This window comes from Ictidomys tridecemlineatus, chromosome 4, assembly GCF_052094955.1.
Source record: "Ictidomys tridecemlineatus isolate mIctTri1 chromosome 4, mIctTri1.hap1, whole genome shotgun sequence".
NCBI lineage: Eukaryota > Metazoa > Chordata > Mammalia > Rodentia > Sciuridae > Ictidomys > Ictidomys tridecemlineatus.
The window spans coordinates 206,149,924-206,629,123 of record NC_135480.1 but is presented as its reverse complement, the minus strand read 5'-3'; the positions used below and the strand labels follow the sequence as shown (position 1 = coordinate 206,629,123).

The 479,200-nt window shown below is 50.6% G+C and overlaps 7 protein-coding genes, 1 long non-coding RNA gene and 1 other non-coding gene across 45 annotated transcripts; 4 read left to right on the top strand and 5 right to left on the bottom strand.

Annotated features, from left to right (window-relative positions):
* Positions 1-9,290: 9,290 nt before the first annotated feature.
* Gtf3c4 (general transcription factor IIIC subunit 4) lies at positions 9,291-28,464 on the bottom strand. 3 transcript variants are annotated; one of them, XM_021723672.3, is made up of 5 exons: positions 27,940-28,464; positions 21,304-23,130; positions 18,041-18,171; positions 15,440-15,528; positions 9,291-9,897 (listed from the first exon to the last, which is right to left on the bottom strand). In XM_021723672.3, the coding sequence occupies exons 1-5, from the start codon at positions 28,282-28,284 to the stop codon at positions 9,884-9,886; spliced, it is 2,406 nt and encodes an 801-aa protein (XP_021579347.2). In that variant the 5' UTR covers positions 28,285-28,464; the 3' UTR covers positions 9,291-9,883. The 3 variants fall into 3 exon arrangements, with proteins under 3 accessions (XP_021579347.2, XP_005321165.2, XP_077904647.1); XM_005321108.5 differs by lacking the exon at positions 9,291-9,897 and adding an exon at positions 10,042-14,878; XM_078048521.1 differs by lacking the exons at positions 9,291-9,897; positions 27,940-28,464 and adding exons at positions 10,042-14,878; positions 25,536-25,640.
* Positions 28,465-28,546: 82 nt separating this feature from the next.
* On the top strand, positions 28,547-89,419 carry Ddx31 (DEAD-box helicase 31). 2 transcript variants are annotated; one of them, XM_078048522.1, is made up of 20 exons: positions 28,562-28,739; positions 32,608-32,864; positions 32,969-33,044; positions 34,134-34,177; positions 35,266-35,336; positions 36,144-36,208; positions 41,508-41,552; positions 42,682-42,723; positions 43,454-43,518; positions 44,770-44,889; positions 45,006-45,112; positions 46,247-46,482; positions 47,128-47,304; positions 49,383-49,442; positions 57,228-57,278; positions 58,753-58,892; positions 62,950-63,028; positions 68,856-68,967; positions 74,610-74,778; positions 87,919-89,419. In XM_078048522.1, the coding sequence occupies exons 1-20, from the start codon at positions 28,713-28,715 to the stop codon at positions 88,040-88,042; spliced, it is 2,067 nt and encodes a 688-aa protein (XP_077904648.1). In that variant the 5' UTR covers positions 28,562-28,712; the 3' UTR covers positions 88,043-89,419. The 2 variants fall into 2 exon arrangements, with proteins under 2 accessions (XP_077904649.1, XP_077904648.1); XM_078048523.1 differs by lacking the exons at positions 68,856-68,967; positions 74,610-74,778; positions 87,919-89,419 and having other exon boundaries at positions 28,547-28,739; positions 58,778-58,892; positions 62,950-63,027.
* Positions 89,420-91,962: 2,543 nt separating this feature from the next.
* Positions 91,963-98,954, bottom strand: Barhl1 (BarH like homeobox 1). Its single transcript, XM_021723439.3, has 3 exons — positions 98,489-98,954; positions 94,477-94,699; positions 91,963-92,942 (listed from the first exon to the last, which is right to left on the bottom strand). Exons 1-3 carry the CDS (start codon positions 98,952-98,954, stop codon positions 92,648-92,650), a joined length of 984 nt encoding a protein of 327 aa, XP_021579114.1. The 3' UTR covers positions 91,963-92,647.
* Positions 98,955-107,883: 8,929 nt separating this feature from the next.
* Cfap77 (cilia and flagella associated protein 77) lies at positions 107,884-224,636 on the bottom strand. Its single transcript, XM_005321105.4, has 6 exons — positions 224,185-224,636; positions 158,039-158,138; positions 157,304-157,532; positions 133,070-133,175; positions 128,892-128,993; positions 107,884-108,730 (listed from the first exon to the last, which is right to left on the bottom strand). Exons 1-6 carry the CDS (start codon positions 224,377-224,379, stop codon positions 108,608-108,610), a joined length of 855 nt encoding a protein of 284 aa, XP_005321162.2. The 5' UTR covers positions 224,380-224,636; the 3' UTR covers positions 107,884-108,607.
* LOC144377399 (uncharacterized) lies at positions 199,498-201,753 on the top strand. Its single transcript, XR_013438375.1, has 2 exons — positions 199,498-199,677; positions 200,532-201,753. It is a non-coding gene; the product is annotated as an uncharacterized LOC144377399 (long non-coding RNA).
* Positions 224,637-227,519: 2,883 nt separating the features above from the next.
* Ttf1 (transcription termination factor 1) lies at positions 227,520-253,489 on the top strand. Of its 7 annotated transcripts, none has more exons than XM_078048516.1 (13): positions 227,520-227,616; positions 232,585-233,610; positions 234,885-235,111; positions 236,534-236,719; positions 237,704-237,782; positions 240,205-240,335; positions 242,102-242,329; positions 243,559-243,607; positions 244,044-244,133; positions 245,068-245,133; positions 250,209-250,294; positions 251,128-251,315; positions 252,429-253,489. In XM_078048516.1, the coding sequence occupies exons 2-12, from the start codon at positions 232,592-232,594 to the stop codon at positions 251,307-251,309; spliced, it is 2,343 nt and encodes a 780-aa protein (XP_077904642.1). In that variant the 5' UTR covers positions 227,520-227,616; positions 232,585-232,591; the 3' UTR covers positions 251,310-251,315; positions 252,429-253,489. The 7 variants fall into 7 exon arrangements, 6 of the variants coding, with proteins under 6 accessions (XP_077904642.1, XP_077904646.1, XP_005321161.2 ...); XM_078048518.1 differs by lacking the exon at positions 227,520-227,616 and adding an exon at positions 227,623-228,115; XM_078048517.1 differs by lacking the exon at positions 227,520-227,616 and adding an exon at positions 227,623-228,202.
* A 13,241-nt stretch (positions 253,490-266,730) lies between these two features.
* Setx (senataxin) lies at positions 266,731-354,216 on the top strand. 13 transcript variants are annotated; one of them, XM_078048511.1, is made up of 28 exons: positions 267,566-268,250; positions 268,389-268,465; positions 268,556-268,608; positions 276,636-276,819; positions 281,157-281,364; positions 283,624-283,733; positions 290,640-290,859; positions 291,821-291,940; positions 293,066-293,086; positions 294,520-294,691; positions 294,807-294,894; positions 295,369-299,559; positions 310,563-310,662; positions 321,181-321,354; positions 323,869-324,101; positions 325,098-325,265; positions 325,824-325,980; positions 331,199-331,300; positions 331,399-331,514; positions 332,560-332,631; positions 335,507-335,656; positions 337,414-337,521; positions 340,707-340,894; positions 341,647-341,739; positions 343,242-343,406; positions 347,422-347,520; positions 348,990-349,077; positions 352,808-354,216. In XM_078048511.1, the coding sequence occupies exons 4-28, from the start codon at positions 276,643-276,645 to the stop codon at positions 353,528-353,530; spliced, it is 8,043 nt and encodes a 2,680-aa protein (XP_077904637.1). In that variant the 5' UTR covers positions 267,566-268,250; positions 268,389-268,465; positions 268,556-268,608; positions 276,636-276,642; the 3' UTR covers positions 353,531-354,216. The 13 variants fall into 13 exon arrangements, with proteins under 13 accessions (XP_077904635.1, XP_077904634.1, XP_021579335.2 ...); XM_078048512.1 differs by having other exon boundaries at positions 267,570-267,677; XM_078048509.1 differs by lacking the exons at positions 267,566-268,250; positions 268,389-268,465 and adding an exon at positions 266,731-267,224 and having other exon boundaries at positions 268,507-268,608.
* On the bottom strand, positions 305,213-305,285 carry Trnaa-ugc (transfer RNA alanine (anticodon UGC)). The gene has a single exon. It is a non-coding gene; the product is annotated as a tRNA-Ala (tRNA).
* Positions 354,217-373,985: 19,769 nt separating the features above from the next.
* On the bottom strand, positions 373,986-433,765 carry Ntng2 (netrin G2). Of its 16 annotated transcripts, XM_078048493.1 has the most exons (15): positions 432,741-433,764; positions 432,094-432,369; positions 429,324-429,407; positions 428,986-429,140; positions 428,055-428,754; positions 407,985-408,628; positions 386,072-386,244; positions 383,282-383,308; positions 382,237-382,374; positions 379,818-379,892; positions 379,458-379,529; positions 378,258-378,359; positions 376,840-377,007; positions 375,441-375,575; positions 373,986-375,044 (listed from the first exon to the last, which is right to left on the bottom strand). In XM_078048493.1, the coding sequence occupies exons 5-15, from the start codon at positions 428,265-428,267 to the stop codon at positions 374,665-374,667; spliced, it is 2,127 nt and encodes a 708-aa protein (XP_077904619.1). In that variant the 5' UTR covers positions 428,268-428,754; positions 428,986-429,140; positions 429,324-429,407; positions 432,094-432,369; positions 432,741-433,764; the 3' UTR covers positions 373,986-374,664. The 16 variants fall into 16 exon arrangements, with proteins under 16 accessions (XP_077904619.1, XP_077904620.1, XP_077904621.1 ...); XM_078048494.1 differs by lacking the exon at positions 429,324-429,407; XM_078048495.1 differs by lacking the exon at positions 432,094-432,369.
* Positions 433,766-479,200: the final 45,435 nt, after the last annotated feature.

Genomic DNA, 479,200 nt, shown 5'->3' with positions numbered 1-479,200 from the left:
CCAGCAGCCTCTAGCCACAGGGCACTGTGGGGCACCTAAAATGCGGCTGGGGCCATGTTGTTTAACCTCCATGGTTTAAGTACCCTCAGGGGCTAGTGGCTGCCATCCGGGGCAGCACAGGGCTGGACAGACAGCTGGTCTCCAGACTGCCTCCTGCAGATCCCTCTGGGTGGGAGAAAGTGAGTCCCTCTGCAGGGCCAGGAGGGATGTGGGGGACAGCAATGCCTTAGGCTGATGGGGTGACCAGCCCTTCCAAGCCCTGCCATGTTTCTCCTGCACACCACAATGGTCTCTTTAGGTAGGTGCTTGTCCCATGGACGCAGAGTGTAGATGACCTGCTAAGGTCACTTGATCAAGGCTGGAAGGTGCTCTAGCCCTGGGGCTCTGGGAAGTCCAGGGCTGTGGGCCCAATGGCCAGAGCCCTTCCTGGCCTGGGCTAGTGCACAGCTCCTCCAGCACAGCCCCTGCTCAGCTGCTGTGCTGAGCCGTGCCTTTGGTTGAGCCAGGCCTCATGGGGCTGGGCCCTCTCTTGGAAGGTCCTGCTTTCTGTGGCCAGCCTAAGCCATGCCGCACCTCCCTGCCCGGCTCTGACACCTGAAACTCCACTGGGGCCTCCCTGCCCAGGGCCCAGTTCTCCTACCCTCCATGCATCCCAGGAGGGTCTGTGACAGACTGTTCTGCAGGTGCACAGCTGCCCCTTTGAATTGTGGGAGGTAGCAAGGAGGGAAGCGGCCAGCACTGGCCTGCCTAGGGTCACTTTCCCCACCTTAGCTCTCCTGGCTGCCTGGCCTCTGGGTTGCCCACACCGCCATTTGCCTTGCCCTTCCCTGCCACCCGGCTCAGCAGTGCCCACTGTGCTGAGCTGCTGGATGCAGCATGCCGAGGAAGGTGGTGTCCCTGCCAAGAGCTGGGCATGGCACCCTGCAGCCCAGCCCTGTGTGCTGCTCTGTGGCCTTGGGAAGTCACTCCCCTCTCTGGGGATTTGTAAATAAGAATAAATGTAGTGCCTCCTGGGAGGTCGTGAAATATAGTGAGTCCCTCCCGGTGCCATCCCAGACGCAGGGACCATGTGGGCCGCAGGTGGGGCCCATCGAGCTGGGGGCCCTGCAGATCACTCCCTGGGAGGTGAGGGCTGCTGCCCTCCCTGGCTTTGCAGGCCGGGCTGTGCCTGCTCGGGCTGGAGGGAGGCACAGTGAATTGGGCTCCTAATTGGAGCTGCAGCCTAAGGGGCGGCCTGGCTGCCTTGATGAGCGTCCAGCCCAGCCCACAGTGGTGCTCAGGGCTCCGGGTCCAGGGAGGCCACTCCTGTGGCTGCAGGGCAAATCTTGCTAATTTACTGGTGAGCAGCTGTGATGAATGAACCACTGAGGTCTGATCAACGTCACCTGCAGGAGAACAAACTGCTTCTAACGCTGTCATCCGTGGCTCCATAGCCCATCGCCGCCCGGCATGCTGGCCTCTCTATCCTAAGTGGTCAGTGCGCAGGCTCCATCGCTCGGCCCAGCACACTCTATGCAGTTCCCCCCACGCCCCTGGCAGTGGAAATGCACAGGTGTGAGGGGCACAGGTGGGGTGTCTGGCCGCCTGCCCCCCACAGCCTCTATCCCAAGCTGCAAAGGATGAGGACAGGATCACCTCTGCCTTGAGCTGGGCCAATCGGCTTCTCTCTCCCAGAAGAGAGTAAGAACTATGATCACTGTCCTCTGTGGCTTGTGGGAGAGGGACATCAGGGCTGCCTGGCTAGTGTGCAGCACATCAGAGCAATGACAGTTAATCTGGGAAAAAAGTGATGCAGGCTCATCCCTCTCTCCTTCATCCCACAAGCATTAATTGAGGACCTATCACATGCCCAGCACTGGGGACACAGCAGAGAAAAAAGGGACAAGATTTCTGCCCTTATGGGACTGATATCTTATAAAGATGCCAGAAATGAAAGAAAAAAAAGGAACTTCAGATTTTGGGTGGCTCCTGATACCCTTCCTTGCTGATCCACCCTGCAGACCAGCCTGTTTTGTCTGCCAGAGGGGAGCAGGGAGACTCAAATGGGGTCACAACTCACAGGAGAACCCTTTAGGAGGGCAAAGGTGACTTGGAAGCTGAGTTCTAAGGCATATAAGAGGGCTCAGGTGCATGGAAAAAAAAAACGTTGTGTTTTAGTTGACCGTGGAACATGCTGCCATTAAAAAAAATAAAAATATTGTGATTATTGAAATATGTTCCTTGTAAAAAATCCAAACAATATGACAGAAGCATCTCAAATAGGGAGTGAAAACCTCCAGCAAAACTCTTAATGTCATTCCCTGCAGATAACTGCACTTTTGGATGATGGATGGATGGATGACAGATGAATAGATGGATGATGGATGGATGGGTGAATGGATGATGGAAAGATGATGGATGGATGCAAGCATGGATGATGGATTGATGATGGATGATGGATGGATTTATGGATAGATTGATGCATAGATGGATGAATGGATGGATGATGGATGGATGGATGGAAGAATGGATGGATGGATGATGGATGGATGATGGATGGATGGATAGATGGATGATGGATGACAGATTGATGGATGATGAATGGATAGATGGAAGGATGATGGATAGATGGAAGGATGATGGATAGATGGAAGGATGATGGATAGATGGAAGGATGATGGATAAAGATTGATGGATGATGGATAGATGGATTGATGACAGATGGATGACTGATGGATAATCGTTGGATGGATTGATAGATGATGGATAGATGGATGGACAGATGGATAATTGATGACAGATGGATGGATGGATGATGGATGACAGATTGATGGATGATGAATGGATGAGGGATGGACAGATGATGGGTGGTGAATAGATAGATGGTGGATGTATGATGATAGATGTATGATTGATGGATGAATGGATGGGTGGATGAATGGATGATAGATAACTGATGGGTGATGGATTGATGATAGATGGATGATGGATGGATGGATGACAGAGAGATGATGGATGGATGGATGATGGATGGTATATGGATGATTATGAATGGATGGGTGACTGATGGATTTGATGGATGGATGGATAGATGATGGATGATGGATAGATAGATGGATGATGATGGATAGATAGATGGATGATGGGTGACAGATTGAAGGATGATGGATGGATGATGGGTGGATGACAGATGATGAATGGAAAGGAACATTTGGGGGATTGTATTGTATTGGGTCCTCTGTAACCTTTTTTAAAAAATGTGGTAAGTACCCTTGATATTAAAATCTACACTCTTACACATTGAAGTGTACATTCCAGCACTGCCAACTTCAGGTCCCTGGAACTCATTCTTCTTGCACAACTGAAACTGTGCCCACTGGACCGCAGCTCTCCGCTGCCTCCTCTTCCCTGGTGGCCATCACCACTCTACTCTGGTTCTTTGACTAGACTACTTTAGAAACTGTGTATAAACGGAATCATGTTGTATGTGTCCTTCATCTGGTTACTTCACTTGGCATGGTTTCCTGTGGGTGACAGCAGATGGATTTGTTTCCTTTTTAAGGCTGAATAGTATCTGCCGTGTGGACAGGCCACACCATTTACTCATCCATCAGTGGACACTAGGCTGCTTCTGCATTTGGCTGGCAGGATAACGCTGTGGTGAGCACGGGGTGCAGATTTCTCTGCAAGATCCTGATCCGCTGTTTGGTGCCCTGCTTTGGTGTTCACCTCTGTGGTGTGATCCTTCTTTACCTGGAGATGCACACATTGTAGGCATCTATATTCTTGCTTTCGTCCATCTGTGCTGCCTCAGGTGGAGGCCACTTTGGGCTGATGCCACAGTACTCCTTGTGCTTGAAAAGGAATGAGCTCTGCCACCCCTCCCATGGCTGAGCTGGAAAGGAGTTCTGGGGAGGGGTCTGTGAATAGCAAGAGTCCCGCGTGCGTGAGTCAGGTCTGTGCCAGTCCCACGAGGAGGTCTTTGTCTGGGAAAGTAGGAATCTATTATTCCCATTCTACAGATGAGAAAGCTGTGGCAGTGACGTCCTGAGGTCACACGGGCAATAGGAGGCAGACCCCGGTGTGGGCTCCACCTTTCATGGCCAAGGACAGAAGGGCCATCCAACCTGAGAGAGCACTCTGGCTGGGAGACTGTGGGGATGGACCCTCCCCCACTATGGAGGAAATACAGTTGGCAAGTCACCTTGGAGGGCACCCATTGAAAGTGACAGCACCTATTAAAATGAGAAATGCACAAAACACAGTCCCTTTGCTTCACCCATTCAGCGTGGGTCAGTGCCACCTCTGGGTTCCTGCTCTTGAACCCCGACACCTGTGCACAAGGCTCAAGGACATTTGTTGCAATACTTTGTGACAGGAAAGAGGAGAGAGAGAACCCAAAGGTCCCCTGCTGGAGAGGCAGACACTAATGGACACTGTCCATTTTCCAGGGCCTTCCCTCCATGCCCTCAGAACCCACTAGGGTAACCAGCTGAAAATCCTGACTTCCCTCGCAGCTCAGGTGACCATGGGACACGGTTCTGCCCAGCGGGCCCTTTCAGGAGAGCTGTTATTTTCTCATCTAAAGGGCAGAAAGGGGAGAAGAAAGCGGGGCCCTGCCCTGTGCCTGGGGTGTGCAGGTCAGTTCACTGGAGCAGCTGAGACCCGGCCCTGCGCTGACCTCGGGGAGATAGTGCTCGGCCTGCTCAGAGCCCTGAGCTGTGTGCAGGAGGGGAGCGCCCGAGGCAGAGAGGAGAAGAGGGCCCAGCCAGGAGCAAGGAGGGGGCGGAACTCAGGCCCCTGCCGGGCCCCTTCCTCACGAAACTGTCTCTTCTATGATACCCACTTCACAGTGGGGAGGCTGGTAATTTTGTGGTCAAAGCCCCATGCATTTTGTTCATTTTTAGTACCAGGGATTGAACCCAGGGGGGCTCAACCACTGAGCCACACCCCCAGCCCTTTATATTTTTTGAGACAGAGTCTTGCTAAGTTGCTTAGGGCCTCACTTAGTTGCTGAGGGTGGCTTTGGATTTGTAATCCTCCTGCCTTAGCTTCATGAGCCTGGGATTACAGGCGTGCACCACTATGCCTGGCTCCCCACGCATTTAAAAAAGGACCCCTTGTCCACTCCTGACCTCAAGGTCATCATTTAAGCTGTCACCATCAAGTAGAGCAGAAAAACATGTTACCGAATCTTTCGGTTCTCAGGTTCACACATTCCACAAATACTAACCAAACTCCTGCTAGGCCTGAAGCCCCCTTGTTCTGGGGCTATAGCAGGTGACAGAGACAAGGCCCTCACTGGGGTCTGGACCAATTACCACACCTGCTGGCAAGCACAGAGGCTCAGAGGGTCAGGCCTGGACACCAGCACGTGCCAAAGAGCCGGGCTTGAGGTTCCTGCAGTAAACCACAAAGTTCTTCCTTCTTCAGTAAAACACTCCTCAAGTTTTCACCAGCTGCCCAGGAGTGGCCTCGGGCCACTATACAACCAGTCTGGCTGTGGCCCTTCCCTGGGCCAGAGGTCAAGCTTCACAGCCTCCACTTGACCTGAGCCTAGACGGCTCCTCAGGCTGCCTGGGTGTCCAGCCGGCTCTTCCCAACAGGCTCATTCTTCCTTTGTGAATTTTTTCCCACTGGCCCTGGGCCAAGAGACCAGAATGAGGAGCTGACCCCAGATTTACATATAAATAACTACTGAGGCACCTGCTCTGTTATTCTAGAAATAGCAAGACCTTCCACTGATCTGCAGGTGGAGAGGAAAAACCAGAAGTGCGGGCCTGCCTAAGGCCCAAGTGGGAAGTATCCATCTTTTCCCGACTCTACACCTGGGAGAGGTTGTTGTACCAGCGCCCACCCCAGGATCAGCAGCTTGTTTGCAGCAATAACTTTGCTCTCTCTACAAAGCCACAAGACACCAGAAGGCAGAAATTCCATCATTATATATAATGGAGGGGGAATGAATGAAAACGTTCTAGCCACTTTCACAGATATGTTTGAGAAGTCATTTGGTGTGTGCCAGTTTTCTTGGGGAGAGGATTAGCAAATAGGAGAGTGCTTCGTGAGAAAAATCCAGGGAGACATTGGGAGGTTGCTGGGGAGAAGGCAAACACAGGCAAGGGCAGCTTCAGCCTCCTAGACCCCTGGGTCAAGTGGAGCTGAGAAGCCCAGCTGCCTGCAAATCCACAGGGACACTACAGGTTCACAAAGCCGAGATTGTGCTGTGGAACTAAACTCAGTCAAAGACAGAGACAAAAAACCACAGAAGAGGAAAACTGGCTAATGACCAAGTCCAAGTAGGGACAGCCAGAGTGGGCCCTGGAGTCTCACCATGGATATCCACTCCTAGAGCAAAAACAGAACACACACAGGCTGTGGCTATCACACCTATTAGGGTGTCTCAGCACAGATCATTCTAGGACACTCAGGCAAGAGAAAACTGAGTCCTGAAAAGGCCCACACTAACAGTGGAAGAGAAACTCATCCCAATAGATGCACCAGCCCAACACAGGAGCACCAGAAATGCAAACAGACAAGGTAGTACGACGCCTCCTAAAGCTCATAATTCACCGGCAGCCGACTCCAAAGATATTGAAGTGGATGAAATATCAGATAAAGAATTCAAAAGAAGGAGTATAAAAATGATCAATGAATTCCAAGAGAACACAGAAAAGCAACTAAATGAATTAAGGAAGTCAGTATAGGATATGAATCAAAAATTCAATAAGGAGACAGGATATTAAAAAAGAACCAAATAGAAATCTTGGAAATGAAAGACACAATAAATAAAAGAAAATGTTCATCTGGAAGTCTAATAGAGTAGCTCATGCTGAAGACAGAATCTCAGAGCTGGAAGACAGAGTGGCCAGCCTTAAACAGACAGCATTAAAGAAAAGAAAATAAGTAACCATGATCAGAGATACAAGAACTCTGGCATGACATTAAGAGACCAAACTCAAGAATCAGTGGAACTGAAGAGGGTTGTGAAACGCAGGCTAACGGAATAACTAACCTTTTTAGGGAAATAAAAATGGAAAAATTTCCAAACTTTGAGAATGAGAGGGACATCCAGGTACAGGAGGCACTCAGAACTCCAAATAGACAAGATCCAAAAAGAACCTACTCACGACACATTATAATTAAAACGTCTAACATACAGAACAAGGATAGAATTTTAAAAGCTTTAATGGAAAAATGTCATGTCACATTCCGTGGTAAGCCAATCAGAACTCCGATTTCTCAGCACAAACTCTAAAAGCCAGGAGGGCTGGAACAATGTGTTCCAAGTTCTAAAAGAAAATAACTGTCAACCAAGATGGCTATATCCAGAAAAGCTACCCTCCAAAACTGGAGAATCAAAAACCTGCCAAGATAAGCAGAAACAGGTCCTTTTTGGCTAAAAAAGTAGGACATTGGTCTCACTGTCCACCCATGTTCCTTGCCCCTAGGAACACTGCGGCCTTTTGGCCATGTCAGAGCCCGCTGCAGTTGTTCTGCTGGGGTAGAAGCCACAGCTGCCTTTCTTTAGCAGTGATTGAGGGCCCACCACTGGCTTTTGTCATTCTGTAGTCCTGTTGTCACCAACATGAGGAAGTCCCGCCCTTGGCTCATCAGAACTAACCTGCTGTCAATCCCGACACAATGGCTTCCCATTGCCTCCAGTGTTCACCTGGGCCTTAGCCAGTGGCACACTCCGGTCTCTCCAGGGAAACAGCAGCCAGCCCTGGGCCTCCCGTGGCAGTTCCAACGTGTGCCTCCTTCATTCTAATCAGTGTCCCCACCCCTCCCTCAATGCTGTGGATGCAGAGGGGCATCCTAACCACTGAAGCAAGGGACACAGAGGCTGAGCTTCTATGAGCAGGCCACTGTTATCCAGGGCGAGCCATAGGGGTCCTTGCCTGTGTAAAGCCATCACAGCAAGCACCTCGGTGTGGACAGATGGCCACCTCACCCAGCCCTGCGTTCTCAGCACTTAGCCCCAACTCCCAGTGAGCTGAGTAACTGACCCCGAGGAAAGAGGAGAGGGTTAGGATGGACTTGGTAGAGGTCTCCAGGTGAGGGGAGATCCTTCCTTCCTGTAGGGGAGGGAACCTCATCTGCTGGCCAGTGGGATTGAAAGGAATTCGGATTCAGTTTTCAAGAGCACCCACCCAAAGATCCCCACTCTGGATCTCAGTGTCTCATCAAGAACCCACCTGGGTCTCGGAGGTCATGCCAGGCGCTCAGCCTGCATTCCCAGGACTGCGCAGCAGCTCTGTGGGACCAGCTGCCACTGATTAGCCAGGAAACAGGGTCCAGAATCCAGACCTGACAGCTCCCCCGGCTGCCTGTGGGACCAGTGGTCTAACACTCCCTCTCCACGTCATGAAATGGGTACTTGGATGTAGATGGTTTATTTGGGAGGTGACCCAAAGAAGTGAGGGGAGTGGAACAGGGCAGGGGAAAGGCTACCCATGATAGGGGATGAGCATGCCATCTGAAGGTGAATCTGGGGAAGAGGGAGATGAGCAAGATTCAGTGAGGAAGGGTCCAGGACCATGGTCCACCTTGCTGTGCTCCTGACACAGTGAGAGGGTAATGACACAGGGACCGCACTGGTATGGACCAACACTCCCCACGTGACCGAGACAGGCACCGCGGGTGCTCAGCAGGAAAGCGTGGAGTGCCAGATCCCAGGCTCCGAGGACCCACAGAATCAGGAATTCTAGGGTGGTATTTTTAATATTTTGGGTTCTGGGGACTGAACTCAGGGTGCATGACCACTGAGCTACATCCCCAGCCCTTTGGATTTTTTATTTTGTGACAGGATCTCACAAGCTGCTTAGGACATTGCCAAATTGCTGAGGCTGGCCTGGAATTTGCAATCCTTCTGCCTCAGCCTCCCAAGTCACTGAGATCACAGGTGTGTGCCACCATGCCGGGCCCACTGTCTGTGTTTTAACAGGTCCTTCTGGTCTGAGGGGCACAGATGAAGCAGGAGGGGACACTGCCCCCACCCCCAGTACAGACAAGGAGCAGCTCAGATCCTGGCACACCCTCCAGGCTTGCAAATAGCACATCATGCTACGCAAGCGTCCAGCCCTGAATCTGTCCTTTCCCCTTACATTCCTCAGACTTTTTCTGGAATAAAACTTAAAGACACATCAAATTGACACTGAGGCTCTTGCTAGTGGTGTCCCCAACATCTCCCCAGCTGTTCTTTCCCTCTCCTCTGCCTTTGCCTGTGCTTAGCCTGGCTAGAGGTGATCAGGCCTAAAGAGGTGGCTCAGCTTGCTACAGACCCCATGATCCCCATCAAAGAGACACACATATACAAATATTTGTTATTTATTTTGAATAAAAAAGTGGCCAAAATAACAACACTAGTGGCTATGCATACAAACACCACATATTTGAGGTTATTTCACATTTATGAAGCTGCCATTATGTACAGCACTACATATTCACAGAAACTTCATTGAACTTTAAGTACTAAATCACACAAACAAACGAGGGGGTCCAAACTGAGTAAGAGCTAAAATTTAATTGTCTTTCATTAACTGTATCAACGGCCAACCAGCTAATAGGTATAGAAGCTGAGGATCCCTTCCCCTTACTTTTAATAATAGCGAAAATAAGATCACTCCACAGGGTTGGATGCTGATGGGAGTCTCTCCAAATCTCCATTTCTTTTTCTCTATAAATTTCCCAGAAGCCTCAGCCCTAATCTTAGATAAGAGCTCAGGGCTGGTTACATTACCTGCAGGAAAAGCAAGCTGAGGAAAGCGAAGGAGGTGGCACAGCCTGCTTCCCCCGGGCAGAGCCAGTGAGCCCCAGGGGAGCTCTGCCCGCCTCCCACACGGCCACAAGGTGCTGGACACGCAGGACGAGCACCATCAGAGCACCTGCCCAGGAGCCTGTGGCCTCAAGTGAGGCCAGCTGCGGAAACACAAGGAGAAGGCAGTGGGTTCTCTGATCTGGAGTTATTCCAAGCAAAATAAAGTTTTTTATTTAAACACTAAGAGTCTAAGACATACCATGTGACTAGATGTAATAATTAAAAAAAAAAAAAAGATCTTTCCATGACTTTTTAAATCTTCTTTTTTATTTAAAAAAAGTCAGGTGTAAATATACATATAATTCAAAGCCAAGCACAAAGTTTAGCACAGCGTTGGGTAAACATAAAATATATGTCACTATACACAACACAGACTCATTTTTATATACAGTCTTATTTCCGTACAAACAAGCTTGATATTCACTTTCATATATCAAAGTACAAATCTGAGTCAAAGCCTTGAAAAAGATATAATTCATCGACATTTTGCATTTAATTTTGCATTAGTACCCCAGAGAGAGAGAAAGGGAGTGGTGGTGGAGGGGACAGAGCGCTAGCCGTGAACCTACGACCCTCATGTCAGCTGGCTGAGAGGGCAAGGACCCAGATCTGCCGTAGCCACTCACACCTCCGTCCTGGCCGCCTCCAGCACCTGTTTCTGTGTGAGATTAACATGGATTCGGGATGAGATTCAGAGCGCTGAGGGTTTTCTCCAACCCACGTACAGAACTTCCACCAGGCTGCCACACTGTGACAATTTCATGGGAGAGCGACACCTTTTCCCCATCTCAAGTCTTTCTTGAGAAGAACGAACAAGTCCTCGGAGGCCGCTGGGGGCCTCGACCTGGGTGTCCTCTCCCTGGAGCCACAGACGAGCCCCCCACCCACAGTCAGGAAGGAGGGACAGGGAGCAGCAGAGACAGACACCTCCACACCAGAGGGGCAGATGCCATGGAAACCCCATTCCTCTGCTAGACTGGCCCGTGGCCACCGTACCATGGAACACAGCACAGCAGCAGACGTGAAGCTGCGCCGTCCCCCAAGACAACCTGGCCAGCGCCTCCTGATACTGCCTGTTGCTGGGCGGGTGGGTGCTGTGGGACAGCCCTCAAGCTCAGGATAACCCTGCTGGGCGCCAGGACAGGGATCCAGTGCTTCCTATGGACGCAATGCTGCGTCCCTTTAAGGACAGTTCCATGTGCTCTGGATTCAGGCTGAGCAGCAGACACATCACCAGGCCCGCAGCAGAGGTCACTGCCAAGACTCTCTTAGCCTCCAGAAAGAGCAGCTCCGCGTCTAGGAGCTGTGAGAGCCCTGAGACAGCCTGAGCTCTGAGCGGCCAGTGCTGCCTTCACTGAAGACCAGAGCCGTCTGCCTCAGCTGTACCCTTCAACCCGACAGCCAAGGGAAAAGGCCGGGCGAGGACGCGGTGGTCAGGAGCCGTGGGAGTCCTGCAGGCTCGGAGAGCACAGGTCGCTGACAGCAGAGCTGCTGTCCACCTGGCTGGCTGCAGGGTGTGACTGAGCACAACCTGCTCGGTCAGCAGAGCCAGAATTTCTGCTGGGGAAGAAAAATATGGGTTGGGAGGAAGGGGAACGGGTGGTGGTAGTGGCCCGATCCTGTATCCCACAGCCCAGCCCAGCCTCTGGACTCTCTGACCAGGAAGTATACGTTGAGGAAAACCAGACACAACTCACCCTGTCGTTAACAACTAACACTGTCACCTTCAGAAAGCACAACGACAGTTTCTTTCAGGAAGGGAGCCCCACCCCGTGGCTGAGCAGTAAGAAAACTTTTTCCCTCATCCATTCTTCTTTCAAAAAAGAAATTTTACCTCTGAACATATCCTACAGCTGAGGGAACTAAAGGAATGGAAAGCAAGAGAGGTCAGGGGCAGAAAGGGGGACTGACTGATGACACTGACTCCTGCGTCTGCTCCAGGCCTTGTGGCCAACGCCAGCCTAACCAGGGCCGCCCTCCTGCCCTCCAGCATTTCACCTGATACCTCGTAATCAAAACCATGTTCCAATCTTTAACTGTCAACCTTCAACATTTTTTCTACCTGATTAACCTCTTAAACCTGCTAATAAGTCCAAATGCATGCTTCAACATCAATATCCTCAAAACTTCTCGGAGGCCGAAGCAGAAGGTGACTCTCAACCATGCGCTTGGCCAGGGTTCCAATAACTCCCGACACTGAGAAATAATTGGTAGTTTTGACAGATTTAAGAGCGGTGGAAAAGCCTAAAGTCTGGGTATGGACACAAGAGGACTTCAGCATGAATTTCCAGCGTAACAAGCTAAACATTTCTTATGTAGAGTAACAGGAACAAATTAACCTAGGCACAGGTGACACACACATGGAAGTCGGACTCCGGAAACGTGCCGTGGCTTCGAAGGTCTCACCGTGCAGCACCTGACTCCTGCACTTCAACTGCAAGGCAGCTGGTCTCCCTCCCATTCCTGACACGGTTATTACAGGTACAGCAAAACCAACTTGAAAGCCACCAGAACAGCCCTGGCAAATTTTAGGAAGGTCCAAAGAGGGAGCTAAGTTTAAGTGGAAGGGTCCGGCAGCAGCCCCTTGCCACTCCTACTTTCCAAGGCTGCACGGATCACCACTCCAATGCCGAAACTCCAACTGTTTGTGAGGCTGCCATTAACCCCAAGTCTCTTGTCTGCTCAGCACTGTGGCTGGGGGAAGGGGTGAGAGAGGACCTTCCTAATAGGCATGTGGACACCGGGCAGAGCCTGGACCTGGGCCATGACCCTGCAGAGAACCACATCTAGGAAATCAGTTGCCACATTTATTTTTACAGACACATACTAAATTCTAAGATCCTTTTTAGTTATCGCAGTAGTTAAATTTTCTCGAAAATGCACAACTGCTTTAAATAAAAATTTAAAGTAAGTTTTTAGTGGCAGCAGCATAAAATTCCCCAAAAAAGAACAAATTCCTAGAGTCGGGCACGGTGGCACACACATTATCCCTGCAGCTCAGGAGGCTAAGGCAGGAGGATTGTGAATTCAAAGCCAGCTTCAGGAACTTAGTGAGGCCCTGTCTCTAAAATACAAAAAAGGGCTGGGGATGTGGCTCAGTGGTTAAGTGCCCCTGGGTTCAATCCCCAGTACTAAGAAACAGAAACAAAAACAAATTCCTATGACTCTAATCTGCAGCAAAGAACCAGGTGAAACCTAGGATGCCTGATGACCATAGCTGCACTGTCCTCCAGTGCTCATCACGCTCACGTCACATGCCCTGTGAACTGGACAGCTGCAGGCACCAGTGCTTCTCTACCACTCTGACCTGTGCCATGCATGTCCACCATGCTGCTGGGTTCCCCACCATATACACTGATTTAACAAGCTGGTCCCTCAAGTCTGGACAAACATAATGCTTAAAATCACCACCAAAATGAAAAAAAAAAAAAAAGCAGAAGAGTCCAGCAAATAGGGGCAGGGGCTGGGGCTGGGGCTCAGTGGCAGAGCGCTTGCCTAGCACACGTGAGGCCCTGGGTTCGATCCTCAGCACCACATAAAAATAAAATAAAGAAACTGTGTCCACCTAAAAATCATATTTAAAGAAAAAAAAAAGAGTCCAGCAAATATATGATTAAGCCTAAGAGACAAAGCAAGCCCTTGAACAGAACAAGACACTCTAGGGCAGTGCTGGAGGGGCCTGTGGGAAGAGATCAGCACAGGCTTGGCTGTCTCGTCCACAGCAGCCAACGGCAGACACAATTTCTGAGTGAGGCAAAATGTCTTTCACTGAGGATACAAAATACAAGCAGGAGACCAAGTCAAAATAAAGGCAAAACAACAACAGCAGCAGCAGCAACAAATCAAAACAAAAAAACCTCACAAAATAAGAGTGAAGAGTTCATATTTTGAGTTCCCATCTGACCTTCCAGAGCTATGCACTACTTCAAAGTGCAGTCCAGTTAATCAGCACCGATCCCTAGGGCACTTACTCCAAAAACCCAGGAACACTGTGATTCCAGAATGTCTATTAAGCGCAATTAATAGAGACATGAAACGTGACATCTCTTCAGACTACAAATACCGATATTCCAAACTCCAAGGAGCTCTGCAGAGCAGGAATCCCAGGCTCTGCTCAACTCGGCTGCACACATCTATGGCACTAGAGCTCTCACTGCCCTCTCTCCAGAACTCCCTGGACAGACTCCTCCTCAGTCACCATTCAGCAATGTTGACATTAAAAAATACTTAAGTTCCAATTTTCCAAAGAAGAAAGCATTTTTCCTCTTTGCACAGCATCTCAACCCAGGTTGCACAGATGGGTGAAGCGGGCACTGTCACCCTCACATATGTTAAGAAGCAGGATCAGCAAATCTGATGATACGGAGACGATCAGAAACACATCACAACTGTTGGCTTCGAACAGTCACCTGATTGTGTGATACATTAAAACTGATTCGGTCTTGGCTTCAACTTCTTAAAAATATAGAATTTTAAAGGAAAATGTTATCCATATGCATGAGAAACAAGAGTCAACCGGACACAGATCTGCAGCTATGCACTGGGAGCAAAACATCAGCCCACACATTGTTTTAATACTTTTAATATCTGTTGGTGTGTGGAATGCACGGACCAGGCTATTCAAGCCCTCTAGAGCCATGGGCCGCCTCAGACCAAAAAAGGATAAGACCTAACTCAGCCCAGAAGGCCCTCACACGATTCTCTACCAGAGACCACCAGGTTCCTAGATTCCATAGGACAATTTTTTGTTCAACTGTTTTCATCAAGACACTTGAAAGTAAACGTTCCTCATTGGGTAAGGAACTGGGGGACCACGTTCATCTCAAAATGACACCAAGCCTTCAGTCACTTGAAAGATATCTTTTAGTCCTGGAGATGGTGTGCGCTGCCCTCCCAGAGAGGCCCTGGCGACTGTTAGGAAGAGCACCTCTCCACGCAGTCGGCTTCCTCTAGTGTACAGCTTCCCGTGCTCTGGAATGCTCCACAGCTCACGCCCTTCTGCCCTCCACTACTTCATTCAGAAGACAGGAGAATCACAGAAAGGACAGGGGCTCTGCAGCAACCTCTTAATCCAGTCAGGATCTGCAGAAGGAAGATGAGAGGCGTCAAGCACCAGCCTAGAGCAGGCCCAAACAGGATGCATGCTGCACGGCAGCATCAAGACCACATTCTGGCCCCAGTTCTGCAATGACCATGTGTCCCTAGACAAAGCACCTTACTTTTTGGGGGTAGATGGACACAACACAATGCCTTTATTTTTTTTATGTGGTGCTGAGGATTGAACCCGGGTCCCGCCCGTGCTAGGCTAGAGCTCTACCTCTGAGCCACAATCCCAGCCCCACCCTACTTTTTGGGCTTAAGTTTCAAAACATTCTACAAGCCCTGGTCAGTCCGCAGTGACAGAGCAGCAGCCAAGATCCACTTTGCTCGAAGTAAAGGCAGTGTGCACTTAACAACACACACTCCAGGGACCATTTCCTAATCAGTTCTGGCTTCACAGCAACACTGTGAAGAGGCCGGAGCCTGCTCTGTCCCTGACAACGGACACAGCAGTGTGGAGCCCAACCCAGCCATGATGTGGGGTGCTAGCACTAGCACACTGCCCACCCACACCTCCTTGCCCCTGGATGGGAAAGCACTCACCTTCTGGGGCTGGGTGCCGAGCGATGCTGTCATGGAGCAAACACCGTCTGTATATCAAGCTCTGGCAGGACTGGTAGGTTAAGAAGCACCTGAGAGAAGAGCGATTGTACTGTCAGGGCAGGGGCGAGCCCGGGTCCCACCAACACTGGGAAGGCGACAGGGGCCGAGGGCAGCTCCAGCAGGGTTATGGCAACAATGCGCCCTACCCTAGTGCCCCACAGGGCAAACCTGCATCACCTGCACTTAGCAAGAGGGAAGTGGCCTGTCATGTTACTGACCAGAGACACACTGCCTCCAGGCCAGATACTCACTGCAGCTGCTGTGTGACTGCAGCACTGAGAGGATTTAATCTGTCATCCCCGACTATTCTCAATTCTTATTACGTTAAAAAAAAATTGAACACACTATTACACGGAAGGTCATTCTTGTTAGTCACTGCTAGGTTTAGGTAGAAGCACTATCTTTAAAAACCTGACAGCTATGAGGAAAACCCGAAGGGCACCAATGATTCAATTCCACCCAACAGGTCCTCACCAAGCATCTACCAAGACCAGGCCAAAGGGGCAAGTGGAGGCCATGAGGTGGTCAAGGGTGCAGGTGGGCCCTGGAGGTCGTCTCCCCAAAGGCTGTAGTTTTCCCTGAGCGATTAGGGAGCTGGGAATACAAACAGGAGAGGGTTAGGGGAAGGGGCTCCAAGCAGATTTACCTGGAGTGAAGACCTGAGCATATGGTGAAATAGCCTACCTGAGAGAAGCTAGCACCCAACCTCATGGAGAGAGACCATGCTGAGGTACTTTAGCACTACTTTAATCAACAAAATGGAAAACAACTTTTGTGAAAGAGTGCACCTAGGAGGGGTTGACACACAGAGGTCACACGTGGACTCTGGAGCCAGCAGGCCAGGCTCTGAGCTCTGCCACAAACCACCGGTGTGACGGGCAAATTCACTCACTCTTGCAACACAGTGTCTTGTCTATAGATGTGAACAACGTGGCTCTCCTGCGTGGGGTTTTTTTAAGACACATCACTGCTGAGACTGTGCCTACAAGGTTGTCAGTGCTCAAGAAATGTTCTTTTTACTATAAACCGAAAGTCTACCATATTTCTTGTTTCATATTCTGAAGAAATTAAAAAAAAAAAAAAAGAAAGAAAGAAGAAAAACCAAAGTCCGAAGAGTAAAATAAGAATCAGAACAAAACAAAACAAAAACAAAAAGACACCTTCCAATGAAGGAATAAATCACAGAGCGTTCACACACGGAGAACCCTAGCGCTGTTACACACTGGGCTGCGGTACCAATGCAGACAACACGTGCAGCACGCAGCCTGGTGGCCAGCTGGCAGGCTCTAACAGCCTCTCAGTTAGTGTCTACTGAGGGCCTCCACACACCAGGCACAGTTTCAGAAAGAGCTGTGATCAAAACACCAAAGTCCCTGTCCTCATGGAGTTTCCCTGTCCACAGGAAAGAGAAGAAATAGACAAACGTAACATGCCACATAACAGTGACCATGGAGGAGGGAGCAAGGCAGGAAGAGGGTGCCAAACTGGGAGGGAAGGGGGTCAGCAGGCACTACAACTTTAGCCAGTGAGTCGGAGGGCTGAGAAGGGGACTTCTGAGGAAGGCACATGGTATCTGCTGGAAGAGCCTACAGGTGGAGGGGTCAGCCCCACAAAGAGCCAGAGCAGGTGTCCCTCACGGACCTGAGCAAAGAGTCCAGGTCACCTGGAATGCAGAGAGCGACAGAGAGGTCAAAGCGAGGAGGTGGGGAGGAGGACCCTGGTGTGTGGAGCGCTCGAGTCACTGAAAGGAATCAGCCCTGCACATCAGAACAGTTTGTTCAGAGGGCTGCAGGAGCTGACCATGTGTGGACAGCATCACAGTGACGACTAGACTGAGAAGACTGTCGAGGCAGGGAGGCAGGCGGCAAGACCAGGGGAGACAGCTACGATCCATGGGCCAGAGACAGGGCAGAGACGGAGCAGTGAGACGAGGCTGGGCCGTGTGAAGCGCTTGCAACACCCCCGAGAGGCCGAGCAGCAGTGAGGCCCCAGGTCCAGAGGGAGGCCAGAGACATGAGCTCCCCAGTCATGGCTGGGGTGCGGGCCTCCAGGAGGCTGAGAGGAGGACAGGCCCCAGACCCACATGGAGGGGAGGAGGAGAAGAGCAGGGGAGAGCCAGGTGAGGAAGCAAGGACTGTCCAAGAGGCTCACAGTTGGTATAGACTATGAGGATGGGAGGAGAAAGGCTTCTACCTTTCATTATAAATTCAACAAATAAAAAATGTGTCCAGGAACACACATAAACTCATCTATTCAACAGACAACATTTTGTAATAACTCCTTTAGGAACTTCCCACTACTTTACAGGAAAACAGTACAATCAAAGCAAACTGGAAACCTCTATAAACCAGGCAGCAAGTCTGTCCTTCAAGGTCCTGCTCCAGTCAGACTGAGGAGGAGTCCACACCAGGCTTCAGACTACACATCTCATCTAATGTAGTGGTGGGCGACACGTAATGAGGTCACCTACTCTTGGCCACAGTGGCTCACGCTACACAACACTCAGAAATGAGCAAGAGCAGGCGTGAGATACCGGCTTACCGGAGCCAGATGTGCCCATTAGAGCAGACGGCCTGCTTGCGATCTGTGAATGGCAAGATCTCTTTACACAAGCTGCAGTGTTCAGGGAAAGTCTGTTTGTTCATCTTCTTTGAGATGTGTCCGATCAGCACCTAGCGAGACAAAGTGGTCAGCGGTCAGCGATGGTTGCAGGTGTCCTGGAGCAAAACCTGTTATGAGGAGACAGCCACACAGGGCTGAATGGGACTCTGCACTTCCACACTAGCCAGGCTTGCTGTCAGACAGGAAAGCTGGACCTTGGACATGTCAACTGACTGAATAAAACAAACACATTCAGGCACCTTGTGACCACAGGGTGAACCAGGACCATTACAGGAAAAACTGTGAGGACCAAACTCACACTACTTGCCTTGCTTTAGTTGCTCCTGTCTGAAGCAAGGATTTTGCTGTTATTAATAATGTTTTGACATTAACCTCCATACAAAATATTGAGTGATACTGCCAACTTTATAGAACTCTACAAACGTCTACCCTTTGAGAAAGGCTTACGAGTACAAGAGTCAGGATTAAAAAATAATTTTCCTTCTGATGGCCCAAGATCCACGGCTGAGCCAGTCAGGCAGCCTGCCTCTGAGGTCCAGACACCCGCTGCAGAGGCGTGGCAAGACGCGCCTTGGGAGGGCAGGAAGCAGAGTGAGATGGGGGGGGGGCGGCACACTAGGCCTTGCCCTCCTCTAGCTTTGCTTCCCTCTACTGTTAAGATCACACTCTTCAAAACAAAATCTTTTTCAGATCCACAAATCCACTTCATTATTTTCTTCTTTCCTTCCCTTTTTGGGGTGCCGGGGGTTAAACCCAGGCCTTGCACATGTCAGGGAAGCACTCCACCCCTGAACCATAATCCCCAGCTCTTTTATTTTGAGACAGGATCTCACTAAGTCGCTTAGGCTGGCCTGGAACCTGGCGTCCTCCTGCTCTTAGCTGGGATTACAGGCATGCACCACGGCCCAGCCATCATTTTACTGGGAAAAAAATGAAACAAAACCTCTCTTCTATCTCATTGGGAAGCACAGGACGTGCCAACCCTTTAGAACCACCTTTTCTAACTAGCATAGTGCCTTTCCAAATTTTGAATCCATTTATACTTCTTGTGAAGAATCTGTAAGATTTTGGATTAATTCACTAAAATTAGTTTACTTAAATTTCAAAGTAGCTCAGTAGCAAACTGCTTGCATAGCATGTAAGAGGCCTGGGTTCAGTGGCCAGAACTACCAAAAAAACAAAAAGGATCTAACTTAGGACCAGTCATAGACATGTCAAGCCAGCCCAGAGTTCCTGCAGTGCAGATGCACCTAAGACTACTGTGGGGTGCTCTCCGTGGCTTCCATCATAAAGCCCAACTATTTCATCTGACTCACTCTCAACGGGGCTCATAGTTCTTCATGAAAGACAAATATTGGTTCTTGGGGGTCAAAATATCCTTAAAAAAAAAATTTTTTTTTGTTTTGTTACCAGGGATGAACCCAGGCACTTAACCACTGAACCACATCCCCAGCCTTTTAATTTTTTTTGAGACAGGATCTCATTAAATTGCTTACAGTTTCACTAAATTGCTGAGCTGGCTTTGAACCTACAATTCTCCTGCCGCTGGGATTACAGACGTGTGTCACCATGCCCAGCTTTAATCTTAAGTATTCAAGTGCATATACATATGTGTATATATACATATATATATATATATATATATATATATATCATGTCATGGGCAGGAATAATCGGGAAAAAAAGAACACTCCAGGGGAAGGTGATAATAAACGAAAGGTTGAGAAGCACAGCCTGCCAGGCAGGAATCTCAGAGGTGGTTCATGACCACTGGTAAGAGCAACATCCCAGGAGGGAGGATTTTCTTCTTGGCCCATGGTGCAAACACTCAGGCATTGGGCTACAGCCCAGCCCAGACCTTCAACTAAAAAGGCCCTCAACTTAAGTACACAGTTAAGATTTTAAGACGCAGAGTGTACTGTCTGCAGTCAGAATGCAGTTGGTATAGCCAGGTAGGTATAATCTTTCCATTTTTCAGACTGGCTTTGCTGGAACCAACCAGCTAGACACAGCTTCCCAAGTCCACACAGCATCTAAACCAGAATTATAAACTAATAAGAACGAACTTCATTACTCATTCTCCACAATGCTTTTGCCATCTCAATGACCCTCGAGTCAGTCCCATGACTTGATGACAACCAGAACACTTTCCCAGGCAATTGAAACATAAGGAAACACTACTTAAAAGCTGACTTTTAAAGTAAAAAAGTCAGTTACATGACCAGCACACCTTGGACACTCTGAGGGTCGCTGCAGACATCTTGGCAATCATTTCAGGAAGGACAGGTGTCACTGCCAGCAAGAAAATGTAATAAGTGATTTCTGAATGATTTAACATTAAGGATGAAGATACTTGAATTTTCTGTTTTTAAATAATACTTGTTAAATGAGACTTGAGGCAGTGAGAATAGTGCTAGTCTTCAGAGCAAAAGGCCAGGCTGTGGTTCTGAACACCTGTGCACACAGCGTGCTCCTCGGAGCTGCGTTCTTTGGTATCTCAGCAGATGCTAGCTGCTAGGATGCTTCCCTGGCGGAGACATCTGGGTGACAAAGGCACATTTCTCTTCTGTAGGGAGTTTTCTGAACCCTCAGAATGGCTACCTGCACAGGGTCCCTTAAGAGGAACAGAGAGTATGCAGTGTCCCCAGGCTTGGGATCCTGGTGTTCTCTCAGGGACCCCAAATGCTACAGAACATGTTTTATATAACACTGAAGACTGTTCCAGTGCCAAGAAAAAGATAATACTCAGTTTTTGTAAAAATAAAATATATATGTTTCCTTTGTGTGTTTTGGCAAAACCAGAAGGCCTCTTTAAGTCCTTTAAAACCAAAAATGTGCCCCCTACCTAGAACTTGTGTAAAACAGGATGGGCAGGGAGCAAGGCATGGAACCTCCACCACACTGCTCTCTGCTCACGCAGCCTCCCCAAGCTCATCCACAGCCTGGAAAGCTCCTCTGGCAAACCCTGTGCCCCAGCCCAGGCCACCATAAGGAAGAACCCAACGTTCTTTGTGTACTTAGAAAGTGTCCTTGCATTTAACCCCTATTTCCTCTTTGTTTCCCTAACCTCATGCCAATCAATTACCTACAAAGTGCCAACATGAAAGCTTAGCTCTAGCGACCCAATCTGCCACGTGTCTCTCAGAAAGGGAGCAGACGTGACAGTTTTGGGAAACACCTACCCGAGCCGTTCTGTCCTCATACTCTTCGTCAGACATTAGAAAGTTGCAGAGCCCTCTGGTGGGGATGCTGGTGTTCTCCGTGATCCAGGTGTGCAGGTACACTTCCCCCAGGACGCGCTTCATGTGCTCCCTGGTCAGGTGCATCTCCACAGCCTCGATCTTCCCTTGGATCTCAAGGAGCTTCTCCTCCACTGCCTCGTGGCCTCCACCGTCTCCCGATGGGGGAAGTGAGTCGTCTGTGGGCTCCTCTGCTTCGCCCTCTCTGCTCCTCTCCTGCAGGCCTGGCTTAGTCACCTGTCTGGAAGAGGTGCCTTCTTCTTGCTGCTCATCCTCTGCATTGCCCATCCCAGGAGAGTCAACAATCAAGATTTTTGAGTCTTCATGGGCTGGTTTCCATAAGGCTTCTGAAGGAGTTTTCTGCATTGACTGGTACAAAATCCTCAGGAGAAAAAGCTTAAAACGCCAAAAATAGGTGACTCCACTGCTTTCGATCTTTTTTTCCAAAGCTTCATGTAAAAACTGAGGGATATGTTTATCTTTTAAAATTTTCCAGCGTACTAGGTCTATTAAATCTACCTGCTTAAAGAGGTTCTGCACTGAAGACTCCAGGAGCTGAGCAGCTGCCTCCTCAAAGGTTTTGAGAGTAACGAACTGGACCTGATAATTTTTGTTGACAGGATGAAGGCCATTGACCATGCCCTCAGTTGTGATGATGGCCAGATACGCACCACACGGGCTCACTGCTATCCCATGAGTCCTCACTGAGCCAAACACATCTGAGAGTTTAATTAACTGGTGCTCGAACTTTAATGCGACATCTGTGAAGATGGGAATCAATTGCCTCACCTTCCCATCGCTGGAACAAGTGTACACGGTTCCGTTCTGTTTGTCTGCAGTCATGGAGACAATGGGCAGGGAGTGAAGGCCTGTGACGTGGGAATTGTGAACATTCAGACCTGCCTTGGAGATCAAAAGAAGACACCAAAACACGTAGGAGCCTCTTGCAGCCACCACCAGGCTGCAGCTGCACTTCTGGTAGGGGTGATAAAGCGGCACGCACTTAATGCTGTGCACAGGCAACTGGTCCATTTCTTTCCACAAGACAACAGGCTGCCTCAAGGTGAAGTAGCCCTTGACTGCTTTGAGATTGACAGGGAGAATTTTTACGGGTCCAAAAGCACTCCCCACAATAAGGCCACTCATTTTCCGATTATTGTGCTCATATTCCCACCAGAATAAAACACTAGGGGAGCTGATTCCAGACTCGATCGTGTTGCATGAGGAGATGGATTCCTTTCCTACAAAGGGCAGCTGAAATTGCCACACGGCAATGTTACCGTTCTCAAAGAGGACAGCCAGGAGCACACTGCCCACGTCCCGGCACTCATTGTTGTGCTTGACCTGCTGAGTGGTGCAGATGCCCGACCACTCCATTCTGACTGGGGTCTGCATGCTGTGCCTCCTCTGAAATTCAGCAAAATCCCCGAGATTTCCCTCTGGAGCCTCATTTTTAGAGAGCCTGTAACTGGTCTCATAGAGACGCTCTCCATAAATCTCAGTCAGATCAACCAGCTGGACCCACTGGAGTCTGTTGAGGTTCACCTGGACAGTCAGGCGATTGTCCATGGTCAGTGCTGCCAAAAGGCACCTGCCATTTGCATCACAACCCATGGGAGACCAGCTGGTGTATTTGAACCCTCTCATTGGTGGCAAGGCCTTCCCCTCAGGGTTGAACACCCTGTCCAACATGAAAGTCTGGCTGATGGTGGGGTCTTTGGAGCTGGCAAATTTCTCCTTGCACTCAGCAACTTCTGATTTTGAGCCAACCTGAAAATAAGAGAAACAGAAACTATCAGATAAATGTTCACTTGTATTAACTGAGTATTTATGATGACATACATAATAATTTGATGTCAAGTCCATTAATTTTGGCATTAAACACATTTAAAAGATCATGTCCAAAGACTGAGTATTTACATAAGGAAATAGCAATTATTTTTTATTTTTTAGTCGTAGTTGGACACAATACATTTTTTCTTTTTTTTTTAATATTTATTTTTAGTTTTCAGTGGACATAACATCTTTATTTTATTTTTATGTGGTGCTGAGGATTGAACCCAGCACCTCGCGCATGCCAGGTGAGTGTGCTACCAGGTGAGCCCCGGACACAATACTTTTAATTCATTCTTTTTTTTTTTTTTTGTAGTACTGAGAATTGAACCCAGCATCTCCCATGTGCTAGGTAAGAGCTCTACCGCTGAGCCACAACCCTAGCCTCACAGTAATTTTTTTAATTTTAATTTTTTTTACTTGTTGATGGACCTTTATTTTATTAATTTATTTATATACGGTACTGAGAATTGAACCCAGTGCCTCAAGCACTCTACCACTGAGCCATGATCCCAGCCCCACAGTAATTGTTTTTTAAGGGCCAGAATAAATGTCATTATTCACAGACTGGTTCCCATATGCTTCTTGACAAAAGCAACAAAATGTAGCTGATTCTTTAGAGAATGGAGTACTTAGCTGAGCTTGTCACAGAACAGTACAGGTGCTAAAAACTTATAAAATATGTATCCATATTCATCTTTGATACAATTAGATACTAGAATTTTTATAATACCCTTACAATACAAACCCTAATTTGCGAACTACCCTGAGGGCTGATACCAACTGCTCTCATGCTATACAGTAAGATGGCTCCAATCAGACTACTCTGCCTCTAGTTCTTGAACATTCCCTCCACAGCTTCACTTTGACCCCTTGCCTAGTCCGTCCCCTATCCAAATCCCACCCAGCTTACCAGGCCTGATTCTAGGAGGTCTTCCAAGATCATTCTAGCTATCATTCACCTCTCCCTTCTCTAGGTCCATACATAACACACTAACAAGGCCTACCGGTATGATGGCAAGTTCTTTATAAAGTCTCTTAAGGGGATATTAAACATGGAGGAAGAAGTAAATGACAAAACAAAAACTATAAAAAAGTGATTTGGAGCCATGAAATAGCCAGAAAAAGCAGAGGTGAACCAAAAGACGGTTTGTTATGCTATAAGCATAAGGACTTCTTAAGAGAAATGGAGAGAGAAAGAAAGTAGCATCTTGCAATTCTTTAGTGTCAATCTCCTTATTAATAGAGACTGATCTTCAAACTTGAAAGGGCAAAACATGACTAAAAGAGTTCAAGTCTCAGACATATATGAATATAATAAAAGCCACTTTAAGTAAGTCCCCAAGCACAGAAGAATTACACTCTGGAACACAAAAAGAACTTGGAAAACATTAACTCAGAACTACAAGCTGCATTCTGGGTAAAGCTTAGACAACTGGAGACCTGTCAGAAAACCAGAGTGCAACAATAGTCTAAGAAGATTCCCCAAATGATGAACACAGGCAAGCTAATAAGCCTGATTAGGAATAAAATTTGTCAGCATATTAACAAATGAACAGTGAGTGCATGATGCAGCAGCAATCATTAGAAACTACCAAGAGATAACTGGACGAGTCTTTTTTTCCTTCCTGCTAACACTGCCAGATAAAAGTTGCCCACCTAATTAATTAGTTGGCTAACTTTTCCTAAAGTGATTCACAGAACACTACCCCCCTAAACTGCTTCTTGAAAAACAGTTCTATGTCCAAATAGCTTTGGAAATACAAAACATTACATATCATTCCTACTTTCAAAGTACAGACTTGTTTAACTAGAGTTAGCCAAAAATAAAAAATAAAAATTTAAAGTAGGACCTTTTGGGGGAGTTGTCATCCTAAAGAACACTCTGGAAACAGTGTTTTAGGCAGCACATCTTGACTTTAGAAACATATTTAAGATAATTTCTTGGACATGATATAGACCCACGGACAGCCACAGACTAGAAATCCCAATGAAATGAGGTGTAGGTGGCTACATGGGTAGATACAATGAAACACACCATAACAAAGCAAACCACCGGAATGAAATCTGAACCATGATCCCATACTTCATGTTCAAATGCTTGTTCCATTATACTCCAGTTCCACGACTGTGTGCAAATTGCTTAAACCTTTTGGTCTTAATTTTCTCATTTACAAAATAATAATAATACATGTCTCAGAAATTTAACTAAATCAAAATATGTAATACACATTAGTGTTTGATAAACATTGTCTGTAATGATGATTATTATTAGTGTTCTCTGAGGATTAAGTGACTGTTAATGAGACCTAATATAAGTATGTAAAATGTAGGGTACATACAAAGTGGTGCTGTCACTAGGGAAGAGATGTCACTGGAGAAGGATCTTGAGGAGTTTTTGGAGAAGGGGGCCTCAACTCAGGACAAGTGGAGAGCCTAATGAAGGTGACAAAAATTTCAACATGTGTCTGTAGAGGCATAGAGATTTACTTAGTAAAGCAAGGAGTACACATTCAAGGGAGAATGTGGGCCATCTTCGGAATAAGAGATGTATTCTGGGGGTTCCTGACTCTTCTTCAGAGGTTAACTTGGTGAGAGGTGGGTATGGGAAGGTGTGTGGGGATGACCTCAGGCTGGGTATCCATAGGAACCTTGGGATGACCCAGTTTCCATTATTTGACAGGAAGCATTGGAAGGTCCTCTAAATAATAGGATTTTATTTGTTTGTACCAGGGATTTAACCCAGGAACACTAACTATGAGCTACAACCCCAGACCTTTTTATTTTGAGATAGGATCTCTTTAAATTGCCTTAGGACCTCACTAAGTTGCAGAGGCTGGCTTCGAACTTGTGATCCTACTGTTTCAACCTCATCAGCCACTGAAAATTATAGGTTTCTTAAAATGTCAGCACCCAAGAAAATAACTTAGAAATAGGCTGGTCATAAATGTTTGAACTGTTAAATATCTGCAGATTTTCCTAAAAGAAATTCATAATCTAAATAATAGAATCAGCAAAAGCCTAAAAAAGGCTCAGCATGTGTCTGAGCGTAGGAGTGCTACACACTGTAACTGAGATCCAGGTTGCAGACTGCCTGTCATTTGGGTCAGAACAAAAGCAAAGTTGGACAACACTGAGTAGATTTAAGTCTGCAGGGATCATCAATGGGTTGAGCCATCAAAGTGCTGATGGACTGTTACATCCTTACCATTTCGCCAGTTTTATCCCATGAGGCCTCTTCATGTCAGCTCTCTATCAAATCATGAGAGGGCTAAAGAAGGATTTCCTGGTACTATTTAAACAGTGGTGGCAAATGTCCAATGTGGCAAGATGAGTCAAATTTAAAATATCCCAAGGATTTAAGGATATCTTCACATTCACACTCAAGTTGTGTTTGAAACTTGAATTAAGTTTGTTAAAAAGCAATAAAGGCTACTGCCACTCTACCTACAGTGAGTGACTCAGATTCAGAATGGCTGTCCAGAGTTCAGTAAAACTTTACTTTCCAATTATCCCATCTCTGTCTGTGGACGTGATCTTTATGGTGGGTATCACTACCTGTTACTGCATTATTATTTGTTCATAACCAGCCAACGAATCTCAGCTCCTTGAGGGCAGGCACTTACTCAATCAGTGGTGAATAACTATATAATACACTTTGACAGGACGCTTACTGTACTTAAGAACACAAAAATCTGTAAAGGGACAAGGAAGTTTTCATATTTCTTTTTTTAATTTATTCTGATTTATTATATCTGACAGAGGAATGCAATTCAATTCATGTTATACAAACAAAGCACAATTTTTCATGTCTCTGGTTGTACACAAAGTAGAGTCACATCATTCATGTTTTAAGTTTTCATATTTCTAAGCCACTAAAATGAACAAAGTAAAACAAAGTAAAAGTCTTACTATTAAAAACCTGATTAAACCATAAAACTTGGGGCTGGGGATGTGGCTCAAGTGGTAGCTCGCTCGCCTGGCATGCGTGCGGCCGGGGTTCCATCCTCAGCACCACATACAAACAAAGATGTTGTGTCCGCCGAAAACTAAAAAAAATAAAAATATTAAAAAAACAAAACAAAACAAAACAGACAACAAAACTTTAGAAACTCTAGTGAAGTTGAGGTGAACTTAGGTTTTAAGAAGCTGAAAGTACCAAGTTTATACAGAGACCTTGGACTTGAAAGTTTAAGCACTGCATCTGTTTCCAGAGGCTTTTGCATTGCACCTCCCAAAGATTTTCAGCTAGTAAAGAAAAACTAGAGTGAAAACCCCGAGAACCAGTGGTTACCTTTGGGCCCCAGGTGTGACATAAGGATCATTCACAGCAAAACCGATGAACCGGTAATACAATGGAAAGGACCAGTTTTTCTTCTCCAAAGCAAAAGCGGCGCGAGAGGACGCTACACAGTAAACAAAGCCAGCCCAGGGCCTCGGGGAGACGGGCCCAGACAATAGGAGCAAAGCTAGGGGCAGGTCCGGGGTTGGGTCAACAGGGGGTGGAGTCTCGGGAGCACGGCGGAGGGCAATCAGCGCCAGCAGCCCGCCAGAAGCAGGGGCGAAGCCAGGGCCGCGGGACCCGGCGGGGTCCCAGCCCGGGGTGATCCTGCCACGGCGCCGACAGCCGAGGGCTAGCTCGAGTTCTCCCAGGCGGCGGCGACCCTCCCCCTCGGCCTGCGAGGCCGTGCGAGAGGCGCCCCCCGCGCGCTCGGGACGCGCGGCGACCCCGCCGGGCGCACTTACTTTGAGCAGGCAGCTGTTGAGAGGGGCGGGCACCGAGGTGCGGTGGATCACCAGGTCCTGGCCCGGGTTGTGCACGTCGCAGATGAGCTCCAGCACGGCGATGCTGCGGGCCGTGGACACCGACACGCGGTGGTCCTCCGACCATGCCAGCGGCTCCAGGCCGCTCACCGCGTACTGCAGCTTCACGGCCGGTTCCCGCCGAGTCACCATGAGGCGGAACGAGGCGCTGGGCCCAGGGGCCGCGTCCGCCGCCAGGTCCTTCCCGCCCCCCTCGCCCTCCTCGTCCTCGGGCGGCGCGGCCCCGTCGACCGCGGGCCCCAGCCGGGCCTTGTCGGCCGCGTTCATGTCCCCTCCGCGCAGAGGTCGGCTCCCGGCGCGCGCAGCCCGCGTCGGCGCCCCGCGGCCGCCCCCGCCGCGCGGCCACCGCCCCCAGCGCCCTCCGCGGCGGCCTCCTCCGCTCAGGCAGCGAGCGCCGCCGAGCCAGGAAGGACCCCGCGTTGCCAGGCGACCAGCCCTGCCGGGCGGCCACGACACTGCCTGTCTGGAAACCGCGCGAGCCTGCGGCCGCCTCGAGCCTCCCACTGCCGGCGGCCGGCCGGGCCCTCGGGGACCTCGCCGCGGGCTGCGTCGGAGCCGCGGGCTCGGAGCGCGGCGGCACCCCGAGCGTCCCCGTCGCTCCCCGGCCGCGCTCGGCCCCTGCGCCGCCGCGTGCTCGGGGCCCGGACCCGGAAGGGGCGGTGGCGGCCCGGCCGCCCACGTGTCGCGCGCCTGCCATGGAGGCCGCCGGGAGGGCGCGGATGGTGAGTGCGGGGGGCGCGGGGACCGCGGCGGGTTGGCTGCGGGCGGCGCCTGAGCTCAGCGGCCGGCCGCTGTGGCCCCCGGGAAAGAGCACCACGGGGCGGAGGCTGGTGCGGTCTCCGATTGCAGGAGAGCAGGAGGGACTCGGCGGGTTTGGGGCTTTGTTTTTTGTTGTTTGTTTGCTTTTTGGGTTGTTCCTACAAAGCAACTCGTGATTCCATTGAAAAGTCAGTTGCGAGAGTGGGTTCAGCCCAGCAGTGTCGAGGACAAAGTTCTTCACCGCATGTGAATAGACTTGCACCAGCTAACACCCCCCGTCTGGGTTCTATTGGTGATATTTTATTCTTCCCTTTTCTTGAGTGTGTAACAACAAACTCTTTAAGATTTAGATGATCGGGAGCACGCAGTTCAGCTAGCCACTGGTACAGCTGAGTCTTTAGGAAGAGGAGTATAGAGAAGAGCTTGAGACTCTACGTATTGACCCACAGGGGCACCTACTAAGTGCCAGTGCTAAAAAAAAATCATATTGTCACATTTTGGATAATAGATTGCTACACAAGGAAGTCAGTAGGTTTGCTTGTATCACATACAAGCCTAGTAACAGATACATAGAAAGCACTTACTAATACAAAGGAAGAACTAATATAGACCAAGCCCGAAAACTTTGAGTGAATTGACTAAACAGTATCTAGTTTTGATTGCTTTAATCACTGTTTCAAATGAGATTAACTGAGAAGCAGGGACAGGTATCAGCTGTGGCGGGGTCTGCATCTGCATTTTAATGTGTGTCTCCAATGGGAGTGATCCACCTGCTGACCAGGTCTGCTGGTGGGTAGCCAATGTGCCGGATTTGCAAGCATCTTAAAGGCTCAAGTTATGTTGCCATGCCTAACACTGCATGGGATATTTTCTTTCCAATTGCTTTCTGATTATTAAATTGATACAAGTTCATTTTAGGAAGTTCAGAAAGAAGATAAAACTGCACTCATAATTGCCAAACTCAGAGAGATAACTTTTAACATTTCGGTATATATCCTTCTAGAAATGAAATTACATGTTTTATGGCCAAGTAGGGTTCAGTTCAATAAGTCCCATTATAGCATTTCAACAGTATGTAGAATCATAATGCTGGCACAAAGCCTGGTTCCCTCAGTGATCCTGGGACAAATTACCTCACTCTCTGAGTGTTCTCATTTTAAAATAAGGTGATACCATTGCCTGTATTAATAAATAATAATTAATTCACGTGAGTGCATCATGTACTGACTGGCATATAGTGACTACTCGGTGTGTTTATTAATACCAAGGACATGGTACCGCAGGCTCACAGGGCTAGGCAGGCCCTATAGATCACCTCCCATAGTTCCTGCTTTTCACAGGCACAGGAACAGACTCAGGGAAGTAGCTTATTGTTGCACAGCTAATTTTAATAGATCTGTTATGCCCCTGTTCCCTCTGCTCAAACGCCACCTCAGAATGAGTCCCTGATTTCTTTCCTCCCTCCCTTTGCCATAGGCCTTGTTAGTGTCCTCTGTTATAGTAACATGGATTTGAATTTATGGTTTGACAGTTATCTTCTACTTGTCTGTGACTTCCTCAGGGTCTTGGCTAATCTTGGAACTTTGTATGTTCAGAATCAAGATAATTGACAACTAATGAGTGGGTATGTTATGGTCGCTGGGGAGAAGAGCTAGCAGTGGCAGCAGTGTCCAGATATGTGAAGGGCATACTCCATCTCATGTCAGTCACAAAATTGCCTCACAGGTGTTTGTCGAGTGCTGACTTTGTGTCAGGAATGGGCCATGCAGGGCTGGCAGTGTTGTGCAGGACAAGCTGGGCCTTTCCCTAGGAAGTTTGCAGCCTAGTAGACAGGCAGGCAGGCACCAGACAAGGTGCTTTACTTGTTATTGTGCTGAGCACCACAAAGGAGAGTCAGGGTGCTGGAGAGCCAGGATCCTGGAACTTTTGCCCAATGGAGCACAGGGTGGGCAGGAAAGGTGCTTCCCAAGGTAGGGCAGGTGAGCACTGTTGCCAGCCAGAAGGCAGGTTGGAGTCCCCCTGGTGGGAATAGCAGGTGCTGGGCCTAGAGGAGGGAAGAAGCATGGCATGTCCTGGGAATCCAGAAAGCCAGGATGGCAGAGGGTGAGGCTGAAGCTACTGACGTTGGCTGAGGCCATGTTCTGGAGGCTGCGTGGATCTCACTGCGGATTTTCACTTTTAGCCTCAGAGCAGTGGAAAAACCTATGATTGTACTTGCTTTTAGAGAGATGTTGATGGGTTAATGAAGCGTGATCAGGATGATAAGGTTTCTAAAGCTTAGATACTACTAGGAATATTTAGTTCAAAGAGGGAAGAGGGAGTGGTAAGTCATGGAAAGCCACTCTGCTTGAGGAATGGAGCACAGGAGCCCTGTGTGTCTCAGAGCACATCCTCAGCTTGTGGATGCTCAAAGAGGCAGATCTTTCCTGAGGGCCCAAAGAGTTTCCTAATCCTGGGATTGGTCAGGAGCAGAATAGGCTGCCTCTTGGGCTGTAGGGGGTGTGTGGGCAGAGGCTGCAAAGCCTTCTGCTAGGGAAAGTGTGATTAGGAGTCCCAGACATAGTAGGAGAGGCCTTCAGGCCTTTGATGCCCCTCTCAGTGTAAATCAGATCAAGTCAGCAAATTTCATAGTACCTTGCAGATGATTCAACAGGCCTGAAACTTGATTTCACTCCTTTCTTTAATCCTGAAGTTCATAAACTTGAGGCTTTGTAAAAAAATAAATTTACAAAGTGAAGCAATTCAGCACATACGTTATTAGTATTACATATTTGAAATTATATTTATAGAATTTTTTAAAGTAAAGAAATCCTATGATCGTTCAAGAAAAGTAACTGTGGTTTGTATTAGTAGGTTAGCCTGAAGTTACAGTCAAGGCTGATGCCAGTCAGTGTGCACACACAAGCCATTATTTCAGGCAAGAGGAAAATAACCTATTCGAAAACTCAAGAATAACAAGCACTGGCTACTTAAGAGGTGCTCATACATTCTTGAGTAAGTTGGGTGGAAAAGTGAAAGACAATAGAGGAATTGGATGTTTCTCTTCCTAGGGAAACTTCCCCTTTGTGCATTTAATCTCATTCCTGTTAGGGAAATAAGCTACAGGCTGGAAACGCCTAGCTGTGGCTAGTCTGTAGTCTTATAGTCTCCTATCAGGCAGGGAGGGATGGAACTGGGTTGGAACTGATTGTGATCCAAGTGACGGATGGAGCAGTCTCTCATTTGGAATGGCAACGGCAAGTAGTGCTGTCTCCAGACCATCTGAATCTGGAGGAGCAGCTTGAGGGGAGAAGATGACAGAGCCAAGAGCTAGGTAGAGCAGTAATGAAGGTTCCCGCTTCCTGGGTGCGTAAGCTGGGCTGCAGCATTGCGCTTCCTCCCATGTTGAGGCTTGAGGTGCTCTGTTGATGGAGACGTTCACTTTCCTGCCCCTCTGCTCCTGCTGTTCAGGGGCATCTCTAGGGGTGTGGGCAGTAGCTGGCACACTGCACCAGGTGGTTCTCACTTCCCTGCAAACAGTCTTAATTGGTGAACATCATTTCAGGAGGCACGTCTTCCTCCCTGATCCTCACCCTCCTTGAGGTGGTTTAAGGATCAAGATAGACAGTAAGGCCATGCAGATGAATGAGCTGAGACTTTTTTTTTTTTTTTTTTTCCATTTTGGAAAAAGTGGTAAAAGAATCTGGTTGCAAACCCTAAACTGTGGCTTGGCATATGGGGCGTAATGATCCCTGCAGGAAGAGCTGCAATTCCGAGGGCAGTCAGGCTTCACTCTGCTCTCTGTCTTCATGGACTAATGCACCTCTTGATCTTTCCTTTGGGGAATAACAGCAAGCAAAGGCTACCAAGAGAAAAGACCAAGCGTCCAGTGAGGCTCCCCCAGCAAAACGGAAGAAAGAAACGTCCTTTCTCCCAGCCAAGAAAACTGGTGTTGGAGAAACTAGGAGGGCTTTTAGGGGCAATGCACAAAAAACATTGTCTCCAAAGAAGAATTGGGCTAACACAGGAGATCAAAAGCAAGAGTATAAGCCATGCGTCAAGACTTCATCGCTGTTCAAAAATAACCCTGACATCCCAGAACTCCACAGGTATGGTCAAGTGCGGCTGCACCTCAGGCGTGAGGAATGGCCTGTGTCTGCCTTTCTCCTGGTTGGCATGGGCACTGATCCTGGGCTTTGTCCGTCCTCTGCAGACCTGTGGTACATCAAGTGCGAGAACAAGTATTTGCTCCGGAGACCTTCCAGGAGCTGGGCCTGCACCCACATCTCGTGAGTACTCTCCTGCCTCATACATCGTCTTGTACCTGCATGTCTTTCAGTGTCTGCTTTTGCTCCCAGTTACCTGAGTGCATTGGGACTGCTGGACTGGCTGCTGGCATGGTTGAGCTACGCCCAGGTTACTCTTCTCTGTCTCCTGGCCCTACCTGCCCCACCCCCATCTTTTTTTTTTCTTTTTTTAAGGCCTGGAGACTTTGCCCACCTGATGCACTTTGAGGCCAGGGCTTCGATTACTGGACTTGAAATAGCTTGCTAATTACTGCATAAATGTGTTAAAGCCGTTAGTGATTGCAAACGTCACATTGGCCCCAGGAGTAGGAAGCAGCATTCTAGTAGTTACGGGGTGTGCAGCTTCAGATGATAAAGGTGGAAGAGACAGCTTTCAGGGTGTCTTCAACACACAGAAACCACTTTCCCCCTTTTTTGGTACCATGAACATGTTTCTTAGGCTTACTGTGATTGGGCTGAGGAGGCGTGTCCTGGTTTCCTGTGCCATGAAAGCACAGCTCCCGCAGCCCTTCTTCAGGTGGCTTATGGAGGGTCATTTTCTAACCCATGATGTTTAGACCAGGGTCTCCCCGCACCACCGTGGGCAGTTTGGGCTAGGTGATTTGTTGTGACTGTGCTGCTCACATTCAGATGTTTAACAGCATCCTGGGGAATAACAGTAGCACCTTCTCCCAGCTGTGGCAACCAGAAATTTCTTTTTCTTTTTTTTTTTTTAAAGAGAGAGTGAGAGAGGAGAGAGAGAGAGAGAGAATTTTATATATTTATCTTTTAGTTCTCGGCAGACACAACATCTTTGTTGGTATGTAGTGCTGAGGATCGAACCCAGGCCACACGCATGCCAGGCGAGCGCGCTACCGCTTGAGCCACATCCCCAGCCCAACCAGAAATTTCTCCAAATATTGTCACATGTGTGGGGGCAACAGAATTGCCTCCCAGTTGAGAACCACTGGGTGGGTGGAACTTCACTTGATCCTGGCAATCGGTGTCATTCTAGTGTTTTCTCCTGTTTTGTGTGTCATTTCCATTAAATATGTTTGTATAAAAAAAATTTGTTTTCTTCTTCTCTTTTAGGTTTCTACAATAAGTACTGTCTTAAAAATATGCACTATGACCAGGTAAGAGTTTAGGCTCTTAACTTTCTTAGGGCTTAAGTGGGAAAGACAGAAGAAAACCGTCATCTGTGGAGGGCAGAGCGGGTTGTGAGTCTTGGCACTAGAGAACAGAGCTGAGCTGTGGGCCCTTAAGGGCTTGGCCTCGCACTCAGATGTTCAGGTTCCCACGTGGCAAATGGAGAGCCTCTGTTTCCACTTTAATCCTCAAGAGAGTCTGTTTAAGAAGATCTGCTGTTGCCAGTTCTTCCCTGAGAATAATTTGACCTGAATACATAATTTGGTCACCTCATTTTTAAATAGTAAGGTCACGGTCAAACAGAAGTATGTGGTTAGATAACATGGAAAACTGAAAAATTTTTGTGTTTGTTACAAGGTCAGGTGGGGAAGGAGAGCGGCCTCATTAGAGCACGTGTACTTCTGTACTTTAGTCGTGATCGCTTTTTATTGCTATAAGTCAAAACGAGAATATTGAAGAATGAGGATGAGGACCTCTTAGTACCAGATTCTTCTTTTCTTTTTGGGGGGTGGTGCTGGGGATTGAACTCAGGGTCTCACACATGCTAAGCAAGCGCTTTACCCCACTGAGCCACATCCCAGCCCCTTTTTGTTTGTTTGATGAGCCAGATTTCAATGACTCCTATAACTAGCCTTAAATGCACTGCAGACACATCCTTCAGCGTCTGACAGATGCCTAGGAAGGGGACTGTGCTGCTGGTTGGGTAGCTCACATACTTCCCTTCCCTCTTCCAAGTGGAACTCTCCTTTGTCGTGTCTGTAATCTCTATTACAGAAGGCGAGAGAGCATGTGGCATGTTACTGTGGTGACTCTAATTTGTTGTCATGCCATCTAGTTTTTTAAAAACAATGGCCAATCTCTGACTTGATTCACCATTTTCAGCCAAATTCAAACAAATTTACTAGGGACTTATCCTAATAACCAGCAGCCTCTCAGCTCCTTCCCTTGCACTTTAGGTGACTTCTTGGGGGACCATGGGTAGACAGCTCAGAGTATGGGGCAGCTCCTCCTCTGTCCCCTGCATCTTTGCCTGCACACCTGATAGAGACATGTCTTCTCTTTTGGGTGATACCAGTGTTCAGAAGCAGAGCATTCCTGTGTTGCTGGAAGGCAGAGACGCCCTGGTGCGCTCCCAGACAGGCTCAGGTCAGTGATGTCTAGCTGCACTCCTCCATGGCCCCAGGACCATGGTCGTGCGGTGGGCTCTGTGTCTGGCAGTGGTAGCTGTTTCTCCTTGTTTGGAGGAAGGAGGCCATGCTTGTGTCTTATTAGAGCCCCACATTTGCTGACAGAATGAAGGGAAGGGGACAATGGATGATGATGTGGTCAGCAGTGACAAGGGGGTAGCTGGCTCTCTTGTTATTTCCTTGGGGCCAAGTCCCACCACCTGTGGCCAGAGCCACCCGTCCTCACTGGTTGGGGGTGACTCTTCTTCTGCTGTTAAAACAGTCTGGCATGAGCACAGGCTGCTTGGATGCCAGCTGTGGTCCTGGGGCAGAGTTCTGCCTGGGCGAACTGCCCCTCTGTCCCTCGTGTGCCCTCAGTGCTGCAGACGGCTGTTCTCCACTCCTGCCAGTGCAGCCCCAGGCAGGGGCTGGGACTTCTGCCTTGCTGGGTTTCCCAGGACTCACTGATCACATCAGCACTGCAGAGGCCTGATTGACCATGAGGCTCATCAGAGAGGTTAAGGGGGCTCCAGAGGAGAAAGGTCAAGCTTCTGCAGATGGCCATCAGGTTGAGCATTTGTGTAACTTGGGAAATGCCGTTAACCTCCCTTGCTGGGTGGATAAAGGAGACAAAGCTTCAGACTTTTTAGAAGCACTGAACTTACAAAATAGAATCAGGAATTATGGCAGATGGGTGAGGTCTCTTGACGTGCACTTGATCTTCTCCCAACTACCAGGGACAGCAGAGCCTGTTTGTCCTTTAACTGCTTTTGTGCTCTTTTTAAAGGTAAAACTCTGGCCTATTGTATCCCCATGGTCCAGTCCCTTCAAGCAATGAAGTCAAAAATACAGGTGCGTGTGAATGTGCTTCTCTGTTCTTGTCCACGGTGCTGTGGGTAACATGCATTGCATTTATTACCCAAGTCCTGGCCAAAGACTGTCCAGTGTGGAGTGGAGCAGCGTCCTTCCCTGTCGCCCTCATAAGTGTACCAGGGTTTCTGTGTGTGCCTCGCACACCTCACCTTTCGAGCCTCTTGATGCCATGCGCCCACCATATGCCACTGTTACTCTGGCCCAGTCCAGACAGAAGCTAAGGGAGGTGAAATGGCCAAAGCCATGCAGCAGGGAGGTGGAGCCAGATTCCCATCACATCTCTTTGGCTCCAGGGTCTCACTCTGTGGCCCTGCAAGGGTTTCATGGGACATTTCAGCACTGGGCCTCTTTCTGTGCTTTCCACTTAACCAGCATCACTCAGTAAATGCCTCAGAATGACCTGATTTGCAGCTGTCCACCCGTGCTCTGATCTCGAGTGTTATCATTATGTGGAATTGTGCTGCGGCCTTTATTCTGAGTTCAGTGCCTTGTTGCTTTTGACCAGAGAGGCTGCACTTGGTGTTTACAGTGGCGGCTTGTTGGTGATAGGTGTGAACAGGAGCGTCTAGTCAGCCAGCGTGCAGTCGGGCTGCCACGGGTTACTGTTGCCTAGAATTCCTCCTCAACTGTGAAACACTTAACGCTGAGGCCAGAGGGCCAATGTGGGGCTTCTGTGGAGGCCAGTTAACTGCTCTGATCCATGGGCAGAGGCTTTTCTCCTCAATCTCAGCCCAGGGGACCGCAGATGCAGTCCCAGTCACTCAGTTGACAGAAGTGGTGAGATGTGAGACCAGAAATAGGAATGAGTGCCCAGAACAGGAAAAGAACAAGCAGTGGCTTTCTCTGGGCTTGGACATACAGAATCAGAAGGGCGTTGGGCCTCCCTGATTTCGGGTGAGAAGAGAAGTAACATGGACTTGCGCTGGGCTCCAGGGACTAAGGTGTGTGACTGTGTGCCCAGGCGGGTACCAGGAGGTTATAAATTATTGAGTGAATAGGTAAATGGGAGAGGAGGAAAGCCTTTCCTTACAGGGGAACCCTGTGGGTGGATGTCGTGTTGTGTCTGGTAGGGCCACGGAAGGCTGTCCAGGCATGAGGTGCATGGAGGCTGAAGTGGGTGTCCATGAGGCACATCTTGGTGAAGGCAGTCGGAACTGTACATCGGGAAGCCCAGGTGACCAGGTGTGTCATCCTCCAGAGCCACCTGAGGACAAGGCTCTTTGCTGGGTTTGCCATAAACACATAACCTGATTTAATTGCAGGGAATCACCAGACAAATTAAGGGACAGCCTACAAAATAACTGGCCAGTAGTCTTCAAAAGGGTGAAGGTCATGATACTAAAGAGCTGCCTCAGGTGGAAAGATGCAGGGGGTGGGACAGCGGAAGACCTGTGGTCCTGGGTTGCAGTCCAGCCGGGTTACAGAACGTTTATAGGTCAGTTGAATAAGGTCTGCGGAGTAGTTGACAGCATGCAGTGTTAACCTCCTGGTTTCGGTAATCATCCTGGGGTTTTGACATTGATGGTGGGGGAACTGGGAGAAGTTATGGGAATTCCTTATACTATTTTTGCAATTTTTTTTTTATAAGTTTGAAGCTATTTCAAAATGTGTAGGTTAAACACATATAAAGATGGTTGAAAGAAGAAACCGCCACAGTCATTCCCAGTGATAAAATGCTACGTAGCGCCTAGAAGTAACGTTCCTTAAGTTGCTGCCGTGAACTTGAGCAGTGTCTGGCTCAATGGAAGAAATACAGGTTACAAAGCAGCACGTCATGTTATCGAGTGTTGGAGATGCTGTCATAACCAGCTGAAACGCAGCCGGCTGCTGAGCCGCACTCTGGGCAGGGGAACCAGGGCTGTCTCCTTCGGGACAACGACTTTGCCTATGGAGTGCTTCACAGCGGGCACGTCCCCACAATGTGCCCAGCGTTTCCTTGGCACACAGAGGAGGGGGGGACTCACGTGGCGCTCCTGTCTGAGGTCCACTCACTCACACACTGCGGAGCTCTTGCCAGTGGGGCTTTTCTTCACACCAGCCTGAGAGTTAGGGCACCGTGGGAGTTGGAATGAAGCCACAGTTCCAACCCAGCCTTATCTCAGACTGGGAAGTGAGGGCAAGATAAGATGGCCTATGTGTTAGGTGGATGGTGTGGGCAACTCTGCTTCAATCCTAGGTCTGGGTGTACTTTTTTTGGATGTTGGGGATTGAACCCCGGGCCTTGTGCATGCTGTGTGTGCTCTCTGCTGCCACTCCATGCCCAGCCCCCTGTGTCTCCGTGTTGTCCTGGTTTACCAGGAGCCACAGTTGTTGCCTGTCTCGGCCAACTGTGCCTGTGAGGCTTGAGCCCTGGGGCCTGGAGGTGGCCTCTCGTGTTCAGAACCACCAGCAGCAGCCTTTTTCTGTGCTCAGGGACTCTACCGCCATCAGCAGACCTATTAAGACTGAAGTGTTTTATAGAAAAAGTTTCCAAGCCCCAATTTAATTTATCAATTTCCAGGAGTATTCAGTGAAGTCTCTTGACAGTCATTATAAAATGATTTGGCCTGTGACCTCTGGGGGCCCCGGGACTCCAGATATCAATTGCCTGGTGATGGACTAAGGGTGGCCCGCTGCTCAGAGCTTGCACTGTGTGGCTGTGCTGTGTGGTGTCACATCTATCCTGCTCTGCATGCCTGTGACCTGCAAGGAGCTGGCCTCATCTCTGAGCAATGCTTTGTGAAGTGCCCCTGACCTCAAAGTGGCACTGCAGTATGGGCCCATAGGGTCCTAGGGCAGATGACTTAAGTGTGAGCTCTAAATCCTTCTCTCCTGTAGGTAAATGTTTCCTGTGCAAAACACAAAAGCTCTGCTGGTGATTGAATTTGCCACTGGGTTTGCTCTGACTCATTGAGCATCTCTGCCCTCTCTGGGTGGACCAAGGCCTGGACAATGTAGGGTAATTATTTAGATACAATGTGTCTAAACAAAAAATTCAGAGTACCAAGAGTAGATGGAGTAAAAAGTCCTGCTCCCCTCTCCAGGAGCAGTGTGTGGCTGGGGAGGAGTGATGTGGCCTGCCAGGCTCTGGAGTCCCTTTCCGGGAGTATTTTTTGCATATTATGCAAATGTCTTCCCCTTTCCCTGTGAACTTTTTCATTTTTGTTTGATTCCATACACGAATGGTTGCTTGTTACACATGAAGTTCTTTGCTGTGCTTTTGTTCATGTTTGGGGGTTGGTTTCTTATCAGTTCCACATTGAGCTGCCTTTGTACTGGCTGCCTGGTATTCCATTATACATATGCATCATAAATTCCAGGCCATTCCCTCATTGGTTGATGGACCTGACATTATGTCCAGTAGAGCATGATAGCCAAGGCTATTGGTAGTACCCTACAGCCTCTAAAATATTCTGTGGCTTTTTACGCCCGCATGCCTGTCCGCAGCAGCCATTCCTGTGCGTGGCCTTTGCCTTTCAGCGTGGCAGCTAGTGCCAGAGCTGCCAGGTGTTCTGCCAGCTTGCCCTCCTGCCAGCAGGCTACATTGGTTCATGTTTGCTCACATCCTCATCAAAACTGTCTGCTGTTTTAGTATTGGTCATTTGATGGGGAAAATATTATATTGTATTTTGAATTTGAGTTTTTTCAGGAATAAAGATGAACATTGCTGGGTGTGGTGTCTCACACCTGTAATCCCAGTGTTTTGGGAGGCTGAGGCAGGAGGATCATGAGTTCATAGCCAGCCTCAGTAATGGTGAGGCGCTAAGCAACTCATACCCTGTCTGTAAATAAAATACAAAATAGGCCTGGGGATGTGGCTCAGTGGTCAATTGCCCCCCCAATATGACTACATATATGTAATAATCATATTTTGAGTTTTAGTTTTCATAAATTATTTGTTTTTCTATTTGAGTTATTGATCTTTTAATTGAATTATAGGCCTTCTAAAAAGATTATAGAGTTTCTGTAAAAGTTAAGGAAGTTGGCCTCTTCTCTTCATTGTAGCATATTTTTCCCTAGACTGTTACTCGATTCTTTATTTTACCTAGGTACATTTCTCCATTTTGAAGTTTTAGATTTTTTTTTTTTTTTTTTTTAAAGAGAGAGTGAGAGAGGGGGGAGAGAGAGAGAGAGAGAGAATTTTTTTAATATTTATTTTTTAGTTCTCGGCGGACACAACATCTTTGTTGGTATGTGGTGCTGAGGATCGAACCCGGGCCGCACGCATGCCAGGCGAGCGCGCTACCGCTTGAGCCACATCGCCAGCCCGAAGTTTTAGATTTTTATGTAGTAAAATTTACCAGGATTTTCTTTATGATTTCTGAATTTTGTGTCATCTGTAAAAGTCCAACTTTAATGCCAGTTTTGTTTTTCTAACTTGATTATTTGTTTTCCAAAGGACTTTTGAATAATCCATTTTTTTTATTGGTATAAAATGGCCTTTGTATATTTTTCTAAATTTCCATATGTATTTGATTCTATTCTAGATTATTTGCTATTGCAATCTCTGTATAACACTACCATATTTTAAATTGCTTTGGCTTATAATTTACATGTGATATGTCTTCACAGACATCAGTTATTTGTACACATGTACTTTTCCATATTTACCTTGACATCAGCTTGTCTTACTATTTTATTATACATTCGCACGCGCGCGCGCACACACACACACACACAACACATTTTTGAGGTGTCTCGTTAGTATTACTTCACATTTATGGATTGGTGTAAAGAGAATTAATTTAGTTAGAATATTGAGTCTTCCTATCCAAAAATGGGGTACAACTTTACCTTTATTCAGATTTTATTTTATGCCCCTCGGTGGTGTTTTTAATTATCTTCATGTAGATCTTGTACACTTTTAGGCTTTTTCTTTCCATCTTTTTTTGTTGCCATGGTAAGTGTGAAATTTCCCTTTATTGTGTTTTCTAGAACTCTGAAATAGACAGCTATTGATTTTTATTCTCTAATTTTGCATTCAGCTGCTGGACTTGAAATACCTTGTTTGCAGTTATTTTTCAGTTGACTGAAGGTCTTTTTTTCCTAAGATGAGATAGCATCATCTGCTAATAAAGGTGACTTTGCCTCCATTTTCCGGTGCTTCACATCTATTCCTTTGTTTTATCCAATTGCATGGGCCAGGAGCATGGCCTGCTAGCATGGTGTCCTGTGGTAGTGGGGTTGGGGGACATGCATGTCCCTTTCTCCTGTGAGTGTGCTTCTGGTGTCTCTCAGCAGGCCATCTGGAGGCTGGCCTTTGTTGGTCCTACTCATGGTCTCTCTTTCCTGTCCACAGCGCAGTGACGGCCCCTATGCTCTGGTTCTGGTGCCCACGAGGGAGGTGAGTGGCCGGTCATGTGGTGTTTCCTTGACAAGGTGGTTTTATGGTTTTCTCCTACTGTGCTGACCACTGCATGCTTGACCCCCTACACAGGGACCATCCTTCTGGTTTCTATCAAGAAGAAAAGTTGAAGTACTTGTAGAAAATCAGAAGATAGGCATGGGAAGGCATTTCCTGTTGTTTAAAAACTAACGGCATTATTAAATCTCTGTTCTTTTAAAGGAATTAAAAGAAACATTTTTATAAGCAACTGATTAAAAAACAAAAACAGCTCTAGAATGAACCTTTTTAAAGAAGCTGTTGCTCCTAGAACTTCACCTGGAAGTCAGGCTGCAGTTTCTTCTTTGGTGGAACATAGTGACGTAGTGGGTGTGTCTGCTTACAGAGGCAATTTCAGATTAAGGTGTCCGGTTCCTACCAAATGACCCCGCTGCCTGCAGAGACCTGGTGGTGGAGGAGTTTCCATTGGCCTTTCTCACAGCTGCAGCCTCGTGCTCTGCTCATCGGCTTGGCCTGGGGACGGAGCGGGCACAGAGACTACCGAAATTTACAACATCGAGCTGGCTGCTTCACGAATCCTGAAGTGGAGGCATGTGTGTGTCTCCTTGGATAGCGGGATTCTGAGCCTGTCTACACCCATTTTTTTACTGAGCCTGCTGGTTTGGTTTCGTGTGAGAATTTGGGGGTGGTTACCCGCCGGGTCTTCAGATTCCCTGGCCCAGTTCTAGGACACAGCAGTCACCTCAGGTGAAGTCCCTAACTGGGGCTGTGGCAGCCCTGCCCTGGTCGACCCTTCCCACACACCACCTTTCTCTGAGGAGAGCAGGACTGTGTTGCCTTCTGCTCCATCAGTGGCTCTGGGAGCTCGGGCCAGCAGAGGGAGCACAAAACTAGGTTTGCACGTGGCCGAGAAGTCCCCGCACTCTCTACCTCACCCCCAAACCAGCAGGCCGCCAGGCCAGCCTGAAACAGGTCTGTTTTCAGAGTAGGTTCTGTGTAAAGAACTTTTTTTCCCTGAGTCTTAAATTGAGGTCCACGTTCAGATCCTAATCATTTTAGATTATCTTAAAAAAAAAAAAAACCAAAATTGGATGCTGTGCTCATGATCCATAACTTTTAATATTTGCAGCTGGCCCTGCAAAGCTTTGACACTGTCCAGAAGCTGCTTAAGGTAAGTCAAGCCTTGAGTTCAGCCTTATCTTCTTTTCTGCCATGTTGAGGAAAGATTAATATACCTCAGTCTTTATTTTCAAAGAGGTCAGAAATTATTCTTGTTTCTCTCCTCCCTGGATATCTCAGCTTCTCTAGATATACTTTGTAGGTTTTTACGATTGAAACCTTTGTAACTATTGATTTCTAGCTTAGCTAAGTTACCAGTGTTTCCTGGAGCTTACAGTCCCACAGCCTGTTCATGGTAGCCACCAGCAAGCCATATGCAGGGACTCCCAGGTGCAACCCTCAGGCCACCCCGTGGAGAGCAATACAAGGCCACTGTGGGGTCTGTTTAAGAAGGCAGAGGGAGGAGGTTTCAGAGGCAGAGCCTCTGACTCACCAGAGTCCATCATGAATTGATCTGTCCTTTATCAGAGTGGGAAGTAGGGAAGGGTATCACTTGGGTTTTATATTAGTACCCCCAGCCCTGCCAGAAAAAATTGACTTACTCAAATTTGTATTCTCTTCAGGCTCCATAGGGAGAGGTGGGGACTTGAATCATTTAGAAAGCTCACATTAGTGTCCTCCGGCGTCAGCAACTAGTTCCGTAGCTATGATCCCAGGACCTGTGTGCACATAACACCCCACACAGCAAGGAGCCTGTGTCCCCAACCCTGACCTCCTTAGGGACTACAACTTAGTCTCTGTTTTCAGGAAATGGGGCTTTGATTCTGTTCTGTTATCTGCAGCCATTCACCTGGATCGTACCTGGAGTATTGATGGGTGGAGAGAAGAGAAAATCAGAAAAGGCCAGGTAGGGGCGCTTGCTAGTTGTTCATCTGTTTGTCCTGTTTCTGTAGCAGGATGTGGTCCTGCTGAACCTGGCTTCCAGCTGTGCTTCCTCCTCCCAGTGCTAGGATAGACGGGGTGGGGGAGGTGGGGGGGTGAGGAGGGTTCCCTAGTTTGGATTTACAAAATCAAGATCTTAAGTTTACACAGTGCTTAGCAATATGCTTTTAAACCTGCACACGTTGATTCCTAATCCTGTATTCGAACTTGTAGTGGGTTTCTGTAGAAAATTGTTAACAGGTAAATCCAAAATTGCACCTGTATTTTGAACACTTTTAGTAGTTACACTGAACTCTGTATGTAGTCTCTAACTGAAGAGCAAATGTGAGACTTAACACATAAAAAAGTGTATTGATTAGGATTAGATGCAGCTGAAAATAGTTAGTAAAAACAGTGATAGCACAGACAATATAGGAGTTTTCTCTTTCACATGCAGCAAGTCTGGTGGACTAGGCCAGGGCTGGCCTGGTGCGCCAGTGTCAGAACCCAGGCTCCTTCCTTGTTTTGTATGCCCTTCGTTTCCAAGGTAACCTCTTAGTCTAGGACAGGAGCTGGAGCTCCAGCCATCATATCTAGTCCTTGTCATCAGTAACAGGAGATCATTACTCCTCTCTCCACAGGTACTTTTTGACTTGCACACTCTGCCTTTTTATCCTATTGCTAGAACATGGCATAATACCATACTTTATTGAAAGGAAAGCTTAAAAACATACCGAGCTAAAAATTGTATTGTTTATGGAATAATGGGATATAATGGTTGTTTGGGGAGTGAGAAATGAGATTTATTCTACATGGTCTATGGGGCAAAGCTTAAGCCCCTCTAATGGAAATTAAGGGTTCAGTATAAGAAAGAACATTCTAGCAATTAGAGCTCACTGGCACAGGAAGTGCAGCTTTCCCAGCTGGGGGGTTCCTGGTCACTGACGCCTTCCAGAGTTGGCTGGATGCCATCCACAGAGTGTGTTAGAAGACATAGATGAGTCAGATACCCAGCACTGGATCCTGTTGAGGACTCTTCAATGTAAAGGTTTAATGACTGGAATGTGATTTTAGATCTTAATAGGCACGTTCTGTCTTCCTGTCTGCTTGTCACTATGTTTGGCCGTGACTTCAGCTGTGGCACATTGGTGCTATACATGAAGTCAGTCTACCTCCTTTGTCTTTCCTATGTTTTCTGTTTGATTTACTTTCTCTTATGATATATAATTTTAAACAGGCTCCGCAAAGGAATAAACATCCTTATCTCAACCCCTGGGCGTCTGGTGGATCACATAAAATCCACAAAGAACATTCATTTCAGACGGATGCAGTGGCTGATTTTGGATGAGGCAGATAGGTGAGTCTCCTCTGGGAAGCATGGAGGAGAAGCTGTTTCTGCTCTCCTCCAGGCAGCCGCTGGCCTGGTATCACAAGCACTCTCACGTAGATTAAATTCCTCTCTTATGATCACAGAATCCTGGACTTGGGTTTTGAAAAGGATGTCACAGTGATACTCAATGCTGTAAATGCCCAGTGCCAGAAGCGACAGAACGTCTTACTGTCCGCCACGCTCTCAGAAGGTGCATTGAAAAAGAGCTGAGGTCCTGGGGGGCCCAGGGAGGACTGGTTGTTTGCTGCACTGATGCCCAAGCTCAGAGAGAGGGGAGGAATGTCCTGAGAGTACCACTTCCAGACCAATCTGTATTCCCCACCACTTCCAGCTATCGAGGGCCTAGGGCAGGGGAGTAAGGGCAGGTCCCACCCAGTTCCAGGGTCATTGCAGGTGGGAAAGAGGAGAGAAGGCTGCCCACCGCTGGCCTATGGTCTCCCAGGGTTTCACTGAAGTTGCAACCAGAGGGACCAGGGCCTCTGTTCTAAAAAAATGGTGGTGTGCATGCAGGGCGGGTAATCTGCCCGAGTGGCACCCAAGTCTTCCAGGTGTGGCTTTTAATGTAATCCTCCTACTTCTTTCTCCCACCCTCATGGGGTAGAAATTCTTAGCTCTTCTGCAGATGGGAGAGCTAAGGCTTGGAAACATGGGATCACTCCAGCAGGCTCACCTGCATAGGGAGGCCACAGCCCTGCTTCCTTGGTCACAGTTTACTGAGCCAGGCGCCACTCCTGTGATCCCTCAGCACTGCTCCAAGGGTGTGCTGAGGAATGTCACTCCACAAAAAAAGCATCCTGTGGTCCAGTAAATAAGTTTAGGAAATGACCACCAGCTCCCCTCCTGGGAGACTCATGGTGCAAACACACTCAAGTCCTGAGAAGGCTTATGGCCAGGCAGTCTGTGGCACTGTTTTGATCTAAAACTTACTTGACCCAAGATCCTTGGGTGGCAGTGGAGTGGATGCAGACATCCTTTGGTACCTTCTGGATGATCTCCTCTTGGGGAGAGTTCAGAACATACAGACAGGTGTGGGCATTGGGCTGTGGACTGCCCCACCAAAGTGGCATTAGGACAGATCAGGGCTGGGACGTCAATCTACTTATTTTTATGGTTTTGGAGATTGAAAACAGGGGTGCTCTATCACTGAGCCACATTTATTTATTTTTGAGATAGGATAATGCTTAGTTACTTAGGGCCTTGCTGAGGCTGGTTTTGAACTTGTGATCCTCCTGCCTCAACCTCCTGAGTTGCTGGGATTTGGTGGGTGTTTGGGGGGTATGAAAGTATGAACCATTTCTGTTGTCTTCCTCACTTTTTGTCCAAGGTGTAGCACGGCTAGCTGATATCAGTTTGCACAATCCAGTCAGTATTTCTGTTCTGGATAAAAGTCATGACCAGTCTAACCCAAAGGACCAAGTGACCCAGGAAGTCACTCCTCCCCAAGCTGCTGACCAGCTGGATGCCTTTGCCATACCAGAGAGTCTCGACCAGCATGTGGCACTGGTGCCCAGCAAACTGCGACTTGTGTGCCTCGCAGCCTTCCTCCTCCAAAAGGGCAAGGTATGACTGGCCAGACTTGGCCCCGTGGGGAAGGGACACTGTTGGTTTGCTCCAGGCGTTGAGAGCAGTGGGTTGAGGAGACACACGTGTATGCGCGTACGCAGAAAGCAGACCTTGATACATCTCCTTTCAATCAGAGGTTCCAGGGTGGTGGTAAGGAGCTGGAGGTAGCGGTAGTCATGGCGTTCAGGTTGAAATCTGAGTACCTTCCCGGATTGAGTGTGGGAAGGCCATGGCCACGTCAAAGACACCGCCTCGGTGCTGGTGCTGTGTACCCATCAGCTTCAGGTGCTGGCTCGCCCTGCGCTGTGAGAAGGGGAGATTGCAGGACTTGGGATGAGGCTTCAAATTTATTTATGAATAGAGGACCGCAGTGGGTAGTATTGCATGTGATGAGCACTGAGCAAAGAAAGGCCGGAGATGGGGGTCAGCTGCACCATTAAAGTGCATTTCTTTTCTGTTTGAGGTGAGAGCTGTGTCATTTTCCTTCCCTGTGTTCTTCGTAGAGTGGAGTATCAATTTTTTCTCTTGAGTAATTGAAAGCTCTGTCACCAAATCGGGGCTGGCATGATCCTGTACTTTAGAAGAGCTCATTTGATCCCAAACACCTTAAAAACTGCGCTTCTCCCCATGGTTCTGACACAGCTGGAGCAGGACCAGAAGGTGATCGTCTTCTTCTCGAGCTGCGAGCTGGTGGAGTTCCACTACCACCTCTTCCTACAGACCCTGCTGAACCGCCTGCGGGCCCCAGCCCCGGGGCAGCTGCCTTCTGCCTCACCGCAACTGGCATTCCTACGGCTACACGGCAACATGGTGCAGGAGGTGAGCGCCCGGCCCACAGCAGACTGCAGAAAATAGGGGCCCACCAGGTGGGCATGGGCGAGGGTCCCGTGGTTCTGCTTGCTCTTGCTCCGGAAGCCCACTCCTTCCACCTGAGAGCTTCCCGGCCCAGCTTGGCCCGCGTCTACCCCAGCCAGCTGTTACAGCAACAGAGTGCCACTAAGTAGCTGGCACCAGGGAAGGGTTTTGCCTTTTTAGTACCCAGTGTGTAATTAGGGCTTGATGTCTTCAAATTAAGAGCATTAATGGAGCTAAACTGTGGATCCCATATGGCACTGCTGAGCACGGCTGCTGCCATTGTCAATAAGACGCAGCGCCGCACGCTGGACGCTGGGATGGGAGGGTCCAGGGCACCACAGGGCTCCAGCCGTTCTTCTCGGAGAGTAGGACTCATGCTCGTGAGGAAGAGTGCCCCGTCTTCCTGGTCTCAAACGCTTAGTCCTACATGTCAGGAGGTCAGGGCAGAGTAGGGGAGAGGCATGCTTGCCGGAGCTGGGGAGGGGAGGACAGGCGGGCCTGGAAGGGGAGCCATCTTGTCCTCGAGGTGGGAGCAAGGTTACCTGGAGCATAGGAGGTAAGAAAGGGAGGAGGGAAACCACAACACACCACAGTGTCGGGGCTCAGTGGTGGGGGCCCCCATGGGAAGCACTGGGCTCACTGACACCCCTCACCACCACCCCCAAACCAGAGCAGCTCATAGCACTCTGAGGCGTGAACGGCCTGATGAGGTCTTAAACAAGGCCATTCCCTCTTTGTTCTCTTTGTTTTCATAGCTCAGGAAATGGAGGCTCAAAACAGTGGCCTTATTCAAGGTCACTGGTGGACTCAGCTTATTTGCCACAGATTACATAGAGGTCCCTCAATTTCCAGCCTTTGTGAGTTTTATTAGCCATTGATTTTTATCTTCCGCAGAGTCGAGGCTGTTGGTTCCGTCAGTCTTCTGGGTCTGTTTTCACAGAGAGGTTCTGCAAGGCGGGGCCGAGGGGCTGCGGCTGCACCTGGAGACCTCTGGGTATTGATAGTGCAGGCTTCCATAATGGGGCGGCACCAGCATGGTGCGCACCCTGGGCCCCCCGGAGGCAGAGTGCTGTGTTCTGGTCCTTTTCCATCTTTGGCCACCTGTGGGACCTCAGGTCGTCCCTCTGCCTATGGCGCTGTCTGTGAGCTGGGGACGCAGGAGCACTGCACAAGTCCCTCTTGGTGCGCTTGGGCTCACAGGGCCGCCCTTGCATTGTTCTTTTTCAGGAGTAGTTTGGCTTTTTATGCAGCTTGACAACTGTCAACCTTTTACTGATGTTATGTTATTATGGATTTGGCCTTCATAGCCTCCCATGGCTAGGTGGAGGGCAGGAGGTGGGGACCCTGCCTCCCATTTTAAATAGTCCCAGTTCCCTCTTCCTGGCCCCTGCCCCTGAGCAGTCTCCCTGGGTGCTGGACGTCCCAGATGGAGTCTGTGAGCACCAGCAGGGAGCACCTGCTGGGAGGAGGGGCTGCGTGGGGCTGCTGCCAGCACCAGGCCCAGGGTTCGTCCCTTCCCCAGCCTAAGTACGTCTGTCCTGTCTTCAAGACGTTTTCTCTGGCTTTCAGGAAATTTGCTGAATTTGAGGCTACGACATAATCAGTAAAAATCATGCTTATAGAGACTGCCACACAGTTGGCCAGACAGTGACCTGTCCATGTGAAGGTCTGAGCTCCACCCCCCAACACAGCCTGGTTCACCATGGCATGGCCTTTCCGTGTGTGCCCCTCAGGCAGGTTTTACAACCTCTCGCTGCCTCCATTGTCCATCTGGAGAGGGAGTGAGGCTTGGCCTTCACAGGGTTGTCATCAGCATGGATGAAGGATGTGCCCCAGTTGTGGGTTTCCTGAGGTGTGCTATCAATCACTAAAGCCCGCTCTGATACCAGGTCTTGGAGTTCAGCTCGATGTCTTCCTTTTTCCTGCTAAACCTCTCTGTGCCTAAAAGTAGAGCAGTAGGAAGGCAGGAATTCACAGAAGTCGTAGCTTTCCTTGGTGGCATTAGCTTGGTGTCATGAGGCCCTTTGTTCTTTGTTTTGCAGGAGAGAACATTGGTGTTCCAGGAATTCTCACGTTCCAGAACAGGCATCCTCCTCTGCACGGTACGGAGCGCTCACGTGGGGCTCGTCTGGGCTGGGGACGTGGCCAGCTCCTCGGGGGCAGTGACGTGGCTGCTCTCCTACACCTCTAGTTGCCGCTGTGCAGGAGATTTGGCGACTTGCTCACTAATAGTGGCAGCTGTTAGTCTGAAAATGTGTGAATTGTGGTGATTTCTATCCACCAAAAACTTGTAAATTACAGCTATCGGCAGTCATTAGAGCTGAGAAAGTCTTCCCGCAGCAGAAGTGACTGCTCACCTCTGCTCACCTTTTTAAAGGAGATAGATGCTCTTGGACAGCTTCGTTTGCAGTTGTCCAGAATTGGCATTTGCCTGTGATCTTCAGGACCAGGTGATTGGGCCTCAGTGGGCCCTCCACACAGCATGGGCTTTTTTAATCTCTTGTGCTCTCAGGATTGAGAACCACACCTTAAATGATCCCTCCTCTCTGGGGACTCACTTGACCATGATGTCACTCTCTCCCAAGAGGAGGTGCCTTCTCTGCTCATGCCACATTGGATGGCATAGCATGACCCTGTGTAGTTGCGCAGGAGTCCCGCGTGTGCATTGAGGAAGTACAGCGTGCGTGCGGGGTGTGCCGAGAGCGCGGCCTGGAGGAGAGCAACCTGGAGCCACTCCCCTTGCTCAGCAAAGCACTTGCTTTTTGAGGAGCTCCTGCTGCCTATTCAGTTTTGAGAGTAGGAGAGACTGTGTTCTTTTTAAGCTTGGGCGAGTGCAGCTTTGTCTGTGTGAGTTTGTTGTGCTTGTTTAACAGAAGCTCTTCCAGGAGACTGCTTGGCGCAGTGCTGTTCTCACACAGGCATGGCAGAGGCTTGCCTGTGTGCGGCACTCAGAGCTGAGAAGCTTCTAGAATGTGTGCCTCCTGGGAGGCCAGCTGTGTCTGTCCTTCAGCCAGCTCCCCAGGCAGATACCGGCATTTGTTCCTAAACCAGCGTTAGGCTGGGGTGTGGTTCGGTGCTAGAGCACCTGCTTGTTCAAAGTCCCGGGTCCCATCCCAGTACCATAATCAACAAACAAAGGAATAGACCATCTTGAAATATCTAAAGATCCAATCCAAATGGTCTGTTGATAAGGACACTGGGAATCCATGTCATGCAGCAGTGGTATTGTCCCAGGGCCTGACCCCGAGTTACCTCACCCGCCTCGCCCCTCTCTCTACCCCCCAGCCCAACCTGCCCCTCTTTAAATTCCTTGAATGTGCCTTGAGAAGTGTTAGGTACTTTTCCTTTTGCCTCCAGTACCCAGACTCACTGGCCTGAGCCTGGTATGGGTCAGAGCCTGTGTTTCACTGCCTCGGGAGAAGGAGCCCCAGGTGCCCTGGCTGTCCCAGGGCCTCCCATGCCTGCTCACTTCTCTTCCACATGTGGCTGGGCGTTGCCAGGTCACGGGCTCCATGAAGACATGCAGTGCATTCTCCTCCATCCCGGAGTCACCCACAGAGCAGGCACTGCCTATGGTTGGCTGGTGGATGGGTGGGTCAGGAGCTCGTGTCAAGGACCACCAGTGCATGCCGCTGTCTAAACAGGCACACTTAGCCACAGCACGGTCCTGCTGTCCGCTTGGTGGTGTGTGAGGCTGAGTGGTACAGGTAGTTTCTCTGGGAGCAGTAGGAACCTTGCTGGAGGGATGTAGGTGGGGCTGTGTACATCTCCTGGTCCATTAAGTTCCTGGATTGTCCTGGGGACATTGTTGAGGCTCCCAGTACACGTAAGCCTCATGCTTTAGGGAAATGGGCGAGCCCAGGTCTCAAAGCTGTTTTTTTAGTAGCCCTAGGTGGAAAGCAGACCATTCTTTCTGAAATGTCATTTCTCATTAGGTCAAAGCATATGATCGCTTTTCCTGTTCTTCCTGGCTGCTACCTGCAGTCAAGTGATATCAGCCAGACAAAGAGCACAAGCCCTAGCCCCCTGTCAGCCTGGTGACGAGTGCACAGCCAGCTGCCTGCCCACAACCTGATTTCTTAAAGTCTGTGGTTGAGGTCCCCGGCTTCCCGGTCACTTCCAGTGCCACACCTTCCGCCACAGCCTGCGCTGCCCCTGGTCCTGCAGAGGTGACTGGAGAGTGCTGAGCCGGGTGAGCCCAGGTGCTGGTGCTGGTGCTGGAGCACTCTTATTCACTCTATGTTCCTGCCATTCCTGCTGTGTCTGTTGGCTTTCCTTTGACACTTCTGTGTTGGAGAACCACAGGGTACGTGAGACACACACGCCGTGCTAGATCGTCTTGGGGTGGGGCGGCACTGTCACTCTGCATCCTTTAGGCAGCCTGTTGCTTGCCAGGCTATCTGAAGGCTCCCCAGGAACCTCCTCGGTGCTAATGAGGAACGAGGCTGCGTCAGGATGAGGCAGATGGAGAACTGGCTTTGTCTGATAAAGGGGACTCATGTTGTTAATTGTTGCATCGGGATTTTTCTCTCCTTCATACTGTACCTTTGGCCATTTTAATATATCATCCCAATACCTTTTAACAAGGCCAGAGAAGACAGTGTCTGCCAATGTGGAAGTGAAGATGAAACCACACACGCTCCTTCCTTCGCCCTCTTTCCCTTACTCCTAGGAGCAATTAAGGGCAGTGAGTTGTTGGTGTCCATGATGATCATTCTAAAGCAAGGGCCTCGGGCCCCAGGCAGCCCTCCTGGGACCAGGCCCAGGCCTTCATAGCCTGACTGTTGGGAAGTGCTGGACTGTGTCCAGATAGAGCTGAGGTAGAACTGAAGTGTGGTCAGGGAAGGAGACCACTTGCCAAGAGAAGAAGCCTTCACACGTTGGCAATGTGAGAAGCCAGATTAAGAAGGCAGTTAGGGATAAGTAGGAAGGAGTCATTGGAAAGTTCCAGTCCTGCTTTCCCAAGGGGAACTGGGAGCAAAGAAATCAAATGTAAAACATTGAACTATCTTCAAAATAACGGCTGCTGTATAGTGAGGCACCAGCCCACGGCCAGGGAAAGAGCCTGGCCTGTGGACCGCTGCGCTGGGGCTTTGGCAGAGGGAAGAGTGCAGGAAAGGGGGTCTGGCTCAGACCAGGCCTTCTCTTGATGCATTGGCTGTCCATGGTGGCCCCTGGGAAGTGGAGCACAGAGACCTCCTCCCCAGGAGGGACAGGCCTGGATTGGGCAGCTCTAGGTTGTCCAGCACGTGTGCTGCTTTCCTTCACCTCCCTCCGCCTCCTGGGCATTTTTCCGCTTGGAACGCTGTTGTGCCTGTGCCGCTCCTAATTTCCTGTCCTCCTGGGGAAGTTCCACTGTGCCAGGCGGCTAGGAGACAAAGGAGCTGAGGTGTAGGAGTCACGGGAGTGTCAGTGCAGCACCCCTCGCACTGTAGACTTCTTGCTCTTCTCGGGGCGTGCTTGTTGGGTACAGTGGGTCTTGCGTTCTGTTTCACTGGTGTTCACGGAGGATCATCTGGAGATGGGTCGCTGTTTACTCAGTCACGCTAACTCATGTTGCCAGTTTTTTGGCGGCTCCAGCCAAGCTCTCTTGCCTCTGACAGCTCTGCACTCTCCCCTTCCTCCTCTGATTACGCAGCCCAATCTGTCACCCGGACAGCGGGGGCCTGTACCCTGCTGATGGCTTTCCACACACGGCAGTAATGACTTTTGGCAGGCCGGGAAGGCGTCAGAGGCGCGTTTGCTGCGTCCCTTCTCAGAGAGGCAGCAGGCCCCCTCTCCCTGTTAGTAAAAGTGCTTTGCGAGGTTCTTGGGTAAATAAATGAGTCATTTTAATCCAACTGACAGCCTGGCACCTGAGCAGGCTGCCTTCCATCTGTACTCCTGGGTCTCATGGAGGCAGCCAGTTGTCAAGCCCGGGCCCTCAAGGCCTTGCTGGTGAGTGTCTTTCAGAACTGACTTTAGCGATTCTTTTGCCCTAATTAGGTTAGAGGGATGGAACAGGCGGCGGCTGGACTCGCATTCTGAGAGCAGGCGGCAAACTGCGGCCTTGGGAGTCTCCAGCAATCTTTGGTTCCTGTTGATCTGGGGCTGCTGGCTGGAGCATCTGGGAAGATGGAGCATCTCCTGCTTTCCGAGGTCCCTGCCCAGGACTGGGTGGGTTCTGATGGGGCAGAAGAGTGCAAAGGGGCTTGGGTTGCCACCGCCTAATCCCCACCGTCTTCCTTCCTGACAGAAGGCAGGACACACGTGCACAGGGTTGAGGTCCTTTTTTCACATAAACTGATGCGCTCTCCACGGCAGCCTCACAAGACAGAGAGGGCTGTGCTCTAGCCTCTGTGTGGGTGGCCACTTGAGGCTCAATTGACTTGACCCTGCTAAGCCAGTGGCCATTCTCCCTGTTCTGGACCACATGACCTTCCTCCTCAGCTCCTCCTCACTCTCTGGTAGCCACGGCTGGGCATGTTCAAAAGAAGCACTCACGGCAGTGTTGGCTCAGATCTGGGCAAGAGCCCAGCAGTGGGCAGCATCACCCATGCCAGGCAGCAGGACCCAGGAAGGCAGTGTCAGCCAGCGGTGCAGGGCTGGACCCCACCTTCAAGCAGGCTGCCGCACCCCCCGCCACTCGCCTGTCAGTGTGTAGGCGCAAGGAACTTCCCGCGGGTCGTGGCTGGCTTTGTTTTATCCAAGTTTCCTGATGGAAGTACTGAACCATCGAGCGTTAAATGTTTTACAAGGCCTATCTGTAGAGCTCAGGAGCCCCTTACCTGCAGAGCACTTAATAAGAGAAATCGTTTCCTAACAAGAGCTTTGCAGGTGGGAGAGTCCGTCAGCTTTCCTGAAGCCGTCGACTGTTGGTGTAGCCAAGCTGGTCCTCTCCTCTCAGATGGGAACACTCAGAACATCCTCTCTCGGGGCACTTGTGCCAACTGAAAACACTGCGGGTGGTTGACACACCTGTGTGCCAGCCTCTGCTTGCACACTTACAGGCGCAGCCTAGCACACTCCAAAGGAACTAGGAGTTCTCAGAGCGAGTAGAGAAAGTGGTCTCTGAGGTACCTCCGGGTGAGTGGTACAGGACAGCGCCTCATTGAGTCCCCCCTCACTCTGGGCGCACAGCAAGCCTGGTCTTACAGGATCTTGGCATGGGATTACTTTTCAAAAAAGCCATGTATATCATCTGAATCCTGGTGATACTTAAAAGTGGTGGAGAACCTGTTCCTTACTGAAGGGTTTCCCAGCTGTGCAGTGGAGGGGAGGGGTGATAGAAAGCCATCCTTTGTGCCATCAGGGCCACTATTGGTGCAGACAAGAGCTTCAGTGGAAGCCGGAGCACTCAGCGGAGGTATCTTACGAAGCCGTGTTCCCAGGTCTCCATGTTCCACCTCCCATTCCCTAGTCATTGCCAAGAGGAAAAGTCCCCTCGCAGTGTCAGAGCCAGGTCCTTGCCCGCCCAGGTCAGACCACCCTGACGCCTCCCATAAGGGGTCCTGGGACACACACCACCCTCAAGTCGTGTCCTGCCAGCGTGTGGTGTTCCTCGAGACAGCCACACTCTTGAGAATGTCTAAAGGAGTCAGTGCAAGGCAGGGGTGCTCTGGTGAAATCTGGGGGACGCCGCAGGGGTCTGGGCTGTGTGTATTTGTGTGAGGTCCTGGGACTAAACCAAGGGTGCTTAACCACTGAGCCACATCCCCAGCCCTTTTTATTTTGAGACAGTGTCTCACTAAGTTGCCCGGGCTGGCCTTGAACTTGCAGTCCTCCTCCCTTGGCCTCCCCAGTTGCTGGGTTCCAGGCGCATGCCGCCACACCCAGCTGTGTGATCTGCTACACGCTCCTGGATGGGCTGTTCACGAGGAGGTGGTTTTGTTCAGTGTTGGATTTCCTAAAGCGTGCTGGTGTAATGGTTATGTGGCGTGTCCTTTCACTTAGGAGATACCCAGTGAGTCTCCAGGGCTGAAAGGTGGTGGCAGTGTGTCGGGGAGGAGGAGGCGCTGAGCAGCAGCAGCTGCTGGCTCTGACCATGCCACCGATGCCCTCTGGGGCAGTCTTCAGCTCACCTGGGCTCTGATTTTCTGAATCAGAATTTTGGGGGAAATGATAGCCAAACCAAGGGAAACGCAAAGAGAAAGTAAAATCACCTTGTCACCTTGGATCCCCCAGTCCAGAGATGACCCCAGCTGGCCGCTGTGCCCGCCAACACCACCCGTGCCTGCTTGAGCCATCTGTCCGTCTGTCTCTAGTGGTTTGGTTTTTCTTGCTCCTTTCTTCCCCCAATGCTGGTTGAAGGCATCAGGTGGCAGGTTCTTGGAGTCCTCCTCGGTTGAATTTGGCCAAGAGTGCCCCCGGGGTGGTTCAGTGTCGTCCTCCCTGTTTGTTGCTGGAGTTGGACCTGGACTCTGAGGTCTGGGTGTCAGTTCTGCCGTTGGTCCCTTTGACGAGAAACAGTACAGGCAACGCTGCTCACTGCTGCCCGAGAGCTGCTTCTCCAGCTGCTCCTAGCGGCTCCACTTGCTTCTTAATTAGCCCGCATGTTCTCAAGTCCACGTTCACTGAAGGAGCCAGTTTGACTTCCACCTGTGCCTCCTCCCCTGTCCTCTTCCTGTCCTATAGCTGTTTCCATAAGCTTTGGGGGTTTTCCTGGAATATAAGCAGGTGTGTGGGTGTCCCCCAGTTTCCAATGTGGGAGCGCACCCGGCCCACTCAGCACATCCTGGCGTGTCCAAACCAGTGTCCTGAAGCCGCTCTTTCTAGTCCACTACATGGAGCGCAGCCGTCTCACGCGTACTGTCTCCTCACACTGCGGGAGGAAGAGCCTTGTGTGTGTGTGATTTTGTGTTCTTGCCGTTGTACCCTTCTAGAATTGAGATGGTTCTGGACTGCAGGGCAAGTGCAGGGCAGTGTGCATGGGATTTTGAATTACCAAATTCCCCACCGCAGGGCTTGGTACCATTTTGCATTCCCACCGTCTGTGGGCAAGGGGGACATGGTGTCTTTTTTAATGGTGGAATGTAGCCTAATCTAACATGGCCTTGGAGAAGTCCCCCTCTTCTTAGCCTGGACATGTTATTTCACCTCTTAACTTTGGTTGCCTCATCTGCCAGATGGGGTTGTAGTTGTTTTAAAGAGCTGTTTTGAGGGTTCATTGAAATAATGCAGGTAAACCAGTGCTCAACCCAGTGCCTGGTGTGTAGTAAGTGCTCAGTAAATGTCAAGTGAAAATGTTCCTGTTAGACCAAAGGGGATGCTGAGTGAAGATTATTGATAGACTGGGAGCGTCCGTTTTCCAGGCCCTCACCAGCAAGAGACTTAGAGGGAACAGAGAGTTTTTGCTCTCTGGGCAGTGACCAGTTAAAAAGAAAAAAGAAAATCTCAGTTGTTTTGGTCTTGGCTGTCTGGTTTAGCCTTTGAAGTGATCAGCAGGCATGGCCTGCCTTCTGACTTAGCGCTCAGAAAGGACAGCGGCATGCTCCACCCTTACTGCCCTTGAGCTTGACAGACAGTCCTGAGGAACACTTGGCAGCTTGCAACACCTCCCCCACCCCTGTGAGTCCCTTGAGGAGGGGCATTCCAGCAGCCTTACTGCTGGCCACTGGCGTTGCTGGGAGGATGGGTGGGGCAACAGTCCATGGACACTTGCTTCATGGGCAACTATTCAGATGGAAGGTGCAGTCCTTTCGCAACCTGAGTTATTAAAGGGTTCTGTTGAACTTGCCACAAAGATTTTTTTTTAGCCACAGAGGGATGTGAGTGGGTTCCTGACCTACTGAAGGTGTGTCTTGAGTTGTGTGTGGGCAGGTTGTGGGGTGAATGAACCTTCAGGGTGTATCCATGACTCCCAGAAAGTCAATAGACTCCTTCTAAACATGCTCTTTTTTCTCTTAAAGGATGTTGCAGCTCGTGGCTTAGATCTCCCACAAGTCACATGGATTGTTCAGGTAATTTTTTAGTAGTTCAGGTGTGAACTTGAGGCTGGAATGTATGATTATGAACAGATGCATTGGCCTTAAGTAGAATAATTATATCACCCTCTTGGGTGTTGCCCTGGTAACCAGGCAGCAGTCAGCCCTGTCTGCACAAGTCTTCTGGTATCTTTCCTTAACCCATCCCACCTCCCTGCTGTAGCAGAACAGCCAGGAAGGAGGTGGCAGCCTTGCTTCTGGACCGGTGTCACACACCAAAGTTTTAACAGTCTGAAAATCACAGGAATTATCTGTGCCCTTGGGAGGCCTCATTGTGTCCAGAAGGAGATGGCTCAGCTGTCCTGAGAACCATGTCCATGTGCATTGGCCTGCAGGGAACAATTAAGTCCCTGACACCATCTTATACACACCCCTAGCCAGAGACACTTTGCCAGTGGGTGCAGATGTCAGCGCTGGAGTCCGGTGGGTTTGCTTCCTGTTGTTCTTGGTTAGTGTGCAGAATGGTGTCTTCAGGCCTTTCTGTATGTGGCCAGAGGACACTGGCCTGTTTACGAGAATCGGGGTTTGTTCACATTTTAGTGGAACTGCATGCCTGTGTCTGGCTGGGGAACCTGATCTGCTCGTAACAGGTGATCACTTGGGGACTAGAGGCGTTGTGTCTTCTTTTTTGCTGGCCAGAGTGAATGAAAAATGAGAGGAGAGGATAATTTTAATGTGCCGGAGGTCAGACACAAAATTGATCATGGAGGGTAGTGTACTATAAATATTGATTAGTTTAACATCCTTGGCCTCCTGTACAGTGGGCTCACATTGGCCCTCTGATCTGTGGTTCATGTAGCAGCAGAGAGAAAAGGAAACAGTGACTCTGGTCATTTACCTTTAATGATGACAGTTACTGCCGTCAATGACAAACACACTGTGCCAGGGTGCTGCCGAGTTGGCGTGGCTCTTACTCCTGTGTCAGGAACGCTCCCCTGGAGCAGAAGCTTGGCTGGCCCCCCTGCAGGGGACTGAGGCCCGCTCCCGGGGCCAGCAGTAGAGGTGGACTCTGCCGGCACCATGGCCAGCCCCCTTCCTGTCCATGCCACCTGGCGTCCTCTGCTGCCTTATCCCTGCTGCTGCCTCCTGAGGAGGGGGCCGAGAAGCCTACCCCACCTGCTGCACCTGCAGCTTGCACATCCCCTCAGGGAAAAAATGCAAGAGGAAAATGAAGAGACCCATGGAGAGGGGAGATTAGAAAGGAGGCACTGGGATGAGTGATGTCTGGTTCATCTGGAACCTGGCCACAGCTCGCTTGGTGTGTCGGAGCCTGTTACTTCAGTGAGGCCAGGAGTGTCAGGACGGAGTAACTTTTCCCTGTGGTTGTTAGGGTGACCATAGCACCGGGGTCTAATTCTTGGGCTACCTGCGGCAGGAGAGGGGGTTTGCACTTGTAATTATCGGCAGTCCCTTGATCTGTGAACACCTTTGTTTCTGTTGCCCTGTTCAGTACAGCGCCCCGTCTTCACCTGCAGAGTACATCCACCGGATTGGAAGAACCGCCCGGATTGGCTGCCACGGGAGCAGCCTGCTCATCTTGGCTCCTTCGGAGGCAGAATATGTCAACTCGTTGGCTGCTCACAAAATCAAGTGAGTCAGAAGCCCGCATGGGCTTCGGCTGATCTCACCTAATTAACTTCCTGTCGCCTTTTACAGTGCATGGCCCTTGTAAGCTGCCGACGAGCCATTAACCCTTGTGATCCCTAAATGAGTCCCAGAATAGCCAGTGGCAAAAACTAGAGCCCTTAATGCCATCAGCACCTGACAGTTCCCATTGTGCTGCCAGCGGAGTCAGGATCCGTGGCACTTGGCTTCTCCTGAATAACGAGGCCCGTGTTGGTATCTCTGACTCTGAGTGAGCATGCCCAGCCTTCCAGCCAGCTCCTCAGGCCCTTCCTATTCCCAGTCTTCATTTCCTGTAGTTAATGTTTATAACTTCAAAACAATAAGCTTCTTACCTACAGGTGACCCTGGGAGATATTTAGAGGCAGTTGAAAGGGCTCTGACTGCATGTCAACGGCCAGGATTTCCCAGCCACCACCTCAGTGTAGCAGTCAGACAGCAGACCTCAGGCCTGGGAGGGTACGGAAGCCCCCAGAAGCGACTCACTGGTCCACACATGGATATGTTGTGTCTTCCATGAAATCCTGGCACCTGCAGTAGCAGTTCAGTGACGGGCTCCTAAAGGTGTGCTGTTTTCATCACAGATCTGCTTTGAAGGATTTCTTGTGCTCCAACACAGCACAGTGATGGATAAAGGTATTTTTGGAAGCACAGAAAGAGCCCTGTGTCTGCCCAAATGGCAGTTGTGACTCTCAGAGCAGCACTGAGGTCGGGGCTGTTCTGGGCACATCTCAGCTGTGCTCCTAGCTGCTACGGCTGGTTTCCTATAGTTTCTGTGCCCAGTTTTATGTAAAACAACAAATAAAACTATGTGACATTTTCCCCTCTAAAGTACAGAGCTGGGAAAATGACTGTACTATACATCAGAACTAAACTGTTCAAGCAGACCAGGGGCCAGGTCTGATTGCTGGCCACCCCCAGGCCAGGGCTGCATGTCTGTCCCAGCAGTTCCCCTCATGCTCTCAGCCTTCAGAGCCCTGCAGGCAGTAAGACTTTCAAAACCCTTTTAAGGCTGTTCGTGTGGACTGAGGCTTGTTCTCAAAACATACCTGCCTCCTTTGGTGATCAGGGGTGAGTAGTAACCTGATCCTGGGGTTAATTTCAGATGGGCCAAAATAAAGACTTTGGGTTTTTCTCTTCCTAACTTGTTCTTTTCCCAATATGATCTGTCATTGAAGGAGTGGTTTTTTGTTTTAGGAAGGTGTGCATGGTTTTGTTATGAGAGAAATTGCATGTCGGGCTGGGGATGTGGCTCAAGTGGTAGTGCGCTCACCTGGCGTGTGTGCGGCCCGGGTTCGATCCTCAGCACCACATACATACAAAGCTGTTGTTTGTGTCCGCGGAGAACTAAAAAATAAAATTTTTTTTTAGAAAAGTAACAATTAAAAAAAAAAAGAAAGAAATTGCATGTCAATCAGTTGATGGCACCTCAGGCAGAGGCGCTTGGAAAGTCCTGGCTGGGTTGAGATGGAAGCCCACTGATGGAGCCAGGTCCTCTTCTTCCACACTGCAGTTCCCATTTCCTGTCCCTCTCTGGTTCCTGGTTTGTGTGTCTCTGTACCCATTCATGTCAGCCTAGTCTCCTTGGGAAGCAGGGCCACAGTTGTAGGCCACGTGGCCTTCCCAGGGCCTGAGCGAGCAGCATGGTTCTTTTATGGTCCTTTTTTTTAAAAAGATTAATAAATAAACACATTCATGTCTATTGCTATGAAGGGTTCAGATGTAAATCTAAAGCTAGAAAGGGAGAGCAGTGTTAGCCAGGCAGGAGTTATGGGGGCCAGGTACGATCAAGACGGGACAAGTGCAAGCCATTCAGTGCTGTTGTCTGGAAAGCAGACCACCAGCCTCAGTGTGAGACTCTACCAGCTCACTGGGCGTGCAGGGCCGGGGCCGGGCCCGGGCCCTGGGAAGGGTGCCTTGTGCTTCCCAGAGGGGGAGCCAGGGTTTCCGGGGCCACATGGAACTTCACAAGGAGACTGGGTTGGCTAGCCAGACGGTGGAGTCGCACGCCTGTCTTGACTCCTGCTTGAGGGAAGGCTGCACACTGCCTGTCTACAGGTAAACTGTGTCTTTGATTTAATACAAGATAAAATAAAACCTAGTGAGAACTGGTTCAGAGTGCAGTGGGAAGGTGCAGACTGGAACATTTCTGGAATCCAAAAGGCACACTCTAAAGATTAAAAGAAGGTGCAGAAGGAGGAAGCGTTTTGTGCCTGAGCACACAGGAGCCAGGCGGCAGGACGCCGGGTGGCTGATGAATTGCAGAGAAGATGCAGGAAGGCAGGCAGAGGCTCTTGGCAGCAAGGGCATCACAACAAATTGCTGCCTACCTTCATGTACGGGTGCTGTAGAGCGCGTCCTGACAATTAAGTTTAGCAGACCAGGCAAGAGACAGGTGCCCTGGGCCACTGCTGCCATGCCTGTGTGCCCAGAACTCTGCCTCTGTGTCCTTTCGACTTCTCTGTGTTCACCAGCTCCCTGACTTTCCCTGCTTCCCCTTTAAATGTGTTGATAATGAAAGTCATGACTTCATTAAAATGAAAATTCTGCATCAAACTGTGTATATCTTAGATCAGGCATAAGACAGACCCTGGATTTATTTACTTTTTCCATCTCTTCCCCTGGCAAGGTGGGTGATTCAGATCTGTTGATAAGACCATAAATAATCACTGTAGATTTGCTTTGTTCCTCAGAAGCAGCAATTTCTTAGAAATACAGAAAGAAGGCCCTTTGAAACTGGAAATCACTCCAGTTCCTTCTCGGTTCCTGAGTGCCTAGGGCAGTGCTGTTGGTGCTCCAGGTGCCCGGGCCATGCTCTGGCCAGGGGGAAACACTGGTGCGTTGAGAGCGTGGCCTGGCTGTGGCCTGTTTCACTGTGTGTGTCCCTGGCTGTGGGGACATCATTCTTCCTTCCTTTCCCCCTATTTCAAGGTTTCACTCCAAGTTCTTAGGTTCTTTTCCATTTGTACCCTGCCCCCCAAGAAGAAAGGTGCTGGAGAGAGCCAGGTGAGCTAGAGCAGGACAGGACAGGGCTGTTGGCACCTTGAGGCTCCCGGGAGGAATGGGAGCAGCCCCAGGTGCTGTGCCCGCCTCTGCCTCCTGCCTTGACTCTGGCCACTGCCAGGGCCTCTCCTCTGTGGAGCGGGGACTGGGGTGGGGGCTGGGGAGCCAGTGGCAGTCTCAGTAGTGGTGTTTTCATGGCCTTGTGGGGGGACCTGTGGGGAAAGGGAGGACAGTCCCCTACCGTTGCAGAGGCTGCTGCTCGTGCTGCAGTGTGCTGGTACATTAAAAAGACTGCAACGGATCATTTATCTTTTTATCTGTTTTCTCACTCAGAATTGTTTGTTCCCTTTCTCTTCTCCCTGGAAGTAGTATTTCAGAGTTCAGATGGCACTCTCGACTGTGGGCCTGTGTGTGCGCCCTGCTCAGGGCAGTGGCCTTGGGCTCACAGGTGCAGTGTGGGCTTTCCAAACTTGTCTCTTGTTCTGCTCAACTTTTGTTCACAACGGAAGCCGGTTCTGGTTTTAGCAGTTTGTGCGTAGGTCTTTGGCCCTTACCCTGAACATGTAAGCAATGGAATAGTGGCGGTTCTCCATGGCAGGAGCAAAAGAGGTGCTGAGCCCAGGGGCTGGGCGACTGGCACCTGTCACTGGAGTGTCCCCAGCATGGAGGGCCTTTGCCTGCCCGCTCTGCCTTTCTTCTCCTTCCTCCTTTCACATTCTCTAGGATGTTTATTTCATCGTCTGCTCAAGTCGGGGTAGGACTTCAACAAACAAGCCTACTTGTGTGGCATTCAAGATTGATTAAGAAATGATGGCACTGTCCCTCTGAAGGGGATTGTAGATGTGCACTGTCTTCCATTCAGAGAGGAGGGCAGTTGCTGGACGTTCCAAGAGCTGCAGTGTCATGGGGGTCCTCTTGTGCATGGATTAGCTTGAAGATGGACGGACCGGTTTTATGCATTGGGCTTGGAGTGTTTTTGAAAAAGTAGAGTGTTTACTTTGATGTGTGTTTCCTTTTACAGCATTTCTGAAGTTAAGATGGAAGATATTTTGTCCATTCTGACAAAGGATGATTGTTTTAAAGGAAGAAAAAGAAACCACGTGAGTCTTGTTGATTGTGCTTGTTGCTGGCCGCTAAGGCTCATATCTGGCCCTGGGGTGGTGGAGACCTTGTGTGGGAGGTGCCAGTTTTCTTCTGTTAAGCAGAACTCACATCTCAAGGATCATGACCATCAGAGGAGGCCAAGTCTCAGATGTGTCTCTTCCTCCTCTGAGCTGGATGTGTGCGCTGGTCCCGTCCAGCTAATGGGCTTCAGTCTGTTCAGTCCAGGTGGCAGCAGGCTCCCCAGAAAGATCTGGGCCTGAGCCAGTCCAGGGCAGTGTCACAGCTTAGCCCTGGGGGTCATTTTGAGGGTGATTTAACTAAATGCTCCTGCCCTGGACAGCAAGGCAGGAGGAAGGCTTCTATCTGCCTCACACACGCTGCTTCACCTGGTTTGTAACGCATGGTGCCGCCACACAGGAAGAAGATCCAGTTTCCGTGTGGTTCTGGGTGGAGGCTGTGAGTCGTTCAGTGGCCCTGAGCACCCTGCACAGCTGCCTGTCAGGCCCACCCACCCTCAGGTCCCCTGTCCCCTCCAGCCCTTCACTCAGTGTGCCCTTACCCACACATGTGGGTAGTGTCACTGGGTGTGAGTTTGTCACATTTCTTGACTGTTTTGCATTTGGCTTCTTATGCCTGAGGATGGAGTACACAGTCAGTCTGCAGTGTGTCTTCACGTGGATCAGACACACTCGAGACAGAGACTGGCCATGACTGGTCCTGGCCTGAGTTATAAGTTGACCTGATCAGAGGAGAGGAGAAGGTCACAAGGTTTGCTGCTGGAGTGTGTGTCTGGAACCTGGAAATGTGCCAAGCTGTTACCTCACAGGATCCCATTTAGTCCTCCTAGCAGCCCCGTGAGGTCACCGTTGCCCCAGCTGACAGTGAGGAGATTGAGACTTGGCGAGGAGCTTTCATGAGGGCAGAATGGCACTCACTGATCCTTCTGGGACTCAAAACCAGGTCATTGGGATTCACAGGTGGCACGTTGGACTGTGCTTTGTGCCTTGTACGCACAACCAGAAATATGAAATGGTATTGCTTGGTTTTGTTTTGGCAGTACTGGGGATCAAACCGGGAGCCTCACATGTGCTAGGCAAGCGCTGTACTTCTGAGCTCCGTCCCCAGCCCTAAACTGCCTTTTAGATTTGTAATCTTAGCCACTTTCACAGGTGTGAAGTCTCGTCAGTAAATGGTACTGCAACAAAGATAGTGGTGATCAAAAAGAACTATTATAGACATAGTTCATCAACAAGGTGTGTGAGCAATTTTTCTTATAAAACATCCCTGCTCTACTAGACCTCAGACCATCCCTTGTCACGAGTATGTTCATTGTTAGAATGACCAGGCACCGTGTAGATGATCATCGGTCTTGACACACTTTGTCACTTGGAACTACTGCAAGTTCTCGCTTAGGGTTTTTGTGGGCTTTAATGACCCACAGTGCTTCATCATGGCTGCAGTTGGCTCTGTGGGATCAGCTGGGAGCATGGGGTGCTGCAGAGCTAGCAGGGCACAGTGGTTGGGGCAAGGCCTCAGACTCCTCATCTGTCGCCAGCTGTGAGGCTCTGGCAGGTCTTGGACCTTGCTAAGCTGGCCCCTTCCTGTGCAGAATCAGGAGACAATAGTATCCTTCTTGAAAGGAGCACAGAGGGCTGGGTGGGTACAGGGCACAGCCCAGAAAAGTCTGTCCCTTACTGCTATTAATGTTGTAGCCACCCAAGAAGGTAGCAGGTGTAAAGTTGAAGCCCAGACTCAGTGACATGGGTCTCAGTGCACTGCTTTTTTTTTTTTTTTCTATTTCTTAATAAGTGGAACATTTGCATCTGCCTGCTCTCCAGAAATAAAAGCCAGAAGGGAAATTGCAAAATGAGAGAGTAAAAGTTGGCTCCGGCTTGACCATACATGTCCGGTTGCAGACCCGCTTTGGTTTCAGTCTTTATCTGGGAACATAGACCTCTCTCTCTCCAGGGAATGAGCATTGTGTCCGTCTGTAGAGCCTTTCCTGAAGGACACGTCCCCAAGCAGGGCACAGAGCAGCTGTATTCCCTCTGCCCTTTCAGCAACAGCCTACGCCATTTTTTTAACATCTGCCCTTCTGTGGACTTGCAGCATCAATTCTTCTCTTAAGCCTTTTCCCTGGCTGGAGGCCAGCCTCAGGGATCTCCCGAGCCTGGAAGAGCCGTTGTCGGTCTCAGGGAAGAGCGTCCCGAGTCGGCAGACCTGCGTTTGAATCCTTGCTTCACAGCTGGTAGCTCTGTGGCCTGGGCATTGTGGAGAGTGGGAGTGCCCGCTCAGAGCACTGCTGTGGGGTTTAAACAGCAGGGTGGAGAGAGCTTGCAGGTTGTGGGCCTGATCTTAAGGCCAGAGCCGGTCTTAGCCCATCGTGCAAGGCCTGCCTAAGCTGGAAGTGAGCTTAGATACAACACTTTAAAGATGTGGTCTTTTTTTAAAAAAAAAGGAAAAAATGTTAATAAGCAGGGTAGGAGTTTCCCTGACACTAAATAGTGAACTTAGAAAATTAAATTAATCATATGGGGTTCCAGATGTCATGCCATTAAAGAATTTAATTGTGGAACTGAGTTTAACTTATATTTAAAAAAGAAAAAAAGAAAAGAAAAACTGAATCAGTTACTAATTACATAGGTCTGTATCCTGGGAAAGTGGCTTATGTGTGCAGTCAGTGTCGGAGGTGGGAAGAGCAAGGCAGATGCTGAGCACCGCAGCTTGCTCTGTTCCGCATGAGACGCAGGCGCCCTGGCGCCCCTTGCTGCTGGGGCTCTGGCAGGGCACCAGGGCTCGTGTATGTGGCTAGTAGTCTAGCCCCTCACATAGAGCTCAGGCCCTGGCTGCAGCACCCTCCTCTGCACCCAGCTCGACTGGAGTCCATGGTAAATGTCCCTTTGGCACATGAGTTTTTGGGCTTCTGTGAACAGAAAGCGAGTGAGTGAGGCATCTGTAAAATGTATATTTCATATTTAGGTGTATGAAATATACATAGCTTCCTCTTGGTGTGTGTGTTCACCCACCTACAAAGAGAATAAATTTGATCTTTCAACCTGACTGGGAGGCACTCAGAAGGTTCTGGGGACCGAGGGGTAAAGCGCAGCTTGGCAGGCAAGTGATTAAAACAAAATCTTTCCATTTAGTTAAAGATACCTTGGAAGTGGGCGATGTGGGCAACGCTATGGCACGTGCCTTCCCCACCACTGCCCCCCAACACTGCAGCAGACTGGTCCTGCCCAGTTACCAGGCACCTCTGCTGCTGCGCTTTGGGTGTGAGATCTTCACCACCAGAGAGAGCATGCACACCCCAGCGTATTTTTCTTACAAATTTTTTGTCCTGTGAGGTGTGCCTACAGACTTACCCTGACAACAGACTGTCACAGCCTTGCGAGGTGTTAAAGTCAAATCAGAGCCCTGGCTCGGCGTTCCACTGGTCTGCTCTTTCCAAGATCTGCAGGACGTTAGAGATAGAGGCAGACTGTGCGGATGGACAGTTGGATGTGTGTCTTCCTAAACTACCTGTGGGCTGCTGGTTGCAGACTAGCGTCATTAACCAGCTCCGAGTTCCAGGGCATCTGTGTGCCCGCGGTTTTGACCCACTCTCATTATAGGTACCTGCCTGTCTTCTGGGGTGGCAGCGCCACGCAGTTCTGCCCCATCTTCAGTTTCCACCTGGCTTCGGCCCACCCCGCCGCCCCGCAGACAGCTGAAAAGCCCCCATTGGTTCTCAGGAGGGCTGTCTTAGAGTATTTCTGCAGGTGGGGGTAGGGAGAATACGACATGCTTTTTCCTAAGTATAATATGTTTTCTGTCATTAACTTTTTCTTATATTTTACTAAAACTGACCTCATCATTTCAAATATGTGAACCTAGTTTGATTGTTTTTTTCTACGTATTTCACTTGTATATACACTTGCGTTATATATATATGGTGGGGTTTTTTTTTTTTTTTTTTTTTTTTGGTTGGGAAGAAAAGATGCCTCATTTTGAAACCTAAAGGGGGGAATAAGAAAAGCCCTTTGTAATATATTGCCATATTATCACTAAATCCCCTGACAGTTGTGACACAGAAGCAAGTCACCTGTCACTTAAGCTTGAGGTCTCTTTAATTTTCTCCTGGAATTCGCACCAGGCTGTCTTTAATTTGAGGCCTTTATTGGAATTCTGAACCTCCCTGCCTCCCTGGCTCTCAGATCTATTCTGAGAGCTGTTACAGAATGTATACAGTAACCAACAGAAGGGATTCAGAGCGGGCTGCGGCTCTGTTTACTTAACACTCTAGAGGGATTCTTGTGCTTATTCGGTCCTGGCTGCCCGGCTTTCAATATCGCTTTGACAACCATTCTGCCCTTCTCATTAATTTTAAACAGTTAAAACACAGGAAAAAGAGGAAAAAGTTTTCATTATTAAAGTGCTTTACTTTTTAATAACAGAGGATTCTGTCCGCCAGGGGAAAGGGCATTCTCACTAATTTCACATTCATATTAAAAGAAGGACGCGGGCAAGGTGACAGTGGTGCTGCTGAGGTGGCTTCAACGAAAGGAGGGCAGTGGGAAGAGTTTGCATTTCACATCGGTTAAGGGGGGTCCTTGTTAATGACAATAGCAAATGTCCACTTTGGTAACACGGTTTCTGAGTGACTCTGCTCTTGACATCCTAGTGGATATAACCCTTAGGGGGACCACATACGGTGGAATCAGCCAGACTGTCATCAGCCAAACAGGTCGCAGGGGTGATTTGACTACACTGAAAACATTCCAGGTTGTTAAGTCTCTATTAATACAGAGAAGAGTGTCGATCCAGAGAGAGGCTCTCACCTGTCCCCCTTGTTCTTCCTCAGTCACCCTGAAGGGTGGAAGGGAGCCAGGGGTGTCCAGGTTGGGCCCGAATCTGGCACAAATACCCCATGCTCCAGAGGTGAGGGTGGAGTCCTAGGTCCATGTGGACTTTCCCCCGCAGCCTGTGTGAGGCTGGGGTGCAAGTGGGGCCACACATGGGCACCGCTCCATGGTGGGCATCACCTGGCCTGTGGGCCTCGAAGGCTCAGGAGGCTGTGCTCTCAAATCCCAAATGCACCTTCAGTGGGAAGCATCGTGTTTGTGTTAAGATATAGGAGACAAAATTCACTACTTTTTAGTGGAGATATTTAAAAAGTAAATCTTTTCTCTGGTATTATGAAATATGAAAAGGAAGTAATTTTACCCTTCATGACCCTTCTCCATCTGTGGGTCTGTGAGTAGAAACAGTACTACGGTGGCCCAGACTTGCTGTGAAAGCCCGGTCCGTGATGGGCTGCAGGGAACTGGCTCTAGGAACAAACAGGAAACTTCTAGGGATCCAGGGAGTATGCCCTGCAAACCCAGGATAGCAGTGACTTTAAGGCTGAATTTCAGGAGGTCACTGGAATGCCCTTAGGGAGGAATTGCCATTTTCTACTGGTGAGTGGGAGGGAAGGGAGAAAATTTACAGAAATTTATTTGAAAACAGCTTGTATTCAGTGGTGTTTTCAATACTACATTGGAAAATTCCAGGGTGTCTCCAATGGTCTTTGGTTTTGAACATGAGTGATAAGAGGTCATGAGGAAAAGTAAGTAAATAAACACACAGACCCAGTCTGCCCCTCGCAAAGCCACCCGCATCTTTGCTTGACTTCAACATCTTGATAGCTCTCTTTTTTCCCTAGTAATATTGAGAGGATTACCCTCGTTGGCCCCTGGGTGGTTACTGTGTGGTTTTACTGTTATTAAATCTATTATAAACTGCTTCATTATGCCTGACTTCAACTCTGTCTCTCCTTTAATCCTTCCATCACCCTCCCAGAAATCCCACGCTGCTGGCCCCCAGGAAATCCGTGAGCGAGCCACAGTCTTGCAGACAGTATTTGAAGATTACGTACACTCCAGCGAGAGGATGGTCTCCTGGGCAAAGAAAGGTCAGTGGATTTCGCAGGTGATTGTGGAGGACCAGCCCAGCAGGGTGCTGACCCAGCCTCACTCCCACCCCCGCTCGGGTGCAGAGGCACCAGCCATCACTGCTTCCCGTGAAGCCTGCAGTCTCCGTGATTCTGCAGGCCTGGAAGGAGGCATGAGGGGCTTTAGAGTGATATTAAATGTTAATTTCACCCTTCCCCATCCTGTGCACAAATGAGGCTTTACCTTGGCTTACATCAGGGCCAGAGCTTTGACCCAAGTCTACAACTTGGAACTTGGAGATCTATTTTCCTTCTTTGAACACTAAATGGAAGAGGTACGACACATCAGTTGAATTAGTAGTTGAGGTGGAAATTATAAGTAAAGCCCCGGGCTTCAAGTGTTCAATCCAGACAGTTCCTGTTTGAAGATGCACAGAGGGGTGGCCTCTGCTGTGGGGGCGTGGGCCATGGAAGGTGGCATGCTGGCAGTGGCCAGACCCTCTGTAGGAGCAGTTGACCCGGGTAGCCAGTGCTGGGTGAGCTGGGCAGGGTGGAGGAATGTCTTGGCTGGCAATGGTCGCTGTGCTGACACGCCTTCCTTCGAATAGAAGAAGCAGAGTTCTTTCTGTTACCCACGATTTTGAGAAAAATGCCCATCAGGCTAACCACTATAAAAACTCTGTGGCACCCTTTCTTTCTTTTTTAAATAGAAGTATCTGGGGCTGGGGTTGTGGTTCAGTGTGAGAGCGCTCGCCTAGCACCTGCAGGGCCCTGGGTTCGCTCCTCAGCACCCCATAAAAATAAATAACATAAAGGTATTGTGTCCAACTACAACTAAAAAATAAATATTTTTTTTAAATAGAAGTATCTTTTAAAATCATTTATTCAACAATAATTGTTGAATCGGACACCATTCTGGGTGCTTCAGAGACATGAAGGACCAGGACAGACATCCTCACCCCCGTGAAGCCAGAGCGTTAGTGGGCACAGAAGCAGCAGCGAGCATGAAGGTAGTAAGTTGGTGGCAGCGCGGTGAGGGCTGTGGGGAAGTAGAGCAGGGCAGGGGATGAAGGGGCCACAAGACAGCCTGCCTCTTAAACAGGAGGCTCAGATTACGCCCCATCGTGGAGGGGAACCCAAGAGCAAGATGAGCAAGAGCAGGAAGGGTGCTCCAGGTATGGGACCACCCGGCAGCTGAGCTCAAGGAGGGAGGGTGGGGAGGTGGAGTCACAGAGGGCCTGGAGGTGGCGCTGAGGTTTGGGGTTTGACTCTCAATGGGACAGACGCATCAGACGGCTATCAGCAGGGACACAGTACGATCAGGCTCCTGTCCTGAAAGATGAGCTGGCTTCTGGGGAGACAGGGCCCTTGGGGGCAGGGGCAGCCATCATGAGACTGGGCATGGACTAGTGTGGCCATCATGGATCAGGTGAATAAAACAAGTGCCAGAGGCAGAGCACTTGCCTCCCATGCATGAGGCCCTGGGTTCCATCCCCAGCACTGACCCAAAATCCCACTGCAGGTTATCAGTTATTTCAAGTAACTGTCATGTACCTTAGCACATCATGAAGGAATGCACGAGGGGAAAGATGAAATCCCTGTAATTGTCACTACGGGTAGGACGTAGCCTTCTAGTCTTTTCTGGGATAGTCTTTTCTGTCTTAGCTTCTCCAAAAGTGAACTCAGCGATTCCTAGGGGTCTTCCTAGTCACCTCTGAGTTCTGGAATATTTCAAAGAGGAATGAAATACCTGTCGCAGTGTGACTTTACAGAGTTGCCACCTCTGATCAAATCTGGGCTGCCAGCCTGCCCAAGTCCAGGGCCACAGCAGTCTCAATGGAGAGGAGAGCAGGCCCACATCTTTGGATTTGGGTGTTGTGCTTTCTGAGGACTTTGGCAAGACTGCGGTTGATGGAGCCACCTGGGTCCTCCCAGCGGGTCATGGTGTGTCACCCTGCAGAATGTTCAGGAAACAAACAGCAGATGTTGTGCCACAGCTGTGACCTCAGCGCCTTGGGAGGTTGAGGCAGGAGGATCACAAGTTCAAAGCTAGCCTCAGCAACTTACTTAGTAAGACCCTGTCTAAAAACAAAGAATAAAAAGGGCTGGGGACGTGGCTCAGTGGTTAAGCGTGCCTGGGTTCAATCCCTGGTACCAAAAAAAGAAAAAGAAAGAAACAAGCAGAGTTACTTTTCTCCTGTTGTAAGGATGTGGGAGCAGGGCTGCTCCCCAACATTATGTGCTGAGGGAAGTGAATATGTCATTTCCCTCATTTATCATCAGTTTCCTCAAAGGCTGGAAGTGGTGGGAACAGCCAGCCCTTCACTTGGTCTGCTCGCCCGTTTCAGCCTCTGGCTTTTCTCTGTTCTCTCCCTGCTTCTTTGGCTTGGGACCTTGGGCCCCGGGAATGCACATGCGACTGCCACCTCTCAGGAACTGAACACAGTGCAGGTCGGCCTCTGTGCCTGTGGGTGGTGCCGTGCCTCCCTGCTGTGCCATTTCGGAGTGGTCTTGTATGAGTGATGGTGCTTGCTTTGCCTTTATGACCGGACACTGTTAGAAATGGGGCCCGGTGCGCTTGTCTCCTGTGTTTTCCAGCCCAGTCACTGTTAGTGACCAGCTTTTAGGGGGAGGTGGGGTTTGGGGGTTTTAACCCAGGGGCGCTTAACCACTGAGCCACATCCCCAGCCCTCTTTATTTTTCATTTTGAGACAGGGTTTCACTAAGTTGCTGAGCTGGCTTTGAACGTGATAGTCCTCCTGCTTTAGCCTCCCACATTGCTGGGATGTGGAGGCCACCAGCCCAGGTGTGGCCAGCTTTTACTGCTCCCAGCTTCTAGGAGCAGTTACCTTGTTTTTTTCTCATTCCTTAATCTCTTAGTTTAGGGATCCAGGTACCATAAAGAGTGGTAGCATGCATTTGAACTGCAGGCTCCCGAGCAAAAATGAGGAAAAATGGGTCTTTTGGTGGCCCGTGACCACTGCTCCTACGCTTACTCCTTTTCATCTTAGGCCACCCTGGAGAGCAGGACCCCCGTGTGGCATTTTGCCTATTCTTAGAAGGGACACTTCTCAGCCCAGAACACCCATGCCAGGGATGGCAGATCCCTGGGATCAGAGCAAGCTGGCCCTTTCCCAAACCCTGTGTCTCCGGGAGGGTCAAAGCAGAGTGCCTCCTTCCTGCATCCTCTGGGAATAGTCGCTGTCGACCTCAGGTGGGAAGGTGGGAAGGTGCACATGCCTGTCCCACCCACCTCCTACCAAAGGGTGTCCTGAGGAGTTGGGGTTGACCTGCGTTTGTGAGGCTGTCCCTGTCTGCCTTCTTCATCTTAGGAATCATCTGTGAGATATCCCTATTCCTGATCCAGATGTCAGGACTGAAGAAGGACAGATGTCCATGTGGGTTATTTTAAGTCTATTCCCCCTAATTCGTGTACCTTAGGTAGTTGTCTGGAAGTCAAAATCTGCAGCAGCTGTGGACTCCACTCTCATTGCCTGCAGCTTCATGTGTCCACCCAAATAAACATCTCCTCTCCAATTCTCCACTTTCTGCTGTGTTGGTGCCACAGCTCTGTTGCTTCTGCACATTCTGGACGCTGCCAGCATGAGCCGCTTCTACCCGGCTGCATCAGAAACCCCTGCCTCTCTGAATTAGCCTGGCACAGGAGTCCACGCAAGTCCACAAGGACTGCCCACTGTTGCTGTCCCCGGTGAGATGCGGGCCTGGAGGACAAGGAGTCAGTGAGGGTGTGCAGCAAGAGATGCTGCCTGGCCCCCTATCTGGGAGGAAGCTCTCCCACCATGCTTGGCAGTCTCCTTATCCCTGTGAGGCTTGGCGCTGGGCAACCGCGTCTCCTGGGACAGACACCTGTGCTGGGCGTTAAGGTGATATGAGGAGGACCAGGTGAGCAAGGTGGGGGCCTAGGGCTTGTCTGCTTGTGCAGGGGTGTGGTGGGAAGTGAGGAGGCCTTGGACCAGTACCGGGGTGACCCTGTTCTTTAAAGTGCAGGCTCTTGTTTTTCTTGTGTATGTCCGGAGTTTGTAGACCAGAGTAAGGGTTGGGGTTGGGGTTGGGGGAAGGAGGGAGGGTAGAGCCGCTCACCTCTTGGCCTTCGCCAGGGTGGGGCAGCATTCCTCTCCGAGGGCAGGGCTGTGTGGCTCTGTGGCTGGGAACCCCGTGTCAGAACCCTCCAGGCAGTGCAGTCCATTTGAAGTGTTAAAGATTCTCTTTGAAAAAGCTAGTCCCTGGTTATTAAAAAGGGAGTGAGCACGGATTTAAGAGGGGTGCCGAGAAGTTGCCGTGGTTATTATTTCTTATCGATTGGGAAAAGGAGTTCACTTTGCTCAGTAAATAGAGCTTTGATGGATTCCCAGGATCCTTCCCGGAGCTGATCTGTTAAAATGACACTTTTTATTACTGTTCATAAACGCCGATCTCCAGGTGCTGCTGGGATATTGCGCCTAAGCTGTGGGCAAACTTGCCAGTCCAGTGGCTCAGCAGGCAAGGTGAGGGGGGCTGGCAGGTGCTTCCTCCTCGTCCCCGCAGTGCTGGGCTCCAGCTTGCCTCGGGGGAACAGGGTCTGGAAGGATAGCAGGCAGTGGTGGCACGCAGAACACGCTTCAGTACGTGCCCCTTGACCCTGCAGGCCTGAGCAGGGGCAGGCAGCAGTTTCCAGCGTCACTGGGAGACAGTCGGGAGCTGCACACAGGAAAGCCTTTCCCAAAGGAGTGTTGAGAGGCAGCTGGTGCTGCAGCCCCTGGGAGCCAGGTCTGGCTCTTTGCTGGCTGGAACTGGGGTCCAGAGGAAGCACCCCTGTTCCTCACTTCAAGTAGGACTGTAGCTCTCTCTACACAATGCTGGATGGGCTCTCCTACCTCTGGCCATCCTTGGGACAGACTATTTCCTGGACTGTTTTAGATATTTAGATATTTAATAATTTTCCTTTTAATTTTTTTTTTTTTTTTTTTTTTTTTTTTTTTTTGCATTTCTTTTGTCATTTTCTGTTTTACACGTTCTTTTAGTGAGTTAGACATGCTGTGTTGGTCAGTCCTGGACACTGTTGGAAGAACTTGGTCCTAAAATCCCATGAACATACCAGGGGCTGGGTGGTGATAAGTGTGGACAGGGTGCCAAGAAGCACTGTCATATTCATAGTGAATAATAAAGCCTTTTCAACTTCCTGAATTTTGAAATGCACGCATTAACCAATACAGCAAATTCAATCAGGAAAAAAATTTTCCTAATATAGCTGTCTAACAATTCCCTCATTTTTATAAGAAGGTGATGTCCTGTGTGATCAACTCTTCATTTCTTCACCCATTCTCACCTTATTCATTTATACAACATTTGTCAAGTGCCTGCTGAGCACCAGGTGTGCACTGGGTCCCGAGACCACAACCCAGAAAAGAAACAGGGTCCTCTGCCCTTGGATTATTTCAAATTCTGAAGTAAAATCAGAGATCGTGTTGGTTTTATCAAGTAATTGTGACTATGATTGTTTAGGAATTTTAAATATACGCAGAAGTATAGGTTTAGGCCAACTGTGTTATAACTGTCCTGGTTGGGTTCCATTGCCTGGGGAGATAAAGACCTGGGGTACGCAGCAGTCTGGGGGCTGTGGGACTCCAGGACCCAGTCCTGACAGCCTCTCTCATCCCTCCTAGCCCTGCAGTCCTTCATCCGCGCCTATGCTGCCTATCCCAGGGAGCTGAAGCACATCTTCCACGTACGATCCCTCCACCTTGGGCACGTGGCCAAGAGCTTTGGGCTCAGAGATGCACCCAGGAATCTCAGTGTCTCCACTGCGAAGAAGAGGAGGGCAAACCTGAAAAGGTAGGGCAAGCTGAGCCCGGTGGATCCGAGCAGCGCCAAGGAGTGGTGAGGTGCTGCAGTGGGCTGGTGGCCCAGCATGCCTTCGTATTTGTTTTTTGTGGTGAATTATCACTAGGATCTGCCTATTTCTATGTAATAAGCACCCGAAATAAGAGGAAAAACACCCAGTCCCCCAGAAGTTCCCTGGCGTCTCTGTCGGGCCCGCACAGTGGGGACTGTGGAGCACAGAGTCCTCACAAGTTGTCCTCGTGTCCTAGTGGAGGTGAGCCTCGGGGCCGGGCAGTGGATTCCTGGTGTACTCTGTGATTATCCCTGATAACAGGCCTGTCCTCCTGAGATGGGAAGGCTGAGTGCCAAGCCTTGGGCTCCAGGAGCCAAGGACACCCAGGTGTGCAGCACACCGGCCCCAGGGGCTGACGCTGGGCTGAGACACCTTGGTACTGAGGGCTTAGAGCAGTGAACTCGGCCTCTTTCCCCCAAAAGAGAGCGTCCCGAACAGCAAGAGCTGGTAAGAGGAGGCCCAGAAAGGGGTGCTGCCCCTGTGCGCTGCGTCTGGCCGCACAGTACCAGGACGACCACCCATCAGACATCATTAGAAAGTCGTCTTCTCCTCAAGGATGAGGTGTTCTTTGAGCACCAGGCCTAGCCCTTGCCGTAGCTGGAGCTCTAGAGACCCCACAAGTACTCTGCAAGGAGCCAGGCACAGGCAGCACACTGGTCTCAGCCCTGTGACTTGAGGGCACACAGGGAAGGAGTAGGCACAGGCCTCTCCTGCTGCTGCCTGAACCCGTGTGGAATGACAGCTTCAGAGTCGGGGGACATGGACCTCAGTTGCCCTCTGATGTGCATTGCTCAATATCTCAGAGCCTCTGTCTCCTCACCTGCAAAAGGGAGAAGAAAGCCCGTGTTAGTTTTGAGATCAGGTGACACAGGTGAGTACACCTTTCAAACCAAGTGGACAGTCAGACAGCTAGAAGGCAGAGGAACGAGGTGCCCGGCTGGATGACCTGCAGGCGAGACCTCTCTAGGCTCGGAACTTGAGGGTTCTTCCTCACGTGACCTCTCAGGTAGGACCAGGCCCTGCTTGTGCTGAGAGGCAGGTGTGTGGAGTCCTGCATGTGCTGTGTGCTGTCGCCCCCTTCTCGCTCCACCCCCAGGCCTTGTGGCTGGGCTAGGACTCCAGCGCCCCAGACTTGGGTCCCTGTCTTTGGTTTAGGTGTCATTGGTACCAGCACATACTGCAGCGAAACCACGGGCTCCCCAGTCCATGTCTGACAGGCCTCCTAGCGAGAGCGTTTAGCCTGAATATCCTGCCACCGTCTGTAAAACACTGGCTCTTTGAGGAGGCGGGAATGGACCTGCCCAGTGACAACTGTTAGGAACAGTGCCTCGGTGTATTTTGCTTTTGGAGAATACAAACAGTCCCCACATCTTACTGTTCTGACGATCTGCCTTTAGGATGGAAACTTCACAAGTAAGTCTTGGCCCAGACAGTAGCCCCTCTGCCCAGAGCGGCCATCCTGTCTGGCCCCGGCCCCAGGACACAAAGCAGGAGGCAGTTGGGCAGGGGATTGAGGCAGCATTGTCCTACCTTGAGGAGCCGCTAGGGAGGGAGCAACTGCCGCCTCCTGCCTGAGCTGACCCTGGCTAACAGATGGGCACCAAGACCATGATACCCCTGTGAGCGGGGGATTTAACAGGGCTTTATTCAGGAAAGAATGGGCTGATTAGCTGATAAGGAGCATGTAAGATGGTGTGGGGCCGGCCTTTGATGTCTGGCTGGCGCGGCAGGGAGCTGGGTGGTGAGTGACAGCAGTGTGTCATAGGATTACTTGGCCGTGACAGTGCCGCTCTCTGTTCTTGCCATGTCACCACTCTGCTTAGCCACCTCTTCCGTTGTGCCCTTCTTCGCCAGGCCCTTCCCTCCCCACTCTCCCACCCTGCCTTTCCTGAGGATGCAGTGGGCACCTTTTGTACTGGGGTCCTTGTTGCTCCTGGGGAGGAATGTCTGCAGCTCCCCTGCACACGGACCGTGTAATTGTGGCCACTGTGAGCGGCAGAGAGACCTGGCAGATTGTCACACCTCAGTCGGGCTCGAGCTACTGCAGATTGCTCCTTTTCAAGGACTGGAAAGAAAAGTCCTTTAAACCTCACAAGGTGCAGAGAATGGGGCTTGGCCACAGTTGCCATGCTGAGCCTCTTCTGAATCCATCTGTCAGGAAAGAGAAGGGCCTCCCGTGTTCTGTGAGGGGGATGATGAGCAGCACTGAATCGTCCACACTCATCCACTCTCTAGAGTGCAGCTTTCACCGCCAGAATAACTGCACATCGAGTGCAAAGCTGTGATACCTGCTACCAAGTCCACCGCACTGAGCCAGAGCCCTCTCCCTGCCACCCCAGGCAGGAAGTTCAAGCTGCTGAAGTGTGAATTGAGGGTAGGGCCGAGGACTGTTGACCATCAGGCATTTCCACTCAACATGAAAGGGACTTGGCGTTCCACCTTGCCTTTATTCCTTCACTCCACCGCATTTTAGAACAAGAAAATAAATAATGTCTCCAAATGAGCTCTTAATAACTAGATGTCTGTCACCTTCCAGGCCTCAGTTCTGAAAGGGAGCAGTGTCTTCCCCTGCACCTAGGGATACAGTCGTAGCCACAGAGCCTCTTCTGACACTGACACACACACCTGTCCACACGGCCCCTCCCCAGACACCTACGCCGCACACACACACAGTGGTGCTTTGGTGAGATATTGAGAGGCCCCTTAGCAACATCCGGCACAGAACAGCGCCTTCCTTCTGTGGAGCAGTGCCTGTCTTGAAACCGAGTAGGCTCCACAGCTCCTGGGGAACAAGAGGACACGTTCCACCCAAGCTGCCCTCCTTCCAGGAGCCATGACACCGAGCACTGTGTGCTAGTGAGGGCCACAGTGTCTGCTGGCCAGTGAGCAGAACGTGCCCAGAGGCCGGGAGCAGGCATACACAGGGCCCTGGTTCCCTCATCTGCCCACGCCCTCTGAAGAAAGTTCCAGCATATAGAAACCCACGCACCTGAGGACCTCAGCATCACTGCAGGTCTCCTGGGAGTCACGGCCACCCCCAGCACTGCTCTCTCCCCAGACAGGCATTCAGCTTGCAGTGCCCCGGACCAGTGCCACCTGGGCTTCCCTCTGCCTCCCTGATGCTGTCCCAGCATAGTTGTCAGAAGCTAGTCAGCTTGTTCCCCACCTCAACTCCCTTCTTTAATGATAGGAAAACAACGATCTCAGTTGTTAATTGTTCCTAAAAGAAATGTCTTACTTTATTTATGTAAACTTCCCCCGACCCTGCTAGCCCAGTGTTACCTAGTGGTTCCGAGTAGGGTAGATCCAGAATCAGGGGCCCTCCCTGGGTACTTCTAGGTGTGCTGCACCCAGTCCCCATGGGACCTGCACCCCCAGCGGCTGCTCCCCTGCACTGCAGGGCGCTTCCTCAACCTCTGTGTTCCAGAGTGCAGAAGCCGTTTTACTTCCTAGAGTGACCACACATCCTTACAGAAACCCTGCCCGCCAGGTCCCGCCTCTTTGCAGAAGGGTCACCCTGGGGTGTCACAAGTGCTGCTCACTGAAGCTCAGCCTGGAGCTGTGGAGTCCTAAGCTTGGTGTTCGTGGTCTTCGAAGCCTCTGTCGTTCTCTGACTTTCACCCTCACCTGCTCAGTCGCTGTAAATGGTTGGGGATGTCCATTCCCCGTTAGCTCCCTGCCTCACCACTCTCTTGCTTCTTAAATCCAACTCTCCGGGTGTCATACGGTGATTACGTCTGAGTTGGTTCCCACAGACGTCGAGATTGAATCCTGTCTGAACCACTTATATGCTGTGTTCCTTTGGGCAGGTTGGTTGGCCTCTCTGTGACTTAGATACGTCCTTTGAGAGGTACTTGGGCCTTAGGGTGGCACCAGTTACTGAATGTACTGAATCCCACACAGGATCCGGCGCCTGACGGTCATGGCCCCAGCCCTGTGACTGCTGCCCTTTCTCCTTCCTCCAGCATCCTGAGCACCCTTGAGCTTGTCTTTTCAGGGACAACCTTGAGAGCACAGAGTGGGGTCCTGGACGCTGGTCTTGGGCTGCAGCTGCCTCGCCCTGGGAGGCAGTGCTCTTGTTATTAGGAGCAGCTCACCTGCCAGTTTTTGTGGCACTTACAGCCGCCCTAATATCACTCATTGGCTGATGCAAACCTGGAATCCTGCCACAGGGACAATTTCTTGATTGCATGGAGCCAGTTATATCCAGTGGAAGACAGGCCAGACGTGTGCTCGGGCTGGGCAGCGCTGCCCTGGGAGGCACAAGGTGCTCCCCGCACGCCTGCGGCCTCCCTCCAGCCACCTTGACCCCGGCCCTGTCTCCACCACAGCGACTCCCAACTCCTGGGCGCCATCCCAGCTCTGGACAGTCTCCTTCCAGGTCCCATGTGGTCGCTGCCAAACAGGCAGCGTGACCACCACGCCCCTCAGCCCGCCTGGCCTCACTGACCTGCTGCCCCTCGCTGTCCTGAGTCTCCTGACCTGCCTGAGCGGGCAGACACCCCATGCCCTGCCACTCTGTCGCAGTGGGTGCTTGGGAAGGGTGTGGTTAGAGTTGTCCCTCCCCTCAGAGCCTCACCTGCCCTCTGCCCCGTGTGGCCCCAGCACCTACCTGGTGCACACAGTAGGTGCTCAGGGCATGTTTTCAAGGGGCTGAGTAGAAACTGAAAGCTTTCTGTGATTCTGAGAGGAAGTGCTTAAAGTGAAAAAAGGGGAAGGAAGTGTTCCGACATGAAAGGTGAGCCCATTGTCATCCAGTCACCTGAGAACAGCAGACCCTGCCTGGTGGGGACGTTGTCTTTGCGAGCCCTTTGTGCCATTTGGCATCAAGTCCGTCCTGAGAGAGCAAGTGTGGGGCCAGGTCTCCTGCACTCAGTGGCCTGACCTGGCCTTCGCTTTCATCGCCCTGCTCCCCCAGTGAGGGAGGCAGGAGCTCACCTGAGCTGAGACCAGAGAGGACCAGCCAGGGCCAGCAGCACAGCCCTGGGGGGGGGGGGGGCGGGGACTGTGGGTGCACCACCTGCCACAGCCTTCAAGAGTGCTACCAAATGCACCACCCAGGCCCAGGCCCAGCCCCAAGGCCACAGCTCAGTGAAGTCAGTCCACCATCAGGAACACGGAGGTGATCGTGAACTTGACCTAGGGCAGCCCAGGACTTGGAAAGTATGGTCCTCAGAGCAGGTGATGGGGCACTCATACTGGCACAGCAGAGAGATGCTGGCTGAAGGTAACTGCCCTTTAAAGAAGAGTGCGAGGAGACACTGTAACCCACAGGCTGAAGCAGGGGACTGCAGTCCAGGGGTGGAGCACCCCCCCTGCAATCCCCACGACTGCAAGAAAACCGAGGACGAGTCAGGGCGGGTCCTCCCTGCACCTGGGCGAGCTGCGGATGGTGGAGAAGAGCACTCCAGGTGTCCTCGGTCAGGAGGGCGGGTGGTGACTGAGACCCAGGTTTGGAGGTCTCTGGGCCCTAGGGGAGAACAGTGCCCATGCCGTCACTCAGGTGTCTATTGACGCGTCCACTGCTGGTGTGGAGCTCCCACAGGGCCCAGCGGGTGGTGCTTTCCCCTCGGCACACCACTGGGAGTCCTCTGTGGGCTCTGGTTTAATTACGGCTCTGCAGGGGCAGCTTTTTAGGTTAGTTTTTACTTCTGCCACTATTTCGTTTTTATTTGACACCGTGCGATTACCGGCTGCTGCCTCCTCCCCACCTGGCTAATGAGGCAATTAGAGAGGGCTCACAGTGACCCTGGCCTCCTCTACACCTGGGTCACCTGCAGGCAGCAGGAGCTACGTGCTGTGCGCTCGGCCCTGCAGTCAGGGCAGGTGGCAAAGCAGGGCCCAGCCAGCCTCCCCTGGGAGCATGCTGGAGACAATGACTCCCTGCTGGGGCCGCCAGCACCCACTTCTCCCCCAGTGCACCTGCGAGAAGCAAGGGAGAGTGGGGCCCATGGCCTTTCACCCCTCCACAGGAGGTGCCTGCAGTAGGAGGCAGGCCCTGGGCTGGCACTCCTGTCCTTCCAAGAACACAGCCATTCCCCCCTCGTGACCTTTCTTGGTTGTCATTTCTGTTCTGGCCCCTATCAGTCATCAAGGGGGACAGGCCCTGGTGAGGGTGGCAGTTGGTGTGTGAGTGTCACTCGAAGGTGGAGCTCCCTGCGCACTCTGATGCTCTCCCAGGGCTGCACCCGAGGTGTGTGCTGTGGAAGCCAGTCGGCCTATGTGCTTTAAGTTCTTTAGCAGTGGCCTCTCTCTTGAGGGCAGGTGTGTGGCCCCTGTGGCCAACAGGACCCTCAGTGACTGGTGAGAAGCCCAGAGTCCTCAGGCTTACCATCCCTACCCACTTCAGGGCCTGGGCTGTGCAGCTGCTCAGGAAGCAGCCCTCAGTGTTCCCCAGCTCCCTGTGGGTGCAGGGGTAAAAAAGTGTGTGTTCCTGCCTTTGACCTTAACCCCAGCACTCAGAGCAGCCTACTATGAAGTAGGCTGGCGCACACAGTAGGTGTCCGTGTCCCAGGGGCTTACCACTCCAGGGTGCCCGTTCTGCAGTGGCCCTGCTCACTGCTAGAACTCCCCAAAATGAGCCAGGCTGACCACTGTCACTGTCCATTCTTTGGTCTCTGTGAGGCTCCTAAGTGGTGTGCACACGGTGTGCAGACGCAGGTGTGTCGAGCCCCTCGTCCCCAGGGCAGTGTGCGGGCTGTCTAATGGTGGCATCTTTCCTCCTCCCCTTCTCTCTTCTTCATGCTGTTGCTGAAATTAATAGGCAACACTTGATCGTTTTGTAAGTGAACAAACACCTGGAGGAATAAGCACCCTGCCCAGACCTGGAGGATGAGTCCAGTGTGCAGGGCCACACCAGCACCCTCCTGGGCCTGTCTCAGCAGCCCAGGTTGCCCCAGCTCTTTGCAGAATCTGGCTCACGAAACCACCCAGCAGCAGGACATGGGGCCCTGGTGGCAGTGACCGGAGCTGTGGCTGCAGTGCGTCCAGGGGCAGGAGCCGGGATTCAAACTCAGACCTTCTGCTTCCAGGTTGAAACTTGCCATCTGGATCCCCTGTGCACACACTGTAAACTTCACGTCACGTGGACCCTTTTGGTCTGCTGGGGTGTTGGGGGTGTTCTCCATCCATTCATCTGCAAAAGCCACAAATGTGCTTCAAAATATCTTCCAAGCCGTCAATAAGAATGCCAAACAGGGCAGGCCCAGGAGCTGAGGTCTGGGGCGTGGGGCTGGGATTCTGACCCACACTGCTTAGACTCGGCATTTCCAGAATCTGATCTTACCAGTTTCAAAACTTGATGTGCAAGTGGTTGGATGTCAGAGGGCTCCTGCTGCCTCCCGGAGGACCTGAGCCGATGGAGCTCTGCACTTGCTGCAGCTCCCCACCTTTGTGCTCGCCCTTTCCTGCTCCCAGGCCCTCATGACCTTGCTGCTGGCTCTCCAAGGTTGTCAACTAGGTGGGTGGCAGAACTGGGGTTCTAACCAGGGCCACCAGAATTCTGGTCCTCTGCTCCATCCCCAGTGCCGCCACCTGCCACCTGTGGCCCACACTCAAAATTCTCACAATCTCATTTCTGGATTCTGGCAGCCACCTCTAACTGTCATCTCTTTGCCCTCCCCTGGGGCACATGGCCTTCCAGTAGTAGGTCAGTGGCTGTTAGCGACGACCCACAGGCTGTGGCCTGGCATTGGCCTGCCCTGGTCTGAGCTGCGCCCTCGTCCTCTTCTGTTCTCCACTGATCTTTGGTGTGAGGCCGAGTTCACATTTTGTCCATCTGTGCCTGTGTCCACAGGACTGCGGCTGTTGTGTCTGCTAGCGGCAGCAGGGCTCACCCCACAGGGCGTTTTCTGGGGCCCTGAGACAGTCGCCAGCCAGTGTACAGCTCTGCCGCACAGAACCCTAAAGTGAAGAGCCTCTTGGTTTTGAGGCTGGGTCTTACTGTATCGCCCCTGGCCTCAAACCTGCCTTAGCCTTCTGCAGAGCTGGAATTACAGGTTTGTGCTGCCAGCCCTGGCGGGTCCTGGGCCCCAACACGGTTCCTTCCCTTGAGACTGAAGAGGGTCAGCATGCTCCTCTCAGTAGGCGAGACCATCACTCCGTACTTGCTGGTTCTTTTCCCAGTTCTTTCTGCCCCAGGGGCGCTACTTGTCATATTCTCTCCAGAGGTGCCTGTTACTCTGTCTTCCTATAGCCACCAAAACCTGTGGGCATCACTGCCTCTCCCTCCTCCTCCATCCAGGGAGGCACAAGCTGTCAGAGAAACTTGGAACCATCCTGAAGTCATCTGAGGTCACCATTGCTTCCTAGAGTCACTCAAAACCCAGGCTTTTCTTCCAGTTAGAGGGTCACACTTCCTGGGCTAGGTTCTTCAGGCCTTGCTGTGGCCCTGAATCATTTGTTTACAATCAGTGTTCTTCATGGAAAAATGTATCCTCTGCCAGTGTGATTTAATTATAGCACAAGAGGAAAGCTCTCACAAAATTAAACTGACTAAAAGCCAAAGGCAGAAAGTTTTTTGTTAAGTAGAAATTACAGTACCTTGGGATTTGAACATAGGGCAAAATTTATTTACTTTTTTCTCCTTTAAAGTGAATATACAAGGGCTAGGGTTGTGGCTCAGTAGTAGAGCACTTGCCTTGTAAGTATGAGGCACTGGGTTCAATTCCCAGCACCTCATACAAATAAGCAAATAAAGTAAAGGTCAATCAACAACTAAAACAAAAATTTTTTTTAATGAATATACAGGGCTGGGGCTGGGGCTCAGTGGTAGAGCGCTTACCTAGCACATGTGAGGCACTGGGTTCGATCCTCAGCACCACATAAAAATGAAATAAAGATATTGTGTCCACCTACAAGTAAAAAATAGATATTTAAAAGAAATTAACATACAGGGGCCAGGGTCGTGGCTTAGTAGCAGAGCGCTTGCTTTTCAAATTATAAAAGTAAGTAATGAATGCTTATTAGAGAAATTGAGGAAATAAAAGCTTAAAAGTCACTCTGCATTTGTTAGACATACACGAGTTTTTTCTCTATGATGATGTCATCATTTGTCTAAATTGTATTGAACAAATTACCCGTGGGTGGTTTTTTTTCCTTAAATCATTCACTGTGACTTTGAAGATGCACTTTACCGGGGGTTCCAGGTTTTGAAGTTTGAGGCCATATAAACATTGTTTTTATATTAAAAATATTTTATGCAAGGACCTTGCTCCTTGTTTAGAGAACCGTGGTGTGGTGGTCAGGTGCACAAGGGGCAGGGTCCACCTTCCTGGATTCAGCTCTCCTGTTACTGGTTATAACCTGGACTCGCTACTCAACCTCTCTGCTTACTTTCTTCACCAGTCAAGTAGCTGTTTTGAAGGGTTGTTGGAAAGGTAAAGTACTGAAATGCCTGGTGGTGCCGAGCCAGGGCCCGTCACCACCCCCGCCTGGAATGGCCGGTTGGCATGGCTCTGATTTACTTGCTTTACATTAGACCCACATAGTCCGCATCGCAGGCATCTGCCTGAGTGTTTGTGGTAGGCTGCGGCTTCGTCATCATCCTTGTCGTCTGCGCCTCCTAATGCGAAGCCTGGGAGAAGTACTCAGTCTGCAGGAAGTGCCCTGGAGAGCATGCGCTTCACAGCTCAGAAGGCTGACCCGTCAGTGAGGTCATGGAGAACTCCTGGGAAGAAATAGTTCCTTCTCCACACCCAACCCCAGAGCAGCATAAAATCTAGGTGAAATTAAAGCAATAGCAAACTAGAAGAAAATCTCCATACATAGTCCTAACCTATTTAAAAAGTGCCACCAGCAGCCAGGTGGGGTGGCATGCCTGATCCCAGCTGCTTGGAGCTGCTTGGAGGACGGTTCCGCAGGCAGTCTAGCCAGCTGTCTCCAGGTGAGCACACCTGGCTGGGAAGTAGCTCAGTAGTGGAGCCTTGCCTCGTGTCAGGCCTGGGTTCGTTCCCAGCACAGCCGCTCTCCCTGTTAAGACAGCCTGTGGACAGTCCACCCTACCATGCCTCTTACCTGGGAAGCCCCTGTGAGTGCGTCCGTAGTGGAGAGGTGGCCTGCAGTCGCTCGGTGGCCCACCTGGCGGGGTGTAGATCTGCTGGTGAGGCCTAGACTTCACCACCCTGCCAGCGCAGGTGGCATCAGCCTGTCCTGCTGTGTGGTCCAGCCTGGGCTGGGGCGGCAGCAGGTCTTCTGTCTGCCCTACTAGGAGTTGTCTTGGTTAAATAAACTGATCTGTTGCTTGGTGACCCAGAATCACTGCCTGTGAGGGGTGGGGGTACTTGGTAGGTCTCTGGGAGAACTGCGGCTTGGCAGAGGAAGGGGTGCGCCTGCCCCATGCTTGTCTCTGAGCCCTCCTCTCCCATCTTCACTTCAGCTTTTCAGGGGGGCCTTAGCACAGAGAGGACGAGGGCTGGCCGGGGAGAAGGTCCTGCAGGGCTGGCCTGAAGTTCTCCCACCGAGGGGCATCTGGTTCTGCACCTTGTTGAGTCAAAGACATTGACCAGAGAAGGATGTGACCATCATGAGTGAGGGCATACGAGACCAGCCCCCAGGCTTCCTTCCAGGTACAGGAAGGATCAGAGGCAGGACCTGTGCACACTAAGTGCCCAGTTCACCCCAAGCCACCCCAGCCTTGACGACATGGTCCTGGTGTCACCCTCCCGCTACGCCAACGCCTTCCCTGCTAAACATCCCTGTACGGTGGCTCCACGTGCCCACCAGAGCTCACCCTCTGCCCACACACAGCCACACTTCAGCCATCTTTTAATTTATTATTTTGAGACAAGGTCTCACCAAGTTCCCCAGACTGGCCCCAAACTCTTGATTCTCCTGCCAGCCTCCCAAGTGGCACTCCTCTCCCTTTGGAGGGGGCCAGGGGCTGAGCATGCTGGGCACATGGTTTGCCACTGAGCAGTGTCCCCAGCCTGGAATGGGCCTTGCACACTGAGTAGCCTCTGCCTGGTAGACAGAGGCCAACAGCACTGCACACTGCCTGCCGCCCTGGGCTGAAGAGGTGTCCCCAGCCCACACCGTGTCTGTAGGCAATTAGTGCATCAATCACCCGGTGAGATTTGGGTTATTACTGTGCTTTAGCAGTGGCAGCAGCGATCATTGAAGTGCTAGAACTCATGCTGGGGAGAATATTTGGACTGAAATTTTGCATATTTTGAAACTCAGGTTGTTACATTTAAAATTATACACATTGTGAGTACCTGGCTTCAAACGAGAGGGAGGGAAGAACGCTCCTTCCTGTCAGAACCCCTTCACTGTGTCTGTCATGTAACCTGACTAAAAATAAACTACAAGCACAAGAGGTGGCAGCTTCAGCTGGGAGCAGGGCGTGTGCTCCGCAGCAGGGCCTGTCTGCGCTCCCAGCCACGCCTGGGCCTTCGCAGCCGGACCTCCTCAGGGACAGAGGGCTGGACCTCCGCAGGGACCGAGGGCGTTGGGTGCAGACAGATGAAGCAGGTGGGGAGCGCTCAGAAGCGCCTGGCCCAGTGCTCGCGGCCCTGCTTGGCTGTGGTCTGTCTGCCAGTCAGGAGCCAGCACTTGCCTGCTTAGTCCTCTTAGACCTTGCGAGCTCCGTCCTCAGTGTCCCCGCTCTTCAGATGAGGGAACTGAGGTGCAGAGCCCGGGCCCCTTGTCCCCTGTCCTGCTCTCCTCCACTCCGCAGTCACTGGCTCCTGCCCCGCTCCCTCACTGCAGCAGCCCTTCCAAACCACTGAGGACTCCCCACCTCAGAACCTCGTCATTGCCACTCTTGGGCCCGCAAGGCCAGCCTGGTGGGAAAAGCGTACATGGGCTCTGCATCCACGTCAGCCTCTGGGTCTGCTGACCGTTGGTCTTCACAGATTCCCCTCCTTGAGTCTTCCTGTCCTCACCTGAGAAGTGAGGGTAACAGTGTCCTTGCCATGGAGTGAGACTGTGGGAGGGGACGTGCACAGCAGGGAGTACTTGCTGCCTGTCTCCTCTTTGCTGGCCCCTCAGCATTGCCTCCTGATCACACCTGGCCCCAGGCTTTCTCCCAGCACAGGTGGCCGCCTCCTCCCCCATGTCGCAGTGAAGAGCAGCACCTGCAGGGTGGGCACCAGCACACACACCACGCCACCCGTCCTGCATCAGGTTAATAGTGTAGTGTTGGTCTTGTTTCAAATTCTTGGGTTTCAGGGGAATCCTATTTAATTTATTTTGACCACAATTTCAATCAATTTCATCCTCTGATTATTACAGCAAACAAAACAATGGCACGTGTCAGCTGCCCTTGGTGAGTGCCGTGGACACGCTGTCAGGACACTGCTCGGCCTGGCTGCTGGCGCAGGCTCAGGGGCACGTTGCTCTTGTTCTGCGGGAAGCACTCTGCTCTGCAGTTTTCATAACCATTCTTCTGTGTGTCGTTGAACTTCCAGGGATTTCTTCCTCTGCTCTGATCAGCTGTGAGACTGCTGTCTTGAGCACAGTTCAGCATCTGAAATGGCTTTCAGCTGTTAGTGTGGATTAGGACTTACCCCTCTGGGAAGGCTCCACACAGGTGCTGGCCAGACTGCACCCTGAGCCCACCCTCTCAAGGTTAGAAACGATTTTAAGAATCTTCTGGCAGCAATGGACATCCGTGATTGACACCCGCCTTCCTATTGGACCCAGCAGGACAGGTGGGCCTGTCAAGTTCCTGTCCTAGAGGGCCTGGTGTCAAGGTCACTAGAACACCGACAGGTCTCATGGCTTTGTGTTGTTGAGTCTTCTGGTAGGTTTTCTGATCCTTTGGCAGACTGCTATATCACACGCCTCATTTACCATCAGAGTTTGAGGATGTAGAGTTTTTTTTTTTTTCTCATAAAAACAACACAGAACAAAGCCTCACTTTTAAAAATGCCATGATATTTTGCACCATTATGAAAATCTGTCAGCGCCGTATCTAATCTTCCGGTGCATAGAATATCAAAACAAGCACATTGAAGGGATTGCACTTCTATTAATACAGAAATGTCAGCTTCCGTCTCAGGGCCAGCTGCGCCAGCCTCTTTCCAAACAGGAGGAAAGCATACTAAAGTTTCTTTCCCTCTGCTGCCCCTGTCTTCCAGGCCCGGCCTTCGCAAGAAGACCCAGAGCACACACCATCTCGCCCAGGTCCTGCGCTCTGAATATGCAAGTGGCCTGGAGGCTTCGAGAGGAGGCCAGAAGGCGAAGCCATCAGGAAACCTGTAGCCAAGGGAAAACAGAACTACCCTGGACCCAGAAAACCCGGAGACAACTGAGGACAGCAGCACTTCCTCTCCTCCCTGGGACTATGCCTCCGAGTGGCTCTGAGGCCTGTTCTCATCAGAGGAGGCACCTCTCCCTGGACACCCAGACCCCAGGACTCAGACGTCAGGGCCAGCCCTGACCCCTTGGCAGAGGAGCCACGATGGAGTGAGTGGGGAGGGGCAGCCAGCAGGTCCACTAGTCAAGTGACGGCAGAAGAGAGGTCTTACAGGTGCTCCTCCGTGCCGGACGCCCAGCACCAGCGCGGTCTGCGGTGATGGCACCCTCCCCTCGCCCACCCCGTGGCCTTGTCCAAAGAAGCTTCACAGCTTGACCTCTGCCCTGCCCTAACCCTAACCTCTGCCCTGCCCATGCTGGTGTTGGCATGAATGATGTGAAATGGTTAAAAACTGGACTTGAGTTTGTACAAAAAAGTATTTGTCAAGTAGTTATTTTCTTTATGTTCAAATGCTTTTTTTAATGAAGAACCATAAAGTCTGGGTCAAAATACAAACAATGGTGGGCCTTCTGCCCCTCCTCTGTCGCCACAGTGTCGCCTGGTGTGTGGACTTCCCTTCCTGCGCAGGGAAAACTCTCGGAGGCTGGCCGGCTCTCTGTTGCCTTGTTATTACTTGCCTTTCAAGTCAAAAGGCCTGGGCTTTTCTTCCCATCAAATCCCATCTTGCCTTCAAGAAAGGTTTGGGGTCTTTGTCTTGTGACCCAGACCTTAGCTGCCCCCCACTATTGTGTCTCTGGGAGGTTTGAAAGAGGACCCCTGGAGCGTATTGATTTCCCAATAAATGTAAGATCTGGACATGAGAGGGCTTCACAAGAGACAGCCGGGAGCCAGGCCCCACTCAGGCCTCCGCCTGTTCCTTGCGCTTGCTCTGCACTGTGGCCCGACCCTCCTTGGCTTTCCCAGGACAGAGTGAGGCAGCACTTCAGTGACCCCGCAGCTCCAGGAGAACTGGGAGACGGTGGCAAGAAGGGCCCCTCACCACCTCCTGGCTGGTCGCAGCAGTAGGTGTGTTTCACATGGTTTGGACAAGAACTGGAGGAACCAGCTTTTCACGGCTGAGACCCAGCTGTGAGAACAGGATGCCACGTGTGGTCCGGACCACCAGTGTGAGCCCCCAGCACACCTTCTGTCCAGGGGGACTTGCAGAGTCTTTCAGTCCTCCAGAAGCACTGTCAGAACTTCTCAAACTGTGGTGACTTTAATTCAAATATCTAATTCACTAAGTATCAGGTGAGGGTGCCTCACTAGAGATGTTGTGTTGTGTGCTTCTAAATAAAATCAACATATTACCACCCTCCTAATAAAGAAACATGGATTTAGCAGATTTAGAGTTAATATTGTCTAAATTCAAATAACCCTAAGATAAATCTCCTGACAGATTATACATTTCAGGCATCAATTAGGCAAAGATTTAGCCTAATTGCACTGCACAAGTTCTAATTTTGTGTGTATTTTTAATTGTTCCTCTTTTTCTAATTTCCCAAACTTACCCATTTATGACTTAAGCCTGGTTGCCATGTTAGAGTCAGAGAATTTGGACATTTACTGTAATGCTATGACCTTAAAACTTTTCTCCCTGTGGGCTGGCAGAAGAAAGCCTTTTTGGAATCCAGAACATCTCCCTGTTTGCAGCGCTAGTCGCAGCCCACCTTCTGAAGGCCCCGTTCCCATGCACTGAAGGGCACATAGCCCTTGGTGAGCGACTAAGCCTGCAGATGCAATGCAAGCAGGCTACTGAAGGCTGGCAGAGGACCGTGGACAAAGCCCAGTGGGCTCCTTTGATTTTTTTCATTTCCCTCACTCCAGGGGAAAGGAGGGGAGTTGTGGGAGAAAGGGGCCTAGACAGGGCCTCCCGAGGCAGGTCTCAGTTCAGCACGCCGGCAGGAGGGACCGCTCACCCCTCTTACCTGTTCCTCCACTGGGGAGCCAGGGCAGGGCCCATAGGGGTAGGCAGTTTAGATTCTCTGGCAATCCCCAAACTGCCAGAGGGCCAGTGGGCATCTAAACTGGCAGCTGTCGCCCTGCCCTGTTGCTCCAGGGTCCCGGGAGAGGCTCTGGTGGAAGGCAGGAAAGGCAACTTCTCACGACCCCCTGTTGTTCCTCTGCTGGGGGTCCTCCCCCACCTTTAAATGAAGGCTTACCCACCCCCAGGGCTGGGAACAGGGAAACCAATTTGGCCTTCTAAATGGAGGAAAGCAGAAGCCCACCTTACAGCTAAGGTTGTGAGGTTATTATTACAGATGGGAAATGCAGGACAATTTAAGATATTGTAATTATAAACTTGTAGGGAAGCCTTGTTCTTCATTAATGTAAGATATGAAATCGCCTCTGAGGTACAAGGACAATTACATAGTTGAGAACGTGTCTGTGATTTACACTGCGGCTGTGTAAATGTAAGGGTGGTTGCTCCAGTCTGCCTCCTCCACTTCCACAAAATGAAAAGCACACCGGTGCAAGTTGTCCTTTGATAGATTTTTAATATGATTTTAAAGAGTTTTGTTTGGTCTCATTCTTATTCAATGAGATTAATTTAAAGCACTTATCCCCTGGGTTTAAGTCAATCCATGTAGGATTTGGGCAGGGTTTGTTGCATGGGGGGTTTTGTTTGCAGGAGGCTATGAGAGACTCCTTTCCCACTTCATTAACCCTGAGTTGGGGACAGTCCCCCCTCACCCCCCACCAAAGCCAGAGCTGGGGATTTACCAGCCCCCATTCACATGCAAAAGAACTTGAAAGCCGAGGGGCTCCTTGACTTAATTAGCTGCTGTGCACTTTGCAAAATTAGAATAATACCCTCACCATCCCAGGAAAGAAAGACCAGGGTGTGTGGGGGCTGGGGCCAGGGAGGAAACTGTAACAGCCCCGAGTCTGGTTTGTGGGGTTATAGTCTGAACACGCCCCTCATCTCCCCATCTCTCAGTCCTCCCCCAGCAATCCTACCAGCAAAGGGGTGGTGGGCAGAGTGCTTTTGGCTCCCTAGGCACCCAAACTTCCGAGCCTTGGCCATTTTGCTGCTGGGAGAGGAGCACCTGTGCCCCCTTCCTCAGAGGAAGGTCTCAGGGGGTGACCTTGGCCCTTTGAACGTGATCTAGAGGCCTGTAGTCTGGCTGAGGACTCAAGCCCCCTCCCTCCCCTGGGATCGTGGAGCCACAGGCCAGGGTGATGGGAAGGGACAGGCCTGGGTTAGACACTGGGATTTGACTCCCGTCTGGGTCTCATTCTAACTTACTCCCAGGGTGAAGGGGACAGTGGAGGATGCGAAAGGGGTTTACCGATGAGATGTCAGCTTCGTGGATACCGCCCGATGGGTTCTACCGGGCACTAGAGGCCAGGGAGCCGCCTTGGCGCCCGCAAGCGTCAGAGCCGCGGTCGCCGGGCAGAGGAGGGTGGGATGATGAGGTAGCAGCTTCGGAGTCCATCTGTCGGCCCCACGCCCGGCGGGCCGGTCACCAGCTGCCGGCGCCCTTGCCGCGGCCAGATGAGTTGGCTCAGCCAGGGCACCGCAGCCCGCAGCCCGGCCTGCAGCCGAGAGCGAGGCCGGGCGCTGACCCCCGCCGCCGCCGGCCCCGCGCCTCCCAGTCCCCAGGACGGGCTGGGAACAGATGGAGAGGAAGGGGGGCGGAGAGCAACGGACTTGCCTCATTATAGAGATGGGAAGACTGAGGTCGCTGGGGGAGAGCCCTGCCCAGGCCCCGCGAGTCTAGTCACGGTCCCCGGTGCACGACCACAGCGCCAGGGGAGAGAAGGGGGAGAAAACCCCTTCCCTTTGGAGGACGGGAGGGACAGGGAGGCAAACGGTTCTTGCCAAGGAATGGGAGAGGGCCTCAGCGCGGGCCGACGGACGGGAGCGCGGACAGGCGCCAGGTCGTTTGTAAGAAGTTTATTTCGACATTTAAAAAAGAGAACCCACGAGGCCTGGCTGACCCGGGGACCGGGCTGGAGGTGAAGGCGGGGCCGGGGCGGCGGGCGAGCCCTCGGCCTCCCTGCCCCACCCAGAGGGGAGGGCACAGGCCACAGACTCACTGATTCACGGACACGGTCACGGGCTCATGGGTCACGAATAAATAACTTCATATACACTTTGCACACGGTATGTACAGCGCAGCCGCGGCCTGGGCGCCGCAGCCTGAGCGGGTGGAGCTCCGCGCGCCGCTGCCCCGCCGAGCCCGCAGGGGCGCGGGGAGAGGGTCCCCGGCGAGCAGGGAAGGGCAGAGGGAGGGGGCGAGGCAGGGGGTCACCCCCGCCCGCTCCTGGGGGCGGGAACGGGGCGCCTGGAGGAGCGGGCAGAGCGGGAGGGCTGGAGGCGGGCGGTGGCGCAGAAGTGGGGCCGCCGGAGAGAGGACGCCGAGGGGCTAGGGAGCCGCAGTTGGGTCCGGGCCTCAGTGGACTTGGCATTTGACCCTTCGGGGACACTGGGTGGGGCGCCGCGGAGAGCCCGGCAGCCCCCGCCCCGGGGGGTCGCGGAGCGAGCGCCCGATGAGGCGGGCGAAAGGGACGGACGCCGAGCGTGGCCCGAGGCCATGGAGCGCGGCCGGGGGCGGGCGGGCGCCTCACCGAGGCTGCGCGGCGCGCGGGAGGACGCCGGCCAGCGGGGGCAGCGGCGGGGGTGGCTCGCTGGCGCCCTGGAGTCCGTGGATGAGGATGCGGGGCACCAGAGGTCTCTGGAGGGCCGGAGGCGGCGCGCTGGGGCCGCGGTACAGGTAGAGCGCGGCACCAGGGTCCAGGTTGGAAACCAGACTCTGCGGGTAGAAATAAGGCGACGGGAACATCCGCTGGAGCGCTGAGTAATTGCCCGCCTCTGCCAGCAGCTCCAGCCCGACGGCGGTCTGTCGCTTCCATTTAGTCCTGGGGACCGAAATAAACGCGTACCGCGGGGTCAGGAGGAGAGCGCCGCCCACCCCTGCCCCTCCCGAATGCTTAGCCCAGAGAGCTGCAGGGAGGCCAGAGGCACCATTTGTTAATAAACAACGGAGCACCGGACACTGTTCACATGCATTACAGGCATCATTTCGTTTAATCTTTCACTGGTCTTCCACGGCTGTTATCCCTATTTTGCAGATTAAAAAACTGAGGTGTGGTTTTTGTGGTGGTCTGAGAAGGGCAAAGCCCATGTTTTAAGCCAGGCTATCCCACCCAAAACTGGGCCATAACCTCGCCTGCCTCATCACAACCCTTGGAGCTCCAGGCTAGGGCTCTTTCCACCACCCCCCCCCCCCATCATATGTGTCCCTTGGGAGGACCTTATGAAGTCAGATCACTCAGGAGACAGCAGCAGAGGCAGTGGAGGTCTGGCCACCACTGGAAGCAAGCCCCATGAGTTAAACCTCCACTGTAAGGTGGCTGGCCCAACATACACCATCGGCTCTGCCAAATTGCCACACCTCCATATGCATACCATCCCTGAACACCCAGGTTTGAGGCTGGGGGCTAACTCTGCATCCAGTAAGGCCCTGAAGTTGGGAGGTCACTGGACTGGGCAAGCTATGGACCTGGGTAGTTTAGAAAATTCAGACTGGGAGCCCAGGGCTCACCTGCAGGTGAGGCCGGGCAGATCAGTCGGGGTTCCTCTGAGGTGGGCTCAGCCACACCAGCTCATCTCCCTCCCTAAATTATTCATCATCATCATAATTGTGTAATTACTGCAACGGGCCTTAATTATTGATGCCTGGAGCAGTAATCATATTTATTATTAATGGGGCTGCGTGTTCTGAGGCTTGTTTATAAAAAGCACCATTCCTGCCTCTGCTAAGTATGTGAGCCACTGTGGGTATACAGGACTGTGAGTTGTTTGTCGGTGTGTGTCACTGTGGGTTGCGTGTGTGTGTGTGTGAGTGTGTGTGTGTGTGCAGATGTATTTAGAGGAAGATTGGGAAACTGATTCAAGACCAGTGCCCCAACACTAATATTCCAGTCACTATGCTCCCAAGGAGCTAGGGGAAAATCAGTTTACCCCGGAGACCCTTTCCTGACTGGGAAAACTGGGGAGTTCCAAAGAGCCCGGCAAATGCACAGCCATAGCTGCCTGGACAGGCAGGGCTACAGCAGGCAAGGACTGCTGCCTGCTGGTCCTCTCCAGCAGGACTCTGGGGGGATCAAAGTCCACACCCCTTCCATGCCCTGGGGCTTCCACTGGGAGAACTCAGGGGTTCTGGTGAGGGCAGGTCTTGGAGCTCATAGAGATTCTGAGTCTAGTCTCTTTTCTGTCCCTCACTGTGGGACCTGGGGCAAAGTCTTCTCCCCTCAGGGCCTCAATTTCCTCGCTTTTACAGAATAGGGGACTCAGGGGGCCCCTCCTTAGAGCCAGAATGTGGAATCTGGGTCCCCTCCGGGATCTGCAAGGGAAGGACCTTTCCCAGCCCCTCGCCGCAGGGAGCCTCACCTGCGGTTCTGGTACCAGGTCTTGACCTGCGTGTCGGTGAGGTTGAGCGAGGCGGCCAGCTCCATGCGGTCCTGCACGCTCAGGTACTTCTGCCGCTCGAAGCTGCGCTCCAGCTGCGCCAGCTGATGGTCGGTGAAGGCGGTGCGCGCCTTGCGTGGCTTTTTCAGGCGCACTGGGGGACTGTCCCGAGAGCTGGAGATCTCGCGGTCTCCCTCCTCCTTCACTGCGGAGACAGTGGCGAGTCAGGCCGGCCGGCCGGCTGGTGGTGCTTGTGCAAACGCGGCCTGGGACACCGATGGCCCCGCAGCACCTAAGCGCGTGGGGACCGCAGCACCGCCTTTGGAGCCGGGACTCCCGGCCCCCGAAACAGGGCATGAACCCTGACTGAGGGGGACGCCGGCCGGAGCGTCAGGAGGCTGAGAGCCGCGGGCGGCCCCGGGGAGAAGGAACCCTGAGCCGCTTTCTCCCCGCCGCGCTCCTGCGCTGCGCTCCTTGGACCCAGGAGGGAGCCACAGTGAGCGAGCCGCACCGACCCGTCCGAGGAGGGCACCGGGTTTCTGAGGGTGGGCTCCGCAGCATCGGGGCCGCATTCGCCCGGCCAGTCGGTGAGGGGAAGGGAGAGAGCTGAAAGCTGGGGTTCGGGAGAATCCCGCGTGGAGGGACAAGAGCCTGTCACCCCGCGGCAGTTCATTGTCCTGAAGAATAAAATAACTGTACAAGCACCACACGCGGGCCCTGTGTGGCTACCCATCTAGGGTCAAAGTTCTCTCGGCTCTTAGCGTCCTACGAACTTGGGCTCGGCCCAAGGCCGGCGCCGGGATCTGCCAGAGAAACCGCTCCGTCTGCCCCGGTGCGCGAACCGAGCGAGGTCTGTGCTTCTTAGGTTTCGTTGTCATTTCATTGCCCACTGGGGCTCCCACTACACCCGCGCGAAGATCTCGTTAGTCCCTCGGTCGGGACAGAACAGCACCGGGGTCCCCGCTCCTGAGGTCCAAAGATGGAACCTAGAATGACTTGGGTCATTTCCTTTTCCCCTACTTTCGTTTGGGGTTGACTGTCATAAAGCGCACACTTAATCCCACAAGCAGGACGCAGCCCCTCCTTGTCCCCCTAAAGAGACTGTAAAACTAAATAGGCCACTTCTCCAAAACTGAGGGTGCGGGCTGGGGCTCCCCCCCCCTTTTAAAATTTTCTTTTATGGTGAGTTTCATTGTGTGTGGCGTTTGCAGTGTCAGGGTTCAGCTGAATTCGAGTTGATTTCTCTCTGTAGGAAACAATAATCCGGTTAATTGAGCCACTAGGGAGCGAAGCTTTTCAGCCAGAAAGGCAATGCTTCCCGACTGGCCTGCCGGCACCTGGTGCGGAACCTGGCAAGAGAGGGTGAGGCTTTCTGCCATGGACACAGGCAGTTCCTGCCTGGCAGGCTGGACTTCTTGAAGACACGGCCATCGCCAGAGATGGGATTGTGTTAGGGTGAGAGGAAAAATGAGTTGGATTCGTGCATGCTGAGAAAGTTAACACAAGTTTAGGGAAAGGATTAACCAAACCTCAAACTCAATATTACAGAAATCTTACTTTTTAACCTACTGACCTGGGCTATTTATGAAAATCCCCCACTCAGGAAGAACAGATCAGCTACTGGGTTTTTAAAACTCCAAGAGCTCTCCAGCACAGGCTTTGGTGGCCGCTCTGTTTCAGCCTGGGGGCAGAGCCAGCCAGGGGGCTTCCTCTTCCCAGACTTAGGTTTGGAAGCTACAGCTCAATGTTCCAGCAACCTCTCCCTGCCTGGAGCAAAGATGTGGTTTGTTTTCTCCTGCATCTTGACTCCCATCACTACTGTTAAGGATGCCTTACTTCAAAGCTGGGCTCCCCCTTCAACTTCATTCAATGTTAGGCTGAGAAACCTTTGGTATTAGAAACTTGTGATGAGACTGGCCTTTCCCCCTGCCCTCCTTGGAGGAAGTGACTCAGCATTGATAGTGGCTGGGGAAGTGACCACTTACATGCCCCACTGACTGTCTTCCACAGCTGGCTCCATGTGTCCATCTGAGCCAAACTTCCTAACTCTGAAAAGGTTGTCCCCACACTGGGGAAACATTCCAGGCACAGCCTTTGCGCCCGGCCCTCCTCACTTTTTCACCCTAGGGCTTTTTAAATGCAAAGGTGGCAGTATCTAGGGGTGGGGGAGACCTACCCCTGCTCCTCCAAACCTATATAAGCGATATGTAGACAGCCAGCCCTCATCACCTCCCTGATCAGATGTCATTAGGGACAGGAGAAGAAAACTGATATCCAATTATCTTAAATTAAACCTCTCCTAAAATTCTTATTGGGGCAAAAACATGCAAGGAGCACAAACCAAACTGTAAGTTCGAGCAAAGCTGGAGATTCTTGCTGCTTGCTCTAACTACAAAGCTGGGTGATGGTGGTAGAGATTGTTGCAAATTGTAAATAAACAGGATGTTATAAATTACATTTCACCACTACCGCCACCCCCCCTCCCCGCCAACACACACACCTGTCTTTCTCCAAGGCAAGTTTTCTTTGCCTCTCTAAACAGGCCCTAAGGGAGGAGCAAGGGTCTCTGGTCCAAGGTCCAACATGCCTCCGGATTTCTTCCTTAGTGCTCTAGTTTAACCTGCCTGTTTTCTAGGGATGACTGGTGCAGCCTAGCTGAAGGAGGTTTCAGCCATTTACATGAGGAAGTGGAGAGAAATAGGGTGTGAAATAAGACCCCTAGATGGTTTTCAATTTGGAGTCAGGGTCTGTTCCCAAATGAATTCTTATATTTTGTGTTAAAATGAGACTTCCTAAATTTTTTTGAGGGCTTGATATAAATAGGAGCTAAGAAATGCAGACCCCTGAGACAATAAAGGAGCTGCCTTTATAGGGAAATTTTGTCTTGTGAAAAGAATTCCAGGGTTCTGACAGAGCTGTGAGCAGCCTGGACCAACTCCTAGTTTTCTGCAGGATGGAGACACAGAACTCTCTCCCCAAAGCCCTGGTTCTCCTTCTCACCTTGTGCTTCTTGACTTCTTCCAAAAAAGAACTTTACACCTCTGACCCCAACAGGCAGTAAAGCTGAGGTAGCAGCCGAGGATCAGAAACCAAATTAAGAAATTTTTTCCTTCTTCCCTCTGGTCTTCCCTTTTTTCTTCTTTCCGTCCTCCCTTCCTTTCCCCTTTCCCCCTCAGTCCTGATCTCAGCTCCCTTGTTAAGAGGGAACAAAAAGGGAAGAAGAACAACAACTTAAATTCACAGGGTGAAAAGGCAAGTGCAGGGGCACCAGCCCTAAGGAGGGAAGCAGGGCCGTGGTGCAGGAGCCGCTGAGTCTTGCTACAACCTGGATTGCTCAAAGCACGAAAATCCAAACAGCACTGCGTAGTATGGTGTCCGTCTCTCTCCACCAAACCTCCCAGCCTGTGCCGCCAGCTCGCTGGCCAGCTCCGTGCGATTTCTCCTTTGAAGTGAAAGTGTGTTCTTCTGCGTGGCTCACAGGGCCAGTAGCACTGGGCCCGGTGGGAGGGAAAGCCATGTTTCCCTTCTCATTGTGAAATTCAGATTAAAAGTCAGAAAACCCTGACTGTACCCAGAACTCCAGCCAAAATTTTCCTGCCAGGTTTTGGCTTCTACAAACAGCACCCTTCCGGCCTCCCTTTGCTGTGCGGCCTCTTACAGAGCCACTGACCAGGCAGAGACCTGCTGCTGTCCATTGGCACCACTGGTGGTCCCACTCCAAGTTTAGAAAGTTTATTTTGTGCATTTTGGGAACTCTGTCCTCAGGCACACAATATCCCTCACCAGCTCCCACTCTTTCCCCTGGACCCTTTGTTGCTCAGAAATACAACCATGGGCCTGGCCAAAAGGTTCAAGCAAAACCAACTGCTCCACAAGGTCCCTGGGGGAGCTCTGGGGTGAGAGCGTGCATGTTTCTGCATGTGTACCCTCAAGTTCTAAATAACAGATTTTAGAAATATACCATCCCCCGAGGTTTTGCCTCCTGTTTTCTTACCTTTATACTCAGAGTCTGATGAGGCGTTGCTGCCACTTTTGTCCAGCTTGTCTCTAAAGTCCTCCCCGGCCTTGGCCACAAGGCGGCCCCCAGGCTCAGGGGCTGCTGGCTGCCCGCTGCTAGAGTAGGGTGCACAGGCCGCGAGTGGTTTGCAGTCGGCAAGGATGTCCCTGATCAGAAAGGAGGAGGTGACGGTGCGCGACTGGGCTGGGGCTGAGAGCTGCCCCGGCTGCAGGTGGGAGTCCAAACCTGGGCCCGATGCCCCGCCAGGCCGCGGGGTGCCCGTCTCCAGACAGTCCCTTCCTGGCGAGGCTGGTGAAGAGCAATCGCTGCTGCTCTCCGAGCGTGGACTCAGCTCCAAGGGTGAGCGGCAGTCCCCGAGCAAGGGGTCCCCCTTGGGAAGGGCGGGGCTGCCCGCACGGTGGGAGAGAATGGAGTCGATCCCAAAGCCATTGGAGCCTTCCATAGCCAAGCTGCGACCTGTCCTCCCCCAAAGCTCCCCACCCACCCCCAACCCCAGCCGCCGCTGCCCCTGCCCCTAGCTGCGGGCTGGCATGGGGAAGGCGGGCAGGGAGCCTGCGGGCACCTTGGACAGAGTTCAGCCTTGGGGGAGCGCTGGAGCTTGGGGCCAACCTCCTGTGCGCATTAGATCCAAAAGGGCTCAGCGCGTCTTCTGCAGCATCGCGCCGAGCCGCCGAGCCGAGGGGGGGTGGTGGGAGTGTCAGAGAGGAATGGGAGGAGGGCCGCCAAGTTGGGGAGAGCAAAGGGGGAGAAGGACGGCCTGAGGGCCCCTGTGGCACAGAAGACAGGCGAGGATGTTGGAATCTAAATAAAGAACGGCTTTTAAAAAATCCAAACCGCACGCGTCCTCCAGGCAAGCGGTGGCCGAGGGCAGCGTGGTCAGCACCGCGGATAGCAGCGGGCCTGGGCTGCGCTACCAGCCGGCGGAACCGAGCGCACCTGGCGGCGTCAGCACCGCGGATAGCGGCGGCGGCGGCCCGCAGTTCATGACGCTCCACCTGGCCGGGGAGGTCCTCTATCCGCGCTCCGCCGCTCCAGGGGCCCGTCAGCACCGTGGACAGCGACTTTCGGCTCCGAGGCTGCAGCTCTCCGCCCGTCCTCCGTGCGCGCCGTCGCCTCCCCCCCTTCCTTTAAAAAATGAACTTGTGTCACTTTTACTTTGGGGCTGGGTTTTTTTTTGTTGTTGTTGATTCTCTCTTTTTTTTTCGTTGTGTTGTGTTTTTTTTAAACGAGACTCGCCCACGTGTCCCCGGAGTGATGACGCTGATTGGCTCTGGCCGATTTTGGGGGTGATGTCACGGCTCCGCAAGCCCCTGCCCGATTCCTTTTCAGTTTGATTAAAAGAGACACTGAATTAATTACAGCACAGACCCAACTGTTTACCGGCGATTTCCACACGGTTTGCTTTCATTAGGCCAGTGATGAAGCCCCTAATGAGGGCGATTAGCCGAGGGGGGCACGGCTGGCGGGAGGAGGACCCAGTGGCTGCGCGGCCGCTGGATTGGGATGTGCTGTTTTTAAAGCGTTCCCGACCCCTTCCCAGGTCACTCCAGCTGCTTGTCCGTGGCTCTGTAGTAGATCATTTTTGTCCCCCGTTTTTCTTCCTCCAGTGGACAGAAAGGTATTAAACCCAGCGGAAAAAGAAGTGTCTGTGTGTGTGTGTGCACGCGCGCGTGTGTGTGTCCGTGTGAAGACACAGAGAACCCCTTTCCTAGTTCGAGGAAGAAATTTTAATTTACTTTGTTTTCAGGGCTTTTCTGTTGGGTTCTAGATGTTTCCCGTGTAGGACAATTTGCAAGCCTCTCCTTCTGGCTGCTTTGGGCCCTGCAGTCCTGGGAGGGTGGAGAAGGCCTAGTGTCTGCCCGGGGAGTGACCTGAAAGATGGTTTTTCTCTGGGGCGAGGATGGAGACCCTGGGAACATCGTGCCCGGAACAACAGGGTAAAACGTAGAAATCCTGTGGTCCAGGGAGGCCGCCAAGGACAAAGAAGGCAGTCACACGCCACTCCCCGGCCAGTGGCCTCCCCTGCGACGCACGTCCGGGGAACTGGTGTCTTGTACCTCGGAATAGGACCGCGCGAGAGCGCGAGTGCGACGGTGCGAGCATAGACTGTTCTGGACTCCGCGCGGAGCCGCGCTCCCCGGGATGAGCGAGCGATCAAGGCAGGACTGGAAACGTGGCCTTTGCCTTGGGAATATCGCCGCGCCCCCCACACCCCGGCCGCCCTCCCGACCTTGCCTCGGTCTTTAGTTCCACGTCTTTCTGGGTGGACCTCAGGTGGTGCCAGGGCCCAGGACCCCAGGCAGATCTGGAGCGCACTCGGGCCTGATCTTCTCCGCGCTGCCCCGGGATCGGGACCGGGTCTGCGGGAGCGGAGCTCCAGAGAGCGCCCTCGCCTTTGAGCAGTCCTGCTGGCCCCGAGCGCGCCTTTCACCCGCCGCACGCTTGGAAACCAGGCCTTCGCCGGGCAGCGCGTTCCGCTCCCCTTCCTGGTTCCCCAGAAAACTACCGCGGGCCCGACGCCCGGCTCCTGGTCCGAGCCCGCAGCGGAACCATGAGGCGCTCCATCCCCAAACCCGAGACCTGGCCTGAGCAGCCCCGCGATGTCAGGCAAAGTAAAAACTTTCTCCTCCCTGGGGCTGGGTTGGCGGTGGCCTCGCGCCCGGCTCGCCGCGCTCTCCCTCTGCGCCCGCCGGCAGATTGGAAGCGGCCGGCCGCCGGCCGACCTGGGGGCGAGGACGGGCGGCTCCCCGGGGACAGCGGGCTGCGCTCGGCTGCAAGCTGTTGGGGAGGCAAAAGGGAGGGGGCTGCAATGGACGCCTCCCGCCATGGGGCCTTGCTGGCCCGTGGTTTATTTCAGTTTGGTGAATGGGGAAGGGGCCATAAATCAAGAGAAGGAGGCAGCAGCGGAGGGCTGCCCTGGTGCTTCCCTGCTAGCCCCCAGCTTGGACCTCACTCCTGCTCGGGGTGCTTGTGGAGAACCCACTTCCCTCCCCTTACCCACCCTCCCCTGCTCCCTCAGCCTGTGTCTCATCTCCTGGAACCACCGAGGTCCTCACTTGGGTCGTGAGATATCCCCATCTCCAGGGACTGCTAACGGTGATGAAGCCCTGGCCACCTTGCCACAAGAGAGTCTGCAGTCCCTAGCAGCCGTTGCCCAAGCCAGCACTGGGGAGGTGCTCTGGACACACCGGATCCTTCTGGCCTCTGGGTCTTAGGCTGTGGTCTGGATCCCTGACCCAGCCACAGTAAAACCTGGGAAGCCGCTGCCACTTGATGGGAACAGAAGGGTGGGGCTTGGGGGTGGGGAGCTGGCTGGAACCTCTGGGGTGGAAAAGAACTCTGTAACCCCAACTTCCTAACAGCCCTGGCCAACTTCTCTGTGCTTTTTGAAGGCGTAAGAATATTTAACAGACCACATATACTATCATTAGTATTGAATTATTAATGTCTATTATAATATAAATGCGCTATGCAATTTATTTCATTTGGAATTTAGGATTTAGCTTCCTCTCACTAACATGGTTTTATTCCTATTCAGAGATGTCCAGATCCACTGAGGTACCTCCTTCCTCCTCCATCATCTGGGTGGGCCCTGCATCTTAGCCTGTCTGAAGCTGAGAGGTTTGTGTGTGCTCACCTGGGCTCATGCTCACCTGGGATGGAGCCCAGGACCTGGCATTTTACTACATGTCCAGGAGCTCCTGATCAGCCCCACCCTTTGGCAAAGAAGCCTAGCTGGTAAGGAGGGGTATCAGGACTAGGAGGAGCTGGGTGTAAACCTTGGCAAATTGCCCAACCTCTCTGAGCCCCCACTGATACAGTGGGAGGCAGGTCTCTCTCCCCAGCCTACTGCTCTCAGCAGTTCTCCGTCCCCTCCCCAAGGGCCTGGGAGACAGGCTTGGAGACCTCAAGGGAAGGAAGAAAATGAGTGTGACCAGGGCACTTCCAGGGCCAGGCTCTTAGGACCACTCAATCTTAACCTAGGCCCCAGAACTGCCACTCCAGCACCCACATTCCCTGTCCTGAGCATCCTTTCAAGACCCCAGACTCTGTACACCCACTTCCCACCTCCTCTTGGAATCTCTTGCATCAGATTACAGTTCCTCCTTGCCCAGTCCCTTGAGATTGTTTTCTTTAAAAACACTTAGCACTTCTGGACCCAGAGCCCTAGAAGGTCCGAGACCAGCCACCCACAGAGAGAGGGATGGGGCAGGCACACTCACTGGCAAGTCCTTAGAAGGCTCTGGTCAGCCCCACTCTCCTGCCAGCCAGGACCCCAGCATTCCCCTTAGTACACAGCATCAGCATCAGGAGCCAGCTGTAGAATCCACATCCTTCTCTACCTAGGCTCTTGGCTTGGACTTGACTTTGGGTGAGGGATGGACCTGGGAGAGCATGGGCTTCTGGCTGGGACAAGGCTCTCATCAGCATCCTCAGAACCCAGCCGTGCCTTCCTCTCTCCCCAACCCTGCTCAACCCTGGGGCTGGAGGAAGGGTTGCTTTTGCCGGTTTTGTTCATCTGACTCAGCAGACAGAGCCACCCGCCATGAGAGCTATGCTCAGCGCTCTTGAGAATGACCCTGAGGGTTCTGCTCAGATGAGAACGTGGCACGCGGGCAGCTGGTCTAGGGCAGCATGTGGGGCTGGGGATGAACTAGAGCCCTGATTCTGGAATCTAGGACTTGGTAAGTCCAGCAAATCTTTTTTTTTTTTTTCTTAATGTTGATATTTTTGTCCCTCCTGAGCTTTAAATGTTTGGCTTAAAAAATATTGTTATCAGAAATATTAATTACTGAGTTTGTTTGGCAATCCCTTGAATTTTACACCTTAGGCAAATTTTGTTCCTGAAAAGTTGTTGTTGTTGTTGTTTTGTTGGCGTAGGTAGAAATGGGGACTGAATCCAGCGGTGCTCTCTCATGGAGCTGCACCCCACCCCCCTTTGAATGTTGTCACAGGGTCTCACTGGTCTCAAATTTGCAATCCTCCTGCCTCAGTTTCTTGAGTTGTCTCTGTACCTGGCTGAAGTCACACTTATTTTTAATTTCAATTTGGGGGATTGAACTCAGGTGCTTTACCACTATTGACATCCCCAGCCTTTTTATTTATTTTTTTTTATCTTGAGACAGGGTCTCACTATAATTTGCCCAGGCTGCCCTTGAACTTTCCATCCTCCTGCCTCAGCCTCCCTAGTGGCTGGGATGATAGGAGTACCACTGTGCCAGCTTTATGTATTTGCTTTTAAAGCGAACCACTGAACCATCTCTTCCAGCTGCATAGTGGGACGATGTTGCCCAGGTGACTTCATACGTGGCCTGGATCCTGGGGAAGGGTAGTCATGCAAATCACGTTACGCTACTACTAGTCATAGCTGGAGACTTTCCTTCAGTGGTCGGTGTCCCTAACTAACTATGAGGATTGGACTGAGGATTGAGGTGACACCAGGCCCGGGTGCCAGCCTCTCTCTGCTTTGATAGCCAATGGGCTGGGCAAGGATCTGAAAAGAGAGTAGGCCTCAAGGCCAGGGTGTTCACGACCTTTTGTGTCTCTTTAGGTCAAAACCCCATGGCACTCCCGAAAGCAGGAAAGAACATTTTCTGGTTTTCTTCCCAGTTCCTCCCATCTTCTCTCTAGCTCTCCCTGCTCCCTCCCTCTCTTCTTTCCGGCTGAGCTTGCTGTCCTGTGCTTCATGTTAGATGCTTGCAAGTCGTGGAGAGTGTGGCAGGGAAGACCCCCCCGCTGGAGCCCACAGAATGCAGTGGTGCCCATCCCGTGAATCTCCTTCATTGTGCGGAGTGTGGTCAGTGGGACGGTACTCCCCCAGCATGCCTGAGGCTCTGGGTTTGTTCCCCAGCTCCCCTCCCCCAAATTGTTCTAGATAATTTTCCATTTCCAGATTCAAGTTTGTAATTTTCCTGCATTCAGTTCTAGGAACCTGTATAAAAAGCCAGCCTAGTCCCCCGCCCCCCAACCCTTAATGATGATTCCAAGCATCAAAAGGTTTCCCAAAGAAAAAGAAAGGCAGAAAAACAGTTTGGGTCTATAAGAATAAATGCAAAAGAAAGTTCTTGGCTGGAGACGCAGACCTGCCCAGCTGCAGTGCCGGTCCACCTGAGTATGGAGCATGGACCTGCCATAGGGGCAGTCTAGTCTCCGCCATCTGCTGTTTCCAAGGCGGCACTAGCTGGGTGCTAGGATAGTGAATCAAGAAGGCAGACTCTCTCTGGACTCAGGACCTCCTGGGTGGGATTGGATCTTGGCTAGGAAGTACTTTCTCTTCCAGCTTCTAGGAGTCCCTGCCAGGCAGGTAGCTGACATGCCCAGGGGCCACTAGTCCTGCTGAGAATCCTTCACAGCCGTCAGTCTCCAGAAGCCCCTGACCCCCTCCTTTCTTCTGGGTTCAGGAAGATGGTTCAGGAAGTGATTTGCTTTAAAAACACACCTGAAGCCTGCATGGTGGCCTGTAGTTATGAATTTTCTGGGTATGAACCCGGCTCTGGTTTATAAATCTGGAAGCAGACCTAAGCCGGTGGTGTCAGCATGGAAGAAAGCTGGGCCCTCGGCCCAGGAGCTCTGTTCTGGCCCTGGTCCTGCTGGTAGAAGGCTCTGCATCCCTCTTCTCCTGTGGGTCTAGGTGATCTGAAGGGCCCTTCTGTCCTGGTGAATCCTGTCTTCCAAGGCTCCATCTCCATGTCTTGCATCCCAGCCTGCTTCTGCTCCCCTCTCCTGCCAGGTGTACACCAGGTTCCCCCCACCTCAGAGGGGACTTCAAAGAATTTCAAGCAGAGCAGAGGAAGGTCCAGATCAGCCGTCTCCCTGTGTCTTTTGCAGACAGTACACACAGTCTCTGGTTAGTGGTGCATTGCCAAGAAATCTAACCAGAGGTAGAATGCTCCCGAATGTCAACCAGTGGGGAAATCAGCCAAAACAGGGGCACAGGGCCGTCCCTGTGATGCCCATCCTCACGTGGTGTTTGCTGGCAGTGATTAGGGGGACTTGGGTTGCAAAGCCAAGCCCTCCCCACATTTGTGCATCTTTAGAGGAGACTGGGGGACAGACTGGAACACACAGTGGTTGTCCCTGGCCTATGGCAACGTGTCAGCCTCCCTCCAGCAGACTCCCTTTCAAGAGAGTCTGTGAAATTGGGTGGTGGTGGTGGAGAAGGTCAACAGGATGAATCCCAAGGCCCCTCAAGCTGGAACCTTCCGGATTAGCCCGGTTCAGAAGGGCAGGTAGTTGCACCTCCTCCCCCAAGCCTGGTTCAGGTGAGGACAGGGGCTCCGCTGAAGATACGGGGTTCCCAGGAGGGTGGGTCAGACCTGGGGCTTTGTGTGGGTTCAGAAATTAACAATGAGGGAAGAACCAAGCCCTGAGGGAGAGAGGGACGCAGGGCGGAAAGATTAGGAACCTCTGCTGTCGCTGACGCAAGCACGCCAGCGGGTGGCGCTGTAGGACAAGGAGCCGAGAGGCTCTCCGGAGAGAGCGCTGGGGGCCTGGCGGGAGGGCCTGGGCTGTGCACTCCAAGAGCGTGCCCGGCATCTGCCGCAGCATGGGGCAAGTGGTGGGATAAACCAGCGAGAGTCCTGGAGCCCTGGGGGCTGAGCTTGTGCTTGGACAGGCTTTGGAAAAGCAGGCCTGACAGGGCCACTTGCAGGTGGTCATCTCTTGCAGCCAGGGAGGGGCTGGCTTCACCCTTTGGAGCAGCGAATTCAATTCTGGGTCCTTTGGCAAACTTCTGTCCCCTGATGTGTCCCCCAACCCCCCCACCCCCACCACAGGGAATTTCAGGGCAACCTGTCCTTCTGAACATCCTGCCCTTGCCCCCTGTCACCCTCAGGACTCTGGTGCCTGCGCCTTCCCAGTGTGCTTTGGTAAGAAGAAGTTAAAAGTTGTATTTACTTGTAGCTTAAAAGTGCCAGACTCTGGGCCAATCACACTATATACTTTATTTAAAGCCATCGTTATCTAATGTACCTTGAAGAAATGTCCTATGACAGTCGAGCTCCTGGCTCACAGATAAGGCACAGAGGTTAGGTGTCTTGCTCAAGGCCCTGCAGAAAGTATTTGGTGGAGCTGAGCCCGTGCTCTTGACAGTGGTGGCGTGGTACTGCCTGGGCTCTCCTCTGCCAGACTTAGTTGCTCAGTGAGTCAAGGGCAGCTTGGGCCAAATGAGTGAGGGTGTGCCAGGCATGGTAGTGCCACCTGGGATCCCAGCAACTCAGGAGGCTGGGGCAGGAGGATCAAGAGTCTAAGGCCAGCCTGGGCAATTTAGTCAGACCCTGTCTCAAAATAAAAAAGGCCTGGGATTGTAGCTTGGGGTAGAGCACCCCTGGGTTCCTCCCCAGGACGGTGCAATGAGTGAGGACGTTGTCTCCATGGTGCTGAGGAAGGGGTCCAGGCTCGTGGGTGGGTGGGGTCCATCAGGCCCTGCTGAGGCAGGGGCATCTGTGTGAACTGGCTTCTGGTGGGCTACGGTGTGGGTGGGGGGTCGGTGCTTCCCTCCTAGAGGGAAAGAGGAGCAGGTCGCGGCCCTGCAGAGAATAAAACAGGCTGTGGAATTCACCTGGGGCTCTTCCGAGAAAGGCCTTTGAGGAGGGGTGCAGCTGAGCTCTGAATGACAAGCAGGAGGCAGGTGACAGTTGGGGCTCGGGCCTGCAGGCAGAGAGGAAAAGGAGCACAAAGCGCAGCAGCCAAGGCAGGCGTGAGCCAGTGGCCACGGTGGGAGGGGAGCCCGAGGGGCGGGTCATGGCTCTCCTGCCAGCGGACTGTGGCTTTCTCTCAGGCCGTGGGCCAGGAAGCAGGGAGGTGGCTGGGATCCTCCAGAGAGAGGACCAGGGTGCTGCCTCGAGCTGGTGCAGTGAGGTGGAAAGCCGTGGCTGGCCCAGGGTAGGGTTGGGCAGGTCACGGTGGGAGGCTCAGGCGTCAAGGAACAGAATGGTGCAGTTTGGGCCGCAGCAGCTGGGTGGATGGGTCTCATGACACGGGAGAGGCAGACGAGGAGGTGGGCTTGGTGGGAAGATGGAGTCTTGTGTTTGGGTTGGAGCGGAATGCCAGGCACCACATGCAGGTGGCAGGTGGGCAGCCGGGTGGAGAGTCTAGGACTCCCGGGAGAGGTCCGGGTGGAGAGTCTAGGACTCCCGGGAGAGGTCCAGGTGGATATCGGCCTTCGGGAGCCCCCAGGGTAGAAAGGGAGTGTAAAGCTCCAAGTCTTGCTTGCCTCTGGACGGGTGCGGGGCATGTCTTGGAGGTCAGTGAACCTTGGAGTGTCTCCGGCAGCCACACTGACTCCGGGTGAGTCTCGTATCGGTGGCTCACTACTTCAGGGTTTATTGGCTTACACCCAGGGACTTGAGGGAGAGAGAGGACAGACAGCCTTTAAATTCAAAACAGATCAGCATATAATTTGTGAGAAGAAGCCAAAGAACCTGCAGAAAATTGAATGAAGAAGCACCCAGAAGTTTGCCTGAGAAGTCCCACTGGCCTGGCAGCCTCTCTGCTTCTCGGGAGGGGTCCACAGCCCAGGCAGGCTGGGTGGGAAGTCTAGCCTGGCCTGTCTGATTGACGGGGCCCTGAGCTGAGGGGTGGGGGCTGTCCAAGTAATGAACCATCAGCTCTGCCTGCTGTCAGGGGTCCCAGAGAGATCATTCTGCTGTGGCGAGACACTAGGCATCCCAAAAAGAGCAATTAAAACTCATGTTTGGAATATGGAATGAGAGCTTTCAAAGCACGTCACTGTCATGCTTTCTGCAGGAAACACAGGTGGTTCTTGATGCCTAATGGGCAGAGTCGTAGGATCGACCCTGAGCCTGGATTTTTAGAAACTGCCTTGTAATTGGGGTTCATGGGGTCAGGGGAGAGCTGGCAGAGAAGCAGGGGGAGCCTGGGGAGGAGGAGTCCCCAGGTCGAGGGTCGCTGGGGTAGGTAGGACCGGTATGGGCTAACCTAAAGGGGGGGCCTGGCCAAAAATATCAAGCTAAGGCCTGACTGGGTCTTTGCCCAGCAGAAACCGAGACGGGGAGGAGGGTCGCGCTGGGGTTGGCGAGAGAGCCGAGTCCTCCGGGTCTCCACTGCGACGGGCTTCTCCAGGCAGGCCAGGGCCTAGGGGTGGGTGTAGTTGCCCAGGCGCAGGGTCCCCTGGCGCACTGCGTATTCTTCCCGCTGGGCTTTGAGTGCTCTCTGGCGATCAGCCTCGGTGGGGAAGGTGTCAAGATGGCGACCCACCTGCAGACAGAGGGGAAGAGCAGTGGGGGGCTCGTCGGGGCCGCTCCCCTCCTCCACCTGTCCACCCTGCTCCTGGGAAGGCGAGGAGCAGGAGACCCGAGGGGGAGAGGACCGCGGCGTCTCAGGTCCCCCTCGTGGCTGGGGAAGATGACGCAGAGTCCGTGTCACCCGTGACTGGAGCCACCGTGCGATGGGACCCAGCAGCAGTGTTGTCCTCACATGCTGATTCCCCACCATTAAAAGCTGCCCCCCCCAGGAATGCGGTCTCACTCCCCTCCTGCCTGTGTGATCAGGGCCCTGCCATTGACGGCTTCAGGGTCACAGTTCAAGAGTGTCACCTTGCCCTTCTGGGGGGAAACACTCCATGGAGACAGATCCAAAAAGTGGCGACCTCTGCAGTTGAGACTCCATGCCATCAGGGCTGGGGTGTGACAGTGGTAGAGCTTGCCCAGCTTCCCCATCCCCAGCACCAGTTAGCAGCCGTCCTTGGCCTGTCCTCTCCTCTGGAGAAATGCAGGCAGCGGGCATGACAGAGCACCCCTGTGAGCCCAGCTGCCTGGAGGCGGAGGAAGGTACTAAGAAGGCAGGAGGGAAGGGAGGGAGGGAGGGTGCTGGGTGAGAACCCCTCTTGCCGCCCGCCAGTTGTCCACTGGGCAGCCTCACCTCCTAGTGTAGGAGATCCCACCCACCAACGGAGCACAACACCCCCTAAGTGGCATCTCTGCCCAGGATGACCCAAAGGAGGCAGAGGAGAAAGGGCGTGGGTTCGCTCTCCGCTTAGGCGTCCTCTCATTGTCCCCTCGCTTGCCCCTCCATGCACTCCTGTCTGTTGAGCGCGGCTCCACACCAGGTTGGGGACAGACAGCCGCAGGTGAGGGAGACCCGCCCCACCCTCAGGAGCTGAGAGTCCAGCACCAGGAGAGAGGGCACCCACCGCAGTGGCAAGACCAGGCCTTGGAGCCAGGGAGGCCTCCCTGGAGAAGAGGTGCTTCAGGGGTGGGTGGGATCCAAGGAGGTGCAGGGGCTCCCCAGACACAGGGGAAGTACCCCTGCTGGCCTGGGCTCAGCAGGGCTCAAGTTCCCCAGGGTTCACTGGGGGACATGGTGGCTGGGTGGAGGGCCAGCGAGGTGGTTCCCTTTGGATTTGCAGGGCAGCTGAGAGCCCGTGGTGGCTGCAGGATAAAGCAGGAGCCCCTTCAGACTGGGCACCATCCAGGGCACCGTTGGCTCCCTGAGGGGTGGCCAGCTCAGCCCACGTCTAGCCAGCCACCTTAACATGACAAAGTGAGCAAGAAATACAAAAAGGGAGAAGACAGAACTTGTAGAGGGAAGTCTCTGTGCTCCGTGCAAAGCGGAGCCTGAGTGGGATCACGTGCTCAGAGCAGGGTTTGGTTCAAGGTTGCCCCACAGGAAATTGGGGGTAGAAAAACTCTGTTAGCCTTCTCCCCCTCCTCTGGAGTCTTTCGGTTTCTTCTTGGGGGAGTTTTGGGTTCTTTCCAGAACATTCTGCTGCAGCTACTGCTGGTGCTGTCTGGGGTGCTCCCCGTTCCTTGACCACAGGTGAAAAGGAGGTGGGGTCACGGGAGCTTGTTGGGCACCCACGGAATCAGAGGGTGGTGAGCAGATCTGGCTATTCCTGGAGGGACCTTGCTCTTCACTCCCTGTCCTATGTGGACCCCACTTCTTCTGGAAAAAAAAGAAGGTGCCCACAAGTCCTTATGTCCAAAAAAGTGCAGGCTGTTTCAGGTTTGTGGCCTTTGCAAGTCCCTGTATGGACCCTATGGCAGCACTCTGGCCTCAGCCCTGGTCTCAAGCTTCAGAAGAGCCCAAAACTCGAGAGTCCATCAGGGCAGGCCCTTCCCCAGACACCTGATGTCCACCTGCTCAGGGTGGAGCACTCTGACTTCTGTCCCCAGTACTGCAAAACTAAATAAATAAATTATGTGACAACTTACATATGGTTTTATAAAAAAAAAAAACATTATGTCAAAATAATTTCCAATTTTGTTACATTGTCACTGTCAAAATAATTTTTTCTTTAAAAACTTTTTTAAAAAATATTTATTCTTAAGTTTTAGGTGGACACAATATCTTTATTTTAAATATATGTAGTGTTGAGGATCGAACCCAGTGCCTCGTGCATGCTAGGTGAGCACTCTACCACTGAGCCACAACCCCAGCCCCATCTTTAAAAAACTTTAAAAAAAAAATTTTTTTTTTAGTTGTAGATGGACACAATATCTTTATTTATTTTTATGTGGTGCTGAGGATTGAACCCAGTGCCTTACTCGTGCGAGATTAGTGCTCAACCACTGAGCTACAACACCAGCCCCTAAAATACTTTTAGTAGCTGGGCATGGTGACGCACCTCTGTAGTCCCAGTGACTCAGGATTGCAAGTTCTAGGCCAGCCTCAGCAACTTAACAAGACGCTGTCTCAAAATTAAAAAAGGGGCTTTGGATGTAGCTCAGTGGTAAAGGATCCCTAGATTCAATCCCTAGTATCAAAAATAAATAAATGTGAAAAAAAATTTAAAAACTTTAACAGCCTTATTGGGGTATACTTGACATACAAGCTGTGCCCGTCACGGAGTGTCGTTGGAGTGTGGACATGCACAAGACCCTGGAAGACCGTCTTGTAGCCAGGGCAATGCAAGTGTTCATTGCTGCCCCAAGTCTCCTTTACCATGTTGGTTTTTGGTTTTTGGTAAGAAGAGTTATCTTTTAAAGTTCCATTCTTTTGGTAAGAAAAGTTAACATGAAATTTACCTTCTTAGCAAACTTTAGATGCACAATGTATACTCACATTGTTGTTGATTACAGGCACAACCTCACCCAGAGCCCCAGAACTTGCCCATTTTGCATAACTGAAACTTGATCCCCGTTGAGCAGCGCCCCCCCCCAATGCCCTGGCAACCACTTTCTTCTCCATGCTCCCACGTGTCCCAGCTCTTTGTGATCCTTGTCTCTGCTACCCCCCCGCCCCCACAGCTCTCCTTGGCCTTCAGACTGGGTTGACCAATGTCCCTACAATGGACAAATGTGACCTTATTTGGAAAGAAGCTCTTTGCAGGTGTATTAAGTGAAGGATCTCAGGATGAGATCATTCTGGGTTACTAAGGGGACAAGGGTCTTTGAAGAGACAGAAGACACAGAGGAGGTCAGGTGAAGGTGGAGCCCGGGGGTGCAGGGCCTTGGCCCAGGAGCCTCCCGAGGCTGAAGGAAGCAGCCCTGGAACCCTCAGAGTGGGTATAGGCCTGCCCACATCCCGGCTGTAAACTTCTGTCCTCCAAACTGTGAGAGTAAATTGTTTTAAGCTACCAAAGTTCATGGCAATTTGTTAGGAAACTTCTGGGGGGAAATGCAGCCCCCTGACAGCCCTGCACTCACTCAGCAGCCAGAGTGGGGGCTCTCCTGGAAGCCTACTCAAGCAGAAGCGGGTGGGCCCTTGGGAGGGGAAAGGGGATCCTGCAGCCATGGAATCCCCAAATCCCAAACCAAAGCCAGTCGTCTGTGGAGAGGGACAGTCAGCCCTCAGAAAGCATCCTCGGGCAGGTGCTGCTGCAAAAGTGGCCTCAGAGGCCCAGAACGGGCACCTGCAGCAACTCCTTGTCACAGCCATGCAGCGTCAGTACAGATGCGCTGGGCACCAGGCTGTGGCCTGTCTATCTCACGCCAGCCTTGGGACCTCCTGACGAGGGTGGCACCAGCCCCGGCTCCGTTTGGCAGATGGGACAACAGAGGCCCTGGAGGTCTCCGTCACATGCCCTGGGTTTCACAGACTGAACCAGGGGGCAGGACGCCAGGCCTGAGCTCTTTGGCACTAGGCTGGCCAGCCTCCTGAGGTGCTCCTTGATGGAGCCGGGGAAGCCACGGGCAGCGAGGTCACGGCTCCGTCCCTTGCGCACACTCTGCCTCTGAAAAGAGCAGCTCAGCCACACGTGAGGAGCCTCGGCACAGAGCAGGCCTGGAGCCCCGGTGTGGTCATGACCCCGGCCCCGGGGGTCCGAGGATGAAGAGCTGGAGTCAGGAATTCCTTCCGAGATGCTGCTAAATTAAGCCATCTGCGGGCTGTCTCCGCCTGGAGCTAAGAAATTGTAACGGCTCTGGCAGGAGACAGGCTTGCCGAGTGAAGCTGCTTGCTCTGAGGCTAAGGGAGGTAAATACCAGGTGATGCCACAGCCCCGGCAGGCGGTGCCCTGCCTGACGGGAAGGCGCTGGTCCTGTTGGAGCGGGAGCGTGGCACACCGAGGGACAGAGCACCTCCACCGCGCAGTGCCCTGGAGACAGAGAGAAAATGGTGGCCCATGCGAAGTCAAGATGTCCTCAAGTGCATTGCTGTTGAAAGGCTGTTAGGAAACAGCTACCAAATAGACCCTGGGTGGGGAAATGGAAGTCTGTGGGGCAGGCAAGTCCCCAGGGAGGGTGGAGGACGGGGTTGGGGCGTCCAGGCAGTGGGGACCCACCAAAGCCCCAGTGGGAGGAAGTGGGCAGATTCAGGGAACTGAAAGCGAGCGGGTGGGGGGCGGGGGGCAAGGGGAGGCAGAGAGGGGAGCAGCCTGGCTTTTTCCTGTGTGTGCTGGGGGTTGAGCCCAGGACCTCACTTCACTCATCCACGTCCCGAGCCAGGAAAGGGGCGTTTGGGGTGTGGGAGGCTGCCCTCAGTGACCGACCGCAGGCATCGCCCACTTCCTTCTCAGCGGCACTGAGCTGACTGGGTCCGGGAGGCAGGAGGCATGCCACCCGGGTCTGGATGTGGATGAATCCCATCCGCACTGGGATCCTGTGGTCTTAACTCACTGGAGATGGGGCTCAGGTGAGCACCTGCAGCCCTGGAGTTCTGTGAGGCAGAGTCTGCTCCTGCCTGCTCTGGGAGGGACCCCAGCACCTGGCTCAGGGCCCGGCATCAGAGAGGTGTTTCCACAAGGCCGATGGGTGGGCAAACGGGTGAGGGGATGTCCACCTGGCCTCAGGAGGTCAGGCGTGGCTTGTGAGGCCAGGTGGGACTTGAACGCAGCCTGGAAGGACAGGGAAGGGGTGGGTGGCTTGACGGGTCCTGGGGAGAGCGTCAGTAGAGAGAGAGGCCCACGGTGGGAGTAAAGAGGGCAGTGAGCCCGGGGGGACACTGGGCAGCTGGGCCAGACACACCAGGGAGGCTCCGTTCAGCACGGGAGCCCCACATGCCAACTTCCACTCCTCAGTCACAGTGGCCATTGCCAGGGCCTGTAGCCCAGTGTGGCCAGCAGCTGCGGTGGGCAGGGTTCTGTCCAGGGTTCTATGTTGCTCTAGGTCTAACTGAACAATCACAAGTCTCAAAAACACAAGTTTGTGTGAAAATAGAGTCACAGAAGTCACATGGATTGGAAGCAGGAGGCCGCGGGTGCCTCGTGGGACACTTCCTACGTGGGCCCCTGCAGGGGTCTCCTGAGACAGAAAGGCAGCCACAGGGTGGTGAGGGGCTGAGCCGAGGGCCACGGCCTGTCCCTCTTGCTGACAGGAAAACAGGTGGGGGAGCAGGAGGAAGCCCCGCCCGGCCCCCCACAGCTGACTCACTTGCTGGAGGCTGGCATCCCCCTCCTTCCTGATGGCCCCTCCCTGGCAGGCAGACCCCAGGAAAACACCCGGGACCTGGAGCTCACGCTGGGGGCGGGCAGCGCCCTCCTCCCCCTGCCCGAGGAAGGGGCTTGGCCAGGTGGGCAGCCCTGGGCTGCTTGCTAACAGGTGAGATGCATTTCACCTTCTCTTCCTGAAGCTCGAGGCCTCTGCTACAGGTGGGGACTTCTGGCCACAGCCGTGGTCACGGGGTCAGGCTTGTGTCTGCCAGAGACAAGGTGTGAGGGTCACACACGATGGCCGGGGGGCCCAAACCCACCGTGTGCAGGTTCACAGGCCGAGCGGCTCTCCTGCGGTGCCTGTTAGAGTCCAGGCCTCTGACCCCATCCCACGCGGGGCCAGCTGACTCCCGGTCCCCTGTCATTAGTCACGCGATGGTCCCCCAACACCAAGCCTTCCTCAGACAGGTCTGGGGACCGAGCAAGCCAAAGAAAGCCTTGGAGGGGAAATACCTAGAGTTTTTCTTTTTCTTTTTCTTTCTTTCTTTCTTTTTTTTTTTTAAGTAAGAAATAAATCTGCCAAAGAGCTTAGGGGAAAAAAAATGACAGCCACAGAGATTTTAGTTTAGTTTTTTTTAAGTGACAACTGCTCAGGTGACTGGGAGAGAAATTTTGCTGCAAAAAGATTGAGAGGCTGTCTCCTCTAATGAGAGGCACTTGGAAATTATGGATCAGTCCCAGGTCAGTAATTTCTGTCAAGTTCGGGGCAGCTGGAGGTCAGAGGCCCCAGCAGAACACAGATCCCTGCAAGGCCTCTTTGGAGAGCAGACTGGGTCCTCGGCTCTGATGTAGCAGGTTGTAGTCTAAGTAATTAATGAGGGTAACAATCTCTCCTGAGACATCTGGTCCCCGAAATTGTTATTCTGCTACTGGCTCTAATTTCTCTGTGGTCCAAAAATAGATGGAGCAAGGACACAGAGTCTGACCCTCCCTGCTGACACATGCTGTGACTTCAAAGAACATCCAAACCCAGGCTGTGAAAACAAACTTCCTGTCTCCCCACAAGGCTGAGGGTTGGCTCTAAAACCACACCTGTGCCCACCTTGGTCAGCTGTGTCAGCAGAGAGGGGAGCAACACCCTCTGATGCTGGGGCCAAAGGGGGCCCACCTTCATGTCTCAGAACAGGTGACTAAGGCTCAGGAAGGTCAAGACACCGGCCCAGGGAGGCCCAGCTACTAAACAGCAAAGCATGAACAAGAGCCAGGTCTGTGTTCACTGACTTAACTGGGGCAGAAGAAGACATGGGAATTGGTGTCTTTGAAGATGGGACTTAATTTGCTGTTTCCAGAAATCATCCCATTGCCCTTCGGTCATTCAGCAGTGTGGACGTCAGCATGCTTGGTGCAAGTGCTGCTTCAGGCGGGTGGCTAACACCAGGCAGGCTGCCCCTGGACGTCCACGCACCTGGGGGCGCACCCGCTGCAGCTCTGGCTTCTGAGTTGGACAGGCCCAGGTAATGGGGAGGCAGGAGGGATTGTGGGGAGCCGAGGGCACACCAGAACCCCCCATCATGTGCAGCCACATCACAGTGGTCAATTGTGACCCTGTTGCATCGTCCAAAGACAGGGCCTGGGTGGCCATGAGCGCTGGTGATTTTTCAAGTGACCTGACTTTTCTTGTTAACATCTCGATTAACATATAATGCATATACCATAAACCAAGATTCCAGTATATTCATCGTTTGTACGACCACAACCACAACCTAAGTTAGCAATATTTTCATCACCCCCCAAAGAAACCTCCTGCCATTGACAGTCACTCGGCTCCCCCTCCAGCAGCCCTAGTCGTCACCACTCTAGTTCCGTTTCTGTGGATTTTGGTTTTGTACATCTCATGTACACGGAGCCCAGCATCGTGGCCATCTGCCACGGGCTTCTCTCATCTAGCAAATGTTTTCAGGGTTCCTCCAGCTTGTGGCGTGGATTGGCACCGCGTTCCTTTCTATGGCCCCATACTATCTGGTTGTACGAAGTCCACATTTCTTTATCCCTCTATCGGCAGATGGTCGTGAGTCATTTCTGTTCTGTGCCATTATGAACAGGGCCGCGAGGTTCACCGTGGATGAGCTTTCCTGTGGGTGTGTTTTCCTGAGTGTGTACCTGGGAGTAGAATTGTTGGGCCGTAGGGGGCGCTTCCTGGCCTTGGGGAACTGCCAGAGTGGCTTCAAAGTGGTTGTCTGGGTTCTTATTTCCACCAGCAACTCCGGAGAGCTCCGGTTTCTGCGACCTTGCCAGCCGAGGGTACCGTGTCTTCCTTGCAGCTGTCCTTGTGTGCACAGCGCTCCCGTGGTGTTGATGGGTGTTCCCTGGTGACTGATACTGCTGAGCACCTTGTCATGTACTTATTGGCAGCTTCTTTATCATCTTTGGAATAATGTCTATTCAGATCATTTGTACCTTTTGAAATTAACTGACTTATATTTATCACTGAGTTGTAAGATAACGTATAGATCCATGAGTACGAGTTTTCTATCAGACCTAAGATCTGCAAGTCCTTTTTCCCATTCTGCAGGCTTTCTTTCTACTTTCTTCATGGTGTCATTGAGAGCATGGAAGTTTTGAACTATGGTGAAGTCCAATTTATCTGTTTTACTTTAGTGTGCTGTGTTTTATTTCCTTTTATATAAACATCTTGGGCCAGAGACAGAGTGTGGTCTGGCCTTGCTCGATGGCCACATTCTGATACAAAATGTTCCAAGGCTGAGTCTAGGCTCATGAAAAAGTATGCGGTGATTGATTAACAAGGTCTGCCATGGGCACAGGGCAGGGAGAGTGCCATGGTTTTGCTTTAAGAGATGAAAACAGCCTTCCGTGGGAGCAATGATGAATACAGATCCTGCCTCTCTCTCTAGGCAGCCTCAGGTCACCTGCACCTGGTATGGCCAGTGGGTAGGCAGCAGCCAAGGGAGAGCAGAGATTAAGGAGAGAGACGGGGAGGCCGGCAGGGGGCTGACAAAGGCACCAGCTGGGGCTCCCTGGAGCCTTGTTAGTGAGAGAGAAGCCCCAATTTGGCATGGGTGCCGGAACAGAATAAGCCCTAACAAATGCTCCCGTCGTCAATCTCAAGGGAGAGTCATATGCGCCATTTATTTTTCTTTAAATGGTTCGGCTTTTTAAAACCATTCCACCCTTGTTTGGGGTGCAGAGTCGGGAGGGGGGTCGGCTTGCCAATGGCAGCTTTAGCTGGGCCTGTAAGGAAAGTGTGGGCACCCCATGAAATCTCCGCCTAATGCCATCCTCTCTCCAATTTAGCTGGCATGCTCCTTGTGCCCAGCACCTGTCCTGGCTGGACCATGGTCCCCCAGGCTCTAGAGGTGACCAAGCTCAGGGTGTGCTGGGCTCTCTGCTGCGCCCCCACCAGGGCCCCATTCGGAGCCTCTGGATCACCATCGTCTGGGCCTTGCACCTTGACTTCTCTTTGAAACACTCATCCCAGGAAGAATGGGGCGCTGGGAGCTGCCAGCCGAGGCCAAATGAACACCAGGAGAGAAAGACCCCTTCCCAGTCCCCACTCCCGTCTCCACCCCGAGCCCCTGTCGTTGCGCACACCCCAGGATGCAAATGATACCGGCCCAGCCATCACTTGTGAAGCTTGACAGAAAATAATGAGAAACACTAAATCTTTTATAAGGTCAACACTCGCCTTAGCCGAGCAGCTGTCAAACAAGAAAAGAATTTAGCGCCGGAGCCACGAAACTTCCATCGGCTCATTAAACCCAACAGGGCCCGGGCCTGGCGTGGCGGAGGAGGCGAGGGGCCTTCCGTTTTGTGTCAGTAATTTGCGGCGGAGGAGGCAGAAGAAACAGCCGCGCCAGAGGGGCCTGGGGGGTGGCTGGGGAATCGTTAGCGCGCCAGGAGCGGCCGCGGCTCCTAATTGGAAGCATTGGGCATTATCAACGGAGGATTTGCCTCGGTTCCCTGACAGCTAGTGGGCCCAAAATGATCGCCCACTTGTCAGTGTAAAAGACCATTAAAAACAAACCATTTTGATTTAATTGGAGGCGGTGCACCATGGGGCCAGGTGAGGAGGCTCGGCAGCCCCGCTCGCCCGGGCCATGCCCCTCTCCCTCTGTGTGAGGGGCCGGGGGTGGCAGTGTGGCTTCTCCAGACTTTTCGCCTTTCAAAAACTGTCTGAGCAGAGAGTGAATGGGAGACAAGTGAGGTCCACAGCGGCAGCGGGCCTGTTGTCAATGGGGGTTGTCAGCAGACACAGTGACAAACGGGGCTGCCAGGAAGGGGGTCCCTCTCTTCTCATGCCCAGGTGAGGGGAGTCTGCTCCACTTAGTATGAAGGACGTGGACGGTCACGGTAAACGCTGATCTCCGTGGAGAGCAGGGCTTTCATTTCCTTTAAGCTCAAGTGAGAGCTGAGGAGTTAGTTAGTGAAGGAGACACATTCACGGAGACCCTTCCGAGGAGTCTCTGTGAAGGCGACAGCCCCAGCCATCTGGGTTGCCTGGTTAGTGTCCCCCATTGGGGGCCGTGGTGTGGATGGTGTATGGGCAAGAGCCCTACAGTGTCCCAGGAAGAGAAGCTGAACATCCAGATGCCAACCTCCAGTCCTGGTGGACCTCCCAAAGGGCAGTGCCGGCAAGTGTTCGGGTCCCTCTGTGCGGATCCTCCGTGTGCGAGCCAGAGAGCAGGCCCCCCAGTGCCAGGCGCTGTCGGCTCCGCATGTCAGTGGCTACTTGATAATATATATAATAAATATACGTAGTGTACCAAGTAGCCAGGCATGCATGATAATTAGCTGGGGCTGGCCAGATCTCAGGGCGGTCTACATGTCTGTATATCAGTCTCTCCCCAGTCACACAGGCCCGAGCCGCGGGAAGGCCTGCTGGGGAAGCAGGAGCACCAGCCCACCCTCAGAGACCTCCACTGCTTGTTCCCATGAAGCACTGGGATGCAGGAGACACCAGATCCCTGATGAGCTTCCTACTCCAGAGCTCCAAATTTTGCAGCTGAATTTGGATGGTGGGAAGGCCTTAATCACTTTCTCTGGAAATTCACCTGACTCTGCTTTCACAGGTGGCACACAGGTCCTCAGCTGGCGGAGTCTTTGATTTTGTGCTCGATTACAAATGGTATCCTTTGCCACACCTTTCGCACAGTGCCCCTCAGTGCCTCATCACTTATTCACGCAGGCCGCGGAGGACTCCTGAACCACTGCCCAGCAGCAGACACACTCTCGGGTGTCTGGTGTCAGCCTGTGGGGGTGGGGCGCACTGCGCTGGGGCTGGTGTCATTCTTCCCCTTTCTCTTATGGAATAATGATCAACAAGAATCTTTCTGGTATCTTTTAGGCGCGAACGGAGCCTTTCGGTGGTTGATGAGGCCGACCCCATCAGTCACAAGTGGGAACAGTACAATAAAATGTCCTCAGTGAAGCGAAAGATGTCAGTGATGTCTTCTGGACACTGTTCTGGGGAAAATGTCACAGACAGGACATCTCTACGGGTCTTGAGGGATGAATGGATGGACAGATGGATGAACAAATGGATGGACAGATGAATGGACAGATGGATGGTGGGTGAATAGACAGTTGGATGGAGGGATGGATAGATGGATAGTGGGTAGGTGAGTGGGTGGGTGGGTGAGTGGATGGGAAGATGGAACAATGGATAGATAGATGAAAGGTTGGATGCATGGAAGCCCAGATGGATAGATAGACAATTGAAAGGATGGATGGATGGATGGACAGATGGATTGATGGGTAGATGAAAGGATGGATAGATGAATAGATGGGAAGATAGATCGATGGATATATGGATAGATGGATGGATGGGTGGACAGATGGATGGATGGATGGGTAGATGAATAGATGGGAAGATAGATCGATGGATAGATGGATAGATGGATGGATGGATGGATGGATGGATGGATGGATGGGTTAGGAGTCTGGGATGAAACGACAGAACCCTTAGAAATGCATCTGAGATCCAAGCATCTGGAAGATCCTCTTGATCTGCTTTGCTCAGCTTAACCTCTAAGTGGAAGAGGTGTTTTATTTTCTTCAGTATTTGTACCCTGTCTCCTTCCAAGGGATTTGAAGGTACCCAATACATTGCACATAATGTGAAATAAGATATTCAGTAGCTACTTAAGTCAAAGATGATATGAAGCAAGTGTAGAGACCCCTCAGGTCCCTAAACCACACAGATTCTAACTGTTGCTCCTTTTTGCCACATAGGACACGGAGAAGCACATCCCATCATGACAACTTGGTCTTTTCCACAGTAGAGGGATGGCACTAGCACTTGAAGATCAGGAACACAGGTTTTTGAGTTGGACAAATGCGAATTCCAATCTTGGCCCTATCACTTTCCAGTTGTGTGACCCGGAACCTCAGTTTCCCACTAGCAAAGAGAGGCTCATCCTGCCTACCCCAAGGGTCATTTCCGAGTCCCTGACAGGTGCCTAGCATCCAGAGCAGGCTTTCAAGACCTGCTGACTGCCACTGTGTTTGCTGTTCATGATGCACACATTCAGCTAGAGCTTCGCTGCCCTCAGCAGGGAATTTCCACATCCGGTCTTATAGTAAATGATTCAGGCGGCTTTCATGCACATGTTCAAAATTTTGTTTAAAAATATGTGGAAATGCAATTCAATGGACAGATCTTCATGCCTGTGGGTAAAGGCGGAGAGTGCAGAGACTGGCCGGGGTCATGGCGTTGGATCTGCCTGCTGTGACAGCCAGGCCTGCTCCACCTTCTGACACCCAGAACTCTGCCCTGAGGTGCTGTCAAGAACCCGGCACCTATGGAGAAACAGTCTGACTTCAGGGATTTGTAGGGCAGCGATGCTATAGGGTTCCAGAGGCCAAAAGCACAACCAGGAGGTAGGAGGTAGAAAGAGGCCGACTTGGACTGAACTTAAGAAAGACGTTGCTATGGACTGAGTTGTGTCCCCCAAAATCATACATGAAAGCCCTCCCCCCACAGTGATGGCACTGGGTTGGGGCTTGGGAAGGTGGTCAGGTTCAGATGAGGTCACGAGGAGACACCAGCGGCCTCCTTTCCTCTCCCTCTCCCCCAAGTGAGGACAGTGAGGGCAGCCAGCTGCAGCCGGGAACAGGGCTCTCATCACAACCAACCCTGCAGGCACCTCGACTTTGGACTTCTGGCCTCCAGACTTTACTCGTTGCTGTTGAAGCCATGCTGCCCAAGCAGACAGAGACAGAAGTTCACTAGCGAGGGCTGAATAGCAGACAGAGCCCAAGGCCCCACGGTGCTGCACAGCCCCCCACCCCCACCCCCATAAATACTCAGACACAGCTATGAGAGTGGAGCTGACCTTGACCTAGGGAGCTGGGGAGCTGCTTGCCCAAGGCGCAGGTTTGGTGGCTATTACAGACCTGCTACATCAAGGTCCCAGGTGGGGTCCTGGAGTCTGCATTAGAGACCTGTCCTCAGAGGACGCTAGGCACAGCAAGTCTGATAACAACTCATCTCTGGGAGCAGATGCCAGGGCCTCATCCAACCCAGATCCTGCCATTGCGCCACGCTCCTCCAGCTCCGCCCAGCTGGGCAAGCGCTCTGGGTGCACCACGGCAGTCACTGCTCTGTGATGGCACCGACCTGCAGATGCTGACACAGAGGCAGCCATGAGGTAGGCTGGGACCTGGAGCCTGTCCGTGTGGCTTCTGAGCCCAGAGACTCAGCCCCTACCCGCTCGGTCTACCTCCCACTTTTAACACGGGAGTGTGAATGGGATGGGATCTATGACTCCTTTCCTCTCTAGCCATGGAGCCAAACTGCAATTTAAAAGGTGCTGGGTTTTTTCATCAAGGCCTGACACTTCCAGGGCAGGGGAAGTGTGAGGTTTATTGCAAGGGCTTAAGTCAGCCTGAGCAGGGCTGCCTTGAAGCTCGGGCACTACGCTCGGGATGCCCATCAACGCCTCCCTCCTGACCACCCTCACTTTCCTTCCTGGGGCCTGCAGTTAACCCCACTGGTCTCAGTTGGACATTCTTAGCATTTATCGGCTCTTCCAGGGCCTAAGTCCTGAAGCAGCCAGCCAGAGTCCACATCCCCGACTGGCCCCTTGCTAGCCTTCACCTTGACGTGCTGTAAGCCAGGGAGCTTGGGCTTCCTGCCTCTGAGATGGGGCTATCCATTCCTGACACACAGGTTCCTGAGAGTATTGATGTGCAATGGGACAATTCACAAAGTGTCCAGGCTGGAGGACTCTGGATGGGCAGGCTGCTGGGGTCACTGTCCTTGCAGCCCTCTGGGACCTCTGATCTTACAGTGACTTCCTCCCTCCACCCTCCCAGCCATGGGGCTTTGGTCAAACTACTTGTGCGCTATTGGAGACATCACTGCCCAGGACTTCTTTGAACAGAGGAAAGGGAGAGGCCAGAGAGCCCCTGCCATGTCTTCTTTCCTCCCCAGGGGATGTTCTCCGGGCAGGGCCGTGCCCCTCCAGGGAGCCCAGAACGTCCCACGGCATCTCCATTCATTTCACCTGCACCTTCCTGAGCCCCGGTTTATCCCAGCAGGTCTCAGAGTGATGCTCCTCTGGGAGGACCTGCTGCTGGCCGTGGGTGAGGTAGCCTTAGTCCCACCGCACCAGCTGAGCTGGTGCAGGGGGACAGGCTGGCGGGCCGGGACACCAGGAAACAAGAGGGAGTCAAGGAAGACGTGGAGGACCTTGCTCCCGAGGGGACAGGCACAGGACCAAACTCCTCCGTGAGCCAGTGGCTTATTCTCTTAGGAATGAGCTGGAAGAAGAAGTTGGGGGCCCCCAAAGTCTCCTCCATTCCCAAAATTCCCCACGAGACTCTCACTCTCTCTAGAGACTAGAGGTGTGTACCTCATTCTAAAGTAAGCTCTCCTGGTGGAGGAGAAGAGCTTTCTGGATGGAGCTAAAAGCCCTTGGGGGCCAGCAGGATTTAGGACTGGGCCCCAGGCTGCAGGACTGGGCCTGCATATGTGCCAGCCTTGGCCCTCCCTCTGCCGCCAGCCTCTGGCTCCACCTGACACCCCAGGACTTCTCCACTGCTCAGGGACCTTGGCCACTGTCCCCCAGCGCCCCTCCTGCACACCTTCAATCCTCTTTCCCCCACCCTAGACCTTCAGCTCTGGTCATTTGTGAGTTGCCAGTATTTGACAGCAATGTCACTTCCTGAGCAGGTGCCAAAATATTGGGTACCTCCTAGGTGCCAGGTTATGTAAAACCAACGGAGCCCCCACCTCTGTCCCTGGGCGATCAGCTCTTCTGCATGGTGTCAGTTTATAATAGGGGTGTCTGTGTTTAGGGAGGAATGTCAGCTGCGGCGGGGCCTCTGAGTCACTCTTCCCGTCCCTGCGTGTGACATGCCCCACTCCTGCGCTTGGCACCCTGCATGGCAACCTTGGATGATTCTTATTCCAATGCATCAGAGCGACAGGAATCTTAAAATACCACTAGTGTGGGGCCTGGGGAGGGGCAGCAGACCCGGCATCGGCCCTTCCTGGGTCTGGGGAGTGGGACTTTGGGATTGGGCACACCTTGGCGAGGGCAGCCCATCCTATGTACAGGAAGCAAGGCCGATGGCGAGGCGGAGGTGGTGGGTGGACAGGGCAGGAGCCCGCTCCAGGTTTAACAGAGAGTTAACTTTCTAGCCAGCCATGATTTGTAAGAGAGCTTAAAGGTGGCAGAGAAAATCCTTCTCTTAGATTCAGCAGCTTTCACTAATCAGCTGGGTCTCTGGGTGTCGGTGCTTGGCTGACTGCTGGTAATTTTTTTCCTCCATCTCCTGCTCCTGTTAGGGAGCCTGGGGCCCAGGAGACCCCAGGCAGGGTTAGTCTTCCACAAAGAGAAGAGCCCGATCCCAGCATCCAGAGCACAAGAGCCTGTAAATCAAACTGTTAGCTTAATAGCGTGGACCATTATTCTAGAGCAGTGGGGCTGAAACCAAAAGCCAAATGGAAATGCCGTCAATTTGTTCATACTTTGGTGGCTGAACGACTATGTAATGTGGGGATCGGCCAGCAGCCACGGGAGGGGCGGAGTGCGCGGTGCAGGGGAGGCCGCCAGGTGCGTGGGCAACCGTCTTCCGGGGAAAGCGAGTCTCCAGCGATAGCATGGACTTGGCCACGCAGAGAGCCTCGGGAAGCCAGAAGTCTCCACTCCTGGGGACACGCTGGCCATAGGCTTTTGTGTCTGATGGAAAGTGAATATGAGAATCCAGCCTCTGCCAGCGGCGACAGAAAACAGGGTTCCAAGGAGGCGTGACCATGGGGAAACACCTGGGAAGAATTTGGAGTCTTCATCCGCAAAAAACATTTTAAAAAAAATAGCCTGACTAGTTTTATGCAAGTGACTTGTCCTTGGTTCAAAATTCAAAGCCTGCAGAACACAGCATCAGAGAAAGAAACCACCTCACCCCCTCACCACAGCTACCATGTGGGGGACTCTCCTTCTGGACGTCGTGGTGCTGTGCAGACACAGGGTCATACGGGTGTCCTGTCCAGGGGGGCCGTGCCCAGGTTCTTTCCCCTGGGAATATTTAGTCAAGTGTCAATCGGTGCAGGTCAGAGCCTGGATTCCTGGGGCTGTGTATGGTCCACTGTCTGTCTCTCAAGGGCACCCAAGCCATCTCTTCCTGGCCACCATCCAGCCTTGGAGAGCACTCACCCCTTGGCTTTGGGTAGAAGGAGAAACCAACTACTTTTCATGGCTTATTATTAGGTGGCCAGAGACCACGGCCAAGAGCAAAAGGGACAATGGCAGTAACCACACCACTCCACGGGCCAAAGGAGAGAGCCCGACCACATCCAGAGGTCAGGGCTACCATCACGGGAGCAGACCCACACCCAAACTAGGGCGGCCAGCCAAGGTTGTGTGTCTCGATCATTTCAGGCTGTACACTGTGCACCTGGGGCTGAGGCTGCTTCAGACGTCCCTGTCCATCCGTCCACCTGTGCAGCTGCTGTCCATCCATGCCAGCACCCCACTGCAGCAGTGATGGTCTTTGTCTGGTTCGTAGGTCACCCTGTCATCAGTGTCAAGAGCAGGGTGGCACCAACGGTGCTCAAGGAAGAGAGCTCTGAGTGAGGGTGGGAGGGAGCGAGCTGTCTCCCCCACGGTCCTCACTGCCAATCAGCTGCTCCTGACTGGCAGCTCAGCATGGGCCAGGTGCTCTGCTAAATGCTGAACACACATGCGCTCTCAGATCCTCCCAGCACCCCTGCCAGGGGAGCATCATGAGCTCCTTTTATGGAAGAGGAAGAGAGTTTAGCTAAAGCCACCCGCCAGGCCGTGGCAGGGTCACGTTTGACCTGGCCTGGCCGCACTCCCATACACAGTCCCCTGCTCCCCTCCCGCCTCCCCCTGCCACAGCTCTGCCCTGTGGCCCCAGCACACCCTGCCAAAGGTGTGAGAGCCTCCTCCACTCAGTCGTGGGAGATGATGGACTCACGGCCGTACCCCAGCTGGGGACCCGGGGGAGGGTGAGAGCGGTTCCCCTGGTGGTGCAGCCTGGGCCTGGGGTCTGCTCCTCGCCCAGCTTGGAACCCAGGGTCGTGGTTTAGAGGCTCTTCAAGGAACCCCCCTCCCTCCCACCTTTAGATGTGGAGGTTGAGGCTCCATGACCCAGGCCCCTCAGCACGGTGTGAATGTCCTGGCCGGGAGGCCCACCAGCTGCCACCAACCACCCCCCGGGGCGCCACCATGCTGTGGCAATTGCTGGTCACAGGGACCAGAGCGGGCAGCCCTGCCTGCCTGAGACGCTGCAGGGCCCACGGAGCAGCCACACAGAGGACGTGTCCCTCCCCTCCTCGGCCCCTCTCCTCTCTCACCCTAAGTGGCCTGTGCAGTGCAGGATGGGGGTCCCCCGGCCCCTCTTGCAGCAGCCCCTCGTGGCCAGCTGAGGGAGCAGAGAGCAGCCTGGGCCATGCAGTGACCCGGCCCTGGGCGGCCGCCGCCCGGCCTGCTGCTTTTCCGTGTGAAAGGTGTTTAATTATTTCTGACAGAGTTCAGCCTCGACATCTGTTTGGGAGTGGGAGAGTCCATTTAGGTCATCCATCACCCTGACAGGTTCAACTTTTTTGGAAGCGCTGTTTCCCTTCATAATGGGGCCAGTGGGGGCGGCGCATCAGCAGCCCCGAGACCCAGACAAAGGCCCCAGAGTCCGGGTGTGACGCAGGCCGGCGGCCCCCACCTGACTGCTGAGCGGGCCTTCGGTCCAGACCAGGCGTGGTGGGAGGGCAGGGGGCAGCTGGGGAGGGTACGTCAGACCCCAGGGAGGCCTGAATGTCCTCGGTCATCCATTCACCTGTCCACTCGTTTGTTCATTCCACAGACCAAGTCCTTAGTGCCAGGCACCCTGCTGGGCTCTGGGGACACGATGCGGGGGGGGGGACCCAAAGGTGGTTCTTCTGGGCTAACGTTTTGCTGGGGAAGATGAAAACATCACCCAGTTAATTAATTAGTTGCAAAGTTGTTAAGTGCCACCGTGGGAAGAAAGGCGTCCCGGGGGTGGAGAGAGAGAGACTGCTGGGCAGGGTGCAGTTGAAGGGCAGTCTCAGGAGGCCCAGGGTTAGGCAGCCCTGGACTGGACCCTGACACAGGTGAGCCTATTTCCACGCCAGTGGGTTGGGGACAGGAAGGCTGTGGGTCAACATGTCAGCACCCAGTAATTACCTCCCCGACAGGGAGGGACTGCCTGTGACGTCCCACAGCAGCAGCACTCTGAGGGTCGGGGTCTCTGTTGGGCTGACCCCTGGGCACCACCCCACTCTGAGAGTCTTGCTCAAGCCCCCGATTCCTGCAGCCTCAGGCTCCGGGCTGATGGAGGGGGTGTCTGCGGCATTAGCAGGCAGAGTCCCACGAACATCCTCAGGAAGGAGGAAGAGCACGCACATAAAGCGGGGGCTGCATGTTACGTCTCATCGGTTCTGTGGCACAGTGGGGAGACTTGGATTCCAGGGTGAGGAGGGCACTGTGCTGCAGGGCGCGAGGCTTGTTCCAAGGAGGAAATGATGTCGTCCTCAAAAATGGCCTCTCGCGATGCCTGGCACCGGGCAAAAGTCACCCCTCCAGGCTGGGCCGTGTGTTAGAGCAGCTTTCTACAGCCACCCAGAGGCTTGATCCTGAGACACCCCCGCTGCTGACCACAGGAGCATTTGTTTCCTGCGCATGAAGCCCCTGCCTGGGCCTGCGGGGCCTGGGCACAGGAGACAGCACCCCCGTGTGGAGTTCTCCATGGTACCTGGGCGGCTGGCCTTTTCCAAGCAGGGGAGGAGGGGGAGGGGGGGGGAGACCTCCTGCATCATCCCGTGTCCATAGTGCTGGACTCTAATCAGAGGGGCCTAGAGGGGCCAGGAGTCCATGCTGTCGAGCAGAGCCTCTCGTGCCTGTGGATCCACTGGGGCAATGTCCCCAGACACCTGCATCCCCACAGACACAGGGAACAGCAGAGAGGAAAGGCAAAGGACGGCCCTGGAGAGCAGAGGACTTGTTTTAAAGCTGGGACAGGAGAGAGAGAGAGAAATGAGAGGCAGGTGCACCGTGGAGGCCGCGGCGGGAGGTGCTCCTGGGAGTGGCGCAGCCGTGACTCCTGCCACGTCCAGAACAGCACCTAGTCATGTTCTTTCCTTGACGTTTGCTGTGAGCGTGGGGCAGCCTGGGCTGACGGGCGGCAGGGCACATGGTCACTGACATATGCAGATGGAGGCCACATTAAGGGGGACAAAGCAGGTTTCCCGGCGGAACTCAGCAGCTTGCTGGCGCGTGCATCAGGCTCAGGAAGCCCGCCACCCTCACGTCAGAACCGAAGTTACTGGGCCGCCAGCGGGCCAGCCAGGAGCACCGCCGCCGCGCACAGCTGTCTTCCTGGGGCCAGGCCAGTCCCTGGTGGCCTCCAGAGAGCCTCTCTCTGCCCACATTGAGCCTACACAGCCCCCTCCGTCCCGAAGCCACTGTTCCCCATTTGCATTTCCCTAGGTCTGCGGTGCCCCTGGCCCTCACACTGTTCCCCTGCTGAAGGCTGCTGAACAGGAGCCCTGTCTGGGAGCCACAGGGCCACAGGGCCACGTGAACACGGGTTCAGTTCTGAGGCCAGAGCTCACCGCCTCCCTGGACCCTTGACCAAGTCCATCTGGCCCGTGTGCACTTGCTCCCCTCCACACGGGAGGTCCAGCACTGGAGGGCAAGAAGCTGGGTCCTGGGCAGAGGACATGGAGCATCAGCAGTCCCATCCCTGGAGGCTTGGCCCTGACAGCATCTGCCCCGGGCAGGCAGACACCCAGGCTCTGCACCGAGAAGCCTGCCATCAGCCCAAGGCCCTGCCACTTCTCCAAATCCACCATGTTTCCTGTCTGCAAAGCAGGCCTGATGGCAGAGACTTCCCTGGACAGGGCACGTGAGGGGTCTGAGCTAAGAGCATCTCCGAGCCTGGTGCTCAGGAAGTGCTCAAAGGACATCAGTCCTTGCAATTGCCATCGATAAGCCAATCGATGGTGAGAGGCCTGCAGAGCTCCTAGACCACAGGTGGAGACAGCAATGGGGTGAAGCGACTGGCAGCCAGCCCTGTGTGCAGGAAGGGGCGGGCGAAGGGGACACTGACCTTCTGGAAGTGGGGCATGTGCCAGAGGGCATCCAGCTTCACGGGCGGCTTGTATTTCCTCAGGTGATTGCTCCGGGTCTCATACAGCTTCCCCAGGATCACCTGCAGCCGGGGAGGTGCACAGGTGAGAAGCCTGGGCAAGGACAGGGCATGTGAGGGCAGAGCCTGGGGTTCTTTGTGGGCCACTTCCTCCTGGCCCTGGCCCTTCTCCAACTCACAGCATTGCCCCGCTGGCCCTGCCCTGGCTGCAGCTCAGCTGGCCCCGGGGAGGGACCGCAGGATGCCCTGGGCATGTCCTTCTGCTTGGCCCTGCAACACTGGAGGTTGTGGCGGTAGGTGGCTGGGAGGTGGGGTGGGTCCCATCCTCCTTGAAGCTGCCCAGTCCTTCCACAGGCTCCGTGGGTTACGCGACTTACCCAGCCATGCAACTTCCAGCGGTGGGAGAAGGACTGGCCTGGCCACCTGACTCCAGCACCAGCCCTGCCTTCCCCACGGCCCACCACTCTTTCCCCGCCTTCAATGTGGCTCCCGGGGAGGACCTGGTCGAGCCTTCTCGGCCTGGAGCTGAGCTTGCAGTAGTATGTCTGGGACGGTTGGCTGCTCCAGAAACCGAGCCGCAGACCGCCACTTCCCTGCTGCCAAGAGCTGTTCACGCTGTTTCTCAGGCGCAGGCACGAACCCTGGGGCCTGGCTAAAGTGACATTGAGAGCCTGGCAGCACCGAAAGCCTCCAGCGAGCAGGACCTGAGGAACCAGGAGCTGAGGAACCAGGACCTTAGAAGGGAGGGAGTGGCCAGCAGCTGCGACCTAGACTGTAAGTGTCCAGGAGTTCCACCTGGTCAGGTGTTCCGGGTGTGGATGTGCCACCAAGATGTGCGGTTGCTCTTGGCCTCGATTTGCACCCATCCCGGGACTGCCACAGGCTCTGAGCTGCACTCGGTGGGGAGACGACAGGAGCCGCAGTGGTCAGTCTCCAACAAGCCTGTTCCTTCTGGCAATCACCAGGTCCATGACACTGGCTTCTATGCACACTGGGCCGTGGCCCTTGCGGGTGTCACTTGTTCCATGCAGAGCTGGGCTTTCCATGTTGCTCACACAGCTTGGGGCCTGGATGGCCCTTGCTCAGGTATCCGTGGGTCCGTGACTCTGTAAACACCCTAATGCTGCTGTGCTTTCATAGACTTAAAAAGGAAAACAAAACACCCACTGCAAGCTGTAGAAGTTGCAGGCCCCACACGATCTGGAGCAGGCCAGGTGTTACCAGGGTGTTTCATCTCCTGAAAGCCTACATCTTCTGAGGGCGGAACACACTGAACTCCAGCCTCTCCAACAGTGAATCCCACTGTGGCATCCAGAAGGTGCCATCGACAAATAAAAACAGAACCAAATTTAACTGAAGTTACCACCACCCAGCAAACCTCATTTCTTGATTTCTGTTGCTAATCAACTCTATTGATTCTATTGAGTGTATGGGGGTAACTTGTCAGCCCTGCAGGGCAGTTGTTCTCCCTGCCTTCTAGAACAGTTTTAAAATGCTGAGCTAAAGCAGAGGACGCCCACTTAGCAAACAGGGGTCCTGTGGGATCTGCTGAGGGGCTTTTGGCAGAGTGGCCGGCCCGATATGACTGCTCACTAAAGGTAGCTGTTCAGGAGCTTTGTTTGGGTGTTTGCTGTCCAAAATCCACAGCACCCTCACCAGCAGCCAGTCTCAAGGCTGAGACAGGTTTCCCTGGATGTGGGAGATGAGGCCTCGAGGACCAGCCACCTCAAGCCCAGTACGTTGTCAACCACCCCCCAGATAGCGGCCTCCGGGCCTGGCGGGTTCACGGCCATGGTGAGACAACCAGCCGCCAGAGGAGCTTGGAGTCGGGAGGGCACTTGAGGTGGGCTTAGCAGGTGTTTCTGGAGCACCTGCTGCGTGCTAAGGGGTGGGGCTTAGGACACAGCACTCCCCAAACATTCCACGTCTATGTCTTGGAAACAGAAGAGGGTCTGCCGTCTGACCCCACTCTCCTCCGGCATCCCTCTTCCTGGAGCAGGTCAATCCAAGGAGGGGCTTCCCTGCTCCTGCCCCAGGCCCCGAGACCCTCACTGGAGAGGCGCCTCCCTCCCACCTCTGGGAGTGTGAGCACACAGGCCTGGCTGCCCCGGCCCCCGTTCTTACCATCCCTCTACGCCCTGTCCACTCCTGTCCACACGACTGTCCACCTCCACAGTGTGAAACGCGGCGTTAACTGTTTCTTGTCTGCGTTTCCCAGTGGAAGCTCCGGCATTAGGTGCTACTTCATTTTGGACACTTTTCCCTTGTTAATCTGCCTTTAGTTACAGGAGCCTCGACCTTGACCCAAGGATGGCCAGGAGGATCCCACTTAGGCTCAGCGCAGCGGGCCCTCATGCACTCTGGCTCCTTTGTGTGCCCGGTGTGGAAACTCAGGCCTCGCGGAAGTGGTGGTTCACTCCAAGTCCCGCGCCGGGAGCTGAGTTGTGGCGTCACCCTCATTAGCTGCTCAAGGGCCTCGGTTTTCACAGGAGGGGTGCTGGCTACAAGGTGGGCCTGCAGAGGCTCCAGTTTCTGTGTCTTTGCCCACATTCTGAGTGCAGTGAAATAGTTGCTAATTAAAACGCGCGGCACTCATAGGGGCTGTAAAGCAGTTTGTAACGGTAATGCTCCCTCTGAAACCAGCCGTTACCATCCCACGTTGACTCTTTGTTCAGCCATTAACAATAAACCAGCCATGGGTTGCTTTTCAAACACCATTAAGCTTACAAGGCCGAGCTCTGTAATGAGTGCCGGGCTGCGGAGAAGAGCCACAGAGGACTTGTGCCCATCCTGAGGGTCACAGGATCCCTGGGGGGACCCTTCTAATTCTCAAGTTTGGCCCTAGAAGGTAGGCAGTAGCTCTGATCCCTGAGTGTCCCCCTAATCTGCAGGCGGGGACCTCACCTTCAAGGAAAGTCACACCCTGGGGACAGACACACCTCTCTCTGAGCCTCAGTTTCCCCCTGAGGTCACAGGATACCTACCTGATGAGGTCCGTGGAGAACCAAGTGCAGGGACTCGGGGTCCCTCTGCCGAGCTAGCAGCCCCACGGGTGTTGGCGGTGAGACCCCAGAGGAGCTGTGTTCTTCATGAAACCCACAAAGCCCAGCGATTCTGCTTTGGCCACCATTGGTCTGGATCTACTGCAGAGGAGGCATCTGTGTTCTCCAGAAGTTGGAATTTTGGGATCTTTAAAGGAACAAGGTCTAATTTCTGAGTATTTTCAAATGTGTAGGACACCACGAGTTAACCACCTCAATGCTTTTCATGGTGAAATCTCACTGAGCTGACTTCCTGCCGGTTGCTAACAGCTCCTGTCAGTAGCAGTCAGTGGTGTTTTTATGTGGGGACCTCGGCTCCAACTTCCTTTGCAGGCCCGGGAAATGGGGTCAGGACAGCCCCCCCAGGCTCCTGGGAAGTGGGCAGGTGAGGTGCTTGGTGTGGGGCACACGGAGGCCTCGGCATGGCCTGTTCCTTAAATTGTAACAAAATTCCTCACGTTTAATTCCTGCGTTCTTTTTCTGGGTGCTCAACCACTGAGCCATGTCCCCAGCCCTTTTTATTTTTCATTTGGAGACAGGGTCTTGCTGAGTTGCTTAGGACCTTCCTAAATTGCTGAAGCTGGCTTTGAACTCACGATCCTCCTGCCTGGGCCTCCTGAGCCGCTGGGATCACAGGTGTGTGCCATCATCATGCCTGGCAATAACTGTGTTCTTTGAAGCACCTTCTGAAGTGCACTTCTTTTTCTACTTTGTCTGCCTATATTTACGGGTAGCCCAGGGTGCACTTCTGCCTAGGCCGGCTGGATTAAGTTCCACCTGACTTTTCGGAGGTGTGAAGTGGTGCGGGAGTTTGGTAGAAAGGGTCCTCCCGTGGGAGTCGGGACAGCTCGTTTCTCACCCCAGTTCAGAGGTGCACAGGGCCAGGGCACTAGCGTCCTGGCCTGTGTCTTACACCCCAGGATGACATGCAAGGTGAACTGGATGATCATCCAGAGCCGGTCCAGAGCCGAATCTGTGCGGCAGGACACCATCTGACCCCCATGCCCCGCCCACCCTCCACCACCAACCCACAGCGCCAGCCACAGCCAGACCCTCCTCCCCTCCCCGACAGTCCGCCCAGGAGTGAGGCTGTGTTACCTTTTGCTTTTTCTCCAGTTTAATGGCTTTCTGGGTGGCCTTTTGCTCCTGCACCCACAGCTGCTGGTACTGGTGCTGCAGCAGATCAAAGAAGGGTGTAGAAGGCCTAGGGGGGAAGTCCAGACAGGGACTGAGCCTGGGAAGAGGCCCCACCCTCTCCCCCCATCACACTGGGCCTCACTGTCACTGTCACAGGCTGCAGAGCAAAGGGGTCCTCAGGCTGCACGGGGCCTCTCGGTAGTTGACATCCCTGAGGATTTGCCAGGAAGGCCCTGGCCAAGCCTCTCCTCCACCAGCCCTAGGCAGGCCTCTCTAGAGCCCCCTTCCTCTAGGCCTGCTCAGGCCAGTCGAGTTCTGGAACCCTGCTGAGTTGTCCCTCCACCCTGACCATCTGATTTCTGTGGAGAGCTGATGAAGTTCCTCACCCCACCTGACGTCTGGCCTCCACCTCCGTGTCCAGGGACCCTGAGACCTCCCCTTGATGTCTCCTTTCCTCATTCTCACCCACTGACCCTCCTCACTGGCAGTCTGCCACCTGCGCTGTATTTGGAGTGGAGCTCAGTTCTGCCCAGGAATCTCCCCTCTGCACCAAGCACTGGATCAAACCCGCCTTCACCACTCTTGGCCGGTGTCTGGCTCTGATTTTCTTGGACTGATTTCCAGCCGGGAAGCACTGGTCCTGTGCTGAGCATTTTGTGTGGCCCCTTCCCAACACTGCAACACACTTGTGCCCATCCTGGGGACAAAGGGGAGGGTGAGGTCCCAGAACACAGGGGGTGGTACTGCAAGTCGCCTGCCCAGCTGCCAGGCTTGGTGGCCACAGGCTTCATGTCCTCAGGGGGGAAACTAAGTGCCAATCTCTACGCAGATGGAGAGACTGAACCCACAACCAGAATCCCACCCTCACTCCGAAGCAACCTGCCCAGGAAGCAAGGCCATCTCCTACAGTGACCAACCCGGGGACCAGCCGGTCACCTCCAGCAGCCCCCCGGGGAGCCAGCTGTGGTGCTGTAGGAGGTGAGCCTGCTCTGTGCAACGGAAGTGCTAACAGTAACCCCCACCCATCACCCCACGTGCCAGGACCTGACTACCAACCGCCAGCTTCCCTGGTCTCGTCCCCGCTTTGAATTTAGGGTCAGTCAGAGAAAGCTAAATATGTACCTTAATAAATTACATGGGATGCCACGTACATGTTGACCTATGTAGCATATGTACTACTGTACATATAATGTTGTACATATGACTTATAATGCTTATAATTCTATGCTTACACATTACATGATGACCACACATCATATGTACGATGCATATATAAATATGACACATGTGTATATGTTTATTTTCAAAAGGAAAAAAAATGAAAGATAAACCAAATCTTACTATCAAAATGTGGGGTGAGGGAGCTCTAAATAGACTGCAATGGATCTTACTGTGGAGCATGGGAAACGTGCTTTTATAAAGACAATAGTTGTGACAGAATAAAGTGAAGATGAAAGATCAGCACCTGCTTTAAATGACAGCGGGAAGCAATGGACCTGTTTGTCAGAATCATCGCAAGCAGTTTCAAAAGAGATTCGGGCAGAATCTGTCTCACGGGGGAGCCTGGGGACGAGGAGAACCCAGGGAAGGCCAAAGCTGCTCCCATCGCTGAGGAGGTCATTTTGAAACCGCCACGTTTACATCGAAGGACAAAGCAGATCAGTAATTGTACAAACGCCATTAGAAAGCAAGGTTTCTCAGTATTAGAGAGAAGAAGTACAAGGATAAAGTCAGAGAGGTGAGAGAACTCGTCAGTCTTCCTCCTCTGCCCACTGAGAGGGGGGTCTAGAAGTCCCAGCCCAGCAGCCTGGGCCTGGCCCTGCTCTCCCTGCCAAGGAGCAGGCCGGCTGGGAAGCGCCATCCCCAGTGCTCCTGAGGTGCAGGGCCAGAGGCGGGGGGCCCTGAGGCCATCAGAGGACAGGCAATAGATCTCAAGGGCCAGATGGATGGGCCCAGAGGTGGGGCAGGCTGCCTGGGGATGCTTCGCCACGGAGCCGTTTACCTGAGGACAGGGAGAAGCGCCCCCTGCCTTTCCTGGGCAGACCGCGTAGCAGGGAACAGCGGGAATGCGGGGGGTTCTGTGCAGCAGACCAAGGCTCCTGCCCACAGGGGGAATGGCCGATTGGTGGGAAGTCACAGTTAGCTTCTCCTGGTGAAATGGTCACAGGCTGTGGATAGGAACTGAGCTGCAGTGAGCAGGAGCATGCCCCGTGCCCTGGTCCTCGTCTTACGTTTTCATGTCTCAGTCAAAAAAATGTTTTCAAGATATCTAGCAGCAGGGGTGGTGACGCACGCCTGTGATCCCAGTGGACCTGGAGGCTGAGGCAGGAGGATCACAAGTTCAAAGCCAGTTTCAGCAACTTAGTGAGACCCTGTCTCAAAATAAAATAGAAAAGCCCGGAGGGGCTGGAGTTGCGGCTCCGTGGTGTGGCACTTGCCTGGCACGTGTGAGGCCCTGGGTTCCATCCTCAGCACCGCATATACATAAACACAATAAAAGCCCATTGACAACTAATAAAAAGTATTGAAAAGAAAGAAAAGGGCTAGAGACCTAGTCCAGTGGTGGTTAAGTGCCCCTGGGTTCAATCCCTGGCATCAAAAAAATAAAAAAGATACCTAGTGATCCTTAGATTAGGTTGGAAGAGACAAGAGCAATAAAACATTTTATTACTCCAAGAGAATAATGATAAAAGAAATAGTGGGTCTAGCTAATGTCCCTCTGGTCACTAAAATGACCAGTGGAAGGAAGGCTGGTGGAAATGTCACATGGGTGGTCAGTGGAACAGGACCACCAGCGTCATCATCATGTTTTTTTATTGTGACACATTATACAAGACAAAAATCCCCCAAGGGACGGAGCCAACTGACGGGGCCCAGCAGAGGTTGTGCTGGAAGCCACCCCTGGGTGGCCTGGTCTATTCCACACCTGACTGGCCCCTCCCCGTGCTCGGGTGTGTGGCGCCAGGGACAGATGCAGAGCTGGAGGGGACCCTCGGTACCCACCCCGCTTGCCCGCCCGCTGTGCCTTGGCAAGTCTCCCCGACGTGAGGGTCTCCTTGGGCCTGGGCCGAGCTGGATCTCTCTGAGCAGAGGCTCAGAAACCTTGAAAAGCTGGGCTCCCCTCCCCCAGCAGCCTGTGAGCATCTACAAACAGTGGCTCTTTGTTTTCTGGCTCCTTTACCCCTGTGGTGACTTTTATTACTTAATTATTACACACCCCATGCTTCTGAGCAGCCTAATTTATAGCTGTGCTTTCTAATGACACTGGAGCGTGATCTCAAAATATCCACCCCCAGAGGCCGTTCAGCCCGAGGAGCTGTCCCGGCTGCATCCGTCACCGGCCGGCCCTGGCAGCCTCTGCCGCTCGCTGACCGCCTTTGTGTCCTCTCCGGCCAGGGGCTTTTATTACTGTGAACGGGTTGGGAGGAGCTGGAGATGCTGTGAGTCACGGTGGCTCTTGGATAAGCAGGCGAGAGGCTGGCCTGACGCAGGGAACCCAGACGCAGCCACACTGAGACTCCCTCGGGGCTCAGCTCCACAGACCAGACCCAGAGGCACCGCAGGACCCAGCCACCCCTCTGACCCCGTCCCCAGGCCCTTCCCCCTGGCCCAGGCACCCCCTTGGCCTGGATCCTCTTCCTCCTGCTGGGCAGGTGCTTGGCTTCCCCTTTGCTCTCAGGACTCAGCCGACCTCAGGGATCAGCTCCTCGGAGCTCGTCCCTCATCCAGCTCATCCTACAACTGGCCTCACCAAGTGCCCTCCGTGGACGCGTCTTGCTCCCACAGCGTTTGGTCTTGGCCGTGGGATGCCCATGGCTCTATGTGGTGTGGACTCACCGTGCCCCTCTCCATAATCGTGTGTGTTGAAAGGAGTGGTTCAAATGAGTTATCATGAATTAAAGGAAGCCAATGGCTTTTACAGTTCAATCAAGGAATGGTGGTCTTCTTAACAAATGGGGCTGGAGCACTGGGCGTCTTACGTTAAAAAAAAAAAATTTTTTTTTTTTTTTTTTTTTTTTTTAAAAAAAGGGTGCCGTGGCCACGCCTGTAATCCCAGCGACTCGGGAGGCTGAGACAGGAGGATTGTGAGCTCAAAGCCAGCCTCATCCATGGTGAGCTGCTAAGCAACTCAGTGAGACCCTAAATAGAATACAAAATAAGGCTGGGGATGTGGCTCCGTGGTCAAGGGCTTCTGAGCTCCATCCCCAGTATCCCCCACCGCCCCCCAAAAAAGCCAAAGCAAAAAAGTTCATTACGTCTCACACCTTATATGAGAATTCATTCAAAAGGATCCCAGGTTCAACTCTAAGATGTAAAACGGTACGACATTCACATGATCTTGCAGGACGAAGTCTTTGGGACCTACAGCTAGGAGAAGAGTTTCTTAGACTTGAGGCTAAAAACAGGACCTGTGGGAGAAGAGGCTGATAAGTTCCTCAAAACAAAACGGTGTGTGAGCAACCCCCTAACCACGGGAGGCGAGCTGCAGGCTGAGAGAGGCACCTGCCCACCACGAGCCTGGCAAAGGAGCCCGTCTGGGACTCCCAAAACTCAGCAGGAGGCCCAGCTATAAAATGGGTGAAGCCCTGGGGGACCCCCGGGAGGACACGGGGATGGCAAAGGTGCGTGAGGAGATGGCACCAGCGCCTCTGGCCACGGGAGAAATGCCAACGAGACCATGACCACACGCCACCACGCACCTGCCAGTGTGTGTGAGACACTGAACAGTGGCCCCGCCAGCTGCTGACGGGGACCCAGAGAAACAACACCTCTCGCGCACCACTGCCGAGGGTGTCAACAGCACGACTCCTCTGGCCGAGAGTTCAGCAGTTTCCTTAAAAACGAATGTACACTGACCATACACCCAGCAGCTGTCCTCCTGGCCATTTATTTCAGAGAAATTCAAACTTAGGTCTAGACAGGGACATATAGTTACACATGTCATAGTAGCTTTATTTGTAGTAGATACAAACTGGAATAACCAAAATGCCCTTCAGCAAGTAAATGGTTAAACAGACTATGGTACGTCCATGCCGCAGAGCAGTACTCAGCAATGAAAAGGAACCAACTCCCGATGCATGAAATGGCTTGGCCAGATCTCTACGCCCTATGCTGAATGAAAAAGGCCAGTCTCGACGCGGCTTTCCATATGATTCCACACGTATTCATTCTTGGAATTTCCTGGGGAGCAGAGAATAGTAGGAAGCCGCCGATCTGGGGTAGAATGAGGGGATCTTTGTGGCATATTTTGGTGGTGTCATGTGAACCTCTACCTGTGACAGGAGCGCTCAGAGCGCGTGAGAGGCTCAAGTCCCGGTGCTGCTCACACCAGGTGTGGTTTCCGGATGGCACCACAGGCAGGCAAAGCTGTCTCTGCTGTTTTTACAGCTTCCTCTGAATTTACAATTATTTCAAAGTCATGTTGTAAAGGCAAGAAGATATTTTTCAATAAAACTAGAGGAAAGACTGAAATAGCTTTCTCCTCTATAGAAAAATATTTAAAATTTCAATCACACAAAAAGTACTCAAAGAGCGTGGACTTAAAGAAACCCAAGGGAAACAATCAATGCATGTATTAGGCATCTAATTTTTTTTTAAAAAAAGAATATGTTTTCTGGATATCTGTGGTTGGGTGTTCGTCAGCTTGTTCAAGTTTGTAATTCGTTTTGATTTCTTTTCCTATTACCATGAAGCATCCAGTTTGGGCCTTTAATCCGCATTCGGGTTGGTGAATTTTTTTTTTTCTTTCTTCCTTAAAGCCTCTCTCAAACTTGAATAAACACCAGAACTATGACAACCGGAGCTGATCCCGAGTGCAGGCAAGATGGTTTTTAGATTAGAAGAGATTGTTACATGCAACTGTGCACCCATAAGTGTGCACACCGAGACAAGATCACTGATTTCTTCTAGGAAACTCCACGCGGTCCACGTTGGCTGAAGGAGGTCTGCAAGACCAGCCACGGTCTACACACGCCTCCTCCCAACCGAGGAGAAAGTCACCAGAACTTTCCAGAGCTTCTCAAATGTCAGCTTCCCAAACCATTTTGTGATCACACACCAAAACAGGGAGTGCACACTCTGGGTCAGTCTCTCAGAGCACAAATGAGGCGACTAAGTAAAAGACCATAAAGTCAAACGGGCCATGCGCTAGCAGCACAGGAGCCCAGGGTGAGGCCCTCCGCCACCTGGAGCCTGGGACCTGGACAGGGAGGGACGGTCGCAGCTCACTCCCTGCCCTGCCCGGGGGCACCCAGCCTGGGGAGCAGGCAGTTGAGATCACTTCACCAGGGCACCGAGACCAGCTTTTGTAACTAGAAGTGACCAGAAAAGCCTGGGAGATTTCACACAAGGGACGCAGAAAGTCGGCCCTGGGAGCAAGTTTGGACGGGCCGTGTGGGCAGGGCTCAGGTGAACCCGGGCCCCTGGGCACCCCGTCTGTCCACCACGCTGGTCACGGGTGTAAGCCTGCGGTCTTCGTGGTGAAGTAATACGCAGCTGTATTCATGAAGACCCAGAAAGATGCACGAGACAAAGGTCAAGGGTGAGAAGACAGGTCGTCGGAGTAGAAAGAGACGCACACCCGGCCAGTGCAGGCAGGGGGCCGGCAGGCGGGAGGCCCTGGGAGGCAGGGCAGGCAGGGCCCTGTCCACTTAGAGGCTGTTTGACTCCTCCACAGTAAACAAAGGCAAGAGATTCCCAGTCTCAGGGTCCACGCGACGTGCTGAGGCCACACAGCCAGTGTGGAGAGCTCAGACCGCGTCCCCGACGCCCTGCCAAGGCCCACGCCTACCCCACCTGCCACCCCTAGACCCCTGCTGCCCTGGGATCTGAGCTCCCGGCAGGCAGGTTGGGCAGCCAGTGCCCCACGGGGCGCGGCAGAGGGGGATCCCACCGTCCAGGGCCATGGGATGGTCCTGGGTACAGCCGGGCCCTGCTCAGGAGCAGCTGGGCACTGTGAGCATCTTCCACTGACTTGACCCGGCCAGGCTGCGTCTTTAGAAGCTGGTTTTCCTGTTTTCTTTTGTTTTTCCAGGGAGTTTCTTACCATGTGTTCAGTTGGTTTTTGAAAAATAAATATGGTTCTTTGTTGTCAAGAAATGCATTTTTTCCCATCTCCTAAATGAATGATTTTGCCACGGGGTGAGGGCCCCTGTGGTAACAATTATAGACATCCTTCCTGCGCCTTGCTCTCGAGGAGCTGGAGGGGTCCACACAGAAGAGCTTAATTATTTATCTTCACTAAATGAGCATGGGAAAGAAAGGTGGGAGTGAGAAAGCTGAAGCCCAGAGAGGTCAAATGGCTTGCCCGGGGTCACACAGCACACTCAAGTAGCAAAGCCTGGACCAGCCCTCCAGCTTCAGGTCTTCAACTCAGAGAATCCAAATCAAAGTTTGAAAAAGGCAGGCAGTTAAGGCTGAAGGAGATGGCCCAGGAGCCAGCTGCAGACAGAGGCGGGTGTGTGGCGGGGGTGGGGGGGGGTGGGGGGGGTGGGGGTTGGCCGTTTTCATGAAGGAGCCCGGACTTTCCCAGGCTCCATCCTCTAACCCTGGACCCTGGCATAGCCCCATCTTCTACCCCCACGGCCTATGACCCCCTCCCACAGGTGCTGAGGCTTTTTTAAAAATGCAAATCTCGGGCTGGGCCTGTGGCTCAGTGGAAAAGCCCTTGCCTGGCATGTGTAAGGCCTGGGCACTGGGTTCGATTCTCAGCACCCCGTGTAAGTAAATAAAACAAAGGTCCATTGAAGACTAAAAAAAATATATTAAAAACAAAATTCGAACCCACCCCCTGTCTCTCAGCCCCCGTGGCCCTGCGGGACGGACAGCTCTGTTTTCTAAGACCTGGAGCCAGCCCTCTCCCACTCCCCCCAGAGGCCACTGTCCCCCCAGGTCTCCCCGGCCCCTCCTCTCCTTTGCCGGGCAGGGCCCTCCCCTGGGGCCTCCCCCAGCCCTGCCCACGCCCAGGTGAGTGTGAAGTGGCCACGGCACTGGCTCCTGTCCACCTGGACCAAGGCTCTCAGGACAGGTGTGCCCTGTGACCCTCCAGCCCAGGTCAGGGCCCACACTCCGCAGATGAGGAGAGCGGCCCCAGAGCCTTGGAGCTTGTCCCAAGGACAGCTGGCCTCCTCTACTGCATCGCCCAGAAGGGGTCTGGGAAGAAATGAGCTTGTCCTGGGGGACCTGGTGATGGGACCGGGCCCCGATGTCCCCTGCACAGTGCGCAGCAGGCAGCATGGTGCCTGGGGTCCCTCCTGTCTGCGCAGGAGGACGCTCAGCCATGGAGGCAGCGGAGCAGAGCAGGTCCTGGGGCCTCCTTGCCAAGGGGAAGCAGGGCACCCCCACCCCGGGACAGAGGGCCTGCCAGGGCAGGAGACCCAGTGGAAGTGGCTGGCCCCTTCCTGTGGATAAACGAGAGGGGCCCCTGAAGCCAAAGTCGGGGACAAGGAACTAGGGAAATCCCATCTAATTTCTATCTTTAAGACCATGTTAAAAGTAGGTCAGCTTGTGGAGGAACTTCCATGTGATGGACGAAGGTCCCACGCACTGGGCCCTGGGCCGGGTGCAGGGCTGAGGGCCCCCTGAGGCCCCCCGCAGCTGGAGGATGTGTGGCCACCCAGACCGTCCAGGCTCCTGGACCCCCGGGAGGAGGCCTGCACTGGGAGGGGCAGAAGGAAGGGGCCAGGTCCTGGGGAGCTGGGCGGGAGGAGCCGCACCGGGGATGGAAATGTGCTGTCTTCCCCGACACCGTCCCAGGGGGTGGGGTCATTTTATTGTGGAAACTAGACCTCAGCAAGGTGGTTCTGAAGGGAAAAGGACAGTGACCAGACTGAGCAGGAGGGCGGAGTCAGGAAGGCCCACGGGAAAGCACTAGGGAGCCGAGGGCGGTTTCTGAGGGAGGGCAGCCGAGGGGCGCGAGGACAGCGGCTCTGGAGGAGCTGGAGTGAGGGTGGTGGGCTGGGGTGAGAGGAGGCGGGCAGGCCTTGAGGGTCCAGGGTCTGTCAGGGGGAGGAAAGAGGCAGTAGAAGGTGAAGGAGACCTCTCACTGCCCCAGCCAACCCTGCCTGCCCCCCCAGGAGCTTCCACAGGCCCCAGCACGGGTCTGCCCTAGCCTCCCGCCTGCTTCCTCAGTCCTCCGCACCTTGGGACTGAGGCGGACCCCATTCCACAGACAGGCCCAGAGACGCGCACTGTCCTGCTCAAGACCACACAGCTGGCGGGAGAGGGCCCCTCCTGGGAGGCTCCCGCCTGCAGCCCTGCACCCTGCAGTGACAGGGTGAGGGAGTGCAGGTGGGTTACTCCACAAAGGTGTGTCCTCTGTCGGGGGGGGGAGGGTCTCTGGGGGTGAGCAGAAGGGGGCTAAGGGAAGTGGAATTAGGGAACTCCAAAGGAGGGAGGGGAAATGAGTGGGTGAGTCAGGACCAGGTCCCCCCCTGCAGAGCAGTTCCTCAGGACCAGGAACGTGCGGATGACCGCCAGCCCCACCCTGCCCACTGCCGGATGGGAAATGGAGGCTCAGGAACCGTGTCCCAGGGTCTGCTCCTACCTGTAGAGTAGCCAGGCTGCAGGGCTGGGACCCCATCTGTGTCCAGGTCCCTCTGACCCTGAAGCCCTTTGCTCCTGACCACAAAGCCAGCCTGTTGGGCCCGTGTCTTCTGGGGGCAGGGGGCGGTGGGGGGGCTGGCTTCTCCATCACTCCTGCTCTGTGCCCAGGGAGTGGAGCTAAACCAGGCATCTGCAAATCCGCTCCCTGGACTTCTCCAGCCCTGTTTCCTCCCCGGGAAAGAGGCCACTCTCCTGTCCACCCCAGGGGTCTCAGGCCCACAGGCTGCCAGGGCCCGTCCAGCCTCAGAGCTGGGCTGTGGGCAGGCCTGGGCCTCCGGGCGGAGCTCAGCAGCCCCGCAGGGCCCCAGCCAGGAGCTCCAACAGATCATTTGCTAATAACCTGGAAGGAACCCCTCAGAAAAGTTCCTCACCGCCCGACACCCCTGCTCGCCACAAAACCGTGTCAAAATTAAGTCTAATGGAGCGGAAAACGGGGACTGAAATGAAATGCAGTCAGCGCTACTCAGGGGCAGGCCTTGGAGAAACTTCAGATTAGTTCACTCAGACCCGTCCGCGCAGCCGCAGCCGGCGATGGATACCCAGACCAGGGGTTGATCTCCAATGAAGGCACGGGGGACAGGGACGTGCGAGGGAGTGGAAATTATCATTTGCAAACATTAGCCTGACACGGCGGGCGCTGAGGCTGACAGCTCTGATTTGGCGCGCTCCTGCCAGGAGGGCCCTGTGGATTAGAGGCCCTTTCATGGCAGCTCATCTTCATCTTCGCGGCTCATTAAAACTTTGTGGAGCTGGAGAACTTGGCGGGAGCCAGGTGGAGGCTCCTTCTGAGGGACTCAGGTACACATTTGTTGAAAGGTGTTTCAGAAGGGAGGCTCGGGTCTGACAAACCGGATTTCAGTGCGGCTCCCGGTTCGCAGCGGGCTGAAATAATTGGTCATCAGTGACTACTAATTCGGTTTAGTAGCCAGAGGCGATTTTTTTCTTCCTGGAAAATCAATGACAGCGCAGAGGTCTGCGAACGCGCTTCCGCTCCAGACGGGTCCTTCTTTGGCTCTCCACCGCGTCTTCCAGTGGAGACAGCTATTTTGCTAAAATGAAATTAAAATCCATCTCTAATATGCCAGCGGTCTGCAGCTGCCTGGGGCTGGGGAGGCGCCGGCGCGGGCGTCCACACAGCCTCGAGGGGACGAAGGGGTGGACGGTGGCCTCCGAGACGGGCCATCTCCTCAGATCAGATCAGGCCTTGACGTGGACCCTCTGCTTTTGGAAGAGGGAGGAGACGGGTGGACTGGGCTTCTCTCAGATCAGAGGTTCTGATCCAAACCCAACCCACCATGGCCAGCCCGCTGAGAGCTTCTTGTCCACCTGGGGGCGTCCCCAGCAGGGGTGGGTCCTGCAGACCGCCCTCGTGCTCCTGGACATGGGAGAGCAGCCGGCTCAGGCCTGGGGGCACCTTCTCTTTTGCACAGGACCGGAGGCCCCAGGGTGTGTGCCTGGGTCTGACCGTCCAGTGACCACCAGGGCCGTCTTGAGCGCTGGGCTCCTGCCTGCAGCCAGCAGCCCGATTCCCAAAAAGCGATTCCAACCAGCCTTGCCGGCAAGGTACCAAGGCTACGGCTCCATCAGTCGCCTGCAGTGGTGGAATAACACAGGGATCCTGTGTCCCCATGGTGACAGGACCAGGATGCTGACTGACACTCATGCTGGGGCCAGGTGGCCTTGTCCTTACAAGAAAGCTACTAGAGAGAAACTATTAGGTCACCCACATTCCATTTACAAAGAAACGGGAGTTTGCCCTGAGTGACAACTCACCCTGTCACCACTGGGCAGTGGCTGCGCTGGTCGAGGACCACAGACCCTCGGCCTTGTCTGGCCCACAGCAGGCTTAGTTCTGCCTATAGCATTTCAAAAACTGGGAAATCACCCATCTTTTTAAAACAGGAAGACTTCACACAAAAATCCATACGGCTGGCTTTCTCCTAATGAGGCGTGGGACTATCTGGCAACTTGGGCTCCCATGCCCACCTATCGGCAAGGGGCTGAGCGGGGCTGAGTGGTGTGTGCTGCAGTCCCAGCCCGACTGGAGGAGGAGTGGGGGACTGTGAATCCCAGCCCAGCCTGGGCACAACACACCCTGCCTCTTATTAAAAAAAAAAAAAAAAAACAATTCTGGCACCTTATCTCAAGCCCGGCACAGGGTGGATTGGCCCAGTCCCCCTCTCCCTGTTGTCCTGCCCAGGGTCAGTTTCCCCTCTGTACTGCAGGCTTGGGAAGCTGCAACCCTGGCTCTCGGCTCTATGTCTGTTTCTTTTCTCTCTCTCTCTCTCTTTTTTTTTTTTCTTTGTGGTGCTGGGGTCCGAACCCAGTGATGCTCTACCACTGAGCTACATCTCACTCCTATGTTAAGAATTTTTTTTTGAGACAGGACCTCATGAAGTTGCTTAGCGCCTTGCTAAATTGCTGAGGCTGGACTCAAACTTGTGATCCTCCATCCTCAGCCTCCCAGATCTCTGACATGACAGCCGTGTGCCGCCACAACTGGCTTAGTTCATTTTTAGATGAAGAAAAGGAGCCCACAAGCACAGGAGCACCCAGGGCATTCCTTGTGCAGCCTGGAGAGGAGAGCTGACCCTCAGGTCCTGCAGCCCCAGAGGTGGAAGAGGCCAGCCTCTCCTGGGTCACCTTTCCCCTCTCCTGATGTCCACCTGTGATGTCCAGCCTCAAGAGTAAGAACCACCCGGGATCTCTGAAAAGTGGAGGTGCCTCTTCCCCTCTGCTGGCCGCTGCAGCCCCCCGGGCTCTGTATGTTAACAAGGGAGCCCCACACCCAACCCTCCTGGTCCTGGCATAGATGTCCCTGGCACCCTTGGAGGGTGGCACCTCCGAGCATTTCCCCTGCAGAGGACTCGGCCTGAGAGCCAGCAGCATGTCTGTCCCCTGAAGGAAACTGGGGTGGACAGGCTGGTTGGCTCTGCCTTGGGGGGCTGCTGGAGTCCCTTGTCCACCCTGTCTCCTGGCCACCTTTCCTGGGTTGCCCTGCTCTGCCAAGGCCTGGCTTTATGGGGCAGGGGAGGAAGGGGTGGTACGTGGGCAGCCGCCCTCCCTGGCAGGGCTCTGAGAGCTAATTAGCAAGAGGACCTCTGGGCCTGTGGATCCACACAGAAGCTGATGATGGGCGGGGAGCTGGGCTGGCAGCAGTCCTGACTCCTAAATCTGTGTAAGAGGTCATTTGTTATCTGTTAACAGTTTTGACGAGGGAGAATTCAATTAGCAGTTCCCACGCGGGGTCCCGTGGCAGGGCAGCAAAGGGGGCTGCTGGATGAGCCCGAAGGGGAGATGGCTGGGACGTAGCCTCTGGACCGCAATCCACTGTGCCTGGGGCCAGGTGAGAACCAGGTGGGCATCTCTACAGGGAAGGAGTGACAGGGACGGAAAGAGCAGTGGACTTGAGTTGGGGGACTGGATGGTGGGCAGTGTGCCTTGGTTTCCATTGTCCAAGGTGACCATGAACACCTCTGATTATGTGCCCAGGTGGACAGACGAGAGCATCTCCTCGCTGTTACCTGTTGATACTAGCAAAGTAGGAAAGCAGAGAATATGGGGTGCAGGTGGCGTACACGCTTGGAAGAACAATCCGGTGTCTATCATAAACGGAGAGGCCCCGGTTGGCTATCAGTTCCCCTACGACGTCAAACCGAGGAATGCACACAAGCAGCAGGGGTGCAGGGTGCCTGGCAGGGGCCTCGATGTCATGGGGAGCGAGAAGTCTAAGATGTCCAGACATCAAGGAGGACGATCAGTGGACCAGGGTGACATGTCGGGCCATCATGCAGCGTGACTTAGAGGGACAGAGCCACAGCAGCTGATCCACATGGTTGGTGGACACCGAGGGACAGAGTGTCCACGGGCACTCCAGGCTCAGAGGGGTCCCCAGAGAAGAGGGGCTTCTGTCTTTGTCATATTTGTTTCTTTAATCACAAAGGAGAGGATGGGAAGCAAATGCCACCAGACGGTGACATCTGTTGAACCTGAGAGGTGGGGGTTAGTCACAGAGCTTCTGAACTTGTCTGTCTGTTTGGAAAGTTCCCCAGTCAACACCAGAGTCCCCTTGGGCACTTGTGCCCAGCAGCTTCAAGCCCCTTACTCCTGGCTGATCACAGACTTCGTGTCATTCTCAGAAACACCCAAGGGGGTGGGTAGTGAGGCCCAGGGCACAGCCACTTAGAAACCAACTCTAAAGGGTTTCCTGAGGATGGCCACGGGGCAGGGCGATCCGACCCGTTCAGGTCAACAAGCTCCTATTCTCCGGTGGGTCTGAGGGTGGCTCCCAGAAGACACGTCCACATCCAGACCCCGGAACTGGGCCTTATCTGGAAAAGGGTCTTTGTCAACGTAGTTAAGTTGTCACGATGAGGCCACCCTGGAGGATCCGAGCGGGCCCTGAGTGACTAGCATCCTCACACAGGGAGACATGGACACGGGAGAGGCCGCGTGAAGATGGAGGCGGAGGCTGGAGCCGGCAGGAGCTGGGAGGGGGCTGCCGGAGGGCTGTGCCTTGAATCCAGGCTTGTGGGCTCCACGCTGAGAGACAAGGGGCTCCTGCTGTTTTAAGCCACCTACTTTGTGGAGATTAGTTCCAGAAGCCACAGGAACTAACAAACAGCGATTTTCAAAGGCCCCTGTGGCTGAGACGCTGAGTCCAACTAGAGTCTGTGCCCCAGGAGAGGTGGCCCTGGGGTGGGGCTCTCGTGAGCAGGGGTGGCTGGGGCCGGTTGCTGCTCCTTCTCATGCTGTCAGTCGACAGGCTCCAGGCGTGGGCTCCACATTGGAAATGCAGCAGCGAGGAAACCAGACCGCCCAGCCGAGCCTGGCGGCAGGAGGTGGACAGAACATCAGGTAATGACCACGTGGGAGCTGAAGGGTGGGAGGCCTGGGAAGGGCCAGGTAGGGAGCAGCATCCCCAGCAGGAGGGGAGGCAAGGGAGAGGCCAGGGGCAGGAGGACCATGGGGAGGGGGTCTTGGAGCCAAAGGAGGCTTCACATAGGCTTCACAGCTGGCCTCCCCTGCCACCCAGAGGCAGCCCACGTGTGGCCCTTACCTGAGATGCCTCTTTTTGTCTCATCCTCCTCTCCATGTCCCAAACACCTGACATGATGCAGGCATATGGCACAGGGCAGAGCTAGCCCCTGTGGGCTTTTTATTGTTTTATTTTTTGGAGGGGGAACAGAGATGGAACTCAGGGCACTCGACCACTGAGCCACACCCCAGCCCTATTTTATATTTTATCGAGCGAGAGACAGGGTCTCACTGAGTTGCCTAGCACCTCACCTTTGCTGAGGCTGGCTTGGAACTCACGATCTTCCTGCCTCAGTCTCCCGAGCTGCTGGGATTACAGGCGTGAGCCACCGTGCCCAGCGCCCCTGTGGACTTGAGATCAACTCTCAACACAAGCACTTCCTGCCTGCCTGGTTGTCTCAGCCTCCGCCTCAGTTTTCCTGACTGTAACACGGAGCTAAGAGACTCGGTGCCAACGGCTTTGTCCTGGGGGGTCCTGCGAAATGATGTGCATGAGGCAACAGCCCAGCACCTGCCCCCCAGGAGCTGGAGAAGTCAGGGGCTGGTGTTGTCATCGATCAGAGCACACATAGGGCTCTGGGGTCCAGCATGAACTGGACTTTGGCCTCTGCGGGGGCTGAGCTGGGGGGGACTGAGCCGGGGGCCCTCAGCATTGTGCACCATCCTGTGAAGCCTGCGGCAGGCTGTGGGCTGATGTGTGGGCCTGAAGCTGGGCTCTTCCTGGGGCTCCTGGGGGTACTGGCGGGCCCCCTGCCCTGTGTCACAGGCCACCTTGTCACCAAAGAAGCTAGTGACCTGCGCCCAGCAACCTCCACACTGCGAGGAGCTGGGAGAGGCAGGGGCCAGCCAGCACTCGGAGGGCTCCTCTCCCCCTGGTGCGGGCAAAGCCCAGCTCTGGAAAATCAAAAGCAGAGCTGCAGCGTGCTCGATGCGGCTGTGGAGACCCCAAGGGGAGCAGCCAGGAGCCTCGTTAGCGCTGACCTTGGCACCCAGCAGCTCCTGATGGATGGGGCTCGGGCCTGGACAGGCCCCTGGGGAGCCGCAGCCTTATCCATTATGGGCCCGTCAGCGCCTCCCGAGCCCTGCCGGCTCTGGATGCCACGAGCATCAGGCCAGGAATAAATCTCTGTCTGGGCCACCGGAGAGCCAAAGGGGACGGGGCGAGGCGTGAAAGATGTGCCTCCTGGCTCTGGCAACAGGGCTGCAGCAGAGCAGGAGCCGGCGGAATGGGCCCCAAGCACCACCTCCTCTCGCCTCTGTCCCCACCGGGGCCCTCGAGATCCAGGCTCAGGGAAGCAGGCCGGCCCGAGGAGGAGGGACCCCCGTGGGACCAGCAGCAGTGGTCCCGGTGGCACAGTGACAGCCTGGGGTGCCGGCCAATGTCCCCTCCTGCTCTGGCCTCTGGGCGAGGGCCCAGGCTGAGCCCCCACCTCGCTAGGCACCTGCGGCCGCCTGCTAGGGGCAGAGCTTCTCCACGCCTCGGTTTCCTCAGGGCTCGTGGCATGATGGGCGGCCCGCCACACAGAGCCGCCGTGACAGCTATGGAGCTCTTCAGGGAAAGCCAGGCCAGCTGGGTCGGTGCTCCCCAGAAAGGGCTGTGGAGACAGGTGTGTTGGTGCAGCCTGTGATCCCAGTGACACGGGAGGCTGAGGCAGGAGGGACTGCAAGTTCAAAGCCAGACTGGCAACTCCGTGAGGCCCTAAGCAACTCAGTGAGACCCTGTCTCAAAATATAAAAAGGGCTGGGGATGAGCTGGTGGTACAACATCCTGGGCTCAATCCCCAGTGCCAAAAAAAAGAGGAGGAGGAGGAGGAGGAGAAAGGAGGAGGAGGAGGAAAGGAGGAGGAGGAAGAGGAAGAGGAGGAAGAGGAGGAGGAGGAGGTGGGAGGAGGAGGAAGAAGAAGAGGAGGAGGGAGGAGGAGGAAGAGGAAGAGGAGGAAGAAGAGGAGGAAGAAGAGGAGGAGGAAGAGGAGGAAGAAGAGGAGGAGGAGGGGGAGGAGGAGGAGGGAGGAGGAAGAAGAGGAGGAAGAAGAGGAGGAGGAGGGAGGAGGAGGAGGAGGGAAGAGGAAGAAGGAGAAGAGGGAAGAAGAAGAAGGAGCTGGCGGCCAGTTGCTGAGGCCCTGAGCACACCCCCAGGCAGGGCTGTGGAGTTAGCTGCTGCTGCTGCTGCTGCTGCTGCTGCTGCGTCTCCTCTGCACCCTCCTCCCTCTGCCGCGTTCTCCCTGCACAGGGTCTCCCTCTCCTGCCCCAGCAGCACCCTTGGATCCCTCTGCGTACCCTCCTGTCTGTGGGCCTTCTCCTGCAGGAACAGTGCTGGGCACTTCTGAACTTCATGCTGACCTGAGCAGCAGATGGAGCAGAGGTCACCTCCCTTGTTTGCACTTGCTACCTCTCTAATACAGCCAAGAATCTATGACCTAAGCAGAGATGGGGGGAGGAACAGGGACACAGGAAAGCCTTTTAAATGACACGGGAGTCTCCAGCTTTACCATCCCTTCTCTTGATTTCCAATAGACTGCCTTTTGACTTTCAGTAACTGTCTCGAAGCCTAAAAGAGTTCTGGACCACGAGAAATATTTATGAATGCCTACTATGTGCCACGCATCTGGTTAGACTCTGAAACACACACACGTCTAGATACATGTGTGTTTATATATAAAATGTGTGTGTGCGTGTTTTCTTTGAGGTGCTGGGGATGGAACCCAGAACCTCACACACACTAGGCAAGTGCTCCACCACGGAGGTGCACCAGCCCTAGACACTGATGCCTATACAACAGTAGACAAAACTGATCTTGTCCCTGTCCTAGGGGACTTGAGTGTCCAGGGGAGACCACAGAGAAATGAGGCTGGCAGGAGGGGCCGGAGCCGCGTGGCTTTGCCTGGCGGGACGCAGGCTGCGGGCAGGAGAGGGCTGCGGCTCCCCCTTGTGGTCATCCTGGGTTCCGCCCGGGCGGGATGCAGGGCAGGAGCTGGCCCTTGAGAGGCTCTGGGAAGGGGCTTGTCATTATCTCATAGGAGTTTGGGTGGGTGGCTGGATTTTGGCCACTGGCTCCAGGAGAAACAAAATAACCCAGAGAGATTGATGGGCCCATGGTAAATTTGTAAAATAAATCAGCTTGGCAGAGAGATTCAAAAAACCTGTCAGGCAGCAAACATTTTTTAACAGGCTGTAAAATTTCCCCATCCTTCAGACATGTCAGCGTCAGGCTGGTGACGCATCTGATGCAGGGCAGGCAGAGCCGCCGGCGGAAGGTTGGGCCCTCCGCAGTCTCTGTGCTTCTTAGGTTTCTTATTTCTCCATTTCTGTGTGTTTTCAGCACCCGGACGTTGGGGGGGGGGGGTCCGGACAGGCTCCCTGTGAAGGGACAGAGGGTTCTACGGGAGGTGCTGCCGCTGTTTGAGGTCGATTGTGCCTTCATTCAGTGAGCATTTACCAAGGGCCTCTGCATCAAAGGCCCTGGGGTCAGCCCTGCAGTTCCTGGGATTAGTAGGAGGGGCTGGAGCACCCAGTGTGGTGAAGGTTCGGACACCCAGTTCGTCGAGGGGTGTGGAGCTCATGGGGAAGTGGGGAGCCATGAAGGGTGAAGGAATTCACAGGCTGTGGTCTGGGTAAACCCTGGGTGCAAGGCCTGGCTCCCGGCCGAGGTTCTCCTGGGAAGCGGTGGGGACTGTAAGAGGTAGGGCCTAGGTGGGAGTCTTCCAGTGGCACCAGGTGTGCCCCGGGGGACGCTGGGGCCTGGCCATCCTCCCTCTCTGTGTGTGTCCGCTACCATGAGGTGAGCTGCTGCCTTGCACAGGCCCACAGGGACAGGGCCAACCCCTGTTGGGCTGGAGCCCTGAGCCAGCTGATTGCCGCAGGTATTCTGCCGCAGTTTCAGCCGACGGGCTCCTGAGCGTCCCCAGGGAGGCCGGGGGGCTCTCCCAACACGTTCAGGTTGAGGTCTAAAGATTTAAGAAAAAAGTCCAGGCGCTGTCTGCTGCCTCAGCGCCCCACTCCTCTAGTGCAGGTGTCATCTCCAGCCATGTCACCCCCACCCTGGTGTTTGTGAAGGAACCAGATGAGTGCCACAGTCACCATCGTAGGCACCACCCTCCTGCACAGCAGCCACAGGCCAGTTCACTTCTCAGACCTTCGTCTCCTCTTCTATGAGCTGGGGATGTGAGAGTCCCCAAGCTGAGCTCGCTTCATGCGGACGCCTGGAGCGCCTCCACAGTTTCTGCTGAGTAACAGCAGCAAGAGCAGAGCTGCCTTATCAATTCATCCGGCCCTTGTCAGACACTGATGCTCGGGGGTGTGTGCTCGTTGACTGAGTGATGGATCTCCCTCTAGCATTCTTGCGGCGTGAGGCTCCACAGCAGGGTGGTGGGAGAGTCTAGGTGTCCGCATCCAGCAGGAGCACCAGCTGCTGTCAGCCCTGGATGCTCCCCGCCGTCACTGACTCATGGTAATCGGCAATGCTGGACCAATTAGGAGCAGTAACAATTAAGATGTGCCCAGGGCATGTGAACATTAGCGACACTTATTAAGACACATCAATAATTAAGCGCCTCTTTCATAGTTACATATCTGGCCTCCAGACATATCTGTTTATGGACCCCAGGTCACAGTCTGCTGAGATCTGTGTTATAGCCTTACATGCTGGTGATGAGAATTTTAAATTCTTCCCTGACTTGAATGCTGAGATCAGAGAGTGATGAGGAGACAGTGCCTGGATTCTTTCCAGCTGTTTGATTCCAGAGGAGTGGACTTCATGGGGCCAGCTAGACCTCATGCAAACAGGCGGTGCCCTGTATGGCTGCAGGCTCCCTTCCCAGGCCGGCGAGTGTACAGAATGACATCTGACTCACAGGAAAACGGAGGGATTAGCCACCATGCCTGTAGAAGGCCAGCAACATTGAAGCTCAGCCCACAGCGGCACTGGTTGGTGGCTGCCCTACTGTTCTCAGAGGTCAAAAGAGGAGCTGAGGCCAAGACCATAGGTCTACACCAGGTCTGCACCAAACTCGGGGTCTACCTGGACCAGGCAGATAATGCAAATGATGGGAATCAGGCCCCATGAGGACTGGGGTGCACAGAAGAGCACTGACTTCGCACCAAGAGCTGCCGTCCCTCAGCCCCCAGCCCCCCCCCCCCCGCTGCCCAGGCCTCTAGTCTGTCCAGAGAAGCAGGAAGCCCAGAGCTTTACAGGGCCTGACATTTTAAATGTGCCAACTCACTCGAACTTTTTTTGTATGGTGCTGGGGATGAATCCAGGGCCTCATGCATGCGAGGCAAGAGCTCTACCACCAAGCTACACCCCAGACCCTTGTTCAAATTTTAATTTTTTTTTTTTTTTAGTTACTGCACTGGCCAAAGAAACACTGCTGTTGACATGAATGGCCCCCAGCCCTGACCACAGGTCATGTGGCTTCCATTTTCCAGATAATTGCTTAGGCCTCTGCTTCCTCGTAGCAAGAGGCTCATGGGTTGAAATGCACCCCTAACAAATTGCTGTGGATTGGGAACCAAATGGGCTAACTGGAAAGGAAGTAATTGCACAACTCCAAGTTCAGGTTTGAGTCTCGTCAGGCATGGGGAGGCAGAGGGGGCGGGAGGTGGCGGTAAATGTGGGCACTCTCTCCGACATTCATCTCACGGAAGGAGGATCTTATGGGGGGGCCGGGGCTGGCTGAGGCTGGCGCCTGACTCCCGGTGTGGTCCGGGCTCTCTGCCGCTCCGCATTCCCAGCTCAGAGTGAGTTTGGTGCATCGAGTCAGAAGCGGGACTTCAACGCACCGTAGTCGTGAGTAAACAGTGCTCATTTGTTTCTTTATTTATTTATTGGACCAAATTGGCCTGGCAATTCCTCGGCAGTCTAGTGTAATCGGATTTGGTTTTTAACATGCTTTTAAAGTAAAGGAATAAATACAACTGAGCCTTGTAAAAGGGGGTCGTTAGAGAAGGGGCCTCGGCCCGTAACTCTGAAGTAATAGCCCCATTATGGAGACGGGAGGCCAGTTTCAACTGCCCCTGTGCCTTTCCGTGGGGAGGTTGAGGGTTTGCCAGACAGGTTGGGCGTCTCAGTAAAAGCTTTTCCAGCAGCCATTTAACCTCCATTTACGGAGAAATAAAGCGAAATTGATGCTGATTCGGGCCTGCTTGGGGGGATATTTCCCTTCCATAAAAGCCTTGTGCCTGCAATTCGCCGAGCTACCCTGTCACACGGGGAAAGGCTGCTGTTGATAAAGATAAAGCTTTATGGCCACGATGTTTGCTGCTAACAGCAACCTAATGTAGCATTTTCATTTCTGTGCAATTAATGTTAATGTCTGCTACGAAAATTGTCATTAAATACCATTTTAAAATCCATTCAATTTGCATATGCAAAGCCCATTTACCATCACAGAAGATGTAGCGGGCACTTCATCACGTCCTTGCCCTGGAATTGTGGCCACTTGGCTTTATAGCAATTTAAGATTTTATATTGAAAGCTGGATGATAATGGGGGTCCTCTCCAGGCCCAGCTGACTGGAGCAATAACAAAGGGAAACCGAAGCCGGGGACGAGCCGCTGGGCATTTGCAGAGATCTTCGAATGAACTAGAGGCAGGGCCCAGAGGAAAGAGCGCTGGACAGGGTGTCCACCAGCCTGGCCCCTGACGGCTCCGCTAGCACCGTGCTGTGCCACCTCAGGAGGCTCCCTGGCTCTCAACTTTCCTCTGCTTCCTCTGCTAAGGGCTCTCAGCCAGTGACCCTAATGTCCCCAAGCTCTGCTTTTAAATATTTTAAAAATATAAGCGCGATGAGCGGGCGTGCCCTGGAGCCACTGACTTGGGGATTACCTCCAGGGTGGGGAAGGACAATGACAACAGCCAATCCAGCCCAGAAGTGACTTCCCATGTCCCCAATGTCACATTCCAAGTTTTAAGGGCACGTTTTCTGGTGAGAGCTGAGCTGCACACGGGAGGCCACGGGCGAAGGAAAAGCTGGCAAAGCCAGCGTGCGGGACTGACCCTGAGCGTCCAGAGGGCCTCAACCTGCCTGAAACACGGCCCAGAGTCACCCAGTGGCCTAGCAGGGCCACCCCAAGAACCCAGAGCAGGTGTCTGCACACCCTGTTCACAGCAGCACTAGGTACCACAACAGGAGACAGCACTCAGCAAAGACAGGTGGACAAGGACAGCAGACCAGACATGGCGCCCACGGAGCTGGAGACACCCTGGGAAACCAAGGCGCCGGAGACCCGAGGGCGATGCGGAGTGACCCATCCACAGGAGGGACCTAGAATCCTCCAGTTCCCGGAAACAGGAAGTGGAGCGCGGGCGCGGAGGGGGCGGCGTCACTGTTGGGTGGGGTGGAAGGTTCTGGGGACAGCGAGGGCGCAGGGCTGCAGGGCGGGCAGTGTGCAGAGTCCCCCTGCACCGCACGGGAAACGGCTAAAGGGGTGGCTCCTCCAGATAATTCTACCTCCCTAAAAATGGAACAGAACAAATAGAAATTGGAGACGCCACCAAAAGAGAGAAAGTCGTCCCGGGAAGCTAGGAAGGGAGGCTGCAAGGGAGGCTGGGGTTGGAGGCTCGGTGGCCTCGGGTGGCAGAGCAGGGGCGCCCACAGGTGGGCTGGGGCGTTGGCCCTGGGGCCTGCCAGCTGAACCGGCCGGGGCAGCGGGGCCTCGGCCAGCTGCTGCGGTGGGGAGCAGGCTTTTCTACTTATCTGTCCAGAGCAGTGCTTGGATGCCAGTGACCTTTGTAGGTTCCTGTCGTGATGGAGAAGGGGGGACTGCCAAGCCCCTCTGAGTGAACCGCTGCTTCAGCGGCCCAGCGAGCTCCCCACTTTGGGAACAGAAGGCAGTCTACACCGTTTCCACCACCCGCCCAAGTGCACCATGTGGACTGCTCTCTGGGCCTCCAGGGAGGGCAGTGATCAGGCCTGGCCCACCAGGGCATTTGGTTTCCCTGGCCTCAGCCATTGGCTCCAGGCTGACATGTGACCCAGGCTGGCTAGTCACAGCCAGCAGTCAGTTCAAGGACAGGCCTGTGACCTACTGAAACAAAAAGTGTTGGTCATCAGCCTTGTATAGTCCCCTACACCCTCCCCACTCAGAGAATGAGATGTAAAATGGAATAGCCACTGCCCACTTTGTCAGGCAGGGAAGAAGCCCTCAGGGAATGGACCAAGCCCTGGCCCACAGCCATGACTTGGAGAGACAGGCCATCTGCTGGTGACACCACCCGACTGCCTGGACCCAGCTGTACCTGAAGCTCTGTCCTATCCCAGGCCTGCGATCTCATGAGCAGATACCTTCCCTGAACAATAGTCAAGGCAGTTCAAGTTGAGTTTTGATCACATACAACCGCTTTCTATTTTACAGCATGTCACGGGAAGTGAGCCACCTGTCTGCCTCTGAGGCCACCACTGTGACCAGGGCTTGAAAGTGCATGGACTGGCCAGGCCTGGGTCACACCAATCACTGGGTCAGGGGAACCTGATGCCCTGATAGGCCAGGCCTGATCACATGCCCCTCCCTGAAGTCAAGGTGACATGGGTTCCCTCGAAGTGGGATGTGGAGGCGGGTTCCCTGTGCCGACAGAGGAGTCTGGTGCCAGGCAGGCCAGATCAGCAAATAGGGCAAAGTCCCCAGCCGTTGCCCTCCTCTGCCTGGGAAGTGGCTGTTCTGCCAGGAGGGCAGGCGGGTCAGAACGGGAGGGCACAGGGCTCTCCAGCCCCTGGCTGTTGTCACCATCTCCCTGCCCGTTTCCGTGTGGACGGTGGGTCCTCAGGCACTAAGCCACCAGCCTCAGGCCCAGGCTGGTCGAGTCTCTGCTGCAAAGCTCAGAGCGTTGACATTAGCGGGGACACGCCAGAGCACACAGGGACACGCGCCTGATCTATGGTGACCACAGGGCCTGAGAGCAGCGCTTTCCCAGGCGATTCTCCACTCCGAGTGGCTGGTGCTGAGCATTTCCATCCATAAAATGCACGGAGCCGAGCCCTGGGCGATTCGTGCCCTTTTCTATGTGTAAGACAGACTTCAATTAGATTTTTAAGAACATCATGACTCCCAGGACTGCAGTCGTCATTTTAACCATGATAGCAGCTGACATCTGTGGAGTGCTCACCAAGTCCTGGCACTGAGCTGAGGTGAGGGCAGAGAGCTTTATGTCACCAAAGCCCCGTAGCAACACCAGGCACCTACTGTTGTCCTCCTGTCCTACCTGGCCTACCAGGGAGGCCAGGTGCCGCGGCTAGTCACAGGCAGATTCCTGGTTTGAGCCAGGGCCTGGCCCCCCTGGGCTGTCTGGGGTGCAGGGCGCCGGCCTGCTCCTGCCCTCCCTCACGTCACCACGCCTGGGGCAGAGAAAGGTCTTGACGCACCCCTGTGCCTGGGCCGCGGTGGGTGGCCTGTGTCAGCACAGCCCCCTGTGAGGCCCCGGGAGTCGGGGAGCCAGGCTTCGGAGAGAGGAAGAGCCTGAGAACCACGTTTGCTCTCTGCCTGGCCAGCCCCCCACCTTGCCCTCCCATCCGCCACCGGCCAGCCTCTGTCCTCCCATCCGCCACCGGCCAGCCTCCGTACCGTGCCTGGATGCCATAGGTCATGTCTGGGGGCAGGGAGGGTGCGTCCTTCTTGGTCCGCCGGTCATCCTTGTCGCTGATGCGGATGTCGTTGAGCTGCCGGTACAGGATGTTCTCCCGGGCGGTCACCAGGCCAGCCTTCACTGCCCCGCGGTTCATGGCGATATAGTTCCGGGTTAGCTCGTGGGGGCAGGTGGGCTGCTGCTTAAACACGTCCCAGTGCCCTAAGGCTGAAGGGGGACAGAACACAGGGCAGTGGTCAGCTGGGGTAAGTCACTCAGGGCCCAGGACTGAGAGGAGACAGGCTCCTGTCCCAGCAAACCTGCTGGGTGACAGCCTGGCCCCAGAAAGCGTGACAGCCCCAAAGGGCAGAGCGGCATCCCCAGGGATTCCCGAGGGCGCCTGGTGTCCTGAGGAGGTGGCTCTCCTGCTCCTGGACCTCGGCTGGGCCATCAAGACGTCCGTCACTGCCTGAGCAGCTCAGAGCAAGGCAGCCTTCCCTGGGCCCTCGTTCCTGCCCTGGCTCAGACCTGGACCCTGCGTGGTCCACTCCGTCTCGGCCACACTTGTCTTCCCAGGCTTGTGTCCCCCCCAGAATTGTCCTTCAGAGGAGGCCCCTGGGGTCTTCTCCGGCCCCTGGCCAGCTACCAGGCGGCTGGCCTGGGTGGAGAGTCCAGGGAGGGCGTGGGCCTCCTGCTACCCCCCAGGCCCCGGTGCTCCAGGCACAGCCCCTCACCTTCGGGGACCCCTCCGTCCAGCCCCCGGATGTAGAGTCCGTAATTGAAGTCGATGCCAGGCAGGCTGCAGCTCCTCTCCCGGGGCTTGCCGAGTTCAGCCTGTGGGAGAGAGAGCAGCGTGAGGGGCGGAGGCGGCCAGCCCTGTGCCCAGCCGTCGGGGCCCCGAGGTGGGCCGCCCAGGCCTCCCGAGAGGAGCCAAGCTGGGGCTGGGGACGCGGGCACCACACTGCATGGCCTGCTGGTGCCGAGAGCCGGGCAGCAGGGACGCAGCCCATGGGGGGGGTGGGGGAAGGAGGGTGTCACAGGGTGTCACAGGAGGCCAGAGCTGGCAAGCAGCTGTGCCGGACGCAGCCCGGGCCTACCCCACTGTGTCTGGAGACCCGGGACCTGGGTCAAGGGGACCTTCTGGAGGCCACCAGGGGAGGGCATCCTTCCTAGCTAACACTTCCTTCCTGCTGGGGCGGCTCAAGCCATTGTCGTGTCCCACAGGGCTGGGGACCCAGTGACAGCGCCCACTGCGACCCCCTTGGCACCTGGGCAGCTCTTTCTACCCTCTAGGTCTCTGGAAAGCACCTCCTTGGGCCCCAGAAGGGGTCGGTATGGAGGAGATTGGTGCAACTTCAACCACATTGGTTTCCCCGTGGTGCAGACAGGAGCAGGCCCAGAGGGCAGGGCCTTTGCCCACCCAGGATGCCTTTAGGGCAGCGGCTCCCTGGGTCAGAGCCCTGCCCAGGCCCTGAGCAACGGCCTTGGTCATCCCTGAGCCCCAGACACCGAGCTGTGCCCTCCCACGCCTTCCCGGCCTTCCCCGGGTGCCGCCCGTTTCCGCCCCACTGTATGACGGAGACCCTGAGGTCACATCAGGCCGGGCAGCCAACGTGGTGAGCTGGGCTGGAACCCGGCTGTCTTCCACTCAGATCCACGGGCTGATCGATACCAGCCCAGGTTCACGGCTCCCTGGTGCCGTCAGCCTATGGACAAAGGGTGGGCGCAGCAGCAGCCCCGCTGCCCCAGGCCCACAGGCCGAGGACTGGCCACCCTGGGTGTGGTCTCCCACACCTCCCTGCTCCAGCGCCCCTGGAGGTCCAGAGCGTGTGGCCAGCTTGGCCTCGCACTACCCCCGGCACCTCGTCTGTGCAGGTAGGTGCGTGGAGGGGGACACTGGTTGGGGGCCTCGGCCAAGGGCCATGGAGACCTTGGGAATGAACCCCCTCCCTCGGGCTGGCCGCCCAGGCCCTGCCAGAGGAGCCCACTGCCCGACATCCGAGACCCCGGAGCCCAGCAGTCGATGTTCCCCCGGGCTTCCTGGAAGGCCCTGGCTCTGCCCACCCCCTCCGCAGGCCCTGCCTCTGCCCAGGACTCCCGGACCCCACCCACGCTCAGCTCAGGGGTTCTGTCCTGTGCGACCGCGACTGAGACATGGAGTGACTGTGTCCGTTCCCCGGAGTGCACCTGCCGGGCCACCGCACTCGGGCCCTAAATGCCCACTCAGCCGGAGCCACGGCGTCCAGGCCGTCTTTTTCCTGGTGGCACACGGCAGAGCCCTCTCTACTTTCCATGGTGACGACTGCAGTGTCCGAGGGTCATGGCAGCGTGAGGTGGGGAGGGCACACACGGGACGCAGCCTGGGTGGCTCCAGGTATGTGAGGTGCCCTAGAGGCAAAGCCACAGAGGCAGAGGGAGGTTCCCGGTGGAGGCTGGGGAGGCGGGGAGGGCGGGCGGGAGAACTGGGTGAGGGGCCAGCGGGCGGAGATGGCCGAAGGCTGTTTTGTGGGGGACAGGAGAATGCTCCTAAGTTGTGGTGGAGGAAGCCCAGCTCTGCAGGTGCCGAGAGCCGTGACTTGTCCACTCTGAATGGTGAGCCGTGGCCTGTGAGTTCCGCCTCGAATGAGGCCACGGAAATCCACAGAGCGGTGTCCCTCCCAGAGAGCAGCGTCGCGACTGTCTCCCGGCGGAGAGTGTCCCAGGGCAGGGGCCAGTCCTCAGTTGTTTGTTAAAGTCAACTCAAACTTTGTGTATTTTATATTTTAGAGCAGGTTGATTTAATTCTCAGCAAAATTAAGCGGAAGGTGCAGAGACTTCAAATACACCCCGTCGGGCTTCCCCAGGGCCTGGCACCGAGGGGATGCTCATCCCTGGCGGCCGAGGGCTGGGCGGTGGCGGGTGGGAGAAACGCCTGCCATAGTCCCAGCCCACTGCAGAGCAGCCTCCATCGGTTCCTGAGGGCTCTGCGGGCTGGAAGTTCAAGGTCTGGCCTCTGGTGGAGGCCTGCTTCCCAGTGAGCAGGTGGCGCCTTCTTGTGCATTCTCCTGGAGCCCAGGGAGGGAGCGAGCCCGTCCCCTTCCTAGAGGACAAGGACATCCGCAGTTCCTGGCCTGACCCCTCCCTCCCCTCCCATGGGGACTGGGCCCGACCCCATGCAGCAGCGGAGCCTCCTCGGGTTCCTCCTCCCCTCCTCTCCTCCTTCTCCATCCCAGGCCCAGCCTTTCTGGGGTCCGAGTTCCGAGTTGGGAGCACAGGGACTCTGTTTTGAGTTCCTTCCGTTGGCCTCACCCCTCAGGCTGCAAACAAAGCTCTGGCCTCTTATTTGTTTAGGAAAATGATCCAGCCTCTCCAGTGACGGCTGGGGAAGTTAATTAAAATGCCACTTCTCCAGGAGAGGCCCCGCCTCCCCGGGGCAGGTGCAGGTGGGCAGACTTCCAGCTGGCAGAGGACCGACAGACTCCCGAGCTGGCTGCCACCCTCCAGTGGGTGGGGGCTGGGGAACAGGCAGGCGGTTGCCTGGGCTCAACAACTGTGGAAGGCTTAGGCTGCAAAAAACATCCCAACCCAAGTTTGCTCCTGCAGTCTTCCCACAAATGTTTGTTGGGGTTTTTTTAACCTCTTGTGAACCAGGCCCTGTGCTGAGAGTCCCAAGGTGAACAAAACAGATGTGCAGCCCCTGCTGTTAACGAAACCCACTGTCTTGCAGGAAGGACAAGGAATGGCAGTCAAGTGCACCAGCAGGTGTAGTTGAGGAAAGCGCAGAGTGTCCCCTCCACACGTTAAAAATCTCAGTGTACAAAAAGTGAGAGAAGACATCTGCAATGTAGGTACCCAACAAAAGACTTGTATCTGTTACAAATAAAGAGCAACTACCCATCAATAAGAAAAAGGTGAACACTCCTACGGAAAAATGAGCAAGACTTGAATAGGCACTTCATTCAAAGGACGCCCAAGTGGCCAAGACCCATATGTCAAGGTGCTCAACTTCTGGGAAACGCAAAGTAAAAGGTCAGTGCTGCTGGTGAGGATTTGGAGCAATCAGAACACTTGTGATCTTGCCGGGACTGTCAACAGTCACAACCACTGAGGAAAATTGCTAGTGTATTATCCATTGAAGTTACACATATGTCTGTCCTATGGTCCAACACTGCCCTCCTGGGCACCCAAGAGAAATGAGTGAGTGTGCCCATCCAACAGATACGTCCACGGTGAACAGCTGGACTGATGGCCAAGTGCTGGACACACCCGGAATGGCCCTCGAAGTGGAAGGCATCTGGTGTGAAGGCTCAGGCCACAGAAGGTCAGGCACTGGTGGTCCTGGGCCAGGGTGACTGGTCCCTGGAGGATGCTTGGCCATGCCTGCCTACTGTGAGTGTCCCAGCTCGAGAGGGGCCTGGCCTTGACCTAGTGTGTGGAGGCCAGGACTCTCTCAACGCCCTGTGCACGTGGCGGCCCTCCCAGGACAGGCAGGCGTGGCCCAGGTGGCCAGAGAGTGAAGCCAGAGCCAGAGTCCTGCTCGGGTCCTTGCTCAGGGGGAGGAAGGAGTCAGGCCGCGCCCCGCTGCTCCTCGCAGACCAGCCTCTGGTGTCTGGCAGCTGCCAGGAGTCGGGGGGTGCAGGTCACCATGTCCCTCCACCTGGTGTCTTCACCCCAGGCCATCCTGCCTGTGGCCCGAGCAACAGGCTCCCGGTCCCCACGGGAGACGCGGCTTCACGCGAGGGCTGCGGGGGAGGGGGAAAGAGAGGCGGGGACAGACCCGGGTTCCACTGGGCCCGGTGCCTCTGACCCACTTCTGAGGCCGGCGCCGTGCCCAGAGTCCCTGAGAAGGCAAGGGGCCTTCCCGAGTCCTCAGACTGTCACCTGTGGGACCAGCTGAAACTTCCCGAGAACCTACCTGAGAAGCAGAGGGGGCCATTCGGAGGCACCCCCGGTCCTCGGCCTCCTGCCCTGGCCACGACCCGCTCCCTCCTCCGCAGATCGCACCAAAGTGCCCGCTGATAGGAAACCCCAGTGGCCCCTGGCCGGTCCCCGGGCCAGGCAGAGGACACCTGTGGGCCTCTTGGAGCTGTTGGAGTCCCTGTCACCTTCTCTCTTCCACCTGTCCCCAAACGCCTCCCACACCTGAAATCCCATGGGAGCTGTAGTCCCTGAGGAGTCGTGTCTCCTTGTCCCTAGAGGGGCCTAGAGGCACAGCAGGTTCCCCACCCCATCATCTGCCCATCAAGGTGGCCTGACTGGACAGCCACGGGCCTCATGCTCCGCGGCAGTGCCACCCACCACTGCACCCGGGGGTGGCGTCCCTGGCCAGGCCCGCCCACTCCTGCCAAGGCTCACCACGATCCTGCAAAGGGGTGTCCTGCTGTCCCCATTTCCTGGGTGAGGACATGGAGGCCAGAGAGCTCTCGAGCTTGTCTGTGCAAAGCTAAGGAGTGCCCAAGGCAGGATTCGAACACAGGCCACCCTCCTGCTCCTGGCTGCCCCCTCAGTGAGTGCGTGTTCAGCATCGACAGCTTGGGACCATTCACTGACTCCTCCTGTGCCCAGAGCCACTCCCTGCAAGGGGGGTTTTGCCCCCACAGGACGGCAGGGCTGGGACTTCTTGACACGGTGGCTGCACACACCAGGAGCAGAGCAGACCCAGCAGCTCCCACGGAGACCCCAGGGGGCTGCTGCGATGGATGGACGGGGCTGTGGGCGAGCTGCTGGTCCAGGGCGTCCCGGCACACGCTTCCCGACCCGGGAGCTACGTCTTGGCTGGACCTGGGAAGGTGGTCAGGAAAGCAGTCCCAGGATCCGCAGAGATCTTGGGTTGGCATCTTGGGCAGAGCTGGCCCAGAAAAAGATCCCAGGGGGAATGTGTGCTGGAGCTCCCGAGGGACAGAGGTGCCCAGCTGACCCAGGGGCTTCCGAAAGCCTGAGGAGAACCGCTGCGTGACCGAGGGGGCTGCAGGTCCCCGGGCGCCTCAGGGCTGTGCAAAGCCAGCTCGGCCTGACAAACAGGTGCTCCGAGGAGCGCCCAGCCCTGAGCAGTCTGTGACAGCTGTCTGAGATCAGCTGCCACCGAGAAGCCAAGCAAAGCCATCTGAGGCCTCCTGGTCACTGGCTTTTCCATGGCAACCTCCCTCTGATGTCCCCAGAACTGATGGGACCCAGTCCCAGATCTCAGCTTGGATCAGCTCGAGGAGTCCCCAAGCAGTCTACCCCACCTGCCCAGGATAGGATGAGAAATGGCTCTTGGCAGACAAAAAAGGGGTCCTTCAGCCAGCTCTCAGGCTGGGTGGTGCAAAGGTCCTGGGGCAGATGGCAGGGCATGGAGTCAGAGCACCCTCCCTGCACATGGATCTCTTAGACCCACCACGCTGTCTTGCTGAAGAAAGTGAAGGTGGAAACAAGAGAACAAACATTCATTGGGCACCTCCTACATGCAAGGCAGGTGTCTGTCCAGGGACTGCCTTTAGCAGCCCCCTTTACTGAGTGCTGACTGTGTTGCTGAGCATGTGCTAAGAGCTTCCTGTGTTCCTCCCAGAGCTCCGCCCAGCCTCTGTGAGAGGGGGAACCGGACACCCTGGAGACCACACCCCCACGGTGACCGTGAGAGAGGCTGTGCCAACCCCCTGGACAGATGGGAAGTCGAGGCTCAGTCAGGGAAGGGGCTGGCGAAGCCCTCTGGCCCCCAGACCTTTTCTTATGGCTGAATCCTTGTGGCATTCTGTGCGAAGTCCCTGATTCCGTTGGGGAGGCGTGCCTTGGTTTTCACCCGGGAGCTGTGGAACATTGGAGGCGTTTAAAGTGGCTCCTGGGTGGGAGTCCCTGGTCCCCAGGTGTTAGAATCAAGAGGCCAACGTGGGAGGCAGGTCCCCGCTCGACTCTGGCCACCCCGCCCTCCCCAGCGCCTTCAACTGCCTTTTCCTGAGTTTCCTCCTCACAGAGTGGCTTGGCTGGAACACAGCTCTGGGTGACAGCTGTCCCCACCAGCAGACAGCTTCATTAAACCTGATTAAGATGTCATCCCTCCCTGCCTTATTCCCATCTCTCAGCTCTAATTAAAACCTTCTCTCTCCCTGTCCCAGGGGTCCTGGGATTCTCCTGGCTCCTCCTCCAGCCATGGCTCCCTCCACTCGCCGCCTGAAGGACAGGCCCTGAAATGTCACTGGAACCCGGGGGACAGGCAGCCCCCAGAGGGGCCAGTGGCCAGTGCGAGAACCCTGGCCCCTCCCAGAGCGAGTCAAGGTGGTATTTCCTGCAGGTTCTGCTCTGCGGTCCTCCCTCCCCTGGACCTGGCCCAGGAGCCTGGCCACAGCCTCCACCCAGGTGACCCAGCCCCGCAGCTCAAGTGCAGTCTTCTCCCTCCAGAGCCCTTTCTCAAACCTTAGTGAGTCCACAACTGAAAAGGGATGAAGTCTGTCGGGTGTGTTGTTCACATGGCCCCAGAGGACCCCCTGGACCAAGGACCGGGCTGTTTCCCCCATGGCAGGTCTCTAGGGGAGCTGGAGGCTGGGGTCCTCCCTGCCCAGGACGCTCATCGCATCGAGAGCAAGCCCTGCCACGGCATGGTCACTCCCCGCTGGCTGGCAACCCACGCAGGGTCACTCATTGACCTCTAGTCCGCGTCTCAACTAAAGGAAGGTCTGTCCGTCGGTTGAAAAGCCTCCACTCAAGATTCCTGCATCCTATTAAAGCCTAGAGATGTGAAAGCCCACAGTTATTGCCTGGTAGTTATTAAATAAATATCTGTACATGGCTCTACCCATGCATACAGATGCACACGCAAACACCGTGCTCACGCAGGGGTAGTTCATTATTGTAAAACAACTTAGGATCCTCGAATGAAAACCACAATATAAATGCAAATTGTGATCATTATTAGCATAGAGGATATTTATTTATTTCCATAATGAGAGGCTCAGATAAACAATCATGTAAAGTAGGCGCATTAGGCATCAAAGGACCCAGGCGTTGCCGTCGGAGAAGCCGGCTTCTTTGAACCCCGTGCATAGTCTGAGTGGCAGTTGAACATTGCATAATGATGCTACAAAGCCACACACAAGAAGACCACATCTACATGTGATCAAAGGCACATAAAATAATGTCAAGTGAAAAAAAGACTCAGCAGGATCCACCACGTTACATACACCGCGGTTCCGACCGTCATTTCTAAACTGTGTTGGAAAAAACCCGGAAGGAGGCAGAGCGGAACCGGCCTGCGTGCGGGTGTGTCGCCAGGGCCCAGCTTCGGGAGGATGAGATTCTACTTTTGTCATTAGAAAAGCCAAAGAGCCCAGCTAGGCTTTAGGACTCTGCGTCCTGTGAAGCAGCGCCGCCGTGGCTCTTCAGAGTCATCGGGTCCCTGCAGCAAGTCTGTAGGGGGGCCAAGGTGGCTGCGGAGGGTTCAGGGAGGCCTGGAGGGGGAGCTGGTGGCCACGTGGGACAGCCAGGAAGACCCGAATGTCAGTGGCGTCCTGTGGGACTGAGATGGATTCCCGCGTGGCCCTGGGCAGGCCGCTCAGCTTGCCTGGCCTCCTGCCCTCACCTGCCAACCTCAGGGGCCGTTGTAGCGCTCAGAGCATCTAGGAGCCTGCTGGGCAAACAGTGGCTGCGGTCACTCCCGCATGGCCTAGAGTCACTCTGTGGATGAGCTCCAAGGGAGCCCCGGGCCGTGGGGACGCTGCTCCAGGGTCTACCAGGGCACCTGCCCTGTCTGCTCTCACGCCCTGGCTGCCTGTGCCCTGCCTGTGCCCGGCTGCTCCCTGGGGCGGCCAGCCTCCCTCTGCTGCCCGTGCTCTCTCACAGCTGATGTATGGCCCTAGCTGAGTGAGGCGGAGGTGGTGACAGGGCCCTGGTGTTCCCTCCCCTCCCCCTCGACAGCTTGAAACCAGGTCCTTCATTTGCATTTACATGATCTCGCTGTGCCGCTTATGAGATGGAGAGATTTATTTGCTACTTAGCTTGATGTTTGATCACACCCGGAGAAGGCTGCGGCAGCACAAGGCACACGGACACCTCCGCTCTGCGCCACGGCCTCTGGGGCCCCCTAACTCAGCAGGTTTAGGTGGATGGGGGGCGACACGCACCGCGTTTTGAAAAAAGGCAAACGTGAGAGATCGGGAGGAACTAACACCAAGATTTAGATTTTTTTTTTTTTTTAAGAGAGAGTGAGAGAGAGAGGGGGACAGAGAGAGAGAATTTTAATATTTATTTATTTTTTCTTAGTTCTCGGCAGACACAACATCTTCGTTTGTATGTGGTGCGGGCTGCATGCATGCAAGGCGAGCGCGCTACCGCTTGAGCCACATCCCCACCCTAGATTTTTTTTTTTAAGCTATAAAAAGTGGCTAGATGTCATCTGAGACAATGAAGAGACCCAAGTCACTCCTAGGAGGTAGCCTGGGCAATGAACTCCTGGAAACTTCTCTTGGGCAAAATCGATGTTCCTGAGGGAGGGAGGCAGTGGGCAGCATCACCCATGTGGCCACCAAACCCAAGCTTCTGGATGAACAGCAGCTCCACCATCTGCAACCCTGTGGTCCTGACCTGAACACTAGTCAATGGGGACCCAGGTCCCTTGTCTGTAAAGTGGGGACACAGCGCCCCCTAGGTCTGCACCGTGGCAGACAAGAGTAAGTCACGGTCATGAGCGGTTCTGGGTGACAGGCCTGGACTTTGCGGTGGCGGGCACTCATCTGTGTCCTGGGTGATTTGCCTGTGGGGCTGCACTCTGGCCACCTGTGGGTCAGCGCCTGCTGTCCACCGTGGGTGTGCTCACGGCTGGCAAGCTCACTGTCACAGCATTTTGTGCCTGGCCAGATGAGGACCAGAGGTCTGCTGCTGCCAGCCCCTACCTGTCACTTTCTGAGCCCAAACAGAATCATTTGGCACATTCCGGACACACGGGGTTAGTGATGGAGAACATGGCTGAGGCCAAGCCTCCCGACGTGGAATTCTGGCTTCGTGACCCTTCATGACCTTGAGCACGTGGCTTAGCCTCTAAGTCTCAGTTGCCTTCCCTGGAAAACAGGTCTAACAAGGGCCCCCATCTCAGAGGCCGTGGGGGACGCTCCACAGTGCGGCTGAGTTCTTAGCCGGGGGCTCGGCAGGCTTTAGATAAAGCAGTCGCTCCTGGAGCCGGCCACCTCGGCCTCCCCAGGGGCGAGATCCCTGGCGACTCCATCTCCATCAGGATGAGTAGGAGCTCACCACAAAATGACGTCGGAGGGCTCCTCCAGAGCCAGAGGATCAGCACGCCACCGAGCAATTCCACTCCTGAGACGGTGCCCAAAGACGCGTTTCAGCCCGTCCACACACGAGCGTTCACGGCGGCACTGTTCACGGTGGCCCAAAGGGAAACCACCCAAATGTCCCTCCACGGAGGAGAAGATAAGCAAAATGTGGTCCAGCCACACAGCGCAATGTCACTCGGCCATGGGAAGGAATGGGGCCCTGGCCCAGGCCACTGCGAGGACGTGCTCCCAGGACAGAACGCGAAGGGAAGAAACCGGACACGAAAGGCCATGCGTCCTCTACGAAGGCGAAGCGTCCAGATGAGGTCACCCAGGGACAGAAGGCAGATTGGTGGTCACCCGTGAGGGGGTGACTGCTCAAGGAACACAGGCTCCTCTGGGGGGACGAAAGTGTCTCAGACCAAGCAGAGGGGCCAGCGGCACAGCTCGTCAAAGCCACTCGGCTGCACGCTGATGATCAGCTTTATGTGTGTTCTCCGACGACACTCCCACAGGAAGGACACGCCAGGCTCCCCTCCCGGGGCATTTAGGAAACCCCTCTGTCCCTGGAGCCAGAGGAGACGCACACGTGTGGCTGTGGTCTCGTGCTGGGGTGGCGCACTGTGGACACCTGGCTTCACTTGCAGGAAGCAGGACTGTGGGGGTGGACGTGGGGCACAAGGAGCAAGGCTCTGGGCGGCCATGGTCCCCTCGTTTGGTCCTCTTGCTCTGATGGCCCACATGGTGACAGCTGAGGGGCAGCATGTCTCTTGCAGCCTTCTGGGGTCTCCTTGAGATTTTTGTTGGAAGGCAAGCCGACCTGGATGGATCCCCTCGCACCAGGTGTCCCTCCTCTGCTTTGGGTAGCCTCACTTTAGGAAGGCCAGCTGCCCTGCCGGGGAGAAGGAGTCCTGGACTACAAGTCCAGGGACATGGGTATAGGTCCCTGTCCACCTGCTTCCTCCCAAAGCCCCCTGGTCTACACCAGGGACACAGGAGGAGGCCAAGCAGAGGACACCAGGGGGCAGACAGCCCCCCTCTCCTGACCAGCTGGACAGTTGACCATTACCTGGGGCATGGAAGGGAGTGGTCACATCAGACTTGTTTTGAAGCGTGACTCTGTGACCTTCAGGAAAAAAACAAAGTTAAAGGCAGCGCCACGTGGAGGCCCTGGTCACCCCCTGGTGAGACAGAGGACCAGAATCTGGACTGTGGGCCTGACCTGTCTGAGGCTCCCTAGATGAGCATCCACTGTCCCCACCTCCTGGCATAACGGCAGGATTTGGAGCAGAGGTGAAGGGCCGCACAGTGCCTGGCGCACCGTGGGGACGGGGGTGGGAACCCTTCTGCTCCCCTTCAACTCCAGTGTGACCCCATTTCACAGGAGGAAGACCTCCCCTCCGTGAGCCTGCTTTGATGTGGACTCCAACAAGGAAAGGAATGACTGGGCCACTGAGGGGTCACCAACGGAGACCGCGGGCGCTCCTGCCTCGGGCTGACGGTGCAAGAATAAGAGGCTGTCGGTCTGGTCATCGGTCAGTTTGGCTGCCCAGGTTCAACACTGGTGAACCCAGAGTGGGCAGACTGAAGAGGAGCCTCCTGTGAAAGGAAAAGGAAAAGAAAAAAAAAAAGGAAAGAAAGGAAGGAATGGAGAAAGCAGAGGATGATCTATGTACTTTTCAAAACTTAAAACAGAAATCAAAGGAAAGCTGAACTGTTTTAAGTCTTGACAGCTGCAGGGATCATCCTGTTTGGTTACTCTATTTGTGTTTTCATTTTCTTTATAGATTCATTGAAAATCGCATCATGTAATAGGGAAGAAAAACGTTCCGTGTCCCCCCACCCCCCATAAACCCTGTTCCTTCCCGAGAACAGATGAAGCGCCCGCGTGACTCCGGTTTTGATGTATATTTCATCATATCTCATTGATTGTAAGTTTTATTTCCATGTCAATAAGAAAAGAGCGGCATTGTGATAAATGAGAAGGAGTTTAACACGAGGTAGGAGACGCCCCGCCAGCACTGCAGGGCGTGGGGCGGAGGCAGCGCCCTAAAAGGAAGCCTGTTAATGAGGCCGGGGTCACCCGGGGACAGGACGGGCGGCTACTGATTTCAGCTCCAAACGGGGAGGACAGGATGGCCTGCCTCTTTGCAGCTGTGGGGCGGTTGGCGGTTCGCAGGCAGCTGTGTAGGAACAGAGAGCTGCTCCTCCTCCGTCAGCAGCAGGGCAGTGGCCACTTATGGGGCCCGAGTCACCAAGTCACCGTTCCTTTTCCCTTGTGATCTGCGAAGATGGGGAAAGTCAGGGAGGGAGAGATGCAGGGAGCGATTTGGGGGCTAATGAAGGGAGCAGGTCGGAAGCTTCACTGGGCGGTGCCTGGACAGGCTGCAGGGAGGGGAGCACCCAGAGGCTTGCAGCCAGGGGTCCGGCTAGGGTGCCTCGAGGTCAGGCAGCTCCCAAGGGCATTGGCAGCAAGGCTCTCACAGTCCCAGGCTCCAGCTGGGCCAGCACACCCCGGGCAGCGCTGTGGGGTGGACAATGCAGACAGACCCTGAGGGGCTGAAAATCTGCTTGTTCCAGCTATTTTCAAAACAAGTGGGTGTTTAAATTTCTGAGTTTTGCGTCAGTGAGCTTTTGAGCTAATGGGTCTCAGCTGCTGTGGAGAAAGGACCTGGACAGTACCCAGGGTGGGCCTCTGGTCGCTTGTGTAGCAGGAGCCCAGCTCCACAGAGAGGGCGCCTATTCCGGCTCCAGGCTCCTGTGTGGCCCCTCACTCTCCACTCCCGGCCTCTGGCCTCCTAGCTGCTCAAGTGGCAGGCCCCCCGGGCACCAAGCCACTGCCCCCCTCATCCACTCCTGGGGCTCCTGAGCTCCTTGCTTCAACACCGCCTCCTCCGGGACCCCCTGGAATCGGCACCCACTAAGAAACCCCAGCCGCACCATCTATTTTCCCTGCTGGCCCCAGGACAGTGTGACCCTCTGATGGCCGGGTGGTGGTCTCCACCACACCTTACCCACCCATGGTGTCCCGGGAGCCGGGCCCACAGCAGGTCTTCAGTCCACCCTGTTGGAGTGCCGGCAGGACAGAGTGCCAGCGTGGGGACAGAAGGATGATGTTCTGGAAGCTCTTCAACTTCTCCTCCGGGGCCTGGGCCAGCTTCTGAAATTGGATCTGGAATTTGTTCTTGAACTTTCCAGGGAGTTGAGCTCTGAGGGCCGAAGTGGGAAAGCCCTGTCCTGCCTGGCTGTGCGCCTCGAGGAGGGTGGGTTTTCTGTACCCAGTGGGAGCAACACAACCAGGCAGCTTCCAGCCTGTGACCACGTCAACACAGACCGGGGCCAAGTGGGGCCGGAAAGGAGGAGGACGTCCAGGATGGCAGACCCGAGGTCACCCGTCTCCCCTCCTCTGTCCTCAGAGTTCCCCTTTGTAAAATGAGGAGCTGAGTTCTCTGATATCTGGGGCCCGTCCGCTCTGCCATTCCTTTCTGGAACATGTCTAGACCCACGTCGCCTGCTGCTTGCCTTCGGGAAGTCAGTCCAGCGAGTGGGAGGGTTTGCAGCCCATCAGATCTGGGCGGCAGAGTCAGCGCTCCCGCTTGTGCCCTGGGGCAAGGCCTCAGCCCCATCTCTAAGCCTGGGGTCTGGTGAGGCTCTTCAGTGCCCCTCACGTGGCAAACCATGCCAAATGTCTTCAGCTGGGACAGGTGCCGGGGACCACTGGAGCCAAGTGAAGCCGCCGTCCCACCACCATCAGCGCCCCTGCCCCTGGGATGGACGGCTCACGTGCTCCCTAGGAAGCTACCCGGGCTGCCCTGGGATGGTGCTCGGGCCCTGGGACGGTTCACCATGGGGCTGTGGGCCCCAAGCCACTTTGAGGAGCCCCGCTGGGTTGGGGGGAGGCCCCTGGAGGCCCAACTGCACCGGCTAGGCCTGGGAAGTGTGGAGGAACGGCAGGACGGAGACCAGCCACCCAGGCCCGGGCACCCATCTGCCCGGCAGGTCTCTACAGGTGACAGCTGGAAATGACATGGCTCTGTGTTCAGGGCAAATGATGGCCAGGTGCCACAAACCCGGGTGAGGGCCGCCCCAGGTGACTGTGGGCGGCTCCTCAGGAGCAGCAGGGTGGTGCAGCCCAGGGAAAGGTCCCCAACACACGGCAGGATCGCTACGTGTGAGGTCTGATGGTCCTCAGCTCAGTCTTGGAAAGGCCCTCACTCCTCGGGGCTCTGGCGATCATGGGAGGATGAAGAAGGACGAGGGTTCCGTTATTGTGGGGGACACCCGCGACAGTCTTGATCCAACTTATAAAAGAGACAGATTTGGTGCAACTGAATAATTTTGCTCTTCGCTGCAGAAAATCAGGAATGCTGGTCATACTCCACGGCTGGAGTGAGCTCAGCGCCGGGCGGAGACCAGCCTGTAATTACCAAAATAGGAAAAGAGCAGCGTTTTGTAATGAATGACAAGCTGCTGAGTGGAAATCTAATTTGGTCTAATTAAGCAGCCTTTTGTGAGGATTTGTCTTTAGATGAAAAGGGGGAGCAGGAGATCTAAATGCAAATGAAGCCCACGGTTTGGGTTTTAAAGGGCCAGGCTGAGGAGAGCTGGGCCCTTGTCTCACCCAGACCCCGCTGTCTGGTCCCTTCCCTCCCACGTCTTCTCATGTAAGACCCTCAGCCCACAGAGCTGCTGGGGAGCAAAGGGCAAGCTGATATTGTGTGGACCAACCTCACGTTGTTAGCGTGGACCAACTGGCCTGGCCCAGGCCCCAGATAAATGCCCACCTCCCCATTAGACGGGACACGCCAGGAGCCAAGAGGTCGGGTTTCCTCCCAGGAGCTGGGCGTGGTCCACCCAGAACTGTGGCCGATCCCTGAGCACACATTAGTGGCTGCTCTCCCCCAGCCTCAGACCCGGCAGGTTGGCCGAGGTGGTCAGTACCCTCACACCGATCCCACGGTCTCCCGACAGAGCCTTTCTCTTAGTTTCCAAGGAAATTGCAAAATCTGGACCTTTTTCATCTTCTGGACTAGAAGGAATGGAGTGAGGGAGCAGGTGGCTGTGGCCAATCGTATCCGGCTGGGCCACGTCATGAGCCCCCCTTTGTGACCGCTGGTGGGATTCACAGCCCCCGACCCGTCCATCCGAGTTTGGGCAGCCCTCCTCTCACCCCACAAGCTTGCTTTGGTCTGTGGAATGCCCGAGACAGGAGGCTGGAGGAGGGACAGGAAGGCTCGGAGCACTGTGTGGAGAGTAGAGGGGTCAGCTGGTCTGGAGGACAGCAGCAATGTGAGCTGTGCCACTACTATGTGCCCAGTGCCTTGACCAGGCCCGAGTACGTGATTCCTGCTGACCCCTTGACCTGCCTGACCTGGCTGCACCTGTGACTGGCCTCAGCCCCTGGCAGTAGCCCCGCAGCACCAGCCGCCAGCCACGCATTCCACTAGAGGGTCTCTCTCATCGTCTCTGTCTTCTCGCTGAAATGTCAGCGCTGTGTGGCAGAGACTGGTGTATTTTTTGTTTCCTGTTCTGTTTCCAGTGCTGGGAAGAGTTCTTGGTGTAGAGTAGGTGCCCAGTGCATCTTCCAATGAGGGAATGGAGACTCGTCCTCCTGTGAAGCAGGCCTATACTTCTGCTCAGAGAGGTCACCCCGCTGGTCACCTGGCTGGTACCTGCTGGCCTTCCTGTCACCTGTCGCACAGACGGGACAGCCAGCTCAATAGGAGACACTGAGGAAAACACAAGGGGCCGTGGACGCTCTGGCTGCCCCGAGGTCTGCAGAGTGACCGCCACTGACAGAAGACCTTCCCAGGGCATCTGCCTGCTGGCCCCAAGCCTCCTCCTCTGTGCTTGTCTCCTAGGAGTGCTACAACAAATCGCCGGAACCTGGTGGTTTGAGACAGCAGAGACACGTTTCTCACATTCCAGGCCAGAGGCTGAAGGGAGATGAGGGTGGTGTTGGTTCCCCAGGGCTCCCAGCAAAGGTTCTCTGCGGGCGGTCCCCGTGCTGCTTGGCTCGCAGCCGCGTCATGGGAATCTCAGCTGCTTCCCCCCGGCCTGCTCCCGGGACCCTGCCTCCCCTGCCATCTGGCATGGTATCTTGAGATCCGTGACTTAATGACATCTGCAAAGACCCTATTTCCAAATAAGGTCATCTTCACAGGTACCGGGGTTAGACTTTGGCCCTATCTTTGGGGGGACACTGTACAACCCACCAGGCTCTCTAGCCGCAGGGCACCGCAGTGTGTTCCGGTCTTCCCACGCAGATGAGCTCAGAGGGGCACCTGTCCACGCGGTGATGCACAGTGAGTCGTGGGCACCACCCAGTGCCATGCACTGTGTCCAGGTGGCCCAGCCTGACATCATGTGGCCACTACTGACCACTGCTCACACAGAGACAGATCAGACCCCAAAGAGAGAAGCTGAGTTCTGGGGGCCCAGAGCTCTCCACCCAGCTCCCCCACATTGCCCAGGAGGCTGGGGTTCCGTGGGGAAGGTCTCAGACAGTGTGGTCAGTGAGGCAGCAAGGGGGGGTCAGTGATATTTTCCTGGTGTTTGACCTGAAGGGGCATTTTGGAGGTGTCCAGCCTAGGGACCAAGTGTGGGGCACCCGGGGAACAGAGGGGAGTGGCTGGTAAGGGAAAGGTAACGGCTGCAGGGATTCCGCGAGACAGTGAGCTTGAGGGCCTGGCAGGCACAGGCCAACCTCCCAGAAGAGGCCAACTCAAAATGCTGAGCAGGGACCCGGAAGGCTGCTTGGCCTTCCTCCCGAGGCATTCGGGCCAGGAGAATTTAAGGCCGTTCAGAGAATTCTCTGCTCAGCTTCAAAGTCGGCTCCCTCCCACCCCTAGGTTCCCTCGGCAGGGAGGCTGGTCAGGGGCTGGACCTGCCTGGCGTCCTATGATGACCCCATCTGCAGACCCGCCTTGGCGCTGGGACCCATGGTGAGCTCAGAATAAGAAGAGAGCATCTGCTCTGCCCAGGTGTGTCTTTCGCCTCCAGATGCAGGATGCCGACCTGGGCTTCTCCAGCCACCTGCGGGGTCTGCCCATCAGGAAAGCCTGATGTGAAAGGTTGGGGAAAGAAGCTGCAGAGGACAGTCCCACGCTTGCTGGACGGCAGAAAATGTGATGGGTCCCCCGGGAAGACCTCTCCAGCAAGGCTGATGCTGCCAGCAGGTGACAAAAGCCCCTTGTCCAGAACCGTCTCCAGTGGAACAACAAGAGAGTCAAAGCGGTTGTCCAAAACGGCTGGTTCCCTTCACGGAGAACGACCTCGGCAGGACTCGACGTCTTTAGTATTCTATACCCAGAATTCCCACAAGAAATCAAATGTAATCCTCTTTAAGAAGCTTTAAATAATTTTGAGCTTTCTTATTGACTTATTAAAATGCAGCTTAAAACGCGCCTTCAATGCGATCCTTTTACAAGGGTCAGGGATGTAAAGTTGGAGGAATACAATTAGTGGGTTAGCTGGAAGGGTAGCTCCGTCGCATCTGATTTTGACTATTTCAGAGAAAACTTCCCTGGGCATTTCTGATTCCCCAGCGGATCGGCCCCAAGTCCTGTGGCCATTCCAGACTTCCTCTGAACCGTGAGCCTCCCGTGCCCACCATGACTTGGTGGTTCCCCAGCCGTCTCTGTGCAAAGAACCGTACCACCTGCCGCCACACTCGGCTTCCCTTGCCACCCACCCCCAGTGCTACCTCTGTGAGCACCCATTGGTCCCAACGTTTTTAGACACACTTTTGCTGCTGGTTTTGGAGTGCTCGGGTCATCCCAAGGGTGGCCTGTGACCCTGCATGCTGAGTGACATGGAGCAGCCACGAACCACCCATTGCACATGAGCACCACTCCTCCCTGGGAAGAGCACACCCAGAGTCACAGCTGGGTAATTGTGGGTTTGGGTGAGCTGATAAACCAGGGAGTGAGGGACTGCCCAAGGCCCTCCTGAGCGTGCGCCTGCCCAACAGGGAGCTGAAGTGAACAGGGGCTGGGAAAACCATACTCTTGCAGGCAAGGGATCCTCCAGACCACACGCATGCCCTGCTTCCACCAAAGACAGATCTTACGTGCACCACAAACTTTGTTCTTAACCAGGCAAGGCTTTCATAAATGTGAAACTCACAAGAGGCAAGCCACCCTCTGTAGGACAGTGTGACATCTGCAGAGGACCCCAGCTCCCTCCCTAGGGCTGTCGCAGGAGACTGGGGTTTTCAAGAGAGGACCTGTCATCTGGATGGGAAGGAGCTCTCAAGGGTAGCGACAGCCCCATCACACCCAGGAACCTCCCATGCCCAGCTGGCAAAACCCCAGGGACCTGGCCTTCAGCTTTCCCTCTCCGATTTGGCCTGGAATCCCTCCCTGGATACGGGAGCATCTGCTGGGCGAGTGACTGCTGGGTCTGTGTCTAGGCTCAGGAGCCGACTGCCTGTGTCGCAATCCAAGCTTTTGTTTCTCATCTGCTGAACAACCTCGCCCACCTCCCCTCAGCCCTCTCTGCCTCAGTCTTCCCAGCTGTAACACGGGGGTGTCCCAGAGAAGCCCCCTGCAAGGGTTTTCACGAGGCTCAGATCACAGAATGCTTGCCAAGTGCCCAATGTAGGAAATTGCTGGTTCCGGGGGTCCAGATTGGGGAAACCCTGGCGGTTCCAGATGGTTCAGTACCATGCTCTGCCCTGTGCCTGTGGTGAAGCTCACAGCTGATGCAGAGCTGATTCGACCCATGCTCCGGGGTCCCAGGGCCTCTGCCTGTGCTCTGCACCCCCCGCTGCTGCATGATGTAGGTGCCTGGCAGCCAGGCCCCCACGGCCCACACTGAAGCCTGGCTTCTTCATCCTGCAGAACAGAGCCACACAAAGTCCCCCTAACTGGCAAGCCACCCCATCACAGAAACCTCCCTGAGTGACATCATGACATACAACAGATTGTCTAAAAAGTGTCACGTGTGTGCAGGTGCTAGGCTAGGTTCTGGGGATGGAGAAGTGAGACCTGTGGGGCGTCTGCCCGGGAGCTGGGCTCCACTGTCCAAAACAGCAGATAAAAACCCAGGTGCTGGGCTGTGGTTGTGGCTCAAGTGGTAGAGCGCTCGCCTAGCACGTGTGAGGCACTGGGTTCGATCCTCAGCACCACATATAAATAAAATAAAGATATTGTATCTACCTAAAACTAAAAAATAAATATTTAAAAAAAAAAAAAACCCAGGTGCTCAGTGAGATTCAAATGTCAGGTGAGCAATGAGCTTTTGGGTATAAGCATGTCTCAACATCACATGGACCATATTTATGATTGCACAGGACATACTTGTTATTCACTGTGTACGTGGAGTCTGAATTTAGCTGGATGCCTTGCATCTTCTCCAGGTGAGGACAACCCAAAGAAAACCCCAGTCCATCCTTAGAGGGGGGCCAAGGGCTGTTTTCATCCTCATCAGAAATCATCTGGAATTGTGCAGCGGCTCCTGCCCACTCCTTCCTGGTGCACTATCAAGTGACTGGGGTACCTTTGTCATAGAAATTGGGCTCCCCTGAAAACAGATTGTTCCTAGAAAAAGAAAAAAAAAGCCTCGTCTGGCTGGTTGACTGTAGTCGGGGCTGGCCAGGTGCCCGTCACCAACGTACCTGGTTATGTTCACAGCCCCGTGGAAAACATCCCCCGGTGGAAGAAACGTGAGACTCTCGGGAGCGGCTTGGGGTTGGTGCAGGGCCTGCGGTGTGGCCTTCGGCTGATGTGCGAGAGGGGTCTGTAAGGCAGCAGGAAGGAGCGGGCAGGCGGGGCTGCCTGTGGCTCCTGGACCTGGACCTGCAATCTGCTATGGAGTTCTGGGTGGGTGGGTTTGTGGCCACCTTGTGCAGGTCATTGTGTGGGAATGTCCCAACCTCTGCCTCTGCACTGGCATCATTTCCAGCTGGGGCGGCGCGATCCTGTGTGGCCTTGGCTTTCCTGACCACCCCATTGCTTCAGTGCTGCCTGGGTCCTTGGAGCTGTGCCCCACCTGCCGGTCAGACTCAGTCCCTCATCACCGGAGGCACGAGCCTCTGGGCCGGGTACTGGGGGGGCCTGCAAAATGTTTTCATTTCCAAACAGAAGGGAAAAATAAACACACTCACTTATAAATTATCATTTTAAATTTCTCTCAATGCATCCCTGAAGGCAAAACTGAGCATTTGGCTTGCTTGGGAAATAGGCCACATCTCGTTCTCAGAGAGAACAGAGCACTGCTGCCCAGCGGGCACCGCACAGCCCGGCCGAGAGGGCTTTGAGGGGTAAGGACACCTGGCTGCCACCCTCTCTGACCACTTCTCCACCTGTAGCTCCTGGAGGTTCAGCTCTCTGGCCACCCCTTGCTGGCTTGGGAAGCTTTGAGCTTCCTCACCTGTCACTGGGGATCTAGGGGTACTTCCCTCCTGGGGTCCTAACGACTGTAAGATGGCCACTGCCGCACCCCCTGCTCAGCGCATCCCAGGCGCCCACTAAATGGTGGTTCTCCATCCTACACTAAGTGGTGGTCATTACTGTCATTACTGCATGCTGGGATGTCTTTGAAATGCCCACTTAAAGAACTGGGGAGCAACTGGTGGAATCTGAGTGAGCCTGTGAATAGGGCGAGGTAGGTTTCTGGGTTTTGCAGTTTCGTGAGTTATTAAGGTGGTCACCCTGAGGGCGGCTGTGAGGAAGGTACTCAGTGCAATCTTTCGTTTTTAAAAACAGATGGGCAGATGGAATAAACTTCAGAGAGGAGGATGCCGAGGCCAGCGGAGGGTGGAAGGGCCTTGCAGATAACTCCGGCTTTCTGGAAACGGGGATGAGCCTGTGGGTCCCCTCCCCCCCGACCCCCCCTGCCCCTGTTCAGCTGCCGTGGTATTTCCCTTCATTATGCCAGCGCCTCAGAAGTAAACCTCTCTAATTTCCTACACCACAGCTATTTATTTAAATGCTAACTCACATTATGAAGTGATAATCCACACGCGCAGGAGATAATTTATGAAGCATTTAAATTAAGAGGAGCAGCTAATTGGGAGCATGTGTCTTGTAAGCCTTGCTAACACCAGAAAACTACAAATTAGGGGGATGGAAGAGGGTTTCATCTTGCCTTCGTCTTCTTTTGTAAGGTATTTGGGGGGCGGGATGTCTCTGTGATTGCATAGGCGGCCCCCCACTCACCGAAGCCGCACCTCTGCCCTGGCCCCAGCTTCTCCCCGAGTCCTCCTGTCCCAGCAGGTGGACCCCCCCCAACCATCCCCTTGGATTCTCCACTCCATTGAAAAGGTGCAGGTGGCCCAGACTGGCACTTTTCACCAGGCCCAGTGACACACACCTACTTGGGAAGCTGAGGCAGGAGAATCACTTGAGCCCAGGAGTTTGAAGAGTTTTGACCTCTTCTCAAAAAAAAAAAAAAAAAAAAAAAAGTCTACTTTTTAGGCATTTATACCTATTGAAGAAAGAGAGGCAACTTGCAGGGAAGGGGCAAGAAGCTGGAAAATATAACTAAACTGGGATCGTTTTAGAGTGACTCTGACTCTTCCCACTTGAAAATGGCCATCCTGATTTGATCCAGAGGCTGAGTTAGCCTGGGTGCTCATCCACAAGGACATGTGTGCGTTTGCCCACTGTTTCCTTCAAAGTCGTTAAATGAACCGCCACTATGTGGAAGCACTGGGGACAGAGCAGCCAGCAAAAGAGACACTGCAGTCCCTGGTCACCTGAGGCTCACATTCTAACCACAAAGACGAATTTCGCAGGACCCAGCATTTGATTCCCTGCCTCAGGTGTCAGACAGTGCAGGCTGCTGTCAGGTGAGGGCTGTGGCCATCTGCCCTGGTCCTGGAGACATCCCTGGGGAGGGGGGAGGAGCCGGTGGGAACAGAGAGGCCCAGCCCCCGTGCTCTCAAGCCCCATGGAGATGTGGCAGCCCAATCCCAGAGTTTGTGAGTGATTGACACTTGCGATTTCAGAAGCGTGGTCCAAAAAGAGGAATGAAATGCACCGGTTCGTAATGTTTACGTTGATTACACGTTGGAGTGAGGCCATTTTGGACAGAGAGGGTTGAATAACGTGATTAAAATGACGTCCACGGGTTTCCTTCCCCCTCCTCCACAGTGGCTCTGGGACCCTTCATACCACACGAGGCGCGGATGCTGCTTTCCTGTGGGCTGGAGCTGCCCCTGAGCTGCCCGCTCCAGCGATACTCGGGAACCGGACAGCTCTGCAGAGCTGTTGGCCCTCAGCTCTACCTGTCAGCTCTGTAGCCTGGGAGTCGTTTAACTTCTCCGGCCTGGGTTTCCGCCTCTGTGAGATGAGGGACATCAGCAGCGTCCCTGGGAGGAGGTCCACAAAGGCCGAGTCTCCTGACCCACCTGGCTCATGCCGTGGTGAGCATGGCTACGGACGCGCTAGGCACCAACCAGGAATGCAGCACGTGTCCTTCAGACACGAAATTTTAAAATGCTCGAGATCATATTAGGTACCGTCTCCTGGAAAGACCCGAGTGTCTTCACGGTTGGGGAAGAAGCTGGCCTTCCTCGGGGGACCTCCCAGGAGGAGAAGCAGGCTGAGAGGAGCCACCAGGTGGACACTCCTCTTTCCCATGTCCTTCCCAGCCTCTCTGCCTCTGTCCAGGAGGAAGGAGGAGTTCGGCCAGCCCATGCCTAGCTCAGAGCACCCGGGCAGCATTCAGGCCTTTCCAGGACAAGCCAGGGAGACTGTGCCTCCTCCCCGTTGGCAGCCCCATTTGTTAATGCGGACTCCAGGGGCCCCGCGTCTGTTCTCAGGTCTGATTTCCTGCTTCTCTTGAAGTCCGGACCTGTTTCCAGAGCCCTGGGCTGCATGCGCAGAAGGTGAGGAGGACACTGTGCAGGGCACACTTCACCACGTCTGTGGTCCACCCTCTGTATCACTGGGTTGGTGTCCCTTTTCTCCTGCACCACTAGGGTGCTCTATTGGCCAGGCTGGCTCCTCTAGTGCGAGTGACCCGGGACATCCAGCCCCTGGCCAGAGGGACACTGAGATCCCCACCTCATCCAAAAGTCCATTTGGATGTCCTGCAGAGAGTCAGCTCCCTGAAGACAGCCCGGGTCTTTCTGCGCAGCACCAGGAACAGCACCTGCCACCAGAGCAGGGTGCACTGGAAGAGGCAGCTGGAAAAGGCTGGGAATGGGAAGGCAGTTGGGCACAGGTGGCTGCAGGGGAGTGAGTCGGCCACCTGTGAAGGGCAGGTCTCAGCACCTGTGATACCTGACAGTGTGGGGACCCTTCAGCCCCCAACCACACCCTACGGAGAGTTGTGCACCTACGCACCAACGTCTTTCATAACCTTGAGAAACGAGATGACATACATGACCACGGACGTCCAGGGCAGGCATGGGGAGCAGAATCGTGTTCTTTGGGACAGAGAATAAGGGGACGACTCACAGCCATTATCAAGCAGGGAGTCACCCCTGCTGTGGGAAGGTTGTGCCTGAGAGACAGACGGTGGAGCCGAGTCCCACATGTGGAAAAAGGGAACAGGAGGGATAGGAACACTGGCATATATTTAAAATTTTTCTGGAGTAACTCAGAAGCAGCGCCCCCCAGAGACCACCCCACCCCCAGGAAACCAGGCTGGGCTTCTCTCTGGGTCCCAGGAGGCTGCTCCCTTCCTGCTGCTCCAGCACTGAGTTCCGTGAACAAGGCCAGATGAGGAAGCAGCCAGCTCACACTGGGAATTGGGAGACCCACTGTGTGACAGTTACTAATCGCTCCCTCTCTGAACCTCTTTCTTCTCTCCCATAAAATGAAGCAGCAGAGATGTTCAATAAATAGATATCAGGTACCTGCCGTGTGCGAGGGACCACAGAGTCCTATCTGGGTTTCCTTGATTTCTCCTCCTCTTTAACATTTGCAGAGAAAACTGGAAAGGACCCTTGGGGCTTTTAAAAAATGCTTACTGCATTCTCAAGGACGCGGGCGCACGGAGCATCAGCGGGGAGAGGCGGCTGGGGCTCTGCAAGGCGGGTGACGCTGCATGACAGAGGCCCCAGCCACCCGCCGGAGCAGGAGGGCTGCGTGTCTTTAACAAAGCTTTGCCCACACACACCAGTAATTGCCTTGTTATGGCCATCGGTGTCATCGTTCATCGGCCGGTCCAGGAAAGGCCCCGGGGAGCAGTCTGCCTTTGCTAAACCAATATTCCCTACGACAAGCCCCTCAGCCTTCCTCGTGCCGTCCCCATAGAATAAATCTTCCGTTGCTCTTTGCTGAATGATCATGAAGACATGATTAAAGTTCGAGATTTATAGCTTCCTTGGGCTTGAGGAATCAAGCTGTTCCTGCGCTACGGCCGGCCCCCCGGGCTGCTGGGGACCAGGCAGCCGGGAAATAGTGGTCCCCGAGCTGACGGAGGCCTGATGAAGCAAATGCAATTTGTACCTTGGCCAGATGGCAGCTGGTGCCCCTGGCTGCACCTCGAGGCCTCGGGCAGGGGCGGGAGGAAGCCGACCCTGCTCCAGCCTGTCCATACCACACCCCTTGGCCAACGTGTGGGTTTTGTCTAATCGGGAAACAGCAGGGCCTTTGCCTGTCCTGTTCTCAGGTGCCATCCAGAGCACCCTCCTTGCTACGATGACTTTCCAAGCAGTGCCAGATATGTGTGGCCTGATCCTCCCGAGGGATCTGGGGTGGACGTGAAGCTTCCTGCGGAGGTCAAGCTTCCTGGTACAGCACCATTTCTAAGAGCCAGCCTTCGTCCAGCATGGGATGGACGTGCCGGTCACTGGACCAAGGGCTCTGACAATGATATTCATGAACTTCTAGATCTTTTTTTATTCATGTGGAAATTATATAATCTAAAACCAACCATCTGAAGGTTCTCTCCTTTCAGGACATCCAGGACGTTCACAGTGCTGCCCGACTAGCTCTCTCTAGAGCCAGAACCACCCCCTCACCCCGCAGGGGAGCGCCCGCTGAGCCCCACTCATCCATCTGACCCTCCTGACTCCGAGACTCCTGGGCGTGGCCTCTGGCTGGCTTCTTCCCTGGGTGAGCTTCAGGTTCACCAGTGTCGGGGCCGGACCTGTCCTCGCTCCTGGTTATGGCCAAGTTGCACTGCACGGTGTGACTCAGCAGTCTGTGGGCCTGCTGCTCTGTGGTGGTGGGTGCCATCATCGTCTCCACTCCACCCTGTCTTAGGAGGTCAAGTCTCTCTCCCAGGCCCAGGGCATACATGGAGGGAGCAGGTGGGGCCAGGCAGTCTGATCCCTGGGCTGCCCAGGGCCTGGGAGAGAAGCTGGGGCCAGAGTAGAAGTAGGGAGCAGCAGCAGGAGGCAGAGGAAGGGCTCTCCTGTCCCCGGAGCTGGTGCAGCCAGAGAAGTCCTTCCCTGTCCCCTGCAGGGTTGGTCAGTGAACCCCGTGGTGCCTGTATGCAAGGACCCTGGGGGACCTGGAAGGGAGATGCTTCTCCAAGGTCTGCCACAAGTACATGCTCACACACACACACACACACACACACACACACACACACACACTCATGTTCACACACACTAACACACACATATACAGACTCACCCACATACACACACTCATGTTCACACACACTCACATATATACACGTGTGTATATGTATACACACTCATGCCCACATACACATGCACACTCATGCTCACATGTGCACACATGCACTCACACATACACACATTCATACACATATACAATACATATACACACTCAAACACACAAGCATTCACACACACCCGCTAACCCGTCTAGGCTGGAGTAGATACACAAGGATTAAATCAAACAATTCCCAGATTGTAAGTCCAGCTGCTACCAGGAAAGCAAGTCACAATTTATTGGGATTATCTTTTAATTTTGCCACAGGAGGGCTTCTGCCAGGATCTGGTCTCGCTCTCAAATCTGCCCCCATCTTCACCCCGGCTGTACTTGGAGAAAGAGGTCAACTTCAAAAGACCTCAATCATTTCATGATTTTTCCCTACTCTTTTATCTCCTATGCACACGCTTTTCCAGGCTAGTCTGCTTGAGAGAGTGGCTGCCAGAGTAACATAAGACACGACCCAAAGAAGCCCCCCCTCCGTGTCTTCCAGAGAAGCGGCCTTCATCTGTGCTGCCGAATTCAACAGCCACTAGCCACGGTGCCATTTAGACAATGAGTTAAAATTAAATTGGACCAGGAATTTGGTCTCCTTCCTCAGTAGCCAGATTTCGAGTGCTCAGCATCCCCGTGTGGCTTGTGGCATCCCTGCTGGACAGAGCAGAGACCGAGCTCTTCTACCCAGGAAGTTCTGTGGGGCGGTGCTGAGCTATTCAGTGCCAGTCTCCCAACTAGTTGTCTCCTTCTCACTCCGTCTCGTGTGCGGCTGGCCTCTGAAAGGAAATAGACATCACCCTCCGCTGAGCAAAGACCACTGCTCAGATGAACACCTGCCTCCTTGGAGAGATGATGGGGAGCTGCAGCAGTGCTGGAAACGTTCAGCCCAAAGGCCCGATGCAGAGAAGGGTGGGCAGAGGGCGAGGTGAGATCAGCAGAGCCTTCCACGCCCCCGGCCAGGCAGACAGAGGTGGAGAGACCTGGGGTAACGCCTGTCACTGTGGCTGTGGCTGTAAGCAGCTTCAGGTGACTCAGGCCCACGGGGGCCAGGTCTGTGCAAACACACTTGGCTCCGGTGTCATGGGCCCCGTCTTTAGGCTCTGATTTAGGGCCTGGCAGGGTTTTCATTGCCTAGCCCTGGATCTCACACACACACACACACACACACACACACACACACACAGAGGCTGCTCTGAGTCAGGAGGGGACCCACACCTGGAGTTTCTCTGCTGCTCTGAGCTGCAGAGAAAATGGGACCATAAAACATGACAGGGAGAGCAGGCACGGGGCTTCCGGGAAGCAGCGATGGCGCTGTTAGACTTCTAACTGTGCCTGGGAGAGCTGGACAAGACCCGGAACGCCAGATTAATTACATCCAACCCGAAGGCACAGCCTGGTTTCGGGAAGGGAAAGAGACGTTCCAGGGGCCGGCGTTCGCCGAGGTGGGATCCAGAGGAACACGCGGGCTCCGATGCTCCCACCCTGCCTGCGCCGCCTTCCCCTTCTCTCGCCTCCTTGGGAAGCAGGCAGGAGCAGTTTGTTTTCGCCTGCCGGAGGAGACTTGAAATATGATGGAGGCGCCGCGCGGAACGCTCCCTCCGGCCCTGCCCCGATGGCACGCGCGCAGACATGAAAAGCAAATACCATCAGTAACCTGTCGCTGGAACCCGGCTCCAAGGCGGGAGTTTTTCTCCCTGCCGGGGCTGTTAGCGGCGATGTATTTCTCCCTGCACTAAGCACCATCTTTCCCAAGGCTGCATTACAATGATTTATAAACCCCATTTCTGGGGAAAACGAATAGATCAAAGCGAGGAGAAAAGAAAAGGCGACATGAGCAGCTGGAGGAAGATATTGAAGCATGAAACAAAAACACAAAATGAAAAACCAGGCAGTGGCACGATCCAGCTCTTCCTCGCCGCACTTTTATCAGAGAAAAATAATAGCAAAGTCGCTATTATAATCCTTTTTCCTCCTCTGGCCTCCTGTCAGTTACCTGGGCATGCGCTGGAGAGGGGCCACCCAGGGTCCCACTGCAATGGGGCCCAGGGATCCGTGGGGCCGATGCTCCAGCCCCAGCCTCATCTTCCTCGCCTCGGGGGAAGGGGCTCAGCGGGCTCCTGAGTGCAGGAGAGGGATTGTCCTTGTTGTTTCACAGGGGGACCAGCCAGGGGTCTTTCCAAAGAGCTGCCTGGGATCTCTTTAAATCTACAGCTGGCTCCAGAGCCTCTTCTCATCGCCCAGGTGGTAGTTGTTCAAACTGAGCAGTTTCTTTGACCTGATGTTGTTTGAGACCCGGGAAAAAGAAACGGACCCAAGGCAGAGTGAGCTCACCAAGAAGGAGGTGCTGCAGGAAATCTTCATGAGACCTGCCGGGCCGCACTCAAACCCATCCACACGCCTGGGGCCACAGCCAGGGCTCCTGCTCCCAGCGGGGCATACGACACTGCCCCATCTCACTTTTTAAGGCTCAGTTGAAAGCATTCTTGGAGCCAACTGGATGCTCCCAAACAGAACCGAAGGGTGGCCTAGAGACCCTCAGGGCAGGCAAGTCATCCTAAGAGCTGGCTGAGCAAATGGGAACAGCCTGGGAGCTGGGCAGGCAGACCTCAGGAAGGGTCAGGCCAGGCTTCCTGGAGGAGGTGCCTTTTGAAGTGGGCCTGGAAGGAAGGACACACAAGAGCCACCAAGGACAGAGTCCCTCCTTGGTCATCAACTGGGGACAGCCTTCCTCCCCCTGCTCTCGGCATTTACTACCAGAGATGCTAACAAGGTCACTTATTTACTGTCCACCGCTTCCTACCAGCTGGTAAGCACGGGACCCATTTCTCCCACACCGTTCCCCAGAACCTGAGATGGTTCCTGAAACACAGCAGGTGCTAGATAAAAACCCATCCAGCAAATGAACGAGTGCACACCAGGCACCACGCTCCCACATTCTCAGTGAATCCCTAGCCACATGCCAAGGTTTGTGACAGTTCCATTTTACAGACAGGAAAACAAGAGTGGTCGGGTGGCTGGCTCAGAGTTCCGTGTGCTGCAAGTAGCTGAGGCTGGATGAGAACCTGGGTCCGTGGGCCTCAATGCCCACACTCCATACCCTCCAAGTCCTAAAGTTGGGGCTTCACCCTCTCTTTGGGGGTTGCTTCCTGTTGGGGCAGAGTGAACACAGGTGTGAGTGTCCCAGTTCCGTTTTCTAAGTGAGAAGCCCACAGACAACAAAGTACCAAGGGGTCTTCTGTGAACATGAACACTACCAAGAGCAAAGCTCCCTCCCCAGAAGGCCTACGGAGGGTCCAGCTGCATCTGCAGGTGGCACAAAGAAGACGCCTGCTGGGCCCCAGGAGGGCTGAGCCTTCCTGCCTAAGGCTGCTGTCCTCCACTGGTGTCCTCGTGCAGTCTAATTTGTCAACTTCTTTCTTAAAGGCCAAGTCGATAAAACAAAATCTAACCAGGGCTGTAACTGGAGGCTAATTTGCATGTGGGGTCATGGCATCTTATGATGTCCCCATTCCAGGTGGCCCTGGATGCTCTGAGAGATCAGTTAGTTTTGACTTAAGGGGTCTCTAAAAGAGGTGGCTGGGCCTGGGGGCAGGGCTGGCTCTGCAAAGGGACTGATGGAAGTCAACAGGACATCACTGATACCTGAAGGTTGGGCCACTGGGTGACTGGCCCTGTCCACTCAGTGGCCAGGACGGTGCAGCCCTTGGCCACACTTACAGGTATGTGGCTTTCTTCGAGGCCAACATATCGGTCGCATAATTAGGAGTGTGTATCTGCCTTCCTGAAGAAGCCTCCACTTCTAGGAGAGGATTCATCACGCAGTTCTGCTCAAAGGGGTGTCTGTCGTATCAAAGCAGCCTCGGTTGGTAAAAAAACAAACCAAAAAGAAGAAAAAAAAAAAAAACGTGATTTGCGGGTGGCTTCTCTGGAATGCACCTGCCACTAAACAGTCAGAGACGCGGGCTCCAGCGCCTGTTCCTTCAGCTGCAGCAGAAACCTGCTAACGTCGGAGCCTTGTGACGGGAAAAGAAGCTTGATTCCACTTGATTCGTGTGGGGAAGAAAAGCCAAAGTTTCACCCTAAAAGTTGAAAGACACTTACAACTGCCTTACACCTGTTTGTTTAATATTTTAGAGAGCACCTGGGTTTCTGGGATGATGAGCTACTCACTGTTTCCAGCCTGGTCTGATTTTTAAAAGATGGATTACAAACCTCCTGAAAATTGGAGTTTATAATTGAAATATTGATAAACTCTTTCCCATAAAGAAAAGACCAGATGTTGCAGTAATAACCAGGAAATAGACAAAAAGTAATAATGCTTTTCTCTGCTTAGCCAAGAAATACAATGACAGTGTTTATTGCTTACAAAACACGTCTGCCTTTCCTCAAATTGGATAGAAGAAATGAACCCCGATAAATTATGACACCCCTAAATTCCAAAGAATGTACATCAATTATTGGGGTGCCACCGCCATCCTCCTGGGCAGCCTACTTATTAGGTCTGTAATTTATTATTATTATGCTTTGGTGCAAATCCGCAGGCTGATAAAATGCTAATCTATTAAACAAACGTCCTCCTTTCTCTGAATCAGTAAGGGACAGTGTTCCAGAAGAGAGTACTGTAAATTAGCAAAGCCAGTGGTTCCTCTGTACTTGGAAGCCGACACCAAAAGATAATTAAGGGGGAAAGCGTGCAGTGTGGTCCAGGCTTTCCGAATCCTACCCCAGAAAACAGGAATTGTTACAGATGTGGGCAGCAAGATGCAGGACGAGGGTCCCTCGCTGGGTACTCCAGGCCCCACACCTCCAGGGCCCTTCTAAAGACAAGATACTCCTGTGTCCCTTCAAGCCATCATCAGTCTTTTGCCTTCAACTCCAGCCAGCGGGAGACACAATTCCTCCTTCAGGAAATGTAAATAACAACGGCTTTTTCAAAAGCTGAATTCTAAATTTGGGAAGGGCTTCAGGAACCACTGAGTTACCTGCTTCCTTTTATAGAAGAGGAAAGGGAGCCCCACTGTGGGCATGACGGAGAGGTCGGCCAAGGTCGTGGCCGTGGGCCACAGTCCTTGGCAGGAGAGGAGCCCGGTGGTTCACGCTGACTGAGCGCACACGACTCCACTCAGCACCCCGGGTGCTCTGCAGGCGATTTCTTAATGGAAATGGAGATGCTTCTCAGAGTCCAAGAATCTGGGAGGCAGAAAGGGCCATGGAGACGGTGGGTCTACTGAAGGCATCTGACCTACCTTCCCTCTCGGGCCCAGGAATGTTCCTGGAGAAGCCCGTGCTCTGCAGCTGGGCTCGGCCTTCCCAGGGCACCGCAGCCCCCTGCAGAAGGCGCCTGTCCCACTGATGGGCTTGGGACATTCTTGGGCACCTCATCTTTACATCCCGGTGGACTCTGCCTCTCGGAGGTGTCTTCCAGGGCCCTCATCCAGAGTCTCAGCCTCATCCTGGGCACGGGCCTGAAACCTGGTGGGCGTCCGCTGTTGGTGGCAGCTAAATAAACCCAACTTTTCCAAAAGGCTTCCTCTTCAAAGACTTGAAAGTCACAGTCAGATTCGGCTTTGGCCTTTCCTTCTCCGTCACCTGTCCACCTGTGCTTTCTGGGATGCTCGCCTGCCCCCCTTCACTTCAGGCCCACTGTACCCCAGGTGACCAGAATGGAGCCAGGCCATGAGCACCGGGTATCGCCTGTTCCAAGTGTTTGTGCCCAAACCAGCTCCACCAGCTGCGGCAGGCCTGTTCTTAAGCCCAAGCGCAGGCTCCCAAGGAGGCAGTGTCAGCGCCTGGTCAGGAGGAACCACAGAGGACTCTGTCGCGGCCCCCTCCCTGCCAACTCAGACCAAGCTCAGACCAACCTGAGGGAGCAGACACAAGCGACCTGTCCTCCCTGATGGGTTTGAAAAGGGGGAGTGATGGGGACAGATTCGTGTCTCTGGAAGAGACCTTGACTCCAGGCAGGAAGCAGACTAGAGGGGCAGGGCAGGTGGGGGACAGCAACTGGCCCAGGAGCAAACCACAGCAGCAGGACTTGGGGGGAGGCGGACGATATGGAGAGGGGGCAAAGATCATGCCAGGAGGACAAGAGAACTAGAGTGGGGCAGCAGTGTGGGTGCCGGGTGCCAAACCAGGCACACTCACAGGTCTCAACAACTCCTACACACACAGGGCAGGGCTCTCAACCCCAGACCTCCACAAAACTGTGAATCACCGAGGGCCGCAGGCCTCTGGGCTCCTCATTGAGTGCTAAACCCAACAGCACCAAAGGCCCTCTGTTTGTGAGACCCTCTGTCCACACGCACAGGTCCAAACCTAGCTCCTGGTTCCCTCTGGGCTGGAGGCACTGTCCTTGCCTGAGGCCAAATCCCCATAATTACCCTCAGCTTCTGCACCCTCCCCCAGTCAGGCAATCTGAGCATCCCTCTGCCTCCTGACCCACACCCACCTCCTACCCACTCAGCTGCGCAGCCTCCTCCTGGGTCTTCCCTCCTCCAGGCTTTGCCCCCCATTCCATCATCACTCTGCAGACAAGTGGTCTTGCAAAAAGCCAGGCCTGTTCATTTCCCATTCCAGCTTAAAACCTTTAGAAGCCGCCCATGGCCTGCAGAACCCAAACCAAGATCATCCAGTGGGTGGCAAGGTGTCCTGGTTACACCCATGGTCGGCACAGCCAGACCGCCAGAGTTCACATCTCTGCTTACTTGCTGGTATATATGTTAATGAACCGTCCCTCGTGTCCCCATCTGTGAAGAAGGGATAACCGGAGGACCTATCTCCCAGAAGCTGGGTGCCTGATATGCAGGGTTTAATGGGTGCTGGTTGCAGGCCTTGCTTTTGTTATGAGCAGTCTAGGCCCACCCAGGTCTAGCCTCAGTCCACATCCCAAGGTCATCTCTTGCTATCCTGATGTCCGCACTCCCAGACATTACCCTGCTGGCCCGGCAATGCTGGCCCACCCGTAGTACCCCACCCGTGGTACCCCACCCGTGGTACCCCTCCCGTGGTACCCTTCTTGTTTCTGTTTCTCCACCTGCTATTTCCTTTGCCTGGAATATCCTTCCCACCTCATTTGCCTACCAAACTCCCAGTCATTCTCCAAAATCCAGCGTCAAAGTTTAAAAAACCTGACAATCCCAAGCCCTGGTGAGGACGTGGGCCCCTGGAGCTCTCAGCTCTTGCTGGCAGGAACTCAGGACAGAGCAGCCACTTTGGAAAATGGTGTGGCAGAACCTTATAAAGTCAAGCACGTGTTTATTATGTCACCTAACAGTCCCTCTCCTGGATGTTTACCCAGAGCAACCAAAGTCCATGCCCACAAGACATCCATGTGCAAAGTCCTCGTAGCATGAGTCACCACTGTCCTAACTGGCAGCAACCCAGGTGTCCATCAATGGACAAATGGATAAGCAATGGAAGCACATCCATGCCACCGAAAACTACGTGGCAATAGAAAGGAGGGAAGTGCTGGTGCCCCCTGCAGCCCAGGCGATGCCCAGGCGCACCAGGCTAACAAAGGAAGCCAACAATAGGAGACCGCCCGGCGGCCTAGGGGAGACCCAGGAAAGAGACCCCAGGAAAGACGCAGCTGGGCGTTGGGGAGTGGTCTGTCGCTGGGGCAGGAACCAGAGCTCAAGGGCAAAGAGCTTTGGAAGGTGAGGAAGTCGTCCTGTGCCCTGAGGGCGAGGTGACTGCACAGGACTACCAGGATTAGACCAGCCCCGTGCTGAGAATGGCTGAGACACACAGCACGAAAAATACCTTAGTAAGAGAGAAAGATAGAGCTTCTTAAAAACCAACCCCCAGACTGGCCCTCGGGGGTGCCTCCTCTGACTTCCCACCTCTGGGCTGCCCTGTCCTTGTCTGTCCCAGTGATTGGGCTTCCCTGTCACCTCATAGTGTCTTTGGTGGCTCTAGAGGCAGCTCTGCGGCTCCCCGTGTGCCTCTACTGTTTTAATAGCAGGAGGCTTTGCTTAGCAGCACGAGGGAGCCCCAGAGCCGGCCACGTACTGCCCACACATCCTCCTATGATGCCGGCCACACTGCAGGAGGTGGGTGTCACCGTCCCAGCTTTACAAAGAGCTGGGGGTGCAGAAAGGGTAAATAATGCCTGCCCAACTAGAAGTGGTTATGTTTCAAAACCAGGTCCCTCTGTGTCAAAGCTCCACCAAAACACGCCATTCCACCACCCCATGCCATGTATAGAGCGGGGAGAGAGTCACTTAGTCCAATTGACTGCGGGAGCCAGACTTCCTCCCCGACTCTCAGGGCCACAGTCTTTCCCAGGCTGATGCCACGGAAGTCTTGTGATGTCATTTAATATCTGCAGGTGTGGGATGTGTGTGTGCTACCATTCTACCCCAATCTGAGATTTTTCCCTCTCCTCCTTTATTTCTTTCTTTTTTTTTTTAGTTGTATGTGGACTCAATGCCTTTATTTTTTATTAATATTTATTTCTTAGTTGTGCTTGGACACAATACCTTTATTTTATTTATTTATTTTCATGTGGTATTGAGGATCGAACTCGGGGCCTCGCACTTGCTAGGCAAGGGCTCTACCTCTGAGCTACAACTCCAGCTCCCCTCTCCCCGTTTCTGAATTCAATGAGAAAGCTAAATTAGCCCTCAGCTCAGGAGACTAGCATTATCTTGCAAATAGCTAGCACCTCCAAGTTGTCATCTAATTAAGCTTTGCTCCCAAACAAAGCACATAACAGTGTCAGCACATTGACAGTAGCTACCTCTCCTGTCGGCCCCCACCTGCAGGAGGCGGTGGCTCATGGGTCCCTGGAAGACAAGCAATCCTGCCAGCGTGTGACCTGCACTCCTGAAAGTCTTGCTCCTTCTTTGGATGCTGAGTGTTCTATTAAGAAATATTCTAGGGTCAAGTTCAGAAAGGAAGTAGCAGGTTGATTCTTTAGTCAGCCCAATTTTCTGGTGTGTTCTACCTTTTAGCATTCTAGAAATTCATTCTAACCAACATATACGTGTGCTCAGTGTTTGAAGTCCCTGTGTTCACCACTGCACACAGCTGAGTGTCTACTTGAGAGCAGTGTTAGGCCAGAACACATGAGGACGCCCTGGGTGCAGCTTGCACGCTGATCTGTGCAGACCAGGGCCACATCTGCACACTGCTGTATGAATGAGCACGGCCAGGGAGAGGCCCCCCGCTCCTAGTAGTAGAAACAGGCCAGCAAGGGGAGAGGAGGCCTATGCTACTTGCCCAGGGGGGCTGCTTTACTCTTCTCTGGGTTCTGCTTTCATTATTTTCCAAGCTTGAAAGGAGACCTGAATTAGAGCAAAGTGGTTGCTTTTTTCCTTGGCAGGGGCCTGCTAAAATAAAAAATGATCCATTCATTTGACCTAATTCATTCTCTGCATCTCCCCAAAGAGGCAGGTGCTAACTGGCAGGTGACGTGGTACCACTGTGCCGGCTTGACCATGCAATGCCATAAGGAAGGGAGGCAGCAGCTACACTGCAGGGTCCACCACTCGGGGCAGCCATGCAGATTCTCCAGAGCAAGTTCACGAGGCTGGTCACATGTGACTGTGCGGGTGTCTAGAGGCCTGGCTCTCACTGGGCTGCTCTGACCACACCAGCTAGCTGAGCTTCTGGTTCAAGCCTCTGGTGCAAAGGGCACTGTGGGAAGGAACCGACTCGGGACATGAACAGAAGATGATTCTGAAATCGTGGTATAGCCGTCATGGAAAACAGTAGAGGAGTTGCTAGAAAAGTCAGAACTACCCTGTGACCCAGCAAGCCCACTTCCCAGCAGATAGCCACAGAGATGAAGTCAGACTTCTGTACCCTCAAGTCATGGCAGCATTATTCACAGTGGCCAAGATATGGAAGCCACCCAAGTGTCCATCACAAGATGAACGGAGGAAGAACAGGTGGTGGCAGTACAGATGAGGTGTCACTCAGTTTGGACAAGGAAGGAAATCTCCTCGTTCTTGGAGACAGCATGGATGAATTCAGAGGACATTACGCTGAGTGAAATAAGCCAGGCTCAGAGAGGTAGCACAGCAGGACTTCACATTCTCTGAATCAGAGAGCAGAAAGGCAGTTGGCTGAGGAGCGGGGACAGCTGCTGGTCAGAGGCTACCAAGTTTCAGTCACAGAGACAAAAGTTCTGGAGTCTAACTCACAACACGGGACCTCTGGTCCCATCGTACACTTGAAATTTGCTAAGAGGGTAGATCTTCCCCACCCCCCTCTGGTCCTGGGGATTGAACCCCGGAGTGCTCAACCACTGAGCCACATCCCAGTCCTTTTTATTCTTTATTTTGAAACAGGGTCTTGCTACGTTGCTTAGGGCCTTGCTAAATTGCTGAGGCTGGCTTGAGCTCACAATCCTCCTGACTCAGCCTCCTGAACCTCTGAGATTACAGGTGTGCACCACAACTGGCGAGAGTAGATCTTAAATGTTCTTCTCGCCACACCAAAACAACAGCAGCTGCCGCAAAACACGAGGTGTGGCAGTGGATAGGGTAATGACGATCCCCTCGTAACTAAACATGTATCAAAAGGGCATGCTGCAAATTTATTTTTATTTACCAATTACACCTCAATAAAGCCCCAAACAATTCCAAAATCAAGGTTAACACTTCTCCTGACCCCAAACTCGCTGGTAAGGAATTGGCTGCTTATCTTGCCCTCGCCCACTCCCTGGCATGAGTCACCTCACAGCAGGCAGGGGGCTGGCAAGAGTGCCAGCATTGGGTCCACACAGCAACTCAGCTGCACAGACGGGCTCCTGCTAGTGTGGCCAGAGGTGCTAGAACGGGTATCACAGGGGAGTCAATAACATGCACATTCCTGGGCCTCCCCGAGTCGGACTCTGCAGACCACAGCTGGCCAGCCGTGATTGACAGGCTGCCTAGTGATTAAAGGACAGTGAGAAGCAATAGGAAGCGTCTGTCCTGGGTTTGTGGGAGCTGATGTTTCTATGGTGACAACACTTCAAGCCCTGCCCCGCCCCTGGGCCCAGCAGGCTCAGGCCCAGAGTCCAGTCCTGCTCCCTGGAGCCACCATAGCTGACCCTTTACCTTCCTAGAGTCTAAGGAAGCTTTGGCAACCTTTTGTCCACAGTGGACTGTCCCAAGGGCCAAGCTCTCTGGTGTGCACAGTGCCCGTGAGCAGACCGAGCGCTGAGGTAAGTCCGTGATTGGGTGACTCCCAGCCGCATAATGGGCACAGCCATGTAAGGCCTACAGAAAGGCCGTGATCACACAGGTGTGGAGCTGTGCCCACCACCACCACCCAGCTGGAGCCCCCCCAGGACAGCACTTTGGAAGGCATGGGGGCGAGCGGTACAGGACTGGCGGAAGGCTCTCATCTACTTCATTTTCAAGAGCCAAAAGGTGTCAACAGCCAAAAGAGTGCATGGGTGGAGGGAGATCCACCGAACAGAGCCAACCGGTGTGACCTCCTGGCCGGCACCCCAACCTGCAGGATCTGTGAGGACAGCGAGCCAAGTGAAATGAACAAGGCCCAGGAAAGACACACACTATAGGATCCCACTACATCCCCCCACAGAGACGGACAGTGGAGGCTGGCCACCAGGGCTGGGGGGAATGGGCACTAGAGCTTTGTGAGTCCACTGTCACCTGGCAGGACCAAGAGTTCCAGAGATGGGTGTGGCCACAGTCGCAGAGCACTGCAAATGTAGCCAAGGCCACTTACCTAGACACTTGAAAATGGTCACATGGGCCAGGCACAGTGGTGCATGCCTATAATCCCCGTGACCTTGGAGGCTGAGGCAGGAGGATCTACAGCTCAAAGCCAGCCTCAGCAACTTAGTGAGGCCTTAAGCAACTCAGCAAGACCCTGTCTCTAAATAAAATATTTTAAAAAGGGCCGGGGATATGGTTCTGTGGTTAAGCACTCCTGGGATCATTCCCTGGTAACAAAACAACAACAACAACTACAAAATGGTCACATGGCAAATTTTATGTCGATTTTACTGCAATTTTTAAGAATTTAAAAAGAAGGAGGAATGCTCAAGAACCTGAAAATGCCGGTGTTTCACCAGCAGTGACAAATGGCTCACAACAGGCTTCCCGGCACATCCAAACTGCAGGTTTTCAGAGACCACGGCCCAGACGCCGTCAGCCAGCCGGGGGCACGAGGCTCGGCCCTTCTGCCATGCCGTGACTGTCTCTCTGGAGTCTGGCCTCCACCCCTCCCAAGAGGGAAGCCACAATCTCAGAGGACGAGGTGGCATGGATGTGTTGAGAGAGGGCGGCTTCTTATCTCTCTCCAGTTCCTCTTTCCTGGCACCTAGCCAGCCCATAATTAGGCAGATTCTCAAAGGAGAGGGAATACTTCCTGCCCGCATGACAAGCTGTGGATTATGCAGATATCTTTCCAGATGTGGCATTTGTCTCCCTGGCAATGCTGCAGGTGGGTCCTGGTTTGCTTGGCTGGAAGGATCCATCCGAGTGCCTCATCCTCACAAATACCTCCTTCCGTTGCAGCTGCTAACGCCCAGGGCTGCCGTGTGCAAGCAGTTTCCTGGGGACTGAAAGGCCTCTCTCTGTAGAAATGGGAAGGGGCAGGGGTGGGGGGGGTGTTTTCAGAGGCCTGTGAGGGGCTGGGTGAGGCTCTTCACCATGGCCCTTGGGGTCCCATCCCTTGAGTTCCAAGCACCTGACCTGGAGGCACTGGGGGCCCACTGTCCTCTACCCAAGGCCCAGCTCAGAGCTGACACGCAAAATGTTGAACTCGATGGCCGATTGAATGGAAGGAGAACTGGCCCAGAACCATTGGGACTCCGCGCAGTGGTACGTTGGCGGTTTCCAGGGCCGATATCCACTATTCCAGCCTGTCCCCTGAGCCTGTTTTCACGGTGACACTCTGAGTTGAGACTCACAGACCACGCTGTTCCTCTGGAAAGAACACTGGCTGTGTCCACGGCTAACCTATGGGGACACGGCTGCGTATGTCCTTATAAATGACAACCAGCCACTTGTTGACGGTGTAATAATCCAGACAGCACTGTTGCCTCGTGGAGGGCCAGGCTATCGGGGCAGCCCATTTCCCACGAGACAGAGGCCTATTTTAAATTGAGGTTTGCTTTTTCATTTTTATTTTTAGGTGAGCACGAGAGTCCCTGGACATGTGAGTTGATAAACTGTGTCCTCTCTATGTAATGGGGTGCCGCTTAGCCACTGAAAGGAATGAAGCCCCCACATGCTGCAGTGCGGATGACCTCAAAAATACCAGGCTAAGCCGAGAAGCCGGAGGCTAAGAGGACGTGATAGGATTCCTGTTCTACAAACTAGAAAAGGCAAATCCACGGAGACCAAAGGCGAGAGGACCGGAGGGTGACTTCTTGCAGGAGGCGGTCGTTCTTCTAGAGTGAAGCGGCCTCCTAGCAGGTCCTGGTTTGCTGCCTGTGAACACACCAAGTGCCACCGAACCCTGCACTTTGCAATGGCTGATTGTACACTACGTGAATCTCATCTCCATTTTAAAAATTGAGCAGATCATGAGATTGTGTGAAAGATACAGTGTGGATTATAACCCAGGGGTGTGTGTGTGTGTGTGTGTGTGTGTGTGTGTGTGTGTGTTTTCTCTTATTGGATAAGTTACAATCCCACCAAGATGCAAACGCCACTCCTCCTGGGTGAGAATGGCCCCTGACCCATCTCCCTTGTGATGCCTCCTTCCTGGCTGCCCCCCACTGGCCTGCAAACTCTCTAACGGGGCACAGGGGCTTTATCTATTTCCCTGCATTTCTAGTATCTAGATTGGCTCTTGGCACGTAGTAGATGCCGACTAAGTGAATGACTACCAGCAACTGAGCTTCACATAAGCTGAGCAAAAGACAGAGGGTCCTCTGGGCCCACCCAGCGCTTCTCACCCTGTAATATGCCCGTGGATCCCCTGTGACCTGGTTGATATGCAGATTCTGTTGCTGCATAGGCCTGGGGCAGGGGCTGAGACTCTTCATTTCCAAAAGTACTGGATATACACACTGCTATCCACCAGCCACACCTGGAAGAGCAAGCGGCCACGCACAGCAGACCCCAGCCGTGCTTTACAAAAAGAGCAGGATTCCAGTATTCAGACCCGCCCAGGTAGGTCTGTTGGCCTCCCCAAACTCCCTGCTCACCCCTTGCACAGAGGCACCTAAGCACCTCCTGGTTACCTGGAGGAGGATGATTAAGGTAATTGGCAACTCTCTCCCGTGATTCCAAGGCAGCCTGTCATTTCAAGGAAAACGCGTCCACTCCGATTCGGAACACTCCGCCTGCGATGTTTTCTTATGTGTGGTGTGTGGGAGGAGGGGGAGAGGGAGTCTGTGGCCCCCAAAAGAAATATGCTGTTCTTCTCCCTTTGTGTTTCGGAGCGTGTAAACTCAGCTCGAATCACAGATAATAAATAGGTCATCTTGTACTTTCAAAATAAAAACACGCCATATTTCAGTGGAATAGCAGCTGTGCATTAAAAACCTGTCAACTTCACTACAATTTCCCTGAACCCTGCACTGCAGAAAGATACCTTGTCACTCAGAGTTGAGTGCAGTTTTACTGAAATATCTCCTTGTCTGCGTAAATAATGAGCAGAATTGCATGAAAATATCTGGCCCACAGCCTCCTTTTCCCCCTACTCCCAAAGAAACAGTATGCAAATGACAGATTTGTGGGGTGTGCTTCTCAACGCGTCACTCTGAAAACAAAGGCAGGCTGTCCCAACAACCCCGGTGTTGTGTACTTAGGAGGGGGGCCAGGAAGGAAGGCTGGTGGCGATGGAAACGGTGGTCTTCACAAGCTTCAAATCTGGGAGGCTGGACTGTCATTCAACCGCTATTTTGGGAACACACACAGGATGCATCAGAAAGTGCCATCTATGGGACATATTTGCTGAAGAACAGCCCAGACTCCAGATGGTGCTGATGTAAAATAGGGCAGCCCACACCCCGCAGAGTTCAAGGCCAGGCTCAGGGTCCACTCTCTTTTCTTTCTTTTTTCTCTTTCCTTCCTTCCTTCCTTCCTTCCCTCCTTCCTTCCTAGGATGGAATCCACAGCTTCATGCATGCAAGTCAAGAGCTCTGTCACTGAGCTACATCTCCAGCCCCACTGGCGGGATTTAAAAAGTCCCTTCTCCTCTGAGTCTCTGCTTCCTTGACTCTCAGATGACAAGAGCAAATGAAGTGCTATACATAGGATGCCGTGTGACCTGGTGTGTGTTCTAGGGTCAGTTGTCATTCCTCTGGAAATAGCCAATGACATGGAGTGGAGTGGACGGCCTTTGGAGTCAGCCAAAATGGAGGTTCAGCTCTTGGCTTGGCCTCTCACTGGCAGAGTGACCTCAAATCCGTTTCTATTCCTCTCTGAGCTTTGGTTTTCTTGGCTGTCAAATGGGAATAACAATAGTACCGACTCCTGTGGGGTCATTGGAGGATCTGACCCGAGAATGCATGCCACACCAGTGTCTGGTCCACGCGAAGGGCTCAGTGGAGCCGAGCTGTTGTCATTGTCACAGCTGCTGTTGCTGTGGAGGGCAACAGTAGTGACACTGCTGATGAAGATGATGGCAAGGTGCTGATATTGCTGATGCTGAAGATAGTGATATTCCCTGGGTGGTGACCTGGGTCACAGCACCATAGGATCCAACCATAGGGAAGGTCCTGGTTCTGGACAAGTCAACTAGAGCATCATACCCAGAGTAACATTGAGACTATGACATGACTGGTTTATGTGAAGATGAGTCAGGGAGGCTGAGTCAAGTTACAGAAAACTGCATCCCTCAGCCCAGAACTCGGGGAAGAGAGGAAGGAGGACAGTGCTTCTGCGTCCCAGTTGCTGGCTCATGGAGCTTCCTGGAGCTGAGCAGCCAGGGAGAGAAGCAGTGAGGGAGCTGGGAGGTGGCCCTGCACCCCCACCAGGAGGGCCTTGCTGGCTTAGCAAAAAGGAAGGGGGAGCAGGGACCCTGGATTTTGATGTGTCATAGTGATTACATCCTCCTAAGACACCTGTAAGGGAAGCCGGCCTGTACCCGCTCACCAGCCCTTTAAGAACTCAGGAGCATGACAAGTCAACTGTTTAACAGATATCATTGAATTAAATCACCTAAACTTACCTAGGTGCTACTAAAGACGAGGCAGTAACTACTCAAAGGCACCACTCCTGTTTACTCTAGTTTGCAATCACATACTCGAGACTCACAGCCATACAATCCACACCGTGAGAATGCCCCCGTTTTTCCACACTCAGAGGGATCTTTCTAAAATGCAAACCAAATAGTGTCCCACTCCATGGCTTCCCTCTGCCCTCAGGCAAAGTCCTGACTCCTGCTGGGACTTCCGGGCTCCCTCCCCCAGCCCCATGCCAGTCCTGAATATCACTGAGTCAAGTTACTCATTCATAGATGAGTTTGCATGTGCAAGTCTGGGCCAGCTTCCTGTTCCTGGGACACACCATGCCACCTTCCTCTCTGAGGCCATACCCATGCTGTCACCTATGCTCAAGAAGCAGGAGTAACTGCCCAGTTGAGGGAGATGTGATAAGCCACTGAGTGTGGACAGCTGAAGGAGCCTTCAGATGCCGGCCCAGCTCCCGAGCACAGGTGACTGGTCTTTGGAACAGATAGGGGGTGTAAGGGGTAAGCCTCCTCCTCCTTCCTGTCTTCTAGGACTCCCTTTTTCCCTCAGAGGTGACCTTTGTTATACCTACCTGTGGCCCCCAAAGAAGTATGCTACCCTCTTCCCTTTATTTCTGAGTGAAGCAGTCTCTGCCCCTGTGCGTAGCCCGAACCCTTTCCATTTTCCTGAGTTCCCTTGCAGGCTCTGCCCATGGAGAATGATGATTTTTGCACGATGTAACTATGCTGGAGGAAGAGTTCGGCATGCTGCTCCCTGCTCCACCAGCACCTACCACGAGCGCGCCCTTGGAGTGTTCACAAAGATCACTTTTTCTTTTTGCAGGCCTGGGGATGGAATCCAGGCGTGCTCCACCATTGAGCTATGTCCCCAGCCCTTTTCATCTCTAAATGTCTCACTAAGTTCCCAGGCTGCCCTTGAGCCTGCAATCCGCCTGCATCAGCCTCTCAAGTTGCTGGGATGACAGGTGTGCCCCATGGCACCCAGCCATAATGACCACTTTTTAATGCTATAGCATTAAGATCTCCAACTTTAAATGTAGGGTGTCAGAATGATTATAAGTGACATCTTTAAAAAGTTGTATGCTTTTCTAATTATTTTTAAAAGGGGGCTCTGCATATATCTTCATGCCATAGGGAAAAAAAAAGGGGGAGCAATTTTCTCTTGAAGGGAGGGTGGGAAATGCTCATTTAATCTACTTGGAATGACTGGCCAACTCAACTGCATTTGGCACACACTCCTATGAGGGTGGGTCTAGCAGTGACCCCCAATACCTGTGCACCTGTGATTAAGACCTTATTTGGAAAAACGATCTTTGCAGGTGTTTAAGGTACGAATCCTGGGATGAGATCACCCTGGATTATCCATGTGGGTCCTAAAGCCTATGAAAGCTGTCCTCAGAAGAGTATCGGGGAAGACGGACACAGAGGCGAGGCCATGTGACCACAGGCGGAGACGGAGTGATACGGCCATAGCCCGGGCATACCTGGAGCCACCAGGAACTGGAAGAGGTGGGCAAGAATCCTCCTCTAGAGACTTCGAAGGGAACTTGGCCCTGGCAACACCTTGATACCAGACTTCCAACTCTAACACTGCGAAAGAACACATCTCTGTTGTTTCGAGCTGCCGGGGTTGTGATTTGTCACGGCAGCACAGGAAACGGGTGCACCTACAGTTCCACAGTTCCACAGCCCGGCCATCCTCTCTTCATCCCCTGGGTTCTCCTGGAGGAGAAGCACCTGCTGCTGGCCCCAGTGCTCCTGTCATGCAAATGCCCTGCAGCAACCCAAACACCCAGCGGCACCAGCAGAAAGATCCCACTGAGCAGCCCCCACTCGGCATGGAGCCCTCAGTTTCTTTCACTGTCTAGAGTACGTGGTGCCGACAAAGCCAGTGGCTGGAGTCACCGGGCACTTTAGGAAAGGCTAAGGTTGAAGGCAGAGAATGCTGGGTGCCCTCATGGCACTGGGCTCCTTAATTGAATTCTTACCATCCTGGTGGCCCAATGCAACAGACATCAAGTTTGAGCGCCATGCTCCTGTCTCACCAACCTCTCAGCGTCAACACGGAACCTTCAACTTGACCGGCCACTCACAGGGGAGCTGGGGTTTTCATTAGTGGACTGGACTCCTGGAGAGGGTGGGCATGCTCTGAAGAGGGAATCAGATTCCCTTTGCTTTTATTTGGTTCGGGACCAACATGGGCTCTTCCTGGGATCCTTAGAACTGTTCATGATGGACAACTGGAGATAAAAATCTCAGATCAGGGCTGCGGCTGTGGCTCAGTGGTAGAGCGCTCGCCTACCATGCCATGAGGCACTGGGTTCGATCCCTAGCACCACATAAAAGTAAAATAAAGATATTGTGTCCACCTAAAAACTAAAAAATATTTTTTGAAAATCTCAGATCACTAGCAACATGCTTCATGATAACTCTTGCTGCACAGAGCTCAAGCAGATTTTTGAAAATCTCTCTTCCTCTCAGAACCCCCAAATGGAAGCTTCGGCATGAAGTAAATAAATAAAGCAAGTGGGCAATCTCGCAGTGACGTGTCCATTAGCCACTCTCTCTGTCTCATCAGCCTTCATCAGGAGAGGAAGGATCGTTTTAATTAGCCGGTTGAGAAGCCTTGCTCAGGCCGGCTCCCTTCCCTCTGCTCCTGGGATCACCCCGTCAGCGGATGAGCACCGTACCTCCTCACCACAGCCCGCCACGCCACCTCCGAGGGGGCAGAAGAAAGGGGCTCCGCCCCAGCCCGTGTTAAGCGTCTTGGAACACTGCTCTCCTCTAAGCATTCAGGTCTAATTCAAGCGTAATATTGGGCTTTATCAAACGGCTCCGCATCCTGTCACAGCAGAGCCCTTCCACTCTGGGACCCACCAGGCGTTCCCACTGGGGCTGCTCCAGCAGAGCATGCATCCCACAGAATGGCCATGCTCCATGGGGTCGCAGGTTCAAAGTCCCCATTTGGATTTACTTGTTAAATGCTCAAACCACAAGCTGACCACAAACAAGCCCCCAACCCCCTACAGGTTCCTATCTGTGTTTCCATTGCTCTTAGGGCCCGGGGACTTGACAGCTCATGTGTCATTAACAAGAATCACCTTTCAATTACACAGAGTCGTACACGGAAGATACTTTGCTTCTCAATAAGGTCAAACTGCAAATCCATACCCTCCACCCACCTGGGCACAGGGCTAGTTCTTCTTTCATGGAGAAAAGCCTATCCCTGAATTTTAAGATGAAAGTGTCTTAAGTTTGAACTGAAAATAAATTTAGACATTCATAAGGATGCCAAGGTAACTCTTTTCTAGGAAACAGTCTCCCCGGTGCTCATTAAACTGTGTATTTGTCCATTCGACATACATTTGTTGAGTACCTATTTTATACCATGCACCACCAGCACTGGGGATAACAAGATGAACAAGACCTAGTTCCCGCCCACACAGACGGACATTTCAGTGCAGTAGTAAGAGCAAAGGCAGAAACACACACAGGATATCACAGAGACAAAGGTGGGGGGCACAAAACATCTCACAGCAGAGGTGGGGTCAGGAAGGACTTTCAAAGGAAGAGATGCAGAGCTGGGTTTTAAAAGAGGATGGAGCAGAGCATGGGGGCACATGCCTGCAGTTCTGGCTCCTCAGGAGGCTGAAATTAGAGGACCCCTTGAGTGTCCAGGAGTTCAAGGCCAGCTTAGGCAACATAGTGAGAACCCCCCTCAAGAAAAAAAAAAATGAATAAAAAGGAATGTACTCATGAGGCCAAAAAGATGTGGTGGAGGGCAAAGAGGTGGAGCCAGGCCGGAGGCTGCTCATGCCATCGGGGTGTCCATCTTAGTGGACGATGGGTACCACCTAGCACAGGAACACCTAGCACAGAGTGATGGGTATGACGTTCCATGAAGGGCCTGGAGCACCCACAGATTCTTCTCTGCTGAAAGACACTATGGTCATCCCTCGGTACCAGCAGGTTCTATATTCACTGTTTCAACCAAGCACCATCAGAACTATTCAGAAAAATAGGCACGTGTGTGTAGAACGTGTACAGATTGTTTTCTTGTCATTACTCCCTACGCAACACAGTAGAACAATTATTTATATCACATTTACATTGTCTTAAGTATTATAATTAACCTAGAGATGGTTTCACGTGACACATGCCTGAAACCCGAGGGACTCAAGAGTTTGAGGCAGGAAGATCACAATTTCAAGGTCAATGTGGGAAACATAGCAAGACCCCGTCTCAAAATAAAAAATAAAGAGGCATATGGGGGTGGCTCAGTGGTAGAGCACCCCTGGATCCAATCCCCAGTACCAAAAAATAAAAATACAGGAGATGGGAGGCTATGTGTGAGTTATAGCAAGCACTGTGCCCTCTTCTGTAAGAGACTTGAGCACACGAGCACCGTGACATCACTGGGGGTCCTGGAATCAATCCCCTACAGATACCGAGGGGTGACTCTAATAATGGTCATAGCAATTGCCACTTAGTAGACCCTAGCATTCCCAAGCTTTGCCCCTAGCTCTTGGCATACATTTATCTCCTTCCTCCTTTGCAACAACCACACAGGGAAGCATGATGCTCAGCCTCTTTTATAGTCAGGGAACCAAGGAATGAGGAGGTGCAGCAGAGAGTCTGTGGCTCTGCAGATTGCAAGTAGCAGAGGAGGATTCGCATGCACATCCAAAGCAGGGGCCCAAGTCCACGTGTGGGCGTGGCTCCCGGCAGGACTGCAAAGGTGAAGACTCAGACATGCGCTCCCGGCCTCCTCCCATCTCCGCACCTCCGATGCCCCCAGGTCCGTCCACTTTTCCTTGTTCTACCCTCTTGAATCACTTTTCTGGCACCCTGTCTGCCTCCCCTGCCCCAAACCCAGGCAGGCTCACATTGTGTCCTGCTCCCTGCGGTTCTTCTAAAGGACTGGAAATTCTCATAAGTGAAGCCAGGTCAGGGTCTCTGTTGCTGGGCTCCCTGCTTCTAAGAAGTGAGTAGTGATCATTTCCCTTGTGTATTCTCTGATTAAAAAACAAAAAACAAACAAAAACCCTCTATTTTGTCTTTTTAGCTATGCTGTGCATTGGTGTGGTTTTGCTATTTTTAAAAAAATATTTATTTTTTTACTTATAGGTGGACACAATATCTTTATCTTATTTTTATGTGGTGCTGAGGATTGAACCCAGTGCCCTGCACATGCCAGGCAAGCGCTCTACCTCTGAGCCCCAGCCTCTGCCTTCTGCTTTTTTTTTTTTTTTTTTTTTTGAGGTATCCTGCTTGGGATTCCCTGAACTCTGTGTCTGCATAACCTTAGGGAAACATGGGTTAGCTTTTCTTCATTTGATCATGTTGGGCCTTTGGCTATTCCCTCATGGGTTCCTGAGGATCTGCCTATTTTTCTTCCAATCTTCTTCCTCTGTTCCTTGATTAAATAATTCATAATGATCCATTTTCCAAGTTCACTGACTCTTCTGTTATCCAGACTCTGCTGTTGAGCTGATGAAGGGACTTTCTTTATTTCAGATATTGCATTCTCACTTGGGGAACTCCATCTGCGGTTCTTGTTGCTTCTTGCCCCTATCTTTTCTGCAACGGACAGCAGCCAAATCTAGGTTGCATTCTTGGTCTTAGTTGGGATTTTTATACCCATTTACATGTAGTTCAAGGCTCATCTAGAGACTTAGGCAGAGTTTATTCACTGAATTTTTCCTTCCCTTCTCTGAATCTCTCCTTTCTCCATTCTTCTCTGACTCTCCAGTGGCTGTGGTTGCCCCAAACTCTGCTCCTGGTTCTTCAACAGAGATCTAATACAAATCACAGTTTCTGTCTGAATTCGGGACACATTGTGCAAATGGCAGTAAGGCTACTTTTAAAACAGGAAAACCTTGGTCTGCTGTTCTCCCCTTCCACATGTTGGCCTCACCTGCCTGCTGTGTCTGCCTGTGCACCCCTGCTTTCCAGCAGTGTTTAGGAATGTTCTAGCCAGAGTTTATGAATGTCATCTCTGGGAGGGTTGGTTCTGGCAGGATCTCACTTAGATAAGTATGGTGGTACTGGGGGTGTGGCTCAGTGGTACAGTGCATGCTGAGCATAAGCAAGGTCCTGGGTTCAAGCCCCAGCACAGCAGGATGGCGGGGCAAAGGCTTGCTATATTGCCTCTTCCCTTGGACGCATAGATGGAGATCCCAGATGTCTCTGGGAGAAGGGTTCTGTTGAGCCAGGCACATGCCTGTAATCCCAAAACCTTGGGAGGCTGAGGCAGGAGGATCATGAGTTCAAAGCCAGCCTCAGCAATGGCGAGGTGCTAAGCAAGTCAGTGAGACCCTGGGGACATGGCTCAGTGCTTGAGTGTCCCTGGGTTCAATCTCCAGAATCCGCCCCCATAAAAAAGAAGGGTTCTGTTGAGATTTTTAGCACCTTGGCAGTCTGGTAGGAAGGACGGGGACAGAAGACTCTCCTTCAGATCACAAGGAAGTGGTTTTCTAGTTCTTCGGGTAGCTCTCGTCGGCAGGAACAGCAGAAGCATCTTCACTGCATTTAACTTAAGAGTCAAGGCTAAGGTCTTTTCTATGACTTTTTTTAGTTTAAAAATGAACATAACTATCTTCAGGCTGTGATTCAGTGTGCTCCTTACTGGTTTATCCTGAGACGTCATGCCTGCAATATCTTAGGAGTTCCTAGGAGGAATCCTGGGCAGGGGATTGGACAGTGTGGGACTCAGTATGCATGCCTACTTTGTTGCCCTTTCAAAATACCATGCAAGGTTTGGGGTTTTTAAAAATATATATTTTTAGTTGTAGATGGACACAATACCTTTATTTTGTTTATTTAGTTTTTTTATGTGGTGCCGGGGAGCAGACCAAGTGCCTTGTGCATGCTAGGCAAGCTCTCTACCACTGAGCCATAGCCCCAGCCACCATGAAAGTATTTTTCAAAAGGAAAAAATCCAAAATAGTGTTGGAAAACAAGAAAAAGATCCATCAATGGTCCAGAAAATTTGGGGAAATTCTGAATTACAGCTACCAGACAGAATCAAACAGAAAGACAAGCCCAGAGGAAATCCGCAGCAGAATACACTGTAGGAGATGAATGGCGTGGAGCCTGGGGTGCGCCGGGGGACTGTCAGGTCCAGTTAGCACCTGGACAAGGTGACAGGAAGGGGAGGAGCCCTGGGCAGTAGTCGGGACTCTCTGGGGGGCTGCTTTTTAGAGCAATCAAGTTGACTGGGCCTCCCTCCTTCCAAGACTTCACTACACAGAGAGCAGCAGTAGCGTTTGCATCCAGATGGAAGCAGAGACCATGAAAGGAGAGACAGAAAGAACCAGGTGGCCACTGGTTCCCAGGTGCATGGAGTACGCCCCTACCCAGAAGACAAACTGCCAGTTCACCCACTTTCTACTCTATCCCACCTCTCCGCCACAATCACTAACAGTAGAAGAGAAAAACGGTGAAGAGAAAAACATCCACTAACAAATATTTAGAAAATGGTGATTATAAATAAAATGTACAACCCAAAATAAGCCAACTTTTGAGAAAAATCCCTATCATGGAAGAAAACAAAGAAAAATTCACACCTGAGGAAACAGAGTTAATAAAGCAAACAGAGGAGGACTTTCAAAAAGTCACGATTCAGGGCGGGGTTGTGGCTCAGCCGTAGCTCGCTCGCCTAGCATGTGCGAGGCCCTGGGTTCGATCCTCAGCACCACATAAAAATATATAAGTAAAATAAAGATATAGGGCTGGGGATGTGGCTCAGCGGTAGCGCGCTCGCCTGGCATGCGTGCAGCCCGGGTTCGATCCTCAGCACCACATACCAACAAAGATGTTGTGTCCACCGAGAACTAAAAAATAAATATTAAAAATTCTCTCTCTCTCTCTATCTCTCTCTCTCCTCTCTCACTCTCTCTTTTAAAAAAAAATAAAAATAAAAAAATAAAGATATAAAAAAAATTACAATTCATACCCCAAGGGGTATCAAAAAATAGCACATTTTAAAAGATAATATATACTTACAAAGAACCAATTTGAAAGTACCTACCACAGCCTATCACTGAAGAGACTTTTAAACCACCAATTTATTCATTCCTTCCTGTATCTACTCATTCAATCCTTCATAGAATACCCACTATACGCCAAACACCAACCAAGACCTTGAAATGAAGGAGGGGAAAGACAGACTTTGCTCTAGAGATACTCAATGTTCACTGCAGTAGAGACATAAAAAGAGACAAAGCAAACCATGACCTTCACCTCAAACTCTCCCCACCTCCTTTCTCTACCCCCCATTCACAAGTCCTGGCAAATCTACCTCCTAAATATCCCTGCCAGTCACCCCCTCCTCCTTCAAGCACTGCCTCTCACCCCGATTACTTCATAAGCCCCCTGGTGGATCTGCCCGTGACGACAAGGGCAGGAGGACTCCAGTCCATCTCCACTCTGTGGCCAGAGGGGCCCTTCCAATGCCAATTTGACCTCTACCTCTTGTCCCCACCCTTCCTTAAAGACCTTCACTAGCTCCCCAGTGCTTTGGGCTAGAGGTCAACTCTTACTGGCCTCTAATAAAACCCTGCAGGATCCAATCCAGGGAGACCCTGGTCTCTGCTTTTTCCCTTCTCTACCCCCGACTCCAGTTGCACAGCCTTCAAGTACTGGAATCCTCACACTCCTCCTGGGTCCCCGCTTGGGCTCTTTGACATGCTCTTCTGAGTTCCTCCTCCTCCTCCCCAAGCATCTCCACTTGTCCCCACCCTCATCCCATTCGTTCAAATCTCAGCTCAATTTTCACTTCTTACAAGAAGTCTTCCCACCTCCCAATCAGGAGAAGTGTTCCCCATTAGCTGACCTCAACTTCTCCTTCTTCATGCTTATCACATGACAATCTTTCACTTATGTATTTGTGATTATTTGATTAGTGTCCACCCGTCTGATTGGACAGAAAGTTTCCGCAAGGGCAATGACCATGTTAATTTTTGCTCACTGGTGTCTTCTTAATTCCTATTTCAATGCACGAAGGATATTCTGTAAAGCATTTGTTGACTAAAACAATGATGGATGGATGGGCTGGGGATGTGGCTCAAGTGGTAGCACGCTCGCCTGGCATGCGTGCAGCCCAGGTTCGATCCTCAGCACCACATACAAACAAAGATGTTGTATCCGCCGATAACTAAGAAATAAATATTAAAAAATTTTCTCTCTCTCTCTCTCTCTCTCTCTCTCTTAAAAAATGATGGGTGGATGATGGGTGGATAGATGATGGGTAGGTGGATGGGCGATGGGTGGGTGGATGGGAGGAAGGATGGATGATGGATGGATAATGAATAGCTCTGAGGAAGGAAAAAAAAGTGTATTGTAGACTCTGCCCTCGAGCAGTATCTTACAGATTGTTAGTGACCTGAGTTAGTTATACTTCTGTGACAAGGCTGGAGTGCTACAGATGGCACAGGAGCCCAAGAGGTTGTCTATCCTGAGTGGTCCTCACCCCACTGGTAAGGGGACCTCAGAGGTCTCAGTGCTCACTGTACCCCAGGCTTCCTTAACACCAGGGCCTCAAGTTCAGCATGAAGGATGCTGCTCTGGTGATCACACTGCTATCCGTACCCAATCCATGAACAAGGACCGGGAGCCAAGCCCAAAGCAGCCACATGTAAATGGAAGGAAGAGAGTGAGCAAAGATGGCCCAATGTGACAGTGGCCCATGTGTGTGTGTGTGTGTGTGTGTGTGTGTGTGTGCGCACACGCGTGTGCGAAGGGGGTCTGGTGTAGACAGTGACAAGCCTCCACCACCACAGCCTCTCAGCGGGACACACAGTGTTCACAGACGGGGCGAGTCCCTGGAGCCCTGACTGCTGAAGGCCTCAGTACTGCGTGTGCCCCAGCCACAGGACCCACAGCTATGGATGGCAAGATAATGGCCCCCCCAGTCATGTTCAGAAGGACCCTCATTGCAGGGCTCTCTGGATGTGTCTCTTCCAAGTGACCAAGAGTCAAATGCTCTGCAAATGTGGGCCAGGAGGTCGACAGAGAGTATTAGAGTGGAACTGATCGTCTACCCGATTCATGTATCACCTCCTAACTTCCACTATCTTAGAATGTGACCTTATTTGGAAATGGGTCAATGCCAAGGTAATTAGTTAATAAGAGGTCATACTCGATAGGGCAAACCTCTAACTCAACATGTCTGGTGTCTTTATAAAGAGGGGAGCTTCAGACACACCCAGGGGAAGACTGCCACAAGCACGTAAGATGCCTCTGCAGGCCAAGGAGGGACGTCAGTTTCCAAAGGCGCCTCCATTCCAGACCTCTGGCCTCCAGCACTGGGAGACAGTACGTAGCTGTTCCCACTAGGTCGGTGTGATTTGTTCCAGCAGCCTAGGAGACTACCACAGAGGGCAAAGGCGCTAGAGACAGAATGCTGGGCACGTGGCCTGGCTGGACAGGTCAGGAAGAGTCACATGGGGAAGGTCAGAGTGGGCAGTGGCCCGGAGCAGAGCGTTCATGTTGAAAGGGAAGCAGTGGACAGGCTGGAAGGGAGTCTTGCTACCTGAGGGCAGGGAAGAAAAACTTCTTGCACCAGAGAGAAGAATGGGGCCTCTTGTGCGCCACCGAGGCCAGTTCCGAGATGCCCAGGGCGGGGCTGGCCCACCTGAGTTTTCAGATGCACTCTCCCTAGCCTGGACATAACTCAACCGCAGGCTTTTTATATTGATAAATTCATGCCATTATTAGGCAGCGTCTTCTTTATATTTAGATTAATAACCCCATAATGATCACCTTTGCTGATTTAGATGGTGTCATTTTAAGAAATTATGGGTTCGATCCATCTTCTCTTTCCCCTTTCCCTCTGCCCTCCCTGAATTATTCCTGAGGAAGAAACCAATTAATAGTGGCTTGACTGCTGTAATGCGGCCTGCTGTACAATGTAGCAATGCCTAATGGAGTTTTAATTTCCCCATGGTGAGTCAATATTTGCTTTAAGAAAGAAAAATGTCACCATAAACCACTGCCCCAAATGAATTTGGTAGCATAAAGGGTGAGATGCTTTTCCTTTTTCGGCAAACGGTGATGGATAGCAGATATATGGTGGGGGGGTTTTCCCCTCTTCGCAAACAGGGTTGCGGATGGTTTTGCTGCTATTTCAGACAATGATGGTTATTAAATATTTTGCTTTGCAAATGCAGATGACTGTCAGAAACTCACCCACAGTTTAAAGGGTCTGAGACAAAGTCATTATAATATAGAAGACAACCATTTATTCCAGCCTTTTAATAATCGGTGGTGAGTCGGGAGGGGGGACATCATCTAGGCATCCCTGTTTGGAGACATTATGGGTTTCTCCTCTCTCCCAAGGAGCTTGCATGTGGAAACCGAAGCCTACTTTTTACAAAATGTATTAGACTTCTCAGGATCATGCAAGGAAATAAAGTTCTGCAATTCTCTCTCTCATAATAAGTCTGTCCAAAAATGATGTTGCTCGTTCTGTTGAAAGATAGTTTCATTTCCTAACTCAAAATTGGTATGAAAAATTTGCCTTGCCAAATGAACATTGTATACTGAACTTGTCAAATCCTTTCTCCTGACACAAATAAAAGATAACATTGGGTGGCAGCATGTAAAACAGCTCTGACAAGACAGCAAAAGAAGAGAAAGAAATATACATATTTTGATTCTGTTTTAGAAGCTGGGGGGAGGGGGGGTAGGGCTCCCAGCAGAATGACTGGCCAGCTCAGCCAGAGACTGCTTCAGGTAGCAATCCAAAGAGTCACTTTCGTGTAGATTTTCAATGTTATAATGACCGCATTTCCAATTAGCTAAAACATGACAAAATCTCAACTTTTATAGCAGCAAAAGCTGCCAGGGAGAAGACCACCCCAGTGACAAGACTCTTCATTCAAAAGTTTACGGGTGCACGGTGTGGCTGTAATTACTAGTTCTAACACAGTGGGAAATTATTCCGTGTGTGTTTAAAAATAAATAAGGTAAATGATCACCATTTCATTAGATCTGTGCTCACACCGCGTAAGCGACTTTTTTTTTTTTCCCCTATTAAAATTGTTGATTGAAGGCCGTTAGCTGTTTATCAGCTCAAAATTACATTTCTGCTCTCTTAGGGGCTGCCGCCTTTAAAAATCACACTCGGAGCCTAGTTAGTAACAAGAAAAGACTCCTAAAACTGCAATTTCAGGGGGAAAAAAAAAAGCCCGAGCAAGAAACCCAGACTGCACCTTCACACCCCCAAAGGCATCATGCTTCTTTGTTCTGCTAAGAAAAATTAACCTCAATCTCAGCTCAGGGTCCCCAGATTGATTACCATAGTCATTTAAATACTGTAATCTCATTTTCAGCACCGGGGATAAGGGAGGGGGAAGCACTGCGAGAGGGGGCTGGGGAGGGAGGCTGGGGAGAGAAAGAGCAAGGGGGGAGGAGAAAACAGAATAAATTATCTGACAAAGGGAACCGGGCCTTTCTGCTCACAGAGCCTATTTCGGATCCTTCCACTTGATTGGAAAAGTTGATGAAGTTTAAATGAAGCAGAATTAGAACCTCAGGCCGCTGAGTATTGACGGGGCTACGGGAGAATGTGCAATTCAATAGCCCCGGTTTGGGCTGAAAACGAGGGAGGCCTAAATGGTCTAATCTTCAATGGAATCAACATCCACTCTGACAAGGCAGGGTAATGAGTTAGGCCAGATCAGGCCTGTTGGTTAAAGAAATTAATCCCTCCCGCCGCCCTGAGCCGGGCTTTGATGCCTATCGGGTGGGCCCCTGGCCCAGTCTATCTAAATGCTAACTAACTGCGAGGGGCGCCGACTGTGCTTTTCAGTGCTGGCGCTAATCTGATAACAATTTGCTCTCTCTGATTAGGGAGGTGGGATAAGAAGGGTGAGGGGTGGGAGGAGAGGAGGGGCACCGTCTCTTTGAAAGGGGGAGGCCATCCTGGTCAGCCTGGACAGTTGTGTCCCCCCAAGACACCCCAGGCTCCCCAGCCAGCAGAGGCAAACACAGGCCTCCTTGGGAAGCCAAGTGCCCAGGCTCCTTTTTCCTTTATGCCGAATTTCTTTCTGAAAGTTTGGGTGTTGTCATAAAAGGTGAGGAGTCTGTAGCAGTCCCACCCTGATCCCAGGTCCCTCTCCCAGGTGACCCCCTACTGCTGCCTTCTTTGTATCACTCCAAATGCACACAGACTCATGACCTCCAATGTCTTTCCTGGCTGTCCACGCTGCACTTCAAAAATGACCTCAGCCATCTCACTAGGCTTCGCTGGGCCACCCAGGCCAGGACCTGCTCCTCTCCTAACCCCTGCAGTCCTGTCCGTCAGGACAGCCACACCCTTGGCCCTCTGGGTTCCAGCCCTGTGTAAGCAGCTCCAGATGTGAGTGCGTGCAGGGGTGCAGCTTATCTGCCAACTAGACCTAAACTCCTTTGAGAACAGGAAGCTGGCCCTTAAGACAGAGACAAAGCAGAAGATGCAGATGTGCGGGGACTGCATTCCTCTCTCCCACGGGACAAACGAGGCTCCAGGGCGATGGCGGTGGCACATCATGGAAGGAGCTGGCAAGCTGCGGACTCCCGCAAGCCATGGTGCAAACCCCAGCTCTACCATTTGCCCTCTGTGAGACCTTGGGAATGCTACTGAGTCTTTCTGAGCCCAAAACCGGACCTCACAAAGTTGATCCAATGTATGAAAAAGAATTGGAACTTGGGGGCTGGGGGTGTGGCTCGGTGGTAGATCATGTGCCTGGCTGCTCCAGGACCGGGGTTGGGAGAGAGGAACGCAGTCCCTGCACATCTGCACTTGGAGGCATTCAACAAATGCTCTCACTGAGGTTTTTGATTTACACAGTGATAATGGGGCTTGTGCTTCGGGGTTGCAAAAGCCTGGCTCCCCTGCACATTATCTGGGTGACCGTGGGCAACTTGTGGGGCCTCTGTGCACCTCAGCTTCCCCGTCTATAAAATGGGAATGACAGTAATGCCATCTTTTAAAATCGGGGCACATATGTAAGGGACACCCTGTATTGGAAGGGCCAGCACCATGCCTGGCACTTGGTGGGTGTGTTCCACAGAGGGGTCTGCAGTCGGCAGCTCCCTGGAAGCCTGGCTCCAGGCTCGGTACCTGCTCAGGCCCCTGTGAGGAAGGCAGTCCTGTGAGAGCGTCCAGCCCAGGGAGCCTGGGAGGGCCTGCTCCCAGCAGCGCAGCGGGCAGCAGCAATCGGCAGCCTGGAAACAGCTTCCAGAGACGCCCAGCAGGCGCCTTCCTCTTCGAGGGGAGTTTTTAAAAGACTTACTTAAACCTCCAAATTTATGCCTCCAGAGAGAGCAAACTCTTCAGCGACAGTTTATAAAAGTTTTAGAAGCAGCTGCAAAGCCCGGCACTCAGCCCAGAGGGACCCCTCAGAACCGCGCCTGCCAGCTTCCTCAAACAACGCGCTGGCAGCACACAGCGCTTCAGACTTGGGCTTGTTTAACTTGCAAAAAGTAAACAAATCGCAGTTGCTAACCCTAAACCATGTGGCCAAGCACACCCGCCACACACAGGTGCTCCCAACATCAGCCTGGTAGGGGACCAGGATGCAAGCAGAGCAATACTCCAGCAGTCAAATCACAGGGCCCTGCAGGGGGTGTGTGTGTGCCTGTGGTGTGTGGCACTTGTCAGCCAGCCTTGTGCAGGAAGGAGGCACGGTCACCTGTCACCTCAGACCCACCAGGGATTTGTGGATCAGGCTCCGGCCTTTGGCGTCGGTCTCCTTGGTCACTCTTGCTTCCACGGGAGGTCTCTGGCCTTCCTGCAACCTCATGGGGCACTTCCTTCCCCGGTGCTTCATGGCTTCGCCCTGCCCCTTTCCTCCAGTGCTCCAGGTGCCTTGGGTCTACCACAAAACCTCTCATTTACCTGAAAGAGTCTCCTCCCACCAAACAGTCCCTCTTAACTGACCACCTGTGCCTTCTGGGAGAGAAGCTGGGCTGAAGTGTCCCGTCCTGCAGGGAGGCTGCCCGGGGCTCCTCAGCCCCTGCCTCCTTCACAGGCCAGGCCTAAGTGCAGAGCATGGGCTTGCTGTCTGTCTCTCAAGGCCTTGTGAGCTGCCAGCTGCAGGGACAAAGTCTGTCCTGTCCCCAAGGCACCCCTGAGGTCCAGCAACAGGCTGATTTTGAAAGGGACAGCCTTACATAGAAGGGCTGGGCTGGGCTCAGTGGTGGAGTGCTTGCCTAGTACATGTGAGGTACTGAGTTTGATCCTCAGCACCACATAAAAAATAAACAGGGCTGGGGATCTTGCTCAGTTTGGAAGAGTGCTTGCCTCGAATGCACAAGGCCCTGGGTTCAATCCCCAGCACCACAATAAATAAATAAATAAACCATGCCTTTTATAAATAAATACATATTTTTAATTAAAAAAATTAGACTTGCAAATGGTGAGCTGTGTAAAGGAAGGTGAGCTCAGGCTCATCCTCAGGGAAGGAGCCATTCAAGTGTGCTGGAACAAGGCTTTGGGACCTCCAGGGAAATCCCTAAGGGGCCAGAACCAACAAGAAGATGCAGGGTCAACTTTGAGTTCATCCCTGTGGCCCTTGGTCCCAAGGAAGTGTCACTGCCTAGTGAATAAATGAATGAATGAATAACAGTATCCTGGGGAAGAACCGAGGACCCTCAAATCCAGAAAGCCAGCTGCCCCCACCCCAACTAAGTTTGGGTTCCCTCACTAAAGACTTCTTCTAAGCCTTTCGACATGATTTCTAAAACAATTCGTAATTTTGGGCTGTTATTTAAAGAAGGATCCCAAATTACATAAGCTTCAGAACCCACCTCTGCCCCACCTCACCAGGCCTCTGCACAGGCTTCACTAATCTTTGTGTCAAGATTCAGCAGAAGCCATCAGCCTGTGACACCTTTCCTCGCCTCCCAGCATCCAGGTAGAGCTGTCTGCAGAGCCAGCCTGGGTCCCATCCAGATGGTTGTTACCACATCCCTACCATTTCTTTTTTTGAATTTTTGTATGGGACACGATACTTTTATTTTATTTATTTATGTGGTGCTGAGGGTGGACCCCAGTGCCCCATGCATGGAAGGCAAGCGCTCTACCATTGAGACACCACTCCAGCCCCACCCCCACACTTTGCTGTTGATCTTTCTGTTTCTGCCACTAGACTGTAAGTTCTTGGAGGGAAGAGCGGGGCAGCAGGCCATCAAACCTGTGTCTGTGGTTCTGACCGTGCCTGTACACGGGGCGAGCTGGAAAAGTGTGTCAAGGCAAGCGGTGAGTGAAAAGGGCACCTCCTCCCCTTCCTCGCCGTGCTCACAGTCACCGAGTGGAGGTGCTGCTCATTTTTGCCATGAAACACCTTGCACAGTTCAGACACTGCACCTTTGCCCAGGCCAGCCCTTCTCCTGGGGCCCTCCCTTTCCTCTGGAATCCAACCCGTCTGACAGCCCCAGCCCGGTCCGCAAGCTCACTAAGCAGCCTGGCTGGCGATCTCCCGCTTCTCGCTTCTCGGGGGACTCAGCTTCTAAACAGGGCACTCTGGCTGCTCATCTCCTCTCCTTCCTCCCTTAATAACTTGTGTTGTGGCTTTCACAGGGGAAGTCTGCTGGTCCCTGACCAGACCCTCAGCGCATTGGAAATGGATCCTTAAACCTCCTGTGTTCCCACCCACACTTTGCACAATCTAGATGTTTAGTAAACATTTGGAGATTGACCAACAGGTTCGTTAGCAGTCTCAAATGCATACAAAATAAATAGGACTCTTTTCCTAAAGAGCTCCTGGGAGGTAGGGGAAATGAAAAGGAAATTCTACAAAACGGAACCTTATGATGGCATTTCATTGTGGTGACACGGCCCCATTTTCCAGTAAAATGGACCAGCAAAGCTGCCAGCAAACTTCCTAATGCCTTCAACAGAAACGTCAGGCTGAATAGTCCCCTCTCTCCGTGTCCGTGTCTTTTTGGGTGCTCTGTCCTGGTGGGAGGCTGTGGCATCTGGCTCAGGCTCACTGGGGCTCTCTCTGGTGCAGCAACTTGGCTTGGATGCTCTGCTCTTGGTTCCAAATGGCCGCCACCTGGCAGCAGTGCAGACTTTCACTAAGGCCAGGCCTTGAAATCAAACAGCTTCTGAGCATCCACCCTCATTCTTCTGGACAGACCCAGAGGATTCTGACCCCGCACAAAGAGCTCTATCTTGTGGGCTCCCGGGTTCATTGGCCTCCCAAATATGTATTGTTTGGTTCGTATAAAAGATCAAAAGGCCTCTTTTCAGCCCATTGTGCCTTTTGGTGGCCAGTCTCCCTCCTGTGTGCTGCTCCTGCTGACCTTTCTGCTCACTGACCCGAGTCTGTTTCTTGACCGACCCCTGATGTGCCTTTAAACTACTGGGTGTAAAATTCGCTGTTTTCTTTTGGAAGCGTGTGTTTTGCCTCTCCAAAAATGCCACAACACGGGGGCAGGGTCTGCGCAGGGGCTCCGGCCCACTGTGAGTTTAATTTCTGGTTTATCAAATCGGTTGTGTTTTAAATCTTAGATTGGTTCACGCTGAGGAATACAAAACCCTTGCAAGTTGGTGGGGCAGGGCAACAAAGCTGAGTGCTGGCTGCTCAGTGACCACTCCACAAAACAGCCTCTATGCTAATTAGTGGGTCTGATGAATTATTGAGCCACTCTGCAGGGATCACTGGAAGTGCTTTTTATGTTTTTAAACTACAACGGGGTGAGGCCGAGACAGGCAAGCTACAGACAAGAGCTAGCGAACTTACGAAAGCCATACCACTAAGGGCAGGAAACGGGATTCAGAAAGGGGAATTGGAAATACGGACGGACGTGTGGGAGGAGGGGAAACAGGAGCAGATCACGGGTAGAGAAGCAATTAAAACCAAACCATTTCGTTTCTATAATTTTTGGATTAGGTTTCCAAGAGGCTTGTGGTGAAGGAATTACGAGTGCCCGAGTGTCTGCCTCTCCCAGTTCAGGGCTTCTCAGCCTTGGTGCTGAGGGACGGACGGCGGATGCCCCTTTTCGGGATGGGAGGCGCAGTCTGCCGTCCGAGGATGTGGAGCAGCGTCTCTGCCAGGTGCCAGCAGCAGCCCCTCCAGCTGCATTAACCAAAAATGTCTCCAGACACGACCAAAAGTTCCCAGGAGAGCAAAATCACCCCCCCCCCAAGTGAGAACCACTGAGCTGCTTCCAGAATGTCAGCCTCTTTCCCCTGATGTAGAGTCTGCCTCCCTCACAACCTTGAAAGGAGGCTAGGTGGGTCTTAGCCCTCCACCCCCTGCGGCTCAGGAAATCAAGCCAGTTGCCCAAGACCAGCGCTCCAGAAAATGAAGGCTCTAGCTCTTCACCAGGGTGTGCCCAGCTGGCCAGGGTTGCAGGGCGAGGGGGATGGGGCGGCAGCGGCAGTGTGTTTCAAGGACAGCAGGAAAGGGGAAGACATAAGCACAGGGAGGAGGATTTGTCTCCTTATCAGCTCCTGAGATTTCCCTGAGTTCAGGGTTTTCAGCATTTACTTCTGGTCAACTGAGGAGAACAATAAGGTTGCTTTGAGGAACAAGAATATTTGAAGTCAGGATGACGGGAAGGGCAAAGTGCTCACTGCTCCTGGGCCAGGCAGTACCCAGTGAGCTCAGGGAATCCTCAGGACCCCCTGATGTCCAGGTGCTAAGTACCCTCACCTCCGCTCACAGGGAGGTCTAGAGGAGAAGCAGCGTCACAGGTGGCAGAGCAGGCCTCCCCCCCACCCCCCACCCCCGAAGGCAGAACTCTGCTGGCTCCGAACAAGGAAGCCTGACATCCGAACCGCCCGCAGGCCTCTCTCTCCTGCAGGTAGCTGGGCTTGACATCTGCCTGGGCAGCCAGGCAGCGGATTTCTCTATTTATTGTGGTTGTTGAAAACAATAGCTGCAGCCCTTCTCATTTGCACAAATGCAGGAGCCTGGAAGAAGCATCCGGGGACAATTTCGTTGAAAGTCGAATTGTTAACAATGGACAGCACTATTTTTCTTGTTCTTCTTTCTTTTCTTTTTCTTTTTCAAATATAAAAGTCAGAGGAAAAGCACTCCACTCCATGTTACAACAGGTCAGTCATGAGCTTGGAGCCCTCCTGTGGTTGGGCCAGCCTGCCCAAGGCCCTGGGCAGGGGCTTGCCAGAGCTAGTCCTCAGGAACCAGGATAAGGGCACACTGTCCCCCACGGTGTATTGGTCCCCTACCTGAAAGTGGTGGGTCACAGTCTCTGTTGCCTGGGACACATTTGCTAGCATCTCAAGTACAAACACAGAACCAACATCTCAAAATTAGTGAGCTCAAAGCACAGCTAATGGATTGGTGGGCTCCGTGGTTAGTATGTCAGGTAGGATACACTTGATGGTGTTTGTTTATTTTCATTAAACTTTTTAAATAAAGATGCATTTCCTTTTTCTGTTTTCTCTTTTGCAATTGTGGGAATCGAACCCAGGGCTGCAGTGTGCTCTACCAGCAAGCTACACTCCGGCCAAGATGCATTTTCTTAATACAGGGTTGAAATCAGTCATCTTACGGGACAAATGATGCTTCTGGGGGTCACAGAACAGCTTGAACCCAACACAATAGAGATCGGGGTTTGAAACTTTCTGTGCAGAGCCAGTTTTAGGTCAAGGAAACTTTCTTTCAAATAAGGAAGAGGATGGAGGAATAGCTCATTGGTAGAGAGCTCACCTAGCATGCATGAGGCCTCGGGTTCAATACTCAGCACTGCAAAAATAAACAATGTACACCTAATGAGGAAGCATCCTGACTTATACAGTGAGCATTGGCTGAGCCTGGAATGCTCTGGAAGTTGCTGGAAGCCCCCACTGATGTGTTCACCAGGCCTCGGAATTCTTCCTATAGGAACAGCCCTCCCACAACACCACAGCAGTGTCCTGAGAGCCACGGAAACAGATGGTGACTTGATTCAGTGGGAGGAGCACCAGTTCTGAGGTCTCAAAGCTTCAAAGCCAAGCACCCCTTCTTCTTGGTGCCAAGCCAGCGGAGGGGACATCTCCACTCTCTGGAGTGGCCACAGTCCTGGGCAGGGCACAGGGCACTGCTGCAGGCTGCACTCACTGAAGGCCACCTGGGCGCCAGGAAGGGGAAAGCTCTGAATCAGGAAGATGGGGAAAGGAGCTGCGAGGACCGAGAATCACCTGGTGTCCCTAGAAAAAAGCCCTTTCCCCTGGGCAGGACCTGCCATTAGGAGGGACCGCTGTTCCTCAGCCTTCCCTAACATTGATTTGCTCCTATTACATGGTAGCTGCATATAAATCTGAGGCCGAGCCTCTTCAGAAGAGAAAACAAGTCTGTAGTGTTTTCACACCGTGCTCCGACCTAACACAGCCACTGACCTGTGCTGGGGTGCGAGCGCGGCTGTGTGGCTGTGCCCTGCCTTCTCTGCTCCGTCCCTGCCTCAGCGCCTGTGTTCACCGGCCTCCATGTACATTAGTGAAGCTCAGCTCTCACTGGGCATGGGGTGGTTGCCTGATTTCTATAGTGTCTGATTCGAACACTCTGAATAATTGCTTCCTCAGGATGATAATGGTAACGATCCCACCAGGGGCACCACTCTTACAGACTGGACTTGAGTTGGAGGCAAAGCCGATTAACACTTTGGATCTAGGGGCTGGACTCCATGGGCCCCAGAGGGCTGGGTTTTTTGTTTTTCCTCTGCCTTTCATCCTGATATGAACCTGGTTTTTAAGTTCCAGCTCCAGATCTGTTCCTTCATAAAGCCTTCCCAAGTCCTGCCTGCTTAGCCTCCCCCTGGGTTCAAGAACTGAACCCTTCTGGGTAGCGCCGTTCACAGGGGGTAAATCAGGACATTGCCTGTCTTGAGTGTGCTTGTGTGTGTGTTTAGTGTGTGTGTGTGTGTGTGTGTGTGTGTGTGTGTCACATCTCCCCAGCTAAATATTAAATGGTTAACTCTTTGTGGGCAAGGGCTGAGTTCTCAACTCCCAAGAGCTTAGGATGGTATTGGGCATTTAGTGAACATTTAGTAAATATCTCTTTGCGAGCAACAAGTCCCGTGAAATCAGTAGAGCTCACTTGAGAAGGAAGGTTGAGTGAAATGACATTGGAATCAGATTCATTTGTGACAGTTTCTGACTGTCTGCTATGCAGGATGATTGATTAATCATCAGTTAAGGCCAATAGAACTTGGGATCTAAAGTCAGAAGACCTGTGCCTCATGTCATTTCTACCTACCAGGTAAGAACAGCTCCTCTGGTGAGTCTCTTCACCTCACCAGACCTTAATATGCTACAGAGAGAGAGAGAGAGAGAGAGAGAGAGAGAGAGAGGAGTTGGATTAGCTGTGTGTAAGCTTCTTTCTAGCCCCAAATGCTGTGTGATTCTATAACTCTATTTCACAAATGCATGCATTTCTTATTTGTGACATAAATCCCCACAGAAAAACAAAGTCAGTAATAAATTATGAAGAACTCAGGTGCCACGATCGTTTGCACTTTCCAAGGACGCTCGATTCGATAAATTCCACCCCTGTAAGCAGCCCCTCTCCAGGGCGACAGAAGATTCCAGGCTGTCAGTGGAGCAAACCAAGCAGTCTCTCCCCATAATTGTATTGACAGGATATCAGCAGAGTCCCGACGGCAGGAAGGGTGCGCCCCTGACAGGTTTTGTGAGGGAGCCTTGAAGGCTAGTGTTGCCAGATTCTGTGTTGAGTCACAGGATTCTGGGGAAATGAGAATCAAGCAAGGAGAAGCTCGGTTCTTTATTTAATTTTATTCTTCCAGGGAGTCACATTGGAAGGCACACTTCTGCCTGCACATCACTTTACACAGCGCAGGAGAGGTCCGTCCTAATGAGAACAGCTACGTCCTTTTGTGGCCACATAAAACATCATCTTGATGCAATTAAATCCCGTTCAATAACCAGTCGTCTTGTTCTAAATGAGGCAGCTAGTTGTTGAGCATTTGTAAGGTAAAACGCCTGCTTGGATGTCTGGGATTCTCACTTTTCACTTGGTTACCGTGGCACCTTGCAGACATGTTCTTGAATAACTGATGTGCACACATCCTGGTAAATTCGTTGGGTGGGAAATACCAGTGCTGGGTTTGTTCAGTCAGGGTCTTTGCATTTTAAATAAAACAATGATTTTATTCCACCCACTGCAGAAAACAATTCAAGCGACAACCTCCAATATGGTGGGATGAACTACTATTTCTAAGGCACTAGCCTCCCTCAATAGAAATGCACAGCTTCAGGCTCAGATTAGACAAAAGCAAAATATGCCTCAGCTCCAGTCATCCTCTAAATGGGTGGAAGGCACTCCCGACCACTGCCACCCGCGAGGAGGAGGCACAGGACCTGAAACTCTGGGCCAGTGAACCGGGTGGGCCTCAGTGAAGGAATCCACAAGCCAACTCAACAGAAATTTTAGTAACATCATCATTATCATAAGGCTCCACAGCCTTCAACATTTTCAATTTCTCCCTTTTTTTAAAAAAAAGTCCAAACCCTCAAAGTTTCATAATTCAAATTTTCTTTCACGTACAGAATGCTGTTTTAAGCAGTAAAAATCATGTGGGGCTGAGGGGCAGTGGAAGCAGCCACCCACCCAGGCTCTGCCAGAACCCAAAGCACAAAGCCAGGCAGAGGGGACTGCAGGGTGCTGTTTTGTAAGGGGGTCTGGAAGGAACAGTCACGTCCAGGCCGCCAACCCCAGTTCAGGTTTTGCTAGATCTTACGGGATGTGGAGACTATTGTGATGTGGATATCAACTTGACCGCGACAGAAAGGTGAAGAATCCAAGGACGGTCCCAGGGAAGGCTGCCCCCTGGCGGCTCCTGGCAGAAGAGAACCCCAGGGTCAGTCACCGCAAAGCTTGGGTGGGGGACCCCTACTGCTCCTGCATGGTCCCCAAAGGCCAGGACGGTCCTGCCAGCCCTGAAGACAGAGGCGCAGTCAAAGGTTGGTGATGGACTCTGCGTTTTCATCCTAAGCTGGGGTTCAGAGACCATTCTTCCTGGAAGATGTTCCGCTATTGCCACCCAGAGGCCAAATATTGAACTTCATATGGGGGATTTTACATATATATCTATACACATTGTTTTACACATATGTGCGTATATTAACTACATTATATCATGTATATTGTATACATATTATACACATGCATATTACACTATATATACGTGTATGTACAATACATGTAAACTGTATACACATACTATATATGCACACTATATAATGTATGTATGAATACACACAAAAGTACGCATCGCTTGGGATGGATGACTATAGTGCATTCAGGAAGGAGTTGGGCCACTGGTCACACTGGAATGACATCAGAGGAGCTGTTGCAGGGGCTGTGGGCTCCATTCTCTCCTCAATCCCAGAATGGTGGACCCAACTCACCCCTCTGTCCGCTGAGAGTGCCTCTTCTCACCTTGAAGTAAGTGAAGGACCCTGTTCCACTGGGGGTGGGGGCTATTAGTTGGAAAGGCGCTGCTGCCGCTTCCCTGCAGTGTACACCCTCTGCAGGAACATATCTCAAGGAATATGGGAGGAAAGAGTCTGTGTTTCCCCAGCCAGCCAACTCTGTTAATTCTGCAGTGTCAATGAAGCCAGAATTGGACAGGCAGACAGGCAGGGTCAGATCCAGAGAACGGGGGAATTGAAATGTTAATTCCTTCAGAGCCCTTCCTCCACCCTGATCAAGGTAACCTGCCCCTGCTCCAACCTGTTGCTAAGGTAACCAGTCTCAGGATTGTCCCTCCCTACAGGGAGTGGTTAATTACCCCCCCTTCCTGCCCAGATCACTCCCACTCGCCCCCCGCCCGTGGCTTCTCACCTTTTGGCCATCCACCCAGCATCTCCTGGGCCTACTCACAGTGCCTGAAGGAGAGAGCCAAGGGGAAGACAGCAGGAGAGCAAAGGAGGCCTGGGACCCAGAAAAAGGCAGAACACCCTCGCTTCTGGGGATACAGGATACACCTCTGGCCCCCTTCTTCCTCCCAGGAGTAGCCTGTGTTACCCCTTTTTGAACAAACCCTGATTTATATCCCCGGCGTGCTTCTCTAATGTTATACTTCAACCTGTGAAGGAGCAGAGCTCATCACCGATAACGGCGCATCTTCTGGAAAGCCTACTTTCCCTTCACGAAAACAGCAAAAAACACCCCCGGCAACAAAACCCTGCGCGCTCTAACCGGCGCTGGGCGGTCGTCTAAATCCCGGTTGCTGAGCCCACCGTTCCCGCCAGCGCCCTTCCCACGCGCCTGGGAAACCAGGCATTTTTAAAAGCACACTGCCCTCCAGTGGCGCAACGTCAATTTGCTCCATGGCTGGCTCCTCAACCACCAAACCTCAACCTGACTTTTCTGGTGGCAGGGAGGGAGGGAGGTGTGGCAGTGCCACCGCGGCGTGCGGGTTCCCAGCAAGCAGGAAAAGACACTAACGTGCCCAGAAACGGGCAGTAAGTACAAGGCTAGATAGTCTAACTAAAAACGCAACGCCCTGCGCGTGCCCGCGGGGCCTCTTAGGTGGGAGATGAGCGCTTTTTCTCTTGAGGTTGTGATTTGGATAAAGTAAGTGTAAGAAAGACGGAAATTAACTTGGGACGCGTTCTGTCCAGGAGAGACACACACCACCTGCTGCATAGAAGTAGCCCAGGCGCACGGAGGAAAGCAAAAGGCGGCCTTCACTGGGGGCTGGGGGACTGAGAGGTGGTAATGAACGTCCTGCGGGGTCACCGGCCAGCTGCTGGGGAAACCACAGCAGCCAACGTCGCGCAGGGCAAGGGTCCTGCTGGGATTACCCCATTCCGTCTTCCCAGCCGTTCCCGTTCACGTGTGTCGTTATCACCCCACTTTGAGGATGAGAAAACTGAGGCTCAGAGAGGAGACGCGACCTGCCTTTGACCCTGCAGAGGTCCTGGTCTGTCTGGACCAGAGCTGGAGTCCCCAGTGCTGCCCTCGAACCCAGGACTTGATGGCTGGAAACCCTTGACTGTGGGTGGCTCACCTTGACGATGAGCGGGTTCTGAAACATGGAGTCCCGCACGACCCCCAGCCTCTCATTCTCCATGCCTGGGCGGATGTCAGCCACTGTCAGGGGCCGCCGAGGGGGCGGGCAGATCTGGCTGACAGTGCGATGCACCTGCTGCTTCTTCTTTTTCCATCGCTTGAGGTCCTGGCGGGAGTCCCCGGCCTCTGGCATCCTGGGGGTCGCCGTGGAGTCGCCCCGGAGTCTCCCCGAGGGCTGGATGCCTGGCTCGGTCCCACGTCTGAGGTCCCAGCTCGCTTCGGGCCGCACCACTAAAACCCCGGGGTGGGCGCTGGATGCGGGCCACCTCCGGAGCCGGCCGTGCGCACCTCGCGGCGCCCTCTCGGTGCAAGGAGCCTGGGGAACGTATGTAAGCACCGCTGGTTCCTCAGAGTGTGTCTGGGACTCGGTGCTGCGGATCCGGGAGGAAAGGAGACCAAGGCCACCCCTTGAGGAGGCGTGGAACAGTCCCGTCTCCTTGGCGACGGGACGCCAACAGCTCCCGAGCCTACCCTAGCTCTTTCCTGAAACTATTGGCGGCCAGCAAGATGGACCTTTTAGGGTTTTCTTAAAACATCAGAGAAATCCAAGAATCACTATTGAGTGTGCCAAAGACATAGGATTCTAGAGGGCCATTTATACTTGACTTCCTCGTCAAAGTTACCTTCTTTCCATCCACCGACCCCACTCATGGCGTCCTCCCAGCCTGTGCCTTGAGCTGCAGCATACACCCGAGTTTGAAGCCAGATTTAACATAGGAAGTTAGTGTAGTTAGATAAATTGGTCTAATATCGAGTAAAATTAAGAATGAAGGCCATTATAGTATAGGAAACCAGAGCAGCGCTTGGGGGAATTGAAAATGTCCCCAAGGCCCAGAGCCCACCCAAGGAGATGTTGTTGTTGTTGTTTCCCAAGGAAATTTTAATGAAGCAGCTCCCAACAAACAAGGAGGTGCTAATCCAAAAACCCTTCCGCCCACCTGTCAGCAACCCTTTGGGCCTTCCCACCTACAATCCATCACTGCAAGATAACAGAACCAAGGACAGGAAGACAACAGGAAGGAAGGAAAGCTGAAAGTAGACCTTAGCTATAAAAGAGGGAAGACCTCCTCCTTCCATGGATTCTACCTCTTGGGTCCCCTTCTTCCTCAGGGAGAAGTCTTTTATAAATTTAACCTTTAATAAAGCTTCTACTTTCCACTCTAAACTTGCTTCAGTGTGCTTCTCTGCTGTTATACTTCAGCATTGGGGAAGCAAGAACTTGTCACCGGTAAACAGCGGTAACACCTTCACGTTGAAAAAGAAATCCACATACCAAGGCTGAATGAAGCTGCTGCTAACCCATAAGGGCATCCCCAGGCACTACCCCTGTTGGATCCCCAGTTTTTCTTCTGGGAAATGGGCGGGAAGGAGAATCTAAAGTTGGATTAGATCACTGGTATCCAACTTTGTGCAATAGAATGGGGAGAGGTTGAAAAACTCAGATTCACTGGACAAGGTGGTGTACACCTGTCATCCTAGTGACTCCAGAGGCTGAGATAGGAGGATCTAAAGTTGGAGGCCAGCCTCAGCAACTTAGCGAGGCCCTATCTCAACAATAAAAAATAAATTAAAAGGGCTGGGGATGGAGCTCAGTGATAAAGTGGCGCCTGAGTTCAATCCCACTACAATAAAAAGAAAGAAAAACTCAGTTCCACAAGACTCAATCCAGACTCACTGAATGAGATTATCTGGAAGCAGTTCCTGACACCCTGCATTTTAATCCACCCAAACTTTATTTTGAAAAAGTTCCAATCTACAGAGAAATTGAAAGAAGGCTACAATCGTAAACCATATAGACTTCACCAAGTTTCATTGATCCTTGAGCTTGCCATGTTTGCTTTTACATTTGAGAGTACGTGTGCATAGGCACGTATGTGCACACAACTGATATATTTGAAAATATCTCAAACGATAATATCTTTGACCCTAACATCCTGTATCTAGGACATTTTTGTGTGCTGAGGGCCACAGCTGAGTCCGAGTGGCCCCTGGCATTTTGCCAATAGTATTGATTGACAGGCAGGGCACTACTATCCGCCTTGGCTGCTACTTTGCAGTTCTCACTGCTACTTTGGAGTTCTCATGGGGATTCCCGGGGATTCCCGGAGAGTTCCCATTGGTTGGGGAAGTGCAGGAGGACCGATTTCCGGAGGATATTTCCGGCTGCTGGTTCCTGGACCAGCCATGTGGCGTTCAGGAGGGGTTCCCGGGAGCGTGTGTGGAGCATGCTGGTGGAGCTCAGAAATAAAGTTTGTTCCTGCTTCAGTGGCTCGTGATTTGTGCCCAGCCAGACTGCGGCATTTGTGCATCACTATAATATTCTTATCATGTCCAAGGATTTTAATGTCATGCCATAATAACATCTAATATGCAGTTCATAATATAAAGTTGGGAATCTGCATTTTTATAAAGCTACCCAGGTGATTGATGCAGTGTTTCTGGACCCAGTAGCCTGTTGATCTCTAATCTCCCAGTATTTCCTTTTGTGCATTCATTCATCCATCATTTGCATCTTCGTTAAACATGTTAACATCCACTTATCCAACGCTCTGGGTTCACTGGAGGGCTGGATGCACTGACAATCAATCTGACCTTCGAGGCCTTACACACCAATAGTGCACGGTCAACGCACTAGCTGAGCCGAATAGACAGATTTCCGACTGCTCACCCAGGCCTGGAGCCGCCCTGTGTGGCAGCGAGGGTACATGCACGCACCTGGCTCTCCAGCCTGTGTTGTGACTTGCACAGACATCAGCTCTGCACTTTGCAATCAAAGGTGCTTCGCCCACTCACACAGGCAGGATGGTGTGGTAATGGAAAGAGCACAAGTTGGAATTCTAGGCCAGGAAGGGCATGTTGGACAAGTTACCAAGAGCCTCAGTTTTCTTATTCGCAGGATGGGACTAACACAGTATTACCTAATGAAGATACCTCCAACAGAAGGGCTGTTATGAAATTAAATGAAAAATTTGTTGCCTAGATGGCTACGTTCACTATGCGAAAAAGTTAAACGTTTGATGACCTGATTGTGGTGCTGGAGATGGAACTTGTGCTAGGCAAGACCTCTACCACTGAGCTACATCCCCAGATTTAATCATAATCATAATTATAATCATAATCTTTACAATTCTGATGGTCAACCAGTTTTGTTTGTTGGTTGGTTTCCACTTTGTCGCACCTTTTACTCGACCTCTTACCCTAAGACTCGGGGAAACACGCGGGCAGGCAACTACGCATGCGCCATTTCAGGCGGAGCCGAGTTACTATGGCAGCGCGACGCCGAGAGGACCGGAAGGCGACGTAAGGCTACTTCCGCTTGCGCGGCGGCAGCACTTCCGGGTTAGAAGGCTGGCTGCGACGGTCCTGAGGGGTAGGTTGGAGGGCATGGGAGTTGGCGGGGTCCTGGTGGCCGAGCGCCAGCTGGCGACCGTGATGACCCCGTTATCCTGGGACGCGCGGGGGCGCAGGGCGGCCGGCGTCGCTTACTCCTGGCCTCGCCACCCGGAACTGAGGCGGACGGCGTGGGAGGCCCGAAGTCCGCCTCACCTCGCCGCCCGGAGGTGGCGGGGACTGCGAACGGCGCGTGCTCGATGGGGGAGCTGTTGGCCCCGTCGGTCGGATAAGTTTCGAGCCCTGGGGAGCCGTTCGCGAGCGAGGGGACCAGGCCCGCCTGAGGGCCGCGGGTTCTGCGCGGGGAAGCCGGGTGCACCCAGGGGCCCGGGACGCTGGAGAAAGGGGCCCCCGTGCCTGGCCCAGTTAAAGGGAGGAGGGCGGCGCGGAGGAAGAGCGGTCTTTGCCGGGCCCGGGAGGAGTCGGAGCATGGTGTGTTGTGGGAACTGAGGGACGGCGGCGTCCGACACCCAGCCCAGGTGAGAGGTGGATTGCTGGGCCGACGGGGCGGATCATGACCAATCCTAGAGCCTTGTGGTCGCGGAGCCGTAAAAAGTTTTTAGCAGGTAATGACTATATATTTGAAAGGTCATCCTTGTAACTGAAAGCTTGATCCCTGTCCCCAATGCCAATCAATGGCAATTTAATAATGAGGACATGGTTTTGAGAAAAAGGAAAAAGAAGGTTTATTGCTTTGCTAGCAAAGGAGAAACACCTGGGACTCCTGTCCCAGAGGTTGTGACTCTCCAGATCCAGAGGGACAGGGAGGTTTTAAAGGGACTTGTCAAGATTTACATTTCAGGTGCTCTGGTAGGGGGTCCCAGGGCTTCCTGATGGCACATTAGGATTCACTTGTTGATTTGGGAGGTATTCACTTTCCGCATCCTCAGCAGGCATCTCCTTCCTGTAGTGGGTGTGTTCACGGGCAAGATTATGATTCTGAGACGGCAGAAGAGGGTTGGGATCCAGCGTACACATGGCTGGAAATGGCCTTTGTCAGGAGAAGGGATGCTTTGTTGCAGCAAGAGAAGGGGAGAGGAGGAAGCAGGGATGTTGGGTTTGGAGGGTGAAGTATTTCTTTTCTAAATTGTATGAGTGTGAAGTTGGAGGCAAGTTTGCTGCAAGTGAGAGAGAAGAATGGCATTTAAAACTTTGTTGAAGTGAAGGAACTTTGAAATATTTCAAGAACAGTGTAAAGAGGGGCTGGGATTGTGGCTCGGGGTAGAGTGCTTGCCTAGCATGGGTGAGGCACCGGGTTCAATCCCCCGGCACCATATAAAACTTAAAAAAAAAAAACAAAAAAAAACAATAAAATAAAGGTATTGTGTCCATCTACAACTAAAAAAAATTTTTAAAAAAGAGTGAATGAAGTGCCTGGAGCAAGGCTATCCAAAGTAGTACAATACAAGCCATATATGTCATTGACAATTTGCTAGTAAACACATTAAAAGTTATCAAAGCAACAAGTAGAATTAGGAGTGTATTTCACCTAACCCAATACCCAAATTCTGATCTCAATATTAAGTGAGCATATAAAAATTTTTATTTTTTTTAAAGGGAGAGAGAGAGAATTTTTTTTTTTTTTTTTTTTTTTTTTTAAAGAGAGAGTGAGAGACAGAGGGGGATAGAGAGAGAGAGAGAGAGAGAATTTTAACATTTATTTATTTTTTTCTTAGTTCTTGGCGGACACAACATCTTTGTTGGTATGTGGTGCTGCTGAGGATCGAACCCGGGCCGCACGCATGCTAGGCGAGCGCGCTACCGCTTGAGCCACATCCCCAGCCCCCGAGAATTTTTTTTTTTAATATTTATTTTTTAGTTTTTGGCGGACAAAACATCTTTGTATGTGGTGCTGAGGATCGAACCTGGGCCGCACGCATGCCAGGTGAGCCCACTACTACTTGAGCCACATCCCCAGCCCATATAAAAATTATTAATGAGATATTTTACCTTCTTGTTCTGAATCTTGAAATGCAACGTGTATTTTAAAATAAGTGCAGTTTGGCCTGGCCACATTTCAAGAGCTCAGAAGCCTCATGTGGCTACTAGCTACCCTCTAGGGCACATAGATGTAGAGAAACAGTTGGATTTTTGAGCAGTGTTCAAGTCCCATCTGTAGTCAGGAACCAACTATTTGCAGCGGTTCCCTTCTGTCTAGTTGTGAGGTTTTTTTCCTTCAGCCATTCTGAGCAGGTTAAGGGCAGCCAAAAAGAAGGCACTGATTTATTCAAGAAGACATTCATTGAGCCAGGTGGGCGTGGTGGCTGGTGGCTCAGGAGGCTGAGGAGTTCAAAGCCAGCCTCAGCAACTTAGGCCCTAAGCAACTTAATGAGACTTGTCTCTAAGTAAAAATTAAAAAGCCTCAGTAGTTAAGGCCTTCAGGGCTCAATTTCCCTTACCTTACCTTGAGCTCCTCCCAAGAGCCAGGTACTCTGCTAGATGCTGGGGCTGTACAGGTGCATAAGACAAAACCTGCTAGACCCTATCTGAGTAGGGAGTCAACACAGTACTCATTTTTGCTATAGCTGAGTCCTCAGAGAGGTCATAGACCCCTTGTCTTTCTGGAGGGTGGTTCCCAGCTTGCTTGACAACTGGGAGGAGGCCACCAGACCTCTAAGGGCTGTTAGGGGAGGAGCCGCTTCAGAAAGCACTCTTAAGTCTGAATTCAAATCAAAAAAGATCTTTATTTACCTGGCCAGGGACTGTCACCCAGCATAGAGACTAAAAAAGTTCTGTGAGAGGACAGCAGGTTCCTGGTCCATCCAAGAAGAATATAAGGACAAAAACCACAACTCAGTGGCTTGCTTATCACCATGTAAGCTAGCCAGTTACAGAAATTAAAACAATAAGTGGGACCTAAGGGCTGTAGGCAGGACTGGAGTTTTCCAGTCAGCAAGCAAGTGATAAACAGAAGCTAAAAAAAAGCATTAGCCACAGTCCTGGGTTCAAGCAAGTGCTAGACAGTCACATCCTGAATTTGGGCAGGAGTTGGCAGGGCGAGAATCTACTTCAAAGTCATGTAGACCCACAAGGGCAAATCCAGGAAGTAGCGCACCATGACCACTGCTGCATCCTGAGTAGGGTACAATTTGTGGGGTACAAAGTATAGAAAGACAATTTTTATAAGAAAACAGTTTTCATTTCAGTTTGCTCTTATAATAGTTTTTTTTAGAACGCGGCAAAATGGAGTCTTAAGCCTGCCTATGACAGTTCTTGCTTTATAATTATCTCACTTATCAAAATCTTATAATCTATATTCTTTACTAATCCATAACCTATAACTTACTCTTATTGATTGTATTTATCAGTTCACACCACAACAGTGCTTGCATGGGAGATAAGGTCCAGGGGCCAAGGGACTTGCCTTGAAGTGTTAAGTGCAGATGTTCTTTCATATCCTTTTCTTTCAGCAGCCCTGTTCTCTCAGCTGCCATTTATTCCCCAAGATAAATTACGTGCCTTCTGCAGAAAACACATAGCCTTCAGGCTTGAGGCCATGAGGGTCTGTCGTTTAGTGACAGCAGTGGCTGCAGATCAGAATACTTGGGTGCTCAGGAGGGGGAATGCAAGGAGATTCTTTTGATTTATGAACCACATAGATGAATTACCTAGTCAAAAACAAATAAAATCTAAAATTGTGAACTTAGAACTAATAAAGAGCGAGAAGTATGTGACATTTACAAATTTTTATTTTATTTTATTTTATTTTTTTTGAATGTTTTTTTTTTTTTAAAGATAGATTGAGAGAGAGGAGAGAGAGAATTTTTAATATTTATTTTTTAGTTCTCGGTGGACACAACATCTTTGTTGGTATGTGGTGCTGAGGATCGAACCCGGGCCGCACGCATGCCAGGCGAGCGCGCTACCGCTTGAGCCACATCCCCAGCCCCAAATTTTTATTTTTTAATCATTCTCTTTGGTAAGATAAGTTTCTTACTATATTTAAATTCTAAAATGTGTGTGCTTTTTTTTTTTTTTTTTAAGAGAGAGTGAGAGAGGAGAGAGAGAGAATTTTTTTTAATATTTATTTTTTAGTTCTCGGCGGACACAACATCTTTGTTGGTATGTGGTGCTGAGGATCGAACCCGGGCCGCATGCATGCCAGGCGAGCGTGCTACCACTTGAGCCACATCCCCAGCCCCAAAATGTGTGTGCTTTATGTATTCGTATTACCCTTACAGCCTTATGCAAATTTATTCTAGCACATTGCAGGATTTTCACTCTTTGTTGGACACTAAAATTACAACTAGGCTAAATGCTACCAAAGAGAAGCACAGTTTTTTTGTGAAAGATACCATTTGGTGAGTGGGCCAAGCCCACTTTGTTGAAGAAGTGACCTTAAAGCTGTGCTGTGAGGGATGGCAGGAGGCCAGAGAGTGGGAGTCAGCAGAGGTCACCCAGGAGACCCAAGGACATATTTAAAGGACCATAACAAGGCATATGTGGCAGGAGCACAGCTGGACAGGTCAGAGATGAGACTGTGAGGAGCAGGGACCTGAGTGTGCGGAGTGCTCTCCTTTACATCATAAAGGCAATGGGACTGGACAATTGGTTGCAGTAAGCCTCCTCTGCATTTTTAATAATATATATAATTTACAATTATGGTTCCAGGCTTCTTGTTTGTCATATAGTTTCATTTTGCCAGATCCCCCCACCCACGCTAATGTTTAAAATCCAAAAAATTGCTGGGCAGGATAATCCTGATTACAGGGTAATCACCTGTAATCCCAGTGACTCTGAGGCTGAGGCAAGAGGATCACAAGTTCAACCAGCCTCCATAACTTAACAAGTCCCTAAGCAACTTAGGAAGACCCTGTATCAAAATTTTAAAAAAGAGCTGGGGATGTAGCTTAGCAGTAAAGTACCCCTGGGTTAAATCCCCAGTACCAAAATAAAATAAAATGCAAATACATTTAAAAATTAAAGTTGTTTTCACATTTCCCTGTAGGAATAAAATGGAAGGAGAGTCAAACAGATTTGAGATTCATACTCCAGTTTTTGACAAGAAGAACAAAAAGTACTTTGCATATAAGGAAAGACCCCAGAAACATGCCCATGAAAGTTTCAGAATCTCCTCTCTGGAAGGTGACCAGCTTCAAATAACTAAGAGTAAGAAGAAAAAAGATTTCCAGCTTCTAATTTCTTCTCCTTTGAAAAAACCAGAAATCTGTGATCAGACTGAAAAGGCTACTTCTACAAACAAGAAGAAGAAAAAGAGGAGAAAGAGTGCTCTGGGGGTAGACCCGGAAACAGGGGTTGCTTATGTCCTCGTGGATAAAGAAAACATTGAGAACACGCCCAAGAACTTGGGGAGAGACGTGGATGTCGTCTATGTAGATATCAGCAGAGAGCAAAACTCAGCAGAAGGGTGTGTGGTGGGTGAGCACACGGCCACTGAGTCTCCTAAAGGTGGGCCAGAGGAGCCGTGGAGCGGAGCCAGGGGGAGAAAGAGTCGGAGCCAGCCGGGGGGAGTTGCAGCACCCCAGGGCCCTCAAGGGAGCATTGTCCTGCCCCAGCCGGAGTCACGGGCGCAGCCACCCTTGTTTTCTCTGAGCCTTGAAGGGGAAATCTCAGAACCACCAATGTCCACTGGTAAAAAGAAGTCTAAGAAAAAAAAGAGGAAAAGGTCCAGCGTGCAGGAGTGGGAAGCCTCAGCGGAGCCTGGGGATCTAGCTCACCATCCCTCTGAAGAACCTCAGATGGCCATTGAAGCAGAGGCTGGAGAAGGCAGTGACACACTAAAGAGGGTGAGAAGGTCCAGTGCTGTGAAGAAGGCCAAGAGGAGGAGACATGTCTCCGCGGAAAGCCCTGTGGAGTCTGGTGGTTCTTCAGCACTGGATGAAAACTCTGGGAACACGCGCTCTGGTTCACTGGAGGGCGAAAGCACCATGATGGAAGAAAGGGTAACAGTCCGGTCCCTAGAGGGGAGAGCCCAGGCCGCGCAGGGGGAGAAGCAGGTGCCAGAGGCGCAGAGGTAGGTGAGAGTGGCTGCCTTGTGCTGTGTGCGTGAGGCCTCTTCCTTCAGCACAGGGTAGTAAGTGGCAGGTGTCACAGGCGCTTTCACATGCAGAATAATGCACATATTTAGTTGAGCACACTTGGCAGGTGGCTTAATATTTTCATGTCTAAAGTAAAGCAGTTAAACTAGATTTCAGTAAGAGCTATTTTGAATCCTAAAACTCTATAAGTTGAAAAGATACTTAAGATCCCAAAATGCATCCATAAAAAGGAAGAAGGATTTGATATGTTATACTTCACATTCTATAGAACAGCCAAAAAAAAAAAATCTTGGTTTAATATTGTCACTACATGTTAATTTAGTGAAACCATTATTTATGTAAATACCATTTAAGTATGCTATATGATGGATGAAGATAAAGAGGTGTTTTAAAGACCACTTTATCTCATAGTCCCTCAGGACCTATTTTCTCCCCATTTTAACTCAGTGACTTTCTCACTCCTGTTCTGGCTTAAAATATTTCCACATGAAAGTTATGAGGAGGGCATGTCAGGTGGCGTTGATGAGAGTCATGGGCCCACTCGTGTCCTCTGTCCTCGTGTGAGGAAAGTTTCCACACAGACCCACCCTACCCTTTTCCCAAACTGATACCCAGATCAGTTTCCAGACCACTGATTGCGAGGCAGGAGTGTGCCGGAGTGTGGCTCTTAGCTCACCTCAGTTGTGAGTTTCTGGAAGCTGTTCTCCCTTCCCTCCGGTGGTGCCAGTCTGAGAGGGTCGCTGATGTGACCAAGCATACTAAGGGCAGATGGTTTGGGGAGGACTTAGGGTACCTATATAGAAAATAAATCAGAGGAGAAAATGATGCCCTAACTATCTGGAGTAAAAACAACTCTGACTATGCCAACCGGGATCACTGACCTAACCATTTGATAACATCGTGTTATAAAGCTCAGCTCGTTGGGAGGGTCTGGAAGAACTGTTTTTTCAATTCTGATTCTTAGTGGAAGTAAAAGAGGGTTTTGCTGATGAGAGTTAATATCTAAAATCAAAAAAAGATGAGAAATTGTAGTATAAACAGTATTTGGTAGAATTAGGGCTTCACATTACTTCCTAGGCCACCTTGGACACATATCCATGTAAATCAAGTTACTTTGAGAATCATGAGCTGAATCAACTCCAAGGTCCTGTCTAATTTGAACTCTGGTAGACTGAGGGTCATTTAGGAAAGCAGTTGACTGGCCGTCAGGGCAAGCAGTAGTCAGTGTTTAACCCGGTTTCCCTCTTAGGTTAAACCCTGCAGTTGAGGAAGAGCATGGCTTGGCATTGCCTGGGGATTCCACGGCAAGATGTTTATCTGAAGAGCAGAGAGAGTCTGGTGACTCAGATGTGGACTTGGATTCCGCTGTGAGGCAGCTCCAGGAGTTCATTCCTGACATAAAGGACAGGGCTGCCACTACCATCAAGCGGATGTACCGTGACGACTTGGGACGGTTTAAAGAATTTAAAGCTCAGGGTGAGGTTGTGGCCCCTAGTGGAGGTTGGATTTTCCTGGGTGGTGTCGTGAATGATTCAGGTTGACAGATTCACAGAAAAAACATCCTTTAGCCCCTTGGGCTCTCTCCTCCCAGAGTTGTTTTCTGAGCCGTGGAATGTTGAAATGAAGGGCCTGCGTTTTCCTCCTTGCCCCACTTCTAGTGTAGGACACAAGGGAGATAACAAAATTAAAATATTGGCAGCTTAATTCAACTGAGATGAGGTGTAATTTCTTTCCCTAAAATGGTAATTTGAGGATGAGCTGGTTGTGGTGGGCATGGACTCCAGCAGGCAGAACCTGCTCTCCTTGGTTCAGTGCTTGGTGTAGGCTGTGTTCTGCAAATGAGCACTATTTCCTGCATGTCTACCAGGGGAGGCCCAATAGCACTGATCAGTGAAGAAAGTAAAACAAGTTTATCAGTTTGAAGAGACATAGAAATAGACAAACTACATGTGCACACCATTTATAGAGTAGTTTCTAAGGATCCTTTTTATTGATTTTGATCCTTTTTATTGACATTATCTTAAAATTTTTTAAAAATATTTTTTTAGTTATACATGGACATGTGTGGTGCTGAGGATCGAACCCAGGGTCTCTCACGTGTGAGGCAAGCGCTGTACCACTGAGCCACAACCCCAGTCCCATCTTGAAATTTTTTGAGTTACGTATTTCATAAAAAGTATTCTTAGACTGAGTGCAATTATACAGACCTTATTCCCAGTGACTTGGGAGGCTGAGGCAGAAGGATTGCAATCTCAAAGCCAGCCTCAGCAACTTAGCAAGGCCCTAAGCAATTTAGTGAGACCGTGTCTCAAAATATAAAGGGTGGGGATATGGCTCAGTGGTAAAGTGCCCCTGGGTTCAATCCCTGGTACCAAAGAAAAGTATTTTTAGAATAAATTTGAGAACAAAAAGATAATCTTTGGATTTCCAGCACATAAAAAAGGAAGAAAAGAAAGAAAGACAAATATACTATGTAGCAGTCAATGAGTGCTTTGCTTGGTGAACAGGAAGAGGGTGTGATGTCTGCTGCCCTTCCCCAGAGTGCATGCACTGGACACCTCTGACACTTTCCTGCCGGCCTAGGCAGAGCACCACCCTCCATGTGGGGAGGGAAGGGACTTTTTTAAACTTTTCACTTAATGCTATCTGGATTTTTAATGAATATATGTTATTTTTAGAAGATTGATGAAGTAGGAAAGTTGACTGGGATGAGCAGGGAGGACCTTGGAGAAAATCTGAAGGAAGGGAGGGGTTCTTAAGGTGGGGTCTGGGATGAAGGGCAAGGGCACCAGCCCAGCTGCTCCTCACAGGTGGGCCTGGTGCTCTAAGAGCCAGGGGTTTGCTTTTGTTCTTACTGACAAAACCTACTCTCTCTCCCTTTCCCCTCGTCAATCCTAGGTATTGCTATTAGATTTGGCAAATTTTCTGCAAAGGAAAATAAGCAGATAGAGAAAAATGTGCAAGAATTTCTGTCTCTGACAGGAATTGAAAATGCAGACAAGCTGCTATACACAGACAGATACCCAGAGGAGAAGTCTGCCATTACTGAATTGAAAAGAAAGCATGCGTTTAGGGTGCACATTGGTGAGTTCAGAAGTGCTTACCCTGACCCTCCAGTTTTCCCGTCCCCTGCCTGCAGTACGCGTTAATTGCTCCTGTGGTGAATAGCATTCTTACCGCCAGTCAGAACTTTTGGGGATTTGGAACGTGTCCATGTCTCCCAGCTGCAGTGCTTTTATGAATTTTGTGAAAAATAAAGTGAAACCAGGAACAGTGGCAGATGCCTGTAATCCCAACAATCCTGGAGGCTGAGGCTGGAGGATCATAAGTTTGAGACCTTCCTCAGCAACTTAGTCCATAAGCAATTTAGTGAGACCCTGTCTCAAAATAAAAAGGGCTAGGGATGTGGCTCTGTGGTAAAGTGCCTCTGGGTTCAATCTATGGTATCAAAAAAAAAAAAAATTAAGTGATCACTTTTGGTCTTTCCTACTTGGCAATATTTGTGGCTTTTGGTGTCTTGTCCCATTCTTGTTACTCTGCATGTGCTGCACAAAGCCCAAAGCCCATGCCTACATGCACCTTGGTCTCCTGCAGTTCTAGAGGTGGGCGGTGTGTTTGGGGCTGTGGGAGGTTAGGAGGCCATGCAGTAAAGGAGCCAAGGGAAGAAAATCTGTCTGGAGGGTCGGGGTCATGTCTTCTAGAGAGGGAAAGTGAGAAAAATGTAGTTTCATCTTATGGAGAACTGTTGATGTGTGTCCCGTGCCTTAGGGTGTTTCTTTTTTTAATTCAAATGATGTTAAAAATACTTTGCCTTCTATGGGTCTTTTCCGTGAACTGAGTAGACCAGAATCTGGAGTCTCCAGTGCTTTAGCATCCAGTTTGCAAAGCTCTCCAGGGCAGCAATGATGGCAGGCGTCTGCTCCCCAGGCCAGCTCTGCAGGACCAGCACGGGGCTGAGGATAGTTAGTGCAGCTACAGAGGGAGGCTGTCCTGGGTCCCTGCTGCAGTTGTGACTATTTCACTCCAGCCTTTTCAGGCCCCTCTGACTCTTGTTTCTTCTGACTGTAGGTAAGGGCATTGCTCGGCCCTGGAAACTCGTATACTATCGAGCAAAGAAGATGTTCGATGTCAATAATTACAAAGGCAGGTAAGAAAAATGTCTTAATTCAAGCCAGAACTTTTTTCTCTAGAGAAAAAGTTCTTTGCTGACATTACAAGTCAAATATCCTTAGCACTAGATGGAAAACAAAAGTCACGAGGAACTTTACATATGACACTGGATTGGATATTTTTCAATTTGTCTTCAAGGTCCTTTAAGTTTCCACCTCTTTAATAACCCTTTTGTAACCTTTGCCTGATTCTCGGCATTCCTTTGTGTTTGGTTTAGCACTCAACAAGCCCTTCCTCTCTCACGCCACCCCTGCTCTCTCCTCTGTGTCATAAGTGCCTGTGGACTTCAGCGCTCCCCACATGATGCACCCGCCTGCCTTTTAGCACAATTCTTTGGATTTGAAGGTGGAAGTAAAAATGAACATTAGATCATTTATATGCAATTCTGGGGTTTCTACATAGAGCGCTTAATGTGGTTCTTACTCTCAACTTTCGGTGAGGAAAGTTTCCACATGCAGACCCACCCTACCCTTTTCCCAAACCCCAAGATTAGACAGTGTGAGTAGAGCTTTAGGAAAATTCACTGAAGACGGTGTCTTAAATGGCACTTAAAAGCATGCCTTTGGCAAGTCTGTGGTGGCAGCAAGGGTAACCTGTTTTTGCTTGCAACATAAGTGCGAGAATAAACTTTGGAATAGTAATATTCTTGTTATTGTAATGATTTAAGAAGTTAATTTGTTTGTGCCACATGATTTGTGTTGGGGTGGTCACTACCTTAGAGTATTTCTTTAACTGAAGGGTTCCTCACTGAAAGGAACCAGGAAGTCAAAGACCAAGGCTTTAGGCTTAGAATTTAGGCTCAGGTGTTCAAAGTCAGCACATCTCTTTCCCTGTTGTACACTTATCCTTCCTAGTTCCCTTGTGCTGTTGCTGCAAGCATCTTTAAGTTGCTGTTTTATCTCAGGAAGACCCTGACTTCCTTGAGGGGGAAGTACTAGGAGGTTTTGTTTCATACCATTATTCTTTTTTTGTGTGTGTACTGGGGATTGAACTCTGGTGCCTTTGACCACAAAGCCACATCCCCAGTCCTATCTTGTATTTTATTTAGAAACAGGGTCTCACTGAGTTGCTTAGTACCTCGCTTTTGCTGAGGCTGGCTTTGAACTACTGATCCTCTTGCCTCAACCTCCTGAGCCACTGGGCTTATAGGTATGCATCACCACACCCAGTACACCATTCTTCTTCTTCTTTTTTTTTTTTTAATGTATTTTTTTTTTAGTTGTAGTTGGACACAGTACCTCTATTTTTGTTTGTTTATTTTTACGTGACACTGAGGATCTAACCCAAGGCCCTTCGCGTGCAAGGCGCAACCCCAGCCCCACCATTATTCTTAATAATGAAGAGTGTAGAGTCCCTGTAGAGTCCCAGTGGTCTGCATTGACAATGACTTTCTGAAAGCCTTAGGATGTTATTGTGCTGAAGGAGTTCTGGATTGCTATTATCAAGAATTAGTATTTTCCTAGAACTTCTTTTATTTGCCTAAGCAGTAACATAATCTGGGTTCCTCTACCCATACTGAGGGATAGGAATCTTAGTCTATTAAAATGATTGCTTTATTTCACTTAAAATATTTAAGGTATTTCAATCTCAATGTACTTTTAATTTTATAGTGCTTTTTTTGGTAATTGTTTTTTTCGTGGGGTTGGTACATTTTAAATCTTTAAAAAGATACATATTTGTGTTCAGCCATTGGCTTCATGTTTACTGAATATCTGTTGTTTCTCAGGCATTGTGGATACCATAGAGGACATGACCAGCAGGGTCCTTGTCCTTGTAGAACTTCCATTCCAGAGCTGGGCCATCCACAACATGACCACCAGCTTTGGGTGGCTATTGGACACTTGAAACCTAGTGGGTCCATATTGTGGTGTGCTGCAAGAGTCAAGGAAACACTGGCTGTGGGAGGCCGGATATGAAGGGAAGAATGTAAAATAGCTCAGTGTTTTTTGATACGAATTACATAATGAAATGATAGCATTCTTCATGGGGTTAAAGAGAATGTATTCTTCAGTTAATTTCATTAATACTCCATGAAAGTGAATCCCTGTGAGGCTAACATATTTCTGTCAGGCAGCCATGGTCTAGAGGAAGCCACACCAGCAAGCGAGAGCCCGTGATGTGTAATTGCATGTCATGACCAGAGCTGGGGAGGGGACCAAGGCAGCCCTCTCTGAGGGGCACCTTTGTGGGTCAGCGGACTGCCTCCACCACAGGTACAGAGGCTGGGAGGTGAAAATGGACAGAGAAGTTATTTGCTCTGCTGAGATCCTGAGATGCAGGGATAGGAGCGGGGATCGTCAGGCCTGGATGTGGGCTTCTGGCGCCCTGCATTTGGCTCTTTCCATGCTGGCAGCATGCTGCAGTGATTACCATTTTTAGGAACATTCTTCTTCTCTCAGGTATAGCCAAGGAGATACGGAGAAGTTGAAGGCATACCATTCCCTCCACGGGAACGACTGGAAAAAGATTGGAGCCATGGTGGCCCGAAGCAGCCTCTCGGTTGCCCTGAAGTTCTCCCAGATCAGCAGTCGTAAGTGACTCATTTCATGGTGAAGGAGCCACAACTGAGCCAGCTCCCAGAGGTTGCTGCTGGCTGGCCTCTAAGAGCACTCTTTATTTTAGGGTCATTTTCTCTGCTCATTCATTTCACTTTTTTATGCATTCAGTGAACCTGTGCTACCTTTACTACACTGGTTTTGACTACATCTGAGTTTAGTGAGAATATAACTTTCACAGAGGCTGGATGGGGAGCTGGGTGGAGGAGCCTGTGGGAGGGAAGCGCGCGCTCGGTGGCCTGTTGGCAGGGAGGAAAAGCACTGCTGTCTCCTGTCAGTTTTACTCTTCATTTAGAGAAAGTTCCTTTAGTTATGTTCTTCCCGTTAAAACATCCCAGATTGCTCTGAGAAAGCGGGCCTCAGGTGGGGTGTATTGAACACAGAGTCCGTGTTCTGGCCACTCAAGTAGTGTGATGCAGCCAGTCCTTTCAGTTTCCAAGAAGAAAAGCAAAAATCTGGAATTTTTAAAATATTTTGGGCCAGGTGCGGTGGCCACGCCCGTAGTCCCAGCAGCTCAGGAGGCTGAGGCAGGAGGATCACAAGTTCAAAGCCAGCCTCAGCAATGGTGAGGCGCTAAGCAACTCAGTGAGACTCTGTCTCTAAATAAAATACAAAATAGGGCTGGGGATGTTGCTCAGTGGTTGGGTTCCCCTGAGTTCAGTCCCCGGTACCAAAAAAAATTTTTTTGTGAATTCTAAGTATCTTTTTTTCTCCCTTTGGAAATCTCTTTATTTCCAAATATTTATCCAAATTATTATTGTGGAGCAGGAGGGGGTAACACTGTGGGAGCCAAACTGAAGCCCTGTGCAGGCTGTGGGCTGATGCTAACTCTAATGCTCTGACACCTGCCTATCCACAGGGAATAAGCTCCTCTGATGCTTCTTGACATCTGCACAGGAGGATGGCCTTAGGGCGACTCTGGGACCTCTTGTCAAGTGCTGGGTGGGCATCACAGTGACCACCAATATCACAGGAGGAGCTGAGGAGGGAGGTGTGTGCATGACAAGAGAGTCGTTGGACTCTTTCCTAGCACATGCTTGGGAGCCTCACAGTGTGGCGTAGTAGATGTTGCTCTTGGAAACAGGAAGAACAACTTCATTGAAGTTGAATGAAATCGTTGTTTAAAGAAAGGACTTTTTTCCCAGCACTGGGGCAGAACCCAGGGCCTTATGCACACTGCAAGTTCTGTACCACTGAGCTACACTGGCAGCCTGGGATGTCTGTTTAATAATTTCTGGCTTTGGTTCTGAAAAAGAATCATGGCCAAATACTAAAGCTTAATAATTTTATTTAAATTGGCATGTAATTTGGGCTGGGATTGTGGCTCAGTGGTAGAGTGCCTCAGGTAGAGTGCTTGCCTAGCACGTGTGGGGGCCCTGGGTTCGATCCTCAGTACCACATAAAAATAAATAAATAAAGGTATTGTGTCCAATTACAACTAAAACTTAAAAAAAAAAAAATTGGCATGTAATTTGATTTTTTTTTTTTAATACTTTCTTAGTTGCTGATAGGCCTTTATTTCATTTATTTACTATGTGGTGCTGAGAATTGAACCCAGTGCCTCCCACATTCTAGGCAAGTGCTCTACCACTGAGCCACAACCCCAGCCCCAATTTGATGGTTTTAAGTTTGTAATTTGATGTCCATTATCTTCTGACAAGTGCCTGACTTTTTCATGTTTTGGGTTGTTTTTGAAAGCACGTAGATTAGCAGCTATAAGACCATCCTTTTATGTCTACAGAAAGAAATCACGGTGCTTGGAATAAGACGGAAACACAGAGGCTCATCAAGGCTGTTGAAGAGGTGATTTTAAAGAAAATGTCTCCCCAGGAGATGGAAGAGATGGATTCACAGCTCCAAGAGAATCCTGAAGGTCGCCTGTCAATCGTCCGGGAAAAACTCTACAAGGGCATATCCTGGGTGGAAGTGGAAGCTAAAGTGGAAACCAGAAATTGGATGCAGTGCAAAAGTAAGTGGTAAGTTTACAACTTCTAATACAAACTTCAACAAGACTCTCCTGTGTTGCTCACTGGTTTAGGGCGGAGAGGTGACGCTGCTAAGAACGCCCATGGACACTCATAGGTCAGAAGTGAACTTCTGCGGCCCAATGCCCCAACTGCTCCAGTGTCAACATCTGAATTAAATGAGCACCTGATTTGCCCTGACTCAAAGATAGGTGCAAGCTGCTGGCTTGAGGAGTGTTCCATGCTGGAACAAATGGCTTCTTTACCCAGGACTTAAGCCTTTTTAATAATGAAATGGACTTCTGATTTTTGACTCTGACTTTATTTCGTTTATAAAACTAGAGAGCATTTTTTTTTTAAGAGAGAGAGAGAGAGAGAATTTTAATATTTATTTTTTAGTTTTCAGCGGACACAACATCTTTGTTTGTATGTGGTGCTGAGGATCGAACCCGGGCTACAGGCATGCCAGGCGAGCGCGCTACCACTTGAGCCACATCCCCAGCCCACAGAGAACATTTTTTTTTAAATGGTAGGAAACTCGGGTTTAGAAGAGAAGTCCTGAGAATGGTGGTCATTGATTGTGGCTTTGCCTTTTTAGCTTTGCTCTCTGTGGCTTTTCTGTTCTCACCTGCAGTGAGCCAGTGGCACCCTTTGCTGGTCAGTCACTCAGAGGCTCAGTCCTGATCTGGCTGCAGCCGCAGCCCCATATTTGTTGGTTTTCATGGGAGACTACACTTAGGGAAACTCCAGAGAACAGAATGTTGGGAGCATGTGACATGGAGGGAGCAGAGCCCTTCTGCCCAAGCTGCAGCAGGAGGTGACAGCTGAGCATTTCAAGGGGAGTGATCAAGGCTGGTGCCCTTCAGAATCAACACATTTAAGACAGACAAAAGTGTTTGTAATTTTAAAATGGAAAACTTTGCATGCTGAACATATGTCTACCTCAAGTAATGCTGAAGTGGCCGCAGGTGATACTTTTCAAACCTGTGAACAACAGACTGTTGGAGAGATCAGTGTCGGTCATCTACGTGGGTGTCTAGCATCTCCTTTATCAAGAATGTGATCTGAAGAGCTAACAGTCTGTCCATCAGATTGTACCAAATTTCATTCTTCAAGATTAGTGTTTTTTTAAGTGTTTAGTTGGGTGAGCACTGTCACTCAGAGCTTTACTGACCCTAGAAGGCTCATTACTTCTCTTACCACTTTTCTAAATGTGCTCTGCTTGGTGTTCCAGACACTGGGAATGGTAACAAGGACAGTGTCCACCTGCTGTATAAACAAAGGTGAATTGAGTTTATTTATTTATTTCTAGTTGTTGTTTAGACCTTTATTTATTTACATATGGTGCTGATAATCAAACCCAGTGCCTCACACATGCCAGGCAAGTGCGCTACTGCTGAGCCCCAGCCCTAGCCCGTGAATTGAGTTTAAAGAGCACCTTTAATAGGCTTAGCACCTGTTAATAGGATTATTTTTTTCCCTCCCTTTTTAAAACTTTCATTATGAAAATTTTATAATTTGTGTACCTGTAGAATTTCCCATCCATCATTCAAATTTAAGAAATCAATAACTTTCTATCATTTTACGGATTCCTTCCCACTTTTTTCTTTTTTTTTTTCTTCAAATAGGTATGTTCTTGATGATGGTAAATGAGTTGAACATTAAAAAGTCATCGAAATGTTAGAAATAAAAAAGAAATTTTTATTCCTTTTCACACAGGACGGAAATTCTGACCAAGAGGATGACTAATGGTGGTTTTGTGTATCGTGGAGTGAATGCGCTGCAGGCCAAAATCAACCTTATTGAAAGGTACAGGGACAGAACTTGGTGCTATTTTAATGGGTTTTATCTCTAGCCAGAGTGGCCGTTGACATAGCAGAGATTGCCGTGTCATTGCTAAGGGTTAGGTACAAGCTCTGGCACTTTCTACAGGTACTGTGGGTGGAACAAATTCATTCTGCTTGTTTCCCTTAAATGAGGCTGAAGATGAGAAGTTCCCTGCCTCCTGCTGTCCTTGGGAGGGTTGGGTGGAGACATGTGCATGGAGCACTCTGTGCACTCCTTCACTGGTTATTTCAGTCTTCAGAGCTTTCCCTATGGATGGGAGTTATTTCTGTCCATTGGAAAATGTGAATAGAAAATTCAGACAGAGCCCTGCTGCTCTGCTTGTGGCTTGGTCTCTTAGAGTCTTCCCAGGAGCGTTCCAAGGGCAGAGGAGATGTGGCCTGGGCTTGTATTGACCAACTAACAGCACAGAGTGGAGAGCTTGGCTCTGGGCGCCCTGTCAGCCCTTCTGCTTGGTTCACTGGGGTGCCTCCTTGTTCTCAATACTCGCCTGCCTAGTTACATGGCCACCTTTCTTCCCTTGCCAGAGAGACAGACAGCATAGACGAGCAGGTCAGGTCAGACAGGCCGGGGCCAGTGCTGGCACACCTGTTAGTTGTGAAGCCTTGAGCAAGTGGCCTGTCAATCCCCTTTCCTTGAGTCCAGAATGGGCCTTGTCCCCCGACCTCATCACAGATGTCAAGGGTCACTCTAAGTGACGATGCACAGAAAGGTCTTCACACCATGGCTGTCATGCTGTGAGTGCTGAGCACAGATGCTCAGTCACTGACTTGCCTGGTGGCCTGGCCTTGGATGGGGCAAACACCCCAGCTGCCTCCAGCCCTTGACATCCTGGGGTTCCATGAAGATGTGCTTTGTCCTGATTTTTGCTTGAGATTTTCATTGTTCTTTCTTACAGGTTATATGAAATAAATGTGGAAGACGCCAATGAAATAGATTGGGAAGATCTTGCTAGTGCCATAGGGTAAGACCATTTGTTAAATACTAAGTTAACTTACAAACTAGAGATGACTCAGAATTTAAAAAGTGGGTCTGAAATTCATACTGCATATGGAATTATGTGTAAATGATACTTAAAATTAATCCAGTTTGCAAGAAAACCAATTTGATATAACTCAGAGTAAATAATAAATTTTAGAAGCAGATAATTAAAGGCACTGAGTTGTTAGCTAGGTAAGCTTTCATTTCACTAAATAGCATTAATTGGACGTTTTTTGTTTTCTGTGTGTTTGTGCACTTGAGGGCTGTGGCTCGTCATACCCAAAGTGCTCTGAGATTAGACTTCAGGTAGAGCATGATACTGTGACCCCCGCCTACTTAGTTGAGTGTTCAAGTGAAAAATATGTAGACTGGGCGTGGTGGCATACACCTGTAATCCCAGCAGTTCAGGAGGCTGAGGCAGGAGGATCTCGAGTTCAAAGTTAGCCTCAGCAATAGTGAGGCACTAAGTAACTCACTGAGAGCCTTTCTCTATTAAAACACAAAAATTGGGTTGGAGATGTGACTCCGTGGTTGAGTGTCCCCGGAGTTCAATCCCTGGTTATACCCCACCTCCCCCCCCCAAAAAAAAAATATGGTTGTAACTAGGAAAGTGTCAGCATGCTGTCCACTGATCATGGCAGGCGAGGCGGCAGAGACAGATTGTGCACACTCTGCCTTGGAGACCAAGGGGTTCTGGCGTGTGCTCCTTTTCAGTCTCTTTACTGGAAAATTAAGGCCCATTTGCTCTTCTTCTACCAGGATGAGCAGCTATGTGCTATGCGTTTTCCTGGCCTCAAGATGGAGCATTGAACAAGATAGTTGCTTTCCCTGGCAGAGCTTCTGTTCTGTTGATAGAGATATTTTTGTATACTAAGGGATTGACTTAAAAACCCTCAACAAACTATGCTAACAGCAGTGATGGCACTAACGGAGTCTACTTTCTGACCCCGTATTGCATACGAGACACAAGACTCGAGTGAGTTAGGACTCCAGGGCTCACCTCTCCTATAACAAGACTGTAAGCAAGTAAGCTAGTTTCAGACAGCTTGGGTCCTAACAAAATAATAAAGTAGGGTAGAAGAGACCTGGGGAGGGAGTCATGACATAGGATGGTTAGAAGACCTCTCCAGGTGGTCACAAAGGGCGACACATAAACCAGATGGGAGTAGAAGAGTGTCCTAGGCAGAGGGGAGCAATGTGAAAGTCAGGGGAGGCGGGCAGGGCTGGCACATCAGAGGGACAAAGGATAGCCAGGGTGTGTGACGGCAGCGGTTGAGCCAGGCTGCCCTGCATCACAGGTTGCTGAGACATGAGTGTCATGAGTGCCATGACAACATGGCATTGTCTGCAGACATGGCAGGGGTTACGGTTCTCCCTGTGTGCCTAGGCTGGAGCTTTGTGACCCTCGTGGCGTTCTGACTTGGGTTCTCAGCCCAGCTTGCACATTGAGCTCATTGGGGAGCTTTTTGGGAATGTTGATGCCACAGCCAGGCAGTCCAGGAGTGTTGGTCTGGGGTGGAGCCTGGGTGTCCTCTGTTTTCCACGCTCCCCGATGGTTATAATGTCCTGCCATTGCTCTTGGTCTAATGAATTAATGTGGTTCTGGGACTGTGTTCTAGTTAGGATTTTTTTTAGAGGCATATGAGAATGCAAATACAGAATTGAATATTACACCCACACCCAAAAGGAAGAAGGACTTGGGTTTATTGTGTGAGATTTACAATATTTTAAAGAAAAGGAAATAGGTTACATAGTCCATAACTGGAGAGGCTGCCAGGAGGGGAAACAGTGAAGGGTGGCCCCAGTCCCATGGAAACCCACACCCATGCCCCTCCTGGGCATCCTACACTAGGTGCCTGCTACAGAACAGGAGCACTGTTCCGATTTTTCCTCTTTCTGAACAAGAGTCATAGAGGTTGTCTTTTCAAAGAACCAGCTCTGAGCTGCCCACCCTCTGCTGGTTGTTTTGGCGTCTGCTCTGCTCTTTATTGTATTTTTCCTTCAGCTCTCTTTGAGTTAATAGTTTGCTTTGTTTTTCCACTTTTTAAGATGGGTGTTTGGCTTCTTTTAAATTTTTCTTCCTTTCTGCTGTAATTCAAAGCCATATGTTTTCCTCTACGTACTATTTTACCAGCATTGTAGTTTTTTTTTTTTTTTTTTACCCCCTGGAACTTTTTGTCAGAGAAAGTTTAGACAAATACAAAATAAATGGCCCTTTGCTTCTGTCACCCCCTTCAGTAGCTGAAGCCATCCTTGCTAAGCCTCCGTGTTTACCCCCTCTGGACATTGTTAATATGTGGCAGATTTGATGTGCTCTATGGCCTCAGTGCCATTGAAAATTCTAATTTTTCCTTTTGAGTGAATCTATTTGGAATCGAGTAATTCCATTTCTAGAAATATATTCTACAGAATAAATTCACACAAAATTGAAATGGCTTCTGTGCAGAACAATGTAGTGTATAGTGTTTTTCTAGAATAGCCTGACTGTCCGCTGATAGTGTCCTGGGTGGGTGGGTAGATGGCTCTGGTGCGGTGAGATACTGTGTAGCTCAGTAGAGAATGAGAAAGCCTTTAGGTGGCAGTAGAGAGCTTCAAGATATATTCTTGGTGACAAACTGCGTGGAGCATTGGTGGGTACATGCATGTTACATAAACACATGTGTATTCAGGAACTTTGGGGCTAGGGATATAGCTCAATTGGTAAAGTGCTTGCCTCACGTGCACAAGCCCTGGGTTTAATCCCCAACACCACAAAAAAAAAAAAAAGAACTCTGTGTACTGTGGATCAGCAAATCTGATCAGCCGTCCCACCTCCACCCCCACTAAAGACACTAAAGGTAAATGAAATGTGCTCAAAGTCTCTTAAAACTTCCCAGCTCTCTTTGAGTCAATATTTTGCTTTGTTTTTCCACTTTTTAAAATGGATGCTTGGCTCCTTTTAAATTTTTCTTCCTTTTTGGGCGTGGTGCACACGCCTATCATCCCATGGCTCAGAAGGCTGAGGCAGAAGGATCAAGAGTTAAAAGCCAGGGCTGGGGATGTGGCTCAACTGGTAGCACTCTCGCTTGGCGTGCGTGCGGCCCGGGTTCGATCCTCAGCACCACATACCAACAAAGATGTTGTGTCCGCCGAGAACTAAAAAATAAATATTAAAAATAAAATTCTCTCTCTCTCTTAAAAAAAAAAAAAAAAAAAAGAGTTAAAAGCCAGTCTCAGCAAATTAGTGAGAGAGTAACTTAGGAAGACCCTGTCTTAAAATACTAAAAAGACTGGAGGTGTGATCCAATGGGTTCAATTCCCAGTACAAAAAAAAAAAAAAATCCAGATAGTTTAGTTAAGTGATTTTTACTTTAAAAAAAAATATTAGATTTGGTTGTTTCTGTCCTGCTTATTATTAGTTGAAATATAGTGTAAATTGAAAATCTAAACACCGTAGGCTTTTTTGTTTGTTTGTTTGTTGGTTTGTTTAGTTCTGCACATAAAAAATATATAAATCCACCTTGGAATTGTGACAAATGTACCTGTCTGAAGGGTGGTAACCAGGGTGTAGATCTGGAGTAGACTACTCAGCACAAGTCCTAGCACCCACCTTCGTTAGCTGTGCCTCAATTTCCTCACCTCCAAAGTGAGAGGGAGAAGAGGGAGAGGAGCAGCTCCAGTTCAGAGTATTTCGAGGATTGTTGGTGCTGTGTGAGGCCATTGGCAGCCAGCCCCAGGCAAGCTCCGCGTGGGTTAGCCACCACACCGCGTTTCCCTGGTGACTTCCTGCTTCAGCTGAACAGAGCCATCTGAAGAGCTGCTACTGTTTGGTGCTACTGATTGAACCCAGGGCCTTCCACACTAAGCATGCGTTCCGTGCCTGAGCTGCACCCAGCTGCTTTGTTGTTTTTGGTCCAAATGAGCAATAACTTCATATGTGTCTCATTTCTTTCTTTCTTTATTATTGTAATTTTATTAATGATGCATAAAAAGTTAATGGACAGGGCTGGGGATGTGGCTCAGCGGTAGCACGCTTGCCTGGTATGCGTGCGGCCCGGGTTCGATTCTCAGTACCACATACAAAAAAGATGTTGTGTCCACCGATAACTAAAAAATAAAATATTAAAAAAAAATTAATTGTCTGGGTTGAGGCTAGGGCACCCATATATTTAAAAAAAAAAAAAAAGTTAATGGACAAGCATCATCAACTTGACTGTCGTAAATTATCCTGTAGAAAAAGTATTTTCCGGGGCTGGGATGTGGCTCAAGCGGTAGCGCGCTCGCCTAGCATGCGTGCGGCCCGGGTTCGATCCTCAGCAGCACCACATACCAACAAAGATGTTGTGTCCGCCGAGAACTAAGAAAAAATAAATAAATGTTAAAATTCTCTCTCTCTCTCTCTCTCTCTGTCCCCCTCTCTCACTCTCTCTTAAAAAAAAAAAAAAAAGAAAGAAAAAGTATTTTCCAACTTACCAAGATTGTTCATAAGCTGGTTAAAAATGTCATCTTAGGGGTCTGGGGTTGTGACTCAGTGGCAGAGTGCTTGCCTTGCACATATGAGGCACTGGGTTCGATCCTTAGCACCACATAAAATAAATAAACAAAATAGAGAGATCATATACATGTATATCTAAAAACAAGATTTTTAAAAAATGTCATCTTGGACCCAAGTTTATATAATAAATAAATCTAACTTTTACAATCAGCCATTTTATCTTCAAAAAACAAGCAAGCAAACAGTGTCACATTTCTTCAGCTTTTAAAACACTTGCCCAAGCTGCTTGCGGGAATAGAAGCACAGGGCTGACAAAGAAATATGAGAAAAAAAATTTCTGTGAAGTTGTCCGTTAATGCTTTTTGACAGGCAGGATTTATACTGCTGTATCAAAATGTGTAATAGAAATGAGACATATAGGGCTGGGGATGTGGCTCAAGCCACACATTTATACATGTGATGATTTCAGGTTCCAGGTAAGAAAACTAGGTGTGTCTATAGCCCCCACCTGAATAAATGTGTTTACTACACAAGTATTGAAATGGTAAGTTTTAACTGACATTTTCTTTTTTTTCTTTCTAAAGCGATGTGCCTCCATCTTATGTTCAAACTAAGTTTTATAAGTTGAAGGCGGCCTGTGTTCCCTTTTGGCAGAGAAAGACGTTTCCAGGTCAGTACTTTGAACATGGGTGGCTCAGAGCCCAGTCATGTGGGCAGGTGATGTGATTCCTGGAACCTCAGCTTCACCAGGTGTAAAATGGTGAATATTGGCAATCATATCCTCATCTAGCAGGAGTTTCAAAAGGACCAAGTGAGGGGATGCACCATGTTATGTGGTTATCATGGTGCTTGGTACTTGGTGACCACTCAGTAACTGTGTCCTGCTGGTGCTTCTGTCACACACACTTGTGCACACATGTGCACATGGCACGTGTGTACGTGTGCAGACAGCATAGCCCACACACTTCCCCGTGTACTCACACCACACGACATGCTGTTCCAGAAAGAATGGAAGGTGCCTGGTTCCACAGGGAGTTTAGCTGTGGGGCTCCCACACTCAGATCCATCGGGACTCTGTGGGGCACTAGTTAGAAACATAGATTCTCTGAACAGAGTGCACAATCTGGGTTTCCCTGTAACATGCTCCAGGGAGGTATGCTATAGCCTTCCCAGCAGTGGTGCTCTGCCTGGAGCCACAGTTGGGGTAACCTTGGACTCTGGAGCGTGTGCTGAGGCACTGCTCTGCATTCAGCTCACGCCACTTCCCAAGTTGCACCCCCATTAGCTCCATGGCCTTGGGCAAGCTGCTCTTTCTGCCTTAGTTTTCTCACTGGGAAACTGGGTTAAAAATAGGGCCTAACTCATAGGGTTTGTTCAAGGTCTGGGCGAGAGAAAATGAGTAACCTGTGGTGATAAGATCGGTGCATTATTGTATCCCATGTTCTTTGATGTAAGAGGTTTTGTGCAGGTGAATAATTTCAAGGTTAAATTTGTGTTCTGCAGAGATCATCGACTACCTTTACAAGACTAGTCTACCTGTGCTTAAAGAAAAGTTAAAAAAGAAGATGGTGAGAAAAGGGACCAGAATCCAGACTCCCACAGCACCGAAGCAGGTTTTCCTATTTAGAGATATCTTTCATTCTGAAGACGATAGTGAAGGAGAAGACACAGAAGAACAAAGTTAAGCAGAGGTTACCATTTCTTTTCCTTTTTTGTTAATTTGTCTTAGTTTGTACACATGTTAACATGTTAGCTTTCCATTACTCTAACAAAATACCTGAGACAGTCGGCTTGTAAAGAGAAAAGGTCTGTTCTGGCTCAACAGTTTTGGAGGCTGCGCTCCGTGATCAGTTGGTCCTGTTGCCTTGGTCTGTAGTGAGGCAGCACAGCATGGTTGGAGTGCACGGCAGAGCAGAAGTGGTCACCTCGTGGCCAGGAAGCAAAAGAGGAGGAGGAGAGGAGGGAGGCCCCACCCTGGAGACCTTGCACCAGGCCCCTCATCTTAAAGGTCCTGCCACTTCCCACCAACAGCACCCCGGGAACCAAGCTTTTAGCACGTATGGGGGGGCCATCCCTGAGCTATTTGAATAGCCTCTACTCAGCCTTGAAGCCAAGGAGATTTTGGTTTGGCATTAAAAGTCATTTTGAGGCTTCTCCCACTTATGGATTACACAAAGCACGTGGTGAGCTCCGTCTTCACTGGGCTAGAGAGGCTGTTCTTTAGCTCCGGGCTTGGGCATTACCTACTGGGCTTGGACAGCCCCCCTCCTACCTTATTTGGCAAAAGAACATTCCATTGAAATCCTTTGCAGCCCCCTTGTATAAATAAAGCAAAAGTGGGCTCTTCTCTCTCTCCTCCTACTGTGGAGGCAGGACCCCTGAGGTTGCAGAGCCATCCCGCCCTCGCTCTTTGAAAATTATTTTCTGTGCTGGGTAGTTTTTCGCTATATTTCTCAGCTAGCTTTCCTCACACCAAGGGAAACTCAAAAATTATATAGTCCGTGCAGGCCAGGATGTGGGCCAGTAACCCGTGCACCTTTGAGGGACATTTGGCATCCAAACTATAGCACTTAGTAAAGTTCTTTTTGGCAGTGATGTTTACAATGGCCGGAGCAGGTGATGGCATCTATTGTGGAGCATGAGAAACTTACTAACATTCCTATGAAAGTGCTGTTGTGTGGAGAGGAGCACGCCCATGGGGCTGCAGAGCAGTAGAGGGGAGGGCACACCTGTGGTGCTGGTTGTGTGGGTGCACGGCACACTCAGCACCGAGACACATGCCACTCTGCACTCTGTTTCTCCAGGGCTCAGGTGCAGTTCGTTCCTGGTGCAGAAAGGCGAGAGGTGGATGTGTGGATCTTCTCTTCCTCCAACTGGTGTGTGTCACTGCTTGCACACCCCGTCTGCCTGGACTCTAGTGTCTGTGAATGGTACTCCTCATATCAGCTGTCCTCTGAAAGCTGGTTACTGCGTTCATGTGGTGTCCAGCTGAACAAAAAGAGGAGCAGCAGTTTCTTCTGTCGTTGTTTGAAAGCCTGGCTCTGAGGCTTGTCGGAAGCCTCAGGACAACTCCTGCTGGGTTTTCAAGGGTAATTTTAGCGGCAGGCTTTTCTGTCATTCAGGAAAGCAAAACAGAGAATTTGTTGGGCTTTAGGTTACAAAGGTTGTTAAATGGAATGAAGGAGTCAGCATGGGGTGGGGGGGCGTTGGATTATCCAGAGTTTGGGACTATACAGGTAGCTGTTGTAGCCCCTGCATGGGGCACTGATGCCTCTTTGCCTCCCAGCACCTCCATGAACCCCTGGCTGTCCACTGCTGCTGCCCTCATGGCAGCCTGTGCACATGTCCCTTCGCCAACATGTACCTCTATAGGAACATGTGTCTCCACGCTATATAAGGGCTTCTGCCTCCTCCTGCCTTCTAGTCTCCGAGTGCCTTGTGTGGGCCGCCCCGTAGCAGAACCCTGCAACAAGGGCATCTGGGCCACCTGTACAGGAGAAGAAAGTGGCTAAACGTGGGCCGTCAGTGCCGAGTGTGGCTCCACTGTGTCCTCAGGGCTGAGTGGTTCACACAATACTTGTCAGGTAAGCACTGTGCCACTGAGCCACACCCCATCAGAATATGCAGAGAATTTGGGGTGTGTGTTGCTGGGGATCTAGCCCAGGGCCTGTGGATGCCAGACATGTGCTACAGCACTGTGTGCAGCACCCCTGACTGGTTACTAGGCTACAGTGCCCTGCCTGTGCCCAGACCTGCCACCTGGGGAGACGGAAGAGGGGTGAGAGTCTTATTCACCACTGTATCCCCAGCACCTGTCACAGTGTCATGCAAAAAATGGACACACAATAAATATAAACTAAATGAATATTGTCTTAGAATCTCTCCTGTGGTCAGCTCCTATCCCTAGACATGCCAGTCTCCATGCTGATGGGACAATAAATGCTGTATTCCTTTTGGAGGACAATTTGGTAAGACTCATCAGAGCCTGAAGAATGTACATGTTCTATGACCATCAATTTTTAAGAATTTGTCCTGTAATATTTGTAATAGGAAACTTGTTAAATTATGGTATATCCCTAGAATATTGCACAGTGTTTAGAAATGATAATAACAGGTTTGATTGATGTGAAATATTTCAGAAGAGTATATATATATATATATTTTCTCAATTTTGTAAAAGTAAAAAAATTAAGGAAATTGTGTATGTAGAAGCATTAAAGTGAATGAAATGAACCCAAGATGTTGATGTCAACACTGGTTCTCTCTGGGCAGCGGGATTGTGAGTTTGTAACACAGAACTCTTTGACGTGCTGGGGTTTGAGCCCAGGTCCTGGGACGTGCCTGACAAGTGCTCTCCCTGATTCACAGGCACAGTCCTAGTCTAGAACTCTTGACTGCATCTGCAGCAAGACAGACTCACACAGCCCTCTGTGTCTTGGACTCAGCATTAGTTCAGCTCCTCTGGTCTCCAGAGATGTGGTTCCCAGCTGATTCTCCACTGTCCCTCTGCAAAGTCTGTTTTATCTGAGTCCACACATACAGTCCCTCAGCCCCCAAGACAGGCTCTCATAGCCTCACTTCAGTCTTCCCTCCGTCAACCCAGAAGAGAAAAGAGATTGTCTTCCTCTTCCTGCTGAGGCCCTGGTGTTGTTCCGTGACCCACAGAGCACATGCCCGGCTGAGTGCTCACTGTAACCTGGAAGATGGGACTGGCTCCAGCCCGTGGGCCCAACTCAAGCTGCGATCTAGCTGAGTTGGTAAATCCCCCAGTGGAATGTCTCATGGGTTCTGTGAGCAGACAAACGGGTGAATGGACTTTGAGGAAGCGACCCACAACTGTGTGTGTGACAGTGGGTGATTACTTGAACTATAAATTTTACCCAGTGACTGTGTACTTTGTAAGTTTTACTTTGTAGTTTTTTTCTCACTTATCTCCCTGCCTCTAACCCTCAAAATGGGCATACAGAAGCAAACCATATGCATCTTACCTTTGTCAATCATCTGTTTTACATGTAAGAATCCAGGAACTTGCAAGGAAAAACAGGGGAGGCGGTATGTGTCGAGGGAAGTAGAGTAGGTTGCCTGGGGAAGCCATGAATATGTTTTGGGTGGTGCAGACCTTGCATTAGGGCACATTTGAGCAGACTCCCAGTCTTGTACAAGAGAATGTGCTGAAGAGGAAAGCCTGCTGGAGAGATGGATTCAGGGGCTCACTCCGTGAAAATCAGAGCTGACTTGGCAAGACTGAGGCCCCAGAGTGGGCAAGAGAGGGCGGGGGTGGGGGTGCAGTGAGAGGAAGGAAGGTGAGTAGACTTGGATAAAGACAGAAACCCACCCTTCCCACAGGAAGCAGCCTGGGATGACAGAAGTTGTTTTTAAACAGCCATGATTGCCTTATGAGGGTCCATGGCCCAGCTGCTGATGGGCTGCACTTTCCTGTACCAGTGTTTCAGCTATTTATTGTCTCTTACAGCCTCCATTAGCCAACAAAGGCCCAGGACTCTGCAGCACATAAACAGCAGCTCAGTGTGGAGCACTGGCAGTGAGCCAGCTCCTTTTGGGGCGAAGATTCCAGAAGCATTGTGGTGTCTGTTTTCTTAGAGGCTACAGGATCTGCTTTTCTTTCTTCTACTAGATGCCTCCTTTTAAAATATTTCGTCATATAGTTTGTAGGTATCCAAAGAGGTCATCAGATTCACCTTTCAGGGTTTTGATTCTGACTTTGGTAGCTTGAATGGAAGGTACTGAAAACCCCATCAGTAATTCACTGGGGACACCCTTGATGTTTACATTAAAGTTTGGCTCTTAAAAAAAAAAGGTTCTTCTAACTCCAGGTTAAAATGTTTATCTTCCTCCTTGCCACCTCCACTGTGGTGTCTTTCATCTCAAGGTTAAGGTACTGACAATTTCCTGACCTCCTGACCACCCCCATGCACACCACGCACACCTTGAAGTCCACCTCCACCCTGGTCCCCAGGCTTCCTAGTCTGTCAGCATGTCCTTCTCTTAGCTATTCAAGTTAGAAACCTAGAAGTCATTCTTGTTTCATCCTCCCCCACCTCCACAACCCTTCTGTCAGCAGATCCCTTCAATTCCACCCCCAAACACACCCGGAATCTCTCCACAGATCTGCTGCTGCTGCTACTGGGCTTTCTGCAAAACATATTCCCCACATCTGCAAAACTGATCCTGGGATTTGGATGTCCATCATTCTGCCTGCTACAGCCACCATTATTTTTTTAATTTTTTTTTTCTTTTTAGATGTAATTGGACACAATGCTTTTATTTACTTATTTTTATGTGGTGCAGAGGATCAAACCCAGGGCCTCGCATGTTCTAGATGAGCACTACCGCTGAGCCACAACCCCAGCCCAGCCACCACTTATAGTAACAAGAATTTCAATGTCCTAGCAATGAACCCAGAGGATGTGTTAGTCCCCTGTGCCGCAGTCTGGCTGGGCACAAATCACGAGCCACTCAAGCAGGAATAAACTTTATTTCCAAACTCCCCCGGATGCCACCCACAGGGCCCTCTAAGGAACACCACACACCAACCGGAACTCCCTCCACCGGAACTTCACCAACCAACGAAAACTCCCCAGGAATCCCCACAAGAACTCCACAAAATAATGGGCATCCCAGGTGGACAGCAGGGTCTATATACAACTGAATATACAACTTAACCATCATCATCTCAATGGCTCCCTGGTATCACCTCTCAACCACTCCCTTCTGGCAAAATGCCATGCTTCATTCCGACTTGGCTGTAGCTCTCAGCATCTCCCCCCTTCTGTTTAATTAAACACCAAGCATGTGGCTTAGGGACCATGCCTGTCTTAGGTTGTCCAATACTACATATGGTCCTTATCCATCATCAGATGAGCTGACCTCAAAGCATCAGCCTCTTGTCTTAGGTTGATACCATTGCAATTAGATCTTACCCGTCATTGACTACTGGTCCAGCATACAGTCATACTTGATAGGCCTTTGCACCAGTGGGGGGCTGAGGTTCTTTGCCTCATCTCTGTTAGCCCCCAAATTTGGCCTTTGCACCAGTGGCAGGGTGAGGTTCTTTGCCTCACTTCTGTTGGCCCCCAAATTTGGCCTTTGTACCTGGGGGGGGTGAGGTTCTTTGCCTCACTTCTGTTGGCCCCCAAATTTGGGCTTTGCAAGCAGAAGGGAGGAGAATGCAAAATGCCACAACACCAAGCCAAATGATGGCTCTTTTGGAAAAATTGTACCACCGATGACACCATCAGCAAAGATACTCCAGCTCTACCACAATTCGCTGCACCAACCGATAGTTCACAATGCATACAAGTGATACATAGTCCAGGCAAGTTCTGCAAGCAGTTCAAAGCAGAGGAATCTATTAATATGTCCATTTCCTCCCAAAGTAAATCAACTCCTTGATTGAGCATCACTTGTTGAGTTACATTATTCATTGATGCATCAGTTTATACAGTTTGTTGTGATAGCTATTGCAGAAGCTGTAGTTTGGTTTTATCTTTTTCTTCACCGGCACTGGGATGAAGATAGGAATTCTGGCAATGATGGCTAAAAAAAAAATTATGTAACATTCCAGCAGGCACTAAGAAAACAATTTTCTGAACAATTTACATTATCCTGAACAGAATTATTAAATATAATGAAAAGGAAAGGTGAAAGTAAACAAACAGATCTATTAACCTCCTTTTTTGTTCATATATTAAAACAATCCTCAACAGCTGTTTACCCAATTAAAATTAAACCATTTAAATCACATGAATAGTAAAAAATATTTGGATCCATTTTTTCATGAGTGCTCCTCATATATGATCTGTGCACATAAGCACATACAGACATACAACACAAAACACAAGTGTGCACACAAACATACAACACATAAGACAATAGTAAAGGCCTTGTAGCTTTACAAGGTGAAATCTCCATTGCAGTGTTTAAAAACTCCACAGTTAGGGGCTGGGGATGTGGCTCAAGCGGTAGCGTGCTCGCCTGGCATGCGTGCGGCCCGGGTTCGATCCTCAGTACCACATACCAACAAAGATGTTGTGTCCGCCAATAACTAAAAAATAAATATTAAAATTCTCTCTCTCTCTCTAAGATAAAAAATTCTCTCACTAAAAAAAAAAAAAAAAGTTTTAAAAACAAAACAAAACAAAAAAAAACTCCATAGTCAAAAAATAGAACTGATCAGAAAAACATTAACCTAGGTCTGTATGAGCTCAAAAAATAAAATAGAACTTCATGATGTGGGAAAGGGCAATAATAAAATAGATATTGAAAAAGGCATCCTGGTTACCATCTAGGTTTGACTCTTCTTTTGATATTCCAGCCTTCTTCCTGTAACTTGCATAATGGGTCTGAAGGTATTCCCACAAGCAAGTCCCAAGGTTTTTTACATTTGAAATAGGCTTTAATGGTGTTCATTATTCAACAGCCTCCAGGTGTGGGAGAACCACTGTTGCAGATGTAAGGATATCAGCTGTTATGGATTTGAACCAAGTCATCTTTTTGGTCTGTAGAAATCGCTTTAGTTAGTCTCTCTGGAATCCAAATCGGCTGCTCTTCTACTGTGGAAACATACATACAGACCCCCGACTCCAGACAATCACTGGGTCAGGACCTTTCCATTGTCCTGTTAGAATATTCTTCCAAAGTACCTTGGGCTTATGTACATTTTTTTGGACACATATGTCTTTCCGCAGCTAAGCCCTGATGAATCCAAGTTTAAAAAGTTTAGAGTAAAAAGGGTTGTTTTAAGTTTATCTTTGGGGGATATATACCCCTTCCCAATTCCCTTTTTTTGCTTTAATAAGTACATTTTAATAGTTTGATGAGCTCTTTCAACTATGCCTTGTCTCTGTGGATTGTATGGGATTCCTGTTATATGAGTAATGCCAAATGATGAGCAAAATTGTTTAAAAGAGGTAGAAGTATAGCCAGGACCATTATCTGTTTTTAACTGTTTTGGAACGCCCACAATGGCAAAATTTTGTAAGCAATGAGCTATAATATCTTTCGGTTTTTCTCTGGTATAAAGGGAGCCCATCAAAAATCGGGAAGTATCAACTGTAACATGCAAATATTTTAATTTTCCAAATTCTGGCAAGTGTGTGATGTCCATATGCCAAGCATGGTTAGGTATCACTTCTCTAGGATTGACTCCAAGATTAACTTGTGGTAAAAAGGTCACACAATTTTGACATTGTTTTATTATTTGTCTAGCTTGCTCCTTAGTTATTTTAAAACACTTTTGTAAAGTATTAGCATTGACATGGAACCTTTTATGAAAATTTGTAGCTTCTTCTAGTGTAGAGAAAATATGTATGTCGTGTGTAGTTTTATCTACTAAATCATTGCCCAAACTAAGGGCTCCAGGCAATCCTGTATGTGCCCTGATATGTCCTATAAAGAATGGGTCTTTTCTGTCCCAGATTAGACTTTGTATAGTGGAAAACAAAGAGAAAACAGTAGAGGAAGGGGAAATCCTACCAGCATCTTCAAGGGATACTATAGCATTAAATATATACTATCAGAAAATAAATTAAATTAAATACAGAATCTTTAAACATCACAAAAGCTTGTAATACTGCATCAAGCTCTACCTTTTGAGCTGATTGTTTGAGTACTAAAAATGTAAAAGTTTGATCAGGTGTAACTATTGCTGCTGTACCATTATTTGACCCATCAGTGAATATATTTGGAGCATTCATGATAGGTGTTTTTCTTGTCATTTTTGGAAAAACTACAGGATGCGAAGACCAAAAAGACAACAAAGGGTTAGATGGTAAGTGGTTATCAAATGAAACATTAGATTTACACATGATTATTGCCCAAGTATTTAACTCATTAGCTAACTCATCAATTTGATCCATTGTATATGGAGTAATCATTTTATTGGGAGAAATTCCAAACACTCCCTTTGCTGCTTTTATTCCTTTGAGTATTAATTGTCCTACAGCCTCAGGATACCTAGTAAGAATAGTATTAGGAGAATAAGATAAATGTATCCACAATAATGGAACTTCTTGCCAAAAATACTCCTGTAGGAATATTTTTTGTTGGTAGTACAATAAATAATAAAGGCAAACTTTATCAATTCTATCCAAATGCATATTTTCCATATATGTTTCAATGATTTTTAAAGCCTTTCTTGTTTCAGGCGTTAATAAGCGGGGTGAATTTGGATCTCATGGGCCTTTAGGATATCTAATAAAGGTCCCAACTCTCCTGATGGTATGCCTAGATAAGGCCTTATCCAATTTATGTCTCCTAATAACTTTTGAAAGTCATTAAGTGATTTGAGTTGATCTACTCGTATTTGAATTTTTGGTGAATTTGAGGCGGACAGCAGGGGTCTATATACAACTGAATACACAGCTTAACTTAACCATCATCATCTCAATGGCTTGCTGGTGTCACCTCTCAACCACTTCCTTCTGGCAAAATGCCATGCTGCATTCCGACTTGGCTGTGGCTCTCAGCACCCCTGTGCAAAACAAAAAAACTATAAAATATTGACCAAAGAATACAATTTATATAAAAATTCAGGAAAGTCACTAACAAATAACTACTGTAACAGAGTTTATTTGTCCCAGCTGACAAAGGCCATCTCTATAGCAGAGAAAGGCAAAACAGGCTTGGGTTCCAGGACTTTCATGGGAGAGGCTCATGAATCATAGACAGGTGGGTCCTGATGCCTGCTGTTAGGGGTTGGGTTGGTATGAAGTACTGGTGAGCCTTTCTCAGAAACACCCTTGGGCAGGAAAGGGAGACTTTTTCTTTAAAATGGCCATTCAGATGCTAAGCAAGGACCTTATAATATGAGTGGCCAATAATGACATAAAGTAGTAGCAAAGATCTTGTAGAATATTTAAATTAAATTGGTATGACTCCACATAGGAGTGCTATCCTATCAAGATGGGCAAGGTAATTTCCTGAGCAACTGCTAAGAAGATAACTCAAAAGCACACAGTGAAAGAAATTATGGGGAGTTAAAGTGCCATGCCAGAAAAGATCTCAACACTAAGGAAGGCGGCAGTGGAGGCACTGACAAAAAGAAGACACAAAAGCACAGAAAAGTGGCAAGAGTCTTACCAATAACTGCACTAAATTTAAGTAGATTGCAAGCTGGGGTGGAGCTCAGTGTTAGAGCACTTGCCTTATGAGTGCAAGGCCCTAGGGTTTCATCCTCATCCCACAAGGAAGCACAAGCAAAAATAAAAAACTGGATTGAACTCTTGAATGATAAAGCATAGATTGGTAGATGGGAAAATGATCCAATTGATGCTCTCTATAAGAGACTCATTTTAGATTCAAAAACAGTTGAAAATGAAAACTGCAAAAACTACACTCTTTGCAAAAAAATAACCAGAAGCAGACTGGAGTGGTTATACTAATGCCATGCAACTAAGACAAAATTGTTTCAAGGGACAAAAAAGGACGTGATATAATGATACAAATATCAAGCCATCAAGAAGATATGTTGGAAACACACATACATATGATAACAGAGTCCCTCCAAAAAGTTAACCAGAAATTGACAGAATTAAAGAGATTTAGATGATTTTACAGTAGTATTTGGACATTTTAATGCTCTACTTCCAATAATGGATATAACAAAATTTCATTAAAGAAACAGAGAACTCGAATGACACTATAAATCAAGCAGACGGAATGGAGATACACAAGAACTTTCCTACCACTGACAATAGGATTTACATTTTTTCATGTGCACAATGAGACAATGTCTAGAACTAATTATATATTAGGTTACAAAAAAAAATTCTTAATTAGTTTAAAAAGTTTGAAATCATGAAAAGTATGTCCTAATGCTATGAAAACTAGAAATGAAAGTAGAAGATATAAAAAAATTTTTAAATTCATGTAGAAATTAAAGAAAATGGTCTAACACAATAAAAACATCAAAGAAGAAATCCAAGGGAAATCATGAACTATTAATTATTCTTTTTTTGTTGTAGATGGACACAATGCCTTTATTTTGTTCATTTATTTGCATGTGTGCTGAGGATTGAACCCAAGCACCCTACCACTGAGCCACAACCCCAGCCCATCATGAAGTATTTTGAGACATGAAAATCCAACATCTTTCCTCTGATTTGGTGTAGGAAATGATTGATTTGTGTGTATGGAACCAGCCTTCCATTCCTGGGGCAAATACCACTGACTCATGGTAGTGTGGTCTATTACTGGACTTGGCTGGTAATTTTTTTAAAGGTTTTTGCATGTCTAGTTATAAAGACATGGTTTGTGGTTTTATTTTCTTGTGATGGGTTTTTCTGCCTTTGGTATCAAGGTAATGTTGATCTCGAAGAAGGAGATGTTAATTCTTTAAAAGTTTGGTAGAATTCACCAGCAAGGCTATCCTAGATTTATTTATTTCCTTCCTTCCTTCCTTCCTTCCTTCCTTCCTTCCTTTCTTCCTTCTTCAGTCTCTTCAATTGCTATAGGACCCTTCAGGTTTCCTATTTCTTTCTTTATTTTTTTTTCAAAGAGAGAAAAGAGAGAAAGATAATTTTTTAAATATTTTTTTTCAGTTTTTGGTGGATACAACATCTTTGGTTTATTTTATGTGGTTTTATTATGTCTCTTTTTGTCATTATAGTTAAACATTTGCCAACCATTTGATCAAGTTTGTGTGGCTATTACAGCCTGGCATGTGTTTAAATGTATTTTTTTAAAAGAGAGAGAGACACAGAGAGAGAAAAATTTTTTTTTTAAAGAGAGAGAGAATTTTAATATTTATTTTTTAGTTTTCGGCGGACACAACATCTTTGTTTGTATGTGGTGCAGAGGATCGAACCTGGGCCTCACGCATGCCAGGCGAGCGCACTACCGCTTGAGCCACATCCCCAGCCCCCCTGGCATGTGTTTAAACCACAGGAATTTATTCCCATAGTTCTGGAATTCAGGAAATAACAAGACTAAGATGTGGGCTGGGGCTGGGGCTCAGTAGTAGAGCATTTGCCTGAGGCACAGTGTTCAATTCCTGGCACCACATAACAATAAACAAATAAATTAAAAATGTATTTTGTTTTAAAAAATTCATTTAAATAAAAGACTAAGGTGCTAGCAGATATAGGATTTTGTGGGGTGCTCTTCTTCTTTAGGAGACAGACATTTCCAGGTTACATCTTCACCTGGAGGAGGATTCAGAGACAGGAAGCAAGCTCCTTCCTCTGAGATACTGATCCCAAGCTGAAGGCTCCATCCTCATGAACTAGTTATCTCCCAAAGACCTTTCCCAGTAATAACTATCCCACTGAGGATTAACAAATTTGGGGGAAACATACATGTAGCCCAGAATACCAATTTTGCTAATCTTTTCAAAGAATGAAATTTTTGTCGGTTTTTCTATTCTCTTTCATGTATCTCCATTCTTATTTACTCCTTTTGTTAACTGTAGATTCTCTTTGCTCTTCTTTCTATAGTTTCTCAAAGTGTAAGGCAATTTGATTTTTTTTTTAATACGCAGCCTTTATTTTCTTCAGGTTTAGAGTGTTTTGTGATTAATTATATAAAGATGAGGAACCAGTTTTACAACCTAAAAGTTTATTTACTTATTAAAACTATATTAATACTTTAATGAATTATACCAAAAAGATGAGTCAAATGTGCACTATGGAATTGCATGTCAGGCCAGATCCCTACAGAGGGAATTCCCAGCATGACCTCATTGATCTGTGAGGACACAGAGCAATCCTTATTTAGACATATATATTCATACTTGTCTAGCAAGGTCAGCCCTCTGCTTCTTAACAGTTTCCTTCTGCTATGGATGCGTACGTTTAGTTGTCTGCTTCTTAGAGCAGACATCCACCACCCCTTGTGGGAGGGCTTATGCCCTGAAGATGATTGATTCAACCCATTCTTCTGGGAGGGTTTCCTGGTGGCCCTCTTCCATCATCATATCTGGAATCAGATGAGTTTCCATAGCCTCTTCTTTTTTTTCACATCTTGTTGAAGCAGAGTTTTAAAAAACAAAACCACAAACTCAGCTATTCCCCCAAAGAAATCTGTTTTCAAAAAGATAGTCTCCGTGGGGACTGACTCTGGCCGTCCAACACTTGTCCATTCGAGATGTAAACCATCTTGCCTTTGCTTCCTGGCTTCCCCCTTTCTTTTTTTAATGAAAGTATTTACAGCTGTAAGTTCTCCTCTGAGACTGAGTGAATACATCAACAATGGCACAGGTGCCAAGATGATAATCTTTTCAAAATGTAGTTCTGGAACAAACAGATGTATATTTACTTGAAAAATCGAACCTAGACTCCAACTTCTCCCAAACACACAGAAAATAAATAATGAAAACTTTAAGATTTCTAAAAGAAAATATATGATCAATTTTTTTAAAGAACATTTTTTAGTTATAGGTGGACACAATAACTTTATTTTATTTTTATGTGGTGCTGAGGATCAAACCCAGTTCCTTATAGATGGTAGGCAAGCACTCTACCTCTGAGCCACAATCCTAGCCCTAGGAAAAATCTTTTTAAGTTTTAGATAGGACACTAAAAGCACTAACCGCTGAGGAAGCAATTGATAAACTGGATTTCATTAAAATTTAAAGCTTCTGTTCTCCTAAAGACACTGTAAAGTTCACAAAAAATGCAAGCCACAAACTGGAAGAAAATATTTGCAACAAATACATAAAAACAAAGGCCTTATTACCCAGACTATGTACAGAACTCTAATAAGACAAATGATCCAGTTTTAAAATGGCCAATGGACTTGTGCAAACAATTCACAAAAAGAGATACACTAATTGCCAAGAATTAGTGACAAGATGACTAACATCGTTGATTATCAGGGAAATACAAAGTGTGTGCTTATAACCCCCCAGAACAACAAGCACTAAAAAGAATAAGAATAAAGAGTCTTGACAAGGTAATGAGACAAGTGGAACCCATACATTGTTTATGGGAATGTAGGAGGGTATTGCCATTTTTGAAAATGAGTTGATAATATCTCATAAAAACATACACCTAGCCTGTAATCCAGCTGTTTCACTCATGGATATTTATCCAAGTTAAATGAAAATGTATCTATTAAAATAATTGTGCCACAGTAGTCTTTAACATATTTAAGTTTTATTCATAATATCCCCAAACTTGCATTGATCTAAATATCTAGTAACAGATGAGTAGGGGAAAAACCACAAATCATGGTATATTCATTTAATGAAATCCAAAAATAAAATTGAATGACAGGTGCCTGCAGCAACATCTATGAATCACATTGATGTTATATTGAACAAAGGCAGGCAGATATAAGAGACTAGAATGTAAATATCATGGATACTGAGTTCTAGAACAGGCTAAGTGAATCTGTGGTGACTGATGCAGACATAGCTATCTGAAAAGCAGTTCCATCAGCTGAGTGTAGAGAAGGGGATTGCTACAGAAATGTCATACCTTGAATAAAGATGGCTACACAAAGTATGGAGGTATTAACACTAATCATAAAAGCTAGGTATTTTATTGTGTATCACTATGTGTAGATTATATAAATAGGAATATAAAAGTGGCAACAATTTATGGAACACAAGGCAAAATGAAGATGAACAATGATGAAGTCAATAGATGCCATCATCCTTCTTTTTGTAGTACTGGGGATGGAAACCACGGCCTTATGATGCTAGGCAAGGTTGTACCACTGAGCACTCCCAGCCCCAATAGACATTATCATGAGGGAAAATTTAAGAAAAGGTCCATTTGAAATTGAAATAATGAGTAATAGTCTTGATTGTTGATAAGCCAAATGATGTAGTGGAATGAGTTACATGATCAAATAGGTAAAATATGACCCAAACTTGCTCTTTTAACATCATACACTGAAGTATAAAACTCATAGTATGTATCTAAAATTGAGAACAAATAGGATAATTTGGTAATTGAGTGGTCGATCCAAAGTAGGCTCAATCACCACCCTAGAAAACTTGGTTGAGTCCTCTGACATCTTACAACTCATAAATGAAAAAAGGCTTGAAAATCCTAAAAATTTACATGGCATCATCAAACTAGATCATTAATTTGAAAGACTTTTCTAAACTTAATAGATTTGATCAATTTTGCCAGAAAAAGGACAATTACCTGTTTTTAGTATAAAAAAATCATTTTACATTTCATTGTTGATTTAGATAATTATATGTAGTCAAAATGAAACTTTCATAGAATTGTTGGTAGTTTAAATGTCCTGCTCTCTTTTTTCCTGGATTTTTTATTAAAAATTTTTTTTTTTTTTGGTACCAGGGTTTGAATCCGGGGTGCCTAATCCCTGGGCCACATCTCCAGCCCTTTTTAGTTTTTGACAGTGTCTCCCCAAGTTGTTTCGGACCTTTGTGAGGCTTGTTTCCAACTTGGGATCCTCCTGCCCCAGCCTTCTGAGCCGCTGGGATTTATATTATTCCTTCCAAATACAAAGTAATTTTCATTTCTACTTTTGTATTCAAAATTTTATTGCAGTGCCTTCGTTTGATGCAGGTTGTATAAGTTTGGGGTTCCACTATTCTTGAATACACTGTGGATCTGTGAATCTCAGGACATGATCTGGAGTGTGGAAAATAATTTGTAGAAAAAATGCAATCAGTATAATTCAATAGAAAGTATGAAAAATTTAATAGTAAATATATTATTATTGTTCACCAATAATCACAAAAGCGGGATGACTATAAAGAAAGGCCCTATACAATTTTCTCCATTAAAAAAGGAAAACAAAGCCAAGCGCTGGGTACACGCTTATAATCCTAGCGACTGGAGAGGCTGAGGCAGGAGGATCTCAAATTTGTCTCAAAAATAAAAAGGGTCGGGGATGCGGTAAAGGGCCTCTTGGTTCAATCCCTGGTACCAAAAAAATACAGACAGACATTTTATGACCGTGTTGGTGCGAAGACGCATTAAGGTCTGGTCTTCGACCCCTCCCTCCCGCCATAAGAAGAAACATTCTTCGTCAGCACTAAAAGCCCCGGCGCCGGCCGCCCGAACTGGGCGGGCAGCTTGCGGTCACGTTCTTCCCTGGCCCACGTCATGACCTCTGCGCGGGCACGACAGGGCACGACGCGGGTGGCTTTGGCACCCTCGCCGGCAGCTCCAGCGTGTCGGAGGCGCCGGGCGGAAGCACCGTTCCAAGAAGACTCCGCGACCCCTCGGGTACCGTCTGGACCCTCGCTGCGGAGCGCAGGCGGCCGGAACCTTAACGGTCCAAGCTCGCAGGCCGGGCGCCCCAACGGTCACCGCCCCTGCGGCAGGCCACGCCCCTTCTGGAACGTTCCCCGGCCGGGGTCCCGTTCTGCCCGGCCGGCCCCCGGTTCAGTCTCGGGTTGGGGCTGTCCCCGGCAGGACTGTCGCAGCGCCCTCGCCCTCGGCGCGAGTCTCACCACGGGGTTCCTGCCTGCGCTCCCCGGCGTGAGCAACGGGGCGCCCCCGCGGGGCCACAGCGAGCCACCTGCGCCTCGGGGGCACCCGCACCGCGTGCACCGCCCATGACGCTCGCCGTCTCCGGGGACTCGGGGTCTGCGTTCTGCACTGGTGACGCGTTTGGGTGAGGGCATGTTTTAGGTCTCCAGAGTAAGACCGAAGGTAAGGAAACGTTCCTCCGCATTCCTTATCACCACTCCCGAAACACCTGAGACACTAAAAGTAACCACGAAATGGAAACTGCGGGAGGTGGGCGCCGAACCCGCCCTGGACCGCGCTTGGGCGTAGCCGCCCCGCCCAGGGGGCGTACCTGGGGGCGTGGCCCCAGGGCCAGCTTTCCAGTTCACTTCGACGGGCCCCTCTGATTGGTCAAACCCCTGCGGCCCGGAAATGACGTTCGCATCCGGCTAGGGCCTGCCCGCGGCGCCCCGCTGCTTGTCTTCCCACGCCCCGCCCCCTCGGCGCACCAAAACAAGCCAGCCGAGAGGGGGCGGGGCCTGCGGACGGTGGACGCCGCTCAGGGGCGGAGTCTGCGCTCGCGGCGACTGCGGGTTGGGCGCTCCGCCGCGGGCCCGTACTTCCGCCCGGGGCCGACTGTTGGGCTCAGGCATGAAGGTGGGCCGGCGCCCGGTGTAGGGCCGAGCGCAGTGAGAAGGGCGGCGGGCACCGGGCTAGCAGGCCGGGCGTGCGTCAGCGCGCACGAGGTCGCCACGAGTAACCGTCTCGGCGCGCGAGGCCGAGGTGGGGGAGGGGTGGCGTTGCCCCCAGCGGGGTCGCGGCGCGCGGCGGGAGTGTCCCCGGAGGCCGGCCGGCCGCCCTTTGTGCCCTGCACGCCGGGCCCAGGCGCCGGGACGCCCACCCGCGCTCCCGTGTGAGCGAGCTGTGGGCTTGGCGCTGCGCTGTGGACCCGGGCTGGGGGTTCTCCTCGCGGCTGTCCTGGACGCAGTCCCCGTCGGCTGGCTCCGGAGAGGGGGTTCGCCCGTAGGCCTGCCCGCCTGCCCCGCCTGCAGGAGACGCGGCGCTGACAGCGGCCACAGGGGCTCGGTTCCCTGGGCTGTGTCCCGAAGGGAGCTGTGCCGGAGGTTGCGCCGCCCGCGAGAAACGGACTGACCCCCAGGGGCAGAGAACCCGGAGGAGGGCGAGTTTGATAAGTGGCAGCGCCGAGTTCCTGGAGAGCCTGGAATGGAGGTTACCAGCACTTGTTAATTTTGGGAATGTTTGCCCCAGTGCCTAGCTGGGCCCTGAGTTGGGACAGTGCCCTGAGGATCGACGGGTTAGAATTGGCAGTTCTACCCTTATTTCATTCATTGCTTGTGTGTCCTGTAGCCTGCCCCAGCTTCCTCTTCAGGTGGCCCACTCTGGAGGTTTGATGCAAGGCGCACATAAGATATAGAAGCCACTTCGTAAGTTTTACTTCTTTTTTAATTTCAGAAATGTTTTTTAGGGGGCCAAAGTCTGAATATATATGAATGCAAATCGTCACTCATTCACAGATAAGCCAAGCAGTCTCAACAGAGGAGCACAACTCTGCAGGCTGTTTGCCAAGGTAATTATTATTATTTCTTTTAAACTATTAAGACTTTTTGATTTTCAATCACAACATATACCCAGCACTGGAGGTAAATGTAAAGTATGGATATATATGGAGTAGGTCCTTGCCTTAACAGACTTTCATTTGCTGGGGGCTGGTGGAGGAAGCAGGTAAGTAAACAGAAGTTTACCCTGATAAGTGCAGTGATAGAAATTTGAATGGAGTCATGAGGGAATAGAGAAGGAGGTCATCAAAGACAAACTGGAAGTGAGGTTTGGTCAGACCAGCCTCCCAGATGTGATGACACTGGGGATGCATTGCATCCTGGCGGTTCTCAAATCTAGGATTCTATCAGAATCGATAGTGGAGTACTTTAAAAATGAATCTGAATTTTATAAAAAAAGAATTTTTAAATTCCTGTAATTAATCAGGCAGAGGTGTGAAAGGTGAGTGTACAAGATAGATGGAATAGCTTCCATCAAATTATAGAATGTAAGCACCATGAGTTGTTTTAGGATGAGCAGGTGAAGAGAGAGAAGGTAGTGGCTAGAATGGTGCTGAAGCCAGGTAATGGAGGCCTGTGTATTGAACTCAACAGTTTGCATTCTGTCCCAGAACTGTGGAGGAGGCCTCTGTGCTTTTTTTTTTTTAAATTAAATATTTATTTTATACTTTTTGGTGGGACATAACATCTTTATTTTATTTTTATGTGGTCACAACATCTTTATTTTATTTTTATATGGTGCTGAGGATCAAACCCAGCAACCTGCACATGTCAGGTGAGCATACTACTGCTTGAGCCACACCCCCAGCCCCCCTCTGTGCTTTTGAGATCTAGTTTGTCTTTTGGCTTCTCGCAACATTTTGGAGGAAGAATTGTTAGTGGATCAGACAAGAGGCAGAGAGATCATTTAGGCTTCATTAGTAATACAAGTAAATAGTGAAAATATGTTCAACTAAGGCAGTGGTGATGGCAGTGAGAAAAAATTACAGGTGTAGTTTAAGAAACTATAGACAGTTGAACTCAGGTGAGGATAAAGGCAGGAGAGTAGAGCTTTTGTTTTTAAACATTTGTTTGTTTGTAGTTGGACACAAAAACTTTATTTATTTTTATGTGTTGCTGAGGATCAAACCCAGGGCCTTGCACATGCTAGGCAAGCGCTCTACTGCTGAGCCACAACCCCAGCCCACAAGCTTTTTGTGTGTGTGTATGTGTGTTTAAAGATTTTTTTCTTTTATTGGCATATTATAGTTGTATGTGGTGGTGGGATTTGTTGTTACTTATTTATATATGATATAACAATATAATGTGGCCAATATTATTCTCCAGTGTTTCCCTTGTGTCCTCTTCTTCCCTCCCTCTGGTCCCTTTTCTATACTCTGCTGATATCCCTTAGATTTTCATGAGATCTACCTCCACCGTTCTTTTCCTTTTTCCTGTCTACCTTCCTTATAGGACAGCAATCCTTGACTTTCTAAGTTTGGCTTATTTTGCTTAGCATAATTTTCTCAAGTTTCATCCATTTTCCTGCAAATGATATTATTTTATTTTTACTTATGGCTGAATAAAACTCCATTTTATACATATGCACTACATTTTCTTTACCATTCATCCACTGATGGACAGTGTAGGTTAATTTTTAGGTTACTGGTTTGAAAACTGAATGGATGGTATTGCAGTCAGTATAAGGAATACAGGACAAAGTATAACAAATTTAAGCTAAGAATTTTGTTTTGTTCAGGTCATGTTTTCTTTGAGGTGGCTGTCAGTCCTGTAAGTAGAGATACACTGTAGTTGGATATTGAATATATCTTGACTTCTGGGCTAGTCATTATTAAGTAGTTGAAACCTACTTATGCATTGCATTCATAGTTTTTCTTTCCTTTTTCTTTTTCTTTTTTTTTTTTGAGAGAGAGAGAGAATATATATATATTTTTTTTAATATTTATTTTTTAGTTTTCGGCAGACACAAAATTGTTGTTTGTATATAGTGCTGAGGATCAAACCAGGGCTGTACACATGCCAGGTGAGCGCGCTACCGCTTGAGCCACATCCCCAGCCCCGGATTCATAGTTTTTCAAGTGTTGAAGATGTAGCTCTTATCTAGCGTGTGCAAGGCCCTGGGTTTGATACCTAGTGTCTCTCTCTCTCTTTTTTTTTTTTTTTTTAAAAGCTGGGTAAGGTGCTTGTGGCCCAGCCACTCAGAAGGCTGAAGCAAGAGGATTGATTACTTGAGCCCAGTAGTTCGAGACTGCCAGCCTGAGCAACATACTGAGACCACCATCTTAAAAAAAAAAAAAGACATTTTTAGGTTTGGAGATGCTTCAGTACAGATAGTAGTTAAAACAGTGGTTTGAGTAAGGCCACCCAGAAAAAGTACTGAATGCAGAGATTAGAAGGCTCAAACTTTTGGAGACTCATATTAGGAAGGGAAGCAGAAGGAATTTGGTAGACCTAGTGTCAGGAAAATGGTATGTCAGCATGGCTAAGGAATGCATGGCCAGCATTTTTTTATACAGTTAGAGTCAAGTAACGAGCCCATTGAATTGTGTACCCAATAGAGTGATTGTTGGACTTTGTAGAAACGTTCCGTGGGTGAAGGGTGAAGCTAGAATTGAAAGGAGCTGAAGAAATGGGAGATGGTGATTTAAATTACTTTTAAAAAAATTATTTTTTAGTTATAGGTGGATACAGTCCAATGTCTTTATTTTGATTTATATGGTGCTGAGAATCGAACCCAGTGCCTTGCGCATGTTAGGCGCATGCTCTACCTCTGAGCCACGACCCCAGCCCACAGATTTAAATTACTTTTTAAAGGTGTTTAACTGGATAGAGTAGAAGAAAGAGATTGTTGTTTAAATTTCTGGCTAGTTAATTTTGAGGAATGATATTCCAAGGATGAGTCTGGGGAAAGGTATAGCCATACCTCTGGTGAAGCACCCTACATTTTTGACACATCAACTCTTTTTTGGTTGATGCTCAGAAAGTGGCTTTTACTTCTCATCTGAATCCCGGGTATTATCTATATCCCAACACCCGCCCCCTCCACTCCGTTTATGGTTTGGTAATGATTTCAAGCAGTAGCAGTTCAGTGAGAATAAAACACACCTCAGGAAGGACTGTGTTCTGCAGAGTTTTACAGGATTCATAGTCATTTATGAGCAAAATTTTTTCTTAAAAGATAAAGAACACCCTAATGAGATTCCTTGGGTTTAGCCATTGGACCAGGATGATTTTAGATTTGCGGCTACGGCCCCAAATCTAAAATTTTGAGAGAAATCAAGGTGGCATATTATTGATAATGCTCTAAAGTTACCTGTTCTGTGGCAGTGACTCCCATCTACTTTGAGAAAATTTGGTCTTTTTTTTTTTTTTTTTTTTGAAAGGAGTAGGATTTATTCAAGCACAAAGAAAATAGGCAGAGCTCCCAAAAGCACCTGACAGTAGGTTGCTCTACTCTTCCTTTTTTTTTTTTTTTAATATTTATTTATTTATTTATTTATTTTTAAAGAGAGAGGAGAGAGAGAGAGAATTTTTTAATATTTATTTTTTAGTTCTCCGCGGACACAACATCTTTGTTGGTATGTGGTGCCGAGGATCGAACCTGGGCCGCACTCATGCCAGGCAAGCGCGCTACCGCTTGAGCCACATCCCCAGCCCAATATTTTTTTTTAGTTGTAGTTGGACACAATACCTTTATTTTTATTTATTTTTATGTGGTGCTGAGGATTGAACCCAGGACCTCATACGTGTGAAGTGAGCACTCTACCGCTGAGTCTACTCTTCCTTTTTGAGATGAATGAGGAAGTAGGCTAATTTTCTCAATAGATTTCTTGTTTTTAAAATACTTTATTAGGGGGCTGGGGATGTGGCTCAAGCGGTGGCGCGGTCGCCTGGCATGCGTGTGGCCCGGGTTCGATTCTCAGCACCACATACAAACAAAGATGTTGTGTCCGCCGAGAACTAAAAAATAAATATTAAAATTAAAAAAAATAAATTTAAAAAACAAATAAAAAAATACTTTATTAGTTGTTGTTGGACCTTTATTTATATATGGTGCTGAGAATCGAACCCAGTGCCTCACACATGCTAGGGAAGTGCTCTGCCCCTGAGCCACAGCCCCTCAATAGATTTCTTTAGTTTTCTGTTCTGTTGATTATGTTAAAGTACACATTTTATTTCCAGTAAATCCCTTCAGGTTTTTAAAGTTTGAAGTGACTATAATCTTGTATGGGAGTAGTACTGGGACTGAAACTGGGGTGCTCATACCACTCCTTTTTTACAACTTTTTCTTTTGAGAGAGTGAAGCTAAGCTGCTACAGAGGTTGACCTCAAAATGGGATCCACTTGCCTCAGCCTCCCCCCCCCCCCTTTTTTTTTTAAATAACTATCAGGGTTTGAACTCTGATATTCTGCTACTGAGCCACATCCAGCCCTGTTTTGTATTTTATTAGAGGCAGGGTCTCACTGAGTTGCTTAGCACCTTGGTAAATTGCTGAGGATGGCTTTGAACTCGCTATCCTCCTGTCTCAGCCTCTGGAGGCACTGAGATTACAGGTATGTGCCACCGTGCCTAGCTCAGCCTCCCATTTTGCTTGGATTTCAGGCATGTGCCAGTGGTTCCAGCCAACTGTAATCTTTTTATCTGCCAAAGTCATGCTTGAAACAATCTCTGAAGTTTCACTTTCTATTCTTGTTAGCTCACTTCCCCACATGGAGTAGATCACCTGAAAATCAGTTTCTGCAAGATTGTAAACATCCTAGTATTATGAAGATGTCTTTTCAGATATAAGAATTTTTTGTTTAAATTAAATTACTGTATTTTGGTATTCCCTAGTCTGCAGTTTTCTTGTGAAAGGTAGGTATTAATTAAATGTAAATTACAGATAGTGTCAGGAACAGGCAGGACTTTGCCTCTGAACTTACATACTATTTTTTTTTTCTGTGTAACTACTTTTATACTTTTGTTCCATTCTTTGGTCAGCTTCTAATTAAAGACTGAGTGAAATTGAACTCCAAAATAAGTTTTGAAATCTTATTTTCAGTGTACTTACATGATGAAAGCCACCCTAAATTCCTTTCAGAAGCATGAGTAAAAGTAATCTTTTTTCTTTTTTTGATGGTACTGGAGGTCAAATCCAGGACCTTGCAGATGCTAAGCAAGTGTTCTACCACTAAACTGCATCCTCAGTCCAGTAAAGGTAATATTTAGTAAAGTTTAAAAATCATTTTACAAGACAGATACATGTATTTGGTTATATTTATGCACTTATAATTATTAAATCACAGGTTAAAGAGAAATTGGGGAGTTTAAAAAAGCCTTATGTTGAGAGCCACAGCCCAGTTGGATGATGATGATTAAATTAAGCTGTGTATAATTGCTGTGACTGGATGATGCTGGATTGAAACAGGCTGTGTATTCAGTTGTAGATAGACCCCTGCTGTCCAGCAATAGGGATAGACTCCTGCTGCCTGCCGGTGGAGGGAGTTCCAGTTGGTGTGTGGTGTTCCTAGAAGGGCTGAGTGGGTAGTGGCGTTTGCTGGAGTTCGGGCTCGGCTATTTTGTGCCCAGCCAGACTGTGGCAGCCTTAGAAGAAAAGTATAGTTTCTTTCAAAACTTCATCAGTTTCCCATTAGCAGAGACTTTGTTACTCTGAATTTTATGGTGATACTTATTCAAAAGCCTTGCTTTGCCAAATTTTTATTTTCAAACATTCAGTGACTTTGCTTAAGTTTCCTGACTGTCTCTTCTTCCCTTCTTAAGACGTTTTTTTCTAATTTTCTCTTCTGTGAATTCTAATATCATCAATAGATTGTCTTTCTTTATGTGCTGTATGTATATACACAAAAAATGCAGAGCCTTTTTACATGCCACTAATCAGTTTTCGTTATCTTTAAAGTAATTCCACCCTGAAGAGAATACACAGGTTATGGTTGGGTCCATTCTGTTTAAGAAAGGAACTTAGTTCACAGTTGGGTTTGCCCCGGCCCTCCCAATTTGGCTGATATTTTTCTATAGGAAAATTAACTTGAGGTCAGTTTGTTTTGTTTTGTTTTTTTTTGTTGTTGTTGTTTTGGTAACAAGAATTGAACTTAGTGTGACCACTAAGCCACATCCCCAGCCCTATTTTGTATTTTATTTAGAGACAGGGTCTCACTGAGTTATTTAGCGCCTGGCTTTTGCTGAGGCTGGCTTTGAACTAGCAATCCTCCTGCCTCAGCTTCCCAAGATGCTGGGATTACAGGTGTGCACCACTGTGCCTGGCTGAGGTCAGATTTTTTTTTTTTTAATATTTATTTTTTAAGTTTTAGGTGGACACAATATCTTTATTTTACATTTATGTGGTGCTGAGGATCGAACCCAATGCCTCATGCATGCTAGGCATATTCAATTTGGGTTTGTCTGTTTTTCTCATTACTGAATTGGAATCAGGATCATTGGGGAGCATACCAGAGAGTTGAAGTTCCTTGTTAGGGGTGTTGACATGACTCCTTCCTCTGGATGAGGAGGGTTGGTCTTGATCCCTTCCTTAAGGTTGTGATTGTCAGGTGTCTTCATTATAAAGTGCTGGGTTTTGCCCTTTCCAATTTCTGTTTTTTGGAGGTGATTGACTAAAATTCCAGTTCATACTCAGGTGGGATCCTTAAGCTTCATCTGTTGCAACCATGGATATCATATGTATTATTTAGAATTTTTATACAAGGAAGATGTGTACTTTCACTTAAGTTTGTTGATTCATTCAGTCACTTATTTGTATCAGTATAGATGAATTTGTACTCATTTATTCTTTAGGTTATAATCCAGTATTACATTACTTTGTTCAAATTGTTTCAGCTTTAGCCATGGAAAACTCTTTTTAAGTTTGACTCTTTGGCTTTACAAAATCCTCTGGATTTACTTTGCATTTTCCCTACTGTAACCTATTTATTTATTTAAGATATTATCACTGTATACATTTTTTTTTTTATTTGGCCATACACTGTTTCCTAACAGTGGGATTTCTGTTAGCTTTTATATGCATTTAGTTATAGGGATAAAACCATAGTGTCTTAGCTTATTTTGGTGGTACTTCATTGGAATTGGAGATCTCTTTGGATTCTGGTATCCTTCCTATTTACTGAACCTGTTTCATGCCATCTGCAATTCTGACAGGACCCGCCTTATGTATCTTCATTCAAACCTTTGACATATTTGGTTCTTGAGATTTCCTCTTCCTTCCTGGTACTGTTTGGCTACTTTGCTCTTTTTGAGATTGCTAAGATTTGGATGATTATTTTAATCCTTTAACTTTTAAGTTTGGTGAAGGCTTGATGGTATATTAAAAAAAAGTTGAAGAGCTCAAAAACCAACATTAAAGTTAGCAGCAGTAGGTTGCTAGCATTTATAAGAATTTATAGCATATTGAAGAATAATGAGTATGGGCAACAACTAATATATATGTATATATACGTAAATTCACGTGTATATATCCTTTCTGAACAAGAGAAAGATCTTTTGTTTATATGTATTTTTGTTATTGGTATAGGTTTAGATCCACGGGTTTTTGTTTCCAGAGATTTCTAGAATAGGGCTTCTGGAAATATGAAAGGTTTCTTGATCTTTTGCTTTGCCTCCCACAAATTACTAGGCTACTCCAAAATTTGTACTTTGAAAAAACATTGGTGAGTATGGCCTCTGTATTTTTCATCAGAGTTATATCTGTAGCACAACTGTACATTGCCTTATGATATTTATTACTACCAAAGTGCTTTCAGTTTTTTGTAGGTTTTTTTGTGTGTGTGTGTATGTGTGATGCTCGGAATCGAACCCAGAGCATGGAGTATGCTAGGTGAGCATTTTACCACTGCTGTGTCCCCTGCCCTGCTTTTGGATTTTTGAGTTAGTTGGTTCAGTAATAAGGTGATCAGCAGACTGTTCTAGCAGTGGAGGCACATTTTAAGTTCAAAACTTGGTTCTGAGGTAGGATGGATACCCATTTTCCATAAAAGATAAGTCTGAAGTGTTAATTAAATTTGTAAATGTCTCCTTTCTTGGGTATAGGTACAGAATGAGCACATGTTGTTGGTGTACGCCAGGTGGTATTTCCACCATTGACTTCCTCAAGTGCTATGCATCCAAGACCCTAACCAGTGAATTCCAGACAGCTGATGAAGACCTCTGCTACTGCTTAGAATGTGTAGCTGAATACCACAAAGCAAGAGATGAATTGCCATTCTTGCATAAGGTAATTTACATGAGATAGGCATTGTTTTTCAGAGCTAATAATAAAGAAGAGAATAAATTTGAACTCTGTCAGAAGCATTCAGGGAAATGATGGGAGTTTAAAATTTAAAAGCTAATGTACCTTGGTAGTACCTAGCTTACTAGTTGGTATGTAGCAGGTACTGATAAATACTTACCACTGATGGAATTGAATTGGAATCTAAAACAGAATTTTTTATAATTCATCACTTGTCATTTTGATATGAGATAATTTTATAAAATGAAGTCCTGTGGAATATTTTTTTTATGTCAATGTATTTTTCAATGCTATCTTCATGTATTGGAATGACTTGACTTTTTTAATTGGTAATCATTTTTCTTTTTTTATGGGTAGATGGTTACAGATCTCTGAAGGCAAGCATTTGGTTTATTATATTTATTTGATGAAAAGAACATAGAGCTATGTACAGTATATGATGGTGGGATAATTAGTTATGAATCTGTTGAGAGACTTGCATTTTATAAAGTTTGCTAATTATGAAGCAGCCCACTTTCTTTATGCTGAAGCTGATGCTCTAAGGTAGGCAGCTATGGCTGGAACATGGAAGGAAAGATAGAGAGGGCCTTGCTCCTGCCCTTTGAGTAGAACATGGTGGATAGGGTTGCTGGGATACTTTTAGCAAAACTGCAGGAGAGGTGTTTGTACATCTCATACTTCATGTACTCATATCTCATAAGCATGGCCATGTTGAGAAGCTGTTTCCCTTAAATTAATGTAGGCATACCTCCTTTGGCTTGTTGCTTTATTGTGCTTCACAGATGCTAGTTTTCTTTCTTTTTTTAACAAATTGAAAGTTTATGCAACCCTGCTTTGAGCAAGTCTACCAGTTTCATTTTGCAACTCCAGTGCACTCACTTTGTGTCTCTGTCATATTTTGGTAATTCTCGCCATACTTCCAACTTTTTAGTTATTTCTGTTATGGTTATCTGTGGTCATTGGTCTTTGATGATGGGTGCCGTGAACTATGCTTATATGAGACAGAACTTAATCAGTAAGCCTTGTATGTATTCTATATGTATGCTTTACTGACTGGCCATTTCCCATTTCTTTCCCCTTCCTTGGGCTGCCTTAGTCCCTGAATGACAATAGTATTGAAATTAAGGCAAGTAATAACTGTATAATGATGCCTAAGTGTCTAAGTGAAAGAAAGAGTAACATGTCCATCACTTTAAATCAAAATCTAGAAAAGATAAATCTAGAAAAGATAAGCTTAAGAAGGCATGTCAAAAGCTATGCCTCTGGCAGGGCCCTGTGGCACCCATCTTTGATCCTAGTGACTTAGGAGACTGAGGCAGGAGGATTACAAGTTTGAGGCTAGCCTCAGCAATTTAGAAAGGCCCTAAGTAACTTGATGAGACCCTATCTCAAAAAAGTAAAAGGGCTAAGGAGTAGCTCAGTGGCAAAATTCCCCTGGGTTAAAACCCCAGTTCTAAAAGAAAATAAAAGCCATTCTTTGTGCCAAAAAGCCAAGTTGTAAATGCAAAGTTCTTGAAGAAGGGGCTGGGGATGTGGCTCAAGCGGTGGCGTGCTCACCTGGCATGCGTGTGGCCTGGGTTCGATCCTTAGCACCACATACAAACAGAGATGTTGTGTCCGCCGAGAACTAAAAAATAAATATTGAAAGATTCTCTCTCTTTCTCTCTCTCTCTCTCTCTCTCTCTCTCTCTTTCTTAAAAAAAAAAAGTTCTTGAAGAAAGTTAAAAATGCTATTCCAGTGAACATGTGAATGACAAAGTGAACAGCCTTATCACTGATACAGAGAAAGTTTCATTGGTCTGAAGGGAATATCAAACCAGCCACAACGTTCTCTTAAGCCAAAGCCTAATCCAGAGCAAAGCGCTCTCTTTAGTTCTGCAAGACTGAAAGGTGAGGAAGCTGCAGAAGAAAAGTGAAGCTAGCAGAGGTTGGTTAAGGAGGTTTAAGGAGAGAAGCCATCTGCCTAATGGAAGTGCAGGGTGAAGCGCCAGTTGCCCAGAGGATCTCCTGACATGGTTGACAAATGTGGCTTCACTGCACATATTTTCAGTGTAACAGAAATAACCTTATATTGGAAGAAAATACCAGCCAGTGTTTTTATAACTGGAGAGAAGGTAGTGCCTGGCTTTAAAGCCTCAAAAAATAAGCCGACTTGGGGCTGGGGATGTGGCTCAAGCGGTAGCGCGCCTGCCTGGCGTGCGTGTGGCCCGTGTTCAATCCTCAGCACCACATACAAACAAAGATTTTGTGTTCGCTGAAAACTAAAAAATAAATATTAAAAAATTCTCTCTCTCTCTCTCATCTCATCTCATCTCTCTCTCTTTCAAAAAAAAAAAACCAGTCTGACTGTTGTATTAAGGGCTAATGTGGCTGGTGATTTAAGGTTGAAATCAATATTTATTTACCATTCTGAAAAAGCCCTAGGGTTCTTAAGAATTGTACCAGATAGACTCTGCCTGTGCTTTATATTTTATTTTTATTTTTTCATTTTTTTGGTACTGGGGATCAAACTAAGGGGTGCTTTACCAATGACCTCCCATCCCAGCCCTTTTTATTTTTTATTTTGAGACAGGGTCTTGCTAAGTTGCTTGGGGCCTCTCTATGTTGCTGAGGCTGGCCTTGAATTTGGAATCCTCCTGCCTCAGCCTCCTCAGTTGCCAGGATTATGGGTATGTGCCACCATGCCTGATCTGCCCATGTTTTAAGGAGGTTTAAGGAAAGAAGCCATCTCCATAATATAAGTGCAAGGTGAAGCAGCTAGTTGCCCAGAAGATTTAGGTAACATGGTTGATGAAGGTGGCTTCACTGAACAGATTTTCAGTATAGAAGAAATAACTTTATATTGGAAGAAGATACCGGAAAGCTTCAAAGCAAAGCCTTCTCTACAAAGCTGGATAATGGTACATTTTTTTTACACACTGGTTTATTAAATATTTTAAGCTCACTGGTTATGCATAGTAAGATGGATTCCTTTCAAAATATTACTGCTCATTGACAGTACAGCTGTACAAGATTTTTCTTTTTATGGTACTTGGGATTGAACCTAGGGGTGCTGTATCATTCCCAGCCCTTTTTCAAGTTATTTAAAAATCTTGAGACAGATTCTCACTAAATAATTCAGGCTGGCCTTGAGCTTGTGATCCCCCCGCCTCAGCCTCCTTAGTTGCTGGGATTACAGGCATAAAACCACCACACCTGGCAAGATCAATGTTATCATGCCTACTAACTCAACATCCATTCGGTCATTTCCTCTGCTAGATCTGGGCAGAGTAAATTGTAAACCTGGAAAGGATTCCCCATTCTAAATTAAATTAAAAGCATTCATGGGAAGAGGTTAATAAAAGCTGTGTGTGGTGGTGCATACCCAGAATCCCAGCTACCGGAAGGCTGAAGTTAGGAAGATCACCAGTATAAGGCCAGCCTTGCCTTTCTCCAAAAATTAATGTCAACACTAACAGGAGTTTGGGAGAAATTGATTCCAACTCTCATGGATGACTTTGAGGAGTTCAAGATCTTAGTGGAATAACTAACTACAGATGGGGTGGAACTAGCAGGAAAACTTGAAATGGAGCCTCAAGATATGGAATTACTTCAATCTCCTCATGAAACTTGAATGGATGAGGTGTCACTTCTTACTGATGAGCAAAGAAAGTAGTTTTCTTGAGATGGAGTCTACTCCAGGTGAAGATAACCTCGGATATTGTTGAATGACAACCAGGGATTTAGAATATTTCATAAACTTAGTTGATAAAGCACTGCAGGGCTTGGTAGAATTGACTCCTCTATTTTCAAAGAAGGACCGTAGATTAAATGCCATCTGGTAGCATCTTGCTCTAGAGAAATCTTACATGAAAGTAAGAGCTAACTTCATCACTGAGAAATTGCCATAGCCTCCCACCTTTGAGCAGCTACCACCCTGATGGTGAGCAGCCATCAACATTAAGACTGTCAGCAGCAGATTGCGGCTCCTTGAAGGCTCAGATGATCCTTAGCACTTTTAAGCAATAAAGCATTTTTAAATTAAGGTACTTATATTGCTTTTTTTTTTTTTTACACATATCACTGCTTTGTAGACTATGGTATAGTGTAAACCACTTTTACATGCACTGGGAAATCAAGAATTCGTGTGATTCACTTGATTGCAGTATTCACTGTATTGCAGTGGTCTGGAACCCAAGCTGCAGTGTCTCAGGCATGTCTGTGTAATGGCTAGTACTTTAAACTTCTGAATTTGTATACTGAAGAAAAGGTTTTCTAGAATGATCACCCTTCTAGCATATTTTGTTGATATAAAATACACTGTCCATTTTTCTCTTCTATAGGTCTTATGGGAATTAGAAACTTTACGTCTCATAAATCACTTTGAAAAATCCATGAAGGCAGAAATTGGAGATTATGTTGACTTGTATATAGTAGACAATGGAGAGGCACAGCCGTTGGACTTCACTGGCCAAGACTTTGAAAATAAACTTCGAGTTCCTCTACTGGAAATATTGAAATATCCTTATCTGCTTCTACATGAGCGTGTTAGTGAGTATCTTGGGTGTTTCTCAACTTACATGTTTTATTATTTAAAAAATTAGCCTGGGGATATAACTTGGTGCTGATCTAGTATGTGTGAGCCTTGGGTTCTGTCTTGTGTGCGCGCGTGCGCGCGCTCTCTCTCTCTCTCTCTCTCTCTCTCTCTCACACACACACACACACACACACACACACTCTGTAAGAAGAGTGAACACCAGATACTTGCCATATAAATACTATAGTTAAGGTTTTGCTGAATTTGTTTTGTCACATACCTACTCATTCAGTTAATGTTTATTGACATAATATATCTATAGCAGGGTTCTCAGCCTTGGCATTACTGACATTTTGGACCAGATAATTCTTCATTGTGGGGGACTGTGTTATTCATTGTGGGGTGTACAGCAGCATTCCTGGCTGCTGTGTACTATGCCAGTGGCTTCCTCTTCCCCACTGTGCTGTTATGACAATCCAGAATGTCTCCAGGCATTGCTGAATGTCCTTGGTGAAAGGGATGAGAGCACAATCCCTGTGTGTGAAAGCCATTGGTCCGCAGTGATTTTCACTGATCTCCATGGCATCGCATGTTGTGGTTGTCTAGACTTTGGTCGGTCCGTCCGTCCTTCCTTCCTTCCTTCCTTCCTTCCTTCCTTCCTTCCTCCCTCCCTCCCTCCCTCCCTCCCTCCCTCCCTCCCTCCCTCCCTTCCTTCCCTTGTAGAAGGACGCAGTACCTTTATTTTTATGTGGTGCTGAGGATTGAACGCAGTGTCTTACATGTGCTAGGCAAGCACTCTACCACTGAGCCACAACCCCAGCCCTCAGTATTTCTTTTTTTTTTTTTTTTTTTTAGTTTTAGGTAAACACAATATCTTTATTTTATTTGTATGTGGTTCTGAGAATCAAACCCAGTGCCTCACACATGCTAGGCTAGCACTCTACCACTTGAGCCACATCCCCAGCTCCTCAGTATTTCTTAATATAGATCTCTTCAAAGACATCTTCATCTATTAAATGTAATAAATTAAGAATACTTTTAAGGCATCTTATATCATCCACATTCATATTTTCTCAATAGTCGCAAAAATGTAGGATTTTGTCTCTTTTGTTTAAATCAAGAGTCCTGTCAGGGACTATGTATTGAAGTTGGTTTGTATAATTCATGTACAAACCATGCACCTGTATGTTTGTACAGGTACAAAAACATATCCTTGGGTTTTTTTGTTTGTTTGTTTGTTTTTTCTGTTTTATTTGTTTTTGGTATCAGGGATTGAACTTGGGGTGCTTAACTACTGAGCCACATCCCCAGCCCTTTTTTATATTTTATTTGGGGACAGGGCCTTGCTAATTTGCTGAGGCTAGCTTTGAATTCACGATCCTCTTTCCTCAGCCTCCTGTGCCACTGGGATTACAGGAATGTACCACCTTGTCTAGTTACTTTTTTCCCTATCAGTTGTTTGACTTGTTAAAAAGACTATCTAGTTGCCCTGGGGAAAAACAGTTTGGATTTTTCTTATTTTTAACTTGGGTCTCTATTCTTTGTACTATAATAAACTGAAAAGTAGACCTAAAGATTTAATTGGATGAACAAATTCTAAGTCAGTAAATTCAAAGTGATTAGATTCAACAACTCTAACAGGGCATTTTAAAAACATTTATTAAATAATAACATTCAGAAAAGTATATCTCATGAATTTTTACATTTATGTAGCCAATATTTAGATCAAGAAACAAAACACTATCAACATGCGTTGAATTCTTTTTCTAGTCATCATCCCTCTTTCCCTTCCCAACTAATGTTACTAATACTCTTTGAAGCTTAAAACACTAAAGTTAGTTGATCTATAGGGTAATTGATAATTCATAATTAATAAATAGCCATTTGGGGAAAAAGCTGACTCATTCTTCACTCCTAAATAAAGCCCAGCTAGGTCAAAATGTAAAATGCAAATGGAATTGACCAGCTCTATAACCATACTTCTCAAAAATACCCTGTGGAGATAATTGTCAAGTGTAGAAATATATATAGAGAGGTATACGTATTCTGGTAAAGAGTATGCTAAGAACATACCGTGATCACGTGAGTAGGCATATATCATGAATATTGTTCTTCCATTTACATTGTAAGCATTTGTATACCTCAATTAAAGTCAGGGGCAACTGACAACTTTTCATGTACTTAACATTAACAACTAAGGAGTCAGATTTAGGGACTCTTAAAATGTTGATAAGACTTATATTTTTATTTTCTGCCTCCTTTTTCCTATTTAGATGAATTATGTGTTGAAGCACTTTGTCAAATGGAACAAGCCAATTGCTCCTTTCAGGTTTTTGACAAACATCCAGGGATCTATTTATTTTTGGTCCATCCCAATGAAACGGTGAGTAGGAATGTTAGGCAATAGAAGGATATATTTTATTTATGTACAAACAGATAGCTTTCATGGAGGCTTGGTTTTGTTTGATTTTGCACTAGAGATATAACCCAGGGCCTCAGGTATGCTGGGCAAGTGTGCTTTACCTCAGGGTGCTATGTCTCCAGCCCCATAGTGGGTTAGTGGAGGTTTTTGGTGTCTATTTTAAGATATTTGCTAAAATATTTTTAAATTTTTATATTATTAAAGCTACGAAAAAGCTAGTATGATAGTGATACTTGAACTTAAAAGTGAAGTAAGGGAATAATTTTGATTGTCTTTTAATATGTCAGTTGAATTAATGAAGAAGGACTCCTCTCATTTCTTACTTGCTTACCCAACTCCAAAAACATTGAAATACTAGTTTAAATATTTGAAAAAATTATTTTGCTTATAGATTAAAAGGTGGGGCAGGGAAGGGCTGGGAAATTCTTAGGTGCCAGAAACAAAGAAGAACGTGAAAGTCAAAACAATGAGCAGGAACAGATGGAGAGAGCAACATTGAAGCATTGAAACCTGATATGGTCTTCTGGCTGAGGTTTGGGCTTTTATCACCCTATAGTGAGGCAGTCTGTGCTGCTGGTCCTCACACTTACAACTGAGTTACTGCACCAAGCCATCCAATAGCCATGAGAGGCTGCTCTGACAAAGTTAGGCAAAGAACAAAGGGCTCATTTTCGCCAGCTGAGAAAGAGCATGGTCTGGAATCTCCAGTCTAGGTGGTCTTGAATTTCAGTTTCTTTGTGCCAAACACAACAATGATAGGAAAAGTAAAAAATGAGGACATTAAAAAAATATAGTCACAATTCTTACAAGTTAACTGTTTCCATGGTCCAGCAAAGGAAGAGAAGAAGCCCAAAGTAATAAATGGGTAGAATCTTGTAGGCCTGCGTGGCTGTAGGTAGCTTGGGGCTCAGCTTTTGCAGTATCACAGAAATTAAAAGTGCACTCCAGGCAAGACAAAGAACCAGGCCAAGTTCTGTGTCTAGAACAAGACAGGTGGGGTTCCTCTGTGAAAGAAGGCTGACAGAGTACCAAGGTCTAACTACAGAGGCAGCAGGTTTTGGTAATAAGCTTTTTATCACTATAATAGCTGAGATAATCAACTATAAGGAGGAAAGTGTTATTTTGTCTTAATTTTGGAAGTTTTAGTCAGTGATCAGTTGGCACCATTACTTTGGGCCTATAGCAGCACATCATGGCAGGAGTGCATGGTGGATCAGAACAGTTCTCATGGCCAAGGACTGAAAGAGAAAGGAAGGAACTGGGAGTCCCATAATGCCCTCTGAGGGTATGCTCCCAGTGGCCTGAAGATCTTCCGCTAGGCCCCACTTCTTAAAGGTTCTGTCATCTTCCAATAGAGCTAAGCTAAGGACCAAGTCTTTTTTTTTTTTTTTTTTTTTAATGTATTTTTTGGTTAGACAAAACCTTTATTTTGTTTATTTATTTATTTTTATGTGGTATTGTGGATCGAGCCCAGGGCCTCGTGCATGCTAGGCGAGCGCTCTACTACTGAGCCACAACCCCAGCCCAGGACCAAGCTTTTAACGTGGGCTTTTGGGGACATTTCAGATGCAAACTATAGCACAGGTCTCAACTCATAATCAGATTCTGGGCCAAGCACTTGCAGGCTTGGTGGCTGAGTCTACATTGTGTCCTGTGTAAACCAAAGTCAGGGAGCCCTGACCTGCCGACAATAGACTGAGTTCTGGAGTAGGACTCTGCGGGTTAGATAGAGATAATCCCAGCTTTATAGTTAGGAAATTGTATGGAAAGAGTAGTGGAGGAATGTGGAATCCCTCCCTGTAGGATGAGCTTGCAAACCAGTTCCCTGAATAACACGTGAAGAACATGATTGTTAAGCTGTATTGCCCAGACCATTTCTGTTGGCCCTTCCACTGAGGTCAGCTCTGGAGGACATCTGTTGTGAATGGTGTGAGAGGTGTGTAGGAGATAGCTGTATTACAGTTTGGATCTAGGGTGTTCCTTGAAGACCTTTGCCTGTTAAAGGTGTGGTACCCAGTGCAGCAGTGTTCAGAGGTGGGCCTTGGAAAGTGACTGGAACATGAGTGCTTCAACCCCATCAGTGAATTAATGATGTGAAGGCATTATTGGGAACTGTGGGTCTTTGTGGGTGAGCCCTTGAGGACTGTATCTTAATCTGTGTCCCCGCCCCCCCTTTCCTGGTTGGTGTGAGCTGAGTAACTTTCATCTATCATGATGCTCTGCCTCTCCTCGGGCTCAAAGCAATGGAGCCAGCCCACTTAGGACTGAAACTTCTGAAACTTTAAGTTGTTATTGTCAGGAATTTGGTCACAGCAACAAAAAACTGACTTCACACACCTGTTTGGCTATAGGAGGATAAAATGGGAAATTCAAGATCTGATCCAGGTGATGATAGGAATAAAACAGGCAGTGGGCTGTGGCTCAGTGGTAGAATACTTGCCTAGAATGTGTGAGGCACTGGGTTCAATTCTTGGCACTGCATGTAAACAAATAGATATTAAAAACAAAACAAAACAAAACAAAAAAAAAACAGAGCAGCACAGAGCCCTGGTGTTTGTGAGGTGCTGAGATAAGCAGTTGGGGAGCAGCTAACACTGGTAGTTACTTCAGTGCCATCCCATCAGAACCCTTAGGACTGAGGAATTGCAGCCTACTAGTGCTTTCTCCTAATATTGCTTTGCCCTAACCTTGGAAATGTAAGTTGTGTGGCAGTGACTGATTATTATTTTTATGGCTTGAGTTTATCCACCACTCTTATCCCTGAATTCATTGGGAGTAAGCCAGGCTGGGGGCTGGCCTTCTTGCATAGTTAGGAAGGTATTTGAGAAAAAGATTTCAATAGAAGTGATAATACCAGGGCATTGTCCAGGAATTAAAAATTATAATAAACATGCTAGAAGAAATAAGAGAAGATATAATGTGAAATGAGAACTGGAAAACTAAGAACCAGTTAGGCATAATGGTGCTTGCCCAGAATTTCAATGACTCAGGAGGCTGAAACAAGAGGATCACAAGTTCAAGGCCATCCTGGGAAACTGAGAGAAACTCTAGTCACAAAATAAAATAAAAAGGGCTTGGGATATAGCTCAGTGGTAAACTGCTCTGGGTTCAACCCCTGGTATTAGGGGGAAAAAAAAAAAAAGGAAAAAGAAAACATAAGATAGGAGATAGGATGAGTAATAGAATGGCTGTGGCTGAGAAATTGAGTTACTGAGAAGACTAGATTGAGCAGATCCTTAAGAATGAAAAAAGAGAAATAGATGACATAATAAGAAAAAAGTAGTAATGTTAATGTAGATAAAAGAAGTATCAGAAAGAGATACTAGAGAAATAATGGATATAAATTTACTGGAATTAAAATAAGGAGATCACTTGATTCTAAAGACCTATATAAAATCTAAGAAGAAAAGGAAAAGCCAGGTCTCAACATCAGCAAATCAATGAAATTTAAGAGTGGCAAAAATAAATTGGAAAAGATTAAGAGAAGACCATATTGTGAAAACAGAATCAGATTGATGCCAGATTTGTAGCAGTCCTACTGTGTGCAAGAAGACAGTAAAGGAGTATTTTTATGGAGAGAGCTTAAAAACCTAAATTTGTACCTCTACCCAGACTCATTTAAATATAAGAAGATAATTAAAATATCCTATTTGTATAAGGTTCTAGGTCTACCACACACAGGCCAGTACCAAATGAAGTACATAAAAGATAAGAATCCAGGAGATATTATAAGAGATACATAAAGTTGGATAAATACTGTGGTTGAATTTCTTTTTTAAAGTTAAATTCAAAGAAAGTGAATATATCAGCAGTAATTTGGAATAGGTAATAGCAACATGATGATGGGTTTGACCGGCAAGGAGATCAAGGATGTGGCAGCATGCTGTTAAGTTTTTATCCTAAGGACAGAGGTAGCTGAGAGTTATTAAGAAAGAAGAAATGCTTTTAAAGAAATAGAAAAAAGGCTTATACATATAAACATATTGAAGGACATCAATATTTAATGTAAATGGGCTGAATTTGTCAGTTAAACAATAGATTGAATTACTGAAGACGTAAAATCTAGAAAGATTCTGCTTCTAAGAAACACCTAAAATATAATAAGGACAAAAAAAGTTGATTACAAGGGATAGAAAAATAATAGGCAAATACTAGCCTTAAAAAAAAAAACTGGTGAAATTATAGTATTATCACATAAATAGTCTTTTTTTAAAAAGGGTCGTATGTGGTCAAGTGAGTAATATACTAAAGTAACATCAAAGTAGATGTTGGGAGTATTGGTAGAATTAACAGGGAGAAATATGTAAATTCATTAATGTTGTATGAGATTTCGACATACTCCTGTTAGTCGTCATTTTATTTATTTTTCTTTTTTGCAGTGCTGGGAATTGAACCCAGGATTTGTGCATGCTAGGCTAGTGATCTACCACTGAGCCACATACCCAGACCTTCTTGTTCTTTTATTTTTATATATATATATATAAATGTATGTTGTAGGTGAACACAATAGCTGTATTTATTTTTATGTGGTGCTGAGTATCAAACCCAGTGCCTCATGTGTGTGAGGTGAGCGCCCTACCACTGAGCCACAACCCCAGCCCCCTTCTTGTTCTTTATTGATGAATCAGTAGACAAAATCCAGGAAGGGAATTAAATATCTGTATAATACAATTTATAAGCTTGACTTATGGGCTACATATATGAGCTGTGCATCTAACCAGTTTTTCAAATACTACAAAGATGACCACATACTAGACCATAGTGAATACTTCAACATACTTTAGTGACAGTTTGAAAGAATTTGTAGAAAAGAAACTAAGCATTGATTATGAAGTAAAAATAGACAAAATTATTATTAAGAACTGTTGTTAATCAAAATATACCATTAAGAGAGTGAAAATAGAAATTAAAAATTGGGAGATTTGTATGATACTAGCAATACTGCAAAAGAAATATGGACGAAGATCTGAACAGGTATGAGCCAACAGAAAAAATATGTCCATCTAATAAACATACAAAGGAATGCTTTAATTTAAAGGTCAGGGAAATAAGAGCACAGAGTCATATCATTTTGCACTTCTGTGAATCTTGTTATTGCTGGTAAGGAATAATTGTGTAAGTATAAACTGGTGCAGCTACTTCAGAGAATAGTTTGTGGATGTTCACATATCTCATGATCAACATTTTAATTCCTGGCTTAGTATGTGAAAGAGAACTTAAAATTTTTGTAATAGGAGGCCTATATAAGAAATTCCATAGCATGCTACCCAGAGTGAACAAAAATTTGGAAACAACCCAAATACCATCAGTAGGAGGGTGGATGAAGAAATTGGTTTGGTCAGAAATTGGAATATTATGTAGCAATTAAGACAAACTTGCCAATTTGAAACTGTGGATGAATCTTAGTAATATTATAAGTGAAATAAAGTACCTGAAGATTACATATAGGAGAAAACCCTTTCCACAGGGTTAACAAAACAAAATGAATACTTTTTTTTTTTTTTTTTTTGTGTGTGTGTGTGTGTGTGTGTGGTGCTTACAGTGGTCTTCATTGTAGTCAGTTAAGGTGCTGTCCAGTTTAATTTGTTGATGCTTTGGACATGTGAATACCCTGCCACTAACCACAATTTCCTAAATGTAACCATATGTTTTTTCTGTGATTGCAAAATAGTGATTTTCAACTCCAGCAGTGTCTTGATATTTATCAGACAGCACTTGGCATTAATCATACTGAAATCAAGACCCTTTTCCCTTTTCCTCAATTACCTGTTTATTATCAGTATAGATTCATGGATACCTTTGTTGTGGGGTTTTTGTTTTTTGTTTTTTAGGAGTTTGTAATTCATTAGTCATGTTGGCTTGAAGCTCAGGCTTTTACTCATTAGGTCTTTTTCAAACTTCATTAACTGTAACTTATAGTTAAAAATGCATTAATTGAGTGCACACATACATAGCATATAAAACAAAGTATTTCATGAAAGGCTTTACTATACAGGGTGCACTCTTGATATTTTTCTCTTCTACTTTATTTAGTTATTGACTTGAGTCTGTAATCACTAAATTTAATTTATGGCCTCTGAGAAATTTAATATCACTTCTATATGTTTTGCTGTCATTTAGAAGTGATCCGTGATTTCTTTGAAGATGTCTGGTTTTTGCTCTTTTTAAATTATTATTATTTTCTTTTGGGGGTACTGGGGATTGAACTCAGGTGCACTTGACTATTGAGCCACATCCTCAGCCCTATTTTGTATTTTACTGAGAGACAGGGTCTCACTGAGTTGCTTAGTGCCTCACTAAATTGCTGAGGTTGGCTTTGAACTCAGGATCCTCCTGCTTCAGTCTCCCAAGCCACTGGGATTATAGACATGTGCCACTTGCCTGGCTCTTCACCTTTTTAAACTTTCTATTATGGAGAAGTTCAAACATACAAAAAGGGAATGGCACAGTGAAATCTCCCATTTATCAGTCAGTAAGCTTTATCAATTACCAATATGTACTCAACATTTTACTCTGCTTTGGATCAGTTTAAAACAGATCTTGGACATCAAAGCAATTTATCCACAAGATAGTTCAGTATATGTTTCTAAAAATTAAGAACTTTGTAAAAAATGCCATTTTCACATATAATGTTTTTTTAATACTGTATTTCCTGTCGGTGTTTAAATGATTGGAAATGATTGTCTCATAAATGTCTTGTTAAGTCTATTAAGTTTAGTTTGTTCAGGATCAGACAAGATCTATATTTTGTCTTAATTAGTATCTTAAAATGTAGAGAAAGTCCAATTTTCTTATCTAAGCTGTTGCTGTACATAGGTAGACCTTTGTTGAATGAAGTCATAAACATACTCTTGTTTCTGCATTTAGGTTCGGCGTTGGGCTATCCTGACTGCAAGAAACTTAGGAAAAGTGGACAGAGATGATTATTATGACTTACAGGAGGTTTTAACTTGCCTCTTCAAAGTCATAGAGTTGGGGCTTTTAGAAAATCCAGACATCTATACTTCTTCTGTTCTCGAAAAGGGTAAACTGATTCTTCTGCCTTCACACATGTATGATACAACCAACTACAAAAACTATTGGTTAGGTGAGTATTGTTTCTACACCAATAATTATTCTTCCTGAGTGTCCTAAACAGGAAGTAATCTCTTGGTTATCTGGTCCAAATTTCAAAATTCAGGATTTCATTGTTCCTAGTTCCTGTTCTGTTATTTAATTGACTTAAACATTATGTGTATTATTAAACATTACTTATCCTAGATACCTGTGGAAGAGGTACATTTTCAAGCACTGGCAAATGAATCTTGTTTAAAGCAATATTAGAACAACAAAGTATAAGTTAAATAGTTAATTTTTTTGGTGGGGGGTGCCAGCAATTGAACTTGAGGACACTTGACCACTGAGCCTCATCCCCAGCCTTATTTAGTATTTTATTTAGAGACAGTGTCTTACTGAATTGATTAGTGCCTCCCTTTTGCTGAGGCTGGCTTTGAAATCAGGATCTTCCTGCCTCAGCCTCCTGAGCCGCTGGGGTTACAGGTGTGTCACTGCACCTGATAGTGGTTGACTTTAAATAGGGTTTGATCATTAACAACTCTTTTGCAATGTGTAAAATATTTGCTGGTCTAAAGAAACATGAATATTATTTACAAGTTTGGTACTGAGTCAAAATGGTTCTTCCCCATTTCATCAATTCCAGGTCCTAAGGTCATGTACTATAAATGGCATTAATTTTTCTTCCTTAGTGATGTATGAAGTTGGTACATTTAAAAATCGAAGGCATCTTAGACTTGATGAAATACAGGTTACATGGTAGTCATCTTAGACTGTTCTTTAACCAAGCCTGTCTCATTCTGCCCTTTTACCCTTGAAACAGTTTAGGTTCTATTACTTGGGAGCCACTGTACTCAAATATCTTAGACTTATATATATTTGGGGAATGGGGTTCTTTTTGGTTCATCTTTCTCCCCCTTTTGCCAGCAAAACCAGAAAAGGCATTAGAATAGTGTTATTTCATCACTTCAAGAACACTGTGAATGATCTTACAGGTATTTGCATGTTGCTGACCATTCTTGAAGAGCAAGCCATGGACTCACTGTTATTGGGCTCAGACAAGCAAAATGACTTTATGCAGTCAATCCTTCACACCATGGAGAGGCAATCAGATGGTAACACATTTCCCTTGCTAACTGCTTTTGAGTCTTGTGATGATGCACTTCTAAAATGCTAGTGTCAATAGAAGGAGTGGGGTGCGATATTGTGGGGAGAAAAGAAACTAATTTATTGTTTATGGTTTACATCACAGAGACAGACTTTTGAACTGGAAAGGACCTTTAGAGTAAAATTTAAGTACCTTCCTTTTACTATGGAAGAAGTGACTGAAACTTAAAGTGGTTTAACTTCCACATTGAAGCAGTTAGTGCTGGAATGAGCCCTGGAATCCCTGGGCCTTTCACAGGTGTGGTAACTAATACTGGGCAGAGCCTCACTTTGCCCACAGTCTTTACCTGCTTGTTCATTTTACCAGTCACATGTGTTGTTTTTTGTTTGTTTGTTTGATACTGGGGATTGAACTCAGCACTCAACCTGAGACATATCCCAGCTCTGTTTTGCTTTTTATCTGAGACAGGGTCTCACTGAGTTGTTTAGTGCCTGGCTTTTGCTGAGGCTGGCTTTGAACTCATGATCTTCCTGCCTCAGCCTCCTGAGCCACTGGGATTACAGGCGTGTACCACCACACCTGGCTCACATGTGCTTAGTGAAATTTAAATTAATTAAAATTAAAAATCCACCTTTTCAGTCCCACTAGCCATATTCCAAGACTCAGTCACCACCAATGTGTGGGGATTCAGTGTAAGTGTAGATATGAAGCATTTCCCATCATCAGATGTTCTTGGATAGTGCTGATCTTAGATGGTTTTTAAAAAAAGATCCTAAAATTTGTCATGGTATTTATTAGACCATACTCTTGCTGTTGCTTGAATTAAGCTGATAACAGAGTGCTTCTAATATTTATGAAGGAATGAATCAACAAAACATACCAGATTCTATGCCAACATAATGAACATATTTTCCCACCTTTCACTTTTCTGAAAACAGCTTGACTGGATATGAACTCACTGGTTGGAGATTTTAGAAGAAATATGTTTTATTTTATTCGTAGCATGTCTTTTCCTGATATATTATTCCTGATTAGGGTGATTACTGATTCATTTGCCAGCAGTTGCTTCATAAATTGTTCACTTTTCCTGTGCATATCTGCACATATAATTTTGTCCTTTCTGTTAATCCAGCTCACCTACCTTCTTCAAAATGTGAGTCACCTTTCTTAAGAAATCTTTTATAACTGTCTTCACCTAACTACTTTTTTTCTTATATGAGAGCTTATTAAACATGAGACAGCATCAGTTATTGTGAGGGATACAAAATGCCTAAGAAGAGCTGCACAAATAACTGATAAAAAAGCAGAGGTGGTATGTGTCAGTGAGAGAGAGAGAGAGAGACAAACAGGGAATAAACCCAGGGAGTTGTGAATTTTGGGCAAGTGTTCTGTCACTGAACTACATCCTGGCCCTTTTTATATTTTGAGAGAGGATGTTGCTGAGCAGCCCAAGCTGGCCTTGAACTTGCAGTCTTCCTGCTTCAGCTTCCCAAGGACCTGGGATTATAGGTGTTCACCTCCATGTCCAGCAAAAAAAATAAATAAATAAATAAAAGCAGAGTTTTAGGAAGTCTAAGGGAAATACAGCTATACATTCAAGGGTGACTAAATATTGTCAATAACAGAGTCTTTGGCCCAGAAGAGTTCTTTCTGTAGGAAATGAAATGGCTGAGCAATATTTAATAAAGAAAGAGGCATTTAAGCTGGACAGATGGATAGAATTTTGATAGATGGTGCTTATTTTGGAAAAAGCTAGTGATTTTTTTTTTAGTGTGAGATTGTGGGAATATGAAAACAATAAGCAATATCTTGCAAGTTCTTGACTTAGAATTTTCTTTGAAGACATAAGGAGCCATTGAAGGTCTTTAAGTAGGGCAATATCTTGCCCACTGTACTTCTAATAGAGGAGGGAAAGTACTGGAAGTAAGAATTGAGGAGCAACAGGGATTTCTACAAAATGAAAGGAAAGAAGAAATTTGTCTCTAGGTTGGCAGTTGACTAGTCAGGAGACCCATGAGTTACAAGGCTATGTTGAAATACGGATGAACGGAGGGGTATGTATCTTTGCTCTACCCCATTGGTGAAAGGATTCAGTCCTTCCTACCAGCTATGCCATATAAAAATTCAGAACTGTATTGAAGCAGAATTTCTTGTATTATGGGCCTCATTTTGATCTGTAAATAACAAGTTTCTCCTTCCCCTTTTTACCCGTTCTTTGTTTCTGTTATTTAGTGGAGAGTGGGAGTATAAAGTTCCAGGAATGGGGTGAGAAGTTGATTAGGAAGTATTGTCAGGTGTAGCAAACAAGGTAAAAAGGTTGTGTTTATCTAGACTGTTTTATTGCCTATTAAGCAATTGTTCCCCTAAAAAAAATTGTTTTTAGAGGTTATAGTAGTTATTTGATAAAATTTTGAAAATTTGCTAACTTTATAAAAATCTGTCTCAAGAGTTGGTATGACCTTAAATTATTTGCTACTTTGCTTTTAGTTTTGTTACTAGCTGGGTAAAGAATGCTTAATACTCAATACATTTTAGTGTATTTTTCTAATTGTTTTGTAATTTTGCAATTGCTACATTGTATTTCAGATGATAGTGTGGATCCTTTCTGGCCAGCCTTACACTGTTTCATGGTGATCCTGGATCGCCTTGGTTCTAAGGTTTGGGGTCAACTTATTGATCCTATTGAGGCATTTCAAACCATTATCAACAACGTGAGCTATAATAGGGAGATCAAAAATATACGGAACAGCTCTATAAGGTTAGTTAATGTCAGGAATTCTGTTGCAGTTGACTCAACAAGGGGTTTTTTTGTTTTGTTTTTGTTTTTGTTCCCCTGCTTCATTTCAGTAATTTTTAATTTGTTCATATTTAAGGACCAAGTTAGAACCGGAGTCATATTTGGATGATATGGTGACTTGCAGCCAGATTGTATACAATTATAATCCCGAAAAGGCCAAAAAGGTATAAAACGATTTGAAAATTCAGATTCTATTACATAGTGATTTACATAATTAGTTGCATGATGATTTTATGATATATACCTGTTCTACATTAGCTGCTACCAAAGGCCTGGTAATGGAGCCAGGTGAATTGTGCTTGGGAAGATGAACTTGTTACATTAGTGTGCAGACTTTGGAATTAGACAGAAGGTTTTTGGGCTGGGGGAAAGAGGCATGACTAATAATCAGAGCCAGCTAATGAAAAGGGCATAGCATGGAAGGGGGTAGACTTGCACTAATGAAGCTTTAGTGTCAGTGTTCAACTTATATTTTCAATTTTTGTAGGGTTGTATATGTTGATATATAGTAAACAAAAATAGGAAAGTTTAGGGATACACACACACACACACATTTTTTTTTTTTTTTTTTTTTTTTACAATTTGGGGTTAAACCTATTACTGTACTTATTTACCTGAATGTATTTTTCTTGTTTTAGGATTCAGGGTGGAGATCAGCCATTTGTCCAGATTATTGTCCTAATATGTATGAAGAAATGGAAACATTAGCCAATGTACTTCAGTCAGACATTGGTCAAGACATGCGTGTCCATAACAGCACATTTCTGTGGTTCATACCTTTTGTTCAGTCCCTCATGGATCTTAAGGACTTGGGTGTGGCTTACATAGTAGAGGTTATTCATCATCTGTACTCTGAAGTTAAAGATGTCCTCAACCAAACAGATGCTGTATGTGACAAAGTCACTGAATTTTTTCTTCTAATTTTGGTGTCAGTAATTGAACTGCACAGAAATAAAAAGTGTTTGCATTTGCTGTGGGTTAGCTCCCAGCAGTGGGTGGAAGCTGTTGTAAAATGTGCCAAGCTCCCTACCACTGCATTTGCACGGAGTACAGAGAAATCATCTGGAAATTGCTCCAAAGGAACAGCAATGATATCATCACTGTCATTGCATTCAATGCCATCTAACTCTGTACAGCTTGCTTGTGTGCAGCTGATCAGGAGTCTCCTGAAAGAAGGGTACCAGCTCGGGCAACAGACTCTTTGTAAGCGGTTCTGGGATAAGCTTAACTTATTCCTTCGAGGAAATTTGTCTCTAGGTTGGCAGTTGACTAGTCAGGAGACCCATGAATTACAAACGTGTTTAAAACAAATTATTAGAAATATAAAAGTCAAAGTACCTCAGTGTAGCACTTTTGTGGATCTGACTCCATGTAAGACCCCACCTACATCTTTTAAAGAAGAAAGTGAACAGATAGACAAGTCTAAGAAAGACATGCTTTGTCTTGAAAATTCTAGCCCAACATTTTCTAAAGAACCAATGAAAATTGACACACATCAAGTGCAAGAGAGCATAATGATTAAAGCAAGTAGTACTGTGGAAGAAGATGGTAATGAGCAGAATTACATGAAGGACTTGAATGTGGAAGACCATCCCTCAGCTGAGTCACACTTACAGCAGTGTAGTAAAAGCCTGTTTGCTGAAAGAGCTCCAAACCAAGGTAAAGCGAGCAGAGGGGTACAGAAGTCTGTGAAGGAAAGCTCTCATATGCCCCAGAGCTGTCCTTCAAGAAGTGGTCCAGACAAGGGCTGTGGCCGGGGAATCATCAAATCAACACGTTCACTGACTGATTCCTGCACTGATTGTCTGGCAAAAGTAACCACATCAAGTGAGGATTTCTCTTTAAAGGATGATGTTCTTGGTAAAACCTCAAAACCAAAATCTAAGGCACAGAAAGATGAAATCTGTGCAAAGTTATCACATGTTATAAAGAAGCAACACAGAAAAAGTACTTCGATCAGTGATGCTATCAGTTTAGGGGAAAATCTGACTGCATCTAATATGGAGACTTTCTATTTAAGAAAAGATGCAGGAGTTCAGAAAGGGGATGGCTTCACACATGATCCATCTTTAAACCCTAATGGTATTCCAGATGGTGAAAATGGAGAACAAAAATCTCAAAACAGTTTATCACTGAAAAAGAAACACTTAAAGAGCCAAGAGTTGGATATGTTCTCTTATAAAAATAATTGCAAAGTACAGGATTGTTATGCTGATGATAAAGATTTGGTTTCATTTACAGAAATTACCAATACTTTGGTGAAGAAAACATCTCCCTTTAAAGATCCTGTGACTATACTGAAATCAAGAAATAAGGATGTGAATAAGAGTGTGGGTCTGATTTCCTCTAACTTGGTAAGAGAGCAGGCCCCTGGCATCAGTCCTAAGTCTGATACCTTAACAGATTCTCAAGTGGATAGAGACCTCCACAAATTGTCTTTAATAGCTCAAGCCAGTGTTATTAAGTTTCCATCAGATTCAACTCTAAAAAGTACATCCCAGCTGCAGAGAAGAGTAAAGGATGATAAAAGGTGTTTCACAGCTAACCAAAATAATGTTGTGGATACCTGCCATGGACAGATTATTGTTATTTCAGATTCTGATGATGATGATGAGACAATTCTTGGGTTTGAAAAACACATTGAACAGGGCAAAGTATCTATTGAGAAAGAATCTCTGGCACAGCATGATTCAATAGTTACTACTACTGTGGAAAAGAAACTTATAAAGGAAGAAAAGACAAACTCCCTTTTGCACTTTGAGGAATCTGATTCTCAGTTTTTTGAGTTTGAAAGTCCATCTGAAGTGTTTTCAGTTTGGGAAGATCATAAAGTGGACAAGAATTCAGTTCAAGAGACTGAAAAAAGTTCCTGTGTGACTCATGTAGCCGACAGCACCAATAATTGGGGCTATGGTACAGAGTATGCATCTGAAGAGGCGGTGTGCAGGGTCGTGGAGAGTGTCGAGGAGCACCCAGAGCCTCACAGCAGCAGTGCTTCCCTGGAGGATCTTCGTGAAATCCAAGTTAAAAAGCCTAAGAGGAAACGATTTGAAAAACCTGTGTCTGAAGATCCTCTCAGGCCTTCATCTTCTGTCCAAAATGAGGACCATTCTGATGTTCTTAATGAGAGAGAGCTTACTGAAAATGACTTACAGAATACAGACGTGAGGACTGTAACTCCCAGTTCAAGTGTTCAGAGGGCCACGGCGGTTTCAGTAAAAAAGTCTCCAAAGCTTCGGACTTACTCAAAACCCATTAGGAGAGTCCCAGTTTCTAAAACTAAGAAAACACATTCAGATCCCAAAAAAGGGCAGAATAAGAGTTCACATTACCTAAGTTGTAGGACGACTCCTGCTGTAGTTCCACCAAAGAAATTTCGCCAGTGTCCTGAACCAACTTCCACAGTTGAGAAGCTTGGTTTGAAGAAAGCTCCTCGGAAGGCCTTTGAGTTGTCCCAGCGATCTTTAGAATATTTAGTTCAGTTACGCGATCATGGCAAAACTGTCGGAGTAGTAGACACCCAAAAAAAGACCAAGTTAATTTCTCCTCAGACTCTTTCTGTTAAAAATAATAAGAAACTGCTGACAAGTCAGGATCTTCATTCACCAAAGCAGGCACGACCTAAGTCACAACAAAACAGACAAGAACTTTTTGGTTACGGAAGTGCAGATGCTCCAAGGGCAGGGACACGTAGAACACATAATTCTGACATACTTGCACCTGAGTCTGAGAGGTCAGATTATAAAAGCAGTGATGCACTTGCCAGCGGTGATGAAAAGCAGTTAAGAAAAGACTTTCCTTCAGAACCAGAGACCAAAACAGCAAAGTACACATCTCAGGTAACTGAGGGTGCTTGTGTTTTGAACCAATGTGATTCTGGAGGGTTGAATGGAAGACTGCCAGCCAACGAAGGAGTGGTCTCTACTTTAGAAACCCCTTTAACTGGAGGTGATCTTGCAGCACACCGTGTTGCAGTGCACACAGAGATAGCAGCTCTGAAAGAAGTGGATCCTGAGTCCAACAGCGATGCAGAGGATGACAACTTATTTTTAACACAGCATGATCCCGAAGATATGGATTTATGTTCACAAATGGAGTATGGTAATGATAAGCTCATTGAATTGGTTCATGGAAAAGATACAGTTCAGGTAGAAGAAAATTCTGTGAGTCGGCCTCAGTTGGAATCTTTGAGTGTTACAAAGTGTAAATTCAAAGATGGTATCGAAACCACGAAAAGCCAGGGCGAATGCTGCTCAGGACCCTCTGAAATCAAAGCAGATGAAGATGTGTTTCGGAAGCCTGGCTTGCCTCTTTCTGCAGCCAAACCTTTAAGACCTTCTACCACCAAGGTTTTTAGTTCAAAGAGTACTTCACGCATTGCCAATCTTTCCAAGTCTTTGGAAAATACTTCACTTCCATCAGCTCTAAAAAATAAATCAAATGGGGTACAGTCTATTCTGAAAGTACCACAGCCTGCTTCCCTGGTACCTCAGAAGCCAGCAGGTGATGGGAATAGTTTGTGCAATGTGCTTCATTCTCAGGCTCCAAATAATTCCAGCAAGCAAGGCTACAAGCTTCCATTTGGTGAAAGCAAATCTTTTTCAGTTTCTTCTCCAGTAAATATTCTCTTGTCATCACAGTCTATCTCCGACACCTTTGTTAAAGAGGTCTTAAAATGGAAATATGAAATGTTTTTGAACTTTGATCAGTGTGGGCCCCCAGCAAGTCTTTGTCAGTCCATCTCAAGACCTGTGCCTGTCCGATTTCAGGATTGTGGAGAGTATTTTAATGTTTTTTTACCTTTGATGATATTGAATACTTTTGAAACAGTAAGTATGCTTTTGTCATTTGCCTCTCCTTTTCAAGTTGCTTTATTGCTGAGTCATAATTAGAGGACACTCTAGGGACCTGTTTGATTCCATGTTGCTGTTAGATTTCATGTTAAACAGATGTTTGTACCAGCCACAGTTCCAGATGCTGATGGTACTGTTAACCTTTGACCCCTGCAGTTACAGACCCAGTTCTTGCACTGATGGGCGAGTCTGGAGGTAGCCTAGGGGAGAGCTGACCCATGCAGAGCTTGTGCAGGATATAAGGGGAAGTGCCAACGCACAAGGAGAGAGTCTTCCGACTGCATTTGTTTTTATTTTTGGCTTTGTTTTTTTGGGGGAGGTGGGTAGGAACCAGGGCACTCGCCCATGAGCCACATCCTCAGACCTGTTTTGTATTTTATCTAGAGACGGGGGTCTCACTGAGTTGCTTAGCGCCTTGCCATTGCTGAGGCTGGCTTTGAATTTGCTCCTGTCTCAGCCTCCTAATTGTCTGGGATCACAGGCATGCGCCACCGCACCCAGCTATGGCAGTCTTTCTTATGCCGCCTCAGCCCCAGCATCCTGTTGTGGTTCTTTTCTTCCTCAGCTTCTTGACTAGGGTTGCCAAGTAAAATACAAGGTTCCCGGTTAAATTTGAACCTCAGAGCTACGTATGGGTGGTACAGACCTAGAGTTGGAGGCCAGCCTGGCCAAAATAGTTAGATCCTGTCTTAAGGAAAAAAAAAAAAAAAACTGAACCTCAGAACTACATTTTGAGGGACTTATGTCTATGTGTGTGTGTGTGTGTGTGTGTGTGTGTGTGTGTGTGTGTGTGATTTTCAAGGCAAAAAAGGAGTTGGGAGTAAATTTTTTTATTTTTCATGTTTCTTTGGAAAAAAACAAGACCTGGGTGTTCATTAAGTTTCTTAAAATTACAAGAATTGAGGTAATGTTCATGAATTTATTCACTTACTTGATATTTAGGTGCCCATTATGTGCCACACGCATTTATAGGCCTGGGAGGGAAAGTGGTCTCTGCCCTCTACAAGATACTATTTCATGTTGGGATAAGCGTTCCAGCGTGACCTAGAACAAAGAAAGCAGTGTGCTTTAGATAGCAGGTTAGAAAGCCTCTGTGAGCAGATGGTGTTTACACAGAGACCAAAGGATCAGAAGGAGCCAGCTGCAGGAGTGTCCTCCAGACAGGAGTGCTGGTAGCAAGCAGGTTGGCGTGTTGGAGAAAAGGACCTGTGTTGAACAAGGGCCGGTGCTGTAAGAGGGTGTTCAGGGCATTGTTAATACTTGGCAAGATAAATGGCTTTTGTAAAGCTTGAAAATGAACTTCAGCTTCAACCTTTAAAATGAACTTTATGTCAAATCTTTTGAGTAAAGTAATGCCCCAAATCTTAGTCATTTTTATAGGGTTCTGTTCTTATTTCATGTATGTGGTACTTTCAATTAGCTAAAGTTTATTAAAAATAAACTTAGAAGTTTTTCTTAATTTGTATACTTGTTTCCCCAGTTTTTTCCTGTTCATTTTAGTGTTTGTAGTTCTTTTCTTAATTCCTTCTTTCAATTGGCTGATTTCTGGTGGTCTACTGATGTTTAAGAGCAGGAAACGATAAAGTAGATTGGGGCATGATTCATAGTAGCCAAAATATGAAAACAATTTACATGTCCATCAGCTGACAAATGGATAAACAAAATATGGTTTGTTCATTCAATGAAATATTATTCAGCCATTAAAAGGAAAGGTGTTCTGATTCATATTCATTCATTAACTTTGAAAACATTGTGCTGCTGAAAGAAGTCGGGTGAAGAAGGTCAGGTTTTATGATTCTGTCCATGTGTTGCCCAAAAAAGGCAGGTTCATAGGGACAAAAAGCAGATGAGTAGTTGTCAAGGAGTGGGTGGGTAAAAGGATTGAGACTATAATAGGTATAGGATATTTGGGAGAATGATGGAAATTATTAGACCAACAATTTTTATGGTGTCAAGATAACTTTGTTTAGTTTATATATATATATATATATATATATATATTTTTTTTTTTTTTAATTTTTAGTTGTCATTGGACTTTACTTATTTACTTATATGCGGTGCTGAGAATCGAACCCAGTGCCTCATGCATGTGAGGCAAGTGCTCTACCACTGAGCCACAACCCAGCCCAGCATTGTTTAGTTTTAATTTTTAGTTTTTCTAATAAGTCAAGGCTGTGGCATCAACCCCAGTCCTGGACCAGGGGTCATTACCCTTATTCTGGTATACTTATTATAACTTTACTTGCACCTTGATAATGGAATACTGTAGCGGGTATAGACTTAATTAATTAACTAGGGATTGAATGCAGAGAATAATGTATACTAGGTGAGTGCTCTGCCACTAAGCTACATCCCCGGCCCAAGTACTGACCCTTTTTTACAAAACATTGGTATCCTATTTAGAATCTAAAGTGTAGTGTTTGATTATCCAGTTATATGCTCTAGTACAGGTGGAATATAATGAAATTAACATAGAATTATCCCTCAACACAAAGATCAGGAGCAAATTCAGTTTTTAGAGATGTGAATCTTTTCTATACTGATATGGTTAAAAGAAGTATTTGTTTTTAATTATTGCACTTAAAACATAAAAGTATTAATTAGATAAATGCACACTATGTGAGCGGGGATCAGTTTTATTTCTTTTTTAAATTTTTTTTGTAGCCAATTGTGCAAATGCTCTTTTACATTAAAAGTTAGATTGCTGACTGTCTGCGGTTCTTTACTGTCACCTCTGTGTGAATATAGTGTGGTTGTGGCCGGTAGGGTAGAGGGAGCAGGCAAGGAAGGGAATGTTCTGGTGCATCAGCTTTGCTTTTCAGAGGTTTATCAGAGAGATGGTTCTGGCTCTTCAGCCAGTCAGATTATAATTTGTTTTGAGAAGAAAATGAAACAACATATGATGAGTGACATTGAGAGGCTGTTCTTGAAAACTGGCTGAGAACCAGAAGAGGTAGGAGAGGGTTGAGATGTCAAGAAAACAGCACTTTGAGATAGGATCTAAGGTATGTATGAAGAGGGAGATTAAGTATGAAGCCTTACAGGGGATTTCATTTTGAGTTCTTTAAGAAGGTGTTGGAAGATTTTTCACTGGTGGGTGTTTGGACTGGAGAGTAGAAGTAGATACCAGTTTACATATTGTTGCATGTCACTCTTGTTGCTGGGTGGAGAATAATGTGTAGAAAGGCAGGTAGAAGTATAACAACCCAGAGATATATGCTGGTGGTTTGATTTGGGTGGTAGCTGTCGGAAGGTAGAAGAAATAAGGTATTGGGGATAGACTTTGGAGAGATACTGTCATGACTTGCTGATGGAGTGAATGTGGGAGTTGAAAAGAGGATGATTTAAAAAATTAAGACTGAAACTTTCCCAGAAACTCATTAATAATGCCAAAGGAATCTGAACCACGTGTACACACAGATAGTTGTATATGTTTAAGAATGTGTTAAAGAGACAAGTTCCAATGATAATATCTGCCATAGGTGCACATAAAAAGAACCAGAAAGATTTAAGATGAAAGTATGGAAAAAGATACAAAAGACAAACATGAACCAAAGAAAGCCCGAATGGCTTTGCAGTCCAAGCCAATTTTAACATGGACACACTGGAAGGGACAAAGAAAGTAGGTACCAAGGAGGGATCAGAAACCCAGGAGCTCACCTCAGTGGTAAACAAGTGTGTCTCAAGGTGTACAGGCAGCCATTTGACAGGATAGTTGCAGGTGTGAACAGCGCTCCACCTGGTGTTCAATAATATAGTTCACTAAGATGAAGAAAAACAGCAGTGAATAATTGGAAGACACACTTCTGATCATTTCTAGATGGTCTACATAGAAATCCCAATAAAATCAATAGTTGAGCACAAGATTGATGTGTAAAAAGATTAGTGCCCCTTTATGGCTCCAATAAGCAGTTAGAAAATATGGAAGAAAACATCATACACAATAGTAACCGAAGCTGCATACCTGTTAGGGAATTATCCTAATAGTAAATATACAAGCCATTTATGGAGAACACTTTAAGTCTCTGATTTTGAAAATCATAATGGAAAATAGTTCATCCTTTATTTAGCTGTATTCATGAATGAGATGTTTTCCCATTACAGAGAGATGATTCTTTCTGAATTAATAAAAAGTTTGGTCAAGTCAAGATCAAGACTTTGATCAAAACTAAAATAAGAAAATTTGTTCAAGTTAAAATCCAAAACTAGGCATGATGGCTCACGCCTGTAATCCCTGTGGCACGGGAGGCTGAGTCACAAAGATCACAAGTTCAAAGCCAACCTCAGCAACTTAGCAAGATCCTAAGCAACTGAGTGAGACCCTGTCTCAAAGTAAAACATAAAAAGGGCTGGGGATGTGCCTCAGTGGTTAAGCAACCCTGGGTTCAATTCCAGATACCAAAAAAAAAAAAAATCCAAATTAAAACCAAAAAATTAGTTCAAGTTAAAATTCAAGCAAAAGGGCTGGGCTTGTGGCTCAGTGGTAGAGCTCTTGCATGTGTGAGGTACTGGATTCAGTTCTCACCACCACATATAAATAAGTGAATAAAAATAAAGGTCCATCAACAACTAAAAATATTTTTTAAAAATTCAAGCAAAAATGTTTTGAGTTAAACTTACTTTAAATATTTAAATTAAAATGTTTACCTAAATGTTTTAAGGGAGAGTGAAATCTACTAACATAATACTTCAGTTTGTGATTGCCATGTGTCTCAAGTTGAGCTGCCTGCCCCAGTCCTTTTTCACTTTCCCCTGAACAAAATGTAAACCAATGCCAGAAAGCAGAAAGAGAAAGGTGTTGGATACCTTTCTTACTGTAAGGCGTAAGGCTTTTTTTTTTTTTTTTTTTAACTTTGTGTCTGTGAAAGTACAGAGGAGTTTTATAGAAAGAAAAAAGTGAAATAAAGTCAGATGAGAAAGCAAATCGGAAAGAGCAGCATAATAGGTGGTGGTGGGGGTGAACTTGCCTCATGTAATGTAAAGATAGTTTAAAGCCATACTAATAGACAAATAAGAGAGTGGCATAAGAGCAGTTGAGACCCATGGCTCCTAAGCATGAATCCCTCACATTGATTATCATCTAGGATGAGATGAATAGGGAACCACAGGTCACTGGGGAAGGGTACATGGGTGGTTCTGAGAAAGCTGACCCACTCCATTGGGAAAAAAGGCTGGATCTGTACCTTCTGGGCCAGAAACTTTAGTTAATACACCCATAGTGGTCCTCATTCATAATGTCAATTTTAGCTACCCGTGACAGACAACCATGGTCCAAAAATATTATATGGAAAATCCCAGAAGTAAATAATACTGCCCCTTCCCTGGTAACATGATTAAGTCCAGCTCCAAATGTGAGTCATCCTTCTGTCCCATGCATCCACGATGAATGTACTATCTGCTAGTCACTTAGCAGACACCTTGCTCTCCAGATTGACCTGCAGCATCACATTGCTTGTGTTCAAATAACCCTTATCAAAGTACAAGAAGAGTGGTACTGATAATTTGGCTATGCCAAAGAGAAACCATAAATTGATTCCTTTAAAAAAAAAAAAAAAGGAATTCTGAGTTTGTTTGTTGGGTTGTTTTTTGTTGTTGTTGTTGTTGTTGTTGTTTTTGGTTTTGGTTTTTTTGGTGATGCTGGGGATCAAACCCAGGGCCTTTTGCATGCAAGGCAAACACTCTACCAACTAAGTTATATTGCCAGCTCCTGAAGTTCTGAATCTTTATTTGGAGTTTGATATATGCTCTTTGAGGCATCCACTGGGAGTCACAGATAAGGGGGAATTGTTACATATTTGAAATGTTACTTTTCTGCTAATAGAAAAAACTGTCAGCCTGTTTCACCAAGATGGCATTGAAAGCTAAGAAGAAAGCTCCTGCCCCTCCCAAAGCTGAAGCCAGAGCAAGGGCTTTCAAGACCCAAAAGAATGTGCTAAAAGGTATCCACAACCACGCAAAGAAAGTCTGCACATGACCACTTTCCAGTGGCCCTAGGCACTGGTTCAGGAGGCAGCCTGGGTAGCCTTGAAAAAGTGCCCAGGAGAAACATACTTGACCACTGGGTCATCGCTGTGAAGGGGAGAGAAGATAACAGCACATGAGTGTTCCTTGTGGACATCAAGGCCTACAAGCCAGATAGGCTATAAAGAAGTTTCGGGAGGTTGATGTGGCCCAGGAGATCACCTGATCAGTCCTGATGAAAGAGGAAAATATCAGAAAAACTAAGTTCATCATAAAACTCTAAGAAGCATTAAACCATAAAATGAGATGAAGAAGGATTTAACTCTGTCAAAGACTTATGTTTTCAGTGAAGGACCTCATATTCAAAGTTGACTGATGAAGAGAGTTAAAACATTACAAAATTCACAAGGTCCCTAAGAGCTGGAAATTTTAATAGGACTTAACCAGTTAGCAGAAAAATAGAAGTCAGTAGAAGATGTATAACAGAAAGCCAGTTTTCAGAAGGGAAGTGCAAGTGATGATAGGTGTTATGACATATTAGCTCACACTAAGAAGGAAATTGAAGACAGTGGTGAGCGGCAGTTTGTGATCTTTTTTGTCTAGCAGTCTTTACTCCTAGGTTTACCCATCAGAAGATCATGTGCACACATCCATCCATCCATAAGAATTTGTTGGTCTTGGGATTTTCTCTCATGAGATTGGTTATGCAGTCAGACCCAGTTAAGAGAATGGATGAATAAAATGTAGTTTCATACTAGGGAATATTATGCAATTGTTGATACCAAGAGAGACTTTGAAATATTGATTGGAAAAGAAAGCTGATTTGTAATACAATACTATTTTAGGTAAACCACACCCACTCTCTCTACACACACACACACACACACACACACACTGGATTTTTCAGTGATACTATACCAAATTCAGGTAAACCACACCCACTCTCTCTACACACACACACACACACACACACACACACACACACTGGATTTTTCAGTGATACTATACCAAATTCAGGATTGTGGGTGCCTAAGGTACAAGATGTGATGGAATTGGAATACAGGAAAAGTCAAAAGAGCCTTATATACTAATGGAAGTGCATCATGAACTGAAGATTAGGATTAACTCCACGTGAGATCAAGGGGGAGGAAAAATAACAGCAAGAGAGTAAGCATTGAATTTGGTGAATGGCAAATTTGGTGGAGTAATGATTAAGAAAGAAGTTGGTATAAAAGTAGTGAAGAGAAAGATGTTTTGCTAACCTATGCAATGACGACAAAAAAAGTCATGCTACATGGTGATTAGAAGATAAGGAAGCTTTTCTTGTGTGTGTGTTAGCTAAAGCTTCATTATTAATGGGAGTGAACAGTAGGTAGAAATCGTTATGAGAAATGGATGACTCCATAATAGAGTTTGAGTTCTGAAGAGGAGGAGAGAGAGCGAGAAGGCGAGTTAATGAGTTTGCAGATTTGTGATGATGGCATGGGTTTGAATGCCAGTTGCTTTGTCTGTTTTGGGTTTTGTTGTCTTCTGTGACCTGAAAGGCAAGGGTGACCTTGGGTACTGTGAGCCAAGCCAGTGCTGCAGGAACTCCTTTTCCCTAGTGAAACAACTATTTTTATGTAATTTTTTTTCCCCTCAAGAAAACTTCCTTAGAAACACAAACATCTCATTATAACCAAAAAACTTAGTGTGTGTGGAAATACTTTCATCAGATCATATTATTACAATAGTTTCCTCTGTGAAAAGTTAAATTATTAGGAACACTGTTTGCTAGAATGATCCTTTCTTTTTTTAAACTAATTTTTAAAAAATTATACATGACCGCAGAATGCATTATAATTCTTATCACACATATAGAGCACAATTTTTCATATCTCTGGTTGTATACAAAGTATATTCACACCAATTCATGTCTTCATACCTGTACTTTGGATAATAATATCCATCACATTCCACCATCATTTCTAACTCCATGCCCCCTCCCTTCCCTTCCCACCCCTCTGCCCTATCTAGAGTTTGTCTATTCCTTCCATGTTTCCCCTGCTTACCCCATTATGAATTCAGCCTCTTTATATCACAGAAAACATTCAACATTTGGGTTTTGGGGACTGGCTAACTTCACTCAGCATTATCTTCTCTTAACTCCATCCATTTACCTGCAAATACCATGATTTTATTCTCTTCTATTGCTGAGTAATATTCCATTGTGTATATGTCACTTTTTTTTATCCATTCATCCACTGAAGGGCATCTAGTTTGGTTCCACAGTTTAGCTATTGTGAATTATGCTGCTATAAACATTGAATGGCTGTGTTCCTGTAGTGTGCCGTTTTTAAGTCCTTTGGGTATAGACTGAGGAGAGGGATAGCTGGGTCAAATGGTGGTTCCATTCCGAATTTTCCAAGAAATCTCCATACTGCTGTCCATATTGGCTGTACCAATTTGCAGTCCTACCAGCAGTTTATGAGTGTACCTTTTTCCAAAGCCACAGGCTCACCAACACTTCTTATTGTCTTCATAATAGCTTCCATTCTGACTGGAGGGAGATGAAACCTTAAGAGTAGTTTTGATTTGCATTTCTCTAATTGCTAGCTAGAATGATTCTTTCTGTGTAGTTATTACACAGGGGGCACTCAGACCTTCTTTGAGAAAAAAAGCCTACCTAGGTCTCCGTCTTCCCACACTGAGGAAGGAAGGAGCAGGGTGTTCTTTGTTCATTTACAGTGCTTTGTAAGGTTGTTACATCATTACCACTCCTTTCATATTTGTAAAGCCACTGAATGTCAGTTTCTGTTCAGTGTATTCTAAATGTTCTTATATTCAGGGAGCTTGATTTTTTTTTTTTAAGAATTTTTTTTTTTTTTTTTTTTAGAGAGAGAGAGGAGAGAGAGAGAGAGAAATTTCAATATTTATTTTTTAGTTCTCGGCGGACACAACATCTTTGTTGGTATGTGGTGCTGGGGATCGAACCCGGGCCGCACGCATGCCAGACGAGCGCGCTACCGCCTGAGCCACATCCCCAGCCCAGGGAGCTTGATTTTTGTGTGTGATTCTTTTCATCCTCTGAACTTGGTGAATTGTGGAATTGGGGATTACATCCACCTTGGTAACACTCTGGTGGACCACGGCATCCACTTGTTTTACTTTTCAGCTGTTACTTGGCTTAAAAAGATTAGCTCTTGCCTTTCACTATTTTTGAATTTCCTAGATTCAAATAGGTTATGAAAAAAAAAAAAAGAACCAAATGGGTCATAAAACTAACTGCATCAAATACACAAGCCAGTGACTTATATGTTATGTTGAGTGTTTTAATTAGGATTTCTTACCTAGCTGAGTTTCTCTGATGTCTGCAGAAGTTCAGTAATCATTGGTGGGCTATCATAACTTGTGGAGTTCATGTAGAAGTTCATATTAGGATCAGATAATTTCAAAATAAAACTGTCTGCCCTCTTTCCTCCAGGGTGGGAACTAGCTAGGATCTTCTGGTCATTCTTAGGCACATCTCATGTTCTCTAGGATAAGCAGTGATGAAGTTTTACTGGCTCAATCTTTTTTTCTTTGTTGTACACACTTGGATGCTATTGAGGTGTAATGTATAAATTTACCCTTTTAGAGTGTTCAGTTGAGTGATTTTAGTAAATCTGCCGAGTCAGTCAACCATCACCACAATCCAGATTTAGAATATTTCTGTAGCCTTGTGACAATCCCTTATGTCTTTTGCAGTCACTTCCCATTCCTAGGACTAGCCCCAGGCAGACACTGATCTTCTTCATCTGTAGATTTGCCTTTTCTGGACATGTCACCTCACAGGACTAGGCAATACATTAGTCTCTTGCGTCTGGCTCCTCTCGCTTACCCATGTTGAAGTGTCTATTATATAGTGTTTCGTGGTCTTATTGCCAAATGAGATTCTGTTGTCATTGTATGGACGTACTTCACTCGTTTATCCATTCACCAGTTGGTGACATTTGGGTTGTTTCCAGGTTTTGGTGATTGTGAATAGTGCTGGGAGCAAGTGATACATTTTTGAAGATGATTCCAATACGTGTAGTACCATGGGGTGTTCTGGCTGTGAATTGGGTGGTACAGACTGACTGTGGCCCACAGTTCTAACCTTATTAGAAGATGGTGCACATTCAGTTCCTTTCCCATACCCTGTCCCTATTGTCATTGTGGGTTTGAGTTTACTAACTTGGGTGCAGAAGCAGCTGACCATCAATAGTTTTGTTGTTTGTTTGTTTGTGTGGTTCTGGGGAATGAACCCAACAGTTTGTGCATACGAGGCAATCATTCTATCAACTGAGCTATATCCCTAGCCTAACCATCAATAGTTTTTTATGTTAAATTTTATCAGAGGAACTGTGACTAGTTATAGATTTAAATACTCAGGACTATAATGTTATATTTAGATAAAATTTTTCTTTTGGCCTAAACAATTTGTTTTCAAACAGTTGAAATATAGAATGACTTATTTGTACTTGTAGTCTTATAAATTGAGTTTTGGGAGGAGTCTTCTTTCTCTGAAGATCCTCGAGCACTTCTGAGTTTGGGGCTTCAGCAAATTGGGAGAGGGATACAGACCGATTTAGAAACTGATGAGATGATATAGTGGTGAGAAATCCCAAAGATGCCATAAATCTAGGTCCTTTGGCCTTGAGCACGCTACCAGTGCTGTCTAGCAGAGCTTTATTGTTTCTGCAGTATACAGTGCAGTGACCACAGGTGGCTGTCAAGCACTCTAAATGTGGCTAGTTCCTGAGAAGAGGAATTTTTAATTTTAGAATTTTACTAACATAAGTGTAAATAGACACATTCGGCTAAACAGCTGCTGAGTTGGGCAGGGGAGTGTTAGACAATTTCATTGAGCTTCCACAGTTTACTTTTTAGGTTGTCCCTTAGAATTCTTAGTTCTAAGTTTATTTTTGCTAACTTTGGGAAATTGTGCTGTTTGGGCGTGATTTTCCACAATATTTTTGCATTCTTAATTTTCTTTTTTCTTTAATTGCTATATATAGGTGGCACAGGAATGGATCAGCTCTCCAAATAAAGAAAATTTCTATCAGTTGCATTTACGAAAATTTCCAGCTGATTATAAGAAAAACTGGGAATTTGTGGGTAAGTTTCTTCTTATGTAACTTGAGTATATGATACAGTAATTAGAGATTTCCATATAAGAAAAGACATTATATGTTGTTTGAGTTTTCTGGGACATAGCTTTGCAACCTCTTACGACAATATGTGAAGTTTTAGTTAATGAGTAATAGGACAGTTATGAATATAAAATTCATGGGTTTCTCTTTCCCACTGTGTAATTAGAATACTGCAGGCTAAAGTATCAGTGGAAGCTGTGGATGGGAGGGAGAGTGTGAGAAAAGGCTTAAGTGAGTGTGTGACAGTAGCTGCCTATACATTCTAAGTAAGTGTTCCTGGTGTCTGTAGTCTTGGTTCATACTTGGTTTGACCCCATCTGGCTTGATGCTTAGTTACAAAAACGAACCAAACATCAGAACTCCTTAAAATAAATCGCATTAGTATGCACAAGACTCTGGGTTTGATCCCTAACACCTGAATAAATAAATAAATTGCATCAGTCCTCTTTATCGTCCCCGCCATGCAAATCCCATCCTACTCCGTAGGTCCACTTAGGAAAAATGAGCACATGTGACTATTTGGGGGCAATGGTAATATACATTCCTTGTAGGCCATTTAACAAATATCAGCAAGCAGTAACATCACCCCCATATAGTTCCCATCATTGAGAGATATTTCCATTAACTTTTTTGGGGGGACAGGTACTGAGAATTGAACTCAGAGGTACTTAACCACTGAACACATACTCAGCCTTTTAAAATATTTTATTTAGAGACAGGGTCTCACTGAGTTGCTGAGGCTGGTTTTGAACTCACAATCCTTCTGCCTCAGCCTTCTGAGCCACTGGTATTACAGTTGTGTGCCACCAAACCTGGCTCTATTAACATTTTGGTACTTATCTTATTGCAAACTTTATCCTTTTCCTGATTAAGAGTATGCACATTAAATCATTGTACTTACTTCACAGCAGTTTTCATTCATTATTCAGCAAATACAGGCTTATTGACGTGATAGAAGACGAATCTAGTACAGGATGCTTAGCTATGAAGAAAACATAATATTTCCTGCCTTCAGGAAGGTTACACACACACACACACCTTTTTTTTTTTTTTTTTTCCTGGAGGGGCAGTGTGTACTGGGGATTTAACCCAATGGTGCTTTTCCACTGAGCCCTTTCTTTCTTTCTTTAAATATTTTTAAAATTTATTTATTTGTTTATGTGGTGCTGAGGATAGAACCTCACACATACTAGGCAAGCACTCTGCCACTGAACTACAACCCAACCCCTTTTTTAAAATGTTTTATTTATTTATTTAGGTTGTTTTTACATTGGTGGGAATTGAACCCAGGGCCTGCACATCTAGGCAAACACTCTACTACTGAGCTCTACCCCAGTCCCCCTTTTTTTTATTTTTTGAGACAGGGTTTCATTAAGTTGCTGAGGCTGGTCTCGAGCTTGCCATCTTTTTGCCTCAGGCTCCCAAGTGCCTGGGATTATGGACATGTGCCACTGTGCCCAAGGAAGCTCATATTTGACATATTTTCATTTAACATATTGTAAGTATCTTCAGTATTATAAAATAATAGCAATAGTATATTTAATAGTCATAGTTATTCCATTGTGAGCATATTCATCAACCAGTCATTCCTACTTAAGACTTATCTATCTTATGTATCATTTTTCTTCCTTTTTTTTTTTTTTAATTTTTTTGTAGTTGAAGATGGACAGAATGCCTTTATTTTATTTAATTGTATGTGGTGCTGAGGATCGAACCCAGTGCTAGGCTAGTGTTTTCCACTGAGCTACAGCCTCAGCCCTTGTGTATCATTTTTTAGTATTTTAAACAGTAAATGAATCTCTTTGCTCAGTCAGACCATATGCACATTTAAGACTTCTGATTCATATTGTCCTGGCTACTGAAAGGAATACCACTTTCACTTCCAGTGGTAGGATGTACATTTTTCACATTTGTTAACTTGACACTTTATGTGTGGAAAATGTATATCATTTAAGGTTGTACTTCTGTTACCAAACATTTACTTGGTTATTTGTGTTCTTGGGAATAGTTCTGCCTATTTTATGGCCTTTTCTCCTTTTTCTTATATTAGGGTATTATTTTTCTCTTCACTTGTAGCTCTCATTGCAGTTATTTTCTTCAGTGTCATTGTTTGCTCCATTTTGTCTTGCTGTTTTGGAGGCATAGATAATTTTTATTTTTATGTATTCAAAACTACCATATTTATTTCTTTATAGTTTTATTATGTATCTAGGTGCAATAACCACAAAGCATAAAGCCATTTAAATATAAGTCCCCCCTCCCTGCCACAAACATCTGTTTTATATCTCTCTGTAAATTGGTACAGACTCCTAGCAGTGCATTCAGCTTGCTGGGGAGGTCCTGACTGAAATGCAGAGGGCTGGGGCACAGCCTGTTTAGCATCTACTCACTGTTAGAACAAAGAGACTGGGCCAGACGCAAACTTCACAAATCAGCTCAGCCTTTATTCAGGAACAGGACTACACCTATGGGAATGGATCCACTTTCCTGTGGAAGATGAGCCACCAGACAAAGGAGGGGACTGGTTTTATATAGGTTGTGGGTGATGTAGTGAGTGTGCCAGTCTGGGCACTCAGGAATTTGAGTCCTTGAGCTGGGGGAGTCAGTGAAGTTGTCTTGAAAAGATTAGTATCGCTTCTAGGTTGGATAACACTCTGTCTCACCACCTGTGGCCAGTGTCTGGGAATGATTTATCTTGAAAGAGAAGAAAGTCATCATTGTATGGCTTTCTTTTCTATTTTTTTTTTTCCAAGGCCTCACTATTTTGGGGTTTTTTATTTTCCATATCCAGTGGGGTTGTTTTCACCATTTTTTACTTCTAGTTTATCTAAATTTTTGTCTCAATCCTGGGGACTGATTTAATTTTTTTCCCTTCTGCTTGGAAGACAGAACTGTGAAAATGTTTACCATTTGTGCCACCCAAAGCCCACCCTGGGAAATTTGTGTCCTTTCTCTTCACACCTGGAGGGAAAAACGGAAACAAAGGTTATTATTTCCTGAGCTATATTTTTTCTCCCCTTATTCTAGCCAGCACAGCCAGAAGCAATGGGGGGATCCAGCTGTCAGCCCTCCAGGAGTTGGCTCTATCGTTTTCAAATTCCTGGGGTAACTTTTACCTCTCCTACACTAGATAACTTTGTAGCTTACCCAGGCACCAGCCAAAAGTTTGTAATACCCACCTACATCCTTCCTTTTTCCCAAACACTGCTTTTGGCGAGTCAGGGTTGTTCTGGTGAATTCTGCTTCTGACCCCAACACTGGTGGGAATGGGGAGTCTCTGACAACCCCTCTGCTGTGTTGGATGGTTTATTAAGAGGAGTCATGACACTGACCATATAGTCATATTCATGGCTATGATTTTTAATCATGAAAAAAAGCAACAGAAAAGGGAGGGAGTGTGCTGGATCAAGTCTAGAAGAAATCAGTATCCTACGAGTTCCCTTCTAGTGAAGTCACAAAGAATGGGCTGTATTCTCTCAGCAATCCATTGCAACAACATACAAGAAATATTTCTACTAGAAAAGCTCATTAGAGACTTAAGCCCAAGGTAAGTATGTACCAAATATACCAAAGTTCTAGTCTTTAGGAAAAACAGTGTTTGATATGAGACTATTATTTTCACAAATAAGTTAGACATAGTAAGCCATTTTTTCCCAGGGAATGATGAGAACTGTCCCGAGACCCAAGTTCCCAGGCACCAGCCAAGGGCGGGCAGTCTTGCAAGCAGGCCTTTCAAAAGGTAGCAAGTGCACTATACTCTTCTTCTGCACAGCATTGATGAATAACGGCGTTTTTGCTGAGACTACAACCAGAAGTGGATCATGGAGTATGAGTCTGCATAAGTCCAACTTTAGGAGATAAAGCCAAGCCTTTTGTATTAAGTCCCATCAGTAGTGCACAAGAAGTAATATTATTCTGTCTTTGCCAGAACTTTGGTACTGGTTGTTAGAGTTTTAGCTGTTACAATGGGAGTACAGAGTTGACCCTTGAGTTTATTGTGAAGCTGAATGCATCTGTGGAAGAGCACCTATTGGGATTGGGGTCTCTTGTTCCTTTTCTATGGCTTATCTTTTTTTTTTTTTTTTTTTTAAGTTGTTGATGGACCTTTACTGATTTATATGCAGTGCTGAGAATCAAACTTAATGCCTTACACATGCTAGGCAAGCACTGTACCACTGAGCCACAACCCTAGCCCCATGATCTTTTTCTTATTGGTGTTGGAAATAAGTTATTCTCCCACTTTGGCTTATTTTTTTAATCTTTCAGTGATGTGACAAAATTCTTATTTTATTCTTTTTTTTTTTTTTTTATATTTATCTCTTAGGTGTAGATGGACTCAACACAATGCCTTTATTTTTATGTGGTGCTGAGGATCGAACCCAGGTCCCGCCAGTGCTAGGCAAGCACTCTACCGATGAGCCACAATCCCAGCCCCTTATTTTATTCTTAACATAATAAGTTTATCAATTTTTTTCTTTTATGGTTAGTGTTCCATGTCTCATTTCTTATTATGAAGATTAAGAAACTTTTCTCTGCTGCAGATTATAGTCTAATAACTTTATAGAATCACAATCAGCTGACTACAGTGTGCCCATCTCCTACCCTGTGTTTTGTTTTTGTACTGTCCTAAAGTAAGGTCTTTGCATTTTTAAATAACTGTGAAGAGGAGAATATACAATAGATAGCATATATGGCTCCAAGCCTGGAAAAGTTTACTAATTGTCTGGCTCTTTATAGGGGAGGTTGGTAGACCATTGTTTTTCTAACCTGAAGTTGATTTTGTGTATGACTGAGATGTAGGGGTTGTGTTTCTTGTTATTTCCAAGTGGCATTCTAATTCAGTAATATTTGCTGAGAGACCATCCTGTTATGCTGCAGTGCTGGGTTTATCATATTTATCTAGTGTCCATTTGATGCAAGAGTGTGTTTCTTAAATCTGGATAACTGTGCCTGCTCATATCACATTGTTTACTTAATCTAGTTTCATAAGAAATTCCATTCTTCCACAGAGGACTTCTTAACTTGTTGTACTTTTGAGTGCTTCCACTGTTCTTGACCTTTGCATTTTGATGTGAATTTTAGAGGGAAAAAAAGTGGAAATTTGGAAGAATTGATCCCTTTACAATAATTATTTCATTTCTGGCATGTATTTTGAACTATTTAGGTTTAATTTTTTCAGTGGAGAGGTTTGTTTGTGGAACATGATACAGGCAAGGCAAGTGCTCTACCCCTGAGCCGCCCCCAGACCTGTGGAGAGGTTTCATATAACAGCTTATTTTTTGGGTAACAATGCAGTGAATATATCTAAAAATACATATTATTTAAAAACTTAAGATTTCTTTTAAAAAAGTCTAAAAAGTTAATAGTAATTCTTTAATCCATATTCAGATTTCTATTATTCTCATTAGTAACCAATTTTTTTAAGCTTATTGAATCAATTTGCAGATTACTTCCATTAAGTGACATTGTTAATAGGTCTTTTTAAAACTGTAATTCTTTCATTTTTTCCCCTCTTGAATTTGTTTAAAACATTGGGTCATTGACTCTATTATATAGAGTTAATCACCATCTGGATTTTATTGATTATATTCACTTGATGGTATTTAGAATGTTCCTCTGTCCTCTATTATTTCCTATAAATCAAGGTTTGACATACATGGTTGATGAGATTCAGGTTTAATTTCTATAATTTCTTTGTAGTAGTGTTATGCTCGTCTGACAGCAGGTGCATGATGTCTAGCTTCTTTTTTTTTTTTTTTTAATATTTGCATCTGTTGATGCTTAATGACCAGATTCATTAACTCACAAAAGTCAAAATAATGATATTTTAATTTTATAATTTTTATCCTTAACTGAAATACTTATATGGAGAGAAATTTCTGTATATCTGTTTGGTTACTCAGCAATATAGTTTATAAAGGAAAGGAAGAAAAAATACTTAATTCCTGACCAATTTTCAAAATAATGAATTGATTCACCACTCTAGTAAGCTCAAAGATTCATGTATGGCTCTAAGTGTAATTGTATTTTAACCCGTTACAACTGATTTCATTGGACACTAAATTTTCTTCTTGCTTCTACCTGCACCACACAGTTATAAAGAGGCCCCTTTCCCTTCTTTTGTTTCATTTAAATCACATCTACTTTTGAGTCCTTAGCCTCTCTCTTGTGAACAGATTTCTATTAGGCTGTCTCTAATATTTTCCCATTTAACGTAGTCTTAGTCTTCAGACCATGGATTTCAAGCTGCCTTAGGCTGATGGACTATCCTTTCATTCACTTGTTTTCGCCCATGTGTCCTGGCTCATTGCAAGGATGGGAAGTGAGTGGAGAGCTGAATAATCATTTGCTGGGATTTGGTAGTTTTAAATTTATCATTTACAGAAAATTTGAAGTTTGGGCACTACTTATCTTCACATATTGTAGAGCATGACTTGCATCTTCATTTTTTTTCCTTGTTGCTAGCAGTGATTCATAACAGGTTTTGGTGCAGAAGATATTTAGTGTAATATTCAAAATATATTTTTGGTTATCAAAACTGGGGTCAAAGGTTGGAATTGATACTCCAACATTAAGAAATCCTTTACTATACTGTTTTGGGAGGAAGTATTATGAGAGGCTGAGCTAGGAGGCTCCATTGCTTTCGGCTACTTCTGGTATTTTTGCATCTGCTTATGGAAGGCACTTTTACAGAAGTATAATTTACTTCCAAAAAAATAGACTCTGTTTTGAAATGAAATTCACATAATTAAATTGTAAGACAATGCAAAACTAGTGATCTAACCACTTTTAAGTATTCCATTTGGTGATGTTGAGTATAACTTTGTTTTGTTTTGTTTTTTAAACCTGTGCTGGGCATTGAACCCAGGTCCTCACACAGGCTAGGCCAGTGGACTACCACTGAGCTCTTCCCCTAGCCCTTCATTCTTTTATGGCTAGATAATATTTCATTGTATGGTCATGTACCATAATTTGTTCATCTCTTCAGTGTGGACATTTGAGCTATTGTGAACACTTGTGCACAATTCAAAAGTTTGACACATGTATACATTTAAATATTCACTGACTCATTTAAAATACATAGAGCATTTCTGTCATCCTCAAAAGTTTCCATGTTTCTCTGTGGTTGTTCTTCTCTTTTCCTGTTCCTTTTAGTCACTGTCCTGTTTTCTGTCACTGTCATTGTACCTTTTCTAGAATTTTATATAAATAGAATTCTACAGTATATAGTCATTTATGTCTTGCTACTTTTATTTAATGCTTTTAAGATTTTTTTCTTCACAATGAATGTACCAATGGTTGTTCCTTTTCGCTGTTCGCATTCCATTGTTTGTGTATTTATCACAGTGGTGTATCCGTTCACTAGTTTGATTGACCTTTGAGTTCTAACCTGTGGCTGTTATGAATAAAGTGGCTATGAATGTTTATGTACAGATCTGCATGGAGACAGGTTTTATATTCTCTATGGTAACTACCTGGGAGTGGGATTGATACATAGTACAACGAGTAGGTTAAACTTTATAAGGAGCTACTAAAATGTTTTCAGAGTGGTCGAGTCCTTGAACAGTGCCACCAGCAGTGTGTGGGCACTGCAGTCCCTCCACTACCTTGTCAGCACTGTTGGTGCTTTTAATTTTGGTGATTCCAGTGAGTGTGTAGTACTGTGCCATTGTGGCTTCAGTTTGTTTCAGGAATATTAATGTTTTGGGGTGTGGTGGCGCACACCTGTAAACCCAGTGGTTGGGGAGGCTGAGGCAGGAGGATTGAAAGTTCAAAGCCAGCTCTAGCAACTTAGGAGGCCCTGTCTCAAAATAAAATAATAAAAGGCTGGGAATGTGGCTCAGTGGTTAAGCACCCCTGGGCTCAATCCCTAGTACTAAAAAATTAAAAAGAATGATGTTGAGTGTCTTTTCTTGACTTAATGGCCATTTCTGTGTCCCCTTCTGGTTTTTCTTGTATTTTTAGTTGGCTGGCTTGTCCTTTTTTTTTTTTTTTTTTGAGTTGAAGAAATTTTTTATATATTCTGAAGTAAGTGTTTATCAGATGATATGTTGTAAATATGACTTCCTGGTCTGTGGATTATCTTGATTTTTCTTAACAATGTCTTGAAAAGCAAAAGTTTAAATTTTGAGGGCACCATTTTATCGCTTTTTTCTTGTTTGGTTTGTGTTTTTGGTGTCCTAAGAAATGGTTCCCGGGGTTGGGATATGGCTCAGTGGTAGAGCGCTCGCCTAGCACGTGCAAGGCGCTGGGTTCAATCCTCAGCACCACGTAAAAATAAGTAAATTAAATAAAGATATTGTATCCATCTGCAACTAAAAACAAAATATTTTAAAAAAGAAGAAAGAAAGAAAGAAATGGTTTCCTAACTCAGAATCACAACAGTTTTCTTCAAAATTTTATAATTTTAGCTTTCATGTTTATGTTGATACCCAGTGGTTTAGTTTGCTTATTTTCAGTTATGTAATCCCATTTTTAAATGCATTTTAATTATACAGAATAATGGGTTTCATTGTGTCTGTCATATATACTTTGACCATATCCACCTTGAGTTTATTTGTGTACATGATACAGTGCAAGGTTGGGGACCCCCCCCAACCCTTTTAAATCACATCAGTTTCAGTGATATTTGTTGAAAAGTTTATTCCTTCCTGGTCTTGTGTCAGAATCTCACTTGACCTTGAGTGCAGGTACATTTTTGACACTGTTCTCTTCATCTGTATATGTACCTTACATCAGCACTGCACTCTTGATTATTATACCATAAAAAAAGTATTGAAGGACTGGGATTGTGGCTCAGTGACAGAGTGCTCGCCTCGCACATGTGAGGTACTGGTTTCGATCCTCAGTACCACATAAAAATAAATAAACAAAATAAAGATATTGCATCCATGTGTAACTAAAAATGTATATTTTTAAAAAGTATTGAAATCTAATTTCAATAATGACTTAAGCCTTCCAGTTCTGCTGTTTTTTTAAAAAAAGGTTCTTTGCAGGGTGAGATGGTGCATGCCTATAATCACAGTGACTCAAGAGGCTGATGTAAAAAGGATCACAGGTTCAAGCCCAGCCCCATCAACTTAGCAAGACCCTGTCTCAAAATAAAAAGGACTGGGGATGTAACTTAGTGATTAAATGTCCCAGATTTAATCCCCAGTACCACCCACACTCAAAAGTTTTTTTTCATTATAGATTTTGGAATCGGCATGAGACTTTGTATAAAAATCCTTGCTATTTTGATAGGGGTTGTTGTGGGCTTACAGATTTACATGGGGAGAAATGGCATTTTAACAGTATCAAGTCTGTTTATTTTGCAGTAACAGAGATTGAACCCAGGGGCATTTTACCACTGAGCTACACCCCCAGCCCTTTTTATTTTATTTTGAGACAAGGTCTCACTAAGTGGTTGATGCTGCATTTGAACTTGGGATCCTTCTGCCTCATTCTCCTGAGTAACAGGGATCACAGGTGTGTGCCACTGCCCCCGTCCAGTATCAAATCTTTAATCTTCATATATTCCCCCCCACCTTTTTTTGGCTATCTTTGATTTCTCTCATCAGAGTTTTATATTTTTCAGGGAATAGTTCTTCACATATTTTATTGGAATTATGCCAAATTTGTTGATTAGTAATCTAGTCTACCTAGTCCCAGTACTTAGTTCTTTAAATCAGTGCGTTATTGCTGGATTCAACAATTGACACTGAATTTTCTTATTTCATTGCTTGCTCTGTTTTCTCTGTCTCATTTAGTTTGCAGTTATTCTTTCTCCCTTATTTAGAATACCATTAATAGGTTTAAGAGAAGTTCTTTTGTGTATTTGAATCTGTTTCTGAATTTTGTTCTGAGGTTTTGAAAGTGGGGAACAAACAAGAACATTTTTTTAAATTAAAATGCCAGAATAAACCTCAGATAGATGAAATATATTAGTTACTTCTATTTTGGTGTGTATATATGTGGTGCTGGGGTTTGAACCCAGAGCCTTGTGCATGTGAGGCAAGCACTCTACAAACTGAGCTATATCCCAGCCCCGAATCAGTTATTTCTTAATATTGACTTTGTAGATGGTTCCCTCCTCTCTCCTTTTGCACTGGGGGTTGAACCCATAGTCTAAGCATGCCAGGCAGTTGCTCTGCCACTGAGTGACACCCTAACCCTTTTTATTTTTTATTTTGAGACAGGGTCTCTGTAAGTTGCCCAGGCTGGCCTGGAGCTTGTGATCCTGCTACCTCAGCCTCCCAAGAAGTTGGGATTATATGTGTGCACCACCCTAACCCAGCTAGTAGTCATTTTTAAGAAAAATTTTTTAATATTATTAATTGATGTTTTTAATTTCTTATAGGATTAGATGACCATTTTAAAGTGTATACAAAGTCTACTAGGGCTGTGCACTTTGGAACTTAACACAAGGGTTTAATTTTGTTTCTCTTATTTAAAATAATGCTACTTAGAGTCAAATAAATGCCAGTTTCTTATTGTTTTGTAGTTTATCTGGAAGAATGTGAACTGGCTAAACAGCTTCATCCAAAGGAAAATGATTTGGTGTTTTTGGTTCCTGAGAGACTAAATGGAGAGAAAAAAGATACAGAGAGAAACCGCTTGTACGATCTCCAGGAATATCACTGTGGTTATGTCCATAAATTCCGCCGCACTTCCGTTGGTAAGTAGATGATAAGGCAGTGTGAGAAGTCTGTGGATACAAGCTCATCTCCTTCCTAACTAACTCATGCTTTCCTAGCCCTGTATTTGCTGCCTAGTTGTCAAACAGGTACTTGGTATTGCCAGAGTTCCTTGTCAGAGTTTTTCTAGATTCAGTTCCCTATATTTATTGCTATAGCTTTCTGATTTAAAAGCTTGCTTTTTCAGTATCCTCCTCTTTTCATGTCTTTATCTGTAAATTATGTTTGTTATTACACAGATCATTTGTAACCATCTGTTTGTTGTATCTTGAGTTACATTCCAGACTTGGTTTTTGACTAATTACTGATAAGAAGACTAAACATGAAACTCATTAAAAGGTGGCTTGAGGAATATGCACTTTCCATCATTCTTTGTCTATTATAGGAGAGGAACTTCTTTACCAAAAATAATGCAGGCTTGGATTTGAATTTTACAAATACCTCTAATATATCAATGTGCCTCATGCACATTTATAAACTTCTCCAAAGCCCTGTAAGTCAGTAGGAATTATTCCTTGTTCAGTAGGAAACCATGGCTCAGCAATATTAAGTAACTGTCCAAGATTGTTGTCAGCATCAAGTGCTCAGTCCTGAATTGAAATGTAACCTTTTTTCCCCCCATGAGATATAGGTGTCTCACTTTGTTGTCCTGGCTGGTCTCAAACTGTTCCTTGGGCTCAAACGATCCTTCTGCCTCCACCTCCCAGGTTTTAAGGGCCACAAACATATTCCACGATATCTAACTTGAAACCTCCTTTTGTTGGACTTTAGAATCCACATTCTTTATTTTATGCCAAGCTGCCTTTTTAACATCGGGCAACTTGACTATGAAGAGAAGAACATGATTTCTTTATTTTTTCTCCTTCTTCCATTGAATCTTTTTTAAAAAATATGTATTCTTTTTTTTAATATATATTCTTTTAGTTGTTGATAGATCTTTTTTTTTTTAAGTGAGAGAGAATTTTTTAAATATTTATTTTCAGTTTTCGGTGGACACAACTTCTTTCTTTCTTTATTTTTTTAATGTGGTGCTGAGGATCGAATCCAGTGCCGCGTGCATGCCAGGCGAGCACACTAGCACTCGAGCCACATCCCCAGCCCATTGATGGATCTTTATTTTGTTTATTTATATGCAGTGCTGAGAATCAAACCCAGTGCCCAGCCATTGTATCTTAAAAAGTAGCAATAAGCTTGCCTTCTTAGACTATACGACAGATATCCCATGTTCATTATTATGACCAGAGCTTAATTCTTTGTGTAGAGGTTATTTAGGAGAGTAGCTGCAAACAAGGCATAGTGGCACACACCTGTAATTCCAGCAAATTATTGGGAGTTTGAGGCAGAAGGATCTCAAGTTTGCGGCCAGCCCCAGTAATTTAGTGAGGCCCTAAGCAACTTAGCGAGACCCTGTCTCAAAATATAAAAAGATTTGGAAATGTGACTCCCCTGGATTCAATCCCCAGTACAAAAAAAAAAAAAAAAAAAAAGATGTAGGACTTAATTTTTCTAAGAAGATCTCCTTCCCTGAATTCCTCACAGATAAAACTTTCTGGCTTCTCCGTCTGGAGAAAGGTTAAGTGTTTCAAACCTATTAAGCCAACATGAACGCCTGGTTTCTGCCGGTCATCTGCTCTTCCTTTGCTCTGTCCTAAACCATTCTTCCATTTGCTCAGGCCAAGAGCCTTGGGCTCATCCATGGTCCATTCTTCCTCTCATACTGTATTTAATTCATCGCAGATCCCATTGACTCTTTCTCTGCAGTGTATCCAAAATCTGGTTCTCACTTCTACATTCTGATCCAAACTGCCAGTAGTTTTTCCTAGACTGCTGCAGTAGGAAGTGCTGCAACTTGTAAGTGGATTTTGGCGTTTGCTCATTGCAGCTTATTCCTTGTAAGAGCAATTCTTTTTAATATGTGAGTTGCAGGTCATGTTACTTCTCCACACAAAGCCAGCCTGTGGCTTTCTGCCTTATTCTGAATAGTGTTCAGTCATCACTGTGGTCTGTGGGTCCTATTTTATGTTGTACCTCTTCTAGCAGTTTTCTCCCTTCTTTTCCTTCTAGCCATGTCTCTAAAATACTTGCGACACATCTGTGCCTGGTGACCTTAGTTGGTGGCTGTCCACCAGTAGCTCTCTTCCTCCCCGCTAACAGTGCGGCTTACTCCCTTACTTCAAATCTGGGCCCAGGACCCTCCAGCATGAAGGCCTTCCCTGACCAGCCTGTGCCCTTCCTCTTCCCTTTCTCATCCCCTTTTCTCTTTCTAGTACTTACAACCACAGAATGTTTATTTGGTATCTGCTCCCTCGTCTAGAAAATAAGTCTCTGGCGAGAGAAGCACATTGCCTGGTTCTTAGGAAGCATTAAGTAAATATTTACTGAGTGAATTATTCAAATATTAAATCATACAAAGACATGGGGAATATCTAATTCTGAATTAGGTATTCTGAATTCACTGGTAACTGAATTTTGCTTTTCCTCCTTCTTGATAATAGTGCGTAATGGGAAATCGGAGTGTTCCCTTTGCATCCAGACTCAAGATAACCTGCCAGCCAATCTGAATGACCTTATGAAATGCATTATAATCAGTTCTCTGGTAACTACACAAAGGAAGTTGAAAGCCATGTCTCTGCTGAGTGGTCGGAACCAACTAGCCAGAGCCATTCTGTCTCCAAACCCTATGGACTTTTGTACTACAGATTTACCAACTATGACGTCTGAGAGAATTGTGAGTGCTGATTGTATACCAGGGAAGGTCAGGCACTATTATGTCAGAATGTTAAAATGTCATGTTTGTAGCTGCTTGTGCACTTTTGTGTGTCTACAAGATGTGCTCACTATGTGTATGCAGTAGTGTTTGGTGTTTAGTTTTCTTCAGGATTGCAAAATGTGTAATTAGGCCGCTTACTCCAGGGAAGGTACAGGACAATAAAGAGTCAGCATCCTGCCAAAAGGTTTAGTAGGTGACTAGAATTCAAGAGGAGTCGTCCCGGGTTTCATGGACTGAACTTTGCCTTTGAATGATTGATAGTACTGTTGCAGATGCAAAGATGAAGTATGCACAAGTGTTTTCCACCAAAGAGCAGTGTATAGATTCCGGAAAATCAACACAGAAAGGCAAAAGGAAGCTAATAATATTGAACCCCTCAATGAATGGAGCATTATTTCAGTCAGTTCTCACCTTTCAGAGAACCCTGGACTTCATTGATAGGTTGAGACTCAGAGAGTTTAGGAATTTAGTGAACTAGCTTGAAAACAAAACTAAAATTTAGTCTCAGACCTGACCCTGAAATCCATGTTTTTTCTACTACATCACATTATGTAAAGAAAGAAATTGTCATGAAATATTTCTACTATGCAAGGAGAGAATTTACTAAATGGGAAAAAAATAGAAGAAAAATATGCAAAATAGAAAAATATAAATTAGTAAATGAAATTTAATGCGATTATTTCTGTAAGAATTACAAATTAAAAATACACTTGTACTTGTAAGTAGGCTGAAGACTACACGTGCTAATTAGTAATTAGCAACTAATTAGCTTTCTTTCCAGTAGTTAAAGTGATTTTTGGATTTAAGGTCACTTTAGGATCTTGCCTACCTCCAACCAAAGCTTTTGTGTAGCACAGATTGGAAGAAACTGAAAAGTTTTCCATTACCTTTCTCATACATCACTACAGGGGAGGAAAAAAAACAGCTCATTCCCACAACTGTCTTTTTCTACAGATTGCCTACTTAAGAGATTTCAATGAAGACCAAAAGAAAGCAATAGAAACTGCATATGCCATGGTGAAACAGTCACCATCAGTTGCCAAAATCTGTCTGATCCATGGGCCACCTGGCACAGGAAAATCAAAAACTATTGTTGGCCTCCTTTACCGATTATTGACAGAGGTAGGTCTGGGGAGGACACTGGTGCTATTAACTGGGTGTGTTATTTTACTTTTCTTGAATCAACTGACATATAAATAAGTATTAAAGTATCTTTTCCCCTTGTTTTTTGTTTTGTTTGCAGTGCTAGGGTGTGTATTTTTGATAACTCTGTAGAACTATATCAGGAAGGGGTGGCAGAGGGAGGAAAGAAGTCAGAAGGGCATTGTCTTATGTGAAGCAAGTCCTGAGAACTAGAGGATGTTCTTCAGGCTTTATTTTAGGCCACATGTGACACCAGGAAAGCATTTCAAAATGTGTTCCTGAACTACGTGTTTGTTGTACTGAATAGTGATTAATGTAAGTGGATGGTGTGTATAGTAAGGTGCATAGCAGTTCGGATAAAATTTTATTGCAATGATTTTAATATCAATGTAAGATGTAGATGCTTTTACTTATTTTTAACTATTATGGGAGCTTTTGAACATACATAGAAATAGAGAAAAACCTTAAAACCTTGTAATAGAGCTCATCAGATTTTGTGTGTGTGTCTCTGTGTGTTTGGTTTGTGGCAAATTGTAGAACCAGAGGAAGGGGCATTCAGATGAAAACTCCAATGCCAAAATCAAACAGAACCGTGTACTTGTGTGTGCACCTTCTAATGCAGCTGTTGATGAGCTCATGAAAAAGATCATCCTCGAGTTCAAAGAAAAATGCAAAGACAAGAAGAATCCTTTGGGTATGATAATCGTATGGGTTTTTAATTTGTTTTCTGTTTTCAGTGTTTGGTGTGGGCAACTTTGAATGAAAAAGAGCCAGTTATTTCTGGTGACAACATCTGCCTGGGTCACTGCCCATATGTATTTGCTGGTTCATTTAGCATATTTTTTATTGAGCATTTACTCTGTGGAAGGCATAGTGCCAAATACTGAACTTTCAACATTGAAACCTTCAAGGTGACGTACGATATAATGAGGTCAATGGGCAGTTATAGTATAGAGTGATAACTTCTATAATGGGACTTAAACATGGTATATTTTCAGGCAACTCAGAGACCCTTGATTCAATTGTTTGAGGGTTAGGGAGGGCTTTTGGAGGAAATAATATCTAAGATGAAAACAGAAGAGCACTTAGGAGTTGGCCACAGAACATAAGGGAGGAGGGGACTCAAGCAGAGGTAGGTCTAAATAAAAATCAGGTATGAGAACCTTGGGAAGTAAAGAGTCCATGAGGTAGGGGCTCCGGCGTGTTCACTGTAGCCCCTCCAGAACACTGCCCAACACTCAGTCAAGGCTCTCACGTGACTGAAGAGCTAGGGCCTTGGGGGCTGATGAAAATAGGCTGACGTTGAGCAATGGCTTTTGAAAGCAATAAAAACAATCATAGTCCGTAGTTATTGCGTGTTTGCTGTGTGTGAGCAGTCCTCAGAATCATATTGGGAGCTTGTCAAACAGCCCTACTTTCTGTGTCTGGCTGGGGGAAGCTGAAGTGTAGAGATGTTCTGTGCACCATAGGAGTAACGTTTTGTTGAAATGCACATAATAGTGATGAGCATTGCTACAAATGATTCAGGATACTTGAATGAAGATGTAAAATTCTTTTTTTTTTTAATTAATTTTAACTCTCTCTTCATACCACTCATTTTCAGAGATATTGCCCTGGCTTTATGTTATACTGCTTTCTCAAGCTCGTGGAATACCTTGTGTTCTCCACCAAATTTTATTTTCCTTGAGGGTAATTGACATTGCCTTTTATCAATTAGAATTAGAATCAGTTGCAAGTAATCTAAATACAGTGGCTTAAATATGATAGATTTTTTTTTTTTTAATTTCAAATTCAAAAGCCCAGAAGTGGGCAATTAGGACTTGGTACTAGTATCACTGGTTCAGTCTTTAGAGACCAAGGCTCCTTGTTATCTTGTTGCTCCATTGTGTCTGGCCACTTTAGTGCATCTCATGGTCAGGAATAATGCCTCAGCTCCAGTAATCACATCCATTAAGCATGAGGAAAGAGTCGATAAAGCAACAAAGGGAGTGTACTAGCCATATTTTAAGAAGGGTTCCTAGATACTGTCAGTAGCAACTCTACTTCCTCTTGGCCAGAAATGACGTGGGACCCCTCAGTACAAGAGAGAGTGGGACATGTGATCTTTATTGTGAGGGATCATATTCTTTTTTCTTCTACAACATAGGCACTTTTACTATTACATAGAGTGCATTTATTCTTAAAACTTTCCAGTACATCATCAGTCTACAACTTGCCTTTGCATGTTAGATTAGTGATTTTATGTATAGCTGTGGTCATTCGTATTGACAGCTACAGGCTACCTTCATTGTATGGGTTCACAATTTATTCATTAGCCATGGATTAGAATTGTAGGTTCTCGTCAGTTTTCATTTTGCACTTCATATTGCAGTAATTGTTCTTATACTTGCACATGTTCTCCACTGTGGGTGTAGAAACGCCTGCTGCTGTGCACGGTGTACAGTGTAGTGGAGCACTCCCAGCACAGCATGCAGAATTGGATCTGGTGTGTGCAGGGCTTTGATCACTTAGTGCATTGTAAAGTCAGCGTAGGGATACCTATAAAGTTAAAACAGAACAGAAGAAAGTAGAAGGATCAGACCGTAGGTCTGAGGATAAATACTGCCTAATGAAACTTGTTTCTGTTTTGAGAGGTGTGGGAATACTCTGGGTTTCACATGTGTCTGTCTAGAAGTGAAAATGTGGTTGCAGTGTTTGTACATTTCCCGTTTCCTAAATAGTGTCAGATTCTTAAAAGTGGCTGTGCTTGCTTGCCCTCCTGAGCACAGTTCCCACGTAGCTTACATGTGGTGATTCAGTGTTAGCTTGCTTTCCCTGTCTGCCTGAGGGTAAGCTTCCTGGCATGTTTGTGGTTGAATGGCACACAGGGGCCAGAGTGAGGATGAGCCAGGTATCTAGGTTGGATGTTTTTATTTCTTATCAGAGAGCAAATATTATATTTTCTGTAAGTAAAGAGAACTTTTTTCCCCCAGTACTTTCTCTCTCTTTTGATACTGGGGTGGAACCCAGAGGTGCTTTATCATTAAGGTACATGCCTAGTCCTTTTTTATTTTTTATTTTGAGACAGGATCTCATTGAGTTGCCCAGGCTGACCTTGCACTGGGATCTTCCTACCTCAGCCTCACCAGTTGCTGGCATTACAGGTGTGCACCACCCCGCCTGACTCCAGTGCTTTCTTCACTTTTCACTAATTGCAGTGGTCCTGGGTGTTTTTAAAGAAATGCCTTGGACATTGCTCCATTAAGTATGATGCTTGCTTCTGGGTTTCATAGGTACACTTGAGCAAGTTAAAGAGTTCTAGTCCTATTAGAGTTTTTTTCCTGAAAAAATGTTGGATTTGGGGCTGAGGTTGTTGCTCAGTGGTAGAGCATTTGCCTAGCATGTGTGAGGCACTGGGTTCGATCCTCAGCACCACATGAAAATAAATAAAGTTATTGTGTCCATCTACAACTAAAAGTATTTTTTAAAAATGTTGGATTTAATTGCATGTTTTTTTTTACATCTATTGAAATTATAATGAAGTTTTTAATTTCTTAATATGTCAAATTATTTTGTCTAATATTAAAATCTGATTCCTAGAATAGGGTCAACTTGTCTTGTATTAGCTTGTGTGTGGGGATGCTATAATGGAGCTTGAACCCAAGAGCACTATCACTTAGCCCCATCCCCAACCCTTTTTTTTTTTTTTTTTTTTTTTTGGAGGCAGGGTCTTGCTAAGTTGTCCAGTCTAGCCTCAAACATGCAATCCTTCTGCCTCAGCCTCTAGAGTCACTAGGTTCATAGGCCTGTGCCACCGTGCCTGGTTTGTGCATTTCAGTGTTTTTAACAAATTGCTCAATTGCTGATATTTTGTTTAGGTCTTTTAAGAGTAGTGTTCATAAGTGAAGCCAGTCTATAATTTTTTTTTAGTAATAATATCTTTCTCTAGTTTGAGTACTGAAGCTATTCAGACTTTTTAAATGAATTGATTTTTTTGTATTTATTCTTATGAATTAGCAAAACTCACTCAAATTTAGAAAAATTGAATAGAGCTATAATTATTAAAGGTATTTAATACATTAAAAACCTACCTATGTCAAAAATTAGACAAAAAATAAAAATAAAATACTAACAATGAAAAGAGAGAATTCATCCTATATAAAACAATTTCAGTTTTTCAAGATAATTTTCTACTTTAGGTTAGGTTTTTATATAGATAAGTATAAATTTGTTTATTGTGTTCTCATTTTTAAAAAGCACAACTGTGTTTCTGATTGGTTCCCTTTGTTGTTTGTTTATGGTTGGCTCCCCTTTATCATTCCCTGTATTATGTGTTTATTAACTAAATCCACATGTGACACAGACTTGTGGTTGGAAAGTTCCAGAAGAAATTTCTTTTCCCCAGCAGAGCCCATACCAAGACAGATACACTTCTTTTTCATCCCTCTACTTCTTCCAAGTCCTTTTGCTTCCTGATGGGCATTGAATTCCAAGCCCCCATTATCAAAATCTCTGTATTTTTATTGGAATAGTAGTTTTGCCAATGGAGACACTTTCTGAGTTCATAGGATTAAAAGATTTTAGAAATCTCTGCATTCTACAGAACATAGATCATACTTAGTAATGTTGATTTGAAGCACAAAACAAACACTCCCCCACCATGCAAATGATGTCTCTCATAGCTTTGGGAGCATTTCTGGATAGAGGAGGTGAGCCTCCAGGTGATGTCATCTCCCTTTCTGCTGGACACACAAGTGAAACAAGTGCAGTTTTGAAACCCCCAAGAAAATGTTGGCCGGAGAAGGTGGCTGCAAATTAAGAAGAATGGGCTATTTAAATAAAGTACTCACTTAGCATATATTGAGTGTATTGTGTACCAGCCACTATTTTAGGCAGTGACCAAAACAAAATCCTATTTTCATGGAACTTAGGAAGGACAGTGAACAGGCATCTATGTGGTGTATCAGTAGGAATAAAGTGCTAATGAATCTGTAGGGTTGCTCTAACCCATCCCTTTGATGCCTTTAGAACTATTTAAATAAAAATAATAAAATGTGGTAACCAGAAATTAAAATTGGTTAATAAATTGGCCAGCTATATGATGTTTACCATTTGTGAAATTTTCATCATCTTGTGTCCCTCAAATATAACAGGAAGCATAGTTTTATTTATATTTTGTGGTACTGGATATGGAATCCAAGGCCTTGAGCATGCTAAACTAACTTCCTCAGTCCCTGGAGCATAGTTTTAAAACCTTTCTGAGTATTCTGCAAAAAAGGATTTGATTATCAAATAAGATTGTTTTGGAAATTCAAATACATAGTCATACATGAAAATCCTTGAAATAGTCTTTGGTTAAGAAAACTGCTTTATTTTAACTTACCATTTCCCAAGTATTTTGTTGTGATTGTTACACAGAACATAATTTGAAAAAGCATTAGTATAATATAATCTCAGCTCTGCAGTGTACTATTTATGTAATCTTGCTGGCTTTTATTAGGTAGAAGTGATAAGTACTCGCCCTGTGGGGTTGTTGAGAAGAATATCTGAAACAGCACTGAATTTGAGAATCTGTTGTGGCCCCTGCTACCTAGTTAACAGTTTGTGTTAACCCCTTTCTGACTGTTAATATATTTGCTTAGAAATAGATATTATTTATGGAGACAGGATTTATTGATAGTGTCCTTATTAATCTTTAACTGTGTTTTTTAAAAAAATATTTATTTTTTAGTTTTTCAGGTGGACACAATATCTTTTTTTTTAAGAGAGAGAGAGAAAGAATTTTTAATATTTATTTTTTAGCTTTCGGTGGACACAACATCTTTGTTTTGTATGTGGTGCTGAGGATCTAACCCAGTGCCTCATGCATGGTAGGCAAGCGCTCTACCACTGAACCACCACCCCAGCCCTTTAACTGTGATTTTTATCAACAGGAAACTGTGGTGATATTAATTTAGTACGACTGGGTCCAGAAAAGTCTATTAACAATGAGGTCCTGAAATTCAGTCTGGACAGCCAAGTCAACCACAGAATGAGTAAGTGCTAAATATGGCATACCCTTGTGTTTTTGTTTCCTTTGTGTGGTAAAGATATTGTTCGAATTAGCATGTGATTTTTCTTTTCTATTTTTTAGAAAAAGACTTACCTTCTCATGTTCAGGAGATGCATAGAAGAAAAGAGTATCTAGATCATCAGCTTGATGAGCTTTCACGCCAGCGAGCTCTGTGCCGAGGAGGACGGGAAATACAGGTATGGAAACATTTCTTAATGCTTGATCTTTAGTGATAATGCAGAGATGCACAGTTTATGAGGATTTTATGTCATTTTATTGGCAAATGGCATGATTCATATGTAAAGATGTATACAAAAGTGGTATGCCTTATATCAGGGGTTAGCAAGCTTTTTGTACAGGCAGGAATATACATTTGTGGCTTTTTGAGCCATTTGCTCTTTGTTGCAGCTACTGAGCTCTGTTGTACTTGGAAAGCCATCATAGATAATGTGTAAACAAATGGATGTGCTGTATGTATTTATGTGCAAAACCAGATGGTGTATTGAATTTGGCCCATAGGCCAAATTATATTAAAGGTACACTGAATTTATTAGGTGTCATTCAGTTGTAAGTTAAACCCAGTTCAAATTAGGTTAAATAAGAAGAAAATTTATTGGTTCATATACCTGGGAAATCCAGGAGTGGATTAGCTTCAGATATGGCTGGATCCAGAGGCTCAAATGATATTATTTCTCCACCCCTTGATCTGTTTTTCTCTGTGTGTCACCATTTCTTCTCCAGGAGAAGACAAGTGCCAGCATTCTCTGGGCTCCACCATCCCAGCTTAGAAACCCCAGAGAAGGTCTCTCTCCCAGCATCTATGCATCAGTTCCAAGGAAGTACTCTGTTTAGTCCCTGGGTAGCCAAGCAGGTCTAATCCCTGTAATTAAGGGAATGGGTGCCATGATTTGCCAGCCAGCCTTGTATTGTGTGCTCATCTTGTGGCTGGAGGAATGGTTGGGGTGTGATTGACAACCTCATTTGAACCACCTGGAGATGAGTGGAGGAATGATGCCCCAGGGGTAGAATGCTAAGCAGACAAATAGCATGCATGACTGTGTCTTGCCCAGCAATGCCGAGAGTGGGTCCAGACTTAACTGGTAAAGAGAAAACAAGCTGGGTTAAGTTTTGTCATTGGTAAAATATTTTTAGGCTCATTCTTTTCACATATGAACAGTCCATTGGAAAGCACTGTGATGTGCTGAGTTTAGTTTTAATGATGGCATTCTGATTTTCTTCCAGAGGCAAGAATTAGATGAAAAAATTGCTAGAGTTTCAAAAGAAAGGCAAGAACTTGCTTCTAAAATTAAAGAGGTAAGTACTTCACTTATGGCATTTTCTTGTTTTCTCATGTTATGAAATAGTTCACACAACTTAAGGGCGTTTTTCAAGTTGTATTTTTTTTTTTTTTAAAGAGAGAGAGAATTTTAATATTTATTTTTTAGTTTTGGGCGGACACAACATCTTTGTTTGTATATGGTGCTGAGGATCGAACCCGGGCCGCACGCATGCCAGGCGAGCACGCTACCGCTTAAGCCACATCCCCAGCCCCTCAAGTTGTATTTTTAAAAGTATTCATTGTGCAAACACCTACAGAATTGGAAAAAAAAAAAAAATAATCTACCTTTCTTCCTTTAACCCAAGAATGAATGAATTTGCACATTCTGAGATTTCTTTTTTTTTTTTTTCCAGGGTGGGGAGGGTATAGGGGATTGAACTCAGGGACACATGAGCCACATCCCCCACCCTGTTTTGTATTTTATTTAGAGACAGGGTCTCACTGAGTTGCTTAGGGTCTTGCTTTTGCTGAAGCTGGCTTTTTTTTTTTTTTTTTTTTAATGGAGCTTTATTTTATCCATTTATTTATACACCGTGCTGAGAATTGAACCCATTGCTTCACATACAAGGCAAGTACTCTAACACTGAGCCACAATTCCAGCCCTGAGGCTGGCTTTTGAACTTGGGATCCTCCTGTCTAGGCCTCCTGAGCCACTAGGATTACAGGCATGAGCCACCATGCCCTGCACGTTCTGATATTTCTAAGAAAGAGGTGATTGTAGTTTTTTTGTTTTGTTTTGTTTTTCTTCCTCTTTTAGACCTGGATATATATGAATAATACCTCTTAGAATGTGCCTTCTTTCTCTTTCCTACCTCCTGCAAAAAACAATTATTATGATAATTACTATCCCAAATGAATAGTTGATGAATCTAGGTATGTGGGTGTTTTTTCCTTTAGAAAGAAAGAAAACCACATGTGTGAGTTTTGGGACAAGGGTGGCAACTGTGAGGCCTCTAGAGTTCCACTCTGTCTTGATTTTTGTTTTTTGGTTTTTTGGGGGGTGGGGGGTTACTTGGGATTGAACCCAAGGGCATTTTACCACTTAGCTACATCCCCAGCCCTTTTTATTTTGGGGGATGGAGTCTAAGTTGCTTGGGGCCTCACTAAGTTAGGGCTGGGCATAAGGACAGCTTGATGCCCCGCCCCATTCTTGGCTTAAAGCATGCTCTTTGTGCTTATCTTCCAGGACACACCACACACACACACACACACACACACACACCCCAAAATCTTAGGATGCTCTTGTATATAACCTATGCTCATTCATGTATAGATAGATGACTTATAATATCCAATATAATGTAAATGCTTTGTAAATAGTTTCCCAACTGTATTTTTCAGTGAATAATGACAAGGAGAAAAAGCCTGTACATACTCAGTATGGATGCATTTTCTTCACTAGATATTTTTAGTCCACAGTTGGTAGACTTCCTAAATGTGGACCTCACAGGTACAGAGAACTAACTATATAGCTGTTTCTCAGTATCCTTTGGATGTAAAAACATTAGATAAAAATTAGACTAATTGAAGCTAGGCTGAACCAGGTGATCATTAGAATGTAGCCTTATCAAGTCAAGCAGGTTCAAGGGGGAGAGGGCAATAGCAACCGCTAGTGTTAGTATTTTTGAGTTGAGAAAAAGCAGTTCAATTTAATTCATATTTCCATTTACAATTTCTTTATTTAAACTAAAAAAATTATGTGAAGACTTGGGTTGTGGTTCAGTGGTAGAGCACTTGCCTTGCAAGTGTGAGACACTGGGTTTGATTCTCAGCACCACATAAAAATAAAATAAAGATATTATGTCCACCTAAAACAAAAAAGAAAAAATATTTTAAAAAAATTAAAATGAGCCCCAAATTAATCTTTACAAATTTAAGGATGAAGTTCATTTTCCTATGGTCTGTTAAAATTGTGTGTGACAGGTTATTTTCTGAATGGCTGAGAGGAAAAGTTTCTGACAGTATTTCACCTGTGTGCACTGGAGGGCCCTGTTTGCACCCTGTTCGTAAAGCTCACGTACATACTTTGAAATCCAGTGGGATGAGTCGTTAATTCCACGTAGCCAAATTAGGCAAACTGAACCTCTAATAAGAATGTCAGTTTATTAACTTGAGTGCTAAAGGAACTTGGTATACAGTGTGAGGTGTCGTGCCTATTGGCCTTCATCAGAGAGGTAGACCAAGGTGGTTTTTCTTACTGTGGAAGTAAAATATTTGTCTGGTTCACAGGCATTTTTGTTGGTACTAGCTTTTATAAAGCTACAATATTATAGTAGATACTTAAAAACTAAGAGAAAAATGTTCATTCGAGCTTAGTTCTAATCCTGGTTTTATTCAGATAATTGCTTCACAACTCAGAATTATTTAATGTCTACTTGTGCTGATGCCTGCTTTTATACATCAGGCTACAAGAAGCATTGTAATCTACTTTGACCAAATCAAATTGTAAATAATTTTTAAAAATATACCTATGCCTAAGTCATATTTTGAGCTTAGACTGCAAAGTACAGTGTTCTTTTTGGTAGCTTCTGATTATCTTGAATGCTGTCCTGCTGTTTTGTAGATCAGAAGCGTCCCCTAAATTTTAATGAGTATTAAAAATTAAAAAATATTAAAATTGGGGCTGGGGATGTGGCTCAAACGGTAGCGCGCTCTCCCGACATGCGTGCTGCCAGGGTTTGATCCTAAGCACCACATACAAAGATGTTGTGTTCGCCTAGAACTAATAAATAAATAAATATTTTAAAAATATATTAAAATTAAAATAGTGGGTGATTTATAGTAAATAATCCTATTGTGGTTAGGGTTTATTTACAACTGGGAGTGATGGACCTCTCTTTGTCCCCTTAGGTTCAAGGTCGCCCACAGAAAACACAGAGCATCATCATTTTGGAGTCCCATATCATCTGCTGCACTCTGAGCACAAGTGGTGGTTTGCTGCTGGAGTCTGCTTTTCGAGGGCAGGGGGGTGTCCCCTTCAGTTGTGTAATCGTAGATGAGGTCAGTGAGCATTTGGCCACACTGCTTTGACTTGTGCTGTGAGGAGTGAGTCCTAAATAATTGTAGGTGCTGAGATGTTAATAAAATATTTAACATCTGATTTCTACTTGCCATTATATGTGTATTTTCTTACATTGTAATATGCTGTTAATGGTCCACTCTAATGAAACTGCCTTTCCAGTATTGGATTGTACTCTTTCCCCCTTGGTACCAGAGGATTGAGCCACATCCCCAGCCCTCTTTTTTTTTTTTTTTTTTTTAAAGACCCTAAGTTGCTTAGGGTCTTGCAAAATTGCTGAGGCTGATTTTGAACTTGGTGATCTTCCTGCCTCAGCTTTCTGAGCTGATGAGATTATGGGCATGCACCACCCAGTTTGGGAGTGCAGTTTTAAGGATGCCTGATTGTTTTTTTAACAAAATCCTTGTTGAGTGACTTTTTAAATCCTACTTGAAATCTCTGGTTACCTTTAGAAGTACTTATTTGTATCTAACCTACATACTTCTTCCTTTGTGCTTTAAATCATCTCTGGTTTTTTTATTTATAACTTCGGATGACTTTCAGCCTTAGTGTTTACAGCTAACATCCTTTATTCTTAGTTTATTTTCATTTAGCATACCTTTATTGGGTAATTGCTGTTTTCCAGAATGAAAAGTCAGGAAAGGTATGGAATATGAGAAACAGAGAATTGATCCAAAAGATCCAAGATCCAATAATCGTACCCCAGAAATATGTACAGTTATGCTCATAACTGTACAAAGTTCAAAGCCAGCCTCAGCAAAAGTGAGGGGCTAAGCAACTCAGTGAGACCCTGTCTCTAAATAAAATACAAAAATAGGACTGGGGATGTGGCTCAGTGGTCGAGTGCCCCTGAGTTCAATCCCCAGTGCCCCCCCACCCACCAAAAAAAATAAAAAATAGAAATAAATTTTAAAACAATATTTGCCAAAATGAAAAAATAGAGAAAGTGGAAGTTATGAAATAATTGAAGAAAATGCCACTGGATTAAAGAGAAACTTGAATGTCGTGATTGAAGCATCCTATTGAGGACAGGGAGGAAAGATACACAACACCTAGTGTATCTCTTGAACTTCAGAGATGAAAGTTCTAAAAGAATTTCAGAGCGGAAAAAATTTTCCCAGCTTCATGTCCAGCTGGAACAAAGAACACAAACCTAGAACGTGCATAACCTTATAATTTGCTGGTTCCCAAGTGATAGTAGTGTCTGTTGTGGCTAATTTCAAAAAATATGTTGTTTTGTTTTAATTGTGCTTAGAAAATTTGATTTTTGTTGTTGTTGTTTTGTTTTCATTTCTTTTTTTTTTTTTTTTTTAACATTTATTATGTGGTGCTGAGGATAAAGTCAGTGCCTTACCCGTGCTAGGTAAGCGCTCCACCACTGAGCCCAGCCCCTGTTGTGTTTTTTTTTTTTTTTTCTTTTTCTTTTGGGGGGTACCAGGGATTGAACTCAAGGGCCCTTGACCACTGAGTCACATCCCAGCCTAATTTTGTATTTTTATTTGGAGACAAGGTCTCACTGAGTTGCTTAGTGCCTCGCCCTTGCTGAAGCTTTGAATTCATGATCCTCCTGCCTCAGTCTTCCTAGCTGCTAGGATTATGTGCCCAGCTGTTTTTTTGTTTTCTCATAAAAAAAAAAAACCTCCTCTCTGGTATAGAAATGGTGTGGTACTTTTATGAATGGTGGATAAACAAGTAGCAAAGGTAACTAAGACTGCTTCTTCCCTCTGCTCTCATCCAGGCCGGGCAGTCTTGTGAAGTGGAGACTCTCACACCGCTCATTCACCGCTGCAATAAGCTCATCCTGGTGGGCGACCCCAAGCAGCTCCCTCCCACAGTCATTTCCATGGTGCGTTGCATTGTTCTGTACAAAAGTTGAAGGGGCTTTTTTGTCGTCGGTTTTCAGAAAGTGGTTCTTTCTTAGATTGCCATCTCTTGTATGGATGGAAAATGCCATATTTCACTGCATAATCATCACCACTGCATTAGCACATATTCGCAGGCATTCTATGTATCCTAATCTTGCATCAAAGACAGTTAAGCAGTAAATGATTTTTAAGTAACACTGACAATTTTTTTTTAAGCATCTCATTATGATTATACCCAATTTTTTTGCAAAAAAATAAAAAATTGGCATAAAATCCATGGTGATTATATGGTAAAATATAGTAGGACATGAGAAAACAGAATAAGTGCTTGTCTGAGTCTTAATAAGTAAAAATCTCTGCTAGGGTCCCTTTGTCAATTGTTGGGCTTAATTATGGTTGGGGTTTAGAGCACGTAAGCATTGGAGACAGGAATCCTAGATGGACTAGTCCATGTGCACCAGTGTTCCAGGGAAAGGGAAAACTGCAGCTACTTTAAGGGCTATATTTGATATATTTTATTTTGTACCAGGGATTGAACTCAAGGGCACTCTACCACTGAGCCACATCCCCAGCCTTTTTTTTAATATTTTATTTAAGAGACAGGGTCTCACTGAGTGACTTAGCACCTCACTGTTGCGAGGCTGGCTTTGAACTCACTATCCTCCTGCCTCAGCCTCTGAGCCGCTGGGATTACAGGCACACGCCACCACGCCCGGCTTATATTTGGTATATTTTAATAACACAAACACTAAAACATAAAAGAAAAACTTTATGGTGCAAGAAAAAGAATCCGAGCCTTCCTGATATATTTAATTATGCACAAATTTGAGGAAAGCACCATAAACAAATTATTTGGGGATACATATTCAATTTTAGAATTCTCTCTTTCATTGAACAAGAAAACAGCTATGCCCTCACATCATTTGAAAGTGAAGGTAACAGAAAAAGAAATCTTCCTTGTTGTAGATCCAGCTTACAGGGAGTGTGTACCTGGATTGCAGTCCATCCAGGCTTTTTTTACTCCTACTAACGTGCCTCCCAGGGATGGACATCACAGCTGGCGTTCAGTAGACGGCTGGGGTCATCTGAATAGGCCTAGACCGTAGTTTTGAAATTTAGTGTGTTCTTTACTGATGCATAATTTATACAAATATGAGAGTAGTAATAAAAGAGTAGTGGCCTTGTAATCCCTTGGAAAGGGTCATTTTCAGAGTATTTCTTTTCAATTTTGGGACATAATTGGCATGTGGTTTTTGTTAATGCTTTTTTCCTTCAAATTATTTAAAAGCATAGCACAACCCCTTGTGTGACATCTGAGCACAGGTACATGAGCAGGCTAGTAGCCCAGAGACACACCTGTCTCCGAGTGAAAGCCTGTGTTTATGGGAAGAGCGGCTGTGGCTTTGCTCATGGAGAAGAGTGAAGAGTGAGCACTACCACAGCTCTCCCATATCATGTAGGGCTCCCAGAGTTTACTTGATGTTACTTCTGGAGGGGCCTCAGCATGCAGTGAGAAGGAATTGTTAGTTGGTTTCGACTTGACTGCCTACTTTGATGCTTGATAAAAACTGCAAGAATGGTAAAAATCTGTCTATTTTTGCTTTTTAATTATCAAACAAATAGAACAGGCTTATTGAGGGAAGTTTATTACAAAGTTAATTTCCATACAATGCCTTTCTAGCCATCTCTTTCCAGGGTAATTACTGTGAGTAGTGTTTCACCAGATGTTTGAGGATAGTCTCTGCACACTTACTCATTCTTTTCAGTGTGTGTGTGTTGAGTGCCAGCATAATTCAGCACTGTTTCAGATGTGGAGTTATAATAGTGAAGAAAACAGACAGAATTCCTGCCCTCCTGGAGCTTCTGTTCCAGTGAATAACAGACAAGTCACTGAAATAACAGTATAAGGTGGTTATAAGGTTTGTATGCCTGAGTGTGTTTATAAGTAGGATTTTGTTTTAAGTGTGGTGGGATAGTTCTATGCACAGTGGCTTTCTTTCAATCAGTAAATAGATCCAGGGACATTCTTTTATGTCAGAATATATAAATAAATCTATGTCATTTTGTAGAATGGACTCAAGGTTTTTTTCCTTGAGTTCGATGTGCTATCCTATATAAGTTCTTTCTCTGATTTCCCAAAGATTCTAAATTAGATTTGGGGTTAATTCAAATAAATAAAAACTTTGGGGGATATAGATGAAACTGTCAAATTTCTGGTAATAATAATTTTAATTACAAAAATTTATTCAAAATAACATATAAATAAAAAGTATATATTAAGAAGAATGGCTTTGTTGTTCAGTATCATAGGTTGTAAAGCAGCCTTATTCAAGTTTTACACAGACTTCTTCAAAGCAAATATCTTCAGCGTCACTCAAGAAGATTTTTAGAATTCTGAATGATGCTGTCATTGAAAATTATACCCCAAGGCCTAACTGTGATAGCATTAAGACAGTTTTCTTCATTTGTCATTTATATCATGGTTTTTCACAGTGCTGGTTGTAGCTCAGTATTTGATTTGTGAAATCATTTCAGTGTGTTTGCAGTCTGCTCCCCCACTAGAATGTAGGTTCTGTGAGACTTGATGTGGTTTACCTTAGCAGTCTTAGTACTCTAGATTGTAGATGTTCAGTACATACTACATGAGTGAATGAAGATACGGGTCTTATAATGGCATTCAGTGATTCTACAAATGAAGGGTATACCCCAGAAATAATTGTTAAAATTTGCATTAAATTTCTTGGCTTCCTTCATCATTGATTTTTTTGGATGGCTTTTGTTAACATCACAATAGCACTGGTTGTGTTCATTTCCAAGATCATGTCCCTTTCTAAACAGTGTGTAGGTTTTCTAAAAAAGGAGAAAGTACCTCAGCTTATTTATTTATTTATTTTTTGGTGGTGCTGGGGATTGAATCCAGGGCCTTGTGCGTGCGAGGCAAGCACTCTACCAGCTGAGCTACATCCCCACATAACTCAATTTATATTCAAGATTTTTTGAGAATCAGAACCAGACACATCTCCTTTCTCTGAATCTGTGATTGTTGGTAATCTTATACCACCTGAACTGCCATATTCATATTAGAGCTCAGTAGTTGCTTTTATAGCTGTGCAAAAAGTATAAACAATTTTTTTTTAAATTATTGCTGTATTTCTCCCCCTCTTAGAAAGCACAGGAGTATGGCTATGACCAGTCAATGATGGCTCGCTTCTACAAACTGCTGGAAGAGAAAGTAGAGCAGAACACGATTGGCAGACTGCCGATTTTACAGCTCACTATTCAGTACAGGATGCATCCAGATATATGTCTCTTCCCTTCTAATTATGTTTATAACAGAAGTTTGAAAACAAATAGGTGGGTTTCCCATTGCTTGTAAATTTTTGTTTTGTGTATTAATTTTTGTAGGTTTAACTGTTTAAATAGCCATTTAACTGTCCTTAACTTTTATTATTAATTTCCTCTAATAATTGGTGCCAACATGTTGACTAGATCAAGTGCAGATGAACAAAGTGAGAAGGGCCAGAACTCACCCATATTTATGCTACCCAGAAGTAATCACTGAAGGTGTTTCAGCCTCTCTTTCCAGTCTCATGTTGGTGGGTAGAGGTGCTGGTGCTGGAGCGGGAACCCAGGGCCTCAGGCTATATGCCTACCACTGAGCTGTAGCCCCAGCCCTCCAGTCTTTCTGTGCATGTCTTTTACTTTCTTTTTAAATTTTGAGGGAAAAAACTGAACCTTACTCTACATAGTGTTCTGTGGGTTGCTTTTTTGTTAGTGTTATGAGTAACTTCCCAGTCACAATTGTTCTACATTTTGATTATATAAATCACTTTGCCTAAGGCTGGGATATAGTTCAGATGGTAGAGTGTTGCCTTGAATGCACAAGGCTCCAGCACCACCAAAAAAAATAATAATGATCACTTTTCCTAGCACCAGAATAGAAGTAAAATCTATTTTGTATGTTTTACCAGAAAGTCTCTTTTATTCCCTTACTTTCTGCAGTCCCTGCACCCTCCCGAACACACACACACACACACACAATGGTGGTAATAATAATAAAATTTGTACTTGTAACCTACATTCTGAATGGTACTGCTTTTCTATAGGCTGACTGAAACCAACCGATGTTCATCAGACTGGCCATTCCAACCTTACCTTGTATTTGACGTTGGAGACGGTTCAGAAAGACGGGATAATGAGTATGTTCTCTTTCTTTATTCCCCAGTGAAGGTTTCAGAATTCTACATTATTCCGATTTAGATTTGTGTTAAAAATGTTTCCCATGCACATCTCTGCTTCGTGCCAGAGCACTGTCAAGAGCTTGTCCTTTCTCTGTGTCAAGGGGTGATGTTCCTACTTGAGGAGCCACATGTGGAGTTGGGGCAGTGAGTGAAGCAGACAAGCCCCTTTGCGAGGCTGCTGTGGTCTGAGGGGGAGACAGATGTTAATCAGGCAGTCTCCTAGATGAGTGGTCATTTCAGAAGCATTGAATGCCATGAAGGAAAAGACAGATTCATTTGAATTAAAGTTGGAGTGGGAGTAAGGAAGTAGAGACAAAAGTTGGGTGGGATACTTTAAGGATCTGGGGTGAGGAATAAGGGACCATGTTCAGGCTGTTTGTAATTAACAGCAGAAAGGAGTGGTGGTATTGCTAAGAAGCGGAGATATCAGAGGAGCCAGGGATTCTTATGAGAGAGCAGGGGAGGAATAGTCCCAAGGCAGCACTTGTTAACCCACAAACACTGCCTCCCCAACGTGAGGTAGGAAATGCAGCTTCCACTCTGCCAGAAAGGACTGCAGAGCAGGTACCATCCTCAGATGAGAAGCAGGTATTAAGGTAAAGAGGGGGAAGGGGAAACGTTCAGTACAGAAGTTAAGACAGAGAAGGAGTCGGCTGTCAGATTACAGATAATGCCCTGACAGCTTGTAGGAGTAATATTGACCAGAGAGGCTTGACCCAGGAAGCAACCCAAGAAAACGATTTCAGGGGTTGGAAGACATCACTGGGTGACAGGGTTGTCTAGATAGTAAGACTGGGAGTGAGAATAGTGGGTTTTTATCTGAGACTTGTAGAACAAGACGGGAACAGCCTCAAGCATACAGTGCAGGTGAAGTTTGTCCCTCGGTATTGGTGTGTGTTGGGTCTGGTGTACCAGTGAGAGAACACATAATTTGGGGGATGGGCTGGGAGTGCAGAAAGGCCAGCAAGGTTCCCATGTTCAACTCTGGGGTCACAGTGTCCATATCTATCCTCTGCAGGTGGCATTTTCCTGGCCCCATGGTACATGGCCAGTGATGGGGAATTAAGGAAGATACACATTCCAGGCTCTTTCTCAGTGTGTTGCGGGTAGCAGATTCTTAAATGGTGTTACTCATTGTGTATATTCTCATTATTATAGATACTGTGGCTCTCACTACTGCTATCTGTGTTTTAACAGGTGGAAATACTGGTGACTAAACTTCATTTGACTCCATACTCTCTCCTTTCTAAATCTTCATGTTTCACTGTGCAGTTTTATGCTTATTTGTATGTCCAATATTAATGGTCATTATAACATCCTCCTGGAGTCAGTCCTGGCTGAATAAAAGAGAGAGTCTGTCTTGCTTGCCCTTCATTGTATTGGGAAGCAAACTACGTGGGACTTGTTAGCAATTAGAATGCTATTAATTTTCATGTGTCCTTTTTTTAAATCTTATTTAGCTCATATGTAAATGTTCAAGAAATAAAATTGGTGATGGAAATAATTAAACTTATTAAAGACAAAAGAAGAGACGTCACTTTTCGAAACATTGGCATAATAACCCATTACAAGGCTCAGAAGACAATGATTCAGAAGGATTTGGACAAAGAGTTTGATCGGAAAGGGTGAGATATATTTACATCTGTTTCTGGGCAGTGGTGAAGTGGTAACAGGGCAGAAGGAGCCTGGAACACCAGCTTCCCTAGACTTCTTGGGTGGGTCCTGGGCCCTGGAGACGGGCACCTCCTGCCAGTTGGAATGTCAACATTGTGCTTGACAGTGGAACTGGCTAAAAAAATCTCCACAATTTTTTCACTTTAGTTCCATGATTTGCTGACCTGAATTTTAATTCTAGAGAGACTAGTAAAATCATATTTCATTTTGAATATATGTAGTTTTTTATGTAGAGTGAAAATTAAGGATCAGATACTAGAAATCCATTAACTCAAGGATTTGGCTCATTGGTAGAGTGCTTGCCTCACATAGGTGAGACACTGGGTTTGATTTCCAGCACCACATATAAATAAGTGAATAAAATAAAAGTTCATCAACAACTGAAATAAGTATATATATATATATATATATATATATATATATATATATATATATCCTCAAGAGTTTTTTAACCCAGAGATGACCAAAATTGACTCTATTAAAAAGAGAAAATCTGAACAGATGTATATAACAAGTAAAAAGGTGGAGATAGTAATCAAATACCTCCTGATAGTGAAAGACTCAAGACCAGCCTTCATTCGTGAATTCTACCAAATTAAAAAAATAAATAAGAATAAAGAACACCAGTCCTTGGATCCAAGAAGTGGAACACTTTTAAACTCTTTTTTTTTGGGGTGTGTGTGTGTGTGTGTGTGTGTGTGTAGCTGGGGATTAAACCCATGGCCTTTTGCATGCAAGGCAAGTACTCATTTTTATGAGGGCAAAATTCAGCCTGATACCAAAGCCAGGGAAAAAAGACATCACAAGAAAACTGTAGATTGATATCCTTTATAGATGCATAAATGCTAAACAAGAGTGGCAGACTGAAGTCAACAGCATATTAAAAGGATAGTACATCATGACTAAGTGGGATTTATCCAGGAGTGCACGGTTAGTTCCACATATGGAAACTAATGTGATATTCATACATATGTGTGATATATATATTAATAGAGTAAGAGACCCACATGACTATCCCAGTAGACAGAGAAAAGGCATTTGACAGAATTCAATACCATTTTATGATAAAAACATTGAACAAAGTAGGAAATTGTTGATCTAATAGAAGACATCTAGGAAAGCTAGACAGCCTTTCTTCCTAAGACCATGAAGGATCTTTGCTCTTCCCATTTCTTTTCCACATTATACTAGGGATTCTAGCCAGAGCAGTTGAGCAAGAAAAACAAAAGTCATCTATATCTGAAAGAAAGAGGTAACATTTTTTTCTTAATAGGGCTGGGGATATAGCTCAGTTGGTAGAGTGCTTGCTTCGCATGCACAAGGCCCTCGGTTCAATCCCCAGCACCACCACACACACAAAAAAAAAACCTTTGTGAATGGCATGTCTTATTTTTAGAAACCCTATGGAAACCATTCAGAGAAACAGCTAGAGCTTATGAACAAACAGAGCAGAGTTGCAGGATGCAGAGTCAATATATAAAAATCTGTTGCATTTCTATACATTATGATTAGTCTGAAAAGGAAATAAAACCAGTTCCATTTACAGTATCATCAAAATGAATAAATTAGGGAATAAATATAACCAAAGAAGTGATAAGGTTAAGATTTATACATTGAAAACTGCAAACATTGCAAGAAATTTTAAAACACCAAAATAAATGGAAAGACATCTGTGTTCAAGGATCTGAAGATGTTAAGATAATAGGACTCCCCACATTGATAGGATAATCTCTCAAAATTCCAAGTACCTGAACTTTGGATTGGGCAGAGGGGAGTGAGAGGAAGGGTGGGGCTGTGGGATGGGAAGGACACAAATGAGACATTATTACCCTACATACATGTATGATTACACTACTGGTGTGAGGAATGCGAAGTTGTGCTCCATTTGTGTACAGGTGTCAAAATGCATTCTATTGACATGATTAATTAGAACAACTTTTTTTAAAAAATATAGGGGTGGGCTAGGGTTGTGGCTCAGCAGTAGAGCACTCACCTAGTACATGTGGGGCCCTGGGTTCGATCCTCAGCACCACATATAAATAAACAAAATAAAGGTATGTGTCTACCTATAACTAAAAAATTTTTTTAAATATTTTAAAAAAATAGTAAATAATTAGGGAGGCCAGTAGAATAGAAGAAGAGGATGGGAGAGGGAGGGAAGGAAAGGGGAGGTGCTGGGGAATGAAGTTGATCAAAATATACTGTTTGTGTGCACATATGAATATATTATAACAAATCCAAAAATAAATAAAGTTTAAAATTTTTAGAAAAAGATTCCAAGTATCTTTTCTAGGGAGATGATTAAGCTAAGTGATAGAGCGCTAACCCTAACTATAAAACTTTTAAGGAAGCCAGCCCTAGTTGTGCACACCTATAATCCCAGCTACTCAGGAGACTGATGCAAGCCCTAAACAACTTGGTCTCAACAAATAAAAAGGGCTGGGGTGTAGCTAAGTGATAGAGCGCTTGAAGGAAGGCCTTAGGCTCATTGTCTAATTGGACTTCATAACAATTAAGCTTTTTGGCTATATGCAGTAGTAGTGTGCACCTGTAATCTCAGTGACTTAGGAAGCTGAGGCAGAAGGATTGCAGGTTTAAGGCCAACCTCAGCAACTTAGTCCCTAAACAACTCATCTCAAAAAGTAAAAAGAGACAGGGCATGGTGGTGCATGCCTGTAATCCCAGTACCTTGAGAGGCTAAAACAGGAGAATCACAAGTTCAAAGCCAGACTCAGCAATGGCAAGGAACTAAGCAACTCAGTGTCTCAAGATACAAAATAGGGCTGGGGATGCGGGTCAGGGTTGAGTGCCCCTGAGTTCAATCTCCAGTATTCAAAAAAATAAATTTAAAGAAGAGCTGGGGATGTAGTTCAATGGTAAAGCATCCCTGGGTTCAATCCCAGCACACAAAAAAAATAATAATAATTCAAATATTTCTGAGTGTCAAAGAGTGGAAAGGTATAGCTCAGCGATAGAGTGCTTATCCAGCATGCATGAGGCCCTGGGTTCCATCCCTAGCCTCACACCCAGAGTGGGTAAACAACCCTCAAATAGAAAATACTTGGAAATCATTTATCTGTTAAGACCCTAGGGGCTGGGGCTATAGCTCAGTGGCAAAGTGCTTGCCTTACATGCACAAGGCCCTGGTTTCATAAAGATACTTAGAATACTTAAAGAATTATAACAACTCAGTAATTTCAAGAATAGGCAAAAGATTTGAATAAGCATTTCTCAAAAGAAGATATAAACCCAACCAATAATCACATGAGAAGATGCTGTGTCATTTGCCACTGTGGAAATGCAAATCAAAACCCCAAGATACCACTTCACATCAACTAAGATCACCTAAAAAAAAGAACCCAGACAAAAAAAAAAAGTGGGGAAGATGTGGAAAAAATGGAACCCTGATGCGTTGCTGGTGAAAAGGTAAAATAGTGAATGTAGAAAGGAATTTAATGATTCCTCAAGTAGTTGAATATAGAGTTACCCCAGGACCTAGCAGTTCCACTCCTAGGTGTATACCCAACAGACTAGAACAGGTGTTCACCCATAAGCTTTTGCATGAGTATTCGTAGCAGCATGATTTGTAGTAGTCATACACCAGAACTAGCCCAAGTGCCCATCCGGTGTGAACGGCTAAGTTGTGGTATGTCTACCATGAAATACTAGTCAAAAGAGGAAGGAATGGTGCCATGGGCTAGCAATGCATGAGTCTTGGATGGTGAGGCTAAAGGAGAGAAGCCTGTGCCAGAGGATCACATGTTTTATGCTTCCATTTGTAAGTTTTGGGTATAAGAAAATTTAGAGACAGAAAGGAGATTTATGGTTGCCAGGGCACAGGGGTGAGACATAGTGCAGTTAAGACTAACTGCTAAGAATCGCACGAAAAAAGAAAAGGCTTTAAAATGTGACTCTGTTTTAATATTTAATAGTTTGTCTGTAAACATGTCTTTCTTTTGCAAATAGACCAGCAGAAGTGGACACTGTGGATGCCTTCCAGGGTCGTCAGAAGGACTGTGTCATTGTTACATGTGTCAGGGCAAATACCATGCAGGGCTCAATTGGGTGAGTAGCTGTTACGGTCCCCTTTTTCTTGTACTGGGAATTGAGCCGAGGGACAGTCTACCATTAAGCTATGTCCCAGTCCTTTTTATTTTTCATTTTGAGGCAGAGTCTCACTAAGTTACTGAGTCTGGCCTCAAACTTGGAGTCCTCCTGCCTCAGCCTCCTGAGTTTCTGGGGTTGCAGGAGTGTGCAACCGTGCTTGGCTGCCTTTAGGATTAGATCTATCATCTATCACTGTTGGAAAACACCATTATTTTGCTCTCTTTTTTTTTTTTTTTTTTTAGAGAGAGAAATTTTAATACTTATTTTTTTAGTTTTCGGCAGACACAACATCTTTGTATGTGGTGCTGAGGATCGAACCCGAGCCACACGCATGCCAGGCGAGCACGCTACCGCTTGAGCCACATCCCCAGTCCCATCTCTTAACTTTTTTTATGAAAACTTTTATAATATCATGAAGGTTTCTTTATTGTAAAATAGATCTATTGTTAGGTTGGCTTTCCTTGATGTCTTGTATGTTAGCCCATTCCATAGTGTGACTCTGTTCTTTCATTTAATAAGAAATAACAGCTAGATTAAGTGTATTTCTTTCCAAGATATGTGTGTCCCACATGGTATGTGTCATAAACGGTTTTTCCCTCTTCTGTTTTCCTGCTTTGACTTAGTTTAGTAGCCTAAACTGCTAGCAGTTTATTTACTGGTTACAGATGCTCAGGACTCCCTTGAGCTCCAGGCCTGTAACTCTTCATATCACTCTCTGTTCCTTCTCATAAGATACAGAGGGAGCTGGGTATGGTGGCACACACCTGTAATCCCAGTGGCACAGGATGCTGAGGCAGGAGGATCACAAGTTCAAAGCCAGCCTCATCCATTTAGTGAGGCCCTAAGCAACTTAGTGAGACCCTGCCTCAAAATAAAAAGGGCTGGGGATGTGGCTCAGTGGTATAGCACTCCTGGGTTCAATTCAATGGAATTTACAGGTTGTAAATTTGTTTATTCTTATAATTAGTAATGTAAGTGATCTTTGTCCATAATTGGGATGGGCTGCATGTACACACAGAGGCCATTTACCACAGAGTTGTTTTGTAAGTGGTCAATTCTTTCCCATTTTATTTCTATTAATTTGTCTGACTGATGTTTGTGTTTCTGCCCTAGTTCCACAATAGTTCAACAATTTAAATGTACTTAAATTTAAGAATGAATAATTGAAATGATTTTTTAAAGATATTTTTCAGACTTAAAAGTCATACTGTTAAATTTTATATCCAAGTCAGAGTAGGAGATTGACGTTTGTTTACTGTTTTTAGTGGGAATTGCTTCTGTGCTGGGTTGGGACAAAAAGGCTAAGAACTCACTGTCTTCAAAAGACTTGAAAGGAGCACAGGAGTTGTCTTAAATGCCACCTGCCTCCTTTAAACAAATGTGTGAGGCTTTTCTCTAAGAAGAAGTAACTTCTTTTTGTTGCTTAGATTCCTGGCCAGTTTGCAGAGATTGAATGTCACCATTACACGAGCCAAGTACAGCCTCTTCATCCTCGGGCATTTGAGGACTCTGATGGTAGGTACATTTTTGGGGACTAAAGGGAGCTCAAGTTTGCCCATTGTTACTATCAGTGGGTTTTTGTTTTTATTTCTCCATCAAAATGCAAATAAAAGTTATAATGTCCTCCAGTAAATTTTCCCTGTAGGGCTGGAGATGTGGCTCAAGCGGTAGCGCGCTCGCCTGGCATGCGTGCGGCCCGGGTTCGATCCTCAGCACCACATACCAACAAAGAAGTTGTGTCTGCCGAGAACTAAAAAATAAATATTAAAAATTTTCTCTCTCTCTCTCTCTCTATCCTATCTTACTCTCTCTTTAAAAAAAAAAAATTTCCCCTGTAAGTTTTTTTTTTTTTAAAGAGAGAGAAGTTTTTAATATTTATTTTTTAGTTATTGGTGGACACAACATCTTTGTTTGTATGTGGTGCTGAGGATCGAACCCCGGCTGCACGCATGCCAGGAGAGCGCACTACCGCTTGAGCCACATCCCCAGCCCCTCCCTGGAAGTTTTTGTGTACACATAAGCCACTTACCCTTTCTCAGCCCTGGTATTTCCACTAGGTTCTCAGGGTACCTTTTTAAAATGATCCCACATCTGTGGGATCACACCTATGCATGTTAGCTCAGTGCTTAATGTTTAGTCAACACTGAGCAAATGTGGCACAAGGTGTGCTCCGATCTGTCCTGAGCCACCTGGAGCCCTGAGCCTGCATCTGCTGAAGTCGTTGCCTTCAGAGTTCCTCTGCTTCTTTGCAGGGAGTGTGAGCCAAGCCTCTGTAGTAAAGTGAGAGGCTGTCATTGGTGGAGTCACAGCAAGATGCAGCACGTACTTGCTCTTGGTCGCTAGGGCTGATGACTTTTGAGATTTTGTTGTTATTGAAAGTCATCTTAGAAGGAAACTCAGAATTTTGCCTTTCATTTTAGTTAGTACCACTAGAGGGCATTCAAATGTACCTTCTATCTCATGTACCCCTTTTCTTACTAGATCTCCATTGTTTGTATATCCCTTATAGGAAGTTTTAGAAGCTATGTACTTCTAATTTTTATGTCCCTATTTTTAAGTTGATATGAAAAAAATCTTTTAGTATTGCTGAAGATTGGTAAATGTTAACATGTTTACATGAGGCAGTGGGATAAAGCTCAATGATTGAACACTTGCCTTAGCATGTACAAGGCCCTGGGTTCTATCACTAATGCCACAAAAAATAAATAAATAAGGAAGAAGAAGAAATAAAGCAATTAAAAATAAAACAATTACAAGCTAGGAGTGCTGGTACATACCTGTAACTCCAGCAACCTGGAGGCTGAGAAGGATTGGAGGTTGAGGCCCTTCTGGGTAACTTAGCAAGACCCTGTCTAAAAATAAAAAATGCAAAGCGCTGGAGATGTAGCTCAGTGGTAGAGCCCCTTGGATTCAATCCTCAGTATAGGGGTGTAGTCTTTGGGAACCCCAGGTTCGTACTTCCATGAATTTGCTGGCCGCTGGCCTCCCTGTGATGGCCTGGGTGTTTTCACTCTGGGGAGGCAGTGCTACAAAGAGCAGCTCACTGAGGGAGGATAGGGAGTGGCCCGTGGTAGAGCACCACCCAGGCCAGCACTGCAGAGAGCGGGGAGGCCAGGGCAAGGCTTCCACCTGACTTGTTTTGTTGTTCTTGGGTCCCACCTGCCTGCCCACCATTGATGCCAACCCCTCCTCCCCCCCCCACCAATTCTTTTTTTTTTTTTTTTTTTTTTTAAAGAGAGAGAGAGAATTTTTAATATTTATTTTTTAGTTCTCGGCGGACACAACATCTTTGTTGGTATGTGGTGCTGAGGATCGAACCCGGGCCGCACGCATGCCAGGCGAGCGCGCTACCACTTGAGCCACATCCCCAGCCCCCCCCCCCCCCCCCCCCCGCCAATTCTTTAGCTCTGTTTTTCTCATGAAAATGGAATCAGTCATGAAAGCACTTGGTGGTCTCCTCTGAGAAGCCAAGATTAATAGTCCCTCCTTAAAACTATTTTTGTGCTCTTAGGATTGGATTAGGTGCCAATTTAGGTATGATATTCTTGGCAAAAACAGCAAGGCCATCTGTTCCACGTGTGTCTCAGCCACAGACTGAGACTCTGGAGAGGCCTCCCAGCAGGAGGAAGAGTTGAGCCACCAGACCTGGCTGCCCGCATGGCCCTCGCTGCGTCACCCACCCTGCTCACGTGACTGACCCCTGGACCCAGGAAGCCATCAAGCACAGTGCACACTGCCCTTGTGTGCTGCTGTTGGGCTGTGACGCAGCGCTGACTCGCACTTGGAATCCTCATTTTTTGCTGTCTTGGACTTGAGACAAGTGTTTATCATTTCACTCTGAGCATACATAAAAGCAAGATCATACATAAAGCATACAAAAGCGTACATAAAAGCAAAAGTACAGGTGAAATGAATAGGTCAAGATATTCTTGAAAGGATTTCACTTTCAGGATCCTGGATATTTCAGGATCCAGTTCCTAGGGTCAGTGTCCTCCTCATCCACCTAAAAGGTTGGTGGATCAACATTTCCTCAGAGAGCACCGCCACTTTCTCCAGGGCTGTCTTAGAACCCCTGATTCCACTCCCCAGGTAGTGGTAGCTTTCTTGTGTCATTCAGATGATGTCCATGGAAGGTTTTCAGAGAAGATCTGTAAATGATACATTGACTAAAAAGGAGTTAGAGTTGCTGAGTCATGAATTTGCCTGGCATCAGCACATGGAAACTGCTGCTTGGCCAAGAGGCAGCCCACAGTCAGGAGTGGTGAAATGTGAATATTAAATGAGGTATTATTCCTATTTTTTATACTGAGGAAAGTTGCTCAGAGAGGTCAAGTGACTTTACCAAGCCCCTGTATATAGCAAGCAGAACTGCAGCCCCACTGCCCTAACCACCTTTCAGTAGGATCCCATATGAGGGTCGCTGTCCATTTTCTTTTCCTTTAATCTCTTCCCTTGTTTGTTCTTAGTAAAGTGACTCACTCGAGTTCTAGTGGTTGTAAATCAGGAATTACTATTGGAGAAAATTATAAAGGGAAAAGAGAAACCTGTTGTTCTGTTACTCATTTAGCTGTGTTTCTCATGGTTAAGCTCCAGAAAAGAGTCAGGAAATTGGGTGATACCTGTGGGATACTATCTCAGTCAGTTAATATGTTTTCTATCTTTGGGGCTTGGGAGGCCTTTGGGAAGCCAGTAAAGCTCTGTGCCTCTTTCTAGAATAGCCACCTGCATTCAAGCTTGCCTTCTGAGACCAAGCCTTCCTGCTGCCGAATATCAGCTCTGCCAAGGGCAGGCAGTACCCTAGGCCAGCATTATACAAAGGACCCCGGGGACGGGAGTGTTCTATGCCTGCATCATCTAGTGCAGTAGCTATTAGAAGTGTGTGACCATTGCACACTTGAAACGGGGCACAGAAGCTGAGTTTTTCACAGAAGCTGAAGTTTTATTTTTTCTTTCATGGGAATTTAGCTACATGAAGTTTCCAGAGAGTAGTGCAGAGCTGCATGATGGTACATCACCTTGCAGCGTGAGTAACAGTTGTGAGAATAGTCAAAGTTTTTGTCTGTCATTATGTATTTGAATTTACTTTTTTCCTTCAGCCTTGTCTGATGAGTAATGCATTGTTGAGAATCTATGCATAAAAGTATATGTATCATTTGTTCAGAAATGAATGTTGGAACTCCGTGGTCTCCATCCATAGGAGTGTTTCTTTGGGGTATAATCGTTTCGACCTTTCTTTTGTTTCAAGGAAAACCAGCATTGGAATCATCTGATTCAGGATGCTCAGAAGCGTGGTGCCATCATTAAAACCTGCGACAAAAACTATAGACATGATGCAATGAAGATTCTGAAACTTAAGCCTGTGCTACAGAGGAGTCTGACGCACCCACCTACCATCGCCCCAGAGGTGTCCAGACCCCAAGGTGGCTTGCCCAGCAACAAGCTAGACAGTGAATTTGCCAAGACATCTTTTGCATCTTCTGTATACCACACACCCTCTGACTGCAGGGAAGTTGCTGTTACTGTGACCTCAAAGGACCCTGAAAGGCCTCCTCTTCAGGACCGACTTCGGGACCCACGACTGCTGAGGAGATTGGGTGCTGATGCCAAGGGAAAATTCCTAAGAGATCCACAGCCCTTGAGCCCCCAGCATCCTGGAGCAACATCTCCCCTGGGAGAGCCAGGCTTTCCCGTAACTCACCAGGACCTTGGCAGTGCATTGCCACTGTCTGCTGCTAAACTGCCCCTGCAGAGCAACCACACACCTCCCATGCCGGGTGAGCCTCCAGCTGCGAGCTCGGATGCTTCCACAAGTAAACGCAAATGTGATCTGGAAGCAGGGCTCTGTCACAGGAGAGAGACCAGGGCTTTCAGTGAGGGGGAACAGGAGAAGCATGGCTCTGTCTCATATCATACAAAGAGGAGACTGGAGAAAGAGGAGAGCTATTCCAAGAAGAGGAAGCTTTTATAGCAAAGCCAGGTGCCTGCACTGCCAGCCACAGGCGGTATTGTAAACTCAAGGTGACCAGCTAGTAGGACCATCTGGACAAGACCGTCTCTTCCTGAAAGGAGTTTGTGCTGTGGGAAAACATGGGCTTGCATCCTAACAGCTGAGCCTTTGGTCATCTTCAGTAATTCCTGTCAGTTGCTAAAGCTTTCAGAGGGTGTTTGTGTGTCTGTGATAATGTCCTTGAAGTCAGAGACTCAAAATGTTGATCTCTTGTTCTATAAAAGAGGAGGTCAGACTGAAGTGGATGTTGTAAAAGTTGAAATGTATATTTGTATAGCAAATAACAAAATCCTTTTAAAATTTAATCTAGTAGGCCGCTTTTCTTTCCCCTGCTTAAATGTTAATCATTTTCAACAAAACAAACTTCATGTGGGGATTGGGCTGGGAGGGTGGGAAGGGAGCTAGAGGAGGCAGGTCCTTTCAGCCATTGCTATGGCAAGACAAGTTTCCTTAACAGCTGAGATGATTTGGAATAATCTGAGTTAGTGCTAGTGGATCAGATGCCTCTAGCTCTTCTTAAATAAAACAACTGGAGTTTCCTGGGGATGTTTGAGGATCAGTTATGCTAGGTAAAGTTCTGCTTATGTGGTGTTTGCATTTTTAGACCAGGCACCTTGGCACAGGGTATTAAATATCTGATTCATTTACCTGTTGTAGAGTACATGTTGTTCTCTGGATGAAATTCTTATACTTCCTGAAATACTAGAATAAGAGATGGAAGAAGTTCTTGAAGCACCATTCAGATGCACCTGCAAACGGTTGTGGATGTGGTTACTGAATTCCGGATAAGGAGGACTGGGTTTGCCACAGAAGAATCAACTCGGGTGGGTTGTTAGAGCTTTTGGTGGGTTACCAGGGAAAGTCAACCCTTCCCAGCAAATCCCAGTCTCCAGGCAGCATGGTAACCATTGGAGTAGGCCCTGCAGAGTATTTTAGGCAGGAAAGAGACTCCTTTAAAAAGAAGGGTAACAAAGAAGAGTTTAGAACCAGGCAGAGAGCTGACCGATTCCTATTGGCTTTGGGACATCCAAGGGTGAAAGGGCCATGTGCGGTCGGCGGCCCTGATTCTGTGGAGCTGGTGGTCCCTGTGGGAGGAAAGCAGGGTGGCAAGAGGACTGGCTCAGGATAGGGAGGGAGTGCCAACTGTCATGCCTGATTTTGTCCAAATTTCCAAAGTTGTTTACCTGACGGTTGTAATAACCAGTCACTTACAGTTAATTCTGTGCAGCCCATTAACTTGATTTTGGGGCAGGAACACAAATACCTGAAGATAAATGTGCACTATTTTAAATTTTCTTTGCATCCGCTTTTTCAGCAAAAAGGGTTTTGTGTTAGAAATTCTGCTGACACAGGTTTTAAAGAGCCTTGAAGAGAGTTGGAGTTTTCTGTTCCATCACCTGTGTCTTTCCCGCGGGTGCCTGGATGCCTGATGAATGTCAGTGGGACATTCCTGAAACCAGGGAGCTCACCTTCTAAGAGCATTTAGGCCCTGGGTCAGCCGCTGCCTCCAGTTTGCGAGTACAGTTTGCCCTGGGCCCTGGGTGCAGGGAAGAGCTGGTCGGGCTGGGTGAGCCCTGCTGTGCCTGGGCCATGGCTCTGTGGGCTTCCTCCCCGTGCCTTGGTCAAGAGACCTCATGTGACCTTTCAGCTTACTTTCTGCTATCTTGGGAAAGTGCTCAAATTTAACAGAGATTTGTAGGAGTGACCGCTTCAGTAGGCCAAAAACTGTGGACTTCTAAGGGAGATGACAAAAGTAGCTGGTATGGGGACATATCCCAGTCTGCTCGTCTTGACTTGTGAATTCCAATGTTTCCCCCCCAAGCGCATCCTTCACAGCCCCACACTGAACAGCATTCTTTCCATCCAGTTTGATCCCTGTTCTCAGGTTGTGGTCATCTGTTGGATCACTGCTCAGAGGCCAGTCACCTGAAAATTGTCAAGAACTGCAGCCTTTTTTCTTTTTCTTTTTTTTTTCATCCTTTTTTAATTTTTGTGTGGGGGTAGGGATGCCGGGATCTAACCAAGACCTTGGGTGCTAGGTGAGTGCTCCCTGATCCCTGCAAACAAACCTGTGCCCCAGAATACACTGAACTTGACATTAAGTTTTATTTGTTTCAGTTGGTAAAGTATTTGCAGGAAGCATTGGGTGTGTGTGCCGTGGCCTTTCCTGACGTGTCTGTCATGGCGCTGCTGCGGACGTGGCTCGTCTTGCTGCAAGATGGAGACATGGCTGCTGCGTCCTTGAGCAACGTTCAAAGAAAGTGCTCTGACTTCTTTGAGTATTGGTTATTTCAAAATGAATCTATTCTATTTAACCTTCTTTGTATATATTTCCCTTAGATTTATTGTGCACAATTTGTTTAGTTATGTTTTGTGAATTATCAGGAGCAAATTTGATAAGTACATGTGAATAACCTCCTGTAAATTAGTTTTATAAGAAATGTACTAAACTATTTTCTGAACTCAGTTGTGCAGATTGACAATTTTTTTCCTGTAGCTTTGACTTTCTATGCTGTATATTTATAGCTGGGATTTGACAAACAATGGACCTGTTCTCTTTGTTAAAACCTAAATTTTAAGAGAATGGCAGAATTAAAAGTGGAAACAAGAAAATTGACATAGGCTATAAGTTATATGTTATGGAATTAAGATACAAGGTTCTAACGGGTAATCCATTTAATCTGCCATTTCATTGTTTCATGCTTAAATTTCTTGGAGGGGAATTTATGTAATTTGGATATAAAAAATTCCACTATCCATCCCCAGTCCAGCTCACCTTGCTCAGCAGCTCCTGTTGGAATTCTCGGCAGTAGGGAGGTGCACAGGCCACCTGGTGTGCAGTGGACCCCGTAGCCCATGAGCAGTGAGCAAGTCAAGCTCCCCAAGGCACTAGTGGGGGCAGCATGGAGTCCAGGTCAGCATAATTGCCAGTGGTCGCAGACATGGAACACGTTTAATAAATATGGAGACTTCAGGAAATGCAGGCACTTGCCCACCCTCATGGCTGTTAAAGGCACTTGACCTCATGTCCTGTGCTGCACCCAGAGCTCTTTCGGTATGCATACACAAATTATGGTGGATGGGCGAGTGGTGTGCGCGCACCATAGGGGGAGTCATCATTCTTGCAAATGGCCTGAAGAGAAGGTGCTGCATGATGGTCACTTCATTTGTGGATTCCTTATTGCAGTAGCCATCGCAGTGATTCTTAGCATCACCAGACATCTACCAAAGCACCCGCCTCTGGGTTTTGCCATTCATCTGCTTGAGGAATTAATAATTCAGGGAGGAAACTAAAATTTAGCTTCAGCTTAAAAGGAATTTATAGTACTAGGCAGCACCACAAATCATGGGCAGCCCTCCACAACTCCTCGGAGACCTGCGTTGTTTCGCCCTTACCCACTGCACACAGGCCTGGGCCAAGTCAGTTGGCGCACACAGTAGCCATGTCCCCTGTTTGAGGCCACAGAGGGAGCTGCTCCCTGGTGGGCAGAGGCAGATGGCTGCCTTGTTTCTAGGCAGCACTGCCACAGACCAAGCTGTCACATTGGGTGTGTTCAAATTTGGGAATGCACCCAAGTCAGGAAATTTCTAGAAGGTTCTGATACTTCAACTCCACCCCAGAATTTTCTGATTTAATGGGTCTGGAACAGCCAGATGTGCCAAGCACAGATGTGCTTACTGCCTCATCCCCAGAGCACACAGCGTTGGGTGGGTGAACTGGCTTGCCCAGGGCAGTACAGCTGAGGAGCAAAGAGGCCATACAGCTGCAAAAATCAGCCTAGGAGGGAGTTGATGTCACCTGGAAAGGAGGCTAGGGATGGCCTCAGCTCTGCCCTTGACATTGAGCATTTCACCTCCATGCATTTTACTTACTTTACCTGAAAATTGGGCTTTGAGTTCTCTTGTGATTCCTTTCACCAATAAGATCTAAAATTATAGCCTCTGACCTCTGGGGTTCTGGGAGGAAGAGACAAGAAGGGTGTGGTGGGTTTGTAATTTGTCAGCCTCCATGCTGAATTCCCAAAACCCTCAGGGCAGGCCCCAGGAAACACTTCTGTTCATGAGATTTGGAGGACAGAAATGAAGTGGCAGCCCTGTAGCCCTTAGGCTCAGGAGATTGTAACAGGGGCACCTTGCCTGCTGGCCTGTTGGCTGGCCTGAAGCTGGTCATCCTGTGCTTCAGCTTCCTATGCTCCAGTCCCTACCAGGTGGGTGTCTGATAGGACCACTTGTCTCCAAAATCAGAGGCAGGCAGATCTGGCTTCTGGTCACCCAGCTCTCCCTGCTCCTGACTTGACACCCATCTTCCTCTCCCTGATGCCTACCTGGAGACTGCACATTCGGCCATCATAGTGTCCTGCTGCCCTCCCTCTCGTATTGTGTGGTTGTGGATGAAGTACAATACACCACATACATTCAAAAGCCCCAGTGGACAGTAGTGTGAGTTTTGTATTCCACGGACATCCAAGTTTTAAAGAATGTAAAAGGAGAAAAATGCCTTCACCAGCTAGGAACACATCTGTGCACATTCCCTTGTTCGTGGTGTTCCAAGTTGCCTCTGACATCATTTTGCTTCAGCCAGAGAACTGAGGAGTTGTGCTGGCAATGGATTCTCCCATCTTGCCATAAGAATGCTCACGTCGCCTCTCCAAGGGTTGTTTTGGTGCATGTAGAATTCTGGGTCAACAATATGATTTTCTTTCAGCACTTGAAAGATGATGTCCACTCTCTTCTGAGCTCCATGGTTCCTGATGAAAAATCCAGTCATTGCAACAGTTATTCCCTTATGCTGTGGCCTGAATGTCTGTGTCCTCCCTCCCTATGACAGTAGTAAGAGGGGATTCCAGATTTCCATTAAAGACGCAGGACCTCTATAAAAAATAGATGTCATTGATTACTGGGAGTAGGCCTTTTTCAGTGGTGGTGTCGGTGGGGAGTCGCCTCAGGAAACACCCTAAGTCAGAATTCAAACAAAAGGGAGCTTTATTTACCTGGCCAGGGACTGTCCCCCACCCACAGAGACTCTCTGTGGGAGAACAGCAACTTCCTGGCCTGTGTCTTGGGAATTTAGGATGAAAACCACAACTTTTCTCAGCATCAGGCAAGCAAGCAAGTTACAGAGGCTAAAAAAAAAAAAGCAGTTAGGGGCTGGGGATGTGAAAGGAAAGTGACCACAAGACTCGGAGTAACCAAAAGATCTTTATTGCAGCAGTGCAACAAAGAGAAAAGAAGGAAGAAAGGAGAGAGAGAGAGAGAGAGAGCAAGAGAAAGAGCAAGAGAGAGGGCAAGAGAGAGGGGGGCCTGGCAGGAGGGAGTTTTTATAGCCCAAATCTAATGGGGCCTCTGGGTCTTCAAGCTGCCTTGTTGGCCCAAGGGGGGTTGAGTGCTCAGCCTTGAGCGGGACTTGATACAAACAGGTGATAAAGGACCAGATAGAGGGGGGTTTGAGTGCGTGGGCTATCTTGCAGCCAACATCTGTTCAGCCTGTCCTGCAGACAACACAGTTCAGCCTGCTCTGCACCCAACAGGATGTGGCTCAGCAGTAGAGCACTTGCCAAGCACATGTGAGGCCCTGGGTTCGATCCTCAGCACCACATAAAAATAAATAAAGGTATTGTGTCCAACTATAACTAAAAAATATTTTTAAAAAGCAGTTAGCTTACAACTTAGTTAACTGCATCTCAGGTCCGAGTTTCAGCTGAGCTGAAATGTACTCAAAGCCAGGACATGGCGCACTACAACACCGCCATACCCTGAGTTGGGTACACTCTGTGGGGTACAGAGTGCAGGAAAACAATTTTTTTAAAAAAAGAAGACAGCTTTTGTTTCTGTTTCTCAGAAATGGATCTGCAGATCCCTCTTCACAGGAGCAGTAACAGAGAAACTAGAATGGAGTCTAGAACAGCTAAGACGGAGCCCCCACAGCCACACTCTGTGTTCGTATAGCCACAGTGACTCCATCCCGCTGTCCCAGTACTGGTAACTTATTTGATGCTGGAAGTTCTCTCATTGACTCATCCTTTTACTACTGATATCTAGAAGCCTTATGTCTATATGATCAAGTGAATACAATTGTTCAAAACTATAACCTATAACTTAAACTCCTACTGATTTTATTTATTGATTAGCTTACACCACAACAGTGAGAGCTGGTTAGAAATTCTCTTTTTTAAAAAATTTTTATTTTCTAGTTTTTAGGTGGACACAATATCTTTATTTTACATTTATGTGGTGCTGAGGATCAAACCCAGTGCCCCATGTATGCTAGGTGAGCGCTCTACCACTGAGTCATAGCCCCACCCCTAGAAATTCACTTTAATACTATTGTCTTCATGTCTGTTATTTCTTCAAATTTGTTGTTCACCAATCTCCTGATTCTCCTCGGACCTTCTGATATTATCTCATTTTTGTTTGTTTGTTTACAAATTGGGCAATTTTCTCTTGCTCTTCAAGTTCATTGACTCTACTATTGAACCTACCCAGTGAAATTCTACTTTAAATATTGAAATTTTGAAAATTTCTACTTTGTTCTTTTTTATGCCTTCTGATTGCTGAGAACTTCTCTCTTTTGTCTCGAGAGGTTCTACCTTCACATGATTATAACAGCTGCTTTTACACCTCTCTGATAATCACCAATCACCTTGGCAATCACTCCCCCACTCCCAGGTGATCCATTTATTCCTCTGGATGAACTGTGTCTTAGTCATCCAAAGTCCAAAGTCCATGAGGTGGGTTAACTGCATCTGCGGTGGAGTAAGTCATGTAGATCCATGGTGTTGGGCCTCCTGTGGTTTGGGACAAATGGCTAATGTCATGTTTCCCCCATTACAGCATCAGAGTTGGTTCCAGCCCCTAAAAATCCTGTGTTCCACCTATTCTAAGTGATAATTTGTATGCAAATTTTTTCACAATCCATTATTTCACAATGAAGGCCAATTGCATTTATAATAGTAATTTCAATGAAAACACACCAGTTATTTAGCCAATTTGTCTTTTTAAAAAGACCCCCAAACCTGACAGAGATGGCAAATCTCCATTCTGCCATGTGATAATTGGATTTCCCCAGGTGGGCATTGAGGACCACTCAAGGTCCCAGCTAGGATATGTCCTGGAGTAGCGTCCCTTGGAGGGCGCTAGCGGGCACACACCTATCTTGGGCTCAGTGTAACTCCTCTTCCTCACCAGGTGCCCAGATCTGCCCGACTCTGAGTACACCCTTGGCTTCCTTTCTCCTTTCCTGTACCTTGGGCCCCCAGGGCTGGGACACAGTGGAGGCTCAGGAAAGGGCTTGTTGATGGCCTGAGGGGCAGCTGCGCAGGAAGGCGGTGTTCAGCCGTCTACCCTGCAGGGGCGAGCTCAGAGGCGGCGACGGTTCTTGCCCATGGTCTTGTGCCCCGCGCACCGCGGGTGTCCAGACGCTGGGGCCAAGGGCGCCCCTTGAGGCCAGGTGCGGCCGGCTCTGCCAGGGCGGCGCCTTTGGCCGGGTCTTCCCTCTGCTTGGGGATCTGCGCCCCCAGGTCAGGATCTCCCGGGACCTAGACAGCTGCTGGTCCAGCTTGCCCATTGCGGGGCAGAGGTGCAGCCAGAGGAACAGAGGAGGAGCAGAGCAGTGCAGGGGCGTTTCCTTTGGGAGACACCCTGGCAGTTGTGGGCGACGATGAAGTACCCAGGAACAAGGAGTGAGGTCTTGGGGGAGCCGTGTGCAAGCCATGGCTCTACGTGGGTGGCTCTCAAACGCTTTTGACGAAGGACCCCTTAGAGCACAAGAACTCCTGCCAGTGTCCCCACTTTTCAGGAGGAGAAAGACAAAGGAACCTGGTTGCTGGCAACAGTCACACTGCTTGTAGGAGATGAGCGCTGCTCGCGGAATCCGCCGACCGCTCGGGGCCTTGGAGCCCCGCGGGCTTGCAGGCCTGCGCACAGGGTGCACCTGCGTCCCAGCAGCCCGCGTGGTGCAGACAGCGGGGGAAGCCCCGGAGGACGCTGACTCCCGCACAGGCCCGGCGCTCAGGAGCTGCACTGAGTGCTCCTTCTAGTTCATTAATACTTCAATGGATATTGACCCTTAAGAACTCCCCTTTGGGCTCCTTGGATAGATGCCCTTCGTCCAGGAGAGCAATGGGGAGGACTAGGGCTTTGGACACATTCATCTGTGGGTCTCTGGCTGGCCAGGCGCCTGCTGCCCGGTCCTCCCCTTGACCACTTGGGAAGGCGGACAGCCCGCGGCCCTTTGGCCAGCAGTGGTGAGCTGAATGTCAGGCCCCTCTTGCCTTGAGAACCTGGGGCTTGTGCAAAGGAACACACACACCGAAACGGTGGCTGTGATGGGAACTGCACCTGTCCAGCCTCTTGGCCAAATCCCCAGGAGAGAGCAGGCACCTGGGGAGAGCTGCCCTCCTGGCTGGAGTGTGCAGACCTAAACCTCTCCCCAGGTGAGAAGTGGCCCCGCAAAATTCATCCTCAAAGGGCTGGAGGCAGAGACCCTATCCACACACCATCTGGCATCCAGAACCAATAGCTCCTACAGGGCTACAGAATCCCCACCCTCCATCACCGCCAGCCTGCCTGACCTCAAACCTACCCTATCCCAGGCCCCACCAGGGCTCACCCTGTAGCCCTTGTTTATCACAGAGAACCCCCACACAGGCCCCTGGAGGCCTCTCCTGGCCCCCACCTGGAGGCCATTCCCAGGCCTCCCCTACTCTCCAAGGGCCCTGGTCCTCTGGAATGTTCTTTACACTTCCAGAAGCTTCCTCTCAGGAGGCCTCCCCAGGAAGCTGGCCCTGGTCACTGCCCCCTGCCCGCTGCCTGCCAGCCCCCTCACCTCCCTTAGGCAGAACCCGGTTCCGGCACCTTGGCTCTGCCAGGCCAAGGGCATAGCGTGTCCTCCATAGACACCTCTAGACCCAGGTGATGTCTTGAAGACCTGGTCCAAGCCCTGGGAATAGTGTGACGACAGCCAGGAGACGCCCCGTGGCACCCACCATCCCCACTGCTTTACTTCAGATCCTTCTTCAGAAAATAGACATTGTAGGGACAGTGGGGCCTCCCTCTCTCTCCTCTCCAGAAGAGACACTGGCCTGGAACTGGGGATGGGGACTGAAAGTGTCTGGGGTATTTGCCATTGTCACCACAGGGGGATGCTCTGGCGTGTAAGGCACAGGGGCCAGGATGCCTACCTACCCTGCAGCTCCAGGGTGATCCCAGAGACAGTGAGCCCGTCTGAGAGCGCCCTGTGGGGGTGTCCCAGCGTGTGCCCCAGGGCGGGCACCTGGCTCACTACCTGGCTACTTGGGTGATTGCTCTTGAAGTCATTCTTGCGCCTGAGCTGCCGGCAGGACAACGTCTCAGCTACAGTCACTGCACCCCTCCCATGTCCATGCAGCCAGACGCGTGGGGAGGGAGCTGGTCTTCCCGGACCGTCCAGGCCTGGCCTTTTAGGTTCAGGTTTCGTGGGCCACTCACGGCCTCTTCTGGGATTTGCCTGCTCCCATCCTTGGCTCACTTTTTTCTTGGACTGTTTGTCTTTTTCATTGAGTTTTTACAAATTCTTAATATATCTTCAGTGTTGATCCTTTTTCTGTCAAATCCATTCCCAATATTTTGCCTCAGTCTGTGCTTCCTGTTTTTTTTTACTATGTCTTTGGTTGTTCAGAGGGTTCTATTTTAATGTTGTTGAATTGATCAGTCTCCTAAAAGCTTCAAAAACTCACTTTTCCCATTTATGTCCTTAACCATATGAATTTATTTTTGTGTATGGTTTGAGGAAGGGACATAATTTTACTCCCTACTTCTTATAAATAAAATACACTGTTCTAGCTGTAGTTGGTTAACTAGTCTATATTTTATTTTTTTTATTTTTATACAACTTTTTAGTAGAAAAAAATTTTTCATTTAAAGAAAATTTGAAGCTGGGCACAATGGTGCACACCTGTGATCCCAATGCTCAGGAGGCTGAGACAGGAGAATTGCAAGTTCGAGGCCAGCCTTGGCAACTTAGCAAGACCTTGTCTCAAAGTAAAAAAATTAAAGGACTGATGGTGTGACTCTGTGGGAGAGTGCCCCTGCATGTCAGGAATGTGCCCACCACTGAGCCGCACCCAGCGCCAATCCTGCTGTCTGACCTCAGCGTGCTCTTTCTCCATTCACCCACCCTCTTCTCCGTGCCCTGAGTTTCCCTGAGCAGTTTGAAAGTGTGGATGATGTCACAATACCCGACTCCTCAATATTTCAGCATGCATTTCCGAGGAATAAAGACATCTTTTACGCAACCACAATGGCATCACCACATCGAAACCTAGCCGTAAATAATGTTATCTGCCAAGCATATTCAGATTTCTGCATTTGTCCTAAAATGTCTTTTATTGCTGCGGGGATTGAACCCGGGGACACTCTCGACCACTGAGCCCCATCCCAGTCCTATTTGTATTTTATTTAGAGACAGGGTCTCACTGAGTTGCTTAGCTCCTCAAAGTTGCCGAGGCTGGCTTTGAACTTGCAATTCTCCTGTCTCAGCCTCCTGAGCCACGGGTTTACAGGCGTGCACCATCCCATCCGGCATTAAAAACAATTTTGATGCAGATGTCTGTCCCTCTGTATGGGAGAGCTCACTCGGCTTCCTTCCTTCCTTCCTTCTGGTACCAAGGTGAAACCAGGGGTGCTCTACCGCTGAGCCCATCCCCAACCCTTTTTCTTTTCTATTTTGAGACAGGGTCTCCCTAAGTTGCTGAGGCTGGCCTTGAACTTGGGATCCTCCTCCTCAACCTCCTGAACGCTGCGGTCACAGGTGTGCGCCACTGTGCCTGGCTTCCCTTTTCATTTTGTTGTTTGTGGCCTTTTTTATGACATACACATTTTTGAAGAGTAAAGGCCACTGATTTTACTAGATGCCTCAAAATTTGAGCTGCCTGTCCTCTTGTATTATGGCGTGGATGTGAGGTGTCCCCCAAAAGCTCACATGTGACACAATGCAAGAAAGTTCAAGGAGAAATGATTGGGTTGTAAGAGTTTCAAGCCAATCAGTGATTTAATGGGACAGGAATTAGCTGAGTGGTAACTGAAGTGGTGGGTGTGGCTGGAGGAGGTGGGAATGGGGCCTGGCTTGGGGGTACATATTTGTATCTGGAGAGTGGGGTCTCTCTCTGCTTATTGATCACCTTGAAGTGAGCTGTTTCCCTCCGCCAACCCTCTCCCGCCTTGAGGTTCAGCCTGAGGAATGGAGCTGGCCTTCTATGGACTAAGACCTCTGAAACAGTGAGCCCTCCTACAATTGTGCTGGCCGGGTCCTTTCATCACAGCAGCCAAACACTGACTGAATCACCCTGCACAGAGTCAGGTTAGATATTCTTGGCAGGCTCTGGCTTCCTGCCTCACCCATGTACCCACCTCAATGCCACCCACCATGTGGTGACCCAGCCCAAGGTTCCTCACCGGAGGCCAAACCAGTGTGGCTGCCCAGGCTTGGATTTCCAGCTCCCGCAACCCTGAGCTGCGTGAAACCCTTTGCTTTTAAAGTAAAATAAATAAGCCATGTCCTGCCGCATCACATCAGGAGAGGAAGCACACCTGCTGCTCCCACTGCTGGTGACGTTGGGTTGGGTCACTTGTTGGGGGGTGTTCAGCAGCTTCCCCTCTTGGCCCTTAACCAGCCACTGCAGGGTGAGCTTTGCCGCCATGACAGTGCCCGCAGCTTGACCCAGTGGCCGTCGGTCACACCAGAGACTGCCAAAGAGTGACCGACTAAAACTCTTTGGCTGGTATTCTTCTAGAAAGAACGGCTCCCCACGGCCCACCTCTCCTCCAGCTCATTTTGTGAATTATTGTTTATTACATTTTAAAAAAATATTTATTTTTTAGTTTTTTAGGTGGACACAATATCTTTTTTTTTTTCGGGTTTAACTTTATTTTATTTTATTTTTTTTAGATTTTTTTATTAGTTGCTCAAAACATTACAATGAACTTGGCATATCATACATTTGATTCAAATGGGGTACGTAATCTTACTTTTCCACGTGTGTACGGATGGCAGGATCACATTGGTATACGGCCGCGTTTATTCACAGGGCCATACTAGTGTCTATTGTATTCTGCTGCCCTTCCTATTGGACACAATATCTTGATTTTATTTTTATGTGGTGCTGAGGATGGAACCCAGTGCCCCGTGCATGCCAGGCGAGCGCTCTACCTCTGAGCCCCAGCCCCAGTCCTTGCTTATGAATTTTGATTGACACTTGGTGATAGTCGTCGCTCGCGGGGCCCAGTGTGGCATTTTCAGTACGTGGACATAATGGGCAGGGATCACATCAGGGTGGCTGGCTCATCTGTCTCTGCAGACACTTACCGTTTGTGCTGGGGGCATTGAGAGCCCTGTCCTCTGGCTCTCTGAGTGGCTGGGTCAGTGGATGTCACACCTCCCTGCTGTGCTGTACATGGGGGTTACCCCTCTCATCCCTGCACCTCTGCCTCCCCACACACCCCCACGCCCTGTGAGCACTTCTTAAATATCACTGCAGATCCCTGGTTACAGGTGGATCTACAATGTGCCCCAGGGACCTGCGTTGAAGGCTTGATCCCTGGTGGTGGGAAGGACACCGTAGGGGTGAGGCCTCCTCAGAGGAAGTGGGTCACTGGAGGTGTGTCCTCAAAGGGGGAATCTTGTCCCCAACCCTTCTTCTCTTTCTGCTCCTGGCCTCCATAAGGTGTCTCCCCACGTGTTCCCCCATGATGTCCTGCCTCACCACAGGCCCAGAAACAAGAGTCAAGGGACTCCAGACTGAAACCTCTGAAACCATGAGCCAGAATAAACCTTTTTCTCCTTTTAAACTGATTTTCTCAGGTATTTCATCACAGGGATGGAAGGCTGCCTAACACACGATTTCCTTTAAGAAGAAAACTCATGTGGTGTAACAGTCCTTGCTGATGGTGAGAAACTGATGAGACTCCATTTCTGAAAATAAATAACAGCAGCTTCTACCTCAAGGCCTGTCCTAAGGAAGGGGCGTGACCCTTGTCCTTGGAAAAACACACAGAGCTTTTCTAGGCAGATAGCCACCCTGCCGAGTTGTTTGTCTGCACATAACAGGAGAGATCTGTGGTGCCCTGGTGTCCCTGACTCAGTCAGGCTAGGTGAGGACCCTAGCAACCTCTAATCAGCATGAGACAGGGAAATACCTGGGATGCCAGATGACCCCCCAGTAGTTTATGGTGGTTGATAACACGTCGGGAAACCATGTAGTTCAGTATGTACTCTAAACCAATCAGTTCAAAGGAATCCCCCTCTTGTTCTAGCCAATCACCCCCACCCAACTTGTTCCCGCCAGTGAATGTGCTAATCAATGCTAAGAGTTGTTTGACTTTCCCGCGGTATAGAATGGTTTGCTGTGTGATGTTGTGACGCATAGAGTATCCCCCAAAACCTATAAAATCTCACTGAACAAAGGACCGGGACTCACTTCCTGGGACCGCTGCGTTGGGAATGGTTGTGAGTCCAGGCTCGAGCTTGCAATAAAGACTCTTGTGGGATTGCACCGGATTCAGCTCCTGGAGGTCTGTTGGGGTCCCAGGAATCTGGCATTACAATGGTATTCTTTTTTATACTTCAGTGATTTCCAACAGGCCAATGGGAGCCCACCAGCTAGCCCTGGGAGTGTCCTTCCTGTTCTGGGAGGCCTCCTGACTTCAGGATATCAGAAGGCTCTCCTTGTGTGCACGGTGCCCAGCCATTGAATCAGGCTTTGCTGCCCAGAGTCCTGCCTTTTCTTCATGGAAAAGGGGGTTTAGAGGCCACGATCACGGCCAGACCTCCCTTCTCCAGGCCTCTAATTCCAACTCTGCTAGAAGTTCTTAGAAGTTCGTAAAACTCAAGGGAGGAGGGCTACAATTAGGGCAGCTCCCAGTCCAACTCCTGGGTGTCAGGTGGGGGATCAGGGGGCCTGGGAGGGGTGGGGGTAGGCTTTTGGCCCCAAGCGGTAGAGGCCCCCTCCCTCCTTTCTTCCCTGCCCCACCGAACCCTGGCCTCCCACCGGCTCTACCCTAATACTACAGATGTTATAGCTCCTACTTGGGCCCAATGGCATGCCCACCAGAGCCTGCACCCCTTCTAGACTGCCCAGGACCTGGGGGGACTCAGCCCACCACATGCTGGTTGTGTCTGGAGCAGTCCAGGGAGGGTCACTTGAGTGCAGGTGGCAGGGATTGCCTGTGGCAGATTGGTTGGAGGACCTCAGATGTTAGACCCGCTCTCATCTGTGCCCTCCCCAGCTCCAGAAATGTGGGACCAGAGAACCCGGTCCCCCCAGCTCATGGCTGCCTCCAGGCCAAGGTGCTGCCCAAGTCCACGGCCCCCTGCCCCCACACCTTGCAACCAGCGGGGCCTGCCCAGGACTCCAGGAGCCTCCACACCCACTTATGGGCCAGCCCCACTGTCACCCCGCAGGCTCCGGTTAGGCTCTCAAGGCCTCTCAGGAAGGGCCCTGCCTCTGTCCTCAGGCCAGCCCCTCCAGGCCTCTTTGGGGGTTGCTGGGTCAGGGTGGAGCACTGGAAGGGACAGTGGCCACAAAGTGACACTGAGATGAGAAGAGCTGGTGGCCTGGGAGGAGCTGCCGTGGCTTTCCTGGGCAGGAGCCTCGGCACAGCCATTGCACCTGCTGGCAGGCATAGGACCTCCTCTCCAGGACCTGTGTTTTCTGGTCCCCACCTCCAGTCCTGCCAGTCTCCCCACTCTCACCTCAAGGGCAGGAGCTGGAGGGGGAGGTACAGCTTTGGAGGAGAAGGGGGGCTGGGCGGGGCCTTGGAGAGGGTTTGGGGAGGTGGGGTGAGCCTGGGGGGGCGGCTTGGAGGAGCCAGGAGGGCCTGGGCGGGGCTTTGGAGGAGCCTTGGGGGCGGGAGGCTGGGCGGGGCCTTGGAGGAGCTGGGGTGGGCGGGGCCTTGGGGGCTGGGCGGGGCTTGCCAAGACTTCTGATCCTTCTTGGTACCTCAGCTGGGGCATCTAGGCCCTGCCTGGAGGAAGGTAGGTGGGGGCTGGGCTCAGGGCAGGGGCTGTGCTGCCTGGGCCTGGCGGTTTGGTCCTCAAGTTCACGTGATTGAGGAAAGGGAGGGGGAGAAGCGAGGGAGTGTGGCTGAGGGGTGTGGAGAGGGAGGAAGGAGGAGCTCTACTGGCATTGACATGAGTGGAGACCACCGTGTGCCAGGCGCCGCCCTGAGTACTCCACGTGTGACTCACTTACGGCTCAAAACAGCCCTGGGACAGGGGCACACATTTTACTGTTGAGAATTCGCAGGCAGAGACACTGAGACACTTGCTCAGGGTCACCCAGCCAGTGCAAGGTGGTGCCAGACAGCTTGGAACGCTGGCCAGGCTCCAGACCCGGTGCCCTTTGTGGCCATCTGTCTTTGGAATCGTCCCTCCCTTGGAGCCACCACGTGGGCACGGGGCAGCTGTGTAAGACACCAGCGCCCAGGCCTCCAGCCTCTCCCGCCTCTTCCTGGCTGGGTCCCCAGGGCCACCTACTCCATCGGCCACAGAGCATCCTCTGGCTAGAAGCCACCTGGAGCACTGTGGCTGCAGGTCACCCACTGGCTGTCTGCAGTCTTGCAGCCTCCTGTAGCCTCCAGCCTGCCCTGCCACCAGGAACCCAGACACAGGTCCTGTCGGGGCAGAAGGGCGCTCGGGCCACACCCACTCAGTGGTGGCCAGGGCTTCTTTCTTTGTCGCCTTCCTCTAGTTGGGGAAAGACATTCCACCTTCCATCTCCCTCAAGAGAGTGGGAATGGAGTGCAGTGGAAGCCTGGTGGGGCCCAGACAGAGGGGCCCAGACGGAGGGGCCCAGACGGAGGCGCCCAGGGCAACCCTGGGCTCCATCTCTCCGCTCTACCATGGGAGGATGCTGGCTGTGGTTCCCAGCTTTGTGGCTCCTGAGTCATGTCTGGCTCTCCTGGCATGTGTCCATGGGTCCCAGGAACCTTTAAATATTCTCTTTTGCTGCTTAAATCCCTGGAGTTGGGTTTTGTGCTGGTCGTGTAGGTCCCCAGCCAGACAGGTTGGAATCCGCACTGGTGCATCACAGAGCAGCGCGGGCAGCCTTCCACCAGGTGGATGGGAGGAGAGAGCGTCCTGTCCTCTAGTGTGGTAGGGACTCACCGTGGTTAGAAATCTATCCTGTATTTCAAAATAGCTCCAAGGGATAACTTTGTTCCTTGCACAAGGAGATAATAAATGTTTGAGGTAATAGGTACGCTGATCACCCTGGTTTTTAAAATTTTATTTACTTATTTTTTGTTAGGGTCTGTAAACAAGTCAAAATAACACCTGGTATTTTGCCAGGGGAATGTTAGAGTTCATAAACAAGTCTGGATGGTGCCTGGAAAAATGTCAGAGGGAATGGTTTGAGAAGTAACAAAAGTGAGCCATTAAGTGTGGAGATTCCTTATTGGTTGACTGATGTATCTAGTTCATGCTAATTAAGATAAGTTGTGCAAAATGTATAAATAGCTCTGTTGTCCTACAATAAACGGCTTCCATTCCTGCTGTATCAACGTACACAAATTATTCGTCGCCCCCCCGGGCAATTTTTATGTGATTCTGAGGATGGACCCCAGTGCCTCCCACATGCTAGGCAAGTGCTCTGCCATGGAGCCCCGCCCCAGCCCTAATCACCCTGATTTGAGCATTGTACATTACATACATGTATCAAAACATCACACTGGATCCCTCCAAAAAATTAAAAAAATAAAAAGAGCTGGATGTGGTGGTACACGCCTGTATCCCAGCTGCCTGGGAGGCTGGGTGGGGAGGTCCACTACTCAAGCCCATGAGTTCAAGGTCAGCCTGGACAACAGAGCGAGACCCCATCTCATAAAATAAGCCAAAAACCAAAAAGGAAATGTTGAGCCTGAGCACGTGAATTTAACAAACACTGAGGCAGGGGTAATATCTGTGTGTGGGTTTATTTTATGGAAAAATACTAGAAATATCTATCAGAAAACATTAACAGCTATTAGCTCTGGATGGAGGTTGTGGATGATTTTAATTTAAAAATTATTGCTAGCCCATTTTCCTATTTTCTGGCTTCCCTACAAGTTGTGATTTGTGTTTTAAAAAGGAAAAAAATAAATAAATAAGTGAAGCTTTTCCCCCAGAAGCGTCTTCCCTTAACTCTCCCCACCCAAGGTGTGCTGGGAGGAGCAGGGAGGGCAGCCACCCAGGCCTGCTTCCCAGGCGCCCACACCACCTCCTGGCTGTGAGGAAGGCAGGCATGGAGTTTAGGGGGTGGTAGGGGAGTCGCCTCTCCCAGCAGAGCTTCCTGAGGAGGGCTCCTGGCTTAGCCTGCCCTGGCTGCAGGTGAGGAAGAGGAAGGAGGGCAGCGAGGGCAGGGCAGGGCAGGGCAGGGCAAGGGTGGATGCCTGCCTGGGGGTTAAACAGCTCAGGCAGCCCTGAGTGCAGCCCTGCTCCTGCTCCTGAGCAACTTCAGGCCAATTACTGCCCCTCTCTTAGCCTCTACTTACCTCTCTGTAAAATAGGCACAACAGCCTTTCCTCCTAAAGTCGTGAGTCTCAGCTTGGGGCCATTTTGCACCCAGCTCTGGAGACACCGCTGGCTGCCAGAAGGGAGGAAGGGGTGCTATTGCATCTAGTAGCCGCGCTGAAGTCAGAGGTGCTGTTAAACATCCCCAGTGTGCAAGGCAGGCCCCACCCACCCGCCATCGGCAGGGTCCAGTCGGCAGGGTCAGTCCTCGGTGAGGGCAGGGTTAGGACAAGAGGCACGCAGCACCCCAGCTGTGAAGTGGGAGCTTCGGTTCTGCTCAGGTACCACTCAGAACCAGGCGTCAAAACGGGAGCTAGGGGAGGAGGGAGCACCTTAGGAAAGGGGCGGGGCTCCGACTCTGGTTCCAATGACCTTGTCCTCTCCTTCTTCCCGCAGTCTGGAGGATGTCAGAGTTTTCCAAATGGCCACTGGCAGCTTTCCTTCCACCTTCCGGTCAAGGTCAGGGCCTGAGCTTCAAGCCGCGTCCCCCGGGACTGGGGCTGCGGCTCTGGTTTACAAGGCCACCACCCCTTCGACGGAGCAAAGACTGGTCCCAAGGATGCTGACACAGCAGATCCCAGTGGTGGGAGGTCAGGGAGGGTGGGTAGGTGCCCATGGGGGGGCCCTCTCCTGCTGGACCCCATGAGCTTTGCGGAAGGAGCTGTTGCCCCCCCCCCCCATTAGCCTAACAGCTCCCAGCGCTCTGGCTCGGAGTGACTGACAGGAAGGACCCTCTCCCTTAAGACCACGGCCCTGCTGCAGTGGCATTCATTCTCCAGACCCCCAGACCCCACCGGCTGTCCTTGTGCGTCAGGCCCAGAGGTCAGGGCCAGCTGGGTCCCCTGGGTCTGGGGCTGCCACTCTAATTTAGCATGCACACACTGCCCCTTCACTGGAACAAAGCCTGGCTCCAGGGTCGCTTACCACTCCTTCCCCGCCCTCTCCTAGCTCCCCTCCCTCACGACTTTCTGAGAATAGCGCCCTCTACAGGTCCTGCACCACAGCCTCCGGGGCACTCGGCTCTGGTGGGATTGCCCCTGCTGTGTGGTTCTAACTGATGTCCCCTTCTTCCTGGCAACTAGAAGGAAGATGATTTGGGCCAGCTGCCCCCTTCTCCTTGAAAGCAGCAGCAGGCCCTGTTCTGGACATCGGTGGCACTGTCCCTGGCCTGGAAGCTATCGCCTGTGTTTGGACTTGAGGGGCAGGGTCTTGCAGTAGGGGTGGGTTTTAGTCTCTGGCCTGGAGAATCAGGGGCCTGATGTCAAGCAGGGAGGGCCTGAGATTTAGGAATTGGTGAATCTGCACAGGACAGAAAACCTCATTTCTGAAGTTTGCATCACATCAAGGTTTATTTATTTTTTCTCACACAATCTGAAGAATGGGGCAGCAGCACAGTTGATGTCTTCGGCTCTGCTAGGTCTTCAGAGGCAAGTTCTGGGCTCCACCATCCAGAGGGAGATGTGCTCATATCAAGGTTGCCGGAGGGCTCCTGCCTCAGCCCACCCCATCCCCAGTCTGAACAGAGCCAGGGAGGGAGAGAAGAGAGAGCCAGGGCCCAACATGGGTCCAACTGAGGCTTTGTGGGAGTGGGGAAGAGGGGAGAACTTTTAGGAACTTTCTGGAAGCACCATCCATCACTCCTGTTTATACTTTGTTGGCCAGAATTGGTTGCATGACCACTCTGGCCCACAAGTAGCCCCAGATATGTGTTTTATTTTTACCTGGGCACTTTGGTCCCTCTAAGTGGGGTTCTCTGAAGATGAGTTGAAGCCTGGAGACCTGCAGGGGAACTGACAGAAGGCACTTCCTTGGGGCTGGGAGCTGACAGGCAGCCTGGTGATGTGAATGCAGTGGAGAGAGGCCAGCAGAGGGCAGCATTGGGCCTCAAGTCATACTTAATACCCATCCTAGATGCTCTGCCTTTTCCAGGTGTAATCTCTTATTATTCCCAAGGCCAAGTTCTTTCGGCTCAGTCTTAGCTTCACTCCAGGAACCTGAGCAAAGGATCCAGGTCTGTTTCCCAGCCTGGAAAGAGCAGACGCAGCTAGCAGAAGCCAGAATACGGCGTGACCAGCAGGAATAGTGAGAGCAATTAGGAACCCAGATGGGGCCATGGTGCTACTCAGAAGTAAACAGGTGGTAGGAGAAGCCTTGAGAAGCGAGGGCAGGCAGTGGGGACGGTGACCCCCAAAGCTGGAGTGCTGAGTGGCTGCAGAGACCTTTGGGTCCTCAGATAGCAAAGTACCTGAGTTAAACCCTGAATTCTTGGCGGCTTCCTCTCAAGACTCACTTCCCTCTCCCCTCTGCCACCCTCCCTGGTCCTCTGAAGGTAAGGGGAAGAAGTGGATGGCTTGAGGTGTATCTCTGCAGGGCGCATCTCTGGTTTCTCTGACCAGCAAAAGGGCTCTGGCCCAGGCAGGCCATGGCCAAGGTAGCAGTGTGGTTTGTGTGGGGGTGGGGGGCTGTGACCTGATATTGGACCTGAGGCCGGGGGTCCAACAGGGCTGAGATGCCACGCCCAGGTTGGACAGCTGTAGAGACAGATTACAGATCAGAGCATTAGATTTGGCCTTTGAGAATTCACTGTGAGCCACTTCTTCTGGCTTCTGTAGCAAAATGCCAAGATGCTCTGGTTTGGCCGGGGTGGGGGTGTGTGTGGATGGGGGACAACCTCTCAGTCTGGGGAAGCTCCGAACATTAGTCTTTAGCAGCCTGGCCAGGGGAAATCGCCCTGCGTGGGGAGCCTGCCCAGAGGGCTGCCTGCTCAACCTCACGGGACCATTTGGGAAGTGGTGGCCCTGATAGGGAGATCATTTCTTAAAGGCTATTTTGTGGGTTCCTCCATAAGCCCCAAACTTACTGGGTATCCATCAACACAGAAAGAAAGGCCTGGGAGGCAGCAGTGAGCACTCTTTACTCTGTTCGGTTATACACCATCAGCCACCCTCGGTGACCAGCTTCCACCCAGTCCCTCCTTACAGGGGACAGTTAATACAAACAAAAATAGTTCTCTACAAAACCAAGTTTCCACCCCTCCCAACCCTTCTTTCTACCCCCAACCCCAGATGGTGAGTTCCTTGGTCACCAGGCCGCTGTGGGGCTCGGGGTCTGGTGGGTTGCAAAGGAAAATAAAGAATATAAAAGAGAATCAAGTCAGCGACTAGAGTGGTAGGCAACTGGAGTTCCGGGGCCGCTGGCTGGTGTAAGCCAGGGCGGGCGCAGGGGTGTCTGCAACAGTCCTGCGTGTATGTGAGGTCGGGGCGGGATCTGGGGGTGTTGGGGCGAGCAGCGTTTCTCCCGGCCCCCTGTCTCACGGACAGCAAAGGAAAAGAAAAGTGAAAAGAAAGAGAAATTAAGAAAAATAAAATAAAGAGGCGGCAGGTAATATAAAAGAAAAACTAAAACCCAAATCCGCAGGCTGCAGGGGCAGAACCCTACAGCGCCCCAGCTGCGAAGGGAGGGCAGTGCCGGGCGGCGCGGTGCCGCGAGGCGGAGCGGGAGGGCGGGAGGACTCTGCTGAGTAGCACCTGGGAGCAGCTCGGCCGCACCCTTGTTGCCGCCCGGCCTTGGACGCCTAGGATCCCCGGACGCGAAGCGCGGGGCATGGCGCAGAGCGCGCGGTCCACCCTCCCCGGCCGCGGGTCCCCGGGCAGAGCTCAGCAGCCCAGGCGGGCGGCCAGCCCCAGCAGCAGCAGGCAGCCGAGCAGGGTGGCGGGACGCGGGGCGGCCCCGGGTGCGCGGTCGCAGTCCAGGCCGCCGTCGTCGTCGGCGAGGTCGCAGCGCGGCTGCTCGCAGCGCACACCGGTGTAGCCGCGCGGGCAGGCGCAGCGCTGGTTCTGCAGGCAGGTGCCGCCGTTCTGGCAGAGCAGCTGGTCGTCGTCGCACACGTTGGCTGCGGGGCGGAGGGGGCAGTTGACGCGGCTGGTGGCTGGTCCACCCCCCATGTTGGAGCTTCTGTGACGGGCATAGGGGAACCCTTGGGGCACGGCCTGGACCAGGGCATGTGAGGCTCAGGGCGTACTTGGTGCAAAACGCCCCTGCTTGGTTGGTAACGACGCCCGGCAAGACCTGGCCCCGTCTGCCTCTGGCTACCGCTCCCCCTGCTCCGCTCCGGCTCGGGCCTCAGCGCAGTTCTTCAGGCGCACCTGCTGCCTCGCCTCCAGAGCCTTGCCACGATCTTCCACCCTCTGCTAAGGCCGACTCACCCCTGGGCTCCCCACCCCAGCTCGGTCTCCCTAGAGATTTCCACCGGGGGAAGGACCCTGCCCACTAACACATTAGGCCCCGCCCACGGGGGGGTCCCTCCCATCCCGCCCCGCCCACCGGGGCGGGCGCGCACTCCGCACTCACGGTAGCAGCCCTGGCGCCAGTAGTGCGTGGGGAGGCAGTCATCGCACTTGGGCCCCACCGCACCCTCGCGGCACTCGCAGAAGCCCGTCTCGTTGCACCGGTCGTGCACGGAGCCGATCTGATTGCAGTTACATTCTGGGCGGACATGTACATGGGCGCGCCGTCAGGGCGACCTGTGGCTGCCATCCGCGGGGACCAGGGACTGCATCCCACTAGGCTTCGCACCTCTCCCAGCCCGGTCTCCCTGTCTGCTGGAGCCCGCGTCTGGACAGCAGGTGGCGACTGCCTGGAAAGTCTAGATCTCATGGGAAGACTCCATCTTCCTCTCCTGGCCCTGGCGCTGTGTGGCTGGGGCTAGTCCCTTCCCCTCTCTGGACAACTGGAGGGGTACTCATTCTTTTCAGCCCTGAAGAGCTATGAGTCTGACAGGTGGCAGGCCACCAAGCATCTGTCTAGGAGGCTGTGGAGTGTGGGTATGAGGGATGACCCCTCCACAGGGCTGCCCTCCTTCTGCCCAGCAGGATGGTGGAGGGGTGGAATCCCTCCATCTCCCAGTCGTGGAAGCCCAGGGCTCTTACCCAGATTGGAGATAGAGACAGGGAGAGAAGGGGCACCTGTAATCTGACAGGCCCGATGTAGCACTGGCAGCAGGATTCTGTTTCCATCACTCAGAGGAGATGGAATTATCTAAGGCTGCTGCCTTGGTTCAGGCCACAGCTCCAGCCTCACAGCAGCCCCTCCTCTGCACAGCCAGGGCAGCCTGTGGGGGTGCGCAGTGGGCCCCCTGGCTGGCTGCAGTGGGGACAGCCTCTGAAGCTGAGACCTGGTCTCTGCTGCACACAGGTGGGGGGCAGCCCGGGCTCCCCTCCCTGGGCTTACAGGGTGTGTTGGTTGGGTGTTACGGGTTTGGCTCTCTGGGATGGTCTGTCCCCTGTGTGGGCCCAAGGCCTCCGTGCATTTTCTTTTCCTCTACCCCAAACCCGTGTTGGAGTAGAGTGTTGAGAAAGCCAAGCAGGGCCCACAGGGCAACTGGTGTGAGCTGGGCCTCTGCTTATGAAGCACTTGAAGGAGACGCTTCAGCAATAGAAGAGGTTGAAAGCCTTGAACCTGATCACCTCCCCATCTTACAGTGTGGAGTCAGAGAGGGCAAAGGACTGGCCCAAAAGCACACAGCAAGGCCGGCTCTAGAACCCAGCCTTTGCCTCTAACTAGAGGCTCTACATCTCCAGGACCTGAGGGAAGAAGCTACGGTGGTCGCTAGCAGAGCAGCTCTGCAGGCATCTGTCCCTAGAGGCACCTACTGGAGGGGGCCCTGGGTCGGGATTTCTGCACCACCCAGGTGGTTCCACCCGGGGCCTCTGCCCAGCCCTGCCCTGGCTGCCTGCGGCCTGCACCTTACCGATGCAGACGTTCTCGTCGTCCAGCTCAGCTGAGCCGTTGCGGTAGTAGCCCAGGCGGCAGTGCTGGCAGTGCTGGCCCCTGGTATTGTGCTTGCAGCTGACACAGGTCACCACGTTCAGGAAGTCGATGTAGCTGCAGCGGTTGGAATGGCCGTAGCACTCACAGTCTGGGCCGGCCAAGCGGGAGAGACACCCACGGTCAGTGAGCATCTGAGGAAACTGAGGCATGGGGGAGGAAGGACCCACCCCAGGACATGAGGGGAGGGAGGGAGACATCTTTGGAAGAGGACCCAGAAAGTGCCCCAGGCCTCAGACACTTGTGTGGCATTTGGAAAGAGCCAGGCCTTCTAGCTCAAAGCCAGCAGGACCCATGCAGGCCTGTGGTCAGGGACCAGGAAGGGCATGGGCAGCACCTGCTAACACCCGGCCAGCTGCCAGGGCAAAGTGCTCTCGAAGGGTGCCCGTGCACCAGGGTGACTAGAAACTGATTCATGCATGGAGGACAGGGTGGTGCTGCCAGGCTGTGAGCTCAGGGAAGGCAGTGCCCGAGTTCCTGGCGGGCCATCACATGGCCAGGGTTCTGCGGATGGCTGAATGCATGCACAGATGCCGGACGAGAGGGAATGGGCCAGGAGCTTCTTTCCCGTGCTGCTTTGGAAGAGGGTTGGGAGAAAACCACCTGTCCCTGTCCCTACAGGACACTTTGTGATTAGTCTGAGCTTTTCATGGGTTTGATTGGCATCACAGTGCAGGTTTTGCAGGGCCCTAGGCATCTCCCTGATCCCTCCTGGTCCCAGAGGGCTTCTGATGCTCGCTAATCCTGGAGAAGAGCCACTCCAGTGCCATCATGGGGCCGTCGCCAGCCCCTTCATGTGGTTCTTAGGCTGACTCCTGCCCAGTGGCTTTGCCAAAATCGTGGCCACCTGGGGCAAGGCTCCCAGGTGGACTCCACAGGTGTGGGAGACGCTGGAGAAGCAGCCTATGAGAGATGGGGGCCTCCCCACCCATGGGCCTCCTGGACCACCCCTTCACCTCATCACTTCAGAAGGAGGAAGGGCATCTTCTAAGTGTCCTGAAGAGCAGCGTCAGTGACCAGAGTGGCCCAGATTCTTCTTCAACCAAGCGAGCCCCTGGGCCACACCTCCCAAGGGAGTCAGGACAGGCTATTTCTGGCAGCAACTCTGCTGCCGTGGGCCTGCCCACTGTGCCCAGTTTGGCTTCTGACTCATACTTGTCTCCAGCTCCCGTGGGGCTGGAGGGCCGGAGGGAAGAGAGGCGTAGTTTAACCTTGACCCAGCTACTCCAGGAGGGTTTTCTGAGCAGGACACCAGCGGTCCTGTCCTGCACCCTTTTTTTCCAGTGGAGGTGGGGAAGAGATGTGGGGGGAGGGCTGGTCCAGCCCCAGGCCTTCTCTTACCTTGGAATTCTTCAATAGGCATCACTTGAGGAGATTTGGGCTTGAGCTGGAATAGTTTGGAGCTCTTAGCAGGGGTGGGGACAGCGGCGGAAGTGCCCGCAGCTTGGAGAGATGAGAAACAAGCTCTTTCACCTGCCACTGTCCAGCTGCCCCGGGGTGGGCAGCCCAAGCCCAGTGAGAAGAAGGACAAAGTCTCCTGAGAGGCCCTGGGCCAGCTCTGGGCCAGTCTTGTCACCTGCTCACTTGGAGGTAGGGGAGGCCACCCGGGTGTCAGAACACATGCCCTCAGGGGGGAGTCAGGCCCCGCTCAGAGGCTGGGAGTGGAAGCACCTTGCTGCAGGTGAGCCCCCAGGGCCAGCCGGATTCCGTCTCTGAGACCATCTACTACCCATCTGTCTCCGGCATCCCCCAGAGTGCCGGGCGAGACACTCCCTGTTGGAGGGTTTCTGACAGGATGAGAATCTCTCTCAGACTCCTGGCACGCCGCCCTCCGCCTCAGCCCCCGAACTTTGTGGGCCTCTGACCCACCATCTGAACCCAGCACTGGCGACCTGGGCAGCTCCTGTCCTTTCTGAAGAGCCTCTCTGCACCACTAAGGTGTCTGCTCCTGTCCCTGGATTCCCACTTCCAAGCGTTGCCAGCCAAGAATGCGGACGGACGTACCTGTCTCCACCGTCTGGGATCCCAGGGAGGCCCCAGCCCCTGTGGGGGGTGAGCATGCCACTGTCCCCTCTGGGAGTCTGTGGAGACTTACTGGGTCCAAGGAAGGGAAATGATGGCTTCAGCTGGCTCTACCTGCTCTGTCACCGCGGGGAGGCCTCCAGGTTGCTAGGAGCTGACTTTCATAACTGTGGGCCCAGCTGGGGAGCCCCTTGCCAGCAGGGGGCACTCAAAGCCCTGCTCGCCGCTCAGAGATGGCACAGGGCTGGGAACAGGTAGGGGCCAGCTCCCCTTGTGGAGCTAGATGGGCCTGTTTCCTGCACATGTCACCCCCTGACTCCCCAAGAGGCCTGTGTCCCCCACTCCAGTGCAGAGAGACTCTTGGCTTGTCCTCACGGCCTTCTGCTATCCCTCCCGGCCTAGTCTGACCAGCAAGCTGACCAGCTTCCTGCCGCTGCCTGGCTGAGCCACCGCCCAGCTGCCCTCCCAGGTGCGCGCTCCCTTCTCCCTCACCCACTCGCAAGCGCCCTGCAGGTCTACCTGTCCCCTCTCTGGGCTCCGTCAATGCCTGTGATGAGGGTCCTGTGAACCGGGCGGCCAGTGAGAGGATTCCTGTAATGAGGGCAGTGTGGCCACCTGACTCTGACCCCCTGGGGGACTGTGGTGTCACGCCCTCCACGCAGCTGAGGCTGGCTGCAGAGCTCGGGCCTCCCCTCGCTGCTCTGGCCTGAGCTCCCAGATGCTGGTCTCTCTACACCCCTCCCTCAGTTCCTGGGATCTCTGTCCCACCCCGGTCCCCAACATGTACACCTACTACCTCTACGAGGGACAGAGGGGCCCAAGGAGCTAAGGAGGGGCTTCTGGGGTCCTAAGGCCTGTCGCAGGCCCTGCCCCCCATACCTTCTTCACTGGAGGAAACCTGGGGCTGGGGGGAGCTCTCCCCAAGAGGGGCAGCTGTTGATGGCCTGGTCCACTCTTGCAGGGAAGAAGAGAAGAAGTCGAGTTATGCGAGGAGGTGACACCACCACACTCCCACAAGCCCCTCATAAGAAGCAGCACTATGGAGGAAAGGCTCTGTCTACACTGCCAGAAGACCTGGGTCCAAATCCACTACAGAGGCAGCATCTACACTACTGCAGCCCTGGGAGGTGCACGCCCATGCACACACACATGCACAGTCATGTGCACACAGACATGCACACACACCACACACGCACACGCACACACTGCTAGGCACTGGGGGTCCCCATGCCTGAGAATCTGTGAGCCCTGGGCAGTCCTTCCTTCTGTGGAAAACTTGAACCTGGGGACTCTTCAACCCTCCCTGTGTGGTTCCCATTCTCACCAAAGGGCAGTGTCGGACCAGGTCCTGTGCCTGGCCCAGATTCTGCCGAGTTTCTGGCTAATGGCTGCAAAGGAGGATGCGTGTCCCGGCAGGGTACCCCATGTGTCCAGAGGCCCCCAGACACCTCTTTTCCAACCCCCAGCCAGGGACCCACCTCCTGGGTCACAGCCCTTCCACCTCCCTCATTTTCTCTGGGGACCCGACATGGGTCGCCTGCCACACACCACAGTGCTCGTCCCTAAGACCAACTAGGCACAGCGGGCAGCGTGGGTGGGCTGGGGACGAGCTGCTCTGAGGCTTCCCGCTTCCTGAAGGGAGCACCCACCATGAGGACGGAGGAGGAGAGACAGAGAATCTGCAGCTGACGTGGGCAGGACCCTTCCCAGCTGCAGCGAGGGCCTTGGGCGTCAAGTGGACATTAGTGTGGCCTTCAGAGAGGAAACCGTGCCAGGGAACTCAAACTGGCAAGGGCTTAATTAGAGCCGCAGTGACGGCAGCCCTCAGGCACCCTAACCCTAACCCCCCCAGGGCCCAGTGGGGAGGGACTAGCAGCCTGTCAGCTGTGGGAGAAACCTCGGGGCCAGGGAGTCTGACCAGAGGCTGAAGAGCCTGTTGGAAGGGCTGGAGAAGCCTGGGGCTAGCTGGGGGCCAGGGTCTGAGGAGGGGAAGCCTCCCGCCGGGCTGTCCAGGACATGCTCAGGAGTGTGAGAAGAACGTTCCCGAGACGTTCCCGAGGCCTACCCAGAGCTAGGGAGCCGGGAAGCCAGGCCACAGAGGTGGTGCCACCTCACGGCGCCCAGGCCCGGGCCTGGGTGGCAGAGGGGGCAGGTGGCAGCTGAAGTCGGTGAGCCCTGAGCTCCCGTCCAGCATCTTCATAATCCTGAGGCCTTGGGCAGCTGCTCTTCCTTCCCTTCCTTTTCTTTTTTTAGAACAGCTTTACTGAGGTCTAGTTCACCACCATAAACCCCGCTGCTGCTTCCTAAGCCTCAATCCCACTCCCAGCGGGACTATGAAAATGACAGCCTCCGTCACTTCCCGCAGAGCAAGGGGCACAGCACGGCAGAGCACAGCCCTGGGCTGGGTGAAGCCCACTCTCACCAGCTGGAACATCACCCTACCCACGGGCCTTCAGGCGCCCTGGGGGGTCCAGGTTAAGACTCTAGGGGAGGTGAGGACCCTAGACACCGAGGGCTCAGACCACTGGCTGTCACCCTGAGCCACCGCTTCCCTTAATACTCGCTGCCTGGCACAGGGCGCAGGAGCAGGGCCCACAGCATGCCCACCCAGATGTCTGTTCTGGAGTCTGGAGGGAGGGTGTGTCTCCTGCTCACAGCCAGGGTCCTAGGGACCCTCATCATGCAAACCTTTGGGGTCACCACTCTGACCCCTGTCTCCGTTCATGTTCAACCTCAGGGTCTGCCCTGCACCCCTCACGCCAAATCAGAAGCAGCTTTGGAAGAGGATTCAAGGTCGCTCAGAGTGCCCATGTGGTGGGGAGGGTGTGCCTGGCCCCCCGTGGGAACGGGGCAGACCCCTCCCTTCCTGGCCATTTTGCTCCTATCTGCCCTTCACTGTAGCACAAGGGAGTCAGGAGGCTGGGTCACTTACATAGGAAGCCCCGACTTCCTCGCCCCAGCCTCTGCCCAGGAGGCTCCTCTGAAATACTATTGTCCCCATCTAAGTTTGAATGTCAGGGTGTCCTTTCTACCACTGGCCCCCCTGGCCCCCTGGCCACACTGGAATCAGGACCCTTCAGGAGTGCCTTAGAGCAGGGGAAGAGGACTTTGGGAGCCTAAAGTGGTGCCTGGGTCCCTGGCTGGGGCTGGATGACAGGCTGGCTCAGCGGCCTGGAGGTCCCCTAGGCCACACTCTCGCACACCAGGGCACTAGTGCTTCCTACTCTAAGAGGCGAGCCCTGCCCGGGGCCAGGAGCAGCAGCAGCGGGTAGGGCACACTGGGATCACAGGCACCCACCTGTGGGCAGTGGGGTACTGGGGACTCTGGGGGCCTGGGCGGTAGATGTGGAGGGGGTGGAAGCGATGGGCTCCCCGCTTATGGCCACGGTGGCCACGGGGGGCTGGGGAGCAGGGTCTTTCCGGGACCTGCCGGCGCCTGGTGAGAGATGGGAAAGCAAGAAGAGGTGAGGGTCGGGGGAGCCGGGCACCACCAAGAAGACACTGGTGCCGATGCCGGCTGTGCAGACCCGCATTCCCTGCGGGGCCAGCCTCCTTCTGGGGCCCTCTCTGCCCACTGGCGTCCCCGTGGGGGGCAGCCAGGTTGGGGAGGGCAGCTGGATGGGGTATGGCCCACAGAGCTGTGGTAGAGGGTGTCAAATGTCTTAGAAGCACTCCGAGATTTGGGGTTTGCCACCAGCCGCCTGTTTGACAGCGGCAAGTCCATTCCTGCTGGCTGGCAGAGCAGATGGCAAGCCCTGTGCCCCCCCCCCGGGGGGGGGCTGCCAGGAGGGCGTAAGTGAGCTAGTACCGAGTCCTGGTAGCCGGGTGCCTGGAGCCCTGGGGCCTGGCGACCTGTCTAGATGGTACTAACGGCCAGCACCCTCAGCCTCCTCATGACTCCCAGGACTCCTTTTCTGCAGGTGACCCACCAGTCTGACCTGCCCGGGGAGTTGAGCTGAGCTGGAAGGTGGGGGCAGGTTCTGTCACTGGCAGGAGAAGAAGGCCCCCCTTTCCTTGTCCTTGTCTCTCCTAGTCAGGAGAGACTCCTTCCAGATTTGGGGAGAGAGAAGAAGCCAAGGAATGAGTAGCGAGGGGAGCAGGGAGTGGGCCCAGGAGTCTAGGGGACCTATGCAAAGGCCCTGAGGCTTCCAAAGCAGCACTAATGAAGCTCCTGGGAGAGACGAAGTTGCCGGGCTGCAGGCGACAGAGAGAGGCGAGGGAGAGAGGCGAGGAAGCAAATGAGGGTGATGAGCAGAGGGAGCGCGAAGCCAGAGGGACGTCCAGCCCCTCCCTTCTCTGATGCTCTTTCGGGACAAACAAGGAGGCTTATGTAGTCTACTTACTGCCAAAGGCGGAGCCCGCAGCGGCACCTGCGGGGAGACAAAGGGTCACAGAGCTGGCTGTGGGGGCAGAAGGGGACAGCTGTCTCCTCCCTGCAGAGGAGTGAGTGGCAGGGCAGGGTGAGCCCAGGGAGGTGTCCCTCCCTCCGAGGTCCCAAGCTCTGCCCCGCTGCACCTGCGGTAGGAGGAGCGGCCTCTGGGCCTGGGGACCTCGGCGGAGGACGAGCCCGTTTATTCCCACTGCCACCAGAGAGGAGGGGCCCACTTTGCAGATGGAGAAACCAAGTCTGGGAACTGCGAGCCCCCACGTGCCCGTGAGTGCCAGGCACCCCCTTTGTATTTGATTTCAGATTTGGGGCCCCACAGTGTAGACAGGGACACGGAGGTGGCCCAACAGCCCGCTGGGATTGCCTGGCTGCCCCGTGTTAAGGGGCCTCCGCCGGGCAGCGTGAGCACCCCTGGAAGGGCAGCCCCACATGGGGTCTTGATGTCCTGCCCTGCAGGGGAGGAGGCCGCGGGGTGTGGCCGGGAGCACCCTGAACCCAGCTTCCTGTGCCTCAGGAGGGAAGGAGGCCTCCCCCAGAGCTGGGGACAGAGGCACAGCCACAAACAGCAGGCAGGTGTTCCTGAGAAAGGCGTGTGGTGGCCCGAGGGCACATGGCTGTGGCCCCCACAGTCCGGGGAGGTGGAGGATGAGCACCCACACCCGACTCCCTTTACCACCCAAGTGGGGGGGTGGGGGGCCAGGCAGAGCTAACTGCAGGGAACTCAGGGGGCAAGGTGGCCCCCACTGGGGCCTAGAGGGTGAGGGAGCAGTGGACAGGGCAGAGGAGGCTCCAGGCTGCAGGACACAGTCACAAGAGACGTCCGAAAAGGGATGTGGGGAGTTGGGGCTCAGAGGTGGGGGATGGTGGGGTTCTCCCAGCAGGTCCGATGAGTAGGGGTGCGTTCGGAGGGCTCCCAGGGCTGTGGCCCCCAGGAAGGACGGCCTGAGGGGAAGTGGGGGGTGGGGGCCATGGGGTTCCTCAGCAGGGCTGAGGCAGGTTGGGGGCACAGGCTCTGGGAAGGGAGGGAGCCTGGGCAGGTGTGGGCGGGGGCTCCAATCAGGTGACCCCCGCCCCGGCAGCTCCCCTGGGGACGATGCTACCTGCTGGGATGGGGTCATGGAGAGGGGAGGAAGGGCTGACCTGGGGCTGCATCTCCTCCTCTGTCCTCTCCCTGTTGCCCCAGAGGCAGGGGACCCAGTGACAGAGCACCCCTCCTCCCAGGGGTCCAGGAGGACCCCTCCTTCCTGGTGACACCTGGGGAGGCAGTGGCGGGGCTGGCTCCAGGGCTGGCTCCCCAAAATGGGAGCTGTCCCATCCACCCGCTGTGGAGAGGAAGCAGGCCAAGGCCAGGGCTGAGGTCTGTCTGTCCAGGCTGGTCAGACAGGCGAGGACTCCCGCCTGGGGTGAGGGTGGGGCCTGTGGAGACCTGGCGGTGGACGCGGGCAGACGGGAGGCCCTGCAGAATCCTTCCTGGAACGGGGGAGGGGAGCTGGGAGTGTGCGCAGGGGAGGGAGGCGGGCGGGCGGGAGAGGCCTTGGGACAGAGCGGAGGCAGGACTGCCAGGGGAGAGGGTGACACATTGAAAGAAAAGGTTCAGGACAAAAGAGATGGGGAGGGGACCTGGGAGGAGGGACCAGGCAGGGGGTGGGCCGCACCAGAGCAGTCAGTGCCTTTGAAGACCCTCCAGTGCCATGAGGTTCTGGAGCGTCGCCCGTTCAAAGTCCTGTCACGCCGGCCCAGGCCCCTTGTGTGAAATGCCTGTCACGGCCTTGCCTAGCTTCAGCTTTGATCAGCCTAAAGCTACATAAATCTTTCCCAGTCAGGGCGGGTCCCAGCAGGGCGGGGCGGTCCTGGGGCAGGAGGCTGCTGCCCGCCCTTGGCGTGGTCCAGGGGATCTGGACCCACCCTGGCTGTGACTCCTGCTGTTGTGCCGGGAGGCCCCAGGTGGCTGGGTGGTGGAAGTGGCAGTTCCTCAGTGTGCTCAGTGTTGGGGGGAGGCCGGGGGCATGCAGCGGCCCGCTGTAGCCTCCGATGGGGACAAAGGACAAAGCCCTGACAGGTGTTGGACATGGGAAGAACCAGAGGCGCTCCAGGGTCAGAGGGTGCTCCCCCTGAGCCAGCCAGGCCCTTCTCCACTCGCAGCCAGCAGCTCCCTGGGGTCCCTGATTTCCTGGAGGCACCTGTGGCCTACACTGGGGGCATGTGGTGAGGGGAGACCCCTGAAGGGGTCTGCAATGCTGACCCTTGTGGGCAGACCCCTGCAAGGCCTTCCTGGCACTGGGGAGTAGGGGAGGGTAGGACCGGGCAGGCCCTGGGGCTCACCAAGGGCCTCAGGGGCTGGGCTGAAAACGCCCAGGGAGGGGCCCCTGCAGCATGTGACACCATGAGACATGCATCCCGTGACATTCCGCATGAGTCCTGCTTGCCTGGAGGGGGGTCTCCACCCCCTGCTTCCAGGGGCCTCCTGCCTGCTTCTCAGTCAAGGGGGGAAGGGCAGCAGGAAGGGGGCTGGCCAGCTCATCCCGGGTTTCCCCGGGGCAGTGGGCCCGCGTGCCAGAGGGTCTTGTCACAGGCTCCCAACAAAATGTGTGTGTGTGTGTGTGTGTGTGTGCGCACACCCAGGCTTGCGTACATCTGTTGGTGTGTGTGTGTGCTTGTAAGCCCAAGGGCACATGTGTGTCCACATGTGTACCAGGTGCACATCTGTGGGCTGCAGCCAGGCTGGCGGGGGCCGGGGCGTACGTACAGGCGTTGGGAGAGCCGTGGGGCAGCGGCAGGTAGGAGCCGGCGCGCCAGGCCCGCGTGCGGAAGTTCTTCTTGCACCTGCCGCAGTCGGGGCCCGTGGTGTTGTGCTCACACTCGCACTGCAGGCTGCCCTCCCGCACCGAGCACAGGTTGGCGTGCAGGTTGCACTTGCACCTGGGGAGACCCAGAGAGGGCAGAGAGGTCAGCAAGCGGAGGGCAGGCGGAGGACCTGGCCCCCAGGAGCAGTCTGGGTGGTGCCGGGCTGGCCTAGAAGGCACCCTGCAAGGCCACCAGCCCAGCCTGCACCCAACTCCTCCTCTGGGACAGAAACTCCCAACTCCCCGTCCTGGGGAGGGTCTGCGGCACTTTGAGACCTCTCCCTGCTGGAACCTGGACCTGCAGTCGGTCCTTTCTCCCAGCGTGTGGTTTCCAGGGTCTGATGCCGCTGATGGGACGGGCTGATCCCTGGTCCCAGACGCTGTATTTTTAGGAACTCAGCTCACCTGCGCTCTTGACTGAAGGCTGACAGGTAGCAAGCGCTGCTCCCGGCCCTCCTTACTCAGACAGGGACTCCACCAAGGTGGCTCCTGTGCTACCCAGCGGTGGCCCACACCTACTTCCTGGAGGGCAGCAGAGAACCCCAGCTCCCGAACCCGCTGGATCATCCACACATGTATTATTCATTCATTCATTCAAATATTTATAGGCAACTCATTATTCTGAAAACTGGTAAATAAAGGGAAGAACCCAGCATTGATCCTGCCTGTCCTACACAGACTGTACCTCAGGGCCACCGAACGTGGAGGGAAGTTTCTTTTTATAGAAGCATTTCATGTTAGGATCGGCAGCCCCAATGAATAAAGGGCTCCGGGCGTTGAGAAGTGACACCTGAACATCACAGACAGAGACGACCCGAGAGAGTTTCTGTAGGAGAAACGCCCCTGCCCAGAGCCACTGACGAGACTGACTGGACTTGAATGGGACCAGACAGTTCAGAGGATGGAGCCACTTCCACACAAACCAGGGACACAGCCGCACGATCCAGGCTGCAGGAAGGGCCAGAAGGGAGGATGGATGGCAGAGAGGGGACCCTGATCTACAGGCCCTCAGCGGCCATCACCCCGGGCAGTGTGAGCCTCCTGGATTTGGTTCCCACGCTCTGTACCCTCCACCGTACACGGGATACGTGGAACTTTGGACGCTGACTGTATTTTAACGTTCAACGGGTGTGACGATGATGATATGGTCATGTGCCACAGACAGAGTCCTTGTCTGTTACAGAGGTACCACAGATAATGGCAGGTGAAATTAGCTGACGACTGGGATTTGCTTCCAAATACAAAAAAGGGAAACATGGACTGAGATATTAAGGAAGCAAGAAGGGCTGCCAGTGGACAGCCAAAGTGACAGGCGCGTCATGGTGGATCCCCTCTTCTTTCATATGTGTGTTGGAGAGTCTCCACAGTACAAAGTTAGAGAGAAAGAGCTTTATATTCTGATATGGGAAGGTTTCCAAGATATACTGTCAATTTTTGGAAGAAGCAAATTGAAGACTGATGTGTTTAGTAGAATCCCATTTTTATTAAAATATGCAAGGAGAAATATTCACAGGGTTCCTGTTAAGAGGCAAGCTCTAGCTTGGCACAGTGGCCATGCCTGTAATCCCAGTGGCTCTGGAGGCTGAGGCGGGAGGATCACAGGTTCAAAGCCAGCCTCAGCAAATTAATGAGGCCCTGAGCAGCTTAGTGAAAACCTATCTCAAAAAATAAAAAGAGCTGGGATGTGGCTCAGTGGTTAGACGCCCCTGGGTTCAATCCCTGGTACCAAGGAAAAACAAGAAACAGGCTCTGATCCGAGAGCAGGCGTCTGCTAGTCCACAGAGCAGAGAGGCCGCTCTGGCAGAGCCTCAGGTCCAGCTGAAAGACGATGTTAAATATCAGTAATGGGCGTAGAGGCCAGGAAGAAGGACAAGGCGGCCACCCTGGTGACACTGGACAGTAGGTCCAGAACCCTGGCCTTGTGGAAACTGGAGGGAGCCTAGGGCGTCTACAGACTTGTTACTAAGTTACTAACCACTGACCTTCATAACCATAACAGATCGCTAACAGGGAAACTTCAGGGGAGACGGACTCACGGCAACTTCTGTCCAACTTTGCAGGTCTCTGCAAATCTGAAACTGCTCTAAAGGAGTCTCCTAATTATCGTAATCCACTGTCCTTTTCAACCGTGTCAGTGCCCAAGTGCTACATAAAGGGGGAGCAGGAGCTCCTGATGCCATCTGAGGGTTTCTAGAAGACAGCATCGGGCAGCATAGCAATCCTGCTTCCAAGGAAATAAGAAAGTAGTTTATTCTACTCTAAATATTTCTCCTTGCAAATTTTGATAAAAATAGGATTCTCCTAAACCCCTCAGTCTGCGATTTGCTTTCCCCAAATATTGACAATCCATCTCAGAAATCCTCCCATATCAGAATACCAGGGAAACATCAAATAGGAGTGACCAGCTCTGGGAGCATGGATCCACATCTTCCCGAAGGAGAGCTACGAAGAGGAAGAAGTAGCCGCCACTCCTGGGGACAGAGACAGAGGCTGTGCACATCAGCTCCTTCAGGGAGGCCCTTGGTGGGGGCATCCAAGGCAGGGAAAGGTGCGGAGGGTTTCTGCCCGTGGACTGTGGGACATCTTCCTGCGTCTCAGCCCCCATCGGGGCCTGCTCCTTGACAAGTGGAGGACCCTTACCCAGCACACACCCCAGGAAGGCTGCCCACTGTGAGGAAAAGCCACTGGTTTCCCAAGGCAGAGGTGGCGCCTGCTCAGCCGCCTTCTGAAAGGTCAGCCGCTGGCACTTGGTTGGCGAGGTCTCTTGTGATCTGGTTTCTTCTGAAACATCACAGCAGTTTTAAACAAGAACCTGCAAAGGGATCAAGTGCCGACAGCCAGAAAGGGAGAACCTTCTAGAAAGAACAAGAGCATGACGGAAGCCCCCTGGGGCTGAGAGGAGCTCAGAGGGAGGAAGCAACCTCTCCAGGGCACGGGGTGGGACAGCCAGGGGTGGGCGGAGTGTCCTGCTGGGGGGCGCTCCATCTGCACCGCTGCTTGGCTTGGGAGCAGAGGGAGAGCTGTGGGAGGAGGCGGGGACCAGGGATGGGCACCTTGGGCCCTGTCCCCCTCATGCCAAGATTGTGTTCTGAGGGCTGGGACGTGGCTCAGGGGTGGAGCCTGACCAGCGGGGTGGGGTCTGGGCTCCACCCCAGTTCTGCAGAAAGAAAAGAACACCGTTTCCTGGCTGTCTGGCCGGTGCCCTCCCCTGCTGCTTCCCCCACGGGCTCTCCCAGGGCGGGGCACTGCCTGGGTTCCCCCACGTCACTGAGCCGTCCAGGAAGTTGAGGGCAGAAGGTCCCCGGCCTAGGCTGACTCCACACGGGGTCTCCGGGCCTCGCTGTGGGATGGGAGCCCGCGCCGCGTGGTTTCTGCTTTCAGCACCCCTTCCATGAGTTCCACGGGGCAGCACTTATTCCAGAAGAGCCTGGCGCTAGAGGCCACTGTCAGGTGCACCTCCCCCGAAGGACGTGTCCAACTTGCAGTGGGTTGGTGGGGAGGAAACGGCCGTCCCTCGGGAATTCTCTGCGTGGCCAGATGGCAGGAGACTCTCAGGTTAGGCACCATCACGTTGTCAAATTCTACTTCAAGCCACGGGCAACGTTCCTAACATGAACGGTGCCCAAATGCTCACTGTGTGCCAAGTGGGTCTCACTGCAACCTCTTGTCACCTTCATGTTACCTGTGAGGACACCAAAGCTTGGAGAGGTGAAGCCCCTTGTCCGGAGTGATGGGGCTGCCCTCAAATGTCACTGGGGGTAGAACCCGGAGGAATCTGCCTCCAGAGGCCAAGCCACCAGCATGGGATAGAATAGGGGTTGCCAGACAGTGGGAACCAGGGTCGGTGTTGTAGCTGGGGCTGGAGGTGATCTGGTTCTCTTCTCTGTCAGTTCTTACACTCTCAGTATCTCTACAGCAGCAGGCACAGCTCTCCTCAGCACAGGGCAACGTCACCTCGCGGAGCACAGAGGGCCTTCCGGCAGTGGCCCTGTTCCAGTGACCCTACAGTGGCGAGTCTCGTCACCACGAAGGTCCAAGCCCTCAGGCCCTCTGGCACCAGGCACCACCCTCCTGCGCTGGGCGGCAATGACCTGTCGGCTTGGGTGCATGTCCTTAGTGGGTGTTGACAGCAGGGGAAGCTGGGACAGGGCTGGGGACATGGGACATCTCTGCACCTGAGGCTCAACTTTGCCAAGAATCTAAAATTGCTCCAAAATACAGTCTGCGTTTATTTAGAAGCAGGAAGGGAGGCGGCTTGCTCTCAAGCGCACTCCTGTCCTGGTAGGAGCAGCGAGTCCTTCCAGGCTTGGGGGGCTGTTCTGCAAGCCGCCACTTTTCATACGCACTGTGCACTGTTTGTGTCCCCCTGGAATTCTCTGGAACAGAATCCCAACGCACAGCAGAGGCCCTGTCCATCAGCATTAGCTGATGGTGAAGCTGTGTGGGCTGAGCTCCCCAATCCCCAGTCTGAAACCCCACTCGCTCCCAAACCCATAACTTGGAGCTGGAAATGAGGCCACAGTGGAAAGTCCCTCGCCTGAGCTCAGGCTGGGGGTCAAGCACAATGCGGGAGCACTAGAGACGGCACAGATGACCTCAGGCTGAGCGCATGAGGCGCACATGTGCAAACATTCCCAAATCCAAGGCATCCCAACACCCCAGACGCAGGCAGCTCCGCCTGGTTCCTTTAGTCCACTTGGCTAGCTGGGAGGGCAATCCTGCCCGGGAGAACTCAACAGCAGCACCAGCCGAAAAGGGTCCGAGAAGAAGCCTGTTCACTCTCTGGAGTCCCAGTCCCTCCATCAGCACATAGTGCTGTGGACCTACTATGTGCTCAGTTCTGGAGAGCCCAGAGGGGTTTGGGCAGGCACTTGCTGGCCTCGAGAGCTCTTCTTCCTGGGAACACTGGACCCCAGAGATGGTCCACAGCAGAGACCAGTTCCTGTGCATAGACCTTTTTGGTGAAGGTTATGATGTCCTCCAAATCCCCCAGGCCCCACTCTCTGCCCACTGCACAAGAGTCACATGCACGTTACTGTATTAAAGGTTCTGACAAGTCCTGCAGGAAAGAAACCTGTCTGACTTTGTCTGACAAAAGTTTGTTTGCAAAATGTACTTGACCTCAGAAGGTTTGTTTTTTCTTTCCTTCTGAATTCCTATTTAACACCCCACTGAGCCAGCTGGAGAGGAACACCCCAGTTGTATGAAACCAGGGATGTTCTCCACACCATTGGCCTGAGGAAGGGATATTTTTAGATATCAGCTACATAAAGAAAAGATTGCCATCAACTCTGGGTGATCACATTGACCTTGACTTATTAAAAATGCATAAGAGCCCAGCTGAATCTGAGCAGCATATTGCGACCATGATAACAGGGAGCCTGAGCTGTCAGGGCTGGACGGGCCTGGGCGCACGGGGTGGGGAGCAGCCTGCTCAGGACCACGCAGTTGGTCTCTCCTGACCCAGCCCAGCTGTCCCTCCCTGACCCTGGCTCTGCTCAGGCGCCAACCTGCCAGCCCCGCTCCCCAGTCTTGTCTCTGTGGGAACATGAGACAATGTCCTGGCCTGTCCCACGCCCTGGCTGAGCCCTGGGATGAGCGCCATGCCCCCTCTTCACTGCCCTCCCAGCGTGGCATGGGACGGCTGGCCAAAGGCTGGCACAGAGTCCCAGCCAACGGCAAGCACTTCTTGATCTTCCTGACTTCTCTAGGTGGCTCTGGGTGACACTGTGCACGTGTGTGTGTGTGTGTGTGTGTGTGTGTGTGTGTGAGAGTGCGCGCGAGCACGCGTGCATGCATGTGCGGTGCTTGGGAATGAGGCCTGACTTCTCCAGCTCTCTGGTGTCCCTCTCTGTCCCTTGCCTCTCTGCAGCAGGTGCTCCCATCCTGCCGTCCTCTGAGCTTTGCACCCGCTGTTCCCTCTGCCTCCACAGCGCTTCCAGGCTCCCACCCTCCTCCTGGAGCCCACACTTAGGGGCAGCGTCAGGCCCCAGGCCAAGTGCCACTTCTCAGGGCAGCCTCTGCAACCCCCTCCCTGCGGGTACTCTCCCTGGCTGTGGAAGTCCTCACAGTTACTGTCATCTCCCAAGGGGACATCGAGGTGATCTGGGATGGAGGGTTCATGAAATGCTGAACGGCCCCATAGGCCACCATCTAGTTTTGAACAGAGTATTTTTTTCAACAAATTGATCAAACAGAACTGTGACCTCAGGAATGTCATTGCCCAGGTGAGGCCAAAACATTTAAAGTGAGGAATACAATGGGGTGTACACAGGCATGTGGTCAGACCCTCATGTCCCACTGCATGAAAAACTAACTCAAAATGGACCAAAGACCGAAACGTAAGAGCAAAACCCAGGGACCCTCAGGGGGAAATGGTCAAGACTTTGGATTAAGCAACAGTTTCTCAGAAATCATAAAACAAAGGCCAACGTGGGGAAACAGATACCCTGGACTTCATCAAAGCTAAATATTTTTGTGCTTCTAGAAGGTGAAAAGACCACCCACTGATCGGGAGGAAAGGTTTGCAACTTTCATATCTGATGAGGGACCTAGGTATGATATGGGATGAACTCCGACAGCTCAAAAATAAAAAGACTGATAACCCAAGGTCTGAAATGGAGGAAGGATCTAGGTGGTCACTTCTTCCAAGATATGTGAGCTGCCAGCGGGCAGGTAAAGTCGCTCAGCTTCCCTGGCCACCAGGGGAATGCGCATGGAAGCCAGGAGGAGCTGGCACTTCACCCCCCCCCCGCCCCCCAGGGTGGCCAGGGGAGAAAGGGGGGGTGGGAAGCAGCCCTCCAAGCCTGCCCTCTGCTGGAAGGGCTCCGTGTGCTCTAGAGAGCTGGGCAGGGGCCGGCCATCCCAGCCCAGGTGCGCGCCCAGGAGGGACGAAACACAAGTCAGCGAGAACCCTCCGCAGGACCGCAGGACCACTCCGGCAGCACCAGGCAGACGCGGGGACCAGACAGCTGGGTCCGAAGACAGGGACCAGGCCCCGTGCAAGGGCATCGGGAGCTTTTCAGCCATAAAACCAGATGGAGCACCTCGAAAACCTCCTACAAAGTGAAGCAAACCAGACAGCAAAGGCAGCTGCCATGAGCCCATTCATACAAAATGCCCAGCGTCCGAGACGGACAGCAGGTCAGGGCTGGGCTCACGGGGAGGCGGGACTAAGGGAGTCCCCTAAGGGGCCGGGTTTCTTTTTAGGGCCACGAAAATGCCCTAACCCAGCGCGTGGCGGTGGTAGCATGCACTGGGGATGCTCCAGAGGCCACTGAGTTGCCGGCTTCAGATGGGCGGGTTGCAGGGCAGGCGGGGGAGGGGTGGGGGACAGCGGAGGGGGTGCCTGGGCCAGGGGCCGCTCAGGTCTGCTCACTCCACGTACAGCCCGGTCTCTCTGGGCCTCGGATGCTGCAAGGTAGAGACCAGGGAACTGGGGGCTCATGGTGCAGTCTGCTGAGCCCGACCACCACCATCTCCATCCTGCCGAGGCCTGGGAGGAGGAGCGCGCCCTGAAGTCCCGCAGCTGGTGGGGGGCAGAGCCAGCCCTCCCCAGAGCCCCAGGGCATCGGTGGGCAGGCTCTCCCGGCTGAGTGGAGCGCGATCCTGCTTGGCCTGGGCTGTCCTGAAGATCACAGACATGGCCGCTTGTGATGGGGTGGGGTGGGGGGCAGGAGGGAAGGGACTAGTCGGCAGCCTGCACACCCAGGGCTGGGGCAGAATGAGCCCCCCCACACTGCAGGGGCGCATGGGGCGGTGTTCCTTCCTTGTGCCCTTCCCATGGACGCCAGAGGGTGGCCCTGTTCCCCTGCCCACTGGCCTGGGAAGCTCTGCCACATGCTGTGTGGCCTTAGTCAAGTTGCTGACCTTACTTTATTCCCACTTCCTATCCCTTGGATGGCTGTCGGGAGCCAAGGACCAGATGAGACACCGGCTACAAAGAGCTGGCTTGAGATGGAGAAACGCTCAATGAATGCTCTTTCCCATTTCTTACACTTAACAGCGTCTAGAGCCAGGGATCCCAAAAGCTTTCCGTGAATGAACGTTATCTAGCTCTTCACAAGAGCCTTAAGACAAGGAAACAGAGAAGTTAAGCAAGTTGCTCAAGGCCACACAGCAGGTGAACCCTGCTGTAGGAAGGGTCTCATACATGTGTGTGGGGGGGTGGGGGTCAGAAGTGCAACCAGGCCACCACCCCTCCAGACCCAGGCCTGTGCCTCCTCCCTCCCTCAGACCAGTGTCCTTCTGTGATTCTCTTCCCTGTTCCAGAAGGCCAGTGGGAGATGAAGTAAATAAAATAAACAAGCAGCACATATAAATAATTCACCGAGCACTCGTACGTGGTCGGGCGCTGTGCAAACCCACAGGCTCATTGCTCCCGCTCTGCAGGGGAGAAGGCAGGACTGCCACAGTCAGGGCCTCTGGGTGGGAGCAGGGCTGGGGTGCACTTCAGAGCCTGGCCTTCTCCAAACAGAGGAGCTCCTGACAAAAGGAATCCTGGCTCATGTCCCCCCCAAACTCGAGCCTCTGCCTGCGTCCAGGGCGGGCAGCGTCCCGCGAGGCCTCCGGTCCAGATGTCTCCCCTCATCTGTGGGGTCAGTTTTCCCAAGGAATCACTTACTGAAGCTGACCTTGGAGCGCTGTCAGCCTCCCGGGAAAGCCACCAGCTGGGTCACCTGACCCGCTAGGCAGCCCTTCACTTGTCCACCAGAAAAAAGCAGGACTCAATCGGGAACCGAGGGGCAGTTCGAGGCTGGCCTGCCTCCAGGGAGGTTCCGAGGCCCCAGGCCCGGGCCCCACCCCAGCAGAGCCCCTAGTGTCAGCTTTGAGCAGTGGAAAAGGTGCCCGGCAACGAGCATAGTGTCACACACACACACACACACACACACACACACAAACACACACACACACACACACACACACAGGGACGCTTGGCCAGCAGCCAGGTCTGGCCCGGCCCTGCTGCTGATTTGTTGGTGACCTTGAACTCACCTCTCTGGCCCTCAGACCCCTTCAGCTACTCAAGGAAAGGCTGCGGGTGTCTCACACACCAGCCTTGGTGCTGAACTGTCTGGGGGCCTCACTCTGCGGGGCACACAGCAGGTCCTCGGTGTCTGGAAGCTGGGAAGGCGTTTTGTGCTCTGCGGTGACCAGACCCCTGCCTAAACCCCTCCCCCCACGTCGGCACAAACGTGGGCAGGTCTCAGGGTGGCCTGTGGGACTGGAATGAGGCTGTTCCCCCTTGTCCAGGTGACACTCGGCAGCTCAGCACAAGGTCCGGCTCAAAGCGAGCCCCCTACCAACACCAGCCATCAACACTGTTGCTGTTGCTAATGGCCAACAAGCCCGAGAGGGAAGGGTGGGGGGCACAGGAGTGTCCGGAGCAGAGACTGCCCTTCCAGGCCACCCCAAGGGTCAGGCTGTCCTGCTAACATTCCACTCCCGCAGCCATCAGACCCCTGAAGCAGACATGATCCGTGTTCTCCAGGGCCCTGGGGTCTTCCCCAGCGGGATGTATCCTCTGGTCTCTTGAAGTCACTTCTCCAGAGTCCCCTGCCCCATGGTTGCCAGATTTAGCAAATAAAAGTACAATGTGGCAGCCGGGAACAGTGACCTGTGGTCCTGGCTACTCAGGAGGTTGAAGCATGAAGAAGCTAGAAGTTCAGAGTTCAAGGCCAGCCTTGGGGACAGAGGGAGACCTCAACTCAAACGGAAAAAACAAAAAGAGTAATAAAAATACAGATGCCGGGTTACACTCGACTTTTGGATAAACAATGAATGTTTTTTGTTAGCATAAGTATATCCCATGAAATATCTGGAATATACTTATACTAGTTGTTCCTTGTTGATCTGAAATTTAAACTTAATGGGGCATCCTGCATTTCATTTGACAGCTCCCCTACCGCCTCTGCTCAGCATGTGGCTGAGGTTCACCTTCTGCCCTAATCCTTCTCACTTCCTGGTGTGAGGTGCACCCTCTCTCCTGCTGGAAGCTGGGCCTGCTGGCCCTCTGTCTACTCATGGACAGAGAGCTGCAGTGACCTTCTCAGATCAGTTGTCTCTTTTCCTGGAATTGGCGGGTCCCCACTGAGCCCCAGGAGATCACAACTGTTCAGGGACAGCACCAGGCCTCACCTCCAGGGGAAGACAACCCAAGTTCTCGGAAACGTGGCAGGCACAGCTGGGGACCTGACAGCCAGCCACACGCAGGACGGCAGGGACACCAGCCCGTGCCAGGCTGGAGCGTGCCCTGTCCTGCAGGGAGGGGCAGGCAGTGCCCAGGAGCTGCCAGCGGGGGCACCATCTGGACCGGGTCCTGGCACCCGTGAGCCACAAAAATCGTGAGCTGGGTCCTTCCCTCTCCTGGCAGCGAGGAGCGGGTGTTTGGAGCATCTCCCAGACAGGAGGGCGTCGGAATGTAGGTCAACCCCTGGCGGCGGAAAGAGTGATGTCACCTCTCCTGGGGGGGCAGGAGCGGGAGTGTGGGGAGCCAGGACAGTGCTGGGCTGCACGGCCCAGGCCCGTGGAGACATGGAGCCCTCACAGGGACCCCCTGACACGGGGCGGCGGTGGGGGTGACGGGAGCGTCCCTCCTCACCAGGCCTCGCCACAGGGCACCCAGGGTTTGATCCACGAGTGCTTCTGTGGCCTGCAGGGGGCAGGCAGGGGCGCGGCCACAGTCCACACAGCCGCAGTGCCTTTCTCTTGCCAGGTAGAGACCGGTCTTTTGTTTGGGGAAAAACCTTTTTCTGGGTCTTGGGTTCTGGGAAAGCAAACGCCCTTCCTGTGCTGGCCTGGAGATGTCTCAGGATGAGGGGCAGGGGTGACCCAGGCCACTTCCTGCATCCAGGAGAGGTGGCCCAAGGGCTTCCCTCCCAGCCAGGCATAGCCAGTGGGTGGCCCTCAAGCCCCCAGGCTGGCGCTGGCCACGGCCACCATTCAAGGCCTCCTCCTGGACACGGTCACTCCCACCCAGGCTGTCACATGACCTGGGGGGGGTCCTTAGATATTTTTTGGTGGGTGGAAGAGGCCATCTCTGGCAGCGAGGAGACACTGGCAGCATCTAAAGCAAGCCAGGGTCAGGAGAGAAGCCACAGAGGTCGGCCGGGTGCATAGGGAAGCAGTGACGGGGGTCCAGACGTATCTGGGATGGCGCTGAGGGGCAGCTGGGAGAAGCCCGGCTTCCAGCCCACAGGTGGCTTGGGGAGGCACGGGCCTCGAAGGGATAAAGGCTCCAAAGCTGCAAATCAAGACCAGAGTCCCTGAGAAGGGGGGGGGGCCTCGCCTCCTGACCTGACCGGCTTTGCCAGGGTGACGTGGACAGACGCCGGCTGGTGTTCCTCCCAGGATGCAGTGAGGCCGGCAATTGAGTTCACTGGCTAAATCAAATTTGGGCTTCTTCTATATTAAGTGCTTAACATCCGCCACCTCTTTCAGGCCATTGATAAATCCTGTTACAAAGCCAGCAGCCGCACGGGGGAGGGGGAGGGGTGGGGAGGGGGGCTGGTGGCCTTAGGTGACACTTAGGTGACCAGGCCGGCTCCCTAAGGCATGATTCCTCTTTCCCGTGGGAAGTCCCTTTACCCCCAAGGGAAGGGCCAGGCCCAAGCCCTAGGCCAAAGAGCCGACTCCCCCACCCAGGGAAGCCGGTGGGAAGGACAGGAGAGATGATGGAAGGGTGGGCGGCGATGGGGGTTGGGGAGCTCTCTGCCTCTGCCTCTGCTGGCCCCACGCCCCGTCCTTTGCTTTGATAAGACTCATCTGTCAGCTAAGTGAGTTCCCTTGGCCAGGAACTGGTGAGTGAGCGGGTTCTCCACACGCGCAGCCTGCCTGCTTCTGGGGCAGGTGCCACCAGCCTGGGGCCCAAAAGCTCAGAGCCCATCTGGGGTATTGGAGCCAGCGTGGGGTGTCGGAGCTGCATGGGTGTCAGCTGCAAAGCCATGGGACTGCTGTGCCCCTTCAAGGCCAAGGAGGACCCAAGGGGATGTGATGGGGCTGCAGCCTCCAGGAGCTCCAGAGAGGTGCTCACGGGCCCAGCCCTGAGGGTGCACGGGGTGCAAGAGCCAGGAGCCGAGACCCAGGTGAGGGTGGGAGGGAGGCGGGGACTTATCAGGCTGAACTACAGAGTGGACTTGAGGTGAAGGTCAGTGGGAGGCCTGGAGGGTCGTGTGCAGAGACGCATGACCATGTTCATGTCCAGGAAGACTGTGAGGGGAGGGGCCAGACTTCAGGGAGTGAGGAGCAGGCCGGTCACCCCCACACAGGATCCGGATCCCCAAATGCCTCTTGTCTTGAGGCTGGGAGCTGATGGGTGCTCAGGCTGAGAGGGAGGGGCAGAGGGTGGCCAGGAGTCCAGAAAGGGGTATTTCCTCAGAGTGGCAGGTGGCCTCTAGGAGCCCAGGTGCACAGTGGGAGGCCTGGAGAACCCCCAGGTGGGCAGCCAGGCCAAGGCCCTTTGGCTGACCCTCGGCTCTGCCTGGTGTGAGCAGCTGGGAGCAGGGTGCTGCGAGCTCGTGGCTGGTGCTCACGGCAGTGTGTCTGCGTGTGTGGCTGGGGCCGGAGTGCAATGTGAACCTGGGTGCTTACGAACACGGGGCAGTGGCTTGTCCACACAGCAGGGCCTGCCCCAGAAGCAGGGGGGAGGGGTAGGGGTAGGCTGCATGTGTGGAGAACCTGCTCACTCACCAGTTCCTGGCCAAGTGAACTCACTTAGCTGACAGATGAGTCTTATCAAAGCAAAGGATGGGGGGGGGGGCCAGCTGGGAGGCTCTGCATTAGGATGGCAGGTGGCTTGGTGGGCGTGGCCTGGGGTGGGTGTGGCCTGGGGTGGGTGTGTATAAGGGAACACCTGTGGATCTAAAACGGTGCCTGAAGCCAAGTGCACACCTGTAATCCCAACAACTGGGGAGGCTGAGGCAGGAGGGTGCTGAGTTTGAGGCCAGCTTTAGCAACTTATCAAAGCCCTATCTCAGATAGGGCTTTGATAAATTGCTTGGTAGAAGAGCACCCCTGGGCTCATTCCCCAGTACCCACCTCCACAAGCCTGATACAGGGGTCCAGCTACCAGCAAGGATTCAAAATAACCCGCTCCAGGCTCCCTGTTGGGAAGTGTGTGTCTGCAACCCAGCCAGGTGGGGGTCGGGGGTGCAGGTGGGGGACAGGAACAGGGTGTGGTAATTGGTCTGGAATTGGTCTCCTCCTCCTTGTAGGGTTTCCAATCTCCACCTCCGCCTATCCAGTCCAGGCCTCCTTAGCCCCAATTATGGCTGATAAGGCCCCATGAGTCCCCAGGCCGGGCTGGCCAAGTGGGACAGGACTCCACCCCCGATGTGCAGCAGCACTCCCAAGTCAGTTCCAGCTAGATCTAATACTAAAATGACTTCCGCTAACCAACAGAAGGCTGGGGGACAGAGGGGCTTGACAGGAGGGATCCCATGGCGCCCAAGTGGGGCTGCACAGGAAGGGGGGGCCTATGTTCAGGTGCCTGCATTCTGGCCCCTCACAGGTGACAATGTGTGTGGGCCAGGCCTTGAGCTAACCTGCAAGTTCCAACATCGCTCATTACACAAGGGTCCCATTTTGTTGGTGGGGAAACTGAGTCTGGAGGCACCCAAGAGACCTGCCCTGGGCCACAGAAGGGCACATAAAAGGCACTGTAACTGCAGCTCCTGCTGCTCTGAGGCCCCACGGCACGCTCCCCGCTCTGCCCTCGGAGACCCCAGTGGCTGCCCTTGGTTTCCTGGAGGGCTGCGAGTCTCCAGAAGGTGCCAGAAGTGGGGATTCTGACCCAGTGGTGGAATCAGGCAGCTTTCCTCCACCGGCGTCACAGCCAGTCCCCCTGCTCCGACACTCCCTCCCACCGGGGTTGCTCTCTCCAGAGCTTTCTTTCCTGTGTCTCTCCACTCTCTTGCACCAGAAGTTCCGGATTGTTCCAGAACACCAGCCTGCCGTGGTGCCTCCCATCTTCTCCTCCTCACCCCACTCTCCCAGCAGCTGGGGCGGTTCCCTGACGTCTGTGAGCCAAGCTCATCTACACGCCCTGGCAGCTGCCCCTTAATCAGAGCTGAAGATCTCTGCATCCACTCTGAACCTGCCCCAGATGGCCTTCACTCCCGCCCTCCAGTCACCTTCGACCTCCCCGTTGCTGGGCCATGAACCCACCTTGGCCTTCCCCTCCGGGACCGCACAGTCTCACCCTCTGGCTCGAGAATGGGCGAACCAGCCACAGCACGCCATCCAGGGGTCCTGCCCTGCGACAAGCAGGAGGAGCCATCAGGGCAGCCAGGGGACCAACCTCGGAGTCACTGAGCTGAGGGAAAGAGGCCAGTTCCGTGTCCCGCGATTCCACCCGCAGGGCGCTTTCAACCTCGAGAGCGGTGCCACAGAGAGTAGGTGCCTAGGGCAGCGTGGGGGACAAGGGACTGTCTGGATCCAGGCCATGGTGGGACCCACGTAAATCTACACACGTGCTAAAGGCCATAGAATTTCACCCTCAAAAGGTCAGCTGTGCTGCATGATGATACAAAAATAAAGTGAAAAGCAGAATTTAAACCATTCCCTCCAGAAACGTTTTCCTGAGTTCCTTCCATTTGATTCCACCCACCAGCACCTCAAGCCCAATACCTGGGGGACCCTGGAGGCCGCCGTTCCCTGCCCCCACCAGCCCTCTGGCGACTCTACTGCCCAGGACCACCCAGGTGGCCCCCGTCTCCTCCCTCGGCTGCCAGGACCCAGCGGGCTTGGAAGGACGGGTCGTGGCTCCAACCTCGGCTCTCCGTGTACCAGAGGCCTGCAGCCCTGCGATGGCACCCACCGGACCCAGGACAAGCCAGGCCCCCTGAGAGGGGCCGGCCCAGCCTGGCCCTGCCTGCTCCCCCTGCAGCCCTCCGAGCTGTGGCCGGGCACGGAAGTCCTCACAGGTGAAGCCTTGGCACCTGCAGTCCTGCTGGCGCTCTGCTGGGAATGTCCCCCACCTCGAGGACCTACCCTGGCCACTGGGGCCAAGTCTCAGGTCGGTCCTGGTCCACTCCCATGTCCCCCTGGCTTGGTTCCAGGCATTAGTGACTATTGGGTTGGTCTCTCCTGACACTGTCCCTACCAGTGTTGGCTCCCTGAACTTCCTGGCCGTGTCCAGCAGGAGTGGTACCTGTCATGGCTTCAGCTGTGTCCACCAGAAGACCCGCAGAGGTCCTAACCTAATCTTTGGCAGGTGGGGGGCATGGCCCCTAAATCCAACGTGATGGCGTGAGGGGGTGACATGGTGCCAACATCCGAGCAGGGAGAGGGTGGGCGAGGCTGCAGGGAGGTGCTTCGGCCAGGGGCCTGGGGATTGCTCTCCGTGGTTTCAGAGCTGACTTCAGACCTCTGGCCTCCAGAACCACAGGTGAGAAGCTCCTGTTCCAAGCCACCCAGAGTGGCATTGAGAGTCACCCGAGGACACAAACACAGCGCCAGCAAAAAATATGTGAGTGGATTAATGCGAGAAAAGTCCCTGAGGGAGGCCTCTTGCCGCACCAGGGAACTCGGGCAGGCACAGTGGCGACTCTGTCCCCAGTGCATCCGCAGCCCCCCCGCCCCCCGGCCTTGCATTCCTGGGACCCCGCCAACCCCAGGCCCCCTCTGTCCCTCTGCACCAGAGGAGCCTCGTGAGCCCAGGGCCCAGGGGATCCACACTGGCCGCCCAGCCTGCCCCTGTGCCACCTCCAGCAGGTGGACACATCACGGGGGTCACTCTTGGCAGAGGCGACAGTTCAGGAGGTGGAAGGGCAGTTCGAGGTGAGTGAACTGCAGTCAATGAATCTCTGCCCCCAGAGAGCTGGGCACAGGTCACGGGGCACAGAGCTCTAAGCTGTCTTTTAGGGACGTCCTCGATGTTTAGGGATCACACGCCCTTCGGGAATGAAATGGAAACGGGTCCTCTCCCCGCTGACCGCACACACAGCACTTAGTTTCTGGGGGTCCACAGGCCTGCAGAAGACCAGGCTCCCTGGGACCTGATGCTCTCGCTGCGTGACCATGCCGGCTGTGCTTGCTGCCTGCTCCCCACTCCCGGGGGCCCACGCTCTCCACGCTCTCCAGGCAGGATCCCGGTTAAACCTCGAGGTTACTGTCTCCACACGACAGGGAGGGCCGGAGGCCCAGGCAGGTGGGTAGCCTGACTCGCTCCTGCAGGGTCTGACGTGGAGGGCACCCCCAGCCACTGCTTCACCCCAAACTGAAACTCCGTCCCCAGTGAACCCCTGGTCCCCACTGTTCCCACCCCTCCCCTGGCAACCACTGTTCTTCTCTTCTCTTTGGCACACCTTAGACCACACCAGGCGCGTACCAATGAGCTACATCCAGAACCCTTGTTTAAATTTTGAGACAGTGTTTGTGTAAGTTCTCCAAACTGTCCTCTAAGTTGCCCAGGCTGGTCCTGGTTTTGTGAGCCCCCTGACTCAGTCCCCACAAGCCCCAGTGGCTGGGATCACAAGCACGTGCCACCATGCCTGACTGCCCCTTCTCTCCTTTCTATCTCTGTGAATCTGACGGGAACCTCGGATAAGTGGAGTCCTACCCCACTCATCTTCTTGTGACTGGCTTCTTTCATTGAGCATGACTTCAAGATTCAACCATATCAGTGTGTGTGTGCCAGAATTTCCTTCCTTTTCTAAGGCTGAGTAATATTCCACTGTGTGTATAGACCACACTCGTTTCTTCATCCATCTGCCAATGGACACTCGGGTTTTTTTTTTGAGTTTGGCAACTGCTATGAGCGTGGATGTAGGACTATCTGTTGGAGTCCTGCTTTGGTTCTTCTAAGGTCTATCCTTAGAAGGAGGATTTCTGATTATATGATGATTCTATCTCTGACTTTCTCAGGAGCCGACCTACCCTTCTCCACAGTGGCCACACCAGTTTCCACTCCCACCTGTGAGGGACAAGTGTGTCCAGACCCTCGTCAACATGCATTACTTTCTCTTTTTCTGATGAGAGCCATCTAAAGGTGCCTTCATCTATTTCTTAGTCCTGTTTCCCGATCGGGACTAAGGGGGATCCTCCAGGGCAAGACCCAGAAAGGACTCAGGGCGCCACCTGGGCTGTGCCTTGCTCAGTGAGGGACAGGACTGCTGTTGAGGGGCAGCGCCGTCCTCCCTGGCCCCCAGGGGGGTCACAGTCACAGGGAGTCAGCACCATAATGTCAGCTGACAGGAGACTAGAGGGAGGGTCTGGTCCAGAACCAGGTGGGGCGAGGGGCGGCGCCTTCTCTCTGCCTCCCCTCCTCACCCCGCCCACCCGAGGTTCCCATCCATCTGCTCTTTCTGTTCTGGTCCTGGGCCGTCCACCTCCAGTTACCAGCCACCAATAGGGATGGGACACTATGGAACAAGTCAAGAAGCAACAGAGAGGAACTGGGCAGCCCCGGGCCCCATGACGAGCGGCCAAGCCCTAGCCGGGCTTCCAGTCCTCGGGGGCAATCGGCAAGCGCAGGCCCACTCGGCCTCCGCCTCTGGGTGGTGTCCTTCCTCTCCCGGGCGAGGCCACAAGGCCGCGGAGAGGCTGAGGTAGGCTGCCTGCTGCTCCTGCTCCCTGAACCCATGCTGGGGGCGATGCTGAGCAGGAGGGCACGGACCTGGAGAGACGCACAGACCTTGCTCCACCACCTCCCACAAACACCACCCTGCCCGGCCTGGAGCCTCCAGAGCGGGGACCACTCCCTCTTGTCCCTGGATGGCAAAGGCCCAGTGAGGCTGGTTCTGGGCACAGGAGTTTGCCTCAGAGGCAAGGCTGGGGGAGAGAAAAGACCAGCCCCTGCTCTCCTGCCACTCCCAGACGCAGAGCCCTGGCTGCGGCTGCGCAGGCCAGCCCTGCTGTGGGCCCGCTGAGCATGGCTGCTGAGCGTGGCTGCTGCCACGACTCCAAGAAGACCCAGGGCTTTCCAAGCAGAGGCTGCCAGCAGCGTGAGGCCTGGGGTTGAGCAGCATTTTGTTTTACTTGAACGGTTTCAAAATTTTTCTTAAAAAGCTGTGCACTTGCCAGGCTCGGTGACCTACTCCTGGCTGAAGCAGGAGGATTTCAAGTTCGAAGCCAGCCTTGGCAACTTAGTGAGGCCCTAAGAAACTCAGTGAGGCCCTGTCTCTAAATAAAATACAAAAAGGGCTGGAGGGCAGGCAGTTGCTCTGTGGAAGTCCGTCCCCTCTCCTCTGGCCCCCTGACTTGCACTAGCTCCTCATGTTCCAGGGCCCTGGGTCTCCAGCCACTCAGGCCCCCTCCCCACCTGCAGCTCGGTGCCTCTGTCATTCCTGTCCTGCCTCCCAGCCATCCAGTCCCCCTCTGAGTTGGACGGCTCTATGTGACAGACCAAGGAGCCACATCTGAATCAAAGGACTGTGGACTCCGGAGGAGAGGCCAGGGAGATGGTCCCCAATACAAACTACTTGAGTGTGGGAGGGGACGACTCGGAGCTGGGGCCCGAGCGGAGGAGCCCACGGGGCCAGCACCTGGCCAGAGAAGGCTCCACCGTGGAAACCCACTGAGCTTGGACGCGCTTGGGTTTGGGTCCTGGTGCCTGACGCTTAGTTTAGCTGAGCGATTCCTCTTCCGGAAACATCAGGCTGAGGGGAACCCTGTCCCTGCAGGGAGAGCTCCACAGGGTCGGGGTCAGGTCCGGCTTGCTCAATGCTTTTCCTCAGCTTGTGGGATCGTAGGCCCCCAGGAACCATCAGGGAATTAAATGAATATTGATCAAACAAGAAACTACCAACGAAGCCCTTCATACAGCACCGAAGAGCAAATGATCCTGCAGCAAATGTTCGATGATATTTTCCAGATTACCAGCAGGCCACAGTGGGGGGTACAGGGACCACGGAATTCTAAGGGAATCCCAGGAACACCCAGGAACACGGCGGGCATCCTCTGTCAGGCCCCGCCCTGCTCCCTTTGTCCTGGGGTCCTCTGATTCCCGGCCCAGGGGGCTTTCCCAGAAGGAAAGATGAGGAAGTCACAGCCTCTGCCAAACCACCCAGCCAGACCTGATTCATCCATGACCACGCTGCCACTCCTGCCAACCAGCTGCCCGAAGAGTACTTACTCCACTGTGGACGGAATCGGGCGCTGCGGGGCTGGGTGCCCAGAGGAGCTGTGGGCAGGGGTCACCTGCAGCCTCACCAGGGAGATGCGGGCTCTTGAGGCCTGGAGAGGGGTGGGCCCTGGACCCCAGAAAGGTGGTCACTCTGCAGAGGTTTAAGGTGCCCACAAGGCCCCGACTATCACCATCCCACCCTGGCCCAGCAGCTGGCCCAGCATCAGGAGGCTGCATGAACCTCAAAGGAAGTGTAGGGCAGGGCTGGGACAGGCTGAGAAGATGAGGGTGCCCTGTGGCAGCTCAAGGCTGGCCAGGAAACAGGCGATGACTCTGCTCAGCCGGCTGGGGAGGGCGAGCCTTGGCCAACCCTGAACTGTGCAATGCTTTCCAAGGGCAGAGGTCGTAGGTCTCCAGGAAGACCAGAGACCAAAACCCGGGCCCCCGGCTCCCCCAAAGTGCTCATCAACAGGTGGCTTCCAGATCCGCTTTCAAGTTCCTGTAGAACTTAGGGAAGGCAAGGAACATGGGGGTCCAAACAGGCCCCTGTGGGTGCACCTGCTTCCCCTGGTCTGCCAGCCTTGAACCTGGTGACTCCACAAACGTCTCCCTTTGCCTCTGTCCACAGAATCCACACACATGGCCAGAGTGAAATAAAACAAGCCCGGCTCAGTGGCACGCCCGTGGTCGCAGCAACTCTGGAGGCCCATGCAGGAGGATCACAAGTTCAAAGCCACTCTATCTCAAATTTAAAAATAAATAAGGGCTGGGGGTGTAGTTCAGTGGCAGAGATCCCCAGGGTTCAACCCCCAGCACCGCAAAACAGAGTAAAACAAAACGCAAACAAGAGAAAACAGGAGGCCGCACTGGCCCTGCCCACCCACTCACAGATCGCGCCTGCCGCCAGCCAGCCAATGGGCGGCCAGCTTCCCCCACACCGGAAAGCTCTGCCTGAGACCAGACCTGCTTCTTTGCAAGGCCTGTTTAAGATGTGGAAATTATACACACAGGCCTATTACATACTGTACGAAAATAGGATTATGCTATGCACACCATGCAGCAAATTGCTCTCCCCCTTGTGAGGAATTACACACTTGGTTAGTACTTAGAGCTGCTGAGGAGGGATGCCCAGGGCCTGCTGTCCCAGTTGGGTTCTGGGCGTAGCCCCCACCCACGCCCACTGACACTGTGCTCCTGGCCCCAGTTATGCTTCAACACCCCCGGGCCTCCCTCAGCCGCCCCAGTCCTTTCATGCCATTATTTTGGACAGTATATATTTTATTCAATACTTTTTTTTTTTTTAAGCACGCACTGTGTGTCAGGCCCTGTTCTGAGCACTTCACCAACTTAAACTCATTCACCCTCCTCACAATCCACAGGAGGCAGAATCAGCAGCCCCCTCTACAGATGGCTTAGGGATGAGGTCCTTGCCCCTGCAGACCAGCAGAGCATCTGCCAAATAAACAAACGGCCTGGGACGTGCAGAACCAGTTGGTCATCACCTACACCCACAGTCTAAACAACAGCTCTGAGAATCACAGGTGGTGCTTGCCTTCCATGAGAGTCTTGCCTCCCCATAAAGTGTCCTCAAAACACATCCTTTTCCAGGACTGTGCATCGAGAGCTAGTGGTTTTAACTTGCCCACACCCTGTGTTCCCAAGAAAGGTCTGACCCTGGCCCAGCCCCTGGAGGTGATGTGTAACTTCCAAGCCTTTGGAGCGTCCTGGCTATGTTCTCCTGAGGCCTTGAGGCACAGCAGAGTCTATGCTAGTGATATGACTTCTGGTGGGATCTTGGGCCATGTAGTTTGACCTCTGGAGAGTCCAGAGACTAAGGTCAACCACACAGGCATCTAGCCATGCAGATGTGATCAACCCCCCAGTTAAACCCTGGATGCCAAGGCTCAGGCCAGCTTCCTTGGCTGCTGATGGACCACACCATGGTCATGCCTCACTGGGGGGATTCCACACTGCTGGCATGCCTCTGCTAGGAGAGGAGAGCCCTAAGCTTGTACCTGGTGTCTCCTGGTCCCACCCTGGACTCTCTTCCGTTGCTGCTTTCAGTCTGTCTCCTTTTGCTGTAACAAACTATAACCTCAAGCATAATGGCTTTGCAGAGTTCTTTCTAGTGAGCCTGGAGGGGGTGGGTCTTGAGAACCCTTGAACACAAGTGCCCACTGACTCCATGGACATCCCCTGCACTTCAGCACCAGGCTTTAGCTCAGCCTCACCCATGCTGCCAGTTCCAGTGTCCCTAGGCCCCAGGAGACACTCTCATCCACAGGAGCATCTCCCTGACTGAAGCCTAGGCTTCCGTGTGCACAGCCTCAGGAGTCAAAGGCAGTCCCCTTGGCTAACACCTGGTAGCATCCCAGCAGGTAACATCCTCAAAACCAGGAACATGCCAAGATTAAGGTGGTGTCCCTGGAACCAGGTAACATCCAGAAAGCAGGTAACAGCCCGGTAATCAGTTAGTGGCCATGGTTACAGATAATGTCCTGGGCCAGGTAACATCCTGGGACTCAGGTGATGTCCCAGCAACCAGATAACATCCTGGGTACCAGGTAATGTTCCAGATGCCAGGTACCATCCTGGGTATCAGATAACCTCCCAGGTAATATTCCAGGTACCAGGTGACATCCAGGTACCAGGTACCCACCTGGGTATCGGATACCATCCCAGGCACCAGGTACCCCTTGGTTACCAGGTAATGTCCCAGGCACCAGGGACAGCAGCGCCCCAGGGGGCCTTACCTGCCCACGACCTCGATGTTGGAGATGGCGTAGAAGTACTTGTAGAGGTTCTCGCGCTGCACGTAGGTGCCGCCCAGCGCGGGGCGCAGCAGGCGCATGCGCAGGTCGGTGAGGGTGAAGAACTCCTTGAGGCCCTTGGCGCTCTCGAGCCGCGTGTACAGGTTGTCCATGTTGCGCAGGTCGGGGCCGGCGAAGATGGCGAAGCGGTCCCGCACCTCGAAGCGCACGTGCTTCTCCTTCTTGGAGCCCGCCCAGCGCGAGTACTCCTCGGTGCACAGCACGCGGTGGGCGCTGGAGGACGACATGTCGCGGGCGCGGCGGGCGGACATGCCGAAGGCCTCCATGCAGTCCTCGGCGTAGAACTGGTAGGGCTGCCACGTGCGCCCGTTGTCCAGGGACTTCTCCAGGACCATGACCGTGGGCCGGCCGTACTCGAAGGTCATCACCACGTCGTCCGTCAGCTCCACGCTCTTGTTCCACGACAGGGTGATGTTGGCCTCCAGCGGGCTGGGGTAGCGGCTCCACGTGATGCTCTGCCAGTAGGTGGCCAGCCCCTCCTCCTCCCGGTCGAACATGAGCCGCGGCGGGTGCGCCAGGTCGGGGTTGGAGGCGTCACACTCGTTGCTGCACAAGTAGGGGTTCTCCTGCCGGGTGGAGAGGAGGCCAGGGTGGGCGGGCTGCCAGGGCCTGGGAAGCCCCACAGCCAGCCCCTGCCGGTGCGCCCAGATGTCTGCCTGCCATCACAGAGCCTCTGGTTGGGCATCAGGAAGAGCCCAGCCCCACACCAATAATATAACATCAGGGAGACCGTCAGGGTGGAAAGACGCGGGGTGTTAGGCACTCTGTGCTCTCCGCTTAATTTTCTGCAACCTTAAAACTGCTCTAAAAAATAAGATCTATTAATTAAAAAAAAAGAAAGAAAAAGAAAACAACCCAGGGTCACTAACAACCGCACAGTGCCTCAGACCACTTACAGCCCTTTGATAAATATTTCAGGGGTCTGGTTTGCTCAGAGGCAAAATGGCTTGGATCTGAGTTAAAAACCTCTCACTGGCAAATGAGCCATTTGGCCCCCTGGGGGGGAGCGGATGCATCACCTTCTGAAGGGCTGACTTGGCACCCCTGCTGCCCCTGCTGGTGGCACTGCAGCCTGCCTCTGGCCACGGCTTTGATCCTCGGGAGTGGAGGACCGCTTCCCAGACGGCCCAGGGCCCCTCGGTGAGCAGGGCCAACCCAGGGGTTCACTGAGGCAGGATCCACAAAACTCTCTTTGACTAAAATAGATATGTCCTTGGTACCCCATGGTGGCATTGCCCACTCCACGTGGCCTGTCCCTGCTGATTCATGGGATCTGCACACTTTGAGGTACAAAGAACTCACCCTTGAGTCCACACTCACTGATCAGTTGGGGAAACTGAGGCCCAGGGCAGGCAGGATGGGTGCCTCGGACCTGCTCCTGCCCTGCCTGGTGCCCGTCTTCCTCCCGCTCCTGCCCTGCACAGCTTCAGGGACCAACACTGCAGTGAGCTTACTGTCACCATGGCAGGTAGAGGGAACCTGCTCCGGCTGACACCTGTGCCGAGGCCAGTCACAGCCCATCCTGCGCTGCGGTCCTGAATGAGGAGGCTGAGAGGCCCTGGGGGTGGCCGAGGCCAGGCTGGTGATGAGAAGGCCGAGCACTGGGGGAGACAGGCCTGCCTGTGAGGGACGGCAGCCAGGGAGGGCACAAGTCCAGGGCAGACCGAGCGTTGTGCTGGTAGGAGGAGGAGCCCTGGGCAGATGCCCTGAGAGCTGCCCGGGTTCTGGGGCTGGCACAGTTTGCACCAGGCCCTGTGCCCTGCGCCTCCCTATTCTGCTGCCCCCGCCCCCTGCCCTCTTAGGAGCTGACTTGTGTCTCCTCAAATCCACGTGTTGGTACCCTAGTCCCCAGTACCTCAGAACGGGACCATCTGGGGACAGAGTTTTTAAAGAGGCAATTGAATTAAATGAGGGGTGGGCCTCTCCAGCCGGATGGGTCTGTTTAAGAAGAGCAAGTGTGGGCACCCAAAATACCAGGGCCCACAGAGACAAGGCCACCTGGGAGCCTCGGAGAGAGGCCTCAGGAGGAACCAGGCTCCCAGCACCTTGACCCGGGACTTCAGCCCCCAGCACCGACACCTTTGTGTCTCCGAAGCCACTGGGCCTGTGGCACTTTTCACAGCAGCCCCTCCTGGGTGAACAAGAGGGGGGGCAGAGGCTCTCGCTGGGCCTCTTCCACAGCCGGGTTTCTCTGCCCGCTGGACCAGGGGCATGCGCTGGCCTGCAAGGTCCTCTCAACCCAGCACTGAAGCTGTCCCCTGGCTCCCACGTCCCCTTACCTCAGGGCTTCTGCTTCTTGGCCACTGTCCCTTCTCCCTGTTTTCAGGGCCCTCCGGGTGGCCCTGCTTACCTGCTTACCGTGAGCCAGTTCCCTCCCCTGGGACCGTGACGCCTCCATGAAGGGCCTGGACCTGCAGACTGCCCACTAGATCGTGGCTCCTGTTATTGTTATATTAATTAGCATAGTAGCTGATTAATGGCACGATGGTAACTGTAGTGATGCTAATGGTCTCATGTTGAGTGCCAGTGTTCCTGTCGACCCCAACGGCGGTGAGTCAGCCACACCTAGCCTCCCTGGTCCCTCTTCCATCCCCCTGACTTCCCGTCCCCTGCCCTGCCCACTCTTTTGATGGTCCCTGGAGAGGGGGACATGGGACCCCTCAGAGCCCCTTCTGCTCCCGGCAGAAGACTTGGAGCCAGCTCTGCCAGGAGACGGGGCTCCACCTGGCTGCCACCAATGTGCCTCTGTCCCAACCTGCAGGGCCCAGTGGCCCCCAGGAAGCAGATGGTCAGAACCTAATGAATCAGCCTGAGTGTTTACCAGCCCGCACCTGCTGCAGGGGGGCTCTGTCAACAGCCAGCAGGAGAAGTAAACCCAGGCCGTGGCCACCCCCGCTCTCCCTCTCCCTCTCCCTCTCCTTTTCTTCCGCCTCCCTCCACCCTGAGGACTCAGAATTCCATTTCACCATTTAGGAGCATGGACTGTGTGTCCCGGAAAGGCCACGTCCACACAGAGCTCACCACCCTCACCCCAGACAGCACGGCTCATGCTCTGGCCCTCTTCCTGTCCTTCTCTGGGGGGCGGGGGGACGCAGGGATGGAGCTGCTCATGAGCCCAGTTTGCCCGAAGCCCCCTCCAAAAAAATGCAGTGACCCACTACATTTCCCATGTGACTTCCAGGGACCCACGGAGCCCCAAGTCTCCTGTTGGAGGCTGCAGCCCTAAGGAAACGGGCTCTGGGGTCTGAAAGCCCTGAGTTCTGACTCACTCGGCTCTATCCTTGGAGGCTGTGTGACCTTGAGAAAGTCACTTTACTTTTCTGAACCTGTTTCCTCCTCTGATATCCTGTGAGATCGTAAGTATGAAAGATGGAGAAAATGCCTCCAAATGGTAGCAGTTGTTCTTAAGCAGCGGTTTCACACACATTAGCCCCAGGAGTCTCCCGGCAACCCCCAGGGAGGAGTCGTGAGGCTGCACCGTGCACCACCTTGGCAGCTGCAGACAGAGGAGCCCAGCAGAGACGCCACGTGGCTGGTCTGGTGCTTCCCACCGATCTGCACTGCATGTCCCCCCTGGAGGGCCGGTGCTATTGCTATGTCCACCTTATAGATGGAAAACTGGGTACACATGGGCCCCACATCACCTTCCTGGATGCCAGGGGACCCAACCTTGGGGAATCTTGGGGGAAACCCAGCCCCGGCCATGTGCAGCTCTCCGTCTCTAGGGACAAGTTCCCTGAAATGCGAGGTAGAGCAGCCAGCCTGGACCAAGAGCACCAGGGAGCCAGGTGGGGACAAGTCTCCTACACAGACACTAAGCAGGAGATGTCTGGCACGAGGTATTCTGTGGAGAGGCCATTTTATGTCAGGCGTTTGAAACCTCCGTCTCCTAAATGCTTTTGCTTTTATGCTATTTTCTGTGCAAAGGGTACAGCTGGAGTCAGAGGCCAGGTTGTAAACACCGCAGACGAGCTGCAGGCGCACGCGTAATTGAATGGGAAGGTGAAGTGCAGCAGGGACGGAGGGAAGGGTGCCCTTGGGAAGTCCAGCTGCTGGAACCTCCAGGCCACTAACCAAGGAGCCCGTGGAGGGACAGCCACCAGAGTCGTGAAGAAGATAGCTCACCTCCCCTGCCCAGTGGCTTCTGGGCTGGAGGGCTAGCTCCCGAGGGCAGCAGCCTCCTCCACTTCCGTTCCCATTGTGGCCCCAGCTCCTGGCATCCCTCGGGCACTTGGGAGTTCTTGTGGGATGAATGGAAGTCCAGTGAAGGCCATGACCTGGACCCCTCAGAGTTGCTGTAAGAATTACACCAGGTGCCATGTGGCAAGCCCCCTGGTGGCACTCAACAGCTGGTCTGGATGCAGGGAGGGAGCCATGACCGCGGTCTGGCCCTGTGGCTCCAACCAACAGGAAGACCCACCACTTCTGCCCTCGGAGCCCGCCCTGCACAGAGCACCCCTTGGGAGTCACCCCACCCCTGCTCAGCCATCCTGAAGGCTGGACTCCTTTTATTTACATTCTACAAACAAGAAAAGGCTGAGAGATGTCCCGAGGTCACGGAGCTCTGCAGCAGGACAAGAAGCCCCAGCTCTAAGACAAGTTGGGAAACTGTGCCCTTCACCCAAAAGGGAAAGGACACCGCCCCCAGCCCGTGCCACTCTCCCGAGACACAGGTTCCACCCGGGAGGCAGACAGCCCATCTCTTTGCCACCCAGGCATGTGGGCAGGCCTGGAACAGTTTAGCAGCTGACAGATTTTTTTGAACCTGTCTGCCGAGTTGTCAACCTCACTGGGGGGCTGCAGGCAGCTGCTGTGTCCCAGGTGGGAGGCGAGAGATTGCCAAGCAGAGGCTCAGAGTGTGGGGTGCTGAGGGAGGAGGCTGAGCTCTGCTCTTACAAAATTTGGGGGCTCAGGGAGGAGCCAAGGTCAGGGAGGGAGTGGAAAGGCAGCAGTGCTAGCCCCACCCCCGCCTTGGCTGCAGCTCCTGGAGCTCTGGGGAGAATCTCTGCTGTCCTGGGCAACATATAAACCAGCAAGCACCCTGCCCCCCGGGATCATGGATGCAGGGGACTTCCCCTAACACCGTGTGTGACCTTGGGCCCAGCCTTGCCCCCTCTGTGCCTCAGTTTCCCCATTCATGAGATAAGTGGGAGTGGGTGACAGGTTTGACACAGACATCCTAAGTCTTAAATCCTGCTCGCTCCTGAGTCCCCACGCTGCTGGGCAGAAGGGCACGGAGACAAGCTCTCCTCCCCCAGACTCCAGGGAGAAAGCCAGGGTGCCCGGGGAATTCTCCCTAACAAATTATTTCCTATTTAATGGTAAGAAAAGTTGCAGCGGGATAAATTATTAACAAAGCGGAAACGGAGATTCTACTGGGAGCAGCTTCTGACTGAGCCGCCTGCGTCTCTAACGTCTCTCCTCCCAGCCCCTCTCCGGCTCCCTCTCCTTCTCCTTCTGTGGTTTCATTGATCCCGGTCCCTCTTGCTCTCTCTGCCTCTAATTTCTTCCCCTTCCCCTTTCGGTTTCTCTTGGAGCGAAAGCCCTGGACAACAGCAAGGTCACCCTCCCTGCTCTCGTGAATCAGCGGAAAGTGGCCCGGAGCCGCAGCTGCCAGGGAGGTTTTCTTATTTTGTTGGAACAATCTTCCTCCCAGCCCAGATTCATCACTCAGGCAGGGCAAGGCGAGGGGGCCTATGGGAGGTGACTTCCGGACCCCCTTCATCCCAGCCACAAGCCTCCAGAAGCCTCTGTGATTGCCTGCCTCCTGCAGCGGTCCCCAGACCCAGCCTCACAGGCATCCCATGGGCAAAGGTCCAGCTTGGACGGAGACATGAGCCACCTGCTGAACCTGCCAGGGCCTGAAACAGCTCAGTTCTCCAGAGCCCAGAACTGTATGCGAGGACAGGGAGCACTGAGGCCTTTCATGTCAACCCTAACTGAAGATCCTCCTCCTTCCAGAACCTTCCATGACTAGGCATGAATGTGAGGAGAGCAGGCACTGGCTCCCCTCCTCTGTGCCACCCTCCCCAGCACACCACCATATTTAACAGACGTTTCCAAACACAGCAGGGAGGGCCCTTAACTGTAGCTCTCCTGGTGGTCCCCAGGGAGGACTGTGTGGTCCTGGAGGAGGCGGGAAGCAGCTGACTGAGATGACATGGACACCCTAAGACCCCAGTCTGCTTTGGGAAGCCATTTTGGCAGTGGGACAGAGATGCCTGGATCCTCCATCTTGCCCATCCCAACTTGGACGGCCCCAAAAGACCCCATCCCACCCACGAGCCTTTTGGAGCACCTGGGGGCATCCAGCTGCTCTGGCCAATGAGCTTCCCGGGAGACTGCAAGGTCCGAGGGCAAGGATGCAATGGGGACCCTGTGTGGGCATCCACTGCCCGCCCAGACACAAAGCTAGGAATGGTTTCCTCCATCTGCTGAATAGCCGGAGTGGTGGGGCTGGGGTCTTGGCAAGGCTCTGGCTAGATGAGGGTTAATCTCTCCAGGAACTTAAAATTGTATTCTTAAAAAAAAAAAAATGCATTCTGCTCTGCCCTGGGCATATGTGGATTCTTCCCACAGCCAGATTCCCAGGAATGTCTGGGATGGGAGGCTCTTCCCACTGAAGCGTGCCTGGCACGGAGCCTTGTGGCCCCCAGAGGCAACTCATTCTCTCCTGACCTTCGCTGGTACCACATAACCAACCAGACACACATGAGCCCCTGTCTCGGAGGGAATGGGCCCCTCATTTGCATACCCCCAGCTACAGAGAGCTCATTACCACAAAAGGCAGACAGCCCAAACTAGACTGCTCTGTTCCTAGAGAGTCTGGTGATCTATTTTGGCATGTGCTCCACATTTTCTTTGCTCTAGGCCCCCTTTCTTTTCTTTTCTGTTTTGGTCCTGTTTTCTGATTATGCTCTAAACATTTTCTAATTCATTAGAAGAAAGAGAGGGAGGTGGGGTGAACCCGAGCCGAGCCCTGGCCTTCTGCAGCCGGGAGCTCTCTGATCCTCCACCGCGGCTTGCGCCCGCTTGCTCACCAGGGCCGTGGGAGTGCCAGCAGCCCCTCCTCCGCCTCTGCCCCTCCCTGCACACACAGGCTCAGCCTGCTCACCAGAAGCTGCCTGCCCGAGTGCCCAGCCTGGCACCGCATGGTTGCTCTCCCTGCCCACCCCAGCCCACTCCAGTCACCACCTAAGCAGCCCAATGCTCCTATTCAGTACCTTTTAGAAAAGTAACTGCAAGGCAAGGAGGGGCAGAAAGAGGGAAGGAAGGGGGAGAGGGAGAAGGGAAGGAGAGAGGAGCGGGCAAGGCGGGGGAAGGGCAGGGCCATGGAGAAAAGCCGCATCCAGAGCCACCGCTAAAGTGCATTATTGATTCGGGACTTAGAAAATGCTTAGAGGGTAGGAAAGCGTCCTGCTCTTTAAAAGCTTGTGCGAGGCGTGAGCTAGAGTCCCAAAGAGGGCCCCGCTCTGCTGACATGAATATTTTATCAGGAGGAAAAAGCTGGAGGATGCCGGTGGCGGCAGGGCAAGGGGACAGCAGCGGCCCCTCCCCAGACCCCTGGCCTATTCGGGGTCCCCGGCCCGCCTCCTCCACAGAGCTGCTGGGACTTTCCTGCTGCAGAGTGGGCCAGAGGGCTCTGCCAGTTGGGCACAGCCTGGGTCGGCCTGGGCCGGAAGACAGGGCTGACGAGACTTGGAGGGGGTTAGGCTGAAGCTGCACCCCAGGCAGCCCTGCTGGCCGGTCATCCACTCTGCCCTGGCCCCACCCCTCTTGGGCCACCACCAGACCCCTCAGCCTGGGTCCCCACCCTTCTCAGCTGTCCCCAGGTGCCCCACAGAAAGCACCAACAAGGAGTCTCCAGTGCCTCTGCTGAGCCGGGGTTCCCTTCCCGGGTCCTGGCCTGCCCCCTCCCACCCACTTGCCTCTGGCCGCCTGCCTCCCTCCGGTCCAGCTGCTTCCTTTTAGACCCGCCCCCACCCACCCTGAGCTCTGAGGATGAGACAGGACTCTCCCTCCTGGAGGCTCCTCCCTTCCTCCTCCTGACGGTGTCTGCTCAACACCCCTCCCTGGGAAACACCCTTGGCCTCTGCAGGTGACTCCGCAGCCTCCACCAGTCTTTCCAGGTCGGCTTCCTTTCATGTCTGTGTTCCCTCCACACTGTGCTCTGGGAGGGCAGGCAGAGCCTGGTGCACGCAGAGGCCTCAGTTAGGGTTTGCAAGTGACGTCTCCTTAGTGGATGCCTCCGGGTACAAGGGTACAGCAGGTCTCAGGAGTGGACACAGCGTCAACATGGATGGGGATTGCCCAGGCAACAGATGCCAGTCAGGGCCCTCCAGGTTTCTTCCTGCTGCTCTCTGAGGAGCAAAGCAGTCATGCATGGCAGAGGAAAAGGGCAAAAAGTTGCTGGGCATGTCCCACGGGCACACCTGGGCAGGTGCAGGCTCTGGATGAAGCCCTGGCGGGGGCGGGGCAGTAAGGTTTCATTGATTTATATTCATTCACTTATTCATCAACTATTCATCAACTATTTCTGAACAAAGTAGCCCTGGAGAAGCAGCTTTTAGACCTGGCTGTCTGCCAAAGTACCTGAAGGGGAGAGGGAGACACTATTCCTGGACCCCAAAGCCAGAGATTCTGCTCCAGATTGAACACAGGCTAATCAACCAGTTAACCAGCCAGAGCCCAGGGAGGGGCCCAGAAGTGCAGCGGGATCTGGGAGGCTGGTGCAGTTGATGGGAAGAGGACACCCTGCTGTCCTAGCTGTCCTGCCGTTAGCCTCCTCTTATAGTAAGAGAGTGGAAGCCCCCAGAGGCCAGGCACTTACCTAACCTCACATTTCTGGTATCCTGGGCACTCTAACCCCTGGTGGGAGCCCAGAGGAACTGCCCCTGGCTTGGTCCACCCAGGCCAGTGGGGGATTTGGCTGGGTGGTCAGGAAGGCTCCCGGGGCAGTGGGGTTCAGCAAGGTGCAGCTGGCCAGGCGGGCCAGGCATGGAGGGCCCTGCGGTGGAGGGTCAAAACACAGGCTGCAGGGCAGGGCCGGAGCATGGCGGGGAGCAAAGGAGATAAGGCAGGGAATCCAGGGCTGGTGGGCCGCCCTGAGTGACAGTTGGCACCTCCAGAAAGGCCCTAGCTCCAGCGGCAGTCTCCTCGCAGGAGGAGCAGTTAAGAACCTGGGTACAAGGGCCAGAGACTCCAGGCTGCCCCTCGTCTGACTGAGAGCCTGGGGTTCGGACACCAGGAAGGCTTCGAGAGCCAGGCAGGCAGAGGGGCGCTCTCCCTCTCTGGACTTTGAATTTAAAACAACAAGATGCTTGAGGCTGGGAGGTGGGGGCCTCCATCAGTGGTTCTCAAACTTGGCTGCACAAGGGCCACCTGGGGAGTTTTAGTAAGTCTGGAGGTCCCCCTAGGGCCTGCTGCAGCTGGGCTGGGGGGCAGCCTGGGCAGGGGGCATGATGGACCCCCGTGGAGGCCATCTCCAGGGGTGAGGAGGCCCCGCCTCCTCCAGTGCCACTGGTCCCAGCTGCCCACCTGAGGTTGGGCCCTTCAGGAAGACCACCCAAGGATGAGGAGGTGTGGGACGGGTCACTCTGAAACCCCCTCCCCGTCCTGCTGTGGAGACACCTTTACCCCCGCAGTGGCGCCAGGGCAGACTCCCTGGGGAGCCCCCGCAGAGCATCAGGGACCCCCTGCGGCAGGTCCTGTGCATGGACTGACTATGGCCACCCTCGAGGCTGCGGTGTGCACCCAGAGGTGAGGCTGCTCCCTCGAGGACCCCAAGGGGGCAAGGGTCCACCTCGGAGTGGCCAGTGACAGCCCTCAGCCCTGTGTCTTACCCTCCTTGCCCCTGTCCCAGGCCACCAACCCCCAGGAAGCCAGCGTGAGAGGGTAGGGGCTTCCCGGTGCCAGGCAGACGCCAGGCACCCCTCTGGCTACTCCCCCATCCTCTATTTTTAGGTCCATTATCGTCCACTCTCGGTGTAGTTTCCCCCACTCCTTCCCCAGAAAAACAGCTCGGGTTCCTCCCGGCAAGCCGTGGAGCCTCCCCGGAGCTGGCGCGTGGGAGCGTGCGCCTGCCAAACAGACATGAAATCAGTGAATTATCAAATAAGTGGATTAGCAGACTCCACCACGGCTCAAAGGGCAGGGGGCGGGGAAGTGCCAGCATCGCTCCTCCCTGACCCCCTTCCTCCTGGCTGACAGGGACAGGGTGCTCACCTAGCGCAGGGCAATAGCACCTCCATCTATTGGGCACAGGCTGAGGTGTCACAGGGATTCACATCAGCGATGCAACCTGGCCAGGGGGTAGGGGCTGGTCTAAGCAGCCCAGGCTGGAGATGCCAACCTCCTATACTTAGAAGCTGTGTGACCGGGGGCCAGTGGCTTAACCTCTCTCAATCTGAGACCACTCATTCCAAACTGGCGTTCATTTAAAGCTTTCTGTGAGAATTCAATGAGCCACTTTAGGTTAAGTGCTTAGTATACACTTGGCATGCAATAAATGTTAGCTGCTGCTGCTCCCAAGAATAAGAGAGTGTGGAATCAAGAAAATTTTCAGACAATGGGGACCAGTCAGTAACAAGAAGACAAACCTTAACTACTCTGAGCTTGAAAGCCCCCAGAGGCCAGGATCCTCAGGCTGGATGGCTGACCACAGGCTCTCCAGGTGGACTGGGCTGTCTGGGAAGTCCCCACCAGTGTTTGCAACCTCGTGTGCAGGTGCAGGGGTGAGCCTTTGCATGGATGAGTGGCGCGTCTTCTCAGAAGGGCCTGTGACCCCTAAAGTCGCGAGCCTCCCGCACTGGGGTTCTGCTACTGGGACAAGCTGGCCTCCTGCCTTTGGCCCCCGGGTCTTCCTGGGTGTCAGCAGGCATTGTTTTCTGCTTCTCTCTCTCTCCCTCCTTGAGCAGCAGAATCCAGAAATCCAGAAAAGAGGGGCTCTGAGGTGGACACACAGGCAGGGAATCTTCACCCCAAAGCGGGAGAGCCTTGGGTGAGGCCACTCAGCTCCTGGCAGCCAGTGCACAGGGGAGCCCCGTCCCCCTGGAGGCTGCAGGGTGGTGCCAGGTGCACAGCTGTTGGCAAAGGTTCCGGTTGGTGCTGGCAGGGCAGGGGACAGGGCAGAGACAAGGTGCCCTCTGGACAGCTGGCTTCTCCTGCTGCCACCTGCCTTTGGCTGCTCTGGAGTCCTAAGGGAAGCTCCAGAGTCTGCAATTCCGCAGTGGACCCATTCGCTCTCTGCAGCCTGGTGGCCAAGGGGCTCCGCGTGGCCCATGGGAGCTCCCGGGACACCCGTGGCCGACGTACTGGCCTCCCCGTCACCTTTTGCCCAACAGCAGACGTCTGTTCCCGCGGAGGGGACGAGGCTGGACGAGGCTCACTGCTCTGATTTCCCTGGCCGGCCCTTGGAGTCAAGTGGACAAATGACTTGAGCAGCAGAAAGGAGCAGAACAGGAGGCTGAGGAGGCCCTAAGGACTCAAGACAGAGTGCTCGGGAGGAGGCGGGTCCTGGCAGAGCGGCTGCAGGACTTTCACGGGGGAGGGGCAGCTCTAGAAACCTCTAGGTTTGGATCTGGAGGGACGTCATCATGGGGAGTTCAGCTCCTTCAACCGAGGAGGCCCCTTTGTGGTGCCTACCATCAAGGCCGCCATTCAGACTCTCAGTCATAGAACCAGGTAGGGTGGGACAGTGGTCAGGGCCCTGGGGACATATCCTGGCTTTGGCTGTGCCATCTGGGCCTCCCTTTCCTCATCTGCAGCACTGTATTAGCTGTTGGTCTTGGTGAGAAGACAAAAGGCCACAACACGGGGCACACTGGAAAGCTCCAGCAGGTGGCTATAGAAGGTGCCCTCCCCAGGCTCCAGCTCTCCAAGCTCCTGCTGACCACACGCCACCCAGACCCGGTGGCAGACCATGGAGAATGCATCTGTGCAGCCATTGCTGATACACCCATCACCACCCTGTCCCACCTCACCCCGGACCCTGCCACCTGTCACAGAACATTCTCTCCTTGTCACCTTCATGGTGCTGCCACCAAGGGGGACCATGGCTTACAGATGGGCTGGGAAAGGGACTCTTGGTCCCCTTGGGCTTGCAAGAGCCAGCTCCAAGCATGTCTCCACTGACAGGTGACAAGATGGCCCAAAAGAGAATGTGTTAACCTCACCCACCTTGCAGGAGCAGGTGCAGCACCCCAGTGGACACAGCTGACCTCCAGGCACATATCCCATGTCCCCCCACTGATGCCACCATGAGAAGTCAAATCTAGGGCACGAGTGGATGGATGAGGGCCTGGTGTGAGATGCCTCCTGTCCCCAGGCTCCACTCACTCCTGGGGAGCCCAGGGCTATGCTGGGGCCGCTGGGCCTCTCTGCTCCCTCTCGGGGGCTGAAGGAAGTCACTCTGGGCTGTTTCCTGGGAGGAATGGGAGGCCCTGACTCGACCCCTCGGTGCCTTTGCTCTGTGCTCCCAGGAGCCTACAGAAGGCCACCTGTGGCCAGGTCCAGGCTCCCACTTCCCCCTGGGCAGCCAGCTCCATTTCCATTAGCTCACAAATATTGGGGTCCCCTGGTCTTAGGCAATCTCTAGGACCGCCCCTAAGCTGCACTCTGAGAGGAGGGACAAGAGGCGTGAGGTCAGCACCTACCACGTCCAGTACTTTCTGCATGGCCAGGGGGCAGGTACAGAGTCTGGCTCTGTGGGGACACGAGGGGCACAGGTGGAAGCTGGGGAGATAGTTGGAGACCAGAGGGGAGTCACAGCATCCCACCCCAGTGGCCCTCCTTTGAGGGTCAGTCAGCATCTCAGCCTAAAAGGTAAACCAGGGAAAGGCAGGAGAGGAAAAGTGGGGGGCGTTGTGGGAGCGTTTGGCTCCCTGCCCCCGGCCCTCAGGCCTCGCCACAGCACAGTCACTACCTGCCTGGGATCCGAGTTGGAACCTCAATGCCACACCTCAGTACTGGAGTCTCAGTTTCCGCATCTGTGAAGTGGGCACAGGAGGATAGCAGTAGATTCTTCCAGGCAGGATATCTGGGAGGGTTTGATGAAGGACTGCACACAGGATGCTCACTGCTTTGATGAACAGATCTGAGAGTCCAGAAGTGAATTCACACACCTATGGCCAGCTGACCCTGGCGAGGATGCCAAGAACATCGAATGGGAAAGACCAGGCTGTTCAGCAAATGGTGCCAAAAACACCAAATAGCCACATGCAAGGAAAACACGGGGCCCCTGCCTCACACCAAACACAGGAACTAGGTCCCAGCGGACCAGAGACCTAAACATAGAGTTGCAGCTATAAATGCTTTAGAAGAAAACATAAGAGTAAAGGCAGGACCATACTTTTGGCTCTGGTTTCTCAGATAAGACACCAAAGCACAAGCAGCAAAAGGAAAAAAAAAATCCACAAACTGGACTTTACTAAAATTAAAGATTTTGTGCACCAAAGGATATATCAAGAGATGGCAAAGATCATCCACAGAATGGGGGAAATATTTTCAAATATATATTTGCTATGGATAAGGGTCTAGTATTCAGAATATATAAAGAGCATGTACAACTCAACAACAAAAAGAATCCAATGAAATAGTGGGCAAAAAGACTTAAATAAATAGACATTTTCCCCAAAGAATAGACAAATGGCCAATAAGCACTTGAGAAGACACTCCACAGAGAAATGCAAATCAAGACCATAATGAGATACTACTTCACACCCACCAGGCTGGCCACATTGGATGATTCCATTTATATGAAATGTCCAGAGTAAGTCATCCACAGAAGCGGAAAGGAGAGCGGTGTTGCAGGGGTGGGAGGGGGGATCAGAGTGATGTTGAATCCTACGGGTTTCACCGTGGGGGAAGGAAACGTCCTGGACTAGCCCCAGTGGGAATGTGCTAGAGGGCCACGTGGTAGAGAGGCTAATCCAGCCCCACACCCCTGTGGCACAGTTGGGGAAACTGAGGCTCGGGGCTTGGCTCGGTCTCCCTGGGCTGGGCCTGGAACTCCGGGGCGCGGGCACCTGCCACGGGTACCCTGGCTGCCCCTGCCGGCAGTTGGTGTGTGCGCAGGGAATTAGAAACACATTTCATATGTTCAAGCAAATCTGCTGCTGCTGAAAACAAATCAGATCCCACAAAGCCGCGGAACCGCTCTTGCTCCTCTGCCATTCCTGCGTCACCCGGGGCATCCACACTGCGTGGGGGCCCCGGCCAGGCCACAGGTGGGCCAGCCTCCATCCTGTCTGGTGCTAGAATCAGGTCTGCCGTCCGCGCTGTTGCTGGGGTGGACACATGTGGGAGGGGAGGCAAGGGGCCACCTTGTGTGGCCTGGTCAGCTGAGGCTGCCGTGCTGTGGGTGGCTCTCACCTCCGCCCCTCCTCCACCCTCCTGCTCTTACAGCCCTGGGCCTAATCCCTCCTAACTGCAGAGAGTGGACGGCACAGATGGAAGAAGGGTGACTCCCGCCCGCCCTGTCCCTGCAAGAGGACCCTGGGAGGCCCTGGGATATTCTTGTGTCAAGTGGCACGGTGACATTCCTGCTCACAGCCCTGCAGGGACCTGGATGGGGTGCCAGGGGGACGGCCTGTCCACCCTCTGTCATCCACACACGCCCTGTCCTCTGGGTCCTTCGGCCTGGCCCCCATTTCTTGGAAACTTGCAGGACCCCAGTCTGAGCTGGAGGCCCACACCTGGGCGGCCTGCCTGGCCTTCAGGGTCATCTTCTGCCTGTCACCTTCTCCCCCTTTTGCCCCTCTAGCTACATTCGAGAAGGAGAAAAACTAAAACGGTCAAACAGTCCTTTTTTCCCCTGGGCATTCATTCTGCGCAGGCGCCCAGCCGAGGGCTCCACACGCCTGTTCCTTCTCAGTCCTCAGACTCCTTCCAGGTTGTGGAAACATCGTTCCCATTTTCAGATGTGAAAGCCAAGGCTGGAGTCTCAGGGACTGAGCCAAAGTGCCCCAGCGCAGAAGGGGAGGACGTGGCGGGGCCTGTGGGGCCCATCCCAGCGCAGCAGGGAGGGCTGCGGGTGAGCCCCCACAGCCTGCCCCAGGGCACACGGGAGCAGCTCGCCATAACCGCCCAGAAACGCCCAAAGGAGAATCCACCCAGACCAGCGTCGGGAGTGGAACGAGGAGGGGCCGGCAGAGTGGCCCAAGTCTCTAACCCTCTAGAAAGATGTCTCTTCCAGGCCTTTTGGGTCCCCACCGTACCCCAACTGAGCAGCCCCCACCCTCCCTGGGGCATCTGACCCAAACCTGCTCCATGAGAAGGGCCAGAAAACAAAGATCTGACCCCGTGGGCCCGCGGGCTGGTGCTCGGTGACAGTGCCCCATCTCCTCATGTCTGCTCCTGGGCTGGAGACATCACTGTGCAACAAGATGTCACCTCGTGGAACTATTCTTGTCCTAGGCTGGGCCCTGCCTCGGGCACTTCAGGAGATTGAGAGCTGAAGCTGAGGGTGAGCAGCTCAGTGCCCAAAGGCGCTCGTGGAGGCGGACGAAGACAGAGCTGTGCAAACCCAGGCTACATCGACTGCAAACTTGCCGGAGCAGGGGCTGCAGCGGTGAGGAGCAGGGGCTTCCTACTGGAAAACCCCAGTTCTTCCTTCAAGACAGCTTCCTCTTCCAAGAAGCCTCCCTGGATCTCACCATTCCTCCCATCCACCCATTTGTTCTATCCACGTGCAATGGGCAAGGACTGCAGAGGTGACCTGCCTTCGAGGAGTTTCCAAGGGGAAGCAAACATCTGCAGGTAGAGCACAGGGGCTAATAGGTAGCATAAATTGAGCATCTGCTATGTGCCAGGCCCCGAGCTCCCGACAGGCCCCCTGTGCATGGTCTATTAATAGCCATGACTTGAAGAAACCAGGCTCAGAGAGGCTAAATCTCATCCTGAAGGTCACATAGAATGGATTCCAATCTCTCTCTGGAGTCTCATTACATGAAAAGTTCAGTGTTCATCCATTTCCACGTGGACAGAGCAGGATGATCAAGACTGGAGAGGAGATAAGACTCAAACCTCGCACTAGAACAGAATTCACACTGTCAGTTAAGCCCCTGCAGACTTTGAGAGGTGTTTTCTTCTCCCAGGAAGGCATGGGGGCAGTGATGATTGTATCCCTTATTACAGATGGGAAAACTGAGGCTTGGAGAATTTGAATGACCCACTCCAGGTAATGGAACCTGCAGGTGGCAGTGCTAGGACACGAGCTTACAGCTTGAATTCCAGACTTGTAGCTCTTGCCAGAATATAGTGCTGTCTCTCCCTCTCTGGAACCTTTCCCAAGTCTCAGAGTGCAGCCCGGGTCCCAGCGATGGCAAGGTCCCTCATGCACCTGGGGATTCCAGTTTGTAGCCCCGTGCCTTTCTCAGGACCCTCTGTGCCCCTCCTGCCTGCCTGTTCTCCTCTCTCCTAAACCTACAAAGATCCCACAGGACCCACAGATCTCCTTCATCAATAACAGGCTTCACCTCCATGAACCAGCAGACTCTGCGTCTATCCAGCAGAATCCTCTGGCTCTCTTGTTAAAAAAAAATAAGAAAATGCAGATTCTAACCCAGCAGGTCTGCGGCAGGGCCCTAGATTCTGCACTTCTAACCTGGTGAGGCTGGTGCTGCTCAGAGGTTGGAGGACTAACTCTGGGTAGCAGGGGTGTGGCATGGGGCCTGGGCAGGGTAGGCTGACCCAGTCTCTCACCTGAGTCTCAAGGGGTCAACTTTCATCCCCGTGGCATACAGGGTGCCCCCTTGCTCCCATGGGAGCACAGGTAACTGGCAGGTGGCCTCTTGCAGAGCACCACGGGGCTGCCCTCAGGCCTCTGCACGCCCTCTCCATCCCAGAGGGGCCTGGGAGCAGCAGTTGCCTTGGGAGGGTGAGCAGCCTGTGCCGGCTGAGCCCTGTCCTCCTCCCAGCCCGGGGAACTGCGGGAGGGGCTCGCCTCTGCTCCCCGGCAGCCCTCATTGAAATTTTGTCCTTGCCCAAGAATCCTCGGTTGAGAGCTCATCCCTATTAATTCTCCTTGTGCATTTAGAGCCAATAGGCTTTTATTTATTCATTTATCTTGTCTTTCATCTCCCTCCCCTTCCTCACCAGGCTGGAATTTACAATTTGGTTCCCAGGTGGCCTTGTCGGAGGACAGGCGGGAGGCCTGGGAGAGAGGGTCTGCACGCAGGATCTGAAGACAGCGCTGCCCCTCGGCCCCTCTTAAGTTCTGGGCTCACGCCTAGGACGACTGCAAGCTGGGACAGGCAGGCCCACTTCTGCCAAAGGAGGGGCGCAGGGGAGCAGGGACCCACTGAACCTTGGCAAGGCAGAGGGGTATCGGGTGGGCTGGCTGCCGCTCTGACGCCCCCTGGTGGCTGATGAGCCACCTGCTCTGACTGGAGGCGTTTAGAGACTCCCTGGGCAAGAATGCTCTCTGCCTGCTGCCTGGAGACTGGGAATGCAGGGTGTGGTGTCCTCAGGCTGGAGAAAGGCAGAGAACTCCAGGGAGGGAAGGAAGGAACGAGGGAGGGAGGGAGGAGGGAGGAAAGGTGGGCAGAGCCACAGGAGTAACAACAATAGTGATCACCTAGTAGCAGTCACTGACCGTGGGGCACCTACTTGGTGCCAGCAAGTGCCAGCGCATGCATGGCCAGGCTGTGTCCTCCCACCAGCACTGTGACCCTCCTCAGTACTGTCTCCATCGAAAGAGGAAGAAACAAGGCTCAGGGAGGTCAGAAGCTCAGAGAGGGCGGACTGTGCCACCTGCAGGTGTGCACATGACCAGCTACAGACAAGTTCCTGGCCTGCCCTCTACACAGGGTGACCTTGACAGGACTTAGGCAACCCTTCCTAATCCCTAAGGAGGGATCAGAACAGGCCTCACCCTGAGGCATCCTAGAAATGATTAAATGGGAAATGCCGGGGACCTGTCCAGGAGGGGCCATGGTACACAGTGGTGCTACGTTTGAATCCAGACTGGAGGTGACCTCACCTCCCTGCAGAAGCCAGCCTCCACCTGCCGGCAGCCTCCCAGACTCATATTGTGTCCACATTTGTAATCAAAGGCAGAGCCGTCATGAAATATTCACATCCACCAAACAGGTGGCACGACGCTGAGGACTTGGCCACGCGGGGTCTCTGGATGCTGACCTTCCTCCCTGCGCTCTTCACCTGCCTTCCAGGAAAGGAGCGGAGGGGGAGGAGCGCTCCTTCAAGACCCCAGGGCTCAGGTTCGGCCAGCATCAGGACCTGTAGGGGTACCGCCGCCCCGGGAAGCTGAGGGGGAGGCAGGGCAGTCCAGGGCCAGGGGTCCCTCAGAGCTGGCTTTGACCAGGAGAGGGCCTCGGACTAGCGTTTGATGGTCATCATCACCCCTTAATCCCTGGACTGGAAGTCCCTCCTGTGAATTAACTGTCCCACTCCCCTGCCATAATAAGACCATAATAAATACTTAAGAGGAAAAAATAAAGCTGAGGCTCTACACAAGGAGCAGAGGTTGACTTGGCCAGGGAGCAGGTGGACCAAGATGTGGACTCAGAACCAGGCTCCCGGCTTGGCCTTAACCCTGACTTTCAGGGCCCAGCCCCCTGGCCTGTCCCCGAGCCAATGTGGCCCTGTGGTCCCCATAGCAGTGATGCCCAAGGACTATGCGATCCAGCCCTGGCTCCCAGCCCTGTGCTGCTTCCCCCTCCCTCCCCAGTTGGCCCTGGCCCAGCCACCACCCACGGTGACAGCCTTATCTCCACTGACAAGCCCACGTGGGAACCGACCTTCCCAGGCTGCTCTGTGCTGGGACTGAAGATGTCCCACGGGACTGAGAACTTCAGGAAGCCCAGGTGGGAACCAGGTGGCCCTGCATAACCCCAGAGGCCTGGTGGCTCCCCCAAGGACATTCAGAGACACCAGCCACCTGGAAGATGACTCTGAGCCCCTCTTGTGGCTGCAGCCTGGTGCCCTACCCAGCTTCCTGCTGGAGGGTGGGGGGAGGCCGTTTAGCTCAGCCACTTGGGAGCCAGACACTCAGCGGGAATCACAGCTCCACCACCTCCTGGCGTGAGACCCTGGCTGCGGGCCTTTGCCTCTGCTGACGCTGGAGTGCCAACAGCTAACACCTCAGGGGACTTGCTCTGTGCCCAGCCCTATTGTGAACAGATGTTCCTCAAGCCACCAACTCCTTCCAACTACCCTATGAGTGTGCTCCATTAGTGTGCCCATTTTACAGATGGCAGAACAGAGTCTAGAGATGTCGCTGGTCTGGAGGCCACCCCCTAAACCTGCTACTTTATATGACAGAGAATCGGGCTGGCAGAGCCTGGGGGTCTGGGGGGACTCCAGCCCCATCTCTGCTATTACTGCGTTGCTAACATTCCCCGAGTGCCAGTACATTCTGTATCCTCTGACTGGAGACTCAAGGGACAAGGCCAGAATGCCTCCCTTCCCCTGACCTATCTGTGACTGTGGTCATCACACACAGGGATGGGACTACAAAGGTCACTGCTGCCCCATCCCTCCCAGTCTGACCCTGCCTTCCTCTTTGAATCCCTTCTTGCAACCCTTTTCTGCAAAGCGCCAGCTCTGTGCTGGCACACGCTGGCCTCATAGCTGTCCGATGGATTGGGCTGGGTGGACAAGGAGACTGCGCAGGGGAAGGGAAGAACCCAGGCAGGTCCAGTCCACGCTCACTCACTCGCCCAGGGGCAGATTCCCTACCGGGAGGCGGGGCTTACCTTTGAGGCTGCAGAACTGGGAATACTACTCTCTTCCTGAGAGAAAACCATCCTGTGGTCAGCTGGCCAAAACTGCCCTGACCCCAGAGAGTGTCACATGACCCAAGGGCTGCTAGGCTTTGCCCATTTCCAAGGTGAGACAAAGGCCTGGTCCCAATCCAAGACACAGGAGTCAGCCTTGTGACTTGGCCCTCCTGCTGGGTTCACCACCCCAAGGGTCTGACCCAGGCCCCCTCCCCTGCGGACTGAGCCAGAGATCGGCTGGGGGTGCACTTACATGGGAGCAGAACCTCTCAGGGGGGTCTCCACACGTGATGCCCGAGGGCTCCACCTTCACCCTGACGTAGTCCTTCAGACGCATTGCCTTGGGCTGGCAGGCGTAGAACTCCCAGGTGGGGCCCTCATCCGTGGTCACCCAGGATTTGCAGATGTCGTAGTCCCCAGAGGCCAACGGGAGGCAGTGCAGGAAGAGAGCCAGCAGGTGCAGCATGGCTGCTCAGTCCGCAGGGGCACGGCCCAGAGAGGCCCTGGAGAGGCAGCGGCGGGGTCAGCTGGGACTCGCAGCCTCAGCATGGAAATGCCACATCTACCAGGCGATGGCAGCTGGGATGTCCCAGAGCCTCAAGCACTGCAGGTTTGCAAACAGTGAGGAGCTTGTTTTTTCCGAAAGGCCGATACAGAAAATTCAGAGCCAGCGTTTCTCAAACTGCTGATGGACAGATCAAAAAGTTGCCCGTAACTTTGCGTCCTTGTAACCTTGGCATTCCACCTCCCCCGGAGGTGGATCTGATCAAATCAAGCCGACTCTCAAATTGTGACAGTGGATGGAAATGGGATAAGGAGACAATCCACAGGGATCCGGCATGGGGCTGGATCAGATTGCTTTTAATTTTTGTCCTTCCAATCAATCCAGGTCTTTAAAAGGCCCTTAACGTGGGATGTGCTCAACACAACTGCGTACGTAACAAACCTCCAGCCTGCATTGTAAAGATAAAATAAAATCAGAAGGTATACATGTTAGGTATACGTGTTCCCTCTTTGGGACTGGACTTGGCATCTCAGTCCAATAAAAGAGATTTCTTTTCATTTGGACAAAAGTATCAACAACTGGGCAGCTGGACTGGAAATAAAAAGCAACTGAGGTGTTAACCAGGCAGGCTGTTTGGCTCTGCTTTGGTGGGGACAGGCACTAATGGGGGCCAGCTGACCTTGGCTGGTAGCCACCAGCAACTTATCAGCAACTTATTAGGAAGTTCCTGAGACTCCAGCTCTCCATCCACCCAGAATCCCAGGGTCTGGCTTGTCTTTCATTGTAAGAAGGGAGGAGAGAGGAGAGAGCAGGAGCGCTCATTAGCAACAACACCTGCAACAAATTAAAAGAGGGGAGATTAGGGATGTATAAGAACAAAAGCTCTCTGGCAGAATGTGCAAAAAAATGAGGCTGCATTAGCAAGATCTCCCGAGAAAACTGGGTTATTTTTATTAATATTGGAGTTGCACATTTGGAGATTGGGCACGTTATTAAAAAGGTGAGGTGTTTTCTCACCATTCATGGGTGCAGCAGAAGTGTCTGCCCAAGGGCCACAGGCCCAGGCGCCAACAGTTAATGGTTGCTTTAAAATACCACGCCCTGCAAGTCAAAGTGTCAGAGTTGTTAAAGGAGGCGGGGAGACTGTAACTATAGGTGCAGATGAGGCCACACCTACAGGTACAGAGTGGGCCACGTGTGGCCAACAAAGAAACACCAGGCATTGACAACTACCTCTTCAATCGCAGGTACAATCTGAAATGGCGACTTTAATTTTTTTAACAGTAAGAAACTAAGATATCGAAGACTTCCACAGAAATGATAATGTTTTGTCATATCAGATTTTCTGATCAAGGCCAACATTTTGCAATCATCTTTGAAGGGTATTACTATAAATGGATCACTATTAGGATGACTGCTTTACTATTTTAAGTCTCTGGTAATTATTTAAAAACCAAAATAGATATAACTAATACAAATGTTACTGGGAAACACATGGCTCGGATGATGTGGTGATCCCAGGCACTTAATACATCACCAGGACAATCCAAGTCCAGTCAGCAGCATGGAAGCCTAGCCCAAAGAACTGGCCAACAGGGCAAAGGTTACTGCAATGAGTCACAGCACAAAATGTCTGTGTTATTAATTATTTTGGATGTTACGCCCATGATTATGCATTTCAATTCCCAAATCATGCAAATGGCAGCCTGACTCTTCATCTGACATCCTTTTGAGCCACTGTTCACGGGCAGTCTCTGGGGAGTTAACTATATTTTCATGAAGCCCCACTTATCCCCAGATACAAACAATGGCTTGCCAAAAATGAGAAACTGAAGGCCAGACACTGCCTGCCTGGGTGCTGAGCTTGTCTGCTCTGGGAGAAGTCCCTAGCAGGCCACCTGATCTCCAGGCCCAGAGCGGGACTCATCCATCTGCGTTAAGTGGGCCTCTGCCCCTCTCTCCGGATGAAGGTCTCCTAATGCAGATGAATGAGGACCCAACCAGGACCACATTTTCCCGTTTCACCCCTGGCTGTTGAGAGAAACCTGTTATAGAGTCAGCCCGGCCTTGAATGCGCTCCTTGCTAGAAAACTCCCAGAAAGAACGTGCCCAGGTCTATTTTTACAACCTGAGAAAATGTAGTAAAAATAAAATAGCTCGGCCGGCAGAGGTTTGGACGCCTCTACCAGAGCTCGGAGCTGCCCAGAAAACAGCATGCCCCTAATTAATTCTTCTAGAAGCTGACTCCCGACTGTTCCCTAACAGGTAGGGAGCTCCTGATGGCTAGGGACGACCAGGGCGCAGGGCTGCGGCTCTCAAGGAGGGCTCAGCTTCGGGCTTCAGCCGCAGGACCAGCCTGGCCGGGCTGGGATGGCGCGGGGCGCGAGGCAGGCTGAGGAGGCGGCGAAGCTCAGCCTGGAGGCCGCGTGCGGGGCAACTTGCAAATTTATTAATTGCTTTGCAGTTTTGTTGACTTAAATGCCACGCATTCCCTGGAAAACGGAGGGGGGGGGCAACAACAACAAAATCTGCCAGGGGAAAATGTGTTTACAACCAGTCAATCAACTGGGCGTTGATTGCGTTGCTGGCATCGCAGGGGGAATTGTGAGCTCAGCGCTCGAATATTACAGTCGGCTTTTGCCAAAAAAGCAAAAAGGGGAGGGGGAGAGAGCCGCAAGAACCCCGGGAATAAGGAGGCGATGGCAGGGAGAAGCCGGCAAGGGAGGTTTCAGAGTAAGAGGTTGTATCCTGGTGGATCGTTTTCTCCTTGGAAAATAAATCTTCACCTGATATTATTAAGAAACTGCAGCTCTCAGAAACAAATAGAATCAATGCGCTTTATTTTCTTTTAAGAGTCCTCGGGAATCAGGGAGGGGCTGATAGCCAGGGTATTAAAACCCGAAAATTAGATTTTATCAGGATTTCTGAACTCAGATTTCTGTCTTATTGAATTAGCGCCTCTCGGAACTGGCTGGGCTCGGGAGCCGGCTTCTCTCGGAGTTGCCGGCTGCGCCCTCGCCTTGTGGGAAACTTGCCTCCGCGGGCGCGGGCCCCTGGGGGATTGGGGAGCGCGCCGCGGGTTCTGGGGGCCCCAGCCCCTCCGACAGGTGTCCTCTTCCTTCCCTGCGGGTCGGTGGAGGGGGTGAAATTTGCTTTGGGGGATATTGGGAGGGGGGACGAGGAGGGATAGCGACCCGAGTCACCTTCCCGTTCCCGCCTCGGAGCTGCCCGGTAGGTGTCCAGCGCTCACCATCGGCTCAATGGGCGGTTTCGGCAGCCCAGGTGTCCCGGCTCCGCAACTGGAGCTTTCTCTGGCCCCGGTTTGCCCCCGGAGCCCTTCTCAGCGGCCAGGGAGCCCTGAAAAGTTGGGGGCGGGGCACGAGCAGGAGGTCGCCGCGGCTGGGGTCGCGCGGGTGGGTCCCTGCGGGGCCGGAGGGCGGGGCCACCTAGGACCGCAAACGGCCAGGAGTGGAGGTCCAGTCTGTGCTTCCGGCCGGCTGCAAACCGTGTGCATTGCACATGGACCAGCCCGGCAAACCCGCCGCGGCTTCTTGCTTTTCCGAAGTTGTGTGCAAACCACGAGAGCAATTGATAATCCAGCCTTTAATAAAGGCCCGGTCAGCATTGAGGGTACCCCCTCATTTAGCATCGTCTCACTTAATTAAAAGACACCGAGCAAAGCGCCCGCGAATTAGTTGCATTCTTTTTCCAGGCGCTGCTGCCAGCAGCGACCCTGTCGCCGCCGCCGCCACCACCGCCACCCACCCCGCCCAGAACTGCGACTTACTCCGGAGCGGGCGGACTCGGAACTCGCGGTCCTCTTCCCGCCTTCTCGCTGCCTCTGCTTCCCCGGGTTCGAGTTCGACTCCGCACAGCGCTCAAGCCGGTCCTTACCTCCGTCCGCCCCCCAGCCCCGACCCTCTACCGCACGGAAAGAAGTTTCCGTCCTTGGCTGGTCAAGAGTTCTCCGTGCAACTCACACGTCCTCCAGTTTGCAGAGATGGGAGGGCACGGGTGGGATAGCTCTGGATGGTGGCGATTAAATTGGGGTGGGGGAGCGGCGCTGGAGAAGAGTTAATTTCCATTTCATAAACAAATCCAAGCATTTTTGCAACGTCCATCCCCGCTCCACACACGCACGCATGGCGGGGAAAGAAGGGGTGGGGGAGCCAGCCAGAAAGACAAGCTACTCCTTTAAGATGCTGCTACAAACGCACACTCACACACCCCTCTCGGGGCCACTCCAGTCCTCCACTAGTAGCAGCCGCTACCAAATAACTTTTGCATCCCAGCCTTCGCTAGGCTGCTTTAAGTGGCTCCAGGGCCCCGGGAGAGCCTGCACGGCCACCAAAGCCCTTTAAAAATGAAACCAGCCTGGCGAGCCGCAGCGCCTCTGCCCCCGCTCGCCTCCCGGGCTCTCCCGGCCCGCCTTACCCCGGCTCGGAGTGGCTTCCCGGAGCGGAGACCCGGGAGGCCGAGGACCGCCACCCTCTGGCGCTGCGCCTCCCCTCTGGATGGCGCTGGGTGGGGGCGAGGGCCGGAGGGCTGCGCGCCGGTGCTCCTTCCCCGCGCCGCTCCGCCGCCGCCGTGGCCGCCGCGCCGCCGCCGTCAGATCGGGGCTGGGGAGCCCTCCGGCCGCCGGGGGGGCCGCCCGCAGCCGTCCCGGAGACGCGGGCCGGGGGAGGGGGCCGCCCGCGCCGCCCGCATCGCCCGCCCGGGCCGAGCGGGAGGTCGCCGCTAACAAGTGCAAACTTTTTGGGTCCCCTGGGCGGCTCCGGGAGGACCCGCGCTCGCGCGCCGGGCAGCCCCCGGCCCGGGTGGGCTTCGCGGCTGCTCCTGGGGGCGCCGGGGCATCCCCCCGGCGCGGCGCGGGCCAGATGGCGGGGCGCTTCACTGCCCCCCTGCACTCGGCTCTAAGTTAATGCCGAGGCTAAATCCTCTTGCCATCACTCACGATCACCATCGGGGCTTTTATCTCTCGGTCTGATCCGGGCTGCGTAACTTCCTCTGTGTGGCTTTAACACACCATCCCACCACGGAGCAACGGTCTTCTTAAAGGTGCAGGAAGAAAATACTGCGAGACTCGGGGGACGCGCCACGGCCCAGGGAGGGGCGCGGCGAGCAGGGGCGTCCCGGCGGGCCCGCGGCCAGGGTGGCCCCAGCAGGCGGCCGCGGGAGCGAGCCTGTGCTGGGGGGTCGCTGCCTACACATCGCCTCGCGGCCCGGGGGCCAGCGGGTCCCTGCGCGCAGAGCGCATCCTCAGCCGGCTCGGGTCAGGCGCGGCGGGCTGCAGTTTCCTTTTCCAAACCCAGGGGCCTGACCGGAGGCCGGCGACCCTGGGTGTGGGAGCTGCCCCATCGGCACCAAGAAGGGGGCCAAGTGAGTCAGTTCCCCCCACCCCCAACAGCCAAGGGCTCAAGGCTGCTCCTCTGTCTCTCTCTCTCTCTCTGTGAAGTGCTGCCACCCAGAAGGCCCCAAGCAGTGGGTAAAGGGGTGGGTGGGTGGATTTGGGGAGATGGGGAGGGGGAGCGAACTGAGCGCACAACCAGAGCCTGAATACCAGCTGACACATCGCCGCCTCCACCCTGATGGGCCCTGCTTTTGACGAAGCCAAGCCGGCTCCACAGGGAGTGCAGAGTAGGGGGGCAGGAGGGGCCTCGCCTGAGGGGATCTCTGCCTCTCTCGGGCCAAGCCTGGGAGGAGGGCGTGGGAGGACTCTTGCAGGGCCCGGCAGAGGCCACTGAGTTGGCAACACTGGGCAGCCCTGCATTCTCCAGCCCCTGGAGATTCCCTGCCAGGCTGCCCTCTGGGGCTATTGGGGGAACTTCCTCCTCCTCCAGTGGCCCCTGTGGGTTTGGGGTTCTCCTGGCCTCCTGGGGTGGGTTCTTACTGCAGTGCCCAAGCAGCCAACACTGTCATTTGGATGCATCAAGAACAAAGAGCCTGAGAGGAGAGAGAGAGAGAGAGAGAGAGAGAGAGAGAGAGAGAGAGAGAGAGAGAGAGAGAGAATGGTCCAAGGTCACAGAGAATGTCAGAAATGGGAGCAAGATATAGCATAAGATAGCATTTCAGTGCCCCACCCCACTGTCACCCTTACCTCCACTTAACCCTTCCTGCTCTTGGTTCCCCCAAAACCTGCAGAGAGGGTCCTACTGCTGAATAACATTTAGACTCTTGTGACAAAGCAGACAGAGTATGCAGAATTAAAAACTGTCATCTGCTATAATAATAATAACAACAACAACAACAACAGCAGCAGCAGCACTCACTTAACACCTGTTTTGTGCCAGGCTCCCTGCAAATGAATTTATGTGCATTATTCATTGATTTCTCCCCAAAGCTTTGTGACTTAGCTCTATTAGGAAAGTCCCAACTTGGAGACAAGCTTAGAGACCTAAGTCACTTGTCCAAGGTCACATAGCTAAGGAAGATTCTGAGCCAGGAGGCAGGGTTTTTGGGTTCTCAGGAGGTGCTGGCTACTGCCTGACTTACTGTTTAACTTGGGGTGTGGCACTGATTGCTTCAGGGCCTCAGTGTCCCCATCTGTGAACTGTGAATGGCAAGCAGTTCCTTTTCCAAGGAGGGGTCAAAACAGGGCTATCCAGTATCTCTGCCACACATACCCTCAGGTCTCTGCCAAGGGAGGTGGGTCCACCCCACAAAGTCATCCAGGAAATCAGATGCAGCTAGCCCTGGCCATGTCCTTCCTGGTCTCAGAGCGTCCAGCAGGAGGAAGCTCCTCCTAGGACAAGAACAGATCTCAGCGATTTGATTTCAAAATATTCAGCCTGTAGGCAGCAGAGAAGGGCACTGTGTGGGGCTCCCGCACAGGCTGAGTGATGACCCGGTAGGCCCTCTGCCTGCTGTTGCCCCAGGCAGGGTCATCAATCCCCAGGAAACGCCTTGCTCCTCTATCACCCAGGGCCTGGATGCTGTCAGGAACAGCCAACGAGACAGGAAGGAGGATGCTTCCTTACTACAGTTCATCCAAGCACAGCCAAGGGACCCGGGTGCATCCTCCCTGCAGTTGCCAGGATGGTTTGGGTGACCCATTTGCAAAGATATTTGCCACTTGAAAAAATTTCCACCTCCTCTCCAGCAGTCCTCCTTCCCAGGGCTCCTCACCTCTGCAGCCAGCTGATGCCAACAGGCTTTTCCAGGGACCTGTTCCAGAACCTGTCTCTGGGTCTCCCCATTTTCAGACCCTGGAAATCATGGGATAGTGGAAGAGCCCTGGACTGGGAGTCAAGATGATGGGCTTGTCTTGGCTTGGTCCCTAACTGGTTGTGTAGATCCCTTCCCTGCTCCCAACCTCAGTTTCCCCATCCACATTAGGAGGAATATGCCCCGGGCAGGGGTTCCCATACTGACAACCTGACTTGACCAAGCTCTGTGCAGCCACCAGGAGATGGTTTTCCTTTCAAGGGAACAATAAGATGCTTTGTTTCCATGCTGGAGAACAAATAGGATTCCAGCCATGTAGGGACCAGGTGGCTGGGGGACATTCATTTCTAAACTGCATTTGGATGTCTCTGGACAAATGACCTTTCCTCAGGAGTAAAAAGATGCTGAGCACCAGGGGCAGGAAAGTGTTAATGAATCTCCCTCCAAAAAACTCATCGCTGGCCCCCCTCTCACCAGCAGCCTGGTGGTTTACTTCATTGGTGGGATTTTGGCTGCACTGTGCAGTTCTCATTTGAATTGTGCATGTGGCAGCTACTATCAAAAAGCATCTGCACGACAAGTATTTAATTTTATTCCACCTATTTTTTTAAAAGGGGCCTGTATATAATTACATATACAATACATGCCCATGTGTAACACATACATAATATGTATACTTGTGGAAAGAGAGGCTTACAAAGGTACACACCCAAATGCACACCAGGGAGCTGGGAGGACTGCAGGCGTTCTCACTGTGTGCTGTCTGCGTTGCTCCCCTCCTTGGGAATAAGGAATGTGCCCGGGATGGACGAGTCACGGGAAAGAATACAGCCACATGCAAAACTAATCCACCAGCTTTGCAATGGGAAAGAACAGATGAGGTCTAGCCCTCTGGGGATTTCAGAGAAAAGACAAATCCTAATGCAGACGGACAATGGGACAGACAGCAAATGAGCTTATAGGGCTGATGAAAGTCAAGTGTGAGCTCAAAGGCCACCCCACCACATCCTCACCCCGGCCTCATTCACACCCTTCACCATCTTACGCCAGATCAAGATTTGGATTCTTCAAGAAACTTTGTCCCCTTGACCTTGAGCAGTTGAGAGGTAGCTGTAGGTAGATGGAAGAGCCCAGGACCTAGCCCAGGCCCATCTTGGGGTTTTGAGACATCAAGCCCCTCACTTGTACAGCCCAGGCAGGGGCGGGCGGAGAGACACCAAGATCCAAACCCAGGCCCTTCCCGGGTGACGCCTCCAGGCAGTGGCGAGGAATACTCTGGCTCCTCCCTGCCAGTTCTCAGCTCTAATCTCTAGACCGTACTCCCATTAATTATTATTACTGTATTAATCATACATGTGATTAATTCAGTAATGGTGATTCATAATTGATTGCATTTTATATGGTGCCTTTCATCCACACATCTCCCAAGATGTGTGCTGCCTGCAACGGGAGACGCAAAGCGAGACGTGCTCTTGCTGGCTGCATTTTGTCGGATAAACTTCCCTTGGCAGAGGCAGGGGGCTCATGGTCTTCTGGCACCCAGGGTTTGCCAGCCTGGCTCTGCACCTGTCTCCCTGAGCTGCACCCTGCCTTGCTGGGAGGTGGCCATGCCCTGGGAGTCTGCGTGGGCCTGGGATGCTGGGTGAGGCCAGCCTCTCTGTGGGGGAGGCAGAGCACTGGATGAGGACTCTAGAGCTTGACTCCCTGGGTATGCCTCCACCGCTGATCAGCTGAGGGACCTTGAGTTAGCTGTTTTTCTCTCTGCCTCAGTTTGCCCAAATGAAAAATGAGATTGCTAATTGTCTCTTCCTGACGTTATTGTAAGAATGAACTGAAAAGATGACACAAGCACTTAGCCTGTGGAACATAGTAAGTGTTCAATAAATATGAGCAGCATTTGTAGGAATTTTTGTTCTGGTTCTAACAGTGGTAGCTCTGTAACTAGATTAGTCTCTTCTCTTCTCTGGGTCTCAGTTTTCTCAGCTATACAATGGGATGATGAGCCAACCTCAAGTACTCCTTCCAGATCTGAATGAGCACTGATGACAGTAACAGTGGGCCCTGCAGAGTTGTGCATCCTTGGTCTCACATTCCTGCTCACCTTGGCCTATCGCTGTGCCCTTGAGCCAAGGATTCAGCTTGCCAAGACTCAGTTGTTCCACTTGGAAAGTGGAGATTGTAATGGCATCCAAAGACCTAGGGTGGTGTGAGAATTTAATGAGCAAATGCTTGAGACCTATTGGGCATCCCGGAGGTATTGGGCATCCCGGAGGTGATTGTGCAACGTCGTCCACCTGGGCGTGGTGCACAGCGGCTTGCTGGGGGCCTCCCCTTCCCATGTTGCTACCTCTTGGTGAAAGATGCGCTTATTCTCCCCATCGCTCAGATGAGAAGGCTGGGGTGGACTCTGCCCGGGGTTGTTCCGTCAGAGGAGGGCCCCTAGTTTGACCCTGGACTCACTGTTTGGTCTGTCCTACGCTTATTCAGGGACTTCCCTCCACCGACCCTGGGAGGGAACCGGCATTGCAGGCTCCGCTTGTGAGCAGAAGACACCAGGACAAGTGTGTGGTGCCGTCCGAGGGCACATGGCAGGTGGGGCTCGAGAAGGCGCGATGGGCTCTGGTGGAGGGTGGCAATGCCACTGGCCACCCTGCCTTTGCCTGCTGGGTCTTCTCCCCCAACAGCCTGGTCAGGATGCCCCCATCTGGGGGGGCCTGGGGAGGCCTCCTTCCCAAGTCCCAGGCAGCATGAAACCAGGGGAGCTCAGAAGAAAGAACCCAGAGGCAAGCTGCCTGTGTACCTCACAGAAGTTTACTAAGCACCTACTGTGTGCCAGAGAGGTCAAGCCAGAGAGGCGGTGCAGTCTGAGAAAAGTGGTAGTGTGTGTGTGTGTGTGTGTGTGTGTGTGTGTGTGTGTGTGCAAACACATGCACCTTCAGGCTGAGTGCAGGTGTGGCCCCCAAACACTAGACACTCCCAAGTTAACTGCAGAAGCAAGTCCTCCCTCTCAGGCTGGGGACGAGGAAAGCTCACCGGTGAACACCACCAACACCACCCCCCAAGCTGCCTAGGAGCAGACTTGGGCCCTTACCCTGCTGAGACGAGGTTTCCTCATCTGTCAAGTGGTGATAATAAGAGCACTGGCCTCCTGGTGTTGTTGGGAGGATTCACTGAGGAAAAGTGTGGGTCACTCCATTGGGGACCTGCCAGTAGACGGTGTGTGCTTGGCCAGTGCTGCCCCTGACCCCTCACACTGGCCAGGGGCTCCTGTTGTGTGAGGTGGGAAGACCACACTCCCCTGTGCTGCGTCAGAATCACAGACCATCAGTCAAATCTGCCCGCGGAGCCCAGGGGTCGAGGGGAGACCAGTCCCAGTGATCCTGGGCGCTGAGCCCAGCGTCTCTACGCACAGACCGCCCTCCAGAATCTGCTCTGGGATCTGAACCCTCCCCACACTCCCTCCCCTTCCCCTCCCACTCTGGAAACGGTTTCATGGGGAGCAGGAGAGGGCCCAGAGGACCCACCGTCCCCTCCTCTGGCCACCCTGTAATGGTGCTGGAGGATGGGCAAGGGGCGCACCAGCGAGAGGGGGCCACCAGAGGGGACCGCGTCCACAGCAGGGGGCCGCCTCCCCCAACGAGACTCCTCACCTAGAGGAAAACACTTTTCTTCCTTGTGGAGCAGGTGATCCGGGCCTCCAGGATGCACAGCAGCTGTGGCCTTCCTCTCAGACAGGTGCTGATCACAAAATAATTGACCCAGTTATGGAGATACCCGCTCCCCGCCCCAGCCCTCCTCCTGCTCTCCCAGGCCGCACCGCGCCCGCGTCCCCCTCGCCCTTCCACTCCCCCAGTCCTCGACATCATTCAGAAAGAGCCCAGGTAAGCCCAAGCCCAGAGCACCCGCGTGCAAGAGTCCAGAGCGGGAGAGGGGAGCGTGGGCCAGCTGGGGGGACCGTCCCTCTAACGAAAGGCAGCGAGAATTCCAAAAGACACCATGGTGTTGCACCCCACAATCTCCTCCCTCGGCTGTCCACACAAGGCTGTCCCTGGGGTCTCTCAGATCTTTAGAGCTCTGTGACCTTGGCCCCGCCTTGTGCTGACTCCTGCCAACAGGGCACCAGGTGGAGCCCCCAACAGCCCCTCGTCTATGCCTTCAGGCCACCCTGACCGTGAGATGCGTGGGACCTGTCCCCCCTCCCTGTGCTCCCTGGCTCTTGCCCGGCTGCTCTGCACAGAGGGACCCGGGATGGTGCTGTCTGGAGGCTGCGGGGCCATGGCTCTTGAAGCTCGGCTCTCCATCTTGGGAAGAGCTTCTCTGTCTTCAGTGGCACTTGGCCTAATGGATGGAGACAGTTCCCGATGCCACTAGTTCTCCGCTCTGCTGACTTTGCTGGCCACGGCCAGTGACCTCTCCATTTTCCATACTTGACTCACACAGCCGCCAGGTCCAGAAGGGCCCCCAGCTTTATCTTCACCCTGGACTCTCTGTGGAGCCTCGAGCCTCTTCCTCCCACCCTCTGTCCCTTGTCACTGAGCAAATGCAGGTGTGCATCAGGAAAGGGCTGCCAGGGGTCCTTTGACCAAGTGCTTTGCTCTTCATGTTGTCTGAGAGTTGGAAGAACAGGTCTTCAAATGCCCCACGCAACTGAGGATTCCCAGAAGCTTTTTCCTTTCAATCTGGGGACCCCAAAACTCTGGACTGATTTCTCGCATTCTTGGCTTAACTGATTCCAGAATCCAACTTCACAGCGTGAGGCAGCTACCTGCTCTTCCTGCCTCTTTTGTCCCTGTGCAGTGGCTGGCCTAGGACCCTCTACATAGCTCTGATGACCTCAGCTCCTTATGCTGCTTTGGGAGATCACTGTGGGGCCCACGGGGTCCTGAGCCAAGCATCTGTGGGGTTGTTGCTGGAGAAGCTGAGATGGCCCGGGCATGGTTCTCAGATGCCTGGTGTGCAGAAAGCCTGGTGTTCGTAAGCTTGGGCTCCAGACCTGACAGCCCAATCACAGAGCAGTCACCAGTATTAGAAATGCCTGCTCCAGGGCCTCAGCCCTCTCCCTCCGGCTGACCTGGGGAGCCCCTCCACCCTGGGTACAATCCCTGCACTACCACCCGAGTCTGGGGCACCCTCTCATCTTGGTTGTCCATCTGTGCAATGGGAACAATAATGACACCCCACCCCCACTGTAATAATGACACCGTATCTGCAGAGTGCACACAGGGGTGTTAGCACCCCCATGTGATCAGGCTGCAAGGGTCAGGCTGACCTTTGACCTTGGAGGGTGTCCGCAGTCTGAGTTGACGGGTCTTTGATTTGGTGACAGGAAGTGCTCACTCACTTCCAAGGGGGAAAGGCCACCTCTGGCTTTGTACTAGGAGACGTGAACTGGGGCAGCTCTGGAAGCCAAAGGAAGGGTCCTCTCCCGTCAGATAGGGTCCAGACTTGAGCTCTGTCAAGGGGACTCCTTCCCCAAGGTCAGCTTGAGTCACTTCCCATGGTGCACAACCCTCTCTCCTCTGGTCCCTCTCCACATGGCAGACAGGGTCAGACCTTGGTGCGGTGGTCTCCGTGGCACAGACGGAAACCAAGGCTTGGGGAGGGGGAAGGTCTTGCTCCAAGCCCACCAGGATTCAAACCCAGACCTTGGCCCTGGCCCCACTACCACACTGGTTCTGAGTTTCTTGCCCCAATCAGTCCCCTGCAAGCTTGGGGACCCTGGCTCTGTCCCGGTCACCCTCTCGGCCTCGGGTCTTGCAGGCCCAGGAAGTGGGGTGAGCTGGAGTCCCCGCCGTGGCCGGCATTTTCGGCCGCTCAGTGCGCAGCCTGCCAGGCCCCTTCCCAGCGCAGGAGTCTGAGCTCGCCCAGTACAAATGTCTCAGGAACCGCCAGCAGAATGACAACTCCCCAGGAGAGCAGAGGCACGGCCAGCAGGCTCGTTAGAAGCCTGACATTAACAGGTGAGCCCCGAGCCCCGCCACGGCCCTGGGGAACGCTGGGCCGCAGGCAGGCAGCCTGGCTCTCAGATGGCTTTTAGTTTCTATTTGCCAATGTGGGCTCCAGAAATGTCTTTAAAAAATGTCGCGGGGACTCCTCTTGTGGAGCTGACTGGACCAGGAACTGCTGGGTCGATGCAGGGTCTTGAGCAGCAGAGGTGAGCCTGGGACTCCTGAGCGGGTGGGGTGAGAGGAAGGAACCCCTTAGCACCAGGACGGCCACACTGTGTGCTGACACATCAAGACGCTTTGTGCAGCCGGTGGTTGGTGAAGCGCGACCACCCTGAGGCCTCAGAGCTGCCCCCACTGTTCCGTTCCTCAGGCCTCGCAGGACCTTTCCTTAGAAACCTCCTCCAAACCCACGCTCCCTGGGCTGATACTGCTCAGGACCTCCAGGTCACAGGGTCGAGCTCACCTGGCACTGCTTGTATCGGTCTGCACCTGAGGCTTTCAGCTTGCTATCTGTTCTGACTGTCATTGCTGGTCACACACACACACACACACACACACACACACACACACAGAGCCCACTTTAGGGTGGTGTAGTTCTCCACTGTCCACAGGACCCCCTGCATGTGGGCATGTGGCTTCAGGAACACCCTGCTCCTGAATTCGGGAGCAGCCCCCTTGGTGTGTTCCTATTGCAGAGCCAGAAGGTGACTTCTGATTCTCTAGGCACCTCAGTACAGCAGCCACCCGTGGAGTGGTTGAGTCCAGGTGGCCTCCAGAGGCCATGTGATCCCATCCCATCCTGTCCCCCAGCCTCTCTTCAGGCAGGCCACGCCCCACACTGCATTTCGTAACTAGAGGAAGGAGCTGGTGGAGGAGAGTGTTGTCCACGGCTGTGCGCACCTGCTCTCTCAACCCCACAACAGAATGGAGAAGTGCAGGGTGAAGAGGGGCTGATCCAAGCAATGGCGCCAACTACCCAGGGGTTGCCTTGAGGGGGACCCCAGAGGAACAGGACAGAGTGCTGAGAGTGACTGGCCGTGAGTGGCCACGGTGCTGGCCTGTCCGGGGTGGGGGATGGCAGACCTCGGGCCGTTCTGTCTGTGCCAGAAGGTGGGAGTGAGCCTCTGCCCACCCGTGGAGAGCGCAGGGCCTCCCAGACACAAACAGGTATGTGCAAATGCTGTTCATGGAGGGCGATATGAAACACGGACCAAGCCGCCTGCTTTAGAGACCACACACTACACACAACCGCCTCGATGACAAAGTAGGAGAAACTGGAAGCTCAGGCCATCATTCACCCAGCCACCGTTCACCTCCTGCACAGTTATTTATTGAGTGACCGCTGTATGCCAAGCTCTGTTGGAAGTTGGAGATACAGATGTGGGTCGGCTCCAAGGAGCTTCCAGGGAGCTCCCTGTGTGGGGAGACCCCCCAGGTGGGCACAGGTGGTGCATGAGCTGCCATGGTGGCAGCAGGGAGTGGGTAGAGCCCTGCTGTTCTCCCTGGCAGAGACGCCCCCCAGGACCGCCAGGGTTATTGATATCCTGCTGAGTCAGGGGCTCTTGAGTTTCAGCATCGCAAGATGCACAGAAGAGCGAGTTAGATATCCTCGACTCCTGCCTGCCCTCGCCCCCCTCCTTCCCACCTGCCCCTAGTTGCCCAGCCTCTGCCTGCCTCTGTCTGCAGAGAAGACAGACAGCAGATGTTCATGGGAAGAGTCTGGTTTTGGAAGCAAGGGGTGGGGGGCATGGGACCTTAAGCGGGGACATTGTTGGCTGGATGGCCTGGTGTGAGTAACCTCACCTCCTGAATCCTCTCATCTGCAAACAGGAGCAAAGACTAGAAAGCCAGCAGTATTAAAGGCCAAGGGCATTGCGCTTGGTAGCCCAGGGTAGGGGTTAAAAGGGATGGCCACTCCTCTCACAGGTACACATTGGGGTTGTTCCCTGGGCCTTATCCAGAGGAATGACAGAGAACAAGATTGGCAGAGTTCTGCCCTCATGCACTTCAGAAGGGGCAGGAGGCAGATGGTCGGATGGGCATGTGCAGGGGACCACAAGACTGAACACTGCCACCTGGTTCCTGAGCCCCTGGTGGAGGACCCTGCCCTCACTGTGCTGTGATTTCCTGTCCAGGCTCCCTTCTCCCCATGCTCCTGGGCTGTAAGCTCCATGCGGGAAGCCTCCGCCTGGCTGCTCGGATGCCGACCCCCTGGGCCTGGTCCAGGGCAGGGGCTTAGTGAACGCTGGCCAGCAGACACAGTGGATGAGAAGGACGAGGGGGGCAGTACTGTGGGATTTATATGATGCCCATGCAGTCAGGTAGAGCTGAATAATTGGTGGGTTAATAGGATCAGCAGAGATACTAATTGGAATGTTTCAAATCAAGCTTCCTTCTAGCCCTTGCTAAGGCACAGGCCCATCTCCCACTCCCCAACAGGATCGTCTTAACTGTCAGCTGTTCCCATGTGCACCACACGTTTGAAGCGGAGGCCCGGGTGCCACTCCATCTCACTGCTACCCAGAACAGTCCTCCTGACCTCTGCCCCTCTGCCTCTCAGCCCAGAACTCCCTCGGCAGGTCCACAGCTCCAGGAACTCCTGCCACTGGCTGCACACTGCTGCCCTGGCCCTGGAGGGGAGCCCAGCACACGGGGGCTCCTCTCATCCTACCTTGAGAAGCTCCTTGGGGCTTCACCTGCCTGGGAGGAGGTGACATGGAGAAAGGAAGGCAGGAGGCGGTAGTGGCAGCAGGGAGGAAGGGCATGTCCTGATGCACAGGAGGGTGACCACAGAGAAAGCAGTGTGCTCCCAAAACAGCTGCAAGCAAGGCTCTCCATTGTTCTCACCACCAAGAAACGACGTTTGAGGAGACGGGCATGCTCACGGTGACCTGGACACCGACCACACAGTATGCACACATACCAAACATCATGTTGTATGTACCGTGTTTATGGGTTGATCTAACTGCACGGCCTTGCCACCTGCCCTCCTGGGCTGTAACCCCTCGGGGGCCCTGGTTTAGAAGTCAGAACCCTGAGCACAGCCTCTGGCCCAAGGTCACCTAGCTAGTCGGAAGGGAGCCCAGTCTGCTGATCTGAAGCCAGGACCCTGACCAACAGGCACAGTGTGGCTCCAGAGCCTGGTGTGCCTGCCGAGCCCACCACCCCGAGCCCAGCGCTGTCTTCCCAGACACTCTTTCAATCAAGTTCTAACAAGAGCTAAGGGGAGCAGAGGGGCGGTTTGGGGACCCGTGTCCTGTAGCAAAAGGAGCTGATGTCTGGCAGGTTGGAGGGGGTCATGATAACTGCCTCTTCCCCGCTCCCGGGGGGCTTGACTCAGCCGGTCACTCAGGAGCCAGTCCTCTGGGGACTGAGGTGAGGACAGAGGGAGAGGGAATTTGGTGAAGGGAAGAGTGCCGAGCGCTTCTCCGGCACTTGTGCTGCGGTCCATGGCAACAGCACTCACACTTCTCTAAAATAAAAGCTTCTACCAGCTGGACCGGCTGCAAGCGGAGCCCCGGGATTAGCATATTCCCAGTGCGTGACACAGAGCCAGGCCGCCCTATAGTGACCCCCTGGCCCTGCTCAGCCTCCCAGGACAGACCAGGGTGATGGAGGACAGCCAGGTGTTAGCCTGGGACCAAGTGCAGGAGTGGGTGAGAGCTGAGTGGAAGCCCCGCTCGGCGGATGGCCACGAGCTCCTTGAATGAGCCTCTTCCTGGACCTCTTCCTCTTCCTCCTCTTCCCTGGACGCGCTGCACATCCACAGAGTGGGTAGGATGGCCCACCAAGCCCACCGAGCCACCGAGCCACCGGGGGCTGCGCACCAGCCAAATGAAGGAAGCGCAAGGCGCTGGGCACAGCCCGCGGTGGATGTGTGGTACTTTCTAGAACATTTCTCCAGAGAACCACAGGTAACTTTGTAGGAATACACCCGTTGGATAAAGTAAGGGGCTCCTCTAACGTTTGACTCAGTGTTGAGACTTTCTATGTTATCCAGCTCCTAAATATGACCAAAAGTTTTGTGAAAGAGGGGAGAGAGAGAGAGACCTCAGTTTCTACTTCTTCTTCCTGGGATGGGGACAAACGCCTTCTGGACATTGTGGTGGAGGAAGTTAAAGCTGACACCTGCCTGTCAAGAGCCCAGCGTTGCTTAGTCTCTGGGAAGATAAGAAACAGCCACAAAGTGAGACCCTGGGACCAAACAAAGAGCATTAGTGGGAGAGCAGATGACACCCAGAATCCGGAGTGTAGCCCCAAGGCTGATGTCTTCGCTGTGACAGATGTACCGGGGCTGCATTGGATGCCGGCGGCAGCAGGGGACGCTGGGTGGAGGGTGTGCCACCTTTGCAACGTTTGTGTACATCTGAAGTCTCCCCCAGATGAAAGATGAGTGTGCGCACGTGACCCCAAGCACCACGGAACCACGATGCGATTCACAGTGGACTACCTGCAGGGAGGTGCTCACCTGAGATTGCAGTGGCCTCTCAGTCCTGCTCGAGGGAGGCACAGGTCCCAGCTGTCACAGTCCCGCTGGGCACCGCACTGTCACCTGGCTGGGCATGCTGGTGCAGATGTGCCCACTGTGCTGCTAGTCATAGGGGACGTGGCCTCTGGGCATTAGGGACCTGCAGAGCGCTTGGCGACGGTGGTACGGGACTTTGGTGGTACAGGACCTCGTGCAGGCGTGTGCATCTCCTGTGCTGTTCCTCTGGTCATCATTCTAGGCTGTACCTACTTCCACTTCTAAAGAAAATCACCGTCAAACAGCCCGCGCCATGTCCCGCCGGCCGCACGCGCACTTCTTGTTCACCCAGTCTCCTGATGGAGTGAGGGGCCGCGCCCTCTGGGCAGGTGAGGACAGGCCAGGGCGTTCACGCCACCACGAAGTCGCCCAACGACAGATTTCACAGGCCACGCCCTGCCACCGAGTGACCGAGGACCCTACCGTGGGCTGAGAAGCTGGTCCAGGTGAAGGAGTCTAAAGAGGCACCACTGGGGTCTTGCACAGGCTCCTCATCAAGGGAAAAAATGAAATTGCTGAAAAGAACAGAACTGGGAAATTAACCAGGGGGCTCCCGGCCACACACGGGGTCAGAGTAGCCTGTCAGTGCAAAGCACCCCGACTCTGACCGTCCTCCGAGGCCGTGAAAGATAGAGTCCTGCAGGTGCAGGCCACGAGTAGTGATGGGGGGCCCACGCCTGCAGGTCACCTCAGGGACTTGGTCAAAAACCTTCAGGATCACGTGGGTCACGTGCAGACGGAGAGCGACAGGGAGACAGGTCGGCCACTGCTGAGCCAGGTGAAAGGCCCCAGAATGAGTTTGCTCCTGAACAGACTTTGAGTTTTTTGAATTAAAAAGTGAAAATAAATACACTTAATTTCAAACAAACTAGAGCTTGCTACATAGAAGGCTCGTCCCATAAAGGGATGCAGAACTATGTACGCCCACACGACGAGAATCTTATCTTCATAGTTATCAATTATTTTCACAAATGGGCCTGGGACCCTTCTCCAGGCGGAGGTGCAGGTGAATCTGCCCGCTCCCGCCCTTGGTCGGGTGAAGGCCCTGCCTGGGCATTGTGGCCGGGTGACAGCACAGCTTTTGTGCCCAGCTCCTGGGAGATGCCCAACCATGGGAGACGGCCACCAGAGAGCCACAGGACAGACTCCAGAGAGACACAGCCCAGAAATGGACCAGCAGATGTGGGAGTCAAACACCGGAGGCGTCCTTAAAGTTCCCAGGGGCCTGGCCAGTACAGTGGGGGACTCCAGGGCGTCCCCTCCCTCCAGGCTGTAGTACCCTCCCTACCCCTGGCAGCCAAGGCCATCACTAGGGGTCTCCATTACTCTGCCACAGTCTGATCAGCCCCGTGCCTGGCCCTGGGCTGGGGAGGGAGGGGAGGGGCCCTGGTTCCCACTGAGCCCGTCCGCACGGCTTCGCCCAGTCACCGGTGCCAAGGAGGCAATCAGGTTAGAAGGGCATAATTGGATAATTCATTTGCTTCCTTAGAGAGTTGCTGCTTAATTAAAGGGGATGGAAGAACGAGCCAGGAGGTGGGGAGACCGGCCTGATCATCCAGAGACTGGGGCGATCAGGCAAGATGGGGGCTCTGAGGTAGACCCCTGTCTGGCAGCTGGCTCCACTCAAGGGATAGGAGTGGATCATGTGGTAGCAAATTGGAAGGAGAGGCTGTTCATTTGCCTGAGGAGATAATAGGATCCACTGGAGTAAAGTGGCCTCAGAATCAAACGGCTTCAAATCAATTTGCATTTACATGAGCACCGTGTCTCCCAGCTTGCTAGTTCCTAGCTGTGTGACCCCAGGAAGTTACTTTGCCTCTCTGGGCCTCAGTTTCCTCATCAGCATAAGGCTAGGAGTATACCTGTTAGTAAGTGAGGTATTCATTTTCGACTTTTAGCTGGGCATGGTGGTGCACGCCTGTAATCCCAGCAGCTTGGGTGGCTGAGACAGGAGAGTGGTGTGTTCCAAGCCAGCCTCAGCAACAGTGAGGTGCTAAGCAACTCAGTGAGACCCTGTCTCTAAATAAAATACAAAATAGGGCTGGGGATGTGCTCAGTGGTCGAGTGCCCTGAGTTCAATCCCCGGTACCCCTCCAGCAAAAAAGAAGCTTTTTAATATTAGCCAATTGCTGAACATGGCCGTGGAGTTCTGGGCATTGTGTGTGTGTGTGTGTGTGTGTGTGTGTGTGATGTGTGCCCACCACCAGGTACATAAGGGAGCAGGGATGACCGTCTATTATTTGGGACGGACCTGGTTAAATCGTGTTCTCGGTGCTGTGGACGGGGCTTCCCCTCGCTTCCCCACCAGAATCTGTGAGCTTTCAGCCCTCAGGGCGGGCCCCTGCGCAAGGCCAGTGTCTCCTAAGCATCTGTTATATTTAAAGAAAAAAACAGACTTAGCACATTAGACCTGGAGAAAAAGAGTTCTGCAAAATACCTAGTGACCCCAGACACCCAATCCCCAAACAGATACAGACGTCCCCACATTCTCCTGGTCTCCTCCAGATCAAAGACAACTGAGGGTTGGTTCTAATTAATTAGGGATGAGCAACTCGGTTATCACTCAGGAGTGAGTGGTGAGCACCTGCAGGGCCTCGCTCTGCGCTGACACTCTCTGCCTGGACCCGGGGGGGGGGGGGGCGTCCAGACGGCCAGGCGTGGCCCTATGTGGTGGGAGACCCTTCTTGGGGGGCAGATGGGGACAAAGGAGCCACAGGGTCCAGAAACAGGCAAAGGATGCAAGAGAGGGGTGTCTGTCCCCACAGGGACAGGCAAACCAAAGAGCAAGGCCACATTCTCTCCACTTTGTCCCCGACTCTTGCAGGTTGTCCCCTACGTCTTCCTCAAAGCACAGAGCAGCTGCTCCTGCCGTGACCCGTGCTGGGTCCATGAAGGTAATTTTTTAAAAAATATGTTTATTTTTTGCTGAGCTGGGGACAGAGCGCGGGCCTTCCACACACTGGACAGGTGCTCTGCCGAGCTGCACCCCGGCCGGGTGAAGGTCTTTAATTGGCGTTTTCCGGCCTGGTCAGAGCGCGCCCAGCTGGGGGCCGGGGAGCCTGCCCTGCGGGCTGCTCACTCTGCCTTTCCGGGCAGTGATTTTCTTTCAGTCCCCAGCTGAAGCGGCCCCTTCACGCCATCTGTGTCACCTCTCTGCTGCCATCTTATTAGGGAAAGCTGAGCCCTCTTCCCTGGGGTTCCACATTGTCCTCCTCCCTCCAGAAACCACCAGGCGTTTAGCCACAAAATAAACCCGTCCAAAGGCACATTCTGCCCGTCCTGGTTGGGGGCTGGCTGGGGCGGGCAGGGAACAATGGGGTCAGCTCTGCAGCAGGGGAATGGCGGGACCCTGGCCTGCTGCCCTCCAGGGGGACAATTTGGGGGAGAATCCATGCTTTGGAGAGCTTAGAGGAAAAGGCTAAAATGATGCCTTGGGGAGCGACATGCCCCCCACCCCCAGGAGTGTTTTTAAGGCTCATTAATATTAATAGTGTTGCTCCAAAAAGGACAGGAGCAGGTCCCTGATTAATCATGTAATGGCAGGCTCGTGCCCGTGTTCAGGCTGTATTTTAAACATCAACACATCTCCCAAGGGCCTTTGCCTTTGGAGTAAGAGCTGGAGGGGGCCGTTCTGCGTCCAGGGACCCCGCCCAGCCTGCGATCGGCCGGTCGCTCCCCGGCCAGAAGACCCACGAGAAGACCCAACAATTGCAGAGCTGATGGCCATGAAAGCATTTAAAAATCCCTACTGTATACCCAGTACTGTCCGAGGCTCTGAGGACGCAAAGGTGGCCAGAGCAGCCACAGCCCCAGTAGCTGCCCAGGGCCCGTCCATAATCAGCCCCAGGATGGTCATGGATGACCAAGCTCGAGCAATGACCAGCAGGTGCCAAAGGGCTTCCCTGGGGTGGCCTGGGAGCACAGGCAGCCAGGGAATTCTGGCCTTGTCCACCAGAGCCCAGCAGCATAGAAGTAGCAGGGAGCTGAGCCCTGAAGTATGGACAGGAGTCCACCAAGGTGATAAGGGGAACAGGGCACAGAGAGGCACATGCAAAGGCCCAAAGGTGGAGGGTTTGAGAAATGCAAGTCTGACTGCAGTGCGAATCAGGTCTTCCTGCTGCACACTCATGTTCGAAGCACCATTGGCAACAATAGCCCCAAAGTGGAAGCAACCCAAGTGCCTGTCGTCAGAAGACAGACAAGCAAAACGTGGCCTGTCCACACAAAGGAATATTATTCAGACATAAAAAGGAACATCGATGCTTCAGTGGAGGAGCCTGAATTGGGATGCTGAGTGCAAGAAGCCAGACACGGAGGGTTCCATACTATATGGGCCCACTTCAGTGAGATATCCAGAATAGGAAAATCCACAGGAAGCAGAGTGGGGTTTTCCAGGGGCGGGTGAGGAGGAAGTGGGGAGAGAGTGCTAATGGATATGGGTTTATGACGATAGCGGTGGTGGCAGCGTGACACTTGGAATGAGCTCAAGCAGGTGCGCTTTCAAGTGGCTAATATAATGTGGATTTCACCTAAAAGAGAGTGGGGGAGGGAGAGAAGGAGCAAGAGGACGTGGTTGCCTGTGGCCCGTATCCTTGTGGGTCCCCAGCCTGGGTCTTTAGATGCCCGCAGGTTCTGTCACCTCCAGCCTTGCCAGTCAGAACCCCGGTGTCGACACAGCCAGGTTCTCTAGAACCGCCGTGCTGGCTCGAGGTCCAGTGCACCAACCTGCACACAGTGCTGGGACAGAGCTTGGCTCTGTGAGGTCTGCTCAGGGCAGCTGGGCCTACTCCGAGGGCTGAGCCAGACCCTTCCCTGTGTCCTCTCAGTTGACATCGGGCACTGTTAGCCTGACTCACCGATGCGGACACCAAGGCTTAGAAATGTGGTGCCCAAATCACCCCACTAAGTCAGGGACCCGGGTCTGGACCTCAGACCCATCCAGCTCCAAAGCCTCTGTTTGTCACCACAAGGCTCTGTCACTCCCTAAATTGTCAACTACTAAAAACACAGTTTAGTCTCCCTTCCCCGGGCAGCTCTGCCCCCGGGGCTCTGCCATGGGGCACTTTCCTTCTGCTTCGAAGGCTGGGTTTATGGCCTGTCACCGTGCGCTCTGTGTGGACGCACAAGCCCAGGCCTGTGGACAGTCGTGTTCCCTTCCAGCCTGCCTCAAAAGCTGCCCTGGGGCCTGCCCGACGTTGGAGTGACTGTCTTTACCACTTTATTGATGGCCCAAGGAGGGGGCTGCTGGGGCCGACAGAGGACCCCTGTGTGGATGGCCATGGAGTGCTCGGCCTGGCTGCCCCCAGTGCGGTCTCTCCCCGGCCAGCCAGTGGCGGGCAGGCGGCTTCCTCTGGGTGCCCCCTTGGGGTGGTCATAGAGGGTATCACACCCTAGTCCCTGATCTCCAGCGCTGGTCCAGCACAGACCAGGGGCCACCATGGACTGCTTGTGACAACGGGTGTCCCTTGTCAGGACCAGGAACACCAAGGCTCAGCCACACAGTCCCCACCAGCACGGGAAAGGCACCCAAGAACAGAACCACCACAAACATAAACATGGAGGTCGTAGAGCTGAAAGAGGTCGCTGGACGAGGACAGGCTGGGCTCCCGTCACCTGCCCTGACTGCCCGGGGCCCTCCAGCACCAGCCCTTTTAGTGCCACACTTTTTAGCAACTCATTGGAGGGTAATGGACAGGCTTCGGGGCTCTCATTGATCTGATATATAAAGACTAAGAAGACGAGGGCGAGGGGATGCTGTTATGGACTTGATTGTAAAGGAAGTCGCAGGACCAAAGGCAGGCAGCCCACGCACAGCTACAAAGTTTGAATTCCATGGTAACAGACCGGGAAACCCACCGTCCCCCAGGTCCAGGAAACGCAGGAACCTGGTGGTGGATCACTCCCCACTTTGTGGGGAGGAGAGGAGGGCTCTGGTGCTCAGGGCCACCACACATGAGGGCCAGCGTGCCTGGACCCAGGAGTGGAGGACACCAGGCTGTGGGGACTGAAGCGGGGCCGAGGCTCAGGAGGGGCCAAGGCCTCAACCCCAACACGGGCAGCCAGGAAGTGGCCCACGGAGCCTTGGGGACAGGAGCTCACAGCTGGCCACCTTTGCAGTGGCGGTGGCTCAGCTCCGGACCCCAGGGAGAGCAGCTGGCTTCCTCCTGGCTGCCTCTCCCTGCAGAGCTGAGAGGCTCCTGGCTCTTGGCGTGTCACTCAGAGTTGGGGGGGGGCAGAATCATGGGGGCTGGGGGGTGAGGCGGCTGGAGCGCACAAGAATTCCATTAAGGACCCAGCGGATCGATACCCCGGCAACCAGGAAGGTTTAAAAGCTTTGCACAAAGGCGCTCCTTCACCCGGGAGAGGTGGCCTCCGAGCTGCCTGGGCCTGCTCTGGGAATCAGCACCTCTCTGGCAGGGAGGGGCCCTGGGCGGGGGACAGTCTGCAGCGTGGGCTGGGGAGCCAGCCCAGGCGTCTTCACTGGGAGGGATTTGGAAATCTCCTCAAGGCCCTCTCTCCCATTTTGCAGGTGGGGATGGGAGGCCCAGGGGAAAGGGCTGCCTGAGGTCATAGTGAGGACGCGGTTCCCATAGTGACTCCACTTCAAGGCCTAGGGCGGTCCCCCTCGCTTTTCCTTGTTCCCATCAACAGCACCAGCCATCTTCAAGCCCACAGTTGAGGGGCTACAGCTGCACTAACTGGGAGCGGCCCCGATGGGCCTCGGCATCACCTGGAGTGAACCCGTCGTGGGGCCCTGGGAGGCGGGGCGAGAGCAAAGAGGGCTGAGCCGTCCAGACCCCGCCGCGACGCTGGCCAGCTCCCATGACTCTGGAGCCCAGCGGCTACTAGAGGCTGCACAGTCACTGTCCTCGGGGGCCAACATCCAGTCAGATGGGGTGCAGCAGGAAGGCCAGGCCAGCAGCAGCCCTCGCCCATGCTCCCTGTGGCTCCAGGGTTTGCTGGCCAGCCTGATTCAGCCACCCTGGCTGCCTCTCTCGGTGCTGTGGTCCCTTGACACATGGAGGTAGCAGAAGGGGGAGGTTTTCTGGCCAGCACGTCAGCCCTCCTCTGCCACACGCGGTCACGACCAGGGCTGCTGGGAAAGAGGGCAAGACCTGGGACCTGGTCATCGTGTAGGTCAACCCACAGGTGTTTGTGTTCCCCTTGGACAAGATGGTCTCCAAGGTTCTTTAGCTGTGTCACTCTAAGATTTGGTCTGTATGGTCATTGTCACCTGAATCCCAAGACCACTTACAAAGGGTGACCACTTACTTATGGTGGGCTAAACCCTGGCCCAAGAATGTGAGTGTGTTATCTCATTGAACACCCCTGACCTCTCTGAGAGGTAGGTCCATCATTATTCCCATCTGACAGAGGATCAGACGGAGGTGCAGAGGAGTTAGGAGCCCAGATGTCACACTAGCAAGTGGCCGGGCCTTCGGTATCACCAAGCAAGAGCAGGTGTGGGGTTGGCTGATCTTGAGGCAGCCTGGGAATGGGGAGGCAGGAGGGGCAGAGAGTTCAAGGTTGCTTGAGAAGACCATGGTGGACTCCACGTCTTCTCTAATCCTCGGCCTCCCAGGTGTGGCTCAGCAAGGGCCACCAGCATCCCACTGCGGGTGAAGAGAGGCTCGACCGGCACCCCAGAATCTGTTGGCACATGTGCAGAGGAACAGGTGTTGGAACAGGCAAAACAGAGGAGGGGGAAACGGCCTCCGTGGGCCTTGGTGAGAACAGCACGTGTGGTTTCATGTTATGCCACGTGGCACCGTGTGCTACTGAATGTCACTGTAAGAATCAACCCCCGGGTCAGTCTGGCTCCCCTCAACCCTGTCTCAACATCATTTCCCCCAAATAAAAGCTGTGCAGGTAAAAGCTTCACAATCTACTCTCTGGGAGAGGGGGAAAAAAAAAAAAAAAGCTTTGTACTATTGGCCGATGTCCATGGTGTGAACGTTGCAGTCATGGCTGGTCTTGGCCTGCCCACACGATGATGTCGTCCAGCGTGGGGCTAGGAGAAGAAGCAGTGTCTCCCCATGCAGACCCAATGGATGCAAATGACCTCAAGAGCACAGGTAACGGCAAAGTACAGTACAATAATTAGAAAGGGGTGAGTTTCGAGTATTGATGGCTTTTGTTTTTAATATAATTTGTTTAATTATAGTTTCATATAATTTAATTTTTAATAATGGCTGTGTTTAATCACTACATTAGACAGGGTTCTCTAGAGAGACAGAACTAACACACACACACACACACACATGCATACACACGCACACACACACACACACACGCACCAAGAGACTAACTAGGGCACCTGGCTCACAGGACGATGGAGCCTGGACATCCCACGTAGGCCACGTGCAGGCTGGAGAGGCAGGGAGCCTGGTGGCCTGGCTCAGTCCAGGTTCAGAGGCCTCCGGGCCAGGGGAGTTGATGGCCTCACCCCCAGGGCAAGGCCGAAGGTCTGAGAACCAGGGAGACTGCTGGTGAGTCCCAGAGTCCAAAGTTGGCAGAACCTGGGTTTTCTTGACCAAGGGCAGGAGAAGAAGGGCGTCCGGCTCCGGAAGAGAGAGCGAAAGCACCAGTTGGCCTTTCCTCTGCCTTTCTGTTCAGGCTGGGCCCTGGGCCCTGGTGCCCACCCAGCGGGTGAGGATCTTCTCCGTCAGTCCATTGACTGAATCACCAATCTCTTCCAGAAACACCCCACAGACTTACCCAGAGGTGAGATTTACCAGCCATCTGGATATTCCCAACCCAGTCAGGTCGACACCAAAGATCTCATCCAGATAGCCACCACAACAGATTCTCAAGAATTTAGCTGTCTGTCCTGTCCAGCCAATCGTAGCGGACTTCAGTACAGTGCAGACGCTCCCTAGTTACGGAGCCTTCCATCCTGCATGGTGGAGCGACATCTCTCTTTCCACAGGAGGAGCTTGGTTTAAGGGTCCAGGGACCCTGGGATACACTGACTCAGGGCAGACTTGGCTGATGAGCTGACAAAGCAGGAGGCCACGGGAGCGGGGGAGCCTGGCAGGGGAGGCGTCAAGTGAGGATGGGGGCTCTCGAGATAAACTCCTCCCTGATCCTGCCCCAGCTGGCAGTAGCATGGGCCACTTGAAACCAGGATACCTACCTATAGACCTCAGTTTCTACCCAAAATGACCTAATGCTGTATGACAAACTGCGTCACAGCCCGGTGGCTCGGACGGCATCCAGACGTCACTGTGTTCCGTCATGGTGGCAGGTTGGCAGGGCTCAGCTGGGCGGTTCTTGCTTGGGGTCCTGAGGGGTGGCTCTGGGGCTCAGGTGCCTCACACAAGCTGGCCAGGTTTCCCAGGGAGCCTGCCCTGCCCTGGACTGAAGCGCTGACCGGGGGGACCCCACAGCCCCACCAGGCTGTATTTAGACACACAACCTGGGAGCTTTGTGGGGCTTCTCATCAGCCCTCTTGAAAGTCCACCCCTTCAGCCTCTGACATGGGCCACCTTCTCATGACACCTTGGGAGTCTTCAGTGCCTCCTGGCCCCGTTCCCACCCTGGGTCTGTCCCCGACTCTTTCCCCACCCCTCACCTCCACCTCCAGGCCTCTGCTCACACCTCCTTTTGCTTGGCCCCCAGAACTCTGCCCCTCGGTGCCTTCCAGCTGGGCCCTCCCAGCCTGCCCCAGCTCAGCCCCGGGTCCCCCCACTGTGCCCGCCCTCCACCTCATCTCCCTGAGTCTTTGGCCTCCACGATGAGTTCTCCATCACCGAGGTCCCCGGGCTCAGGCCTGTCTCAGTGACCCCTGATTCTCCCCTGGAGTCTCGGCAATGCCTCGCTGACACCTTGGTTGTATTTCCAGCAAACGGATTTTGGATCTTTGACCTTCAGAACTGTAAGAGAACAAACGTGTGCTGTTTGAAGCCACTGAGTGGATGGTGGCTTATTGCAGCAGGGGTCCAGAATAGATGCTTAGGAAAAGCTGGGTTCCTTCTCTCCTGCCTTCTAGAACACTCCACCCGAAGCACCACCTTGTCACTGTCTCAGCTCACCCGCCCCCACCCCACCCTTCCATGGGGGGCCTTGTGCCCTAAGGCAGGGCTTTCTTGATCTCTTTATTCCTATGGAGCTGGGGATGGAACTCGGGGCCTTGTGGGTGCTAGGCAAGTGCCTGCCACTGAGCTGCACCCAGCCCCATGAGGCTGTATCTGGACACACAGCCGTGACTCTGCCCTGTGGCTGCACATTGGCCCTACTGTCCCTCTCCCTCTGTCCCCCTCCCCATTTCCCCATTCCCTGATTCCACCCAGGGTCAGAGGCCATAACCCTCCAGGAAGCCCTCTCTGCCCTGCTGGAAGCTGGGACTCTGGGGCCTCTGTCCACACCTCTCTTGTGACTCAGGACACTTGGCCCAGGGAGAAGCCCCTTTCCCCCTGCCTGGCCTACCAGGAGCCAGCACTTCCAACTGGAGACCGCCTCTGTCCATGCCTGGCATTCCCACGAGACACCGCGCAGCGTGCAGAGGAGTGTTCGGTAAGCGCTTGTGGAGTTGTCCTGGGAGGAGGAGCTGGGAACAGCCACTGGGGCAGTTTCCAGGGTCATGGCTGGTCACCATCCTGCCCAGTTACTCATCTTCCTGGGAAGGAACAGAGCCAGAAAGCTAGAGAAAGGGCGCTGCCAGCGCTGAGCCCTATGAATACTTTATAACCAGAGTTACACAAATCAGCGGAATCCCGATCCAAAGGGAGGAGAGGGAGTCCATTTGTCAACGGAAAGGAGATCTGCTAAGTGCAGGAGAGAAAATTCTAGAAGGGCCTAGGGAGCTCCAGACACAAAAAGTCCACGCAGAAATCAGCCAGACACCTGAGCAAACAGAAAAAAGGAAGAGTCAGCTGTTGAGGGGGATGGCTCTGGCTGCCCCCTTGACCTAGCTCTGCTCAGGAACCTGCGACAGAAGGTGGCCCAGAGCCTGAGCCAGGGGAGTGGGTGTGGCCCCTGCCTGAACTCAGATGTGCCTGAGCATCCAGAGCTGCCAGTCATTCAGATCAATGAGCACCCCTGGCATGTGCCCTGGAGCTCAGCTACCGGGGTTGTGAGAAGATGGGGGCCTCCAAGATGAGAGGACAGTAACTAACCAAGAGGGACAGCCACACTGCACATCCCTGGCAGATTGCAGCTGCCCTGGGGGTGGTTGGGAGCTGAGTGGGGCAAAACCCCTCATGTCTTGGTCTTAGAACCAGAAGGAACCAAAAGAGATTCTCTGGTCCATAGAGGGCAAACATCCTGCCACCATTGCTTCTGCTATTACTGTAGCCACCGTTGCTCTGGCCACGACTGTGGCCACTATTGCTATAGCCACTGTTGACACTAAGCTACTATTGCAGCAGCCACCATCAGCCACGACTACACCCGCTATTACTACTACTAGTACTACAACCCCCGCTGCAGTAACCACTGTGACTACAGCCACTGTTACCACAACTGGGACTACACTCATGATAACACGGTTACTAATCCTACAACCACTAGGGCTACAGCCACGGTTGCTAGAGCTACTGGTACTACAGCTACTGATATTGACGCTCTGATCCTATAACAACAACGACAGTTAAGGAGGAGGACAGGGGCACCAAGACCTCCCTCCCTGGCCATCTGTAGGGGGAGGGAGTCTGTGTGTTTCTGGGAAGGACGCCCCCCAGCACTCCTACCACTGCCCACCTCCAGACCACAGACTAATCTCATTACACCCTTTATGCCCGTCTCCATCAGCTGCCCAGCAGCTCAGGGCTGCTGGCCCACCCTCAACCCTGGACCATAATCCCCGAATGGCTCTGGGTAGCCAGGCAACCCAGACCCGCCACCCCTCACCCCGCCTCCCGGGCCCTCTCCTGATCGATTCTCCTCGACCACACTTAACATCTGACAGACCACACATTTCACTGGTTTATGATGTTTTTGTCTGTTAGTCACTGCTGTGTCCCAGAGCCCGGGACTGTGCACAGCACCTCTCAAGTGCTCAATAAACGGACTGCTCGCCTCACACCCAGCATCTCATCAGGCCCTCACCAGGTCCCCCCCCGTGTCCCCCACTTTCCTGACGAGGAAATAAAGATTCAGAGAGGCTAAGGGACTCAACTGAGGTCACCGGCTAGTGGGTGGCTCTGGCAGGATTAAAATCCAAGCTCTCCTGAGCCCATCACTGTGGAGCAATCGACCTCACTTACAGCTGGACGACGACGACGGATGCTAGAAGTGTTTGTCTTGATTGCCAAAGGCAGATAGAAAATACCCAAAGTGGGCGAGATCGGGGGCCAGGTTGCCCAGGTGCACCCTGGGAAGAGGGTGGGGTGAGGTGCAGTGACAGAGTAGGGGGGCAGACAGGGAGCAGGATGGGCGGGGTCCCACAGGCCCCAGGGGAAGGTGTGCTAATTCTGGGAGCTGGTGGGAATCCTCCCTGGGTGCCCCCAGCCTGGCCTCACCATGGCCTCCGGCCAGCCTGGCACACCCCACAGGAGAGGACCCATGTGAGTCTGCTGGGCCACCCTAAAAAGTAGCACCACGGCTGACGACCTGAGCCACAGAAATGAGCAGTCTCGTGGTCCTGGAGGCTGGACGTCCATCTCGTGCTCCTGGAGGCTGGACGTCCAAGATCCGATGTTGGCAGAGTCGGTTCTTCCTGGAGCCCCTCGTCTTGGCTTGTAGATGGTCATCTTCTCCCCCTCACACGGGCATCGTTCTGTGTGTGTCTCTTTTATGGGTCCTAGCATGTTGGCACAGGGCCAGCCTGATGACCTCGCTGTAACCTAACCACCACGGGGAGACCCCGTCTCCAAAGGCAGTCACATTCCGAGGCGTGGAGAGTGGGATACCAACATACAGATCTGGGAGTCACGACCCAGCCCTACAGAGTCCGGGGGGCTCCTTCCACTGCTCCAGTCTCTGAGCAGGCCCCAAGGCCTGGAAGTGGGGGCAGTTATAGGAGGGCAGGTCCCTGCTGCACACAGGGCGATACTGTCCCCTTGGACAGTCTGTGCCAGGTGACCTGAGAGTGAGCAGTGTTTGCTGCGCTCCATTCTGGGCACAGCCTTGGAATCCCCGCCCATCTGCCCAGATGACTGTCCTCAGCAGCTGCCCCAGGCATGTTTGAACCATCTGCAGCGGCACCCTGCCACCCACCTTTCCTAGCCGGAGGTTTCCAGGCACAAGTTGCAGCTGGCACTATTGTGATGCCCCAGGAGTCTTCCTGGGCAGCTTGCTCCTTTCTGGAGTGGTCAGGACAAGACGAAGAGGGACTTGCACCTGGGCCCCGGGAGAGCACCGGACCTGCCTCTCAGGCGCTCTGCTGTGGGTGGGCATCTTCCCGCACCCACAGCCCACCCCCCCGATCCTCACCCTCCTCTCTGACCTTCATTGTTCAGCACGGCTGTGGGTATGGTGACTTCTGCAACAGCACTGACCAGGGCCAGGTGCCACTGCTGACCGAGGCAGGGCAGGACCTGCTCTAATGAGCTGCCCTCCTTCGCTCGTTCATGCGGTCTGCACCCCCCTCCCCCAGCCAGACCCCTCTGACAGGTGGTCACTTCTGGTGAAACAGAGATGCTCCTCCACAGACCTGCTCTCAGCAGAGCCGTTCCATGCTGGGCTTGGAACCCCACAGGCAGGCTATGCTCTGCAGGCTGAGGGGACCCAGCAGGGTTCCTGGGTCGCCCCCTCTCACTGTCACTGAAAGAGCAGCTTAGCTCCCTCGGAAGCATGTCGAAGGCCCTGTGGCTCCAAGCAGGGGAAAGGACCTGGCGCGGCCCTGAGCACTGGCTGGGCTTGCCTGCACACGGGCTTCACAGGACACGCGGAAGGGCCTCCGACTGGCGTTTCCCAGGTGGAGTTGATGCCCGAGCAGAGCACACCTGGCCCTCTGCTGAGCTGTCCCTGCCCTCTAGGGCCCCCAGCCCCCCTGCTGCTGTCAGAGTTGGACACCTTGGTGCCACACAGGTGGCCCTTCCTACTGGAGAGGAGGGCACAGTCAAGTCCAAGGTCCCCTGCCTGGCCCGGAGTTGCTTCTAGTCTTTTGGCCACTCATCCGTCAGCTGCGATGAGCCGGGCATTATGTCCAGAGCTGGGGTGCAGCCAGGAGGAAGGTGGGCCTGGCCCCTGCTGTGAGACATGACATTCCTATGGGCAGAGGTGGAACAAGAGAAGGGAGCAAATAACATGACGGCTGGTGACGAGGCCCAGCCAGGAAATGTCACCGCAGTTTCTGACCCTGGAGATCTGCTGCAGCAACCCTGACAGGGGCACTGCCCCCCCACAGGGAACTCTGATGCCCAGGACGATCAGCCCAGTAATTACTCCTCTGACCCAACCATCCCCCATCTGAGAATCTGCAGGTGTCCTTGAACAGGTAGGAAATGGCAGGGCAAATGTCTTTTTTTATGGCACTGTTTTAAGAGCAGAAGATTAGAAATATCCTAGTGTCTAGCAATGAGTGTCTAGTTGCACTTACATGGGGGAATACTATGCAGCTACAAAAAAATAACGTGGCAGATAGTTATTGATATGGGGAACTCTCCAGAATACATCAGTAAGTAGAATACCAACAATGATGAAGATGTTGTTCAAAGCTAACATCTATTTCCTTCTGTAGAAGAAAGGGCAGGAAGATACTCACATCCACTATGATTGCTAATAAAAAAATGACAAATGTTTATGAGGATGTGGAGAAACTGGTACCTTTGTGTACTATTGATGGGAACATAAAATGGTGCAGCTACTATGGGAAATAGTATGGCAGTTGCCCCCCCCCAAAAAAAAATAAACTGAGAATTACCATGTGACACAGAAATTCCATTTTTGGATATGTACACCCAAATTGAAGGCAGGGTCTCAAAGAGATATCTGTATATACCTGTTCATAGCAGTTTATTCAGAACAGATAAAATGATTCAAGTATCTGTTAAAGCAACAGATAAATGGATAAACAAAATGCAGTATAAACGTACAGTAGAATATTATTCAGCCTTAAAAAGGAAGGGAATTCTGACACCTGGTACCACATGGACCATCCCCAGGACACCATGTGGAGCAAAAGGAGCCTGTCACAAAAAGACTGACACTGTGGGGTGAAATGGCAGCGTGTCCCTGGCACAATGTTGGGTAAACTGGACAAACAGAATGGGCCCCAGGATGTGACGGGGCTATATGTGCACATGCGCGTCTCTAGTAAAAGATGTTCAACTTACAAGGATAAAGTTAAAATAAATTTGTACCCCAAGCCATACAGACAAAAAACTAATCCAAACCCACCCACGGCCCTCTTGACAAGACCTCCCATGGCACCCATGCTCACTGGGGACCTTGCCTGGCCCTGGGGACAGTAGGAAAGCTGATGTTGTAGGAAGTAGCTCTTCTATTGAACACAGTCACCTCTGACTCAAACTGCTGACAAGGAGCTCACCAAACAGGCCGCTTAGAAATAACACGCCGATTAACGCACCAACGATCGGTCCCCGGCCTCGGTTTCCTCTTCTATAACATGGGGCGATCTCACTCCAGGGCTCCGGGGATCCAGAGACAGGGTAAGTGTGCACAGGAGACGCAGAGTCTGGCACGTTCGGAGGGACCAATACATGTCAGCCACTCACGACAGCCAGCTGATGGCACAGCCAGGCTGTGTTGGCGTCACAGGGGCGCCAAGGGAGGTGGGCCCTGCTTCCTCACTGGGCACAAGCGAAGACGACCCCACCGATTGCCAGTCTGCGTAGGAGTTGAACTCAGGCCCCGGAGTGATGGCCCGGCAGGGTCCTTCCTGAGCACCATCCTGACGTGCATGCCCCCTCCTCGGGAGCTCCTCCGCCCTCACCCATGACTCTGGAGTTCTGCCCCACGCTCAGAGCCAGCCATTTGTTATTCCTGGTACTGGAGCTGCACTTTCCCACCAGTCTCTCCCGGGATGATCCTTCTTTCCTTCCTCCTTATCTGTATGTTTAAATTCTTTTTTTTTTTTTCAATATTTTTTTAGTTGTCAGTGGACCTTTCTTTAATCATTTAAATGTGGTTCTGAGCATCGAACCCAGTGCCTCACACATGCTAGGCGAGGGCTCTACCACTGAGCCCCAGCCCCAGCCCCGGATGTTTAAATCTGTGACAAGGGTTAGAGCCACCAAGTCTGCCCTCTGTAGAGGAAGCCACGGAGGTTCAGAGGAGCCTCCACTGAGGCCGGGGGGCCAGTAGCTGGCAGAGTCCCAGGAGGTGACCCAGCCAGCCTTGAGAGCTAAGCGGTGCCTGGCGCTGAGCGGAGTTGGGCAGGAGGTGCGCGTGGCTCGCAGAACTCCCGAATGACGCCGCTCTCCCGATTAACACCACCCACAGTCGCTGTGGTAGAGCTCCTTTATAAAATAGCTTTCCTGAGACATAATCACATACTGCACGATCCTCCACTTCAACTGGCCCTCCAGTGGCTTTTAGCATATTCCCAGGGTTGTGGATCCATCACCCCAATCAATTGTAGAACATCTTCATTATCCTAAAAAGAAACCGTGCTCCCCTTAGCCGCCAGCGCCGTCCCAGTCACCCCCAAGTGACCTCTCCCACCCCTCCAGCCCTGGGCAGCCATTAATCCACCTTGTGTCTCTTCAGATTTGCCTGCTCTGGGACCCACAGAGGGTGCTTCTCTGTGACTGGCTTCCTTCACGTTCCTTCACGTTCCTTCACGTTTCCAAGATCCTCCGTGTTGAAGTGTGGGTCCGCCCTTCCTCCACTGGGTCGTGGCTAGGCCCTGCCCTCTGCCGTCACTCCACTGTTGATAGACGGGTGAGTCTGAGGCCTGGTTCCTCTGTGTCCTCACCAACACTTAACTGTACTCTCATCCGCCCTTCTGATTCCTGCCATCTAGTGCGAGTGAAGAGGTTTCTCTCTGGGGTTTGGATGTGGTTTCCCTGTTGGCTGATGAGCTCAGGTACCTTTTGAAGTGCCTGTTTAATCAGGGCCCTTGTAGGTGTAGGCACAGAGACCTCCCCCGTCTGCATGAGCACCACAGCACGTGTGGTCTAGAAGAGCCCAGGGAGAAGTCGGTGGGGGGCTCCCAGGGCCAGGCCTGGCAGGGGACCAGGCTTCTCTTCCCGCCTCCCTCTGTGGCTCAGCTCTGTGGTGGGTGCGCCCCGATCACCCAGCGGGAACAGCCACGGGCCTTGGGACTCCCTACGGAGAGGAAAAGAAGACCTCCCGGGTTCAGATGGAGACTGCCAGGGAAGGGTCTCTACGCCTGAGTCGCGAGGCCCCTCTGGACACAAGATCGCCGTTTCCTGAAGGCCGGGAGGGTTTGATTCTGTGGAAGGGGGGAGGGTGCTCTCTGTCCTGGGTCTGCTGTGGCCCCACCTGGTGCTGGGAGGCGGGGAGCCAGGCAGGGGGAGGCCTAGACGGCTGTGGTCCTGCCCTGCCCCATCCCATTCCTTCTGGCACCACTGGGGACGGGCGTGGGCTGCAAGCTGTCCAGGCCCTCATCTTCCACAAGTCAGACTCGGGTTTCCTGACTTCCCAGCGTCCCTTCACGTCCCTTGATGTCTCCACGTACCCGTCGGACGCTGGAGAGCAGGGCTGCTGCTTGTGGAGGCTCCGTCTCGCCTTGACAGTGGAGCCTTCCAGGGTTTAGCTTGAATGTGTGTTCTTTAAAAGGAAACTGTACATCTCCATGGCAAATGGAAGAATCAGCACAACTTGCTACAACACAAGGTAACGATAAAAATAAACATGGTGACGACCCAGTGATGCTGTCTTTCCAGCGCTCAGCTCCTGGGGGGGCCTGGCAGCCTGAGGGCAGGGGCTGGGAGAAGGAGGAAGTTGGCCGACAGCAGGCCACACCTCAAGTGTCCCTTCCAGCAACATGAGGCTTGAAAGGGAGGTGGGAAATGGAGTTCTTCTGGGTGTGTGATGTGACGTTAGGCCGCTCCAACCCCATTCCACATGCCATGTGCCCCCTGGGCCAGACATTCCACGTGTCTACAGAGAGGAATGACCGAGGAGGGAATTCCATCCGGGATCCAGGTGCTGGATTTCAAAAAGCCAAAGCACCTGTACCACCCACCCGCCCTCCACTCTCGGTTCCTGGAGGGCGGGACCCATCTGAGATCTGAGGTTGGAGCCAGAGTCTCCCCTGAGGGTCCTGGGATAGCCAGGGGCAGAGGACAAAGTCAGCCTGGTTTCCTCCTGCAGAGATTCCCCTTCGGGCAGCGTTTCCCCTGTTATTTCAGAACCACACGACTTTTAGAACCTTCTGACACACCATCAGCAAAGGCTGATTAATCGGTAGCATTAGTATTTTGATAACGTGAGGCCCTGAATCCACTCACCAGCAGAGCCAACCCCACCCACGGCTAAATTATTAATAAAATAACGAGGCGATCGGAGAAACTGGAACGAGTCCTCTGTGGGCCTCCCCTCCAGGGCAGGAGCTGGTATCACTGAAGGTCTTTATGGAGACAGTGGGCTGAGCTGGCCGCCACTGCTCTCGCTCCTTGCAAAGACATCAGTCCCCTGTCGCCTGTTTCCTGTTTTATATTTCAGTAATAGGGGGTCACTGGCAGGACCGGAGGAAGTCCCCACTCGCAGAAACGCAAGTCAGTTTTGAGAAGACGGGAGCCATAAGCTGGGGGGGAGCTTAATGGCCGTCTAGGTTTATTTTGGGGGCTTGTGGAGAGAAGGTGGAATATGAGCCCTGCTTATTGAAAAGAAGGTATCGATTGCTGGAAATCGATAGCAGTAAAGAGCTCTGTCTGAATCGCTGGCTTTGAAGGACTCAGAAATCGCTTCCTTTCTTGCTTTCTTTCCAGGCCAGGACTGGGAAAGCGCTGTCCAAACAGGGAGCCGTACAGACAGCAACCTTGCCCTCGGGCACCCAGATGGGTGGCCTTCCTTCTGACATCCGGTGGCACAGCGTCCTTTTCTGGATGCAGAGGACTCTCCCTCCCTCAGGGAACCGAACACTGAGTTTCCTGGCAAGGACCTTTGTGATGGGGCAGGGGTCTAATGGGGCGGGAAGCTGTGTGGTGGGTCTGGGAGCCCAGAGCGCCGTAGAGGAGACCAGAGGAGCCAACTGTTTGCTAAAAACAGGGGAGGGGCTGTACCACGGCTCCTGGTAGAAAGAGCTGCCCATCCCACCTCAGCAGCAGGCTGAGCGACCCGAGGGGAGACGGCTGGGCGCCTAGGAAGGCGGATGAAGGTGAGGAATCGCAGTTAGGCGATTCAGATGCCGGTCGGCTGCTGTGCTCTAGCCTTCCTTTTCTGGCCCGAGGGCTGGCGGGGCAGGCAGGGCCCTGCGTGGTAGAGGCACTCGCTTCCCAAGGGGTGTTGGAGGCTGGCTGCGGAGGCGCCGGGAGCTGCCCTCACCTGGATCCCTCTGGGTCAACAGTGACCATCAGCACAGTGGGCGCAGCAGCGTGCCAGGGCTCTGGAGGAGTCACCTACCTTCTTAGAATTTTGGGAAAATTATAAAGATGAAACCGGAAATGCAAAATGATCTGAATGAGGTACAAATATCTTGGAAAGGCCAGAAGAGCCGCTCTCAGATTCGCTCACTCACACCTCGAGCTCCAGCACTAAGGCCACCTGCCCACAAGGCCAACCGAGTGGCCTGCTCCCTTTTCTCTGCTTAGGCCAATGTTTTAGCCACCCCCGCCCCCATCAGCCAGTTTCAAGAGCCAATAGATTTTGAGAGATTTGATGGATTTGATAGATTTTCCCAGTGCAGTGACCATCTGTGGGGCAGAACAACAGGTTGTCTGTCCAGCCTTTGCAGATAGAGCTTAGTCCAACTTCAGACAAGACACCAGCCTCCCCCACAGAGCCCAGGGCCGTGTGCCAGACCCTGGGTGGCCTGTCCTTTTGCTATCTTTGGGCTTCATGCACACAGTGACCCTGGAGATAGGAGTTATCATCTCAGGCCACTGAGGAGATTCAGGCTCAGAAAGTTAAGGCCAAACAGAGGCAGGATTTCCACCCAGATGGGTCTGATCCTGAGTCATTCTGTGTCAACTGGGTATTCTGTCACTTGATCTGTCTTCTCTCTCTACTCCAGTGACCCACCAAGTTTTAGATGCAGAAGAACTGAGAGGTGACACCTTGGTGTGGTGGCTCACACCTTAGTCCCAGCTCCCAGGAAGGCTGAGGCAATAGAACCACTTGAGCCCAGGAGTTTGAGGCCAGCTTGGGCAACTCAGTGAGCCCTGTCTCAAAAAAGAAAGAAAAGGAGAAAAGTTGTGGGTTGCGGGGCCTCGTGTTAGCCGTCTTTTGCCCACTGCTCTGACCCCCTAACCACCTCTGATTCCAGCTGGGGTTTTTGTGAGTCTCTGGACGCTCCTTTCGTTCTGTTTTTGACTTTCTGCCCCTTCTCCATCTCCCCTTCTCTTCTCTTTTTCTAGCTTCAGGGTCTCCCAGGCGTAGCGCATTTGGACAGCAGATATTCACTATCCATCTGCACAGACACATTTTGTAATCATCACTAAGTTGGATGATATTTTTTTTTATCTGCATGAGAATGACTTATATCAAAGTGATATAAGTGCAAAGTGACGGGGAAGGACATCAACCAGGCTACTGCTGATGAGGCTCTGTGGGGAGGGGGAGGGAGGCAGGGACTGAGTTTGTGCAAATACCTCCTAGGCTTCCCTCCAACTTGGAGATCCCGTGTTTCAATGTTTGGGCATTCCTCGCGGATGCCGATCTAACTTTATCTCCTACTATATCTTCTTGTGTTCATATTTTAGATGAGGAATGTCTTTTAAAATGGACCACATGGAGAATTCTGCAAGATAAGTGACTTCATGTTGTCCACAAACAAATGACATTTTAAAAAGTGTGCGTTAACGGGTTAAGAGATTGAAGTGGCATGTCCAGAATATACGTCCTGATGCCAACACACCAAACTAGAAAAAAGTCACCTTTTACACCATTGGGGGAAAGTTGAACCAGGACCAGTTAATAGATCCTATGTCACAAGAAATTACCTTTAATTGTGTTGGATGTATCCACATCCAACATGGTGTTTATGTTGAAAAAGAAAGTCTTCAGGGCCGGGGCGGAGGCTCAGCGGTAGAGCACTTGCCTAGCCTGTGTGAGGTGCTGGGTTCGATCCTCAGCACCACATAAAAATAAATGAATAAAATAAAGATATTGTGTCCAACTACAACTAAAAATATATATTAAAAAAAGAAAAAGAAAGTCTTGGTCCCTTGGCGGTGCCTTCTAACATAATTGCTGGAGCAGTCACATGAGGGTGGGCATTCGCTCTAGAGCGGAACCAGAGCAAGGGGGAAGGAAGGGGAGATGAAGTCAGCTTGGAAACACCCCACTGCCCCCGCTGGGTAATGGCTGCTGGAGACGCGTTTCATTTGTCAGTTGGAAACTTTCCATAATAAAAAGTTAAAGTTTTCAAACACGCCACGCGTCCATATTTCAACGTGTATCCTGCACCTGTCGGCACGTTGCCTTCCTCGGAATCCTCGGCTGCTCCTGTCTCCGTGTGCCGTGGGCGTGTGGGTGGGAACATCCTCTCTGCTCAGTTGGATTGTGGAGTTCCTGAGGACAAGGGCCACTGCTACAGCTATGGGTTAAGTGGGTCCCCCAAGGGTTCTTGGGCTAAGCTGGGTCCCCAGTGTGGCAGGCTGGAGGTGGTGGGCCTTTAAGAGGTGAAGCCTAGTGGGAGGTGGTGAGGTCGTTGGGGGCCACTGTGCTGTCCTTGGAAGGGACTAAGGGAGTTCCCACAGGATGCATCCCGCAAGTGTGAGTTGCTATAAAGGAGCAAGCCTGACCCTTTAATCTCTCTGGCTTCCCGTCTTGCCACATGGCCTCTCTTGCACATGCTGCCAGCATGATGCCATCTGCTAGGAGGTATTCATCAGAGGTCAAATCAATGGAGCTGCCTGGTCTTAGCCTTTCAGCCTCCCAAACTGCGAGCTAAATAAGCCTCTTTCTTTATAAGGTATCCAACCTCAAGTACTTTGTTATAGCAGTGAAAAATGGACTAGGGACCTATACAGTCACCTTTTCCATTTTGGCCTCTCTTCCCAGCACAGAGAAAGTCTGAATTCAGTAGAAATTGAATACATGTTCATGACTGGCAAAGGCTAGAGATGCAAATAGTCAAGGAAACACGGAAGAAGAAGACCTTGAACTCCCCAGCAATGTGAGTTCCTATTGAAAGCAGGCAGGTCACTCAAGCTTATTCCTCCTTCTGCCGAGCCCAGAGATGCAAAGGTACTCTGGATCAGATTAGATTCTATTCCAATCATTGCCACTATATATTATGCAACTTTCCTTATGAAATGAATTCCAACCAGGGGGAAAGAACTCTGCAAATGGGAGGGAGGGCACGGGCACAGCCCAAGACAGACGGCCAAGCGTGTCCCTGTGTGTGCCATCGGGGTCCATCCGACTCCCATTTAACATTTTTAATAATGATCTGGAAGATGGTGTCAATAGCATGGTAATGAAATTTGCATACGATCCTTAATTGGTTGCTGTCACCAAGAAGGGCAGAGAAGTAATGCAGATGCCTCAGAGGGGGCTAAAGACAAGGATGGGAAATAACAAAATAGGACTGGGCTCCGAGGGAGAAGGCAGATTCAGTTGGGAGGGAAGTCTAAACAGGGAATCCCCGGGAGAGAAGAACAATGTGAAACTGATGCCAGAGAGGCTCAGGCAGAGAGCAGTGTCAGCGGGGGGCCAGGGGTACTGGCCAAGGTGGTCAAGAAGGAGGAGCATGCAGTCCAGTGGGAGATCCCAGCCCCCACGACCCTCTTGGAGATCCCGGGGACTCTATCCAGGACCATACTGGTGCCTAGGGCCTCGACCTCCACCTGGGAAAAATGTGCAAATTGCCTTTATGAGATCCTCTTGGAGGCTAGAAACCTCTTCCTTGGGGTGGGCACTGTGGGCCAGGAAAGGACCGTCCCCAGAAGGCCCCTGGGCTCAGGACAGTCAGGATGACCCAACAGATGGGCCCTTGGTGGTTTTCTGGACCAGAGCAAGAGAAACGGGAGACTTTGGAAATGCTTGTCAAGACCAGGACACCAGGGAGCCCGGGCTGTGCTGTGTTGTGAGAGACTCTGCCTTGCCCGGGGACATCAGTGCCCTTTCTGCCCCATAGAGATGCATGTTTGAGGTCCCACAACAGTGTGGGTGTCCAACCCGAAGGTCCCTGACCTCTTGGACTTCACACCCCAGCGAGCATTGTACCGGCCTCGGAGGCCACCTGCCTCCACCACGGGAGCCAACAGGAAGATGGCGATGTGACTGAACATTTTTCTAGAGAGCTATCCTCTGGGTGATCACATGAGTCCAAAAAATAAAAAAATGCAGGACCCAGAGTAAAAAGCAATCAAGAGGTTAGCAGGCGACAGGCAGGAATCACAACGTATTCCCAGCGGGGGCTCCCGGGGCAGTGACGTCGGAGGTCTCGGTTCACAATCCAGTGAGAGGACAGCCCATCTGACTCGGAGTTAGCTGCTCAACTGTGAGTTCATGGACTGGAGTCTGGAGTTCAAGCGTTAACACTCCTGGTTATGTGACCTTTGGGAAGTCACTTAACCTCTCTGTGACATAGTTTCTCCTTTGCAGAATGGGACTATCAAGGGCACCTGCTTCTTGGGAGTTGATGTGGGGCGTGAATGAAAGGATGCACTTCAGGAGCGGGTGTCTGACCTTGATGAGGGTTACGGTCTGCGTGTCCCCCAAAGCATGTGTGAGACAGTGCAGCAAGATGTAGAGGGGAAATGCTTGGGTTATGAGGGTCTTAACCTCGTCAGTGGATTGGTCCTCTGATAGGATTGACTGAGTGGTGGCTGAAGGCAGGTAGGGTGTGGCTGGAGGAGGGAGTGGGGTGGGGAGGTCATGCTTTGGGGGCATATAATTTGTATCTGGAGAGTGGAGACCTCACTCTGTTTCTGATCATCATGTGAGCTGCTTCCCTCTGCCTCACCTCTGAGCCCCGAGAAATGGAGCAGACCAAGACCTCGGGAACCATGAGAACCTAAGTAAACTTTCCTCCCCTGAAATGGTTCTTTTCAGGTCTTTTAGTCACAGCAGTGAAAAAGCTGACTGAAACAGTGAGCATTCCGTTCCTGTGACCTCATGACTATGCACAAGACAGCTGGCAGCACCAGTGACCCAGAATCGGGCCCCAGTTTGTCCACTGCACCAGGTGCCCATCACAATGAGTGTCGCAAGAGACACGGAGCCTATTCACCAGGCAGGCACATGTGAGGAGACAGGAAACCGACTCCCAAATCCGCCTCCCCGAGGACAGGGCTGGGGAAGCCCACCTCCGGACCCATGCTCACGGCTGAGGGTGGGCAGGGTGATTCAGGTTAACTGAGAACAGCGAGGCAGGGGACATCTTGGGAGCTGATTCGGGGTTCTTCTCGGTTTCAACAGCATTTTCTGGGTATCTTGGTGTAAAATCGCAGCCAGCATTTATACTTTCTGTCTGGGTGACGTCAGTGCAGCCACACCCTCCCAGGTGTGCACTAGCAGAGGGACACGGGCTGTGACCTGCTTTCCATGTGGCACGCCGCCACCCCTCTTCCTCTGTAAGGTCACTTCCCACAATCTTCATTTATTATTCACCAAACGCTGATTGAGCGCCTTTTCTGTGCCAGGCGCTGCGGGTACAAAGAAGCAGCAGCCCCATCCCTGTCCCGGGGATGCTCCTGGGCAGAAGAAGCAGCTCCACCAACTGCCGGGCCCCTTATTTCCTGGGCGCCTCGGCAGAGTGGCTGGGTTCCTGGAAACAGCACTTTGCCCTCCTTTCCCCATCTTGGAAGCTGAGCTCCTTGGTGCTTGGTGGCCACCATCGTGACTTCAGATTGCAAATGTCATCAAGACGGAATAGATGGGCTTTGAGTTAAGAAGACCTGGGTCTGAAATCCAGCCCTGCCTCTGGCTGGCTCTGTGACCGTGGAGAGGGTCCTAAGCTTCTCTGAGCCTCTGTCTTCTTGGCTGGGAAACGGGATGGTAGCACCTCAGAGAAGTACTGTGAGGACTGAGTGAGAGAAATCATTAGCCTGGGGAAGCCCACCTCCGGACCCATGGGGACCTGCTCACAACAGCATTAAGCTGTGACTGAGCTTCTAACTCTGATCAAACGGCCTTAACCAAGACAGTGACATGCATTATTTTATTTACTAAGACCCAAGACTTGTTTCATTCTAATTAATTGCATTTTTTACTGATTTCCAAAAGGCTAGACCATCTCCTACCTATTGACCTGGAGCCCTTGTTATGGCCATGCCCTCTCTGGGCATTTGTAAAACGAGAGGACAGGCCACTCAACACTCTCTAAGGCCCCTCCTGTCTCCAAAGTCTAGGTGTTCATGGCTGGGCCAGGACAGGGAACGAGACCGCCGTCTCCTGACTGAGGTATCAGAACCGGTGTCGTCGGGAAGAGCAGATGGAGTGGCGGGAGGCCGGGAGGACGGCTGAGCCGGGTCGGAGGAGGCGAGATTGATGAGTTAGGAGTAGCAGATGTAGACTAAATATCAAGGAAGCCTCTCTGACAGTGAGAGATGGGCCTTCTTAGCAATTCTCAGCATTTACAACCCGGCCATCCTGAAGCAGGCTGTGTCTTCTGCAGAACACGAGATCGTGAAGCCCCTGTCGGCTTTCAGCAGGGCAGTCTGGGGGGGAAGGGTTGGGAGCCCCTATTTCAACCAGCAGGTAGCTCGGCAGGGGCGGGTGGGCCTCCAGGCCCCCAGCCAGGCACCAAAACTCGTTCGAGTGGCTCTGGTATTGGCTGAGCTTCGAACAGCCATACTGCTGGGCTGACCCCCACCCCACAGGGTCATTAAGTCCCGTAGCCACCCAACGAGGCAGAGGCAACCACCTCGATAGTACAGGTAAGGAGACTGAGGGCCGGGAGGTTAAGGGCCTTGTCACGCCAGGATTCAAACCCACGTCTCTGTCCCTGAAGCCCAGGACTTTCCCCTGCAGAGAAGACACATCAGTGCCTCACAGAAGTGAGCAGGCGCCCCGAGGAGTAGCCCCGGGTGCCCTCATCCCCGCATTCTTTCCAGTTACTCCATTTTACAGGGGAGGCCGGCGGGGCCTGCAGAGGCCGAGCAGCGAGGCCTCCCAGTAGGTTCCGGCAGAGGCCTGGTGTGGCCTTCCTGTCCGCTCCCGGGCGCTCGTCTTCTGCTCTTTCTTCTTTGGTTGTATCTGCTGTCATTTTCTCTAAGCGGGAGCTTCAGGTCTGGTCAGAACCCCTCCTAACAGGGAGACTGTTGGGTCTGGAGTTGACTTTGAAGGAAAATAACCCACGAAGCAACCAGCAAGGGCATAAGATAGAAGGAAACCACGAGGGAGCCCAAGGTGGGTGGTTTGGGCCAGACCTTTAACTCTTTGAGGTTCAGCCTTCTCTGTAGAATGCAGGATGATGACCACTGTCACCGCCTCCACTCAGACAGTCCCCCCACTTTGCCCGGCCCCTGTTGGAAGAAGGCAGTATGGGAAATGTCCACTGTGGCCTGCAGGTTGCACCCTGGTAAGAAGAGGGCAGAGGGTGTGGCACTCCAGCGCAGCCACCTCCTAAATGGGGAGCTGCTGACCCCCAGCTTTGGGGAAGAGAGTCCAACTTCAGGAAGGCTGAAGCCCACATCTGCATGGTTTTAAGAAGCCTCAGGACACAGAGGACACCAGGGAGGGGTTGTTCCCCATTCTTCAGGGGCTTCCCATGATGACTAAACGGCAGGTCACTCACCAGGCCTTTAATGGCCAGCCTGCCCAGGGCCAACTGGCCGAGGACCTTCTGGGAACATGCACCTGGTCTCTGGTAGAGCTGAAAACCAGGGGCAGGGTCCCCGACGGCCTCCCATCCCCGCCCCTCGTGGTACCCCTTGATTTGGAGCCAGGTATATTTGCAAACAGCCACAGCACACAATCAATATCACAAAAGATAAATCTGCTGCAATTGACTCCAGGCTGTCCTGTCACTAAGTGACGGTGAAAAATGATCAGCGCTTGAATACATTGCGTTTTCATCTTTAAATCTTTCTACAGAAGTGGTGTCAATACCCGAGCACTAAATAATCTCTAGATAGCAGGAAGATGCAAGAACATTTTTTTTTTCCTCATAGAAGATAGATGTAGCTTTTTCAGAGGCCTTAAATACTGAAGCAAGGAATTAGCTCTCTAAATGCCCTACACTGACTGGCCGCCTTGTGGGTCCTCCGAGGACGATTTGAATACCCAACTCCACTCTTCCATCAGTGTTCTTTAAATAACAGTGCTTGGCTCTGAGGACCAGAGGCCCTGTCCAAGTCCTAATGAATGCATCAATCAGGGCTTACTGCATCTCCTTCCCCCAGCCAAGCTCAGCCAGCCAAAGGGAGAAATTGAGGCAGGGGGACGGGAAAGTTTAGAGTCCTATCTAACCAAAGTCACATGGGAACTTAGTTTTCTGCCAGAGTCTACATCTACCATCCTTAAAAAGGGCACAGTCTTACTTGAGGTCATAAGATGAGACTTATATACGCAGTCAGAGAGCTGGTATCGTCACCGTGCTTGCAGGGCCCTGTGAAGTGTAAGACACCAGTAGATGCTAGAGGTGCTGAGAAGTCAGCCTTGCTTTGAACTTATGAGGTGTCAGAGTGGATGGGCATTTGCTTAGAAACAATCAGCACCAGACATTGAGCACCAACAGCACCAGGAGCCACGTTGAGGGCTCTAGACACCCGCTCCCAGCTAAGCGAGGCTCAGGAGGTGAACATCTCTAACCCTACTCAACAAAGGAGGCACTGTGGCCAGGACAGCTCCAGGGAAGGCCAGCAGACCCAGGATCAAGTCCCAGCTCTGTGTGAGCAAGTCACAATGCCCTTTGGATAGCTTCCACTTCAGTAGAGTGAGGAGAGTTGGAGTCCCTGATCCCCAAGGACCACAGCCTTTACAAGTAGTGGCTCTGTGAATATTCAAATAGATGGGCAGACTGTGCCCCAACTCCCAGCGTTCACTGGGTGCCTGCTGCATGCCAGGGCACAAGAAGTTAGAGAGAGCAGGTGCAGAGAAAACACATCCCCACCTGTGAGTGCTCTGGTTTGCAGACTGGCCAGTCAGCAATACATGTCCTTGCTTGACAGGCAGAGAGAGAGGGATTATAAATACTCATCTCTTCCCATAAAGTTATTTCAAAAATAATTAATCAGCTCCAATATGCCTGGCACTGTGGGGGGTTGATACAGAACATACAAAGGAGGGGGGGGAAGCAAAGTTTCTGTCTTGAAAGATTTAGCAATTATGCTGGAGAGAGGAGTCCAGTGCCCAGAGTAACATCCTGTACTGCCGAGCGTGGGGACGGGCGGTGGAGGTGGGGCAGCACTGAGAGCGCCAGGGTGGAGTCCAAAGTCCTCTGCGCTATGGCTGGTCACGAGGGAGCTGGGGCCAGCACTCGGGTTTTGAAGCAGAAGCTTATGATGCAGATGTAGGAAGAATCAGCATAGAACATGTGAACTCAGACATGGCTTACGAGTACCTTTCTGTCTTGGGAAATTATCAAGTCTCATCAAGGTGACCTGAGGACAGCCCTGGGACTGACCAGGAAAGTGGTCACCTAATGGATTTGTTCAGGGAGGAACTATTAAGAGGAAAGAATTGGTCAGCATCAAGCCTAGAAAGCAGGAAGGTGGGCATCTGGAGCTGGTCATTGTTTATCAAGTACTGCCCAGGGAGAGGGACACTGGCCAAGCAGCACTTTCCAATGTCCTTGTGCTATACATTTCCCTGTGATGCTCTAGAAAGAACCCAAGAATGGTGTATGTGGGAAGACCACATACCCCAACCCCTGAAGGCCAACATGAGCACCGAGCCCTTCCAGGACCCTTGCAGCCAAGAGAGGGTCCATGGTAAAGCAACCTACCAGCCTTGTTGAACTTGGCATTTCTAAACCTAAGTGGGGGCGGGGTGATGGCTAACTTTAGGTGTCAACCAGACCAGATTAAAGAGCACCCAGAGACCTGGTGAAGTTGTTTCTATGTGTATCTGTGAAGGTGTTTCCAGAGGAGATTGGCATGTGAGTTTGTGGACTGAGTGACGGAAATCACCCTCAATGTGGGTGTGCACCAACACACAGACCCACACAGAGCAAAAAGACAACTTCCTCTATCCACAGTGTAGCTGGGATGCACTCTTGTCCTTGGGCCCCAGAATGCCAAGCCTTGAACTAGAGGCTTTATGCAAGTGGTCCACCAGGCTCTCAGACACCATCAGCTTCCCTGGTTCCCAGGCATTTGGACTTGGCCTGAGTCGTGATACTGGGTCTCCAGCTTGCAGCCAGCCAATTGTGGGACTTCTTAGTCTCCATAGCGATATGAACCAATTTTCCCAATAAATCCTTTCAGTATGCATGTATGCATGCATGCATCCATCCTATTTGTTCTCTTTCTCTGAGAAACCCTGAGGTGTCATTCACCTGTGTTAAGGTGGAGTGAGGAATGTCTGGGAATATGAGACACGGTTTAGAAAAGATTTGGACCTGGGGTCAGGGATGGAACCCAGTAATGGAGCACTCACTGGTATGCATGAGGTTCTGGGTTTGATCCCCACCATGAGAAGAAAGAGAAGGAGGAAGAGGAGGAGGAAGAGGAGGAGGAGGAGGAAGAGTAAGAGGAGGAGGAGGAGAGGAGGAGGAAGAGGAGGAGGAGGAGAGGAGGAGGAAGAGGAGGAGGAGGAGGGGCAAAGAAGTAGCAGAAAACAGTTTTTGGGTTGATGAAATATCTTAAATGCTAAACCAAAATATATGGTCATTGCTGACAGATTCCCCATATATGTTGTATTAGATTTTAAAAAGCTAGGTACAGAAGAGTGTATAAAGCTTGCATTCATTATTTTTTAACAAAAAGGATGGGAAATATTTATATATGAATGTATATTATATACAAATATATATAAATAACACATAAGCTTTATAGGTACGCGCATCCCTGCACATATGAATATGAGATTAATAACACGGATTGATCACTTGAGGTAAGACAGAGGGAAAAGATAGGCTTTTCATTGACTGCTTTTTATTTTGACCCATGTAAAAGTGTTAGCAATTAAAAAGTATATTGATATCATTAAATGTGGATGAATTTTACAGTGTCTATTACTAAGAGTCATTGCTTCTCTTAAAGTACTTCGGCGGTTTTTCATGCCCCTTGGGGTAATCTTGCACAGTCTGCTCCCGTGTCTCTTCTCCTGTCCCACTCAGCCTTTCCACTGCAGCCACAGTGAGGTTGTTGCAATCAGCTCCTGCTCCTGGAGTTTGCACAGAAGCTTTCCACTGGGGTTCGCGTAGGAAACCTGCGCTCAGCCCTGGGTCTCTCACTAGGTAATTCTGAACCTGCTGCTGCTCGTCCTTGTGCTGAGCCCGGGTGTGCTGTCCGTGGTGCTGAAGACCCTAAGGCAAACTGAGCAGTCTGCTTGCTATAGTGAGGGAAACTGAACACACACATAAATAAGCTCACAATGCTTATCAATGTTCACTTTCAAATTTATAGTGTCATTTGTACTATAACCTATACTGTCATTGTAACTATGAAAAAATAAAGCATTCAAAAAAAATGCATTGTCATTGCCTTGTGCACCGAGGTTTCCTGTGGCCCTTGAGTTGACTGTGAAAACCAGACAACCAGAAACAGAAAATAAAGGAAAGGGGGTACATTAAAACCTACTGGTGGGCTGGGGCTGTGGCGCAGTGGTAGAGCGCTTGCCTAACATGCATGAGGCACTGGGTTTGATCCTCAGCACCACATAAAAATAAATAAATAAAATAAAGGTATGGTGTCCATCTACAACTAAAAAAAATTTTTTTAAAACCCACTAGAAAGAGAGGCCTCTGACAGCACAGTCTGTCCCTCTTGGGGATTACTTCTGCTCTTGGCCACTTTCCATAGAGCATATCTCTTATCCTGGCTCTTTCTACAGACACAGGAACACGAACTGCCACCAAGCTGACCCTTGATCCCAGCACAGTGGAAGTGGGAGTTCCCATCTTGGGGGTTGTCTTTGTCAGCTTTTTATTGCTGTGACAGAGCACCTGGGAAGATCCACTTGAGGGGCCATGTACTTGGGCTCAGAGTTCACAGGGTTCAGTCCATGGCTCCACTGCTGTGGGCCAACGAGGGCTCTGAGAAGTGGAAGGAGGGGAGGGAGGGAGAGAGAGAGAGAGAGAGAGAGAGAGAGAGAGAGAGAGAGAGAGAGAGAGAGAGAGAGATATGAGGGGGTCAGGGACAAGATAGAGACTCAAAGGGCACAAGCCCAATGATCTTTCTCTTCCAGCTGGGCCCCACCTCCTCCAGTCTCCATCTGCCAAGAGTTCATTCCATTACGAATCCATCCATGGATTAATCCACTGATGAGCCTGAGCCCCCATGAGCCAATATCACTTTGCAAAATTCCCGCATATGAACATTGCACTGGGGACCAAGCTTTTGACACATGAGCTTTTGGGGGACACTTCAGCTCCACGCCATTACAGAGGTGAGGATACTTTACACGGCTTTCTGTACGTGGGTGGAGAGTGCTGCTTGGGGAGTCTGGGTGCAACGACACAGCTGGTGGCTTCTCTCCCTACCTTGTGAGGATGCCACCACTTTCAGTAATTGATGGGCCTGGACAAATGTCTTTCCACAGCCAGTCTTTCACCCATTTTCTTTTTCTTGTTTATTGCTGTGGTTAGGATCTGGAGCTGGTTGTTTCTTTTAAATTTGGGGGTGAAATTGAAAAGAGTGGGGAACATTCATTTCAGGGGGTGAAACTGAAAGATTCCATGGCGATCAAGGGAGACATTTTATTTGTGTAACTGAAGGTCTTAATCATAATTAGGATCCCAGCAGCCTGCAGGAATATCATTATCAGCCACAGTTCCTCGGGAGCATGTGCCTCCCTTATAAATACATGTGGTTCCTGATGTGGTGCCAGAAGAATGTTTTAGGACAGTGTTTTCTCCTCCTTCCTGTCCCTGGAAGCTGCAGTTGACAGGCTACCGTTGAGACGTGAGCTGAGATGGGAATCTCTGGGCTGAGCTGTCACGGACAGCTTTGGCCCAAGCCCCCACCCACGACCCGCAGGTAACAGCGAAGGTTTTAACCACCCAGTGTCGCCAGCCATCGTCTCTAGAGACCTCCCTGGTGTCACTGTTGTGACAGAGTGGACTTTCGGTGATTGAGTTTGGGCTCAGCTGTTGGTTGTCTTCAGGATCACTTCGCCAACACGGTGTACAGCACGGAGGTCTCTGAGACTTTGACGAGGAAAGAAACCCTCTTTTTCTTAAAAAGGAAAATGACTGAGACCAGTGGAAGGAGAGTGGAGCTGGCTTGGCTCAGCAGGCCCTGAGGTCACCCCTGACCGTGTGGCCCTGGGCAGCAGAACCGCCCTGCCTGGAGGAGCTGCCTGGGGGACCTCGCGTGCAGGGCAGAGCTGTGCCCCAGTGCCCAGAGGCCGAGCTCTGTGCTGGCTTTTCCCTCGACTGTTGGGCCTTGGGCAGGTCATTTTTTTTTTTTTTTACAGTTAGATCTTTATTTATATCCCAAATATATTTACAAGATTAATAATAGCTTTTATTATTTTTTATTTATTTTTATTTTATTTTTTTTATTGGTTGTTCACAACATTACAAAGCTCTTGACATATCATATTTCATACATTAGATTGAAGTGGGTTATGAACTCCCAATTTTACCCCAAAGAATCACGTTGGTTACACATCCACAATTTTACATAATGCTTGGGCAGGTCATTTAAGCCCCTGGGCCCAGTTTTCTCAACTGTACAGTGAAGGCCTTGGACTGAGAGGCCCCATCCCAGTAAAATTTTGGGTTTTCGTATTTTAGGATTCTTAGAGTCTGGAATTCTGCCATTTAAGATCCTCTGAAAGTCATGGTGTACGTTAACAATAATTTCATAATAATCCTTATGTTTAAAGAACGAAAAGAAAACAGACTTAGGAAGTTAGCTGCTTTAGGTTGAGTAGTCAGACCCCTTTCTGAAGAAATGGAGAAAAGACTTGAACTGCTCAAAGATTTGTGGAGAAGCATCTCTAGGAGAAGGAGGAGCATGTGCAAGAGCCCTGTGGTGAAGAATTACCTTAGTGTGATCCAGGACCGATGAGTAGGCCAGCAAGGCTGGAGCAGCTTGAGCAAGGGGGGAGTGGCAACAGGTGAGAGGGAGGGGTGGGCGCGGCTGTTGTGCAGCCTGCCAAGTTTGGGTTCTACTCTAAATGCTATGAGCAGCCACAGCAGAGTGATGACAGGACCTGAT

Coding starts and splice junctions, on each gene's coding strand:
- Gtf3c4 (XM_005321108.5), bottom strand. CDS start 28,284: ATGAACGCGGCCGACAAGGCCCGGCTGGGGCCCGCGGTCGACGGGGCC. Junction 18,172..21,303: donor ATGAGGACAGAACGGCTCGG/GTAGGTGTTTCC, acceptor TTGTCTCGCTAG/GTGCTGATCGGACACATCTC. Junction 15,529..18,040: donor AATGGGCACATCTGGCTCCG/GTAAGCCGGTAT, acceptor CTCTTCTCTCAG/GTGCTTCTTAACCTACCAGT.
- Ddx31 (XM_078048522.1), top strand. CDS start 28,713: ATGGAGGCCGCCGGGAGGGCGCGGATG. Junction 28,740..32,607: donor CCGCCGGGAGGGCGCGGATG/GTGAGTGCGGGG, acceptor GGGGAATAACAG/CAAGCAAAGGCTACCAAGAG. Junction 58,893..62,949: donor TTGGCTGCTCACAAAATCAA/GTGAGTCAGAAG, acceptor TTCCTTTTACAG/CATTTCTGAAGTTAAGATGG.
- Barhl1 (XM_021723439.3), bottom strand. CDS start 98,954: ATGGAAGGCTCCAATGGCTTTGGGATCGACTCCATTCTCTCCCACCGT. Junction 94,700..98,488: donor ATCAGACTCTGAGTATAAAG/GTAAGAAAACAG, acceptor CTGTCTCCGCAG/TGAAGGAGGAGGGAGACCGC. Junction 92,943..94,476: donor ACCTGGTACCAGAACCGCAG/GTGAGGCTCCCT, acceptor TTCGGTCCCCAG/GACTAAATGGAAGCGACAGA.
- Cfap77 (XM_005321105.4), bottom strand. CDS start 224,379: ATGCCAGAGGCCGGGGACTCCCGCCAGGACCTCAAGCGATGGAAAAAG. Junction 158,139..224,184: donor AGAACCCGCTCATCGTCAAG/GTGAGCCACCCA, acceptor TCTCTCCCACAG/GCTGAACTCGGCAAGCCCCG. Junction 157,533..158,038: donor GGACGGAGGGGTCCCCGAAG/GTGAGGGGCTGT, acceptor GTCCCCCTTCAG/CCTTAGGGCACTGGGACGTG.
- Ttf1 (XM_078048516.1), top strand. CDS start 232,592: ATGGAAGGAGAGTCAAACAGATTTGAGATTCATACTCCAGTTTTTGAC. Junction 235,112..236,533: donor TAAAGAATTTAAAGCTCAGG/GTGAGGTTGTGG, acceptor CGTCAATCCTAG/GTATTGCTATTAGATTTGGC. Junction 245,134..250,208: donor GATCTTGCTAGTGCCATAGG/GTAAGACCATTT, acceptor TTCTTTCTAAAG/CGATGTGCCTCCATCTTATG.
- Setx (XM_078048509.1), top strand. CDS start 268,532: ATGCAAATCGTCACTCATTCACAGATAAGCCAAGCAGTCTCAACAGAG. Junction 276,820..281,156: donor AATTGCCATTCTTGCATAAG/GTAATTTACATG, acceptor TCTCTTCTATAG/GTCTTATGGGAATTAGAAAC. Junction 291,941..293,065: donor CATGGAGAGGCAATCAGATG/GTAACACATTTC, acceptor CTGTTAATCCAG/CTCACCTACCTTCTTCAAAA.
- Ntng2 (XM_078048493.1), bottom strand. CDS start 428,267: ATGCTGCACCTGCTGGCTCTCTTCCTGCACTGCCTCCCGTTGGCCTCT. Junction 378,360..379,457: donor GGAGCCCAGAGAGGGGACAG/GTAGACCTGCAG, acceptor CATCTCTCCAAG/CTGCGGGCACTTCCGCCGCT. Junction 375,045..375,440: donor CTGGCGCCAGGGCTGCTACC/GTGAGTGCGGAG, acceptor TGCCCGTCACAG/AAGCTCCAACATGGGGGGTG.